At 42.1% G+C, this 576,716-nt stretch overlaps 4 protein-coding genes across 27 annotated transcripts; 2 read left to right on the top strand and 2 right to left on the bottom strand.

Annotated features, from left to right (window-relative positions):
• Positions 1-64,810: 64,810 nt before the first annotated feature.
• ubb (ubiquitin B) lies at positions 64,811-69,879 on the bottom strand. The gene is made up of 2 exons (XM_059973780.1): positions 69,766-69,879; positions 64,811-67,226 (listed from the first exon to the last, which is right to left on the bottom strand). The coding sequence occupies exon 2, from the start codon at positions 67,218-67,220 to the stop codon at positions 64,935-64,937; it is 2,286 nt and encodes a 761-aa protein (XP_059829763.1). The 5' UTR covers positions 67,221-67,226; positions 69,766-69,879; the 3' UTR covers positions 64,811-64,934.
• Positions 69,880-138,439: 68,560 nt separating this feature from the next.
• pigl (phosphatidylinositol glycan anchor biosynthesis, class L) lies at positions 138,440-245,704 on the bottom strand. 3 transcript variants are annotated; one of them, XM_059973783.1, is made up of 8 exons: positions 245,235-245,699; positions 221,328-221,427; positions 191,070-191,160; positions 179,639-179,706; positions 170,362-170,418; positions 167,770-167,801; positions 165,755-165,888; positions 138,440-142,253 (listed from the first exon to the last, which is right to left on the bottom strand). In XM_059973783.1, the coding sequence occupies exons 1-8, from the start codon at positions 245,476-245,478 to the stop codon at positions 142,149-142,151; spliced, it is 831 nt and encodes a 276-aa protein (XP_059829766.1). In that variant the 5' UTR covers positions 245,479-245,699; the 3' UTR covers positions 138,440-142,148. The 3 variants fall into 3 exon arrangements, with proteins under 3 accessions (XP_059829766.1, XP_059829768.1, XP_059829767.1); XM_059973784.1 differs by lacking the exon at positions 138,440-142,253 and adding an exon at positions 163,573-163,734 and having other exon boundaries at positions 245,235-245,704; XM_059973785.1 differs by lacking the exon at positions 170,362-170,418 and having other exon boundaries at positions 245,235-245,694.
• An 8,385-nt stretch (positions 245,705-254,089) lies between these two features.
• ncor1 (nuclear receptor corepressor 1) lies at positions 254,090-524,889 on the top strand. 17 transcript variants are annotated; one of them, XM_059973760.1, is made up of 49 exons: positions 254,090-254,203; positions 267,034-267,213; positions 294,268-294,386; positions 297,565-297,754; positions 307,611-307,790; positions 320,390-320,503; positions 347,261-347,317; positions 348,266-348,318; positions 355,219-355,285; positions 355,984-356,156; positions 372,808-372,898; positions 375,743-375,921; positions 378,565-378,619; positions 379,982-380,083; positions 392,733-392,863; positions 395,381-395,568; positions 399,538-399,600; positions 413,552-413,694; positions 416,442-416,574; positions 417,191-417,701; positions 418,445-418,574; positions 424,200-424,395; positions 428,667-428,834; positions 431,835-432,007; positions 438,769-438,807; positions 439,501-439,621; positions 451,652-451,756; positions 451,892-451,992; positions 452,546-452,717; positions 459,818-459,961; positions 460,927-461,007; positions 461,561-461,802; positions 463,221-463,569; positions 463,762-463,983; positions 466,321-466,521; positions 466,631-466,771; positions 467,551-467,691; positions 468,660-468,846; positions 481,361-481,827; positions 489,513-489,644; positions 493,414-493,592; positions 494,050-494,273; positions 494,986-495,135; positions 495,884-495,958; positions 508,705-508,847; positions 512,261-512,314; positions 513,989-514,009; positions 521,802-522,023; positions 523,272-524,889. In XM_059973760.1, exons 2-49 carry the CDS (start codon positions 267,106-267,108, stop codon positions 523,454-523,456), a joined length of 7,422 nt encoding a protein of 2,473 aa, XP_059829743.1. In that variant the 5' UTR covers positions 254,090-254,203; positions 267,034-267,105; the 3' UTR covers positions 523,457-524,889. The 17 variants fall into 17 exon arrangements, with proteins under 17 accessions (XP_059829743.1, XP_059829748.1, XP_059829745.1 ...); XM_059973765.1 differs by having other exon boundaries at positions 254,135-254,359; positions 416,448-416,574; positions 417,194-417,701; XM_059973762.1 differs by having other exon boundaries at positions 254,135-254,359; positions 417,194-417,701.
• A 436-nt stretch (positions 524,890-525,325) lies between these two features.
• On the top strand, positions 525,326-576,371 carry zswim7 (zinc finger, SWIM-type containing 7). 6 transcript variants are annotated; one of them, XM_059973788.1, is made up of 7 exons: positions 525,326-525,382; positions 534,538-534,552; positions 547,083-547,185; positions 559,617-559,638; positions 565,699-565,801; positions 570,836-570,940; positions 574,736-576,371. In XM_059973788.1, exons 1-7 carry the CDS (start codon positions 525,341-525,343, stop codon positions 574,859-574,861), a joined length of 516 nt encoding a protein of 171 aa, XP_059829771.1. In that variant the 5' UTR covers positions 525,326-525,340; the 3' UTR covers positions 574,862-576,371. The 6 variants fall into 6 exon arrangements, with proteins under 6 accessions (XP_059829771.1, XP_059829773.1, XP_059829772.1 ...); XM_059973794.1 differs by lacking the exon at positions 525,326-525,382 and adding an exon at positions 525,556-525,687; XM_059973790.1 differs by lacking the exon at positions 534,538-534,552 and having other exon boundaries at positions 547,086-547,185.
• Positions 576,372-576,716: the final 345 nt, after the last annotated feature.

The following is a 576,716-nucleotide window of genomic DNA, read 5'->3' as shown; positions in this document are numbered from 1 at the left end:
GGTAAATGGCACAATTATCAACATCAGCTCAAATCCTTTTTATATTTGTGTAAAGCTTTTATTTAAAGATCCTGATTGATTGTTATTCTTCTTCCAGGTTTATACCAAGCCCACCACCATCATTAGAATCAGATAGTAACAATGGAATCAAGATGCATGGACAATATGTTCCACCAGAAGGTAATATATTTGGGATATTGAACAACTTCATGTATTTCCCTATAAATCAAAACTATGGAAGTCTACAAATCTTTTACCTCAAATACATTGATAAGATAAAGAACAGATAGAGATATAAGTGTAATAGATTTGTAATAGTACACAGTCCAAATTCCCTGATATTAACTGGGTTTACTTTAATGTGAAAGGCATAGAAGGGGTGGAATTTCGAAGTTCATAGTACATTTATTATCAAAGTATGCATACATTTTACAACCTTGAGATCCATCTCCTTACAGGCAGACACAAAACAAAAAAACCCAATAGAACCCATTATAAAGAAGATCATCATACACCCAATGTGCAGAAAAAAAACATCATGCAAACAATAAAAGTTAGCAAATGGCATTCAGAATTAAAGTTTACAAAAGTGAGTCCACAGACACGAAGCTAGGCATACTGCAGCAGATTCAGGGGTGGGCCACATCCTCAGTTCAGCACAGAGCCGAGTAAAACTTCACAGAGCAGCGAGCTGAACTGGCCCATCCCTTGCCTCTGGCCCTGACACCCTGGCCTTTCCAATTGGCCCTGAGCTTAAATCAATCAAACCTTGGGTCTTCCCTTGCTGTCAGGCCTGGGCCCAGGTTCTGCTTTGACTCTGCCTCACCTCCACTTGCCTTGCCTTAGTTCAACTACATCGAATCGCCTCCAAGTCCACTCCAGCAATGGCCAAACATTAGCTTATTCCCCACTGTTGGGCCTGGGCCCCACTATCTCAATTAGATCCACCATGCCACAACTGTACTGCACCTTTGAGACTTCAGTTTACACAGCAAAAATGCCAGGTCATACAGGCAGTTCAAAAGATGAACTCCAAAAGAGAAGTTATCAGCTATTGTTTGCAGTGATTGTTTACCAGAAAATGTGTTATTAGTATTTAGTTGTTTTCTTTGTTTGGTTTGCCACTGATGAGTAGTTGCTGAGCTTCACCAGTGCCATCTTAAATCAGAATTTCTAATGTGAACCATTGTCCTACAAGAGAAGGGGCAGGTCCGGGCCTAATCTCAGGGAAGAAGAATCCCTGAAGATAAAGCGCCAGCAAACAACGTGACCAAAGGTGACGTTCTTCAGACAGTGCACAGAACTATTTCTTTTCATTCTTCTTCTTTCAAATATTATTCTGCTACTATTACAATGTATGATTTATATTTTGATGTTGTGTTTTTGGGCCTTATGAGCGATCTGGCACTTTGTAATCTCTGAAGGGAGTTCAGTGAGGTTTGTGACCTGGAGGCCAAGAAGACAGGGTGAAAGCACCTGATCAACTCCATTTCTTGCCAGTTAAGGCATTGAAGATTGAAATCACAACAAAAGAAAATCTGTAGATTTTGTAAATTCAGGTGTAATGCCCTGGTTCATATTTTTACTGTTATGCTGTATGTATTTCATTTAGCAATTCTGTAAGATCAGTCTGTTCTGCTTTCAAACAACACACACAAAATGCTGGTGGAACATAGCAGGCCAGGCAGCATTTTGTGTGTGTTGTTTGAATTTCCAGCATCTGCAGATTTCCTCGTGTTTGTTCTGCTTTCAGTTTGGGTTATTTTTGAAGATAAGGGATGATGAGGAATGTGTGCTATCCTATTAGGATGGCAGAACCGAGTGGAGGGGGTTTTCTGGTGAGGGACACTAAAGTTGGGCTTGGGGTTTTTGTTTGGTGGGAGATGAAGAGAGGAGACTCTGGAGAGAACAGGGCATAGAATTTGATCCGGAACGGGACCATGATTCAATGAAGCCAGGGATGAAATTGATTGAGGATTGATAAAGGATATGGTGAAACGTTGAGCTCTAACTTGTGCACATTTGACTGTTTAATTAAAATGGGTCTTTTTTGTTTTTGTTTTTCTTTACTAACCCTTTAGTTAAGTTAAGATTCATAAATATTTTAATCGTATGCAGTGTAGTGTCTGTCATTTCATGGCAATAATTTGTAACAGAGTAGCAAATTACAGAGCACCCACACAAACTAGGGTATTGGTCTGGGAGAACTGTCTCAATCTCATGAGTTTGGCAAGACCTGAGAATGTCTTCCCTAGACTTACAAGGTGAAGAAAACTAGGGGGTTTCATTGTGGGGGTATCATCCAGGATCGATTTCATAGAATGCTGTGTGATTGCCTTGAACGTTGATCCAGTGTGTTTAAGCCTGTGTTATACTATTGTCTGGTAAAGTGAGTATGATACATGGTTATGGATGCTTCAGGGGCTGAGCGGCGGTGCAAATCCATGGGGTTACTGGTAATGAATGTGTGTGTATTGAGTGGGGTAGACATTCATATCCCTAAAGAATTGTTAATTTGAACTTTAAGTACCATTAAAGCAGCTACAAATGTGGAGTGGAGGTTTGATAAAATGGCAGGCAAAGACTTTGTTTTAGTTCAGACTAGCACTGATGTAACAGCAGTGAATCTACTTGGTACTATTAGAGTCCCGGGAGAGAAGAAGTCATGGGCTGTCCATACTTTCCGGGAGGAGGGGATTGTAGGCAAGCATGCCGAATTGCAAACCAAGTCTCCTATAGCTGAGGGCGGAGTCTTCAAAGATAGGTTGCTCTCATTTCTGTGGAATGAGAGGAAGGAGTGGTATGATTTGAAACGCTTAATGAGTCCTCCAGAGAGGAGTGAGAATTCTGAGTTGATATCAGCCCTTGCCTCTCTGATGAATAGATGGCCAATACACAGACGAAGGGTCCTAGTTATCGAAAGCTATGAATGTTCTCAGGTCTAAAGCCCACTCCCAAGGGGGAAGAAGAGTATGAGGCTTGGGCAGAGCAGACCTCTTAGATGCTGGATCAGAGGCAGTACTCTGATGACGTAAAAGCACAGCAATTGTTTGAAAGTTTGAGGGAGTCGGCTGCTGACGTAGTGAGATCCGTAAAGACACAGAATCCCTTTGCTACTACTGCGGGTTACATGCAAGTGCTAGAAAATGTGTTTGGTGCATTGGAAAGCTCAATGGAGCTTATGACAGGGTTTCAGGGAAAGGGGGGAGAAACTTCCCACCCACATTTTTTGCTAGCAAGGCAGCAGAATTACTTGCAGTGTAGAGGGGCCATTCAAACAGCAGAGGTGCATCAGTTAAGAATAGACCAAATAGCAAAGGTGTCCTGTCCCAGGACATAATCGCTTGGGGTTTCTGACTGTCTCGTAAGATGTGCCCCCCCCCCCCATTTGTTGAGCTGATCAGAGAACTAAGAGAGGAGGAGAATGCTTCAACAGGGCACAGTCCTTGATAGTAGCCCCCTATGCTAAAGTGACCACTGATGGCCCACTCCGGGGAGCGGTAAAGGAGCTCATGGCAGAGTTGAGAACAGATGTCTCAGTTGTTATCAGCAGGTGCAGCCACCCCGTACGACGAAGCTGAAAGGGAGGCGGATCCCCTGAGGGGACGGGCTACGCAGAGGGCTGCTAGTGACCAGGGTCCCACGAGAACAGGAGTGACCGGTATTGTCTGTTGTAACTGTGGTGAATAGGGACACTTCAGGCCGGAACATGAACAATGGGAAACCCTTGGTGAGTGAGCCCCTGGGTACCTAAGCGGAGAGGGACATTGGGAAACTTAGAAGAGACCCAGTGAGGGAAAGGTCTGGCATCTTGGGGGGAACACCCTAAAGCAAAAAACCCTATTCCTGAAGGCTTAGTGGGGCCAAGCTCCAGTGTATTGCTATGGATAGAGGGTATTTATGACAGAGCCATACTTGACACAGGCTCTCAGGTTACTTTGCTATACCATTCATTTTACATCTGGTATTTGATGCATTTACCATTGACGCCACTCAGTGCACTCAAGATCTGGGGTCTTAGTATGGATGATTATCTGTATAGTGGTTACTTGTCATTGAAGCTGGAGTTTTCCGAGGCTGATGTGGGAGTAGCTGAGGTCCTTGATACATTAGTGCTGGTTTGTCCGGACCCATTGAGAAAGGTGGAGTTTCAATTCTTGTGGGGACAAATACTCCTATTGTGAGGAAGCTAATAGGAGCCTGCAAGACGAGAGCTGGAGAGAGCTTTCTGTAAATGTCCATTCACCCAGTGTTTCAAGCTGCTTTTGAGGAAGTGCATGGCCACAATGGGCCGGACAGTGAGCTTAGATGAGGGACTGTGTGGTACACCTAGTCAAAACCAGTCATGTTACGGCCTGAGGAAGTAGCGAGAGTGATGGGAAGCTTTAAATTTCCCAGAATGCCTGAGGCTGAAGCCTTCTTGGTGGATGCTGTAGAAGACCATGAAAAGGAGTCATGCTTACCTGCTGGGGTACTGGTGAGGCCCGAATTGCAGAAGCCCTCGGTTCTACAGGTGAACAGGATGACAGTGATTGTCAAGAACACTACAAAGAGGGAGATCACCCTCAAGCAGAAAATGCCACTGGCATACCTCTTTCTGGTGACGGTAATGTCTAGTGTCCCTGTTGGATAAGCCGGGGAGAAACTCTCTCCAAAAAAGGGAAAGTTGACTGCTGAGTCATTCAACTTTGGGGACTCCCCAGAACGTGGAGGTTGAAGGAGGAAGTTGATGGAGAAGTTGTTGAAGTTTGATGATGTCTTTTCTACTGAGGAGTTTGATGTAGGTTGTTCCAAGAGTACTCACCGCACCATCCAGGTTACAGAGGACACCCTACTCGGAGCAAGGTCGCGGCAACTGGGACCTGCAGAGGTGGAAGACGTTCAACACCATTTGTGAAAGCTGAAGGAAGCTGGGATCATCACTGAGTCCAGAAGCCCCTATGCATCCTCAATAGTGGTGGCCAGGAAGAAGAATGGGAAAGTATGGATGTGTGTGAACGATAGGACTCTTAACAGGCATATTGTCCCTGACCAGTATACGGTCCCAAAGATTGAAGACATGCTGGCCTGTCTGCATGGTGCAAAGTGGTTCCATGTGTTGGACTTGAGAAGTGGGTATTATCAGATCCCCATGAGTGATGCTGACAAAGAGAGGACGGCATTCATGTGTCCCCTGGGATTCTTCCAATTTGAAAGAATGCCCCAGGGCACATCAGGAGCCTCGGTGATTTTCCAGCGTGTTATGGAGAAAACAGTGGGGAATATAAACTTGCTTGAGGTGTCAGTGTACCTAGAGAATCTCATAGTGTTTAGGTCCACTTTGGAGGAACATGAAGAGAGACTACTGAAGTGCTGGGCTGCCTGAAAGCTGAAGGGTTAAAACTTTCCCTGGACAAGTGCCAGTTCTGTAAGAGGTCTGTCAAATATGTGGGCACATAGTTTCATGGGATTGGAGTAGCTGCAGAACCAACTAAGATAGAGGAGGTGATAAAGGAGGTCCCAGACTGTGAGTTCCCTGCGTTAGTTCCTTGCATTCTGCAGGTAATATCGGATGGACTACTCTAAAGGGAGTCACCCTTTAAAACAGCTTCTGTGTGGTTACCCTCCCTTGGGGACAAAAGGACGAAGGACAAAGGAGAAGATGGTAAAGATTATCTTAGCCCTTCGGAGCCTTTTGGAGCAAAATGGGATGAAAAATGTGAGGATGCCTTTCAGTCGCTGAAGGAACTGCTGACGAAAGCGCTTGTGCTGGCTTTTGCAGACCCCCTGATTGCCGTATGTATTGCATACGGATGCCAGCAGAGAGGGATTAGGGGATGTTTTGCAGCAGGATCAGGGCACAGGGTTGAAACCTGTTGCATTTGTCAGCCAGAGTCTGTCACCTCTGAGAAAAACTATGCCGTGCACAAGTTGGAGTTCCTGGCATTGAAGTGGGCTGTGGTGGATAAGTTAAGTGACTCCCTCCATGGTGCCAAGTTTAAGGTGTGGGCAGACAACAGTTCCTTAACTTATATACTGACCTTGGCAAAACTGAATGCCACAGGCCATCAGTGGTTTGTGGCGTCTGCCTATGATTTCAGCCTGAAGTACCAGTCAGGAAGTAGGAACCTTGATGCCAATGCATTGTCCTGACATGCACCTGAAGGGCTGGAAAGGGATAGAGGGTGTTCCATGTGCCAGTGAAGGCAGGGGAAAGGCAAAGGCAGGATGGAGCAGTAGATCATTTGGGAGCTTCTGATGGTGCCATTCCACAAGTTTTCTGCAATCTGACTGCTCTGAAGATAAACTGATTGCTGGAATTGAGTCCTGGTGAAGTGGCAGCTGCTCAGCAGGATGACCTGGGCATCAGTACCATTTGGTCAGTGGTTGTGAAAGGGAACATGGCCCAAGTGGACAGGATGGAATACTATGTGGTGTCTCAATTACTGAGAGAATGGCCCAGATTGGAGTTGAGAAACCAGATCTTTTATCAGGTCACATCACCTCCGGGCCGGCCTTAGTGTTCTCAGCTGGTTCTGCCTGAGAAGTATCAGGGGATTGTGTTGAAGTTACTCAGAGATCAGTTCTACAGCCCTAGATGAAGCCAGGGGTCAAAGAGTACTGCAAGTCATGCATTCAATGTATGCAGAGGAAGAATCTGCCTACGAGGGCTGCTCCAATGTCCCACTTGCAGAGTGTGGGGCCACTTAACCTGATGTGTATGGATTTCCTGTCAATAGAGCCAGATGACATGGCAAATGTCTTGGTGATTAGGAATCCCTACACCAGCTATGTGCAAGCCTTCCCTACCAAGGATCAGAGGGCATCCACTGCGGCCAAAGTGTTATGGGAGAAGTATTTCATTTATTATGGCCTCCCCAAGTGGATGCATAGCAATCAGGGACAAGATTTCAAGAGGAGGCTCATACATGATCTACTGAGCATGCTTTGGAGTTGCAAAATCAAGGACTATACCTTATCACCTGCAGGGTGATCCCTAGCCTAAGAGGTTTAATCAGACATTGCTAGACATGCTTGGAACCTTGGAGATCAGCAAGAACAAGTGGAGTCAACATACTGGACCTCTGGACCATTGCTACAACTGTACACAAAATGAAACAACTGGGTATTCGCCATATTATCTGACGTTTGGGCACAAAACAAGGTTGCCCACTGACTCCTGTTTTTGGATTGGCAAGGAAGATCTACCACTGAAGGCTTATCTGAAGTATGTGTCTGATATGAGAAGGGAGCTGAAAAAGGTTTATGAATTAGCTGAGGTCATGGTTACCAAGCAGAATCAAGGAAATAAGAGGAGGTATGATTAAAAGGTTAGGTTCTCCCAACTCATGCCTGGAGACCAAGTCCTCATAAAGAATTTGGGGCTACCTGGGAATAATAAGTTGGCTCACCATTGAGCACCTCGCCCTATGTAGTGGAGAGTCAGATGCCAAACGTACCAGAGGATGGGAATGGGCCTGTCAAGATTCTCCATCAGAACTACCTCTGGGACAAGAGGTACAGGTTGACCCAGAACCTGACCTGGACTCTACACTTAGTAAAGAGACTCTGCGGCAAAGTGGGGAGACTGAAGGACCAGCAGTGGGAAGGATTAAACCGTCCCCTACTCCGAATGGGATACAGACTCAGAGGATGGGGTGTGGTATATTCTGCCTTTCGCCAACTCTCTACTAATTGAGGAAGAGATTCCCAACCCTTCTCACACTGAGGCAGATGAAATGGGGGAAAATAGCAGTGGGCAGGCAGGCTTGCACCTGGACCATGAAGGGGGGGGGGGGGGGATGTGATGGAATCTTAAGTTTTATTCATTATGGACTGTGCCTTTAAGAACCATGTCGGTAAAAGATAGAGAGACAGCGCAAGCAGCTTGTTACAGAGAGGGGGTGGGAGGAGGAACTTCATGATGGACAGCTGGTGTTCAGCTCAATGGTATTTAAACAAGCATTACTGCTTGTTTCACAGGACACGCAGACGCACGAAGGCTGGTGGTGGAAATTGCCACTGAACTTTTAAGTACCCACAAAGGGTGGGGCTGAGGATCGATTAAGAGGAATTGATCCGTAAGGGCATCCCTGTCGAATCTACCAGTGAGCTTAACCCTTGCTTGAGTTGGTAGATTATCACTTGAAGACGGCGCTCTTAAGTTGGTCACTTTTGGCTGACTTGGAAGATTTGGAAGACGTCGAGGAGGATTGACAACACCTGTTTATTCAGATTACAAGTATCTCTCTCTCTTTTTCACTTCAATCCTGTGCATCCGAACTGAACTTGTCTTACTTGTCGAAGAATGAGAGGCGATCTTATTGAAACATATAAGATTGTGAAGGGGCTTGATCGGGTGGATGTGGGGAGAATGTTCTCAATGATGGGTGAAACTAGGACTAGGGGGCATAATCTTAAAATAAGGGGATGCCGTTCCAGGACTGAGATGAGGAGAAATTTCTTCACTCAGAGGGTAGTAGGGCTGTGGAATTTACTGCCCCAGAGAGCTGTGGAAGCTACTACACTCAATAAATTCAAAACGGAGATAGACATTTTCCTGGATAAAAATGGCATTAGGGGATATGGTGAGTGAGCAGATAAGTGGGCATGAGGCTAGGTTTAGATAAGCCATGTGATCTGGACCAGTTTTCGATAGCCTGGATGGGTCGGAGAGGAATTTTCCAGATTTTTTCTCCTCAATTGGCAAATCGATTTCTTTCCCCCCGGGTGATTACATGGGTTTGGGTGGGATGAATAATAAAATAAAATGGGCGGCATGGTGCCCTGTTGGTTGGCACTGTTGCCTTGTGGGATTTGGTGAAAACTAGAGTTATGATTGGAACAGCCATGATCTTGTTGAATGGCAGAGCAGGCTTGAGGGGCCAATTGGCCTACTCCTGCTCCTATCTCGTATGTTACAAACCATCATAAGACTGTAACTCTTGCCACCTGAGCTTGAATAAGTTTGGGAACATTATTTACACCTATATATGCATAACACTGTTAACTCGTGATTTGCCTGGTTTAAGTTACTATTACATAGTTACTAATAAAATAGTGTTTTGTTAACAGCAAAACCAGACTCCAGCTGTGTTCTATTGCTGCTGATACTTTTACAGGGTTGCGTGTACCTGACAGGGGACTGAGCTCTAAAGTAACTGGGAATGAAGCTGAGCTTAGCCAAGTGTCAGAGGATTATGTGTTGCCAGAAGGCATGAGTGATAGGCCAGGGAGTCCTCACCATGTAGACCAGAAGTATCCCAAGGAGCATCTGAAACTGAAGAAATAGATAATGGGATAAGAAGGTCTCAAAGAGTCAGGAGCCCCCAGATAGGCTGGCCTATGTAGCACTGGGACAACAGAGTGCTACAACTATCCCCTAATGAGATATGTTACTACCATTTACAAATGGATTGAAGATTCTGACATCACAAAATTCCTTTAAAAATGGTGTTATTAATATGGGATGACAAATTATTTATAAGTCATAAGGACATTACTATTTTGGTGGGGGGAGAGTGTAATGCCCTTGTTCATATTTTTACTGTTATGTTGTATGTATTTCATTTAACAGTTATGTAAGATTTCTGCTTTCAGCTTGTTTGGGTTATTGTTGAAGGTAAGGGATGATGAGGAATGTGCTATCCAACTAGGATGGTAGAACTGAGGGGAGGTTTTTCTGGTGAGGGAGGTGGAGTTTTTGTCCAGTGGGAGATGAAGAGAGAAGATACTGGAGAGAACAGGTCGTAGGATTCGACGCAGAGCAGGACCGTAATTCAATGAAGCCAAGGGTAAGATCAATTGAGGATCAGTGAATATAGTGAAACTTCGAGCTCCAACTTGAGTACTTATGACTGTTTAATTAAAAAGGGCCCTTTTTTGTTTTTCTTTATTAACCCTTTAGATAAGATTCATAAATATAATTCTTTTAATCGTATGCAATGTACTGTCTATCATTTCATGACACTAAGTTGCAACAGGGTAGCAAATTATAAGCAGCCACACAAACCAGAGTATTGGGGTGGGAGAGCCATCTCAATATCATGAGTTTGGCAGGGCCGGAGAGAATCTTCCCTAGACTTATGCAGCCAAGGAAACCAGGGGGTTTCACAAGTAATGCACGCAAAATGCTGGAGAAACTCAGCAGGCCAGGCAGCATCTATGGAAAAGAGTACAGTCAACGTTTCAGGCTGAGATCCTTCAGCAGGAATCAACAAGAATGAGAGCAGAAGGGGAATAGGTGTTCAGCACCATATGTCTGCGTTTGACTGGTCTCTCTCTCACTTGTTGGAGCCTGAGGTCTTGGGCAAGGTTTGATCAACACAGTTTGTGGATTGGACTCTGCATTTCATGTTATAATATGTCTCTGGTTTCTGGTTACTCCTTTTTTTAATTCCCATTTTGGGCAGACTAGCTCTGCAGCCAGCAGCCAACAACCAACAAATGGCACAGCACTAAATTGAACTAAACTGAACATTCCCAGACTGTTTCAGTAACTTTGTGGTTTGATGTGCTATTTTCTATGTTTTTTGCTGTTTGCAAGATTTGTTCTTCTTTTTTGCATATTGGGGGTTTGATGTTTTTCTTTAAATGGGTTCTACAATTTTCTTTGTTTCATGGCTATCTGTGGAAAGACAAATCTCAGCATTGTATGCTGCATACAAGCTTAGATAATATATATAAAGTTTGAATCATTGAATATTGAATGTAGCTGAGTAAGTGGTTGAAGTGCCAGTGGGAAAGCAGTGAGGACATCATAACCATTACACAATATTTGTCCAGCAGTGGAACCACAGGCATTGGTTCTGTGACCAGTTTCAGAAATATTTCCCATATCAGTGGTAAGGGATAAGAGACTTAGAGGGGATCTGACAAAGACCTTTTCACCCAGAAAGCAACTAAATATTTTATACTGGATCCTTTTACATCACTCAGTTGTTTTCAAGGTAGTTATGGGAAGGCATAAGGATGGTCTGGATATTAAAAGGACACAAGAGGCTGCAGATGCTGGAATTTAAAACAACAATCTGCTGAAAAACTGATTAAGTCAAGCAGCATCTGTGGGGGATAGGAATTGATAATACTTCTGCTTGAAACATTGCATCTGGACAGAAATTAAAGTCTTGAATTGCGGGGGGTGAGGTGGTCAAAGCATTTTATAAGTCTAGTAAGAGAAAGATGGTACAAAAAACTTACAAAGAAAGTTAGCAGGTCACACAACATTTGTGAAGACAAATGGAAGGCTGACATTTTGGGTCGATATCTTGCACAGAAAAGATTATCACCAGAGAAAGAGAGGGGTCTATTATGGAAGTCTATGCATGGAGGTGGAGAATGCAAGTGAGATCTCAAATTATCACTTTGCATCTGTATTCACTTGGGATAAGGATTTTGTAGCTGGAGAATTCAGTGAGAGGTTGATGAAATTCTAAAACATGTTAGAGCTGTTGGGGAGGGTTTAAATTAATTTGGTAGCAGGAATGGAAAGCAGAGTGAAGGGACTCAGGATAGGACGGATGGTAAAAAAGCAAACTGTCAGGGAGGGCAGGCAGATGATAGGACAAAATTGCAGCTAGCATAGTGAGTATCAGCACATTAGGGATGCAGATTCAAAAAGGGTAGCAAATATAGTACTCAAAGTGTTATATCTCATGGCATGGTGTATAACAAATAAGGTGGATGATCTTTTTTGCGCTGTTAGAGATTGTCATATGATGTTGTGACCATCACTGAATTGTTGCTGAAGGATGATTGTACTTGGGAACTGAATGTCCAAGGTTACACTCTGTATCAGAGGGATAGGAAGGAAGGCAGAGGAGTTAGAGTGGCTCTGCTGGTAAAGAATGGCATTAAATCATTTGAAATATGTAACATATGATTAGAAGAGGTTAAATCTTTGTGGGTTGAGTTGAGCAACTGAAAGAGTAAAAGGACTCTGATGGCAGTTTTATACAGACCTCTCAACAGTAGCTGGGAAGTGGACCACAGATTAATGGAAAATAGTAAGAATGTATCAAAAGGACAATGTTATGACAGTCATGGGAGATTTCAACATGCAGGTCGATTGGGAAAATCAGGTGGTAATGGGTCTCAAGAGAGTGAATTTGATGAATGCCTACAAGATAGCTTTATAGAGCAGTTTGTCATTGAGCCTACTAGAGGATCCGCTATACTGGATTATGTAATGAACCAGAAGTGATTAGGGAGTTTATGGTAAAAGAACCTTTAGGAGGCAGTGATCACAGTATTATTGAGTTCAGCTTGAATTTTGAAAGGGAGAAAGTCTGATATAGCAGTGGTATGAGAGAGGAGTTGGCCAAAGTAAATTGGAAGGAGCTGCTGGCAGGGATGACAGCAAGGCAGCAATGGTATGAGTTTCTGGGGAAAATGAAGAAAGTACAGGATAAATGTATTCCAAAGACAAATACTCAAATGGCAAAATAGTACAACCATGGCTGACAAGGGAAGTCAAAGAGAAGGTGTACAATAATGTAAAAATTAGTGGTAAGACAGAGGATTGGGATGCTTTTAAAAACAAAGAGAGCAACTAAAGGAATCATTAAGAGGGAAAAGATGAAATATGAAAGAAAGCTAGCAAACAATATCAAAGTGGATAGTAAAAGCTTTTTCGAATATGTAAAAATAAAAGAGATATGAGAATAGATATAGGACCACTAGAAAATAAGACCGGAGAAATAATAACGGGGGACAAGGAGATGGCAAATGAACTAAATGAGTATTTTTCATCAGTCTTCACTGTGGAAGACACTAACTGTGTGCCAGATGTTGAAGGGTATGAGGGAAGAGAAGTAGGTGCCGTTATTACAAAAGAAAAGGTGCTCAAAAAGCTGAAAGATCTATGGGTTTGTATGTCATCCAGACCAGATGAACTGCACCCTAGGGTTCTAAAAGAGGTAGCAGTAGCGATTGTGCAGGCATTAGTAATGATCTTTCAAAAATCATTGGACCCTGGCATGATGCCAGAGGACTGGAAAATTGCAAATGTCACTCCAGTCTTTAAGAAAGGAATAAGATAGCTGAAAGGAAATTATAGACTAGTTAGCCTGACCTCAGTGGTTGGGAAGATATTGGAGTCAATTGTCAATGATGAGGTTATGGAATACTCGGTGACACAGCACAAGATAAGACAAAGTCAGCTTGGTTTCCTTAAGGAAAAATCTTGTGTGCTGAACCTGCTGGAATTCTTTGAGGAGATCACAAGTAGGATAGATAAAGTGGATGCAGTTGATGTTGTATGTTTGGACTTTCAGAAGGCCTTTAACAAAATACCACATGAAGCTGATTACCAAGTGAAGAACCATGGTATTACAGGAAAAGTTACTGGCACGGTTAGAGCATTGGCTGATTGGTAAGAGGCAGTAAGTGGGAATAAAAGGATCCTTCTCTGGTTGGTTGCCAGCGTCTAGTGGTGTTTTGCAGGGGTTAGTGTTGGACCACTTCTTTTTATGCTGTATATCAATGATCTAGATTATAAAATAGATAGCTTTGTTGTCAAGTTTGCAGATGATACGAAGATTGGTGGAGGGGCAGGTAATATGAAGAAACATAGGCTGCAGAAGGACTTAGACAGATTAGGAGAATGGGCAAGAAACTGGCAAATGAAATACAACATTGGAAAATGTGTGATCATGCACCTTGGTAGAAGAAATGAATGTGAGACTATTTTCTAGACAGGGAGAAAATCCAAAAATTTGAGATGCAAAGTGTCTTGGGAGTCCTTGTGCAGAACGCCCAAAAAGTTTACTTGCAGATAGAATCCGTGGTGAGGAAGGCAAATGCAATGTTAGCACTAATTTCAGGAGGTCTGGAATACAAGAGCAGGGATGTGATACTGAGGCTTTATAAGGCACTGGTGAGGCCTCACCTTGTGTATTATGAACAGTTCTGGGCACCTCGTCTAAGAAAAGATGTGTTGGCATTGGAGAGGGTCCAGAGGAGATTCACAAGGATGATTCTGGGAATGAAAGAGTTCTCATCTGAGGAACATTTGATAGTCTGGTCTGCACTCAGTGAAATTTAGAAGGATAAGGGTGGATCTCATTAAAACCTTTTGAATGCTGAAAGACCTAGACAGAGTAGATGTGGAAAGGATGTTTCCCATAGTGGAGGAGTCTAGGCAAGAGGACACAGCCTCAGGATAGAGGGGCATGCATTTAAAACAGAGATGTGGAGAAACTTTTTTTGGCCAGTGAGTGGTGAATGCATGGAATTTCTTACCACAGGCAGCTGTGGAAGCCAGTTTGTTGAGTATATTTTAAAGCCAGGCTTGATAGGCTCTTGATTAGACACAGCATCAAAGGCTACAGGGAGAAAGCCAGGGAGTGGGGCTGAGGATGGAGGAAAAAAAGGATCAGCCATGATTAAATGGCAGTGCAAACTCGATGGGCCAAATGGTCTAATTCTACTCCTATGTCTTATGGTATCATCAAAAAGGAGAAATGATCAAATGTCTTGCTGGGCTTTAACGTAGTTAAATACTGAAGCCTGAGGACATATATCCTAGTCACATGAGAGGCAAGGGAAGACTGCTGGAACACTGAAAAAGCTTTAAAGATCTTTATTTGCCAGTGATGACATACCAAATGACTAGAGGATAGCAAATGCAATAGCCTCATACAAGAATGGTACCAGGAATGAGCCAGGTAACTTCAGGCCTATGATCAAGTTGTTATTGGGAAACATTTCTTTTTTTCTAATTTATTTTTTTTATTGAAGTTCATCATTAAACAAACATTTCCATAAAATGTATTTCAGACATTGTACATATATATCATATAATCATATAGGTCACAAATCTCCACAAAGTATTTATCTGAGGTATACACTTATAGAAAAGAGTGGAAACAGAAAACAAGCAAAAGGAAAAAATTATGTACAAGTAGGGAGTGATCTTTTTTTTACAACATATTCATTGATTTGTGAGAATAAAATCAGGCCTTTGAGGCATTATGTAGTTAAACCATTTTTCCCAGTATGAATCAAATTGTTCCAGCTTATGATTAACAGATGCTGTTATCTTCTCCATTTTGTAAATGTCCATTGTAATTTCCATCCACGCATTTAAAGTTGGGCCCTCCTGTGATAACCATTTCCTAGTAAGAGTCTTTTTACCAGCTACCAACAGTATATTCATTAAATATGTATCTCTTTTCAACCATTCTTGAGGTATATATCCAAAATATATGGTCTTACTCTCTAAGGGTATTTCACATTTAAAGATGTCTTGTAGGGCATTGTGTATCCCCCTCCAATACTCTTTGATAACAGGGCAGTCCCAAAAAATATGATAATGATTTGCATTTTGATTTCCACAATTTCTCCGGCAAACAGGGAGGTTACTATCATAATGGGATTCCTGAGAGGGTGTAATAAAATATCTTATCAAGTTTTTCCATCCAAACTCCCTCCATTTCTGTGAACTGGTACACTTCCATTGATACCTCCATATTATTGTCCATTCTTCCTCAGATATAATTATCCCTCCTTCCTTCTCCTATCTTGTTTTAATGTATGAAGTCAAATGTGTTTTAAGATTTGACAACCCCTTATACATGTTTGAAATGATTTTACTACCGTTATCTGAATTATATGCTTTTCTAAAGAGCTCTATCAAGCATGTACTTGCCTTGGTTACATTTTTAAACATCTTATTAATATATTGTCGTATCTGTAAATACCAATAAAAATCTTGTTTTTCTAATAAGTGTTTCTCTTTAAGCATTTCAAAACTGAACAGTGTTCCTTCTTTCATTATGTTGCAAAGAACTGTTATTCCCTTAGCTGTCCAGTCCTTAAATCTAGCATCCAATTTATTTGGCGTAAAATCCGAGTCATATTAATGGCACACCATTTAAGAATTGCAATATCTCCCTCTAGATTATATTCTTTTATAGTAGTTTTCCATATTTTAAGAGTCAATTTCACCCATGGGTTATCAATAGTATTTATGTACCTTTGCAGGTTGATATCAGCCAAAATTGCTTGGATGGGGATGGGAAGTACCTGCTCCTCAATGTTTTTCCATTGAGCATCATATGATGGGTTGCACCAACATATCACAGCTCTCAACTGTGCTGCAAAATAATAATCTCTAAGAGAAGGTAGGCCCCATCTCCCCTTTTCCTTTGCTAATTGCAAAGCTTTGAGACAAATTCTAGGCCTTTTACCCTGCCAAGTATACCTTGATAACATCTTGTTCCATTCATTGAATTGATTTTGATTAATCTCTATTGGTCGTGTCTGAAAGAGATATAACAGTCTGGGCAGTATATTCATTTTAATAGACTCAATCCTTGAACCTAGACTGAAAAAAGGAATCACGTTCCATCTTGCCATATCTTCCTTAATTTTTTTATATAAAGGCTGATAATTACATTCTGATAATTTTGCCAAATCTTTTGGCATAATGATGCCCAAATATTTGAAAGACTCTGTGTGCCATGCCCAGAGATATCTACTTTCAATTTCTCTTGGTGGACTATAGTAATATGAAAGTAATTAGGATTTATCTATGTTGATCTTGTATCCTGATAATTGACCATATTGTTCAAAGGATTACATCAATTTAGGTAAAGACTATGTTGGTTGCCCTAGATAGATCAAAATGTCATCTGTGTAACAAGCCAATTTATGCTCTGTCCCTTTAATAGTAATTCCCCTGATATCTTCATTTTGTCTGATGTATTGAGTTAATGGTTCTAGATAGAATGTGAAGAGTAGCAGTGACCATGCACAACCCTGTCTCATGCCCCTTTCTAGGGTAAGACTATTTTATAAATATCCATTGATTTTAATCCTAGCAGTAGGGTTGTCATATAGTGTCTGTATAGTTTTAATAATTGTGTCTTGGAAACCAAATCTATGTAAAACCGTGTAAAGAAAATTCGAATTAACCGAATCAAATGCCTTTTCAGCATCCACGCTTATCACTATTGCTTTGATTTTATTGTTTTGTATATGATCCATAATGTGAAGTGTCCTTCGTATATTGTCTTGTGTTTGGCGTTGTCGTATAAAACTTGTCTGATCATTATGTATCAGTATGGGTAGAAACTCCTCTAATTGTTTGGCCATGATGGAGGTAAATAATCTATAATCTACATTAAGAATGGATATTGGTCTAAATGACCCACATTCCATTTTATCCTTGCCTTCTTTCGGTATAGCTGAGATTATCGCTTCCTTCCAACTGGGTGGCATTTGTGTCTTTTTTAGAGCCCAGTTCAGTTTGGGGAGTGTAACACCCTGGGTCGCCTCAGGCTCGCTCAGCTCGTTCTCGTCTAGGGGGAGCAGCCTTCGGCCCCGCCAAACTGGGTAATCAGCTGGTGTGGATGCTGTGTGATGTCCCCGCCTCGCCCAAAAACAGACAGTACACCATATGCGATTAAATGAGTACAATTTATAAAGGTTACTATAACTAAGTGATTAATAACGATACAGTATATATGAAGAGAAAATTAAAGAAAAGGCGCCAAACTTATCAAAGTCCAAACCACTTCGTGCACAGCCGTTGGAGCTCAATTACTGAAGTCTTCTGGCCACCATTCGATCCCCTCCGAACTCCTCGACTCGCAGCTCAGGACCCTCCGAACTCCTCGACTCTCCAAACAGCTCAGGACCCTCCGAGTGGTCAACCAAGCACATCTAGCTTCATGCCCCCCCCATCCTCGGAGAATCTCCCGGCCTCGGACCCCCCTTTGGGGTCCGATCCTCACCCAGCTTAGAGCATTGCGTCCTCTCTCTCGACCCCCTCGCGCCGGTCTGCCCAAAAGCCCGTCAACAAAAGCTTACAGACTCAGAAGAAAGAACATTAATCCCCATTTGGTTTACAAAGGAATACCATTCTCGTTATCCGTAAATTAGCATTCCTGCTAGTTAACAAAAGGAAACCCTTTCCCAACAGTAACAAAGAAAAAAAAGAAACCCCCTTTACAGGAGTAAAACACGAATTTTTAAATTCTTTGTACCACTCTGCCTTATATCCATCTGATCCTGGTGACTTGCTTAATTTAAGCCTACTAATTGCAGCTTTTAATTTAACCAGTTATGTCAGCAGTTATCGTTCTATTTAGTCCTTCACTTAAAGTGGGTAACTCTAGAGAATTCAAGAAGGTGTCAATTTGGTTATGCTTCCCACTGGAACTTTGGAATATAGAATTTTGTAAAACACTTCAAAAGCTTCTTGAATTTCACTTAGCTTTTTTTTAATCATTTTCATTCTTGGGTCCCTAATTCTATGAATTGTACAAACGTGTATTTTCTGCTATCTTTATTTTTCAGTTTCCATGCCAGTATTTTCATAGATTTTGATCCACTTTCATAATGACTCTGTTTCAGAAACATTAAACTTGTCCTGATTTCTTGTGTAGCCAAACTATTAATTTCATTCCTAATTCTTTTAATTTTCCCTAATGTATCCTGTGCCAAATTCAATTTGTGTTTTTCTCTAGTTCCTTCAGCCTATTTTGTAATTCCTCTAATGTTTTATTCCTTATTTTTTCTTTTGTGAAGATATCGCTATAATTTTCCCTCTTAAGACAGCCTTCAGAGTATCCCATAAAATGGGAGGTGAAACCTCTCCATTATCATTAAATTCTAAGTAGAGTCCAATTTCTCTTTTAATTTGTTCCTTAAAGTATGGATCATTGAGTAGACTTGAATTTAGTTTCCAAATAGTATTCTTTGGTTGAAGGTCAAAATCAACAGATAAATATATAGGTGCACGGTCACTTACATCTATTGTCCCAATTCCATAGGTGTTTATTTTGTCTTTGTCTTTTCCAAATGTTATGAAATAGTCTATTCTTGTATATACAGAATGGGGAGCAGAATAATGAGTGTAATCCCTTCTGTTGGGGAAAAGTTCCCTCCATATATCAATTAAACCAATATCCTCAAAAAGTGTATTAACTTTCTTATGTAAGGATTTTGTTTCATAGGTTTTTCTATTGGAAGAGTCTAAGTTTGGTTGTAATTATAAATTTAAGTCTCCCCCACTTATCAGGAGACCTTCTGTTTCTGCTACGGTAATATCAGTAATTTTCTGAAAGGAACCAATATCACTTCCCGGGGGTGTGTATATATTCATTAGAGTAACAGAATTTCCATGTATATTCCCCCTTACTAGAATATATCTGCCCTCTTTATCTCCCATTTCGAATACTTTTTCAAAATTTAGCTTACTTGAGATAAGAATAACAACTCTCTCCTATGTCCTGATTTATATGAGGAGAAAAACAAATTAGTTAAGCCCATTCTCTTTAGTTTTCTATGTTCATTATCACTTAAATGTGTTTCCTGTAAATATACTACCTGGGCTTGTTCTTTTTTTCATTTTGGATAAAATTCTATTACATTTGATTGGATTTAATAGCCCATTGACATTAAAAGAAATGAATTTTACTTTGTCAATAGACAATAGACAGTAGGTGCAGGAGTAGGCCATTCGGCCCTTCTAGCCAGCACTGCCATTCACTGTGATCATGGCTGATCATACACAATCAGTACCCCATTCCTGCCTTCTCCCCATATCCCTTCACCCCGCTAACTATAAGAGCCCTATCTAACTCTCTGTTGAATGCATCCAGAGACTTGGCCTCCACTGCCTTCTGGGGCAGAGCATTCCACATAACCACCACTCTCTGGATGAAAAAGTTTTTCCGCATCTCTGTTCTAAATTTCATGAGAAGATGGCAGCACGACGGCAGCACGCAGCAGCCAATCCAGGAATCAATATCTGTTTTCTGTAAGTAGGGGCCATGCACAATCCTGATTTGATGCAGATGGACGTGAGAAGCACGGAGGAACATCTGGTGAAATTTCTGACATGCCTGTTTCGCTGCCGCTGCTACTGTGCGATCGAAAAATCTCCGGAGAGGAAGGCCTCAAATCCTCGGCTTTGCCTGTTGCTTGGCGGCCAGGGCCGGGTTCAAAGCGCTCGGCAGAGATGGTGCTCGGTGCTCGGTGCCAGAGGGCTGGTTGGAGGCTCGAAGTTTTCGGACGGACTCAGAGTTGTCTGTGGTTGGGTGCTTCCAGAGGCTGCATCGGGAAGTTTTGCCGTGTTGCAGGTTCATGGCGGGAAGAGTTTTTCTTCCTTCTGCCATATGCGTGAAATGATGGGCTGTCGGGGACTTTGAGACTTTTTTTTACCGTGCCCATGGTCTGCTCTTATCAAATTACGGTATTGCTTTGCACTGTTGTAACTGTATGTTATAATTATGTGGTTTTTGTCAGTTAGCCTTGGTCTGTCTTGTGTTTATGTGATATCATACTGGAGGAACATTGTATCATTTCTTAATGCATGCATTACTAAATGACAATAAACAAGGACTGAGTGTCCTCATAATCTAATCTAATCTAATCTAAATGGCCTACCCCTTATTCTTAAACCGTGGCCTCTAGTTCTGGACTCACCCATCAGCGAGAACATGCTTCCTGCCTCTAGCGTGTCCAATCCCATAATAATCTTATATGTTTCAATCAGATTCCCTCTCATCCTTCTAAATTCCAGTGTATACAAGCCCAGTCGCTCCAATCTTTCAACATATGACAGTCCCGCCATTCCGGGAATTAACCTTGTGAACCTACGCTGCACTCCCTCAATAGCAAGAATGTCTTTTCTCAAATTTGGAGACCAAAACTGCACACAGTACTCCAGGTGGGGTCTCACCAGGGCCCTGTACAGCTGCAGAAGGACCTCCTTACTCCTATACTCAATTCCTCTTGTTATAAAGGCCAGCATGCCATTAGCTTTCTTCACTGCCTGCTGTACCTGCATGTTTGCTTTCATTGACTGATGTACAAGAACACCTAGATCTTGTTGTACTTCTCCTTTTCTTAACTTGACCCCATTTAGATAGCAATCTGCCTTCCTGTTCTTGCTACCAAAGTGGATAACCTCACATTTATCCACATTAAACTGCATCTGCCATACATTTGCCCACTCACCCAACCTGTCCAAGTCACCCTGCATTCTCATAACATCAGTATAACATCAGTCCTTAGCCATCTGTATTTATCTGTCAATGTATCGTTGAAATTAACAGAATAAAACTTAATCGATCTACTCCCTGAACAAATAAGAATCAAGAAACGCAAATAATAACAAAAATGGCAATGAACGTGTGATTGCAAGGCTGGGGTCTCTAGTAGATGACCCTGCGATAAGCTAGAGGAAATGTCTAGCTGTGGGGGATAACCCCTCCTACTTGCAAATTGAGGGCCCCCATTGCAGTATTCATAAAAGTTAGTGAACAAAACCATTACACAGAAAAGATTTCCCTGTGTACTCCTCCTATATATACTCCCACATACCCACACACACCTATATATATATATATAGAACCATAGAACATTACAGCACAGAAACAGGCCTTTTGGCTCTTCTTGGCTGTGCCGAACCATTTTTCTGCCGAGTCACACTGACCTGCACCTGGACCATATCCCTCCAAACCCCTCTCATCCATATACCTGTCCAAGTTTTTCTTAAATGTCAAAAGTGAGCCCGCATTCGCCACTTCATCTGGCAGCTCATTCCACACTCCCACCACTCTCTGCGTGAAGAAGTCCTCCCCCCAATATTCCCTTTAAACTTTCCCCTTCACCCTTAACCCATGACCTCTGTTTTTTTTCTCCCCTGGCCTCAGTGGAAAAAGCCTGCTTGTATTCACGCTATCTATACTCTTCATAATTTTATACACCTCTATCAAATCACCCCTCATTCTCCTATGGTCCAGGGAATAAAGTCCTAACCTATTCAACCTTTCTCTGTAACTCAGTTTCTGAAGTCCCGGCAACATCCTTGTAAACCTTCTCTGCACTCTTTCAACCTTATTAATATCCTTCCTGTAATTAGGTGACCAAAACTGCACACAATACTCCAAATTCGGTCTCATCAATGTCTTATACAACCTCACCATTACATTCCAACTCTTATACTCAATATTTTGATTTATAAAGGCCATTATACCAAAAGCTCTCTTTATAACCCTATCTACTTGTGATGCCACTTTTAGGGAATTATGTATCTGTACTCCCATATCCTTCTGTTCTACTGCACTCCTCAGTGTCCTACCATTTACCTTGTATGTTCTACCTTGGTTTGACCTTCCGAAGTGCAATACCTCATACTTGTCCAAATCCCTTGTCCATACTGGTCCAAATCCCTCTGCAAGCTTTGAAAACCTTCAAACCTTCAAACATTCCTCACTGTCCACTATACCTCCAATCTTTGTATCATCAACAAATTTGCTGATCCAAATTGCCACATTATCATCCAGATCATTGATATAGATGACAAAAAACAATGGACCCAGCACTGATCCCTGTGGCACACCACTAGTCACAGGCCTCCACTCAGAGTAGCAATCCTCCACTACCACTCTCTGGCTTCTTCCATTGAGCCAATGTCTAATCCAATTTACTACCTCTCCATGTATACCTAGCGACTGAATCTTCCTAACTAACCTCCCGTGAGGCACCTTGTCAAAGGACTTACTGAAGTCCATGTATACAACATCCACTGCCTTCCCTTCATCCACTTTCCTGGGAACTTTCTCAAAATACTCTAATAGATTGGTTAAACATGACCTACCACGCACAAAGCCATGCTGACTTTTTCTGTCAGTGCCTGTCTATCCAAATACTTGTAGATCCTACCTCTTAGTATTCCTTCTAATAATTTACTTACTACCGATGTCAAATTTACCAGCCTATAATTTCCCGGCTTACTTTTTGAGCCTTTTTTAAACAATGGAACTACATGAGTTGTCCTCCAATCCTCTGGCACCTGACCCGTGGATATCAACATTTTAAATATTTCTGCCAGGGCCCCTGCGATTTCAATACTAGTCTCACTCAAGGTCCGATGGAATACCCTGTCAGGTCCTGGGGATTTATCTACTCTGATTTGCCTCAAGACAGCAAGCACCTCCTCTTCTTTAATCTGTATAAGTTCCATGACCTCCCTACTTGTTTGCCTTGTTTCCATAGACTCCATTCCAGTTTCCTTAGTAAATACAGATGCAAAAAACCCATTTAATATCTCTCCCATTTCTTTTGTTCCCATACATAGCCGACCACTCTGATCTTCATGAGGACCAATTTTATCACTTACTATCCTTTTGCTCTTAACATACCTGTAGAAGCTCTCAAGATTATCCTGCACCCTGACTGCCAAAGCAACCTCATGTCTTCTTTTAGTCCTCCTGATTTCTTTAAGTATTTTCTTACTCTTCTTATACTCCTCAAGCACCTTATTTCCTCCCTGTTGCCTATACATGTTATACATCTCTCTCTTCTTCTTTATCAGAGTTCCAATATCCCTCGAGAACCAAGGTTCCTTATTCCTTTGCCTTTAACCCTGACAGGAACATACAAACTCTGCACTCTCAAAATTTCTCCTTTGAAGGCCTCCCACTTACCAATCACATCCTTGCCAGAGAACAACCTCTCCCAATCTACACTTTTTAGATCCTATCTCATTTCTTCAAATTTGGCCTTTTTCCGGTTTAGAACTTCAACTCGAGGACCAGACCTAACTTTATCCATGATCAAGTTAAAACTAATAACATTATGATTGCTGGAACCAAAGTGTTCCCCCACACACACTTCCATCACCTGCCCTAAGTCATTTCCTAATAAGAGATCTAATATTGCATCCTCCCTAGTTGGTACACCTATATTGATTTAGAAAACTTTCCTGAACACACTTCACAAACTCTAACCCATCTAGACCTTTAACAGTATGGGAGCCCCAATCAATGTGTGGAAAATTAAAATCCCCTACAATCACTACTTTCTGTCTCCTGCAGTTGTCTGTTACCTCTCTGCAGATTTGCTCCTCCAATTCTTGCTGACTATTGGGTGGTCTATAATACAACTCTATTAATGTGGTCATACCTTTCCTGTTTCTCAGTTCTACCCATATGACCTCAGTAGACAAGCCCTCTAATCTTTCCTGCCGAAGCACTGCTGTAATATTTTCCCTGACTAGCAAAGCCACCCACACGCCCTTCATCCCTCTGCCTCTATCATGTATGAAACATCAGAACCCTGGAACATTGAGCTGCTAGTCCTGCCCCTCCTGTAGCCAAGTTTCAGTAATGGCTATGATGTCATAATTCCACATGTCAATCCAGGCCCTCGGCTCATCTGCCTTTCCCACAATACTCCTTGCATTGAAATATACACACCCCAGAAGATTGTTACCACTACACACAACCTTGCTATTTATGACTTTGCATGAACTACTAATTTCATTTATTTTTACCCCCATTCCACTATCTACTCTGGCACTCTGGTTCCCATCCCCCTGCAAATCTAGTTTAAACCCTCCCCAATAACACTAGCAAACCTCCCTGCAAGTATATTGGTTCCCTTGTAGTTCAGGTGTAACCCGTCTCTCTTGTACAGGTCCCACCTGCCCCAAAAGAGATCCCAATGATCTGGAAATCTGAAACCCTGCTCCCTACACCAGTTTCTCAGCCACGTGTTCATCTGCCAGAGCATCCTACTCTTACCCTCACTGGCACGTGGCACAGGCAGCAATCCGGAGATTACTACCCTCGAGGTCCTGTTTTTCAACTTCCTACCAAGCTCTCTGTACTCACTCTTCAGGACCTCCTGAATGTATATATAATATATATATACATATATATTACATACATACACATATATGCACACATAGATATATTCTCATTTTGGTGGAGAGAAAGGAGTAAATGAGCGAATAAAGAATAACAACTAAGTAATATAGAATCCACATTATAAGAAGTATTTCTCAAGATAGGTATATCACTGTCTACTTTTGCTTCCGTTTAGCTTCTCAACATCTTTAAAGTTAGCCAAACCTTATGGCTCTTCTGGAGGAGGTGAGGACTGTCTTTGGAAAACTCCCGGTCTCTTCCTGATATACTTCTCTCGGCCTCCTCCCGTCTCCTGCCTTCTTGATTCTCGCACTATTTCCCAAGCGGAGCAGGATAATTCCTCTGCCAGGCTTTCCCTCAGTTTGATCATGCTGACAGGCAACCCTCTGGCCTTCATGTCTGTAGTCGCCTCTTCCACTGTCTGGTATAATCGCGTCCTGTTGTCATAAAACACTCGAAGTTTAGTAGGGTACAGAGTTTGAAATCTAATCCTTTCTTGCTTTAGTACTCACTATACTTCAGAGTATTCTTTACATTTCTGCAGTACCACGGGGGGGAGGGGTAATCTTGGTCGAAATATATTAATTTAACATCTAAAAACACCCTCTTCTTACTCCAGGCCCTTCGTAGAATCTTCACCTTGGTACTGTACCAAAGGAATTTAATTATTATTGAGCGTGGCTTATCTGCTCTATCTCAGGTAGGCTTTGGGACTAGTGCGCGATGTGCTCTCTTGATTTCCAGCTCCATAGTCGAGGGAAGCTCCAACGCATCCCACAGCAACTTTCAAACAAGCTCCGTCATAGACAAGCCCTCTGCTCCTTCGGGAACGTTGTATATTCTGATATTTTTCTGCTGTGATCTTCCCTCCAGATCAAGCAGTTTATGTTCCTGGTGATTTATATTTTTATCGTCTTAGTATCCATTCCACGTTTTGAACGCGATCTTCCACCTTCTCAATTCGAGTCTCTGCCACCGCTATTTTTTGATTGACGTTGGCGAGCTCTGACTTAATATCATGCAGCTGCTGCTTTATATCTTTCTGGAACTCCCTTATCTCTTTCAGAATTTTAATCATATTCACTGCTTCGCCTGAACGAGGCCCAGTGTCCACCTCACTAGCACGCAGTAAGGTAGGAGAGGCGCTCACTGCACTCTGCTCAGTCGCAGGCTCCGCAGTGTCGCTTTTTTTATTTTCAGTCTTTTTCCCCATTCTTGCCCCTCTTTTCAGTTCAAATATTTTTTGAAAAATACTATATTTGATGGGTTAACAGGGCTTAATACATGTTTTTCTGGAGGAGCTAGTGACTTAAGCTGCCATTCTCGACGATGATGTCACCAGACCACCGGGAAACATTTCTGAAGGACAAAGATTATTTCACATTTGGAAAGGCATAGGTAGCATGGTTTTGTTAGAGGGAGATCTTGTGCAACAAATTTGATTGAATTTTTCAGAGGCAAAATATTGATGAGGGTAGTGGAATAATTAGTCTCCATTGACTTCAGTCATGCCTTTGACAATATGCCATGTGGAAGACTAGTCCGAAAGTTTAGAGCCCCTGGAATTAAAAGTATCTTGACAATTGAATCCAGAATTGGCAGGCATGTTGGTGAAAGTACCTGTCCAGTAGTGGAACCACTGGCATTGGTTCTGGGATCAGTTTCTGAAATATTTCCTGTATCAATGGAAACCATGGTGAGGGGTAAGAGATTTAGAAGGGAATCAAAGGAAAGCCTTTTCACCAAGAAAATGGTTGGAATCTGGAATGAACTGTCTGAGTGAGTGGTGGAGGCAGGCAGTCTCATGACTGTTAAGAACTACCTAGATGAATATTTTAGCAATCAATTCACAGAAGTCTGCAGCCAAATACTGTCAAATAGAGGCAAGGGATTTAGCTTAATTTAGTATTATTAGTAGTTTGCAACAACTTTGTGGACTGAATAGTCTGTTCCTGTGTTGTACTGTTCTATGTCTTGTGTTTTATGGTCTAACTTATATAGAACTTGTAAGGCGACTCTTTAACTTGTATAACTCTGACTCAAATGTTTACCTGTTGTTCCATTGTTCTTTAAGTCATGTGTCAATATTGGGTATGATATCATTCTCTGTGTCTTTAGTTCATTGGCCTTTTTTCATAAACTTCATAAACTTTTTGTATTGAAGTGCAAAACTTTTTGGTGACTTTTCTCAGCCTTTAATTTCCCAGCCTTCCAAACTCGCTTAGAGTCATTGAGAGGTACAGCATGGAAACAAGTCCATCGGCCCATTGAATTCACATGACTAACAATCACCATAGCTAACACTAATCCTGCATTCGTGCTTACTTTTCCCATATCAACTGCCTGCAGAATCTACCACTTACCTACACATTCTGGGCAATTTACAGTGGCCAACTAACCTATCAACCCATAAATCTTTGGGATGTAGGAGGAAACCGGATCAGGATTGAACCTGCATCTCTGGAGCTGTGGGGCAGCATAGTGTATCTACCAGCTGCACAACTGTGCCACCTGAACTTGGTATATTTTTAAGATAAGGAGAAATGAAGAGTGAGAGATTACTGGGGATAGGTTAGACTTGAAGTTACAGTCAGGTCTACCATGATCTTATTCAATGTCAAAGCAGAGTAGAAGGGGCTGAGTGGTGTACTTCTGCTACTATATCTTCACATCTCAAAGTACCCTAATTTATCAGTTATCTCCTCTTTTTTTTTATTATTGACCCGCCAATGGTCAGGTTCAACCATGGATGTTGTTGTCTAGCTGTAGCAAAATCAACACGCAAGTGAGGGCAGTATGATATGGAGAGCAAGCTGTCACCCATGCAGCAGGCTCCTCATCTCAATACAACTGATGAATCCAAAGGAACGACAAAGACTGATACAGTTTAGCACCAGTAGAGTCACAGAAATTGCCACTCAACATTGGACTCAATGTAGAACCATTTCAGGGACTCCATCTTCGGATTTTTCCTCGGCATTTACTCCTGAAGCCTTCCTCATGAGTGGGGATAGCCGCAAGGCAGCAGAGAATTTAGATTAGAGTTTTCCTTACTCTAGATGAGCTGTAACCACAGCTGATGAGCCCCATTGGCCTGGAATGAATATTTAATAAGTAGTGGGAGCTTATCCTCACTGTTTCCTAACCCCCCCCCCCCCCCACACACCCTCGGCTATGACAACCTTTAATTCTCCTCTGGTTCTCCCATTAAATATGGCTTTCCTCAATTCCTTCAGTCACAGTTGATTCCCAAGAGGACAGGGTCCAATTTAATCCCCCAGTGAATGGAGCCTTCCTCTCCCCAAATTTTTCCATTGCCTAGTGATGAATTCTCCCATGTATGGACACCCTCACCAAACTTATTAATCACCTACCTTGCATAAATAATTTTGTTGTTTTTGAAAATATGCTTACTTTACATTCCCTTGCTTTGTAATTTAAATTGTTCTTGCCTCCGCGTGCCAGAGTCACCTTGGTGCCATGGAGTTTGCACTTCCAATGTATGTACACAAAAAGGCCACTCTAGGAAAGGAACCGTATGGAGAAGAATCTGTTCAGTCCTCAGGCTATCTGATATTCAATCAAATCATATAGTTACTATAGCTCCCCTGTACTTCAACTTCTTATATTCACTTTTACTGCATATACCAAAAAATCTGTAGTTCAGGACCATGCAATATCTCTCTATCGACATCTTATAAATTTTGAATGACCTCCAACAAAAGAGTTGCAGCTTCTACTACTCTTTGTGAAAATATACTTCCTGACTTTACCCTGTCCAGCCTAACTCTCATGTTCTGAGAGAGATTTTACCTTGTCCAGCCCAATTCTCATGTTCTGTACACCTGCATCTGAAGAATTGTTTCTATCCATTCTATGGATAGGATCGATAGAAAATGATGCTGGAGAAATTGTAATGGGAGATAAGGAGATGGTGGAGGAACTGAATGAGTATTTTGAATCAGTCTTCACTAAGGAAGACATCAGCAATATACCGGACATTCAAGGGTGTCAAGGAAGAGAAATATGTGCAGTCACAATTACGACAGAGAAAGTACTCAGGAAGCTGAATAGTCTAAGGGTAGATAAATCTCCTGGACCAGATGGAATGCACCCTCGTGTTCTGAAGGAAGTAGCTGTGGAGATTGCGGAGGCATTAGCAATGATCTTTCAAAAATCAATAGATTCTGGCCTGGTTCTGGAGGACTGGAAGATTGCAAATGTCATTCCGCTATTTAAGAAGGGGGCAAGGAAGCAAAAAGGAAATTATAGACCTGTTAGCTTGACCGGTGGTTGGGAAGTTGTTGGAGTCGATTGTCAAGGATGAGGTTATGGAGTACCTTGGAGGCATATGACAAGGTAGGCAGAACTCAGCATGGTTTCCTTAAAGGAAAATCCTGCTTGACAAAGCTAGTGCAATTTTTTGAGGAAATTACAAGTAGGCTAGACAAGGGAGATGCAGTGGATGTTGTGTATTTGGATTTTTAGAAGGCCTTTGACAAGGTGCTGCACATGAGGCTGCTAAACAAGATAAGAGCCCATGGAATTACGGGAAAATTACATATGTGGATAGATCGTTGGTTGATTGGCAGGAGACAGAGAGTGGGAATAAAGGGATCCCATTCTGGTTGGCTGCCGGTTACCAGAGGTGTTCCACAGGGGTCCATGTTGGGGCCACTTCTTTTTACGTTGTATATCAATGATTTGGATTATGGAATAGATGGCTTTGTGGCTAAGTTTGCTGATGATACAAAGATAGGTAGAGGGGCCAGTAGTGCTGAGGAAACAGAGAGTCTGTAGAGAGACTTGGATAGATTGGGGGAATGGGCAAAGAAGTGGCAAATGAATTACAATGGCGGAAAGTGTACGGTCATGCACTTTGGTAGAAGAAATAAATGGGCAGACTGTTATTTAAATGGGGAGAGAATTCAAAGTTCTGAGATGCAACAGGACTTGGGAGTCCTCATGCAGGATACCCTTAAGGTTAACCTCCAGGTTGAGTCAGTGGTGAAGAAGGCAAATGCAATGTTGGCATTCATTTCTAGAGGAATAGAGTATAGGAGCAGGGATGTGATGTTGAGGCTCTATAAGGCACTGGTAAGACCTCACTTGGAATACTGTGTGCAGTTTTGGTCTCCTTATTTAAGAAAGGATGTGCTGACATTGGAGAGTGTTCAGAGAAAATTCACTAGAATGATTCTGGGAATGAGAGGGTTAACATATGAGGAACGTTTGACTGTTCTTGAACTGTACTCCTTGGAGTTTAGAAGAATGGGGGGATGGGGGAACCATTCGAATGTGAAAGGCATGGACAGAATGGATGTGGCAAAGTTGTTTCCCATGGTGGGGGGTCTAGTACAAGAGGACATGACTTGAGGATGGCAGGGCGTCCATTCAGAACAGAGCTGCGAAAAAATTTCTAGCCAGAAGGTGGTGAATCCATGGAATTTGTTGCCATGGGCAGCAGTAGAGGCCAAGTCATTGGGTGTATTTAAGGCAGAGATTGATAGGTATCTGAGTAGTCAGGGCATCAAAGGTTATGGTGAGAAGGTGGGGGAATGGGTTTAAAGGGGAGATTGGATCAGCTCATGATGAAATGGCGGAGCAGACTCGATGGGCCAAATGGCCGACTTCTGCTCCTTTGTCTTATGGTCTTAATTTGAAAAAAAAATTCCTGAAGAACTTTTAGGTTATCTTCAACTTTCTACATCCAGTGTAAAGCAACCAATAATAAATAAAACCAGAAAAAGCTGGGCATCGTCAGCAGTGCAGGCAGCATCCATGGAAAGCGACGTAGTTAATGTTTCATATTTGGGCAAAATCATCTGATGAAGTTGAAATGTGTTTCTCTTTCCATGTTTCTACTTGACATGCTGAGTGTCATAAACTCATAGAGATGTATAGCACAGAAAAGGTTTTCTCGCTCCACCTTGTCTATATCGACTACTTTCCGCCTACATAATTCCTGATTATCCATACTAGGATGTTATCTTTCCATATCTTATAAACTTAAGTGCATCTCCAAATGCCTCTTCAAGGTAGTAATTGTATCTGATTACAGCATTTCCTCTGGTGGAATGGTAACCACTCTCTACGTAAGAAATGTTTCCAACCATTTCTCTGTTTATTTCAGACTTGCAGCTTCTTTTGGTTGATTTTTTTTCAAACTTATTAGTAAAACCCAAGCTTATTCAACTTATTATCATTATTTTGATGATTTAGTGATGTGCTGCTCCTCTCCTTACTCAATAAATGATTCCTGATGGACTTGCCAAAAACTGACATGTGAAACATAGCAACATAGAAAACCTGCAGCACAATACAGGCCCTTCGGCCCACAAAGTTGCGCCCAACATGTCCCTACCTTAGAAGTTACCAGGCTTACCTATAACCCTCTATTTTACTAAGCTCTGTGTACCCATCTAAAATCCTCTTAAAAGACCCTATAGTATCCGCCTCCACCACTGTTGCTAGCAGCCCATCCCACGCACTCACCACTCTTTGAGTAAAAAACTTACTCCTGACATCTCCTCTGTACCTACTTCCCAGCACCTTGAACCCGTGTCCTCTTGTGACAGCCATTTCAGCCCTGGGAAAAAGCCTCTGATTATCCACACGATCAATGCCTCTCATCATCTTGTACACCTCTATCAGATCACCTCTCATCCTCTGTCACTCCAAGGAGAAAGGGCCGAATTCACTCAACCTATTCTCATAAGTCATGCTCCCCAATCCAGGCAACATCCTTGTAAATCTCCTCTGCACCCTTTCTATGGCTTCCACATCCTTCCTGTAGTGAGGTGACCAGAACTGAGCACAGTACTCCAAGTGGGATCTGATCAGGGTCCTATATAGCTGCAACATTACCTCTTGGCTCCTAAATTCAATTCCACGATTGATGAAGGCCAATACAATGTATGCCTTCTTAACCACAGAGTCAACCTGTGCAGCTGCTTTGAGTGTCCTATGGACTCGGACCCCAAGATCCCTCTGATCCTCCACACTGCCAAGAGCCTTACCATTAATACCATATTCAGCTATAATATTTGACCTTTTGATTAGAGGAGGTTTTAATGGGCAAGTCACCCTACAGGTATTAATAGTATCTCTTTTTGATCAGATTCAAAGATCATACTGTCCAGTCTGAATGTGGATCATAATCAATGTGCAGACAAAGTGGAACATGTGACCCTGGACCTTTTAAATCATCTTATGTGTACTACTAATTCAAGTGAGTGTTTTATTATTCTATAGCATTTGTGTTAGTAGATTGTTGCCAGTCTGATTGAAGGTCTGTTCCTAAAGTCTGTGGATCAGTGTTGGGTCCATTTTTGTTTGTCTATAATAATGATTTAAATGATCATTTGATAAACGGGATCAGCAAATTTGTGGATTACTTCATGATTAGGGGTGTAATGGACAACAATGAAGACTATCCAAGCTTGCAGCAGGGTCTGGACTAGCTGAAAAAATGGGCTGAGAAATGGAAAATGGAATTAGAAACATAAAAACATAGAAAACCTACAGCACAATACAGGCCCTTCGGCCCACAAAGCTGTGCCGAACATGTACTTACTTAGGAATTACCTAGGGTTACCCGTAGTCATCTATTTTTCTAAGCTCCATGTACCTATCCAGGAGTCTCTTAAAAGACCCTATCGTATCCGCCTCCACTGTCGTCGCTGGCAGCTCATTCCACACACTCACCACTCTCTGTGTAAAAAAACTTAACCCTGACATCTCCTCTGTACCTACTTACAAGCATCTTAATGCACACAAGTGATGAGCGTTGCACTTTTGGAGGACAGACTAGGACAGGAAATTACATAGTGTACAGTAGGGCACAGGAGTATGGTAGAACAGAGGGATCAGGGAATACTGATTCATAAATCCTTGAAAGTGGCTTCACAGTTGGATAGAGTCACAAAGACAGTGGATAAAGTCACAAAGACAGTGGTTGCACATCAGCCATAAATGAAAGAATTGAATACAGGAGTTAGGATGTTATGTTGAAGTTGTGTAGACTTTGGTAAGGCCTAATTTGGAGTATATTCTGCTCACCTACCTACAGGAATAGGATTGAAAGTGTACAGAAAAAATTTACAAGGATGTTCCTGGGACTTGAGGATCTGAGTTACAGGGTAATGTTCAATAGGTTAGAACTATTTTAAGGAAGTTTTGGATAGGTCCATGGATGGAAGGGGTATGGAGGGCGATGGTCCGGATGCAGATTGCTGGGACTAGGCAGAATATCAGTTCACTATGGACTAGGTGGACCAAAAGGCTGTATGGCCCTTTGACTCTAAAACTACAAAGAAAAACCTTCAGTTAACCTAACATCTGTGGGAAGTAAGTTACAAAAGAGAATTCTGAGGGATAAGATCATAAGACATAGGAGCAGAATTAGACCATTCAGCCCATTGATTCCGCTTCGCCATTCCATCCTGTCTGAACCCAGATCCCACTCAACTCCATACACCTGCCTTCTCGCCATATTATTTGATGCCCTGCCCGATGAGGAAACGATCAACTCCCACCTTAAATATACCCATGGACTTGGTCTCCATTACAGTCTGGGGCAGAGCATACCACAGATTTACTACTTCCCGAATCATTCTCATTAACCTCCTCTGGACCTTCTCCAATGACGACACATCCTTACTGAGATATGAGGCCCATAACTGTTGACAATACTTCAAGTGCAGCCTGACTAGTGTCTTATCGCAGCATTATCTCAGCTTGAAAAAAAATGCCAACATTGCATTTGCCTTCTTTACCACAGACTCAACCTGTAAATTAACCTTCTGGGAGTCTTGCATGAGGATTCCTAAGTCCTTCTGCACCTCTGATAAACAGGAGTTACAGGGACATAGTCACCCCTAGGAGTCAGGAGACAGGTAGCTGGTTGATTGTCAGGAGAGGGAAGGGGAATAGATGGAATGAGCAGAGCACCCCTGTGGTCGTTCCCATCAATAATAAGTATACCGTTTTGGATACTGTTGGTGGGGACGACCTACCAGGGACAAGTTGCAGTGGTTGTCAGGTTCCGATCCGGAACCGTGTTCTGGGTTTTGATCCGGTCCGGGGGCTCTGGACTCCGGGTCCTGCAGTTGTCCCTCCCGTCACCCGTGATCTAGTTAGGACCCTCCTGGTTCAAGGAGACACACCTGTAACTCATTGAGCTGCAGGTGTTTATAAGGGGCCTTGGGACTGGGACCAGACGGGTGGTCATTTTGTTCTGTTTCCCGTTTCTCCGCTGGCTCCAAACTCTTCTCTGCATTCTGTGATCCTGCCCAGGATCAGATCTTCTCTTCATCGTGCTTTTCTGCCCCGTGCCAGTACTACCAGGTTGGTCCACTCCCCCACCTTTCTTTCCATGCGCTGGTCCCACTTCTCCGCTAGGTTTTGTTTTTCGCGCGGTGGCGCTGTCTGCCGGCCGTTTCTGAATTTCCCATTGTCATGGCTTTTGTGTTGGTTAACCTGGACTTATGCCCGTTCCTACCCCTTGCCCCTGTCGGGCACGTCTGGCCGACCTGCCTCGGCCTGGCAGAGGTTCTGCCTGCTCCTATCCCTTGCCTCCGTTGGGCGGCTCCGGCCGATGGGCTGTGGCCCGGCGGGGGGTCTGCCCCCTTCCTTCTCTTCCGCCTGAACTCTGGGATAGTGCCTGCACCTGCCTAGGGGTCCGTGTCATGCCCAGGCCTCCGGTGTTTCCGCCTGGGAGGCGCCCCTACCCGGGATACATGAGGCCCGCCCAGGGAGGGCTCTCCGCTAGCCTATCGCCACCTAAACCTGTCTGTCTGCCTGCCTGCCTGAACCCCGGGAGCCTGCCTGCCCGAACCTCGAGGACCTGCCTGCCTGAACCCGGGGACCTGTCTACCTGCCTCCCTGAACCTCGAGGACCTGCTTTCCTGAACCCGGAGACCTGTCTACCTGCCTGCCTGAACCTCGGGAGCCACTCCGCTCCGCCTGCATGAACCCCGGGGACCTGCCTGCCCAAACCCCAGGGACCTGCCTTTCCAAACCCGGGGACCTGTCTGCCTGAACCTCGGAAGCCGCTCCGCTCCGCCTGCCTGAACCCCGGGGACCTGCCTGCCTGAACCCCGGGGACCTGCCTGCCCAAACCCGGGGACCTGTCTGCCCGAACCTCAGGAGCCGCTCCACTCTGCCTGCCCGAACCTTGGGAGCCGCTCCGCCTGCCTGAACTCTATCTGCCTGAACCCCAGCTACCCTTAAGTACCATGGCATCCCCATCCTGTCCTCCCCCTAGTACTTCAGTGCCTGCGTCCTGCGTTTGGGTGCATCCGGCCCCTCTTGGCAGTGGTTACGTCTCTGGCACCGAGACTGGACCCTCAGCTCAGAAGGAGAGGAGGGAAGTAGTGATAGGGGATTTGATAGTTAGGGGGACAGATAGGATGCTCTGCAGAAGAGATTGAGAATCCCAGATGGTCTGTTGCCTCCCTGGTGCCAGGGTCCGCGATATCTTGAATCAAGTTCTCAGTATTCTCAAGAGGGAGGGTGAGCAGCCAGATGTCTTGATCCATGTAGGGTCAAAAACGTGGATAGGAAGAAGGAGGAGGTCCTGCAAAGAGAATTTAGGGAGTTAGGAGCAAAGTTGAAGGACAGGACCTCCAGGGTTGCAATCTCAGGATTGCTACCTGTGCCACGTGCTAGTGAGGCGAGAAATAGGAAGATAATGCAGCTAAATACGTGGCTAAGGAGTTGGTGCAGGAGGAAGGGCTTAATGTTTCTGGACCTGTTCCAACGGGACGGGTTGCACCTGAACTGTAGGGAGACTAACATCCTTGCGTGAAGGTTTGATAGTGCTGCTCCGGGAGGTTTAAAATAGATTTGCAGGGGGAGAGGAACCAGATTGTTAGAGCAGATAGTGAGGTGGAGGAGGATAAATGTCATGCAAGAGCTGCAAGTATAGTGCATGGAGTAAAGCCAGATCTAACATATAAAGAGGCTTTGAGGAAAGAGAAACAGAATAAACGGTGTAAAGGTAGTAAGGTAGAAGGGCTAAAGTGCATGTACTTCAATGCAAGAAGCATCAGGAACAAAGGTGATGAACTGAGAGCTTGGATACATACATGGAATTATGATCTAGTGGCCATTACAGAGACTTGGCTGGCACCAGGGCAGGAGTGGATTCTCAATATTCCTGGATTTCATTGTTTTAAAAGTGATAGAGGGGAGGGAAGGGGAGGAGGGGTGGTATTACTGGTCAGGGATACTATTACAGCTACAGAAAGGGTGGGTAATGTAGCAGGATCCTCTTTTTTGAGTCAGTATGGATGGAAGTCAGGAACAGGAAGGGAACAGTTACTCTATTGGAAGTATTCTATAGGCCCCCTGATAGCAGCAGAGATACCGAGGAGCAGATTGGGAGGCAGATTTTGGAAAGGTGCAAAAATAACAGGGTTGTTATCATGGGTGACTTTAACTTCCCCAATATTGATTGGCACCTGATTAGTTCCAATGGTTTAGACGGGGCAGAGTTTGTTAAATGTGTCCAGGACGGGATCCTGTCACAGTATGTTGACAGGCCGACTAGGGGAAATGCCATACTAGATCTAGTATTAGGTAACGAACTGGGTCAGGTCACAGATCTCTCAGTGGATGAACATCTGGGGGACAGTGACCACCACTCCCTGGCCTTTAACATTATCATGGAAAAGGATAGAATCAGAGAGGACAGGAAAATTTTTAATTGGGGAAGGGCAAATTATGAGGTTATAAGGCTAGAACTTGTAGGTGTAAATTGGGATAGTGTTTTTGCGGGGAAATGTACTATGGATATGTGGTCGATGTTTAGGGATCTCTTGCAGGATGTTAGAGATAAATTTGTCCCGGTGAGGAAGATAAAGAATGGTAGGGTGAAGGAACCATGGGTGACAAGTGAAGTGGGAAATCTAGTCAGGTGGAAGAAGGCAGCATACATGAGGTTTAGGAAGCAAGGATCAGATGAGTCTATTGTGGAATATAGGGTAGCAAGAAAGGAGCTTAAAAAGGGGCTGAGGAGAGCAAGAAGGGGGCATGAGAATGTCTTGGCAAGTAGGGTAAAGGAAAACCCCAAGGCATTCTTCAATTATGTGAAGAACAAAAGGTTGACAGGAATGAAGATAGGACCAATTAGAGATAAAGGTGGGAAGATGTACCTGGAGGCTGTGGAAGTGAGCAAAGTCCTCAATGAATACTTCTCTTCGGAATTCACCAATGAGAGGGAACTTGATAACAGTGATGACAATATGAGTGAAGTTGATGTTCTGGAGCATGTTGATATTAAGGCAGATGAGGTGTTGGAGTTGTTAAAATACATTGGGACAGATAAGTCCCCAGGGCCTGATGGAATATCCCCCAAGCTGCTCCACGAGGCGAGGGAAGAGATTGCTGAGTCTCTGGCTAGGATCTTTATGTCCTCATTGTCCACGGGAATGGTATTGGAGGGAGGTGAATGTTGTCCCCTTGTTCAAAAAAGGTAGTAGGGATAGTCTGGGTAATTATAGACCAGTGAGCCTTGCATCTGTGGTGGGAAAATTGTTGAAAAAGATTCTTAGAGAGGGGATCTATGGGCATTTGGAGAATCATGGTCTGATCAGGGACCGTCAACATGGCTTTGTGAAGGGCAGATTGTGTCTAACAAGCCTGATAGAGTTCTTTGAGGAGGTGACCAGGCATGTAGATGAAGGTAGTGAAGTGGATGTGATCTACATGGAATTTAGTAAGGCGTTTGACAAGGTACCACACGGTAGGCTTATTCAGAAAGTCGGAAGGCTTGGGATCCAGGGAAGTTTGGCCAGGTGGATTCAGAATTGGTTTGCCTGCAGAAAGCAGAGGGTTGTGGTGCAGTGAGCACATTCAGATTGGAGGGTTGTGACTAGTGGTGTCCCACGAGGATTGGTTCTGGGACATCTGCTTTTCATGATTTTTATTAATGACTTGGAATTGGGGGTGGAAGGGTGGGTTGGAAAGTTTGCAGACAATACAAAGGTTGGTGGTGTTGTGGATAGTGTAGAGGATTGTCAAAGATTGCAGAGAGACATTGATAGGATGCAGAAGTGGGCTGAGAAGTGGCAGATGGAGTTCAACTCAGAGAAGTGTGAGGTGGTACACTTTGGAAGGACAAACTCCAAGGCAGAGTACAAAGTTAACGGCAGGATACTTGGAAGTGTGGAGGAGCAAAGGGATTTGGGGGTACATGTCCACAGATCCCTGAAAGTTGCCTCACAGGTAGATAGGGTAGTTAAGAAAGCTTATGGAGTGTTAGCTTTCAGAAGTCAAGGGATAGAGTTTAAGAGTCGTGGGGTAATTATGCAGCTCTATAAAACTCTGGTTAGGCCACACTTGGAGTACTGTGTCCAGTTCTGGTCGCCTCACTATAGGAAGGATGTGGAAGCATTGGAAAGGTCACAGAGGAGATTTACCAGGTTGCTGCCTGGTTTAGAGAGTATGCATTATGATCAGAGATTAAGGAAGCTAGGACTTTATTCTCTGGAGAGAAGGAGGATGAGAGGAGACATGATAGAAGTATACAAGATATTAAGAGGAATACATAGAGTGGACAGTCAGCGCCTCTTCCCCAGGGCACCACTGCTCAACACAAGAGGACATGGCTTTAAGTAAGGGGTGGAAAGTTCAAGAAAGATATTAGAGGAAGGTTTTTTACTCAGAGAGTGGTTGGTGCATGGAATTCACTGCATGAGTCAGTGGTGGAGGCAGATACACTAGTGAAATTTAAGAGACTACTAGACAGGTATATGGAGGAATTTAAGGTGGAGGGTGTATCCAGAGATACTGGCCACGTGACAGATGCACTGCCACCTGGCTGGTTGGAGGACACACCACATGCCAATCAACATTTGGTCCCCCCCAACTAATCAATGCACACCTAAGTTATTGGTCACCTTAACTGGATTACCGCGCCCAGCCCCATGCTTTAAAAGGTGAGACTTGGCCTTGGCTTGCCCTCTCTTACAGACCACCTCATTGAAGGTAAGTGCATTGATTTATGTTTGGGAAGGTGTATCGTTTGTCCTGGTAAGGGAGCCGCAGCTATCCAAGGTCAAGGGGGATAGCTGTTGTAGTGCTTTTCCCTTGTTCTTTGCTTGTGTAACCGTACCCTGTCCCTGCACCGCTTCCTGCGTATTATAGTTGCTTGTGTTGACCCGACTTCACCTTGTAAATAAATTCCTTATTACTAAAACTGTGTGTCTAGGCCTCTACTGTTGAGACTCAAAGAACCAGTTATTTTCCATCACAACAGAGGGTTATATGGGTCGCCACAGCATTGTGAGTCACTGTGTTGCGTTGTTCTATGTTCTGATGACTCCAAATACTCCTAAATCTTATCCTTAATAATGGACTCCAATTCTTTCCTGACCACTGATGTTCAGCTAACTGGCCTATAATTTCCTTTCTTTTGCCTTCCTCCCTTCTTAAATAGTGAAATGACATTTGCAATCTTCCAGTCCTCCAGGACCATGCCAGAATCAAGTGATTCTTGAAAGATCATGACCAATGCATCCATTATCTTTTCAGCAGCCTCTCTCAGTACTCTGGGAATGTAGTCCATCTGGCCCAGGTGACATATCCACCTTAACACCTTTCAGTTTGCCTATCACTTTTTCCTTTAATAGAAATGGCACTCACTCATGCTCCCTGACATTCACAGACCTCTAGCATATTGCTAGTGTCTTCCACAGATAAAGCACATGCAAAGTACCCATTAAGTTCATCTGCCATTTCTTTGTCCCTCATTACTACCTCACCAGCATCATTTTCCAGTGGTCCAATATCAACTCTTACTTACCTTTTACTCTTTATATAACTGGGAAAAAAAAACATTTGGTATCCTGTTTTATATCATTGGCTAGTTTGCCCTCATACTTCATCATTTCCCTTCTTATAGCTTTTTAGTTGCCTTTTGTTGGATTTTAAAAGCTGCCCAATCATCTAACTTCCCACTCATTTTTGCTACCTTGTATGCCCTTTCCTTGGCTTTTATACAGTCCTTAATTTCCCTTGTCAGCCACAGTTGCCTACCCCTGCAATTTGAGAACAACTTCTTCTGTGGAACATAACTATCCTGTACCTTGTGAAATATTCCCAGAAACTTTAGCCATCTCTGCTCTGCTGTCATCCCTGCTAGTATCCTCCTCCAATCCACCTGACCAAGCTCCTCTCTCTTTACTCTGTAACTCCTTTTATTCCATTGTGATACTGATACATGGGACTTGTGCTTCTCCCTCTAAAACTGCAGTACGAATTCAATCATTATGTTCACTGCCTCCTACAGATTTCTTTACGTTAGGCTCCCTAATACGATCTGGGTTATTATGTAACACCTAATCTATAATAGCCTTTCCCCCGAGTAGGTTCAAGCACAAGCTGCTTTAGAAAGCCATCTCACAGGCATCCAACAAATTCTCTCTTTGGCAATCCAACACCAATCCCCTTGCATATTGAAGTCCCCCATCACAATTTTGTCAGTAGCCTTATTACATGCTGTTTCCAATAAGACTGTGGGAGATATTGTCTCATGACTTTAAGTTTTTTAAAGAAGTAATCAAGAAGTTTGATGAGGGCAGTGTGATGCATGTGGTCTGTATGACTTCAGTAAGGCTTTTGAAAAGGTTCTACTGTACATGGTAGGCTTCTATGGAAAATTAGATGATATGGGATCCAGAGAAAGATGGCTAATATGCTTGATGAGAGGAAGCAGAGCATGATAATGGAAGGTTGCTTCTTGGAATGGAAGCCCGAGGCTAGTAGTGTTCCTGGGAATGGGTGTGGGGAGGACAGTCGGTGCTCGGCCTATTGTCAATGATTTGGATGAAAATGTATAAGGCATTGTTAGTAAACTTGCAGATGTCATTAAAATCAGTGGTGTTATTGACAGGATTTACACAGGGATCTTGACCAACTGCGAAAGTGAGCCATGGAATGTCAAATTAAGTTTAATTTGGGTTAGTGCAAGGTTTTGCACTTCGGAAACCAACTGAGGGTAAGCCCTGGAGAGTGTTGCAGAACAGAGATCAAGGAATACAGGCACATGGTTCCCCAAAAGTGCTGTTGCAGGTAGAGGCTTTTGGCAAGAGGGCCATCATCAATCAGCGTATTGAGTGTGGAAGTTGGGACATTGTGTTGCAGTTCTACAAGGTGTTGGTGAGGCTGCATTTGAAATAACATGTTTGCTTTTGATCACCCTGCTTTTGAAAGAGTGCAGAGGAGGTTTATGAAGATATTGCTGGGACTCAAGGAACTCAGTTATGGAGAGAAGTTGAGCAGGTTGGGACTTAATTCACAGACGTGTAGGAGAATGATGAGTTATTTTACCGTGTTATAGGAAAGTTGCTATTAAATTGGAAAGAGTGCAGAAAAGATTGACAGGAATGCAGCCAAGACTTGAGGAACTGAGTAAGAGGTTGAGGTTTACGGGTTAGGACTCTATACATAAAACAGTGAAGCACAGTACAGACACTTAGGCCCACGATATTGAGTTAACTTTTAATCTACTTTAAGATCTTCACTCCAATGTAGCCCTCCATTTTTCTTTCATCCATGTGCCAATCCACAACACCACCAAACTTCATGTCATTCACAAACTTACTAATCCACCCTTCCACTTCCTCATCCAAACAATCTATAAAACAAAAATAAAGAGCAGGAGTCCCAAAACAGATGCCTGTAGAACACCACTGGTCACTGATCTCCAGGCAGAGTATGCTCCATCCATTCCCATCCTCTTCCTTGGAGTACAGGAGACCGTGAGATTATTTTATAAAGGTGTATAAAATCATGAGGGCCACAGATAAGTTGAATGGACACATTCTTTTTCCCAGGATTGGGGACTGAAGACCTAAAGGCATAGGTTTAAGGTAAGGGGGTGAGTTTTAACAAGAACTTGAGGGGAAACCTTTTCACCCAAGAAATGGTTAGTATGTGCAATGAGCTGCTAGAGGAAGTGTGTGGGCAGATAAATTAACATCTAAAAACAACTTGAACAGGTACATGAATATGAAAGGTTTAGAAATATATGGGCAAACACAGACGAATGGGATTAGCGTAGATGGAAATCTTTGTGGCATGGACCATTTAGGCTGAAAGGCCTTTCTTTGCTGTATGACACTAAGACATGGGTATGGCTGTTTACCATGCTGTTTCAAGCTTAGAGTTTGGTAAACTCTTTAATTGTATGATATGACATGGGTCTGGTTGCTTACTTTTTGTTTCAAGCTTAGAGTTTGGCAAGCTCTTTATTTGATGGCTCTGGGCCTGTATTCACTGAAATTCATAAGAATGAGAGTGACCAAATTAAAACCTATCGGATGGTGAAAGGCCTTGATAAAGTGGATGTGGAGAGGATGCTTCCTATGGTGGGAGAGTCTAAAACCAGACGACACAGTTTCAGAATAGGCTGAGATGGAGAATTTCTTTAGCCAGAGAGTGGTGAATCTGTGGAATTAGTGCCCCAGGCAGATCTGGAGGGCAAGTCTTTATGTAAATTTAAGGCACGGATTGATAGGTGCTTGATTGGTCAGGGCATGAAAGGATATATGGGGAAAGCAGGAGATTGGGGCTGAGAGGGAAAATGGATCAGCAATGATGAAATGGCCTAATTCTGCTTTTATGATCTTATACTACATCGTATTTCTGTAGTTGCAACTGGAAAAGATATTGGAGAGCAGTCTTTGTTGAACAAGTCAACACTGGAACAGCTTCAAATATATGAAGAGGATGTCAAAAATGCAGAGGTAGCAATTCCTTCTTTAGTGTTTCTTCAGTAGTTAATTGCACATGGAGACATTCAGACCTTAACTGGAAAAATATTGTATGGCTCATTCTATTACAATAGTGAACCAAGCACAAACGTATGTGAAAGTCACAGGTTTGTTTGATCATTTATCTATTTATTTAAAGATACAGCTCAGAACAAGCCCAGTAACCCACTTATTAACCCTCACCTAATCACAAGACAATTTACAATGACCAATTAACCTACTAACTAGTACATCTTTGGAAAGTGGGAGGAAACCTAACCACCCAGAAGAAACCTGCACACTTACAGGAAAGACATACAGATGACCTCAGAATTGATCTCCGAACCCTGATGCCCCATGTTGTAATAGTGCCATGCTAACTGTTATGCTGCAGTGACACCCAGCTTCTTTGAAAGCTGTTGATGGAGGCCCAGATCCCTGAAGTATATTAAGTTAATATGGAATGTTTTTATATAAGCATATAACCATATAACAATTACAGCACAGAAACAGGCCATCTCGGCCCTTCTAGTCCGTGCCGATGAAGTATGGAGAACTTGGAAAACAAACAGCAATACCAGAATATGTGTAAATTAAGCATGTGGGCACTGATCATAGATTGATTCCATTATTTTTTGGAACTTGAGCATTGCTGACAAGAACACCATTTATTTTCCAACCCTTTCTTCCCTTGGGAGATTGTGATGAATATTGAATCATTGCACTGCACCTGATGTTTTTCAATAGAGAATTCCATGATTTGGATCAGCTGACATTGAAAAAAGTGATAAATTTACAAGTCAGATTGTGTAACTTGAAGGGAGCTTGTAGATGTTAGTGTTCCTTGTCTCTGTTGCCTTTGTCCTGCTTAGTTGCAGATTAGCAAATGTTTTCAGAGTGGCCTAAGAATGTGCTCTTTATAGATGTATATTGCAGAGAAGATGCACTGTTGTTGATGTTTTGAATGTTGGATTGTGTGCCACTCTACTGGAATGCATTATCTTGCTCAGTGTGTAGTTCTTGTTGAGGAACATAAAACATAATGACAGTACAGCAAAGGAGCCCTTCAGCCCACAATGCCTGTGCTGAGCATGTTGCCACCACGTGATCTTATTCCTTTATTCCCTGCAATTTATTTTACAGATCTAAAAATCTAAAAATATATCTGTGTGAAAAAATAACTTTCCCAGCTCATCCCCTTTAAACTTCCGTAATTGCACCTTAAAGCTATATTGCCTGGTGCTTGACATTCTTCCTCTGGGAAAAATATTCTGTCTGCCTACCCTATTGGTGCCTCACGTAATTGTATATGATTATATCAGGATACCTTCAACTATCAGTGCTCCAGAAAAAAAACAAATCAAGTTTGTCAAACCTCATGGGTGAGGTGCCAGTGGAATGGAAGGTTGCAAATGCTGTGTCTTTATTTAAGAAGGGCAGAAAAGAAACTCCTGGGATCTATCAGACAGTAAGTCTAAAATCTGTGGTAGATAAGTTACTGGAAAGAATTCTAAAGGATACGATGTACGTACATATGGGGTTGATTAGTGGTAGTCAGCATGGCTTTGTGCTCATGTCTCACAAACTTGAGTGAGTTTGTTAATGATGTGACCAAGAAAGTTGGTGGGGGCAGGTTAGTAAACCTGTTTTATATGGACTTCAGTGCGGCCTTTGACGAGGCTCGAAATGATAGACTGCCATGGAAATTAGTTCACATGGGATCTGGGGAGAGCTGGCAATTGGATACACGGTTGGCTTTATGATACAAAATGGTTAATGGTGTGCCTCAGGGATTTGGATAAGAATGTAAGAAATCTGCAGATGACATTAAAATAGGTGGTAGAATGAAGAAGGTTATCAAAAGTTAGGGTATAACAATTAACAATTACAGCATGGAAAAAGGCCATTTCAGCCCTTCTAGGTGATTTTCATCAGCTGAGTAAATAGGCTGAGGAACTGCTGCCTGTGCCACACGCCAGTGAGTGTAGAAATTGGATGATTTGGCAGATAAATGTATGGCTGGGAAGCTGGTGCAGGGGGCAGGGCTTCAGGTTCTTGGATCATTGGGATCCCTTCTAAGGGAGGTATGACCTGTTCAAAAGTGACGGGTTGCACCATAACCTGAGGGGAACTAATATTCTCATAGACAAGTTTGTTAGAGCTGTTGGAGAGAGTTTAAACTAATTTGGCGGGGGGTGGAAACCAAAATGAAGGCATTCAGTATAGGATGGATGGTTAAAAAGCAAAGATAGCATTCAGTCAGACTGTTAGGAATGGCAGGCAGATGACAGGAAAATCAGATTGGAAGTGGATCTCAAGAGAGCGAGTTTGTTGAATGCCTGCAAGATGGCTTTTTAGAGCAGTTTATCGTTGAGCCTTCTAGGAGATCAGCTATACTGGATAGGGTGTTATGTAATGAACCAGAGGTGATTAGGGAGCTTAAGGTAAGAGAACCCTCGCATTAGGGTTAATGCGAGGCAGTGATCAAAATATGATTGTGTTCAACTTGAAATTTGATAGTGAGAATGTAAAGTCTGATGTAGCAGTATTTCAGTGGAGTAAAGGAAATTACACTGTCAATGACAGGACCCTTAATAGTGTTGGTGTACGGAGGGATCTTGGGGTTCCAATCAGAATCAGATTTATTATCACTTACCTATGTCATGAAATTTGTTTTGCTGCAACTGTGCAGTGCAATACATAAAATATACTATATAAAACAGTTTACACCTGAACTGGAAGGGGAGTAATATCCTAGCAGGAAGGTTTGCTAGTACTCCACAAGGAGGGTGGGGTGAGTTTAAACTGAAGTTGCAAGGGGATAGGAACCAGAGTGCCAGAACAGATAGTGAAGAGGTTGTGGAGACAGGCATTGTTAAGACTTCAAAGTCAGGAATCAAAAAGTTGAGCCTGCTGCAACTATGTCCTGAGCTGCATATATTTCAATGCAAGAAGTATTGTAGGACAGGCAAATGAGCTCACAGCATGGATCACACCTGGAATTATGATATTGTAGCCATCAGTGAGACTTGGTTGCAGGAGAAGCAGGCCTGGCAGCTTAACATTCCAGGGTTCCATTGTTTTAGAGGTGACAGAGGGAAGGATTAAAGGAGAAGGAAGGAGGAGGTATGACGGTACTGGTTAGGGAAAACGTCATGGCAATGCTTAGTCAGGACAGACTGGAGAATTTGTCTAATGAAATATTATGGGCAAAACTGAGGAAAAAAGAATTTATGACCACATTAATGGGGCTATATTACAGATCACTTAAAAGTGCGAGGGATTTAGAGAAACAGATTTGTAGAGAGTTCCTGGGCTATTGCAAGAAACATAAGGATGCTGTAGAGGTGATTTTAACTTACCATATAATGACTGGAATTCCCATATTGTAAAAGAACTCGATGGAATACAGTTTGTCAGATGTGTTCAGGAAAGTTTCAAGTCCAATGAGAAGTCCAATAAGAGAGTGTGCGATAGTAGATCTGCTACTAGGGAATGAGCCAAGGAAGGTGACAGAAATTTGAGTAGGGGAGCACATTGCATCCGGTGATCACAATGCCATTAGTTTCAAAGTAAATATGTGAAAAAAAAGTAAACAGGTCTGGTCCATTGGTTGAGATTCTAAATTGGAGAAAGACCAATTTTGATGGTCTCAGAAAGGATATGGCAAGTGTGGATTGGGATGGGCTGTTTTCGGGCAAAGGTGTACTTGGTAAGTGGAAGGCCTTCAAAAGTAAAACTTTGGGAGTACAAAAACTTGAATATGCCTGTTAGAATAAAAGGTAAAGATAGCAGGTGTTGGGAACCTTGGTTTTCAAGAGCTATTAACTAGATTTAAACTTGATTTTCAAGGGAAAGGGAACCAGAGTGTTAGATAGTGAGGTGGAGGAGAATAAAGGTCATGCGAGAACTGCAAGTATAGTGCTTGGAGTAAAGCCAGATCTAACATATAAAGAGGCTTTGAGGAAAGAGAAGCAGAATAAAGGGTGTGAAAGTAGTAAGGTTGAAGGGCTAAAGTGTGTGTACTTCAGTGCAAGAAGCATCAGGAACAAAGGTGATGAACTGAGGATTGGATACATACATGGATTATGATGTAGTGGCCATTACAGAGACTTGGCTGGCACCAGGGCAGGAATGGATTCTCAATATTCCTGGATTTCAGTGCTTTAAAAGTGATAGGTGGGGAGGGAAAGGGAGGAGGGGTGGCATTACTGGTCAGGGACACTATTACAGCTGCAGAAAGGGTGTGTAATATAGCAGGATCCTCTTTTGAGTCAGTATGGGTGGAAGTCAGGAACAGGAAGGGAACAGTTACTCTATTGGGAGTATTCTATAGACCCCCTGGTAGCAGCAGAGATACCGAGGAGCAGGTATTGATTGGCATCATTGGCACCTGATTAGTTCCAATGATTTAGGTGGGGCAGAGTTCGTTAAGTGTGACCAGGACAGATTCCTGTCACAGTATATTGACAGGCTGACTATGAGGAATGCCATACTAGATCTAGTATTAGGTAACGAACAGGGTCAGGTCACAGATCTCTCAGTGGGTGAGCATCTGGTGGACAGTGAACACCACTCCCTGGCCTTTAGCATTATCATGGAAAAGGATAGAATCATAGAGGACAGGAAAATTTTTAATTGGGGAAGGGCAAATTATGAGGCTATAAGGCTAGGACTTGCGGGTGTGAATTGGGATTATGTTTTTGCAGGGAAATGTATTATGGACATGTGGTCGATGTTTAGGGATCTGTTGCATGGTGTTAGCAATAAATTTGTCCCGGTGAGGAAGATAAAGAATGGTAGGGTAAAGAAACCATGGGTGACAAGTGAGGTGGAAAATCTAGTCAGGTGAAAGAAGGCAGCATACATGAGGATTAGGAAGCAAGGATCAGATGATTCTATTGAGGAATATAGGGTAGCAAGAAAGGAGCTTAAGAAGGGGCTGAGGAAAGCAAACGGGGGCATGAGAATGTCTTGGCAAGTAGGGTAAAGGAAAACCCCAAGGCATTCTTCAATTATGCGAAGAACAAAAGGATGACAGGAATGAAGATAGGACCGATTAGAGATAAAGGTGGGAAGATGTGCCTGGAGGCTGTGGAAGTGAGCAAGGTCCTCAATGAAATGTAATGTTAAAATTGTACAAGGCATTGGTAAGGCCAAATTTGGAATATTGTGTACAGTTCTGGTCACCGAATTATAGGAAAGATATCAATAAATTAGAGAGAGTGCAGAGACGATTTACTAGGATGTTACCTGGGTTTCAGCATTTAAGTTACAGAGAAAGGTTGAACAAGTTAGGTCTCTATTCATTGGAGCGTAGAAGGTTGAGGGGGGATGTGATCGAGGTATTTAAAATTTTGAGAGGGATAGATAGAGTTGACGTGAATGGGCAGTTTCCATTGAGAGTAGGGGAGATTCAAACAAGAGGACGTGATTTGAGAGTTAGGGGGCAAAAGTTTAAGGGAAACACGAGGGGGTATTTCTTTACTCAGAGAGTGATAGCTGTGTGGAATGAGCTTCCTGCAGAAGTAGTAGAGGCCAGTTCAGTTGTGTCATTAAGGTAAAATTGGATAGGTATATGGACAGGAAAGGAGTGGAGGGTTATGGGCTGAGTGCAGGTAGGTGGGACTAGGTGAGATTAAGAGTTCGGCACGGGCTAGGAGGGCCGAAATGGCCTGTTTCCATGCTGTGATTGTTATATGGTTTTAATGAATACTTCTCTTTGTTATTCACCAATGAGAGGGAACTTGATGACGGTGAGGACAATGTGAGTGAGGTTGATGTTCTGGAACATGTTGATACTAAGGGAGAGGAGGTGTTAAAATTCATTAGGACAGATAAGTCCCCAGGGCCTGACAGAATATTCTCCAGGCTGCTCCACGAGGTGAGGGAAGAGATTGCTGAGCCTCTGGCTAGGATCTTTATGTCCTCGTTGTCCACGGGAATGGTACAGGAGGATTGGAGGGAGGCGAATGTTGTCCCCTTGTCCAAAAAAGGTAGTAGGGATAGTCCGGGTAATTATAGACCAGGGAGCCTTACGTCTGTGGTGGGAAAGCTGTTGGAAAGGATTCTTAGAGATGGGAATCTATGGGCATTTAGAGACTCGTGGTCTGATCAGGGACAGTCAGCAAGGCTTTGTGAAGGGTAGATCGTGTCTAACAAGCCTGTTAGAGTTCTTTGAGGAGGTGACCAGGCATATAGATGAGGGTAGTGCAGCAGATGTGATCTACATGGATTTTAGTAAGGCATTTGACAGGGTTCCACATGGTAGGCTTATTCAGAAAGTCAGAAGGCATGGGATCCAGGGATGTTTGGCCAGGTGGATTTAGAATTGGCTTGTCTGCAGAAACCAGAGGGTTGTGGTGGAGGGAGTACATTTGGATTGGAGGGTTGTGACTAGTGGTGTCCCAGAAGGATCTGTCTGTGTCCTCTACTTTTCGTGATTTTTATTAATGAACTGGATGTGGAGGTGGAAGGGTGAGTTGGCAAGTTTGCAGATGACACAAAGATTGGTGGTGTTGTGGGTAGTGTAGAGGATTGTCTAATATTGCAGAGAGACATTGATAGGATGCAGAAGTGGGCTGAGAAGTGGCAGATGGAGTTCAACCCAGTGAAGTGTGAGGTGGTACACTTCGGAAGGACAAAATCCAAGGCAGAGTACAAAGTAAATGCAGGATACTTGGTAGTGTGGAGGAGCAGAGGGATCTGGGGATACATGTCCACAGATCCCTGAAAGTTGCCTCACAGGTAGATAGCTTATGGGGTGTTAGTCAAGGGATATATTTGAAGAGTCGTGGGGTAATGATGCAGCTCTATAAAACTCTGGTTAGGCCGCACTTGGAGTACTGTGTCCAGTTCTGGTTGCCTCACTTTTTACTCTTTGTAGAGAAGGAGGATGAAAGGAGACATGATAGAGTCATACGAGATATTAAGAGGAATAGATAGAGTGGACAGCCAGCACCTCTTCCCCAGGGCACCACTGCTCAGTACAAGAGGACATGGCTTTAAGGTAAGGGGTGGGAAGTTTAAGGGGGATTTTAGAGAAAGGTTATTTACTTAGAGAGTGGTTGGTGTGTGGGATGCACTGCCTGAGTCAGTGGTGGAGGCAGATATACTAGTGAAATTTAAGAGACTACTAGACAGGTATATGGAGGAACTTGAGGTGGGGGGTTATATTGGAGGCAGGGTTTAAGTCAGCACAACTTTGTGGGTCGAAGGACCTGTACTGTACTGTAATATTCTATGTTCTATATTGAGGTTCTGATTAATGAAAAAAGGACATCCATAGCAGGTAGGAACAATGAGGTGTTTATGGAGTATAAGAAATGCAAGGGAAAGAAATAAGGAGGGCTAAAAGAAAGCATGAGGTTATCCTTGCAGACAAGGTGAAGGAGGATATTAAAGGTTTCTGCAGATATGTTAAGAGCAAAAGAATTGCAAGGGACAAAACTGGTCCTCTGGAAAATCAGAATGGTAATCCATACATGGAGCCAAAAGAGATGTGGGAGATCATAAAATAATTTTTTTGCATCTATATTTAATCTGGAGATGGACACAGGGTCAATAGAAGTGAAGCAAAACAACTTCGATTTCATTGACCCTATACAGATTACAGAAAAGGAGGTGTTTGTTCACTCTGAAGCTCTGGTTAGGCTATATCTGGATTGTGTTTCCCCATATAGGAAGCACATGGAGGCTTTGTAGAGGGTGCAGAAGAGTTTACCAGAAAGCTGTCTGGATTACAGGGTGAGCTATAGGGCAAGGTTGGACTAACTTGGGTTATTTTCTCTGGAGTTGTGGAGGTTGATTGGATACCTGATAGATGTTTGTATGGGTAAGTGTAAAATCCTGGTTTAAGGTCATGTTTTATTTTATTAATGAGATATTCTGTTGGGCATTTTATTTTCTGTAGATCTCCTTAAGATCAAATCTATATTTGAAAAGGTGTTCCTTTAATTATATTATGAAATCAATAATATACAGTTTCAATGGAGTATTTAATTTTGCTGTTTAAAATTTAAAAATCAGTAGATTAATGAATTAGGCTTGTTGAATTAGTTAATAGGATTAGTCTTGTTAACATTTTGTCCAATAAGATGCCTCAGGGAAAAAAATGGACAACTTGTAGCCATACTAAAGAGAGTGGAGTGAGGGTGAGGTAGTCAAAGAAGTTTTGAGGAAAGAGGAGAAAGCAAACAGACAAGAAACAAGCAGAAGAACATTGTGAAATGCTCAGAGAACCAAATTTGGAAGGACAGATACAGATGTTGGAAAATCCTCATGCAGAGTGTTGTCTCCTGGAGAATGTGCAGATAATTTTCTGCTAAGCAGCTTGCACACAACATTGGCAAAAGGGCAAGAGGAGTCAGTTTGACATCCTTCCTTGGATGCAGTATGGATACTTTTTTTTTACTTGAACTGGTTCTTCAAAACAGATCCATTTCAGTAACATGAGTAAACGAACAGAATTGATCATGCGGCATGAGCTTCAATGACTGCGTGCACACTGTAGAATAACTTGTATGTGATAGGCCCTTTTCTTTATTTTGTTTTGTTATAGCTTACAACATTTTGTCCATACAATTTCAATCTCAATTTATACTGCTGAATAATTGCTTCCTGGTTAACATTAAATTTGCATGGATGTCTGTCAGTATTCATACAGGTATTTGTCTTATTTTCCCTTAGAAAAAACATTCAAACTTTATTTTTTTTTTCTGTTTTTATTTACTGCTTCAGGGTTCTCAGTACCAGTAACCGTGGTGTTAACTGTTCAGGCTAACAAAATGGCTTCTCTGTAATGCTATAATGGGATTCTGTGTCTGGTATGTTTGGGTTATGGCTACTGATAAGGGGAAAAATAACCAATGGAAAAGTGTTATGCTTTCTTGTCTGTGTAAGCTGAGTGGGAGTATGCAGTCTTTTTCGGGAGGAGAGCGAGGAGGACTGATGTGTGTGGAGCGGGCAGCGGTTCCAGAGCGACAGATACTGGACGTTGGCAGTTCGGATGGTGGCCAAAGGCTCGGAAGGTCGTTGTGGAAGGAACCAGAGGCGTGAGCTCCAACGTATTAAAATATGTGCACAAACTGACAAACTTATTATTACTTTGGCGCCTTTAGGTTATCTGTTTCTACTAACCCATCACTAAGAAATCACTATAAAGTTGCAATTATTTACTCGTTTTTGGGTATTGTCTGGTATTTGTATTGAGTATGTACTTGGGGGGGGGGCATCACACCATATTTACACCGAAGTATTGCACTACTTGGTGGGGCAACAGCGGTTGACCCTAGGTGAACAAGACGGCGGGTCCTCATCAGGAGTTAACAATTTTCTCAGGGCATACTCCTACCCCGGAAGGGGAAGAAGATTATGAGTCCTGGTTTAGAACATGTCTCTCGGCTGCTGGGTGAGTGGCAGTGTTCTGAGGAAGAGAAGCGGCAGAGATTGGTTGACAGTTTGCAAGGGGTGGCAGCTGAGTTAGTAAAAGGTGTGAAGGGCAGCAACCCCTTGGCTACCTGGAGGGAGTATCTAGAAGCACTGGTGGAGGCTTTTGGTCTGACGGGGATCACGGTGCAGCTCTTGGGGGGGTGGGGGGGGGGGGCTTCGGAGCCTATGTCAGGAGAAAGGGGAAAAGCTTTCTGAGCATCTTTTCCGGGCAGAGCAAAGGATAAATCGTTTGAGGCGACGGGGGGTCATTTTGGAGATGGAGGTAAATCAGATCAGGTTAGACCAGGTAGCCCGGGGTGCCCAGAGGCGTGATGTGATTGCTACGAGCTCCAGCAGTCCCGTAGATCACGAACCCCCATCTTCTATTCAGTTGCTCAGAAAGGTGAGGGGGGAGGAGGAGGATGACGCATTGGAGTCGGAAGTGGGCTCCATCACTACAGTCCTCCGTGGTAGCCCCTTGTAGTGAAGTGACTGAGGCCAGCTCCAATCGGGAGATAGTGAGGGGGTCCCTCCACGTGTGGGGCCTGAGCAAGAGATGGAGGGTTCCGAGGTGCAGAGGGGTTTGGGTGACTGCTCGCAGGAGGGTTCGCCTCTTAGTTTCCCTGAGTCTTCTGTAGTGTCTGAAGTGGAGGAGTTAGAAGAGGAGGTGCGCAGGTCTCAGAGAAGTAGGTGCCCCCCTGATAGGTTGGCTTATGTAGCACCTGGGGAACAGGGTGTGATCTCCACTGCTTTGGGGAGTTATGTCACTGCTTTCTGCGCTTGGGTTGGGTTTTGTGCTTTGCAGGAAGGGTTGGCAAATTATCTGAGCATCATGAGGGAATGACTAAATTCGGTAGGGGGAGAATGTCGGAATCTCAGTACCAGTAACCGTGGTGTTAACTGTTCAGGCTAACAAAATGGCTTATCTGTATTGTTATAATGAAATGGCTTCTCTGTAATGCTATAATGGGATTCTGTGTCTGGTATGTTTGGGTTATGGCTACTGATAAGGGAAAAAATAACCAATGGAGAATTGTTATGCTACCCTGTCTGTGTAAGCTGAGTGGGAGTTTGCGGTCTTTTTCGGGAGGAGAATGAGGAGGACGGACGTGTGTGGAGAGGGCAGCGGTTCCAGAGTGATGGATACTGGACGTTGGCAGTTCGGATGGTGGCTGAAGGCTCGGAAGGTCGTTGTGGAAGGAACCAGAGGCGTGAGCTCCAACGTATTAAAATATGTGCACAAACTGACAAACTTATTATTACTTTGGCGCCTTTAGGTTATCTGTTTCTACTAACCCATCACTAAGAAATAACTATAAAGTTGCAATTATTTACTCGCTTTTGGATATTGTCTAGTATATGTATTGTGAGCGTGTACTGGGGGGGGCATTACACCGTATTTACACCAAGGTATTGCACTACTGGTGGGGCGACGGTGGTTCACCCTAGGCGAATGGGGGTCAGCTGGGGGCACGGAGGCTACACTGCTAATGGCCCTTTCATTGTTATTTCCATGCATTGTAGAGTTATGTTGCTATTAGTTTGTATTCACGGTAATAGCTAACTCATTCCCCATGGTAGGGGAGTTTAGGACAAGAGGGCAAGATTTCAGGATTGAAGGACATCCATTTAGAACGTAGATGCAGAAAAATTACTTTAGTCAGAGGGTGGTAAATCTGTGAAATTTGTTGCCATTAGCAGCCATGGAGGCCAAGTCATTGGGTATATTTAAGGCAGAGATAAATAGGTTCTTGATTAGCCAGGGCATCAAAGGGTTTGGGGAGAAGGCAGGGGAGTGAGGATGAATGGCAGAATTGGATCAGCCCATGATTGAGTGATAGAGCAGACTTAATGGGCCAAATGGCCTACTTCTGCTCCTGTCTTATGGTCTTATTATAAGCCTATGGTGAGAGAGTTTCATAAGATTGAGACAGAGCAGTATCCTTTGCACAGGGTCAAAATGTCCAGTACCATGCATTTAAGGTGAGAGGGAATAAGTTCAAATAGATGCACAAGGCAAATTTTTTATTTACAGAATGTAAGGTGTCTGGAATGCAGTGCCAGGCAGATACCATAGACGTGTTTTAAGATGCTGTTATTTAGGTACATGAACATGCAGAGAATGGAGGAATATAGAGCATGTGCAGACAGAAGGGGTTAGTTTAATTAAGTGTCATTAGCTTAATTAATTCAAGGCAACAGTGTGAGCCAATGGTCCTGTTTCCATGCTATACTGTACAATGTTCTAAAAACTTAATTTAGTAGATCACGGAGGGTAGCCATTCAGCCCATGCTAGTTTCCAGGAATCAATTATATCAGTCCCATTCCCCTCTATTTCACTGTACCCCTATAACCTATTCTCTCACATGCCCATCAATTCTTCTGATTATTTTAACCACTTCCCTATAATAAAGGGGAATTTACAGAAGTCAGTGAACCTGTCAGCACATACTTGAGGTGAGAAAGGAAATTGGTCACTGCAGAGGAAACTTATGAGGTCAAAGAGAACAGTAATACTCTGCACAGTCAAAAACCAAGGTCAGGGATGACCCTGGTTATCTGGAGCCATGAAGTCACAGCACAGCTATGCTACCCTCTATTTCCCATTTTTATAACTATTAACTTCATATTGGTTTGTAAAGTGGTAAATGCAAATATGGCAAACTGCAAGTAATAAAGATGAAAATTCAAGTGAGTTACAAGTTCAACAACATGTACAAAATGCTGGAGGAACTCAATAGCTCAGGCTGGAGAGCCAAGATCCTTCATCAGGAGCCACAGGGTGCTGATCTTGGCCCAAAACATTAGTTGTTCATTTCTATCCATACATTTTGCCCGACTTGCTGACTTCCTCCATTAGATTGTGCATATTGCTTATGATTTCCAGCATCTGCAAAATCTTGTGTTTCCAAAGTACAAATTAAGATAATGTCTTCACCCAAGCAAGAATGCAGTGAATATTGGAATATTGTACTTAAATGTTGCCACCCCTCAGGAACTAAACTATTTTTTCTCTTACGGACAGCTGCAGCTATTTGGACACTTCCTGGATCATGATGAACTTCATAGAATCCCTAAACCAAGAAGATGTGAATTATTAAGAAAGCTGACCAATTCCATCCAAAGAGCTGTGCAAGCACGATACAGAGCCCATCTATCACAAGAAGGAGTGTTCTCAAACACTTACATGCTCTGAAACATCTTGCTCAGCAAATGGGCAACAGTGTAATCCACAAAATCACTATTTTATCCGCTCAAAACATTCATTAATTTGAGATGTAGGAAAAGCAGAAAAGGACTTTATGAATTAAATTGAAATTCAAATTAACCATTGATTGGCAGAACAGCTCAGAGTCTGGGTGTTTCTCTTCTGTTCTAGATATTGAGTCACCAACAAGTTAGAATAGAGACAGTTTGAAGGAGGTGCTTAGAGCATTCCAAAAAGAGCAGGAACCCAAGGATTGGGAAGAATTTAGAACTTGTAAACAAGGATTAATAGAAAATAGAAAATGAAATCAAACAATTGCAAATGTCAGAATCTGGAGCAACCAACAACCATGCACCAGGACTGAGTGGAAAGGCGAGATGGCTGGTATAAAGAGAAGGGAGTGACGAGAAAAATTTCCAGAGTTATTGTTGGACTAAGGAGGGTGTAATATCATAGCAGGTACTGCCAGGTCAGGGAGGGAAACAGGGGTGGAGTTGAGAGATCATGGCAGGTGAATGATCAATGGAGGCAGACAAAAAACAGCCAGATCTTGTAAGGTGAGGGGAGGAGAGTATGAAGGTTGGAGACTGTTGCTGGAAGGAAACAACGAAGGAACATGAAGCCTACTGATGCCAGAAAAAGTATAACTAAAAGCAGTGATAATGGAAAATATTAGAGGAGAGGTGAATGGCAGATGGAACCTTAACCAAAGCAGGGAAACCTGTGGGTGAACTGTGTGTGGGTCTGTGTGGAAGCAGGAGTGATGTGGAGACAAAGATGGGGGAGGAGGGGTGAGGGTAAGGAGACTAAAATGAGAGGACTTGAGGATTGGAAGGTGAATGGGGTAAGGGTTAAATAGAAAACCAATACTAGAATTTTTCAAGGTACAAGAAGGCTGATGAAAGATAGTGAGTGTTATCTCATGGACTGAATCGTGGCTGAAGGATAGTTCTGGTTGCGAACTGAATGTCCAAGGTTACATATTATATTGGTGGGATAGGAAAGTAGTCAGAGAGGGTGGTGTGGCTCTACTAGTGAAGAATGGCATCAGATCAGTAGAAAGATGTAACATAGGATTGGAAGATGTTGAATCCTTGCGGGTGGAGATCAGAAACTGTGAGGGTTAAAGGACATTGATGGCAGTTATATACAGGCCTCCCAACAGTGACTTGGAGGTGGACCACAGGTTACAACAGGAAATAGAAAAGGCAAGTCAAAAAGGGCAATGATATGGTAGTTATGAGAGATTTTAACATGCAGGTCTATTGGGAGGATCAGGTTGATAATGGATCTCAAGAGAGTGAGTTTATTGAATGCCTAAGAGATATCTTTTTAGAACAGTTCATCGTTGAGCCTACTAGGGGATCAGCTACACTGGATTGGATGTTATGTAATGAACCTGAGGCGATTAGTGAGCTTAAGGTAAAAGAACCCTTAGGACCCAGTGATCACAATATGAATGTGCTCAACTTGAAATTTGATAGGGAGAAAGTAAAGTCTGAGGTAGCAGTATTTCAGTGGAGCAAGGGAAATTACAGTGGTATGAGAGATGAGTTAGCCAAAGTAAACTGGAAGGAGCTGTTGGCAGGTATGTCAGCAGAGCAGCATTGTCATGTGTTTATGGGGAAAAAAGAGGAAGGTGCAGGACATGTGTATTCCAAAAATGAAGAAATACTCAAATGGTAAAATAGTACAACCGTAGCTGACAAGGTAAGTCAAAGCCATTATAAAAGCAAAAGAAAGGGCATACAACAAAGCAAAAATTAATGGGAAGATAGAGGATTAGGTTGAAAGGATAGGTTAAAGGTTTGAAAGCACCATGGTTTTCAAGGGATATTAGAAATTTGGTTCGGGAAAAGAGGGATGTCTACAATAGATATAGGCAGCATGGAGTAAAGGAATTGCTCGAGGAATATAAAGAATGTAAAAGAAATCTTAAGAAAGAGATTAGAAAAGCTAAAAGAAGATACTAGGTTGGTTTGGCAAATAAGGTGAAAGTAAATCCGAAAGGTTTCTACAGTTATATTAAAAGCAAGAGGATAGTGAGGGATAAAATTGGCCCCTTAGAGAATCAGAGTGGTCAGCTATGTGTGGAGCTGAGGGAGATGGGAGAGATTTTGAACGATTTCTTCTCTTCGATATTCACTAAGGAGAAGGATATTGAATTGTGTAAGGTGTGGGAAACAAGTAAGGAAGTTATGGAACCTATGACAATTAAAGAGGTGGAAGTACTGGCGCTTTTAAGAAATTTAAAAGTGGATAAATCTCCGGGTCCTGACAGGATATTCCCCAGGACCTTGAGGGAAGTTTGTGTAGAGATAGCAGGAGCTCTGATGGAGATCTTTAAGATGTCATTAGAAACAGGGATTGTGCCGGAGGATTGGCGTATTGCTCATGTGGTTCCATTGTTTAAAAAGGGTTCTAGAAGTAAGCCTAGCAATTATAGACCTGTCAGTTTGACATCAGTGGTGGGTAAATTAATGGAAAGTATTCTTAGAGATAGTATTAATAATTATCTGGATAGACAGGATCTGATTAGGAGTAGCCAGCATGGATTTGTGCGTGGAAGGTCATGTTTGACAAACCTTATTGAATTTTTTGAAGAAGTTATGAGGAATGTTGACGAGGGTAAGGCAGTGGATGTAGTCTATATGGACTTCAGCAAAGCCTTTGACAAAGTTACACATGGAAGGTTAGTTAAGAAGGTTCAGTCGTTAGGTATTAATGCTGGAGTAATAAAATGGATTCAACAGTGGCTAGATGGGAGATGCCAGAGAGTAGTGGTGGATAATTGTTTATCGGGATGGAGGCCGGTGACTAGCGGGGTGCCTCAGGGATCTGTTTTGGGCCCAATGTTGTTTGTAATATACATAAATGATCTGGATGATGAGGTGGTAAATTGGATTAGTAAGTATGCCGATGATACTAAGGTAGGAGGTGTTGTGGATAATGAGGTGGGTTTTCAAAGCTTGCAGGGAGATTTATGCCGGTTAGAAGAATGGGCTGAACGTTGGCAGATGGAGTTTAATGCTGAGAAGTGTGGGGTTCTATATTTTGGCAGGAATAATCCAAATAGAACATACAGGGTAAATGGTAGGGCATTGAGGAATGCAGAGGAACAGAGATCTAGGAATAACAGTGCATAGTTCCCTGAAGGTGGAGTCTCATGTAGTTAGGGTGGTGAAGAAGGCTTTTGGAACGCTGGCCTTTATAAATCAAAGCATTGAGTACAGAAGTTGGGATGTAATGTTAAAATTGTACAAGGCATTGGTATGGTCAAATTTGGAATACCATATTGTGTACAGTTCTGGTCACCAAATTATAGGAAAGTTATCAATAAATGAGAGAGAGTGCAGAGACGATTTACTAGGATGTTACCTGGGTTTCAGCACTTAAGTTACAGAGAAAGGTTGAACAAGTTAGGTCTCTATTCATTGGAGCGTAGAAGGTTGAGGGGGGATTTGATCGAGGTATTTAAAATTTTGAGAGGGATAGATAGAGTTGACGTGAATAGGCTGTTTCCATTGAGAGTAGGGGAGATTCAAACGAGAGGACATGATTTGAGAGTTAGGGGGCAGAAGTTTAAGGGAAACACGAGGGGGTATTTCTTTGCTCAGAGAGTGATAGCTGTGTGGAATGACCTTCTTGTAGAAGTAGTAGAGGCCAGTTCAGTTGTGTCATTTAAGGTAAAATTGGATAGGTATATGGACAGGAAAGGAGTGGAGGGTTATGGGCTGAGTGCGGGTAGGTGGGACTAGGTGAGATTAAGAGTTCGGCACGGACTAGGAGGGCCGAGATGGCCTGTTTCCGTGCTGTGATTATTATATGGTTATATAGGATTGGGAAGTTTCTACAGAGAGCAACTAAAAAAGTCATTTGAAGGGAAAAGATGAAATGTGGAATCAAGTTACCAAATAATATCAAAGTGGATAGTACAAGTTTCTTCAAGTATGTTAAAAATAAAAGAGAAATGAGAGTGGACATAGGACCGCCAGAAAATGAGGCAGGAAAAGTAACAGGGAACAAGGAGATGGCAAATGAACTAAATGAGTATTTTGCATCAGTCTTCACTTTGGAAGACACTAGCAGTATGCCTGATGTAGTCTGTGAAGGAAGAGAAGCAGGTGCAGTTACTGTTACAAGAGAGAAAGTGCCCAAAAAGCTGAAAGTCCTAAAGGTACACAAATTGCCCAGACTAGACTAACTGTATCCTAGGGTTCTGAAAGAGGTAGCATTAGAGATTGTGGTTGCATTAGAAATGATCTTTCAAAAATCATTGGACTCTGGCATGCTGCCAGAGGACTGGAAAATTGCAAATGTTACTCCACTCTTTAAAAAAGGAGGAAGGCAGCAGAAGGGAAATTATAGACCAATTAGCCTGACCTCTGTGGTTAGGAAGATGTTGGAGTCAGTTGTTAAGGGTGAGGTGATAAGGGTGATAAGACAAAGTCAGCAAGGTTTCCTTCAGGGAAAATCATGCCCGACAAACCTGTTGGAATTCTTTGAGGAGATGGAGTGGATGTTGTGTGTTTGGACTTTCAGAAGGCCTTTGACAAGGTGCCACATATGAGGCTGCTTACCAAGTTAAGAGCTCAGTGGTATTACAGGAAAGTTACTAACATGGTTAGGGCATTGGCTGATTGGTAGGAGGCAGTGTGTGGGAATAAAAGGATCCTTTTCTGGTTGGCTGCCAGTGACTAGTGGTGTTGGGACTACTCTTTATGCTGTATATATATGATTTAGATGACAGAATAGATGACAAATTTGCAGGTGATGCAAAGGTTGGTGAAGGGGCAGGTAGTGCTGAGGAAACAGATAGGATGCGGAAGGACTTAAGTTAGGCGATCGGGCAAGAAAGTAACAAATGAAATACAATGTTGGAAAATGCATGGTCATGCACTTTGGTAGTGGAAATAAATGCACAGGTGATTTTCTAAATGGGGAGAAAATCCAGGAATCTGAAATGCAGAGGGACTTGGGAGTCCTTGTGCAGAATCCCTTGAAGGTTAACATGCAGGTTGAGTCGGTGGTGAGGAAGGCAAATGCCATGTTAGCACTCATTTCAAGAGGTCTAAAATACAAGATGATTCCAGGAATGAAAAGGGTTATCATATGAGGAACATTTGATGGCTCTGTACTTGCTAGAATTCAGAAGGATGAGGGGGGATCTCATTGAAGTCATTGAAAGGCCTAGACAGAGTAGATGTGGAAAGGATGTTTCCCATGATGGGAGGGTCTAGGAAAAGAGGGCACAGCCTCAGGGTAGAGGGGCCCCCTTTCAAAACAGATGTGGAGAAATTTCTTTAGCCAAAGGGTGGTGAATTTGTGGAATTTGTTGCCACATGTGGTTGTGGAGGCCAGGACTTTGGATGTATTTCAGGATGAGATTGATAGGTTCTTGATTGGACATGGAATCAAAGGTTACAAGGAGAAGGCCGGGAACTAGGGTTGAGGAGGAGATAGAAAAATCATCAACTATGATTGAATGGTGGAGCAGACTCGATGGGCCAAATGGCCTAATTCTGCTCCTATGTCTTATGGTCTTATAGATTTCAGCGAGGCCTTTTGACAAGTTCCTACATGGGTGTGTAGTCGGTCAAGCCGCTTAGCATTCAGGATGAAGATGCCAATTGAATTCAACAATGCAGAAAATACTGGAGGAACTCAACAGGCCAGGCAGCATCTATGGAAAAAAGTACAGTTGATGTTTTGGACTAAAACCGTTTGGCAGGACTGGAGGAAAAAAAAACTGAGGAGTAGATTTGAAAGGTGGAGGGAGGGAGAGAAGTGCCAGGTGATAGGTGAAACTTGGAAGGGGAGTGATGAAGCAAAGAGCTGGGAAGTTGATTGGCGAAAGAGATAAAGGCTGGAGAAGGGGGAATCTAATAGGGGAGGACAGGAAGTCATGGAAGAAAAAAAGGGGGAAGGAGCAACAGAATGAGGCAATGGGCGGTTAAGGAGATAAGGTGAGTCAGGGATAGGGGGATGGGGTCTGGTGAAGTGGGTGAGGAGCCATTCCCAGACGTTTGAGAAATTGATGTTCATGTCATCAGGCTGGAGTCACCCAGAAAGAATATAAGGTGTTGTTCCTCCAACCTGAATGTGGTCTCATTGTAACAGATAGACCCATATTAGAATGGGAATGGGAAGTGAAATTAAAATGGGTGGCCGCTGGGAGATCCTATTTTTTCTGGTGACTGGAGTGTAGGTGCTCAGCAAAGCGGTCTCCCAATCTAAGTCTGGTCTCACCAATGTACAAGAGGCCACACTGGGAGTTCTGAGCACAGTATATGACCCAACAGACTCACAGGTGAAGTGTTGCCTCACCTGGAAGGACTGTTTGTGGCCCTGAATGATAGTGAGGGAGGTTTAGCACTTGTTCCACTTGCAAGGATAGGTGCCCAGGAGGAGATCATTGGGAAGGGATGAATGGACAAGGGAGTTGCATAGGGAGTGATCCCTGAAGAAAGCAGAAAGTTGGGGGGGGGGGAATGTTTAGTGTTGGGGTCCATTTGGAGGTGGTAGAAGTTTTGGAGAATTATGTGCTGGACTCAGAAGCTGGTGAGGTGGTAGGTGAGGACAAGAGGAACTATCCCTGGTAGCATGGTGGGAGGATGGGGTAAGAACAGATGTGGGTGAAATGGAAGAGATGCGGTTGAGGGCAGCATTGATGGTGGAGAAAGGGACATCTCCTTCATTCTAGAATGAAAAGCCTCGGAGGAATTGAGAGAAGGGGATGGCATTTTTACAAGTAGCAGGCTGGGACAAGGTATAGTCCAGGTAGCTGTGAGAGTCCTTTGGTTTATAATACAGCAGTGCATAAGCTGTTTCTGGAGATAGAGATAGTGAGATTGAGAAAGGAAAGGGACATACCGGAAATGGACCAGGTGAATTTGAGGGCCGGGTGGAAGTTGGAGGCAAAATGGATGAAATCACTGGGTGCAGGAAGCAGTCTCATTGCAGTCATTGGTGTAGCGTAGGAAAAGTGCAGGATGGTTACCAATGTAGGCTTGCAACCTAGACTGTTCCACATAGCCAACAGACAGGCATAGCTGGGACCCATTTGAGTGCCAAGGACTGCCCCTTTTGTTTGAAGGAAGTTGGAGAACCCCAAGGAGAAGTTATTTAGAGTGAGGATAAGTTCTGCTAGGTGGAGGAGAGAAACTGGTTGGGTCTAGTGTCCAGAAAGAAACGGAGAGCTTTGAGGCCTTCCTGTTGGGTTAGGGGTGATCAGGGACTGGACATCCATAGTTAATATGATGATGGGGGCCAGGGAAGAGCATGTGAAATGTCACAGATGTAGGTGGAAAGGGACTAAACTGGGGGAATAAAACAGAGTTGAGGTATGCAGATATGAGTACAGTGGGGCAGGAACAAGATGAAACAATGGGCCTACCTGGAAAAGCAGGTTTGTGGATTTTAGGTAGGAGATGCAGGGTGTGGGAACTATGAGGTTGGTGGTAGTGGATGGGAGATCTCCAGAATCAATGAGGTTAGTGATGGTGTGGGAGACAATGGCCTGGTGTTTCTTAATGGGGTCTTGTTTGAAGGGCAAGAGCGAGCTTCAGCAAGGTAGAGATCAGTTCCCCAGACTACTATAGCACTTCCCTTATCTGCGAGTTTGATGCTGAGGTTAGGAGTAGTGTGGAGGGAGTGGAGAGCCAAGCATTCAGAAGAAGTAAGGTTGGAATAGGAGAGAGGAGTGTTAAAGTCTCACATTAGGGTTAATGTCCTGTTGGCATTCAGGTATGAAAAGGTCACTGATCTCACTGAGTTGTGGGCACAAAAGAATAGCCCTTACTGAGGACAGAATGTTCTGTCTGAGAGAGGGGAAGGTCGGAGGAAATGGTGAAAACCTGGCATGGATGAGAGCTGGGGTCGGTGGGGGGGAGTTATCTTAGGAGAAAGGAGGTTTGGGGTGTTCAGGGATGGTGGGGTGAGAGGAAGATGGAGACTCCAAAGACCCAGGAGCTGTCAGTGGGACCTGAGGGATACAGGATTATGGAATGGGGGGGGGGGGGGGAAGAAGACAGGGATTGCAGCACCAACACGTGAAGACCTGGTCTGGAAGTCAGGTCTGAATTATGGAATTATGGAAGTCTGAATTATGCAATTGGCACTTTGTCAACCTGCATTGATGGTAGAGGAGTCTGTGCTTTGTCTGCGCTCTGGACTGTTGAGATCAGCAGCAGGGATCGCAGTCTGGAGCCATTCAGGACAGCTGGCGTTGGAGTCAACAGCTTGTGTGGTCTGTAGACAGGCGATCTTCAATTCTTGCAGGATGTGAGAACATCAAAGAATCAGTGATTGAAATCATGGATCAAGATTTCATGGTACTGATTTGTAACAGGGGAACAGATTACACAGCATCCACAAACAAGGGGTTTTGCACCTTAGATTTCACACATTTGGTGGGGCCAGAGACAGTCTTCCCTAGATTAACATCACTGGCCAAACCTGAGAGATATACTTTCCTGTAGATAGGTAACTAAAACTGCACCCAAATCAAGCCTCACCTGCATCTTATACAACTTCAACATCCCAAACCCAGCACTTGGTACTTCAATTTATGATGGCCAATATACACACAATGCTGTTAAACTGGACCTCACCAAGTTCAGTTGTAGGGAAAAGTCAAATAAGATCAGTCTGGACAATAAAGTGATCATCAATAAATGTAGAGTTCAGTGTTTATGGATATGGTGAGCATACACAACACAGCATTGTAAGCACAGTTCTATACATTGATAGCTCACCTCAGTTAATAAAGCAGCAAGATTGGATTAGGATTGATACAGGTTTGAGTACAGTGGACAACAAAATTAAGGTTGAGGTTGATAGATTTTTGATTAGTCAAGCCATGAAGGCTTAAGTGAGAAACAGGCAAATAGGCCAAATGGTGTAATACTGCTGCTATATCTTATGGTCTTAGGTCAGGATTTTAAGATCTCAGTTCCTTTGCACTCTATTGAATAAAGTATATACTGTAGACAGGACAGATGAATTCATGATATTTGACCTCCGGTTGGGTGAGACTGGGTTTGAAGGAATATGATCCAAGTGCAGGTAGATGAGGATCAGGTTGGCCAAAAGGCCTGTTCATATGCTTATAATATTGACCATCTTCTTGTGCTCCATGGACTGCAAATCCAATCTATGTAATTTGAAAGTATAGCTGGATACTTCAAAATTCCATGATCTCCCTTGAGCTTACCACTTCACTACATTGCTAGTTAAAAATAAAGTTCATTATTGCTGCACAGCCTTTCAGGTCCCTCCCACAAAGGTATGAAATGTAGATAAAAAATGGATATTGCCATTGTCATGTGATAGAATCTAGTTGAAGGGAACGTAAAGAGTCATTGAGTTTAGCTAGCCAAAAATCAGTTTCCATTCTGAAAAGTTTAACACCTTTGTGTAAGATGCTGTGGAATAGGTATCCCATCACCACAAGCTCTTCGTTCTTGCTGGATGCTTTGCTTAACCTTCCAGAAGATCTTGGATAGTTCTTATGCCCATTATGTCCAAACCATAAAAACCATTCCTTTGTTAGGCAACCTGATGTGTTCTCCCAGCATTTTATTCTGGTACAGACTCCAGCACCTGGCATTTCTTCCATCTCCCCTCTGTACTAAATACTATACCCAGAAATCTCAACTTTCCTTACAGACCCCCCCCCCCCAAAAAGGCCATGACCAAAAACCCACAATAGGAAACAACCAAGCTACAATAAGTTTACAAAAAAGGTACCAATCAATAAACAAGATATTTGACAAAATCTTTATTATCTACATGCTTTATATACTCAAGACCTGTTTGATCATTACAAAAAAAAACAGAATGCATTAAAAATTACAATGCAATTGAAACTGATTAAGGCCCAGTCCAATTTAAAGCCCACCACGCAGTCTCAACACCAGATGCAGAGTTGATTCTTTCTGAATGTTGTAGTCAGAAAGGGTTCGCCCATCTTCCAGCTGCTTCCCAGCAAAGATCAGGCGTTGTTGGTCTGGAGGTATACCTTCCTTGTCCTGAATTTTGGCCTTGACATTCTCTATGGTGTCACTTGGCTCCACCTCTAGGGTTATGGTCTTCCCAGTCAGGGTCTTCACAAAGATCTGCATTCCACCACGCAGTCTCAACACCAGGTGCAGAGTTGATTCTTTCTGAATGTTGTAGTCAGAAAGGGTTCGCCCATCTTCCAGCTGCTTCCCAGCAAAGATCAGGCGTTGTTGGTCTGGAGGTATACCTTCCTTGTCCTGAATTTTGGCCTTGACATTCTCTATGGTGTCACTTGGCTCCACCTCTAGGGTTATGGTCTTCCCAGTCAGGGTCTTCACAAAGATCTGCATTCCACCACGCAGTCTCAACACCAGGTGCAGAGTTGATTCTTTCTGAATGTTGTAGTCAGAAAGGGTTCGCCCATCTTCCAGCTGCTTCCCAGCAAAGATCAGGCGTTGTTGGTCTGGAGGTATACCTTCCTTGTCCTGAATTTTGGCCTTGACATTCTCTATGGTGTCACTTGGCTCCACTTCTAGGGTTATGGTCTTCCCAGTCAGGGTCTTCACAAAGATCTGCATTCCACCACGCAGTCTCAACACCAGGTGCAGAGTTGATTCTTTCTGAATGTTGTAGTCAGAAAGGGTTCGCCCATCTTCCAGCTGCTTCCCAGCAAAGATCAGGCGTTGTTGGTCTGGAGGTATACCTTCCTTGTCCTGAATTTTGGCCTTGACATTCTCTATGGTGTCACTTGGCTCCACCTCTAGGGTTATGGTCTTCCCAGTCAAGGTCTTCACAAAGATCTGCATTCCACCACGCAGTCTCAACACCAGATGCAGAGTTGATTCTTTCTGAATGTTGTAGTCAGAAAGGGTTCGCCCATCTTCCAGCTGCTTCCCAGCAAAGATCAGGCGTTGTTGGTCTGGAGGTATACCTTCCTTGTCCTGAATTTTGGCCTTGACATTCTCTATGGTGTCACTTGGCTCCACCTCTAGGGTTATGGTCTTCCCAGTCAGGGTCTTCACAAAGATCTGCATTCCACCACGCAGTCTCAACACCAGGTGCAGAGTTGATTCTTTCTGAATGTTGTAGTCAGAAAGGGTTCGCCCATCTTCCAGCTGCTTCCCAGCAAAGATCAGGCGTTGTTGGTCTGGAGGTATACCTTCCTTGTCCTGAATTTTGGCCTTGACATTCTCTATGGTGTCACTTGGCTCCACTTCTAGGGTTATGGTCTTCCCAGTCAGGGTCTTCACAAAGATCTGCATTCCACCACGCAGTCTCAACACCAGGTGCAGAGTTGATTCTTTCTGAATGTTGTAGTCAGAAAGGGTTCGCCCATCTTCCAGCTGCTTCCCAGCAAAGATCAGGCGTTGTTGGTCTGGAGGTATACCTTCCTTGTCCTGAATTTTGGCCTTGACATTCTCTATGGTGTCACTTGGCTCCACCTCTAGAGTTATGGTCTTCCCAGTCAGGGTCTTCACAAAGATCTGCATTCCACCACGCAGTCTCAACACCAGGTGCAGAGTTGATTCTTTCTGAATGTTGTAGTCAGAAAGGGTTCGCCCATCTTCCAGCTGCTTCCCAGCAAAGATCAGGCGTTGTTGGTCTGGAGGTATACCTTCCTTGTCCTGAATTTTGGCCTTGACATTCTCTATGGTGTCACTTGGCTCCACCTCTAGGGTTATGGTCTTCCCAGTCAGGGTCTTCACAAAGATCTGCATTCCACCACGCAGTCTCAACACCAGGTGCAGAGTTGATTCTTTCTGAATGTTGTAGTCAGAAAGGGTTCGCCCATCTTCCAGCTGCTTCCCAGCAAAGATCAGGCGTTGTTGGTCTGGAGGTATACCTTCCTTGTCCTGAATTTTGGCCTTGACATTCTCTATGGTGTCACTTGGCTCCACCTCTAGAGTTATGGTCTTCCCAGTCAGGGTCTTCACAAAGATCTGCATTCCACCACGCAGTCTCAACACCAGGTGCAGAGTTGATTCTTTCTGAATGTTGTAGTCAGAAAGGGTTCGCCCATCTTCCAGCTGCTTCCCAGCAAAGATCAGGCGTTGTTGGTCTGGAGGTATACCTTCCTTGTCCTGAATTTTGGCCTTGACATTCTCTATGGTGTCACTTGGCTCCACCTCTAGGGTTATGGTCTTCCCAGTCAGGGTCTTCACAAAGATCTGCATTTTGAACTGAATTACAATATACAGCCAGTTTTAGTAATTAAGCTTTTTTAAACCCCAGCAAAAAGAGAAAATAGACCTTTCAGCCCATAATGTTGTACTGACCTTTTAATCTGCTCCAGGATCAGTATAGTTTTCACTGACATTTTTTCATTCATGCACCCAAAAGTCTTTAATGTTACAAATTTATCTTCCTTGACTACCACCCCAGCAGTATGTTGCATTGACTTAGCACTATATACAAAACATGACAATCCCAATTCATCCCAAATTTATACACCACCCCCAACCACCACCATATTCATAATTCCTGCCCTGGGATAAAAGTCTGCTGCCTACTTAATCTACACCCATCATCTGATATGTTTGTTCAGTCACTTGTCCACCTTCAGCTCAACCTTTTAACCTACTTCCAAGATTAATCTAGTCCTTCACTCCCTTGCAACATTCCATCTTTTTCATCCATACAGTTTCCCCAAATTTTCTTAATTGGCCCTAATGCATTAGCCTCTACCATCATCCCTGGCAGCATTTTCCACACCCACCATTGTGTTAAATATCCTATTTCAAAGTAAATCCAAAGCTCAAAATAGCAAAGTACACCACCCTATACAACCTTCAGATTCATTCCTGTGGGCATACTCAGCAAATCTATAGAATAGTAATTAACAGGATCAATGAAAGATCAATTACAGTGTAGAAAAGCACAGGAAAGCACAGAGTCGACTGTACTTCCTCAGAAGGCTGGCATCATTCAATGTTTGTAGTGAGATGCTGAAGATGTTCTATCGGTCAGTTGTGGACAGCGCCCTCTTCTTTGTGGTGGTGTGCTGGGGAGGCAGCATTAAGAAGAGGGCCGCCTCACGTCTTAATAAGCTGGTAAGGAAGGCGGGCTCTGTCGTGGGCACAGAACTGGAGTGTATGACATCGGTGACAGAGCGGAGGGTGCTGAGTAGGCTACAGTCAATCATGGAAAACCCTGAACATACTCTGCACAGCACCATCCAGAGACAGAAGCAGCTTCAGCGGCAGGTTGTTGTCAATGCAATGCTCCTCAGACAGGATGAAGAGATCATTACTCCCCAACGCCATTCGGCTCTACAATTCAACCACCGGAGCAAGACATGTTAAAGTGCCGGGGTTAGGACTGAGCTTAAGTTACCACTCAATGCACTTTAAAAACTATAAGAACTTTTTAAAAGCTATTAATGCTTTTTGGGAGGGTGATTTTAGATGCATATCATATTTATACTGAGTTAAATACTGTATGTAATTAGTTTTGCTACAATAAGTGTATGGGACACTGGAAAAACATTTATTCATCCCCAAGGGGAAATTCAAGTATCTATCTATCTAGAAAACAAACTGTGCCAATGCAAGTATAAATAGCAATAAACAAGAAAATGAAATAAGATAAAGAGTCCTTGAAGTAAGATCATTGGTTGGAAGAACATCTCAATGGACAGACAGCTGAGTGTAGTTATCTCCTCAAGAGCCTGATAGTTGTGGAGTAGTAACTGTTCTTGAACTTAGTGGTGCAAGTTCTGAGGCTCTTGTACCTCAACATCTCATCTATATTTTCTGCAATTAACTTGAATATTATGCCTTCTCATTAGCCATTTCCACCCTAGGAAAAAGTCACTGGTTGTCCACTACCAATACCACTTATCTATTCCACGTCTCCCCGTCATTTGCTGCAAAGAATGAAGTTCTAGATCACTCAATCTTCTCTCACGACATGCTCTCTCATCCAGAGAGCATACAAGTAATTTCTGCATCTTTGCTAATGCCTTCACATCTTTCCTATAAGGTGAACAGAACTGTAATCTAGTGTTTTTATAGAGCTGCAACCTCATTGCTCTTGAACTCAATCCCCTAATTACAGATATACATTCACCAGTCTAACAAATTTCTGCAAGACTCAGCACCCTCCAGATGCTTGTTCACCAACCTAGCAAAGTGTAGAGCAGCCACTCTCCTCAGTCCTACTCCCCAGTGTTTAACAGTCGTCTTAACTCCGAATCCACATTTTATCTCTATACTCCTGCTCCCTCTGACCTTCCCCCACACTCACCTACTCAGGCCCCAGAGCCCTACCATCTATTTCACATTCCTTCCTTATTTATTCACTGCCCCCTAATCTCACCAAACTAGTCACTGGCCCCGTCTTTTAGTGCGCCCCCGCACACTCAACTTTACAGTCCCTTCTTCAACCTCGTCCTCTCCTATCACAACCTTCCCTCAGCACGGCTCCTCAGACGCTACTGGCTCCATAGTCCGCGCTCCAGCCCGTAGTCTTTTCCCAAACCCTCAATGCCTCTCTTCGCAAGCCCTCACCTATTCTCTAGTTCCCGGCCCGTAACCTGCGCGACCCAAACACCAGCGCTCATACATTCCACTCCATGGTTTTATCTCATCTCACCGCTGCCCATGGGCGCAATCATTCACCCTTTCCAGACCCAGCTTCAGCCAAGCCGCGCTCTCTCCTGATTGCTCACATTCTCTTCCTCCCACGCTCCCGCTGTAGTTACCAGCTTTTACCCCTTACCTCTTTCCTTCAGTCACCCCGGTCGTTTCTCAGCGATGGCATTCCGACTGCGTCGAACCCACGTCTTTTATAAGCAGGAACCGTTTTACTTCTCGCCTGGTTCCTCCGCACTCTATGTAGTCCCTCGATCTGTTTTCGTGAAAATTCACTTAATATTTTTGAACGAAATGTTTCACAATTCAGAAATATTTATTTTTATGATAAAATATAATTAAATCTCAAATTCGTTCTCTTAATTGTAATAATGTTTCGCGCATTGATTTTTTTCAATGTAAGTGGTGCGTAACCGCACTGCTTTGTCCCCGCTTTGACGGTGATTGGATGAAGTCTCATTCGAGTTTGTGATTGGTGGAGGTATGGTACGTGTACAATCATCATAGATCATAGTTACAGTTAGCCAATCAGCAGCCAACATATCAGGATGTCGTCATTGCACGTGATCATCCCGTGTGGTGACCATGAGTCAGCAGGTGGGGGAGGTGAGGTAGTGCAACAAGTGAGGATTAAGGTGGACTGCTGAGGTAGTACATGGGTACAGGGTGGGGGGAAGGTAATTGGTGTGGTTGTGGCTCGGAGAAAAGGGTGGTAGTGGGGTGGGAACCAGAGTGAAGGGACTCAGGATAGGAAAAATGGTAGTGTGTAGTCAGACTGCCGGGGAAGACGGGCCGATGACAGGACATAATTGCAGCCAGCAGGATGACTATTAGTGCATTAGGGATGCACAGTCAAATAGGGTAGCAAATCCAGTACTCAAAAGTGTTATATCTCAATGCATGGAGTATAAGAAATAAGGTGGATGATCTTGTTGCACTGTTACAGATTGTCAGGTATGACATTGTGGCCATCACTGAATTGTGGCTGAAGGACGGTAGTTGGGAGCTAAATGTCCAAGATTACATGTTGTAATAGAGGGAAAGGAAGGTAGGCGGAGGGGGTGGCCTGGCTCTGCTGGTAAAGAATGGCATCAAGTCAGTAAGAAGATGTGACATTGGATTTGAAGATATTGAATCCTTGTGGGTTGAATTAAGAAACTGAAAGGGGTAGAGGGACATTGATGGCAGTTATATACAGACCTTACAACTGTAGCTGGAATGTTGAACACAGACTACAACAGGAAATAGAAAAGGCATGTCAAAGGGCAATGTTAGTCATGGGAGATTTTAACATACAGGTCCATTGGAAAAATCAGGTTGATAATGGATCCCAAGAGAGTGAGTTTGTTGAATGCCTATGAGAAGGCTTTTTAGAGCAGTTTGTCATTGAACCTACTAGGGGTGTTAGGGAGCGTAAGGTAGAAGAACCCATAGGAGCCCGTGATCACAATATGATTGAGTTCAACCTGAAATTTGAAAGGGAGAAAGTAAAGTCTGACGTAGCAGTATTTCAGTGGAGTAAAGGAAATTACAGTGGTATGAGAGAGGAGTTAGCCAAAGTCAAATTGGAAGGAGCCAGCAGAGCAGCAAGGGATAAATTTCTGGGGAAAAAATGAGGGAGGTGCAGGTGTATAACAAAAACAAAGAAATACTCAAATGACAAAATAGTACAGCCTTAGCTGACAATGGAAGTCAAAGCTAATGTAAAAGCAAAAAGAGGACATACAACAAAGCAAAAATTAGTGGGAAGATAGGGATTGGGAAGCTTTTAAAAACTTAAAGAGATCAACTGAAAGTATCATGAGGGAAAAGATGAAATATGAAAGCAAGCTGGCTATCAAAGTGGATAGTAAAAGCTTTTTCAAGTAGGTAAAAAAAAAGAGTGGATATAGGACTGCTAAAAAATAAGGCCAGAAAAATAACTAAGAGGAACAAGGAGATAGCAGATGAGCTGTATGAGTATCTTACATCAGACTTCACTGTGGAAGATGCTAGCAGTGTGCCGGATGTTGAAGGGTGAGTGCAGTTACTAATACAAGGGAGAAGGTGCTCCAAAAGCTGAAAGTCCTAAGGGTACATATGTCACCCAGACCAGATGAACTGCAACCTGGGATCTGAAAGAGGTAACGGTAGAGATGGTGGATGCATTAGTAATGATCTTTCAAACATTTTTTTGACTGTGGCATGGTGTCAGAGGACTGCAAAACTGCAAATGTCACTCCACTGTTTAAGAAAGGAAGAAGGCAGCAGAAAGGAACTTATAGACCAGTTAGCCTGACCTCAGTGGTTGGGAAGATGTTGGAGTCAATTAAGGAGGAGGTTGGTGCCACAAGATGAGATAGGACAAAGTCAGCATGGCTTCCTTAAGGGAAAATCTTGCCTGAGAAACCTTTTGGAATTATTTGAGGAGATTACAAGAGGGATAGATAAAGGTGTTGTATATTTGGACTTTTAAAATGCCTTTGACAAGGTGCCACATGTGAGGCTGCTTACCAAATCGGGAGTCCATCGTACTACGGGAAAGTTACTGGTATGGTTAGGTCATTGCCGATTGATAGCAGGCAGTGAGTAGGAATAAAATAATTCTTTTCTAGTTGACTGCCAGTGTGTAGTGGTGTTCTGCAGAAATTGGTGTTGGGACCACTTCTTTTTATTCTGTGTATCAAAGATTTAGGTGATGGAATAGATGGTTTTGTTGCAAGTTTGCAGAAGGTGCAAAGATTGATGGAGGGGCAGGTAGTGTTGAGGAAACAGGTAAACTGTAGAAGGCCATGAACAGATTAGGAGACTGGGCAAAATAGTGGCAAATGAAATACAATGTTGGAAAATCCACGGTCATAAACCTTGGACAGGCTGGTGAATGGTGCTGAGGAGGGGAAAAACTTATAAGCCATGACTGAATGGTGGAGCAGACTTGATGGTCCAAATGGCCCAATTCTGCTCCTATATCTTGTGGACCTGTTGTGAGGGGAAGGTGATTGGTGAGGTGATGGATGGGAAAATGGTGGGAGAGTTGACAGGTTACTGTGGGGAAGCGGGTGAATGGTGGTGTTGAAGTGACTAGTTTTTGCTGGGGTATGGTGACAGATGAACAGAGGAGACAAAGAAGGGGAAATGAAGAAATGATAGAGGGGAGAGAGTCACCAGCAAACCATGAAAGGTCACAGAATGGCAGTGTTTATTTTAACCTGACCTGCTGGGGGTTTCCAGTAATTTCTGTTTTGATTTCAATCGTAAGTCTTTGGTCTCTCTACCTTTTAAGTTTTATTAGTTTGTCCGCTGTGGCATTCAGACCAATAACTTGCAGCTGAAGGATTTTTTAAAAATATTTTACGTTATATTCTAGTCTGTACTTTCTCATTAATATATCCTGTCTTGTATCTCCCTGAAATTTCTGTGACCTTCGCACAGCCCAGCTTCAAAAATTTGTGTGTACATAACACTTGATCATTTTGACCAAAATATTGGTACAAATTGTGAACAACTGGCACTTCATTACTGATTCTTGTGACATTCTACTGGTACAGCCTTACAACTCAACAATGGGGCATGTAGATTCTTAAGTCTATGATTCTACAGTACCTCTTTCCCAAAAGTTTTAATTTTATGTAATGTGTTTAGTGGTATTCTGGAAATTGAATTATACTGCAGTACAGTGTTGACTTTTGATTCCCTTACCTAGGAATAAAACTTAAAGTATCACTGAAACAGTAGAGGGAATTAATCAGGTTAATTGCTGGACCAAGAGTGCTGCCCTACCAGAGAGACTAAGATTGGGTCTGGAAGATGAAGGATCATCTTTTCCAAGCATATCCTAGGAGGGTATGACAGTAGATGCCAAGATGTTTTCAACAGTGGGAGATCCTTGAACATGGGGACAGAACTATAAGAGAACAGCCAGCCATTTAAAACTAAATGAATTTCTCTTCAGAGGTGGTGAGTCTCTGGAATCCTTTGGCCCTGCTGGTGATGGAAGCTTGATTATTAAAATTAGTAACGTTTGATAGATCAAGGAATATAAGAGTGTAGTGAAACAATACAGGAGAAGAGTTGAGGCCAGCCATGATTATTAAGTATTGGGGCAGGCTTGCATGTCCTGATGGCCAATTCAGGCTCCTATTTTCATGTACTGACAACAGCGAGAAGAGAGCCTGGCCTGGGTGGAGGGGGTCCTTGATGATGGACAGCACTCTGTGTAAATGTGTTCAATGGTGGAGAGGGCTTTACCTGTGATGGACTGAACGGCATCTACTACTTTTTGTAGGCTTCTTATTCAAGGGTGTTTCCATACCAAGCTGTGATACAACCAATCAATATCTGCTTTATCACACATCTGTAAAAGTTTGTAAAAGTTTTAAATGACATGCCAAATCTTTACAAACTTCTAAGAAAGTAAAGATGCTGCTGTGCATTTACATGCTGGACCCAGGACAGAGTCTGAAATGACAACACTGAGGAATTTAAAGTTGCTAACCCTCTCCAACTCTGATATCCCAATGAGGGCTGGCTCATGGATCTCCAGTTTCCTCCTCCTGAAATCAATAATCATCTCTTTGGTCTTGGTCACATTGAGTGAGATGTTGTAGCACCATTCAGCCAGATTTTCAATCTACTTCCTATATGTTGATTTGTCATCACCCTTGATACAACCAATGACTGATGGTGTCAGCAAACTTATATATGGCATTGGAGCTGTGTATAGCCATTAGACTGGGGTCTGCAAGGCAGGAAATGGAGGATCCAATTGCACAAGGAGATATTGACACCTAGGACTTGAAGGTTATTGATTAGTTTTGAGGGGATTATATTACTGAATGCCAAGCTGTAGTCAATGAAGAACATTGTTCCGAGTGTTCCAAGATTGAGTGAATAGCCAATGAAATGGCATCTGCTGTTGACCTGTTGTAATGGTAGGTACATTGGAGTGAATCCAAGTCACTTCTCAGGCAGGAGTTGAAATGTTCCATCACCAACTTCTCCAAGCACTTCATCACAGTGGATGCAAGTGGTACTGGGCGATTCTTAGGCACCAGTATAATGGAAGTCTGTTTAAAACAAGTGGATAACTTAGACTGCCAAAGTGAGCGATTAAAGGTATCCACAAAATGCTGGTGGAATGAAGCAGGCCAGGCAGCATCTATAGGAAGAAATACAGTCGATGTTTCGGGCTGAGACACTTTGTCAGGACTAACTGAAAGAAGAGATAGTAAGAGATTTGATAGTGGGAAGGGCAGGGGGAGATCCGAAATGATAGGAGAAGACAGGATGGGGAGGGATGAAGCTAAGAGCTGGAAATTTGATTGGCAAAAGGGATACACAGCTGGAGAAGGGAAAGGATCTGGGATGGGTGGCCCAGGGAGAAAGAAAGGGGGAGGGGAGCACCAGAGGGAGATGGAAAGCAGGCAAGGAGTGATTATGAGAGGGACAGAGAGAAAAAAGAGAAAAGAAGAAAAAAAGGGAGTAAATAATAAATAAAGGATGGGGTAAGAAGGGGAAGGGGGCATTAACAGAAGTTAGAGAAATAAATGTTCATGCCATCAGGTTGGAGGCTACCTAGATGGAATATAAGGTGTTCCTCCAACCTGAGTGTGGCTTCATCTTGACAGTAGAGGAGGCCATGGATAGACACATCAGAATGGAATTGGGACGTGGAATTAAAATGTGTGGCCACTGGGAGATCCTGCTTTCTCTGGCGGACAGAGCGTAGGTGTTCAGTGAAATGGTCTCCCAGTCTGGGTCGGGTCTCACAAAAAATAGAAGGCTGCACCAGGAGTACTGGATGCAGTATATCACACCAGCCAACTCACAGGTGAAGTGTCACCTCACCTGGAAGGACTGTCTGAGGCCCTGAATGGTGGTGAGGGAGGAAGTGTAAGGGCAGATGTAGCACTTGTTCCGCTTACAAGTATAAGTGCCAGGAGGGAGGTCGGTGGGAAGGGATGAGGGGGAGGAACGAATGGACAAGGGAATCGTGTAGGGAGCGATCCCTGCACAAAGCACAAAGGGTGGGGGGAGGGAAAGAAGTGCTTGATAGTGGGATCCCGTTGGAGGTGGCGGAAGTTACGGAGAATTATATGTTGGACCCGGAGGCTGGTGGAGTGGTAGGTGAGGACAAGGGGAACCCTATCCCTAGTTGGGTGGCGGGAGGATGGGGTGAGAGCAGATGTGCGTGAAATGGGAGAGATGCAATGGAGAGCAGAGTTGATGGTGGAAGAAGGGAAGCTCCTTTCTTTAAAAAGGGAAGACATCTCCTTTGTCTTGGAATGAAAAGCCTCATCCTAAAAGCAGATGTGGCAGAGACAGAGGAATTGTGAGAAAGGGATGGCATTTTATCAAGAGACAGGGTGGGAAGAGGAATAGTCCAGGTAGCTGTGAGAGTCCGTAGGCTAATAGTAGGTATCAGTAGATAAGCATTCTCCAGAGATAGAGACAGAAAGATCAAGAAAGGGGAGGGAGATGTCAGGAATGGACCAGGTAAATTTGAGGGCAGGGTGAAAGTTGGAGGCAAAGTTAATGAAGTCAACGAGCTCAGCATGCTTGCAGGAAGCAGTGCCAATGTAGTTGTCGATGTAATGAAGGAAAAATGGGGGACGGATACCTGTATAGTCTTGGAACATGGGTTGTTCCACAAAGCCAACAAAAAGGCAAGAACAGCTGGGACCCATACGGGTGCCCATGGCTACACCTTTGGTTTGAAGGAAGTGGGAGGAGCCAAAGGAGAAATTATTAAGAGTAAGGACTAATTCTGCTAGACGGAGGAGAGTGGTAGTAGAGGGGAACTGGTTAGGTCTGGACTCCAAAAAGAAGCGGAGAGGTTTGAGACCTTTCTGGTGGGGGATGGAGGTATTTAGGGACTGGATATCCATGGTTAAAATAAGGTGGTGGGGGCCGGGGAGCTTAAAAGCATTGAAAAAATTCAAAGTGTGAGAAGTGTCATGAACATAGGTGGGAAGGGATTGAACAAGGGGGCGGGATAAAACAGTGTTGAGATATGCAGAATTGAGTTCGGTGGGGCCCCCTTGTTCAATCCCTTCCCACCTATGTTCGTGACACTTATCACTCTGAATCTTTCTGAACTGTATACATGTACTGCCAAATGAAACAATGTTCCTCTGCACCAAGGTGCACAAATACAGTATGTATAACTCACATGTAACACACTAATAATACTAATAATAATAAGATGGGAAGCATCATTAATGTTGCTAAGGCCCCTATGTCCAAGACTGGTTCAGATGAATTGGTGAATAGTTCTCGCTGTGAGGAGAGCAGCAGAGATTTGGATGACCTTGGCTTTATGGAAAGCTGAACAACAGAGGCCTTCTGGTAATAATTAATAAAGTTATATTAATATATAATCATGCTCTTTATGGAACTTGAGCTTTTAAGTTGACCCAGGCATACATTTAGCAAGCATTGTAAATATGTTAACCGTTGGCTTGGTACGTGAAAACTGAAAATAAGTGAAAATTGACCTGAGCTCAATGGCAACTCTCATATAGAAACTTTCATATCACAACAAAGATTGTTGTTTCCAAGACCCAACCAGTGTTTATACTTTGAAACCTGACTTCCATGAATTTGTGACAACCCCTCAGCTGACACTCAGGTCAGCTGCTAGGCCAAGGCGCCAGTGGGTGGATGCTAGATTCCAGAGTGAATCAGATTTATTATTACAGACATATGATGTGAAATTTGCTCTGTTGCGACAGCAGTACAGCGTAGTCATTAAATTGCTGTAAGTTACACAAATTAGTAGTCAAGTGTTCTATGATCTATGAGTCTATCAGGAAAGAATGCCTTTTTTTCTCTTTCACAAATGCTGATTCACTGGCTAAGTTCTTTCAGCATTTTGTTTTTTGTTTAAGGAAGAAAGTCAATAGGCCTTCTGGGTTAATGCAGAACCCTAATGCAGCCAAGTTCATTGGCTGGAGGAGGAGGAGGAGGAGCTCAGAAAGGCAAGGGAGGTGCCAGAGAACTGGAAAATGGTAAACGTCATTCAGGAAGTAGTGCACAGATATTTCTAGAAAACTAAAGCCTGTCAGTTCAACCTCAGTGCTGGAGAACCTTCTAGAAAATAATAAGCTGAGGGGGAAAAACAGCTGTTAATAAAACAAAGTTGTAACAGATTATTTTTAAAGGTCATATGTGACCAAACTTATAGAATAGTTTGATGTGGTTTCAAAAAAGGAAAATGTATATAGCAGGGAATCCAATAGCTGCAGTCTCCTAGATTTAGAGAGATCTATTGGTGTTAAGGGCTAACAGTAACAATGTTGGAAAATGTACATAAAATTTATAAAGCAGAGAGCAATAGTAAGTGGTTGCTTGCTGACTGAGTGTGGTAATGGTATTAGGATTGAAATGACTTTTACATGCAGTAATGAGTTGGGTATGAAAGAATAGCACTATGTTTAGAAGTGTAATTTCTCAGAAGAGCAGTAACAGGACTGTAAGGGATACAGATGGGTTGGCAGATTAAGACAAATAACAAAATAAATCTTACTACAAAGATCATAATATTGTTTGCTGGAATGAGTGTAGATTTAGTTGCTAATAAAAGCAGCATTATGGTGAAAGAATAGTTAGTAGACGGCACAGTGTAGAAGAATAGATACATTATATTGAAATTGTAAAATCACTGGTGTGCTGCATCAAATTCTAGTCACCTGACTGTGAAAATGGAGGGGAGAGAGCAATGGAAGGAGAGAGGGGGAGAGAGAGAGACTGACTGACTGACTGAAGGGAAGTTGTACCCAACAGCAGATAGTTCAGGGAGCAGGTCACAAATTTAAAATTCTGGGCAAGAGGTATAAAGAGATGCGCAGGGTAATTATAAAAGTTAAAAGTAAATTTATTATCCAAGTACATATATGTCAACGTATACAACCATGAGATTCATTTTCTTGCAGGTATACTCAATAAATCCATATAGAATAATAACCATAATAGAATCAATGAAAGTCTGCACTAAATGAACGAACCAGTGTGCAAAAAACAACAAACTGCAAATACAAAAGAAAGAAATAATAATAGTAAATAAATAAGCAACAAATATCGAGAATATGAGATGAAGAATCCTTGAAAGTGAATCCATAGGTTGTGGGAACATTTCAGTGATGACCAAGTGAAGTTGAGTGAAGTTATCCCCTTTGGTTCAAGAGCCTGATGGTTGAGGGGTAATAACAGTTCCTGAACCAAGTGATGCGAGTCCTGAGGATCCTATACCTTCTTCCTAATGGCAGCAGTGAGAAGCAAGCATGACCTGAGTAGTTGAGGTCCCTGATGATGGATGCTGCTTTCTTGCAACATGCTCTGTGTAGATGTGCTCAATGGTGGGGAGGACTTTACCCATGATGGACTGGGCTGTAACCACTACTTTTTAATAGAATTTTCCATTCAAGGACACTGGTATTTCCATACCAGGCTGTGATGCAGCCAGTCAATATACTTTCCACCACACACCTATAGATTGTCAAAGTTTTAGATGTCATGCCAAATCTTTGCAGACTCCTCAGGAATTTAAGGTGGGGGGTTATATGTGAGGCAGGGTTTGAGGGTCAGCACAACATTGTGGGCCGAAGGGCCTGTAATGCACTGTACTACTCTGAACTAGAAGTGCTGCCATGCTTTCTTTATAATTCCACTTACACGCTGGGCCCAGAACAGGTCTTCTGAAATGACACCACCAAGGAATTTAAAGTTATTAACCCTTCTCACTTCTGATCCTCCAATGAAAACTGGCTCATGGACCTTTGCTTTCCTCCTCCTGAAGTCAATAATGAGCTCCTTGATCTTGCTGACATTAAGTAAAGGCTTCTTGTTGTGGCACCACTCAAGCTGGAATTTCAATCTCTCTTCTATATACTGATTTGTCACCACCTTTGATTGAGCCTATGACAGTAGTCTCGTCAACAAACTTGAAAATGCCATTGGAGCTTTGCTTCACCTCACAGTCATAAGTGTAAAGTGAGCAGTGCAGGAAATCCTTAAGCAAACACGAGGAAATCTGCAGATGCTGGAAATTCAAGCAACACACACAAAATGCTGGTGGAATGCAGCAGTTTCGGGCCCAGACCCTTTGTCAGAACTAACTGAAAGGAAAGATAGTAAGAGATTTGAAAGAGGCAGGGGGAGGGGAAAATGCAAAATGATAGGAGAAGACTGGAGAGGGTGGGGTGAAGCTGAGAGCTGGAAAGGTGATTGGCAAAAGGGATACAGAGCTGGAGAAGGGAAAGGATCATTGGACAGGAGGCTTAGGGAGAAAGAAAGGGGGAGGGGAGCACCAGAGGGAGATGGAGAACAGGCAGAGTGATGGGCAGAAAGACGGGGAAAAAAGGAGGGGGAGAAATAAAAAACTAAATATATCAGGGATGGGGTAAGAAGGGGAGGAGGGGCATTAACGGAAGTTAGAGAAGTCCATGTTCATGCCATCAGGTTGGAGGCTACCCAGCCGGTATATAAGGTGTTGTTCCTCCAACCTGAGTGTGGCTTCATCTTGACAGTAGAGGAGGCTATGGATAGACATATCAGAATGGGAATGGAACGTGGAATTGAAATGTGTGGCCACTGGGAGATCCTGCTTTCTCTGGCGGACAGAGCGTAGGTGTTCAGCAAAACAGTCTCCCAGTCTGCGTCGGGTCTCACCAATATATAAAAGGCCACACCAGCTGACTCACAGGTGAAGTGTCGCCTCACCTGGAAGGACTGTCTGGGGCCCCGAATGGTGGTGAGGGAGAAAGTGTAAGGGCAGGTGTAGCATTTGTTCTGCTTACAAGGATAAGTGCCAGGAGGGAGATTAGTGGGAAGGGATGGGGGGGATGAATGGACAAGGGAATCGCGTAGGGAGCGATCCCTGCGGAGAGCAGAAAGAGGGGGGTAGGGAAAGATGTACTTGGTAGTGGGAACCCGTTGGAGGTGGCGGAAGTTATGGAGAATTATATGTTGATCCCAGAGGTTGGTGAGGTGGTAGGTGAGGACAAGGGGAACCCTATCCCGAGAGGGGTGGCGGGTGGATGGGGTGAGGGCAGATGTGCGGGAAATGGGAGAGATACGTTTGAGAACAGAGTTGATGGTGAGAGAAGGGAAGCCCCTTTGTTTAAAAAAGGAAGACATCTCCTTCGTCCTGGAATGAAAAGCCTCATCCTGAGAGCAGATGTGGCAGAGGCAGAGGAATTGAAAGAAGGGGATGGCATTTTTGCAAGAGACAGAGTGGGAAGAGGAATAGTCCAGGTAGCTGTGAGAGTCCATAGGCTAATAGTAGGTATCAGTAGATAAGCATTCTCCAGAGATAGAGACAGAAAGATCAAGAAAGGGGAGGGAGATGTCAGGAATGGACCAGGTAAATTTGAGGGCAGGGTGAAAGTTGGAGGCAAAGTTAATGAAGTCAACAAGCTCAGCATACGTGCAGGAAGCAGCGCCAATGTAGTTGTCAATGTAGTGAAGGAAAAGTGGGGGGACAGATACCCGTCTAGGCTTGGAACATGGGCTGTTCCACAAAGCCAACAAAAAAGCAAGCATAGCTAGGACCCATACGGGTGCCCATGGCTACACCTTTGGTTTGAAGGAAGTGGGAGGAACCAAAGGAGAAATTATTAAGAATAAGGACTAATTCCGCTAGACGGAGGAGAGTGGTGGTAGAAGGGAACTGGTTAGGTCTTGACTCCAAAAAGAAGCGGAGAGCTTTGAGACCTTCCTGGTGGGGGATGGAGGTGTATAGGGACTGGACATCCATGGTGAAAATAAGGTGGTGGGGGCCAGGGAACTTAAAATCATTGAAAAAATTCAAAGCGTGAGAAGTGTCACGAATGTAGGTGGAAAGGGATTGAACAGTGTCAAGGTATGCAGAAATGAGTTTGGTGGGGCAGGAGCAAGCTGAGGCAATGGGTCTAACTGGACTGGCAGGTTTGTGGATCTTGGGTAGGAGGTAGAAACGGGAAGTGTGGGGTGTGGGAACTAGGAGGTTGGTGGCAGTGGATGGGAGATCCCCAGAGTTGATAAGGTTGGTGATGGTATAGGAGACAGTGGCCTGATGCTTAGTGGGGTCATGATCAAGGCGTAAATAAGGAAATCCTTAACTAGGTTAAGCGTTAAAAAGAGTTAAAGAACAAACTGAAACCCATCATGTATAAGGCAAGTGAAAATAGCCGATTAGAATTTTTGAGAATTAATTGGATTGGTTTTTGAGACAGACATTTGCAGGAAAGAGATTATAAAGTGGAACTAATACACTATGTTCCTGGGACCTGGGATAGAATAACAGAGCAAGAAGCTGTTCTCTATACCAATCAAAAAAAGTAAGACGAAAATCAACAAACTGTAGATCTTAATTTTTTTAAAGTAGTTTTGACATAAAAAATGGTTGTGAGGTATTTGAGTGCCTGGAATATATACATCATGTTAAGAGTACAGTGTAAAAACATAGATTAACAGAAATTTCTGGAAATACTTGAGTCAGCTAGGATCTGTGGAAGAGAAACAAAGTTAATGTTTTTTTGAAACCTTTCATCAGAATAACTGAACCCTGACTCAGCTAATGAGTCAGGGCTGAGTCATTGCCATTTTCTATTCTGTATGAAATACACCAGATATCTTGCATAATTTGTGTCTGAATTCTTTCTGTAAAAAAAGGTACACTAAAATTAACTCCTATACATGTGCATTCTGTTTACAGAACGGTCAATGTTACTATGAGAACATACATACATATTGGATATGCCACACAATGTATAACCAGTTTGCATTAGCACTTCCCTGTATTCTCTTGTATATATAAGTGTATTTGATATTTGTGTTCTTGAAAAACACTGAAGAATTATTTGAACTTCTGTCCCAAAAAGCTTGGGGAGCTCTCATTCTCTGAGGTGAAGCTGGATAACGTTCCCCAACAATTCTATTCACAGCATCCTACAGCTATATCCTAACACCATTTCCAACTCCTTCTACTTTCCTGACAATTGGAATGCAAAGCTTCATAGTCACTTCAACTGATCAGAAGTAAGATACCAGGGTATACGAAATTGGAGCAAAATAGCCTATTGGCTCCCTGGAGCTGCTCCACCATTTCATGGCACTATTAAGGAAATCATGAGATATAGTAATAATCAGAAGGCTCTAAAGCCCTGAAGGAACTTGACAACTCAGGCTGAATCTATGGAGGGATGCTGAGGTATATCCAAGGATGCACTGGGACATATCATTAGTAATGCGACCTGGGGTCATTGAGTGTTTTAGGTCTTTCAATATCTGACACTCTCGCCCAGGTGACCCAGCCAGGGTTGATCAGGCCAAATAAACAGTTCACATTTTGGTGTGTTCTCTAGATTTCCAGCATCTGCAGAATCTTAAAGCATTTGCTTATTATTGAAGTGAGTACTACATAACATACTTTGATTAATGAAGGCCAATGTGCCAAAAGCATTCTTTATGACACTACTTTCAATGAATTATGGACTATATTCCCAGATCCCTTTGTTCTACCACACTCCTCAGTGCTCTACCTTTCATTATGTAAGACCTACTTTGGTTATTCTTACTGAAGTGCAACACTTTTCTACATTAAATTCCATCTGCCATTTTTCCAACTGGTTCAGATCTTGCTGCAAGCCATGCTAACCTTCCATGCTGTTCACTTCACCCCCAATCTTGGTGTCATCTGCAAATTTGCTGCTCCAGTTAACCACATTATCATCCAGATCATTGAAACAGATAACAAACAACAATGGACCCTGCACTGACCCCTGTACCACTCCACTAGTCACAGGCCACAGTCAGACAGGCAACCATCTACTGTTTCTATGTTTCTACTATCACTCTTCGGCTTCTCCCACAAAGCCAACATCTAATCCAATTTACTAGTCATCTTGAATGCCGAGTGACTGAAACTTCTTGACCAACCTCTTCCAATCAGGACCTTTTGAAATGCCTTACTAAAGTCCATGTAGACAACATCCACTACCCTGCCTTCATCAACTGTCCTGGTAACTTCCTCAAAAAAAACCCTATATGATTGGTTAGACATGACCTACCAGCACAAAGCCATGCTGACTATTGTTAATCAATCCATATCTATCCAAATACTTATATGTCCGGTCCCTCAGAATATCTTCCAATAACTTTCCCATTACTGATGTCAGACTCACCGGTCTGTAACTTACCGATTTTTTTTAGAGTCTTCCTTGAAAAGTGGAGCAACATTAGCTATCCTACAATCCTCTGGTACTTCAGAAAATTGGAGTTCATGATTAATACGACAGTGTGTATAGGAATAGAATGAGTTGGAGGATAAATACGTGGCTGAGAGATTGGAGCAGAGGGCAGTGATTCAGATTTCTGGATCATTGGGACCTCTTTTGGGGCAGGCATGACTTGTACAAAAAGAATGGGTTGCACTTGAATCCCAGGAGGACCAATATCCTGCCGGGGAGGTCTGCAAAGGCTACTGGGGAGAGTTTAAACTACAATTGCTGGGGGGTGAGAACCGAACTGAAGAGGCAGTTGGCTCACAAATAGAGAAAGCTTGGAGACAGTGTGAGAGGGAGGATGGGCAGGTGATAGAGAAGGGACACGCTCAGACTGGTGGCTTGAGATGTGTCTATTTTAATGCAAGAATTATGAACAAAGCTTAGAGCATGGATCAGTACTTGAAGCTATGATGTTGTGGCCATTACAGAGACATAGATGGCTCAGAGGCAGGAATGGTTACTTCGAATGCCAGGCTTTAGATGTTTCAGAAAGGACAGGGGGGGAGGCAAAAGAAGTGGAGGCGTGGCATTGTTCATCAAAGGTGTCACAGCTGCAGAAAAGGAGGAAGTCATGAAGGGATTGCCTATGGAGTCTGTGGGTAGAAGTTAGGAACAGGAAGGGGTCAATAACTCTACTGGGTGTTTTATATAGACCACCCAATAGTAACAGGGACATCAAGGAGCAGAGAGGGAGACAGATTCTGGAAAGATGTAATAATAACAGGGTTGTTGTGGTGGGAGATTTTAATTTCCCAAATTTCAATTGGCATCTCCCTAGAGCAAGGGGTTTAGATGCGGTGGAGTTTGTTAGGTGTGTTCAGGAAGGTTTCTTGACACAGTATGTAGATAAGCCTAAAGAAGAGAGGCTGTACTTGATCTGGTATTGGGAAATGAACCTGGTCAGGTGTCAGATCTCTCAGTGGGAGAACATTTTGAAGATAGTAATCACAATTCTAGCTCCTTTACCATAGCATTGGAGAGGGATAGGAACAAACAAATTAGGAAAGCGTTTAATTAAAGTAAGGGGAAATATGAGGCGATCAGGTAGGAACTTGGAAGCATGAATTGGAAACACGTTCTCAAAGAAGCTTACCTAAGAAATATGACAAATGTTCTGGGGATATTTGCGTGGAGTTCTGCATAGGTACGTTCCAATGAGACAGGGAAAGGATGGTAAGGTAGAGAAACATGGTGTACAAAGGCTGTTGTAAATCTAGTCAAGAAGAAAAGAGCTTATGAAAGGTTCAAAAAACTAGGTAATGATAGAGATATAGAAGATTATAAGGCTAGCAGGAAGGAGTTTAAGAATGAAATTCAGAGAGCCAGACGGGCCATGAGAAGGCCTTGGTGGACAGGATTAAGGAAAACCCCAAGGCATTCTAGCAGTATGTGAAGAGCAAGAGGATAAGGTGTGAAAGAACAGTAAATTTTTCATCAAAGGACATAATATGTCACAACATACAAACTTGAGATTCATTTTCCTGAAGATGTACTCAGTAAATCCATAATAATCATTTTAGAAGTAATGAAAAATTGCACCAACCTGGGTGTTCAACCAGTGTGCAAAAAAGCAACAAACTGAGCAAATACAAAAAGAAATAAATAATGATAATTCCAAACATCAGAATCAGGTTCAGGTTTATTATCACCGGCATGTAAAGTGAAATTTATTAACTTAGCAGCAGCAGTTCAATGCAATACATAATCTAGTAGAGAGAAAACAAATAATTATGATAAATAAAATAAAACAATAATAAGTAAACATGTAAATCAATTATGTGTATTGAATAGATTTTTTAAAAATTAGAATCAGAATCAGACTTTAATTGCCAAGTACCTGTATTCATACAAGGAATTTACTTCCAGCAGATGTTGTCTCTCTGCTCATAACAGATGATAAATATAAATGAAAATATAGAGTATACATACAAGTAGTGCAATCCAAGTAATAGTTAGCCGACAGTTAACCAGCAGTTAACTGTTCAGCAAAGTGACCGCAGTAGGGAAAAAACTTCTCCAGTGCCTATTAGTCTTAGTCTGGAGGGATCTGAAGCGCCTATGTGGGAAATGTGTGAAAACAGAAATACTGTATATTAAAAGAAGTGAGGTAGTGGCCAAAGCTTCAAAGTCCATTTAGGAATCGGATGGCAGAGGGGAAGAAGCTGTTCCTGAATCGCTGAGTGTGTGCTTTCAGGCTTCTGTACCCCCTACCTGATGGTAATGATGAAATTTTAAGGGAATTGGGGGACATAAGAAATGATTATCTTATTCTGGTAAATAGCGGGTTAAAATTAAGTGCCAGCTTGCGTGCGTGCCCTGTTCTGTGAAAACTTGCAGACACTGTCCCTGACTGAAAAAACTGCCTTCAGTTTGTTTGGATTAACAGTACACAGCTGTCGCTTTGAGCACGACCCGTAGGCTGTATTCACATAGGTTTGATATATCATGCCCTACAATGTCACATCACGGATCTATGTTCCCACCTTTGTCTATTAAAGTTTTATTGATAAGGCAAGAATTTGTCTGTAATTAAAACCCATAATTCAGTGTACTCTCTTATCTAATTAAGTTTTGCTCTAACTGACTTGGCAGGAATATCATGGTAACTGAGTGTTCTTTGTCTGCTATTTCTATAAATTGTAGTGTCTCTACCTGTCAAGTCAGAAGCTCATTTGAGCTGGCAGAGAGAGAGAAACTGTCTCTTTGATGTTTGGCTTCGAGTTTCTCGCTAGCTGAGCTCAAACAATAAACTGGTGAAGAATTTAAAGAAAAGAATTGTGTGGTGTAATTATAGGTCCGGCAAATTAAAGTTTTATAGTAACAGTGGGAAAAGGGCATGCCCTGGGTGCTGGATGTCCTTAATAATGGATGCTGCCTTTCTGAGACACCACTCCCTAAAGATATCCTGGGTACTTTGTAGACTAGTGCCCAAGATGGACCTGACTAGATTTACAACCTTCTGCAGCTTCTTTTGGTCCTGTGCATTAACCTCTCCATACCAAACAGTGATGCAGCCTGCCAGAATGTTCTCCACGGTACATGTATAGAAGTTTTTGAGGGTATTTGTTGACATGCCAAATCTCTTCAAACTCCTAATAAAGTATAGCCGCTGTCTTGCCGCCTTTATGATTACATCGATATATTAGGACTAGGTTAGATCCTCAGAGATCTTGACACCGAGGAACTTGAAGCTGCCCACTCTCTCCACTTCTGATCCCTCTATGAGCTATGTGCTTCCTCATCCTACCCTTCCTGAAGTCCACAATCAGCTTTCTCGTCTTACTGATGTTGAGTGCCAGGTTGTTGCTGCGGCAAGATTCCACTAGTTGGCATATCTCACTCCTGTACGTCCTCTCGTCACCACCTGAAATTCTACCAACAATGGTTGTATCATCAGCAAATTTATAGATGGTATTTGAGCTATGCCTAGCCACACAGTCATGTGTATACAGAGAGTAGAGCAGCTGGCTAACATTCACTTGCTCTTAGTAAAGAACTTCTTGTTTTGTCCTGAATAACTGTTCTTTTAAGACTGTTACCCCCAGTTCTTGATTCCTTAGCCAGGGGATTCCTCATATATTAATCTACCAAGTATTTTGTATGTCGCAATGAGGTCACCTCTCATTCACCTGAAATCAGAGAATAGATCAATTGCCTGCTGCATGTATAAGTTAGTTTTCACTGACTCATGCATGGGGGCATCCAGGTCGTTTACACATCAGTTCTCTAATCATTAACAAAATTTTGTTTCATTGGTTTAGACCTTTTTCGTTATAAGTCACTCTCAAATTCCCCCAAATGGTTAAAACTCCAAAGCCTAAATGGCAGTATGTTTTCAGTATTTGTTCACATGTTCTCTCAGAAAGTTCTGTTTGTCTTTTAGTTACAAAATCTAGTTTCACATGACTCGGTTCCTTGTGACCCATTCCAAACAGCACATTCCTATGACTGCATCCTATTACTTGAGCTTCAGAATTCCTCTCAAATACTGCATCTTAAACAAGATTACTCTTCTAAATTCAATGTTTCTTCAGATTTCAGGTTTACTGATTAACATTTCTGCCCCACCTCATTCTTTCGTAGCCAGAATTAAATCCTGATTTCTGGATTTATTAACAATTATTGTCCCATACCCAAATGTGCTGTAAGATAACAGTGTTTACAAACTCTTCACCAATTGGTAAATTTCCTGATCTGGAATGTCCAAGCTCATGAAATTAAAACTAGTTAATTCATATTATATTTATTAGTGCCTGTTTTTTCAATATTAACTAACAACTGAAACATATCTTACATTTACAAACTATGACTGCTGTAAATAGAATCCATAGGGTGATCTTGGCACAGATCGTTTAGCCCATATTGGAACATTCTACTTTGGTTACTGTGACACTATACCCTTTGACACTGAAAAAACAAGTTTCACATGACCAAGCTCCCTGTGACTCATTCCAAACAACACATTCCTATGACTGCAATCCATTTCTTGTGCTTCAGAATTCCTCTCACTGTGTCTGTCAACTAGATTTTGCTTTTTAATTCAATGTTTCATTTGATTTCAGATTTACCAATTGATCTTTTTGTCCCACCTCACTTCTTCGTAGCTAAATTAAATCCTAGTTTCTGAATTTCATAATTGTTTTTTTTTCATGAAATCCAGTGTACAATAAGATGCAGTGGAAGTCCAGATGTACAGCAAAACTTTGATCTGAATACTGGAGTTATCAAACAGTGCAGCACAGGAACAGGCCCTTCAGTCCATCCTGACTACACTGGTCAATCTGGGACTTTGGCTAAATAGAACCCCCAACAACTTCCTCTCTTTTATCTCTCATCAGCCTGGGGTAGATTCCATCAGGCGCTAGAGATGGGGAGTAGGAGAAAGGAAGAGGGACTAAGGGCTCGATGAAGGATAAGACCATAATATATAGGAGCAGAATTAGGCCATTTGGTCCATCAAGTCTGTTCTGCCATTTCATCATCGCTGATCCATTTTCCCTTTCAGCCCCAGTCTCTTGCCTTCTCCCCATATCCCTTTGTACTGTGACCAATCAAGCGTCTATCAACCTCTGCTTTAAAAGTATGTAAAGACTTGGCCTCCACAGCCACCTGTGGCAACAAATTCCATAGGTTTACCACACTTTGGCTAAAGAAATTCCTCCCCATCTCTGTTCTAAAAGGTTGCTCCTCTATTCTAAGGCAGTGTCCTCTTTATATGACAGGCTGTTCAATCCTGGAATCATTTTCATGAATGTCCTTTGAACCCACTCCAGTGTCAGCCCATCCTTTTTAGGGGCCCAAAACTGCTCATAATACTCCAAGTGAGGCCTGACCAGTGTGTTATTAAGCTTCAAAATTACATTCTTGCGTTTATATTCTAGTCCTCTTGAAATGAGTGCTAACATCACATTTGCCTTCCTCACCACAGACTGAACCTGCAAATTAACCTTCAGGGAATCCTGCACAAGGACTGATAAGTCCCTTTATGCCTCAGATTTTTGAAATTTCTCTCCATTTAGAATATAGTCTACCCTTTTATTTATTCTACAAAAGTGCATGACCATTCACTTCCCAACACTGTATTCCATCTGCCGCTTCTTTGCCCATTATCCCAATCTATCAAAGTCCTTTGGTCGCCTCTCTACTTCTTGAAAACTATCTGTCCTTCCACCATCTTCATATAATCAGTAAACTTTACAACAAAGCAATGAATTCCGTCATCCAAGTTATTGACATGTGATATAAAAAGAAGTGGTCCCAACACAGATCCTGTGGAATATTACTAGTCAGCAGCAGCCCACCAGAAAAGGCTCCCTTTATTCCCACTCTTTGCCTCGTACTGCTTTATCAATGCTAGGAGAGAAGGCAATGGCAGATGAACTGAATAAGTACTTTGCATCAGTCTTCACTCTGGAAGATATTAGCAGTATGGTGGAAGTTCCAGGTGTCAGGGGTCATGAAGTGTGTGAAGTTGCCATTACGAGAGACTATGCCACAAAGTCATTATCTAAATCATTGACAAATGAGAAAAGCAGCAGTCCCAATACTGATCCCTGTGGAACACCACTAGTCACTGGCAGCCAACCAGTAAAGGCCTCTTTTATTCCCACTCACTGCCTCCTGCCTGGCAGCCATTCCACTATCCATGCCTGTATCTTTTCTGTAATGCCATAAGGATTTTATCTTGTTAAGCAGCCTCATGTGTGGCACTTTATCAAATGCATTCTGAAAATCCAAGTAAATGACATCCACTGCCTCTCCTGTGTCCACCTTGCTTATTACTTCCTCGAAGAACTCAAACAGATTTGTCAGGCAAAATTTCCCTTCACAGAAACCATGCTAACTTTGATTTATGTTATTGTTAGTCTCTAAGTACCTCAAAGCCTCATCCTTAATAATAGACTCCAACACTTTCCCAACCATTGAGGTTAGTTTAATTAACCTATAAATTCCTTTCTTTTGCCTTCCTCCCTTCTGAAAAAAATGAATTGAATTGACTTTATTACTTACATCTTTCATATACATGAGTAAAAATCTTTATGTTATGTCTGTCTAAATGTGCAATTTATAGTAATTTATAATAAGTAGTATGTACAATAGGACTGTCAATTTAACATAGAAATATGATTTTATCAACGTGAATTAATCAGTCTGATAGCTTGGTGAAAGAAGTTGTCCTGGGGCCTGTTGGTCCTGGCTTTTATGCTGCAGTAAAGTTTCCCAGATGGTAGCAGCTGGAACAGTTTGTGGTTAGGTTATCTTGGGTCCCCAATGATCCTTCAGGCCCTTTTTACACACCTGTCTTAGTAAAGGTCCTGAATAGTGGGAAGTTCACACAACAGATGCACTGGGCTGTCCACACACCACTCACCGAATTTTGCAATTGAGGGAAGTACAATTTCCATACCAGGTAGTGATGCAGCCAGTCAGGATGCTCTCAATTATTCCCCTGCAGAAAGTTCTTCAGATTTGGGGGCCCTTACCAAACTTCTTCAACCATCTGAGGTGAAAGAGGTGCTGTTGTGCCTTTTTCATCACACAGCCAGTGTGTACAGACCACATGAGATCCTTGGTGATTGAGGAACTGAAAGCTGTTCACACTCTCAACTCCAAATCCATTGATGTCAATAGGGGTTAGCCCAGGGATGGGCAAACTTTTTGACTTGTGGGCCACAAAGGGTTCTAAAATTTGACAGGGGGGCCAGACCAGGAGCAGATGGACGGAGTGTTTTGGTAATACACCTCATAAGAGAAAATAAAATATCATGGGATATGTAGAAAACATGTGCTTTAATTTCAATTGAAAATGAACAAATGCATTACAACAAAATATCTGTCTTTGAAGTCCATTTAGCTATTTATTGAAATGACTTTTAAAACACTGAAAATTAAATGAATAAAATATAGCTTTTTTTAATCGTAACAGTTATTATTTTAAAGCACTGAAAATTATGTTATCCTACAAGATATCATCATCACTCTCCTCCTGCCTGTCTTTATTTCAAAAACGGTAGGAGATGCAGGTCTACTTGTCCTGCTCCTTCTTATTCAATTGTCCCCTGTGCCAAAACTCAACAACGACCAGCACAAGGACAGAACAGTGACAGCGCGCCAGTATGCGGAGCACGTTATTTGATCTGCAGCGCATTTTTTATTTTGAGAACGTACGTGCACCTGCGCACTACTCATGTCCATCACTTAACAGAAATGATATGTGACATGTAAGGCCTATTGAAAAAAATATTTTCAAATACATTTTTTACATAACACAACGAAGAAACTTATTTTTAATTTCAGTGGGAACAGTGTTGTTGGTCTCCCTTTTTAGCCAGCGCATCAGTCTGGATTTAGTTTTGTTGTGGCAATTCTCAGGATGGATCTGAGGTGTTAGTCAGTTAACTTGGATCTGTGGCTGGCTTTGTTGATGTTCATGACGCTGAATGCCTGTTCACACAAATAGGTCGAGCCGAACAAAGAGTAAAGCGCAAATGTGGAGTAATACGCTGGACCTCAACAAAGGTCAATGTGTAGCGGTGTGCTACATGCAGCGCTAAAATTACGACACGGAGTCGGTAACTGCAGTCAAAGAAAAAAACTTTATTTGAAATCCCCAGCCTCACTTTTAAGCCTCCCTCAACCTGCTCACCGTGGCGCAGAGGCTCCAAAGCTCTGTGCTCGCAAATCCCCGCAGGCTATCTGCCTTAGCCAGAACGCTGGCTAATTGTGAGCTGGTTTGGATGTGCCAGGACATGGGTCGCCACAAATGTATATAGAGTGCGTCATCTATTGGGAAAATGCCAGAATTGCGGGGGAAAAACATTAACAAGGTTTATTAATATAATTTCATAAAGTTCTGCGGGCCGGATTAAAAAGCTTAAAAAGCGGGCATATGGCCCGCGGGCCGTAGTTTGCCCATGCCTGGGTTAGCCTGTTTCCATTCCTCCTCTAGTCCACAACCAGCTCCTTTGTTTTTACGATATTGAGGGAGAAGTTGTTTTCTTGACAACACTTCTTTGACTTCTTCTCTGTAGGCTGCCTCATTATTATTTGAGATTAGGCCAATCAGTGTAGTATTGTCAGCAAATTTAATTAGCAGATTGGAGCTGTGGTAGGCGACATAATCATGGGTGTACAGAGAGTAAAGGAGGGCTGTTAGGACACAGCCTTGAGGGGCAGAGTTGAGGGAGCCCACTCTTACCACCTGCCAGTGATCTAACAGGAAGTCTAGGATCCAGCTACACAAGGCAGGGTGGAGTGACATCTGCAATCTTCCAGTCCTCCGGGACCATGCTAGAATTGAGTGATTCTTGAAAGATTATGACCAATGCATCTGTTATCTTTTCAGCAACCTCTCTCTGGACTCTGGGATGTAGTCCATCTGGCCCAGGTGACTTATCCACTATATTACCTTTCAGCTTGCCTAGCACTTTTTACTTTGTAATAGCAAAGTAACAGTTGCTTTCTGTTGGTTTTGAAAACCTTCCCAATCCTCTAACTTCCCACTAATTTTTGATCTATTATATGCCCTCCCTTTGGTTTTTGTATTAGCTTTTACTTCTCTTCTTAGCCACAGTTGTTTTGTCTTGCCTTTAAAGTACTTTTTCTTCTTTGGGATGTATATATCTTGTGGCTTCCAAATTGCTTCCAGTAATTCCAGACATTTCTGCTCTGCTGTCATCCCTGCCAGTACTCTTTTCCAATCAATTCTGGCCAACTCTTCTTTCATGCCTCTGTAATTCCCTCTGTACTCCACTGTAATACTGATACACCTGACTTTTCTCCTCAATTTCTCCTCAATTTTCAAGTAAATTTGATCATATTGTGATCACTTGCCACTAAGGGTTCTTTTACCTTGGGGTAAAATTACAGTTAATTGCACAGCACCCAATCTAGTATATCTGATCCCTTAGTGGGTTCAACCATGAGCTGTTCTAAAAAGCCATCTCATAGGCATTCTAGAAATTCTCCATCTTGGAATCCAGCACTAACCTGATTTTTCAAATCTGCCTACATATTTGAAATCCTCCATGACCATTGTACTGGCATGCATTTTCTATCTTCCAATTTAATTTGTAGACCACATCCTTACTGCTGTTCGGGGGTCTGTATACAACTCGCATCAGGATCTTTTTACCCTTGCAGTTCCTTAGCTCTACCCACAATGATTTAATGATATCAAAAGGACCATGCCTCATTTGTTTTGCCAGTCCTGATGAAGGGTTTCTGTCAATTGTACTCTTTTCCATAGAAAAGAGTTCCTCCAGCATTTTGTGTATGTTGCTTATAAACTGGGCTGGCAGCTAGGAACAATAAAGTCTTTGAATCTGGACACAGCAAAATGAAGCTCATATAAAACTGGCAAACCCTCCTCACAAACATTGGGGAATGGGTCTAAATTGGGAGACTTGAGCAAAAGGATGCCAAAATAACAGCTTGACCCAGGTTAGTAGAATCATGCCTTACAGTGTGCCTGGGCACATCTTGTGGCAGGATAGACTCACCAGAGGTGGCAATACAGTTAGTAAAGAATAGCACCAAAGGTCCTCAGCATTTACTCCAGACCCCATGAATTCCCATGGGATCAGATCCAACATGGGTTAGGAACTCTACTCCTTATTAACATGTACTATACTCCTCAGCTGATGAATCAATGTCCTCTATGTTGAACAGTATGTGGAAGAAGCATTGAAAATAACAAAAGCATTCCATGGGAGACTTCAGTGTTCATCACTTAGCCTGAGGCTTGACAGACCAAGCAAGCTGTGTTGGCAGAAGAAAGTGAGAGAGAAAGGCACCTCACTCATCCTAACCAATTTACATGTGGCAGATACATCTGTCCACAATGACAGTGGTAAAAGTGACAATCCCTGGGGGAAACAAAGTCTTTGTTTCATACCAAAGAAGCCCATCATTGTACAGTGTGATGCTAAATTAATTGATAGAACAAACTCTCAACAGATCCAGCAGCTCAAAACTGGACATCCATGAGTGACTGTGGACCATCTAAGCAGCAGAAACATCCACCAACACAATCTGTGAGATCACAGCCCGGTTAGGTTCCTCACTATACTATTACAGTCAAGCTTAGAGATTAACCATGGTTCAATGAGAAGTGAAGAAGACCCTCTTGGAAGGAAGAGCACCACGTATCTCTAAAAATAATGAGGTGCCACACGAGTAAGCAGAAATACACAATGAATGGTTGAAGTCCATGTATTTTACTGCTAGCAGTATGACGCGTAACTCCGCCATGGATAAGCCCCAGCCTGGCTGCAAAAGGAGGACAGTTAATCATGGGGCTAGGAATCCCATCCTGTAAAAACTCAGAGCTACAGAAAAATCGCTGCGAGAGGAAGAATCTTTGCCTAGAAGATATATGAAGATGGGGTATATATAGGGGCAACTTGAAAGACCAGCCCAGGACAGAGGACTTTAGAGAGCTGCTGTCAGAGGCCTGTGACCCAATAGGGGTGATGGACTTAAGTGGAAGAAAAAGAAGTAATTTGGGTAAGGGTGATGAATTTAGAGCATGGATCAGTATGTGAAACTCTGATTTTGTGGCCACAACAGGGACAGGAATGGTGTCTAATGTTCCAGGGTTTCAACGTTTAGAAAAGATAGAGAAGGGATTAAAAGGGGAGCAGAAAGAGCTGCACCATTAAGGGGTTAATACAGGAGGGGCAGTTGAACCATTAAGGGGTTAATACGGAGTGAGGTTGCACAACTAAGGGGTTAAAAGGGGAGGGGGAGTTGCACTATTAAGGGGTTAAAAGGGGAGGGGCAGTTACACTATTAAAGGGTTAAAGGGGAGGGGAGGAGTTGGATTATTAAGGGGTTAAAATGGGAGGAGGAAGAATTGCACTATTAAAAGGATAATAGGGGAGGGAGGAGTTGCACTATCTTATCGTTTCAATATTTTTACTATTTACTTGCATAGATGAATACAGAATACATTATGATATGGAAACAGAAACAAGGTAGCCCCATAGTAAGTTAACCATAATATTGAAAAGGTATATTTTATTCTAATCTAAAGAAAAATCAAAACCCCATAACAAAAAAAAAAGAAAAAGAAAAAAAAAACAACTGTTTGGCTAAAAGAAAAGGAAAAAATCTTGGACATATAGTCATAAATTCAAACAAATAGTAGCCATCATCATTGCTGAACAAGTCGAAGATTATGAAAGTAGTTCCAAAAAGGTCCCCATAATGTGAAAAAATCTTGTCTAGGTACAGAAGTAGAACACCTAATCTTCTCTAGATTTAAACATGACATAACTAAATTAAACTAGATGTTTAAACTAGATGTGCAGGGGGCAGGGATCCAGATCCAGAGGGTTGGTCAGAAGGAGCATGGGGTTAAATGTGTAGAAGGTTTGGGTGATCTTGAGAAGGTCATCAAAATTCAGGGTGCAGTTAGCCCGATGGAAGTTCAAGGAGCTGGGTTAGGTACAGTAGACAGTGTTTTAAGCAAAGAGAGGAGGAATGGGCTAAGAATTCTATACTTGAATGTGCGTAGTGTCAGAAATAAGACAGATGAGCTTGAAGCTCAGATGAAAATGGGGAACTACGATATTGTTGGGATAACGGAGACATGGCTGCAAGGGGATCAGGCCTGGGAATTGAGTGTACCAGGGTATACGTGCTATCGTAGAGACAGAAATATGGGAAGAGGGGGTGGGGTGGCCCTGTTGGTGAGGAATGAGATTCAGTCCTTAGCGAGAGGTGACTTGGGAACAGGGGAAGTAGAGTCTGTGTGGATTGAGCTGAGGAACAGTAAGGGTAAAAAGACCCTAATGGGTGTTGTGTACAGGCCCCAAAACAGTAGCGTGGATATTGGGTACAAGTTGATTAGGGAGTTAACATTGGCATGTGCTAAAGGTAATGCAGTCGTTATGGGAGATTTCAACATGCAGGTGAACTGGGAGAATCAGATAGGTGCTGGACCCCAGGATAGGGAGTTTGTGGAGTGTCTAAGGGATGTATTTTTGGAACAGCTTGTGCTTGAGCCAACCAGGAACGAGGCTATTTTGGACTTGGTGATGTGTAATGAACAGGAATTGATAAGTGATCTTGAAGTAAAGGAGCCATTAGGAAATAGTGATCATAACATGATAAGTTTTTATCTACAATTTGAGAGGGATAAGGGCAGATCAGAGGTGTCAGTGTTGCAATTAAATAAAGGAGACTACAGAGCCATGAGGGAAGAGCTGGCCAAAGTTAAATGGGTGGATGCCCTGGCAGGAAAGACAGTGGATCAGCAGTGGCAGACATTCTTGGGCATAATACAAAAGATGCAAAAGCAGTTCATTCCAATGAGAAGGAAGGATTCAAAGAGGGGGAAGGGGCCACAGTGGTTGACAAAGGAAGTCAGAGATTGTATAGCATTAAAGTAAAAGAAGTATGACGGGGCTAAGATGAGTGGGAATACAGATGATTGGGAAAGTTTTAAGGAACAGCAGATCTTAACTAAAAAAGCAATACGGAGAGAAAAAAATCAGGTATGAGCTCAGTCTAGCCAGGAATATAAAAGGGGATAGCAAAAGCTTTTTTAGCTATGTGAAGAGAAAGAAGATAGTTAAGAACAATGTTGGCCCCTTGAAGAATGAATTGGGAGAAATTGTTATGGGAAACAGGGAAATGGCAACAGAATTTAATGCGTACTTTAGATCTGTCTTCACCAGGGAGGACACAAGCAATCTCCCAGATGTATGGATGGGCCAGGGTCTTAAGATATCAGAGGAATTGAGACAGATTGACATTAGGAAAGGAACTGTGATGAGTAGACTGGTAGGACTGAAGGCTAATAAATCCCCGGGTCCAGATGGTCTGCATCCGAGGGTTCTAAAAGAGGTGGCTCAGGAAATTGCGGATGCATTGGTAATCATTTTCCAATGTTCCTTAGATTCAGGATCAGTTCCTGAAGATTGGAGAGTGGCTAATGTTATCCCACTTTTCAAGAAGGGAGGGAAGGAGAAAACGGAGAACTATTGCCCTGTTAGCCTAACGTCAGTCGTGGGGGAGATGCTTGAGTCCATTATTAAGGACGAAATAGTGACACATCTTGATGGCAGAAATAGGATTAGGCCGAGCCAGCATGGATTTACCAAGGGCAAATCATGCTTGACTAATCTGTTGGAGTTTTTTGAGGGTGTAACAAGGATGTTAGACGAGGGTAAGCCAGTGGATGTTGTGTACCTAGATTTTCAGAAGGCATTCGATAAGGTGCCACATAGGAGATTGGTGAGTAAAATCAGAGCTCATGTCATTGGGGGCAGGGTTTCAACATGGATAGAAAACTGGTTGGCAGATAGAAAGCAAAGGGTAGCAGTGAATGGGTGTTTCTCGGACTGGCTGGAGGTGACTAGTGGGGTACCACAGGGCTCTGTATTGGGACCACAGCTCTTTACAATTTATGTCAACGATTTAGATGAGGGCATTGAAAACTATATCAGCAAGTTTGCTGACGATACTAAACTGGGTGGCAGTGTGACATGCGAAGAGGACGTTAGGAGAATACAGGGAGACTTGGATAGGCTGAGTGAGTGGGCAGATACTTGGCAGATGTCATTCAATGTGAATAAATGTGAAGTTATCCACTTTGGAAGCAGGAACAAGAGGGCAGCGTATTGTCTGAACGGTGTAGAGTTAGGTAAGGGAGAAATGCAAAGAGATCTAGGAGTCCTAGTTCACCAGTCAATGAAGGTGAATGAGCAAGTGCAACAGGCAGTGAAGAGGGCAAATGGAATGTTGGCCTTTATTACAAGGGGAATTGAGTACAAAAGCAAGGATGTCCTTTTGCATTTGTACAGGGCCCTGGTGAGACCACACCTGGAATATTGTGTACAGTTTTGGTCTCCAGGGTTAAGGAAGGACATTCTGGCAATTGAGGAAGTGCAGTGTAGATTCACTAGGTTGATTCCTGGGATGGCAGGGCTGTCTTACGCAGAGAGATTGGGCTTGTACACGCTGGAATTGAGGAGATTGAGAGGGGATCTGATTGAAACGTTTAAGATAATTAAAGGATTTGATAGGATTGAGGCAGGGAATATGTTCCAGATGTTGGGAGAGTCCAGTACCAGAGGGCATGGATTGAGAATAAGAGGTCAGTTATTTAAAACAGAGTTGAGGAAGAGCTTCTTCTCCCAGAGAGTTGTGGAGGTGTGGAATGCACTGCCTCGGAAGACGGTGGCCAATTCTCTGGATGCTTTCAAGAAGGAGCTAGATAGATATCTGATGGATAGGGGAATCAAGGGATATGGGGACAAGGCAGGGACTGGGTATTGATAGTGAATGATCAGCCATGATCTCAGAATGGTGGTGCAGACTCGAGGGGCCGAATGGTCTACTTCTGCACCTATTGCCTATTGTCTATAACATGAATCAACCAATGGGCATGAGTAGGTGAAGCGTCATCTTTCCATTTAAGCAACAAAACTCTTTTGGCTAAAAGAAAAATAAAAGCCAAAATATGCAAATCATTTGGCTTAAGAGTAAAATCATTTCCTCCAACAATGCCAAACAAGGCAGTCAGAGGGTTGGGTTTAATGTTTAATTTAAAAAGCTCCGAGAAAGTTAGAAATACTTCTTTACAAAATTTATCAAGCCACGGACAGGACCAAAACATATGAATTCGAGAGGCCTCTTCGACATTACACCTATTACAGTATGGAGAAAAATCTGAGTAAAAACGAGAGAGCTTATCTTTAGTCATGTAGGCTCTATGAACCACTTTAAATTGTAAAAGAGAGTGACGCGCACATAATGAAGAGCTGTGAACAAGTTTTAAAATTTCATTGCAAGTATCCTCATCAGTTCAAATCTGTAGGTCTTGATCCCAGAGATTTTTAATTTTGTCTAACGGAATGTTTCTCATTGCCAACAACATACTATAAATATTAGAAATAGATCCATTATGAAAAGGTTTCAGAGAAAAAATTGTATCAATTAAATTCTTATCTGGACATTTAGGAAATGTATGAAGTTGAGAATGCAAGAAGTCTCTAATTTGTAAATATCTAAAAAAGTGAGCTTTATGAAGGTTATATTTAATAGATAGTTGATCAAATGAGGAAAGACTATCTCCAACAAACAGATCCTTAAAATATTTAACACCTAGTCTATTTCACTCTTTAAGAAACTACATCAGTCAAAGAAGGTTTAAAAAAAATTAGAAAAAATGGGACTAGAGAGTAAAAAACCAAATATTCCAATGAATTTTCTAAATTGTAACCAAATCCTCAAAGAATATTTAACTACATAATTATCAGTTAAATTACTTCAGGATGGAGAAACTGAAGAGCCATGAAGAGAAATAAATAGAAAATTTATTAACAGAATTAACTTCTGAAGAAAACCAAACCGGACAGTCATCACAGTATAACCAAAACGTAAGGTAACGTATGTTGACTGCCCAGTAGTAAAACCTAAAATTGGGTAGGGCTAATCCCCCATTTTTTTTTTAGTTTTCTGAAGATCAACTTTGTTTAAACAGGGGATTTTATTCTTCCATAAATAAGAAGATATAATCAAATCTAAAGAGTCAAAAGAGGATTTAGGAATAAAAACAGGTAGGGCTTGAAATAAATATAAAAATGTAGGCAAAATATTCATTTTAATAGAATTGATATGTCCAATCAGCGATAAGGAAAGGGGAGACCAGTTTGATAGTACCTTTTTAACATATTCCAAAAGAATGATAAAGTTTTCTTCAAAAAGGTCAGAGTTGACTGATACCAAATTATTCAAAGGAAAAAGTTCACTCATGAAGATTAAGTTTATATCCTGAGAACTGACTAAATTCAGAAAATAAGGAAAGTACTGAGGGTAGAGAGGACTCCACATTAGAGATGTAGAGCAAAAAGTCATCAGCATAAAGCGACAACTTATGAGTGATACCCCTCTTTAGAATACCCAAGATGTCAATGGATTCACGAAACATGATGGCTAAAGGTTCTAAAGACAAATCAAAAAGCAAAGGACTCAGAGGACATCCTTGTCTGGTTCCACATTGGAGATTAAATGGTTTAGAACTCTGAGAGTTAGTAAGAACCTGTGCAGCGGGAGATAAATAAAGTAATTTAATCCATTGAATAAAATTGGACACAAAGTTAAATTTTTCTAATATTAAATAAATAATTTCATTCAACCCAATCAAAGGCTTTCTCAGCATCTAAAGAAATCACGCATTCCTAAGTTTCTTTAGAGGGAGAATAAATAGCATTCAGTAAATGACAAATGTTAAAATGAGAGTAATGATTTTCAATAAATCCGGTCTGGTCATCAGAGATAATAGAAGGCAGATAGTCTTCCATCCTATGAACCAAAAGTTTAGATAAAATTTTAGCATCAACAAAGAAATAGGCCTGTAGGAAGAACAATCAGTTGGATCTTTATTCTTTTTGAGAATAAGTGAAATAGAGGTGTCATAACGGACTTCCAACGGTCGTTCTTTGGATCGGGACAAAAAGGGCGGCGTGAGAGCCAAATTCTGAAGGAAGGCAGTTTTTTTAAAAAAACTTCTTCAAGTACAAGGAGAGCGAGACTGCACAGGCGTGTGACGTAGACAGGACAGCATGGAGAGTTTAAAAAGAAGAACACCCTATACAGTGGGCAGTGGTCAGAGCGGGCAGCAGAGTGAGTGGCAGCAGAGTGTAGAGCTTTGGCTCAATGGGCTTCGGCAGTAACGGAAAGAGGCGAGAGCAAGGCACCAACTCTTTTTCTCCCCTTGGCAAATTGGCCTGGGCAGATGGAGAACCAGCAGTGCTCACACAGCTAACAGTACAGTTTAAAAAGTTTGTGTGTTTGGCGAGTTAAGTGGGTGAGTAGACTTATATTTCCTTGTTTCATTCCTGTAGGATTAGGTAGCATGTCGACAGGGTTAGTGCTTTGTTCAGGGTGTCAGATGTAGGAATCCTGGGGGACCTTCCGCCTCCCTGATGGCCACATCTGCACCAGGTGCATCGAGATGCAGCTCCTCAGAGACCGTGTTAGGGATCTGGAGCTGCAGCTTGATGACCTACTGCTTATTAGGGAAAGTGAGAAGTGATAGACAGAAGCCAAGAGAGGTAGTCATTCCTAGGCTACAGGGATCAGAAAACTGGGTGACTCAGGAGAGGGAAGGGAAATGCCCAGATAGGGGAGAATACCCCTGTGGCTGCCCCCCTCAGCAACAAGTATATCATTTTGGATGCAGTTGGTGGGGGAGGGGGGGAGGTGACCTGACAGGGGACGGCCTCAGTGACCAGGTCTCTGGCACTGAGCCTGGCGCTGTTGTGCAGGAAGGAGGGAGGAGAGGAATGCGGTCGTCATAGGGGATTCCATAGTTAGGGGAACAGAGAGGAGACTCTGTGAGCCTGATAGAGATACCCACATGGTGTGTTGCCTCCCAGCTGCCAGGGTAAGGGATGTCTCGGATCAGGTCCAGAATATTCTGAAGGGAGAGGGCGAGCAGCCAGCTGTCTTGGTACATGTTGGTACCAATGACATAGATAGGAAAAGGAAAGAGGTCCTGAAGAGAGATTTTCAGGAGTTAGGAAGGAAGCTGAGAAGCAGGACCTCCAGGGTAGCAATCTCAGGATTGCTACTTGTGTCACATGCTAGCGAGGGCAAGAATAGTAGGATCAGGCAGATGAATGCATGGCTGAGAGACTCATGCAGGGGGCAGGGCTTCAGATTCTTGGATCATTGGGATCTCTTCTGGGGGAAGTATGACCTGTTCAAAAAGGACAGGTTACACCTGAACCCGAAGGGGACAAATATCCTGGCGGGAAGGTTTAATACAGCTGTTAGGGAGGGTTTAAACTAATTTGGCATGGGAATGGGAACCAGAATGATAGCATGGAGGAGGGGGAAAACAGAAATAAATCTAAGATAGTGAGCAGTAAAGATGTCAGGAAGGACAGGCAGGTGATGGGGCAAATTTGCAGCCATTGGGATGAGTTGCAGTGCAATGAAGTTATAGTGCAATTAAAGCAAAAAGTACCAAATATTGGACTTAAGGTGTTATACTTAAATGCACGCAGCATAACGAATAAGGTGGATGATCTTGTCGTACAGCTACAGATTGATAGGTATGATATTGTGGCCAGCACTGAGACGTGGCTAAAGGATGCATGTCTCTGGGAGCTCAATGTCCAAGGATACATGGTATATCTGAAGGATAGGCAGGTAGGCAGAGGGGGTGGCATGGCTTTATTGGTAAGAAATGATATTAAATCATTAAAAAGAGGTGACATAGGATGGGAAGATGCAGAACATTTATGGGTTAAGCTAAGAAATCACAGGGGAAAGGACCCTGATGGCAGTTATGTATCATAACTGATACTGACGGCCTCCTAACAGCTGCAGTGATGTAGACTACAAATTACAATAGGAAATAGAAAAGGCTTGCCAGAGGGCAGTGTTATGATAATTGTGGGGGATTTTAACATGCGAGTGGATTGGGAAAATCAGGTCGGCACTGGATCTTAAGAGAGAGAATTTGTAGAATGTCTATGAGGTGTCTTTTTAGAACAGCTTGTTGTTGAGCCCACAAGGGGATTGGCTGTACTGGATTGGGTATTGTGTAATGAACCAGAAGTGATTAGAGAGATTGAGGTGAAGGAACCCTTAGGAGGCAGTGATCATAACATGATTGAGTTCACTGTGAAATCTTAGAAAGAGAAGCTGAAATCCAACGTGTCGGTATTTCAGTGGAGTAAAGGAAATTACAGTGGCATGAGAGAGAAACTGGCCAAAGCTGACTGGAAAGGGACACTAGCGGGAAGGACGGCAGAGCAGCAGTGGCTGGAGTTTATGCAAGAAGTGAGGAAGGTGCAAGACAGATATATTCCAAAAAAGAAGAAATTTTCAAATGGAAAAAGGATGCAACTGTGGCTGACAAGAGAAGTCAAACCTACAGTAAAAGCAAAGGAGAGGGCATACAAGGAAGCAAAAATTAGTGAGAAGACAGAGGATTGGGAAGTTTTTAAAAACTTACAAAAGGAAACTAAGAAGGTCATTAAGAGGGAAAAGATGAACTATGAAAGGAAGCTAGCAAATAATATCAAAGAAGATACTAAAAGCTTTTTCAAGTATATAAAGAGTAAAAGAAAGGTGAGAGTAGATATAGGACTGATAGAAAATGGTGCTGGAGAAATTGTAATGGGAGATAAGGAGATGGTGGAGGAACTGAACGAGTATTTTGCATCAGTCTTCACTGAGGAAGACATCAGCAGTATACTCAGAGAAGAGAAGTGTGCACAGTCACAATTACAACAGAGAAAGTACTCAGGAAACTGAATAGTCTAAGGGTAGATAAATCTCCCTGACCAGATGGAATGCACCCTTGTGTTCTGAAGGAAGTAGCTGTGGAGATTGCGAAGGCATTAGCAATGATCTTTCAAAAGTCAATAGATTCTGCATGGTTCCAGAAGACTGGAAGATTGCAAATGTCACTCCACTATTTAAGAAGGGGGCAAGGAAGCAAAAAGGAAATTATAGACTTGTTAGCTTGACATCGGAAGTTGTTGGAGTCGATTGTCAAGGATGAGGTTACAGAGTACTTGGAGGCATATGACAAGATAGGCAGAACTCAGCATGGCTTTCTTAAGGAAAATCCTGCCTGACAAACCTAGTGCAATTTCTTGAGGAAATTACAAGTAGGCTAGACAAGGGAGATGCAGTGGATGTTGTGTATTTGGATTTTCAGAAGGCCTTTGACGAGGTGCCAAAAACATGAGGCTGCTAAAAAAGATAAGAACCCATGGAATTATGGTAAAGTTACATACCGTGGATACAGCGTTGTCTCATTTTTTAACTGCATTGCATTTGTGGTTTCTAAATGACAATAAACTGAATCTGAATTTGAATCTGATTTGCTTTGATTTCCTTAATTTGATGTTTAACTTGAAGTTTTAAGTTGATTAGCCAAAAGTTTGCCCGTTTTATCACCATGAACGTAAAATTGACTTTTATCTTTTAAAAGTTGGGTTTCAACAGGGTAAGTCAAGAACAGATCATATTTAGTTTTAACTTCAACATGTCTTTTATATAAGACAGGATCCAGATCAGAAGCATATTTTGATTTAAATGTTTCAGCTGATCAGCTAAATCAGTTCTCTCCTTATTAGCTTTATTCTTAATACTTGCTGTACAGGAAATTGCACTATCAATCATAGACAATATCACAGCTGTACTCAGAGGGACAGAATGGTAGGCTCATCTGTCAAGTATTGATAGAACTCAAGAAAATTCAATCACTCTAATGAGAATATACTACAGACACCCCAACAGCCACCAAGACATTGACAAATGTTCAGGCAGATTTGGAAAATGTATAAAAACCACAGGGTTGTTGTAGTGGGTAACTTCAACTTCCCTAATATAGAATGAGACCTTCTTGGTGCAAGAGTTTTAGACAGGGCAGAATTTGTTAGGAGCTCAGAAGAGGGTTGTGTAGATAATCCAACAAGAGGAGAAGCCATACTGGACCTGGTGTTGGGAAATGAACCTGGCTAGGTGACCAAACTTTTAGTGTGAGAGCAGTTAGGAAAGAATGATCACAACTTCTGAAATGTTAAGATAGCTATAGATAAGGATAAGTATGGACCTTGCAGAGTATTAAATTGCGTCAGGGAAAATTATGAGAGTGTTAGGCAAGATCTAGGGAGAGTTAATTGGGAATAGCTGCTTTTGGGCAAGTCCATCTGACATGTAGAGTGTGTTTAAAAACCACACAGGGTACTGGACAGATATTTTCCAGTAAGAAGGAAGGACAAGAATGGCAAGGTAAGGAACCTTTGATGTTGAGAGAGGTGGTGAATTTAGTCAAGAAGAGAAAGTAAATGCAAAAGTAAAAAAAGAGTGAGCCTGAAGACGCTAACATCAAACAGAATCCTGTGGAATAAAAAGAAACCAGAAAAGAACTCATGTTGGTAATTGGAAAAGCCAGGAGAGGCCATCAAAGCCCTTGGCAATTAATAGTAAAGAGAATCCCAATGCATTCTATCAAGATCAAGAGGATAAATAAGGAGTGGGTAGGACCACTGAAGGATAAATAAATAACATGAGCTTGGAGTTGGAGGCTCCTAAATGAGTACTTCACATCAGTATTTAGCAGAGAGAATGATATGGAGGTGGTGGTGATCAGTGTAGAGTGTGCTAATGTCCTAGAGCATTGAGATAAAGAAGGTAAAGTTGGATTTCTTAAAGACCATTAAAGAGAATAAGTCCACAGAACCTGATGTGATGTACCCTATTCAAATTGACAGAGGAGGTTCTACACAGGTAAGGGCAATGGATTTAAAAAGGAGTGTTCACAGGTTTTCAGCTTCTACTGGGGGCCCAATCAAATCACAATTAAAAGTAAGGTAGGTCTGTGAGTGGAACTAAGTTCGAATGGGGAGGCTTTGACTAAACAGGCTTGGGCAAGGTAAGTTACTTCTTCTTCATTCTTAATCTGAAAGTACATAGTGCAGTGGGAATGGCTCCAGGAACTGTGCTGTGTTCTCTGTGTGAGATGTGGATACTTTGGAAGACCTTCATTCTCCTGAATAACCACATCTGCATCAGGTGCACTGAGCTGCAGCTCCTCAGAGAGTATTAAGGAAATGGAGTAGCAGCTCGATGACATTCAGCTCATATGGGAAACTGAGGAGGTAATAGATAGGAGCTACAGGAAAGTAGTCACCCCTAATTGCAGGAGGCAGGTACCTGGGTGACTGTCAGGAGAACAAAAGGAATTGGGCAGCAAATACAGAGTACCCTTGTGACCATTTCACTCAATAATAAGTATACTGCTTTGAATCTTGTTGGTGGGGAAATGACCGGCCGGGGGCAGGAGCCAAGGCAACCGGCTCTCTACACTGTGGCTCAAAGGGGAAGGGGGAAGAGGACTGTAGTAGTGATAGGATATTCCATGGTTAGAGGAGCAGACAGGAGATCCTGTGGACGTGATAGAGACACCCGGATGGTTTATTGCCTCCCAGGTGCCAGGGTCAGGGACATCCTGGATGGGGTTCCAAGGAATTCTAAAGGGTGAAGGTGAGCAGCCAGAAATCTAGGTACATATTGGCACCAATAACATAGATAGGAAGAGGAAAAAGGTTCTAAAGAGAGAATTTAGGGAGTTATGTAGGAAGCTGAAAAGTGGGATCTACAGGACAGTAATCTCAGGATTGCTGTCTATGCCACATGCCTGTGAGTGAAAGAGTAGGATGATTTGGCAGATGAATGTGTGGCTGAGGAACTGGTGCAGGGGGCAGGGGTTTTAGACTTCTGGATCATTGGGATCTCTTCTGGGGAAAATACAATATGTACACCAGGGATGTGTTACACCTGAACCCAAGGGGGACCAATATCCTTCAGGCAGGTTTGCTAGAGCTGTTGAGAAAGATTTAAACTAACTTGGCAAGAGTGATAGGACTGAGGATGGAGCAGTTGGTTTACAACCAGAGGCAGTGCGTAGTGAGACTGTTAGGAAGGACAAGCAGATAATAAGGAAAAATTGCAGTCAATGGGTTGAGTTGCAGTGTAAAGAGGGACAAAACTCAAATGGCTGATGAATATAGGACTTAAAAGTGTTATATTTGAATGTATATAGTATACGGAATAAGGTAGATCATCTTGTAGTGCAGTTAGAAATTGATAGGTATGATATTTTGGGCATTATTGAGTCATGGCTGAAAGATCAATTAGGAGCTTAACATCCAAGAATTCAACTTGTATTTAAAGGACAGGCAGGTAGGCAGAGGTGATGGGGAGGAAGGGGCTCTGTTGGTAAAAAAAAATTACCAATTCTTAGAAAAAGGTGACATTGGTATTCTAAGATGTAGAATCCTTGTGGGTAAAGTTAAGACACTGCAAAGGTAAAAAGACCTGATGGAAGTTATAGACAGACCTCCAAACAGTGGCCGCCCAGTACATGGGCTAAAAATTACAACAGGAGTTAGAAAAAGACAGACAGACAGACATACTTTATTGATCCCGAGGGAAACTGGGTTTTGTTACAGCTGCACCAACCAAGAATAGTGAAGAAAAATAGCAATATAAAACCATAAATATTTAAATAATAAGTTAATCATGCCAAGTGGAAATAAGTCCAGGACCAGCCTATTGGCTCAGGGTGTCTGACACTCCGAGTGTCAAGTAGGAATGACTTCCTGTGATGCTCAGTGTTACATCTCAGTGAAATGAGTCTCTGGCTGAATGTACTCCTGTGTCTAACCAGTACTTTATGGAGTGGATGGGAGTCATTGTCCAAGATGGCATGCAACTTGGACAGCATCCTCTTTTCAGACACCACCGTCAGAGAGTCCAGTTCCACCCCCACAACATCACTGGCCTTACGAATGAGTTTGTTGATCCTGCTGGTGTCTGCGGCCCCAGTACACAACAGCAAACATGATAGCACTGGCCATTACAGCCTCGTAGAACATCCTCAGCATCGTCCGGCAGATGTTAAAGGACCTCAGTCTCCTCAGGAAATAGAGACGGCTCTGACCCTTCTTGTAGACAGCCTCAGTGTTCTTTGACCAGTCCAGTTTATTGTCCATTCACATCCCCAGGTATTTGTAATCCTCCTCTATGTCCACACTGACCCCTTGGATGGAAACAGGGGTCACCAGTTCCTTAGCCCTCCTCAGGTCCACCACCAGCAACTTAGTCTTTTTCACATTAAGCTGCAGATGATTCTGCTCGCACCATGTGACAAAGTTTCCCACCGTAGCCTTGTACTCAGCCTCATCTCCCTGGCTGATGCATCCAACTATGGCAGAGTCATCAGAAAACTTCTGAAGATGGCAGGACTCTATGTTGTAGTTGAAGTCCAAGGTGTAGATGGTGAAGAGAAAGGGAGACAGGACAGTCCCCTGTGGAGCCCCAGTGCTGCTGACCACTCTGTCTGACACACAGTGTTGCAAGTGCACATGTCAAAAGGGCAATGTTATGATGATCCGGGAGGAGGGGTGTGGGGGAGGATTTCAATATGCAGATAGCTTGGGAATATTAGGTTAGTGCTAGATCCCAACAGAATTTGTAAATGCCTATGAGATGGCTTTTTAAACAGCTTGTGCTTCAACTCACTACTAAATCAGCTATTCTGGATTAGGTGTTGTGTAATAAACTAAAGCTGATTAGCAAGCTTAAGGTTAAAAAGTCCCTTCAGAGGCAGTGATCATAGAACAATACAGCACAGTACAGACTCTTCAGCCCTCCATGTTGTGCCGACCCATATAATCCTTAATATTACCCCATAACCCTCCATTTTTCTTTCATCCATGTGTCTGTCCAAAAGGCTCTTAAATACCCCTAATGTTTTAGTCTCCACACCATCCCTAGCAAGTCATTCCAGGCACTCACAACCCTTTGTGTAAAAAATTTACCCCTGATGTCTCCCCTAAACTTCCCTCCCTTAATTTTGTACATATGCCCTCTGGTGTTTGCTATTGGTGCCCTGGGGAACAGGTACTGACTATCCACCCTATCTATGCCTCTCATAATCTTGTAGACCTCTATCAAGTCCCCTCTCATTCTATGCTCCAAAGAGAAAAGTCCCAGCTCTGCTAACCTTGCTTCATATGACTTGTTCTCCAAACTGGGCAACAACCTGGTAAATCTCCTCTGCACCCTCCCCATAGCTTCCACATCCTTCCTATAATGAGGTGACCAGAATTGAACACAATACTGTAAGTGCGGTCTCACCAGAGATTTGTAGAGTGGCAACATGACCTCTCTACTCTTGAACTCAATTCCCCTGTTAATGAAGCCTAGCATCCCATAGGCCTTCCTAACTACCCTATCAACCTGTGCAGCAACCTTGAGGGATGTATGGATTTGAACCCCAAGGTCCTTTTGTTCATCCACACTCTTAAGTAACTGACCATTAATCCTGTACTCAGTCTTCTGATTTGTCCTTCCAAAATGCATCACCTCACACTTATCCGGATTGAACTCCACCTGCCATTTTTCTGCCCAACTCTGCAGCCTGTCTATATCCTCTTGTAACCTTCGACAACTTACAGCTCCATCCACAACACCTCCAATCTTCGTGTTGTATGCAAACTTACTCACCCATCCTTCTGCTTCTACATCCAGGTCATTTATAAAAATCACAAATAGCAGGGGTCCCAGGACAGATCCTTGGAACACTCCACTAGTCACCGACTTACAGGCAGAATACTTTCCTTCCACAACTACCCTCTGCTTTCTTCCTTTAAACCAATTTTTTATCCAAACAGCCAAGGTTCCACTTCTCCCATGCCTCATGACTTTCTGGATGAGTCTCTCATGAGGGACGTTGTCAAATACTTTGCTAAAGTTCATGTACATAGAACTTAGAATAGTAAAGCACATTACAGGCCCTTCGGCCCATAATAGACAATAGGTGCAAAAGTAGACCATTCAGCCCTTCGAGCCATTCTGAGATCATGGCTGATCATCTACTATCAATACCCAGTTCCTGCCTTGTCCCCATATCCCTTGATTCCCCTATCCGTAAGATACCTATCTAGCTCCTTCTTGAAAGCATCCAGAGAATTGGCCTCCACTGCCTTCCGAGGCAGTGCATTCCAGACCCCCACAACTCTCTGGGAGAAGAAGTTTTTCCTTAACTCTGTCCTAAATGACCTACCCCTTATTCTCAAACCATGCCCTCTGGTACTGGATTCTCCCAGCATCTAGAACATATTTCCTGCCTCTATCTTGTCCAATCCCTTAATAATCTTATATGTTGCAATCAGATCCCCTCTCAATCTCCTTAATTCCAGCGTGTACAAGAGCCCAGGCTCTCTAACCTCTCTGTGTAAGACAGTCCGGACATCCCAGGAATTAACCTTGAGAATCTATGCTGCACTTCCTCTACAGCCAAGATGTCCTTCCTTAACCCTGGAGACCAAAACTGTACACAATACTCCAGGTGTGGTCTCACCAGGGCCCTGTACAAATGCAAAAGGATTTCCTTGCTCTTGTACTCAATTCCCTTTGTAATAAAGGCCAACATTCCATTAGCCTTCTTCACTGCCTGCTGCACTTGCTCATTCACCTTCAGTGACTGATGAACAAGTACTCCTAGATCTCTTTGTATTTCTCCCTTACCTAACTCTACACCGTTCAGATAATAATCTGCCTTCCTGCTCTTATTCCCAAAGTGGATAACCTCACACTTATTCACATTAAATGTCATCTGCCAAGTATTTGCCCACTCACCCAGCCTATCCAAGTCACCCTGAATTCTCCTAACATCCTCATCACATGTCACCCTGCCACCCAGCTTAGTATCATCAGCAAACTTGCTGATGTTATTCTCAATGCCTTCATCTAAATCGTTGCTGTAAATCGTAAACAGCTGTGGTCCCAATACTGAGCTCTGTGGCACCCCACTAGTCACCACCTGCCATTCTGAGAAACACCCATTCACCGCTACCCTTTGCTTTCTATCTGCCAGCCAGTTTTCTATCCATGTCAATGCCTTCCTCCCGATGCCCTGAGCTTTGATTTTACCCACCAATCTTCTATGTGGGACCTTATCAAATTCCTTCTGAAAGTCGAGGTACACTACATCCACTGGATCTCCCCTGTCTAACTTCCTGGTTACATCCTCGAAAAACTCCAACAGATTAGTCAAGCATGATTTACCCTTGGTAAATCCATGCTGGCTCGGCCCAATCATATCACTGCTATCTAGATATGCCACTATTTCATCCTTAATAATGGACTCTAGCATCTTTCCCACCACCGATGTCAGGCTGACAGGTTGATAGTTCTCTGTTTTCTCCCTCCCTCCTTTCTTAAAAAGTGGGATAACATTAGCCATTCTCCAATCCTCAGGAACTGATCCTGAATCTAAGGAACATTGGAAAATGATTACCAATGCATCCGCAATTTCCAGAGCCACCTCCTTTAGTACCCTAGGATGCAGACCATCTGGACCTGGGGATTTGTCAGCCTTCAGTCCCACCAGTCTACTCATCACCATTTCCTTCCTAATGTCAATCTGTTTCATTTCCTCTGTTACCCTATGTCCTTGGCCCATCCATACATCTGGGAGATTGTGTCTTCCCTAATGAAGACAGATCTAAAGTACTTAATAAATTCTTCTGCCATTTCTCTGTTTCCCATAACAATTTCACCCAATTCATTATTCAAGGGCCCAACATTGTTCTTAACTATCTTCTTTCTCTTCACATATCTGAAAAAGCTTTTGCTATCCTCCTTTATATTCCTGGCTAGCTTGCGTTTGTACCTCAAGTTTATCTCCCCGTATTGCCTTTTTAGTTAAGTTCTGTTGTTCCTTAAAAATTTCCCAATCATCTGTCCTCCCACTCAACTTAGCTCTGTCATACTTCCTTTTTTTTTAATGCTATGTAATCTCTGACTTCCTTTGTCAACCACTGTGGCCCCTTTCCCCCCTTTGAATCCTTCCTTCTCCAAGGGATGAACTGATTTTACACCTTGTGCATTATTCCCAAGAATACCTGCCATTGCTGTTCCACTGTCTTTTCTGCTAGGATATCCGTCCAGTTAACTTTGGCCAGCTACTCCCTCATGGCTCCATAGTTTCCTTTGTTCAACTACAACACTGACACCTCCGATCTGCCCTTATCCTTCTCAAATTGCAGATAAAAACTTATCATATTATGGTCACTACCTCCTAATGGCTCCTTTACTTCAAGATCGCATATCAAATCCTGTTCATTACACAACACTAAATCCAGAATAGCCTTGTCCCTGGTCGGCTCTCATACAAGCTGTTCCAAGAATGCATCCCGTAGGCACTCTACAAACTCCCTATCCTGGGGTCCAGCACCAACCTGATTCTCCCAGTTCACTTGCATGTTGAAATCCCCCATAACTACTGCAACATTACCTTTGCCACATGCCAATGTTAACTCTCTATTCAACTTGCACCCAATATCCATGCTACTGTTTGGTGGCCTGTAGACAACACCCATTAGGGTCTTACTGTTCCTCAGTTCTATCCACACAGACTCTACTTCTCCTGATCCTATGTCCCCCCTTGCAAAGGACTGAATCTCATTCCTCACCAACAGGGCCACCCCACCCCCTCTGCCCACATTTCTGGCCCTACGATAGCACGTATACCCTTGTACATTCATTTCCCAGGTCTGATCTCCCTGCAGCCATGTCTCCGTTATCCCAACAACATCATAGTTAACCATTCGCACCTGAGCTTCAAGCTCATCCGCCTTATTTCTGACACTTCGTGCATTCAGATATAGAATTGTTAGCCCATTTCTCCTCTCTCTGTTTAAATCGCTGCCTATTGTGCTTAACCCAGTTCCCCGAACTCCCATCAGGCTATACGCCCCTTGAATTTTGTTGTCCTTCTTAAATTTACTTATTCTTTCTGCACATTTAACTCCATGTTCCGTCAGACCATCCCTCTGTACATGTGTCCTCCTTATCACTTGTTCCGCCTCACCTTTCTCTACTACACACTTAATATTCCAGAACCATGTAGTCCCCACCTGTCCTTTATTCTTCATCTCACTATCCTCTCTCGCATTCTGGATCCCTGCCCCCTGCAAATTTAGTTTAAACCCCCCCCCCCCCCCGAGAAGCACTAGTAAACTTTCCTGCAAGAATGTTAGCACCGCTCCAGTTCAGGTGTAAACCGTCCCGTCAGAACAGATCACACCTTCCCTGGAACAAAGCCCAAATATCTAAAAACCTGAAGCCCTCCCTCCTGCACCATCCTCTCAGCCACGTATTAATCTGTATAATCCTTCTGTTCCTTGCCTCACTCGCATGTGGCACAGGTAGCAATCCTGAAATTGTTACCCTGGAGGTCCTGCCCTTCAGCTTCACACCTAACTCCCTGAACTCACTACGCAGGACCCTCTCACTCATCCTACCGACGTCGTTGGTCCCTACATTGACCACAACATCTGGGTTCTTGCCCTCCCTCTCGAGAATAACCTGCACTCGATCTGAGATATCCCGGACCCCGGCACCAGGGATGCAACATACCATCCGAGACTCCCGATCTTCCTTACAAAATCTCCTATCCGCCCCCCTGACTATAGAATCCCCTATCACTACCACTCTCTTCTCTTCCCTCCTCCTTCCTAGTTGAGGGTCCAACTTCAGTGTCAGAGACAGGACCACTGCAACCTGTTCCTGGTAGGTCATCCTCACCAACAGTATCCAAAACGGTATACTTATTGTTGATGGGAACAGCCACAGGGGTGCTCTGCTCTCTCTGTGTCTGCTCCCCCTACCTCTCTTGACTGTCACCCATTTGTCTACCTCCTGTCTTTTCGGTGTGACTACCTCCCGATAACTCTTATCTATCTCTGCCTCTGCCTCCCGAAAGATCCGTAGTTCATCCAGCTCCTGCTCCACTTCCCTAACTCGGTCTGATAGGAGCTGCAGCTGGATGCACCTTTTGCAGGTGTGGTCATCAGGGACAATCTTGTGCCAACTCTCAAACCCTGCCTCCCATATAACCCTCCACCTTAAATTCCTCCATACATCTGTCTAGTAGTCTCTTAAACTTCACTAGTGTATCTGTCTCCACCACTGACTCAGGCAGTGCATTCCACACACCAACCACTCTCTGAGTGAAAAACCTTCCTCTAATATCCCCCTTGAACTTCCCTCCCCTTACCTTAAAGCCATGTCCTCTTGTACTGAGCAGTGGTGCCCTGGGGAAGAGGCGCTGGCTGACAACTCTGTCTATTCCTCTTAATATCTTGTGCACCTCTATCATGTCTCCTCTCATCCTCCTTCTCTCCAAAGAGTAAAGCCCCAGCTCCCTTAATCTCTGATCATAATCCATACTCTCTAAACCAAGCAGCATCCTGGTAAATCTCCTCTGTACCCTTTCCAATGCTTCCACATCCTTCCTATACTGAGGTGACCAGAACTGGATACAGTACTCCAAGTGTGGCCTAACTAGAGTTTTATAGAGCTGCATCATTACATCGCATCTCTTAAACTCTATCCCTCGACTTATGAAAGCTAACACCCCATAAGCTTTCTTAACTACCCTATCAACCTGTGAGGCAACTTTCAGGGATCTGTGGACATGTACCCCCAGATCCCTCTGCTCCTCCACACTACCAAGTATCCTGCCATTTACTTTGTACTCTCCCTTGGAGTTTGTCCTTCCAAAGTGTACCACCTCACACTTCTCCGGGTTGAACTCTATTTGCCACTTCTCAGTCCATTCTGCATCCTATCAATGTCTCTCTGCAATCTTTGACAATCCTCTACACTATCTACAACACCACCAACCTTTGTGTCGTCTGCAAACTTGCCATCCCACCCTTCTACCCCCACATCCAGGTCGTTAATAAAAATCACAAAAAGTAGAGGTCCCAGAACAGATCCTTGTGGGACACCACTAGTCACACACCTCCAATCTGAATGTACTCCCTCCACCATGACTCTCTGCCTTCTGCAGGCAAGCCAATTCTGAATCCACCTGGCCAAACTTCCCTGGATCCCATGCCTTCTGACTTTCTGAATAAGCCTGCCATGTGGAACCTTGTCAAATGGAGAGGAGAAGTTTACCACCTCACACCTCCTCTCACTTGTCACCCATGGTTCCTTCACTCTACCATTCTTTATCTTCCTCACCGGGACAAATTTATCCCTAACATCCTGCAAGAGATCCTTAAATATTAACCACATGGCCATAGTACATTTCACTGCAAAAACATCATCCCAATTCACACCCGCAAGTTCTAGCCTTATAGCCTCATAATTTGCCCTTCCTCAATTAAAAATTTTCCTATCCTCTCTGATTCTATCCTTTTCCATGATAATGCTAAAGGTCAGGGAGCGGTGATCACTGCCCCCCCCCCCCCAGATGCTCACCCATTGACAGATCTGTGACCTGACCCAGTTCTTTACTTAATACTAGATCTAGTATGGCATTCCCCCTAGTTGGTCTGTCAACATACTGTGACAGGAATCCATGTAGACCACATCCACTGCCCTACCCTTATCAATTTCTTTTGTTACCTCTTCAAAAAACTCAGTCGGGCTCGTGAGGCATGATCTTCCCTTCACAAAGCCATGTTGGCTACCAATGAGTAGACTGTACTTCTCCAAATGCTCGTAGATCCTATCCTTAAGAATCCTTTCCAGTAGTTTGCAGACCACCGACATAAGACTCACCGGTCTGTAGTTCCCAGGTTTCTCCCTATTACCTTTTTTAAACAAGAGAACTACATTTGCCATTCTCCAATCCTCCGGCACTTCCCCTGCAGCCAAAGAGGATTCAAAGATCATAGCTAATGCTCCTGCGATCTTTTCTCTTAATTCCCCCAACAACCTGGTGTGCATCATATCCGGCCCTGGGGATTTATCAATCTTAATGTTTTTAAGAAGATCTAGCACTTCTTCTTCCTTAATCTCCACATTGTCCAGCACACAGGCCCGCTCTACTTCAACCTAATCCTGATCAAGATCCTTTTCACTTGTGAATACTGAAGCGAAGTATTCATTTAGGATCTCCCCAACCTTCTCCGCCTCCAGGCACATGTTGCCCTCTTTATCCTCTAGCGGTCCTGCCTTTGTTCTCATCATCCTCCTATTCTCCACATACGCATAGAATGCCTTGGGGTTCTCCTTAATCCTACATGCCAAGGCCTTCTTATGCCCCCTTCAAGCTCTCCTATCTTTAGCTCCTTCCTGGCTGCCCTATAGTTCTCATGAGCCCCTCCTACTTCCTGCTTCTTATATCTAACATATTCTTCCTTTTTCCTCTTGATGAGTTGCCTCACGTGTTTCACCAGCCACGGTTCCCTTTTCCTACCATTTTTTCCTTGCCTCAGTGGGACAAACCTATCCTGAACCCAGCTCAAGTGGTCCCTAAACTTCTCCCACATTACTTCTGTGCTTTCCCCTTTGAACATCTGTCTCCAATTTATTCTCGCTAGTTCCTGCCTCATCCCTTCAAAGTTAGCCCTTGCCCAGTTAAGCACTTCACCATTTCATCTGATTTTATCCCTTTCTATAGCTATGCTGAAGCTAAGGGATCACTCTAAGCATTGTGGTCACTCTCACCAAAATGCTCCCCCACCAAGAGGTCTGTCACCTGACCAGGTTCATTACCCAGAACTAGATCCAGTATAGCCTCTCCTCTCGTTGGCCGGTCCACATACTGTGTCAGGAATCCTTCTTGAATCCACCTGACAAATTCAGCCCCATCTATCCCCTTGCACTCAAGAAGTGCCAGTCAATATGAGGGAAGTTGAAATCACCCATAACTACTACCCTGTATTTCCTGCACCATTCCAAAATCTGCCTGCATATCTGCTCCTCGGTGTCCCGAGGGCTATTTGGGGGCCTATAGACTACTCCCAACACAATGATTGATCCCTTCCTATTTCTGACTTCCATCCTGACTGACTCCGTGGACATTCCTTCTGCAGCGTCCTTCCTTTCTATAGCTGTGATACTATCCCTGACCAGCAATGCCACTCCAACCCCCCCTTTTCTACCTCCCATCCTATTCCTTTTAAATATGATAGACTTCACCCTGCAGTGTAAGAGGGAGAAGTTAAAGTCACTCATATCAGTATTACAGTGGAATAAAAGGGAATTATAGAGGCAAGAAAGGGGAGCTGGCCAAAGATGATTGAAATGGGACGGTCTTCCTCTTCCAGGGAACAGTGCAGAACAGCAATGGCAGGAGTTTCTGGTAGAAATTTAGAAGGTGCAGGAAATATGCATCCCAATGAAGACGTTTTCTAAAGGCAGTATGATGCAACTATGGCTGATAAGGGAAGTCAAAAACAACATAAAAACAAAAGAGAAGGCATAAAATAGAGCAAAAATTAGAGGGAAGTTAGAGGACAGGGAAGCTTTTAAAAACCAACAGAAAGCAGCTAAAAATGCCATAAGGAGGGAAAAGATAAAATATGAAGGTAAGCTAACCAATAATATCAAATGATACCAAAAGTTTTTAGATACATTATATAAAGTGTAAAAGAGAGACAACAGTGGATATTGGACTGCTGGAGAATGACACCAGAGAGGTAGAAATGGGGGACAAAGAAATGGAGCATGAAATCAATAATCATTTTACATCCGTCTTCACTGTGGAAGACACTAGCAGTATGCCAGAGGTTTGAGAGTGTTGGGGGGAGGAGTAAGTGCAATTGCTATTACTAGGGAGAAGTTTCTTGGGAAGCTTAAAGTTCTAGAAGATAGATAAGCCACCTGGACCAGATGGACTACACTACAGGGTTCTGAAAGCTTGTGGAGGCATTAGTTATGATCTTTCAAGAATCACTAGATTCTGGCATGGTTCCAAAGAAAATGCAAATATCATTCCACTCTTCAAGAAGGGAGGGAGGCAGAAGCAAAGAAATTATAGGTGAGTTATCCTGACCTCCATGGTTGGGAAGATGTTGGAGTCAATTGCTAAGGACGTGGTATTGGGGTACTTGGAGGCACATAATAAAGAAGGCCAAAGTCAGCATGGTATTCTTAAGAGAAAATCTTGCTTAACAAATCTGTTAGAATACTTTGAGGAAACAGCAAGCAGGAATGATAAAGGAGAATCAGTGGATGTTGTGTACTTGTATTTTCAGAAGGGCTTTGAAAAGATCCTGCACATGAGACTGGTTATGTAGGGTGTATATGTAGTATTACTGAGGAATGAAACTATAGGGTGTTTTGCTTTACTTTAAATTCACTCAGATTTTTCCTATCTTTTGATTATTTATATACTTTTGGTCTTTTACTGTTTTTCAATAGTATATAATATTCTATATTTCTTATTGCTGGTTTTCGTTTTTTTCATTATTTTACCATTTTGTCATTTTGTTTTTTTTTCTCCCTTGAATGCCTTAAATTAGTCATGTAGGAAGCTATCTAAACTGCTTCCCTTTCTAATTATTTTCTATTTGTTTCTTTACTCCTTTCTTTTGCACACCCCCCCCCAAGTATACGTTGTTTTCCTTATTGGCTTCTACTAATATTTGATTTTATTGTCTTTCCTTTTTACCGAGACCAATACTTTCATTTTCCCATGTTTTTTTTTCATAAATAGCGAACTTATTTACTTTGATATTTTGTTTTTGTGTATATATATTTATAATTGTTTATTCAGCACAGCTATACGTATACATTTTCTGGAGCAACTGGTGTTTTGGGTTGGGAACATTAGAATTAGTCTTCAGCCTCCCTTGGCTGATTTCTCTCTTTGGGGAGAAGGAGGGGAGAAATGGGTTCTTCCAGAAAGCTGATTGGATGTTTTTACTGTTTTATTTATTCACTATCTACATGTCTGTGGTTACCTTTTATACATTACTAAAGGATTCTTGATGGATTCTTTTATTTATATACTCAGTTTTAATGTGAAAGGTCTAAATAACCCTGTTAAACAAAATAAGATTTTCTCTTATATCCGGAAACTTAAAACTCGTATAATCTTTCTTCAAGAAAGCTATATTCATAAAGATGATATTTCACGTTCTTTCAAAGGATGGAAGGGTATACATTTTCACTCACCCTCTCAATCTAGATCGAGAGGCGGCTCTACCCTGTTTGATCAGAATGTATCCTTTATTCAACATAATGTAATTTCTGATACAAATGGCGGCTTTGTTATTGTTTCGGGTAGTCTTGAGAATAAACTAATGGTATTTACGAATGTATACACTCCAAATACAGATGATTCCTTGTTCTTTGAACGTCTTTTCTCTTTTCTGCCTGATTTGAATTGGTATTCCTTAGTGATGGGTGGAGATTTTAATTTTTGGCTTGACCCTATATTAGACCGCTCTTCAAGTAAAACCCCGTCACTAATAAATCAGTCCTACTTTTTAAATCTTTTCTATTTCAATGTGGTATTCTCGATGTGTGGCGTTTGTTACACCCACAAGAAAAGGAATATTCATATTTCTCTCAGGTTCATCATATGTACTCTTGGATTGACTACTTTTTTATAGATAGAAACTTGCTTCCACTGGTACGATCCTGTGGTTATAAGGAGATTGCTTTGTCTGATCATGCACCTATGCTTCTGGCTTTAAGATTACCTGTTTATTCTGTATCAAATAGAAGTTGGCGTTTTAACTTATTGTTGTTATCTGATAAAAATTTTCTAAAGCTTTTGGAAAACATTACTTTTTTCTTTAAAGAAAATTTTAAAGGAGATACTGCTGGTACTATAGTCTGGGATACTTTTAAAGCATATATTGGTGGAGAAATTTTCTCTTACTCTACCTATATAAAGAAAAAAGCTGACAAAGAAAGGTCTGACCTGGCAGCGATATTAAAAGATCTTGATCGAAAGTATGCCCTATCTCCAGATCAAAGTATATATAATAAGTGTATTGAAATCCAATCCAAGTATAATCTTCTGCTGATTTACCCAACTGGACAACAGCTGTTGAGAGATAAAACTCAATTTTACATTCACGGGGATAGAACAGGTAGTTTATTAGCCAATCGCTTAAAATCTTTTACAGTTAATTGTCAAATCACAGAAATTTTTAAAGATAATGGTACTAAGATATCCAACCATTCTGAAATTAACAACGTATTTAAAGACTTTTATCTTAAATTGTATCAGTCTGACTCTTCTTCAGATGATACCTATATGAATGCTTTTTTCAGTAATATCAACATTCCTACATTGTCTGCTGATAGCCTAATACAGTTAGATCAGCCTATTTCCAATGAAGAAGTGGCTGAGGCTATACGTGCTTTACATTCTGGTAAGACCTCAGGACCTGATGGCTTTCCTGGGGAGTTTAATAAAACTTTCACTACATTACTTACACCTTATTTATCCTCTGTTTTATCAGAGTTCTTTAAATCAGGTAAACTCCCTCAATCTTTTTATGAAGCTTTTATTTCTCTTATTCTTAAAAAAAATAAAAATCCAGCTGAATGTTCTTCATACAGACCAATTTATTATTTTTTGTAATTTATTTTTTATTGAAGTTCATCAAGCAAACATTTCCATAAGATGTATTTCAGACATTGTACATACATATCATATAATCATATATATCACAAAATCTCCACAAAGTATTTATCTAGGGTATACACTTATAGAAAAGAGTGGAAAGAAAAAACAAGCAAAAGGAAAGAACTATGTACAAGTAGGGAGTGATTTTTTTTTTACAACAGATTCATTGATTTGTGAGAATAAAATCAGGCCTATGAGGCATTATGTAGTTAAACCATTTTTCCTAGTACGAATCAAATTGTTCCAGCTTATGATTAACAGATGCTGTTATCTTCTCCATTTTGTAAATGTCCATTGTAATTTCCATCCATGTATTTAAAGTTGGGCTCTCTTTCTTTCTTTCTAAATCTTTTTATTAATATTAGTAATATGGACAGAATACAGATGATATATTGATAAAGAAATTACCAACATACACATTCCATTACATATGAAAAAAAAACATACATAATAGTTACAATATAAATGAGTTTACCAAGACATAAGCCATAAGATATATGTATGGACATAGTAAATCTAAATATTTCATAATGTATAATATAAAAAAAACAGAAAAAAGAAAGAAAAAAAAACAAAAAAAAATTTATATAATGCAAAACTAACTAATCTAATCTAATAACTATAACTAATAAGTAATATAAAAGAAAAAAAAACAAACAAAAGAGAAGGAAAAAAAAGTGGGCTGTTTATAATATCTCACAAAAATAAGTATTCATCAATGCCGTCACTTCCGGTCCTCTCAAAATAAGCTAAAAGCTGGGAAATCAAATGTACTTGGCACAGGGTCATATTACATCATATGAAAATGTTGAATAAATGGTCTCCATAACTTTTCAAATTTAATAGAAGTCTCAAAAGTACCACTTCTAATTTTTTCTAAATTTAAACATAACATAGTTTGAGAGAACCAATTAAATACAGTGGGAGGATCAATTTCTTTCCAATTCAACAATATAGATCTTCTAGCCATCAGAGTTAGAAATGCAATCATTCGACGGGCTGAAGAAGATAAATGCTGTGAATCTAACATTGCGGTAAACCAAAAATTGCGGTAATAGGATGAGGTTGTAAATCAATATTCAAAACCGCAGAAATAATATCAAAAATATCTTTCCAATATTTCTCCAAAAATGAACACGACCAAAACATGTGAGTTAAAGACGCAATTTCAGAATGACATCTATCACAAATAGGACTTATATGAGAGTAAAAATGAGCTAATTTATCCTTGGACATATGGGCCCTATGTACAACCTTAAATTGTATTAGTGAATGTTTGGCACATAACGATGATGTATTAACTAATTGAAGAATTCTATCCCAATTCTCACTAGAAATACTAAAACTAAGCTCTCTTTCCCAATCCTGTTTAGTCTTATAAAGGGGCTCTGAACGTATCTTCATAATTATATTATAAAGTTTTGAAATAAGCCCTTTTTGAAAAGGGTCTAATTCAAATAAACTCTACAAAGTATCTGAAGGCACAAAATTTGGAAACGTAGAGAGTACAGAACTTAAAAAATGTCCAATCTGTAAATATCTAAAAAAATGAAATCTCGGCAAGTTATATCTGTTGGATAATTGTTCAAAAGACATGAAACAATTATCTAAAAATAAATCAGAAAATCTTAGTAATCCCTTAGTTTTCCAAGCTGAATAAGCTTGATCTATAATGGAAGGGTGAAAAAAACAATTAGATACAATAGGACTATTTAAAACGAATTGAGTCAACCCAAAAAATCTCCGAAATTGAAACCATATACGCAATGTATGTTTAACTATCGGGTTGTCAATTCGTTTCGGCAATTTAGAAAGAGCAAAAGGGAGAGAAGTCCCTAAAATAGAACCCAAAGCATAAGCTGATACCGATTTAGTTTCTAAACTCACCCAACAAGGGCCAAAAGATCCACCCCCATCTTTCAACCAGCATAACAAATATCTAATATTAACTGCCCAATAGTAAAATCTGAAATTAGGTAATGCTAACCTGCCTTCCTTTTTTGTCTTCTGTAAATATGTTTTACCTAACCTGGGATTTTTATACTGCCATATATATGAAGAAATTTTAGAGTCAACATTAGAAAAAAAGATTTCAGGATAAAAATTGGTATCGCTTGAAAAATATATAAAAACTTAGGTAAAATAACCATCTTAATAGCATTAATCCTACCTATTAGAGATAGAGACAAAGGTGACCACTTAGTAAACAAACCTTTAATCTGATCAATTAAGGGTAAAAAATTAAATCCAAATAAATCTTTATGGTTCTTTGTGATTTTGATCCCTAAATAAGTAAAAGAGTCATTAACTAATTTAAAGGGTAAATTTCCATAAATTGGGACCCGTTTATTTAATGGAAACAATTCGCTTTTATTAAGATTTAACTTATACCCAGAAAACTCACTAAATTGAGCCAATAATGATAAAACTGTTGGAATGGATTTCTCCGGGTTAGAAATGAATAGTAATAAATCATCTGCATACAAAGATAACTTATGAATATCTGTCCCACGATTAATACCCAAAATATCCTGTGATTGTCTGATGGCAATTGCCAAAGGTTCTAAGGCAATGTTAAATAGTAATGGACTAAGAGGACATCCCTGTCTAGTGCCCCGAAATAGGCGAAAAAAGGGAGATCTTTGATTATTGGTAACCACTGAGGCTACTGGAGTATGATAAATCAATTTAATCCATGATATAAATATCGGACTAAAATTAAACTTCTCCAACACATTAAATAACACATTCAACTCTGTCAAATGCTTTCTCCGCATCTAATGAAATCACACATTCTGAAGTATCATGTGAGGGAGTATAAACAATATTCAACAATCTCCTAATGTTAAAAAAAGAACAACGATTTTTAATAAAGCCAGTTTGATCATCTGAAATAATTTTGGGTAATACCTTCTCCAATCTAGATGCCAGTAACTTAGAAAAAATCTTGGAGTCTACATTCAATAAAGATATAGGTCTATAAGAAGCACAATTAGTAGGGTCTTTATCTTTCTTCAATATTAGAGAAATGGAAGCTCTATAAAAAGATTGTGGCAAATTCCCTAATCTAATGGCCTCCTCAAAAACCTTACCTAACCAAGGGGAAAGAGTAGCGGAAAAAAATTTTAAAAATTCAACTGTATAACCATCTGGACCTGGTGCTTTCCCAGAATTCATTGAGGAAATAACCCCTTTAATTTCTACATCTGTAATAGGAGTATCCAATATCAAAAGATCATCAGATGATAACCTTGGAAAATTTAATTTCCCCAGAAAATCAGACATGGTATTATAATCTTGAGGAAATTCAGATTGATACAGGGAGGTATAGAAATCTTGAAATGCCTTATTTATCTCATCATGATTAACTGTCAGATTCCCATTCTGCTGACCAATCTTAGTGATTTGACGTTTAACCAGAGCATTCTTCAATTGACTAGCTAACAGTTTACCAGATTTATCACTATGTATATAAAAATCAGATTTAGTTTTCATTAATTGATTTTCAATCGAGGATGTAAGTAATAAACTATGTTCCATTTGAAGTTCAACCCTTTGTTTGTAAAGCTCCTTACTAGGAGCAATCGAATATTTCTTATCAATCTCTTTAATTTTATCAACCAATAAAAGAGTTTCCATCTTGATACGTCTCCTCAAACCAACAGAATAAGAAATAATCTGTCCACGTATATAAGCTTTAAAAGTGTCCCAAAGTGTTCCGTAGGAAATATCATCTGTAGAATTAGTTGAGAAGAAGAAGTCGATCTGCTCCTCCATAAATTTAATAAAGTCAGAGTCTTGCAACAAGGTAGAGTCAAATCGCCATTGTCTAGCATTAAAAGCTGTATCTGTAAATTTCATAGAAAGTAATAACGGAGCATGATCAGAGATAGCTATAATATCATAGTTACAACCGATTACCAATGGAATAAAACAAGAGTCTACAAAAAAATAATCAATTCTTGAATAAGAGTGATAAACATGTGAGAAAAAAGAAAACTCTTTGTCATTAGAATGCCGAAATCTCCAAACATCAAAAACTCCATTGTCAGTCAAAAAGGAGTTAATACAAGTGGCCGACTTATTAGGTAAAGTCTGAATAGATAAAGATTTATCCATCAGAGGATTTAAACAGCAATTAAAGTCACCACCCATTATTAACTTATATTCGTTTAGATTGGGTAAAGAAGTAAATAAAGACTTAAAAAAGTCAGGACAATCCACATTTGGAGCATAAACATTAACCAAAGCAACCTTTTTATTACAAAGTAAACCCGTAATTAACAAAAATCTACCATTCGGATCCGAAAAAATATCATGTTGAACAAATGAAATAGAGGAGTCAATAAAAATTGAAACTCCTTTTACTTTAGCATTCGAATTTGCATGATACTGTTGACCCCGCCAAAATCTAAAAAAACGAAATTTGTCCTCCCTCCTCACATGAGTTTCTTGTACAAAAATGATATGAGCATTAAGTCTTTGGAATACTTTGAAAATCTTCTTTCGTTTAATTGGATGATTTAAACCATTAGTATTCCAAGACACAAAATTAATGGTCTGAGCCATAATTCTATAATCAACCCTTTGGTATAGAAAGGGTTAACCAACTTATAAACTCATGCACCCGGAAGAGGAACAAAAGTAGTGAGAAGACCCGGAAGTGACGACAACACAGACATATTTGAAGTTCAAAAACAGCCCGAATAAAAAAACTAACACAAACTGGTACAAAAAAAATAGAATTAGAAAACAGACCATCCCCCCACCCCCCGAGAAAAAGAGAAAAAACCAAAATATGACTTAAAAAGAGAAAAAGTAAGACTAATCCTACCCCCATGTCAGCTGAAGAACACTCCATATAAAAAGGATATATATAAAAGAATCACCCCGACTTTAAAAATAAAATCGCTATAATAAAAACCATATTTCTAAGTATAGTTAGTTGTAAAAAGAATAAAAATATAATCACTAAAAACAATTATAACTCGGGCTCTGGCCCAGACAAAACAAAAAATATTTAAGCTGAGATAAGCGATGCCTTGTCTAGAAGAAACACGAAAAATATAAACATAATGCCATCTTAAGCAAAACCAAAAATCTTTTCCAAAAAACCACCATCTTAATCAAGGAAAAATTTACCTTCAAAGAATTAAAAATATACCTTCGAAGGAACAAAGTTAATAGACAAGTATGTAGTTAAATGATTATAGTGTATAAGGCAAAACAATTAACATGACGCAAACACACTTTAACTTGAGTATAAAGTGTAGGATGAACCTACACCAATAACCAGATTATAATTCTGGTTTAAGAGATCGAGAACCATCTTATACGATCAAAATCATTCATTTATTAAAGACTGGTGTCTGTAGCAGTAGGGAAGTTCTCCTCCAGATATTTTCTCACTTCTGAAGTTGAAAGGAAAACTTGTCGTGAAGCATTCGACGGAGAAATTCGAAGCTTCGCAGGGTATAGAAGCGCAGGTTTCAGATTTTTCTCATAACATTCAGCCATCAACGGTTTAAAAAGAAGCCTTCTTTTTAAAAGATCTGAACTAAAATCTTCGATCAGGCGGAAGGAAAAATCTTTGATTTTAATCATTCCTAGTCGACGAGCTGCTCTTATAACTTGTTCTTTGTCATGTACATAATGGAACCGGACAATTACCACCGAAGTTTTGTCTGTAACACTCGGTGATCGACGCCGAATTCTATGTGCCCGATCCAATAAAGGGGGTGTAACGTTCTCCTTCGGGTGTAACGAAACGCCGAATTTAACGTCCGGATAAACCACAGCCAATGCAAACCAGATCGCAGTAAGATTAACCATTTACTGTTCACTCTTCACATTAACATATGGTGAAAACTGTTGATAAAACAATACAAGATTGATACAGTATTTGTTCCTTCCTTAATATCACATTTCAAGTGTAAATACTTGCAAAGGTGACTATAACTACATTACACTAAGGTGCAGTATACAGGGAGAGTTTACCTGCTCCATTGACTACTTTAAATACACTTCCATGCAAACTATCCGCGACTCTTTAACTAACGAAAGCATAAACATTATCTACCGTCGTTACCTCTAACAGGATCAGCATTAATATCTTAGTTCAATATATCGATTATCTATTAACTTACAGCGTTGCTCTCACTGTGATTTCTCATGCCTGCAAAACTGCTTGTGCTCAGGTGAGCCTCGTGGAAAGCCCCCACCCTCGCGCTAATTTCAAACCGGTGTTTTCCCACAAGACGCGGCGAAACCGGATGTGACGTCATCGCATGCCGATATATTTTACATGCAATGAATATACTTTAAACACTTCTAATTCTAACTAGAAAATACTATTGAATGAATCACTAAGCGAAAATATTATAAACTAAATAACTGTCGTAAAGACAGCACAGGGGGGTTATTCGGGAAAATTGTCGGAAACGCTTCTTTTAAAAGTTGAGCAAAATATTTCGAAGGGTCATCTTTTTCTATGCCATCTGGAAGACCAAGTATACGTACGTTCTGTCTTCTGGAGCGATTCTCAAAATCGTCACTCTTGGCTTTAAGGGCTTCCATCAGCTTAATGGTCGAAATTAAATCCTGTTGCAGTTTTCCAATAGTCAAATCTCGCTTCCGAGCTTCTTCTTGCAGAGATGCAATAAGAGCTTGTTGCTGTTTAATTACTAAATCCGTCTTAACCATGTACTCTTGAAAAGCCTTTATATCTTCTTTAAAAAATAGTTGTAGTTCAGCAAATTTTTGATTCAAAACCTCCATAAACAATTCAAAAGTTAATGGTGTTTGTTGTGTCGGAGCCTGCTTTTTTCCGTTACCGTTCGGATTACGTCCGGGATCCCGTCCCTTAGACCTGAGAGACATTTCTGTTTGCATATCATCAAAAGTTCACAACAAACGCTTGGCAGTAAATCCAAAAGAAAAGAATAAAGAAACTTTCGGTATAGGTAAAAATAAGCTGAATAAGGGTGATCAAAGGTTAAAAAAAGTAAAAGTTATGGAGCGAATCCAAAACGGTACTCACTCCATGAGCGTCTCCAGCTGACTCTCTAAAGTTGGGCTCTCCTGTGATAACCATTTCCTAGTAAGAGTCTTTTTACCAGCCACCACCAATATATTCATTAAAATATTTATCTCTTTTCAACCATTCTTTTCAACCATATCCAAAATATATGGTCTTACTCTCCAAGGGTATTTCACATTTAAAGATGCCTTGTGGGGCATTGTGTATCCCCCTCCAATAGTTTTTGATAACAGGGCAGTCCCAAAAAATATGATAATGATTTGCATTTTGATTTCCACAATTTCTCCAGCAAACAGGGAGGTTACTATCATAATGGGTTTTCTGAGAGGGCGTAATAAAATATCTTATCAAGTTTTTCCATCCAAACTCCCTCCATTTCTGTGAATTGGTACACTTCCATTGATATCTCCATATGGTTGTCCATTCTTCCTCAGATATAATTATCCCTCCTTCCTTCTCCCATTTTGTTTTAATGTATGAAGTCAAATGTGTTTTAAGATTTGATAACCCCTTCCTTATACATGCTTGAAATGATTCTACTGCCATTATCTTAATTATATGCTTTTCTAAAGAGCTCTATCAAGCATGTATTTGCCCTGGTTACATTTTTAAGCGTCTTATTAACATATTGTTGCATCTGTAAATACCGATAAAAATCTTGTATTTCTAATGTGTTTCTCTTTAAGCATTTCAAAACTGAACAGTGTTCCTTCTTTCATTATGTTGCAAAGAACTGTTATTCCTTTAGCTGTCCAGTCCTTAAATCTAGCATCCAATTTATTTGGTGTAAAATCAGTCATATGCACACCATTTAAGAATAGCAATATCTCCCACTAGATTATATTTTTTATAGTGGTTTTCCATTTTTAAGAGTCAATTTCACCCATGGGTTATCAATAGTATTTATGTACCTTTGCAGATTGTTATCAGCCAAAATTGCTTGTATGGGGATGGGAAGTACCCGCTCCTCAATGCTTTTCCATTGAGCGTCATATGATGGGTTACTCCAACGTATCACAGCTCTCAACTGTACAGACCGATTTCTTTATTAAATGTTGATGCAAAAATTTTATCCAAAAATCTTAGCTCAAAGACCTGAAAATATTTTACCATCTATTATATCACATGACCAGGCAGGATTTATTAAAAATCGTTACTCACATTTTAATATACGTCAGTTATTGAATGTGATATATTCGCCATCCAAAAAAAAATCAAAGTGTCCTTAGATGCAGAAAAAGCCTTCAATAGGATTGAGTGGAATTATCTTTTTAAGACCTTAGAAAAGTTTAATTTTGGGCCTAATTTTATTTGTTGGGTTAAATTAATTTACTTGTCTCCAACCGCTCAGGTTATTACTAACTCTCAAATCTCTAAGCCCTTTAAATTACAGCGGGGAACTAGACAAGGTTGCCCTCTTAATCCTTTACCTTTTGCTTTAGCTATAGAACCCTTAGCAATAGCATTTCGAGAATCTAAGGACATTTCTGGTATACTAAGGGAAGGTATGACTCATAAAATTTCATTATACGCTGATGATATTTTCCTTTTTATCTCTAACACTGAAACTTCTTTACCTTCGGTTCTTTCTTTAATTTCCCAGTTTAGTTTTTTTTTTCAGGATATAAGCTGAACTTACATAAAAGTGAGCTATTTCCTTTAAATGACCTAATGTCATCAAATGCCAAATTTCTGTTCCAAGTTGTTACAAGTCAATTTACATATCTAGGTATAACAATTACTAAAAACTTCAAGAATTTATTTAAAGAAAACTTAAATCCTTTATTGAATTATGTGAAAAAGATGCTTTCTAAATGGTCTCCTCTTTCTTTATCCCTAATTGGCCGAATTAATTCGATTAAAATGAAGGTTCTTCCTATATTTTTATATCTTTTTCAGGCATTACCTATTTTGATTCCTAAGACCTACTTTGATTCTTTAGATTCAATTTTAACATCTTATATTTGGAATAATAAACAAGCTCTTTTAAGTAAAGTTTACCTACAAAGAAATAAAGAGATAGGTGGATTAGCCCTACCCAATTTTAGGTTTTACTATTGGGCTGCCAATATAAGGAATATTACGTTTTGGTCCTATTACATTTATCGTAAAGATTGCCCATCATGGGTCTCCTTAGAAGTTAATTCTGTAAAAAATTCCTCTATTGTTTCTCTTCTTGGATCATACTCTTTCAGCAAATAAAACAACAGATAACATAATTGTTAAGCAAACTTTAAGGATCTGGACTCAATTTAGAAAATTTTTTGGTTTAGTGAATTTTTCATTATCATCTCCCATTCTCAATCATTTTTTTATCCCTTCCATGACTGACAAAGTCTTTAAGGATTGGGATGAACTGGGTATTAAGTGTTTTTGGGACCTGTTTATCTCAGGATCTCTTGCTTCGTTTGACCAGTTGTCAACTAAATTTGCACTCCCAAAAACACATTTTTACAGATACCTTCAAATTAGAGATTTCTTATGTTTCCAATTAACTACTTTTCCTATAGGTCCTGATAAAAATTTACTGGACGATCTTTTAAATTTAAAACCTTTTGTTAATGGTTCTATTACTGGTATCTATAACTTGTTGATTGATTCTAGACAAGATTTTTAGATAAAATAAAAATAGTTTGGGAGGATGTCCTAAATTGTCAGATTTCTGATTAAAGATGGAATAAAATTCTTAAACGGGTTAATAAATCATCTTTCTGTGCAGGTCATTCTCTTCTACAATTTAAAGTGGTTCATAGAGCTTATATTTCCAAATGGAAGCTGTCCAGTTTTTACCCAAATGTTTCTCCACTTTGTAATAAATGCAACTCTACTGATGCCTCTTTAGTTCATATGTTTTGGTTTTGCCCTAAAACTGAAAAGTTTTGGTGGGAAGTATTCCATACCTTCTCACAACTTTTTAGGGTCCAATTTGACCCAAATCCCCTTACTGCCTTGTTTGGTATTATTGCAAATGAAGATATAACTTTAAATACTCCTAACTTACAGGTTTTAGTTTTTACCTCTCTTTTAGCAAGGAGAGCAATCTTGCTTAAATGGAAGGAGTCTACCCCTCCTACACATCTTCAATGGCTACGTGATATTATGTCTTATTTAAGTTTGGAGAAGATCCGCTGCTCAGTCTTAAATTCGAAACAGTCTTTTTATGATATCTGGGGACCTTTCCTAAATTACTTTTCCAACTTAGAAAGTTTAACAGTGCACAGACTTTTATGTATATTTCTATCTTCTCTTCTTAAGCAAATATGTTTTTTTTCTAATTATCCATTGTCATCCATCAGCTTTTTTCTTTGGTAGTTGGTAGGGGGTTGACTTTTTTTTATATAAAAAAATTCTTTTATGATGTATGACCTATCTTTAAATTTTTGATTACAGAGTGGTATACCTTTATGTGATATGCTATAACATTTTGATCAATTTTATTACAATATATGAATGTACACAATTTATGTTGAGATGTATCTATGTGTTGCACTCTGTAAATCTTGTTTTTTCTTCTGAATAAATATATTGCAAAAAAAAGAACAAGATCAGAGCCCATGGTATTACAGGAAAGGTACTAGCATGCATAGGGCATTGGTTGATTGGCAGGAGGAAAAGAGTGGTAATAAAGGGATCCATTTCTGGTTGGCTGCAGGTGACTAGTGGTGTTCCACAAGGTGTTGGGCCAGTTTCTTTTCAAGTTCTGTGTCAATGATCTGGATGATAGAATTGATGGGTTTGTGGCCAAGTTTGCGGATCATACAAAGATAGATGGAGGGGCAGGCAGTGTTGAGGAAGAAGAGAGGCTACAGAAAGACAGACTGATTAGGAGAATGGGCAAAGAAGTCACAGATGGAATACAGTGTTAGTGTTCCTTTCCAATCAATTTTGGACAAAAAGAATGTAAAAAGAAACTTAAGAAAGAAATTAGAAAAGCTAAAAGATATGAGGTTGTTTTGGCAAGTAAGATGAAAATAAATCCAAGGGGTTTCTACAGTTATATTAATAGCAAAAGGATAGTGAGGGATAAAATTGGCCCCTTAGAGAATCAGAGTGGACAGCTATGTGTGGAGCCGAAAGAGATGGCGGAGATTTTGAACAATTTATTTTCTTCGATATTCACTAAGGAGAAGGATATTGAATTGTGTAAGGTAAGGGAAACAAGTAGGGACGTTATGGAAACTATGACGATTAAAGAGGAGGAAGTACTGGCGCTTTTAAGGAATATAAAAGTGGATAAATCTCCAGGTCCTGACAGGATATTCCCTAGGACCTTGAAAGTAGTAGGTGTAGAAATAGCCGGGGCTCTGACAGAAATATTTCAAATGTCATTAGAAACGGGGATGGTGCCGGAGGATTGGCATATTGCACATGTGATTCCATTGTTTAAAAAGGGTTCTAAGAGTAAACCTAGCAATTATAGGCCTGTCAGTTTGACGTCAGTGGTGGGTAAATTAATGGAAAGTATTCTTAGAGATGGTATATATAATTGTCTGGATAGACAGGGTCTGATTAGGAATAGTCAGCATGGATTTGTGCGTGGAAGGTCATGTTTGACAAATCTTATTGAATTTTTTGAAGAGGTTACGAGGGAAGTTGACGAGGGTAAAGCAGTGGATGTTGTCTATATGGACTTCAGTAAGGCCTTTGACAAGGTTCCACACGGAAGGTAGTTAGGAAGGTTCAATTGTTAGGTATTAATATTGAAGTAGTAAAATGGATTCAACAGTGGCTGGATGGGAGGAGCCAGAGCGTGGTGGATAACTGTTTGTCAGGTTGGAGGCCGGTGACTAGTGGTGTACCTCTGGCATCTGTATTGGGTCCAATGTTGTTTGTCATATACATTAATGATCTGGATGATGGGGTGGTAAATTGGATTAGTAAGTATGCAGATGATACTAAGGTAGGAGGCGTTGTGGATAATGAAGTAGGTTTTCAAAGCTTGCAGAGAGATTTAGGTCAGTTAGAAGAGTGGGCTGAACAATGGCAGATGGAGTTTAATGCTGATAAGTGTAAGGTGCTACATTTTGGTAGGAATAATCCAAATAGGACATACATGGTAAATGGTAGGGCATTGAAGAATGCAGTAGAACAGAGTGATCTAGGAATAATGGTGCATAGTTCCCTGAAGGTGGAATCTCATGTGGATAGGGTGGTGAAGAAAGCTTTTGGTATGCTGGCCTTTATAAATCAAAGCATTGAGTATAGGAGTTGGGATGTAATGTTAAAATTGTACAAGGCATTGGTAAGGCCAAATTTGGAGTATTGTGTACAGTTCTGGTCACCAAATTATAGGAAAGATATCAACAAAATAGAGAGAGTACAGAGAAGATTTACTAGAATGTTACCTGGGTTTCAGCACCTAAGTTACAGGGAAAGGCTGAACAAGTTAGGTCTTTATTCTTTGGAGTGTAGAATGTTGAGGGGGGACTTGATAGAGGTATTTAAAATAATGAGGGGGATAGATTGAGTTGAGGTGGATAGGCTTTTTCCATTGAGAGTAGGGGAGATTCAAACAAGAGGACATGATTTGAGAGTTAGGGGCAAAAGTTTAAGGGTAACACGAGGGGGAATTTCTTTACTCAGGGAGTGGTAGCTGTGTGGAATGAGCTTCCAGTAGAAGTGGTAGAGGCAGGTTCGGTATTGTCATTTAAAGTAAAATTGGATAGGTATATGGATAGGAAAGGAATGGAGGGTTATGGGCTGAGTGCGGGCCAGTGGGACTGGGTGAGTATAAGCGTCAGCATGGACTAGAAGGGCCGAGATGGCCTGTTCCCGTGCTGTAATTGTTATATGGACAGTTTGTCTTTGTACTTGCAGGGTGAATTCTCTCATATTCTGATCAGTTCTCCCATGTGGTCCTTTACCTTAAGATCTCTAATCAATTCCAGTTCATTGCACAATACTCAATCCAGAATAGCTAATCCCCTAGAGGGTTCAAACACAAGCTGCTCTCAAAAGCCACCTCATAAGCATTCTAGAAATTACCCCCCTTGGGATCCAGCACCAACTTGATTTTCTCTATCTGCCTGCATATTGAAATACCCCATGACTATTGTATCATTGCCCTTTTGGCATACATTTTGTTCATCCCATTGTAATTTGTAGACCACATCTTTACTACTGTTTAGACTTAGACTTAGTTCCTGCTGCGCTTTAATTGGTGCATTGGGTGGCAAGCCTTTTGCAATTGGAATGGTCACAGGCAGCAGCTTCGTCATTCTCCTTTTGCCATCCAACATAATCCAGTGATTTTGCTTTCCTTTTATATAGTGTTTACTGGTCTTGCAAGGTTTAGTTGCTAGCCTGACTGTCAACCCTCCTCCTTTCTCAGCACGGGCTTGTGATGGGCCAAGGTGGAGTTTTTACTACTGTTTGGGGGTTAGCATACAACTCCCATCAGGGTCTTTTTATCCTTGCAGTTCCTCAGCTTTACCCATGATTCAACATCTTCTGCCCCTATGTTACCTCTTTCTAATGATCTGATTTTTTTTTTACCAACAGAGCCACCCCACCCCCTCTGCTTACCTGCAGGTCCTTTCAATGTAATTTGTAACCTTAGGCATTAAACTCCGAGCTATGATCTTCTTTCAGCCACAATTCAGTGATACCCGCAATGTCATACATGCCAATTTGTAACTGTGTTACAAGTTCATCTACCTTATTTTGTATACTGTGCACATTCAAATGTAACACCTTCAGTCCTGTTTTCACCTTTTTTGATGTTGTCCTCTTTTACATTGCAACTCATCCTGTTGATCGCAATTTTGCCCTATCGTTAGCCTCTTCATGCTAGCAGTCTCAATACAATTGCCTCCGTAAACCAACTACCTCATCTTTAGCACTATTACTTCAGTTCCCATCCCACTGCCAAATTAGTTTAAACCCTGCCAAACAGTTCTCGCTAACCTGACCACCAGGATATTGACCCCCTTGGGTTCCCTGGAAGAGATCCCAATGATCCACAAATTTCAACCTCTGCCCCCTGCACCAGTTCCTCAGCCATGCATTCATCTGCCAAATCATCCTTTGCTTACCCATAGGACCATAAGGCATAGGAGCATCGAGTCTTCTCCTCCATTCAAGTTGCTTTTATTGTCATTTCAACCATAAACTGCTGGTACAGTACACAGTAAAAACGAAACAATGTACCTTCAGGACCCTGGTGCTACATGAAACAACACAAAACTACACTAGACTATGTGAGACAGCACAAGGCTACACTAGACTATGTAGAACAACATAAAAACTGCACTATACTACAGACCTGCACAGGACTGTATAAAGTGCACAAAACAGTGCAGGGCAGTACAATAATTAATAAACAAGACAATAGGCACAGTAGAGGAAAAATTACAATATAATAATAAATGATGTAGATGTCAGTCTAGACTCTAAGGAGTCTGGCTTGGGGGAAGAAATTGTTGCACAGTCTGGTTGTGAGAGCCCGAATGCTTTAGTACCTTTTGCCAGATAGCAGGAGGAAAAAGTTTGTGTGAGGGGTGCGTGCAGTCCTTCACAATGCTGTTAGCTTTGCGGGTGCAGCGTGTGGTGTAATAGCAGGAAGAGAGACCCTGATGATCTTCTCAGCTGACCTCACTATCCGCTGCAGGGTCATGCAATCCGAGACGGTGCAATTCCCGAACCAGGCAGTGATGCAGCCGCTCAGGATGCTCTCAATACATCCTCTGTAGAATGTGGTGAGGATGGGGGGTGGGAGATGGACTTTTCTCAGCCTTCGCAGAAAGTAGAGATGCTGTTGGGCTTTCTTGTCTGTGGAGCTGGTGTTGAGGGACCAGGTGAGATTCTCCACCAGGTGAACACCAAGAAATTTGGTGCTCTTAATCATGGTTGATACTTTTTTTTAAAATCTCCTCAACCCCAGTTCCCGGCCTTCTCCCTGTAACCTTTGATGCCATGTCCGATCAAGAACTTATCAATCTCTGCCTTAAATACATCCAATAATCCGGCGTCCACAGCTGCATGTGGCAACAATTCCACAAATTCACCACCCTTTGGCTAAAGAAATTTCTCTGCATCCGTTTTGAAAGGGCGCCCCTCCATCCTGAGGCTGTGCCCTCTTGTCCTAGACTCCCCCACCATGGGAAACAACCTTTCCACAACTACTCTGTCTAGGTCTTTCAACAATCAAAATGTTTCAATGAGATCCCTTCTCATCCTTCTGAATTCCAGCAAGTACAGACCCAAAGCTATCAAACTTTCCTCATATGATAACCCTTTCATTCCTGGAATCATCCTTGTGAACCAACTCACAAGGCACATGCTCGCTGGCATGTGACACAATGCAGAGATTACTACCCTGAAGGTCCTGATTTTTAGCTTTCTGCTGAGCTCCCTAAAATCTCTCTTCAGGACCTCATCACCTTTCCTACCTATGTCATTGGTGCCAATATGTACCAAGACTTCTGGCTGCTCACCTTCCCCTAAGAATACCACGGACTATATCCGAGTCATCTCTGACCTGGGAGGCAACATATCATCCGGGTGTCTTGATCATGCCTGCAGAATTTTTTCTCTATTCCTTTTACTACGGAATCTCCTTATCACTACTGCAATTCTCTTCACCTCTCTTCTCTTCTGAGTCACAGCACCAGACTCAATGCCCGAGACCAGGTCACTGCAGCTTTCCACGGTAAGTCGTCCTGTTCAACAGTATCCAAAGTGGTATACTTATTGAGGGGAATGGCCACAGTGTACTCTGCTCTGGTTGCCTATTTCCCTTCCTCTCCTGATAGTCACCCAGTTACCTGCCTCCTGCAACCTATGGGTAACTACCTCCTTGCAGTTCCTATCTATCACCTCCTCATTCTTCAGATGAGCCGAAGGTCATCAAGCTGCAGCTCCAGTTCCTCGTTATGTTCTTTGAGGAGCTCTAGCCTGATGCACCTAGTGCAGATGTGGTTATTCAGGAGAATGGAGATCTAGAATTCCCACATCTCACACACAGAACAAAACACTGCTCCAAAACCATTTTCACTATACCACTATGTCGTAACAGACAACGAATTAAGAATCAAAAGGGAAACTTACCAGATAATTATCTCGCCCAAGCCTAATGAGCCAAAGCACTAAACACTGGTTCACTCACAATGACCTCTCCATTTGCACTTACGTTTTTTTGTTTGCCCTTTCTAATGAATCCTGCTCAGCAATTGGTCCTTCCAACTCCCAAAAAACTGTTGCAGAGTTCTGCCTTTTTAATCTTGAGTGTGGACCTGATCGAAAAGGTATCTCTCTTTTCGTACTCCTGTTCAGCGATTAGTTGCAATCCAACTATCCAGTGAATAATGTACAGGAATATATCCTACACTCTAGGGGAATACACTAAGAAATACTACTCTGAGAATGCACCTAAGGAATATACTCCAAATCTGGGGAATATATCCCAGATCTAAGCATACGAACCTGGATGATATACTGCACCCCAGGAATGCACCCAGAATACCCACTAAGCTCATGAACAGAAACCTCATCCAAGGAATACATCCTGGAAACATATTTTCTATGTTCACAACAATAATATACCCATGTCTAAAATAACAGCGCAATGCAAGAATATACAAAACACCATAAGAATATACTTTGGGTATAAACCTCATAACTCTGAAAATGTACCCCTTAATCACATAGTCATAGTCCATGCCAACTGTGTTGCAAATCACACATTAGCCCTCTAAACCTTTCTTGGCCATGCACTTATCTAAATGGTTTTTAAAATGTTGCTAATGTGCCAACCTCACCCACTATTTCTGGTAGCTCATTCCAAATACGCACCACCCTTGTGTGAAGAAGTTGCCCCTAATGTCTTTTAAATCTCTCATCTCTGATGCTCTCATTGTTTTAGAACCTTCCCTGTGAAAAAGATGATCTAGTTTTACCCTGTCAATACCACACATGACCTTATATACCTCTATCAGATCACACCTTAATCTCCTACGATACAGGGATTAATACCACTTCCCCTTGTGATTCAGGATCCCAAGTCCAGGCAACATCCTGCTAAATCTTATCTGTACACTTTCTAGTTTAATAATAGTGTAATCAAAACTGTGCAGAGTACTCCAAGTGTAGCCTCACCAATGTCTTATATAACTGCAACATAACTTCCAAACACCTATACTTAATGCCCAGACTGATGAAGGTTGGTGTGCCAAACACCTTCTTCTCCACCTTATCTACCTGTAACACATTCAACAAACTATGAACTTGCAATCCTTTGTCCCCTTGTTCCATAACACTGCCCAGGGTCCTATCATTCACAGTCTAAATCCTACCCTGATTTGATCGCCTGAAATACAACACCTCATCTGGATTAAAAGCTATTTGCTTACCCTAGCTGAGACGGATGCCTGTAATTTTTCATAACCTTCTACTCTATTTGCATTGTACACGCATATCCAAATCTTTTATATAAATTACAGACCACAAAGGCCCAGTATTGACCACTGTGGCAAAGTGTTAGATATACAGATATAGAAACAACCCTTGGCATCCTATCACTGAGCTAATTATGAATCTAATGCACTATCTCCCACGAATCCCATGTGATCAAACCTTCCAGACAAGATTGTCATGAAGGATCTTATCAAAGGTCTTGTGTAAAGTCCATATAGCCAACATCCACTATCCTACCCTCACCTACCTTCTTGGTTCTCAAAGAACTTACTATTTGTCAAACATGAATTCCCATATACAAATCCTTGGAATATAATGTTTGTACAAGTTCTCAAATATACCCCCAGCTTTGGAAAGTACTTCATGACTACATCCTGCACCCAAATAACATTCCAGAGTATATCCAGGGATAAAAATCTAAGCATATCAAGGATAAATGTAACCTCCAGGTAGGAATATAACCCAAGTAAGTCTAGAACCCTGGGAATGTATTTATGTATGTGTTTAATAGCTACGGTAGTAGTGAGTGCTATGACAGGAGGTACACATGGTACAGCAGAGTTGGTGCAGAAGAATCATCCAGGTGAACAAACAACACTGGAGCAGTAGTTATAGAGGTAGATCAGAAACTCAAGAAATTCAGTAATAATTACAGGTTAATTCAAAGTTCAAACTTCAAAGTAAATTTATTATCAAAGTACTTATATGAACCCTATGTACCATATACTACCCTGAGATTCATTTTCTAGCAGGAATTCACAGTAGAACAAAGAAATATAATAGAATCAGTGAAGCACTACAAACTGACAACCAATCTGCAAAAGACAAACTCTGCAAAATCAAAAAAGTAAATAATAATAATAATAAATAATATTGTGAACATGAGTTGTCGAATCCTTGAAAGTGAGTCCATAAGTTGTGAAGTCACTTCAGAGTTGTGGTGGGTGAAGTTATCCATGCTGGTTCAGGAGCCTAATGGTTGAGGGTAATAATTGTTCTTGGTCCTGGTGATGTGGGACCTGAAACTCCTGTACCTCCTTCCTGATGGCAACAGCAAGAAGAGAGCTGCTCGTGGGGGTCCTTGATGATGGATTATAGATGTGGTCAATGGTGGGATGGGTTTTTTCTGTAATAGACTGGGTTGTATCTGTTTTTCGTTGGCTTTTCCATAGAAGGGTATTAGGGTTTCCATACCAGGCTGTGATACAATGAGTCAGTATACACTCTGTGGCCACTTTATTTGGTACCTCCTGTACTAATAAAGTGGCCTCTGAGTGTATGTTTGTGGTCTTTTGGTACTGTAGCCCATTCACTTCGAGGTTCCACATGTTGTGCTCTTCTGCACTCCGACGTAACGTGTGGTTATATGAGTTACAGTCACCTTCCTGTCAGTTTGAACAAATCTGGCCATTCTTCTCTGACCTCTCATTGAAAAGGTGTTTTCACCCACAGAACAGCCAATCACTGTAAGTTTTTTTTTGTTTTCCACACCATTCTTGTGAACTCTTGAGACTTGTGCATGAAAATTTCAGGAGATCAGCAATTTCTAAGATATTCAAACCACCCTGCCTGACAGCAACAATCATTCCACACTCAAAATCAATCAGATGACATTTATTCCCAATTCTGATGTTTGGTCTGAACACCAATTGAACTTCTTGACCATGTCTGCATGCTTTTATGCATTGAGTTGCTGCCACTTGATTGGCTGGTTAAATTGGAATTAGCAAGGTGCACATGGGTACCTAATACCTAATAAAGTGGCCACTGAGCATACTTTCCACTGTGCAGAAAGCAATCTTTCATTGAGGAATTCTTTTGAATTTTGATTTAGCTCCAATTAAAGGTTGAAAAAGTAACACTATCAATGTTAAATCTACAAACTGTAAGAGGATAAAGATGTCAGTGACTAATGCAAGGAACAGGGTATCCTGTTGGCTTTTCTAATCTTGTGTTTGTCAAAGCTTTAATTCAGTTCTAACAATTTAGTTATGATTGAAAGATTCAGTTTATGAATTTAGCTGGTTAAAAGGGTTACCAACAATTCATTATATAGGGGGACTGACAATTCATTGTTTCTTACAAGTTCTACCAACCAAAGGAGTGTCTCCAACCTTAAGGGACAAGAAATTGATGAGAGAGGGATACTTCATAGATCAGACCTTCTTCTCATCACATTATCATGATTCTAGGTCAATGGATATATACAGTACAACACAGGTACAGGCTTTTATGTCTGTGCTCAACATAATGAATTTTCATTTAGCTGCAGAATTTGTGCAATGAAACTGATTAGGATCTCATGGTTCCAGCGCTACAAGGTAGGCACCACAGAACAAATCTTCACTTTGTTTGTGCTCGTAAATCCTAACTGTTGCAAACTGTTATTGAAAGCAATGAATGTGATCAAATCAACAGTATAACTGGTATGATGTGCTGGACCATTTAAGGGAAAGCAGATCTAATTGAGGTGTTCAAAATTAGGAGGGACAGACAGCAGGAAATCAGGCCTTACAACCCAACAAATCCCATCCAATCAAGTTGCCTACCTAAGCTGGTCCCATTTGCCCACATCCCTCTAAAGTCTTCCTATCTATATACCTGTCTAAATGTCTTTTAAACTTTATGTTTGCACCCACAACTACTACCTCTAGCAGTTTGTTCCATATACCTATCACCTGCTGTGTGAAAAACCTACCCCTCAGATCCCTTGTAAATCTTTCCCCTCTCACCTTATATCTGTGTGTCAAGTTTTTGACCCCACTCTCTTGGGAAATAGACTATGACCATTCACCTTACCTCAGTCCCTTATGATGTTATAAATGTATATAACGTCATTTCTGAGCCTTCTATATTCCAGGCGAAAAAGTCTCTCATAACTCAACCCCTCTCACCATATTAATGTCCTTGTGAAACATTCCTGAAACCTTTCTTAATTAATGATATCCTTCCCATAGGTAACCAGACCTGCAAGTAAGTGTGATCTCATCAAAATTATGTGCAATTGTAACATTTCATTCCAACGCTTGTTCTCAGTGTCCTGACTGATGAAGGCCAGTGTGACAAATGCTTTCTTCACAACCTTGTCTACCTATGTTTCACTTTTATTGAAGTACAGGTTTCCCCTGCTATCCGAAAGTAGAGCGTTCCTATGAAACTGTTTGTAAGCTGAAGTTGTGTAAAGCGAAGAAGCAATTACCATTTATTTATACGGGAAAATTTTTTGAGCATCCCCAGACCCAAAAAATAACCTACCAAATCATACCAAATAACACATAAAACCTAAAATAACACAAACATACAGTAAAAGCAGGAATGATATGATAAATACACAGCCTATATAAAGTAGAAATATTGTATGAACAGTGTAGTTAATAGGGATGACAGCCAGCCAAAACCGATATGTAGAAAAAAATCGGCATGCATGCACGTACACACATGCGCACACAACTGCCCGCACAAGGCTTCATGGTCATGGTAGTCTTTCTCGAGGTAAACACATGTTTAAAGCAGTTGTCTTTTTTTTCCTCTGTGGGTCAGCAAAAACAGGTATTAATGTAGGTCTTTCGTAAAAGCAAAGTGTCATAAAGCGAATGTTGGGAAAGAGGGCCACCTGTATGTGCATGTACATGAAGGTCTCTGCATTCTACAGCACTCTCCGAGCCCTGCCATTTACTGTCTAAGTCCTACCCTGGTTTAATTTCTCAAAATACAACACTTTGCATTTGTCCAAGTTACATTCCAGCTGCCGTTCCATGGCTTATTCTTTCAGTTGATCTAGATCCTGTTGTAATCTTCTTTTCTGCTCACTGCACCAAAAATATTGGTGTCATCTGTAAATTTACTGACCAGGCCAACAACATTCTCATCCAAACCATTAAAGGGGCCACCCAGTTAAGATAGAGATGAAACAAGATTTTCCTCTCCAAGACTTGTGAGCCTTTACAACTCTTCTTCAAAAGGTGGTGCAAGATGAATTTTTGGCTATTTTTAAGGCAGAGGCTGATAGATTCTTGATAAGAAAATGGGAATTTGGTTGGGATAGATGGGAATTGGAAATTATAAGCACAACAGCCACCTGAAAAAACCTGAGATCCTATTTAGCTTCTGTACAGCATTCTTCATATTTTAGCCCAATAAAAAGCAACTGGATCAATAAATAAAATAGAATGGAGGACACAACTGCGTAATGTGGATGACCAATTCTTTGTTGTCATGATTTCAGTTGAAATTTTGTGGAAATATAATGGCAGCACATAGGGCTAATAGTATTTTATCCAGTTGTGTAATCAGATTGTCAGGAAATGGCCTTTTCCTTGGAAAACTGACCTTGAACAATTTGACGAATGAATGGACCACCACACACACCATTGTCATCAATGTGAAAGTAAATGGAAAGTGTTTATAACCATGTAACGAGAAAACTGCAGGTAGAAGCAACGGAACCACAACAGCTGACTTTGATGACAATACATCGCTGCCTGCAAAAGGTAAAAGAAAAAGCAGTAATTATTTCTGTAACAGGAAACCACAGAGAAGGTATCACTTTGCATCAGCTTTAACATGCTACAATTCAAAACACTCATCACCAAGCGCACATGCTTACCACCAACTTCTCAGATAAACTGGGGCAAGGGAATATTTCTGGCAGATACAGAGTAAAGCTCCCTTTATGCTGACCCATTTTACACTCCCTGGGCAGGACAGCACAGTAAAGAGTAACCTTTCCTGAAAACCCAGGAAAACCAAACCCTTGCATCAGTCAAGCACATGCAGACCCTCTCATCTGGTTTGAAATGATAAAAAGCATAGATCACTGGAAAAAAAACTGCAAGATACATAGCAAAGTTTTCTGTAAGGTAACCTGTCACCCATGCCACAGACACAAGTTAGCCTCAGAATAAGACTGCTTCTTGTGCTGTCCCATCTCGCAGGTCCAGGGCAGGGACAGCTCTGGGCTAACCAGCAGGTGGGAGAACTGCAAGCACCCATAGCAAACAGGATCCAGACGTGCTGCAGTTCATTCTGTTGCAGGCTGGAGCTGAGAAGAGTTGAAGGAAGCAGAGAAGGGTGATTTCTAACAACTTGAGCTGATGGGAAGAGAAGGAACAGGAGGATTCCTCTCCCTTTCTCGTCCCACTTCATCCCCTTTCTTGCTTTCCCTTCCTTACCACAAGCTCAACCTGCAAGTTAATCTTTAGGGAAACCTGCCTGAGGATTCCCAGATTCCTTTGAAGATCAGATTTCTTAACTTTCTCCCTATTTAGAAAATAATCTACATCTTTATTCCTTCTACCAAAGTGCATGACTATATACTTCCCTGTGCTGTATTCCATCTGCCACTTCTTTGCCCATTCTCCTAATCTGTCCAAGTCCTTCTGCAGACTCCCTGCTTCCACCTACCTTCATATCATCCACAAAATTAACACAAAGCCAACAATTTCATCATCCATAAAACTGACGTATAACGTAAAAAAAAAGTAGTCCCAACATTGACCTTTGCGGAGCACCACTAGTCAATGGCAGCTAAACAGAAAGTATTTCCATTCTTTACCTCATGCTAGTCAACCAATCTTCTTAAGCAGTCTCATTTGAGGCACCTTGTCAAAGGCCTTTGAAAAATCCAAGTAAACAATATCCACTGACTCCCCTTTGTCTATCCTACTTGATATTTCCTCAAAGAATTCCAACAGATTTGTCAGGCACCCTTAAGGAAACAATGCTGTCTTTTTTTAGTTTCTGCTCCAAGTACCCCAAAACCTCATCCTTAATAATGAACTCCAACATCTTCCCAACCACTTAAGTCAGGTTACCTGGCCAATAATTTCCTGTCTTTTGCCTCTCTCCCTTCTGGAAGTGTGGAGTGAGATTTGCATTTTTCCATTACTCTGGACACATTCCATAATCTAGTGATTCATGAAGGATCTTTACTAATGCTGCAACAATCTCCTCAGTTACCTCTTTCAGAACCCTGGGATGTAGTCCAACTGGTTCTGCTGATCTCACACCTTTCAGCTTCCCAAGCACTTTCTCCTTAGTAATCGCAACTATTCTCATTTCTATCCCAAAAGACCAAAAGACATAGGAGCAGAATTAGGCCATTCAGCCCATTGGATCTGCTCTACTATTCTAGCATGGCTGATCCCAGATCCTACTCAACACCATACACCTGCCTTCTTGCCAAATCCTTTGATGCCCTGATAAATCAGGAAATGATCAACTTCCGCTTTAAATATACCCAAGGGCTTGGCCTTCACTGCAGTCTGTGGCACAGCATTCCAAGATTTACAACTATCTGCTAAAAGAAATTCCTCCTTACCTCCGTTCTAAAAGGTATCCTCTCAATCTTGAGGCTGGGGTCCCTAGTTCTGGATACATCCTCTCCACATCCACCCTACCTAAGACATTTCAACATTTGGTAGGTTTCAATGAGATCCTTCCACGTTCTTCTAAATTCCATTGAGTACAAGCCCAAAGTTGCCAAATGCTTCTCATATGTTTACCCCTTCATTCCCAGAATCATCCTCGTGAACCTCCTCCAATGACAACACACCCTTTCTGAAATAGGGGGCCCAAAACCATTGATAATACTCCAAGTGTGTCCTGACTAGTGTCCTATAAAGCCGCAGCATTATCTCCTTGCTTTTATATTCTATTCCCTTTGAAATAAGTACCAACACTGCATTTGCCTTCTTTACCACAGACACAACCTATAAATTAACCTTGTGGGAGTCTGGCACAAGGACTCCTAAGTCCCTCTGCACCTCTGATGTTTGAACCTTCTCCCCATTTAGATAACAGTCTGCACTATTGTTCCTTTTACCTAAATGCATTATCATACATTTCCCAATACTGTATTCCATCTGCCACTTTTTTTGCCCATTCTTCCAATTTGTCCAAGTCCTGCTGCAATTACATTGCTTCCTCAGCACTATCTACCCCTCCACCAATCTTAGTATCAGCTACAAACTTTGCCACAAAGTAATCAATTCCTTTCTCCAAATCATTGACAAACAATGTTAAAAGTAGTGGTTCCAATACTGACCCCTGAGGAATACCATTAGTCACTGGCAACCAACCAGAAAAGTCCTCCTTTATTCCCACTCGCTACCTCCTGCCTGTCACCCATTCCTCTAACCACACCAGTATCTTTCCAGTAATGCCATAGGATTTTATCTTGTTAAGCAGTCTCACATGTGGCACCTTATCAAATATCTCCTGAAGATCCAAGTAAATGATATCCACTGCCTCTCCTTTGACCGTGCAGCTTGTTACTTCCGCAAAGAATTCGAACAGATTTGTCAGGCAAGATTTCCCTTATCAGAAACCATGATGACTTTGACTTATTAGTCTCCAGGTACCCCGAAACCTCATCCTTAATAATGGACTCCAACATTTTTAAAGTTAAGTTAGGCTAAGTGGCCTACAATTTCCTTTCTTTTGTCTGCCTCCCTTCTTAAAGAGTGGAGTGACATCTACAATCTTCTAATCTGCTGGGAGCATGCCAGAATCAAGTGATTCTTGAAAGATCATGACCAATGCATCCATTTTCTCTTCAGCAATCTCTCTCAGGACTCTGGGATGAAGTCCACCTGGTCCAGGTGACTTATTTACCTTAAGACCATTGAGTTTGCCTAGCACCTTTTCCTTTGTGATAGCAATGGCACTCACTCCTGCTCCCTGACACTCACGGACCTCTGGCACACTGTTAGTGTCTTCCACAGTGAATACTGATGCAAAGTACCTATTAAGTTTATCTGCCATTTCTTTGTCCCCCATTACTACCTTGCCAGCATCATTTTCCAGTGGCCCATTATCAACTCACACCTCCCTTTTACTCTTTATATAACTGAAAAAACGTTTAGTATTCTGCTTTACATTATTGGCTACTTTGCTCTCATATTTCATCTTTTTCCTTCTTATAGCTTTTTAGTTGCCTTTTGTTGGATTTTAAAAGCTGCCCAGTCATCCAAATTCCCACTCACTTTTGCTACCTTATATGCCCTTTCTTTGGCTTTTATACAGAAAGTTCTTAATTCCCTTGTTAGCCATGGTTGCTTACCCCTGCCATTTGAGAACTACTTCTTCTGTGGGATACGTCTATCCTGCGCCTTTTGAACTATTCCCAGAAACTCTGGCCACCTCTGCTCTGCTATCATCCCAGTCAGTATCCTCCTCCAATCTATCCATGCAAGTTCCTCTCTCATGCCTCTAATTCCCTTGATTCCATTGTGATACTGATACGCATGACTTATGCTTCTCCCTCTCAAATTGCAGTATGAATTCAATTATATTATGATCACTGCCTCCTAAAGATTCCTTTACATTAATCTGACAAATAAAATCTGGTTTGTTACACAACACCCAATCTAAGATGGCCTTTCCCCTGGTAGGCTCAAGCATAAATGGCTCTAAAAAGCCATCTCATAGGCATTCAACAAATCCCCTCTCTTGCAATCTGGCACCAACCTGGTTTTCCCAATCAGCTTGCATATTGAAGTCCCTATTACGATTGTGTCATTACCCTTATTACATGCCTTTTCCTACTGCCTTTGCAATCTCAACCCCACATCTTGGCCAATATTTGGAGGCTTATATATGATTCCCATCATGGTTTTTTACCTTTGGAGTTTCTTAACTCCACCCACAAAGATCTGACATTCTCTGATCCTTTGTAGCCTCTTTCTAAAGATGTAATTCCATCTCTTAGCAGCAGAGCCCCATCACTGTCTATGCCTTCCTGCCTGTCCTTTTGATACAAAGTACATCCTTTGATGTTAAGTTTCCAACTATGGCCTTCTTTCAGCCACAACTCAGTGATGCCCATAATGTCATACCAACCAATCTCTAATTGCACCATGAGTTCATCCACATTCTTCTGAATGCTATATGCATTTAAATACAGCACCATCAGTCCTGCATTCTTTGCCCTTTTTAATTTTGCCTCAGTGGTATAATTTAACTCTTTGCTCTGTCTGCATTTGTACCCAATCATTAGCTTGTCCTTCCTTACATTCATGTTACATCCATCATCTACTTGTAAACCTGCTGGCTCATCCTCAGCTCTATCATACTGGCTCCCATCCCTGCCATATTAGTTTAACCCTCTTCCAACAGCTCTAGTAAACCTGACCATAAGAATATTGGTCCCCTGACACTCTTGAATTTCTGGCATACTGCTGGTGGAGTCCGCCACAAACTACTTATTGAGTTGTTTTGCCATTTTGTTGTGACCCCCCCCCCCGCCCATAATTCCCTCTCCAGCATCATCTTCTTGCAGTCCAATATCACTCTTACCTCCCTTTTACTCTTATATATCTGAAAAAACTTTTGGTGTCCTCTTTTATATTATTTGCTAGCTTACTTTCATATTTTATCTTTTCTATCCTTATTGCTTTTTCAATTGCATTCTGTTATTGGCCATGGAGGAGTTAAATATGGAGGAAACCACTGAACTCAAATGGGTCAAGGACAGTGGAAGCAGACAAACCAATTGTCTTTGTTCTTACCATGTGGTTGAAGAAATGGAGGCTGCCATTTTGTGAAGCTACTCTGTAACCTTCATCTTGTGAACTGTTTGAGAACTGATTCTTGCTCTGGACTAATGTTCCACCAGCATTTTATGTGTGTTGCTTGAATTTCCAGCATCCGCACATTTCCTCGTGAAAGTGGAAACAAGTAGTTTTTGCTATCGACCTGCTAAACCTGAGATCATTCTCAGATAAACCGTGTATTGTGTACATTTGCAGGTTTGCAGAAGTAATCTCATTTTCTTGGCCCAGTGTCTGAGTGATCTGGATTGATGGGTTTGAACCAGAATCGAACAGAAAAAATGAAGTCAACTGAGACATGAAGTTGTTCAGCCCTTGGATTACATCTATTGGGAAGTGTTAGACGTCAGTCAGATGACCCATAGCCAATAACACTGACATGCAACATTTGAACTGGTAAGGAATGAATATAGAAGCAGAAGCTTTGAATGTAAAGTAGAGATAACTTTGAAGATTAACCATCAGAAGGAAAAACCCCATGCTAGCAGCTGAGAAAAAAGGTTGATCGCTTGTCCAATGGGAGATCCCCATTTCAGTGTTATAAATCAAAAAAGTGGTCTCAGTGAATATTGGTATAAAGGGGACAGTAAAATTCACATTTTAACTTGTTGGCCTGGGGTCAACATAGTTACATTGTTATTTGCGCGGAGAAAATAAAGTGCGAGCTTCAATCAATTAAGAGTTGCGTCGTGAGTTTCCTAACCTAGTTCCATTGATGAATGGTCTATATGTTTTAGCGTTCCAGGGTGTGCTCAAAAAGAATAGAAGTCTGAGGCTCTATTTTTGAGCTGTACCACCTACTAGGTTAGGATATTAAAAGGAAAAGGAAGGGACCAAAAGAACCTAGGGGATTCAGAGGACTGGAAAGATTACTTTCATAGTTATATATTAAGAAAATGGCCTAATTTTCAGGAATGTATAGAAAAGGTTGAGAGCGGAGGGTCAGAGACCTGGGGGATGCATTGTGGAAAGCAGTTAGTGAAAAGAAATCAAATAAATTACAAGAGAATTTTAAAAAAACCTGTTACAATGGGATATACGTGAGAAGAAAGTGTAAAGCAGCCAGTGTGTGAGTGGGCCAGTGAAGGAGTGGAGCTTTGAGGCTTTGACTCGAGAAATTCTGGCAGTTTTGGCAGTTGGACTGTGCAATCAAGTTGATCAAAATTTGAATAGCTCAGCAGAAAGCAGTTGATTAGACAAACAATATTTGAATAGCTCAGACTCAGCAGAAAGCAGCTGATTGGGCAATTGAGGTCAGGTGACCAAGCAGTTTGAAAAGCTCAACCAAATAAATAGAGGGGTAGCTCAAGCGGAGCGGCCAGTAAGAGAGTGGGCCAGTGAAGGAATGGAGCTCTGAGGCTTTGACTTGAGGGGCTTCGATGAGAAGAGGCGGAGGATGAACTTGCTCCCAATTAGGCTTTACAACGCCTCCTGAGATGGTGATGTGCCTGTCGTGTGAGATGTGGCAGTCTTGGGGGAACTCCCCTCTCCTGCAGTCACATCTGCCATAAGTGGCATAAAAAGATCCAAGATGGTGGCGTGACGCAGCTTGCATTGGCCACTCCGGAACTGATTATCTGTTATTGGTGAAGTGGGGTGCCGTGCGCAATCATAATAGATTGAAAATGGACGTGGAAGCACGGAGAAACACCGGGAAATTCCAGGAAGACCTTTTTCGTTGCTGCTGCTGCTGTGAGGTCCGGGACTCTGCTGGGAAGAACAGGCCCTAGTCCTTGGGGTCGCATTGCCGATGGCCGTTGGCGGAGCCGTCTTAATACACTCGGCAGAGGATGGTGCTTGGAGAAGCTGTGCTGGAGGGAATGGTTGTCGGCTTGGAGGTTCGACGGACTCAGGTGGCTTTCGGTGTGTGCTGCATCTGTGAGGCTGGTTTCGACGGAGCTTCAATTGTGTGCTGCGTCTGCGAGGCTGAGACGGGCGGCGCCTTGGAAGTCCATAGCGGGGGTACTGTCTTCTGTCACCAGTGTGGGATGGTGAGTCTGTCGGGACCCTGGGGACTTGTGGAAACTGTGGTGATTTCTTTTGAACTTACAGTCCTTTAACATCTTGGACTATTTTTACTGTGCCCATAGTCTGTTTTTTTTTAATCAATTATGCTATTGTTTGCACTGTTGTAACTATTTTGTAATTATGTGGTTTTGTGCAGGTCTTGTAGCTTTAGTTTTTGGTCTTGTTTTTGTCTAGTGGATTTGGAGCTCCTTTCCGGGGAACGCGCTAGACGGTAGCGCGATATTAATACGCAGCAGCCTCTCCGGACTCTAGTTTGCGGATTGCCAAACGTTATGTGGATTTTCTGGTGTAGTCTGTTTTGTCATATTCTTTTGTGATATCATACTGTGGGAATGTTGTCTCATTTTTTAACTGTATTGCATTTGTGGTTTCTAAATGACAATAAACTGAATCTGAATCTGAGGTGCATGCGGCTAGGTGATATGAAAGACCGTGTAAGAGATCTGGAGCAGCAGCTAGATGACCTTCGACTCATAAGGGAGAATGAGGCAGTCATAGATGAGAGCTACAGGGAGGTAGACACACCTAGGCTGCTGGAAGCAGGTCGTTGGGTGACAGAAGGGGGGAAGCGAAGGTGAGTAGACAGGTAGTGCAGAGCACCCCTGTAGCCATTCCCCTAAATAATAAGTATACCATCCTGGATGCTGTTGGCTGAGACAACCAACCAGGTGTGAGCCACGGTGGCAGGGCCTCTGGCACTGAGCCTGACACTGTGGTGAAAAGTGGGGCAGGGAAAAGGAGAGATGTCGACATTGGGGACCTGAACTCGAGGTGGAACAATATCCTTGCAGGTAGGTTTGCTAGCATGGTTCAAGAGGGTTTAAACTAATTTGCAAGGGGGATGGGACCCGGAGCGATAGAGCAGTGAAAGAAGTGCATGGAGTAAAGCCAGATCTAACATATAGAGAGGCTTTGAGGAAAGAGAAGCAGAATAAAGGATGTAAAGGTAGTAAGGTAGAAGGGCTAAAGTGTGTGTACTTCAATGCAAGAAGCATCAGGAACAAAGGTGATGAACTGAGAGCTTGGATACATACACGGAATTATGATGTAGTGGCCATTACGGAGACTTGGCTGGCACCAGGGCAGGAATGGATTTTCAATATTCCTAGATTTCAGTGCTTCAAAAGGGATAGAGAGTGGGGGGGGGGGGAAACGGGAGGAGGGGAGGCATTACTGGTCAGGGATACTGTTACAGCTACAGAAAGGGTGGATAATGTAGGATCCTCTTTTGAGTCAGTATGGGTGGAAGTCATGAACAGGAAGGGAGCAGTTACTCTATTGGGAGTATTCTATAGGATCCTTGGTAGCAGCAGAGATACCGAGGAGCAGATTGGGAGGCAGATTTTGGAAAGGTGCAAAAATAACAGGGTTGTTATCGTGGGTGATTTTAACTTCCCTAATATTGACTGGCACCTGATTAGATCCAATGGTTTAGACGGGGCACAATTTGTTCAGTGTGTCCAGGACGGATTCCTGTCACAGTATGTTGACAAGCCGACTACGGGGAATGCCATACTACATCTATAACCATATAACCATATAACAATCACAGCACGGAAACAGGCCATCTTGGCCCTCCTAGTCCGTGCCGAACCCTTAATCTCATAATGGTACCCTGCTTCGCGCTCTAAATGCTTAGTGTTTTTTTTCTCAAAAATTTGTTTTTTCATTAACTGCTATAGTTTTCTTTTTGTTACGGTAACACTTTTTTTGGAATATGGGTGGTTTGTTCTTTTTCAGTCATACCTTTTGAGCTGCCGTCTTGAGAGATGGGGTAAATTTAGTATTAATTTGCTTGCTGGCCACTCTTTGGCTCTTCTTCGAGCTTTTGCGGGTGGGGGAGGGGTTTTCTCTTTTTCTTTTTTTGCTTTTTGCTTAGATTTTTCAAACGGGCTGACTGGAAACTAGAAAAATGTCTTAAGTGTTATAACTTCCGGTTCCTCTTTGAACCTTTTTTCCTCCTCTGGACTCATGAGTTTGTATTCTGGTTAACCTTTTATGCTTTATATGATCGATATTAGCAAAATGGATAAGACTATTAATTTTGTTTCTTGGAATACAAATGGTTTAAACCATCCTATTAAACGGAAAAAGGTATTTAAAGTATTCCGCAGAATGAATGTTAATGTTATTTTTGCACAAGAAACTCAAGTGAGGAAAGAGAATAATTTGCGTTTCTTTAGGTTTTGGAGGGACCAACAGTATCATTCGAACTCTCAGGCCAAAGTGAGAGGAGTTTCTATTTTTATAGATTCTTCAGCTTCGTTTATTCATTATGAAACAATTTCAGATCCGCATGGTAGATTTTTGCTTCTTACTGGCTTACTTTCTAACCAAAAAGTTGTTATGATTGATGGTTATGCTCCGAATGTTGATTGTCCTGATTTTTTAAGCATTTGTTTACATTTCTTCCCAATTCAAAGGATTATATGTTAATAATGGGTGGAGATTTTAATTGTTGTTTAAATCCTTCGATGGACAGATCTAAGTCTAACCAGGTACTACCGAGTAAATCGGCTTCTCTCATCAATTCCTTCATGGTTGACTCTGGAATTTCAGAAATTTGACAATTTCTATATCACAAGGACAAAGAATTTTCATATTTTTTTCATGTATATCATAATTAACCTAGAATTGATTATTTCTTTATTGATCATCATTTACTTACATCTGTTATTGACTGTATCTATGACTCACCTTTTAATTTAGGAAATTAATTAATATAGCTTACACTCCTTCACCTAGATCTCCAGAATGTGTTATTTCTCTGGACACTGAGAAAGCGTTTGATAGAGTCGAATGGCCATATTTATTTAGTACGCTTGAGAATTTTAATTTTAGTCTGAAATTTATATCGTGGATTAAATTAATATATCACATTCCTTTGGCTTTGGTATCTACCAATAATCAAATTTCTCCCTTTTTTCAATTGTTTCGTGGTACTAGGCAAGGCTACACTCTTAGTCCTTTACTATTTGACATTGCTGTAGAACCTTTAGCTATTGCAATTCCTGATTCACCTAACATTTTTGGTATTACTCGTGGAAAAGGGACATATAAGCCATTATTATACGCAGATGATTTATTACTATATATTTCTAATCCAGAGAGATCCATTCCTGCAGTTTTATCTTTGCTTGCTCAGTTTAGTTGCTTTACTGGTTATACACTGAATCTTAATAAAAGTGAACTATTTCCATTAAATATGCAAGTTCCAATTTATAAACATTTACCATTTAAATTAGGCACAGACAACTTTACTTACTTGGGTGTTAAAATTACTAAGAAACATAAGAACTTATTTAAAGTTAATTTTTTACCTTTAATTTATTACTAAACTGTTTACTAAATGGTCCACATTGTCTCTATCATTGGTTGGTCGAATCAATGCTGTTAAGATGGTTATTCTACCTAAATTTTTATACTTATTTCAAGCGCTACCAATTTTTATTTCTAAATCATTTTTTGACATTGTTGACTCGAAAATTTCTTCATATATATGGCAGAATAAAAATCCTAGATTAAGTAAAAAATATTTACATAAGTCTAAAAAGTAGGGTGGTTTGGCATTGCCGAACTTAAGATTTTACTATTGGGCAATTGATATTCGATATTTAATATTTTGGACGCAGGACTTGGTAGCCATACAGAGACAACAATGGGTAAATCTTGAGTGTAAATCTGTACAAGGTTTCTCATTGGTTTCTATTTTAGGGACTTCGCTTCCCTTTGTTCTTTCTAAATTGAATAAACAAATGGTCAATCCAATAATTAAATATAAATTACGAATATGATTTCAATTTTGTAAATTTTTTGGTTTGAATAAGTTTATTTTATCTAGCCCTGTTATATCTAACTTCTTTTTTCAACCCTCTGTTATGGACCAAGCCTTTTTGATATGGAAAACAAAGGGTATAACATGCTTTCGTGGCTTATTCATGGATAACTGTTCATGTCTTTTGAACAGTTGCCTAATAAATATAATTTACCCAGATCCCATTTTTTTAGATACTTACAAATTAGAAATTTTTTGAACAATATGTTACAGACTTTTCCCAACTCATACCCAACCGATATCACGGGAAAAAAATTAGGTTTAAACCCTTATCAGAAGGGTTTAATAGCAACCATTTATGATATGATCATGAAAATACAGCCTGATATATCAGAGAAGTGGTCTGTCGGGAAGCAGCTTGGTCGAGGGAAGTGCCTGGTGTGGAAAGTGCTAGTCTTTGGCTCGAGAGATTCTGGCAGTTTTGGCAGTTGGGTTGTGCAATCAAGAATTGATTAGCAGTTTATTGGCAATCAAGATTTGAATAGCTTAGACTCAGCAGAAAACAACTGATTGGGCAATCGAGGTCAGGTGACCAAGCAGCTGGCAAAGCTCAAGCCAATAAAAAGAGGGAGAGCTCTAGCAGAGTGGCCTGGTTGAGGGAAGTGCTGGTCTTTGGTGAGGAGAATATGCCACAATTGGAGAGGGTGAAGATATGGATGCTAAGCTGATTCAGTGTGCTATGTGCATGATGTGGGAGGTCAGGGACACTGATGGTGCCACTGGCTGCTACAGCTGTGGAAAGTGTGTCCAGATTCAGCTTCTGAAGGAGCATGTTGCAGCACTGAAGAATGAACTAGATGACCTCAGGTTCATCTGTGAAAATGAGAGTTTTCTGGACAGGACCTACAGGTAAGGTTGTTACACTGAGGATACTGGAAGAGAGAAAGGGGACAATGATGAGGAAGGAAAGGGTGCTTGAAGTACAGGAGACCCTGGGGGATGTACCTCTTGTAAACAGGTTCACTCTCTTGGAAACTGTCAAGACAGAAGATACTGCCAGTCTGAGAGGCAGACAGGTCTGTGAGTTGAAAATTGGTGCAGAAGCAGAGCTGAGGAGTCAGACATCAGGAAGAGCCATGGTAGTAGGGGACTCCATAGTAAGAGGTATGGAAAGGGATTTCTGTGGCAACAGGTGAGATTTAAGGATGATGTGTTGCCTCCCTGGTGCTAGAATCCAGGACATCATGGACTGATTGCAGGGAATCCTCAAGGGTGAAGGTGAACAGCTGGAAGTGGTAGTGCATGTTGGCACAAATGACATTGGGAAGAAGAGGAAGGACATTCTGCAGTGGGACTTCAGAGAACTCAGAAGAAGGCTGAAAAGCAGGACTTCCAGGGTGGTTATCTCCTGTTTGCTTCCAGTTCCTCATGCTGGAGAGGGCAGGAACAGGGAGATAATGGATCTGAATGTGTGGCTGAGGAACTGGTGCAGGAACCATGGATTTACATTCTTGGACCACTGGGGTATGTTTTGGGGTAAGGATAAATTGTACGAAAGGGATGGGTTACACCTTAATAGGCGGGGGACCAGCATTCTGCCAGGCAGGTTTGCCACTGCAGCATGTTTGAGTTTAAACTAAGTAGTGGGGGGGAGGGGATGAACTGGAAATATAAAGATGGAGTTAAAGGGAAAGTGAAAATAGGAAAAGTTAAAATGGACAACAGAATCAATGGAGCAGAAAGTTCAAGAGATCATATAGTATGGCCAAGTGAAATAGGAATTGATATGAAAGGTGAGGGGAGTAACAAATTAAAAGTATTATACATGAATGCATGAAGTATAAGGAATAGGCAGATGAGCTTGAGGCTCAGTTGGAAATTGGCAAGTATGATGTTGTGGGAATAACAGAGACATGGCTTCAAGCGAACAGGGCCTGGGAAATGAATGTTCAAGGATATGCGTCTTCTCGAAAGGACAGACTGACAGGAAGAGGGGGTGGGGTGGCTCTGTTGGTAAGGAATGATGTTCAGACCCTTGTGAGGGGGGGACATGGAATCAGGGGATGTAGAGTCAGTATGGAGAGAACTGAGAAATTCTAAGGGTAGAAAGACCCTAATGGGCATTGCCTACAGGCCCCCAAACAGTAGTCTGGATGTAAGGTGTAAGTTGAATGAAGAGTTAAAATTGGCATGTTGCAAAGGTAATGATACAGTTGTCATGGGGAATTTTAACATGCAAGTAGACTGGGAGAATCAGGATGGTACTGGAGCCCAAGAAAGGGAGTTTGTGGAGTGCCTCTGAGATGGATTCTTATAACAGCTTGTACTGGAGCCTACCAGGGAGAAGGCAATTCTAGATTTAGTGTTGTGCAATGAACCAGATTTGATCAGGGAACTTGAGGTGAAGGAGCCATTAGGAGGTAGTGACCATAATATGATATGTTTTAAGCTACAATTTGAGAAGAAGGGGAAATTGGATGTGTCAGTATTACAGTTGAACAAAGGGAACAATGGAGCTATGAGGGAGGAGCTGGCCAAAGTTCAATGGAACAGAACCCTAGCAGGGAAGACGGTGGAACAACAATGGCAGGTATTTCTGGGAATAATGCAGAAGGTGCAGGATCGGCTCATTCCAAAGAGGAAGAAAGATCCTAAGGGGAGGCTGTGGCTGACGAGGGAAGTAAAGGACAGTGTAAAAATAAAAGTATAACATAGCAAAGATGAGCGGGAAACTGGAGAACTGGGAAGCTTTTAAAGGGCAACTGAAGATAACAAAAAAGGCAATACACCAAGAAAAAAATGAGGTACGAAGGTAAACTAGCCAAGATTATAAAGGAAGATGGTAAAAGCTTCTTTAAGTATGTGAATAGCAAAAAAACAGTTGAGACCAAAATTGGGCCATTGAAGACAGAAACGGGTGAATTTATTATGGGGAACAAGGAAATGGCAGATGAGTTGAACAGGTACTTTGGATCTGTCTTCACTAAGGAAGACACAAACAATCTCCCAGATGTAATAGTGGCCAAAGGAACTAGGGTAATGGATGAACTGAAGGAAATTTATATTAGGCAAGAAATGGTGTTGGATAGACTGTTGGGTCTGAAGGCTGATAAGTCCCCGGGACCTAATAGTCTGCATCCCAGGGTATTTAAGGAGGTGGCTCTAGAAATCGTGGATGCATTGGTAATCATTTTCCAATGTTCTATAGATTCAGGACCAGTTCCTGTGGATTGGAGGATGGCTAATGTTGTCTCACTTTTCAAGAAAGGGAGCAAGGAAACAGGGAATTGTAGACCAGTTAGCCTGACATCAGTGGTGGGAAAAATGCTGGAGTCAATTATAAAAGAGGAAATTATGACATTTGGATAGCAGTAGAAGGATCAGTCAGTCAGCATGGATTTATGAAGGGAAAATCATGCTTGACTAATCTTCTGGAATTTTTTGAGGAAGTAACTATGAAAATGGACAAGGGAGAGCCAGTGGATGTAGAGTACCTGGACTTCCAGAAAGCCTTTGATAAAGTCCCACATAGGATATTAGTGGGCAAAATTAGGGCACATGGTATTGGGGGCAGAGTACTGACATGGATTGAAAATTGGCTGGCTGACAGGAAACAAAGAGTAGCGATTAACGGGTCCCTTTCAGAAAGGCAGGCTGTGACCAGTGGGGTACCGCAAGGTTAGGTGCTGGGACTGCAGCTGTTTACAATATACATTAATGATTTAGATGAAGGGATTAAAAGTAACATTAGCACATTTGCCAATGACACAAAGCTGGGTGGCAGTGTGAAATGTCAGGAGGATGTTAGAATGCAGGCTTGGACAGGCTAGGTGAGTGGGTGAATGTACGGCAGATGCAGTTTAATGTGGATAAATGTGAGGTTATCCATTTCGGTGGCAGGAACAGAAAGGCAGATTACTATCTAAATGGAGTCAAGTTAGGAAAAGAGGAAGTACAACGAGATCTAGGTGTTCTTGTACATCTTTCAATGAAAGCAAGCATGCAGGTACAGCAGGCAGTGAAGAAAGCTAATGGCATGCTGGCCTTTATAACAAGAGGAATTGAGTATAGGAGTAAAGAGGTCCTTCTGCAGCTGTACAGGGCCCTGGTGAGACCACACTTGGAGTATTGTGTGCAGTTTTGGTCTCCAAATTTGAGGAAGGACATTCTTGCTATTGAGGGAGTGCAGCGTAGGTTCACAAGGTTAATTCCCGGAATGGCAGGACTGTCATATGTTGAAAGATTGGAGTGACTGGGCTTGTATACACAGGAATTTAAAAGAATTGAGAGGGGATCTGATTGAAACATATGAGATTAAGGGATTGGACACGCTGGAGGCAGGAAGCATGTTCCTGCTGATGGGTGAGTCCAGAACTAGAGGCCACAGTTTAAGAATAAGGGGTAGGCCATTTAGAACAGAGATGCGGAAAAACTTTTTCACCCAGAGAGTGGTGGATATGTGGAGTGCTCTGCCCCAGAAGGCAGTGGAGGCCAAGTCTCTGGATGTTTTCAAGAGAGTTAGATAGAGCTCTTATAGATAGCAGGGTCAAGGGATATGGGGAGAGGGCAGGAACAGGGTACTGATTGTGTATGATCAGCCATGATCACAGTGAATGGTCGTGCTGGCTAGAAGGGCTGAATGGCCTACTCCTGCACCTACTGTCTATTGTCTAAAATTAAGAATGAATGGGAAAAAGAACTTCAACTTCCCTTACCTACAGAGAAATGGGAGAAAATTTTACATTTAGTTAACTCTTCTATATGTGCTAAACACGCCTTGATACAATTTAAGGTGGTGCGTAGGGCTCATATGTCTAAAGATAAACTTGCCCGCTTTTACTTCCACATTAATCCTATCTGTGATAGACGCCATTCCGAAGTAGCCTCTTTGACTTGCATGTTCTGGTCTTGCCCTCTTGGAGAAATATTGGAAAGATATTTTTGGTATTATTTCAACAGTTTTGAGAATTTACATCTTCACCCTATTACTGCAATTTTTAGCTTACCAATGGTAGATAATAGTTATTTATCCCCATCAGCTTGATGGATGATTGCATTTGTTACATTAATGGCTAGAAGATCCATTCTATTGAACTGGAAAGAGATCAATCCTCCAACTACATTCCAAAGGTTTTCCTAAATTATATCCTGTTTAAATTTAGAGAAAATCTGAAGTGTTATCTTTGACCCTTCGATTAAATTTGAGGAAATCTGGAGACCATTTATTCAACACTTTCATATGAGCTAAATCGACCTTTACCGAACCTCTTTTATTACCTTTAAATATTTGGTTAGAGGAGTGGAGTTATTGACAGTACTGTTTATATCAGTTATAATATAATAGCCCAGCTTGTTTTTTTTCTCAGTTCAGTTTGCAGTTAATTTTTTTATATACAGGCAGTCCCCGGGTTGCGTACGAGTTCCATTCCTGAGTCCGTCTTTAAGTTGGATTTGTACGGAAGTTGGAACAAGTACATCTGGTATTATTTAGCATCAGTTAGTCAAATGTTTGTCTTGGTATATATTTTACCTTTCTGTGCATATAAAACATTTAAGATACTTGGGTATTCCAATAATTAAACCACTGCGTTGTTTAGTAATAATTGTAGCTTTCATCAAGGCAGCCCCTTTCAAATGCTCCATTATTCTCACTTTATCCATTATCCTTTAAAATTGTTCTGATCGTTGACTGACTGTAGCCTAATGCTTTTCCAATGACTGATGGCGTTTCACCTCTTTCCAATTGCTTTATTATTTCCACTTTATTTTCAATTGTGATCGCTTCCCATCAATGGAACAGAAACACTGCGGGCGGCAGCTCCCGAGGTCTGCTGGGTCCTAAGGACCACAGCATTGAGACAGGCTAAATGGGACAAGTGGGGACTGTGCTGGGTTTGGGTGTTTGATCATCCACAATATTCTGCGTAGGAATTTAAACTGGACGTGGCAGGGTTTTTTTTAATGAGGTCGAGTTGCGAGCTCAACATCAACCCAGCATGGATGGTACAGGAGTCTCTGGATCGACATCAATCTAGCACCGGAACGGTCTAGCACTGGATTGAACTTGGGGAAACTCCGTTCTCCAGCCCGGTACTGATCTCACTGTGCCACCAGCCAACCGGAATGGGGGGGGGGGGGGGGGGGGGGGTGGCAGGGTTAGGGTGAATCTAAGAAAAATTTAAGCCAAATACAAAGTTAAACACTCAATACAGTGTCAACAGCAACGACTTAAAATGGAAGACGGTGTCACGATCCGACTTAAAATGGCGGCCAGCATTCTCTTTCCTCTATTCGTAAGTACGACTTGTCTGAAAGTCGGACGTTCGTAACTCAGGGACTACGTGTGTGTGTGTATTTTTTCCAATTTGGGTTTTTACTGTATAAATATAGGATGAGTTTGGGAGATTTGTTACATTTGTGTATCAATAGTTTATACTTGTATATACTGCTCTATTAATTTTGTATTCCCAATCTCTTTCTATTGTTACTATGTTTTATTTGAGAATTAATAAAAAGATTTAAAAAGAAAGAAGCAGTACAAAGGCTCTTTTGTCACAAGTAAGAGAAAGTCTGCAGGTGCTGGAAGAGGGGGAGGGGGAGAGGGAGAGGGAGGGAGAGAGGGGGAGTGGGAGAGGGAGATATATATCTGTCAGTTGGAGTTGACCATGGATATTGCATCCTAGTTGTCTAGGTACACAAGCTTGGGCAGTACAATATGGAGCATAAGCTGCTGTCCATGTAGCAAGCTCCCTTTCTCCATGCATCTGATGAACCCAAAGGAACGACAGAGACCAATACAGTTTGGTGCCAGCAGCATTACAGGAGTTGCCAGTCAGCATTGAACTCAATGTATGACTGCTGTAGGGACCAGCTCCTGATTTTTCCCTTGGGGCTTACTTCCAAAGCCTTCCACATGAATGGGTATAGCCACAAGGCAGTGGAGGTTTGAGATCAGTTTTCCTTCTCCTAGATGAGCTGCCAACCATGGCTAATGAGCCCCATCTGCCCAATGCAACTGGTTTTAAGGTGCTAGTAACCCTCCTTTGCCCTTTTTCCTGTCTGTAGGAACAGTTCCACCAGGCTTAGTAGCTAAGCCACACATGAAGGTCAGGAGCTGGACTTGGTTGTCAGAAGCTATTTGAGGTGCGTGTCATTGGGAGCATTTAATAGGTGGTGGGAGCTTATCCCCATTGCCAACCCAGCTATGACAACCTTAATGAACTACAACCCCCTTACTCAAACCAAACTTCCACAGCCCTCACTTCTCCATCCCCTCACCCCAACCCCCCAACCTTAAACTCCATAGCCCCATCTCCCCCAGCTTCTGTTCTAGGTTTGCCCAATCAATATCGGGAGGATGTTTCAGACCAAAAGGTGAACAATGGAAATATTTTCCTACTCTGGAGGGAATTTGCTTTTGTCTTTTAAGAGGTTGTAACAATGTGTTAATGAGTCAAGGGCCCCACTCAGCAGTTCTATTTGCTCTTGGTTATTTGAAAAATGTTTGAAAGCTTTCCACAGTCAGAATTAACTGTTTATGCTAAGTTTTGCAGTTACTTGCAAAGGTTCTGAAGGAACAGTGCAAGCATGGATTTTTGTCTGTCTTGTCTGTGTTTTTGGTTTGTGTTTCTGTATTTGTTCTCCTTGGAATTGATCTTGGAGACAGACCCGAATTCCACATTGGCCATGGTGAAGGAGACAGAAATCTTGCATCTCTCTTCCAGATATGAGATGTCCACATCTGAGGAAAATATGCTCATTGGTAAACACTTAAATTGGGAACTTTCCAATTTTGGAAAGATTGGAGAATTTGGAGATCAATCCTGAAGTTGCTTTTAATAACGTTAAAATGTTTAATAAAAATGTCTCATTTTGGTTGAAATGACAATAAAAAGTGAGTTGACTTGACTTGGAATAACAAGACTTCTTTCTATTACAGAACATAAAAGATGTTCCAAAATGTTGTCATAGCTGGTAGGGGGAGGGGAAAGTTAGTGAGGATAAACTCCCCCTATTAAATAGACAATAGGTGTGGGAGTAGGCCATTCAGCCCTTTGAGCCAGCACCACCATTCAATGTGATCATGGCTGATCATCCACAATCAGTACCCCGTTCCTGCCTTCTCCACATATCCCTTGACTCCGCTATCTTTAAGAGCTCTTTCTTGAAAGCATCCAGAGAATTGGCCTCCACTGCCTTCTGAGGTTTTCAGTGGTGTGTGTCTCAAATAGCCTCTGACAACAAAGTCCAGCTCCTGGCCTTCACATGCGGTTTAGATACTAAGCCCTGTGGAACCATTTCTACTAACAGGAGAAGGGGCAAAGGTGGGCTACTGGTGCCTTAAAACCAGTTGTTTTGGGCAGATGAGTCTCATCAGCTGTGGCTGGCTGCTCATTTAGCAGAAGGAAATCTATGATCACAAACCTCTGCCACTTTGCAGCTATACTCACTCATAGGAAAGGTTTTTGGAGTAGATCCTGAAGAAAAACCTGCAGTTGGAGTCGCTAAGGCACTCTTACATCGAGTTCAATACGACTGGCAGCCCCTGCGACACCACTGGTGCCAGACCGTATCGGTCTCTGCTGTTCCTTTGGATTCATCAGCTGGGTGGAGAGGGCGAGCCTGCTGCAAGGCCAGCAGCTTGTTCTCCATATAACGTTGCCCTGACTTGCATACTGACCTTATGTAGACAGCTGGAACACAATATCCGTGGTTGGATCAATGAAGGGCCTTAACTCAACAGGGAACCTCCCACTGTCAAGACTACAAGACCATATGACATTGGAGCAGAATTAGACCATTTAGCCCATTGAGTCGTCTTCACATTTGAGCATGGTTGATCCATTTCCTTCTCAACCTCATTCTCCTGCCTTCTCCCCTTAACCTTTCACGCCCTAACTTATCAAGAATCTATCAACTTTTGCCTTCAATACACTCAATCACTTGGGCTCCACAGCTGCCTGTGGCAACGAATTCCACAGATTCATTACCCACTGGCTGAAGAAATTCCTCCTTATCTCCGTTTTAAATGGACGTCCCTCTATCCTGAGGTTGTACTGTTTGGTCCGAAACTCTTCAACTATAGAAAACGTCATCTCTCTATCCACTCGATCTAGGTCTTTCAACAGTTGATGGGCTTCAATGAGATTTCCCCCACCCCCGCATTCTTCAAAGTTCCAGCAAGTACAGGACAAGAGCCATCAAATGCTCCTCAGATGATAAGTCTTTCAATCCAAGAATCATTTTCCTGAAACTCCTCTGAACCCTCTCCAATGTTAGGACATCCTTCCTTAGATAAGGGGCCTAAAACTGCTCACAATACTCCGTGAGGCCTCACAAGTACTTTATGAAGCCTTAACTTTACATCTTTGGTTTTTATATTCTAATCCACTCAAAATGAATGCTGACATTGCACTTGCCTTCCTTACCACTGAGGCCCATTGCACCTCAGATTTTTAAATTTTTTTCCGTTTAGAAAATAGTCTACACTTATTTCTTCTACCAAAGTGCATGACCATACACTTCCTAACACTGCATTCCATCTGTCACTTTGCCCATTCTATTAATCTGTCTGTCCTTCCATGGCCTCCTTGCTTCCTCAACAATACCTGCTCTTCCACCTATCTTCGTATCATCCTCATATTTGGCCACAAAGTCATCAATTCCATTACAAATCATTGACATACAACATAAAAGAGCAGTCCCAACAATGACCCTGCAGATCACCACTAGTTAGTCACCAGCAGCCAATCAGAAAAGGCTTCCTTTATTCCCAGTCTTGGCCTCCTGTCAATTAGCCAATGCTCTATATATACTAGCATCTTCCCTGTAACACCATGGGCTCTTAAACAGCCTCATATGTGCCACTTTGTCAAAGGCCTTTTGAAAATCCAAGTATACATCAACCAATTCTCCTATGTCAATCCTGTTTGCTATTTCTTCAGAGAGTTCCAACAGATTAGTCAGGCAATATTTTCCCTTGAGACTATGCTGGCTTTGGCCTATTTTACCATATGCCTCCAAGTACCCCAAAACCTTATCCTTAACAATTGACTCCAAAATCTTCCCAACCACTGAGGTTAGATTAACTGGCCTACAATTTCTTTTCTCTGCCTCCCTTTTGAAGTGTGGAGTGACATTTATTATTTTCCAGTTCTCTAGAACCATGCCAGAACCCACTGATTCTTGAAAGATCATTAGTAATGCCTCCACAATCTCTTCAGCTACCTCTTTCAGAACTCTAGGATATAATCCATCTGGTCCAGGTGACTTATGAACTATATCATGGTCCTGGACTACTTATGTGTTGTCATGTGTAACAATGTTTCCTTTCTCTCTCTCGCTATTTTGAATTTGTGAAGAAGGCAGAGTGATGATGGCGCTAAATGGCGACTTCTTCGCTTACATCTTTGAAAACAGCTCTATTTCCATCTTTAATATCTTTATTTTTCCCTTCAGGGTTCTTTTGAAGACCCTGGAGTTACACGCTGACTACTGTTCTTTGCAGGAATGGGACCCACTCTCAGGGTTTCATAACCAGCCGTTGTTGTTCAGCACGCTAAGGACTAAGTCTTCAACTCGGCTTTGGAAGCCTAGGATCTTGGGGCTCTGGAAACAGGCAGATTAAGAGTCAGTGTCATGACAGAAGACTTATGTGTAGTCGGGGGTGTCGGAATATCTGCAGCTGTGTGCCCAGGGGTTCATGATCATTGGGCACAGAACTCGGAAAAAAGCGACATGGCTTACTTTTAACGTTGTAAGCCAGAGAGTTGTTTGTTATGTCTTCCCGCTCGCTGTGAAAATGGAGACACCGCTTTCTCCCTTATTAGGGAGAGGGGGAGAGAGAGCCTGTGGTATGTTAAATATTGGATGAAACGCAAAGTCTTTGGAATAACTGCAAGCCTTTGCTCATGCTTGACTGCTCGGTGGCGGGTGCTGATGGGGATTGGGGGGGGGATTGTTGCTCGCTGCTGCTTACACACAGGAGGGAGGAGCTGGGGGGACTTTGGGGTTCTGACACTTGCCTGTTGTTCATTCTTTGGGCACTCTGTTTTTGTGGATGGTTGTGAAGAAAAAGCATTTTAGGATATATATTGTATACATTTCTCTGACATTAAATGTACCTTTGAAACCCAGAGGAACACTGTCTCATTCAAATGTATCCATGTATGGTTTGAATGATAATTAAATTTGATTTGATCTATCTACCTTCAGCTTCCCAAGAGCCTGCTCCTTAGTAATAGCAACTGCATTCACTTCTGCCTCGACACTCTCGAATGTCCAACATACGGGCTAGTGTCTTCTACAATGAAGTCTGATGCAAAATACTTATTTAGTTCATCTGCCATTTCCTTGTCTACCTCTCCAGCATCATTTCCAGCCGATATCTACTCTTGCCTCTCTTTTACTGTTTAGATATCTGAAAAAGCTTTTGGTATACTCTTTGATATTACTGGCTAGCTTACCCTTTATATTTAATCTTTTCACTCCTTATTGCCTTTTAGATTTTTTTAAAAGCTTCCCAATCCTCTAACTTCCCACTAAGTTTTGTCTTCTCTTTTGCTTTTCTGTTAGGCTTTGACTTCCCTTGTCAGCCACACTTGTGTCATCTTGCCTTTAGAATATTTCTTCATCTTTGGGATGTATCTATCCTGCGCCTTCCAAATTGCTCCCAGAATCTCCAGCCATTACTGTCCTGCCATCATCTTCACTAATATCTTCTTCCAATCAACTTTGGCAGCTTCTCTCTCATGGCTCTGTAATTCCCTTTATTCCACTATAATACTGATACATCTGACTTTAGCTTCTCTCTCAAATTGCAGTGAACTGGGATATGATACCATTTATAGTATTACAAATCAGAAATATTAGTGCTTCTATGGGCCAGAAAATGTTTGAAATGAGAATTTGTTAGTAAGGTCATACATTTGGATGTTTCTCCTTTGGTAATGTGTATGTTAATCAAAATGGCTTCTTTGTGGGTAAAAGTAAACCTGCTTCTTTGTTATGCTAGCTGGTGAGAGAGTATTTCTTGCAGAGTATTCTCGAAGCTTCTAGCAGTTTGTTTAGCTTTAGAATTGCTGATAACAGGGATTGTATTCATTTGTTAACCAATGGGGAATGTTATTTTGTCTTGTGGGTCTGAGAATGGGGTTTTCGCGGTCTTTTCAGGGAGTTGGGGAGAAGACGCCGAAGAAGGTGGACGTATGCTGCACTGCTCGGTTGACCAGGGTGGTCCCAGGTGCAAGGATGTGGAGGTTGGAGGAAAGCGACGAGGCATCGAACCGTTTGATGGTTGAGCTCCAACAATGTGCACTAAACTGACTGAACTCTGATAAGTTTGGCACCTTTTACTTTATTTTCTTTTCCTTCATATATACTATATTGTCAGTACTCAGTTTTAGTAAAATCTTTAAAGTATATTCTATAACGGTATCTGGTGTGAGTTTGATATTGTGTGTGCGACACTGCATTAACTTGATTCCCACAGCACCTGCATATACGGGAGGCAGGGTTGGACTTCTTCCCCCTAGAAATATACCAGCCTGTTGGGCAAGTGTTACATTTGTAAGGAATCAGCAAAAAGCTGGCAGTAAAATAAATCATGCTATATATAGTTTCTTTTTACCTTGGCCTGTTGATACTCCTGTCTTTGTAATATATAAATCATATAGTGAGGTCTTAACCAGCTGATTGGAAGATCCAAGATGGAGATATACTTCCGGAGAATGTTTATAGATTCGAGTACGAGAGCCTGGCACTCTGGAAAAGAGTAGAAACTTTCTCAATTAATAGTGTGCCAATCAGACAGAGAGTTACCCTGATCAACTAGACATTCTGCCAGCTGAATATTCTCCACTATATACTAAGGTGCAATGAAGAGCTTCCCTTGCATGTTTTTTGTGCAGATCAATTCACTGAGGCAGTACAAATTAAAACAATAACAAAATACAGAATAAAATGTAATGCTAAAGAGAAAGTGCAGTGCAGGAAGGACAATGAGGTACAATATTATAATAAGGTAGACTGTGAGGTCAAGAATCCATCTTGGAACCATTAGATAGTCTTATAACAGTGGGGTAGAAGCTTTGTTAAGTTTGGTCATACATGATTTCAAGCTTTTGCCTCATGGAAGAGCTGTTCAATGTTCTGCACACCATTAGTAATTTGTAATTTTTCAGGGAATTGCAGAGAAATGGGAAAACTATCAAGTTTTAATAATGGGGGTGGGGAAGCACAGTAACCCTAAAATAGACCTATAGAAATTTAAAGGATAAATCAGGGAAAAATTCAGAGGTCAGTCAATGTTCATCACTCATTCCATGAAGGAGATATTGCTAGACCCAACATAGGGGAAACCAGAAAAGTTCAGCGGATTGCTTAACAGTAGGGGAGTATTTAGGAAACAATGATCACAATATCATTAGATAATGTATTGATTAACTATTGAGTGGTGAAAAAGAAATCTAGAATAAACTTCATTTGGAAGTTGGTTCATTGAAATTTGAAGTAAAGCAAAAGCCAATAAAACAAAGGATATAATTCTACATGGAATGGTGGATCATACAGATGGGTTCAAATCTTTGAAGAAATCAGAACAGATTAACAAAACAATTAACAAAGCATATATGATCCTGGGTCATAACCAGACACAATGAATACAAAAAGGATGGAGATTATCATGCCACAGTTGAAGTGTCGGGTCCAATTAAGTGTCCACACCATAGCAGGAATGTGAAGATCCAAAAGAGAATCATAAAATATTTAATAGAATAGTTCCAGCAATGAGAGACACTAATAAATTGGAGACATTTGAGCTGTTCTAAGGGCTACATGTTGAGAGCTAGGCAAGGAGATTGAGTGGATTGATTTTGAAGAAGGACTTGATAGATCAAATAGTTACCTTTGCACTGTAATGCTTCTATGTTTGACAAATCATATTCCACTTTGATATTGAACTGAATGACAAATTAGCACTTTCAGGGAAAACTGAAAAGTATCCTTTATAAATCACTTTCTACAGTATGATAGAGAACTCCTTTGACATATGGTCAACAGCAACAAATTAGATTGAAAAATCAAACCAAAACATTTGATTTGGATCTAACTTCTCCTCTGGTTTGAGAAAAATGGGAGATGTGATTAGCTGGAGCAAAGTCCAAGGTCAAGATTAGTTTCTTGGTGATGAAAGTGTAAATTAATACTAAATTACTAACTGCATCTCTATTTACTGCATTTTATATTGCGTTGCTTTGCAGTAACAATGAAATGTTGTATTGAATTGATCTGTACATCAGTCAAGTTCTTCACTATACCTCAGTACATATGGCAATTTACCAAGGTTCTATTTGTTGGGAGAGTGTCTGCCATGATCTATAACCATGCAATGCCAATCCAGTGCAGAGAGAGCATTGTAGTTAGCATCAGATTCCGTAGTAATACATTAAAGGAGATTCATCCTCAGAATATACAACATTGACCTCAGAATTTTAAAGTGTTGTCATCAATCCAATTTGGTAGTAATTCCTTGGGGAAAATGTGTAATTTTTTACTCACTGAAGTATAGTTTTAACAGCAAATATCTAAGAATTACACAATAATGTTTATTTGCAGAGGTTCACTAAAGACAATAATTACTCTTACCATTGGGCAGTTTCCTTGCTGAGCAAAGTCTCCTGTGAACAAACAGCAGACACAATGGAATTAGAATTCTACAGAGCAGGAAGTGAATATTCAGTACATTGTTTGCATCCAGGTTCCATGAAACAAATGCTCCCTCCCTGGCATTGCTTTATCCATTGTATGTACTACACCATCCATTGTTCAGTCAAGGGTGGTGGAGGTCAGAAATGTTTCTTCCAAAGGCAACATAATTACAGCCAGCAGAGTGGCAGCAGGAGGTTAAAAGAGCACCTACACATTAGGTGGCTAATTAATCTACCAACAAAGAATAATACATATTTCTCTACTGAGCGGAAGGGTTTAAATGTTCCTTGAGAGACCAAGCCCACTGAAAGGAGACAGTGTCAAGGCTACAGATGACTTTATTTGCAAGTAGTGTTTCAAGCTGCAGCTCCACTCAGATCACAGAGATCAGTAGGTGAACCAGAGAGGAGGCAGAAAATATCACAGATAGGGCCTTCCTTGAGGTGGCCCCATTATGTTTTAGCCAGATCAATGGGTGACTGCAGGAGGGGCAAGCAGGTAATGCAGAAGTCTTCTGTGGTTATTCTACTCAGTGAAATGCATGCCACTTTGTAGAGTGTTGGGGGGAAATGACCTTTCAAAGGATAGCAACAGCATTATTTGGAGGAAATGATTAAGATCTTTAATATCCATTCCTCTTCATTTTTTACTCAGGAGAATATCATTGAAGCCAAAGAGTAGTAAGTAGTAAGGTCTTGGAATATATGCATATTACAAGGAAGGATGTATTTGCAAACTTGAAGTGCATTGAGGTGGGTAAATTCCCAGGGCCTGACCTAGCCTTAGACCTCATGGAATGCCAGGGTAGGACTTATACAGTGAATCACAGGGCACTGATGAGTGTTATGGACCTAGGAGTACAAGTGCCGAGTTCACTGAAAGCAGCCATGCAAGCAGACAGGGAGGCATGCTGGCCTTCATCAGTCAGGGCATCAAGTGAAAGAGCAGGGTCATTATAAGTTGTTAGTGAGGCTGCACTTGGAGTATTCTGTAGAATATCGTTCGCCCTCATAGGAAATACATTGTCAAGCCGAAGAAGGTTCTGAAGGCATATGGTGTGGTGGCATTCATCAACCCGTGGGATTGAGTTCAAGAGCTGTGAGATAATGTTACAGCTACAGTGGCATGTATAAGTTTGGACACCTCGGTCAAAATTTCTGTTACTGTGAGTAGTTAAGTGAGTAGATGATGAACTGATCTCCAGAAGTCATAAAGTTAAAGAAGAAACATTCTTTTCAACATTTTAAGCAAGATTAGTGTATTAGTTTTGTTTTGTACAATTTTAGAGTGAAAAAAGGAAAGGAGCACCATGCAAAAGTTTGGGCACCCCAAGAGATTTGAACTCTCAGATAACTTTGACCAAGTCTCAGACCTTAATTAGCTTGTTAGAGCTATGACTTGGTTCACAGTCATCGTTAGGAAAGGCCAGGTGATGCAAATTTCAAAGCTTTATAAATACCCTGACTCCTCAAACCTTGTCCCAACATTCAGCAGCCATGGGCTCCTCTAAGCAGCTGCCTGGCACTCTGAAAGTTAAAATAAATGATGCCCACAAAGCAGGAGAAGACTATAAAAAGATAGCAAAGTGTTTTTAGGTAGCTGTTTCCTCAGTTCAAAACATAATTAAGAAATGGCAGTTAACAGAAACAGTGGAGGTCAAGTTGAGGTCTGGAAGACCAAGAAGACTTTCCGAGAGAACTGCTCATAGGATTGCTAGAAAGGCAAATCAAAACCCCCATTTGACTGCAAACGACCTTCAGGAAGATTTAGCAGACTCTGGAGTGGTGGTGCACTGCTCTACTGTGCAGTGACACCTGCACAAATATGACCTTCATGGAAGAGTCATCAGAAGAAAACCTTTCCTGCGTCCTCACCACAAAATTCAGCATCAGAAATTTACAAAGGAACATCTAAACAAGCCTGGTGCATTTTGGAAACAAGTCCTGTGAACTGATGACGTTAAAATAGAACTTTTTGGCCGCAATGAATAAAGGTATGTTTGGAGAAAAAAGGGTGCAGAATTTCTTGAAAAGAATACCTCTCCAACTGTTAAGCACGGGAGTGGATTGATCATGCTTTGGGCTTGTGTTGCAGCCAGTGGCACAGGGAACATTTCATTGGTAAAGGGAAGAATGAATTCAAGTAAATACCAGCAAATTCTGGAAGAAAACATCACACCATCTGTAAAAAAAAAAAAAAAGCTGAAGATGAAAAGAGGATGGCTTCTACAACAGGATAATGATCCTAAACACATCCCAAAATTCACAATGGACTACCTCAAGAGGCGCAAGCTGAAGGTTTTGCCATGGCCCTCATAGCCCCCTGACCTAAACATCATCGAAAATCTGTGGGTAGATCTCAAAAGAGCAGTGCATGCAAGAAGACCCAAGAATCTCACAGAACTCTTAGTCTCTTGCAAGGAAGAATTGGCAAAAATCCCCCAAACAAGAATTGAAAGACTCTTAGCTGGCTACAGAAAGCATTTACAAGCTGTGATACTTGCCAAACGGGCTGTTACTAAGTACTGACCATGCAGGGTGCCCAAACTTTTGCTTCGGGCCCTTTTCCTTTATTGTTATTTTGAAACTGCAAAAGATGGAAATAAAAGTAATATTGCTTAAAATATTAAAGAAGTGTGTCATCTTTAACTTTGTGCCTTTTGGATATCAGGTCATCTTTTATTCGCTTAGCTATTCACAGTAACAGAAATTTTGACCAGGGGTGCCCAAACTTTTGCATGCCACTGTATATAAGACCTTTGTCAGACCCCACTTGGAGTACTGTATTCAGTTCTGGCCATATCACTCCAGGAAGGATGCAGATACTATGGAGAGAGTGCAGAGGAGATTTACAAGGATGTTGCCTGGATTGGAGGGCATACCTTATGAGAATAGGTTGAGTGAACTCGGAGCGACAGAGGATGAGGGGTGACCTGAAAGAGGTGTATAAGATAATGAGAGGTATTGATCATGTGGATAGCCAGAGGCTTTTTCCCGGGGCTGAAATAGCTAACGTGAGGGGGGCATTGTTTTAAGGTGCTTGGAAATAGGTACTGAGGGTATGTCAGGGGTCAGCTTTTCACAGAGTGATAGGTGTGTGGAATGCACTGCCGGCGGTAGTGGTGGAAGCAGATATAACAGGGTCTTTTAAGAGCCTCTTAGATAGGTACATGGAGCTTAGAAAAATAGACGGCTATGCAGTAGGGAAATTCTAGGCAGCTTCTAGAGTAGGTTACATGGTCAGCACAACATTGTGGACTGAAGGGCCTGTAATGTGCTGTAAATTTTTATGTTCTATGTTCAGAAGAGGCTTACAAAGATGTTGCCTGGAGTGCAAGGTCTGAGTTACAGGGAGAAGTTGGTCATATTGGATCTTCATTCCCTGGAGCGTAGGATGAGGGGTGACCTCATTGAAGTTTATTAAATCACGAGGGGTATGGATTAGGCGGATGATCAAAGTCTTTTCCCCAGTGTGGGGGAGTCCAGAACTAGAAAGAACAAATACAAGATGAAAAGGGAGAGATTTAAAAGAGACTTAAGAGGTAACTTCTTTACACAGAGGGTAGCGAACACCTAGACTAGCTGTCAGAGGGTGGTTAAGGAGGGTATAATTTCAACATTTGGACAGGTACATGGAAAGGAGGGTCTTGGAGGTTTATGGGCTGAAGGCAGGCAACTGGAACTACCAGGGAGGATGCAGTGGACAGTAAGAACCAGTTGGGCCAAAAGACCTGTTTCTGTACTCTTAAGATGCTTATGACATCAGATCAGTGGCACCATAACTGGCTCTGATGTACAAGCAAGGAAGGTCTGTGCTTAGGTGAGCAGTGTTGACAGGGGCCTTGAAATTCCAGGGCAGTCATTGGCATTTCTATGTCTGACAGTGGGACTCCAGGATGGTATGTTACCTCCCTGCTGCTAGGATCAAGGATGCCTCCAAGCACATACAGGATATTTTGAAAGAGGAAAGTGGACAACCAGAGATTGCATCTTATCAGGAAAGGATGTACACATTCACTTTAAAAAAAAAACACAATGATAGGTGACTTAATGTGGTTATTTAAAATAGAATGATTTGATGAAATTGATGCAGAGAAAACATTTCCACTAGAAAAAAATAACTAAAGGCCATCAATATAACTCATGACCATATGCTTGTCCAACTACTCCGCTTTCCTCACACATTCAAAAAACAAATGTGTTATTAGGCTCATTGCTCACATGAGTGTAATTGGGTGGTGCAGGCTCATTGGGCTGAAAGGGCCTGTTACTGTGCTGAATCTCAAAATGTAGAAAATAGAACCAAAAAATAACATTGCAACCTAAAAACTCCACAATCCCAAGTGTAATTTTTTTTTACCAATGAGAAGCAAGGACATGGAAAGGGAGTGAATGAAGCACGTGTTGTAGACGCTTTGCAGAGAAGGTTGGAAAGCATACAATGGAGCATGGAGGAATCTTTCCTGACATTGCTAGATCTAAGTATGGAAAGGAGATTCAAATACAGCACAAAATCAGCATATGGTAGTTGGACTAAAATGGTCTTTCCCTGTGCCACATAAAATACAGCATGGAATCAAGCCCTTCAGCCCAACCAGACCAAGCTGACAATGGTGCCCACCCATCCAGTTCCAATTTCCAGTGTTCAGCTCATATGTCTTGAAACCCCAACCCCCAAGTACCTGCCTCAGCCATTTACCCCAGCAGCTCATTCCATATACACCACCCTCTGTGTGAAAAATTTGCCTCTCAAGTCCGTTTTAAGTCTCTTCCCTACCTTAAACCTACACCCTCTCGTTTTGAACTTCCCTACCCTAGAGCAAAGACCTTATCCATGCCCCTCATGATTTTATAAATCTAATGTCACTCCACATTCTCCTACGCTCCACAGAAGAAAGAGCTAGCCCAGCCAACTTCTCCCTACAACTTAGGTGCCCAGTCCTGGAAACATCCTTGTCAATCTTTGCTTCACTTTTTCCAAATTAACCACACCTTTCTTATAACAGGGTGAAAAAATCTGTGCACAGTACTCCAGGTGTGGTCTCAGCAACAACTTGTACAATGACAACATGCATTAATTTCTCAGCTTCCATTTCCAGACTGATAAAATAAATATCTTATAAATATGAGAATCACAACTCCTATGATAAAGCTATTAGGAATCAAAAGAAAATGTTGATTAATTCAAATTGAAAGAAAGCAGTTGATTTCAGTGGCTGGAGAACTATGCATAGTGGAGTTCCTCTTACTTATTGTGGTACATCCCTTTAACTTTCCAACTAATTGAAGTAATTGAACAGTGAAGATAACTAGAACAGCATCTTTGTTCCACCACATCAGTGCTGACCATGATGCCAATCCAAACTAATATCATCTGTTTGTATCTAATCCATATCCCTTCATTCCTGCCATGCCATGGGGCTGTGTAAATGCTTCCCACTTCCCCTGGCAGTGTTTTACAGGTGGGGTTGTAGGAGTTTGGAGTTCAATTGTGGAATTGAAACCTCTGTAACTCCTTGATGCAGTTATAAAGAAGGCAGGACAGTGACTATACTTTATTAGGGGTTTTGAAGTTACTTGTTACATCAACAAATACACTCAAAAACTTCTATACATGTACCATGGAGAGCATTCTGACAGGCTGCATCACTATCTGGTATGGTGGGGGGGGGGGGGCGGTCTACTGCATAGGACTGAAAGAAGCTGCAGGGTTGTAAATCTAGTCAGCTCTATCTTGGATACTAGCCTATAAAATAACCAGGCCATCTTCAAGGACCACTGTCTCAGAAAGGCAGCATCCATTATTAAGGACCTCTAGCACTCAGGGCATACCCCTTTCTCACTGTTACCATCAAGTGCATGGAGTGCATGGAAGTGGTAGCACCTCTAGATGGGGGGGGGGGGGGGGGGGGGGGGGGGGGGCTTGCCGCACTCCTTGGACAGGCTCGTCATCTATTGGTCCCCACCAATGCCTGCTCTCACCTGTGACTCCTCGTAGCTGTTTGCATGCGACAGCGGCCACAACCAGGCAATGGCTTTGACAGGCCGGCTAAACCAGGTGTGGGTAGCCAAGGGGTCTGAAACCCTTGGTGAGATAGGAATTTGCTCATCCCAGCATACGAAGACTGCTTCAGTGGATCAGGTGGAGGAAACCCGGGGGTTCAAGGGCTGAGAAGGGGTTGCAGCAGCTCTTGTGGAGTGCGTTGGGCGCGGCAGAGCACTTAAGATGCGGCCATCCAATGCAGCCAAAGAAGTTGCCAGATGTAAAGATTCTTCGTGCCATTGGACCCTGATTTCTGACGCCGAGAGAGTGGGATTGTCTCCGTGCAAAGCTTTTCCACTTTAATATCTTTCACACACTGGTTACATTGTGCAAGGGTGGCTGGTGGTGCAGTGAGATCACACACTCGGCAATTCAGGAACAGCTTTTTCCCCTCTGCCATCTGATTCCTAAATGGACATTGAACCCTTGGACACTACCTTACCTTTTTAATATAATTTGTTTTTGCACAATTTATCGATTCAATATATGTATACTGTTATTGAATTACTTATTTATTTATTATTTTATTTTGTTTTCTCTTCTATATAATGTATTGCATTAAACTGCTGCTGCTAAGTTAACAGATTTCACCACACATGCCAGTTATAATAAACCTGATTCTGATTCTGAATGAATTTGTACTCTATCCCTGTGAACATGTGGGTTTCCTCTGAGCGCTCTGATTTCCTCCCACAATCTAAAGACGTACAGCTTAGTAAGTTAATTGATCAATGTAAATTGTCCTGTGATTAGCCTAGTATTAAATAGGTGGGTTTCTCGACAGTGTGGCTTAATGGGCTGGAAGGCCTGTTCCACTCTGCATCTCTAAATAAAAATAAATTAAAACTAGGCCCTCTAGTCTTTTGACAGCTTTTCCTTGGGAAGAAGACACTTAACTACCCACTTGGTAACTTTCATGGTTAGAGCTGAAATATCAGCAATTTCTATCCACCCACAAATGCTGCTGGGCCTTTTGAGTTCCTCCAGCAGATTATTTGTTGCTCTAGATTTCAGCATCTGCAATGTTTTATGTCTTGACTTTGACTATCTATCCTCTCTGCACCTGACATAATTTTATATACTTCTATCAGGTTATCTCTCAGCTTCTGACACACCAGAAAAAAATAACCTAAATCTGACAATCTCTGCTCGTAGCAAATACACTCTAGACTAGGGAACATTCTAGTAAACCTCTTCTTCACCCTCTACAAAGGCTCTACATCCCTTTCTGTAAATTCAAGAGATGCTGCAGATGCTGAAAACTTGAGTAACACACTCAAAATGCTGGAGAAACTCAGCAGGTTGGGCAGCTTCTATGAAGGGGAATTTTGAAGTTGTCACTTTTAGCTGAGTATTCATCAATACTCCTAATGCGGTCTAACCAAAATTTTATACAGCTGCAACATTATTTGCCAACTTTTATATTCAATACCCTGACAGATGAAGCAAGTATACCAATGCTTCTTTATACCCTGTCTACTTTGTGTTGCCACTTTCAAGTTGTCACTTTTTATTGTCATTTCAACCATAACTGCTGGTACAATACACAGTAAAAATAGATGTTTTTTAGGACCATGGTGCTACATGAAACAGTACAAAAACTACACTGAACTACGTAAAACAACACAAAAACACCACACTACAGACCTACCCAGAACTGCATAAAGTGCACAAAACAATGCAGGCATTACAATAAATAATAAACAAGACAATAGGCACAGTAGAGGGCAGTAAGTCAGCGTCAGTTCCGACTCTGGCTATTGAGGAGTCTGATGGCTTGGGGGAAGAAACTGTTACACAGTCTGGTCGTGAGTGCCCAAATGCTTCGGTGCCTTTTCCCAGATGGCAGGAGGGAGAAGAGTTTGTATGAGGGGTGTGTGGGGTCCTTCATAATGCTGTTTGCTTTGCAGATATAGTGTGTGGTGTAAATGTCTGTAATGGCAGGAAAAGAGACCCCGATGATCTTCGCAGCTGACCTCACTATCCGCTGCAGGGTCTTGCGATCCGAGATGGTGCAATTTCCGAACCAGGCAGTGATGCAGCTGCTCAGAATGCTCTCAATACAACCCCTGTAGAATGTGGTGAGGATGGGGGGGGGGGGGGGGGGGGTGAGAGATGGACTTTCCTCAGCCTTCGCAGAAAGTAGAGACGCTGCTGGGCTTTCTTTGCTATGGAGCTGGTGCTGAGGGACCAGGTGAGATTCTCCGTCAGGTGAACACCAAGAAATTTGGTGCTCTTAACAATTTCTACTGAGGAGCTGTTGATGTTCAGCGGAGAGTGGTTGCTCCATGCCCTCCTGAAGTCAACAACCATCTCTTTTGTTTTGTTCACATTCAGAGATGGGTTGTTAGCTCTGCACCAGTCTGTTAGCCGCTGCACCTCCTCTCTGTAAGCTGACTCAACATTCTTGCTGATGAGACCCACCATGGTCGTGTCACCAGCGAACTTGATGATGTGGTTCAAGCTGTGTGTTGCAGCACAGTCGTGGGTCAGCAGAGTGAACAGTAGTGGACTGAGCACACAGCCCTGGGGGCTGGATGTTGGAGATGTGTTGTTGAACAGTGTGATGGTGTTGGAGATGCTGCTCTTGATCCGGACTGACTGAGGTCTCCCAGTCAGGAAATCTAGTATCCAGTTGCAGAGGGAGGTGTTCAGGCCCAGTAGGCTCAGCTTTCCAATCAGTTTCTGAGGAATGATTGCGTTGAATGCTGAACTGAAGTCTATGAACAGCATTCGAACATACGTGTCTTTGATGGCCACAGGTAGGAATGACTTCCTATGACGCTCAGTGTTACATCTCGGTGGAATGAGTCTCTGGCTGAATGTACTCCTGTGCCTAACCAGTACATTATGGAGTGGATGGGAGTCAATGTCCAAGATGGCATGCAACTTGGACAGCATCCTCCTTTCAGACTCCATCGTCAGAGAGTCCAGTTCCACCCCCACAACTTAACTGGCCTTATGAATGTGTTTGTTGATTCTGTTGGTGTCTGCTACCCTCAGCCTGCTGCCCCAGGACACAACAGCAAACATGATAGGCCACCACAGCCTCGTAGAACATTCTCAGCATCGTCTGACAGATTTTAGAGGACCTCAGTCTCCTCAGGAAATAGAGACGGCTCTGACCCTTCTTGTAGACAGCCTCGGTGTTCCTTGACCAGTCCAGTTTATTGTCCATTCGTATCCCCAGGTATTTGTAATCCTCCACTATGTCCACACTGACCCTTTGGATGGAAACAGGGTTCAGCAGTGCCTTAGCCCTCCTTAGGTCCATCACCAGCTCCTTAGTCTTTTTCATATTAAGCTACAGATGATTCTACTCACACCACGTGACAAAGTTTCCCACCATAGCCTTGTACTCAGCCTCATCTTCCTTGCTGATGCATCCAACTACGGCAGAGTCATCAGAAAACTTTTGAAAATGGCAAGACTCTGTGTTGTAATTGAAGTCCAAGGTGAAGATGGTAAAGAGAAAGGGAGACAGGACAGTCCCCTGTGGAGCCCCAGTGCTACTGACCACTCTGTCTGACACACACTGTTGCAAGCGCACGTACTGTGGTCTGCCAGTCAGGTAATCAATAATCCATGACACCAGGGAAGCATCCACCTGCATTACTGACAGCTTCCCAGCAGAGCAGGGCGGATGGTGTTGAACACACTGGAGAAGTCAAAAAACATGACCCTCACAGTGCTCGCTGACTTGTCCAGGTGGGCGTAGACACAGTTCAGCATGTAGATGATGGCATCCTCAACTCCTGTTTGGGGCTGATAGGTGAACTGCAGAGGGTGGCATAACCATAGGCCGGAGCTGCTCTAGAACAAGTCTCTCCAGGGTCTTCATGATGTGGGAGGTCAATGCCACCAGTCTGTAGTCATTGGAGCCACTGGGGCGTAGCGTCTTTGGTACAGGATGGGGGCAGGACGTCTTCCACAGCACAGGAACCCTCTGGAGACTCAGGTTGAAGACATGGTGAAGTACTCCACATAGCTGGGGGTCACAGGCTTTGAGCACCCTGGGGCTGACACCATCCGGGCCTGCAGCCTTGCTTGGATGGAGAAGTTTCAGCTGTCTTTTCAGCTGTGAAACCCACTGTGGTAGTTTCAGGTGTGGGAGGGGTGTAGTCACAAGAGCAGGGTGGGGGGGGGGGCTGTGAGGAGGGGTAGGAAGGGAGAGTGGAGTATGTGTTGGTTGGGGGCTGACAACAGATGAATCATGTGGGGGATGGGCAGGGGCCACAGTGTCAAATCTATTTAAGAACAGGTTGCACTCTGTGAGCCCATCAATGTCCTCTCCATGTGGCTCACAGAGGGCCTGCCAGTCTGTCGCCTCAAAACAATCCTGCAGTGCCTCATAAGTCTCCCCTGACCATTTCCTCACTGTCCTCGAGGCTGCAGGTTTACTCTTCACCAGAGGCACGTAGCAGGGTTTGAGATGCACCAGGTTGTGATCTGACCTTCCCAGTGGGGGGAGGGGAGAGGAGCTGTAAGCATCCTTAACATTAGCAAACATCAAGTCCAGGGTCCTCTCCCCTCTGGTTGTACAGCTCACTTACTGCATGAAGTTGGGCAGTGTTCTAGCCATGGTAACATGGTTGAAGCCACCCGAGATGGTAATGAGAGCACTTGAGTGCTGGGTTTGTAGCCTGGCTATGACGGTGCGAATTATGTTAAACACCGACATCGGGTTGGCAGAGGGAGGGATGTACACAACAACCACAATTGCATGTGAGATTTCCCTTGGCAAATAATATGGCCGGAGTGCAACAGCAAAAAGTTCAATATCCAGGCTACAAACACGTTCTTTGATCATAATATGACCAGGATTGCACCACCTGTTGTTAACCAGAACAGCAAGCCGCCCTCTTTTACGCTTACCGCTCTCAGTGCAATTCCGATCGGCCCGAACGGTCTGGAAGCCCTCTATGGAAACATTTTGGTCAGGTATGTCCTCGTGCAGCCATGTTTCAGTAAAACACATAACACTGCTCTCCTGAAAAGTCCTCTGACTCCTGGCTAGCGCTGCCAACTCATCCATTTTATTACCCAGCGATCTCACATTGCCCATAATGAGAGAGGGGAGACACGGCTTATAACTCCTCTTCTCCATAAGTCTCTGTTGTCTCGACCCGGTCCTCCTCCCTCGCATTTTTGATCCCCCTCTGCATCCTCTGTGTGTTTTTCTCCAGATTTCAGCAGGGGTATCCGCTGCCCTGTTCACTAAACCGGCCAGTTTAAGCGCGATCAGCTGGTCCCTGGAATATACTATGCGACCATGCCGCTGCTCCGCAAATGAGAAATGTCCGAATGTAAATATTTCCAGTGCTAAAAACATCTAGCTTCATCCCCCCCCCCCCCCCCCCTCGGAGAAGCTCCCGGCCTCGGACCCCCCTTTGGGGTCCGATCCTCTCTCTCGACCCCCTCGCGCCGATCTGCCCAAAAGCCCGTCAACAAAAGCTTACAGACTCAGAAGAAAGAACATTAATCCCCATTTGGTTTACAAAGGAAATACCATTCTCGTTATCAGTAAATTAGCATTCCTGCTAGTTAACAAAAAAGAAGAAACCCTCTTTACAATTGTTTTGGAATTTCTCTTTTCTGTTTCTAGATTATATAGCTGTCAGTATTATTAATTCTCTCTTCAGAACTCAGTTAAGCTTACTCATGGACATTTATGAACTAAATATTTTTGCCACAAGAGGGGAGAAAGGCCTTTCTTGGGTCACAAATTTTTGGTTCATATGAGGATAAATGATAGAGAAGTTACCTGACAGCATAGTAAACAGAAGTGTGGTTAGCATGTCCACTCACTCCATCTTTATCAAACGTCATCACCTGCAAGAGATTGAAGGCAAAGACTCTTCATCACCTGTCACCATATCATTGCTTGATACAGATAAACCCCTAAAATGTCTGTGTGGAAGTGAATTGGGGGGTGCAGAGGAAAGGGACAATGTATATTGTAGTGAGATACAGGGTGGATGAAGTTCCATGAAGGGATGTGGGAATCAATACTACATATATTGTAGAGTCATAGAGAAGTACAGAACAGAAACAGGCCTTTCGGCCTACCTAGTCCATCCTGCAAACATTTAAACTGCCTACTCCCAATGACCTGCACCTGGACCATAGACCTCCATAATCTTACTGTCCATGTACCTATCTAAACTTCACTTAAGTGTTGAAATTGGGCTCACATGTACCAGTTGTAATGGCAGCTCATTCCACTGTTTCACGTCTCTCTGAGTGAAAATGTTTCCCTCCATGTTCCCCTTAAACTTAGATCATAAGACCATAAAGCATATGAATAGAATTAGGCCATTTGCCCTTCAATTCTATTCCACCACTCAATCATGATTGATCCTTTTTTCCTTCCTCAGCCCCACTCTTGGCCTTCTTCCCCTAACCTTTGACGCCATGTCCAATCAAGAACATATCAAGCTCTGCTTTAAATACACCCAATGACTTGGCCTCCACAGCTGCTTGTAGTAACAAATTCCACAAATTCACCACTTTTTGGCTAAAACATTTCTGTTTTAAATGGACACCCCTCTATCCTGAAGCTGTGTCCTCTTGTCCTAGACTCCCCTGCCACGGGAAACATCTTTTCCACAGCTACTCTGTCTCGGCCTATCAACATTTGAAAGATTTCAATGAGATCCCCCACCTCATCCTTCTAAACGTCAGCGAGTACAGATCCAGAACCACCAAACTTTCCTTGTGTGATAACCCTTTCATTCCCAGAATCATCCTTGTGAACCTCCTCTGAATACTCTAATGCCAGCACACTCTTACATAGATGAGGAGCCCAAAACTGTTCACAATACTCAAGTGAGGGCTCACCAAAGCCATCCAGTCCATTATCTAAATCATCGACAAACAATGTGAAAAGAAGCAGTCCCAATACTGACCCCTGAGGAACACCACTACCCACCGGCAGCCAACCAGAAAAGGCCCCTTTTATTCCCACTCACTGCCTCCTGCCTGTCAGCTATTCCGCTATCCATTCCAGTACCTTTCCTATAACACCACAGGATCTTATCTTGTTAAGCAGCCTACTGTGTGGCACCTTATCAAATGCGTTCTGAAAATACAAGTAAATGAAATCTGCTGCCTTTCCTGTGTCCACCCTGCTTGTTACTTCCTCAAAGAATTCTAACAGATTTGTCAGGCAAGACTTCCCTTCAGAAACCATGCTGACTTTGACTAATTTTATTATTAGTCTCCAAGTACCCTGAAACTTCATCCTTAATAACAGACTCCAACACTTTCCCAACCACTGAGGTTAAGCTGGCCAATAATTTCCTTTCTTTTGTCTTCCTCCCTTCTTAAGAGTGAAGTGACATTTGCAATCTTCCAGTCCTCTGGGACCATGCCAGAGTCCAATGATTTTTGAAAGATCATTGCTAACGCCTCCACAATCTCTACCGCTACCTCTTTCAGAAATCTAAGGTGCAGTTCATTTGGTCCTGGTGACTTATGTACCCTTAGGTCTTTCAGCTTTTTGAGCACCTTGTAGTGTGTGAAGGAAGAGAAGTTAGTGCAGTTACTATTACAAGATCTGGCACACTGTTAGTGTTTTCCACAGTAAAGACGGATGCAAAATACTCATTTAGTTCATCTGCCATCTCCGTGTCCCCTGTTATTATTTCTCTGGCCCCATTTTCTAGAGGTCTCATCTCGCTTTTATTTTTTTACATACTTGAGAAACCTTTTTACTAACCACTTTGATATTGCTTCTCAATTTGTTTTCAAATTTTATCTTTTCCCTTCTAATGGTTCTTTCTCATCTTCCCTTGTCAGCCACGGTTACCTACCATTGCCATTTGAGAATTTCTTCCTCTGTGGGACATACCTATCCTGCATCTTGTGAACTATCCCCGGAAAATTCCGCCACCTTTGCTCTGCCATCATCCCCGCCAGTATCCTCCTCCAATCCATCTGAGCAAGCTCTTATCTCCTGCCTCTGTAATTCCCTTTATTCCACTGTAATACAGATACAAGTGACTTATGCTTCTCCCTCTCAAATTCAATCATATTATAATCACTCCCAATCTAAGACAGTCTTTCCCCGAGTAGGCTCAAGCACACGCTGCTCTAAAAAGCCGAAGGCATTCAACAAATTCCCTCTCTTGCGATCCAACACCAACCTATTTTCCCAATCCCCTTGCATACTGAAGACCCCCATTACAATGGTAACATTACCCTTATTATATGGCTTTTGAAGCTCCCTTTGCTATCTCAAGCCTCCCCCCAGCATCTTGGCTACTATTTGGAGGCCCATACATGATTCCCATAATGGTTTCTTTACCCTTGCAATTTCTTAACTTCGCCCACAAAGATTTGACATTCTCTGACCCCGTGTCGCCTTTTTCTGAAGATGTAATTCCATCTCTTACCAACAGAGCCACACCACTGCCTACGCGTTCCTGCCTGTCCTTTCAATACAAAGACAGATTTCAGGCCCCTTCAAGGATTTGCTGATCATTGAAGGGGGTTTAAATGAGGTTACCGAAAACGATTCCAGAATTGAAAAGTTTGTCATATGAAGAGTGTTCGATTACTCTGGGCCTGTCTTCACTGGAATTCAGAAGAATGAGGGGTGACCTCATTGAACCCTTTCAAATGTTGAAAGGCCTCGATAGAGTAGATGTGGAGAGGATATTTCCTGTGGTGGGGGAGTCTAAAATCTGAGGGTGTCCTTTTAGAATGGAGGTGAGGAGCAATTTCTTCAGCAAGAGAGTGGAGAATCTACGGATTTTGTTGCCACTGGCAGCTGTGAGGCCAAGTCATTAGGTATATTTAATGCCTTGATTCTTGATTGGTCAGGGCATGAAGGGGTACGGGGAGAAGGCAAGAAATTGGGGCCGCGAGGAAAAATGGATCAGCCATGATGAAATGGCAGAGCAGACTCAATGGGGCAAATGCCAAATTGTACTCTTCCCTAATCTGAGGTATTGATCATGTGCATAGTCATTTTCCCAGGGCTGAAATGGCTAACACAAGAGGGCTCAGTTTTAAGGTGGTTTGAAGTAGGTACAGAGGATATGTCAGGGGTACATTTTTTTTATGCAGAGAGTGATGAGTGCATTGAATGGGCTGTTGGCGACAGTGGTGATGGCAGACCCAATAGGGTCTTTAAGAGACTCTCAGATAGGTACATGAAGCTTAGAAAAACAGAGGGCTATGGGTAACCCTAGGTAATTTCCAAAGTAAGTACATGTTTGGCACAGTATTGGGGGCCAAAGAGCCTGTATTGTGCTGTAGGTTTTCTATGTTTCAGTGTTACTTCTACATTTTATGGTCTTATGGTATATTGTGGTGAACTACATGGTAGATGAGGTTCCAGGAAGGAACATAGGAATCAATATAATGTTTGTAGTCAGATACAGTGTGGATTAGGTTCCAGGAAAGGATACAGGAATCAATACAAACTATACTGTGGTGAGATACAGGGTGAAGGAGGTTCCTGGAAGGGATACATGAAACAATACAATGTATATTGCGGTCAGAGCAGGATGGAGGAGATTCTGGGAAGAGGTACAGGAATACAATGTATATTATGAGGTGATACAGTGTGGATGAGGTTCTGGAAGGGATACAAGAATCAACACTATGCATGTTATGGGAAGATCCAGGGTGGATGAGGTTCTGGGAAGAGATGCAGGAATCTACTCAATATATATTCTCAGAAGATATAGGAGCAGAATTAGACCATTTGGTCTATTGAGTCTGTTCCACCATTCAATCATGACTCATCCTTTCTTCCCCTCCTCAGCCCCACTTCCTGGCCATCTCCCAGTAACCTTTGATGCCAAGTCCAATCAAGAACATGTTAAGCTCTGCCTTAAATACACCCAACGACCTGGCCTCCACAGCTGCCTGTAGTAATTAATAGTCGCCATTCTCTGGCTAAAGAAATTTTCCGTATCTCTGCTTTAAATGGATGCCCCTCTATCCAGAGGCTATGCCATCTTGTCCTAGATTGCTCCCCCCCACCCACCATGGGAAACATCCTTTCCACATCTAATAGAAACATCTATTCTGTCTATGCCTTTCAACATTTGAAATGTTTCTATAAGACCCCTTCATCCTTAAAAATTGGAGCGTGTACAGAACCAGACCCATCAAATGTTTCTCGTATGATAACCCCTTTATTCCCAGAATCATCCTTGTGAACCTCCTCTGAACTCTCTCCAATTCCAGCACATATCTTCTTTGATGAGGAGTCTAGAACTGTTCACAATACTGAAGGTGAGGCCTCACCAGTGCCTTATAAAGCCTCAGCATCATATCCCTGCTCTTGTATTCTAGACCTCTTGAAATGAATGCTAACATTGCATTTGCCTTCCTCACCACTGACCCTATCTGCAGTTAGCCTTCAGGGTGTTCTGCACAAGGACTCCCAAGTCCCTTTTGCATCTCAGATTTTTGGATTTTTCTCCTTAGTAATGGATCTCAAGAGAGTAAGTTTGTTGAATGCACACAAGATGGCTTTTTAGAGCAGTTTGTTGTTGAGCCTTCTAGGGATCAGCTATACTGGGTTGGGTGTTATGTAATGAACCGGAGGTAATTAGGGAGCTTAAGGTAAAAGAACTCTTAGGAGCCAGTGACCACAATATGATTGAGATCAACATGATAGTTGAAAGGGAGAAAATAAAGTCTGATGTAGCAGTATCTCAGTGGAAAAAAGGAAATTACAGTGATATGAATGAGGAGTTGGCTAAAGTAAATTGGAAGGACATGCTGGAAGGGATGACAGTAGAGCAGCAATGGTGTGAGTTTCTAGCAAAAATGAATAGTAAAAGCTATCACAAATCTGTAAATAATGAAAGTGAGATGAGAGTGGATTTAGGACCACTAGAAAATGAGGCAGGAGAAATAATAACCGTGGACAAAGAGATGGCAGATGAACTAAATGAGTATTTTGCATCAGCCTTCATTGTGGAAGGCATGAGCAGTATGCTAGATATTGAAGGGTGTGAGAGAACTGAAATGAATGCAGCTACTATTACAAGGGAGAAGGTGCTCAAAAAGTTGAAAGACCTAAAGGTATATATGTCACCCAGACCAGATGAACTGCGCCCTAGGGTAGAGATTATGGAAGCATGATGTTTCAAAAAAAATTATTGGACTCTGGCATGCTGCCAAAGACTGGAAAACTACAAATCACTCCACTCTTTAAGAAAGGAGAAAGGCAGCAGAAAGGAAATTATAGTGGTTGGGAAGATGTTGGAGTCCATTGTTTGGGATGAGGTTATGGAGTACTTGGTGACACAGAACAAGATAGGACAAGTCAGCATGGTTTCCTCAAGGGAAAATCATACCTGATGAACCTATTGCAGTTCTTTGAGGAGATTACAAATAGGATAGATAAGGTGATGGAGAGGGTGTTGTATATTTGGACTTTCAGAAACCCCTTGGCAAGGTACCAAGATAAGAGCCCATGGTATAACAGGAAAGTTACTGGCATGGTTAGCGCATTGGCTGATTGGTAGGAGGCAGTGAGCGAGAATAAAAGGATCCTTTTCTGGTTGGCTGCCAGTGACTAGTGGTGTTCCAAAGAGGTATATGTTGAGACCACTTATTTTACGCTGTATATTAATGGTTTATAAGAACATAAGAAATAGGAGCAGGAGAAGGCCACCAGGCACATTGAGCCTGCTCCGCCATTCAATAAGATCATGGCTGATATGGACTCATCTCCACCAACCTGTCTTTTCCCCATAACACAATTTCCCTACTATGCAAAAAACTACCCAACTTTGTCTTAACTATATTTACTGTGGTAGCCTCCACTTCTTCATTGGGCAGAGAATTTCACAGATTCACCACTCTCTGCGAAAAGCAGTTCCTCCTCATCTCTGTTCTAAAACTGCTCCCCTGAATCTTGAGGTTATGTCCCCTAGTTTGAGTCTCACCTACCAGTAGAAACAACTTTCCTGCCTCTATCTCATCTGCCTCTTTCATAATTTTTATATATATATAATTCTTCTGAATTCCAGTAAGTACAGTCCCAGACGATCTCTCCTCATAGTCTAACCACCTCCCCCAAATCTCTGGAATGAACCTAGTGAACCTCCTCTGCACCTCCTCCAAAGCCAGTATATCCTTCCTCAAGTAAGGAGACCAAAGCTGCACACAGTACTCCAGGTGCGGCCTCACCAGTACCCTGTACAGTTGCAACATAACCTCCCTGCTCTTAAATTTAATCCCTCTAGCGATGAAGGCCAACATTCCTTTTGCCACTTACGCCAATCACCTTTCCAGCTCTTACGGTCTTCTCCTATCATTTCGCATTTCCCCCTCCCCCCACTACTTTCAAATCTCTTAGTATCTTTCCTTTCAGTTAGTCCTGACGAAGGGTCTCAGCCCGAAATGTTGACAGTGCTTCTCTCTATAGATGCTGCCTGGCCTGCTGTGTTGCACCAGCATTTTATTCCTTTTGCCTTCTTGATAGCCTGCTGTACCTGAAAATCACACTTTTGTGGTTCATGCACAAGCACTCCCACGACCCCATGCACAGCAGCATGCTGCAACTTTTTACCATTTAAATAATAATCTGCTCTTTCATTTTTCCTTCCAAAGTGGATGACCTAGCATTTACCAACATTGTACTCAGTCTACCAGAACCTTGCCCACTCACTTAACCTATCTATATCTCTTTGCAGTCTCTCCATATCTTCTGCACAATTTGCTTTTCTACTTAATTTAGTATCATCAGCAAACTTAGATAAACTACACTCCGTCCCCTCTTCCAGATCATTAATGTATATTGTGAATAGTTGCAGGCTCAGCACCGACCTCTGTGGCACACCGCTCATCATTGATTGCCAACCAGAGAAAGACCCATGTATCCCAACACTCTGCTTTCTATTGGTTAACTAATCCTCTATCCATGCTAATACAACACCAACTCTATGCATCCATATCTTATGGGTAAGTCTTTTAAGCAGCACCTTATCGAACGCGTTCTAGAGATCCAAGTAAATAACGTCCGTCTGTTTCCCCTCTATCCATTGCGCTTGTTATATCCTCAAAGGACTCCAGTAAGTTTGTCAAACAGGACCTGCCTTTGCTGAATCCATTCTGTGTCTGCCTAATGGATCCATTTCATTCCAGATGTCTTGCTATTTCTTCTTTAATGATAGATTCAAGCATTTTTCCCAGCTACAGATGTTTAACTAGCCTATAGTTACTTGCCTTTTGCCTACATCCTTTTTTGAACAGTGGCATGACATTGCCAGTCTTCTAATCTGCAGGGACCTGCCCAGGGTCCAGAGAATTTTGGTAAATTATCACCAAAGCCTCTACTATAACTTCTGCCATATCATTCAGTACCCTGTGATGAAGTTTTTGAGTGTATTTGTTGACATACCAAATCTCTTCTCCTAATGAGGTACAGTCACAGTCTTGCCTTCTTTATAACTGCATCATATATCAGAATCAGAGTCAGGTTTATTATCACTGGCATGAGATGTGAAATTTGCTAACAGAATCAGAATCACGTTTATTATCACAGAATCAGGTTTATTATTTTGGGATCAGGTTAGATCCTCAGAGATCTTGACACCCAGGAACTTGAAGCTGCTCACTCTCTCCACTTCTGATCCCTCTATGAGGATTGGCATTTGTTCTTTTGCCTTACCCTCCCCACCCTTACTGTCCTTGCTTTTAACTGGAATATACTATTCTTGAGTACTGCAAAAAATCTCATTGAAAGTCTTCCATTGTTCGTCAACCATCCGACCATATAGCCTGTGTTCCCTGTTTACAGTAGCCAAATCCTCCCTCATCCCATTGTAGTCTCCATTGTTTAGGCATAATACAGTGGTTTTGGATCAAACTATTGCACCCTCCATTTGTATGAGAATCATACTGTGCTCACTCTTTCGAAGAGGATTCCAAATTACAAGATCACAAGAGGACCAAATCTAAGATAGCATGTTCCCTTGTAGGTTCAGTAACATGTTATTCAAGAAAGCTATATCGGATGCATTCTATGAAGTCCTCCTCAAGACCTCCTCAACCAACTTGATTCACCCAATCTATGTTCAGGTTAAATTCCCCCATGGTAACTGCTTTTCCATTCTTACATGCCTCAGATATTTCTTTGTTTATTGCCTGTGCCACTGTAATATTATTATTCGGTGGCCAATAGACAACTCCCATCAATGATTTTTTCCCTTTACTATTCCTAATCTCTACCCAGATGGATTCAACATTCTGCTCCTTAGATCTTATATTGTCTCTCACTATCGCGCTGATCTCATTTTTAATTAAGAGCGCTACCCCACCTCACTTACTTACCTGCCTATCCTTCCATAATTACCTGATATCCTTGGATATTTAATTCCCAATCCTCTCCACCTGCAACTACGTCTCTGTAATGGCCACTAAATCATACCTCTCTGTACTGATATGTGCCACAGTTCACTGACCTTGTTCTGAATACTATGGGCATTCACATAAACTGCCATTACACTCATTGTGCTTTTAAAATCTCATAATCTTTTACTCTTTTGCACTTGACTTTCCTTCACTCCACTCTTACTTTTCTCTTTTTTATCTTTTGATTTTTCTTTATCTTTATCCACACTTTTCTTTTTTACTTTATCCATACTTCTCCAATCTGGTGAACCCAACCCCCTACTATTTAGTTTAAAGCCCTATCCACAGCACAAATTATGTGATTCACTAGGATCCAGATCCCATCATGATTCAGATGGAGCCCATCCCATTGGTTGGAAAATTTATGGTCATGCACTTTGATAGTAGAAATAAATGTGCAGACTATTTTCTAAATGGAGAAAATCCAAAAATCTGAGATGCCAAGGGACTTGAGAGTCCTTGTACAGAACACCCTAAAGGTTAACTTGCAGGTAGAGTCAGCGGTGAGGAAAGCAAATGCAATGTTAGCATTCATTTCAAGAGGCTAGAATTCAAGAGCAGGGATGTGATGCTGAGGCTTTATAAAGCACTGGTGAGGCCTTACCTTGAGTATTGTGAATAGTTTTGGGGTCCTCATCTAAGAAAAAGTGTGCTAGCATTGGAGAGGGTTCAGAGGAGGTTCACAAGGATGATTCTGGGAATGAAAGGGTTATGATACAAGGAACATTTGATAGCTCTGGGTCTGTACTCGCTGACATTTAGAAGGATGAGGTAGGGGATCTCATTGAAACCTGTTTAATGTTGAAAGGATGTTTCCCAGGTGGAGAAGTCTAGGACAAGAAGGCACAGCTTCAGCTTCCATTTAAAGCAGAGATGCGGATTAATTTCTTTAGCCAGAGGGTGATAAATTTGTGGGATTTGTTACCACAGGCATCTGTGGAGTGTATTTAAGGCAGAGCTGGATAGGTGTTTGATTGGACATGATATCAAGGGTTATGGGGAGAAGGCCAGGGAGCGGGGCTGAGGAGGGGAAGAAAGGATCAGCCATGATTGAATGGCAGAACAGATTTGATAAACCAAATGGCCTAATTCTGCCCCTATGTCTTATATCTTATGGTCTGATTTACAGAATAGTGTCCAAGCTTAGCTGGGTCCTGGCCTCTCCAGTTGGTGTTGCCCTCCTGTGTTCAAGTGGTGGAATGACAGGCTTGATTGCATGCGTTTGTACTGCCGAGAGACTGTACCATTGATTGCCGGACATTGTCACTCAGGGTCTTGGACTATACGTAGTTCTTTTTTTGAGTGAATATGCTTCTTTGCTTGCTATTTTCAATTACTTTACTTATTATTTGTAAATGTTTGCTGGCTATTTTGAATGTTTTGCACCTTAGCCCCAGAGGAATGCTGTCACATTCAGCTGTATCTATGTATGGTTTTGTACAATGTCCTGTGTATGTTACTCAAAATGGGTTTTTTGGTTTGTTAAGAGTAGGATTGCTTCTTTGTCTGATAAGTGTTTCTCTCGCAGTTGTTTTGCTTTATACTTGTTGATATGGTAATTGTATTCATTTGTTAACCAATGGGGAATGTTATTTTGTCTTGTGAGGCTGGGAACTTGGGGGAGGGGTTTTTCGCAGGCTTTTGGTAGAGAGCTGGGAGGAAGACGTCGAGGAAGGTGCACATGCGCTGCACTGCTCGGAAGACCACCAGGCGTGGTCCTAGGTGCGAAGACGTGGAGGTCGGAGGCAAGTGACGAGGGGTCGAATGGTTTGATGTTTGAGCTCCAACGATGTGCACTAAGCTGACTGAACTTTGATAAGTTGGCGCCTTTTTGTTTTTTTCCCTTGCATATATATTGTATTGCCTAATACTCTTTTAATTTTAGTAAACTCTTTAAAGTGTATTTAAAGGAATCTTTTTAAGCCAGAGTGTAGTGGAATGTTCTGCCACAGACTGCAGTGGAGGCCAAGTCTGTGGGTATATTTAAAGCAGGAAGTTGATAGCTTCTTGATTGGTCATGGCATCAAAAGATATGGCGAGAAAGCAAGGGTATGGGGTGAGTGGGATCCGGGATCAGCCATGATGGAATGGCGGTGCAGACTCGATGGGGTGAATGACCTAATTCTGCTTCTATGTCTTATGGTCTAACAGTGCAGCACAATACTGGCCCTTCAGATTAATGATATTGTTTCAACCTTTTAACCTGCTCCAAGATCAAACTAACCTTTCACTCCTGCATTATTCTATAGTTTTCTTTCATCTGTGTGCCTATTTAAGAGTTTCTTAAATGTCCCTAATGTACCTGCCTCATCCTTGGCAGTGTGTTCCATACATTTAGCAATCTCTGTAAGAAACCAACATTCGATATTCCCCCCGCCCCCATACCTTCCTCCAATTACCTTAAAAGTATGTCCTCTCACATTAGCCATTTCTGTCCTGGAAAAAAGGTGCTGGCTGTCCACTCTATCAATGCTTCTTATCTTATACATCTCTATCAAGTCACCTATCATCTTCCCTCACTCCAAAGAGAAAAGCTCCAGCTCGTTCAACCTTTCCTCATAAGTCATACTCTCTAATGCAGAAATTACAGAGTGAGATACTGAGATCAATACTCTCCTGGGAAATAAAGTAAGTTGTGATGGAACGCATGAGAAGTGCAAGATAAAATGATTGCTATGAAATAGAATAAAAAGCAAACAGCCCAAGGTCAAAAGTCAAGAATCATTTACACAGTAGGGCATTCCCCCTAGAGGTGAAATTGGTCAATTACAGCCATATGAGATCAGCAAGGCAGCACTTGGACTCACCAGGTTGATATCATGCATTTTTATGTGTCTGAGGATAAGAGGCGCTATAATCTCTGGGTCCCACTGCACTCCTGGATCGTCTGGAAGATCTCTACAGAAAACAAAATTTAAAAAAAATACTCAGTTGTTAATTGTAAAATAAATTTTGGAATCCACCTTGTCCCATCAATTCCAATTTGTGGCAACAGGTATGGCTGCCCTCTGGCCCATTCTCTACATATCATTGTACTAGACATTGTTCCTGAAATAGCCCATATATTCTAGTGATCTACAAACAATGTTCTGTACCTTGAAATCATATTTTATAAAGAAATTTTCTAATCACAAAGCTATATTATAAGTATTAGTGGCTGTGATTTCCTGAACTCAATGCAAAAGTAGTATTTTTACAATTATTTAATTGTAAAGTCAAGAGAAGAAAATTTAGAGAGTTAGGTAGAAAGCTGAGAAGCAGGACCTCTCAGGTAGTAATTTCTAGTTTGCTGCCTGTGCCATGCATCAGTAAGGGTAGAAACAGGATGATTTAGCAAAGTAATACGTGGCTGAGAAGCTGGTGCAGGGGGTAGAGCTTCAGGTTCTTGGGTCATTGGAATTCCTTCTGTGGGAGGTATGACTTGTTCAAAAGTGACAGGTGGCACCTGAATCCGAGGGGAAGTAATATCCTCGCGAGCAGGTTTGTTAAAGCTGTTTGGGAGGGTTTCAACTAATTTGACAGTGGGGTGGGAACCAGAGTGAAGGGACTCAGGATAGGATAGATGGTAAAATAGCAAAGATAGTGTGTAGTCCGGGGGTCGGCAACCCGTGGCTCCGGAGCCATATGCGGCTCTTTTACGTCTGTGCTGCGGCTCCCTGTTGCTTTGGGAAATAATTGGTCAGTATTTAATTAAAATGTATTTTATGTTAGTTTGTTAGTTTTTGAAATGTAATTCTAAATTTGAAGATTATGGTGATCTTGTACAATCTAAATAAGACGTTGTGGCGACCCATTTCCTGACACATCCGAACCGGCTCACAATTAACCAGCGTTCAGGCTAAGGGAGATAGCCTATGGGGGTTTGTGAGTACGTGTCTTTTGGAGCATCCGCGCCCACGGGGGGGCGGGTTGAGGGAGGCTTAAAAGCAAGGCTGTTTAGTTCGAATAAAGCTATCTTTGACTGCAGTTTACTGACTGCATGTGGCACACCGCTACAACGTGTTTTTATCGCTGGCTGTCCAGAGGGGAGGTGCTGAAACGCTTTGTCGCGTGTCTGGAAGAAGTGAAAACTTTCCTGGGCAGCAAAGGGCTCACCTTTCCTGAGCTGGAACAGCCAGAGTGGCTGGAAAAGCTACACTTCATGGTGGACATGACAGCGCACCTGAACACGCTGAACACAGCTCTTCAGGGGAAAGGACGTACAGCCCTGCACATGTTGGAGGATGTTTTGGCATTCGAGCGCAAGTTGACAGTGCTTGCCAGAGATTTACAGAAAGGCACATTGTCTCACTTCCCCAATTTGAGAGAGTTCAAACAAGGTCACGACATGATAAATTCGGAGTATTTACATTCTGCAATCATCGCAATGCAAACATCGTTTGGGAAACGCTTCTGTGAGTTCAGAGAGGAAAAAACACATTATCCTTCCCGGTCACTCCCCTAAGCATCGATCCATCCCTATTGAATACGACTGCATTGTCAGGTGTGAGTCAACCTGACCAAGTATGAAATATTTTAATTGCCTATTATTTTACGTATATTCATATGTTTTCATTGTTCAGTGAAATAGTCCTTTTATTTTTCAGGTTGACAGCTGGCTGACGTTATTTTTGGTTTGCTGCTGGCGGCAAATTTAAGTTTGGCGTTTTTCATAAATACAAGAAGGACTCAAATAGACGTTGAGTATTTTACTTAAAAGTAACCTTCAACCCAACGTCTTTTTTTCGGAGTTCAAAATGTTTTTGTTGCATGCAGAAATGTAATTTCATTTTCTCTGCAGGAGTTCATCAATTTCATAAATGCAACACATTATAGTTTGTTTATACATAGCATAAAGGCAAAACAAAACGTTGTATGCAGTGTTATTTCATTTTAAATGTCAAACAGGTTTTGCGGCTCCCAGTGTTTTCTTTTCTGTGGGAAACGGGTCCAAGTGGCTCTTTCAGTGGTAAAGGTTGCTGACCCCTGGTGTAGTCAGACTGTCAGGAAGGTTAGGCTGATGTGAGGAATTGAGGATATATAAAAAAATCATTTTGAACCTCTGGCTAAAAGAATAACTGGGACTCAACAGGAATTTTTGAACTAAAGTAAACTCTGTCTTCAGCAGTTAGCAAAAAAAAAACTGGCTTATACCAGTTCTCTCTTAATTCGCAGAGAGACATTGAGAATTTGATGAATTGTACATCGTACCCTCGTTTGAGTTGGGGGGGGGGGTAGGACGACTCACTGATAAAGACAGGAATGAATATCCATCTGTAATTAAGTCAGGGCCTAGCAAAGGGAATAACTGATAAGGGCTGAACAGCACATCCATCTGTAATTAAACCTTGATTCAGCGGACTCTCTTATCTGTAACTAAGTTTTGCACCAACAGACCAGTTCTAGTGACATCTTGCAACTGTAATGTATGGGACTTACTATGTATAAATATACGGCTGCAACCAGAGAGAAGGAGCCCACTTGTCTGATGGCGGCAGTACTTATGTGCCTTCCCTTCGGTCTCAAGCTCCTGCAGGAGGGTGCGCAATAAACTGTGGTAACTATAAGAAACAGATCTCCCGAGTTTTATTCAGATTGGACTTTAACAAATGATAGGTCATAATTGCAGCTAGCAGGGTGAGTATCAGTGCATTAGGGATACAGAATCAAAAAGGATAGCAAATACAGTACTCAGAGCGTTATATCTCAATGCACGGAGTATAAGAAATAAGGTGGATGATCTTGTTGCACTATTACAGATTATCAGGTATGATGTTGTGGCCATCACAGAATCGTGGCTGAAGGATGGTTGAAGTTAGCAGCTGAATGTCTAAGGTTACACATTGTATCAGAGGGATAGGAAGGTAGGCAGAGGAGGTGGCGTAGCTCTGCTGGTAAAGAATGGCATCAAATCAGTAGAAAGATGAGACATAGTATCGGAAGATTTTGAATCCTTGTGGGTTGAACTAAAAAAATTGCAAGAGTAAAAGGATTCTAATGGCAGTTATACGCCTCTGAACAGTAGCTGGGATGTATACCGCAGATTACAACAGGAAATAGTGTGTCAAAGGGCAATGTTATGATAACCATTGAAGATTTCAACATAAGGTCAATTGGGAAAATTAGGTTGGAAATGGATCTCAAGAGAGTGAGTTTGTTGAATGCCTTTGAGGTGGCGTTTTAGAGCAGTATGTTGTTGAGCCTAATAGGGGATCAGCTATGCTGGGATGGATGTTATGTAATGAACCAGAGGTGGTTGGGGAGCTTAAGGTAAAAGAACCCTTAGGAGGTATGATCACAATATGCTTGAATTCAACTTGAAATTTGATAGGGTGAAAGTAAAGTCTGATGTAGTAGTATTTCAGTGGAGTCAAGGAAATTACAGTGGTATGAGAGAGGAGTTGGCCAAACTAAATTAGAAGGAGATGCTGGCAGGGATGATAGCACAGCAGTAATGGCATGAGTTTCTGCAGAAAATGAGGAAGGTACAGGATAGATGTATTCTAAAAACAAAGGAATACTCAAATGACAAAATAGTACAACCATGGCTAACAAAGGAAATCAAAACAAGCTAGCAAACAATATCAAAGTGGATAGTAAAAGCTTTTTCAAGAATGTAATAAATAAAAGTGAGATGAGAGTGGATACAGGACCACTAGAAAATGAGGCCAGAGACAGCAAGTCAACTAATTGAGTATTTTACATCAGTTTTCACTGTGGAAGACACTAGTAGTGTGCCAGATGCTGAAAGATGTGAGGGAAGAGAAATGAGTACAGCGACTATTACAAGGGAGAAGTTGCTTCAAAAGCTGAAAGACCTAAGGGTACATAAATTAAAGGCAGCAGAAGTACTTCAAACTTGACAACAAGACTTTAAGCAAAATCTTCATCCTATTATTTTCCATGTGTCATTTTCTAGGGAAGATTTCATTCAATCAGTGGGCCTTAGCTGTGGATTCTGTACTCCATTTAAACCTGCCTTGGAGGACCATATGGCCTCGGTTGGTACAGAGCAATGCTGACGGCATTGTGGATTATCTCTCAACCTTCGAGTGTTTTCAGACTGAGCACCCCATGAAAGAGGTAAAATAGAAGACAATGAAGAGAATTTGACATTCTAGTACCTAACATTGTGAGAGTGCACATTATAAATAAGCCTTATATATCAAAGCTCAGCAAGTCATCTTCATTGAGCCATTGGGTGGCTGGGGTGTTGATTGCAAACACAAAGTTCAGTCAGACTCTCACCACTCTAGTCAGACTTCCTACTAAATAGGCAGCAAGAGCTTTGACATTCAGTCGCGGGCATGTGCACAGTGGCTGATAATGGAAATTCTTTTACAGTCCTGCTCTGACACCAACCCTATCAATTAACTTGTCCTCATCAAGCTAATGCCAAATGTTAATCACGCATTGAATAGCTTCTGCAATGGATACTGAGGAAGCAGCAGATGGCCGGCAAGAATGATTTGTTTGCCCACAGAGCCTCTTTTGGTAGTACCAGCTTTTATTGTCCCTCCTGAATTACCCCTGAAGAGGTAGTTAGGATTAAACCACGTTGGTGTGTCTCAAGTCATTCCAAGTAAGGAGAGCAGATTACTTCACTGGAGGGTGTGGGTGAACCAGAAGTGATTCTGACAATCCAGTAGGTATGCAGTTATATTCCCCAGTTGCTGTGGCGTAGGCTTGAGTTGTCTGTCGGGATGACTGGTGCAAAACTCCAGGTGATTGCTGCCTTTCTTTACTATTGCAGTAACCCTGGGCATGTGGCTTTACAAAGAAAAAGACTGGCAACTCACTATTCCAATCCATTGAGAATAAGCCACGACATCAACAGAAAGCCAATTACCCAGTAAATGTCCTCCAGGTTATGACGTTTCCATTCATAAATGGAACATTTTGCAAGGTGGAAATGTGGCTGTAAAAAGAGTTCCCATCCAGAAGAAGATGCCTGTACCCCACAGCAACCCGCAGAGTCAATTTACCATATACCCAAACCCTTGTTCATACAGATGGGCTGTACACAGTTCGTAATCTGGGAAGCAGTTGTACTTTCTCAGTTGTAGTGAATGTGCTCAAACCATTGATGTTGAATTGATTTAACTCATTGATTTACTACTTTGATATGTAGGTTCAACCAAATTTGATTGAAGCCATATACAGGCATCGTGCAGACCTGGAAATCATTTTTGGAATAATTGATAAGGATCACTCAGGTAAATTGAAGCAACCCTTCTTATTGTTCATCTTTGAAATTGATTCATCAAATTAATCGTGTCTGATCGTTAAGAGATTATACTAGTATAGAAAGTTACCCTCTCCCTCTCCCTTGGGATTTTTGCTCTTTATATGCCTTCACTTTGGCTTTTATGTTGTCTTTGACTTCCCTTGTCAGCCACAGTTGTATCAACCGGCCTTTAGAATACTTTCTTCAGAATACCTTCTTCTAAAGGAAGGTGCATGATTGTTACATTGCTTCTCTGCTGTTATTCCAGTTAGTGTGTCCTTCCAATCAACTTCAGCCAGCTCTCTCTCAAGCCTCTGTAATTGTCTTTACTCCATTATAATACTGATACATCTGACTTTAACTTCTCCCTCTGAAACTGCAGAGTGAATTCTATCACATTATGATCACGACCATCATTTCTGATTCTGGATTTATGAGCCTTTGTCTTACACTTGTTCTTCACACACATGTAAATTTTCATTTGTGATGATCTTTGCAAACTCATCAATGAATTTCTCCGCTGCTTTGTCTCCAGTAGAAGTGGTAGAGGCAGGTTCGGTATTGTCATTTTAAAGTAAAATTGGATAGGTATACGGACAGGAAAGGAATGGGGAGTTATGGGCTGAGTGCAGGTCAGTGGGACTAGGTGAGAGTAAGCATTCAGCATGGACTAGAAGGGCCGAGATGGCCTGTTTCCATGCTGTAATTGTTATATGGTTATATAAGTCACCCGGACCAGATGAACTGCACTCTAGGGTTCTGAAAGAGGTAGCAGTAAAGATTGTGGAGGCATTAGTAATGACCTTTCAAAAAAAAATCATTGGCATGGTGCCAGAGGACTGGAAAATTGCAAATGTCACTCCACTCGTTAAAAAAAGAGGAAGGTAGCAGAAAGGAAATTATAGACCAGTTAGCTAATCTCAGTGGTTGGGAAGATGTTGGAGTCAATTGTTTGGGATGAGGTTATGGACTATTTGGTGACACAGGACAAGGTAGTACAAAGTCAGCATGGTTTCCTTAAGGGAAATTCTTGCCTGATGAACCTGTTGGAATTCTTGGAGATTATACCTAGGATAGATAAAGGGGATGTAGTGGATGTTGTATTTTTGGACTTTTCAAAGGCCTTTGACAAAGTGCCACACTTGAGGACGCTTACCAAGTTAATAGCCCATGGTATTACAGGAAAGTTACTGGCATGATTAGAGTATTGGTTGATTGACAGGAGCTGCAATTGGGAATAAAAAGATCCTTGTCTGGTTGGCTGCCAGTGACTAGATTTGCTCCACAGGGGTCGGTGTTGTGTCAGCTTGTTTTTATGCTATATATCAATGATTTAGATGATGAATAGATGGCTTTGTTGCCAAATTTGCAGATGATACAAAGATAGGTGGAGGGGCAGGTAGTGTTGAGGAAACAGGTAAGCTGCAGAAGGACTTAGATAGATTAGGAGCACTGGTAAGAAAGTGGCAAATGAAATACAATGTTGGAAAATGTATGGTCATACACTTCGTTAGTGGAAATAAATGTGCAGACTATTTTCCAAAGGGGGAGAAATCCAAAAATCTGGGATGCAAAGGAACTTGGGAGTCCTTGTGCAGAACACCCTAAAGGTTAACTTGCAGGTAGAGTTGGTGGTGAGGAAGGCAAATGCAATGTTAGCATTTATTTCAAGAGGTCTAGAATACAAGAACAGGGATGTGATGCTGAGGCTTTATAAGGCACTGGTGAGGCCTCACCTTGACTATTGTGAACCATTCTGGGCTTCTCATCTGAGAACAGGTGTGCTGGACTTGGAGAGGGTTCAGAGGAGGCTCACAAGGATGATTCTAGGAATGAAACGGTTATCATACAAAGAACGTTTGATGGTGCTGGGTCTGTGCTTGCTGGAAAGAATGAGGGGTGGATCTCATTGAAACCTGTCGAATGTTGAAAGGCATAAACGTGTAAAGGATGTTTCCCAGGGTGCGGACAAGAGGGCACAGTCTCAGGATAGATGGGCATCCATTTAAAACAGGGATGCAGAGAAATTTTTCTAGGCAGAGGGTGGTGAATTTGTGGAACTTATTACCACAAGCTGCTGTGGAGGCCAGGTCACTGGGTGTATTTAAGGCAGAGCTTGTTAGTTTTTTGATTGGACACAGCATCAAAGGTTATGGAGAGTAGGCCAGGGAGTGGAGCTGATGTGGGGAAATAAAGGATCAGCTGTAATTGAATGGAGTAGCAGACTTGATGGGCCAAATAGCCACATTCTGCTCCTATGTCTCCATAGAACCATAGAACACTACAGCACAGTACAGGCTCTTCAGCCCTCCATGTTGTGCTGACCCATATAATCCTTTAAAAGAAAGTACTAAACCCACACTACTCCATAACCCTCCATTTTTCTTTCATCCATGTGCCTGTCGAAGAGGCTCTTAAATACCCCTAATGTTTTAGCCTCCACCACCATCCCTGGCAAGTCATTCCAGGCACTCACAACCCTCTCTGTAAAAAACTTACCCCTGATGTCTCCCCTAAACTTCCCTCCCTTAATTTTGTACATATGTCCTCTGGTGTTTGCTATTGGTGCCCTGGGAAACAGGTACTGACTTTCCACTCTATCTATGCCTCTCATAATCTTGTAGACCTCTATCAAATCCCCTCTCATTCTTCTGCGCTCCAAAGAGAAAAGTCCCAGCTCTGCTAAATTTGCTTCATATGATTTATTCTCCAAACCAGGCTACGTCTTGGTAACAACACACACAAAATGCTGAATTCAGTTAGTCCTGACGAAGGGTCTCGGCCCAAAACGTCGACAGTGCTTCTCCTTATAGATGCTGCCTGGCCTGCTGTGTTCCACCAGTATTTTGTGTGTGTTGTTTGAATTTCCAGCATCTGCAGATTTCCTCATGTTTGCTCTTTAAACATCCTGGTAAATCTCCTCTGCACCCTCTCCATAACTTCCACATCCTTCCTGTAATGAGGTGACCAGAATTGAACACAATACTCTAAAGTGCGGTCTCACCAGAGATTTGTAGAGTTGCAACATGTGAGTTTTTTTTCAAACAGTCTCTCCCATAAAGCTATGACTGGTGAAACAGTTGGGTAATGGCTGCTGTATGCTCAGTTTCTCTTATCTCAGCCACTAAAGTTTGTAACTCCTTCAGAGTTGTCATAGGTCTCTTGGTGGCATCACTCACTAGTCCTCTTATTGCACAGTCACTCAGTTTTTGAGGATGCCTGCTTTAGGCAGATTTACAGCTGTGCATATTCTTTCCATTTCTTGATGAATGACTTAACTATACTCTTAAGAGAGACTTTTTTGTACCCATCTCCTGACTTGTGCTTTTTAATAATATTTTTGTGGCGTCTTAATGGTGTAGTTTTTGCCAGGATACTGACTCACCAGTAACTGGACCTTCCAGATACAGGTATATTTTTACTATAATCAATTGAAACACCTTGACTGCACACAGGTCTCCATTTAACAAATGATTGACTTCTAAGACCTATTGGCTGCAGAAGTGATGATTTGGTGTGTCATATTAATGGGGGGGGGGGGTGAATACTAATGCAATCAATTATTTTGTGTTTTATATTTGTAATTAATTTAGATCACTTTGTAGAGATCTGTTTTCACTTTGACACGAAAGAGTCTTTTTCTGTTGATCAGTGTCAAAAATCCAAATTAAATCCACTGTGATTCAATGTTGTTAAGTAGTAAAACATGAAAACTTCCAAGGTTGGTGAATATTTTTTATAGGCACTGGATGTAGCCACTTTTATGGAGCTTTGTGCCTGAATTTGATGATTCTTCTCTTCATCATGATCCTGCCACAAACTGTGTACTGTTGGATCCCAAAATGAAGCAAAAGATTCAGAGAGATGAAATTAGACAAGGTCCTTGAGGAATATAAAGAAAGCAAGAATGAACTTAAATAAGAATTTGAAGATCTAAATAGATCCATGAAATATCATTAGCAAATAGGATTACAGAGAATCTAAAAGCTTTTTTAATCCTATCTTGGAAGCAACAGAATGTCTCGGGAAAAGGCTGGTTAACTCAAGGACAAAGGAAGAAATTTATGCATGGAACCAGAGTAAGTGGGTGAGATCCTTAATGAGTAATTCAAATTGATAATTGCCCAGGGCAATAATAGGTATAATGGTGAGTTTGGCAGTGGAGGTGAGGGAGTGCTGCTTTAATGCTATTCTAAGCCATGTTGATATTAACACGGAGACATAGGGTGTCTTGAAAAGAATTGAAGTGGATAAATCCCTAGGGTCAGATGGAATTTATTACAGGATACTGATGGAAGCAAGGGGGGTAATGCTGCTGGGTCCTTGACAGAGTTCTTTATATTTTCTTTAGTCATTGGTGAGGGGCCAGAGAACTGCATATAGCTAATATTTCTTGTTTAAGAAGAGCAACAAGGACGAAGGAGGAAATAATAGACCAGTGAACATAATATCAGTGTTGTCTGGATTGAAGTACACTACCGGTATCTATAAGAAGAGGTTGGACAAACTTTGATCATTTGTTGTGGAGCACCAGAAAGCCAAAGGAGAATGCTATTTCACTATTCCTGTTTTTCACTATTTATTATAAAAAGAGATTGGATAAACTGATTATTTTCTCTGGAGCATCAGAAGCTGAGGGAGAACATAATTCCTGTTTGTAATTTTTTTTTAATTGTGGCTTGTAGTAAATTGTTATGCCTGCACTGTACTGCTGCCACAAAACAACACACTTCATTAATTACTTCAGTAACAATAAACCAGATTCTGATTCAGAGAGGCAGACATAATGTAGATAATTAAGAGACTTTTCCTCTGATGGAAGGCAGAGATTTAAGATAAGAGTGGGAAAAATTAAAGAAGACATTAAGTGAGATTTCTTTTTACAGGTGAAAGTGGAAGATGCTCAGAATGCACTGCCAGGAAGGTGGTAGATGCATACACAATACAGTTAGCCCTCCTTATCTGCGGGGGATTGGTTCCGAGACCCCCCGTGGATACCAAAAATCGCGAATGGTCAAGTCCCTTATTTAACCTGAATCAGTGTGGTGGTCTTTAGGACCCAGCGGAACCCTGGACTTAATTTAACATGTTCAGAGCAGTGGGCATTAGGACCCGGTGTAGCTCTGAATCCACGGTGTTTCTGTTCACGAAAATAATCACGATCGCAATTGAAAATAAGGTGGAAGTAATAAAGTGATCAGAAAGAGGTGAAATGACATTGGTCATTGAAAAAGCATTAGGCTACAGTCGGTCAACGATCAGAACAGTTTTAATGGAGTATGTGAAAGGCCCTGCCCCGATGAAAGCTACGATTATTACTAAGCAATGCAGTGGTTTAATTATCGGGTTTTGGGTTTTTGATCCTCCACATCAACCCGGCACGGTGGAGAGCACACTCGATAGCTATCTGTCACTAGATTGAACTCGGGAACTTCCCGAGCCCGGCACTGAAACATACGTTCTTAAGTGTTTTATATGCATAGAAAAGTAATATATATACTATACACAAATGCAAATGTTTGACTAACTGATGCTAAATAATACTGATGTACCTGTTCCAACTTAATTAGTAAGAGAACTTACGATTTTTTTTATCTCTATCCACGATAACCCACACACATCCTCCCGTATACTTTAAATCATCTCTGAATTACTTATAACAGCTAATACAATGTAAATGCTATGTAAAATAGTTGTTATACTGCATTGTTTAGGGAATAATATCAAGAAAAAAAGTCTGTACATGCTCGAACAAGAAGTGCTGGAAGAGCACTTCTGGGTTTTTGCGATTCGCGGTTTGTTGAATTCGGAGATAAGGAGGGCCGACTGTAGTAACTTTTAAGAAGCATTGAGAAAGGCACATGAACAGACAAGGAACAAAGGGATACAAATCAACACACACACAAATTGCTGGAGGAACTCAGCAGAGAAGGTAGCATCTATGGAAAGGAATAAAGAGACGATATTTTGAGCTATCGGATACAGATCATGTAGGAAGGATTAGTTTAGATTGGCAACTTGGCTGGCGAGACATGATGGGCAAAAGGTCCTACTTCTGTCTTTTACTATGTTCTGTTTTCTGAGTTCTTCACCATGTTCTGTATTCTAAATTCTTTTGCCAAAATACTGCAGGGCTTTGAAGATAGGAGATCAAAAGGGACTAATAGGGAGCATTTTTAAAGAGCACACACACACACACACACACATTGAAATGAAACATAGGACAACTAAGAAGTCATTAAGATTGTAAAGATGGGATACAAACTACAGGATACCAAAAGTTTCTTCAGAGACGTAAAGTGTAAAAGAGAGGTGAGTGTGGATATTGGACCGTTGGAAAATTACACTGGGGAAATGGCAGACAAACTGAACAAGCATTTTGCATCAGCCTTCCCTGTGGAAGACACTAGCAGTACGGTGGAAGTTCCTGGTATCAGGGGTCATGAACTGTGTGAAGTTACCATTACTAGGGACAAGGTTCTTGGAAAACAGAAAGGTCTTAAGGTAAACACGAGGAAATCTGCAGATGCTGGGAATTCAAGCAACACACAAAATGCTGGTGGAACACAGCAGGCCAGGCAGCGTCTATAAGGAGAAGCACTGTTGACGTTTCGAGCTGAGACCTTTCGTCAGGACTAACTGAAAGGAAAGATAGTAAGAGATCTGAAAGTAGCAGGGGGAGGGGAAAATGCGAAATGGTAGCAGATGAAGCTGAGAGATGCCCCACCCCCTCCGGTCTTCTCCAATCAATAAGCCAGTTAGTCTGACTTCAGAGGTTAGGGAGATGTTGGAGTCAATTGTTAAGAATGTGGTTTTGGGATACTTGGAGCCATATGCCAAAATAGGCTTTGCTTCTTCAAGGGAAAATCTTGCCTGACAAATCTGTTGGAATTCTTTTGTTACGAAGGATGAACAACTCTGATGGGCACAAGGGTGCAGAGTGGCCCATGCCCCCCCCCCTTTTTGGAGAATCGCAAATCACTACTATTTTGATGCTGCTAACAAGGAAGAAAGAGAAACAAAAGGAAATCTGCCAGGGCAGTTGTTATTGATAACAGCTCATGAAAGAGAATGAGAGAGAGAGACACAGCTAAAAGGTACACAAGGTGGAACGTCTCCTACTGACAAAAGAGGAGATTTACTGCTATTGTCTTTTGGAGAAGGATTGTTTACTTGGTACTGTTCTATTCATTGAAATCCCTCAGGGGACAGCCAGAGTGGGCTGGTTTGATGGGTTAAGTCATTCAAACCTGATTGACACCTGAGACCCCGTGAGTGGGGATAAAATTGAGGTCTGGGGTGACACCCCTCAGATGCACCAGGAGAAACGCTAGTGAGCAGCAGAAACACACGAGACAGTGAGGGACATCGGAGACCGAACGAAGGGTCGGTAAACTTTAACTCACAGTGTTTATAGTGAGACCGGTGGGGGCTTGTGTGTGTGTCCACCCTTGCCTGGGTGACGAGTCCACCATGGAAGAACGGTCTAGCTAAAGGACGGAGGGATCACACCTGAATGGCCACAACAACGACACATCGACGGATCGAAATCGTAAAGGAAGGTTGGCAAAGACCATAGCTGTTACTGTTAGCGCGCACTCTTTCCTTAGTCTCTCTCTCTCTCTCCAACAATTGCAACACATCGACCGACAACTACCGCAGCCTGCATGAACTGAACTGAACTTTATATTTCCATTTGACAATTCATTATCCCCTAGACAATGCTAGAGCTTATTTTATTATTGATTATTGTTATACCCGCACTTTTAGGTTTAGTATTGCTAACGTGTATTATCTGTATATTTGCATTGATATTGATTTGTATATTTTTACTAATAAACACTGTTGAAAATAGTATCACCAGACTCCAACAGACACGTCTATCTTTGCTGGTAAGACACCCAGTTACGGGGTACGTAACACTTTAAAGAAATTTAACTGGCAGGAAAGACAGAGAATTGGTTGATGTATGTACTTGGGTTTTCAGAAGGGCTTTGACAAAGTGCCACACAGGAGGCTGCTTAACAAACTACATATTACAGGAAAGGTTCTAGCATGGATAAAGCAGTAGCTGATTGGCAGGAAGCAAAGAGTGGGAATAAAAGGAGCCTTTTCTGATGGTTGCCAGTGACTAGTAATGTTCTACAGGGGTCTGTGTTGGAACCGATTCTTCTTATGTTATACATCAATGATTTGGATGATGGAATTGATGGTTTGTTACAAAGCTTATAGACAATACAAAGATAGGTGGAGGGGCAGGTAGGTTTGAGGAAGTACAGGTGTACAAAAGGACAAACAGACTAGGAGAATGGGCAAAGTCGTCACAGATAGAATACAGTGTCATAAAGTGTACGGTCATCCACAAAGGCAGAAGAAATTAAAGGGTACACTATTTTCTAAATGGATGGAAAATACAAAAAAACTGAGGTGCAAAGGGACTTGGGAGTCCATGTACAGGATTCCCTAAAGGTTAGTTTGCAGGTTGAGTCTGCAGTAAAGAAGGCGAATGTGATCTAAGCAATCATTTCAAGAGGACTGGAACATGAAAGCAAGGATGTAACGTTGGGACTTTATAAAACAGTGGTGAGGCTTCACTTGAGTATTGGGAGCAACTTTGGGCCCCATATTTACGAAGGGATGTGCTGAAAGTGGAGAAGGGTCAAAGGAGGTTTACAAATATAATTCCAGGATTGAATGGCTTGTCATATGAAGAGCTTTTGATGGCTCTGGGCCTATCTTCATGGAATTCAGAAGAATGAAGGGTGACCTCATTGAAATCTATCAAATGGTGGAAGGCCATGAGTGGAAGTGGAGAGGATATTTCCTGTGGTGGTGTGGGGGGGGGGGGGGGACTGTAAGACCAGAGGACACAGCCTTAGAATAAAGGGACATCCTTTTAGAAAGGAGATGAGGAAAAGTGGTAAATCTGTGGAATTCATTGCCGCAGGCAGCTGTGGAGCCCAAGTCTTTATGTATACTTAAGAAGGTGATATGGATTTTTAATTATTCAGAATACGAAAGGATACAGGAAGGGGCCAGGAGATTGGGCTGAGAAGAGTAAACAATCAGCCATGACGAAATGGTGGAGCAGACTTGATGGGCTAAATGTCCTAATTCTACTCCTATATATTATGGTCTTATGGTCTAAATGGCTTCCTCTGTGCTGCAAAACCTAATGGCCTTTCAATTCCAGAATACTATTACACTTTTATGATGCAACAAAACATTGGAATGATGAATTTATGAAAAAGATTTTTAAAATTAAAGTATCAATTGGCAAGTGTGTTCAACAAATCCCCAGGTAGTTTTCCAATAAAATCAGGATGTAAAGTAAGTTGCATTTCAGAAGGATACTTTATTCTCAGAACTGTGGATGAAATATTATGGCAAAGTTGAAAAACCAGACGTACTTTTCACAAACTGATCTACTCTTTTCACTACTTTCCACACAGGAGCAGACACTAGAACATTTGATCACAATGCAAATTACCTTCCCTCTTGGTTGTGATTTTAAATCTTTGGTGAAACTATGCTTTTTAAAAAAAAATTTTACTTTTAGAGTTACAGCATAGAATAGATCCTTCCAGCTCAACAAGGCACACCAACAGCAGAGTACATATTGGCAGTAAGTTTAAACTATATAAGAGATCCTGGCAGTATCTCGCTTGGCACAATGCAATGGAACTGTACGTCACTCAGTCTATCACAATCAAAATCACTTTTCTCCGGATCGCAGTCCATCAAATTAACTGTTTTCATTGTCCAACAGTAAAGGAAACTTGAAATTTGTGGGGTTCATAAACTCTTTCTTCTTTTTCCCTATCTGCCCTCACAATCACTGCATTACCTAATGCATACCACAGCTGGCAGCTTGTCAGTTAACATGATGTCAGAAATGCACAAAGGATTTCAGCACAATGCGCACTTTGTTCAACAAGCTTGTTCAATCCATCAGTGCACTAATCTCAGACTACACTAGTTCACAGTTATTAAGGTGGGTTTGGGGGGGTTTATGGCAAAGAGAGGAAATTAATCACTCTCCAATGCATCATACAGAAAATGAGCATATACTGTCGGTATTTGTGGTGGATTGCAATTGATTTCTGATCAAGATGGTGCAGAGTTGCAGTCTCCATCGAGGTCGTGGCTCAGACTTAGTTGTTTTTTAGGTTTATAGAGAAGACTTTGGGATAACACGGGGAGTTGAGGGACAGGATAGGGCTTAGGGACAGAGGTGAGGGGGAGTTAAAGGTCAGGGGCAGGAGCTAGCATTTGGAATCCAGGTCAGATTCTCCAAAGACCATAAGTCTGAAGATGGAGAGCAGAGATCTCCAGTTCAGCAAGCCCCAGTGTTGGAGGTCTGGGCAGGCAGGAGGCACAAGGGCTGGTGATCCACTCCGGGAGTTGGAGGTTGCGTCCCGATGGTCAAATTCCTGTGATCGGAGAAACTGGGATTGATACCCAGAGGTCAGCAAATTTTGGAGTTCAAACCCTAACATCAAAGACCAGAGGGCGGCAAGTCCAGAGGTTGAGGTGCGAAGGTCGAAGCCCCTGGGTCATCTTGTCAGGAGGTCAGCATCACAATTTCTGTGAGTTTGAGAGCCCAGGACCAAGGGCTGGAAGCATGGAGGTAGCCTGTTCTGGGATTGGAGGCCTATTTATGTGAGAATGAGTGGTAGGGTGGGAATAGAGCTTGGTTTGCTATTGTTGTTGGCGTTGTCATTGTTGTTGCTGCTGTTTGTGTTCAGCTGAGTATTGTGGACATACTATGTTGGTGCCAGAATGTGTGGTGACATTTGTGGGCTGCCCCCAGCACATCCTTGGGTTGTGTTGGTTGTTGATGTCACTGTACGCTTCAATGAACATGTTATACATGTTATAAATAAATGAATCTGCATCTATGTGTAAGTTCAGTGTTCGCTCAGAACCTTGTTTGTTCTGCCTGCTCTGTTTCTTAAAAGTGACCAATTGCCACTTTCCAATTTCACAAATTTCAGACTGGGGCAGTAGAAGGAAGGGAAGTTCAACTGCTCTCCATATCTTTAGTACCATGTGGGAATGTACCTTGGATTTGTAAGATTAGCTTGAGATTAAATACTAAAGTGAGAGTTGAGCAATGAAATTAGTTTACCCAGGGTGTAAATGCATAGAAAATTAGCTTTTTGGAGTAACAGCATGGCACATTATAAACACGACAATGCAAATTACACAAATTTAAATTAACGTAAGTTATACATAACAGAATAAAAAAAATTAAAGATGAGAAGTGAGCAGTGAGGTTAAGATCAAACTTGCAATTGCTATTGAAAAGGATGAAGCATTTGAAACCATGGTTAAGGTTCTGGTGATGTCATCGTCGAGAATGGCAGCTTAAGTCACTCGCTCCTCCGGAAAAATGCGTATTAAGACCTGTTAACCCATCAAATATAATATTTTTCGAAAAATATTTGAACTGAAAAGATAGGCAAGAAAGGGGAAAAGGAATGGAAATAAAAAAAGTGACACTGCGGAGCCTGCGTCCGAGAGGAATGCAGTGAACAGCTCTCCTACCTGACCGCGTGCTAGCGAGGCGGACGCTGGGCCTCGTTCAGGCGAAGCGGCGAATGTGTTCGAAATCCTGAAAGAAATAATGGAGGTCCAGAAAGATATAAAACAGCAGCTCTGTGATATTAAGTCAGAGCTCGCCAGCGTCAATCAAAAAATAGTGGTGGCAGAGACTTGAATTCAGAAGATAGAAGATCGCATTCAAAACGTGGAACGGATACTAAGGCAATAAAAATATTATATCACCAAGAAGGTAAACTGCTTGACCTGGAGGGAAGATCATGGCGGAAAAATATCAGAATCTACAACATTCCCGAAGGAGCGGAGGGCTCGTCTATGACGGAATTTGTCAGAAAGTTACTGCGGGACGCGCTGAATCTTCCCTTGGCTGTGAAGCTGGAAGTCGAAAGAGCCCATCATGTGCTTGTCCCGAAACCTACTCGGGATAGAAAGCCACGTTCAATAGTAATTAAATTCCTTCGGTACAGCACCAAGGCGGAGATTCTATGAAGGTCCTGAGGTAAGAAGAGAGTGTTTTTCGACAATAAATTAATATATTTCCACCAAGATTACCCGCCCGCAGTCCTGCAGAAACGCAAAGAATACTCTAAAGCAAAAAAAGATTAGATTTCAAACTCCGTACCCTGCTAAACTTTGAGTGTTTTATGACAACGGGACGCGGTTGTACCAGACAGTGGAAGAGGCGACTACAGATATGAAGGCCAGAGGGTTGCCTGTCAGCATGATCAAACCAAGGGAAAGCCTGACTGAGGAATTATCCCGCTCTGCTTGGGAAACAGTGCAAGAATCGAGAAGGCAGGAGACGGGAGGAGGCCAAGGGAAATATATCAGGAAGAAACCGGGAGTTTCCCAAAGACAGTCCTCACTCCCTCCAGAAGAGCCAGAAGGTTTGGCTAACTTTAAAAATGTTGAGAAGCTAAACGGAAGCAAAAGTAGACGGTGATATACCTATTTCGAGAAATACTTATTATAATGTGGATTTTATATTACTTAGTTGTTATTCTTACTTCACTCACTTACTCCTTTTTCCCCAAAATGAGAATATATATGTATGTAATATATGTGTGTTTATAAATATATTAGATATATATATATCTATAGGAGGAGTACACAGGGAAATCTTTTCTGTGTAATGGAATTGTTCACTGACTTTTATGAATACTGCAATGGGGGCCCTCAACTCACAAGTAGGAGGGGTTATCCCCCACAGCTAGACATTTCCTCTAGCTCAACGGAGGGTCATCTACTAGAAACGATGTAGGTAAGGTGAGTGAGGGGGTCCTGCTTAGAGAGTTCAGGAGTGAAGCTGAAAGGCAGGACCTCCAGGGTGACAATCTCGGGATTGCTACCTGTGCCACGTGCGAGTGAGGCGAAGAATATAATGATTATGCACATTAATACGAGGCTGAGAGCATGGTGCAGGAAGGAAGGGTTCAGGTTTTTGGATAATTGGTCTTTGTTCCAGGGACATTGGGATCTGTTTCGAAGGGACGGTCTACATCTGAACCGGAGGGGTACTAACATTCTTGCAGGAGTGTTTGCCAGTGCTGCTCGGGGGGGGGGGGGGTTTAAACTAGATGTGCAGGGGGCAGGGATCCAGATCCAGAGGGTTGGTCAGAAGGAGCATGGGGTTAAATGTGTAGAAGGTTTGGGTGATCTTGAGAAGGTCATCAAAATTCAGGGTGCAATTAGCCCGATGGAAGTTCAAGGAGCTGGGTTAGGTACAGTAGACAGTGTTTTAAGCAAAGAGAGGAGGAATGGGCTAAGAATTCTATACTTGAATGCGCGTAGTGTCAGAAATAAGACAGATGAGCTTGAAGCTCAGATGAAAATGGGGAATTACGATATTGTTGGGATAACGGAGACATGGCTGCAAGGGGATCAGACCTGGGAATTGAGTGTACCAGGGTATACGTGCTATCATAGAGACAGAAATATGGGAAGAGGGGGTGGGGTGGCCCTGTTGGTGAGGAATGAGATTCAGTCCTTAGCGCGAGGTGACTTGGGAACAGGGGAAGTAGAGTCTGTGTGGATTGAGCTGAGGAACAGTAAGGGTAAAAAGACCCTAATGGGTGTTGTGTACAGGCCCCCAAACAGTAGCGTGGATATTGGGTACGTTGATTAGGGAGTTAACATTGGCATGTGCTAAAAGTAATGCAGTCGTTATGGGAGATTTCAACATGCAGGTCAACTGGGAGAATCAGGTTGGTGCTGGACCCCAGGATAGGGAGTTTGTGGAGTGTCTAAGGGATGTATTTTTGGAACAGCTTGTGCTTGAGCCAACCAGGAACGAGGCTATTTTGGACTTGGTGATGTGTAACGAACAGGAATTGATAAGTGATCTTGAAGTAAAGGAGCCATTAGGAAGTAGTGATCATAACATGATAAGTTTTTATCTACAATTTGAGAGGGATAAGGGCAGATCAGAGGTGTCAGTGTTGCAATTAAATAAAGGAGACTACGGAGCCATGAGGGAAGAGCTGGCCAAAGTTAAATGGGTGGATGCCCTGGCAGGAAAGACAGTGGATCAGCAGTGGCAGACATTCTTGGGCATAATACAAAAGATGCAAAAGCAGTTCATTCCAATGAGAAGGAAGGATTCAAAGAGGGGGAAGGGGCCACAGTGGTTGACAAAGGAAGTCAGAGATTGTATAGCATTAAAGAAAAAGAAGTATGACAGGGCTAAGATGAGTGGGAATACAGATGATTGGGTAAGTTTTAAGGAACAGCAGATCTTAACTAAAAAAGCAATACGGAGAGAAAAAATCAGGTATGAGCTCAGCCTAGCCAGGAATATAAAAGGGGATAGCAAAAGCTTTTTTAGCTATGTGAAGAGAAAGAAGATAGTTAAGAACAATGTTGGCCCCTTGAAGAATGAATTGGGAGAAATTGTTATGGGAACCAGGGAAATGGCAACAGAATTTAATGCGTACTTTAGATCTGTCTTCACCAGGGAGGACACAAGCAATCTCCCAGATGTATGGATGGGCCAGGGTCATAAGATATCAGAGGAATTGAGACAGATTGACATTAGGAAAGAAACTGTGATGAGTAGACTGGTAGGACTGAAGACTGATAAATCCCCGGGTCCAGATGGTCTGCATCCGAGGGTTCTAAAAGAGGTGGCTCAGGAAATTGCGGATGCGGATGCGAATGTTCCTTAGATTCAGGATCAGTTCCTGAAGATTGGAGAGTGGCTAATGTTATCCCACTTTTCAAGAAGGGAGGGAAGGAGAAAACAGAGAACTATCGCCCTGTTAGCCTAACGTCAGTCGTGGGGAAGATGCTTGAGTCCATTATTAAGAATGAAATAGTGGCACATCTTGATGGCAGAAATAGGTTTAGGCCGAGCCAGCATGGATTTACCAAGGGCAAATCATGCTTGACTAATCTGTTGGAGTTTTTTTGAGGGTGTAACAAGGATGTTAGATGAGGGTAAGCCAGTGGATGTTGTGTATCTAGATTTTCAGAAGGCATTCGATAAGGTGCCACATAGGAGATTGGTGAGGGAGTCAGCTGGAGACGCTCATGGAGTGAGTACCGTTTTGGATTCGCTCCATAACTTTTACTTTTTTTAACCTTTGATCACCCTTATTCAGCTTATTTTTACCTATACCGAAAGTTTCTTTATTCTTTTCTTTTGGATTTACTGCCAAGCGTTTGTTGTGAACTTTTGATGATATGCAAACAGAAATGTCTCTCAGGTCTAAGGGACGGGATCCCGGACGTAATCCGAACGGTAACGGAAAAAAGCAGGCTCCGACACAACAAACACCATTAACTTTTGAATTGTTTATGGAGGTTTTGAATCAAAAATTTGCTGAACTACAACTATTTTTTAAAGAAGATATAAAGGCTTTTCAAGAGTACATGGTTAAGACGGATTTAGTAATTAAACAGCAACAAGCTCTTATTGCGTCTCTGCAAGAAGAAGCTCGGAAGCGAGATTTGACTATTGGAAAACTGCAACAGGATTTAATTTCGACCATTAAGCTGATGGAAGCCCTTAAAGCCAAGAGTGACGATTTTGAGAATCGCTCCAGAAGACAGAACGTACGTATACTTGGTCTTCCAGATGGCATAGAAAAAGATGACCCTTCGAAATATTTTGCTCAACTTTTAAAAGAAGCGTTTCGGACAATTTTCCCGAATAACCCCCCTTTATTGGATCGGGCACATAGAATTCGGCGTCGATCACCGAGTGTTACAGACAAACCTTCGGTGGTAATTGTCCGGTTCCATTATGTACATGACAAAGAACAAGTTATAAGAGCAGCTCGTCGACTAGGAATGATTAAAATCAAAGATTTTTCCTTCCGCCTGATCGAAGATTTTAGTTCAGATCTTTTAAAAAGAAGGCTTCTTTTTAAACCGTTGATGGCTAAATGTTATGAGAAAAATCTGAAACCTGCGCTTCTATACCCTGCGAAGCTTCAAATTTCTCCGTCGAATGCTTCACGACAAGTTTTCCTTTCAACTTCAGAAGTGAGAAAATATCTGGAGGAGAACTTCCCTACTGCTACAGACACCAGTCTTTAATAAATGAATGATTTTGATCGTATAAGATGGTTCTCGATCTCTTAAACCAGAATTATAATCTGGTTATTGGTGTAGGTTCATCCTACACTTTATACTCAAGTTAAAGTGTGTTTGCGTCATGTTAATTGTTTTGCCTTATACACTTTAATCATTTAACTACATACTTGTCTATTAACTTTGTTCCTTCGAAGGTATATTTTTAATTCTTTGAAGGTAAATTTTTCCTTGATTAAGATGGTGGTTTTTTGGAAAAGATTTTTGGTTTTGCTTAAGATGGCGTTATGTTTATATTTTTCGTGTTTCTTCCAGACAAGGCATCGCTTATCTCAGCTTAAATATTTTTTGTTTTGTCTGGGCCAGAGCCCGAGTTATAATTGTTTTTAGTGATTATATTTTTATTCTTTTTACAACTAACTATACTTAGAAATATGGTTTTTATTATAGCGATTTTATTTTTAAAGTCGGGGTGATTCTTTTATATATATCCTTTTTATATGGAGTGTTCTTCAGCTGACATGGGGGTAGGATTAGTCTTACTTTTTCTCTTTTTAAGTCATATTTTGGCTTTTTCTCTTTTTCTCGGGGGGTGGGGGGATGGTCTGTTTTCTAATTCTATTTTTTTTGTACCAGTTTGTGTTAGTTTTTTTATTCGGGCTGTTTTTGAACTTCAAATATGTCTGTGTTGTCGTCACTTCCGGGTCTTCTCACTACTTTTGTTCCTCTTCCGGGTGCATGAGTTTATAAGTTGGTTAACCCTTTCTATACCAAAGGGTTGATTATAGAATTATGGCTCAGACCATTAATTTTGTGTCTTGGAATACTAATGGTTTAAATCATCCAATTAAACGAAAGAAGATTTTCAAAGTATTCCAAAGACTTAAAGCTCATATCATTTTTGTACAAGAAACTCATGTGAGGAGGGAGGACAAATTTCGTTTTTTTAGATTTTGGCGGGGTCAACAGTATCATGCAAATTCGAATGCTAAAGTAAAAGGAGTTTCAATTTTTATTGACTCCTCTATTTCATTTGTTCAACATGATATTTTTTCGGATCCGAATGGTAGATTTTTGTTAATTACGGGTTTACTTTGTAATAAAAAGGTTGCTTTGGTTAATGTTTATGCTCCAAATGTGGATTGTCCTGACTTTTTTAAGTCTTTATTTACTTCTTTACCCAATCTAAACGAATATAAGTTAATAATGGGTGGTGACTTTAATTGTTGTTTAAATCCTCTGATGGATAAATCTTTATCTATTCAGACTTTACCTAATAAGTCGGCCACTTGTATTAACTCCTTTTTGACTGACAATGGAGTTTTTGATGTTTGGAGATTTCGGCATTCTAATGACAAAGAGTTTTCTTTTTTCTCACATGTTTATCACTCTTATTCAAGAATTGATTATTTTTTTGTAGACTCTTGTTTTATTCCATTGGTAATCGGTTGTAACTATGATATTATAGCTATCTCTGATCATGCTCCGTTATTACTTTCTATGAAATTTACAGATACAGCTTTTAATGCTAGACAATGGCGATTTGACTCTACCTTGTTGCAAGACTCTGACTTTATTAAATTTATGGAGGAGCAGATCGATTTCTTCTTCTCTACTAATTCTACAGATGATATTTCCTGCGGAACACTTTGGGACACTTTTAAAGCTTATATACGTGGACAGATTATTTCTTATTCTGTTGGTTTGAGGAGACGTATCAAGATGGAAACTCTTTTATTGGTTGATAAAATTAAAGAGATTGATAAGAAATATTCGATTGCTCCTAGTAAGGAGCTTTACAAACAAAGGGTTGAACTTCAAATGGAACATAGTTTATTACTTACATCCTCGATTGAAAATCAATTAATGAAAACTAAATCTGATTTTTATATACATAGTGATAAATCTGGTAAACTGTTAGCTAGTCAATTGAAGAATGCTCTGGTTAAACGTCAAATCACTAAGATTGGTCAGCAGAATGGGAATCTGACAGTTAATCATGATGAGATAAATAAGGCATTTCAAGATTTCTATACCTCCCTGTATCAATCTGAATTTCCTCAAGATTATAATACCATGTCTGATTTTCTGGGGAAATTAAATTTTCCAAGGTTATCATCTGATGATCTTTTGATATTGGATACTCCTATTACAGATGTAGAAATTAAAAGGGTTATTTCCTCAATGAATTCTGGGAAAGCACCAGGTCCAGATGGTTATACAGTTGAATTTTTAAAATTTTTTTCCGCTACTCTTTCCCCTTGGTTAGGTAAGGTTTTTGAGGAGGCCATTAGATTAGGGAATTTGCCACAATCTTTTTATAGAGCTTCCATTTCTCTAATATTGAAGAAAGATAAAGACCCTACTAATTGTGCTTCTTATAGACCTATATCTTTATTGAATGTAGACTCCAAGATTTTTTCTAAGTTACTGGCATCTAGATTGGAGAAGGTATTACCCAAAATTATTTCAGATGATCAAACTGGCTTTATTAAAAATCGTTATTCTTTTTTTAACATTAGGAGATTGTTGAATATTGTTTATACTCCCTCACATGATACTTCAGAATGCGTGATTTCATTAGATGCGGAGAAAGCATTTGACAGAGTTGAATGGCCTTACTTATTTAATGTGTTGGAGAAGTTTAATTTTAGTCCGATATTTATATCATGGATTAAATTGATTTATCATACTCCAGTAGCCTCAGTGGTTACCAATAATCAAAGATCTCCCTTTTTTCGCCTATTTCGGGGCACTAGACAGGGATGTCCTCTTAGTCCATTACTATTTAACATTGCCTTAGAACCTTTGGCAATTGCCATCAGACAATCACAGGATATTTTGGGTATTAATCGTGGGACAGATATTCATAAGTTATCTTTGTATGCAGATGATTTATTACTATTCATTTCTAACCCGGAGAAATCCATTCCAGCAGTTTTATCATTATTGGCTCAATTTAGTGAGTTTTCTGGGTATAAGTTAAATCTTAATAAAAGTGAATTGTTTCCATTAAATAAACGGGTCCCAATTTATGGAAATTTACCCTTTAAATTAGTTAATGACTCTTTTACTTATTTAGGGATCAAAATCACAAAGAACCATAAAGATTTGTTTGGATTTAATTTTTTACCCTTAATTGATCAGATTAAAGGTTTGTTTACTAAGTGGTCACCTTTGTCTCTATCTCTAATAGGTAGGATTAATGCTATTAAGATGGTTATTTTACCTAAGTTTTTAAATATTTTTCAAGCGATACCAATTTTTATCCCGAAATCTTTTTTTTACTAATGTTGACTCTAAAATTTCTTCATATATATGGCAGTATAAAAATCCCAGGTTAGGTAAAACATATTTACAGAAGACAAAAAAGGAAGGCGGGTTAGCATTACCTAATTTCAGATTTTACTATTGGGCAGTTAATATTAGATATTTGTTATGCTGGTTGAAAGATGGGGGTGGATCTTTTGGCCCTTGTTGGGTGAGTTTAGAAACTAAATCGGTATCAGCTTATGCTTTGGGTTCTATTTTAGGGACTTCTCTCCCTTTTGCTCTTTCTAAATTGTCGAAACGAATTGACAACCCGATAGTTAAACATACATTGCGTATATGGTTTCAATTTCGGAGATTTTTTGGGTTGACTCAATTCGTTTTTAATAGTCCTATTGTATCTAATTGTTTTTTTCACCCTTCCATTATAGATCAAGCTTATTCAGCTTGGAAAACTAAGGGATTACTAAGATTTTCTGATTTATTTTTAGATAATTGTTTCATGTCTTTTGAACAATTATCCAACAGATATAACTTGCCGAGATTTCATTTTTTTAGATATTTACAGATTGGACATTTTTTAAGTTCTGTACTCTCTACGTTTCCAAATTTTGTGCCTTCAGATACTTTGGAGAGTTTATTTGAATTAGACCCTTTTCAAAAAGGGCTTATTTCAAAACTTTATAATATAATTATGAAGATATGTTCAGAGCCCCTTTATAAGACTAAACAGGATTGGGAAAGAGAGCTTAGTTTTAGTATTTCTAGTGAGAATTGGGATAGAATTCTTCAATTAGTTAATACATCATCGTTATGTGCCAAACATTCACTAATACAATTTAAGGTTGTACATAGGGCCCATATGTCCATGGATAAATTAGCTCATTTTTACTCTCATATAAGTCCTATTTGTGATAGATGTCATTCTGAAATTGCGTCTTTAACTCACATGTTTTGGTCGTGTTCATATTTGGAGAAATATTGGAAAGATATTTTTGATATTATTTCTGCGGTTTTGAATATTGATTTACAACCTCATCCTATTACCGCAATTTTTGGTTTACCAATGTTAGATTCACAGCATTTATCTTCTTCAGCCCGTCGAATGATTGCATTTCTAACTCTGATGGCTAGAAGATCTATATTGTTGAATTGGAAAGAAATTGATCCTCCCACTGTATTTAATTGGTTCTCTCAAACTATGTTATGTTTAAATTTAGAAAAAATTAGAAGTGGTACTTTTGAGACTTCTATTAAATTTGAAAAGTTATGGAGACCATTTATTCAACATTTTCATATGATGTAATATGACCCTGTGCCAAGTACATTTGATTTCCCAGCTTTTAGCTTATGTATTTTGAGAGGACCGGAAGTGACGGCATTGATGAATACTTATTTTTGTGAGATATTATAAACAGCCCACTTTTTTTTTTCCTTCTCTTTTGTTTGTTTTTTTTTCTTTTATATTACTTATTAGTTATAGTTATTAGATTAGATTAGTTAGTTTTGCATTATATAAATTTTTTTTGTTTTTTTTTTCTTTCTTTTTTCTGTTTTTTTATATTATACATTATGAAATATTTAGATTTACTATGTCCATACATATATCTTATGGCTTATGTCTTGGTAAACTCATTTATATTGTAACTATTATGTATGTTTTTTTTTCATATGTAATGGAATGTGTATGTTGGTAATTTCTTTATCAATATGTCATCTGTATTCTGTCCATATTACTAATATTAATAAAAAGATTTAGAAAGAAAGAAAGGAGATTGGTGAGTAAAATCAGAGCTCATGGCATTGGGGGCAGGGTTTCAACATGGATAGAAAACTGGTTGGCAGATAGAATGCAAAGGGTAGCAGTGAATGGGTGTTTCTCGGACTGGCTGGAGGTGACTAGTGGGGTACCACAGGGCTCTGTATTGGGACCACAGCTCTTTACGATTTATGTCAACGATTTAGATGAGGGCATTGAAAACTATATCAGCAAGTTTGCTGACGATACTAAACTGGGTGGCAGTGTGACATGCGAAGAGGACGTTAGGAGAATACAGGGAGACTTGGATAGGCTGGGTGAGTGGGCAGATACTTGGCAGATGTCATTCAATGTGAATAAATGTGAAGTTATCCACTTTGGAAGCTGGAACAAGAGGGCAGAGTATTGTCTGAACGGTGTAGAGTTAGGTAAGGGAGAAATGCAAAGAGACCTAGGAGTCCTAGTTCACCAGTCAATGAAGGTGAATGAGCAAGTGCAACAGGCAGTGAAGAGGGCAAATGGAATGTTGGGCTTTGTTACAAGGGGAATTGAGTACAAGAGCAAGGATGTCCTTTTGCATTTGTACAGGGCCCTGGTGAGACCACACCTGGAATATTGTGTACAGTTTTGGTCTCCAGGTTAAAGGAAGGACATTCTGGCAATTGAGGAAGTGCAGCGTAGATTCACTAGGTTGATTCCTGGGATGGCAGGGCTATCTTACGCAGAGAGATTGGAGAGATTGGGCTTGTACACGCAGGAATTGAGGAGATTGAGAGGGGATCTGATTGAAACGTTTAAGATAATTAAAGGATTTGATAGGATTGAGGCAGGGAATATGTTCCAGATGTTGGGAGAGTCCAGTACCAGAGGGCATGGATTGAGAATAAGAGGTCAGTTATTTAAAACAGAGTTGAGGAAGAGCTTCTTCTCCCAGAGAGTTGTGGAGGTGTGGAATGCACTGCCTCGGAAGACGGTGGAGGCCAATTCTCTGGATGCTTTCAAGAAGGAGCTAGATAGATATCTGATGGATAGGGGAATCAAGGGATATAGGGACAAGGCAGGGACTGGGTGTTGATAGTGAATGATCAGCCATGATCTCAGAATGGCGGTGCAGACTCGAGGGGCTGATTGGTCTACTTCTGCACCTATTGTCTATTGTCTATTGAAACCTCAGGCTTGGAATCACACGTTTGTTGCCATTTTTGTTATTATTTCCATTTCTTGGTTCTTATTTGTTCAGAGAGTAGATCGATTAAGTCTTATTTTAATTTCAATGATACATGGACAGATAAATACAGATGGCTAAGGACAAGGTAAAATTCATTTCTTTTAATGTCAATGGGCTATTAAATCCAATCAAACATAAGAGAATTTTATCCAATTTGGAATAATTTGATTCATACTGGGAAAAATGGTTTAACTACATAATGCCTCATAGGCCTGATTTTATTCTTACAAATCAATGAATCTGTTGTGGAAAAAAACAAAATCACTCCCTACTTGTACATAGTTCTTTCCTTTTGTTTGTTTTTTCTTTCCACTCTTTTCTATAAGTGTGTACCTCAGATAAATACTACGTGGAGATTTGTGATATATATGATATGATATATATGTACAATGTCTGAAATACATCTTATGGAAATGTTTGTTTGATGATGAACTTCAATAATAAAATAAATTATAAAAAAAAGAAACCATGTTTAAACACATCTACTGAGTGGATGATCAATGTCAACTTGGACATTGCGATAACCCTCACAGAGACCAGCCTTCAGTAAATTTAACTTATCTCAACCAGAGCAGCCTACGGGTAGAGGAAAAGGTCGAAGACAAGTATCCTATAGCACACAACTCAACGTCTGACATTCCAAAGCCTTCCAACATCTGCAAGACACAAAGGGAGCAGGATGGCGTATTCTCCATTTACCAGGATGAGCACAGCTGATGGAGCCAACATCACCCAGATTAAAACTTTCTATTATCACCTCGTCCACTGTACCAAATGTTCACTCTCCATTCAGTGCACAATGGCTATGGTTTGTCATCTAGAAAAAGGCACTCCAGTTACTCCCAAAACCTGAAACCTCACTACCAAAGTTCAAATACAGTATATTATCAAAGTATGTATATGTCACCATATACCAAACATGTCAACAAAATAGAGAGAGTATAGAGGAGATTTACTAGAAAGTTACCTGGGTTTCAGCATCTAAGTTACAGAGAAAGGTTGAATAAGTTAGGTCTTTATTCTTTGGAGCGTAGAAGTTTGAGAGGGGACTTGATAGAAGTATTTAAAATTATGAGGGGGATAGAGAGTTGATGTGGATTGGCTTTTTACATTGAAAGTAGGGGAGATTTAAACAAAAGGACATGAGTTGAGAGTTAAGGGGCAAAAGTTTAGGGGTAATACGAGCGGGATCTTCTTTACTCAGACAGTGGTAGCTGTGTGGAATGAGCTTCCAGTAGAAATGGTAGACGCAGGTTCGATTTTGTCATTTAAAAAAAAATTGGATAGGTATATGGACAGGAAAGGAATGGAGGGTTATGGGCTGAGTGCAGGTAGGTGGGACTAGGTAAGAGTAAGCATTCGGCACGGACTAGAAGGGCCAAGATGGCCTGTTTCTGTGCTGTAATTGTTATATGGTTACCAAGCAAACACTACCACCTACAGGTTTCCTTCAAAGTTACACACCATCCTGAGTTGGAATTTGATCATCTGTTACTGGATCAGAATCCCAAGATCTTTACCCAATAGCACTCATGGAGTACTTTCACCAAAAGAAATGCTGTGGTCTCAAAGATGGCTTACAACTCAAGGTCAGTTGGGGATAGCTTTGTCAGAAGGAGTTTAAAAAAATTAATAATAAACTATGCAAAACTCTTTCACCTTTGAATCTGTTGGGGTCGTCTATGTTATCTGGTGCTCCCTATGTAACCTCTTCTACATTGTTGAGACCCAAAAAAGAATGGGGGACTGCTTTCTCGATCACCTTCGCTCCATCTACAAAAAGCAGGAATTCCCAATAGCCAACCTTTTTTAATTCCAATCCCTATTTCCATTCCAATGTGTGTCATGGCCCCCTCTATTGCCACGATGAGGCCACTCTCAAGTTGGAAGAACAACACTTCATACTCCAACTGGGTGACCTCCAACCTGATGGCATTAACATCGATTTCTCCAACTAGTATTTTTACCCCCACCCCTTCCCCTTCTCTCTTCTTCAATTCCCCACTCTGGCCTCCTCTTATCTCTTCTCTTCTCCTCATCTGCCTAATACCTCTTCACGGAGCCCCACCTCCTTCCCTTTCTCCCATGGTCAATTCACCTTTCCTGTCAGATTCCTTCTTCAGCGTTTTAGTTTTTTCACCAATCACCTCCCAGCTTCTTACATCAACCTCTTCCCCCATCCACATGGGATCACCTATAACCTTCTAACTTGTAATCCTTCCTCTCTTCCCCATCTTTTTATTCTAGCTTCTTCCCCTTTCCTTTCCATTCCTGATGACGGGTCTCAGCCTGAAACGTCAACTGTTTTTCACTTCCATTAGTACTGCTTCACCTGCTGGCTTCCCTCAGCATTTTGTGTGTGTTGCTCTGGGTTTCCAGGATCTGGAGAACCTCTTGTGTTTACTCTTAAAATGTTATTCAATGTTAACATCTCATTCGCACAGACACAAATAATTATTCTTTAATGTGAAGACCTATAAGTGAATGAATAATTTCTAGAGTACCTGTGATCCAAAATGGTTACACAGGATGAAGGGATTCCAAGGACAACACAGCTCTGCAGTAGTTCCTTCTTACGAACTTCCCCTTGATTATAGAAGTTCCCTAAAAATTGGGACATAAGCATATCAGTGGTTTTCCAAAAGATTCTGCTAGAAAACAAAAGAGCCAATAAGTACCTCAAACGTTTTCTACCACTTAGTGAAATTTTTTAAAATTCCAATCCCCATTCCCGTTCCAAATGTGTGTCATGTTCCCCTTTACAGTCACGATGAGGCCACTCTCAAGTTGGAAGAACAACACCTCATACTCCATCTGGATGACCTCCAACCTGATGGCATTAACATCGATTTCTCCAACTTATAGTATTTTTACCCCCACCCCTCCCCTTCCTCTTCTTCAATATAAATGGGTGTTTCTCCGGTTGGCAGTCAGTGGTAAGTGGGGTGCTGCAGGGGTCAATGCTGGGCCCGCAGCTGTTCACCATTTACACTGATTATTTGGAAGAGAGAACTTAGTGTAGTGTAGCAAAATCTGCTGATGACACTAAACTGAGTGGAAAAGCAAATTGTACAGAGGATGTGGAGAGTCTGCAGAGGGATATAGATAGATTAAGTGAGTGGGCTAAGGTCTGGCAAATGGAATACAACGTTGGTAAATGCGAGATCATCCACTTTGGAAGGAATAATAGAAGAGCAGTTAACTATTTAAATGGTGAAAGATTGCAGCATGCAGAGGGACTTGAGAGTGCTTATTCATGAATCGCAAAAAGTTGGCTTGCAGTTTACAACAGGTTATTAAGAAGGCAAATGGAATGTTGGCCTTCATTGCTAGAGGGATTGAATTCAAGAGCAGGGAGGTCAGTTCTGCAACTATTCAGGGTACTGGTGAGACCGCACCTGGAGTACTGTGTGCGTTTCTGGTCTCCATACTTGAGGAAGGATACATTCGCTTTGGAGGCAGTGTAGAGGAGGTTCACCAGGTTGATCCCAGGGATGAAGGGGTTAACCTATGAGGAGAGATTGAGTTGCCTGGGACTATACTCTCTAGAGTTCAGAAGAATGAGAATCTTATAGAAACATACAAAATTTTGAAAGGGATAGATAAGATAGAAGTAGGAAAGTTGTTTCCATTGGTAGGTGAGAGTAGAACTAGGGGACATTGCCTCAAGATTCAAGGGAGAAGATTTAGGACGGAGATGAGGAGAAACTGTTTTTCCCAGATAGTGGTGAACCTTGGAATTCTCTGCCCAGGGAAGCAGTTGAGGCTTCCTCATTAAATATATTTAAGAAACAGACAATATTCCTGGTAGAGTGCTCAGAGGATGTGCAGACCAGCTGGCAGATGTTCTCACTGACATCTTCAACATCTCCCTGAGCAGCACAGTCGTTCCAAAATGCTTCAAGGCTGCCACCATCGCCCCCGTGCCAAAGAAGTCTTCAGTGTCCTGCCTCGACAACTACCGTCTTGTTGCTCTCACATCCATCATCATGAAGTGTTTCGAGAGGCTCATCATGAGGCACATAAAGACCCTACTGCCCCCCTCACTGGGCCCCCTGCAGTTTGTGTATTGTCCCAATCACTCAACAGTGGTCCCATCACCACCACCCTCCACCTGGACAAAAAAGACACATACGTTCAAATGCTGTTCATAGACTTCAGTTCAGCATTCAACACACAATCATTCCTCAGCTCCTGATTGGAAAGCTGAGCCTACTGGGCCTGAACACCTCCCTCTGCAACTGGATCCTAGACTTCCTGACTCGGACACCTCAGTCAGTCCGGATCAAGAGCAGCATCTCCAACACCATCACACTGAGCACGGGGGCCCCCCAGGGCTGTGTGCTCAGTCTACTGCTGTTCACTCTGCTGACCCACGACTGTGCAGCAATACACAGCTTGAATCACATCATCAAGTTTGCCGATGACACGACCATGGTGGGTCTCATCAGCAAGAACGTTGAGTCAGCTTACAGAGAGGAGGTGCAGTGGCTAACAGACTGGTGCAGAGCCAACAACCTGTCTCCGAATGTGAACAAAAGAGATGCTTGTTGACTTCAGGAGAGCACAGAGCGACCACTCTCCACTGAACATTGATGGCTCCTCTGTTGAGATCATTAAAAGCACCAAATTTCTTGGTGTTCACCTGGCAGAGAATCTCACCTGGTCCCTCAACACCAGCTCCATACCCAAGAAAGCCCAGAAGCATCTCTACTTTCTGTGAAGGCTGAGAAAAGTCCATCTCCCACCCCCCCCTATCCTCACCACATTCTAAAGAGGATTTATCGAGAGCATCCTGAACAGCTGCATCACTGCCTGGTTCAGGAATTGCACCGTCTCTGATCGCAAGACCCTACAGCGGATAGTGAGGCCAGCTGAGAAGATCATTGGGGTCTTTCTTCCTGCTATTACAGACATTTACACCACATGCTGCACCCGCAAAACTAACAGCATTGTGAAGGACCCACGTACCCCTCACACAAACTCTTCTCCCTCCTGCCATCTGGCAAAAGGTACCGAAACATTTGGGCTCTCATGACCAGACTGTGCAACGGTTTCTTCCCCCAAGCCATCAGACTCCTCAATACTCAGAGTCTAGACTGACATCTACATCATTTATTATTATATTGTCATTTTTCCTCTACTGTGCCTATTGTCTTGTTTACTATTGTACTGCCCTGCACTGTTTTGTGCACTTAATGCAGTCCTCTGCAGGTCTGTAGTCTAGTGCAGTTTTTAAGTTGTTTTACGTAGTCTAGTATTAGCCTTGTGTTGTCTCACATAGTGTAGTTTTGTGTTGTTTCTTGTAGCACCAGGGTCCTGGAGGAATGTTGTTTACCGTGTACTGTACCAGCAGTTTATGGTCGAAATGACAATAAACTTGACTTGACTTGAGATAGGTTTTTACATAGTAAGGGAATTAAGGGTTATGGAGAAAAGGCAGGTGGATGGAGCTGAGTTTACGGACAGATCAGCCATCATCTTATTTAATGGCTGGACAGGCTCGATGGGCCGGATGGCCTATTCCTGCTCTTATTTCTGATCCACGATGAACCTAAGTTCAGGAAATAACCTTAGAGTCCTAAAATCCCGAAATTTTGTTTGCCGCCACAGAACTACCTTCCTTTCCCCCAACAGTTTCATTTTCTGTCACAATATCCCTCTCATCCTTTTTCCTCACATATTAATTGATAACAAGGAGGGGAGCTTTGATAGTGTTGATCTATTGGTAATGAGAGACGATATTTAACCCTGTAGTGCAAGGTAAAGTTTGGAAGAATATTTAACAGTAAGACATGCTGTACACAATGGATAGCAGGGCCCTGGGGAACAAATGATCTCATTTACAAGCTTAAGTATTCCTGAAGGTGGTAAGATTATGATACAACTTTTAAAAATTGGTTAAACCACAGATTCAGCACTATTCAGTTCTCATCCACACTGAACGAATGATATAATTGCACTCAAGAGGGTACATAGGAAATTCACCAGAACGGGATCTGGGATGGGCTGTTTCAGTCATGAGGAGATGTTGGATTGGATGGGTATGCTTTACTTTCAGCAAAGGAGGCAAACTTATGAGGGGAATAGGTAAGGAAGATAGTAGGAAACCTATTCCATAGCAAGGATGTCTAGATCGACACACAGGTTCAATGCAAGATATTGAGAAGAGATCAAAGGAAGGTATTTTTCATCTAGAGAGTGGTTGAAATAAGTAATAAACTACTTGAAGGAAAAAAATAAGGCAGACACACTCTCAACTTTTAAGATTAAGACCATGGTCCTGGAGGAATGTTGTTTTGTTTTTACTTAGCACTGTACCAGCAGTTATGGTTGAAACGACAATAAAAGTGACTTGACTTGACTTGAAGATTATCTAGATGAGGTTTTAATTATCAAGATTATAGGCCAAGTGGTGGTAAAAGACATGAACATTGAGTGTCACTATGGGTATGATGGGACAAAGCATCTATTTCTGTGTAGCAGGAGCACCCTTGCTACCATGGCAGTTCAAGAGCTCATCTACACACTACTTAATCCTCGTGAATGTAACTGCCTCCACCATCCTGTTTGGCAGTGCAATCTCATTTCATTTACCATTGATTGAAAAATCATTCTTTAAATCACCTTTCATTTAACTTAGAGCAGGGGGTTCCCAACTTTTTTATGCCATGGCTCCCTACCATTAACCAAAGGGTCCATGGAGCCTAGATGCGGAGCCTCTGCCTTAGAGTCTTTCTTTCACATTGAAGTATACCTTTGCCCAGATAAATTAAATTCGCACAAAAATATCTGTGATTACCACGCTGATCTATGGTTTTCATCTTCCCAGTCCACGTTAGTCGATTCTGTCCTCATACCATTGTAATTAATATTTAAATTTAGGGTATTAGTTTCAGATACAAGTTTCTCAACCTGAAACTGAAATGTTACCATACTATAATTACTCCTTCCAAGATTCCCAACTGAGTGATCATTAGTTAATCTGCCATTACCTAATGCCGGATTGAAACAGCCAGCTCTGGCTGATCGCTCAATGTATTGCTCCAGAAAACCACCCTTAATACATTCTGTTTGGTAGGTGCAAACTATATGATTAGTGTAACTGTGCATGATTATTATAGTATCTTTCTTAATTAATTTTCTGCACCACTGGCTAGTGTTGCCACTACTGGCTATATCCATATACCACTCTCATCAGTGACTTCTTATCTTTGCTGTTTCTTATGTCTAACCAAACCTGACCTTCATTTAAAATCCACTTCTTCCCTACTGCCATTCCTTCCTCAATCCAGTTCAATTCATTTCTTCCCCACTGCCATCAAGTTCTTGAGCCTACCTGAAAAACTCTAGTTCAACCTTGGGCTTTATTTTACTCAACTAATTTGTTCTCGTGTTTAATTTATACTATTTATATTTATTCTGTCATGTTATGTACAACTTATGTTAAAGTCTACGTCATGTTTGTAATGTGCCATACCATTATTCCAAAAAGCTAATATTATATGGTATTTACACCCTGGATGTGTATGCCAGACAATAAACTTGAAACTTGAACCCCTGGGCCATTATTATTTTTCACCATTGTACTGATATTGCAGAACAGCTATGCCTCCCTTTCCTCTTTACCCTATCCTTCAGACATGTCAAATACCCCTGACTACCTTCAGCTCTCAACCTTGCTCATATAACAGACACGAAGCCAGGAGCCATCAAATTACCTTTCACTTCCATTGTGTTGTCAACTCATTCACCTGTTTGGTACTGTGCATTCACATAACTTTTAATATTACCTGAACATTTTCCTTACACCATTGTTATCTGTTGATACTCTAACAGATGTACTGACATACTCTGGCTGTTGGTGCCTATGTCACCCACCTGCACCATTGTAATTTGCATTCCCATTACTTTCTGAAATGCCCTTCACTTTAACCTCTCTCTTGTATTTTCAGTGTTTATACACTCAGGTACTCATCCTTTGGCTAAGCCTTTTAGAACAGAGAAATCCATAATTCACAAGACAATGGAAGTTTTCAAAGTGATCTCTGCTTTAGCTTGAAAATATATCTTTTGGTACTACACTTCCTTACAATATTCATGCAGAATAACCCCAATACTAGGGGAGTGAGGGGGTAGGCAATCAGGACATCCTGCAGCCATTCCATTCAGCAATAAGTACAACCTTATTAATTGCTATAGGGGTTTGACCCACTACAGCACAACAGCAGCAGCCAGGTCAGCGTCACTGTGACTGGCTCTGAGACTCAGCAGAAAAAGGTAAAGTCAGGCAGATCAATGGTAATGGAGAATCAATACATAAGGAAAACATAAGAGATTCTGTGATTGCATACAAAACAGCACTTGGCACGTGCTACTGAGGACACAGATAGGAAAATCATACAGTGGTTAAGAAGTTGGTGCAGGAGGGAGGGCTTCAGAGTTTTGAAACACTGTGCTTTTTTCTCAGGAAGGTGGGGCCGCAGAAAGGATGGTTTGCACCTGAATATCTTAGCCGTTAGATTTGCTAGTGCTGCATGGTGGGGGAGTGTTTAAACAACAGTTCCGGGGGATGGGAAACAGAGCGCCAGAACAAATAGTGGAGTGGTTGTGGAGCCAGATGTTGTTAAGCCTACATACAAGGTCAGGAATCAAAAGGTTGAACATGGTGAGACTAATGTTCTGAGCTGCATATATTTCAATGCAAGGTATATTTGTAGGAAACGCAGATGAGCTTAGCCTTAGAGCATGGATTAACACGTGGAATTATGGCATTGTAACCATTAGTGAGACTCGGTTGTAGAAAGGGCAGGAGTTCCATTGTTTTTGACGTGATAGAGCGGGAAAGATTAAAGGAGAGGGGATCATTAGTCAGGAAAAATGTCAAGTCAGTGCTCAGTTACAACAGACTGGAGAGCCCGTCTACTGAGACTTTATTGTTAGAACTGAGGAATAAGAAAGATATGACCATGTTAATGGGATTATATTATAGACTACCCAACAGTCTGTGAGATTTAGAGGAGCAAATTTGTAGAGATCGCAGACTGCTGCAAGAAACATAAGGCAGTGATTGTAGGTGATTTTAACTTTCCTTATATTGACCGGGACTCCCATACCTTAAAAGGACTAGATGGGATAGAGTTTGTCAAATGTGTTCAGTAAGGTTTTCTAAATCAGGTTTTCTAATAGAAGTCCCAATGAGAGAGTGTGTGATACTTGATCTGCTATAAGGGAATGAGACAGAGCAGGTGACAGAAGTTTGTATAAGGGAACACTTTGCATCTAGTGATTGTAATGCCATTAATTTCAAGGTAATCATGGAAAAGGATTGGTCTGGTCCTTGGGTTGAGATTCTAAATTGCAGAAACAGCAACTTTGATGGTATCAGAAAGGATCTGGCAAATGTGGATTAGGAAAGGTTGTTTTCTGGCCAAGTGTACTTGGTAAGTGGGAGGCCTTCAAAAGTGAAGTGTTGAGAGCAGTTTGCATGTTCCTGTCAGAATAAAAAGCATGGATAACATGTTTATTGAATCTTGGTTTTCAAGAGATATTGAGGCACTGGTTAAGAAAATGGAGGTGCATAATAGGTATAGCCAGACAGGAACAAATGAGATACTTGAGGAGTGTAAGAAATGCAAGGGAATACTTAAGAAAGAAATCAGGAGGGCTAAAAGAGATATGAGGTTGCTCTAGCAAACGAGGTGAAGAAGAATCCTAAGGGCTTCTAGAGATATATTAAGAACACTGCACAACCAGAGATCAGAAGCCTAAGAGGTTGTAGTTCACTCAGGTTCACCGATTGAGTAGAAAAAGAAGTGACTTACAGCAGCTTATTTTGAGTAGCACCCAACTGGAAACTGGAAGCCTGAGAGGACATAGTTCACTCAGGTTCACTGATTGAGCAGAAAAGGCGGTGACTCACAGCATCTTGGAGCCTGAACAGCGTCCAACTGAAGATTGGAAGCCTGAGAAGATGTAGAAAAGGCAGCAGTTTGGTACTTTGAGCAGTGGCCAATCAGAGTTCGTGACTGATTGATAAGAAATTTTTAAAGCAAGGTAAGGGCAAGTTTAACAGCCATTGTTGGAGTGGACAGAGTTAGAGTAGGGTTTTTGAGGCCTAGCTCTTCAAGGCTTCAACGAGGAAGAGGCTTCAGTCAGAGAAAGTGATAAGCTGTAGGTACAGCTTCCCCCATTCTTTCCACCTATTGCTCTTCCTTCTTTATAGTTGTTCAGTTAGAGTTAGAACAGCAGAGATGCCATGCAGGATAATGGAATGTTTCTCTTTTCGGATGTGGGAAGGCAGGGAGATCTCCTGTGTCCCTGATGACTATACCTGCAAGAAGTGCATCCAGCTGCAGCTTCTAACACTCTGCATTAAAGAGTTGGAGCTGGAACTGGATGAAGTCCGGATTATTCAGGAGGCTGAAGAGGTGATAGATAGGACATATAGAGGTAGTTACACCCAAGATGCAGGACACAGGAAACTGGGTGACAGACAGAAAGCGGACAGGGGTTAAATAGCCAGAATAGAGTACCCCTGTGGCCATCCCCTTCAACAACAAATATACCACTCTGGATGCTGTTCAGGGTGGGGGTGGGATGACCCAGCAGAGGAAAGCCACAGTGGTCAGGTCCCTGGCACTGAATCTGACTCTGTGACTCAGAAAGGAAGGGGGGAAAGAAGAGGTGAGCTGTGGTGATAGGGGATTCATTGGTTAGGAGAACAGTTAGTTAGGAGGTTCTGTACACAAGAATAAGATTCCTGGTTGGTACGTTGCCTCCTGGATATCTCTGATCAAGTCCTCAGCACTCTTAAGTGGGAGGGTGAACAGCCAGCCAGAGATCTTGGTCTACGTAGGTACCAATGACATAGGTAGGAAGAGTGACGAGCTTCCACAGCGTGAGTTCAGAGAGTTAGGTAACACACACAAAATGCTGCAGGAACTCAACAGGCCAGGCAGCATCTATGGAAAAGAGTATAATCAATGTTTCAGTCCAAGACCCTTAATCAGGACTAGAGAAGTCAGAGAAGAAAGTGGGGAGAGAAACACAATGTGATAAGTGAAACCAGGAGAGGGGTGAAGCAAGGAGCTGGGAAGTTGATTGGTGAAAGAAATAAAGGGCTGGAGAAGAGGGAATCTAATATGGGAGGACAAAAAGTCATGGAAGAAAGGGAGGAGGAGATAAGCAGCCAAGCAGATAAGATGAGAGAAGGAAAAGGGGATGGGGAATGGTGAAGGGGGCTGGGGTGGGGAGACATTACCGTAAGTTCGAGAAATTGATGTTCATGCCATCAGGTTGGAGGCTACCCAGATGGAATATAAGATGTTGTTCCTCCAACCTGAATGTGGCCTCATCGCAACAGATATACACATATTGGAACGGGAAGTGGAATTAAAATGGGTGGCCACTGGGAGATCCCACTTTTTCCAGCAACTGGAGCATAAGTGTTCAGCGTCTCATCCATATACATAAGGCCACACCGAGAGCACTGTACACAGTATATGACCCCAACAGACTCACAGGTGAACTGCTGCCTCAGCTGGAAGGACTGTTTGGGGCCCTGAATGATAGTGAGGGAGGAGGTGTAGGAGCAGGCACAGCACTTGTTCCATTTGCAAAGTAAATGCCAGGAGGGTGATCAGTGGGGAGGAACAAATGGACGAGGGAGTTGTGTAGGGAGCGATCCCTGTGGAAAGCCAAGTTGGGGGGGCGGGGGGGTGTGGAAGGGAAAGATGCTCTTGGTGGTGGGATCTCATTTAGATGGTGGAAGTTGCGAAGAATTATGTGCTGGATGCGGAGACTGGTGGGGTGGGAGGTGAGGACAAGAGGAACCCCATCCCTGATAGAGTGGCAGGAGGATGGAGTAAGAGTAGACAAGTGTGAAATGGAAGAGATGCGGTTGAGGGCAGTGTTGATGGTGGAGGAAAGGAAGTCTCTTTCTTTGAAAAAGGAGGGTGTCTCCTTTGTTCTAAAATGGAAAGCCTCATCCTGGGAACAGATATGGCGGAGGTGGGGGAATTGAGAGAAGGGAATGGTGTTTTTACAAGTAACAAGGCAGGAAGAGGTATAGTCCAGGTAGCTGTGAGAGTCTGTTGGTTTATAATAGACATCAGTAGATAAGTCGTCTCCAGAGACAGAGAGATCGAGAAAGGGGAGGGATGTGGTGGAAATGGACCAGGTAAATTTAAGGACAGGGTGGAAGTTGGAAGCAAAGTGGATGAAGTCAACGAGTTCCACATGAGTACAGGAGGCAGCACCAATGCAGTTGTCAATGTAGTATAGGAAAAGTGGCGGGGGCAGGCACCTGTGTAGGCTTGGAGCATAGATTGGTGCACTTAGCCAACAAAAAGACAGGCACAGCTGGGACCCACGTGAGTGCCGATGTTTGAAGGAAGTAGGAGGAACCAAAGAAGAAAACCTCTCAGGGAGTCAGGTGACAAGTTAAGGAGCGAGACCTGCAGATTTCTGATCTCAGTATTGCTACCCATGCCAATTCTAGTCAGGCCAGAAATAGGAAGATTATACCATTCAAAATGTGGCTGAGGAGTTGGTGAAGCAGGGAGGGCATAAGATCTTTGGATCATGGGGCTCTCTTCCAGGGAAGATGGGACCTGTTCAGAAGAGACAGTTTGCACTGAACTGGAAAGGAACTAATATCTTGGCGGGAAGCTGCATAGTGGTGGGGGAGAGGGGAATAGGAACCAGAGTGCCAGAACACACAGTGGAGAGGTTGCGAAAGACAGATGTTGTTAAGACCTCAGACAAAGTCAGGAATCAAAAGGTGCGACTAATGCCCTGAGCTGTGTATATTTCAATGCAATAAGCAACATGGAAAGGGCAGATGAGGGTTCCGGTGACATCATCGTCGAGAATGGCAGCTTAAGTCAATAGCTCCTCCAGAAAAACACATATTTTGCCCCGCTAACCCATCAAATATAGGATTTTTCGAAAGTATTTGAACTGATAAGAGGGGCAAGAATGGGGAAAAAGAATGAAAATAAAAAAAGCGACACTGCAGAACCTGCGGACAAGAGGGGTGCAATGAGCAGCTCTCCTACCCGACTGCATGCTAGCAAGGCAGACAATGGGCCTCGTTCAGGCAAAGTGGCAAATATGATCGAAATTTTGAAAGAGATACAGGAGTTCCAAAAAGATATAAAACAGCAGCTACATGATATTAAGTCAGAGCTCGCCAACATCAATCAAAAAATAGCGGTGGCAGAGACTCGAATTGACAAGGTGGAAGATCGCATGCAAAACGTGGAATGGATACTAAGTAAGACGATAAAAATATTAAATCAACAAGAAGGTAAACTGCTTGACCTGGAGGGAAAATCACAGCAGAAAAATATCAGGATATACAACGTTCCTGAAAGAACGGAGGGTTTTTCTATGACGGAGTTTGTAGGAAAGTTACTGCAGGATGCGCTGGAGCTTCCCTTGACTATGGAGCTGGAAATAGAGAGGGCGCATTGCGTGATTGTCCCAAGGCCTACCTGAGGCAGAGAAGATAAGCCACGCTCAATAGTAATTAAATTCCTTCGATACAGTACCAAGGCGGAGATTCTACGAAGGGCCTGGGGTAAGAAGAGGGTGTTTTTAGATGATAAATTAATATATTTTGATCAAGATTACCCCCCCCCCACCGCAGTCCTGCAGAAATGTAAAGAATACTCTGAAGTAACGCAAATACTAAAGCAAGAAAGGACTAGATTTCAAACTCCGTACCCTGCTAAACTTTGAGTGTTTTATCAAGATGGGATCTAACTGTATCAGACAGTGGAAGAGGCGACTACAGACATGAAGGCCAGAGGATTGCCCGTCAGCATGACCAAAACGAGGGAAAGCCTGACTGAGGAATTGTCCCGCTCCACTTGGGAAATAGTGTGAGAATCGAGAAGGCAGGAGACGGGAGGAGGCCAAGAGAAATATATCAGGAAGAAACCGGGAGTTTCCCAAAGACAGTCTTCACCCCCTTCAGAACAGCCAGAAGGCTTGGCTAACTTTAAAAATGTTGAGAAGCTAAACGGAAGCAAAAGTAGACGGTGATATACCTATCTCGAGAAATACTTATTATAATGTGATTATTATAATTATATCTGGAACCATTAGCTCAATCCATCAGACAAACTGAAGATATCAGGGGAATTACTATTAAAGGGACAGAGCATAAATTGGCTTGTTACGCTGATGACATTTTGATCTATCTAGGGCAACCAACATACTCTTTACCTAAATTGATGCAATCCTTTGAACAATATGGTCAATTATCAGGATACAAGATCAACATAGATAAAACACAATTACTTTCATATAACTATAGCCCACCAAGAGAAATTGTAAGTAAATATCCCTGGGCATGGCAAACAGAGTCTTTCAAGTATTTATAGAACATAGAATAATACAGGACATTACAGGCCCTTCAGCCCACAATGTTGTGCTGACCCTCAAACCCTGCCTCCCAAATAAACCCCCACCTTAAATTCCTCCATATACCTGTCTAGTAGTCTCTTAAACTTCACTAGTATATCTGCCTCCACCACTGACTCAGGCAGTGAATTCCATGCTCCAACCACTCTTTGAGTGAAAAACCTTCCTCTAATATCCCCCTTGAACTTCTCTCCCCTTACCTTAAGGCCATGTCCTCTTGTACTGAGCAGTGGTTCCCTGGGGAAGAGGCGCTGGCTGTCCACCCTGTCTATTCCTCTTAATATCTTGTACACCTCTATCATGTCTCCTCTCATCCTCCTTCTCTCCAAAGAGTAAAGCCCTAGCTCCCTTAATCTCTGATCATAATCCATACTCTCTAAACCAGGCAGCATCCTGGTAAATCTTCTCTGTACCCTTTCCAATGCTTCCACATCCTTCCTGTAGTGAGGCTACCAGAACTGGACACAGTACTCCAAGTGTGGCCTAACTAGATTTTTATAGAGCTGTATCATTACATCGCGTCTCTTAAACTCTATCCCTCAACTTATGAAAGCTAACACCCCATAAGCTTTCTTAACTACCCTATCTACCTGTGAGGCAACTTACAGAGATCTGTGGACATGTACCCCCAGATCTCTCTGCTCCTCCACACTACCAAGTATCCTGCCGTTTACTTTGTACTCTGCCAAAGTGTACCACCTCACACTTCTCCAGGTTGAACTCCATCTGCTACTTCTCAGCCCACTTCTGCATCCTATCAATGTCTCTCTGCAATCTTCAACAATCCTCTACACTATCTACAACACCACCAACCTTTGTGTCATCTGCAAACTTGCCAACCCACCCTTCTACCCCCACATCCAGGTCGTTAATAAAAATCACAAAAAGTAGAGGTCCCAGAACAGATCCTCGTGGGACACCACTTGTCACAGCCCTCCAATCTGAATGTACTCCCTCCACCACAACCCTCTGCCTTCTGCAGGCAAGCCAATTCTGAATCCACCTGACCAAACTTCCCTGGATCCCATGCCTTCTGACTTTCTGAATAAGCCTACCGTGTGGAACCTTGTCAAATGCCTTACTAAAATCCATGTAGATCACATCCTCATCTATACGCCTGGTCACCTCCTCTAAGAACTCTATCAGGCTTGTTAGGCACGATCTGCCCTTCACAAAGCCATGCTGACTGCCCCTGATCAGACCATGATTCTCTAAATGCCCATAGATCCTATCTCTAAGAATCTTTTCCAACAGCTTTCCCACCACAGACGTAAGGCTCACTGGTCTATAATTACCCGGACTATCCCTACTACCTTTTTTGAACAAGGGGACAACATTGGCCTCCCTCCTATCCTCTGGTACCATTCTCGTGGACAACGATGACATAAAGATCCTAGCCAGAGGTTCAGCAATCTCTTCCCTTGCCTCGTGGAGCAGCCTGGGGACATATCCATCCTAATGTATTTTAACAACTCCAACACCTCAATATCAACATGCTCCAGAACATCAACCTCACCGTCATCAAGTTCCCTCTCAGTGGTGAATACCGAAGAGAAGTATTCATTGAGGACCTCGCTCACTTCCACAGCCTCCAGGCACATCTTCCCACTTTTTTCTCTAATCAGTCCTACCTTTACTCCTGTCATCCTTTTGGTCTTCACATAATTGAAGAATGCCTTTGGGTTTTCCATTACACTACTCGCCAAGGCCTTCTCATGCCCCCTTCTTGCTCTTCTCAGCCCCTTCTTAAGCTCCTTTCTTGCTACCCTATATTCCTCAATAAAGCCATCTGATCCTTGCTTCCTAAACCTCATGTATGCTGCCTTCTTCCACCTGACTAGATATTCCACTTCACTTGTTACCCATGGTTCCTTCACCCTACCATTCTTTAGCTTCCTCACCGAGAGAAATTTATCCCTAACATCCAGCAAGAGATCCTTAAACATCGACCACATGTCCATCGTACATTTCCCTGCAAAAACATCATCCCAATTCACACCCGCAAGTTCTAGCCTTATAGCCTGATAATTTGCCCTTCCCCAATTAAAATCCTCTCTGATTCTATCCTTTTCCATGATAATGCTAAAGGTCAGGGAGTGGTGATCACTGTCCCCCAGATGCTCACCCACTGACAGATCTGTGACCTGACCCAGTTAATTACCTAATACTAGATCTAGTATGGCATTCCCCCTAGTCGGCCTGTCAACATACTGTGACAGGAATCCATCCTGGACACACTTAGAATCAGAGAGGATTTTAATTGGGGAAGGGCAAATTATCAGGCTATAAGGCTAGAACTTGCGGGTGTGCCCCATCTAAACCCTTGGAACTAATCAAGTGCCAATCAATATTAGGGAAGTTAAAGTCACCCATGATAACAACCCTGTTATTTTTGCACCTTTCCAAAATCTGCCTCCCAATCTGCTCTTTGGTATCTCTGCTGCTACCAGGGGGCCTATAGAATACCCCAAGTAGAGCAACTGCTCCCTTCCTGTTCCTGACTTCCACCCATACTGACTCAAAAGAGAATCCTGATAGACTACCCACCCTTTCTGCAGCTGTAATAGTATCCCTGACCAGTAATGCCACCCCTCCTCCCCTTCCCCCCATCCGTTTTAAAACACTGAAATCCAGGAATATTGAGAATCCATTCCCGCCCTGATGCCAGCCAAGTCTCCGTAATGGCTACTACATCATAATTCCATGTATGTATCCAAGCTCTCAGTTCATCACCTTTGTTCCTGGTGCTTCTTGCATTGAAGTACACACACTTTAGCCCTTCTACCTTACTACCTTTATACCCTTTATTCTGCTGCTCTTTCCTCAAAGCCTCTCTATATGTTAGATCTGGCTTTACTCCATGCACTTCTTTCACTGCTCTATCGCGCTGGGTCCCATCCCCCTTGCAAATTAGTTTAAACCCTCCCAAACCATTTGGGCATCATTATGCCAAAAGATTTGGCAAAATTATCAGAATGCAATTATCAGCCTTTATATAAAAAAACATTAAGGGAGATATGGCAAGATGGAACCTGATTCCTTTTTTCAGTCCGAGTTGAAGGATTGAGTCTATTGAAATGAATATACTGCCCAGACTGTTATATCTCTTTCAGACTCTACCAATAGAGATTAATCAAAATCAATTCAATGAATGGAACAAGATGTTATCAAGGTATATTTGGCAGGGTAAAAGGCCTAGAGTCTGTCTCAAAACTTTGCAATTAGCAAAGGACAAAGGGGATGGGGCCTACCTTCTCTTAGAGATTATTATTTTGCAGCTCAATTGAGAGCTGTGATATGTTGGAGTAACCCATCATATGACGCTCAATGGAAAAACATTGAGGAGCAGGTACTTCCCATCCCCATACAAGCAATTTTGGCTGATAACAACCTGCAAAGGTACATAAGTACTATTGATAACCCATGGGTTAAATTGACTCTTAAAATATGGAAAACTACTATAAAAGAATATAATCTAGAGGGAGATACTGCAATTCTTAAATGGTGTGCATATGACTTGGATTTTACACCGAATAAACTGGATGCTAGATTACAGTTCTTTGCAACATAATGAAAGAAGGAACACTGTTCAGTTTTGAAATGCTTAAAGAGAAACACTTATTAGAAAAACAAGATTTTTAATTGGTATTTACAGATGCGACAATATGTTAATAGGATACTTAAAAATGTAACAAAGGCAAGTATATGCTTGATAGAGCTATTTAGAAAAGCATTTAATTCAGATAACAGTAGAATCATTTCAAGCATGTATAAGGGGTTGTCAAATCTTAAAGCACATTTGACTTCATACATTAAAACAAAATGGGAGAAGGAAGGAGAGGGATAATTATATCTTAGGAAGAATGGACAATGATATGGAGGTATCAATGGAAGTGTACCAGTTCACAGAAATGGAGGGAGTTCGGATGGAAAAACTTGATCAGATATTTTATTACACCCTCTCAGAAATCCCATTATGATAGTATCCTCCGTGTTTGCTGGAGAAATTGTGGAAATCAAAATGCAAATCATTATCATATTTTTTGGGACTGCCCTGTTATCAAAGACTATTGGAGGGGGATACACAATGCCCCACAAGGCATCTTTAAATGTGAAATACCCTTAGAGAGTAAGACCATATATTTTGGGTATATACCTCAAGAATGGTTGAAAAGAGATAAATATTTAATGAATATACCGTTGGTGGCTGGTAAAAAGACTCTTACTAGGAGAGCACAACTTTAAATGCATGGATGGAAATTATAATGGACATTTACAAAACGGAGAAGATAACAGCATCTGTTAATCATAAGCTGGAACAATTTGATTCATACTGGGAAAAATGTTTTAACTACATAATGCCTCATAGGCCTGATTTTATTCTCACAAATCAATGAATATGTTGTAAAGAAAAAAGATCACTCCCTACTTATACATGGTTTTTTTCCTTTTGCTTGTTTTTTATTTTCCACTCTTTCCTATAAGTGTATACCTCAGATAAATACTATGTGGAGATTTGTGATATATATATCATATATATATATATATATATATATATATATATATATATATATATATATGATATATATGTACAATGTCTGAACTACATCTTATGGAAATGGTTGTTTGATGATGAACTTCCAATAAAAAAATTACAAAAAAGGGCAGATGAACTTAGGCATGGATCAACACCTGGATTTATGATATTGTAGCCATTAGTGAGACTTGGCTGCAGGAAGAGCAGAACTAGCAGCTCAATTTTCCGGAGCTCCAATCTTTTAGATGCAACAGAGCAGGAGGATATTAAAGGAGGAGAGATGGCATAACTATTCTGGGAAAATGTCACTGCAGTGCTCCATCAGAACAGACTGGAGAACTTGTCTAGTGAGGCATTATGGGTGAAATTGACGAATAAGGAAGGTATGATCATGTTAATGGGGCTATATTACAGGCCACCCAACAGTCCAAGGGATTTAGAGAAAGAAATTTATAGAGAGATCACAGACTGTTGTATATTAAGGTTGTTATAGTAGGTGATTTTAACCTTCCACGTATTGACAGGGACAGAGTTTGTCAAATGTGTTCAGGAAAGTTTTCATCAGTACAAAGAAGTCCAAATGAGAAAGTGTGTGATACTTGATCTGCTATTATGGAATGAGACAGGGAATGTGATAGAAGTTTGTGTAGGGGAACACTTTGCATCTTGTAATCACAATACCGTTAGTTTCAAAGTAAATATGGAAAAAAGATAGGTCTAGTCCGCTTGTTGAGATTCTAAATTGGAGAAAGCCCAATTTTGATGGTATCAGAAAGGATCTGACAAATGTAGATTGGGGTAGGTTGTTTTCTGGCAAAGGTGTACTTAGTAAGTGGGAAGCCTTCAAAAATGAAATGTTGAGAGTAGAAAGCATATATGTGACTATCAGAATAAAAGGTAAACAGAACAGGTACTGGGAACCTTGGTTTTCAAGAGAGACTGAGGGCCTGGTTAATAAAAATACAGAGGTGCACAACAGGTATAGGCAGTTAGGAACACTTAAGAAAGAAATCAGAAGACTAAAAGAAGACATGAGGTTGCCTTAACAGACAAGATGAAGGAGAATCCTAAGGGATTCTACAGATATGTTAAGAGCAGTAGGATTACAAGGGACAAAGTTGGTCCTCTGGAATATCAGAATGGTAATTCAAGCGCGGAGCCAAATGAGATCTAAAATGCATTCTTTGCACCTGTATTTACTCAGGAGATGTACACAGAGTCTATAGAAGTAAGGCAAAATGCCATCAACTTCATGGACTCTAAACAGATTAGAGGTAGCGGTGTTTGCTGTCTAGAAGCAAATTCAGCTGGTATAGAGTACCCCTGTGGCCATCTCCCTCAACAACAGGTATACCACTTTGGATACTGTTCGGTGGGGGGGGGGGGGGGAATGACCTAGCAGAGGAAAGTAGGAAAGTCACAGTGGTCAGGTCTCTGGCACTATGTCTGGCTCTGTGACTCAGAAGGGAAGGGGGGAAGAAGAAGTGAGCTGTGCTGATAGAGGATTCATTAGTTAGGAGAATAAGATTCCCGGTTGGTATGTTGCCTCCCAGATATCTCTGATCAAGTCCTCATATTGCAGGTGTAGTGGACAGCATGGAAGAGTGTCATGTTTTGCAGCAGAATCTGGACCTGCTGTAAAAATGGGATGAAAAATGGAAGATGCAGACAAGTACAAGGTGTTCCACTTTGGTAGGACTATCCAGAGTAGGTCTTATACCGTGATAGTCAGGCACGGAGGAGTGCGGTGGAAGGAAAGGATCTGGGAATACAAGAGCGTAATTCATTGAAAGTAGCGTCACAGGTTAATAGGGTTGTAAAGAAAGCTTTTGGCACATTGGTCTTCCTAAATCTGTGTACTGTATTAAGTACAGGAGTTGTGGTGTAACATTGACATTGTATTAAACGTTGGTGAGGTCTAATTTGGAGATTTGTGTGCAGTATTGGTCACCTACCTACAGAAAAAATGTAAAAAGATAGAAAGAGTGCAGATAAAAATTACAAAGATGTTGCAGCAACTTGAGGACCTGAGTTATAAGGAAAGATCGAATAGGTTAGTACTTTCTTCCCTAGAATGTAGAAGATTGAGAGGAGATTTGATAGAGGTATTCAAAAGTATGAGGAGTATAAATAGGGATAAATGCAAGCAGGGTTTTTTAAATTTAGGTGAGACTACAACTAGAAGTCAAGGGTTAAGGGTGAAAGGTGAAATGTTTAAGGGGAACACGATGGGTAGCTTCTTCACTCAAGAGTGTGGTGAGTGTGTGGAATGAGCAGCCATGGATGTAAAGTCAATTTCAATATCTAAGAAAAATTTGGAAAGGTACACAAATGAGGGGGTATGGAGGGCTGGGTGCAGGTTGATGGGATGAGACAGGATGGTACGTTGCCTCCTGGATGCCAAAGTCAAAAATGCCTTAAATTATCTGCAGAATGTTCTCAAGGGGGAGGGTGAGCAGCCAGAGGTTGTGCTGCATGATGGCACTATTGACATAGGTAGAAATGGGGAAGAGGTTCTGCACAGTAGGGAAGTGTCTGAAAAGCAGTACCTCAAAGGTAATAAACTCTGGATTACTTCTCGGGTTATGTGCCAGTTAGGGCATGAATAGAAATTTAGAGCAGATAAATAAATTGTAAGGAACTGGTGAAGGGGGCAGGACCAGGTTCATGGATCTTTGGAACATCTTCTGGGGCAGGGGTGATTCTGACTGGGAGGTTCACCAATGCTACTTAAGAGGATTTAACCAGTTGAGCAGGGGGATGAGACCAGAGCATCAGGCCAGAGAGTAGAGGGATTGAGAGGAAGATAGATGTCATCAACATAAGGGGATGGACAGATTGAACTGTGTGCATCTTAATATTAGCAGTACTAAGATACACACACTTCAATCCATACGGAAAGGGTAATGAATTCTGAACATGGATCAGTACATGGAACAATGAAATTGTGGCCATAACAAAAGTCTTGATTAAGGGCAGGATAGGATACTAAATATTCAAGGGTTTTGATGTTTTAGAAAAGATACAGAACAAGATAAAAGGTGGAAGGAGGAAAGTTGCACAATTATTCAGGGACAATATCACAGCTGCACACAGTAGAGTCATACTGGAGGGCTCACCCACTTAGAGTATGGACATGAGTAAAATTCAAAAATAAGACCGGTGCAATCACACTCATGGGACTGTACTTCAGACCATACCTCTTTCCCCAAAATAGCAACTAAGACATTCAGGATAGATACATAGGCAGATTAGAGAAAGATACAAAAACAAGAAGGATCTTTCAAGAATCTCCAGCTTCTAAATGGTTCCAGAATACTGGAAAATTGCAAATGTCACTCCACTCTTCAAGAAGGGAGAGAAGCAGAAGAAAGGAAACTATAAGTCTGACCTCAGTGGTTGAAAAGATGTTGGAGTTGATTATTATGGATGTTTGTGGATTGTTATGGAGTTGATTGTTTTGGGGTACTTGTAGGCACATGATATAATAGGCTGTAGTCAGCATGGTTTCCTCAAGGGAAAATCTTGCCTGACAAATCTGTTGAAATTATTTGAAGAGATAACAAGCAGCATAGACAAAGGAGAATCGGTTGATGTTGTGTACTTCGATTTTCAGAAGGCCTTTGTCAAGGTGCCACACGAGTCTGCGTAACAAGCTACAAGCCCACGGTACTACAGGAAAGATTCTGGCATGGATAAAGCAGTGAGTGATTGACAGGAAGCAAAGAGTGGGAATAAAGGGAGCCTTTTCTGATTGGCTGCTGGTGACTAACAGGGGCCTGTGTTGGGACCGATTCTTTTTACATTATACACCAATGATTTGGATGATGGAATTGATGGCTTTGTTGCAAAGTTTGCAGATGATACGGAGATAGGTGTAAGTGCAGGTATTTTTGAGGAAGTAGAGAGGCTACAGAAGGAGCCTCAGGTTGAGTCTTAAATTTCAGGTTGAGTCTGAGAAAGGCAAATGCAATGTTAGCATTAATTTCAAAAGCACTAGAATATAGAAGCAAGGATGTAAAGTTGAGACTTCATAACCCACTAGTGAGGCCTCACTTGGAGCATTGTGAGCAATTTTGGGCACCTTATCTTAGAAAAATGTGCTGAAACTGGAGAGGGTTCAAAGGAAGTTCATGAAAATGATTCCTTGTTTGAACGACTTGTCATATGAATAGCGTTTGATGGCTCTGGGCCTGTATTCACAGGAATTCAGAAGAATGAGGGGTGACTTCATTGAAATCTATCAAATGGTGAAAAGCCTTGATATCAAGTGGATCCGGAGAGGATGTTTTCTATGGTGGGAGAGTCCATGACCAGAGGACACAGTCTCAGAATACAGGATCATCCTTTTAAAACGGAGATGAGTTTGAACTTCTTTAGTCAGATTGGTTGTTACAACCTCGGCTCTCAGGAAGTAACACAAAGGAGTCAGGCCACAAAAGGAATTACAACAAAAGTTATTTTGTTAAAGGTAAATTAAGGTTAAGGTAAAGGGATAAAGGGTGTTGTGAGTTGTGGTAGTGCTGGCAGCAGAAAAGATGAGAGAGAGCATGAGAGTGGCCTTGTTTTCAAGCAGTCCCCAGTAGGTGCCAACAATGCAAGGACAACTGCAGATGTCGCAAGGAACTGCAACACTGGTTAAAGAGGAAACACAGGCCAAGAAATGTTCAGGACTAACAGTGGTGAATCTATGAAATTCGTTACCACAGGCAGCTGTGGAGGCCAAGGAAAGCGGCCAGATAGTGAGTGGGCCAGTGAAGGAGTGGAGATTTGAGGCTTTGACTCGAGAGATTCAGGCAGTTTTGGCAGTTGGACTGTGCAATCAAGTCAATCAAGATTTGAATAGCTCAGCAGAAAGCAGCTGATTAGGCAATCGAGGTCAGGTGACCAAACAGTTTGAAAAGCTCAAACAAATAAGTAGAGGGTTACCTTAAGCGGAGCGGCCAGTGAGTGGGTCAGTGAAGGAGTGGAGTTTCAAAAGTTGAGGCAAGTATGCAGCTGAGATTGGCCCTGTGGTTTGTTCATCCTGCAGCATGTGGGAAATCAGGGATACTTCCAGTGTCCCTGATGACTATGTGTACAGGAAGTGTTTCCAACTGCAGCTTCTTGCAGACCGCATTGAGCGTCTGGAGCTGCGATTGGATTCATACTGGAGCATCTGCGATGCTGAGAAAGTCGTGAATAGCGCGTTCAGTGAGTTGGCCACACCGCAGGTAAAGGGTACACAGGCAGAAAGGGAAGGGGTGGCCACCAGACAGCGTAGCAGTAGGCAGGTAGTGCAGGAGTCCCCTGAGGTCATCTCCCTCCTAAACAGATATACTGTTTTGGATACTGGTCTCATCAGGGGAAGGCAGCAGCAGCCAAGTTCATTGCACCATGGGTGGCTCTGTGGCACAGGAGGGAAGGAAAAGGAGTGGGAGAGCTATAGTGATAGGGGATTCGATTGTAAGGGGAATAGATAGGCGTTTCTGCGGCCGCAAACGTGACTCCAGGAAGGTATGTTGCCTCCCTGGTGCAAGGGTCAAGGATGTCTCTGAGCAGCTGCAGGACATTCTGGAATGGGAGGGTGAACAGCCAGTGGTCGTGGTACACATAGGTACCAACGATATAGGTAAAAAATGGGATGAGGTCCTACAAGGTGAATTTAGGGAGTTAGGAGATAAACTAAAAAGTAGGACCACAAAGGTAATAATCTCTGGATTACTACCAGTGTCATGTGCTAGTCAGAGTAGAAATAGGAGGATATTTCAGATGAATACGTGGCTTGAAAAATGGTGCAAGGGCGAGGGATTCAAATTTCTGGGGCATTGGAACCAGTTCTGCCATTTACCAGTAAGCCTCACATTGATGGTTGGGAAGTCACTGGACAGGATTCTTAGGGATAGGATTTATTTGCAATTGGACAACAACTGCTTTCATAGGGATAGTCAGCATAGCTTTGTGCAGAGCAAGTTATGACTTACTAACTTCACTGAGTTTTTTTCAAGGAGATAACGAAGGTGATTGATGAAGGTACAGCTGTGGATGTTGTCTACATGGATTTTAGTAAGGCATTTGACAAGACCCATCCAGAAAAGTGAAATGATGAATATGCATGGGATGCATGGAGAACTGGACATTTGGATTTGGAATTGGCTTATCCATAGAAGACAGGGGGACAGATAGAAGTCAATGAGACTTATTCCAGATGGAGGTCAGTGGCTAGTAGAGTTCCACAATGATCTGTACTGTGACCTCTGCATGAAAACATTGATGGGTAGATTAGTAAGTTTGCAGACAATAGAAAGATTGGTGGTGTTCTGGATCCTGTAGAAGACTGGCAAAGGATACAGTAGTATATAGATCATTTGCAAATATGCATGCAGAAATGGCAGATGGAATTTTACCCAGTGAAATTTGAAGAGTTGCACTTTGGGAGATCAAATGTACAGAGACAGTACATTGTTAAGGGCAAGACCCTTAAAAGGTTGATGATCAAGTTCATAGCTTCTGTGCCTACACATGTTGCTAAGGTGGTAAAGAAAGCATATAGCATTAGTTGAAGAACTGAATTCAAGAGTGCAGAATTTACTGTAAGGTGCAGCATAATAAAACTCCTGTTAGAATACATCTGAAATATTGCATTCAGTTCTATTTACCCTATTATAGGAATGTTGGTGAGGTTTTGAAGATGGTTCAGAAGTGGTTTACCAGGATGCTGCCTGAATTAGAGGGCATGTGCTATGAGGAGAGGTATGACAAACTTAAATTGTTTTCTTGAGAGTGGCGGAGGCTGAGGAGAGATCTGATAGAGGTTTATAAAATTATGGGAGGGGCATAGTAGACAGCCAGTTACTTTTCCCAGGATTGGAATGTCTGATACAAGAGTGCATGTACTTATGGTAAGAGGGGGTATGTCCAAAGGAGATGTATGTGGCATTTCTTTTAAACACAGCAGGTGTTATGTTTTGTAATTCCAAAGCATAAAAACTAATTGAAAGCAAAAACACAGTGCTGGGAATTTGGGCTGACATGGTGGCATGATGACATATGCCATTCATGTACTTTTTACATATAACCTATAATGAATTATGTAAACGGTTAAGAATGCTTAATAAAACAATATTTTGAAATATTACTGAAATATTCATTGCAGAAGAGTGAGTGACTCGAATGTGGTGGAGGCAAATAAGGTAAAGGCGTTCAAGGGGCTCTTACGTGTGCACATGAATATGCAGGAAATGTAACGATATAGACATTATGTAGGCAGATGGGATTTATTTATTTGGGTACTGTATTACTAATTTATTTAGCTCGGCACAACATTGAGTGTTAAAGAACCTGTTCCTCTGCTGTACTGTTCTTTGTCCTGTGGTTAACCAAGAGTGAGTACTTCCCAGTGTCAGCACGGGCTGGTTATGTAGCAGAAGGAGGACGTTCGGTTCCTCGGGTCTATACTGACCTGTGGAGAGACAGAGCAGGTAGAAGGGTCCACGGGCCGCTAAGCGTAGCACGGCTGGCGCGAAAAACATGCACTCGTCGTCAGGGTGAGCGATGACCAGCAAAGTCGCCGTCCCCCGCCTCTGGGCCGTCTGATCCTCAGCCCCAGTGGCAGCAGGTTCTGGATCGACGAATTGTTTGCGATAAATGTGTCGGATCCATAAACAAAGCAAAGACAACGCGAAAAGGAAGTACAGTTCCACCATATTTACAGCAACCGGTCCGCCCGCCCGACATTCCGGCTCGCTCCACGGACCGGCACGACAGTTCCGCCAACCTCAGGTGACAGCTGAAACCAGAAAGGGGAGGGGATGAAGTGAAGAGCTGGGAAGTGAATTGATGAAAGAGACAAAAGCCCATGGAAGAAAGAAAAGAGGGGAGAAGCACCAGAGGGAAGCTCTGGGCGGGCAAGGAAATAAGGTGAGAGACGGAAAAGTGGTGGGAATTGGCTGAAGGGGAGTGGGGGGGCATTACCGGGAATACGTACACAACGCCCCCCCACTTGTGGGGAGAGGGGAGGGGAGAGGGGAGGGGGGAGAGGGGAGGGGAGAGGGGAGGGGGGAGGGGGGAGGGGAGAGGGGGGAGGGGGGAGGGGGGAGGGGAGAGGGGGAGGGGGGAGGGGAGAGGGGGAGGGGGGAGGGGGGAGGGGAGGGGGGAGGGGGGAGGGGGGAGGGGAGGGGAGAGGGGGGAGGGGGGAGGGGAGAGGGGGGAGGGGGGAGGGGAGAGGGGGAGGGGGGAGGGGAGGGGGGAGGGGGGAGGGGGGAGGGGGGAGGGGAGGGGGAGGGGGGAGGGGGGAGGGGAGGGGAGGGGAGAGGGGGGAGGGGAGGGGAGAGGGGGGAGGGGGGAGGGGGGAGGGGAGGGGAGAGGGGGGAGGGGGGAGGGGGGAGGGAAGAGGGGGGAGGGGGGAGGGGGGAGGGGAGAGGGGGGAGGGGGAGGGGGGAGGGGAGGGGGGAGGGGGGAGGGGAGGGGAGAGAGGGGAGGGGAGAGGGGAGGGGAGAGGGGGGAGGGGGGAGGGGAGAGGGGGGAGGGGAGGGGAGAGGGGGGAGGGGAGGGGAGGGGAGAGGGGGGAGGGGAGGGGAGAGGGGGGAGAGGGGGGAGGGGAGGGGAGGGGAGAGGGGGGAGGGGAGGGGAGGGGAGGGGAGAGGGGAGAGGGGGAGGAGAGGGGAGAGGGGGAGGGGAGGGGAGAGGGGGAGGGGAGGGGAGAGGGGGGAGGGGAGGGGAGAGGGGGGAGGGGAGAGGGGGGAGGGTAGGGGGGAGAGGGGAGAGGGGAGAGGGGAGGGGAAAGGGGAGAGGGGAGGGGAAAGGGGAGAGGGGAGAGGGGAGGGAGGGGAGGGGAGAGGGGAGAGGGGAGGGAGGGGAGGGGAGAGAGGAGAGGAGAGGGGAGGGGAGAGAGGGGAAGGGGAGGGGAGAGAGGGGAGGGGAGGGGAGAGGGGGGGAGGTGAGAGGGGAGGGGAGGGGGAGGGGAGAGGGGAGGGGAGGGGGAGGGGAGAGGGGAGGGGAGAGGGGAGAGGGGGGAGGGGAGAGGGGAGAGGGGAGAGGGGAGAGGGGAGGGGAGAGGGGGGAGGGGAGAGGGGAGGGGAGAGGGGAGAGGGGAGGGAGGAGAGGGGAGGGGAGGGAGGAGAGGGGAGGGGAGAGAGGGGAGGGGGAGGGGAGAGAGGGGAGGGGAGAGAGGGGAGGGGAGAGAGGGGAGGGGAGAGAGGGGAGGGGAGAGAGGGGAGGGGGGAGGGGAGGGGGGAGGGGAGGGGGGAGGGGAGGGGAGAGGGGGGAGGAGAGGGGAGGGGAAGGAGAGGGGAGAGGGGAGGGAGGAGAGGGGAGGGGAGAGAGGGGAGGGGAGAGAGGGGAGGGGGAGAGGGGAGGGGAAGGAGAGGGGAGAGGGGAGGGAGGAGAGGGGAGGGGAGAGAGGGGAGGGGAGGGGGAGAGGGGAGGGGGAGAGGGGAGGGGGAGAGGGGAGGGGAGGGGGGAGAGGGGAGAGAGGGGAGGGGAGGGGGAGAGGGGAGGGGAGGGGAGGGGGAGAGGGGAGGGGAGAGGAGAGAGGGGAGGGGGGAGGGGAGAGGGGAGGGGGGAGGAGAGAGGAGAGGAGAGGGGGGAGGAGAGGGAGGAGGGGGCTATGGATAGTCATATTAGAATGGGAAGTTGAATTAAAATGGATGGCTACTGGGACATCCCGCTTTTTTCTGGCAACCAGAGCATAGGTGCTTGGTGAAGCGTCTCCTAATCTACGTTGGGTCTCATCGATATACAGGAGACCACACCAGGAATACCAAACACGGTATACGACTCCAACAGACTCACGGGTGAAGTGTTGCCTCACCTGGAAGGACTGCTAAGGGCCCTGAATGGTATTGAGAAGGAAGTGAGGGGCAGGTGTAGCACTTGTTCTGCCTGCAAGGATAAGTGCCAGGAGGAAGATCAGTGGGGATGAATGAATGGACAAGGGAGTCACGTATGGAACGATCCTTACAGAAAGCAGAAAATTGGTGGGGGGTGAAGATGTGCTTGGTGGTGGGATCCCATTTAGATGGTGGAAATTGCGGAGAATTATAGCAGATGTGTATGAAATGGAAGAGATGTGGTTGAGGGCAGCGTTGATGTTGGGGGAAAGGAAGGCATCTTCGTTCTAAAATGAAAAGCCTGATCCTGGGAACAGATGCAGCAGAAGTGGAAGAATTAAGAGAAGGGGGTGACGTTTTTACAAGTAACAGGGTGGAAAGAGGTATAGTCCAGGTAGCTGTAAGAGTCCGTTGGTTTATAATAGACATCAGTAGATAAGTTGCCTCCAGAGATAGAGATAGTAAGATTGAGAAAGGGGAGGGAGGTAAATTTGAGGTCAGGGTGGAAGTTGGAGGCAAAGTGGATGAAGTCAACCAGTTCGGCACAGGTGCAGGAAGAAGCACCAATGCAGTTGTCAATGTAGCTTAGGAAAAGTGAAACGGTCACTAGTGTAGGCTTGGAACATAGACTGAACCATGTAGCCAACAAACAAACAGGCAGGCATAGCTGGGACCCATGCAAGTGCCCATTGCTAAACCTTTAGTTTGAAGGAAGTGGGAGAAGCCAAAGGAGAAATTATTTAGAGTGAGGACAAGTTCTGCTGAGCAGAGAAGAGTGGTGGTGGAAGGAAACTGGTTAGGTCTGGTGTCCAGCAAAAAAAACGAAGAGCTTTGAGGCCTTTTTGGTGGGGTATGGAGATGTAGAGGGACTGGACATCCATAGTAAAAATAAGATGATGGGCACCAGAGAACCTGAAATCATTGAAAAGCTGTACATAGAGTTTTAACCCCCTCTCCCAGCACCCTTCCTCCTTATTGCTCTCTCTTCTTTATATTTGCTCAGGTAAAACAATAGAGCTCCCAGGCAGGATAGTAGAATGTTCCTCTTGTGGGATGTGGGAAGGCAAGGAGACCTCTAGTGTCCCTGACAACTGCAAATGCAAGAAGTACATCCAGAATTGGAACCTGAATCAGAATCAAGTTTATCATCAACGGCATATGCCATGAAATTTGTTAACTTGGCAGCAGCAGTGCAATGCAATACATGATATAGAAGAAAGAAAAAAAATAATAGTAAATAAGTAAATCAATTACAGTGATTCAGGAACAGCTTCTTCCCCTCTGCCATCTGATTCCTAAATGGACATTGAACCCTTGGACATTACCTCACTTTTTTAAATATATAATATTTCTATTTTTTGCATGAATTTTAATCTATTCAATATACATATACTGTATAAAGTATACTGAATAAGATTTACTTATCTATTACATTTTTCTTCTATATTATGTATTGCATTGAACTGCTGCTATGAAATTAACAAATTTCAGGTCACATGCTAGTGATAATAAATCTGATTCTGATTCTGAAGATGGAGCTGACTAAACATACAACCCTCTGCAGCTTCTTTCGGTCCTGTACATCAATGTTGCCTCCAACCTTGTTCACTCTTGAAATAGCCCTCTGCAAATCATACCTAGTTTTCTGGTACAGGCCTGGGTTGCCAGACTTGAATGCCACAGATCTAGCCTTCAGCAGACAACGCATCTCCTGGTTCGGGAATGTACAGCAAGACTTTGTAAGCACAAACTCATCCACACAGGTTTTAATGAAGTCACTAACAACTGCAGCATACTCATCCAGATTCAAAGATGAATCCCTGAATACAGTCCAGTCCACTGATTCAAAGCAGTCCTGTAGGCGCTCCTGTGCTTCCCTTGTCTATATCTTCTTGGTCCTCACTACTAGTGCTGCAGTCAGGGAGTAGAAGTACAGCCAGGTGATCAGACTTCCAGAAGTGAGGGTGTGGAATGGCATGGTAGGCATTCTTGATGGTGTTGTAACAGTGGCCCAGTGTGTTGTTTCCTCTGGTATTGCAAGTGATCTGTTGATGGCAATTGCTCAGTGATTTTTCAGACTGGCCTAGTTAAAATTCCCCAAAACGATGGTGAAGGCATTAGGGTCCAGCTGTAGCTTCTAACACTCTGTGTTAAGGAGTTGGAGCTGGAACTGGATGAACTCTGGATCAATTGGGAGGTTAAGGGGCTGATAGAAACATAGAAAATAGGTGCAGGGGTAGGCCATTCAGTCCCTTGAGCCGGCACCACCATTCAGTATGATCATGGCTGATCATTCAACTCGGAACCCTGTACCTGCTTTCTCTCCATACCCCCTGATCCCTTTAGCCACAAGGGCCATATCTAACTTCCTCTTAAATATAGCCAATGAACCGGCCTCAACTGTTGCCTGTGGCAGAGAATTCCACAGATTCACCACTCTGTGTGAATAAGTTTTTCCTCATCTGGGTCCTAAAAGGCTTCCCCTTTATCCTTAAACTGTGACCCCTTGTTCTGGACTTCCCCAACATTGGAAACAATCTTCCTGCATCTAGCCTGTCCAATCCCTTTAGAATTTTATACGTTTCAATAAGATCCCCCCTCAATCTTCTAAATTCTGGTGAGTATAAGCCTAGTTGATCCAGTCTTTCTTCATATGAAAGTCCTGCCGTCCCAGGAATCAATCTGGTGAACCTTCTCTGTACTCCCTCTATGGCAAGAATGTCTTTCCTCAGATTAGGGGACCAAAACTGCACACAATATTCTAGGTGCGGTCCCACCAAGGCCTTGTACAACTGCAGTAGAACCTCCCTGCTCCTGTACTCAAATCCTTTTGCTATGAATGCCAACATACCATTTGCCTTTTCCACCGCCTGCTGTACCTGCATGCCCACCTTCAATGACTGGTGTACAATGACACCCAGGTCTCGTTGCAGCTCCCCTTTTCCTAATCAGCCACCGTTGAGATAATAATCAGTTTTCCTGTTCTTGCAACCAAAGTGGATAACCTCACATTTATCCACATTAAATTGCATCTACCATGAATTTGCCCACTCACCTAACCTATCCAAGTCACCCTGCATCCTCTTAGCATCCTCATCACAGCTAACATCGCCGCCCAGCTTCGTGTCATCCGCAAACTTGGAGATGCTGCATTTAATTCCCTTGTCTAAATCATTAATATATATTGTAATATTATATAATATATATTGTAATCACTGAGCCTTGCGGTACCCCACTATTCACTACCTGCCATTCTGAAAAGGTCCCGTTTACTCCCACTCTTTGCTTCCTGTCTGCCAACCAATTCTGTATCCACATCAATACCATACCCCCAATACCATGTGCTTTAAGATAGGACATATTGAGAAGTTACACCAAGTTGCAGGATACAAGAAACTGGGTGACAGTCAGCAAGGGGAAAGGGGTTTAGGAGCTAGTACAGAGTACCTCTGTGGCCATCCCCATGAACAGGTATATCACTTTGGATACTGTTGGGGGGGATGACCTAACAAAGGAAAGTCACAGCGGTTAGGTCTCTGCCGCTAAGACTGGCTCAGTGATTCAGAAAGGCAGGAGCAAGAAGAGGCGAGCTGTGGTGATAGGAGATCTGTTATTTAGGGGAACAGAAAGGAGGTACTTTGACGAGTACAAGATTCATGGATGCTGTGTTGCCTCCCAGATGCCAGGGTTTGCGACATCTTATATAGAGTCCTCAGCATTCTTAAATGGGTAGGTGAACAGCCAGAAGTCCATTCAGGTACTAATGACACAGGAAGAAAGAGAGACAAGATTCTGCAAAGTGAGTTTAGGGAGGTAGGTGCTTAATTAAAAGGTGGGGCCTGTGGGTTTGTGATCTCAGGATTGCTACCCATGCCACATGCTAGTGAGGCCAGAAAAAGGAAGGCTAAGAAGTTTAAGTAGGAGGGAAGGTAAAAGATTTCTGGATCATTCAGCCCTCTCTCAGAGAAGGTGGGACCTATGCAGAAAAGACGGTTTGCACCTAAACTGGAAGGGGACTAATATCCTTGAGGAAATGTTTGCCAGTACTGCACTGCGGGGTTTAAATTAGAGTTGCAGGGGGATAGAAACCAGAGTGTCAGAACAGATAGCGGAGTGGTTGTGGAGACATGTTGGTAAGACTCAGACAAAGTCAGGAACCAAAAGGTTAAGCATGACGTGACTAGTGTCTTGAGCTGTGTGTATTTCAATGCAAGAAGTATTGTAGAAAAGGCAGATGAGCTCAGGCATGGATCAATACCTGGAATTATGACATTGTAGCCATTAATGAGACTTGCTTGCGGTAGGGGCAGGACTGGCAGCTCAATATTTTGGGGCTCTGTTGTTTTAGACATGACAGTGATTAATGGAGGAGGGGTGGCAGGGAAAATTTCACAGCAGTGCTTCATCATGACAGAATGGAGAACTTGTCTGAGGTATTATGGGTGGAACTGAGAAATAAGAAAGGTATGACAACGTTAGCAGTACTATATTATAGACCACTCAACAGTGAGTGATTTAGAGGAACAAATTTGCAGAGAGATTGCAGATTGTTGCAAGAAACATAAAGTCGTTACAGTAGATGATTTTAACTTTTCATGTATTGACCAGGATTTCTATGCAGTAAAAGGACTAGATGGGATAGAGTTTGTCAATTGTGTTCAGGAAAGTTTCCTTCATCATCATGCAGAAGTCCCAACTAAGGTTGGTCTTACACAGTGAACGGTAGGGCACTGAGGAGTCTGGTAGAACAAAGGGATCTGGGATTTCAAAGTTTAAGAGAAGTTTGGATAGGTACATGGATAGTAGGGGTATGGGGGGCTATGGTCCTAGTGCAGGTCAATGGGAGTAACATAGAAAACCTACAGCACAATACAGACCCTTTGGCCTACAAAGCTATGCCGAAAATGCCCTTGCCTTAGAACTACCTAGGCTTACCCATACCCTCTACTTTTCTATGTATCCATCCAGGAGTCTCTTAAAAGACCCTATCGTCTCCGCCTCTACCAGCAGCTCATTCCACTCACTCACCACTCTCTGCATAAAAAACTTCCCCCTGACATCTCCTCTGTACCTACTTCCAAGCACCTTAAAAATATGCCCTCTTATGCTAGCCATTTCAGTCCTGGGGAAAAGCCTCTGACTATCCACACAATCAATGCCTCTCATTATCTTTTACACATTTATCAGGTCACCTCTCATCCTCCGTCGCTCCAAGGAGAAAAGGCCAAGTTCACTCAACCTATTCTCATAAGGCATGCTCCCCAATCCAGGCAACATTCTTGTAAATCTCCTCTGCACCCTTTCAATAGTTTCCACGTCCTTCCTGCAGTGAGGCAACCAGAATTGAGCACAGTACTCCAAGTGGGGTCTGACCAGGGTCCTATATAGTTGCAATATTACCATGATTGATGAAGGCCAATGCACCATATGCCTTCTTAACCACAATGTTAACCTGCGAAGCAGCTTTGAGTGTCCTATGGACTCAGACCCCAAGATCACTCTGATCCTCCACAGTGCCAAGACTCTTGCCATTAATGCTATATTCTGCCATCATATTTAACCTTCCAAAATGAACTACCTCACACTTAACTGGGTTGAACCCCATTTGCCATCTGGAATAGGCAGTTTAATTGGTTCAGCACAGACTAGATAGGCTGATGGGCCTATTTCTGTGCTGTACTTTTCAATGATCATGACTCTAGTGCTGGCAATCTTCTCTGCACTCTTTCCAGTTTAACTACATCTTTCCTATAACAGAATGACCAGAACATAATGTAGTATTCCAAGTATGGATGGCACTAAAATTGGTGTTACAGTGGACAGTGATGAAACATATAAATTACAATAAGTCAGTGGACTGAAGAATGGCAGACCGAATTTGGTAAGACTTGCATAGTCAATGTTTGGGCTCTGAGGACTGTCCTAGAACAAAGAGACCAAGAAGTGCAGGAATATTGTTCTTTGAAAGTTGTGATAGAGGTAGATGGGATGGTGAAGCACTGGACACAATACATGACTGCTGCAGATTTTCAGGTGAAATGTTGCCTCACCTGCAAGGACTATTTGGGGCACTGCATGGAGGTGAGGGAGAAGGTGCATGGGCAGGCATAGCACTGAGGCTGGATTCAGGGAATGCCTGGAGGGAAGAATTGTCAAGGGAATAGTGGAATTCCACATATACCCACTATCCACTCCACATTACCCCTCCCTTTCCTCCATATTTCCCCTTCCCTCCCTCCACATTCCATTCCATATCTCCCCCTCCCTCCACAGTCAATCCCATCTCCCACTCCCTCCACACCGTTTCACATCTCCTCCTCCATTCCACATCTCCCCTCCCTCCACACTCCACTCCACAGTTCCTATCCCTCCACACTGCATTGCATACTGTATGTCCTTTCCTCATCCTACCGACCTCGCCACCGGGCTCCGCTTGCCGGGTTTTGGTTTTGTCCCGCGTTGTTGGCTGCGCTGCGGGCGGGGAGGTTGTGCCGCGCAGTCGCAGTTCGCGGATTGCTGGCGGTGTCGCGGGCGGGGAGCGGTCGGGGTCAGACTGTCGGAGTGGTACTAGCCCTGGGCCCTGGATTGCAGACGGTGCAAGGCGAGTGAGCATTGGAAGGGTAGACGGACTGATTGCCGGACTGACCGAGTTATCGGCGGGCACTGAAGGGGAAGCAGGGAGCGGTGGCCTGAAGCTGCGCTCTGCGCAAGATGGCGGCGCGGGGTTAGAGTCGGACTGGTGGCTAGAGCACGGCCGGTGAGTACTGGTGCCGAGGGCCACGGGCATCGTGGGATATCGGGACTAAATCGTGACAGACAGGCTGGAGGACTAGGCCTAGGGCCAAGCTCGAACCCCAGTTAATGGGTAGGCCGTATGGTCTGAGAGAGTGGGCACAGCCGATGCGAGGACGTCTGGGCGTCTCTGGCAGGAGAGTCGCTGTAAAAAATATGTTGGAAATACTTATTTCACACGGCAACCTTTTGCCTTGTTTTCGCGAGTGCTGGGCTACAGATGTTTTCAGAACCTGGTATTCATGTTCTCTCACTCTCGCCGCCACCTATTTTTTTTTGTCAGGAAGTCTGTATTGTGTGGAGAAAACATTTCTGATATAAGTATGAATGTTTAAATAACATAGAAATATTATAACGAATAATAGTGGGTTATGTTGCTCCTCGTGCCTGCTCTGTACTTTGTTATCATTATTTCTCTATGTCCTAAATTTAGCTCTTAGAGGTTGAATGTTATAAAAGCACCCAGGAAGATGGTTTTTCATGGACCTTGTAAGAAATTCCTCTGTCCCATTGCGATTTCCTCACAGATTAGAGTTTGGAGTGTGAGGGAACAATATCCTTGTATACTTTTCAAATAACTTGTGTTTTTTTTTGTTACAACTCTTTCATCTCCCATACTTCATGTTCTGACTTTTTATTTTCGTAAATGATGCGATTAAGTTATGGAAGATGTCGAAAGTAGATTTGTGAATTGTATTTAATTTTGGCTATCCTCTGGCCTGCAATATCAACCAGGATGAAATGTTTTTACCCAGCACAGAGTATAGAAAGTTGGAATTGTACCAGATTTTGAGGTTGTGTTTGGCATAATGTTGCTTCAGAAATGTTCAGTTTTGGTTTCATCAAGTTCAAAAGAATGCAGAGGAGATTTATGATGTTTCCGGGAGTTATGGAGGTTGGGATTTTTTTTCATTGGAGCATAGGAGAATGACAAGTGATATTATAGAAGTATATAAGAGGGGCATAGATGGGGTGAATGCACACATTTTCCTTGAATTTGGGATCAAGATCTTGAAGGCCTTGGTTTATGCCCTTAAGTTCTTGATATGTTAAGAGGGAAGAGATTTAATAGGTCCCTGAGGGGTAATTTTTTTTTGTTTCCCCCACACTGGTGAGTATATAGAATGAGTTGAAAGAGGAAGTGGTTGAGGCAGTTACATTAACAACATTTAATAAAACTTGGGTACCTGGATAGGAAATATTTAGAGCAGAGGTTCTTAACTTTTTCATGCCGTGGACCTCTACCAGTAGCAGAGGGATATGGTCCAGGCACATGCCGATGGGAATCTCAGTGGGCATGGAGCACTTGGGCTAAAGGGCCTGTTTCCATGCATTATGCCAAGAACTGAAGTCACATTCTATTCAATGTTGCTTCAAAAATGTCAGCTGACCTGTCCAGAAGTAGAGTACTGAACCTTCTGGGGCAGTTATAACCTCTTATAGAGAAAAAGGTAAAAGTTGTATGCGTTGGTCAAGTTTTGGACCCACCAAAACACTGCATAATTGCAGTAAAATTCTATTTTTTAAAAAAATTTCCATCCTTTTGTATTAAAAGCTGACTCAACATTTGGTTTTGTTTGTATGCTTATCTAAATATTATTTTTGTTGTGATGGGTAGAGAAACAATTACTGGAAATATTGATAAACTCTGGCACCATCTGTGGAGGGACAAACTGAGTTAATTTGGATTGTTGACCAAGTATCACAATTCTGGCATATATTTATAAGAGATTTCACACTTCCTGTGTTCTTTTTCTTTTAAAACATTTATTTCACAATTAAAGTAACAGGACTTGCGGGACTGATTTTTTTTAATATGTATTTGTCATGTAATTACATACAGCTATCTGCCAGTAAGTGGCAATCATGTATTTATTTAAACACCTCCTGTATCTCAAGGATCAAATAAAAATATCTCCAGACTTGCCATATTCTGCTGGGAATGGTGGTGGGCTTGCGAATAGCTAACTGGAAACAGATCACAGAACATCTACATCCTGAGGATTGGTAGGGTCTAGCATGAGAGAGAGAAAAGACAAGAATAAGGCATTTGAAATCACATTTAGCCAAATGCTAAGTTGATGATTCACCTGTGTTTCCTCCTAAGATCTTCAGCCAAAGTTAATCCACTGCATGTGATAGCAAGAAATCGCTTAGGGTACTTGGTGTAGTAAAAGCTAGGGGATTGGACAACGTTGCTTTATTTTTGTCACGTATATTAAGATAACAGTGAAAAACTTTTCATAAACATAAGGGAAGTCTGTAGATACTGGAAATCCAAAGCAACACACACAAAATGCTGGAGGAACAGGCATCTATGGAAATAAATAAATAATTGAGGTTTCGGGCTGAGACCCTTCTTCAGGACTGGAAAGGAAGGGGAAAGATGCCAGAATAAAAAGGTGGGGGGGAGGGGAACGAGGATAGCTAGAATGTGGTAGGTAAGGTCAGGTGAATAGGAAAGACTGGAGAGGAAGGAGTCTGATAGAAGAGGAGAGTAGACCATAGGAGAAAGGGAAGGAGGAGTGGACCCAGGGAGTCCTGAAGAATGGGTCTTGGCCCAAAATGTTGACTGTTTACTCTTTTCCATAGATGCTGTCTGGCCAGCTGAGTTCCTTCAGCATTTTGTGTGTGATGCCAGGGGAGGTGATAGGCAGGTGAGCAGAGGTAAGAAGCTAGTGTGGGGAATAGAAGAAGAGGGGAAAGGGAGGGAAGTTTTCTTTCTGGAAGGAGAAATCAATATTTATGGCAACAGGTTAGAGGCTACCCAGATGGAATATAAGGTGTTGCTCCTCCACCCTAAAGGTGGCCTTATCTTGACACATGAGGAAGCCATGGATTGGCATGTCAGAATAGGAATTAGAATTAAAATGTTTGGCCATTGGATAGTTCTGCTTTTGATGTGTAACCCCCTGGGTCGCCTCAGGCTCGCTCAGCTCGTTCTCGTCTAAGGGGAGCAGCCTTCGGCCCCGCCAAACTGGGTAATCAGCTGGTGTGGATGCTGTGTGATGTCCCCGCCTCGCCCAAAACCAGACAGTTTAGCGATTAAATGAGTACAATTTATAAAGGTTACTATAACTAAGTGATTAATAACGATACAGTATATATGAAGAGAAAATTAAAGAAAAGGCGCCAAACTTATCAAAGTCCAAACCACTTCGTGCACAGCCGTTGGAGCTCAATTTCTGAAGTCTTCTGGCCACCATTCGATCCCCTCCGAACTCCTCGACTCGCAGCTCAGGACCCTCCGAACTCCTCGGACTCTCCAAACAGCTCAGGACCCTCCGAGTGGTCAACCAAGCACATCTAGCTTCATCCCCCCCCCCCCCCCCCTCGGAGAATCTCCCGGCCTCGGACCCCCCTTTGGGGTCCGATCCTCGCCCAGCTTAGAGCATTGCGTCCTCTCTCTCGACCCCCTCGCGCCGATCTCCCCAAAAGCCCGTCAACAAAAGCTTACAGACGCAGAAGAAAGAACATTAATCCCCATTTGGTTTACAAAGGAATACCATTCTCGTTATCAGTAAATTAGCATTCCTGCTAGTTAACAAAAAAGAAGAAACCCTCTTTACACTCTCCCTCCACCAAATAAAAGTCATGTCCTCATGACTACTAAATAACTCGCCACCTTTCCTGCCAACACACCGTAACCCAAGCACAAACAGTGACATCTCCTCCCCACACAGTAACCCTGACGCCCTATTCCTCAGGCGCTACTTAGGCCAACTATCTGGGAGTTCCCTAACCCTTCTGAGGCCTTCGTACCCCCTCACCTAAACCCTTCAGGCTCGGACACAACTGGGGATACCTTGGGCCCACTACCAACTCCTCTCTCAACCTCTCACTCATGCCCCACACTGCACACAGCTAACCCTCCCCGCTACACCTGACTCAATGGGAGAAGGGCCAAAGGTCTCTTCCTCAATCGAGGGAAAGTCAGCAAAAGGCAGCATGTACCACACATCCAGCACATCATCCATCGAATCTGTATTCTTCCTCATTCCTGTGATCGGTAGCTGTTGTTTGATCTTCTCCAAATGGAAACACGTGGCCTGCACTGCTCCCGCAGTCTCTTCAGTCTCCTGTTCAGTATTCACTGCACTTCTCTCCAGCTTTTTCTTCCTCATGACTTCTTCCAGATCAACTTTCAGGCTTTGCACTTCATTTGAACTGTCGATGGTCATCTTCAGGTTCCCTTCAAGCTTCCGCTTCTCTCTGCTGAGATTCGTCTGTAATTTCTTCACCTCCGCAAACTCCCCTCTCCGGGTTCTCAGTTTGCTATTACCCTCAGTCAGACAACTTTCTTCATTCTCTCCAACTTGTAAGTCTTCCGAATGGTTCCAGATCACTTTCTCCAGTCTCTCCGTCTTCATTTCAAACTTGATTCCGTAGAGACAATCACTCACGAGCTGCGACCTTCGCCAGCCCTGGCACGTGTCCCGAAAACACTTTAACTCGGTAGTTCTCAGCTGCTCCTGCAACGACCTCACTTCATATTCTCCTGAGGCAAATCCAAACACCAAGAGATCATCCACATACACCAAAACTCCAAACGCCTCCACATCCCCTATGGTCTTCCACCTGCCCAGCAGGAAGGTTGCAAGGGCTCCAGATATGCCCTGTGGCATCTTTTCGGACCCGAAGACTCCTAGGGAATTTATAACGGCCGTCTTCTCCTTGTTGGCCCCACTCATCGGGATCTGGCAACATCCACTCCTCAGATCCAGCACCTTAAACCACTTCACTCCACTCAGACAGGCCATCGCCTCTCTGGCCCTCAGGGTGCCTCTTCAACGCAATATAATCCATACACACGCTGCCTACATCTTCCACGGCTGTAGGGGCCAGTCGCCGCAACCTCTCTCTCTCCGAGGTGTCTTCAGCAGTCAACTCCCCTCCCTTGTGGTGTTTCGCAGCGTCCACGAAGAGGGTCTCACCCTCAGATACTTCCCCCAGGCCGTACCACCACTGGCTCTTGTTTGAATTCGGTATCAGCCCAATGCTGCTACACACGTCCGCACAAGCAGCTCGAAACCCTGGGTGCATCGACAATGCCTCCAAACAGCGCTCACCCGCCTCCTCCGGGCAGGCTCCCAAGCGCACCAGCAGGATTTTGGTTCTCTAGAACAGAAACGCTGCCCGTCTCAACAGGGTCCGGACACATCAGCATTAACGATTCATGAACCTCAGTCTCCTCCACATTTGCCTCTAAGGACTCCATTTTCACTGACCAACAACCGTTGTCTGGATAATCACCAACACTGGTACCCCGAATCTCCAGTGTCCTCAATGTCGTCAAGGGTAAATGCTTCCAATAACGGTTATGAAACAAACTGTACAGCAACTTAACAGGCGCCCCGGTGCCGAGGATGGCTTTAACTTGACTTCCATCCATCTGTAACAACACCTGTGCGCATGGCCCCTCTAAGCCTTCAGGAATAGAGTCTGCTCCTTTCGGGAGTTCCTTGGTACATTGCTGGGAACGTGCTCCCCCAGAGACCCCAAGCCGTTCCCCCACTGGGCCTCCTCTAAGTTTCCCGACATCTCTCGAATCAACGGAACAACTGATCCCCTTGACAGATCCCCTTGGCACCACAAGCAATTTATCTGCCCCCCTAGGCAAAAAGGGATACCCTAAAAACTTCCCACCAATCTCCTGCCACGGATACGATAAGCCCCCCAGCTGCGGCATTTGACTTCCAGTCAAACCACACGCATTTTCCCACACTTTCCCAGAACTGGCAGCGGTCACTTCGAGATAATTGCGCCCGACAGTTCTAACAAAGTCACCAGCCCGTCTACTCAAACTTTCAACCTGTCCCTGTCGCTTTCCCTCAACCAAGCACTGCCACTCACCCAACAACTGAGAGGTCCGCTCCGCCCACGCTTCCGCCCCTTTAGGGCTGGACATTATTCCAATAACCGGGCGGAGCCCACCACTGCTGAAACATACCAACCTGTCACTCCTCACTCTCCAAACAGTACGGACAACCCATGGTCCCACCACCATTTCGTCAGCACTAGTTGGAACTCGAACAACGACCTCGAGGCTAACAACAGCAGCCACCCCACCCAACACACACGCAGCGATAACCAGCAATCACACACCCACAAAGGCACACCAGCTCTTCGCCGCAGACACAATTTAAAGAGGGTGATCACACAGCTTCCACAGAAATCAATCCCGGACGAGCACCCCACAATGTAACCCCCTGGGTCGCCTCAGGCTCGCTCAGCTCGTTCTCGTCTAGGGGGAGCAGCCTTCGGCCCCACCAAACTGGGTAATCAGCTGGTGTGGATGCTGTGTGATGTCCCCGCCTCGCCCAAAACCAGACAGTTTAGCGATTAAATGAGTACAATTTATAAAGGTTACTATAACTAAGTGATTAATAACGATACAGTATATATGAAGAGAAAATTAAAGAAAAGGCGCCAAACTTATCAAAGTCCAAACCACTTCGTGCACAGCCGTTGGAGCTCAATTTCTGAAGTCTTCTGGCCACCATTCGATCCCCTCCGAACTCCTCGACTCGCAGCTCAGGACCCTCCGAACTCCTCGGACTCTCCAAACAGCTCAGGACCCTCCGAGTGGTCAACCAAGCACATCTAGCTTCATCCCCCCCCCCCCCCCTCGGAGAATCTCCCGGCCTCGGACCCCCCTTTGGGGTCCGATCCTCACCCAGCTTAGAGCATTGCGTCCTCTCTCTCGACCCCCTCGCGCCGATCTCCCCAAAAGCCCGTCAACAAAAGCTTACAGACTCAGAAGAAAGAATATTAATCCCCATTTGGTTTACAAAGGAATACCATTCTCGTTATCAGTAAATTAGCATTCCTGCTAGTTAACAAAAAAGAAGAAACCCTCTTTACAGACGGATGGAGTGAAATGTGCTCAACAAAGCAGTCCCCTAAATTACAGCAGATCTCACTAATATAGAGGAGGACACATTGGGTGCATTAGATGCAATAAACAATTCCAACAGATTTGCAGGTGAAGTATTGCCTCACCTTGAAGAGCTGTTTGGGGTCGTGATTGGATGATTGGAAATGATGGAGGAGGTGAATGGTCAGGTGCAGCACATTGACCGCTTGTAGGAATAAGTATCAGGAGAGAAATAAGTGGGGGAGGGGCAACGAATAGACGGGAATCAGGGAGCAATCCCTGCAGAAAGTGGAGGTGGGGGATAAAGATACTGTATGTTTGGTGGTAAGATCCTTTTGGAGATGACAGAAGTTGAGAGAATAGTGTGTTGGATGCAGAGGCTTATGGGGTGGTAGGTAAGGACAAGAAGAACTCCGTTACTGTTAAGGTGGTGGGAAAATGGGCTGAGCGCAGATGTTTGGGAAATGGAGGTGATGTGGGTGAGGGTAGCATCAATGGTGGAGGAAGGAAAGTCTTGTTCTTTGGAGGAGGATGTCCTGGAAAGGAAAGCCACAACCCGGGAATAAATACAGCAGAGACGAAGAAACTGTGAAAAGTGAATAGTGTTCTTTCAGGGATCAGGGCGGGAAGAGGTATAGTCAAGAAAGCCATGCAAATTGGTAGATTTATAAAAGATGTCGGTTGACAGTTTGTCTCCAAAGATGGAGACAGATGGAAAAAGGGAAGGAAGCTGTTAGAAATGAACCAAGTGAATTTAAGGGAAGGGTGGAAGTTAAAGACAATATTGTTGAAATTGGCAAGCTCAGCATGGATGCATGAAGCAGCACCAATTCAGCCATCAATGTAGCAGAGGAAGAGCTGGGGAGTATAATCAGGGAAGGCTTTGAATGTGCACTGTTCTACATAACTTATAAAGAGGTAGGTATAGCTGAGGTCAATTCAAGTGACCATGGCTACCTTTGAATCTGGAGAAAGTCGGAGGAGCCGAAGGAAAGATTGTTGAGGGTGAGGACCAATTCTGCCTGGTGGTGGAAGGGAACTGGTTGGTTCTTTTAAAACCAAGTTTAAAGCTTTTTTGTTTGCCATTCAGAGATCATTCCATGAAAAAGTATACCAAGGTGGTAGAAAGAAGAACAAAATGCAGAATGTGTTACAGTTGCAGAGAAAATATAATGCAAGTAGAAATTCACCTGCTTCACCATTGACCTTCCACCATTAATTACATCAATATATGAAGAGCATGAGATTCTGCAGATGAGGGGAATAACCAGTTGACCTGTCGTGCTGAGACCCTTCATTGGAACTGGAAAGGAATGGGGCAGAAACCAAAATAAGGTGGGAGTAGTTTTCATTGAAAAGGGAGAAGCTTCCAGGAGATATTATGGAGGGATGTAAAGTCATTAAGGAGATGTACAATATATATAAAAAGACAGTTGAGAGCGTTCAGGAAAAACTTAAACATAGCAAGTGATGGAGCTCTGGAATGCAGTACAGTGAATAACAACCTAGGCAGCTTCAATTGTCATATTAGTAAGTATTTGGAAAGAGCAAGGGAATGGGACTATTTATCATTGCTTTTGTGTTGGATCTACTTTTCACGTTGTATGTCAATGATTTGGGTGATGGAATTGATGACTTTGTGGACGATACGAAGGTATGTGAAGGGCAGGTAGTGTTGAGGAAGCAGTGAGTGCTCAGAAGACTTGGACATATAGGGAGAATGGGTAAAGAAGTGGCAGATGGAATAGTGTAGGGAAGTGTATGGTCATGCACTTCGGAAGAAGGAATAAAAATGTAGACTATTTTATAAATGGTGAGAAAATCTAAAAATCAGAGGTGCAAAGGGAATTGGAAGTCCTTGTCTGGGAATCCCCAAAGATTAACTTGCAGGTTGTGTCATTGGCAAGGAAGGTAAATGCAATGTTAGCATTCATTTTGAGAGGGCTGGTGTGTAAGAGTAAGGATGTAATGCTGAGGCTTTATAAGGAGTAGGTCAGACCATACGTAAAGTTATTGAGTGCACTTTTGAGTCCCTTATCAAAGAGAACATGTGCTGGCATTGGAGAGGGTCCGGGGGAGGTTCACAAGTGTGATTCAAAGAATGAAAGGGTTCATGTATGAGGAGCATTTGATGGCACTAGGTCTCTACTTGTGGAGTTTAGAAGAATGAGGGGAATCTCATTGAAACATTCAATATTGAATGGCCTAGATGGAGAAGATGTTTCCTGTAATGGGTGAGTCAAGGACCAGAAGGCACAGCATCAGAATAGAGGGGCATCCATTTAGAACAGAGATGAGGGGAAATTCCTTTGACCAGCAGTTGGTGAATCTGGGGGCCAAGTCATTGAGAATATTTAAATTGGGTTGACAGGTTTTTGATTAGGCAGTGTCAAAGTTTATGGGATGAATGCAGGAGAATAAATTGGAGAGGGATAATAGCCATGATAGAATGACGCCAAGGTTCAATGAGCCGAATGACCTAATCCTACTCCTATGTTTTATGGTCTAATTTGGGCTGTTTGTGGAAGTTGAGAGGAGATCCAGTTGAAGTTTATTAGATTATGAGAGGCATAGATGGAGTAGATAGTCAATATCTTTTTCTCCCTGGTTTTCTCTAGATTTTCAAAATCTAATACCAGAGGCCATGAATTTAAATTGAAATGGAGTAAATACAAAGGAGATATGCTAGGCTACACACACAAAATGCTGGTGGAACACAGCAGGCCAGGCAGCATCTATAGGGAGAAGCACTGTTGACGTTTCAGGCCGAGACCCTTCGTCAGGACTGATAAATGCTCGGCAGGTCTTTTTACACAGAGGTGGGTGCCTGAAATTTGCTGTCAGGAATGGTAGTGGAAGCAATATGATACAGTTGTGTAGGCACATAAATGTGAAGAGACTGGAGGGTTATGGGTCTTGTGTTAGGAAAAGGGTGAGTTTAGTTAGATTTTTAAATTGCTAATTTAATTAGCACAACACCGTAGGCTGAAGGGCCTGTTACTGTGTTGTACTATTTTCCATTGGGTATTTCCCCAGCCTCATCATCCTCATTAATGCTGAATACTGATGAGAAATACTCTTTTTGGATCTCATATATGCTCCATGTATAGATTGCCCCCTCAGTCCCTGAGGGGACCTACTCCTTCCTGGGCCGCTCTTCCTGACTTTTATATACAAAGAGCACTACAGCACAGAAGTGGGCCCTTTAACCCATCTATTCCATGCCAAAATGTTATTCTGCCTAATCCCAACAATCCACACCTGAACCATAGGCCTCTATACCCCTCCCATCCATGTACTTATCCAAATGTCTAAATCGAACCCACAATCACCACTTCCTGTGGCAGTTCGCTCCACACTTGCACCACTCTGAGTGAAGAGATCCTTCTCATGTTCCCTTTAAACATTTCACCTTTTATCCTTAACCCGTGACCTGTAGTTCTAGTCTTGCCTAACCTCGGTGGAAAAAACCTGCTTGCATTGACTTTGTGTATACACCCCTCATAATTTTGTATACCTCTATCAAATCTTCCCTCATTCTTCTACACTCCAGGGAATGATGTCATAACCCATTCAACCTTTGAATTTTTCCTAACCCACCATTGAGCACATGTATACAAAGCATTGTCAGGAAAGCAGCATCAATTCATTATCAGCAACGAGTGTCATGCTTTTTTCTTGCTGCTACCATCAGGACAAAGGTACCAGAGCCGCAGGACTCTCACCACCAATTTCAGGAGCAGTTATTACCCTTCAACCATCAGGCTCTTGAACCAAAGGGGATGAATTCACTTGCCTCTTCATTGAAATGTTCCCAAAACCTATGGACTCTTTGACTAATGTTCTTGATATTTATGTGTTTATTATTTTTTTCTTTTTATATTTACACAGTTTGCTGTCTTTTCATACTGGTTGAATACCCAAGTTGGTGTGGTCTTTCATGGATCCTGTTATGGTCATTATTCTATTGTGGATTTATTGAGTATGCTTACAATGAATATTATGTTGCATATGTACTTTGATAATAAGTTTACTTTGAGCTTACCCTATAACTCAGGTCTTTGAGTTCAGCAACATCCTTGTAAATTTTCTCTGCTCTTTCAGTCTTATTGGAATCTTTCCTATAAGTAAGTGACCAAAACTGCACACAATACTTCAAAATCGGCCTCACTAATATCTTATCTAACTTCAACATAACATTTCAACTCTATTTTTGACAAATGATTGTTTCACTGTCTGCTGCTGCATTTTTCTCAATGCAGTTCTCCTGCAAAGTAAAACCTCGCAAGTATACTGGCCTTCTTCCTGTTCAGGAGCTAGCTATCTTTTGCATAGGTCGCCCTATCCCAAAGTGATCTGAAAGATTCAAAAGCCTGAAGTCCTTCCTCCTGTGCAATCTGTCCTACCTTCCTTGTTCTCATACTTAATGGCATGTGGTACTGGATGTAGGCAGTATCTGTAGGGTTGTAAACTCCGTACTTGAGAGTTAAAAAATTTAAATTATAACCTCAGTAATCCTGCTTTTCAAATTTCCACTGAATTCCCTAAATTCCCTTATAGGAATACAACACTTTTCTTATCGGTGTGATTAGTATAAACATGGACTTTAATCTCTGACTGCTCATCCTGCTTGTCATACAGTACAGAAATAGGCCTTTTGGCCTATTACATCCCTGCAAACCATCAAGCACCTATTAAATATGAATCTCATTTAGCAACGCTCAATCATGTTTGCGCACGTTGTTGATTATTTTGAAAACTTGCCGCTAACATCATTTAGAAAATGCGTTCTAGATTTCAACCACTCTCCCAAGGAATAAGGTAGCACTGCAGCTCCTGTACTATTTAATCTCTGGTGCCTATTGATTAATTATTAATGGATAAATTAATAAATAAGAGTTTAATAAATATATATAAAGCACAAGCATGATTTTAATATAATTTATAAATTGCTAACCACATTTTTTAGTGGGTTCATTGAGTTTATGTAGAAGATGTTTGTAGAACTTGTATCACCGGAATGTTGTGTACTTATTGTGCTTGCTACATATTTGATACATGGGGGTGGAACATATGAATGATAGGGCCCTAGGGAATACTGAGGAACCTTGGGTGTACAAGTCCAAAGATGGTAGGTGAAGTTATACATGATACTGGACGTAATTAGCCTGAGCATGGAATACAAAAGCAGAGAGTTCTCGGTACAATATTAAAAAAAGTTTTCTTAGCCACATCTGCAATACTGTGTGTCGACCTGGTTGCATGCTCCAGAAAAGACGTGATTGGACTGGAAAAAGTACTGAGACAGTTTCCTTACATAGAAAATTTCTATTGAGAGAAGAGATTGGTTTGTGTGGGCTTTTTTACCTTGGAGTTGGTGGGTGAGTGAGTGTGTGATTGCCTGATCAAGCTAAAATTACAAATGGCATAGCTGGGATAGATTGTAAGAAACATTACCTCATAGAAATTAAGTCTAAGATAAGGTATTCTCAAAACATTTGAAAAGCATCTGGACAAGCACGTGAATCACCAAGGCAAAGGAAGCTGAGAGTCAATACTAGGAGAATTTCATTCATATGGATGGCCAGCATAAGTATGGTCTGGTGAGGGGTGTTTGTGCTTCTGTGTATTCGCCAGTCAGAGCAATAGTCAATTATTGAGAGTAGTTTCTAATGGTAGGAGATGGTTGGTAAATGAAGAATGATCTACAAATGTCAGCTGAAGTGGAGCTTGTGACTGATTGTTAATTCTTTTTTTTTCAGGTGTTTCTCTAGAAAAATGGTGACATGGTGGCTTGATTTGCAGGGTGCACTGAATGACTGACTCTCCAAAAAATGTCAAGTTCGGGTTACCCCTCAGGTCAAGGTCCCTTTGGTACGGATGCAACCCGTTACCCAGCTCACACAATTCAATACACCTTCTCCAGTAACAGACATCAACAGGTAGGTTAAGGTTTAGTCTGGAGCAGCAGCTGATTTGTTTCTTTGTATTCTATTTGCTGCTTTCATATTCAGTTAATGTAGGATACTGAACAGCTCTGTTATTTGGCATGTGCTGAACTTGAAAGGTGCCAGTTAACTTAATTTGCCTCTTAATCCATTGTAAACTTCTCTAAAATTTGGCTTTGGCTGACAATGGACTGCTGCTTTGGAAGTGCTAGTTACAGGAGGAAACCAGTTAAAGTTGTGCTGTGTAACTGAGAGTTTATTTGTATACTTTACTGTCATGCTGATTAACTACTTGTTGCTTTGATGGTGTATCAGCATTATGAACAAATTAATATGGGACAGTAAGAGGAAGAGAGAACAGAGACAGATGGTGTCTATGCTTGTGCCAAAGCAGTGAGATGGGGGGAGGGTGTAGAGGGCTAGGGGGTGGCATGTATGTGTAGCCTCTGTGTCCCCAGTTTACCCCCGCCCGATTAGGGTGAACCGCCATAGCCCCGCCAATAGAACAATATTTCGGTGTAAATACAGTGTAATGCCCCCCCAGTACAGGCAACACAATACCAGGCAATACACCCAAAAGCGAGTAATTAATTGCAACTTTATAGTTATTTCTTAGTGATGGGTTAGTAGAAACAGATAACTTAAAGGCGCCAAACATTACTGGTTCTGAGAGTCCTGCATTTGTACATGGTGATAGATGATGCAAGAAGTTGGGAGCAGAGTTAGGTTACTAAGTTCCTGGTGGATGATCATAGCTCATTTGTATCAACTAGTCATGGTCTAGTTCCCCATGGCTCTCAATTCCTCAATCCCTCAAAATTCTATTTTATCTTTGCATACCCCTATTGATTTAGCATACTTAAAAAAAAATCTGGTGGGAAATATTTTAGAGATTCACCACTTCGCAAACATAAATTTCCAAACCCCTCTATTTTGAACAACCATCACCTTATTTTGAAACCATTTCCCCTCACTTGAATCTTTCCCAATAGAAGAAATCTATCATATAGCTATACAGCACTGAAATGTGCCCTTCAGACCATCCTGTCCATTTTGATCACGATGTCTGTATTAATCCCATTTGCTTGCATGAGCTTGTATCCCATTTGGGCTTGCTCCTTTATTACCCACTTTGCTGTTTAGATGTTGTAATTATAATGCCTCAATGACTTACTCTGGCAGCTTGTTGCGTGTACCACTACCCTCTCTCTGTGTGGAAAACATGTCGTTTAAACTTCCTTTAAGATCCTCCATTCTCAGCTTAAATGTGCACCTTCTATTTTTTTACTCCCCTGCCCTGGGAAAACAACTCTGACTATCTCTCCTATTTATTTTTCTCAAAATGTTATATATATCTCTAAGGTCACTTGTCAGCAGAACCAGGCACAATACTTTTTAAGTGCAGTCTGACCAACGTGATGTTCAATTACAATTTGACATCCCAACTCTTGTACTCAGTGCCATAAAACAGTGGTCGCCAACCACCGGGCTGCAAAGCATGTGCTACCGGGCTGCGAGGAAACGATATGATATGACAATATGAGTCAACTGCACCTTTCCTCATTCTCTGTCACACACACTGTTGAACTTGAACGCACGCGAAGTCATCAGTCGGTCATTAACCTAACCCTAACCTGCAACTACTCGAGTAAAAAACAAACATCACTTGAGAGTTTCTTTGAAAGAGGTGGTAGGAGACATAAAAGGCCTAACAATGATGTTAACGCAGAGACAGCTGAGGCCAAAACTGCAGAAGAAAAGAAAGCTTCCTTCAACAGAAAATACGACGAGTCGTACATAAAATATGGCTTTAATGCGACCGGTGACTCGCATACTTCAAGGCCCCTGTGTGTGATATGTGGAGACAAGCTGTCTAATGAGGCAATGAAGCCCTCAAAACTGCTTCGACACCTTGAGATCAAGCACCCTGCCCTTAAAGACAAACCCGTTGAGTTTTTTGAGCAGAAAAAATGTGAGCAAGCGGAACAGAAGCCAGTGCTGAGAGCCACCACCTCCACAAATGCTGCTGCTCTGAGAGAGTCATACTTAGTGGCTAGCCATATTGCTAAGGCTAAGAAGACTTTCACTGTTCTGACTGCTGCCAAGGACATGTGCCGTGAACTGTTGGGAAAAGCTGCAGCTAATAAGATGGAAACACGAGGAAATCTGCAGATGCTAGAAATTCAAACAACACACACAATATGCTGGTGGAACACAGCAGGCCAGGCAGCATCTATAAGGAGAAGCACTGTCGATGTTTTGGGCCGAGACCCTTCAACAGGACTAACTGAAGGGAAAGATAGTAAGAGATTTGAAAGTATTGGGGGGAGGGGGAAATGCGAAATGATAGGAGAAGACCGGAGGGTGTGGGATGAAGCTAAGAGCTGGAAAGGTGATTGGCAAAAGTGATACAGAGCTGGAGAAGGGAAAGGATCATGGGACGGGAGGCCTCGGGAGAAAGAAAGAGAGGGGGGGAGCACCAGAGGGAGATGGAGAACAGGCAGAGTGATGGGCAGAGAGAGAGAGGAAAAAAAACAAACAACTAAATATGTCAAGGATGGAGTAAGAAGGGGAGGAGGGGCATTAACGGAAGTTAGAGGTTAATGTTCATGCCATCAGGTTGGAGGTTACCCATATATACCGGTATATAAGGTGTTGTTCCTCCAACCTGAGTTTGGATTCATTTTGACAGTAGAGGAAACCATGGATAGACATATCAGAATGGGAATGGGACGTGGAATTAAAATGTGTGGCCACTGGGTGATACTGCTTTCTCTGGCAGACCTAGCGCAGGTGTTCAGCAAAACAGTCTCCCAATCTGTGTCGGGTCTCACCAATATATAAAAGACCACACCGGGAGCACCGGATGCAGTATACCACACCAGCCGACTCACAGGTGAAGTGTCGCCTCACCTGGAAGGACTGTCTGGGGCCCTGAATGGTGGTGAGGGAGGAAGTGTAAGGGCAGGTGTAGCACTTGTTCCGCTTACGATAAGTGCCAGGAGGGAGATCGGTGGGAAGTGATGGGGGCAACGAATGGACAAGGGAGTCGCATAGGGAGCGATCCCTATGGAAAGCAGAGGGGGGGAGGGAAAGATGTGCTTGGTAGTGGGATTCCGTTGATAAGATGGCACAGGTTTCTCTTTCAGCTACCACAGTTTCAAGGAGAATCGATGACATAGTGGAGGACATCGAAGCACAGCTGTTGGAACGGCTTAACGAGTCACCATGATATGCTAGCCAGGTCGACGAGTCTACCAATGTCGACAACGAGACAATACTGCTGGTTTATGTGCGATATATATTTCAAGACAATGTGCACGAGTATATGTTGTGTGCACTGCAGCTGTCAACTAACACAACTGGGGCAGAACTATTCATGTCAGGCAAACTGGACTGGTCATTCTGTGTTGGAATATGCACAGACGGGGCTGCGGCTGTGACTGGACGGCTGTCTGGTTTCACTATCCTAGTCAAAGAGGTTGCTCCTGAATGCCAGTCCACACACTGTCATATGCAGGGAAATGCTGGCTAGCCAAAAAATGACACCCGATCTTATTGAGTGACGTTGTTGAAGTTATCAATCACATCAAGGCAAAAGCCTTTAACTTAAGTCTGTTTGAGCAGCTTTGCGAGGAAATGGATGCAGTGCACAAACACCTCATACATACTGAAATAAGGTGGCTATCAAGGGGAGAGCCCTGGCCAGGGTTTTTGAGTTAAGAGAGCCACTACAGAAACTTCATTCAGGAAAAAAGTCACCACTGGCAGCACACTTCAGTGACAAGGAGTGGATAGCAAAACCTGCTTATCTGTGTGACATCTTCAGCCTGATCAATGAACTCAATTTGTCAGTTCAGGGAAGAATGACAACTGTCTTCAAGTTGGCAGATAAAGTGGCTGCTTTCAAAGCCAAACTGGAACTGTGGGGACAGCGAGTGGACAGGGGCATATTTGACATGTTCCCAACATTAGCTGGGATTTTGGGAGAGACTGAGACTGCACCATCCTTCTCACAGCTGGTGCGCAATCACCTATCTTCGCTGTTGACAGAATTCGAGCATTACTTCCCAACTGCAAGTGACCCAAGACGTGCAAAGGAATGGGTCTGTGGCCCATTTGTGAATGTCCCCAGTGAAGCATCCATATCAACGTGGGAAGAAGATCAACTCCTCAAGCTTGCAAATGACGGTGGGCTGAAAAGTACGTTTGACAAAACGTCCCTGCTGGCATTCTGGATCAAAATCAAGGCTGAATATCCTGAGATAGCCATGAAAGCACTGAAAATGTTGTTTCCATTTCCAACATATCCCTGAAAAGGGGGTTTTCTGCAATGAATGCAAGGAAAACTAAATTGCGGAATAGACTGGACATAAGGAACCCCCTTCAAGTATCACTGTCTCCCATCACCCCTCGTTGGGGCCGTCTTGTTGCAGGGAAACAAGCCCAGGGCTCCCACTGATTCAGCGATATTGGTGTGTTGCAATAATTTTATATGTTCATACAAGGAAAATATGCGCTGTGTTTAATATTAAATTCATTAGATAACCCCTTTTAGAAATGAAATTGAGTGTATAGACCAGGCATGGGCAAACTACGGCCCGCGGGCCATATGCGGCCCGTTGAGCTTTTTAATCCAGCCCGCAGAACTTGATGAAATTATATTAATAAACCTTGTTAACATTTTTTCCCCGCAATTCTGGCGTTTTCCCAATAGATGATGCACTCTATATACATTGACCTTTGTTGAGGTGCAGCGTATTACTCCACATTTGCTCTTTACTCTTTGCTCGGCTCGACCTATTTGTGTGAACAGGCGTTCAGCGTCATGAACATCAACAAAGCCAGCCACAGATCCAAGTTAACTGACCAACACCTCAGATCCATCCTGAGAATCGCCACAACAAAACTAAATCCAGACTTTGATGCGCTGGCTAAAAAGGGAGACCAACAACACTGTTCCCACTGAAATTAAAAATAAGTTTCTTCGTTGCGTTATGTAAAAAATGCATTTGAAAATATTTTTTTCAATATGCCTTACCTGTTACGTGTCATTTCTGTTAAGTGATGGACATGAGTAGTGCGCAGGTGCACGTACGTTCTCAAAATAAAAAAATGCGCTCCAGATCAAATAACGCGCTCCGCATACTGGCGCGCTGCCACTGTTCTGTCCTTGTGCTGGTCGTTGTTGAGTTTTGGCACAGGGGACAATTGAATAAGAAGCAGCAGGACAAGTAGACCTGCATCTCCTACCGTTTTTGAAATAAAGACAGTCAGGAGGGGAGTGGTGATGATATCTTGTAGGATAACATAATTTTCAGTGCTTTAAAATAATAACTGTTACTATTTAAAAAAGCTGTATTTTATTCATTTAATTTTCAGTGTTTTAAAAGTCATTTCAATAAATAGCTAAATACCATGGGACTTCAAGACAGATATTTTGTTGTAATGCATTTGTTCATTTTCAATTAAAATTAAAGCACATGCTTTCTACATATCCCATGATATTTTATTTTCTCTTATGAGGTGTATTACCAAAACACTCCGTCCATCTGCTCCTGGTCCGGCCCCCCCTGTCAAATTTTAGAACCCTTTGTGGCCCACAAGTCAAAAAGTTTGCCCACCCCTGGTATAGACAGTCCCTGGGTTATGAATGAGTTCCGTTCCTGAATCCATCTTTAAGTCGGATTTGTATGCAAGTCAGAACAGGTACATCCGGTATTATTCAGCGTCAGTTAGTCAAACGTTTGTCTTAGTATATAGTATATATTTTCCCTTTCTATGCATATAAAACCCTTAAGTATCATATGTATTTCAGTAATTAAACCACTGTGTTGCTTAGTAATAATTGTAGCTTTCATCGGGGCAGGGCCTTTCACATACTCCATTATTCTCACTTTATCCTTTATCTGTATCCTTAAAAGTTGTTCTGATTGTTGACCGACTGTAGCCTAAAGCTTTTCCAATGACTGATGGCATTTCATCTCTTTCCAGTCGCTTTATTATTTCCACTTTATTTTCAGTCACGATCATTTTCCGTCAATGGAACAGAAAAATGCGGATTTTATGTTCTATCGCTGAGCAACAGTGAACCGTCTGATTGGCCTATCGGGGTTCTCTTTAGGAATTAGTTGACTTGATCAGCATTTCTGATCCGGCTATTGTTCACGATCACACCTAATAATAAAACAAATACAGCAGCAGCTGCGGACGGGAGGTCCTCTGATCCCCCGGGTCCTAAAATCCACCCGCACTGAGACAGGTTAAATGGGACAAGAGGGGGCAGTGCTGGAAAAGGGGGGGTCAGGGTGAATCTTGCTAAGAAATATTTAAGCCAAATACAAAGTTATACACTCAACACAGTGTTAACTGCAATGACTTAAAATGGTGGACAGCGTCGTGATCCGACTTAAAATGGTGGAAGGCGTTCTCCTCCCTCCGTTTGTAAGTACAAGTTGTCCATAAGTGGGACATTTGTAACTCGGACTGCCTGTATTAGCCACTTATAAGTGACTTATAGTTGACTTATCCTATATTCTAGTCGTGATTAACATCACCACCACCCCCCCACCCTGTCGGCCAGTCCGCAAGAATATTGTCAATATTAAACTGGTCCACAGTGCAAAAAGAGCTGGTGACCCCTGCCATTGAAGATTAAAACATGTACCACCCGGCTCAAGGACAGCATCTGTCAAGCTGTTAAAAAACAAAAATGGATGAAAGAGTGTATGATAGAAATGAACTCTTGATCTATCAGTCTATCTCATTGCTGCTATTTGCACTTTATCTGTTCTGTGCTTTCTCTGTAACTGTAACATTGTATTGGCTTTCTGTTATTGTTTTTACTTTTTTTACTACCTCGATACATTTGTGTGACTTCAAAAAGATCCTGTGTGATTAGACTAATTCCCTATTTTTAAACTTCAACTCCATTGCAATAAAGGCTTATTTGCCATTTCCCTTCCTACTTGATACGGCTGTCTGTGTGATTCGTGCACAAGAACATCAAGGTCCTTCTGCATGTTACTTATTTACTATCTCTCTTCAGATGATAGTTTCTTCAATGCCTTTTATGATGAGACCTTAAAACACAGGAGCAGAATTAGGCCATTTGGCCTATCAAGCCTGCTCCACCATTCCATCATGTCTGATGTACTATCCCTCTCAACCCCATTCTTCTGCCTTATCTCTGCAACCTTTGATGTCTTTACTAATCAAGAACCCATCAACCTCTGCTTTAAATATACCCAATGACTTGGCCTCCACACCTATCTGTGGCAATGAATTCCACAGATTAACTGCCTTCTGGCTAAAGAAATTACTCCTCACCTCTCTTTTAAAGAGATGCCCATCTAATCTGAGGCTGTGGCCTCCTGGTCCTCCACTGTTGTGCTATAGGATACATCCTTTCTACGGCCACTTGTCTAGTCCTTTGCCAAGTACCTGGCCTTCCATTTTCCCCACTTTAAACTCAATATACCATGATTTTTCCCACTCATTTAATCTATCTGTACTTCTGCTGGGTCCAAATATTCTCATTGCAGCATGACCCATTTTGTGTCATCAGCAAGCATGGATACTTTACACTCTGTCCCCTTTATTAACGTAAATAATTGAGAGCCAATAACTGATCATTGGAGCACTGCACTTATTGCATCCTTCCAGACTGGGAAAAAGTATCACTTATTTTGACTTCTCTGCTGAATGAGAGGGCATGCACACATGGGTGAGGGTTGGGATTGCAAGTCTTTTGTGATCATGGAAAGAGTAGGTGTGAGAGAGGAAGAAATATAGGGGTACTTGCATGCAGTGTCATACATAGAAGGAATGAGAGAGGTGTGGAGGGATGTTCAGGGAAGTTTGAAGGTGAGATGGGAATGGTTGTAGCATTGACAAAAGAGGGCGTTGAATGGGTGGCACAGATTATGGGTAGAGAAAGCAAGGTGGGGAGAGGGGGACTCTGATATAGTGGGAGTAAGTTGAATTTCCACACTTCACACTTGATCTGCTAAATCATTCTCTCTCGGCCTCTTTAAATATCTGGATTCCACAGTTTGCTTTCCATCTGTCTTTGTATCAACAGGCTTTAATATAATGTATTTGATAACTTCATATTTTAATTAATTAAATAACATAGGCAGTTGATGCCTAGCACTGTGCCCGGTCATACCCCGTTTATTCTTGCTCTCTTGCATTATTTTAACATTTCCCTATACTTCCTAACATATAATGCCCATCTTCATGAATTCTTAATGTACAAAGTTTCCTTTAGTGTGATATGTTTTTGAAGCTCAGAAATAACACATTAATTAGTTTCCTCTTTCCAAGGTACAAGTTCTTAAACATGACAAACATTCTTCCCCACAATTGGATTTTAGGCTAATGAAAATCAAATAAAACAAAATGCCGGATCTATTCAGAAAGTCAGGTGGAATGAAAAAGAACTGGGGATTCAGGTTAAAAATCCTTTTAACTTCTGTTCCCAATCTGCTGATTATTTCCAGCATTTTCTGGAGTTTGGACTGTCTTTTTGGTCAGCATTTTGCTTTATGAGACTTGGTCTAATTCATTTGTTCTTCCTGCTTTTAATATTCCTTTTATACATGCAAAGACTTTTTTGGAAGAAATTTATTGTTTAGTTCAACAGATGTGTTTACCCTTTTAATGACTAAATTTCATTTTCCAATCTGCCATGGCCTTGATTTAATGGATACCTTGTGGATGCTTGAAACTTTGCCCTGATTTGTGTTGCAACTGTCACTGGCAGGCTTGAGCCATTGGCAATAAAGTGCTAATAAAAGATGACACGTTAATTTTAGAAAATGTTAAATATTGGAGGAGTGCAGATAAGGTAATGTAATTCTAATTTAGTATACTAGATATTGAGTCTTGTAGCAGTTGTGCAAGTAGCAACAAATGGTGAAGTAAATTCATTCATCAGTGATTGCAGTGTATCTCAAATAATCAGACTCTTTCCTTTGTGTAGAATGGGCCGCAGTCACTACAGAGGACTTGGGAAGGATAGCAGCAAGCACCATAAATCCAGCGAAAATATATAGCTGGGGGGGGGGGGGCAATCTCCTTCAATTTGTTTGCATTTTCATATTCTAATTGGTGATCTTCAAAATCAGGAAGTGGAATTTTTATTCAAGCCTTACATTTATTTGTGCTTTTCAACAGCAATATGATTGAAACTCTGAAGGAAAAGTTAAATTTTAAATATGTGAAATGGCATTTATTTTGCCTGTAGTTTTTTTGCTGTTGTTTTCATATACTGGGGTAGAGCTGACAGTGTTAGTATCACAAGGGGTGTGATAGAAAATTCAAAAATCTGAGGTACAAAGGGATTTGAGAGTTCTGTGCAAGATTCTCTAAAGGTTAATTTGCAGGTTGAGTCAGCAGTGAGGAAGACAAATGCGATGTTAGCATTCATTTTAAGAGGACTAAAATATAAAAGCAAGGATGTAATGTTGAATCTTCATAAAACTAGTGAGACCTCATTTAGAGAATTGAGCAGTTTTAGGCCATGTACCTAAGAAAGGATGTGCTGACATTGGCGAGGTTTCAAAGAAGGTTCATGAAAATAATTCTGGGATTGAAAGGCTTGTCATGTAAGGAGTGTTTGGCTCTGGGCCTCTTCTCGTGAGAATTCAGAAGAATGAGGGTGACCTCATTGAAACCTATTGAATGTTGAAAGTCCTTAATAGAGTGGGCGTAAAGAGGATGTTTTATATAGAACGTAAAGTACAGCGCAGGAACAGGCCATTTGGACCACAATCTGTGCCAAGCCAGTCAAAAAGCAAATCAGAAACACCCAAAATCTTCCTTACATCCAAATGCCTCTTAAAAGCCTCCAATATTTTTACCACTCCCACCATACCAAGCAGTGCATTCTAGACATCCACAACTTGTGAGTACTAAGTTTGCCCCTGACATCTTCCTTGAACCTACCCCCTCTTACCTTCAACGCATGCCATCTGATATTAGACATTTTTCACCCTGGGAAGCAGATACCTTTTGTCCACTCAGTCTATGCCTCTCCTAACCTTGTAAACTTCTATAAGATTAATACTCTGCCTCCAATGCTCCAGAGAAAACAACCCAAATTTATCCAGCCTCTCGTGATAGCAAATGCCCTGTGAACCATGCAGCATCCTGGTGAATCTCTTCTGCATCCTCTCCAAAGCCTCAACATTTTCTTATAGTGGGGCAACCAAGAGTTTTATTAAGTTGGAACATAACTTCCTGACTTTTAAACTAAGTGCCTTGACTAATAATAGCAAGCATTCCATTAGCTGTCTTAACCATCTTATTGACCTGAGTAGCTACTGTCAAGGAGCTATGGACTTTGATTCCAAGAACACTGCTGCTCAGCAACACTGTTAAGGATCATGCCCCCTAACAGCATATTATCCCTTTGCATTTGCCCTACCAAGGTGAAACACCTTGCATTTATCTGGGTTAAAACCATCTGTCATTTCTCAGCCCATATCTACAACTGATCTATATTGTACTGTATTCTTTGCCAGTCTTTTATACTATCCACAGTTCCACCAATCTTGGTATCATCCACAAATGTACTAACCCACCTATCTGTATTTTCAAGCAGGTAATTTATACAAATTTCAAACATCGGGGTTCCCAGCACAGATCCCTCTGAAACTCCACTAATTACACGCCTCCAATTCGAATAAGTCCCTTCAATCATTACCCTCTGTCTTCTATGTGCAAGCTAGGTCTGAGTCCAAACAGCCAATTCAGTGTGGATCCCATGCATCTTAAACGTCTGGATTAGCCTCCTGTGATGTATACACATCCATTGCCATACCCTCATCAATGCAGACATGCTGGCTGTTCCTGATTAGGCCATGGGTTTCCAAATGCTCATATCCTAAGAATTTACTCCAGCAATTTCCCTGCAATTGATGTGAGACTCATCGGTCTCTACTTGTCAGGATTTTACCCTGTTCTCTTAAATAAGGTATAACCTTAGACACGCCAGTCCTCTGGGATCTTGCCGGTGGCTAGAGGGGACACAAAGATACTGGTCAAAGGCCCAAAAATCTTGTTGCTTGTCTCCTTCAATAACCTGGGTTAAATCCCATCAGGCCCTGAGGACTTAATAATCATAAGAGACCCAACATTTCCTCTTCCTTGACCTCTAAATGCATTAATGTATTCATACACTCAGCATTGATCTGGTCCTCCATATCCTTTTCCTTGGTAAATACTGAAGCAAAATATTCATTAAGTGCCTCACTCATATTTTCTGCATCCAAGCATATGCTCCTGCTTTTATCTTTGAGTGGTCCCACCCTATCTCCAGTTATCCTCTTACTCTTGATGTACGTGTAGAATGCCTTGAGATTCGCCTTAATCCTACCTGCCTTTCATGGCCCCTCCTGGCTTTCTTAATTCCCTTTAGTTCTTTTCTGGCGGTTTTATGTTCATGCTTCATTTGATCCTAACTTCCGCAGCTTTACATTTACTTTTTTTTTGACTAAGTTTATCACCTCTCCAGACATCCAAGCTTCTAATCCCATCTTTCTAACCCCATCCTTGCTTCTAACAGGAACATACCATTCCAGTACTCTGTGCAATTGATCTTTAAACACTGTTCACGTGTCTGATGTGGATTTGCCAGAGAAAAGGTGTTCCAAATTAATGCTTCTTAGTTCCTGGTTAATGCCTTCGTAATTTGCCGTACTCCAATTTAAAACACTCATACAAGGACCATACCTATCATTATCTATCGCTATCCTGAAAGTGGAGTTGTGGTTACTGTTCTCTAACTGTTCATCCACTGAAATATCCATTACCTGGCCAGGCTCATTACCCAACACCAAGTCCAATTTGGCCCTCCTCTCGTTGGACTGTTCACATGTTGATTTAAGAAACCTTCCTGGATACACTTAACAAATTCAGCCCCATCTAAGCCCCTTATGCTAAGAAGATCCAAGTTTATATTAGGGAAATTGAAATCCCCCCACGACAACACTATTTTTATATATTTCCTTCATCTGATTACATATCTGTTCCTCAATGTCCTGGTGACTATAGTATCTGTAGTACAATTCCATAATCCCATCAGTGTGATTGCACCCTTCCTACTCAGTTCTATCCAAATGTCAGAACCCTCCGTTATGCCTCCCGAGTGCAGCTGTAATATTGTCCCTGATTAGTAGTGCAACTCCACCCTCCACCCCCCCCATTACCTTGTCTGTCTTTCCTAAAACTTTGAAAACCTGTTACGTTAAGCATCCATTTCTGCCCCCCTTTCAACCATGCTTCAGAAATGGCTACATCATTGTAGTTCCATGTGCTGATCCATGCTCTAAATTCATCACCCTTGTCCATGGTGGCCCTAGCATTAAAATATACTCACTTCAAACTATCTGAGCTAACATACCTGTTATTTAAATTTTGGCCTTTCAATACCTTCCCTGATACCTACCTTCTGGTCCAATTATTCCCTTATAGTTCCCAGTTCCCTGCAAAACATGTTTAAACTCCTGAGTAGCATCAGCAAAACTCACAGCTAGTATATTGGTCCTCCTCCAGTTCAGGTGCAACCCATCCCTCTTTTACGGGTCACCCCTTCACCAGAAAAGGTTTCAATGATCCAAGGACTTGAAACACTGTCCCTTGTACCATCTCCGCAGCCCCTCATTCATCCATGCTACCACCCCTTTCCTACCTGCAATAGCCCATAGCATCAGGAGATTACAGCCTTGGAGGTCCTCCTCTTCAGCCTCTTTCCTAACTCAATATAGTCACACTGCGTAGGACTTCTTCCCCTTTTCTGCCTACGTCGTTGATGTCAGTATGTATCATGACTTCTGGCTGTTCCTCATCCCACTTGAGAATATCCTGCAGCCATTTCAATACATCATTGACCTTAGTACCCGGGAGGCAGCATATCCTGGTGTCTCATTTGTGGCCACAGAACCTCCTTTCTACATCCCTAATTATCAAGTCCCCTATAACTACCGTACAGGGTACCTGTCCCTGTTGAGAGTCAGAGCTGGCAACAGTGCCACCAGACTGGCAGCTGCTGCCATGATCTGATGAATCATCTTCCCCCTCCCCTCAGCAGTATCCAAATGGGTATTCTTGTTGCTGAAGAGAATGGCCTCAAAGGCCATTGACTTCTTTATCTCCTTGTCTGTCCTGATGGTCACGCATCTACTCACCAAAGCCTGTACTCTGCGTGTGACCATTTCTTCAAAGTCTTGTCTTTAATATTTTCAGCCTCCCGAATGGTGGGGAGTCTAAGACTAGAGGACATAGCCTTATAATAAAGGGACGTCCATTTAGAACAGACATAGAACCATAGAACACTACAGCACAGTACAGGCCCTTCAGCCCTCCATGTTGTGCTGACCCACATAATCCTTTAAAAAAGTACTAAACCCACACTACCCCATAACCCTCCATTTTTCTTTCATCCATGTGCCTGTCCAAGAGGTTCTTAAATACCCCTAATGGTTTAGCCTCCACCGCCATCCCTAGCAAGTCATTCCAGGCACTCACAACCCTCTTGTAAAAAACTTACCCCTGATGCCTCCCCTAAACTTCCCTCCCTTAATTTTGTACATATGCCCTCTGGTGTTTGCTATTTGTGCCCTGGGAAACAGGTACTGACTATCCACCCTATCTATGCCTCTCATAATCTTGTAGACCTCTATCAAGTCCCCTCTCATTCTTCTATGCTCCAAAGAGAAAAGTCCCAGCTCTGTAAACCTGCTTCATATGACTTGTTCTCCAATCCAGGCAAAATCCTGGTAAATCTCCTCTGCACTCTCTTCATAGCTTCCACATCCTTCCTATAATGAGGTGACCAGAATTCCTCCTGACATGAGGAATTTCTGTAGCCATCGTTTGAATCTGCTGCCACAGGCAGTTGTGAAGGCCAAGTCATTGGATGTATTTAAGACAGAGGTTGATAAATTTTGATTAGTCAGGGCATGAAGGAATATAGGTGGGGGGAAAAGAGGCAGGAGATTAGAGCTGAGAGGTAAAATGGATCAGCCATGATGAAATGGGAGGGTAGACTTGATGGGCCAAATGGCCTAATTCTGCTCCTATACGTTATGGTGTTATGGGTGTCTAAGATAGTGTTGGTCAAAATGCCTTGATGGCTGCAGCCATATCAGCATATTAAGCTTCATTTTTTGTGTAGTGAGTTGTTAATGGTAAAATTGTGTAATTTGACTGGCAGGCAGGGTTTATTTCAGTATGATAAGAAAAACTGGACCGATGTGACTTAAAACCAGACAATAGAATGTAGAACAGGACCTTCGGCCCACAATGTTGGTAACCATGATGCCAAATGAAACTCCACCTATCTGCATATATGTGGTCCATACTCCTCCATTCTTTGCATGTTCATATCCCTGTGTGTCTTTTAAATGCTACTATCATGTCTGCTTCCACCACAACCACTTTTAGCAGCGTGTTCTAGACTTAAAACTCTGTTCCATAAAAAATGCACTGCACATCTTCTTTAAACTTTCTCTCTCTCACCTTAAAGCCATGTCTGCTAGTTTTTAGTATTTTTATACTGGGAAAAGATCAATATTTGCACCTCATAATTTTATAGACCTTCCTCTGGTCTCCCCTTTGCTTCCTATGCTATAGAGAAATCAATCCAAGTTCATCAAGCCTGTCCTTGTAATATTCTCTGACTTAGCTAGCATCCTGGTGAACCTCTTCTGCACCTTCTATAAAGCCTCCACATTCTTACTGTAATGGTGCAACCAGAACCGTACATGACACTCCAAATGCAGCCTAACTGTTGTTTATACGACTGCTACATCGCTACTCTTGTACTCAGTGCCAGAACTGATGAGAGACACATGCCCTATGTTTTCATACCACTTTGTATTGCATTTTCAGGGAGCTATGGATTTGGAGCCCAAAATCCCTCTGTACATCAGTGATATTAAGGATTTTTGCCTGTCATTTGTATACTTTTCCCTTACATTTTACTTCCCAAAGTGCAACACATCAAGTAAGTGTGGATTGAACTGTATCTGCCATTTGTGGGCAACAAAAGAAGAAATTGCTGGGGCTCTGACAGATACTTGTATCAGCATTAGCTATGGGCAAGGTACCAGTAGATTGGAAGTCTTCAAGGACAAGTCGAGGAACTGCAGTCTGTGAAGCTAGCATTAGTGGTGGGAAAGTTACTCAAGGAGATTCTGAGAGATGGGATCTACCTTCATTTGTAAAGATAGACTGATTAGGGGTAGTCACTCTGCAGCTTTGCGTTTGGGAGTTGTATCTCTCAAATTTTATTGAGTTCTTTAAAGAGTTGACCAATAGGATTGACTAGGGCAAGGTGATAGATGTGATATATGTGGATGTAAGCAAGCTCTTTGACAATGTTGTGTATGGGAAGATGGTCCAGGATGTTAGGTCACATGGGATTCAAGGTAAGCTGGCTAACTGGATACTGTCCTAATGAAGGGTCCACATCGAAACATTGATTGTTCAAGTCTATCCATAGATGCTGCCTGACTCTTTGAACTCCTTTATGTTATGTAGAACATAACACAGTGGAGGCCTGATATTCAGCTTGAGGTCTATGATCAGTGTGTGCTTCAGGGATTAGTACTGGGTTTTCTGTTCAAAGTAAATTTATTATCAAATTGTGTGTATGTCACTTGGATTCCCTTCATTTATTTGGGATGCTGTGTTGCTTAATTGGGTCAGGAGACTGTTGCCAAACAGTTTCTAACTATCATCAGTCGCGTGCACTGGTGTGTCTGTTAGACACTACACTGTGCTTAGAGCAAACATTTTTAAAATAGCATCAGTTGTGTATGTTTGTGTTCAAAAGTAGTGATTTTTGTCAGTGATGTTGGCAAGAAATTCAGAATTATTTTGTTCACTGCGGTTTCAAACATTCTGGCTTAGAGATGCCAGAAATGGCCGGGAGTGAAAATTATACTACTTCATTACTTCAAGTTACGAACTACAAAGAATTTGAAGGATCATCAGTCATCTTGAATGTTTCAAAGAAAATGAGGATTAATAGATGTAATTGGCAAAAGCATTGTATGAAGGCATTCTATTATCTGCACTGGGTGTCTGCACCAATTTTACTCATTGTGTACACTGGATTAATTGCTCTGTCGATAACTAATACATAGTTTTATACCACTGTAGTAGTATTGGTAGTGTTTTTATTTGTTCTGTATTTCATTTAAGTACATGATTTATTACTGTTAAACTGTAGTTTGTGTTTTTAATACCTTTTTAACTATTTCCATGAAACTTTGGCTAATCGGAGCAGCCACTTAATTGGGCTATTATATACTAGACCTGATGAGCCCCAATTAACTAGAATCTACTGATTCTAGATGATATTAAGAACATGAGTTGTACAATTCTTGAAAATGAATTTATAGGTTGCAGAATTATTTCAGTGTTGTGAATAAAGTTATCCATGCTGGAGCCTGATGGTTGAAGGGTAATAATTGTTCCTGAACCTGGTGGTGTAGGGCCCAAAAGTTCTGTATCTCTTTCCTGATGGCTGCAGCAAGAAGAGAATATGGCCTGGATGTTGGAAGTCCTTGATGATGGATGCTGCTTTTTTGTGGCAGCACTACTTGTGGATGTTCTCAATGATGAAGGCGGCTTTTCTTGTGATGGGCTGGGCGGTATCCACTGGAGGTTTTTCCATTCTTGGGCATTGGTGTTTCAATACCAGGCTGTGACAGAACCAATCAGGATACTCTCCACTCTCCATCTGTAGAAGGTTGTCAAGGTTCTAGATCTCATGCCAAAATCTGCACAAACTTCGAAGAAAATAGTATGTTAACTTAATGTTTTGGATGAGAATGGAGTTGGCTTGGTTTGTAAGTTTGCGTGTGATGCTAAAATCAGTGATATTATGGACTATGAAGAAGGTAATGTGAGATTCAAAAGGATATAGAAACTAGGCTAAGGATTGGTCTACAAGGATTGTATTTAACTCTGACAAGTTGTAAAATATTGCATTTTGGCAAGTTAAACCAGAGCAAGACAGTAAATGGACTGTTGTAGAACAAAAAGAAGTTGAGGTACGGGGGCAGTGTTAACTGAAAGTGAGCAACTCATGTAAACAAGATAATGAAGGCATTTGGCACACCTTCATTGGTCAGGGTATTGAGTATAAGCATAAGATGTCAACTGTACGATACATTGCTGAGGCCACACTTGGATATTGTGTGAATTCTGATCACTTAGCTACAAGAAGGATGTCAATAAGTTAGAAAGGGAGCAGAGTAGGTTCAGGAGGATATTGCTAGGACTGGAAGGCATGAGTTCTGGGGAGAATCTGTTTTCCCTGGAGAATAGACTGTTGGGAGGTGTGTAAAATTATAAGGGATATACGTATGATAAATGATTGTAATAATTTCCTCTGGGTACATAAATGTAAAACTAGAGGGCATAGATTTAAGGTGAGAGGAGTAAAATTTAAAGGGAACCCGAAGGGTTAGTTTTGCTATAGAGGATTTGTGGTATCTGTTGGAGAAAGCTGTTACAATTGCCACAGTTTAAAAAAAAACCCTTTAAGATGGGAACGTAGATAGGAAAGGTATGGGTCAAGTGCATGGAATTTAGAATGCTCAGATGGGCAGTGTGGTTGACATGGATGAGTTGAACCTAATTGCCTGTCCTGTGCTGTACAATTGTAAGACTCAGAGACATTTCATCTTGTGAGAGAATGAAATTAAGGTCACAGATTTTTAATAAACAGAAGTCGGAGTTTGAATTTTTTTTGTCGTAAAGTTGAGCATCTGGATGTTAAAGCTAGCACGAGAAGGCACAGTCTTAAGATGCCTGGAAGTAGGTACAGAGGAGGTGTCAGGGGTAAGTGTTTTACGCAGAGAATGGTGAGTGTGTGGAATGGGGTGCCAGTGACGGTGGTGGAGGCAGATAAGATAGAGTTTTTTAAGAGTCTCCTGGATAGGTACATGGAGCTTAGCAAAATAGAGGGCTATGGGTAGCCCTAGGTAATTTCTAAGGTAAGAACATTTTCAGCACAGCTTTGTGGGCTGAAAGGCCTCTATTGTGCTATAGATTTTCTATGTTTCTATGTTAGGTGGATACAGTTGCTTTGAATATTTTTAACTGTTAACTCGATTCTTTATAAGCATGCTGGTGGTAGGTTGCAAGGGAATAGGCAAGAATGCAAATTATTGTTGTAACCAGATCTAATTGTGCTTCTAATTTGAGTTGATTTAAATATCCATTGGCACTGGTGCAGTGAAAAACTTACTTGCAGCAGCAATGCAAGCACATAGCTTCAGATAAGCATCATTCTCAAGAAAAACATTAAATATAAATTACATGATTTTTACAGGAAAACACAATTAGAATTTTAAAAAGATTATTTTAGTGCAAACTAAACAGTGTTGTAAACTGTAGTGATTAAGGCACCTCTGCTTCATCCACCACAACAGACAGGATCTCCCGGTTGCCACCCACTTCAACTCTGCTTTACATTCCTATTTGGATATGTCCATATATGGCCTCTACTGCCATAATGAGGCCAAACTCAGGTTGGAGGAGCAACACCTCATATACCATCTGGGTAGTCTCCAGCCCCTTGGCATGAACATTGAATTCTTCAACTTCCGGTAATTCCCTCCCCCTCCCTTCCCCCATCCCAGTTTCACTCTGCCTCTTCCTCCAGCTGCCTATCACCTCCCTCATGGTTCAGGCTCCTTCTACTACCCGTAGTGTTTTCTCCTTACATCCTTTCTTCACCTTTCCTGCCTATCTCCTCACTGCTTCCCCTCCCCCACCCCTTGATCTTTCCCCTTACTGGTTTCTCACCTGGCTCTTACCAGCCTTCTTCCCACCCTCCCCCCTCCTTCTTTATAGGGCACCTGCCCCCTCCCTCTTCAGTCCTGACGAAGGGTCTTGGCCTGTGAAACGTTGACTGTTCATTTCCACAGATGCTGTCCGACCTGCTGAGTTCCACCAGCATGTTGTGCATGTAAATCTAGTCAGCTCCAACCTGGGCACTAGCCTACAAAGAAAGTATCCAGGACATCTTTAGGAGGCGGTATCTCAGAAAGGTAGCGTCCTTTATTAAGGACCTCCAGCACCCAGAGCATGCACTTTTCTCACTGTTTCCATCAGGTAGGAGATACAGAAGCCTGAAGGCACACACTCAGCGATTCAGGAGCAGTTTCTTCCCCTCTGCCATCCGAGTTCTTAAATGGACGTTGAAGCTTTGGACACTACCTCACTTTTATAATATACAGTATTTCTGTTTTTGCACATTTTTTATTTAAATCCATTCAGTATACATAATTGATTTACTTGTTTATTATGTTTTTTTTATTAATACATTTTTATCTCTTTGCTAGATTATGTATTGTATTGAACTGTTGCTGCTAAGTTAACAAATTTCACGTCACATGCTGGTGATAATAAACCTGATTCTGATTCCTTAATCTCTGAAGAAAATAAAGTTCTGGGGTCAGGTTATGTTATATGATGGTAATGTACAGGAATTAAAGCAGCTGACTTTCTCCACTCCCATTCCCCAATGCAGGCAATGAGTATTTGCCTTTCTTCCCCTAACATAATTCATATGTTTATAAGTGAAGGTGACATTGGATAGGGTGAAAATGAAAAAGGAGGACCAGAAAGGCACACTCTGCCTATAGTCAACCTCACATTGAGATGCATTCCAGATGCATTACAGATTACTGACTGAGGTGGGGATAAAGACCACAGAAAGGTTTATCATAGTCTTTCCATTTTCCCCAAGGCATAGGAGGCAGTCTTGAAAATGGTAAATATATTTAATTAAGTGTGTTATGGACATGGCAACTGCACATTAATCAATTTAAAAGCACATGGGTTTTGTGAAATAATCGAGGAAACAATAATCAACATCTGATAAACGTTGAGTTAACAAGTTGGAACCAGCATTTGTCAAATACAAATGGAGTCCAATGAATTGGATTGTTTGGTCAATTAACAGGTAATGTTGATGAAAAAGGTTAGGCTCTAAGATAGTGTCTCTCTAGATTTTCAAAAGGTTTTAATTCTCAGATTTAAAAGAAACTGATTTGTAAAATTAAAGTTCATGCCATAGTGTTAAATGGCAGAATGGAAAATGGGTCTAGGGTAGAAAGTTGTGGAGCTGTGATGTGGGTGCTATTACAGAGTCTTGGATGGCTCAGGGACAGGAATGGTTACTTCAAGTGCTGGGCTTTAGATATTTTAGAAAGGACAGGGAGGGGGGCAAAAGAGCTGGGGGTGTGGCACTGTTGATCAGAGATAGTGTCACGGCTGTAGAAAAAAAAGGTGGACGTCATGGAGGGATTGTTTATGGAGTCCCTGTAGGTGGAGGTCAGGAACAAGAAGGGGTCAGTAACTCTACTGGGTGTTTTTTATAGGCCACCCAATAGTAACAGGGATATTGAGAAGCAGGTAAGGAAACAGATCCTGGAAAGGTGTAATAATAACAGAGTTGTCATAATGGGAAATCTTAATTTCCCAAATATTGATTGGCATCTCCTTAGAGCAAGGGGTTTAGATGGGGTGGAGTTTGTTAGGTGTGTTCAGGAAAGTTTCTTGACACAATATGTAGATAAGCCTACAAGAGGAGAGACTGTACTTGATTTGGTATTGGAAAATGAACCCAGGTGTCAGATCTCTCAGTGGGAGAGCACTTTGGAGATAGTGATCATAATTCTATCTCCTTTACAATAGCATTGGAGAGAGATAGGAACAGACAAGTTAGAAAAGTGTTTAATTGGAGTAAGGGGAATTATGAGTCTATCATGCAGGAAATTGGAAGCTTAAATTGGGAACAGGTGTTCTCAAAGAAAAACACGGAAGAAATGTGACAAATGTTCAGGGGATATTCTGTATAGGTGCGTTCCAATGAGACGGAAGTTATGGTAGGGTACAGGAACCGTGGTGTACTAAGGCTGTAATAAATCAAGTCAAGAAAAAAACAAAAAGCTTACAAAAGGTTCAGAGAGCAAGGTAATAATGTTAGAGATCTAGAAGATTATAAGGCTACTAGGAAGGAGCTTAAGTAGGAAATTAGGAGAGCCAGAAGGGGCCATGAAGAAGGCCTTGGTGGGCAGGAGTAAGAAAAACCCCAAGGCACTCTACAAGTATGTTAAGAGCAAGAGGATGAGACTTGAAAGAATAGGACCTATCAAGTGTGACAGTGGAAAAGTGTGTATGGAACCGGAGGAAATAGCAGAGGTACATTATTATTATTATTTATTATAATACTTCATTGTCACCAATTGATACTAGAGCGTATAATCATCACAGTGATATTTGTTTCTGTGCTTTGCGCTCCTTGAAGTACAAATCAAAGTAAATATAATAAAAATTTAAATTATAAATCATAATTTGAAAAATAGAAAAGGGAAAGTAAGGTAGTGCAAGTCAGGTCCAGATATTTGGAAGGTATGGCCCAGATCTGGGTAAGGATCTGTTCAGCAGTCTTATCACAGTTGGAAAGAAGCTGTTCCCAAATCTGGCCGTACGAGTCTTCACGCTCCTGAACCTTCTCCCGGAGGGAAGTGGGACAAAAAGTGCGTTGGCTGGGTGGGTCTTGTTCTTGATTATTCTGGCAGCACTGCTCCGACAGTGTGTGGTGTAAAGTGAGTCCAAGGATGGAAGATTGGTTTGTGTGATGTGCTGGGCTATATCCACGATCTTCTGCAGCTTCTTCCAGTCTTGGACAGGACAACTTCCGTACCAGGTTGTGATGCACCCTAGAAGAATGCTTTCTACGGTGTACCTATTTAAAATTAGTGAGGGATTTAGGGGACAGGCCAAGTTTCTTCAGCTTCCTCAAGAAGTAAAGGTGCTGGTGGGCCTTCTTGGCAGTGGACTCTGCTTGGTTAGACCAAATCAGGCCATTTGTGATATTCATCCCAATGAACTTAAAGCTTTTGACCTGTTCCACCTGCGCACCAGCAATGTAGATGGGGTTGTGCGGTCCGCTACTCCTTCTGAAGTCAACAACCAATTCCTTCGTCTTGCTGACATTGAGGGATAGGTTATTGTCTTTGCACCATGCCACCAGGTTCTTAATTTCCTCTCTGTACGCAGACTCATCATTACCCAAGATACGGATACAATTGTGGTGTCATCAGCAAACTTGTATATTGACTTTGATGGAAACTTGGCTACACAATCATGGGTGTACGGTGTGTACAGCAGGGGGCTGACTACCCAGCCTTGTGGGGCCGGTACCGGTGCTCAGAATGATTGTAGAGGAGAGCTTGTCCCCTATTTTTACAGCTTGGGACCTGTCCGTGAGGAAGTTGAAGATCCAGCTACAGATCTGAGTGCTAAGACCCAGGTTCCTGAGCTTAGGAATCAGTTTATTTGGAATGATGATATTAAGGCAGAGCTGTAGTCAATGAAAGGGAGCCTTACATATGTGTCTTTATTCTCCAGGTGTTCTAAGGAGGAATGTAATGCCAGAGAGATGGCATCTGCCGTTGACCTGTTGCTCCGGTAGGCGAATTGCAAAGCATCGAGGTTGACTGGCAGGTTATGGTTGATGTGTGCCATAACCAATCGCTCGAAGCACTTAATAGCAATTGATGTTAGAGCCACAGGTCGGTAGTCATTCAGGCATGCCATCTTACTTTTCTTTGGCACCGGGATTATCGTTGCCTTCTTAAAACACGAGGGGATCTTAGACTGAAGCAGGGAGCAGTTGAAGATGTCAGCAAACACTCCAGCTAGCTAGCTTGCACAGGCCTGGAGAACCCGTCCCGGGACGCCATCTGGTCCTATCGCCTTCCTTGGATTTATCTTCAGGAAGATTCTTCTAACGTCTTCCTCGATGACGATGAATCTTGATGCCACCAGGTCCAGTTTATCCAGAGGGTCTGGACGCTCCTCTTCTGTTCAAATCTTGAGTAGAATACTTTACTTCAGTATTCGCTATGGAAAAGGATCTTGGTGATTGTAGTGATGACTTGCAGTGGACTGAAAAGCTTGAGCATGTAGATATTAAGAAAGAGGATGTGTTGGAGCTTTTGGAAAGCATGGATAAGTCGCTGGAATTGGATGCAATGTACCCCAGGCTGCTGTGGGAGGCAAGGGAGGAGATTGCTGATCCTCTGGCAATGATCTTTGCATCATCAATGGGGACAGGAGCGGTTCCGGAGGATTGGAGGGTTGCGGACACTACCTTTATTCAAGAAAGGGAGTAGACATAGCCCAAGAAATTATAGACCAGTGAGTCTTACTTCAGTGGTTGATAAGTTGATGGAGAAGATCCTGAGAGGCAGGATTTATGAACATTTGGGGAGGTATAATATGGTTAGGAGTAGTCAGCATGGCTTTGTCAAGGGCAGGTCATGCCTTACAAGCCTGATTGAATTTTTTGAGGATGTGACTAAACACATTGATGAAGAAAGAGCAATAGATGTAGTGTATATGGATTGCAGCAAGGCATTTGATAAGGTACCCCATACAAGGCTTATTGAGAAAGTAAGGAGGTATGGGATCGAAGGGGACATTGCTTTGTGGACCCAGAACTGGCTTGCCCACAGAAGGCAAAGAGTGGTTGTAGACTGGTCATATTCTGCATGGAGTGCCTCAGGGATCTGTTCTTGGACCCTTACTCTTCGTGATTTTTATAAATGACCTTGATGAGGAAGTGGAAGGATGAGTTAGTAAGTTTGTTGATGACACAAAGTTTGGAGGTGTTGCGGATAGTGTGGAGGGCTGTCAGAGGTTATAGCGGGACATGGATATGATGCAAAACTGGGCTGAGAAGTGGTAGATGGAGTTCAACCCAGATAAGTGTGAGGTGGTTCATACTGGTATGTCAAATATGATGGAAGAATATGTTATTATTGGTAAGACTCTTGGCAGTGTGGAGGATCAGAGGGACCTTGTGGTCCGAGTCCACATGAAGCTCAAAGCAGCTGCACAGGTTGACTCTGTGGTTAAGAAGGCATATGGTGCATTGGCCTTCATCAATTGTGGGATTGAGTTTTAAGAGCTGAGATGTAATGTTGCAGCTGTATAGGACCCTGGTCAGACCCCACTTAGAGTACTGTGCTCAGTTCTGGTTGCCTCACTACAGGAAGGTCATGGAAACGATATAAAGCGTGCAGAGGAGATTTACAATGATGTTGCCTGGATTGGGGAGCATGCCTTATGAGATTAGGTTGAGTGAACTCAGCCTTTTCTCCTTGGAGCGAAGGAGGATGAGAGGTGACCTGATAGAGGTGTACAAGATAATGAGAGGCATTGATTGTGTGGATAGTCAGAGGCGCTTCCCCAGGGCTGAAATGGCTAGCATGAGAGGGCATAGTTTTAAGGCGCTTGGAAGCAGGTACAGAGGAGATGTCAGGGGTAAGTTTTTTTTACACAGAGTGGTGAGTGCATGGAATGGGCTGCCGACAGCGGTTGTGGAGACAAAAACTATAGGGTCTTTCAAGAGACTCCTGGATGGCTGCATGGAGCTTGGAAAAATAGAACTACCTAGGCTTTACCCATAGCCTTTTAAGGTAAGGACATGTTTGACACAGTTTGTGGGCTGAAGGGCCTGTATTGTGCTGTATGTTTTCTACGTTTCTAAGAAATAAATGTGCAGATTATTTTCTAAATGGAGAGAAAATCCAAAAATCTGAGGTGCAAAGTGATTTGGGAGTCCTTGTGCAGTACACCCTGAAAGTAACTTTGCAGATAGAGTTGGTAGTAACATAGAAACATAGAAATCTACAGCACATTACAGGCCCTTTGGCCCACAATGTTGTTCCAACCATGTAACTTACTCTAGAAACTGCCTAGAATTTCCCTACCACATAGCTCTCTATTTTTCTAAGCTGCATGTACCTATCAAAGAGTCTCTTAAAAGACCCTATTGTACCCACCTCTTCCACCTTCATTGGCAGTGTATTCCACGCACCCACCACTCTGTGTGGAAAAACTTGCCTCTGAATCCCCCTTGCACCAACTTCCACACCTTTAAACTATGCCCCCTCGTATTAGCCATTTCAGCCCCGAGAGAACGCCTATAGCTATCCACATTACCAATGCCTGTCATCATATTATACACCTATATCAGATCACCTCTCATCCTCCGTTGCTCCAAGGAGAAAAGGCCAAGTTCTCTCAACTTATTCTCATAAGGCATGCTCTCCAATCCTGGTGGTGAGGAAGGCAAATGTAATGTTAGCATTCATTTCAAGAGGTCTTGAATACACTGGCAAGGCCTAACTTTAATATTGTGAACTGTTTTGGGCTCTTCATCTTAAAAAAAGGATGGGCATTGGTGAGGGTTCAGAGGAGATTCACAAGAGTGATTCCGGGAACAAAAGTGTTGTGATATGAGGAACATTTGATAGCTCTGGGTCTGTACTTGCTGGAATTTAGGATTGGGGGGTGGGGGGGGGGGGCAGAAGAATCTCATTAAATCCTTTTGAATGCTGAAAGGCCTAGACAGTAGATGTGGAAAGGATGTTTCCCATGGTGGGGGAATCTGAAACAAGAGGGCACAGCCTCAAGATAGAGGGACATTTATTTAAAACCAAGATGTGGAGAAATTTCTTTAGCCAGAGGTTGATGAATTTGTGGAATTTATTACCACAAATAGCTGTGGAGGCCAGGTTGTTGGGTGTAGTTAAAGCAGAGCTTGATAGGTTCTTGATTGGACATGGCATCAAAGATTACGATAAGAAGGCTGGGGCATGGGGCTGAGGAGTAGGGAGGAAAGGATCAACCATGAGTGAACGGCGGAGCAGACTCGATTGTTCAGAAATGGCTTAATTTCTGCTCCTATCTTATGGTCTAGAACAGTTATGGTCAGAGTTTCTGGAGGTGCAGGATAATTTTAAGTTTTTAAAAATCAACAGAAGGCAACTAAAAAATGCATGGGGAGGGAATGTGAAAGTAATGTAGCCAATAATATAAAAAGATACCAAGAGTTTTCAGATGTGTAATGAGTAAAAGAGAGGCAAAAGGAGACGTTGACCCACTGGAGAATGACACCAGAGATGTAGTGATATGGAGAAAAGAATTAGTCGATGAACTGAATTAAGTATGTTTCTTCAGTCTTACTGGAAAGCACTAGTAGTATGCCAGAGAGTAGGGGCAGAATTGAATGTATTACTACAGAGAAAGTGATCCTAGACTGGATGGACTGCACCCCGGAGTTTTGAAGTTAGTTGGAGAGAACGTGGTGGCATTAGCAGTCATCTTGCATGAAATACTAGAATCAGGAACAGTTCTGGAAGACTGGAAAATTGCAAATTCACTTTATTTTCAAAGTAGGGAGGTAGCAAAAGACTGGAAATTATAGGCTGCTTATTCTGACTTCGCTGGCTGGTAAGATTTTAGAGTTGATTATTAAGGATGAGGTTGCATAGTACTTGGAAACACATGATACAACAGGCTGAAATCAGTATGGTTTTCTTGAGGGGAGATCTTGATGAGTACAGGTGCATAGATCCCTTTGGAGGCATTGGTAGAGAGGGCTGTGAAGAGTGTTTTTCCAATGCTGCCCTTCAAACAGGACATTGAATATAGAAGTTGTGAGGTTATGTTGTGATTATATGAGATATTGGTGAGGCTGCACTTGGAATATTGTTTGGTTGTGGTCACCCTGTTTTAAGAAGGATGTGATTACACTGAAGAGTGTAAACAAAAGATGCTACAAGGATGTTGACAAGACTATTGACCAAGATATATTGTCACTTCTGAAAGACATTGCAGGATTGGTTAACAGACAAGTGTAAAACATTTTATTGTTGACATTAGAGTTAACTGACTGTGAGAGAATAAGTTAAAGTGTTAACAGAAGTGCTCTTAGTGCCAGCATTGGCTGGCTGAGCTAAACAACCACCATCTATGCCATAAGTATAAAAGGTCTCTGCTACTATATCATTTGTCTGTATAAAGTCAGGTAAATAGAGAAATGTGGTCACCTACCTGCTGTTTGGCTGTAAGCAGGGTTACCTTTTAGCTGTCTAATTATTCAGTTGCATTCCATGTTGGGTCCACATAAAATCTGATTTGAGTCTTGTTGTTTTCCAGGAGTTTGCAGTTCCAGACTATCGTTCTCATCTTCAGGATTCACAGCTCTTACAGCAGCAGCAACATCAGCAACTCCGAAGACGACCTTCCCTGCTTTCAGAGTTCCATCCATCTGACAGGTGTCTGATGTTTGCTATTCATACCTATTTATGGTAGTTGGTGAAAAAATAGTATTTAATGTCATAAGAATAGCACTCAGAGTAGGTGACGTGGCTGCTTAACCCTGCTCTGCCATTCTGTAAGATTAGGTTCATGATATTGTCGTCATCTAATGTTCCATTCTAATTTTCATTCCCTTAATTTTCCTTTAGTTCTTCATTTTGTCCAAATAACCAAAATACTTCCTCCTTGCCAGCAGCCTTTTGAGTAATCCCTTTTGAACCCTCTCTAAAGTTTTTTCATTTTGCTTAAAGTATGGCAGTGAGAACTGGAAACAATATTCCAGTTGTTGTGGATTTCATACACACAGCCATGCTGGAGGATGTGCTGATGATGATTATTATTTGAATTGCACTTATTCAGGCAAGTTGTAAACTTTCCTTTATAACTTTGATTTAAGCCTTGTAAATAGGCTTTGAAGAAGTAAGAGGTGAGTATTTCACTGCAGAATACCTGCCTCTTACAGAATCATACAGCTCTTTGGCCCAATTCTGCCATGCCAGTCACGATGTCTGTCTTAGTTCATGCTATTTGCATGCATTAGCCATGTATCTCTACTCCTTTCCTATCCAAGTACCTGTCAAGTACCTATTGAATGTTGTCATTGTTTCTGTCTTTACTACTTCAATTGCATCAGTCGTTCAAAGATCGGAACAATTTTAATGGAGCATGTGAAAGGCCCTGCCCAGATGAAAGCTACAGTTATTACTAAGCAACGCAGTGGTTTAATTATTGAAATACGTATGTTTCTTAAGTGCTTTATATGCATAGAAAGGTAAAATATGTACTATAGTCTAAGAAAAATGTTTGATGAACTGACGCTAAATAATACCGGATGTACCTGTTCCGACTACAAATCTTGACTTAAAGACGGACTCAGGAACAGAACTCATTCATAACCTGGGGACTGCCTGTCCTTTTAAGTCACTTCTAGATTACTTATAATACCTAATACAATATAAATGCTATGTAAATAGTTGTTATCTGTATTGTTTAGGAAATAATGACAAGAATAAGTAATCTGTACATGCTGAAACAACGAGTGCTAGAGAGAAAACTTCCGGGTTTTCCCGATCCGCGGTTGGTTGAATCCGCGGATAAGGAGGGACTCGAAATTCTCCAAAAGAGCTCTGTCAAAGCTTTCTTACTTGGTTGCCATAGTATCCTGGATACATTCCAGCAGGCCATCAAGATTTACACACGTATATTTGTACCGTTAGAAGGAATCAGAAGATGGTAATGGATGGTTGTTCAAGTTGGAGTCCTGCGATCCTGCTCCAAAGGGGTCAGTGCTGGGGGTACTGTTTCATCTGAATTAAGGATTTGGATTCCAATGTTGTTGGTAATGCAGCGGGCAGTGAAGGGGGTTGGTTAACTTTACAAGAGGATCTAGATCAATTTTGGAAGTGGTCTGGAGAGTGGCAAACTGAATTTGTTTACTTAATTATTTAGAGATGCAGCAGGGAATAGACCCTTCTGGCCTGATGAGCCGCACAGCGCTGCAACTCAGCTATTTAACACTAGCCTAATCACAGAGCAGTTTATTATGACTAATTAACCTACAAACTGTTAGGTCTTTGGGCTGTGGGAGGAAGTCAGAGTATCCAGAGGAAACGTACATGTTCAGAGGGAGAACATACAAACACTTTACGAACTGTAGGAAAAGTACTCCGAATGCCAATTTAACACAGGTAAGTGTGAAGGTTTTTACTTTGGTAAATTAAACCAGAGCAGGACTTGTATTTAAGTGATAGGGCCCTAGAAGTGTTAGCAAACTGGGCTATGGGGTTCTGGCACCCTTCCCAGAACCCCATCCACCCTGTATTTCACCACAATACAGGCAGTCCCCGGGTTACATATGAGTTCCGTTCCTGAGACCGTCTTTAAGTCGGATTTGTACAGATGTCAGAACAGGTACATCCAGTATTATTTAGCGTCAGTTAAGTCAAACATTTTTCTTAGTATATAGTATATACTTTACCTTTCTATGCATATAAAACACTTAAGAAACATATGTATTCCAATAATTAAACCACTGCATTGCTTAGTAATAATTGTAGCTTTAATCGGGGCAGTGCCTTTTACATGCTCCATTATTCTCACTTTATTCGTTATCCTTTAAAATTGTTCCGATTGTTGACCAACTGTAGCCTAACACTTTTCCAATGACTGATGGCATTTCATCTCTGTCTAGGCCTTTCAATATTCAGTAAGTTTCTCTGAGGCCCCCTTCCTCCATGTAAGACAGTTGTTCATTATCTACAGCTCTGTCTTCAATTCAGTAATTCCAGGCAAACTCTTCTCCAAATTCTAAACCTTAGAAGTCAGTGCCTCCCTCTGCAACTGAATTCTTGTCTTTCTGACCAGCAGGCTGTAATCAGTAAGGATGGGCAGCAACACCCTCCATGATTATTTTAAACGCCTGTGCTCCTCAAAGTTGCATCTTCATCCCTCTACTCTCTGTACACTCATGACTGTGTGGCTAGATTCTGCTCTAACTCCATCTGCAAGTTTGCAAATGATACCACCTATGGGTTGTGTCGCAAATAATGATGAGTTGGAGTGTAGGAAGGAGATAGAGAGCCTACTGGCATAGTGTCATGGCAACAACCTTTCCCTCAGTGTCAGCAAAACAAAAGAAACTGGTCATCAACTTTAGGAAAGGGGGCAGTACATATGCTGCTGTTTACATCACCAGTGTTGAGGTTGAGAGCATAAGGTTCCTAAGTGTGAACATCAGCAGCAGCAAGTCTTGGTCCAACCATATTGATATTACAAACACCAGTACATCTGCAGGAGGCTGGAGAAAATTGGCATGACCCCATTGACCTTTACCAATCAGTTACAGGCTGATTGTCATACTGATCCATAATGCATCTGGATAAGATGCTCTCTGTGATGCAGCAATAAAAATTTGTCAGGGTTAAAGGGGACACATTAAATTTCTTTAGCCTCCTGAAAAAGTGGAGGTGCTGGTGAGTTTTCTTATAGTTGTACCAGGGTAGGATATTGGTGATGGATCACTCCTAGCAACTGAAGTTCAATCCTCTTTCAATCAATGGATTTACCTGTTCTATTTTCTATACGGGCTGGACAATGAAGAGACAGATTCATTTGGTAAAACAATTTGTTTTTCAGGCCTCAAGAAAGGAGAAGTGGCTATGAACAGTCTTACCATAACGTGGCTGGGCAGCCTGATCACGATTCACTGGAAAGCAAACGTCCACGACTTGAACAGGTACCTGAACCCCACTTTCAGCGTGCTACAGTACTACCCCTAGTGCACCCTGTAGCAGAGGGCCTTCGAGCACCCACAGAGCTAAAGAAGGTAAGTGTTGGTTGTTAGAGTAGGCAGCACTATACATGGATTCATTTAAAAACCAAAAAGTTAATAGAATCTTCTGGCTTATGCATATACAACTGTGAGGAATAAGCTAAAGAATGAAAATAGCAGTTGACCCTTTGTTGGCACCTAGAAAAAGATTTAAATAGAAGCTATTTAATGAAGTGTTTGGGTCCCTGCTTAGTACCTAACTTTTATGTTTAGATGGATCTGAAGGACATCACCATTATTTGTCTCTTCAGTGTATTGCTGTCTGAATTCAACACGTGTTATTTGATAGGTTGGTGACAGCAAAAGGTGTATAATAATCAACTCAGTCAGAGAATCATACAGCTAAAAGTAGGCCCTTAGGCCTAATATGTCAGTGCTGACCATCTGCACCTAACCCATTACCATTTCTGGATCTACAGTCAGTCTTACAGTATGAAAACAGGCCTTTTGGCCCAAGTTATTGGTCTGTCTGCCCTCGGAGTATTGTTAGCAGTTTTGGGCCCCATATCTCAGAAAGGATGTGTTGTCATTGGAGAGAGTCCAGAGGAGGTTCACAAGGATAATTCTGGGAATTAGGGGGTTAACATATGAGGAGTGTTTGGCAGCTTTGGGCCTCTACTCATTGGAATTTAGAAGAATGTGGGGGAGGGGGGGTCCTCATTGAAACCTCCCAAATGTTGAAAGGACTAGATAGGGTGGAGAGGATGTTTCTTATGGTGAGGGTATCAAGAACTAGAGGGCACAGCCTCAAAATTAAGGGGGCGACTTTTTAGAAGAGGGAAGGAGGAATTTTTTTAGCCAGAGAGTAATGAATCTGTGGAATGCTCTGCCACAGACTGCAGTGGAGGCCCCAAGTCCGTGGGTATATTTAAGGCAGAAGTTGATAGTTTCCTGATTGGTCAGGGCATCAGAGGATATGGCAAGAAGGCAGGTGGGATCTGGGACTAGCCATGATGTAATGGCGGAGCAGACTCAAGGGGCTGAATAGCCTAATTCTGCTCCTGTGGGGGGGAAAAAGTCACACCTGCTGATGAAGATGTCCATTTGAATTCATCACATTTATACGTGATTGGCCCGTTTCCCTTGAGGCTTCTTCTCTCCATGTACCTGCTCAAAAGTCTCTTAGTTGTTGTACTTACTTCTACAGTTGTACCTGCCTATACAGTTTTTTTTTTCTGGCAGCTCGTTCCTTACGCCAACCATATATGAAAAAATTGCCCCACAGATCTCTTTTAAATATTTTTCTTCTACTTAAATCTATGCCCATGAGTTTTGGGCTCCCCTGTTCAGGGAAAAAGATTCACCGTCCTCATTCTTGCCATTCGTGATATTATATACCCTGTAAGATCACTTCTCAAAGTCCTGCAATCCAGGGGAGAAAGTCCAAACCTGTGAGCCTCTCCTTGTATCTTAAGGGGACAGAGCAGGAAGGATTAAAGGACGAGGGGTGACATTACTAGTCAGGGAAAATGGCATGGCAATGCTCAGTCAGGGCAGACTGGAGAACTCATCTAGTGAGGTGTAATGGGTGGAACTGAGGTATGAGAAAGGTATGACCATATTAATGAGGCTTTGGAGGAACAAATTTGTTGAGACTGTTGCAAAAAGCATAACATTGTTATAGTCGGTGATTTTAACTTTCCACATGTTAACTGGCACTCGCAAATTGTGAAAGGACTAGATGGGATAGAGTTTGTCAGATGTCTTTAGGAAAGTTTCCTTAATCAGTACATAAAGACCCAATGAGAGAGTGTGTGATACTTGATCTGCTATTAGGGAATGATAGAGTTTGTGTAGGTGAACACTTATCCAGCGATTGCAATGCCATTCAAAATTAATTTGGAAAAAGATAGGTCTGGTCCATGGGTTGAGATTCTAAATGGGAGAAAAGCTAATTTTGATGGTATCAGATAAGTAAGAGAACACTTAAAGAAATCAGGAGTGCTAAAAGAAGGCATGAGATTGCTTAACAAACAAGGTGAAGGAGAATCCTCGGGTTCTACTGAAATGATAAGAGCAGAGGGATTGCAAGGTCCTCTGGAAGATCAGAATGGTATCCATGCCTAGAGTCAAAAGAGATGGTGAAGAAAATGAATCTTTTGCATTTGTATTTCCTCTGGAGATGAGCAGAGTCTATAGAAGTGAGGCAAAGTGGCATCGACTTCATGGACCCTACACATTACAGAGGAGGAGGTGTTTGCTGTCTTGAGGCAAATTAGTGTAAATAAATTTGCGGGGCCTGACAAGGTGTTCCCCCGGAACCTATGGGAGGGAAGTACAGAAACTGCCAGGACCCTAGCAGAGATATTTGAATCATCCTTAGTGACAGGTGAGGTGCTGGAGGATTGGAGCAGAGCCAGTGTTGTTCCACCGATTAAGAAAGGCTCTAAAAATAAACCAGGAAATTATAGGCCAGTGAGTGAGACTAACATCAGTAGTGGGAAAGTTATTGGAAGGTATATCTGGTCCCTTAGAATGAATATTTGGATGGACATGGACTGATTTGGGAGAGTTAGTGTAGCTTTGTGTGTTGTAGATTGTGTCTAACCAATCTTACAGGATTTTTCAAGAAAATAGCAGGAAAGTTGATGAAGGCAAGTTAGTTGTCTACATGGACTTTAGCAAGGGATATGACAAGCTCCCGCATGGGAGGTTGATCAAGAAGGTTCAGTCGCTCGACATTCAAGATGAGGTAGTAAATTGGATTAGATAATTAGCTTTGTGGGAGAAGCCAGAGAACAATAGTAGATGGTTGCCTCTCTGAATGCAGGCCTGTGACTAGAGATCTGCCACAGGGATCGGTTCTGGGTCCGTTGTTGTTTGTCAACTAATTCAACGATCTGGATGATAATGTAGTTAACTGGATCAGCAAATTTGCTGATGACACCAAGAATTGGGGTGTAGTGGACATTAAGGAAGACTATCATGGTTTGCAGTGGGATCTGGACCAGCTAGAAAAACAGCCTGAAAATTAGCAGATGGAATTTAATGCAAACAAGTGTGAGATGTTGCACTTCAGTAGGACCAACCAGGGTAGGCCTTGCACGCTGAATGGTAGGGCACTGAAGGGTGTGGTCAAACAAAGGGGTCTGGGAATACAGGTAAATTCATTGAAAGCGATGTTACAGGTAGATAGGGTTGTAAAGAAAGCTTTTGGCACATTGGCCTTCATAAATCAAAGTATTGAGTACAGGAGATGAGATGCTATGTTGAAGTTGTATAAGATATTGGTGAGGCCTAATTTGCAGTACTGTATACGGGTTTAGTCACGAACCCATAGAAACAATGAAAATAAAGTTAAAAGGGTATAATGAAAATTTGTAAAGATGTTGCTGGGTTTGGAGCACCTGAGTTATATGAAAAGATTGAATAGGTTAAGACTTGCTTCCTTAGAACAGATTGAGAGGAGATTTGCTGGAGGTATACAAAATTATGAGGGGTATAGATCGGGTAAATGTAAGCAGGCTTTTTCTGTTGAGGTTGGATGGGAGTGCAACTAGAGGTCATGTGTTAAGAATGAAAGGTGAAAAGTTTAAGGGGAACATGAAGGGAAACATTCACTTGTGGGAATTTCGGATTTGTACGTAGATGGTAGGCAGTTTAAATAGCTCAGTGTGGACTAGATGGGCCAAAGAGCCTGTTTGTGCTGTACTTTCCTATGAATATGACTCAAGCCCCCGAGTCCCAGTAAGATTCCTCATCTTTATTGCACCCTTTTCAGCTAAAGGACATTGTTTTTATAGAAGGGTAATCAGAACGGCACATAATACTCCAAATGTGGTTTCAACATCAGCAGCTTCCACAGTTGTAATATGTTATCCTATCTTCTGTTCTCAGAGACCTAACTGATGAAGGAAAGCATGCCAAATGCCTGAAAAGTTCCTTATCTACCTTTGTCTCCACTTTCAGGGAATTGTGTACCTGTATCCCTGGGTATCTCTGCTTTATAAAACTGCAGGACCTTACTACTTATTGTTTACGTTGTGCTTTAATTTAACTAAACAAATTTCTTTCCTGCTGGTTTCCTATTTATTATTATACATTTTAATAATCTATATACACAAAAGGTACTTTGTGTGTGTTTCTCTTGGTAATCTGCACTGTCACACCTCATTTATCCATTGATAATTTGCACGTTCAGCTAATTTGTTTGCTCTCACTGTTAAAAGTTCACAGTTCAAAGAAAATTTGTTATCAAAGTATGTATTTGCCACAACGTAGCACCTTGAGCTTCATTTCTTGCAGACATTCACAGTAGAATAAAGAAATAAATAGAATCACTGAAAAACTACACAAGGACTGATAGATTACCAATGTGCAAAAGAAGACAAACTATATAAACACAAAATAAATAAATGGGTAATATTGAGAACATGAGTTGTGGAGTCCTTGAAAATGAGTCCATAAGTTAAGATAGGAAAGGAAGCTGGTGACTAATATCAAAGAAGATACCGAAAGCTTTTTTAATTATGTAAAGGGTTAAAGAGAGTTGAGGGTAGATAAAGGACCAATAGAGGATGATGCTGGAGATATTGTAATGAGAGATGGCAGAGGAACTGAATACATATTTTTCATCAGTCTTCACAGTGGAAGATGTCTGCAGTATACCGGACATTCAAGAGTGTCAGGGAAGTGAAGTATGTGCAGTGAAAATTACGACTGAGCAGGTGCTCAGCTTGTTGTCTAATTGTATTTGTTACATTAATAGCCAGAAGATTCATTTTACTCAAATGGGAAGATTCCAATTCCCCAGACGACATTTCAATGGTTTTCCCAAACGATAGCATGTTTAAATTTGGAAAAAATTAGGAGCAGTACTATAGATCCTTAAGTTAAATTTGAAGGAATTTGGAGGCCATTTATTCAATATTTTCATATGATGTAAGTTGACCCTTTCTGAACCCCTTTTTAGTAATTTTTTTGCTTAGTTATAGAGGAATAAAGTTGACGACAAATTAAAATTTTAACCAATGAAATATGGCAGCCCAATCTTTGTTTTTTTTAGTTTAGGGTTTTTTTTTCTCTTTAAAATGTCTTTTTCATGGCTAATTAAGAGATTGGGAGGTTAAACTACATTTTTTTACTTGGAATCTGTGTTTGTATATGTTAACCATTATTAATGTAATCCTGATCTCTGCCATTATCACTATTGTCATGTTCACTAATTTGAAACTTAATAAAAAGATTGAAAACGAAGGAGAAAGTGCTCAGGAGGCTTAATGATCTGAGAATGGATAAATCTCCTGGACCTGATGGAAGACACCCCTGGGTTCCGAAGGAAGTAGCTGGAGAGATTGTGGAGGCATTAACAGTAATCTTTCAAGAATCGATAGATTCTGGCATTGTACAGGATGACAGGAAAATTGCAAATGTTACTCCACTATTTAAGAAGGGTGGGAGGCAGCAGAAAGGAAACTACAAACTTGTTAACCGGGGAAGTTGTTGGAATCGATTGTTAGGGTTGAGGTTACAGTGCACTTGGAGGCACATGACAAGATAAGCCAAAGCCAGCATGGTTTTCTGAGAGGAAAATTTTGTCCAACTAACCTACTGCATTTTTTGAGGAAATTACAAGCAGGGTAGACAAAGGAGATGTGGTGTACTTGGATCTTCAGAAGGCCTTTGACAAGGTGCCGCACATGAGGCTGCTTAACAAGATAAGAGCCCATGGAATTACAGGGGAGTTACTAGCATGGGTGAAGCATTGGCTGATCGGCAGAGAGTGGAAATAAAGGGATCCTATTCTGACTGGCTGCTGGTTACCATTGGAGTTCCACAGGGGTTGGTGTTGGGACTGCTGCTTTTTACGATGTATGTCATTGATTTGGACTATGGGAATGATGGATTTGTGGATAAATTTGCTGATGATAGAAAGATAAGTGGAGGAGTGTGTAGTGTTGAGGAAACAGAGCCTGCAAAGAGACTTGGTTAGGGGAATGGGAAAAGAAGTGGCAAGTGAAATACAGTGTTGGAAAGTGTATGGTCATGCACTTTGGTGGAAGAAATAAATGGGCAGACTATTATTTAGATGGGGGAGAGAATTCACAATGCAGAGATGCAAAGGGACTTGGGAGTCCTTGTGCAGGTTAACCTCCAGGTTGAGTCGGTTGTGAAGAAGCCGAATGCAATGTTGGCACTCATTTCTAGAGGTATAGAATATAAGAGCAGGGATGTGATGTTCAGGCTTTATAAAGCAGCCGTGAGACCACATTTGGAGTATTGTGTGCAGTTTTGGGCTCCTTATTTTAGAAAGGATATACTGAGATTGGAGAGGGTTCAGAGAAGATTCACGAGAATGATTCAAGGAATGAAAGGGTTTATCATATGAGGAACGTCTGGCAGCTCTTGGGCTGTATTCCCTGGAGTTCAGGAGAATGAAGGGGGATCTCAAAGGCCTGAACAAATTAGATGTGACAAAGTTATTTCCCATAGTAGGGGAGTCTAGGACAAGAGGGCACGACTTCAGGATTGAAGGACATCCATTTAGAGCAGAGATGCGGAGAAGTCACTTTAGTCAGAGGATGGTAAATCTATGGAATTTGTTGCCATGAATGGTTGTGGAGGCCGTCATTGGGTTCATTTAAGGCAGAGATAGATAGGTTTTTGATTAGCCAGAGCATCAAAGGGTATGGGGAGAAGGCAGGAGTGTGGGGATGACTGGAAGAATTGGGTCAATCCATGATTGAATGGTGCAGCAGACTTGACAGGCTGAATGGCCTGCTTCTGCTCCTATATCTAATAAGTTGTGGAATCACTTCAGTGTTGAGGTGAGTAAAGATATCCACACTAGTTCAGGAGCCTGATGATGGAAGGGTGATAACTTTTCCTGTAGCTAGTGGTGTGGGACCTGCTGCTTCTTTACCAACTCTCAGATGGCAGCAGCAAGAAGAGAAAATGGCCTGGATGATGGGAGTCTTGATGATAGATGTTGCTTTCTTGTAACAACATTCCATGTCAATGTGCTCAGTGGTGGGAAGGGTATTTCCTGTAATGAACTGGGCTATATCCACCACTTTTTGTAGGCTTTTCCATTCTTGGTCTTTGGTATTTCCATATTTGGCAGTGATACAGCCAGTCAGAATACTTTCCAATGTGCATCTACAGAAGTTTGTCAATGTTCTAAATAACATACCAAATCTGCAAAAGTAGGGGCTGTGCTTTGCCTTCTTCGTAATGGCACCTGTGCGTTGATCCCAGGAAGGATTCTTTGAAATAACTCCAAGGAATTTAAAGTTAATGATCCTATCTATCTTCAATCCTCTAATGAGCACTAGCTCATTGACTTCTGGTTTCCTCCTCCTCTAGTTAATAAGCAGCTGACTTTGAGTGAGAGGTTGTGGTTTCACACTATTCAACCAAATTTTTAATTCTCTGGTCCCTTGAAGGGCCACAATCATGAACATGGAACAGCACAAGAATGTTCATATCCATCCATTCTCTGCATATTCATGTACTTCCATTCCCAGCCTTGATGGCACCCATCACTCTGTGTAAATAAATGCACACCTCCTTTGAACTTAACCCCTCTTAATTTAACTAATATTAGATATTTTGAACCTGGGTAAAAGATTCCTACTGTTTGCCCTGTGTTTAGAGCATATAATATTACAGCACAGTACAGGCACTTTGGCCTCTATGCTGATCATTTAACCTATTCTAAAATCAATCTAACCGTTCCCTCCTACATAGCCCTCTGTTTTTCTGTCATCGATGTGCCATTTAGTCCATTAAATTTTAAAAGGTAGTGAATTTGAGTTTTCCACTATTACTGAGAAATATAAAGACAAAATTGTAGCCAAATGTAACTAAATGGAATTTGAAAAACAGTTTAGTGGAGGTCAAAACTGCAGAAGAATATAGAGACAGTCAAATACAGGTTTTGGAATCATGATGTGGCTTTCTCTACATCAGTGAGATGAAGTGCAGACCAGGCAGCCACTTTGCTGGGCACCTGAGCTCTATCAGCCTTGGCTTTCTGATGTTTCTAGTTGCGGGCCATTTTAGTTACTCTCCCCGTTCTCAACTGGCCAGTCTGTCCTCAAGCTGCCTTCATTATTAGGGTGAGACTGAATGCAAGCTAGAAGAACAGCATCTCATATTTTGCATGGATAGTCTACAGCCTGATGGTATGAACAGTACATTCTCCAACTTCAGGTAAACTGCACCCCTCTGTTCCTTTTCTCTCTCTTCCTGCCTAACCCAGTTCCTCTTATATTCGCCCTAGCCTTTCATTTTCCGGTGCCTTTCTCCTTCTTCACCTACCCACATTCACCCACACCATTCCCATCTGTCCACCCCACCTCCCTTACTTGGTTGCATCCACAGCCTTTATTGCCTCCATTCTTAGCTTCTCCATCTATTGCCCACCCTTAGGCTCGTATTGCAAATGAATACAGACCAATTTAGTGACTTTAGTGGGTAACAAATATGGAGGAAATGTCAGGCTGTTCGCTTAAGTCAAACTTTTTGAATAGTTAAAGCTAAGTGCTGTTCTGAAGAAATCTGGTAAAAAGGTACAGCAAAAATTAAAATTACTTTGTTAGCCTTGTGGTTGGAGTTGAAATTGTACTGTAATAAAGTTTAAGAAAATAGGAAACAGCTTAATGAATAAAATGGGTGATTTTTCTTTAAACTAGTGCATATTAAAACATGCATTTGCACATTGATAAGGTTAAATTGACTGCTTTGTCTACATGTGCATTCATGAGCTGATAAAACTGTTGAGATAATATATGCCTCAGAGTTTAAATCAACCAGTTAAATATTTGAATAAATGTACCACCTTAAAATGTCTCCAGTAAACTTGTTTCCATCAAAGTTGTCAATTTGTTGCTCATAAACATTTGTAAAAAACAAAGTGTTTACCCATGAGTTATCTTTACATACCCTTCAATTCAATTTTATTGAACAGGCTGGCATTAAACCATGGGTTTTAAGCTCTGAACTTCAGATTGGTTGGTGAAACTGCTTAAAGCACTTGGGTAACTCTGGATTTCTTTTGCGTGTAAGGTAAAGATCCATGTAGCTCTATGAATTCAAACCTGAAAGTGAATTTAGTCATTGGTATACTAGAGATATTCTTTCCTAATATTACCTTCAGTTTAGTGTTTTTTCGCCTGGCATGATAATTGATGTATTACATACACAGTGTTTATCTTCAACATTAATGTCATGTTGATAAGTTATCTTGATCCTTTATACTCTGTTAACGTGACGATTAAAAATCTAGAGGAGGTTCACAAGAATAATTTCGGTAATGAAAGGTTTAATGTACGAGGAGTATTTGATGGCTATAGTAGGCCTGTACTCGCTGAAGTTTAGGAGAATGGGGGGGGGCGGGGGTCTCATTGAAACCTTTTGAATATTGAAAGGCCAAGGTACAGTGGATATGGAGAGGATATTTCCTTCAGTGGAGGAATCCAAGACCCAAGGACATAACCTCAGAATAGAGAGACGTCCATTTAGAACAAGTGAGGAGTTTCTTTAGCCAGATGTTGGTGAATATGTGGAATTCATTGCTACAGATGGCAATGGAGGCCAGTCATTGGATATATTTAAAGCAGAGGTTGATAGGTTCTTGATTACTCAAGGCAAAAAAATTTTTTACAACAAGAAGGCAGGAGAAAGGGGTTGAGAGGAATAATAAATCAGCCAGGATGGAATGGTGGGACAGACTCGATGGGTTGAATGGTCTAATACTGCTCCAATGTCCTAAGGTCTTGTGGTCTGATTTTTCCCCCCTATTTCCTAAAACACTATCCCAAACCACCTGGTTCAGATTCCCTGCAAAGAAAGTCTTCATTTGAAACTTACTCACCAACCCCCTCTTCTCCTGATTTTTATTTTTAAGGAGTCCTTTTCAATGAAAGCTGATGTTCCATCATCCCCATCTACCAACCAGCAGGGCAGTGATGAACAAGATTCATCCCCTTCCAAGCTATCCAAAGAAGAGCTCATCCAGAGTATGGACCGTGTTGATCGAGAAATAGCCAAAGTGGAACAACAGATCCTCAAACTGAAGAAAAAACAGGTATTGAGAGTTTATGTACTGACTGAGATGCTAGGTTGTGTTCATATATATACATATCTTTGTACCCATGTTTAGTTCTGATTTTGCTAAGTGGCTAGAAAAGTTGGAACTGTATTTAGAGTTCTTTTGGAATAATTTTATTGGAACTTGGATTCTCTCCCCCTCCCCCTGCCTCCACTGCTCATCAAGGCAGCATCTGTAGGTGCCAAGAATGCATAGCAGTTTGCACAGTGCTATTACAGCTTAAGGTGTTGGAGTTCAATTCCAACGTCATCTGTAAGAAGTCTGTGCAACCTCTCCCTGGAGTACTTTGGGTTTTCTCTGAGTACTCCAGTTATCTCCCATAGTCCAAAGAAGTACTGGTTGGTAGATTAATTAGTCGTTGTAAATTATCCCATGATTAGGCCAGAGTTAAATAGGGGGTTGCAGGCTGACCCGGTTCAAAGGGCCAGAAAGGCCTATTCCATGTTGTATCTCAATAAATAAATAAATAAATAAATAATAGAAAGCTTAAACCTCTTCTGCACCTCTCCAAAGTCTCCTCATGCTTCTTATGATGGGGCATCCAAAATTGGATGTAACACCCCAGATGTGACTCTACCCCTTGACAATAAGTACTCCTGCTTGATTACTGTGGGGGGGGGGGGGGGGGGGGAGAACGGCCTACCTGGAGGAAGCAACAGTGGTTGCACCTCTGGCACAGAGTCTGGCCCTGTGGCTCAGAAGGGTAGGGAAAGGAAGAGGATGGTAGCAGTGATAGGGGATTCTATAGTTAGGGGGACAGACAGGTGATTCTGTGGATGCAGGAAAGAAGCACAGATGGTAGTTTCCCTCCCAGATGCCAGAGTCCGGGATTTTTCTGATCACGTCTACAATTTCCTGAAGTGGGAAGAAGAACAGTCAGAGATCGTGGTAAATATTGGTACCAACGACATAGGCAGAAAAAGGGAGGAGGTCTTGAAAGCAGACTACAGGGAGTTGGGAAGAAAGTTGAGAAGCAGGACCACAAAAGTAGTCATCTCAGGATTACTGCCTGTGCCACATGACAGTAAGTATAGGAATAGAGTGAGGTGGAGGATAATCGCGTAGCTGAGGGATTGGAGCAGGGGGCAGCGATTCAGATTTCTGGATCATTGGGGCCTCTTTTGAGGTAGGAATGACCTGTACAAAAAGGATGGGTTACTCTTGAATCTGAGGGGTCCAATATCCTGGCGGGGAGGTTTGCTAAGGCAATTGGGGAAGAGTTTAAACTAGGATTGCTGTGAGGGGGTGGGGGAGAGTGGGAACCAAACTGAAGAGACAAAGGAAGAGGCAGTTGGCTCACAAATAGAGAAAGCTTGGCAACAATACGAGAGGGAAGATAGACAGGTGATGGAGAAGGGACGCGCTCAGACTGATGGTTTGAGATGTGTCTGTTTTAATGCAAGGAGTATTGTGAACAAAGCGTGGAGTTTGTTAGGAGAGAAATGATAGGGATATTCAAAATTGAGGGGTATAAATAGGGTAAAAACAAGCAGGCTTTTTCCTCTGAGGCTGGGTGAAACTACAACTAAAGGTCATGGGTGAAGAGTGAAAGATGAAATATTTAAGGTGAACATGAGGGTGATGGTGAGAGTGTGAAAATGAACATAGTGCAAGTGGTGGATTCAGGTTTGATTTCAACATTTTTTTTCTACATTTCTATTTAAGAGAAATTTGGTTAGGTACATGAACGGAATAGATATGGAGGGATATGGTCCAGTTGCAGGTTGTTGGAGCTAGGCAGATTAATGGTTCAGCATGGATTAGAAGGACTGAAGGACCTGTTTCTGAACTATAGTGTTCTATGACTCTGTGACTAGTTGGAAGGAAAATATTTAAAATAGGATGATGAAAGAGTTGAAGCTATTTGGGCTGTAGACCCTGATTGAAGTCTTTCTCTTTAACTAGACCTCATATTTACTATTTTTGTCCTATCTTTGATTAAATTCTTGTGGAAAATCTTGCAAGCAGATACAATAGTACCACTTTAGACAGCCTTGTGGGAATGATGGTATTAAATCCTGAGCTATAGTGGATGAACAGCATCCCGACATAGGTGTTTGTGTTATCCAGGTGGTCTAAAGCCTTGTGGAAAGCCATTCAGATTGCGTCTGCCGTTGACCTGCTGTGGCGATAAGGAAATTGCAATGGCTCCAGGGCTGTTGGGAGTATTTTATACTAATATGACAGGGGGATGGGAACCAGTATAATAGAGCTGAGGATGAGCCTGCAGCTTTACAAGTAGATGATGGGTGTAACATGAATGTAAGGAAGGATAAGTTGATGATTGGGTACAAATGCAGACAGAGCAAAAAATTAAATTGTACCACTGAGGCAAAATTCAATAAGGTGAAAAATGCAGGACTGAAGGTGGTGTATTTAAGTATGCACAGCATTTGGAATAAGGTTGTCGACTTCGTGGTGCAATTAGAGGTTGGTCGGTATGACATTGTAGGCATCTCTGAGTCATGGCTGAAAGAAAGCCATAGTTGGGAGCTTAACATCAATAGATATATTTTGTATCAAAAGGACAGGCACGAAGGCATGGATAGTGGCGTGGCTCTGGTGAGAGATGGAATTATATCTTTAGAACGAGTTGACATAGGGTCAGAGAATGAATCTTTGTGGGTGGAGTTAAGAAACTGCAAGGGCTAAAAAAAAATTTGGGACTCATAGTCTTAGATAGGCCTCCAAGTATTAGCCAAGATAGGGGTTTCAGATTGCAAAGTGAGCTGTAAAAGGCATGTAATAAGGGTGATGACACAATTGTAATAGGGGACTTCAATATGCAAGGATATTGGGAAAATCAGCTTGGTGTCAGATCACAAGAGAGGGTGTCTGTTGAATATCTACAAGATGGATTTTTAGAGCAGCTTGTGCTTGAACCTACTTGGGGAAAGCCTATCTTACATTGGGTGTTGTGTAATAACTCAAATCTTATTTGGGAACTTAACGCAATGGAATTAGGCGGCAGTGATCATAATATGATTGAATTCATACTGCATTTTTAGAGGGAGAAAGATAAGTCACATGTATCAGTATTGTAATGGGATAAGGGGAATTACAGAGGCATGAGAGAGGAGCTTGCCCAGGTGGATTAGAGGAGGATTCTAGCGGGGATGGCAGTGGAGCGGGGATGGCTGAAGTGTCTGAGAATAGTTCACAAGACGTAGGATTGATACATCCCATAGAAGAAGTTGTTCTCAAATGGCAGGGGTAGGCAGTCATGGCTGACAAAGGAAGTTGAGGACTGCTTAAAAGCCAAGGAAAGCGCATATGAGATAGCAAAAGCGAGTGGGAAGTTGGATGGTTGGGAAGCTTTTAAAATCCAACAAAAGGCAACTAAAAAGCTATAAAAAGGGAAAAGGTGAAATGAGAGGACAGACTAGCCAATTATATACAATACTAAAAGTTTTTCCAGTTATATAAAGAGTAAAATGGAGGAGAGAGTTGATATTGGACCACTGGAAAATGATGCTGGTATGGTAGTAATGGGGGACAAAGAAATGGCAGATGAACTTGATGGGTATTTCATTGTATAAGACACTAGCAGTGTGTCAGAGGTCCATGAATGCCATTGCTATTACAAAGGAAATGGTGCTAGACAAATTCAAAAGTAGATAGGTCACCTGGACCTGATGGATTACATCCCAGAGTACTGAGAAAGTAGGCTGAAGAGATAATGGATGCATTGATCATGATCTTTCAGGAATCACTTGATTCTGGCATGGTCTCGGAGGACAGAATGATTGCAAATGTCACCCCACTCCTTAATAAGGGAGGAAAGCTAAATAAAGGAAATTATAGGCCAGTTAGCCTAACCTCAGCGGTTGGGAAAGCATTGGAGTCTATTATTAAGGACCAGGTTTCAGGATACTTTGAGACTAATGATAAAATAAGTCAAAGTCATCATGGTCTCTGTCAATAATCTGTTAGAGTTCTTCTATGAATTAACAAGCAGGGTAGACAAAGAAAAGGCAGTGGATGTCATTTAGTTGGACTTAGAACAGGTAAGGAGGATTTTTTTTTAGCCAGAGTAATAAATCTGTGGAATGCTCTGCCAGAAACTTTGGTGGAGGCCAAGTCCATGTGTATATTTAAGGCGGAAGTTGATCGTTTCCTGATTGGTCAAGCTATCAAAGGATACGGTAAGAAGGCAGGTGTATGGGGTTGAGTGAGATCCAGGATCAGCCATGATTTAATGGTGACGTAGACTTGATGGGCTGAATGGCCTAATTTGATCCTTTATCTTATGATCTTACAATATTGAGAGAAAGAAAAAGGTTAATTACAGTAAGTAAAAAAAAATATATATATATAAAAGTTAATTAAAAATAGGTTAAAAACAGAAATTTTTTTTTAAAGTGAGGTAGGTTTCATGGGTTCAATGTCCATTTAGGAATCGGATGGCAGAGGGTAAGTTCTTGAATTGCTGAGTTTGTGCTTTCAGGCTTCTGTATCTCCTTCCTGTCAGTAACAATGAGAAGATGGCATGTTCTGGATGATGAGGTCCTTAATGATGGACGCTCCATTTCTGAGACACGACTCCTTGAAGATACCTTAGATACTACAGAGACTAGTACCCATGATGGAACTGACCAAGGTTCCCCCTCATTTGTAATGACCAGTGTGCCCCAAATCTTGTGCTGTGCAATTTTTTAGCCCAGTGACAACAGCATCTGCGTACAGAATTTTTAAGTGGAAGTAAAACCTGAAGTTATTCTAATGATAACAAGCCACCAAGTCCAATTTGCTGTTCATTATTTGAAATAAATAAAATAACTGTCAGTAAGAACTTTGATCTCTTCTGGGTTTGATCACTTTCGCTCTCGTTCATCTGACTAATTTTACAACTTTCTGTAGCTTTTGATCCTGTGTAGTCGCCCCACTCCATACCAGACAGTGATGCAGCCTGTCAGCATGCTCTCCACAGTACATCTGCAGAAGTTTCCAAGTGTTTTAGGCGACCAAGACAAATCTCCTTTTCTATTCTCTTGTTACTACTTCAAAGAATTCCAACAGATTTGTCAGGGAAGATTTTTGTTGAAGAATCCACGCTGACCAGGGCCTATTTTATCATGTAGTTATAAAGGAGGCAAGACAGCAGCCAAATTTTATTACAAGTTTCGAGAAAGACACAGCTGCAGGGTTTGCTCAGTATTGTTACAGGATGATTATACATCTAATAATTGTATTATACTAGTGTTATACAGTGAATGCTGGACAATAACTGTTCCAACTGTAGAGAGTGTGATGATAGCCATGTGTATTCAATGCCATTACCATGGTTGAATCACCTAAAATCAACAGTCTTGAGGAAATGAGACATGGAAGGGAAAGGGATCACCACTGACCAGATTTAATTGGTGCAGCCACTAAAATTCTGTGGCTTCAAGTAGAGGTCAGAGGCTGGGAATCTCATGTCAAGTGACTGATCTGATTGTTTGAAACCTTTCTATCATTTACAAAGAGATTTCAGAAGAGGAGGTGTTTGCTATCCTGAGGAAAATCACAATGGATAACCCCTCAGGGCCTGACAAGAGTGTTCCCTCGGACCACATGGGAGGCAATTGTTGGGGCCCTATAAGAGATATTTAAATCATCCTTTGCGACAAGAGAGGTACCAGAGGATTCAAGGATAGCCAATGTTGTTCCATTGTTTAAAAAAGACTCTAAACATAAATCAAGAAATTATAGACCAATGAGTCTGACATCAGTTGTGGGAAAGTTATTGGAAGGTATTCTAAGAGACCGAATATATAAGTATTTGGATAGACATGGACTGTTTAAGAATAGTCAACATGGTTTCTTGCATGGTGGGTCATGTATTTAGAATTTTCCAAGGAAGTACCAGAAAAGAAAAGTGGATGAAGGCAAGGTGATGAATGTTGTTGCCATAGACTTTACCAAAGCATTTGATAAGGTCCCACATGGGAGACTGGTCAGTTGCTCGGTATTCAAGATGAGGTAGTAAATTGAATTGGACATTGGCTTTGTGAGAGAAGCTAGTGAGTGATAGTAGATGGTTGCCTCTCTGACTGGAGGCCTATGACTAGTGGTGTGCCGCAGGGATCAGTGCTGGGTCCTTTGTTGTTTGTCATCTCTACCAATGATCTGGATGATGGTTCAGTGTGATTAACTGGATCAGCAAATTTGCGGATGATACCAAGACTGGGGGTGTAGTGGACAGCGAGAAAGACTTTTGTGACCTTGTGGAATCTGCATCAATTAAAAAAATTGCAGATGGGATTTAATGCAGACAAGTGAAATATTTTGCACTTCCGTTAGACCAACCTAATTATGTCGTACATATTGAATGGTAGGACACTGAGGAGTGCGCCAAAGCAAATGGATCCGGGAATATAGGTCCATAATTAATTGAAATTGGCATCATGGGTAGATAGGGTTGTACAGAAAGCTTTTGGCACATTGGCTTTCATAAATCTAACCCTAACCCTAATGCGAGTACAGAAGATGGGATATTATGTTGAAGTTGTATAAGACTTTGGTGAGGCCTAATTTGGAATATTGTGTGCAGTTTTGGTCACCTACCTCCAGGAAATATGTAAATAAGGTTGATAAAATGCAGAGAAAATGTACAAGGATGTTGCCAACTCGGGTGGACCCAAATTGTATAAGGAAAGAATGAATAGGTTAGGGCATATTCCATGTAGCAAAGAAAATGAAAAGGAGGTTTGATAGAGGTATACCAAATTGAGGCATATACAGTGGTGCTAGAATGTTTGTGAAGTCTGTAAATAAAAAAAATTCTCAATTTCTGCAAAACTGTGACCCAAAATGTGATCAGATCTTCATGTCCTAAAACTAGATAAGAGTAGCAATTAAATAAATAATACAAAAATATTATACTTGTTCATTTATTTAGTGGGAAAAATGATCCAATATTACATGTATTTGTTGGAAAAAAGTACGTGAACCTTTGCTTTCAATAACTGGTGTACAGCAATAACTTGAACCAGACGCCTCTGGTAACTTTGGATCAGTCCTGCATATTGGCTTGGAGGAATTTTAGGCCATTCCCCCTTACAAACCTGCTTCAACTCTGGGATATTGGTTGGTTTCCTTGCATGAACAACTTGCATCAGGTCCTTCCACAACATCACAACATTTCTATAGGATTAAGGCCAGGACTTTGACTCGGCCATTCCAAAACACAACTTTTCTTCTTTTTAATCCATTGTGTTGATTTATTGTCTTGTCGAAGTATCCATCTTCTATTTAGCTTTGGGTGACGGACTGCTACCCTGACTTTCTCCTGTAAACTGTCTTGTTACAATTGTAGTACAGGTTCCCCTGCTATCCGAAGGTAGAGCTTTCCTATGAACCGGTTCATAAGCCGGAATGTCGCAAAGTGAATAAGCAATTACCATTTATTTATATGGGAAAAATTTGTGAGGGTTCCCAGACCCAAAAAATAACCTACAAAATCACACATTAAACCTAAAATAACAGTAACATATAGTAAAAGCAGGAATGATCTGATAAATACACAGCCTATATAAAGTAGGAATACTTTTCTGCAATCATTGCAGCACTGTCTAGCGTAGCGAAAATCTCATGCAAGCGCTCTCGGCAGAAGCACTCTCTCCAGTAACCTTTAAGCTATGAAGCTGCCAAATCATATCAAATAACACATAAAAATACACAGCCTGTATAAAGTAGAAATAATGTATGTACAGTGTCGTTTCACTTACCGGAATTGGGAAGACAGTACTGACGATGGTTTGTTAGGCTGAGTTGTCGGAGGTTGGGGTGCTCGGCAATTTTTTCCAATAAATTACAGTTTCATCACAGTTAAACACTTGCTTATATGAATAACCACCTTCTGTAATTATTCTCTTCAGTTCTGCTGGGAACTTTTCGGCAGTTTCAGTATCAGCTGAAGCACTCTCTGAAGTAAACTTTAAGCTATGAAGCTGCCCTCACCTCAGAAACCGATCAAACCACCCATGACTACCTTTAAGTTCCACTTTTGCAACACTTTCATCAGCATTGTCCAGTGCTTTCTGTTTCAGCTTATTAAAAAGACTGCCTGATTTCGCCTTAAATATAAGATAATTTAATGGAACACCACGCTCTGTACACCCATCAATCCACTCAAGCAATAGACTTTCCATTTTATCCATTATTGGATGCCGACTAAGACCACTTTGCTACGAGCAGAACCTACAGTAGCATCGGCAGCTTTCAAGATTCTTTCTCTCTGCATATAAATAGTGCGAATGGTTGAACACACGGACAATGGCCTTACTTTATTCTCCATGACTGAAAAGCTTTATTATGTCTAGTTTACACTTAAGTGTAACACCCTTACGAGCTCTTTTAGGCTTTTCCGATACCTTAGAGCTCATTTTGCTAACGGATGCAGAAAATAAGTCCAGATAAAGCACAGATGCTTACAGGCACGTGTTTAAGCAATGGTGACTAGAATGCAGTTCCGGGGGAGAAGCTTGGCTGCTTGGGGCGCGCTGCCTTTTTTCGTAACAGTGAAAACACCTCTGTTAGTGAAAACAGGTAACTAATGTAGGTCTTTCGTAACAGCAAGGTGTCATAAAGCGAACGTTTGAAAAACGGGCCAGCTGTACCCTGGAAAAGGTTTCACTGCTAGCAGTGGCTGGTTAAGGACAACAGGTGTTTTGGAATGTCAGCCATCCAGTCAGGGAAGCCAGGTTTTCTTTTGTGTGCCTGATACTGATGTGAGCTGGGGTCTTTGGCGGGAGATAAAGAGAGAGGACACTGGAGAGAACTGGTCATAGGACTTGACCTGGTGGGGGACCATGATTCGATGGAGCAAGGTGCAAGAGTCTACTGAGGAACGGTATATATGACTTTTGGAAGAGTTGAACTCCAGCTTGTGCACATTTGAATGTTTAATTATAATGGGTCCTTTTTGTTTTTCTCTTTCTTTACTAACCCTTTAGTTAAGTTAACATTCATAAATATAATTCCTTTATTGTTTGCAATCTGCTGTCTGTTATTCCTTGGCACTGAGTTGTAACAGGGAAGCAAATCACATGGCATTCACAAAAACCAGGGTTTGGAATGGGAGAGCCATCCCAATCTCATGGATTTGGCGGGACCGGAGTGTGTATTCCTTATATGTATGCAACCCAAATAAATCAGGGTTTCATTGTGGGGTGTATTGTCCTGGATTGATTTTGTTGTGTGCTGTGTGATTGCCCTGAGCAGTGATCCAGTGAGTTGTGTGTTTAAGCCTGTGATAAACTATTGTTTGGTGAAGTAATTAAGATACGTGGTTATGGATGCCTTAGGGGTTGTGCTGTGGTGCGAATCCACATGATTACCAGTTGCAAATGCATGTGTATTGAGTGGGGTAGACATTCATAATCTCAATGAATTGTTGCTTAGGATTATGTACCATTAAAGCATTAGGAATAGTTACGCTCATGGAATGAAGTTTTGACAAAATGGCAGGCAAAGACTTTGTTTTAGTTCAGACTAGCACTGATGTACTATTGGAACCCTGGGAGGGAGCTGTCCATACTTTCCAGGAGGAGGGCAGTGTAGACGAGGGTGCCGATATCGGAAGCAGGGTTTCCCCTAGTTGTGGTGGAGACTTTAAAGACAAGTTTCTCTCTTCAGTGCAGAGTGGGGGTGGGGAGAAGTGGTCTGATTTGGAAGGTTTAATGAGTCCTCAGGCGAAGGGTGTGCATTCTGAGTTTGTATTGGCCCTTGCCTCCCTGGTGAAGAAATGGGAAGGTGCCCATGTGGAGAGTCCCAGTTATTATAGGCTCAGAATGTTCTCAAGGATAACACCCACCCCCGACAGGGATGACGAATATGAGACTTGGGTGGAGCAGACTTCTCAAATGCTAGATGAGTGGCAGTGCTCTGATGACTTGAAAAGACACTCTCTGGTAGAGAGTCTGAGAGGTCTGGCTGCTGTCGTAGTGAGATCCTTAAAGACAGAAACCATTGGTTACTTCCGCAGGCTACAATTTTTTTTTGATGCGGCAGGAAGCCCAATGGAGCTTATGACAGGGATTTGGAACATGTTTCAGGAGAAGGGGGAGAAACTTTCTGCCTACATTTTTCGGCTAGAGAGACAGCTGAGTTGTTTGCGGCATGTGGGGGTGGGGCATGGCATTCAAACAGCTGAGTTGAATCAGTTGAGAATGGACCAAGAGGTGAAAGGCACACAGTCACAGGACATGATCGCTTGGGTTTCAAAACCCTTCGGCAAGACCCTTTGGTCCAAAACGTTGACTGTGCTTTTTTACTATAGATGCTGCCTGGCCTGCTGAGTTCCTCCAGCATTTTGTGTGTGTTGCTCAGATTTCCAGCATCTGCAGAATTTTGAATTCATTGTTCCTTCAACAATTGCAAGCTGTCCGGCCTCTGAGGCAGCAAAGCACCCACAAGCCATGATGCTCTTTCCACCATGCTTCATAGTTGGAATGAGGTTTTTGGGGTTGGTGTTTTTTCCTCCAAATGTTGCAATGTGTATTTCTGCCAAAATGTTCAACTTCTGTTTCATCTGACCACAGAAAATTGTTTCAGGAGTGTTGTAGAACATCCAGGTGGTCTTTTGCAAACTTGAGATGTACACCAAAGCTTTTTTTGAAGAGCAGTGACTTTCTCCTTGATGTCCCTCCATAAACAAGACTTGAGCAAGTTCTAGAGATCTCTGCAGGTCTCTTGCTATTACCCTTGGGTTGCTTTTCACCTCCTTTAGCATTGTATGTTTACTGTTGGCATGATCTTTGCAGGATGCCCATTTCTAGGGAGAGTAGTATCAGTACTAAATTTCCTCCATTTGTAGAAAATTTCTCTTACTGTTGGCCTTGACTGATTTCCTCAAGGCCATGGGAAATGTTCTTGTAGAGTTTTCCAGCTTCATGCATCTCTAATTCTTCTAAGGTCCTCTGAAAGTTGACTTGATCAAGGCATGGTGCACATAAACAGATCTTTCTGGAGAAGAGCAGGCTCTGTCAGTAATCTGACTGTGTGTGTCCTTTTTATAGGGCAGGGCACCTCTACAACCCACACCTCCAAGCTCATTTCATTGATTGGAGCACTTGACTCCTAATAGCTTTTGTAGAAGGCAATACACCAGAGGTTCGCATACCTTTTCCAATAAATACATACAATTTTGGATAACTTTTCTTAATAAATAAACAAGTATAATATTTTGTGTTATTTATTTAATTGTGTTCTCTTTATCTAGGTTTAGGGCTTACCTGAAGATCTGATCACATTTTGGGTCATATGTATGCAGAAATAGAGAAATTTCTACAGTGTTCACAAACTTTCTAGCACCACTGTAGATGGGTGGATGCAGGCAAGCTTTTTCCACTGAAGTTGGGTGGGACATCAACCAGAGGTCATGGGTTATGGGTGAAAAGTTTAAGGGGAATATGAGGGGAAACTTCATTCAAAGGACCATGAGAGTGTGGAACGAGCTGCCAGCGCAAGTGGTGCATTTGATTTCAACATTCAAGAGAAATTTGAAAAGGTGCATGGATGGTAGGGGTATGGAGGGCTGTCGTCCCAGTGCAGGTGAATGGAAGTAGGCAGTTTAAGTGGTTTTGTTATGGACTAGATGGGCCAAGTGCCTGTTTCTGTGCTGTACTTCTCCATGACTAAAGCACAATCAAGAATGTGATGGTATACTTTCCACTTTCCTTGCTGAATGGAGCTCTAGCAGCACAAAATTCAGAACATTCCCAAAGAAAAACTATCTATTTGATTGGTACCCCTAAATATTCACATTAAACACCATTATAGTTGTATATATAATCTATAAGTATGATGTACAAAAGCTAGCCCAGACAGCAGTATGAGACAATCTAGTATGATTACACAAGCTGTCCTCAACTGTGGCTGCTGCTGCTGCTGCTGTGCTTAGAGCTCTGCTGTTCCTGAATTTGGCAATTTAGCTGCTCTTGCCACACCAACTAAAATTATGTTAAACTATGTAATTTTAGCTCCTAATTATTTATAGAATAAAGATATATTTGTTAGATCTTTTTTATATACATGAAATAATATAAAACTTGCTTACGTGGAATTAAATTTCAACTTCATGTTTGCTAACATAATGAGCCAAACAATACTGAATATAGTTGCTGGTATATTCACAATTTTAAATTTCAGAGCTGGTATGGCTAGCAAGGGTAAGCAGGACTGGATATACACGAGCAAAGTTTTAGATGAGCTTGAGCAAGTAGAGGACAGAGAGGGGAAAGTTGAAGAAATTGATTTGAAATTCAAGATTCTGCAGATGCTGGAAATCCACAGTGTAACAAAATGCTGGGAGAAAGTCTGCAAGTTAAGCAGCATAGTGAGGAATAAGGAGCTGATGTTGTGGGTTGAGACCTTTCTTCAGGATATTTTGTACCTCCAGTTTGAGTGGAAACATTCTTCATTCACGATTGTTAAAGAGAAGCCATGTTTTGGATATGGTGACTCCTCCACTTCAGACGGTAAGAAGCAGCTAGATAAAATTCAGATTTGTTTTTCATTCTGTAATTTAAGATGTAAACCTTGTATATGTTGGCAAGAAATATTGATTCTCTTACTATGTTGCTTATTAGCAACAGCTTGAAGAGGAAGCAGCTAAGCCTCCAGAGCCTGAGAAACCCGTCTCCCCTCCTCCAGTGGAAGCGAAACATCGAAGTATTGTCCAGATTATCTATGACGAAAACAGGGTAAGGACAAAAAGCAATAGGATTTTTACATTTTTTCTTTCACCAACAATTAAAATACTGAGAAAATGTGTGTTGAGTGCTTTGTCTGAGATATTTGCATAGGTTGAATTGGGTTGAGAAAGCTGGAGATGCATGATTTAGGCTCAGTTATGTAAACAATAACTGTGCTAGGAAGTGATCAAGCTAATGTTTGCAAGTGAATGAGTGAAGTATTAGTTTGTTGTTACTTCCATGTCCACTCATTCTTTTTAAGGTTTTTAAATCTATAAATGACATCCCATCATTGACAAATGGTTTTGACTTCAACCTTCTAAAAAGAGTAGTCTAGTTCACCACCATTTAAAATAAAATCTGCATGGCTTAAAGCCATACTGCTGAACAATTTAGAAACAATGAAATACACAGTGCGTTTAAGATGACAGATTCAGTTGGCAGGAACATGGGACTGTGCTAATTTATCGGCAGGTTTTGCTGCTGAAAAAATAGCTGGTAATTAATGGCTCAGCACATGTAGATATTTATTGGCACCTTCTGTCAGGTCTGAAAGGACTGTTTATCCAGGGTGCTCTGATGCATTTGGTTTGTAACCACAGGTGAAGCAGCAGCCTATGTACATTTTCAATTTAATGCTTTGATATCTGCTTATCATGTAAACTCTTCTGTATTGCAGTAGGTGAACACTTTACAGAACATTTATTATTAGCCTGGAACCGATGGATGCTTATACTCTTAACCTTGCTGCTCTTGGTTTTCTCTTCTGTTCCCATGAAGCTGAATAAAAATCTGAGAAACAGTACCTTGTCCTTTGACGCTTAGTATTCTATTAAAAAAATTGAGTTCGGACATATTTAAAGGAAACTTAAATTTTGTGCATTCATAATACTCTCTGGTAACTCAGGTAATTACTCTACTTACGCCATTTATATCTCTTGCAGGCTGCTGTTTGTTTCCTTGTCCAAAAGTTGACCTCTCTCATAGCACTTTTCTACTTTTGATCATCAATCACCGATCCTCCCTTCCACTTTATCACACACTTATTTGTTCCTCCTTCCCATGCCTCTCCCCAATAGACTCAAAGCTCCTCTATCTGTGAATGAAAAATGTTACCCAGTTCAGTTTGAAGACCAGGGACCTGATGTTCTGCTCTATACACAGGTTATTTTAGAACTTTGTTATTACTCTGTCCACATATTCCGATTCAATTTGTTTTCAATTCAGTTAATTCAGTTTTACAACATCCACTGTATTGAGCTGTATTATGTAGTTCATAAGATAGAGGAGCAGAATTAGGCCATTTGGTCCATGAATGCTCTGCCATTCTTTCATGGCTGACTGTATTTTATACCCCATTCTCCTGCCTTCTAACCCATAACTCTAAACCTCCCTCTCTCTTCCCCCCCCCCCCCCCCCCAACCCCTTATCCTTCAAGGACATATCAACCACCTGGGCAACAAATTGCACAGGTTCACTAACCTCCAGCTGAAGAAATTCCTCTTAATTTCAGTTTTAAAAGGATTTCTGAGGTGGTGTCCTTGGATCCTAGACTCTCCTACTAGCAGAAACATCCTCTTTAGTCCACTTTATCCAGGATTTTCTCTATCCAGTAGGACATTATCTGGAAATGCACAGAGGACTGTGTGTCTCGCAAGACAATCTGGGTATTCCCTAACCAGAAACCTTGGATGAACTATGAGGTCCAGTCCCTTTTGAAGGCTAGAGCAGCGGCTTTTAGGTCCGGGGATACCAGTCGCTACACGGAATCCAGACGTGAACTCCGGAAAGCCATTAAGGGTGCCAAGAGGCAATATCGAGCCAAATTGGAAGCCCAGGCTAACCAGAGGGATGCCTGTAGACTATGGCAGGGTCTAAATGAGATCACTGGGCGCAAAGAAAAGGCTGGGAATATCAATAACTGTAGCGCTTCTCTTCCTGTCGATCTTAACGTATTCTACGCAAGATTTGAACAGAAGAGGAGAGTCCCGCCCTCTCCGGATGAACCGGACCTGGTGGCATCGAGATTCATTGTCACTGAGGAAGACGTTAGAAGAATCTTCCTGAAGATAAATCCAAGGACGGCGACAAGCCCAGATGGCGTCCCGGGACAGGTTCTCCGGGCCTGTGCAAGCAAGCTAGCTGGAGTGTTTGCTGACATCTTCAACTGCTCCCTGCTTCAGTCTAAGATCCCCTCGTGTTCTAAGAAGGCAACGATAATCCCGGTGCCGAAGAAAAGCAAAGTGGCATGCCTGAATGACTATCGACCTGTGACTCTGACATCGATTGCTATGAAGTGCACACACCAACCATAGCCTACCAGTCAACCTCAACGCTTTGCAATTTGCCTACTGGAGCAACAGGTCAACGGCAGATGCCATCTCTCTAGCACTACATTCCTCCTTAAAGCACCTGGAGAATAAAGATGCATATGTAAGGCTCCTTTTCATTGACTACAGCTCTGCCTTTAATACCATCATTCCAAATAAACTGATTCCTAAGACCTGGAACCTGGGTCTTAGCAGACAGATCTGCAGCTGGATCTTCAACTTCCTCACAGACAGGACCCAGGCTGTAAAAATAGGGAACAAGCTCTCCTCTACAATCACTCTGAGCACTGGTGCCCCACAGGGCTGTGTACTCAGCTCCCTGCTGTACTCACAGTACACCCATGATTGTGTAGCCAAGTTTCCATCGAACTCAATATATAAGTTTGCTGATGACACCACAATTGTAGGCCGTATCTTGGGTAATGATGAGTCTGAGTACAGAGAGGAAGTTAAGAACCTGGAGGCATGGTGCAAAGACAATAACCTATCCCTCAACATCAGCAAGATGTTGACTTCAGAAGGAGTAGTGGACCAGCCATCTACATCGGTGGTGCACAGGTGGAACAGGTCAAAAGCTTTAAGTTTCTCGGGGTGAGTATCACAAATGACCTGACTTAGTCTAACCAAGCAGAGTCCAGTGCCGTTACTTCCTGATAAAGCTGAAGAAATTTGGCCTGTCCCCTAAAACCCTCACTAGTTTTGATAGATGCACCGTAGAAAGCATTCTTCTAGGGTGCATCAAGTTGTCCTGTCCAAACCGGAAGAAGCTGCAGAAGATCGTGAACATAGCCCAGCACATCACACAAACCAATCTTCCATCCTTGGACTCACTTTACACCACACACTGTCGGAGCAGTGCTGCCAGAATAATCAAGGATATGACCCACCCAGCCAACACACTTTTTGTCCCTCTTCTCTGGGAGAAGGTTCAGGAACTTGAAGATTCATATGGCCAGATTTAGGAACAGCTTCTTTCCAACTGTGATAAGACTGCTGAACAGATCCCGATCTGGATCTGGGCCATACCTTCCAAATATCTGGACCTGACTTGCACTACCTTATTTTCCCTTTTCTATTTTCTAATAATGATTTATAATTAAAATTTTTATTATATTTACTTCGATTTGTACTCCAGGGAGTGCAAAGCGCAGAATCAAATATCACTGTGATGATTGTATGCTCTAGTATCAATTGTTTGGTGACAATAAAATAAAGTAAATGAGATCTTCCCTCATTCTTCTGAACTCTATGAAGTACAAGGCCAGAGACATCAAACGTAACATAGATTAAGCGTCTCATTCTTGACATGAGAGCTTCCTCTGGAACCTCCCAAAGACCAGCATATCTTTCCTTAGATACAATGCTCTATAAAGCTTGTACTACATACTTGCTTTCATATTATACTGTAGTCCTCTTGAAATCAATGCTGATTATTTGCTGCCTTTGGTACTGACTCATCCTACAGGTTAACCTTGAGAGAGTCCTGAACTAGGACTCCTAAGTCCTTTTGCGCCTCTGGTTTGAGAATTCTCTCCTCATTTAGAAAACAGTCTATAACCTCTATTCTTCTTGCGACAGTCCATAATTGCACACCTTCCTCTGCTGTGTTCCATCTGCCACTTCTTTGTCCATTCTTCCAGGCTGTCCCAAGTCCTTTTGCAGATTTTCTATCTCTATGGCACTACCTGTCCATCCACTGAACTGTAAATCGGCTGCAAACTTCAAAATTGAAAGTAAATTTATTATATAGGTATGTGTGTGTGTGTATTTTTATATATATATATATATATATATATGTTACCATATACTATCTTTAGATTTATTTTCTTGTAGCTATTTACAGGGAAATAAAAGAAATTTAATGGAATTTATGAAAAACTATACTTAAAGATTGACGAATGACCAATGTGCAAATTTTAAAAAGTAATAATACTGGGAGCACGAGTTGTGGAGTCCTTGAAAATGGGTTTGCAGTGTTATAAGAATTTAACCCTTCAGAATAATGATCAGTTAGGCACAGAAAAAATCTGTGTTTGACAAGTACCTTTATTGCCTCCCACTACCTGCCCCTCCACCAGTCTTCGTATCACCTGCAAACTTGGCACCAAAGCCATCTATTCCATCATCTAACTCATTGATAAATAGCATAAAATGAAGCGGTCCCAACATAGACCCCTGAGGAACATTACTAGCCAACCAGAAAAGGATCCTCTTATTCCTACTCATTGCCAATTAGCCAATATTCTTAATGCCAGTAACTTACTTTATTTGCTCTCTGTAGGGTTCCCCTCTGTCTTCCCACTAATTTTTGTGTTATTGTATTACTCTCTATTTTGTTTTTTGTCAGCTACGGGTGTGCTATTTTGCCATTTGAGCATTTCTTTGTTTTTGGAATACATCTGCACCTTCCTCATTTTTCCCAGAAGCTCACACCATTGCTGCTGCACTATCATCCCTGTTGGCATCTCTTTCCAGTTTACTTTGGCTAACACCTCTCACACCACTGTAATTTCCTTTACTTCACTGAAATACTGCTATGTCAAAATGTATTTTCTCCCTGTCAGATTTCAAGTTGAACTCAACTATAATGTGATCATATAAGTGTTCTTTTACCTTAAGCCCCCTAGTCACCTCCAGTTCATGATGTAACATCCAATCCAGTATAGCTGATCCCCTAGTAGGCTCAACAGCAAACTGCTCAAAAAGCCATCTTGTAGGTATTGAACAAACTCTCTCTCTTGAGATTAATTTCCAACCTGAATTTCCCAATCGACCTGTTTGTTTAAATCTCCCCTATCATAACATTGCCCTTTTGACACGCCTTTTCTATTTCCCATTATAATCTGTGGTCCACATCCCAGCTACTGTTGCGAGGCCTGTATATTACTGCCGTCAGCGTCCTTTTATCCTTGTAGTTTTTAAATTCAACTAACAAGAATTCACTACTTTCTACTGACTTGATGCCATTCTTTACCAGCAGAGCCACGCCACCCCCTCTGTTTACCTTTCTATCCCTCCGATACAACGTATAACCTTGGACAGTCACCTCCCAACTACAACCATCCTTCAGCCACAATTCAGGGATGGCCACAACATCATTCCTGACAAACTATAATGGTGCAACAAGATCATCCTCATTAATTCTTGTACTCAGTATAATATTTCTGAGTGCTGCATTTGCAACCCATTTTGATTTTGCATCCCTAATGCACTGATTGCCAGCTGCAATTACACCCAATCATCTGCCTGCCCTTCCTGATGGTCTGGCTTGGCTTCTATATCCATTTGTGGCAATGAATTGTAAAAAAAAAAAAAAAAAAAAATTCTTCCTCATCTCTATTCTAAATGGGTGCTCCTCTATCCTGAGGCTGTGCCCATTGGTCCTGAAGAAGGGTTTCGGTCCTGAAGAAGGGTTTCAGCCCGAAACGCTGACTGCACTTTTTTCCATAGATGCTGCCTGGCTTGCTGAGCTCCTCCAGCATTTTGTGTGTGTTGTTGCCCTGGTCCTAGATTTGCCCATTATAGGAAACATTCTCTCCTTATCCACTGTATCTAGTCCTTGCAATATTTCACACAAAATGCTGGTAGAATACAGCAGGCTAGGCAGCATCTATAGGGAGAAGCGATGTCGACGTTTTGGGCCGAGACCCTTCGTCAGGACAAGTCTGACGAAGGGTCTTGGCCTGAAACGTCGACATCGGTTCTCCCTATAGATGCTGCCTAGCCTGCTGTGTTCTACCAGCATTTTGTGTGTGTTGTTGTTTGAATTTCCAGCATCTGCAGATTTCCTTGTGTTTGCCCTTGCAATATTTGATAGGTTTCAATGAGATTTCACCCCACATTCTTCTAAATTACAGTGAACCCAGAACCATCAAATGTTCCTCATACATTAATTCTTTCATAACAGCAAATCATTCCTGTGGGCCCTCTCCAATGCTAGCACATTGTTTCTTAGATAAGGGGCTGAAAACTGCTCGCAGTACTCACAAGTGCAGTCTAAATAATGTCTTTATAAAGCCTCAGCATTAAATCATTGCTTTTATATTCTAGTCTTTTTGAAATGAATGCTAACATTGCATTTGCCTTCCTTGCCACGGACTAAACTTGCAAGCTAACCTTTAAGGAATCCTACACGAAGACTCCCAAGACAATTTGTACCTCAGATTTTTAATTTTCTCTTTGCTTAGAAAATAGTCTATGCCTTTATTCATTTAACAAAAAATGCATGACTTTACACTTCCCTACACCCCATTCCATCTGCTGTTTTTTTGCCCATTCTCCTGATCTGTCATTCTACAGACTCTCTGCTTCTTCAACACCACCTGCTCCTCCACCTTTCTTTGTATTGTCCACAAATATGATCACAAAGCCATCAATTCCATCATCCAATTCATTAACATATAACATGGATAGAAGCATACTCAACATCGCCCCCTATGGAACACCTGTAATCAACCAGAAGAGCCACCTCCCTTTATTCCCACTCTTTGCTTCTTGCCACTCATCCAATCTTCTATTACACCTTCTCTTTCAAATTGCAGGATGAATTGCATCATATAATGGGCACTGACATGAAATTATTCCTTCATCTTGTGCTCCCTGATCAAACCTGCCTAATGACAGAGTATTAAATCCAGAATTGCTTGACCACAAACTGCACTAAAAAACCGTTTCAGGAATTCCACAAATTCCTTTTCTGGTGGTCCACTTCCTACGTGGTTTTTCCAATTTACTCACATATTGACTTCCCCATGATCATTGTACCATTCTTTTTCACATGTCTTTTCCATATCTGGTATATTTTGCACACTAAATCCTGACTTCTTGTTCAGAGGCTTCAACTTACCCACAAACATTATACATCCTCTGATGTTCTGTTTCTTCTTGCTAAACAATTTAATTTCATTTTCTATCATCAGGGCCACCCCAACCTAAGTTTTCAATATGATACCTTCCATATCTGCACATTCAGATACAATGCACTCAGTCGTTTATTCATTGCCTCCCTTCCCAAAGTCTCCTTCATTCAGCCTTTTCCCCGGTTTTCTTTGTCATTGAACCCAGCCCCACTGTTTAGTTTAAAGTTCTATCTACAGCTCTGGTTCTGCGATCTGCTAGGACTGTGGTCCCAGCATGATTCAGGTGGAATTGTCCTATCAGAACAGTGCTTCTCCATACTGGTGTCAATGGAACATAGAATTGTACAGCACATTACAGGCCCTTCGGCCCACAGTGTTGTGCCGGCCCTCAAACCCTGCCTCCCATATAACCCCCCATGTTAAGTTCCTCCATATACCTGTCTAGTAGTCTCTTAAACTCCACCCGTGTATCTGCCTCCACCACTGACTCAGGCAGTGCATTCCACGCACCAACCACTCTCTGAGTGAAAAACCTTCCTCTAATATCCCCCTTGAACTACCCTCCCCTCCCCTTACCTTAAAGCCATGTCCTCTTGTACTGAGCAGTGGTGCCCTGGGGAAGAGGCGCTGGCTGACAACTCTTGTCTATTCCTCTTAATATCTTGTGCACCTCTATCATGTCTCCTCTCATCCTCTTTCTCTCCAAAGAGTAAAGCCCTAGTTCCCTTAATCTCTGATCATAATCCATACTCTCTAAACCAAGCAGCATCCTGGTAAATCTCCTCTGTACCCTTTCCAATGCTTCCACATCCTTCCTATAGTGAGGCGACCAGAACTGGACACAGTACTCCAAGTGTGGCCTAACTAGAGTTTTATAGAGCTGCATATTTACATCACGTCTGTTAAACTCTATCCCTCGACTTACGAAAGCTAACATCCCATAAGCTTTCTTAACTACCCTATCTACCTATGAGGCAACTTTCAGGGATCTGTGGACATGTACCCCCAGATCCCTCTGCTCCTCCACATTTCCAAGTATCCTGCCATTTACTTTGTACTCTGCCTTGGAATTTGTCCTTCCAAAGTGTACCACCTTTGAACTACCATTGATCTTTGATCAATGATCTACAGATTCAAGCCTGCTTCTCTCTCACCAACCTTTGAGCCAAATGTTTTCCTCTTTAATTTTGTTGAGAGGGACAGTTTTATTGAGGAGGGATTAAAGGAGGAGGGGTGGCGATACTAGTCAGGGAAAATATTATGGCAGTGTTCCATCAGGACAGGCTGGAGAACTTGTCTAGTGAGGTGTTATGGGTGAAACTGAGAAATAAAAAAGTTATGTCCGCATTATTGGGCCTGTATTACAGACCACCCAACAGTCGGTGGAATTTAGAGGAACACTTTTGTAGAGAGATTACAGACTTGCAAGAACCATAAGGTTGTTAAGGGAGATTATTTAAATTTTCCACATTTTGACTGACATTCCCATACTGTCAAGGGATTAGATGGGACAGAGTCTGTCAAAAGTGCTCAGGAAAATTTCCTTAATACATAGAAATCGCTACGAGACAATGTGCAATACTTGATTGGCTATTAGGGTATGAGACAGGGCAGTTGACAGAAGTTTGTGTGGAGGACACTTTGCATCTAATGATCACCATGCCATTAGTTTCAAAGTAAATATGCAAAAAGGTAGGTCTGGTTCATGGGTTCAGATTGTAAATTGGAGGAAGGCCAATTTTAATATCAGAAATGATCTGGCAAGTGTGGATTGGGACAGATTGTTTTCTGGCAAAGATATACTTGGAGAGTGGAAGGCCTTCAAAAATGAAATTTTGAGAGTATAAAGTTTGTTTCTTCAGAATAAAAGCTAAAGATAACATGTGTAGGTAACCTTGGTTTTCAATAGATATTGATGCCCTGGTTAAGAGGAAAAAAAGGTGTAGGCAGGTAGGAACAAATGAGGTACTTATGGACTATAAGAAATGCAGGAGAACACATAAGAAATAAATCAGAAGTGCTAAAAGATGGCATGAGGTTGCTCCAGAAGACAAGGTAAAGAAGAATCCCAAGGGATTCTACAGATAAGTTAAGAGCAAAAGGATCGCAAATGGCAAAATCTGTCCTCTGGTAGAATACTAATCCATGTGTGGAACCAAAACAGATTGAGATCTTAAAGAAATATTTTGCATCTGTATTTAGTTAAGAGACAGACCCAGAGTCTATAAAAGTGAGGCAAAGTGGTGTCAACTTCAAGAACCCTATACAGATTACGGAGGAGGGGGTGTTTGCCATCCTGGAGAAAATCAGGGTGTATAAATCCTGAAAGACTGGGAAGGTATTCCCTTGGACCCTTTGGGGGCAGGGGGAGTGCAGAAATTGCTGGGGCCCCAGCAGAGATATTTAAGTCATTCTTAGCAATAGGAGAGGTACCAGAGGATTGAGGATAGCCATTGTTTTTCTACTGTTTAAAAAAGGCTCTAAATATAAACTAGATACTATAGGCCTGTGAATCTGACATCATTTGTGGGGAAAGTTATTGGAAGGCATTCTAAGGGACAAGGTATATACAGTAAGTATTTGAATAGACATGGGCTGATAAAAGGATTGTCAGCATGGCTTTGTGCATGGTAGATTATGTCTAACCAATCTTATAAGGTTTTGAGGTAGTTACCAGGAAAGTGGTTAAAGGAAAAGTAGTGGACTTAACTGCCTGGACTTTAGCAAGGCACTTGACAAGGTTCCGAATGGGAGGTTGTTCAAGAAGGTTCAGTCACTCGGCATTCAAGATGAGATAGTAAATTGGATGAGACATCGACTTTGTGGGAGAAGCCAGAAAGTGGTAGTAGATGGTTGCCTCACTGACTAGAGGCCTGTGACTAGAGGAATGCCACAGGGATTGGTACTGTTGTAGCGATGTACTACATACAGAGCTAGAGATGACACGCAGTTGGTAAGTCGTTTCGAGACTAGTTTATTCAAACTTTGCAGCGCTGGCATTTAATCCCTAGCGCCCACCCTCTCTGGGCGGAAATAACATCAGAGGTGCATTACCAAAGTCTCCCCCCGCGCGCTGGCTGTTTGTGAGCCGGTTTGCCGGCGCAGAAAGTGGGTCGCCACATAACCCCCCTCCAGAACCAGCGATACACCCCCCAATGTCCACAGTCTGGATCAGCCTCTGTTTGGGAGGTCTGCCTCTGCGCCGCGGTGCCTGAACTTCAACTGGCTGCGCCAAGTCCACATGGGCTGGTTTGAGTCGGTCCACTGTGAAAACCTCCTCTCTCCCCCCAATGTCCAGAATGTATGTGGACCCGTTGTTGTTGATCACCTTGAACGGCCCCTCATACGGCCGCTATAACAGTGCGCCGTGCCCGCCCCTTCGTACAAACACAAACTTACAGTTTTGCAGGTCTTTGGGTACATGGATCAGGGTCCGTCCATGCTGTGAAGTTGGTACAGGGGCCAGGTTGCCGAGTCTTTTGCGTAGCCGGTCCAGGACTGCTGCAGGTTCTTCCTCTTGCCCCCTTGGGGCTGGTATGAACTCTCCCAGGACGGCCAGGGGCGCGCCGTACTCCAACAAGGCATGCAGATCCTCTTTGGGCGCTGTACAAATTCCAAGCAGGACCCAGGGAAGCTCGTCCACCCAGTTAGGTCCGCTCAGGCGGGCCATGAGAGCTGACTTCAAGTGAAGGTGGAAGCTTTCCACCAGTCAGTTCGACTGTGGGTAGTAGGTAGTTGTGTGGCGTAGCTGCGTTTCCAACAGGCTGGCCACAGCCGACCACAGGCTGGAGGTGAACTGGGCGCCTCTGTTGGAGGTAATGTGGGCCAGTACCCCGAAGCGTACTACCCAAGTTGCGATCAGTGCTCGGGCGCAGGAATTGGCAGATGTGTTGATGAGCAGGACAGCCTCTGGCCACCTCGTGAACTGGTCTACCATAGTTAGGAGGTACCGCGCTCCTCCGGACACTGGTAGGGGGCCCACGATATCCACATGAATGTGGTCGAACCTCCGGCGGGTGGATTCGAACTGCTGCGGTGGGGCTTTAGTATGCCGCTGCACTTTGGCTGTTTGGCACTGCGCGCACGTTCTGGCCCATTCACTGACCTGCTTGTGAAGTCCGTGCCACACGAACTTGCTGGAGACCAGCTGGACGGTTGTCCTGATAGATGGGTGCGCCAAACCATGTATGGAGTCGAAAACTTGCCGCCTCCAGGCTGCCGGGATGAGGGGCGAGATTGGCCGGTAGCCACGTCACACAAGAGGGTCCGATCACCTGGGCCTACGAGAAAGTCCTGCAGCTGCAAACCCGAGACTGCAGTCCTGTAGCTGGGCATCTCGTCGTCTGCCTGCTGCGCCTCCACCAGTGCTGCATAGTCCACACCCAGGGACAGGGCCAGGGCCTGGACAGCTGGTCTGGAGAGTGCGTCCGCCACGACGTTGTCCTTTCCCAAGACATGCTGGATGTCTGTCGTGTACTCGGAGATGTAGGACAGATGTCGCTGCTGGCGAGCCGACCAGGGACCGGACACCTTCGTGAACGCGAAGGTCAACGGTTTGTGGTCCGTGAGCGTGGTGAACCTTCTAAGAAGAACCTGAAATGCTGGATTGTCAAATACAGTGCCAACAGCTCCCGGTCGAAAGCACTGTACTTGAGTTCGGGTGGTCGTAGGTGCTTGCTGACGAACGCCAGGAGTTGCCAGCGCCCCTCGATGAGCTGTTCCAGCACCCCACTGACTGCTGTGTCGGATGTGTCCACCGTGAGTGCGGTCAGAACATCCATTCTGGGGTGCACCAGCATCGTGGCATCTGCCAAGGCTTCCTTGGCTTTAACGAAAGCGGCCACGGCCTCCTCGTCCCAAGTAATGTCCTTGCCTTTACCTGACATCAGGGTGTACAAAGGGCACATGATATGGGCTGCTGAGGGGAGGAAACAGTGGTAGAAGTTCACCATACCAACAAACTCCTGCAGGCCTTTGACCATGTTGGGCCGGGCAAAGTGGCGGATCGCGTCTACCTTGGCGGGCAGAGGTGTTGCCCTGTCTTTGGTAATCTTGTGCCCCAGGAAGTCGAGGGTGTCAAGACCGAACTGGCATTTGGCCGGGTTGATCGTGAGGCCGAAATCACTCAGGCGGGAGTAGAGCTGGCGGAGGTGGGACAGATGCTCCTCACGACAACTGCTGGCTATAAGGATGTTGTCCAAATAGATGAACGCAAAGTCCAGGTCGAGTCCCACCGCGTCCATTAGCCGGTGGAACGTCTGTGCAGCAATTCTTCAGGCCGAACGGCATTCGGAGGAACTCCAACAGGCCGAATGGGGTGATAAGTACTGTTTTGGGGAAGTCTTCAGGGTGCACCGGGATTTGATGGTATCCCCGAACAAGGTCTACTTTGGAAAAGATTCTTGCCCCATGCAGGTTTGCTGCAAAGTCCCGTATGTGCGGCACCGGGTAGCGGTCTGGAGTGGTAGCTTCGTTCAGTCTGCGGTAGTCGCTGCGTGGTCTCCAATCAGGGAGAACGTCTGGAAAGTCTCGGCATGTACCAGTCTTTTCCCTTGCAAGTCAACCAGTAGGCTGTGAGCTTACAAGAAGTCCGCCCCCAGGAGTGGTTGGGCCATGGCAGCCAGTGTGAAGTCCCACGTGAACCGGCTGACGCCGAACTGCAGCTGCACTGTGCGGGTGCTGTAGGTCTGTATCATGCTGCCATTTGTGGCCCTCAGAGTGTGTCCTGGCTTCCTGTTGCGGGTGTCATACCCCGTCGGGGGCAAGACGCTGATCTCCGCTCCGGTGTCGACCAAGAAGCGGCGTCCCGACTGTTTGTCCCAGACGTACAAGAGGCTGTCCTGGTGGCCAGCTGCCAGTCATTAGTGGCAGCTGGCCCTGGCAGGGCCTGCAGGGCAGGCGACAACGGCAGGCTTTTGTGCCCCACCGCTGGTGGTAGAAACACCACTGTTCACTGGCCTCCTCACTCCTGCCTCTGTGTTGTGTGCACCCCGCCGGGCCTGGTCTGGTCCGCTGTTGGGCGCGTGGCCTGGTAATCTGACCGACGGACGCCACGCTCTCCCTCTTGGCTTTCCACAGCGTGTCTGCCTGGGCCGCCACCTTCCAGGAGTCGCTGAAATCTGCGTCGACCAGCAGCAGATGTATGTCCTTGGGCAGGCGCTCTAGGAACGCTTGCTCGAACATGAGCCAGGGCTTGTGTCCGTCAGCCAGGAACAGCATCTCGTTCATCAATGCTGATGGCAGTCTGTCTCCCAAACCGTCCAGGTGAAGCAGGCGGGCACCCCGCTCACGCCGTGAGAGGCCAAAGGTCTCAATGAGCAGCGCTTTGAATGCTTCATATTTGCCTTCTTCCGGGGGTGACTGTATGAAATCTGCAACCTGGGCGGCCGTCTCCTGGTCAAGGGCGCTCACCACGTGATAGTAACGCGTGGAATCAGAGGATATCTGCTGATCTGGAACTGGGCTTCTGCTTGGCTAAACCACACGCGTGGTCGCAGCATCCAGAAAGTCGGCAGTTTCACCGAAACTGCGTGAACAAATGAAGAGTTGGTCATCTTTGGTCCAAATCCCATTAGGACCGTCAGGGTCACCAATGTAGCGATGTACTACAAACAGAGCTAGAGACGACACATAGTAAGTCGTTTTGAGACTAGTTTATTCAAACTTCGCGGTGCTGGCATTTAATCCCTAGCGCACGCCCTCTCCGGGCGGAAATGACATCAGAGGTGCATTACCAAAGTCTCTCCCCGCGTGCTGGCTATTTGTGAGCCGGTTCGCCTGCGCAGAAAGTGGATCGCCACACTTTGTCCATTGTTGTTTGTCATGTATATCAACGATCTGCATGAAAATGTGGTTCAACAAATTTGCGGATGACACCAAAATTGGGGGTGCCATAGTCAGCGAGGAAGGCTATTATGGCTTGCGGAGGGATCTGGATCAGCTGGAAAAATGGACTGGAAAATGGCAGATGGAATTTAATGCAGGCAAGTGCAAGGTGTTGCACTTCAGAAGTACTAAAAAGAGTAGGTCTTAAACAGTGAACAATAGAGTATTGAGGAACATGGTCGAACAAAGGGATCTGGAAATGTGTCCTCCGTCAGTTGTGGTCAACCATGGGTACTGTGCCTCTGGTATAGCCTCTCCAGGGCGCAAGCCAGGGCAGAGTTGATATGGAGATTCGTCTGTTGCCTTTGCAGTGGGTCCTCCCACTCTCCATGCTGGCGACAGGTCCAAAGGAACGACGGAAGTCGATACAGTTTGGTGCCAGCAGCATCGCAGGAGTTGCCGTGCCAGGGTTGGGTACAGAGTCAGCCGCCTTCAGGACTCCGACTCCGGATTTTTCCTCGGTTTACTCCCAAAGCCTTTTTTCGTGTGTGGGGAATAACCGCAAGGCAGCAGAGCTTTGAAATCGGAGTTTTTGCCTCTCCAAGATGAGCTACCATCCGTGGTTAACGAACCCCATATGCCCGGAGCAACTGGTTTTAAGGTGCCAGTGGCCTGCCTTTGCCCTTTCTCCTGTCAGTGAGAACAGCTCTGCCGGGCATCATAACTATGCCACACATGAAGGCCAGGTTGTCAGAGGCTGTTTGAGACGCACGCCATGAAGAGCATTTGTTTAGTCGTGGGAGCTCCTCCCTGCTACCACCCTTCGGCTATGACGTAATTCATTGAAAGTGATGTCACAGGAAGATAGGGTTGTAAAGCTTTTGACATATTGGCCTTCATGAATCAAAGTAATGAGCTCAGAAGATGGGATGTTATGTTGAAGTTGTATAAGACTGATGTGGCCTAATTTGGAGTATTCTATGCAGCTTTGGTCGCCTACCTACAGGAATGATGTAAATAAGGTTAAAAAAAAGTACCAAGAAAATTTATAAGGATGTTGCTGGCTCTGGAGCACCTGAATTATATAAGGAAAGAATGAATGGTTTAGGAGCTTATTCCTTGGAACATGGAAGATTGAGAGGAGGTTTGATAGAGGTATACAACATTGAGACATAGATAGGGTTAATACAAGTAGGCTTTCTCCTACTGAGGTTGGATGGGACTGCATCTAGATGTCATGGGTTAAGGGTGAAAGGTGAAAAGTTTAAGGGGAGCTTAAGAAAAACATCTACTCAAAGGGTGGTGAGAGTGTAGAACAGGCATGGGCAAACTACGGCCCGGGGGCCATATGCGGCCCGTTAAGCTTTTTAATCCGGCCCGCAGAACTTGATGAAATTATATTAATAAACCTTGTTAACGTTTTTTCCCCGCAATTCTGGCGTTTTCCCAATAGATGACGCACTATATACATTTGTGGCGACCCATTTCCTGGCACATCCAAACCGGCTCACAATTAGCCAGCATTCCGGTTAAGGGAGATAGCCTGCGGGGATTTGCCAGCACAGAGCTTTGGAGCCTCTGCGCCACGGGGGGGGGGGGGGGTGGTGGCAGGTTGAGGGAGGCTTAAAAGTGAGGCTGGGGATTTCGAATAAAGTTTTTTTTTTCGACTGCAGTTACCGACTCCGTGTCGTAATTTTAGTGCTGCATGTAGCACACCGCTACACATTGACCTTTGTTGAGGTGCAGCGTATTACTCCACATTTGCGCTTTGCTCTTTGTTCGGCTCGACCTATTTTTGTGAACAGGCGTTCAGCGTCATGAACATCAACAAAGCCAGCCACAGATCCAAGTTAACTGACCAACACCTCCGATCCATCCTGAGAATCGCCACAACAAAACTAAATCCAGACTTTGATGCGCTGGCTAAAAAGGGAGACCAACAACACTGTTCCCACTGAAATTAAAAATAAGTTTCTTCGTTGTGTTATGTAAAAAATGCATTTGAAAATATTTTTTTCAATAAGCCTTACATGTTACATGTCATTTCTGTTAAGTGATGGACATGAGTAGTGCGCAGGTGCACATACGTTCTCAAAATAAAAAATGCGCTCCAGATCAAATAACGCGCTCTGCATACTGGCGCGCTGTCACTGTTCTGTCCTTGTGCTGATCGTTGTTGAGTTTTGGCACGGGACAATTGAATAAGAAGGAGCAGGACAAGTAGACCTGCATCTCCTACCGTTTTTGAAATAAAGACAGGCAGGAGGACAGTGATGATGATAATATCTTGAAGGATAACAGAATTTTCAGTGCTTTAAAATAATAACTGTTACTATTAAAAAAAGCTGTATTTTATCAATTTAATTTTCAGTGTTTTAAAAGTCATTTCAATAAATAACTAAATACCATGGGACTTCAAAGACAGATATTTTGTTGTAATGCATTAGTTCATTTTCAGTTGAAATTAATGCACATGTTTTCTACATATCCCATGATATTTTATTTTCTCTTATGAGGTGTATTACCAAAACACTCCGTCCATCTGCTCCTGGTCCGGCCCCCCTGTCAAATTTTAGAACCCTTTGTGGCCCACAAGTCAAAAAGTTTGCCCACCCCTGGTGTAGAATGAGCTGTCAGCACAAGTGAAGTGTGTGAGCTCAATTTCAACGTTTAAGCAAAGTTTTGATATGTACTTGGATAGTTGGAATATGGAGGGCTATGGTCCTGGTGCTGGTTGATGGGATTAGGAAGTTCAAATTGTTTAAGCATGGAGTAGAGCAGCCAAAGGACCTGTTTCTACGCTGTACTTTTCTATGATTCTATGAACCATTAACCAGAAGTTGGAGAACTCATTGTTCATACCAGCAGTTGTCGACTACCCAGGTACAATATGGTTGAAATCTAACAGTTACTAATTTTGCAGTTTTGCTTTTTAATTTAATCACTAGCTGCTCACGCCTTCAACAGAGCATCTTTCCTTGTTCGACATGTTATTGGACTCACATGGATAACAACAACTGGATCCTTATCATGCTGCTCCAAATATTTCTGCAGGACAAATGAAGCACCAAGTAGGCAACAGAGCTGTCAGCTCTCTCAATCCTGGTGACAACAGTGTCTACCATCCTTGACTGCTATCTACAATAATAACTGTTCAGCTATGGATTAGGTTACTCATACTTCCTGTAACCCCGTTCTTGTCCATACAGTGAACTGGAATCTTAAACCTGTTAGATAATTTCAAGGTCTGAGTCTCCTTCAATACTGCTCCTGGATTTTTCTACCTGCTTCACTCACTGTATCAGTTTCCTGTTCCTGACCACTGACTGAATTTCATGTAGTTAATCTGAAGCATATGACTCTCCTGAAACACACATCCAGCTAACTCTTCCCCCTTCCTGATGTGTCAGTGTTTGGAGCTCAGGTTCCAGCTCAACAGCTAAGACCATAAGACATGGGAGCAGAAGTAGGCCATTCGGCCCATTGAGTCTGCTCTGCCATTCAATCATGGGCTGATCCAATTCTTTCAGTCACCCCTTCTCCCCATACCCTTTGATGCTCTGGCTAATCAAGAACATATCTGTCTCTGCCTTAAATGAACCCAATGACTTGGCCTGCACGACTCGTGGCAACAAAATTTCATAGATTTACCACTCTCTGACTAAAGTAATTTCTCCGCATCTCTGTTCTAAATTGACGTTCTTCAATCCTACTCCCCTACTATGGGAAACAACTTTGCCAAATCTAATCTGTTCAGGCCTTTTAGCATTCAGAATGCTTTATGAGATTCCCCCACCTTCTCCTGAACTCCAGGGAATACAGCCCAAGAGCTGCCAGACGTTCCTCATACGGTAACCCTTTCATTTCTGGAATCATTCTTGTGAATCTTCTCTGAACCCTCTCCAATGTTAGTATATCCTTTCTAAAATAAGGAACCCAAAACTGCACACAATACTCCAAGTGTGGTCTCACGAGTGCTTATAGAGCCTCAACATCACATCCCTGCTGTTATATTCTATGCGTCTAGAAATGAATGTGAACATTGCATTCGTCAACTTCACCACCGACTCAACCTGGAGGTTAACCTTTAGGGTATCCTGCACAAGGACTCCCAAGTCCCTTTGCATCTCTGCATTTTGAATTATCTCCCCATCTAAATAATAGTCTGCCCATTTATTTCTTTCACCTAAGTTTCCAACATTGTATTTCATTTGCCAGTTCTTCGCCCATTCCCCTAAGCTATCTAAATCTCTCTGTTTCCTCAACACTACCTGCTCCTCCACCTATCTTTGTATCATCGGCAAATTTCGCCACAAACACATTAATCCCGGGGATGGAGTTTCAAGATGGCGACGTAAACATCTGCCTTTTAGGCGCTCTTCATTTTTTCAACTATAATCACCCTTTAATCAAATCTTTTCGAACTTAATCATATGAGTTGCTACTTCTGATTAACTTTTTTTTTCCTAAAACAATATTTGATCTAATCTTATCAAACTTAAAATGGCTACAAGCAAGAAATCGTCTAAGGATCTTTTATCCATCGACATAATTTCTAATCTACTGGATGCTAAACTTGCGGGTTTGGAAGGCAGGTTAGAAAGTAAATTGGAAAGTAAACTGGCAAGTTTGGAAAATAAGCTTACCATGAAAATATCTGAACTTGAAGAAGTTGTTAGATCGCTTGAAACTAAGCTTCAATCGCAGGCATCAGATATTCAGCGGCATGAAGATAAGATTACGACTCTTGAAAAATTAATTTGTGAAAAAGCACGTACAATTGAAGCGCTGGAGAAGAAGATAGAGTCGACTGCTAAAACTATAGATCAGTATAAGTTTAAAATTACTGATCTCGAAAACCGATCTCGCAGACAGAATTTGCGTATCATCGGATTTCCCGAAAAAGTTGAGTCCGGTGATTTAACTGAATTTTTCTCTAAATTATTGTGGGAAATTTTCGGTGATGAAGGTTTGCATACTAAACCTGTTATCGACCGCGCTCACAGAGTTGCGAGATTTTCGGCTGTGACTGGTAAACCACGAGCGGTGATTGTTCGCCTTCATTATCCTCGGGAGAAAGAGCTTTTAATTCGATTAGCTCGTAAAAAAAGGTATGATTTCTCACAATAGCAACACATTTCGAATTGTTGAAGATTATTCATTCGAAGTAATGAGAGCGAGAATCGCTTTTAAACCAGTGATGGCAGAGATTCATTCGATTGGACTTAAACAAGCTTTAATATATCCAGCGAATCTTAGAATTACGTTGAACGACAACAGTCAGCAATTTTTTAACACTCCGGAAAAAGCGAAGAAATTTGTTGAAGAATATCGATCTTCTAGTGCAACTTGAACTATGTGTTATGTTGAAGATTTTTCGGAGAGAGGATGCCATTTCATTTTAAGTTTTAACCTATGAAGCTGGGTTATAACTTCTTATCCTGATCTACAGGTCTGGTTTCTTTTTTTTACTGTCATCATTGTTTATCGATGCTCTTTTAATTTTTATAATATCCTTTTTTTTATTCTTTTTTCTGTTTCGGATATACACGTTTATATTTTGTAATAATGATTTACTTTTTTTTCCAAGATGTCGTTTCTTCTTCCCATAAGACTTTGCTTTCTGTAAGCATTTATTTGTTTGCCTGTACTTAGAAATGGGACGAATGTTTTGGATTTTTTGGTCTTTTTTTTATATATTGTAGTGTCTTTTATTAAATCCTTTTTTAAATACTATTTTGATAACTTTTATTAAATTTTTTTTAATAGATTGCTGAACTTACATTTATATTTTGTAATATGGCTTTTTCAAAATGTCATTTCTTCTTCCCATAAGTCTTTGCTTTTGAAACGTCATCTTTCTTGTATTTGAACATGGAATTTTTTTTAAAGGTATATTACACTTTCAAATTTTAATGTTTATACTTTTTTTATTAATGATTGTTTTATTATATTATTTTTTTCATTCTGACTGATATATATTTTCTCTTTGCAACCCTATATTTAAATCTGGGTGTTATATAGTTTTTTTAAAATCTTTTTATGGAGCTGCCATCTTGAAATGGGGGTATTGTTAGTGTTAGATTATGCGCCTGCCGCTTGGCTTTCTTTCGAGGGGTGGGGGGAGGGGGGAGGGATCTTCTTTCACGCTTTTGCTTTTTATTTTTTTGCTTTTGGTTTATGGGCCGACTTTAAATTATTAATATTGTTGAGGTGTCATGTTCTCCGGTTGCTCCTGAATCAATTTTCCTTCTTCCTGAATTGGGTTATGTGTCTTTTTAACCTTTTATGATACACACAACTAATATTGGCATGATGGATAAATCTATTAACTTTATCTCTTGGAATACTAATGGTTTAAATCATCCGATTAAATGTAAAAAAATATTTAAAGTATTCCATAGATTGAACGCTAATATTATCTTTGCACAGGAGACCCATATTAGGAGGGAGGGTAATCAACGTTTTTTTAGGTTCTGGAAGGGTCAACAATTTCACTCGAATTGTACCGCCAAAATTAGGGGTGTGTCTATTTTTATAGACCCCTCAATTTCGTTTACACATCATGAAATTACTTCTGATCCACAGGGCAGATTTTTGTTGATAACTGGTTCACTTTTTAATCGAAAAGTGGTTCTAGTTAATATTTATGCTCTAAACTTTGACTGCCCTGAATTTTTTAAACGTTTATTTACTTCCCTTCCTAATCTAAACGAATATATGTTGATAATGGGTGGAGATTTTAATTGTTGTCTGAATCCTTCGATGGATAGATCTAAACCTATCTGAACTCTTCTGAATAGATCAGCCTTACTTATTAATTCTTTTATGGTTGATTCGGGAATTACTGAAATATGGCGGTTTTTGAGCCCTAACGATAAAGAATTTTCATTTTTTTCACATGTATATCATAGTTATTCTAGAATTGATTATTTCCTTATTGATCATCGGTTATTAACGGATGTTATTGATTGTAAATATGATTCTATTACTATTACGGATCATGCACCTTTGAAGTTATCTATCAAGATTTCGGACTTTTCCAATAATACTAGATCTTGGAGACTTAACGCTACTTTGCTTCAAGACCCAGAATTTATCACCTACATAAAACAACAAATTGACTTGTTTTTCTCAACAAACTATACTGAAGAAATTGACAGAGGAATACTTTGGGACTCTTTTAAGGCTTTTATCCGTAGACAAATTATCTCACATTCCGTTGGTAAAAGAAAACAAAGATATTTAGATATTGCTTTATTAGTGGATAAAATTAAGGAAATTGATAAGATTTATTCCGTTACTCCTACCAAAGAACTTTATAAGAAGAGAGTTGAGCTTCAAATGGAACATAGCTTATTATTATCTTCTTCAATTGAAAATCAATTAATCAGGACCAGGGCTCAATTCTATATTCATAGTGATCGAACTGGTAAACTGTTAGCTAATCAATTAAAAGCTATTTCGACTAAGCGACAAATTATTAAAATTCGTAAACAAGACGGTAATCTAACTACTGATCATAAAGAAATCAATAACACTTTTCAAGATTTTTATAAATCTTTATATCAATCAGAATTTGATGGTGACCTGTCCATGATGGATAATTTTTTTAACAATTTGAATATTCCTAAACTGACAGATGAAGATCGCAGCTTGTTCGATGCTCCTATCTCTATGGCCGAAATAGGAGAGGCTATCTCATCAATGATTTCAGGGAAAGCTCCTGGCCCTGATGGTTATATTGTAGAATTTTTAAAAACTTTTTCTTCTTTGCTTTCCCCTTAGTTATGTGAAATCTTTAATGATGCATTTGCTAAGAAGAGATTACCTCAATCTTTTTATGAAGCTACTATCTCTCTAATTCTTAAAAAAGATAAAGATCCTACTTTATGTACATCTTATTGCCCTATATCATTATTAAATGTAGATTCTAAGATTCTTACAAAAATTTTAGCCATTAGATTAGAAAAGGTACTATCACAGATTGTTTCAGAAGACCAAACTGGTTTCATTAGGAATCGGTATTCCTTTTTTAATGTTAGGAATTTGATTAATATAATTTATACTTCATCACCCACAACCCCAGAATGTGTTATTTCATTAGATGCTGAAAAAGCTTTTGATAGAGTTGAATGGACATACTTATTTAATGCATTGAGAAATTTTAATTTTAGTCCTAATTTTATATCATGGATTAATTTAATATATTATAAACCTGTTGCTTCTGTTCTTACAAATAATTATAGATCCTCTTTTTTTCAATTATCTCGTGGTACGAGACAAGGTTGTCCCTTAAGTCCTTTATTATTTAATATCGCATTAGAACCTTTAGCCATTGCTATTCGTGAATCTCCTAATATTTTTGGTATTACCCGTAATGAGAAGTTATACAAGTTATCACTTTATGCTGATGACTTGCTGTTATATATTTCTGATCCTGACAGGTCTATTCCCGCTATTTTATCCTTGTTGGTTCAATTTGGTAGTTTTTCTGGTTATAAATTAAACTTGGATAAGAGTGAATTATTCCCCTTAAACGCGCAAACTTTATTGAATGACAGGATACCATTTAAAGTTGTTACTGATAACTTTATCTATTTAGGTATAAAAATTACCAAGAAATATAAAGATTTATTTAGACTGAATTTTTTACCTATGCTTCATCAAATTCAACAACTTACTACAAGATGGTCTCCCTTATCCTTATCATTAGTGGGTCGGATTAATGCTATTAAAATGATGATTTTACCGAAATTTTTATATTTATTTCAAGCTTTACCAATTTTTATTCCTAAATCTTTTTTTGACAACATTGATTCAAAAATTTCCTCATTTGTGTGGCAAAATAAAAACCCCAGGTTAAGTAAAAGGCAATTACAAAAATCTAAAAAAATGGTGGTTTAGCTTTACCTAACTTTAGATTTTACTATTGGGCGAATAATATTCGTAACCTAATGTATTGGAAATTAGATTTGGATTCACCATTGTGCCCACAATGGGTAAATTTGGAATGTGATGAGGTAAAGGGATATTCTCTATTCTCCGTTCTTGGTTCTTTTCTTCCTGCTGATTTAGTTAAATTCAATAAACAGATATCTAATTCTGTTATCAAACATACATTATGAATTTGGTTTCAATTTCTTAAGTTTTTTACTCTGAAAAACTTTGTTCTTGATAGCCCTATTTTACTTAATTTTTTTTTCAAACCTTCCTTGACAGATCAAACTTTTAGCATATGGAAAAGGAAAGGCATAAAATGTTTTCGTGATCTTTTTTTTGAAGGTACTTTGATGTCTTTCGACCAACTTTCCAACAAATTTAAATTACCTAAATCTAATTTTTTCAGATATCTACAAATCAGAAATTTTTTACATAAAGTTCTACCATCTTTTCCCAATTCAACTTCAATGGATTTCTCAGATTTGATTTTTACCTTAAATCCTTGTCAGAAGGGATTAGTAGCTTTTATTTATAATATGATTATGAAGATACAACCAGAAATATCAGATAGAATTAAACAAGAATGGAAAAAAGAACTTCGATATAATATATCAACAGATAAATGGGAAAAAATTTTACAAATGGTTAATTCCTCTTCTATATGTGCTAAACATGCTTTAATACAATTTAAAATTGTACATAGAGCTCATATGTCTAAAGATAAGCTTGCTCGATTCTATTCTCATATTAACCCTCAATGTGACAGATGTCATTCAGAAGTGGCTTCATTGACCCATATGTTTTGGTCATGTCCCACTTTACATAACTATTGGAAGGACATATTTGCTACCATTTCCTCAATTTGGAATATCGATTTACAACCTCATTTTATTACTGCAATTTTTGGTATACCAAATGAGGATGGTAATCAGTTTTCCCCTTCAATCAGACGAATGATTGCTTTTGTAACATTAATGGCCAGAAAGTCTTTATTACAAAACTGGAAAGAAGTAAATCCTCCTACCACGTCTCAGTGGTTTTCTCAAACTATTTCTTATCTGAGCTTGGAAAAAATTAGAAGCACTATTTTTGACTCATCAATTAAATTTGAAGAAACTTGGGGACCGTTCATTCGACATTTTCATATGAATTAATTTGGCCTTTTCCAGACCTTTCTGCTTATTCTTGTTCAGGTATGGAGTTTCAGAGTTTTTTTGACATTATCATATACTTATAAACTGTTATTGTTGCCCATGCTAGTTTAGTTTAGTGGGTTTTTTTTCTCAATATATATTTTTTACATATTTTCAATTTTTTTTTTCTTTTGACAATTATTTTTGGGTTTTTTTCATATATAGTTATATAGACTTGATTGATTAATGTACTTTTTTTGTGGATGTTTAATAGGATATTGTTATCTTATTACTAATGCAATTTCAAGTCTATTGTATTCATAACCTATTCATTATTATGTTATGTTTTTTTAATATATATATGAAACTCAATAAAAAGATTGAAAAAAAAAGACAAATACATTAATCCCATAGTCCAAATCATTGACATACATCGTAAAAAGCAGCGGTCCCAACACTGACCCATGTGGAACTCCACTGGTAATCAGCAGCCAGCCAGCATAGGATCCCTTTATTCCCACTCTCTGTTTTCTGCCGATTAGCCAATGCCCCACCCATGCTAGTAACTCCCCTGTAAGTCCATGGGCTCTTATCTTGCTAAGCAGCGTCATTTACCGCACCTTGTCAAAGGCCTTCTGAAAATCCAAGTATACCACATCTACTACATCTCCTTTATCTACATTGCTTTAATTTCCTTAAAAAATCGCAGTAGGTTAGTCAGGTTGGATTTTCCTTTCAGGAAACCATGCTGAATGAACCAGATTTTGTCAAACAGTCAACACTTTCTACGGATGTAGTCACTAGGATGATCGCATTTATTCAACTCCCATCAGATGTGTGGGGTTTGTGCACTGTTAAATCTTTGTGGCTGGTATTTGTTCTGTTCTGAGCAGTGTCCCGTGATGATATTGTTCTGATTTATGTTAATGTCGCTGTAATTGTAGATGCTGTGAAACTCACATCCAGTATGACTGTAAAGTCAGTGATGTACATCATCTACACCAGGGGTCGGCAACGTTTACCACTGAAAGAGCCAATATGGACCCATTTCCCACAGAAAAGAAAACACTGGGAGCCACAAAACCCGTTTGACATTTAAAATGAAATAACACTGCATACAACGGTTTTTTTTGCCTTTATGCTATGTATAAACAAACTATAATGTGTTGCATTTATGAAATTGATGAACTCCTGCAGAGAAAACAAAATTTCATTTCTGCATGCAACAAAAACATTTTGAACTCCGAAAAAAAGACGTTGGGTTGAAGGTTACTCCATAGGTAGCCTCCCTTGGATCGAAGAATTAAAAGAAAGCGCGCACTGGCGGGTGTCAGGCATTGGCAGTGGTGATGTATATTAATAGCGATAAAAAACACGTTGTGGCGGTGTAGCGCTACATGCAGCGCTAAAATAAAGACACTGCAGTCAAAGGTAACTTTATTCGAACTAAACAGCCTTGATTTAAAGCCTCCCTTAACCCGTCTCCGTGGGCGCGGATGCTCCAAAAGACACGTACTCACAAACCCCCATAGGCTATCTCCCTTAGCCGGAACGGTGGCTAATTGTGAGGCGGTTCGGATGTGCCAGGAAATGGGGTCTCCACAATGTTTTTAGATTGTACAAGATCACCATAATCTTCAAATTTCGAATTACATTTCAAAAACTAACAAACTACGCTCCGGAGCCGCGGGTTGCCGACCCTTGATCTACACAAAGTAGAAATCTGTAAAGGATAACATTTAACAATAGCTGCACTAGAAGTGCCCCGACATTGACACTTCCCTTTATCATGTTAATCATGTGGTGCTTGAACTGAGCTGGCTTTTTCCTGCTAAGTGCCAGTCTTACCGAAGGGTCTCTATCTGAATCATTGATTCTTTATTCCCCTTCATAGGTGCCACCAGTTCCTCCAGAACTTTGTCTATGTTGCTCTGAATCTCGAGCAAATGCAGAACCTCTTGTGTTTATGTAGTGCTAAAGTAGCCCTCAGGATTCTGAAGTGCTTGCACCATAATGTTGAGAAGGGTAAACAAGTTTGTAAATAACTCGTATATTTTTTGATAGGAATGGTCTTCTGCTTTCAAAGTAATTCTGTAACCTACTTACAGTTTCAGAACAGCAGAATTCAGAAGCTGTTTTACTTCTGGTAATGCCCCCCCCCCCCCCCACTCACCATTCCCCATTCTTATTTCCTTCTCAATTCATCTCCTTACCTGCCTATCACCTCCCTCCCACTTTTCTTTCTTCTGTGGTCTTCTGCCTTCTATCACAATTCCCCTTCTGCAGCCCTGTATCCCTTTCACCAATCAACATCACAGCTCTCTACTTCACTCCCCCACCCCCCACCTCCGGTTTCACCTATCACCTTCTAGTTCTTCCTCCCCTCCCCCCACTTTCTTAATCTGACTCCCTTTTTTTCCCAGTTCTGCTGAAGGGTCTCAGCCTGAAACGTCGACTGTACTCTTTTCCATAGATGCTACCTGCCCTGCTGAGTTCCTACAGCATTTTGAGTATGTTGCTTGGAGTTCCAGAATCTGCAGATTTTCTCTTGTTTGTAGCTGTTTTGATATGCTGAATTTCATGTGAGAAATGGATGGTCAAATGTGCCCACTGGTGCAAAATTAATAACTGAGGGAATGAAATACTGAACTGGTTAATATTGATTTTTGTTAACAGAAAAAAGCTGAAGAAGCTCACAAAATACTTGAAGGTCTGGGCCCAAGAGTGGAGTTGGTAAGTGTATATTTAAGTTTCAGTTGTTGCATTCTCCAAGATATTAGTACTTCCAGTGGTAAGTGCATTACATGTGTTTTCGGCTCTGCTCAGGGATTGTAGTTGTTTACCATTGTTCACACTCTGCATTCATTGCTGGAGGTCAGCTCATAAGAGGAAAAACAGGAAGAGCTGCAACTAGCAGCCAAAAATGACATCTTAATGTCAATGATTCTCTTGTATGTGGTTCGTTGCTTTTTGTTCATGATGAGCATTAGTAAAGTACAATAATTTGTGTCAGTAAGTCATGGTTGTGAAAGTTTAGATTTTAAACATTCTAATAGAATTTCAGTTTTGAGTTTAAGTAATGTCTACAGGGAACAGTTAGTGATAAGATACTGGGGTATAGTTCTGGTTGGCAATAACTGTTACTTTATGACTGATACAGTACAGATGGGTATGTTTGACGTGATATCAAGATTTGTTCTGGCAGATGAAGATCTATTGTTGGAATCTTGAAAAGCATAACTTGCTGGAGGAACTCAACGGGTCAGGCAGCATGTATAGTGTGAGGAGTTTGTGGTTGATGGAAAGGGTGGAGAAGGGGATTGAGACAGGGTTTTGGGGGCCTGATGGATCAGGAGAAGAGAGAAAATGGGCAGAGGGATACAATTACCAGAAGTTCAAGAATTCACTGTTTAAGCCATGAGTTGTCGAATACCCTGCAGAATGAGAAGTGCTGTTTCTCTCATTTGTGCAGTTTGCACTGAGATCCTCTGGTGTTCGGTGTTGGTCCAATTTATCAAATGAATTGTGTTCTGTACAGCTTGAGGATCACATGATTTTTTTTATTCTGGAATTGTTATATCAAGGATTGCCATGTGAGTAAGGGGCTTTCTTTGATTTTATACATTTAATAATGTAATATAATCAATAACTTCAGATATCACCTGGTCTTTCTCTTTTCAGCCACTTTACAACCAGCCATCTGATACGAAGATTTATCATGAAAACATCAAAACGTAAGTGGTATCTAGAAATCTGTCTAAAATCTTGACAGGATGAGATGGTGTGTACCGAGGGTTTTTTCTTGAGAACACCTTGCTGAAGCTCATTCTGTTAAATAAGTTGTATGTAACTCCTAATTTGCCATCTTTACCTTGTTATTGAGGTTGTGTTTGACTGCCAATCCCTTTGCTTTTATTGGTTAGTATTATGAAGCTGTAATCTAATGGTCACCAACCTTTTTAAACCCAAGATCCTCTACCTCAACCTTAGTGAAAGGCAAATCGACCCCAAATCAATTAGTTACACGCATGCGCACCGGGCAGAAAAGTCCGGAAGAAAAACCCCACAACCCAGAAGTAGAAATAATGTATGTGCACCAGGGGTCACCACCCTTTTTTTGCACCGTGGACTGGAAAGGTGCAGCTAACTCGTATCGTTTCCTCAGGACCCAGTGTTTGGGGATCACTGAAGTACACTGTAGTGCATAGCGGGGGAGCTGTACACATGTGCACTGGGCAGAAGAGCAGAAAGAGTGGAACTAAAACCCCGCAACCCGGAAACAATCCCTCAGCAGCATTTGTGTATTTATTTTTCATTTTTTTCTGGGATCTACTGGGAAAGTCTCAAAGATCGACCAGTCAACAGGTTGGCAACCACTACTGTAATCATACATTTTAAATGGCTAGCTTGCCTCATGAGACCTATTATGGTTTGCATTTGGTAGCAATGGTCAGACATTGCTTATTTATGTGAGGCTAGGTGCAGTGTAGCTCATCATTAAACTACTATGGAAAACAATGTAAAAAAAATTCTAGAAATCAGAATCAGAATCGGGTTTTTTAGCACCGGCATTTGACGTGAAATTTGTTATCTTAGCAGCAGCAGTTCAATGCAATACATAATCTAGCAGAAAGAAAAAAATAAATAAAATAAAGCATAATAAATAAACAAGTAAATCAATTATGTATGTTGAATAGGTTTTTTAAAATGTGCAAAACCAGAAATACTGCATATTAAAAAATAAGTGAGGTAGTGTCCAAAGCTTCAATGTCCATTTAGGAATCGGATGGCAGAGGGGAAGAAGCTGTTCCTGAATCGCTGAGTGTGTGCCTTCAGGCTTCTGTACCTCCTACCTAATAGTAACAGTGAAAAAAGAGCATGCTCTGGGTGCTGGAGGTCCTTAGTAATGGACATTGTCTTTCTGAGCCACCACTCCCTAAAGACGTCCTGAGTACTTTGTAGGCTGGTGCCCAAGATGGAGCTGACTAGATTTACAACCTTCAGCAGCTTCTTTCGGTCCTGTGCAATAGCCCCTCCATACCAGACAGTGATGCAGCCTGTCAGAATGCTCTCCACAGTACAGCTATATAAGTTTTTGAGTGTATTTGTTGACATGCCAAATCTCTTCAAACTCCTTATAAAATTTTGCCTTCTTTATAACTACATTGATATATTGGGACCTGGTTAAATGAAATTTGTACACCCCTTAAGATTTAGCCTGAGCACTGGCACATCTTGAACCGCATGTCTTGTCTTTTGCATTTTTCTTGAGAAAATTATTTCCTCAATTAATTCCCCATTTATTGCTCCTTTGTTTACTAAGTGATCACATACAGATATAATGGGAATATCTGAGTTATTGAATCTGTCCCAAGCTGCATTAATGGGCAAAGGTAGATGTCCAGTTGACTGCAAAAACATTGATTATACTATATAATGAAATTGAAGTTATGAGAAAATATTGTTGACAACTAATACTTATGGCCCTTATTCTGGCTTGTCCTGCATATGGAATTTCCTTTTACATCAATCCTATCAGCCTTTTTAAATTTTAGGCTTCTTTCATTTTACCAGGTCACACATACCATAAATTATTCTATATAATAACCTTTGAATTGTCAATTCCCCTCTTTTTTTCATAGTTCCTCTTGCACTCTGTAGCCCACTCTTGAATTTGCATTTTATACCTTTAAAATGAACTTCTGGAAAACTACAAGAACATCAAAGACTGTACCTGACTTGAGCTCTCTTCTTCAAGCATTCCTCTGCCTTTAAGCAGTTTTCTGTCGTGTATAAATGAAATAAATAGTGTTGCTTTCACTGTGCTTGTGATTTTAAAAAAAATGCAGTTCAGCTTGCTTGCTCCTAGCGACTTTCTACTTGTTCTGATTTGCAGGATTCCTCTATGACAGGGGTACCCAACCTTTTTTATGCCATGGACCCCTACCGTTAACTGAGGACAGAGCCCCTGCTCTAAGACCTCTATCAATGAGTAAATCCTTTCATTATTCTCTTCAGGGTGTAAACATCCTCTTTCAGCATAATTATCAGTTGTTATAAACAAAATACCAAAAGTTTGTTGATGTAATGGACTGGATCATAGTTCATCTAGCCCACACTCATCCCCTGTGCTTTTCCCACGGTAGAGCCCAAATCCTGCTCCCAGTCTACCCTGATGCCCTAAGGGAACTTGCTATTGAAAGCTTTGGGAAAAATTTCAAGTTTCTTTGTTGGTCAGAGACATTAAATGACTGTTCAAATGTACTTGAATCATTAGTAAGTAAAAAAAAATTCAAAAATTGTGTGCTAGAAAGCAATTATAAACTTCAAGATCAAGTAAGATAACAATATGAAGCTGATGCACAAGATTAGGAGCAAGCTAATCCATTTGATGCAGTTAACTAGCAGTTGTCTGGAATCACCAGCTGAAAATGATCAAATTCCAGCCTTGTACTGTAATTCCATCTGGAGCAGTGTTGAGCATGGAAACATAATCACCGAAAGGGGTCCTTTTGGCCCACTGTAATGTCTATCCACTCTATTTGCCTATATCCTTCAGTGTCTTTCCTATTGAAAGACTGTATCAGTTCAGTTGCCCTTTAAACATTATAATTCTGTCTGCTTCCACCATCTTGAACAGCTCATCCCAGATACTCTCTCTCTAGGTGCTAGAAAGCAATTATAAACTTGGTATGTTCGTTGATCTTATTGGGGCAATTTCTTTATTCAGAAGTTGGCTAGAATGTAGAAATCATTCCCATAAATACATCCAAGTTATTCAGTAGATATTAAGCAGAAGCTGGATAAACAATGAGAAAAGAAGATTTCTTGTTGCATGTTTCCTGTCCCATTCAAAATATTCCAAATCATTTCATAAACTGTGAAATGGGTCTCTTCCACTTTACTTTATTCAGACCTCAATATCCCTTGATGTCCCTGGTTCCCTATACTTGTTATCCTTACAGTAACATCTTGGCCTTGAACTCTAGCTATTTCTTCTTTGAATGTTTTCTATTTTACACCCTCCTACATCTATGGTCTTTAAATTTAACTGCAAGTAAATGCTTCTAATCTACCCTTGCCAATTCCTCCTTTAAGATCATGAAATTGTCCTAATTGAGATCTCAATTATTATGAATTTTTAGGTGAGTGGGCAAATTCATGGCAGATGCAATTTAATGTGGATAAATGTGAGGTTATCCACTTTGGTTGTAAGAACAGGAGAACAGATCATTATCTGAACGGTGGCCGATTAGGAAAAGGGGACCTGGGTGTCATTGTATACCAGTCATTGAAGGTGGGCATGCAGGTACAGCAGGCAGTGTAAAAGGCAAATGGTATATTGGCATTCATAGCAAAAGGATTTGAGTACAGGAGCAGGGAAGTTCTACTGCAGTTGTACAAGGCCTGGTGAGACCGCATCTAGAATATTGTGTGCAGTTTTGGTCCCCTAATCTGAGGAAAGACATTCTTGCCATAGAGGGAGTACAGAGAAGGTTCACCAGATTGATCCCTGGGATGGCAGGACTTTCATATGAAGAAAGACTGGATCGACTAGGCTTATACTCACTGGAATTTAGAAGACTGAGGGGGGATCTTATTGAAACATATAAAATTCTAAAGGGATTGGACAGGCTAGATGCAGGAAGATTGTTTCCGATGTTGGGGAAGTCCAGAACAAAGGGTCACAGTTTAAGGATAAAAGGAAAGCCTTTTAGGACTGAGGTGAGGAAAAACTTCTTCACACAGAGAGTGGTGAATCTGTGGAATTCTCTGCCACAGGAAACAGTTGAGGTCGGTTCATTGGCTATATTTAAGAGGAAGTTAGATATGGCCCTTGTGGCTAAAGGGATCGGGGGTATGAAGAAAAAGAAAGTACAGGGTTCTGAGTTGGATGATCAGCCATGATCATACTGAATGGCGGTGCAGGCTCGAAGGGCTGAATGGCCTACTCCTGCACCTATTTTCTATGTTTCTACCCAATTAGCCTTTTCCATAACCATTTTAAAATACAGAAATATGGCCACTATCTCCAAAAATGTTCCCAGATACTCATTCTACTAGATAAACAACATTCCCTAGAAGACCCAGTAATGCTTCTTCCCCTGTTGGTCTGTCTACACACTGCTACCCGCTCTACTAGACGAACAACATTTCCCAAGAAAGCTAAGGAATGATTCTTCCCCATTGGTTGATTTACACAGTATATCAAAAAGCTCTCCAAGACACCTCAGAAATTTTACTGACTCTTTTTAATCCAAAGACAACCCAGCGTTCAAGTTCAAGATCACTATTGTCACCATACCATAGCATAAATACCATGAAAATTAAGATTTTTTTGGAGCAGCCCAGTATATTGTTACTACACGAGCACAAACTTTTAAGTCAACATAAACTATTAATATACTGTAAATTATACATACACATCTGCAAAATAACTGAGATAGAAAAAATGATTTAGTCCGAGGTAGTGTGAAGGTTTTACAGTCAGTTCAGGAACCTGGCAGCAGTGGAGGAGAAGCTGTTGTTGAACTTTGAACTCTGGGTCTTCAGGCTCTTGTACTTCCTGCCTGATTGATAAGAGGGCATTCCCCAGATGGAGGGCAGTCCCTAATGATGGATGTCACATTCCTGAGACGTCACCTCATGTACGTGTCCTTGTTGGTGAGGAGACCTTACTCACAATGGAGCCAACCAGTTAATATTCAAGACATTTGAATTCCCCAGTATAACTCCACTTTTACTGTGCCTCACTGATATCTGCCAACATATCTGTTCATCCATTTCCTGCCAAGTCTAGGAAGGTCTGTGATGACACCCATTTTGTTTTTAATCATTAACATATAGCATCATTCGAGAAGCCTTGTAGATATCTTCTCTCAATAATGAAGTAATGCACCTTTTGACTAACGGTGCAATACATTATCCCATTTAACTATCTCCTGTTTTACCTGAAAATTGTATCCCTTGGATACTGAGTTGTCAGTCTCAGTGACTGCACAACATCATAAATCTTCATGTTATTCAAAGCATTAAATTTATCTGCTATACTGGTTGTACTCTGGGATACAGATCAGCTGAAATACTGGGCACAGTGGTGATAGAATTTAATATGGACAATGTTGTAATGAAACTTGAGAAGTCAAATCTGATGGGATATATAGAATAAATGGTAAGGATCATAGGAACACCAGTTTAGCATTGCATCACCTTGTTCCCTGTCAAGGAGTTCACTAATATTTGTGTTATCTGCAAACTTAATAAGCATTTTGTAGGAGGCAAGGAATTGTAAAAGCAGACTTGTATTCATATTGTGTTGGACTCTATCCCATATTCATTTTTAATTCATGGATTTTGAGCATTAGGAAAAGGAGCATCATAATGACCACTGGTTGAGGTCATTGCTGGACTTTCTGTTAGCTTCAGAATAGAAGAGAGATTATTGGATGTAATTTCTCTATAACCTTATTTCACTCATGAAAATAGCAGAAGTAAAATTAGAAAATGCTGGAAACACTTTACAGGTCAGGCAAGTTCTTTGAAAAGAAAGTTGACATTTTGGGACCAGGATCCTTCATCAGAGAGGAGAGGGATAAAACAAGCTAGTGTATGGAATGTATGAAGCAATCTTCCCTTTGTTCTGTCCATTCCCTTCCCCACCTTTTCTGCTACCCATATTTTGTTTTCTCCTTCCCCATTCTGATGTGGTTTCTTGGTTCTGAAATTGAAAATGTTAGCTCTTTCTTTTTTCTGACTGACCAGCCAAGTATTTGTGCCATTTTCATTTTCCAGCAATAAGAGGGAAAATGGGAAGAGCTGAAAAGAATTTTTGGATACACCATCTTTTCCTGTTCTTTCAGATGTGTATTGTAGGTAGTACAGATTTCAGAATTATACAGGAAAGCAGGTATTGCTGTTGCCTACTGGAGGATTAACTTTGTGCTTGGCTTGAGTCTTGATCTTTAACATGTACACACAGATGTGGCTGGAACTGAGGGTGGGAAATGTGGGTGAGCTGGTGGTCAGATTCATGGGGTCTGTGTGCAGATGGAGTGGGACAGATGAACCAGAGCTGGACTCTGGGTTCAGGAATGTGGCTAGGTCTGTAGCTATCTGGTGACTGGGGGGAAAGAAAGGAGGGATATATTGGGCAAGGAAGAAGGTAAAGTATACATTGAGGAAGATAATCTAAGAGCAATGAGGGCAGAAGGACCAGGTCACTGACCTGGGCAGGTTTAAGGTGATGTCTCTGATTTAAGTTGATACTGTCCATTGTTAACTTGGCTAGCAGCAATTGTAGAAATGTTAATTGTGATGCAAAATGCATTCTGAACAGGAAAGAAACTTCCTATGATATAGAAAGAGTCAAGCATGTTCTGGAAGGCAGATTCTTTGTTCAATTTCTTGTACTTCGTTTTATTATTTTTCCTCAGTGATAAATGCAAAAAAAAATCTGCAACAACAGAAGTGTGGAATACCTAAGGCAATCTATTTGCCTTGTACTGTCCAAATATCCCTTTTGTCCCCCTCCCCACCCATCCTCACAAAAGGTTTTAGAAGCCCAGCCACTTAAAAGCATTCACTACTCCTCTTTCACTCTTCCGCTTTCATCTTGTGTATTGTTTATATTGTAGGAACCAAGTAATGAGGAAAAAACTGATCCTCTTTTTCAAGCGGAGAAATCATGCTCGTAAACAGAGGGTATGTTCTACTACAAAAACTGTTCAAATTTAAATGTAAATCATGCTTGTAAGTGGTACATTCTACTATGAAAAATGTATAAGTTTAAATGTAAATGGTGACATAATGAAGAAAATTTAAAGGTCAGATGTAAAGTTTGGAACCTGAAGCAGCAGTAGGAGGAGGAGGTTTGGAATAAGTTAGTTTATGTGGCTGTATGCGCAGAAGTGATAATCCACCTCCCTCTCAAATTATTGGCATAGCCATGTGTTTAATATTGTTTACAAGGTAATTGAGATTGAACTGACACAACAGCAGTGTCAGTGTAACCACTCGGTTGCATAATTGAGGTGTTTGAATTCATTGCAGTATTTACAATCCTGGAAAGTTTTCTCCCCAGAGATGATGGGAAAGGTGCCTCCTGTGCACCATGGCAACTTGGCCTCAAAATATTACCAAACCCTAATCAGTTACAATTCAGTATCTTAGTATTTGCTTTCTGTTATGTTCAGTGGCTTAATTGTAAATTTACATTGAGCTATTGGTCATATTTTTGTCCTTGCGTGGTCAGTCTCTTGGGGAATGACTCTACCTACTTTCACACAGGAACATTGATACGTGAGCCCACGTTTAGCTTTCAGCCCATCTTCCTTTTTAGGAGCATAGTTGATGCACATCAAGTTTTGCTTAATTCTCCTAGTATGCTGAATGCTTTACAGGAACAAAAGATCTGTCAGCGCTATGACCAGCTCATGGAGGTTTGGGAAAAAAAGGTGGAAAGGATAGAAAATAACCCTCGGAGGAAGGCAAAGGAGAGTAAGACCAGGGAATATTATGAGAAGCAATTTCCAGAAATTCGCAAGCAGCGGGAGCAGCAGGAGCGTTTTCAAAGGTAATGACCATTACTTCAACTCCTCTTGCAAAAGGAAAAATCAGAATAATACTCCCTCTTGGTCTTTCGCCTATCCTTAAACCAATTACAAAACAATGGACAAAAGTCTTCCAGTGTAACTGCTTTGATGCTGAAGCCATTTAAGTGCCTATTTGTTGCCTAAGAGTATATCAGGTACTGTTGCCTACATTGCACTGTGGTAAATCTGTCAAATATTTTGCTGAACTGAATTCATACAGGTCGGAAACAGGCCATTGGACCTACCATATCCAAGCTGATCAGTGGACACCCATCTGTATTGATCCCATATTCCAGCATTTGGTCCACCTTCTTTGCCCCATGTGATTCAAGTGTTTATCCAGACGCTTTTTAAATACTATCAGTGATTCTGCTGTTGTAGACAACTTTGGTCTAGGTACCGTCTGGATGAATAATATCCCCTTTATATCCTCCCCAAATCGCTTACTCCTTATGCGTTGCCCTAAGTTTGTGTCTACTAGTTTTAACAATCTATTTAACTCTAAATTTCCTTAATTCTTTTTTGCCACTCCACTACATTGCTTTCCCCATTATAGGAAGAATGCCGAGGCTTTGGAGAGATGCAGAAGAGGTTTACCAGGATGGTGCCTGGATTAGAGGGCATGAGCTATAAGGAGAAGTTGGCTAGATGTGGTTTGTTTTCTCTGGTGCAGCAGACACCAAGTGGAGACTTAATAGAAATTTATGCTTTTGCTAGAGGGCATGCATTTACAGTGAGAAGGGATGTTCAAGGGAGACGTGTTGGGCAAATTCTTTTCACATAGCGGTGGGTGATTTTTTGCTTGCAAATCAGATGGGAATCATTAGATATTTCCATTTAGGACTATTACTGCTGTAATCCAATCACAGCCATGGGTACTTCAGTAAGCAACATAGTTTTAAGATATTTAAAAATTCTATTGATACTCAAAATTGACAAGCCTTGGATGCTAGACTTGGGGTGAAGTGCAGTTCATTTCCTTTTAAGAAAATGGAAGTGGGGCCACCACACTGGTCTACAGGTACAATTGAATTCTACTCCCAACTATTCTGCTGGCAAGTGTACAGTCTCTGAAAAAAAAATTGAAGACCCGAGAGCATTCATAGTGATGATGTGCTTTGAGAGATTGGTGATTAAAATCTATCAACTCCTGCCTCAGAAGTGACGTAGCTCCATTCCAATTTGCCAACCGGAGCAAACAGGTCCACTGCAAATGCCACTCATTGGCTCATCACTCAACTCTGGTATATCTGGACAGCAAAGATGCATACATCAATATGCTCGTTATCAGCTACAGCTCAGCATACAATACCACCATCCCCTCAAAGTTAATCAATAAGCTCCATAACCTTGGCCTCAATACCTCATTGTGCTTTTGGATCCTGGATTTGCTCACTTGTAGAACCTAGTCATCTCGGATTGGCAACAACATTTCCATGATCTCCATTCGCACAGGTGCCACCACAAGGCTGTGTACTTAGACCACTGCTCTACTCACTTTACACTTATGACTGTGTGACTAAGCACAGCTCCAATGCCATATTTGTTTGCTGATGACGCCACTGTTGTGCCCTGAATCAAAGGTGGTGATGAATCAGCATACAAGAGGGAGATTGAAAATTTGGCTGACTGGTGCCATAATAAAAACTTCTCATTCAAGACCAAGGAACTGATTATAGACATCAGGAGAAGAAAACCAGAGGTCCATGAGCCACACCTCATCAGAGGATCGGTCCAGGAAGAGGTGCAATTATGAAGAAAGCACTGCAGCACCTCTGCTTCCTTTGGAGTTGTGAGATTTAGCATGACATCTAAAATTCTTGACAAACTTCTACAAATGTGTAGAAAATAGAACATAGAATAGTACAGCACATTACAGACCCTTCGGCCCACAATGTTGTGCTGACCCTCAAACCCTGCCTCACATATAACCCCCCACCTTAAATTCCTCCATATACCTACCTAGTAGTCTCGTAAACTTCACTAGTGTGTCTGCCTCCACCACTGACTCAAGCAGTGCATTCCACGCACCAACCACTCTCTGAGTGAAAAACCTTCCTCTAATATCCCCCTTGAACTTCCCTCCTCTTAAAGCCATGTCCTCTTGTACTGAGCAGTGTTGCCCTGGGGAAGAGGCACTGGATGTACACTCTGTCTATTCCTCTTAATATCTTGTACACCTCTCTCATGTCTCCTCTTATCCTCCTTCTCTCCAAAGAGCAAAGCCCTAGCTCAGTTAATCTCTGATCATAATGCATACTCTCTAAACCAAGCAGCATCCTGGTAAATCTCCTCTGTATCCTTCCCAGTGCTTCCACATCCTTCCTATAGTGAGGCCACCAGAACTGGACACAGTACTCCCAAGTGTGGCGTAACCAGAGTTTTCTAGAGCTGCATCATTATATCGCGTCTCTTAAACTCTATCCCTTGACTTATGAAAGCTAACACCCCATAATCTTCCTTAACTACCCTATCTAACTGTGAGGCAACTTTCAGGGATCTGTGGACATGTACCCCCAGATCCCTCTGCTCCTCCACACTACCAATTATCCTGCCAGTTACGTTGTACTCTGCCTTGGAGTTTGTCCTTCCAAAGTGTACCACCTCACACTTCTCTGGGTCGAACTCCATCTGCCACTGCTCAGCCCACTTCTGCATCCTATCAATGTCTCTCAGCAATCTTCGACAATCCCCTACACTATCTACAACGCCACCAACCTTTGTGTCATCTGCAAACTTGCCAGCCCAGCCTTCTGCCACCACATCCAGGTCGTTAATAAAAATCACAAAAAGTAGAGGTCCCAGAACAGATCCTTGTGGGACACCACTAGTCACAACCCTCCAATCTGAATGTACTCCCTCCACCACGACCCTCTACTTTCTGCAGGCAAGCCAATTCTGAATCCATCTGGCCAAACTTCCCTGGATCCCATGCCTTCTGACTTTCTGATTAAGCCTACCGTGTGGAACCTTGTCAAATGCCTTACTAAAATCCATGTAGATCATATCCACTACACTACCCTCATCTATATGCCTGGTCACCTCCTCAAAGAACTCTATCAGGCTTGTTAGACACGATCTGCCCTTCACAAAGCCATGCTGACTGTCCCTGATCAGACCATGATTCTCTAAATACCCATAGATCCTATCTCTAAGAATCTTTTCCAACAGCTTTCCCACCTCAGACATAAGGCTCACTGGTCTATAATTACCCGGACTATCCCTACTACCTTTTTTGAACAAGGGGACAACATTCGCCTCCCTCCAATCCTCTGGTACCATTCCCGTGGACAACGAGGACATAAAGATCCTAGCCAGAGGCTCAGCAATCTCTTCCCTTGCCTCGTGAAGCAGCCTGGGGAATATTCCATCAGGCCCCGGGGACTTATCCGTCCTAACATATTTTAACAACTCCAACACCTCCTCTCCCTTAATATCAACATGCTCCAGAACATCAACCTCACTCATATTGTCCTCACCGTCATCAAGTTCCCTGTCATTGGTGAATACAGAAGAGAAGTATTCATTGAGGACCTCATTCACTTCCACAGCCTCCAGGCACATCTTCCCACTTATATCTCTAATCGGTCCTACCTTTATTCCTGTCATCCTTTTGTTCTTCACATAATTGAAGAATGCCTTGGGGTTTTCCTTTACCCTACTCGCCAAGGCCTTCTCATGCCCCCTTCTTGCTCTTCTCAGCCCCTTCTTAAGCTCCTTTCTTGCTACCTTATATTCCTCAATAGAGCCATCTGATCCTTGCTTCTTAAACCTCATGTATGCTGCCTTCTTCCACCTGACTAGATTTTCCACTTCACTTGTCACCCATGGTTCCTTCATCCTACCATTCCTTATCTTCCTCACCGGGACAAATTTATCCCTAACATCCTGCAAAAGATCCTTAAACATCAACCACATGTCCATAGTACATTTCCCTGCAAAAGCATCATCCCAGTTCACACCCGCAAGTTCCAGCCTTACAGCCTCATAATTTGCCCTTCCCCAATCAAAAATATTCCTGTCCTCTCTGATTCTGTCCTTTTCCATGATAATGCTCAAGATCAGGGAGCGGTGATCACTGTCCCCCAGATGCTCACCCACTGACAGATCTGTGACCTGACCCAGTTCATTACCTAATACTAGATCTAGTATGGCATTCCCCCTAGTCGGCCTGTCAACATACTGTGACAGGAATCCATCCTGGACACACTTAACAAACTCTGGCACTTGTTTAGTTCCAAGGGTTTAGATGGTGCAATCAATGTTAGGGAAGTTAAAGTCACCCATGATAACAACCCTGTTATTTTTGCACCTTTCCAAATTCTGCCTCCCAATCTGCTCCTCGGTATCTCTGCTGCTACCAGGGGGCCTATAGAATACCCCCGGTAGAGTAACTGCTCCCTTCCTGTTCCTGACTTCCACCCATACTGACTCAAAAGAGGATCCTGCTACATTATCCACCCTTTCTGCAGCTGTAATAGTTTCCCTGATTAGTAATGCCACCCCTCCTCCCCTTTTCCCCCCTCTCTATCCCTTTTAAAGCATTGAAATCCAGGAATATTAAGAATCCATTCCTGCCCTGGTGCCAGCCAAGTCTCTGTAATGGCCACTACATCATAATACCATGTATGTATCCAAGCTCTCAGTTCATCACCTTTGTTCCTGATGCTTCTTGCATTTAAGAACACACACTTTAGCCCTTCTACCTTACTAACTTTACACCCTTTATTCTGCTTCTTTTTCATCAAAGCCTCTCTATATGTTACATCTGGCTTTACTCCATGCACTTCTTTCACTGCTCTATTGCTCTGTGTCCCATCCCTCTTGCAAATTAGTTTAAACCCTCCTGAACCATGCTAGCAAACCTACCTGCAAGGATATTGCTCCCCCTCGAGTTCAGGTGCAACCCATCCAATCTGTACAGGTCCCACCTTCCCTGGAAGAGATCCCAATGATCCAAAAATCTAAAACCCTACGCCCTGCACTAACTCCTCGGCCACGCATTCAACTGCCATCTCCTCCAATTCTTACCATCACTATCACATAGTACAGGCAGCAATCCTGAGAATGCCACCCTTGAGGTGCTGTTCTTCAGCCTTCTGCCTAGTTCCCGAAACTCACACTTCAGGACCTCATCCCTCGTCCTGCCTATGTCGTTGGTCCCAACATGTATCACGACTTCCGGTTGCTTTCCTTCTTGTAACGGTATGTCATGCACCTGGTCAGAGACATCCCGGACCCTGGCACCCGGGAGGCAACAAACCATGCTGGTGTCCTTCTCACGTCCTCAAAATCTCCTGTCTGCTCCCCTGACTATAGAGTCTCCAATGACGACAGCTCTCCTCTTCTCCGTCCCATCCTTCTGCACCACAGGGTCAGACTCAGTGCCAGAGGCCCTGCCACCGTGGCTCACACCTGGTAGGTCATCCTCGCCAACAGCATCCCGAACAGTAAACTTATTATTCAGGGGAATGGCTACAGGTGTTCTCTGCACCACCTGTTTACTCTCCTTCACTTTTCCCCCTCGGACTGTCACCTATCGACCTGCTTCCTGCAGCCTAGGTGTGACTGCCTCCCTGTACCTCTCATCTATGACTGCCTCATTCTCCCTTATGAGTTGAAGGTCATCCAGCTGCTGCTCCCGATTCCTGACACGGTCTTCCAGATCGCCCACCCGCATGCACTTCTGGCAGATGTGACTCTGCGGGAGAGGGGAGTTCCCCCAAGACTGCCACATCTCACAGGAGAGGCACATCACCATCTCAGGAGGCATTGCAAAGACTAACTGGGAACAAACTCATCCTCCGCCTCTTCTCGTTGAAGCCTCTCGAGTCAAAGCCTCAAATCTCCACTCCTTCACCGGCCCACTCACTCACTGGCCGCTTTCCACAGGCTGCTCTGCTTGAGCTACCCCTCTATTTATTTGTTTGAGCTTTCAAGTTGCTTGGTCACCTGACCTCAATTGCCCAATCAGCTGCTTTCTGCTGAGTCTGAGCTGTTCAAATCTTGATTGTGTAGTGGAGAACAGTGAGCACATCTAAGGTAAATGAGCACATCTTAGTGAAACACTGTTGCAGGAAAGCAGTATCCATCATTATGGGCCCCCACCACCCAGGAATTGCATCACTAGGTTCAGGAATAGTTATTGCCCCTTGGCCCTCAGACTCTTGAACAAAAGGAGGTAACTTCACTTGCCTCATCTTTGAAATGTTCCCACAAGCTATGGACTCATTTTCAAGGACTGCATCTCATGTTCTCCACATTTATTGCTTAATTATTTATATTGTTGTTTCTTTTTGTATTTGCACAATTTTTTGCCGTCTTCACTCCGGTTGAATGTTTTAGTTGGGCAGTCATTCATTGGTTTTGTTTGTTACTATTGTCATCCCTCTCCACTGATCTCTCTCCTGCCCCTTATCCTTGCAAGTGGACCTGCCCCTACACCACCTCCCTCACAGTCCTAAACATTCACACTTCCTTCACAGGGCCCTTCCAGATGAGGCTGTTAGGATCTTTTACTGTGTTTGATGCTCATAGTATGGCTTCCTGTATATGGGTAAAACCCAACACAGATTGGGACAACTTAGCTGAGCATCTACGCTCCATCTGCCAGAACAAGCGTGATCTCCCAGTGGCCACCCATTTTAATTGCACTTCCGATTCCCATTTCGTTATGTCCACCTATGGCCTCCTCCACTGTTGTGATGAGGCCACACTTAGGTTGGAGGAACACCACCTTATATTCCGTTAGGGTAGTCTCCAACCTGATGGCATGATAATCGATTTCTTAAACTTTAGGTATTCTTCCCCCCCCCCCCCCCCACCATTTCCTATCTTCTCTTCCTGCTCTCACCTTATTTCCTTGCCCGTCTATCGCCTCCCTATGGTGATCCTCCACCTTTTTCTTTCTTCCATAACCTTCTGTCTTTCACCAATCAACATTCCAGCTCTTTACTTATCCCACCCCCATCAGGTTTCACCCATCTCCTGGTGTTTATCCCCTCTTCCCCCCCCCCCCCCCACCTTTTAAATCTGCTCAGCATTTTTTTTCTCCAATCCTGCTGAAGGGTTTTGGCCCTGAAATGTTGACTGTACTTTTCTCCATTGATGCTGCCTGGCTTGTTAAGTTAAAAACATAGAAAACCTACAGCACAATACAGGCCCTTTGGCCCACAAAGTGGTACCGGACATGTTCTTACCTTAGAAATTACCTATGGTTACCCTTAGCCCTCTAATTTTCTGAGCTCCATGTACCTGTCCAGGAGTCTCTCAAAAGGCCCTATCATATCCGCCTGCACCACCGTCGCCAGCAGCCCTTTCCACACACTCACCACTCTCTGCATAAAAAAAGAAAAAAACACTTAACCCTGACATCTCCTCTGAACCTACTTCCAAGCACCTTAAAACTGTGCCCTCTCATGCTAGCCATTTCAGCCCTGGAAAAAAGCCTCTGACTATCCACATGATCAATGCCTCTCATCATCTTATACACTTCTATCAGGTCACCTCTTATCCTCTGTCGCTCCGAGGCAAATGTGTGGAATGAGCTCCCTGTCTGTGTGGAATGAGCTTCCTGTAGAAGTAGTAGAGGCTAGTTCAGTTGTGTCATTTAAGGTAAAATTGGATAGGTATATGGACAGGAAAGGAGTGGAGGGTTATGGGCTGAGTGCGGGTAGGTGGGACTAGGTGAGATTAAGGGTTCGGCACGGACTAGGAGGGCTAAGATGGCCTGTTTCCGTGCTGTGATTGTTAAAAGGCCAAGTTCACTCAACCTATTTCATAAGGCATGCTCCCCAATCCAGGCAACATCCTTGTAAATCTCCACTGCACCCTTTCTATGGTTTCTACATCCTTCTAGTAGTAAGGGGACCAGAACTGAGCACAGTACTGCATTTGGGATCTGACGAGGGTCCTATATAGCTGCAACATTACCTCTTGGCTCCTAAACTCAATCCCACGACTGATGAAGGCCAATGCATCGCATGCCGCCTTAACCACAGAGTCAACCTGCGCAGCTGCTTTGAGCGTCCTATGGACTTGGACCCCAAGATCCCTCTGATCCTCCACACTGTCAAGAGTCTTACCATTAATACTATGTTCTGCCATCATATTTGACCTACCAAAATGAACCACCTCACACTTATCTGGGTTGAACTCATCTGCCACTTCTCAGCCCAGTTTTGCATCCTATCAATGTCCCGCTCTGACAACCCTCCACGCTGTTGGCCAGAAAGAATGACAATCTTCAAATCAGTGAATTCAAATGAATCAAGGACAGTGGAAGCAGTCTTTGTTCTTGCCGTGTGCTTAGGGGATGGAGGCTGCCATTTTGTGAAGACACTCTTCTTCATTTTGTGAGCTTGACATGCTGGGCTTGATTAGTGTTTTAAAGAAGGCACAAAGACTCTTCAGGTAATCTGCTGGACTGGAGGTCATTTCCAAATAAGGAGTTATTTGTGAGGTGTTCTTCAGTTGGCTATAACATGCAGGATTGTGAATGCCTGAGGTGATTCGAGCTCATTGCTGACTGAGAACAAAGAGCCATGAGTCCTCAACTGTCCCTTAATGGGAAGAGGACAATAGGTGGATGCTGGCTTGGACTGGAGCCAATGACCAGGTGTTAAAGGCCAGACACCTGACCTGCGTCCAGTGACATGGGAATGCGACATTTGAATTGATAAGAAATGGATATAAAAGTGGATGCTTTGTGGGTGCTGGTGGCGGTAACTTTGAAGAATAGCCATCGCAGATACAAGCGGGAAGAACCCTGTGTGAAGCACGTGGAGAGTGAATCAGGACCACAAGGAACGCCTGATCAGCATAAATTCCTTCGCCCGGGTAATATCTTTGCTATTCTTTGACTATCTAGGAGAGTCAGGGATACTTAGCAGGTGTGCGCACAAGGTATTTAGTATATGAATTCACATACTTGTTAGTTTGAACAATAAAGCTAATTGTCAGTAAATACAGATCTCTCTGTGCCTCACTCAGAATCGTTGGAAGAGGAAGAAGCGGTATGTCTCTCTCTCTTTTTTCCAACAACTCTATCCACAACACCCCCAAACTTAGTGTCATCAGCAAATTTACTAGCCCATCCCTCCACTTCCTCATCCAGATCATTTATAAAAATCACAAAAAGTTGGGGCCCCAGAACAGTTCCCTGAGGAACACCACTGGTGACCGACCTCCATGCAGAATATGTCTCTTTGACTTCTGTAGGCAAGCCAGTTCTGGATCCACAAAGCAACGTCCCCTTTGATCCCATGCTTCCTTATTTTCTCAATAAGCCTTGCATGGGGTACCTTGTCAAATGCCTTGCTGAAATCCATATACACTACATCTACTGCTCTACCATCATAAATGTGTTTAGTCACATCCTCAAAAAATTGAATCAGGCTGGTAAGGCATGACCTACCTTTCACAAAGCCATGCTGACTATTCATCATCATACTATGCCTCTCCAAAAGTTCATAAATCCTGCCTCACAGGATCTTCTCCATCAACTTACCAACCACTGAAGTAAGGCTCACTAGGTTATAATTTCCTGTGTTATCTCTACTCCCTTTCTTGAATAATGGAACAACATTCACAACCCTCCAATTCTCTGGAACCTCTCTTGTCCCCATTGATGATGCAAAGATCATCGCCAGAGGCTCAGCAATCTCCTCCCTCGCCTCTCACAGTAGCCTGGGGTACATCTCGTCAAGTCCCAGTGACTTATCCAACTTGATGCTTTCCAAAAGCTCCAGCACATCCTCTTTCTTAACATCTACATGCTCAAGCTTTTTAGTCCGCAGTAAGTCATCCCTACAATCGCCAAGATCATTTTCTGTAGTTACAATGAGCGATTGTATTAAAAGATTTTATTCACTGTATGAGATTAAAGGACAATCTGATGGAAGAGTTTTAAGATCATAAGGAGTGTAGACAAAAAAACGCACCATTTTTTTTCCCCAAGGAGAGGATGCTACAACACGAGGGCATAGGTTTAAAATCAGAGCTGAGAGATTTGTAAACAACATCAGGGGCATCTTTTTCATGCAATGAGTGGTGTGTATTCAGAATCAGCTAACCGAGATAGCAGTTGAGGCAGGGGTATTAGCATGATTTAAAAGCGTAGTGGAGATTTCCTGGTAGTGGCTGATGGCTCCCGTTGCTCCAACTCTAATTATCTTACTATTTCCAACCTATCTTGAAACCTTCTTTTTAAGTGTGATATTTTTTCATTATGGCTACATCAAGGGGTGGCAGAGGTACTAAAGGATGATCCTCTTGCTTCTTTGGGTTCTATTATGGACTTGCAAAGTCATACACGAGAAGCCTCTGAGAAGTTTCAACAATTCAGCTCTGAATTTAAACAAATAGATGGTAAATTGGATTATATTCAGCAAACTCTTAATGAACATGATAGACATAAAAAATTTAATGAAGCAATGTTGTCATCTCTGGAAACGGAAGTGAATAAACTGCAAAAGCTTTGTGAAAAGCAATTGAAGTCGAATGAAAAGTTAAGACAAAAGATTATCAGCAGAAAATAGAACTAGAAGGAACAACCCATGGGTTCTGGGTCTCGAAGAATTAACTGAAGGTAATCATCCTTTGGAATTCTTTGCAAACTTTCTGCAAGAATTATTTCCAGAAATTTTGGTATCTTTTCCTATGATTAATTAAGCTCACAGTTCCCCCGTGTTTAGATCTCCTAACAGAGATAGACCAAGATCCGTACTAATTTGTTTTCATGAATTTAAAACAAAGGAACTGTTAATCTGTGAGTCTTGTCGAAGAGGCATGATTGATTATCCTGGCAGCAAGATTAGAATTGTTGAAGATTACCTGCCTGAGGTTATGCAGGAACATAGGAAGTTCAAAGAAGTTATGTCCAAGTTTTTTTAACAAAGGTTTTAAACCCTTCCTTCGCTATCCATCTCGTCTCAGAAGCACACTTAAAAACGGAACTTTTGAATGGTTTCATTTGACTGCTGAAGCACAAAGCTTTTTAAAATCTGAAGGCTAGCTGCTTAGTTTGTCCTCACATGAAAACACAAGATTAAATCAGAAACTTTTAATTTGCAAATTGCGTCGAAGCATGATTCATTATAGGGTGGATTATTAAGATTCTTGAAGACTGTTTGCTTGAGGTATGCAGGAATGTGCTAAGTTTAAACAAGCTTTGTTGGAATTTTTCTATCAAGGTTTAACCCGTCCCTTGGCTACCAAGTTTGACTGAGAGTCTCATTGAAGATGGACCCTTCGAAAGTTTTCATTTGAATGTTGAAGCATAAAGATTTTTTTTAATTTGAAAGCTAACTGCTTAGCCTGCTTTTTCATGAAGATATAAGATTATATGTGTAATGTCTTTCTGTATGAATAATGGTATCTTTTACTTTTGGTAAACCTTTGTAACTAATTTCCTTTTGTAATTTTTTTAATACTGTAATTTTGATATACAAGAATTGAATTTCTTGTTTGGATATTGTTTAGTCTAGGTTGGAATATAAACAACCTGAAACTAATTGGAGCGAGAACCAAGGTTCTTGGGGGGTTTTCCGTAGTTGTAGATGCCGGCTTTCTATTGGTCGGTTTTCTTTCTTTGGGAGGTGGGTGGGGGGATGTTTGTTTTTCTTAGAAGCTGTTTTCAAATTTTTTTTTAGCCAACTTGTTGCTTGGTTACCATTTCTCAAGTTTTATGGATTGGTTTTAACTTGCATTTTAACCTTCCTTTAAATTATTCTAAAAATGAGCCAAACTGTTAATTTACTCAGTTTTAATGTGAAAAGGTTAAATCACCCTGTGAAATGTAATAATATTTTTGCTTATATTAGGAAATTTAAGGTCCCTATTTTTTTTACAAGAAACTCACATACGCAAATGTGACAGTCTACGTTTTTTTAACTGTTGGAATGGACTTTGTTTTCATTTGTCTTTTCAGGCCAAATCTAGAGGAGTCTCGACTCTTATAGATAATACACTTTCCTTTGTCCAACGTAAAGTAGTGTCTGATACTAATGGACATTTTGTTATAGTTTCAGGGAAACTAGATAATAAATTAATAGTATTTGCCAATGTGTATGCCTCCAATGTAGGTGATCCAGGATTCTTTGAGTGTTTTTTTTTCATTTCTACCAGATCTGAGTCTTTATTCTTTGGTGATGGGAGGAGATTTTAACTGCTGGCTAGACCCAAATTTAGACCAATCATCTTCTAAACCAGTGTCTCTTAATAAATCAACTTTGTTTATTCAATCTTTTTTATTGAAATGTATTGTTGATATTTGGCGTTTCTTACATCCTTTAGATAGGGGGTACTCGTTTTTCCCATGTTCATCATACATATTCCAGGATTAATTTTTTTTTATTGATAGTCAAATGATTTCATCAGTTCATTCCTGTGAATATAAAGTGATTGCAGTTTCAGAACATGCTCCTGTATTTCTATCTTTAAATCTCCCTGGTCTTCCTCAAACAAACAGAATTTGGCATTTTAATACAACTTTGTTATCTGATAAGGAATTTTAAAAATTTATAGAGAGGCATATTACTTTGTTTTTTTGAAGAGAATAAAAAGGAAGAGACCTAATTTTACTGTATGGGATACTTTCAAGGCCTATACTAGAGGACAAATTATTTCTTATACTGCGAGTGTTAAGAATAAAGCTAATAAAGAAAGAATTGAATTAACCAATCAATTGAAACAATCTAGCTCCAGATCCTGTTTTATATGAAAGACGTGTTGAAGTTAAAACTGAATATGATCTTCTGTTCACATATCCAATTGAAACTCAACTTCTTAAAGATAAAACTCAATTTTACATTCACAGAGATAAATCAGGCAAAGTATTGGCCAACCAGTTAAAAACTTCTGTAGTTAAACGACAAATTAAAGTAATTTGCAAAACTAATGGTGATAGGACGACTGATCGCTCTGAAATAAATGATACCTTTAGAGAATTCTATTCTAAACTTTATAGTTCTGATTACAGATAATACTGTAATTAATTATTTTCTAGATCAATTAAATATCCCGGCACTCCCTGCAGACAATTGTAAATAGATGGATCAACCCATTTCTTACGAGGAAATTGCTGAGGCTGTATGTTCATTACACTCGGGGAAGGCTCCGAGTCCTGATGGATTTTCTGGGGAATTTTATGGCTTTTTCTTTATTAATTATACCGCAGTTACACTTAGTCTTTTTGGATTCTTTCAAATTGGGTAGCTTGCCTCAATCTTTCTATGAAGCCTCTATTTCGCTTATCCTAAAGAAGAACAAGGACCCAACTGAATGTTCTTCATATAGACCAATTTCATTGCTCAATGTTGATATTAAAATCCTTTCTAAAGTTCTGGCTCGTAGGATTGAAAATAATCTATCTTCTATTATTTCTGATGATCAGACTGGATTTATTAAAAACCGACATTCCCATTTTAATATATGCTGTGTATTAAATGTTATTTACTCTACTTCCCAGGAGATATCGGTATGTGTGATCTCCTTAGATGCTGAGAAGGCCTTTGATCGGGTTTAATGGAATTATTTGTTTAAAAACCTTAGAAAAATTTAATTTTGGACCAGATTTTATTCAATGGATTAAATTACTTTATCTATCTCCTTCTGCCTGGGTTGTTACTAAATTTCAAAATTCCAAACCATTTAAACTTCATCGTGGAATTAGACAAGGCTGTCCGTTGAGCCCTTTGCTTTTTGATCTGGCTTTAGAACCCCTTGTCATTGCTTTTTGAGAATCTAATGATATCTGTGGTATTTTAAGGAGAGGTATTATTCACAAAATGTCACTTTACGCTCATGATATATTGCTGTTTATCTCTAATGTTGAAACCTTGTTACCTTGCATACTTCTTTACTCTCCCGTTTTAGCCAGTTTTCAGGATATAAATTGAGCCTACATAAGAGTGAATTATTTCCTTTAAATAATTTGGTATCAATTAATACTAATCTCCCTTTTAAAGCTGTAAGGAATCAATTTACTTATTTGGGTGTAACATTTACTAAGAATTACAAACACCTGTTTAAAGACGTCTTTATTGAATCATGTAAAAAGGATAGTATTAAATTGGTCACCTTTTTCAATATCTTTGGACAAAATAATTCTATTAAAATGAATATTCTACCTAAATTTATGTATTTTTTTTCAGGCTTTACCCGTTTTTATTCCTAAAACCTTTTTTGACTCTCTTGATTCTATTTTATCCTCATATGGCAAAAAAATAAACGTCCTCGTTTAAATGAAGTTCATCTTCACAAATCTAAAAAGTCTGGAGGTTTAGCCTTGCCTAATTTTATGTTTTATTACTGAGCAGTTAATATATGATATCTTACATTTTGCCTATATTATATTAATCGTGTAGGTTGTCCAATATGGGTTTCTTTAGAAGCTAACTCTGTTAATAAATTTTCTACTATTTCTCTTCTTGGATCCTCATTTCCCTTATCTGTAAGTAAACTAACTGATAATTTAATAGTTAAACATACTCTGAGGACCTGGATACAATTTAGATAACAGTTTGGTTTATTGAGATTTTCCCTTTCAAGTCCCATTTATTCTCATTTTTGTTTTAAACTCTCCATGACTGATTTAGTTTTTAAGGAATGGGACAGGTTGGGTATTAAATGTTTTTGGGATCTGTTTGTTGGTGGAAACCTTCTTTCATTTGAGCAATCGTCAGCTAAATATAGTTTACCCAAAACTCACTTTTTTAGATATTACAAATCAGAGATTTTTTAAGATCTCAATTATGTGCATTCCCTATAAACTCAGATAAGAACTTACTAGACGTAATTTTTAGTTTGACATTTTTTCATAATGGTTCAATATCTAATATTTATGGTTTGTTATTGGAAATGAGGAATGTTTCTTCAGACAAAATTAAGAATCTCTGCGAACAAGATTTACAGATATCAATATCTAAGGAAACTTGGAATGAAATTTTTAAACTGGTCTATACTTCATCGCTATGTGCTTGTCATTCCCTCGTACAATTTAAGGTGGTACATAGAGCCCATATGACTAAGGATAAGCTATCTCGTTTTTATTCAGGTATAGCTCCCTACTGTGACTGACGTAATAATGGATAAGCTTCATTAATTTATATGTTTTGGACTTGTCCAAATCTTGAAAAATACTGGAAGGAAGTTTTACGAACCTTTTCCTTAATTTTTAAAGTCAATTTTAAGCCTATCCCTCTGACGACCCTATTTGGTATTGTTACAGGACAAGATATTAAGCTGAAGGCATCTGATTTACATATTTTGGCCTTTAGGGAAAAGGGGAGGGGGGGGAGAAAACAAAAAAAAAACCTAAATATATCAGTGATGGGGTAAGAAGGGGACATTAACAGAAGTTAGAGGAGTCAATGTTCATGCCATCAGGTTGAAGGCTACCCTCCTCCTCTTCTTACCCCATCCCTGATATATTTAGTTTTCTTTTGTTTTTTTTCGCCCCTCCCTTTTTTTTCCTTTCTCTCTCTGCCCATCACTCTGCCTGTTCTCCATCTCCCTCTGGTGCTCCCCTCCTCCTTTCTTTCTCCCTAGGCCTCCCATCCTATGATCCTTTCCCTTCTCTAGCTCTGTATCCCTTTTTCCAATCACCTTTCTGGCTCTCAGCTCCACCCCACCCCCTCCGGTCGTCTGCTATCATTTCACATTTTCCCCTCCCCCTCCTACCTTCAAATCTCTTACTATCTTTCCTTTCAGTTAGTCCTGACGAAGGGTCTCAGCCCGAAACGTCAACAGTGCTTCTTCCTTTAGATGCTGCCTGGCCTGCTGCGTTCCACCAACATTTTGTGTGTGTTGCCTGAAATACGTGATCTAGTTATGTCATGTAGCTCTTTGCTTGAACTGTTTTTTATCAAAGTATGGGTTGTGATTGTTGGAGCTTAATCTCCCATTCAAGTTTCTCCGGGCACTGTCCTTGGTACAGTTACCTTCCTCTGATTTTTCAAAGGTAATGGTTGTGGTTGTTGAAGCTTGATCACTGTTCAAGTTTCTCAAGGCACTGTCCTAGGGACAGTCACATTCTGCTGCTTTATTAAGGATTTCCTTCCATCATAGGTTACAGGTAGGAATGTTCACTGGAATTAAGCGATGTTCGGTTCCATTTCAATACTAAAGCCAACCATGACAGGTAATTTTTAGGACCCACGCAAGTGCCAGGCAGTGTTTGTCAGCAAATAAGTGTGATCACGTATACTGATATTCTGTGATGTTACCAACACACAATTCACTGCTACTAGCATCCTAAAGGGATAGAGGGAAGGGGGGTGCTTCATGAGTGACAAGTTGAACTGAACCAGTCACAGAATCACAAGGGCAAGTTGGAGGCCAAGTGACTTGTCACTTGATAGCACTCTCTGTTTAGCTAGAGAACTGCAGCTTCAGTGTGAATGAAGGGTTTAGAGAATATAGCCCTATCAGCACCCCATTATGATGGTAAATATATATTTCATCTATTACCGGCATGTAATAATTGAAATGTCTAGCCCCTACAAAATACACTGCAGTTAATTGCCAAGGCTACTCTGACAACACTTCGGCATCAAATTGCTCAAGCATCCTTTTGTATCAAGTTTTTTTTTCATTTTCTGAAATGACTAAAAATTTCATTTTTTCCCTCAGGGTTGGACAGAGAGGAGCTGGTCTTCCAGCAACTATAGCCAGGAGTGAGCATGAAATTTCTGAGATCATCGATGGACTTTCTGAACAGGAGGTAAGTTATTCATCTCAATTCTTGTTTATTCAAGTTGACAACCTCACCTTGTCCAGTATTTACCTCATGGATTGCTGGAGGTGGGTGGTTATTGATGGCATTGCTGAGGCATGAGACATGAATACTCTAGTGACTTTGTGGCTTTTGATGTGATTCCAAACTTAGTCATTGACATCCACTTGGCTTAGTAACAATTTTTATGCTGAAATTGAGCATTGAATTTGATACTAAAGATGATACTTTAGATTTAATGCCCAGATTTCTCTGTTCTCTCTATCTCAGTTGACACTTGACGTTCATGTTCTGATGCACTTTAGGAGTGATCAAATCACTTTATAGAAAAATCCTGATACCTCAGTGGGGTTTATTAGGTCTCTGATTTCCCTCGGTGAATGTTCATTCAAAACAAGGGCAGATGCTTTTGCATATAGTAAAAGATAAGATCTGGCTTTATGAAGCCTCAATTTCTAGAGTTTCACTGTACTATTTCAACTGTGTGTTTAGGATTTTTAATAAGATTCATTTTCATCACTCACCCTGTTCTAAACTTCACTAAGTGATATAAGCAGGCAATTGTAATCTTGAGTAAACACGAGGAAATCTGCAGATGCTGGAAATTCAAACAACAACACACAAAATGCTGGTGGAACACAGCAGGCCAGGCAGGCAGTATCTATAAGGAGAAGCACTGTCGACATTTCGGGCCAAGACCCTTCTTCAGGACTCATCCTGTCTCGGCCCAAAATGTTGACAGTGCTTCTCCTTATAGATGCTGCCTGCCTGGCCAATTGTAATCTTGGAGCGATTGCTTGAATTGTGCTTGGGAAGAATACAGACAGATAGACAGACATACTTTATTGATCCCAAGGGGAAATTGGGTTTCATTACAGCCGCACCAACCAAGAATAGTGAAGAAATATAGCAATATAAAACCATAAATAATTAAATAATAAGAAGTTAATCATGCCAAGTGAAATTAAGTCCAGGACCAGCCTATTGGCTCAGAGTGTCTAACACTCTGAGAGGAGTTGTAAAGTTTGATGGCCACAGGTAGGAATGATTTCCTATGACGCTCGGTGTTACATCTCAGTGGAATGAGCCTCTGACTGAATGTACTCCTGTGCCTAACCAGTACATTATGGAGTGGATGGGAGTCATTGTCCAAGATGGCATGCAACTTGGACAGCATCCTCTTTTCAGACACCACCGTCAGAGAGTCCAGTTCCACTCCCACAACATCACTGTTTTTATGAATGAGTTTGTTGATTCTGTTGGTGTCTGCTACCCTCAGCCTGCTGCCCTAGCACGTAACAGCAAACATGATAGCACTGGCCCCCACAGCCTCGTAGAACATCCTCAGCATCTTCCAACAGATGTTAAAGGACCTCAGTCTCCTCAGGAAATAGAGATTGTTTTGACCCTTCTTGTAGACAGCCTCAGTGTTCATTGACCAGTCCAGTTTATTGTCCAGAAAGCGGTTAAACAAAATTCCTACAAACACTATCTGGACCTCACTACTAGTAAGCTGGTATCCTGGAGTTTGGATTCCGCCACAGCAGTTGGGAAATTTAAATTTAGGTAAATAATACCTAGATTTAAGAAAACAGTTTCTGTGTGGTGTAATTGAAACTGTTGGGAGTGCTTAAAAATAAAGCATCCTCCCTCACCCCCATTCAGGGCCCCAAACAGTCCTTCCAGCTGAGGCAGCACTTCACCTGCAAATCTATTGTTTCTGCTGCTCCTAATGTGGCCCGTTTTGCATTGGTGAGACCCGTCGTAAATTGGGGGACTGTTTCGCTAAGCACTATCTGCTCCATCCACTAAAAGTGGAATTTCCGGGTTAGCTAAACATTTTAATTCTGATTACCATTCTGACGTGTTGGTCCATGGCATCCTCTCAGTGGAGGGGCAATATCTTGTATTCCATCTGGGTAATTGCCAACTTGATGGCAATAATATTAATATCTCTTTCCAGTAAAAGAAGAATTTCCTGCCCTTCCCTTCTCTTCTATGGCATTTTACCTTTTCTTGCCTATCACTTACCCCTGGGTCCCCTCCTTCCATCTTCTCTCGCCCTTTACCTTTCCCACCTGCCTGGCTTCACTGTTCATGTTCTAGCTATCCTCTTGCCCCTCCCCCATTGTTTTATTCTGCCATCTTCCCCCTTTTCAGTCCTGAAGAAGGATCTTGGCCCAAAACATCGACTGTTAATTCATTTCCATTGATGCTGCCTGCAGAGTTCTTCCAGCATTTTGTGCATGTTGCTTTGGATTCCCAGCATCTGCAGACTTTTTCTTGTTTATGATCTGATATTAATGACCTGTAGGAAAAGAAATGTGTTACACTTCTAATCTGGATTACGGGTTAAACCGAACCCACAACAATGTGGTAGGCAGGCAACTATCCTCTAAAGTGGTTCTTGTACCACTAAATTCAGGGGAATTTAAAGCTGAAAATAAATGCCTGTATAGCCACAATGTCCATATCCCAATAGTGAATAAATAAACAATATAAAACACTGTACACCAAACTTGTGCCAGGGAATACAGATCTCACTGATGGCCTATGGTTTTGAGGTTAAGTGACAAGTTCTGCAAATATGTTGTTGCATGTGATTTTGTCATTTAGAAATAGGACAGAAGCTTGGTAGTAGATTCTTGCCAGATCCTGTTAAGTAATAGCAGAGCGGTGGGGGGAGGTGTTTGCTGCTCTCCATCCCTATGTACTGAGATGGACAATAATCCAGCAGTGATTGAGTAGCTAGATCCTATTTGTCTTGAGGATGTGAAAAGTAAAGAGAAAGTTGGAGTTTTGACTAAATCCAGTGGTCCCTGTTCATTGCAGAACAATGAGAAGCAGATGAGGCAGCTGTCTGTCATCCCTCCAATGATGTTTGACATGGAACAGCGCCGGGTTAAATTCCTGAACATGAATGGAGTAATGGATGATCCTATGAGGGTATACAAGGAACGACAGTTTATAAACGTCTGGTCTGACCATGAGAAAGAAATCTTCAAAGAGAAGTAATTAAATGATTGCATTATTCACTAATAAACATGTTAGTTTTATTTATTTTTTACTCGTGTTTTTTCTCCCCCGATCTGCTTCTGTCTAGACTCAAATGCACTGTGTCTGCTAATACTGGAGCTTTGCATACAAGAGGATAAAGTCAAAAGTCAAGCAAGAGTAGAGCTCTATGTTTTCTGTTATTTGGGTAGAAATCTCCATAGTTAACAGGATTTACAGAGCTGGAAGTTTGAGTCACTTTAACTCAATAAAAATCCCCCTTAAAATTAACTTAACTGTGACATTGGAAAGACTTTGTGGCTTTCTTACACGTGTTCAAAGTTCAAAATAAGTTTATTGTCAAGGTACTTGTATGTCTCCATTTATACTGAAATTAATTTTCTTGGGGACATTCACACTGAGTACAAACCAAGACAGACAACCAGTATACAAAAGGGAATAAAAACTAATAAATATATACGCAATAAATACCAAGCACATGAGATGAAGAGTTCTTGAAAGTGAGCCTATAGGCAGTGGGTGAAGTTCAGTATTGATGTGAGACATAACACGTTCTCCAATGCAGGCATCATCCTGGTAACTCCCCTCGGCTCCCTGTCTAAAGCTTCCACATCCATCCAATAAGGAGGTAACCAAAACTGAACAAAACAATCTAACCAGGGTTTATAGTGCTGCAACGTTACCTCACAACACTTGAGCTCAATCCCCCAACTAATGAAGGTTAACACACCATATATCTTAATCACCTTATCATAACATAAGAAATAGGAGGAGTAGGCCATCTGACCCATCGAGCCTGTTCCGACATTCAATAAGATCATGGCTGATCTGGCTTATGGACTCATCTCCACCTACCTACCTTTTCCCCATAACCCTTAATTTCCCTGCTATGCAAAAATCTATCCAACCTTGTCTTAAATATATTTATTGATGTAGCCTCCACTACTTCAGTGGGCAGAGAATTCCACAGATTCACTACTCTCTGGGAAAAGCAGTTCCTCCTCATCTCTGTCCTAAATCTACTCCCCTGAATCTTAAGGCTATGTCCTTTAGTTCTAGTCTCATCTACCAATGGAAACAACTTTCCTTCCTCTATCTTATCTATCCCTTTCATAATTTTATGTTTCTATAAGATCTCCTCTCATTCTTCTGAATTCCAGCAAGTACAGTCCCAGGTGACTCAATTTCTCCTCATAGTCTAATCCTCTTATCTCTGGAATCAACCTGGTGAACCTCCTCTGCACCACCTCCAAAGTCAGTATATCTTTCTTCAAGTAAGGGGACCAGAACTGCACACAGTGCTCCAGGTGTTGCCTTACCAGTACCCTGTACAGTTGCAGCATAACCTCCCTGCTCTTAAATACAATCCTCTAGCAATGAAGGCCAGCGTTCCATTTGTCTTCTTGATATCCTGCTGCACCTGCAAACCACATTTTTGTGATTCATATACAAGCATTCCCAAGTCCCCCTGCACAGTAGCATGCTCCAATTTTTTTACCATTTGAATAATAACCTGCTCTTTCATTTTTCCTTCCAAGGTGGATGACCTCGCATTTAACAACATTGTACACCATCTGCCAGACCTTTGCCCACTCACTTAACCTATCTATATCTCTCTGCAGACTCAGTATCTTCTGCACAATTTGCTTTTCCACTCAATTTAGTATCATCAGCAAACTTAGATACACTATACTTGATCCTCTCTTCCAGATTGTTAATGTATATTGTGAACAGTTGCAGGCCCAGCACCAGCCTCTCAGGCCCAGCACCAGCCTCTGTGGCACACTGTTCACCGCTGATTGCCAACCAGAGAAACACCCACGTAGCTCAGCTCTCTGCTTTCTATTAGTTAACCAATCCAACTGGAGTGGCAACTTTGAGGGATCTATGGACTTGGACCCCAAGATCCCCCTGATCCTTCAAAGCTAGGAATCCTGCCATTAACCCTGTGCTCTGCCTTCAAGTTCAATTTTACAAAGTTCAGTTTTTGGATTGCCACTTCTCAGCCCAACTCTGCATCCTACAGCTGGTTGTGACACTACCCACGACCCCACCAACCTCAGTGTCATCTGCAAATTTACAAAACTGCTTCCTCTTCCAAGTAATTTATAAAAATCACAAAGCGAGAGTCCCAGAACAGATCCCCGCGGAACACTATTAGTCATGACCTCTAGGCAGAATGCATTCCATCTACTACCACCCTCTGTCTTCCATGGGCAAGCTAATTCTGAATCTACACAGCCAAGTTTCCCTGGATTTTGTGCCTCTTGACTTTCTGAATGAACCTACCATGGCAACCTTTTCAACCGCCTTACTGAAATCCATATATGCAACATCCACTGTTCTACCTTCATCAATTTGTTTTGTCACTTCCTCAAAAAAATTCAACCAGGCTTGTGATTTCTGCCCCTCATACAGCCACTCTTCCCAAAATGCTCATAAATTCTGTCCCTGAGAATCCTCTCCATTAGTTTGCTCACCATGGGCGCAGGATTCTTAGGGACAGATTTTGAAATTAAGGAATTACCTAACTCCTCTTTCTTTTCAATACTGGCTCACAAGGAAAATCACTTTTTATTTATCTTTTGTTCTTCAATTGACTATTGAAGTTGTTGATAAGAAACTTTTGCTTTCAACAGATTTGTTCAACACCCTAAAAACTTTGGTTTGATAGCATCTTACCTTGAACGAAAGGTTAGTAGCTTTTCTACACATTTGTTTTTGGAAAAGAACCTGAAAATTGCTAGTTAATTTACTTTGGCTTCAACTAATTTGCCTGAAGTACATTTTGACTTACTGTGGTGAGCAAACTCTCTGAGTACCTTTGATGTAAAATGTTCTCCGTTATATATTTGTTATATTGGGCCCAAAATTCCATTCCAGAACGCTGGGGGAGGAAAAACGAGATTTGTGAGAATGGGTAATCTAGAGCAGAGTAGAATTGCTCCACTTCTGGACCCATTAGTGCCCAGCAAGAAATATGATCCCTGACTTACTGAGTTTTCCTTGGTGTTTGTATATTGTTTACGCACAAAGTTCTAACAAATGACATCAGCAAGAAAAACACAATATCTCTTATTTTTTGTTTTTGGTCTAAGTGATATGAAAAACCAACAGTTTTCATTTACTCCCTGAACAACCTTACGACATAGAACAGTGGGCAGGTGGGTTGGCATTTTAACAGAATGGGCCTTGTCATGATTTTATGGTAATATGAAGCCACATGGATCAAGAAAATGCAAGTTGAAAAACTTCTGTGCCATTAGAGCGAATTTTATTCTGTATCTCAACTTATTTTTGGGGAATGGTTTGTGAATTCAGAAAGAGTGGGTGTGGGAAAAACCAGATGGCCATAATGCAGTTACTCAGACAGCACAAGAACTGTCCCTTCAGCCCACCATGGGGGACAAACTAAAATGGGTCCCTGATGTTTGCAGTGGGCTGAAAGGCCTGTTCCATTCTGTATTAAGTAACTATACTGTATCTGATTCGATGAAATAGTTCCTTTAGTATCATGAAGTAGTAGGGAGGAAGAGGTGTTTACTATTGGCAGATTGCTGCAAGTGTAGATGTTGGAAAACCTTTCACTGTGTAACTGATGGATAAAAGATATATTCTGAGAGGCAGATCTCTGAGGTGGGACAAGCACAGTTGAATGCCATGTCAGTGAAATCCTTGATTTGGGAAGGAACTGGTCAGGGTATTCTGCAGTAACACACTGCTTTTCTTCCCAAACTTTTCCACCATCTAACAATGCAGAGTGCAGTCAGTTACTTGGGTAATAATTTCCCAGAAGTGCAAGAAGCATGTTTCATTTGTATTCACTCCATCACTTAGAACATTCTTTCTCTATAAAATGCTCTGCAACAGCTCCCCAAAGCTTTTTTGACATCATCTTCCAAAAAGTAACAGTTTTGTTTTATTTCTTTTCTGCTTAATGTTAATGGTCCATGCTTTATTTTGACTGCATTGGGATTTCAGATCAAATGAAGCAATAAATATATATTTTATTGTAAGGAGAGCATTGTTCTAATGAACCATGTCTTGTTTCCACAGTGTGTTGCAGATTGTGTTCTCTACTATTACTTGACTAAGAAAAATGAGAATTATAAGAACCTTGTGAGGAGGAACTATGGTCGTCGCAGAGGGAGGAATACGGTAAGGCAGCAGAATTCAACACTTCCAAATGTGGAGCAAGGGCAGTATGATCAAACAGTGGATGGTCTGGTAGTAAGTAGCTACAGAGGGAATTGCGTGCTTTACATAATTTCTGACATGTAAGTCTACTCATGATTGTAACATCCAGCAACAGATTTGTTACTGTTTTATTCATTGCTGATTTCAGTAGCTTACTTTTTCCAGTCACTGCCAAGTGGAGGTAATATAAACACTCGTTATGTACGTGGACCCAATGTACATGCTGTGTGTGTGTTAGCTGTAACAAGACTTCCAGACAACTCACTGACCAATGAGGGCAAGCCTGGCATATCTTTTCTTTACTGCTCCATCAGCTTGTTTTGCCTCTTTCAGGGAGCTGTGGATCAAGATCCCTCTCTGAGGGTCCAAGCCACTAACTCCATACTTTAATTTTACACTTGTCCTCCTAGAATGCAACACTCATATTTGCCTAGTTTAAACTCACTCTGCCATTTCTCTACCCATATCTTCAACTGGTCTATATCCTGCTTTATCCTCTGAGAGTTTTCTTCACTGTCCATAATTCCAGCAATTGCATAAAGACAAATAGTTTTGAATGTTAGAGATCAAATTATCCCTGCCCCAAGATAGCACTGTAGCAGCTCCTCAGGGCAATATCATAGATTTGACTATCTCCCACTGATTGATCAATGACCTTCCTGCCATCATAAGGACAGAAATGGAGATGTTCACTGACAACTACACAATATTCCATTTCCTTTCACAATAATAATTCACAATATATAATCCATGGAGCAAGACCATGTGATAAATTTCACAGCATATGGCATTGATATTAAACCTGATTCTGATTCCAAAGCTACATTCCGCCAAGAATTGAAAATCGTAAAGTACAGATGCTGGAAATGTGAAATGAAAAGTGCCGGCAACATTCAACAGGTCAACTTATCAAGTACCACCAGCATTTTGTTATTCTCTGAAACAGGTGGGTAAGGGCAGACAAGTGCAAATAACAAGCATAGTAAAAATTGTCAGGTGATAATCTTCTCCAGCAAGAGAGTGCTGATGCACCCATCTATGAAATGCAGTGGCATTGTTTCCATCAACTTTACTGACCAGTAGCTCAATTTGAGTAGCCACCTACATATCATAGCTTTCCAGGGGATGAATGACTTACTTTCTGATAGCCTGAAGCCTTTCCACTATCTATAAGGCATAAGTCAATGGTAATTAAATATTCTCAATTCAACTTTTCAAGGATGAAGAAGCTCGTATAAAATGTTGCATTTATTCTATCACTGGCACTAGGACTGCAGAGTGATTACTTACAGAATATTTCGTAGTTACTTACTGAGGTTACTCTGATCACTTCCCAAACTGCAGTATCTAGAAAGATGAACCTGTAGGTTCTCTGAAAGTGGCATACTTTTTTTAGCTTGGACAGTTTTACTGTTGTCTCTTCATCGTTAGGTCCAAATTTCGGAAGTTCTTCCTTAACTCAGTAACTCCAGAGAAAACTGCTTCAAAAAGGTGGCTTGCTGAACTAGTTGAGGGCACTTGGAGCTGGGAATTAAATGGTGACCAAATTATTGACGCATGAATTCTGATTTTAAAATCTCACTTCTTTGATCATGGCGAATTAAACCACGTGAGACCATAAGATATAGAAGGAGACTTGGGCCATTTGGCCCATCAGATCTGCTCCACTATTTTATCATGGCTGATCCATTTTTCTTCTCAACCAACCCCAATCTTCTGCTGTCTTAAATGTATCTAAAGACTTGCCATCCACAGCCGCCTGTGGCAACAAATGCCATAGATTCACTACTCTTTGGCTAAAGAAATTCTTCCTTGTCTCCATTTTAAAAGCAAGTCCCTCTATTTTGAGGCTGTGTCCACTGGTCCTAGTCTTTCCCACCATAGAAAAATCCTCTCCACTCACTCTATCAAGGCCTTTCACCATTCAACAGATTTCAAATAGGTCACCCCTCATTATTCTGAATTCCAGTGAATTCATACCTAGAGCCATCAAATGTACTTCATATGACGAGCCATTCAATCCTGGAAGCATTTTCATGAACCTCCTTTGACCTCTCTCCAGTTTAAGTCAAACCCTGCTCACAACATTCCAAGAATCCTCACCAGTGCCTTGTAAAGCCTCAACATAACATCTTACTTTTGTATTCTAGTCCTCTCAAAATGATTGCGAAGATTGCATTTGCCTTCCTCACCGCAAACTCAACCTGCAAATTAACATTCAGGGAATCCTGCGCAATGACTCCCAAATCCCTTTGCGCCTCAGATATTAGAATTTTCTTTCCATTTAGATGATCTATCCTTTTATTTATTTTACCAAAGTGCATAACCATATACTTCCGCACACTGTATTCCATCTGCTGCTACTTTGCCCATTCTCCACATGTTATAGACAATAGGTGCAGAAGTAGACCATTCGGCCCTTCGAGCCATTCTGAGATCATGGCTGATCATCTACTATCAATACCCGGTTCCTGCCTTGTCCCCATATCCCTTGATTCCCCTATCCATAAGATACCTATCTAGCTCCTCCTTGAAAGCGTCCAGAGAATTGGCCTCCACTGCCTTCCGAGGCAGTGCAGTCCAGACCCCCACAACTCTCTGGGAGAAGAAGTTTTTCCTTAACTCTGCCCTAAATGACCTACCCCTTATTCTCAAACCATGCCCTCTGGTACTGGACTCCCAGCATCTGGAACATATTTCCTGCCTCTATCTTGTCCAATCCCTTAATAATCTTATATGTTGCAATCAAATCCCCTCTCAATCTCCTTAATTCCAGCGTGTACAAGCCCAGTCTCTCTAACCTCTCTGCGTAAGACAGTCCGAACATCCCAGGAATTAACCTTGAGAATCTACGCGGCACTTCCTCTATAGCCAGGATGTCCTTCCTTAACCCTGGAGACCAAAACTGTACACAAATGCAAAAAGATTTCCTTGCTCTTGTACTCAATTCCCTTTGTAATAAAGGCCAAGATTCCATTAGTCTTCTTCACTGCCTGCTGCACTTGCTCATTCACCTTCAGTGACTGATGAACAAGGACTCCTAGATCTCTTTGTGTTTCTCCCTTACCTAACTCTACACCGTTCTACACCGTTTGAAGCAAACTAGCCAACAATGCATAGAAATACTTGGTAAGTTGGGCAGCAGCCATGCAATAAAAAACATTTAATGTTTCTGTTTAAACATCTTTCTTCAGAATTGGATAAAGTTACAGAAAAGCTGTGGAGAAAGAACAAAGGGAAGAGATAAGAAGGTGCAAGGTGGAAAAGCTGGTAATGGGAAGCTGAATGTCAATCTGGAGTAGGTGTCAGGGATGTCTCAGGTCACGTCCACAAGATCTTAGATAGGGAGGGAGAGCAGCCCAGGTGTCTTGGTACATATTGGTACCAAAGACATAGGAACGAAAAGCAAAGAGGTCCTGAAAAGAGATTTTAGAGAGCTAGGTAGAAAGCTGAGAAGCAGGACCTCTGGGTTAGTAATTTTTGGATTGCTGCCTGTGCCACACACCAGTGAGGATAAAAACAGGATGATTTGGCAGATAAGTGCGTAGCTGAGAAGCTGGTGCAGAAGACAGGGCTTCAGGTTCTTGGATCATTAGGATCTTTTCTGAGGGAGGTATGACCTGTTGAAAAGTGATGGGTTGCACCTGAACCTGAGGGGGTTCAGGTGCAACTTGCGGCAAGTTTGTCAGAGCTGTTGGGGTGGGTTTAAACTAATTTGGCAGGGGGTTGGGAACCGGAGTGATGGGACTCAGGATAGGACGGATGGTAAAAAAGTAAAGATAGGTTGCAGTTAGACTGTCAGGAAGGGCAGGCAGGTGATGGGACATAGTCACAGCCAACAGGGTGAGTATCAGTACATTAGGGATGCCAAATCAAAAAGGGTAGCAAATACAGTGTCCAAGATGTTGTATCTCAATGTGTGGAGTATAAGAAATAAGGTGGATGATCTTGTTGCACTATTACAGATTGCCAGGTATGATATTGTGGCCATCACTGAATCGTGGCTGAAGGACGGTTGTAGTTGGGAACTAAATGTCCAAGGTTACACAGCTGAGGGGGAGGGTGTGGCTCTACTGGTGAAGAATGGGATCAAGTCAGTAGAAAAATGTGACATAGGATCGGAAGATGTTGAATCCTTGTGGGTTGAGTTGAGAAACTGCAAGGGTAAAAGGACCCTGATGGCAGTTATATACAGACCTCCCAACAGTGGCTGGGAGGTGAACCATAATTTACATGGTTCATGGTTACATGGAAATAGAATAGGCATGTCAAAAGGGCAATGTTATGGTAGTCATGGCAGATTTTAACATGCAGGTCAATTGGGAAAATAAAGATTGGTAATGGAACTCAAGCAAGTGAGTTTGTTGAATGCCTAAAAGATGGCATTTTAGGGCAGTTTGTCATTGAGCCTATTAGGGGATCAGCTATACTGGATTGGATGTTATGAACTGGAGGCGATTAGGGAGCTTAAGGTAAGAGAGCCCTTAGGAGGCAGTGATCACAATATGATTGAATTCAATTTGAAATTTGATAGGGAGAAAATAAAGTCTGACATAGTAGTATTTCCATAGAGTAAGGGAAATTACAGTGGTATGAGAGAGGGCTTGGCCAAAGTAAATTGGAAGGAGCTGCTGGCAGGGGTGTCAGCAGAGCAGCAATGGGATACATTTCTGGGAAAAATGAGGAAGGTGCAGGACATGTATATTCCAAAAGTGAAGAAATACTCAAGTGACAAGATAGTACAACCGCGGCTGACAAAGGGAAGTCAGAGCTAATGTAAAAACAAAAGAGAGGGCATACAACAAAGCAAAAATAGTGGGAAGATAGAGAATTGGGAAGTTTTTAAAAACCTACAGAGAGCAACTATAAAAATCATTAGGATGAAATACGAAAGCAAGCTAGCAAATAATATCAAAGTGGATAGTAAAAGCATTTTCAAATATGTTAAAGAAGAGATGAGAGTGGATATAGGACCACTAGAAAATGAAGCAGGAGAAATAATAATGGGGGACAAGAGGATGGCAGGTGAACTAAATGAGTATTTTGTATCAGACACCAGCAGTGTGCCAGATGTGAAGGAAGAGAATTGGTGCAGTTGTGGCGGCATTAGCAATGGTCTTTCAAAAATCATTGGTCTGTGACATGGTGCCAGAGGACTGGAAAATTGCAAATGTCGCTCCACTCTTTAAGAAAGGGGGGAAGGCAGCAGAAAGGAAATTATAGACCAGTTAGCCATACCTCAGTGGCTGGAAAGATGTTAGTCAATTGTTAATGATGAGGCAATGGAGTATTTGGTGACACGGAACAAGATAGAGCAAAGTCAGCATGGTTTCTTTAAGGGAAAATCCTGTGTGACGAACCTGTTGGAATTCTTTGAGGAGATTAAAAGTAGGATAGATAAGGGGGATGCAGTGGATGTTGTATATTCGGACTTTTAGAAGGCCTTTGACAAGGTGCCACATGAGGCTGCTTACCAAGTTAAGAGCCTGTGGTCTTACTGGAAAGTTACTACATGGTTAGAGCATTGGCTGATTTGGAAGGAGGCAGTGAGTGGGAATAAAAGGATCCTTGTCTGGTTGGCTGCCAGTAACTGGTGATGTTGCACAGGGGTCAGTGTTGGGACCATTTCTTTTTTATGCTGTCTATGAAAGGATTTTATGCTGTATATAGGTGATGAAATAGATGGTTTTGTTGCCAAGTTTGCAAATGATTTGAAGATTAGTGGAGGGGCAGGTAACATTGAGGAAACAGGTAGGATGCAGAAGGACTTAGACAGATTAGGAGAATGGGCAAGAAAGTGGCAAATGAAATATAATGTTGGAAAATGCTTGGTCGTGCACTTTGGTAGTAGAAATAAATGTGCAGACTATTATCTAAACGGGGAGAAAATCCAAAAACCTGATATGCAAAGGGACTGAGAGTCCTTGTGCAGATCACCCTAAAGTTTAACTTGCAGGTTGAGTCGGTGGTGAGGAAGGCAAATGCAGTATTGGCATACTTTTCAAGAAGTGTAGAATACAAGAGCAGAGATGTAATGCTGAGCCTTAATAATGCATTGGTGAGGTCTCATCTTGAGTACTTGTGTACAGTTTTGGGCTCCTCATCTTAGAAGAGATGTACTGGTATTGAAGAAGGTCCAGTGGAGGTTCACAAGGATGATTCCAGGAATGAAAGGGTTATCATATGAGGAACGTTTGATGGCCCCGTGTCTGTACTCGCTGGAATTTAGAAGGATGAAGGAGTTGTGGGGGTGGGGGGGGGGTGTCTCATTGAATACTTTCAAATGTTGAAAGGCCTAGACGGAGTAGATGTGGAAAGGATATTTCCCACGGTGGGAGAGTCTAGGACAGGGGTCAGCAACCTTTACCGCTGAAAGAGCCACTTGGACCCGTTTCCCACAGAAAAGTAAACACTGGGAGCCGCAAAACCCGTTTGACATTTAAAATGAAATAACACTGCATACAACGTTTTGTTTTGCCTTTATGCTATGTATAAACAAACTATAATGTGTTGCATTTATGAAATTGATGAACTCCTGCAGAGAAAACGAAATTACATTTCTGCATGCAACAAAAACATTTTGAACTCCGAAAAAGAGACGTTGGGTTGAAGGTTACTTTTAAGTAAAATACTCAACGTCTATTTGAGTCCTTCTTGTATTTATGAAAAACGCCAAACTTAAATTTGCCGCCAGCAGCAAACCAAAAATAACGTCAGCCAGCTGTCAACCTGAAAAATAAAAGGACTATTTCACTGAACAATGAAAACATATGAATATACGTAAAATAATAGGCAATTAAAATATTTATCATACTTGTTCAGGTTGACTCACACCTGACAATGCAGTCGTATTCAGTAGGGATGGATCGATGCTTAGGGGAGTGACCGGGAAGGATAATGTGTTTTTTTCCTCTCTGAACTCACAGAAGCGTTTCCCAAACGATGTTTGCATTGCGATGATTGCAGAATGTAAATACTCCGAATTTATCATGTCGTGACCTTGTTTGAACTCTCTCAAATTGGGGAAGTGAGACAAAGTGCCTTTCTGTAAATCTCTGGCAAGCAACGTCAACTTGCGCTCGAATGCCAAAACATCCTCCAACATGTGCAGGGCTGTACGTCCTTACCCCGTTGAAGAGCTGTGTTCAGCGTGTTCAGGTGCGCTGTCATGTCTACCATGAAGTGTAGCTTTTCCAGCCACTCTGGCTGTTCCAGCTCAGGAAAGGTGAGCCCTTTGCTGCCCAGGAAAGTTTTCACTTCTTCCAGACACGCGACAAAGCGTTTCAGCACCTCCCCTCTGGACAGCCAGCGATAAAAACACATTGTAGCAGTTGCTACACGCAGTCAGTAAACTGCAGTCAAAGATAGCTTTATTCGAACTAAACAGCCTTGCTTTTAAGCCTCCCTCAACCCGCCCCCCCATGGGCGCGGATGCTCCAAAAGACACGTACTCACAAACCCCCGTAGGCTATCTCCCTTAGCCTGAACGCTGGCTAATTGTGAGCCGGTTCGGATGTGTCAGAAAATGGGTCGCCACAACGTCTTATTTAGATTGTACAAGATCACCATAATCTTCAAATTTAGATTTACATTTCAAAAACTAACAAACTAACATAAAATACATTTTAATTAAATACTGACCATGTAGCGGTGTGCTACACGCAGCGCTAAAATTACGACACGGAGTCGGTAATTGCAGTCGAAGGAAAAAACTTTATTCGAAATCTTCAGCCTCACTTTTAAGCCTCCCTCAACCTGCCCCCCCCCCCCCCCATGGCGCAGAGGCTCCAAAGCTCTGTGCTCGCAAACCCCCGTAGGCTATCTAATTGTGAGTCGGTTCGGATGTGCCAGGAAAAGGGTCGCCACAACCAATTATTTCCCAAAGCAACAGGGAGCCGCAGCACAGACGTAAAAGAGCCACATGTGGCTCCGGAGCCGCGGGTTGCCGACCCCCGGTCTAGGACAAGAGGGGACAACCTTAGGATAGAGGAGTGCCCTTTCAAAACAGAGATGCTGAGAAATTTCTTTAGCCAGAGGATGGTGAATTTGTAGAGCTTGTTGCCACATGCAGCTTTGGAGGCCAGGCCGTTGGGTATATATAAGGCAGAGATTGATAGGTTCTTGATTGGACAAGGCATCAAAGGTTACGGGGAGAAGGCCAAGAACTGGGGTTGAGGAGGAGGGAATGAAAAAGGATCAGTCATGATTGAAATGGCCTATTTCTGCTCCTTTTTCTTATGGTCTTAATGAAAATTGAAACAGACAGCAAAATATAAAGAACAATCTACTGGAGGAACTCAGCAGTCAAGCAGCATCTGAAGGGAGGAAGGAATTGTTGAAATTTCTGGTTAAACCCTTCCAAACACTGGCAATTCTTTTCCTTCCTCAGATGCCACTCAACCCTCTGAGCTTTTTCAGCAGATTGTTGCTTGAAATTCCAGCATCTGCACTCTCTTCTGCTTCCCATGCAGTGGACAACATATAATGTTGTTTAGTTGGCATCTGAATCTTATTTGTGTTCCAGAGTTTCTTGTGCATTTGCTCCATTTAGACAATAGACAATAGGTGCAGAAGTAGACCATTCGGCCCCTCGAGTCTGCACCACCATTCTGAGATCATGGCTGATCATTCACTATCAATACCCAGTCCCTGCCTTGTCCCCATATCCCTTGATTCCCCTATCCATCAGATATCTATCCAGCTCCTTCTTGAAAGCATCCAGAGAATTGGCCTCCACCGTCTTCAGAGGGAGTGCATTCCACACCTCCACAACTCTCTGGGAGAAGAAGCTCTTCCTCAACTCTGTTTTAAATAACTGACCTCTTATTCTCAATCCATGCCCTCTGGTACTGGACTCTCCCAACATCTGGAACATATTTCCTGCCTCAATCCTATCAAATCCTTTAATTATCTTAAACGTTTCAATCAGATCCCCTCTCAATCTCCTCAATTCCAGCGTGTACAAGCCCAATCTCTCCAATCTCTCTGCGTAAGACAGCCCTGCCATCCCAGAAATCAACCTAGTGAATCTACGCTGCACTTCCTCAATTGCCAGAATGTCCTTCCTTAAACCTGGAGACCAAAACTGTACACAATATTCCAGGTGTGGTCTCACCAGGGCCCTGTACAAATGCAAAAGAACATCCTTGCTCTTGCATTTGTAGGAACTGGTGCATCAAAGCAACATGCTTACATGTGATCCCATGGATCTCAGGATATAGTGACATTCCTGCTAAAGGGTTTTAATGACTGTTCCTTGTTACAAGCTATTAGCAGTGCCTTTACAGAGAATAATCTAGGAACTGAACTGAAAGTACTGGATATACAAGAAGCTTTTGTGGAAGAGAAATGGAAAGTTTTGTTTTAATACAATTTTGAAGTGGATTTCAATTGTGGGGAAAGTTAAGTTTATACCATGTGTGGATAGGACAAAACAGAAATGTACATTTCTCAAGGTTATGACAAATAACTGCAAAAATATTAGAAATTGGAAAGAGTCATTAAAGCTTTAGCAACACTGTGGATCCTTGACTTTTCGCCCATTGTTCATTCGCACTGACTTTGAAGGTAAGTTGCGTACAAAATATTGATGAAAATCAGAAGAATTGCAGATGTTAAAAATGTGAAATAAGGAAACAGAAAAAGTTGGAATTATTTCATAGATCAGACTATGTCTGGAAAGAGCAAGAGAATTAGCAGTTCAAGATCAAGATTCTTTAGCAGAACTGGAACTGAAAATAGTCTTGAACTTGAAATGTTTTATTTTCTTTCGGAAGATGCTACCTGACCTGAGTTATTGCAGTATTTTTAGTTTGTTATACAAAAAATTAATCTAACCCTTCAGTGCAAATTCTGTTGAATCTCTTGCATACATGCCACCAATTTAAACCAGGTTTATAATTGGGATGTTTCATATAAATTGCATAAACTAATTCATCCTGACAAATTAATGCATTGCCAAGCACTGAATTATAGGACTACAGCTGCATTAGTAATCAGTGTGCAGTTTATTTAAAAGGAAAGGACACCAAGCACATGCAAACACTTCAAAGTAAAATTAATTATCAGAGTATATCTCTGTCACTACATACAACCCTGAGATTCTTTTTCTGCGGGCATATTTAGCAAATGTATAGAACAGTTACTGTAAACTATAAATATCGTAACCTGTTAACAGCAAACAAACTGCAAATGCAGATGGAAATAAATAGCAATAAATAATGAGTATGAAATAACAGGATGAGAGCTCTTAAAAGTGTAGTTATACCCCTTTTTTGTTGAAGAGCCTGATGATTGAGAGGTAGTAACTGTTCTTAAACCTGGTAGTGTTAGTCCTGGAGGCACTTATATCTTCTACCTGATAGCAGTAGCAAGAATAGAGTGGGTGGTGCAGATCTTTGATGATGGATGCTATTTTTCTACGGCAACATTTCATGTTGATGTGTTAAGTGGTTGGGAAGGTTTTACCCGTGATGTTCTGGGCCGAATCCACTACCTTCTGTAGGATTTTCTACTCAAGGGCATTGGTGGTCCCATATCAAGCCATAACGTAGCCAGTCAACATACTTTCCACCACACATCTATAGTTTACCAAAGTTTTTGATTACGTGCCAAATCTCCGCAGACTTCTCAGGAAGTAGAGGCGCAGTAATGCTTTCTTTACAATAATATTTATATGATGGGTCCAGGACAGATCCTCTGAGATGGTGACACCCAGGAATTAAAGTTACTGGCCCTCTCTACCGCTGATCCTCTGATGATTATTGGCTCATGGACCTCTGGTTTCCCTCTCCTGTACTCTACAATCAATTCCTTAATCTTATTGACATTGAGTAAGTGGTTATTATTATTACACCACTCAGCCAAGTTTTCATTTTTCCTCCCTGATTCATGCTGATTCATCGCTCCCTTTGATACAGCCCACAGCAGTGGTATCATCCACAAACTTGTATATGCTGTTGGAGCTGTACTTCGCTGCACATTCATAGGTGTAAAATGAGTAGAGCAGGTCTAAGTACACATCCCTGTGGTATTCCTGTGCTGATGAAGATTGTGGAGATGTTTTTGCAATTCTAAACTGAGGAAATTCTGTATCCTATTGCACAAAGGAGTATTGAAGCCCAGGTCTTGGAGTTTACTGATCAGTTTTGAGGGGATGGTGGTGTTAAGTGCTGAGCTGTAATCGATACGGAGCATCCTGATGTACGTATCTTCACTGTCCAGATGTTCCAGAGTTGTGTGAAGAGCCAATGAGATGGCCTGTGATATAGACCAGCTGCTTCAGTAGATGAATTTGAGTTAATCCAAATCGCCACTCAGACAGGAACTGATGTGCTTCAACACCAGCCTCTCAAAACACTTAATCGCTGTGAATATAAGTGTTACTGGGCGATAGTCGTTTAGACAGATTACCATGTTCTTCTTGAGCACCAGCACGATTGAAGTCTACTTAAAACAGATGGGTACCACACACTGCCAGTTCGTCAACACAGTTTTTCAGTATTCAGCCTGGTACTCCGTATGGCCCAGCTGCTTTCCTTGGATTTATTCTCTTGAGAGCAGCCTGCATGTCATCTTTAGATACTGAGACCAAAGGATCATCAGGAGACTTGGGGGTACAAGATGGTTCCTCCCTGTTCTGGTTGAAGACATTGAGCTCATTTGGTAAGAGAAGCTCTGCCCTACGTCTCAAGATTTAACTTTGTTGGAGGTTATGGCATTCAAACCCTGCCACAACTTTCAAGCATCCCTATTTGATTTCAGTCTAGTCTGGAATTTCCACTTCACATGAGAGGTGGCTTTCCAGAGATCATACCTACGTCTGTTGTAGCATTCTTGATCTTCAGACTTGTTTGCCTCTGATCTGGCTCTCAGCATATTCTGGATTTCATTGTTCATCCAGGGCTTCTGATTGGGGAAAAACCTGTATGTCCCACACTATTCTTGTAATGGAAATATATAGCAATTCATTCCGGGTCTATATATGCTATATTGCTATGGAACAACACTACAGTGATTGAAGGTGATGGCTTACTACCAACTTAATGACAGCAAATATAGACTTTGTTAGCACTCACATTCTGAAAACGAATGTAAAATTAGATAAACCTTTGGATTATTGTGATGTTTCAGAGCATTCAGTGTTCAAATAACTTGAGGTGATCAGCCATCTATAGACTGACTTCTATTAAACTTATAAATTTTCCAAATGTATTTTCTACTGCGTGACATGACAGTACAAAGCTTTTGCATTTCCTGATCTTTTGTTGTCTTGCTTGATGTATTGATTATTGATGCTATCTTGTTTGCATGAGGTCAGTGTAGATGCCTTGCCATTACTTTCTGCAACTAAAGCCCTGAAAGCCATGTTCAGTCTGCTGAATTAACTGGCACAGAATTCTGGAGTGGGGATATTTTAGTTATTTCACATTACTGAATTAAAGAGACAAAGGTTTATAAATATAAAATTTGCCAGTTTTCAAATGGTGTGGCTGCAATAAAAACTAGTAGGTATTGGAGTTGTATTAATATATATTTTAATTTGATAGTACAATTGAGAAAGGTTACATGCTTATTTCTTTTCGCATTAATAAAGGTTGTCTTTTTGTAGCAACAGATTTCTCGTCCTTCACAAGAAGAAAAAGAAGCTGAAAAAGAAGAGGAGAAAGTTGAGAAATTAGAAAAAGAAGAGAAAGAGGAGAAAAAGGAGGAAGAAAAGGATGAAAAGGAAGAACCACAAAGGTAGGAAAACTTTAGGGCACTGTATCGAATACAGGTATGCATCGCTTAACGTCCATGATGCGTTCTGCGAAATTGGACGTTGTGCGAACAGCATATTATATACTTTGCCTCTTGCTGCTGCTATCACTAGGAGTGGTTTTGCTGCGTTTGGAAGCCATGATGCACTTTACGGTAATATTTTCGAAAGAAAATTAAACACAGAGATAACGCTACTACACTCAAGAGGTGTGTGATACACGAGATTGTTTACGTCCACCACGTCACGTTCTCCGATCGGACGTTGTTCAAATGGACGTTAGTGGCACACACCTGTACCTTACAACCATGGTGTGTGTAGAAACTACTACTTCTGAGGATAGTGAATGTCTGGAACTGTCTGCCTCTGAGTCCTACAGAAGAAGAAGGAAGCCCTTAACTCTGAGTGGAGTCAGAGGGATGCTGTTGTGACGGCGTTTTTTTTTAGCAGGCTTTCTTGTTTTTACGAGGCTGAGTTGCTAGCTCGATGCTCAACCCAGCACAGATGCAAGGGAGCCAGCTGAATTCGAACTCGGGAGCCTTCACTCTGATGCCACTATGCCACCAGCCGGCAGAAGTCTTAATAAGTATATAGTTAATAAGTATATTTAAGGTGGAGGTGGATAAAAATTTGAAAGGTTGAGGAATTAAGGGTTTTGGAGGACAGTCAAGGAAGCAAGAGTTGAGATCAGTTGTAGATTAGCTAAGATATTGATAGATTTGACAGATTTTCCATGCTCCTATTTCCCTGAGTTGTGCCACTTCTATGACAGTGCTCCTTACTATGTGAAGGCAGTAGATGAATGCTTGTTACTTTTGTTGGTAACCAATGAATCATGTACAAAACAGTTTATCACACAAGTAGGAAATTTTAATAACAATCAGTAAGGCTCCCAGCACAATTCCTTGAGTACGCACACATCATAGTCTTCCGATCATGATACTGCTCTTCACCATCGTCCTCTGTCTCCTAGCTTTGCTTGCTTAGGATGCTATTTATCAAAATTAACTCATTGAGAGAATAATGCATTAAGAACAAGAAAAGACCAGCAAATAATATAAATGGGAATCCGAAGATACACCTATATCATGTGAATATGAACAAGGTTGGAAGAAGAGGTGATGATGGAAATTGAAATATCTGTGTGCCATTGTGTCCAATTCTTCTACACCTCCATTTTACCTAAGTACAACTTCCCTGTAATAACCTTATGTAACCTCTTTAGTACAGGGAAAATCCAAGACGCAGAATAAGATTCATTTCCATGGAATTTATGACAAAGTAAATAAAAACAAAGTTCATTCTTTTTCAACTCACATTTCTTGACCCAAAGTGCAGAAGATGTTATTTCATGTTACGAAAAATATCTCACAGTGCAGCTTCCCTCTGAAATGCAGGTGTTTGTTGTGGAGTCACAAGAAACGGGCCCTAAATCCTCCACAACTACCTTGGCCTTTTTGTCCATCAGTAACCCCATTTACCCAATTAGGACTTCTTCCTTCTATGCCAGGGGTTCCCAGCCTGGAGTTCACAGATACCTCGGCTAATGGTAGGGTTCAATGGCATAAAAAAAAAGTTTGGGAACCCCTGGCCTATTTAAGTGCCTGTTCAAATGACTTTGAATTGTATTGCTTCTTTGATAGCTCATTCCAGGTATCAACCACTCTGGGAAATTTTGCCTGTAGGTTCTCTTACAAACTCTATCTCACCTTAAATCTGCTATTTGATTTTGACATTCTGATATGACTGTCCACCATATCTATCCCTCTTAGAATTTTATATACCTCTATCAAGTCATCTTTGGGCCTCCTTCATTCCAGGATAAACAGTACTTCTGCTATCTTAGGCTGCAATTAATATTAGCTAACATTTTCATTTTTGCAAGTGCAAAGCAGCTTCTACATTCTCTTTCTATACTTTAATGCCCTTCCTTGCATTTCATCAGACGCAACTTCCCATTCAGAAAACTATGCTAACTTCTCCATAATGATTCCAATAAATATGCAACTTTAGAGACCTCACTTGATGTACTGATTGCAATTTTGGTCTCCATATTTAAGGAATGATGCACATTTATTACTGGGGTGAAGAGTTTGAAATTTGAAGAAAAGTCTGGAGAGAGGTTGAGCAGGCTGAGATTATGCTCATTAGAGTTTAGAAGAGGAAACCATATTGAGAAAGCACAAAAATGTGAGGGAAATTAGTAGGTCAGATTCTGAAAGAATATCTTTCAGATGGGGGTGCAGCGGAGCTTATTTTCTAGGGATCATGGTTCATTTGAATTCTCTTCAGAGAGCTCTGGAGATGATCAACGTATTTTGGATATGCCCAATTTTCTTATGTCTCTGGACTAGCTGAGGCTTAGTTTAGAAACTTTTCACCATTTACAGTAGCTTCATGCAGGGGAGGAATAACTCTGCTTTGTTGGATGGTGTTGGCTTCGCTGTGCTGTCTCTGCTCATAGGTAAGAACTTTTATGGAACCATTTTGTGTTCCCTTAGGGAGTCTGTTAAAGAAAAAGACAAATCAGATACTGTCACAGAGGAGCCAGAAGAAAAAGAACAGTCTGCACCACGAGGGCGTAAAACTGCAAACAGTCAGGGCCGGCGAAAAGGCCGGATTCTGAGGTCTATGGCAAAAGAAGCCATTGCGGAAGAACCACCCAATCCTCCCCCTCCTCCTGAACTTGGTGAGTACCTTAGCACTCATGTATCAGTATGTCGTTTTTACATTCTTCTAACTCTTTGTACCATTAAGTCTTTGACTTAAAAGGTGAGATCTGTTTAAATACTCAGTGAATAAAGATCTGGCAGTCATAGAAAAGTGCAGCACAGAAACTGGCCCTTTGGCCCATCTAGTCCATGCCGAACAATTTAAACTGCCTACTCCCATTGACCAGCTCCAGGACCATAGCCTTCCATACCCCTACATCTATCCAGTGGTTTCCTCTGTGGTGTCCTTCCACGAACACCATTCTTGTTCAGTGTTTTTCTTATAGTGGACACATGAACAAAGACTAGCAAGTTTCTTTCTGTAGGCCTTTTGCTTTTATATAGAAACGTAGAAAACCTACTGCATTTTACAGGCCCTTTGGCTCACAATGCTGTGCTGAACATGTACTTACTTTAGAAATTACCTAGGGTTACCCACAGCCCTCTATTTTTCTAAGCTCCATATACCTATCCAGGAGTCTATTAAAGGATCCTATTGTATCTGCCTCCACCACCATTACCAGCAGCCCATTCAACACACTCACCACACTCTGCGTTTTAAAAAAAAACTTAACCCTGACATCTACTCTACCTACTTCCAAGCACCTTAAAATTGTGCCCTCTCGTGTTACCCATTTCAGCCCTGGGGAAAAGCCTCTGACCATGCACGTGATCAGTGCCTCAATGACCTAGATGAGGAAGTGGAGGGATGGGTTAATAAATTTGATAATGACACAAAGATTGGGGGTGTTGTGGATAGTGTGGAGGACTGTCAGAGGTTACATCAGGACATCAATAGGATGCAAAACTGGGCTGAGAAGTGGCAGATGGAGTTCAACCCAGATAAGTGTGATGGTTTGTTTTGCTAGGTCAATTATGATAGCAGAGTATAGTATTAATGGTAAGACTCTTGGCAGTGTGGAGGATCAGAGGGATCTTGGGGTCTGAGTCCATAGGACACTCAAAGCTGTTACACAGGTTGATTGTGTGGTTAAGAAGGTGCATTGGCCTTCATCAACTGTGGGATTGAGTTCAAGAGCCGAGATATAATGTTACAGTTATATAGGACCCTGGTCAGACCCCACTTGGAGTACATCTACAACCACTCTTTGCCTTCTGTGAGCAAGCCAATTCTGGATCCACAAAGCAAGGTCCCCCTTGGATCCCATACTTTCTTGCAAGGGGTGCCTAATCAAGTGCCTTGCTGAAATCCATATACACTACATCTACTGCTCTACTTTCATCAATGTGTTTAGTCATATACTCAAAAAAATTCAATCAGGCTCATAAAGCACGACCAACCTTTGACAAAGCCATGCTGACTATTCCTAATCATGTTATGCCTCTCCAAATGTTCATAAATCCTGCCTCGCAGGATCTTTTCCAACAACTTACCAACCACTGAAGTAAGATTCACTGGTCTATAATTTCCTGGGCTATCTCTACTCCCTTTCTTGAATAAGTGAACAACATCTGCAATTCTCTAATCTTTTGGAACCTCTCCCGTCCCCATTGATGACGTAAAGATCAGTGTCAGAGGCTCAGCAATCTCCTCCCTCACCTCCCATGGTAGGCTGGGGGTACATCTCATCCAGTCCCAGAGATTTAACCAACTTGATGCTTTCCAAAAGCTCCAGCACATCCTCTTTCTTAACGTCTATATGCTCAAGTTTTTTTAATGTGCTGTAAGTCATCACTGCAATTGCCAATGTCCTTTTCTGTAGTGAATACTGAAGTAAAGTATTCATTAAGTATCTCTGCTATCTTCTCCGGTTCCATACACACTTTCCCACTGTCAAACTTGATTGGTCCTATTCTCTCAAGTCTTAACCTCTTGCTCTTCTCATGGCCCCTTTTGGCTCTCCTAATTTCATTCTTAAGCTCCTTCCTGCTAACCTTATAATGTTGTAGATCTCTATTATCTCATCCGTGCCAGGTCTTTAACATTCCCTCCGACCTTCAACTCACTGAGGCAGAGCGCTGTGTCCTCATTAAGGGCCTCACTGTTGTCCTCCTTTGCCCACACCTCAGCGAGTTCCGCATACACCATGATGCCGAACTCTTCTTCTGCCGGCTCCGGCTCCATCTCCGAGCTTACAAAGTAAGTCCTGACGAAGGGTCTCGGCCCGTAATGTCGACATTGCTTCTCTCTATGGATGCTGCCTGGCCTGCTGCGTTCCACCAACATTTTGTGTGTGTTGCTCTATCATTACCTAGTTTTTTTGAACCTTTCATAAGCTCTTCTTTACTTCATGACTAGATTTACAACAACCTTTGTACACCACAGTTCCTATACTTTATCATCCTTTCCCTGTCTCATTGGAATGTACCTATGCAGAACTCCACCAAATATCCCCTGAACATTTGCCATATTCTGTAAGTTTCTCTGAGAACATGTTTCCAATTTATGCTTCCAAGTTCCTGCCTGATAGCTTCATATTTCCCCTTACTCCAGTTAAACGCTTTTCTAACTTGTCTTTTCCTATCCCACTTCAAAGCTATGGTAAAGGACGTAGAATTGTGATCACTATCTCCAAAATGCTCTCCCACTGAGAGATCTGACACCTGACCAGGTTAATTTCCCAATTCTAGATCAAGTACAGCCTCTCCTCTTGTAGGCTTATCTACATAAGAAACCTTCCTGAACACACCTAACAAACTCCACCCATCTAAACCCCTCGCTCGAGGGAGATGCCACTCAGTATTTGGGAAATTAAATACTCTTGGGTTCTTTTTTTATTCCTTTCAGTATTGCACGTTGTGCTGTTGGAGTGATTTTTGCTGGATACCTTATCTTAGGGAAAATAGCAAGAATACTGAATTTCCTCCATTTGTAGAAAATTCTCTTAATGGACTGATGAACACTCAGATCTATAGAAGTGCTTTTGTAGCCTTTTCCAGCTTCATACATCTCTTCAATTCTTCTAAGGTCATCTGGAAGTTGTTTGGATTGAGGCATGGTGTATATAAACAGATCTTTCTTGAGAAGAGCAGGCTCTGTCAGTAACTTGATTTTGTATGTCTTTTTTATAGGGCAGGGCACCTCTACAACAAACACCTCTAATCTTATCTCATTGATTGGAACATCTGACTCTAAATAGCTTTTGTAGAAGGCATGATCCCAGAGGTTCACGTTTTTTTTTAACCTAGACTGTTTAAATGGTGTACTCAGTATTGGTGAGAGGCACAATTGTTTGTGTGTATCTGCGTTATTGTGACTTCGATGATAATTAGACCAGATTTTGAGTAATTAATGTAGAAAACCAGGTAAATGCAAAGAGTTCACAAACTTTTTCTTGCAATTGTACATAGAAAGTGCTTTATAGAATTACCTTGGGGTAGTGGGAGGCAAAAATATCCTGGTTCATAGCAATTTCTAGTGTGATGTCATTCAACTTGGTGGACAGTTATCCAGGAACACACCAACAGCATTGACTACTTTGAGTCTTCCCAGCAACATGTGAAAAGCAAGTGCAGTCTGATCCCACATGGGATTTAACCTCATCAACACCAACAGAACTGCAGTGAAGCAAGACACCTCGAGCTCAAGCAAATGCCTTAAAAAATGTCTGTCTTTCCTTTGGCCTGATAAGTTTTAACTGTGATTTTGCCACAGAAGGAATCATCCTTTGATCTCTGCATAATAGACCCTGGTCTCCAGTCAATTGCCATTGGACCAGATCTTATTACATTGATCTTTATGGTAATTGAGGTATACCAGCCACCCAGTACTATAAGAATTCACATACAGCTATCCTCCTTGCTTCAGTGTAATAGAAACAAGTCACCCCGGGGCCTGTGAAGAAGCAGTAGTAGTTGTCTGTGATACCATGTCTGCTTATAAAGAAAAAAGAAACTTATTAACAAAAGCTATTAATACATTGAAATAGAGGCACTTCATGTCAATGAACGAGAGTACTCCACTCACAGTGTTTTCTACTTTTCAGCTGTAACTGAGCCTGTAGAGACATCCCGTTGGACAGAGGAAGAAATGGAAGTAGCTAAAAAAGGTCAGTGCTAGAAGAGAAAGACTGCTCTTAGCTATCTTTGATTATCTTGTTTCTTGATTCTTGTTATTATTATTATGAAGAATAATTTATTTAATAGTTATTTCTATTGGAACTGCATGGGATTTGTAAAGCACCTATCCTCCAAGTCATGTTAACAACACATCTGTGAGTACATTGTACATCTTCCACCCACAGCTTTGGAAAAGCTTGTTTTTTCCACTATTTAAAACAGAATTCACATCAATGTTGTATACTGAAAAAAAGCTGACTGATTCACTGTATGGAGCACAGTATTTAAAATTAATCATGACTTTTCAAATGAATAACTGAAGCCAAGTATACCTTGAGCTTTCTAATCTCTGGCAATAATGCTGCCAGTGACTCATTCGTTGGCAACCATGGCCTCATGGGAGTTGAAGATTAGGGAAGAGGAGCAGTAAAGGATCTGTATTGATGAGGGTTTGGCCTTTTTGCGATGGTCTTATGCAGTGTGGTCAGACTTTCTAAGTTATGGCTTTTTTTAAATGATTTCTTCTTTTCTCTGAATATATATATCCTTTCTAGTTTGTGTATCCCAGATCTTCATTTGTCACGGCCCCACTAACAAATTCCAGCCCAGTTTCAGTACAATGGCTATGAAATTCTGAAACTTACATTAGTTATTACCAAGCTCTCCTGGTCTGCTCTAATCCAAGACTCTTGTTCCCTGTATCATAAATGATGCTTGGTACTAGTTACCCATCCCTCAATGAGCTCTACGCTGATTGATAATCAGCTCCTATGGTTTTAAAATTCTCAAGTTTGTCGTCAAATTCCTGTGTATGGACTTCCTCTGATTTCTGGAATGTCTTTAGCTCTTGTGGCCTTCTGCAAGCTACTTTTTATTAAATTCTATTCTTTTTGCTTCACTATTGGCATTCGTGTCCTAGTCTGGCAAAGTTTAAAGATTAGCTTTATTTGTACATTGAAAGCTACAGTGAAATGTGTGGTTTGCGTCACTAACCAACACAGTCCAAGGATGTGTTGGGGCCATTTGCAAGTGGTGCTATTCTTCCAGCACCAACATAGCATGCGCATAACCTACTAACCCTTTACTAACCTGTAAATTTTTGAATGTGGAAAGAAACTGGAGCACCTGAAGGAACGCCACTTGGCCACAAGTAAAACGTACAAACTCCATGCAGGTGACAGAGGGAATTGAACCTCATTTGCTAGTGCTGAAAAGTGTTATGTTAACCATTATTTTACCTGACCCCCATCACAAACCTTTGCACTTTTCTGTCATACTTACATTGAACACAGGCCACTTGTTTTGTTGGATCCCTGGCAGCTCCTCATAGACTATTCTCATAAGTTTTGTACTTCTAATTTCTTTGTAGACTCGTGAGGTATTCTTCTGTACACAATCATCAGCTCACTCTTGATTTGTTTACCACTTATGTACACTAAGGGGTAATTTACATTGTCCAAATTACCTACCAACTTCTTTCTAAATGAAACCAGAGCACCCAGGGAAAGCTCAGGCAACACACACAAATACTGGAGGAATTCAACAGCCAGGCACCATCTATGGAAAAGAGTACAGTCGACATTTTGAGCTGAGACCCTTCGGCAGATTTTGAGAAAAAACTGCTGAGGAGTAAATTTAAGAGGTGGGAGAGGAGAGAGAGAAACTGATGAAGGTGATCAAGGTGACAGATGAAATAAGGGAGAGGTATGAAATAAGGAGCTGGGAAGTTGATTGCTGAAAGAGATACAGGGCTGGAGAAGGGTGAGTCTGATAGAAGAGGGCAGAAGGCCATGGAAGAAAGAAAAGGGAGGAGCACCAGAGGAAGGCGATGGGCAGGCAAGGAGATAAGGAGAGAGAGGGGAAGGAGGATGGGGAATAACGAAGGGGGACGTGGGACGTTTCTCCAACTTGAATGTGTGCTCATAATCTTATCGGAGTGGGAAATGAAATTAAAATGGGTGGCCACTGGAAGATCATCCTTTTTCTGGTGGATAGAGCCCAGGTGCTCTACGTCAGATAACTATTTGATTTCTTATAGTACGGGGTGGCTGGTATACAGGAGAAAGCTCATCCTGTCGTGGAATCTGCACACTCCTCACTAGTACTCAGTCATGACTGAACTCAAATCTAGAGCTGAAGCAGCAGCAGTAAATGATGTATTAGCACAGAAACAAACATTGACCATGTCAACGACAGCTGCTAGTTTTCTTTCGGTACTAATCCCATTTACCTCTATATCCTAGTGATTCAGCTAGTTGCCTACATATTAGCTGAATATTGTGACAGTCTCGAGCTTCACCCATCCACCCAGCTACTCTGTTCCAGGTTTTAATCCTCTTCCATATTAAAGTGTTCTTCAGATCTACTTCAGTCATTTTACCCTTACTGCTTCTGGGAAAGTGATGGCAGCTCAGATGCAGCAGCCAGCCCCTGGTCCAGTCAAAGATGTGTTTGTTTACCTGTATGCTCGCCAATCACTGTTGGATACTAAGAACATCAATTACTCCAGGCCTTTCCCAACAGCAAGTTCCTTGATCATGATGCTGCTGGACTTGCTGTGTACTGTTGTGCTGAGATGGTGCAAGGTCCAAAAAAAAAAGAACGAGTGATTCCCTTGGACATTTTATTGTGTTCGCAAGATCCTGTTGGAACAACAGTAGCAAGTCTGGTTCACTGAGCCATTGGCGAGACTGACGGCAGGGGAGCTGCATTGCCTCAGTTGTTCAACAGACAAGGCCTTCATGTGCTGGAGTCGCCTGTATTAGGGTTACAGTTCACTGGCAAAGGAGATCCTGGAGCTGGCTGTGTAACATTCGATTTTGTACTGGGTTTAGGAACTGGCCCTTCCCGTCAGTGATGCCCTCTGGTGCTCACTGAGTGGAAGAACAAGCTGGACCAGGACTCAGGGACTCAGGCTATGTATTTTTTTCTCTTTGTGACTACGTTTTTCTGAAATCATAACCATATGTGTTATGTGTTTTTAGTAATATTTTGTACCTTGGCAGTAGTAATAGGGGACTCGATAGTTAGGGGGTCAGATGAGCGATTCTGTGGACGCGATCAAGAGACCCGGATGGTAGTTTGCCTCCCTGGTGCCAGGGTTCAGGATGTTTCTGATCGTGTCCCAAGATATCCTGAAGTGGGAGGGTGAGGAGCCAGAGGTCGTGAATCATATAGGTACCAATGACATAGGTAAGAAAAGGGAAGAGGTCCTGAAACGAGAGTATAGGGAGTTAGGAAGGCAGTTGAGAAGAAGGACCACAAAGGTAATAATCTCGGGATTACTGCCTGTGCCACGCGACAGTGAGAGTAGGAATAGAATGAGGTGGAGGATAAATGTGTGGCTGAGGGATTGGAGCAGGGGACAGGGATTCAAGTTTCTCGATCATTGGGACCTCTTTTATGGCAGGTGTGACCTGTACAAAAAGGACGGGTTACACTTGAATCCTAGGGGGACCAATATCCTGGTGGGGAGATTTGCTACTGGGGAGACTTTAAACTAGAATGGTTGGGGGATGGGAATCAACTTTGAAGAGACTAAGGGAGAGGAGGTTAGTTCACAAATAGAGAAGGCTAGTAGACAGTTTGTGAGGGAGGAAAGGCAGGTGATAGAGAAGGGGAGCGCTCAGACCGAAGATGTAGGGGATAAGGAAGAAAAAGATAATAAAGTTGATTGCATTGTTAAGGATAAACAGAGAAGAAGAGGTGGGAAGTTCCTTAAATGTGTCTATTTTAATGCTAGGAGCATTATAAGAAAGATGGATGAGCTTAGAGCATGGATTGATACCTGGAAATATGATGTTGTAGCTGTAAGTGAAACATGGTTGCAGGAGGAGTGTGATTGGCAACTAAATATTCCTGGATTTCATTGATTCAGATGTGATAGAATTGGAGGGGCAAGAGGGGGAGGTGTTGTATTGCTTGTCAGAGAAAATATTACTGCGGTGCTTTGGCAGGATAGATTAGAGGGCTCGTCTAGGGAGACTATTTGGGTGAAATTGATGAATGGGTAAGGTGTAGTAACACTTATAGGGGTGTATTATAGACCACCTAATGGGGAGCGAGAATTGGAGGAGCAAATTTGTAAGGAGATAGCAGATATTTGTAGTAAGCACAAGGTTGTGATTGTGGGGTGATTTTAATTTTCCACAGATAGACTGGGAAGCCCATTCTGTAAAAGGGCTAGATAGATTGGAGTTTGTAAAATGTGTGCAGGATAGTTTTTTGCAGCAATACATAGAGATACCGACTAGAGAAGGGGCAGTGTTGGATCTCCTGTTAGGGAATGAGATAGGTCAGGTGATGGAGGTATGTGTTGGGGAGCACTTCGGGTCCAGTGATCACAGTACCATTAGTTTCAATATAATTATGGAGAAGGATAAGAGATTTTTGATTGGAGAAAGGCTAACTTTGAGGAGATGTGAAAGGACTTAGAGTGGATTGGGACAATTTTTTTTTAATGGGAAGGATGTAGTAGAGAAATGGAGGTCATTTAAAGGTAAAATTTTGAGGGTACAGAATCTTTATGTTCCTGTTAGGTTGAAAAGAAAGGTTAAAAGTTTGAGAGCACCATGGTTTTCAAGGGATATTGGAAACTTGGTTTGAAAAAAAGAGGGAGATCTATAATAAATATAGGCAGCGTGGAGTAAATGAGGTGCTCGAGGAATATAAAGAATGTAAAAAGTGTAGCGGTGTGCTACATGCAGCGCTAAAATTACGACACGGAGTCGGTAACTGCAGTCGAAGGAAAAACTTTATTCGAAATCCTCACCCTCACTTTTAAGCCTCCCTCAACCAGCACCCCATGGCGCAGAGGCTCCAAAGCTCTGTGCTCGCAAACCCCTGTAGGCTATCTCCCTTAGCCGGAAAGCTGGCTAATTGTGAGCCGGTTCGGATGTGCCAGGAAATGGGTCGCCACATAACCCCCCCCCCCCCCCAGAACCGGCGATACACCCCCCAATGTCCACAGTCTGGGCCGGAACCTGCTTGGGAGGTCGGCCTCTGCGCCGAGGTGCCGGAAACTCGACTGGTTGCGCCAGGTCCACATGGGCCGGTTTGAGTCGGTCCACCATGCAAACCTCCTCTTTCCCCCCAACGTCCAGCACAAACGTGGACCTGTTGTTCCGGAGCACCATAAACGGCCCCTCGTATGGCCGCTGCAGCGGTGGCCGATGCCCGCAGCTTCGTACAAACACAAACTTACAGTTCAGCAGGTCTTTGGGTACGCAGGTCGGGTTCCGCCCGTGCTGTGAAGTGGGTATGGGGGCCAGGTTACCGAGCTTCTCGCGTAGTCTGCCCAGGACTGCTGCGGGATCTTCCTCTTGTCCCTGTGGGGCTGGTAGGAACTCCCTGGGGACGACCAGGGGCGCGTCGTATACCAACTCGGCCGACGAGGCGTGCAGGTCGTCCTTGGGTGCTGTGCGGATGCCGAGTAGGACCCAGGGAAGCTCGTCCGCCCAGTTGGCTCCTCGCAGGCGGGCCATGAGGGCCGACTTCAGGTGACGGTGGAAACGCTCCACTAGCCCGTTCGACTGTGGGTGGTAGGCAGTTGAGTGGTGCAGCTGAGTCCCCAAAAGGCTGGCCATAGCTGACCACAGGCTGGAGGTGAACTGGGCGCCTCTGTTGGAGGTAATGTGGGCCGGTACACCAAAACGAGATATCCAGATGGTGATCAGGGCTCGGGCGCAAGATTCGGAGGTGGTATCGGTGAGCGGGACCGCCTCTGGCCATCTTGTGAACCGGTGCACGATAGTCAGGAGGTGCCGCGCTCCGTGCGACACTGGCAGGGGGCCCATGAATGTGGTCGAAACGCCGGTGAGCGGGATGGAACTGCTGCGGTGGGGCTTTGGTGTGCCGCTGTACCTTGGCCGTCTGGCAGTGCATGCACGTTTTGGCCCATTCACTGACCTATTTGCGGAGTCCGTGCCAAACGAACCTGCTGGAAACCATCCGGACAGTCGTCCGGATGGAGGGATGCACCAAGTTATGAATGGAGTCGAAAACACGGCGCCGCCAGGCTGTCGGGACGACGGGACGGGGCTGGCCAGTGGCGACGTCACAAAGTAGGGTCCTCTCACCCAGGCCTACGGGGAGGTCATGGAGCTGCAAACCGGAGACTGCGGTTCTGTAACTCGGAATCTCCTCATCTGCCTGCTGTGCCTCTGCCAGTGCCTCAAAGTCTACCCTTTGGGAAAGGGCATGAACGGTAGGGCGAGGGAGCGCATCCGCCACGACATTGTCCTTACCCGAGACGTGCCGGACATCCGTCGTGTATTCAGATTTGTAGGACAGGTGGCGTTGCTGGCGGGACGACCAGGGGTCGGACGCTTTCGTAAACGCAAAGGTAAGCGGTTTGTGGTCCGTGAACGCGGTGAAGGGCCGACCTTCTAGGAAGTACCTGAAATGACGGATTGCCAGGTAGAGCGCCAACAGTTCCCGGTCGAAAGCACTGTACTTGAGCTCGAGTGGCCGCAGGTGTTTGCTGAAAAACACCAGGGGTTGCCAGCGACCTGCGATGAGTTGCTCCAGCACCCCACCGACTGCCGTGTTAGATGCGTCCACTGTGAGGGCGGTAGGGGCGTCCATTCTGGGATGTACTAGCATTGCGGCGTTCGCCAAAGCTTCCTTCGTTTGAACGAAAGCGGCGGCGGACTCCTCGTCCCAGGTAATGTCCTTGCTCGGACCCGACATCAGGGCGAACAGGGGGTGCATGATCCGGGCAGCTGAAGGGAGGAAGCAGTGGTAGAAATTGACCATACCTACGAATTCCTGAAGGCCTTTGATCGTGGTGGGTTGGGGGAAGTGGCGGACCGCATCTACCTTAGCGGGCAGAGGGGTTGCCCTGTCTTTAGTAATCCTGTGGCCCAGGAAGTCAATGGTATCGAGTCCGAACTGGCATTTGGCGGGGTTGATTGTAAGACCGTACTCACTCAGTCGGGCGCAGAGTTGACGGAGGTGGGACAGATGCTCCTGACGACTGCTGCTGGCTATGAGGATGTCGTCCAAATAGATGAACGCGAAGTCCAGGTCCCGTCCCACCGCGTCCATTAACCGCTGGAACGTCTGTGCGGCATTCTTCAGGCCGAACGGCATGTGGAGGAACTCGAAAAGGCCAAACGGGGTGATGAGAGCCGTTTTGGGGACGTCGTCAGGATGCATCGGGATTTGATGGTACCCTCGGACGAGGTCTACCTTGGAGAAGATCCGTGCGCCATGCAGGTTTGCTGCGAAGTCCTGAATGTGCGGCACCGGGTAGCAGTCCGGTGTGGTAGCCTCGTTCAGCCTGCGGTAGTCGCCGCACGGTCTCCAGCCTCCCGTCGCTTTGGGCACCATGAGCAGGGAGGAGGCCCATGGGCTGTCGGACCGCCGGATGATCCCCAATTCCTCCATCCTCTGGAACTCCTCCTTCGCCAGTCGGAGCTTGTCCTGGGGAAGCCGCCGAGCACGGGCGTGGAGGGGTGGTCCCTGGGTCGGGATGTGGTGCTGTACGCCGTGTCGGGGCATGGCCGCTGTGAACTGCGGTGCCAGAACCAATGGGAAATCCGCCAGGACCCTGGTGAAGTCGTTGTCGGACAGCGTGATGGAGCCGAGGTGAGGGGCTGGCTACTGGGCTGCACCCAGGGAGAACGTCTGAAAGGTCTCGGTGTGTACCAGTCTCTTCCTGGGCAGGTCGACCAGTAGGCTGTGAGCCCGCAAAAAATCTGCACCCAGAAGCGGTTGGGCTACGGCGGCCAGTGTAAAGTCCCACGTGAACTGGCTGGAGCCGAACTGTAGCTGCACTGACGGGTGCCATAGGTTCTTACTGTGCTGCCGTTCACGGCCCGCAGGGGGGTCCGGTGCCCTGCTGCGGGTGTTGTAACTCGTTGGAGGTAAAACGCTGATCTCGGCACCAGTGTCGACCAAAAACTGGCGTCTCGACCTTCTGTCCCACACATACAGGAGGCTATCCCGATGGCCAGCCGCCATAGCCATCAGCGGCTGCTGGCCCTGGCGTTTCCCGGGAACTTGCAGGGCGGGCAACAACGGCAGGCTTCTGCGCCCCACCGCTGGTGGTAGAAGCACCAGTGTTCATTGGGCCGGGTGTTGGCGGGCTCTGCGGCCGGGCCTGGACTGGTTTGCTGCTGGGAGCGTGGCTGGGAGATCTGTGCGATGGACGCCGCGCTCACATTTTTGGCGTTCCACAGCAAGTCCACCCGGGCTGCCACCTTCCGGGGGTCACTGAAATCCGCCTCGGACAGCAGCAGGCGTATGTCCTCGGGCAACTGCTCCAGGAATGCCTGCTCAAACATGAGGCAGGGTGTGTGTCCGTCGGCCAGAGACAACATCTCATTCATTAAAGCCGAAGGAGGTCTGTCGCCCAAGCCATCCAGGTGCAGTAAACGGGCAGCCCGCTCGCGCCGTGAGAGTCCGAAAGTCCTGAGGAGCAGGGCTTTGAATTCCGTGTACTTGCCGTCTGCCGGGGGCGACTGTACAAACTCCGCGACCTGGGCTGCCGTGTCCTGGTCGAGGGAGCTCACCATGTAGTAGTAGCGGGTGTCTTCTGAGGTGATCTGGCGAACGTGGAATTGGGCTTCGGCTTGCTGAACCATAGGTTCGGTCGCTGTGTCCAGAAACCCGGCAGTTTCAACGAAACCGCATGAACAGAGGCGGCGTCGGTCATTTCTGGTCCAAAAACCGTTTGGACCATCGGGGTCACCAATTGTAGTGGTGTGCTACATGCAGCGCTAAAATTACGACACGGAGTCGGTAACTGCAGTCGAAGGAAAAACTTTATTCGAAATCCTCAGCCTCACTTTTAAGCCTCCCTCAACCAGCCCCCCGTGGCGCAGAGGCTCCAAAGCTCTGTGCTTACAAACCCCCGTAGGCTATCTCCCTTAGCCGGAAAGCTGGCTAATTGTGAGCCGGTTCGGATGTGCCAGGAAATGGGTCGCCACTAAAGAATGTTAAGAAAGAAATTAGAAAAGCTAAAAGAAGATACGAGGTTGTTTTGGCAAGTAAGGTGAAAATAAATCCGAAGGGTTTCTACAGTTATATTAATAGCAAAAGGTTAGTGAGGGATAAAATTGGTCCCTTAGAGAATCCGAGTGGGCAGCTATGTGTGGAGCTGAAAGAGATGGGAGAGATTTAGAACAATTTCTTCAGTATTCACTAAGGAGAAGGATATTGAATTGTGTAAGGTAAGGGAAACAAGTAGGGAAGTTATGGAAACTATGACAATCAAAGAGGAGGAAGTACTGGCACTTTTAAGGAATATAAAAGTGGATAAATCTCCAGGTCCTGACAGGATATTCCCTAGGACCTTGAGGGAAGTTGGTGTAGAAATAGCAGGGGCTCTGACAGAAATATTTCAAATGTCATTAGAAATGGGGATGGTGCTGGAGGATTGGCGTATTGCTCATGTGGTTCCATTGTTTAAAAAGGGTTCTAAGAGTAAACCTAGCAATTATAGGCCTGTCAGTTTGATGTCAGTGGTGGGTAAATTAATGGAAAGTATTCTTAGAGATGGTATATATAATTGTCTGGATAGACAGGGTCTGATTAGGAATAGTCAGCATGGGTTTGTGCGTGGAAGGTCATGTTTGACAAATCTTACTGAATTTTTTTAAGAGGTTACGAGGAAAGTTGACGAGGGTAAAGCAGTGGATGTTGTCTATATGGACTTCAGTAAGGCCTTTGACAAGGTTCTACACGGAAGGTTAGTTAAGAAGGTTCAATCGTTAGGTATTAATATTGAAGTAGTAAAATAGATTCAACAGTGGCTGGATGGGAGATGTCGGAGAGTAGGGTGGATAACTGTTTGTTAGGTTGGAGGCCGGTGACTAGTGGTGTGCCTCAGGGATCTGTATTGGGTCCAGTGTTGTTTGTCATATACCTTAATGATCTGGATGATGGGGTGGTAAATTGGATTAGTAAGTATGCAGTTGATACTAAGGTAGGTGGCGTTGTAGATAATGAAGTAGGTTTTCAAAGCTTGCAGAGAGATTTAGGCTAGTTAGAAGAGTGGGCTGAACGATGGCAGATGGAGTTTAATGCTGAAGTGTGAGGTGCTACATTTTGGTAGGAATAATCCAAATAGGATATACATCATAAATGGTAGGGCATTGAAGAATGCAGTAGGACAGAGTGATCTAGGAATAATGGTGCATAGTTCCCTGAAAGTGGAATCTCATGTGGATAGGGTGGTGAAGAAAGCTTTTGGTATGCTGGCCTTTATAAATCAAAGCATTGAGTATAGGAGTTGGGATGTAATGTTAAAATTGTACAAGGCATTGGTAAGGCTGAATTTGGAGTATTGTGTACAGTTCTGGTCACTGAATTATAGGAAAGATATCAACAAAATAGAGAGAGTGCAGAGAAGATTTACTAGAATGTTATCTGGGTTTCAGCACCTAAGTTACAGGGAAAGGCTGAACAAGTTAGGTCTTTATTCTTTGGAGCGTAAAAGGTCGAGGGGGGACTTGATAGAGGTATTTAAAATAATGAGGGGGATAGATTGAGTTGACGTGGATAGGCTTTTTCCATTGAGAGTAGGGGAGATTCAAACAAGAGGACATGATTTGAGAGTTAGGGGCAAAAGTTTAAGGGTAACATGAGGGAGAATTTCATTACTCAGAATGGTAGCTGTCTGGAACGAGCTTCCAGTAGAAGTGGTAGAGGCAGGTTCAGTATTTGCATTTAAAGTAAAATTGGATAGGTATATGGATAGGAAAGGAATGCAGGGTTATGGGCTGATTGCGGGTCAGTGGGGCTAGGTGAGTGTAAGCGTTGGCACGGACTAGAAGGGCCGAGATGGCCTGTTTCTGTGCTGTAATTGTTATATGGTCCTGGAGGATGGCTGTTTCATTTGGCTGTATTTAAGAATGGTTGAATGATAATTAAACTTAAAACATGAATTTGAATTTACCCTAATCTTACAAGAGCAAGGATGTGATGCTGAGGCTTTGTAAAGCACTGGTGAGGCCGCACCTTGAGTATTGTGAACAGTTTTGGGCGTCCTCATCTTAAAAAAGATGTGCTGACATTGGAGATGGTCCGAAGGAGGTTCACAAGGATGATTCCAGGAATGAAAGGGTTTTACGAGGAACGTTTGATGGCTCTGGGTCTGTACTGGGTCAGAAGGATGGGGGGGTGGGGAGGGGCGGGATCTCTTTGAAACCTTTTGAATGTTGAAAGCCCTGGACAGAGTAGATGTGGAAAGTGGGAGAGTCTAGGACAGGGGTCAGCAACCTTTACCACTGAAAGAGCCACTTGGACCCGTTTCCCACAGAAAAGAAAACACTGGGAGCCGCAAAACCCGTTTGACATTTAAAATGAAATAACACTGCATACAACTTTTTGTTTTGCCTTTATGCTATGTATAAACAAACTATAATGTGTTGCATTTATGAAATTGATGAACTCCTGCAGAGAAAACGAATTTACATTTCTGCATGCAACAAAAACATTTTGAACTCCGAAAAAAAGACGTTGGGTTGAAGGTTACTTTTAGGTAAAATACTCAACGTCTATTTGAGTCCTTCTTGTATTTATGAAAAACGCCAAACTTAAATTTGCCGCCAGCAGCAAACCAAAAATAACGTCAGCCAGCTGTCAACCTGAAAAATAAAAGGACTATTTCACTGAACAATGAAAACATATGAATATACGTAAAATAATAGGCAATTAAAATATTTATCATACTTGGTCAGGTTGACTCACACCTGACAATGCAGTCGTATTCAGTAGGGATGGATCGATGCTTAGGGGAGTGACCGGGAAGGATGATGTGTTTTTTTCCTCTCTGAACTCACAGAAGCGTTTCCCAAACGATGTTTGCATTGCGATGATTGCAGAATGTAAATACTCCGAATTTATCATATCGTGACATTGTTTGAACTCTCTCAAATTGGGGAAGTGAGACAATGTGCCTTTCTGTAAATCTCTGGCAAGCAACGTCAACTTGCGCTCGAATGCCAAAACATCCTCCAACATGTGCAGGGCTGTACGTCCTTACCCCGTTGAAGAGCTGTGTTCAGCGTGTTCAGGTGCGCTGTCATGTCTACCATGAAGTGTAGCTTTTCCAGCCACTCTGGCTGTTCCAGCTCAGGAAAGTTGAGCCCTTTGCTGCCCAGGAAAGTTTTCACTTCTTCCAGACACGCGACAAAGCGTTTCAGCCCCTCCCCTCTGGACAGCCCAGTGATAAAAACACGTTGTAGCGGTGTGCTACACGCAGTCAGTAAACTGCAGTCAAAGATAGCTTTACTCGAACTAAACAGCCTTGCTTTTAAGCCTCCCTCAACCCGCCCCCCATGGGCGCGGATGCTGCAAAAGACGTACTCACAAACCCCCGTAGGCTATCTCCCTTAGCCTGAACGCTGGCTAATTGTGAGCCGGTTCCAATGTGCCAGGAAATGGGTCGCCACAACGTCTTATTTAGATTGTACAAGATCATCATAATCTTCAAATTTAGATTTACATTTCAAAAACTAACAAACTAACATAAAATACATTTTAATTAAATACTGACCATGTAGCGGTGTGCTACACGCAGCGCTAAAATTACGACACGGAATCGGTAACTGCAGTCGAAGGAAAAAACTTTATTCGAAATCTTCAGCCTCACTTTTAAGCCTCCCTCAACCTGCCCCCCATGGCGCAGAGGCTCCAAAGCTCTGTGCTCGCAAACCCCCGTAGGCTATCTAATTGTGAATCGGTTCGGATGTGCCAGGAAAAGGGTCGCCACAACCAATTATTTCCCAAAGCAACAGGGAGCCGCAGCACAGACGTAAAAGAGCCACATGTGGCTCTGGAGCCGCGGGTTGCCGACCCCCGGTCTAGGATAAGAGGACACAGCCTCTGGATAGAGGGTTGCCCTTTCAAAACAGAGATGCAGAGAAATTTCTTTAGCCAAAGGGTGGTGAATTTGTTGCCACATGCAGCTGTGGAGGCCAGGTCGTTGGGTGTATTTAAGGCAGAGATTGATAGGTTCTTGATTGGACATGATATCAAAGGTTATGGAGAGATGGCTGGGAACTGGGGTTGAGGAGGAGATAAGAAAAAAAAAGGATCAGCCATGATTGAATAACGGAGCAGACCCGATAGGCCAGATGGTCTAATTCGGCTCCTGTGTCTTATGATCATAGGGTGTTAATCTGTGCTTTCGAAATTTAGATACCTCTGTAATGAGGAAAAATTTCTTTTCTAGCTGATCTACATTCCTCATAATTTTGAATATTGTATGTTTATATGTCTATCTGATCTCCTTAAAACCATTTTTAAAGACTTTGATGAGCTCTTCCTAATTTATGCATTTGTTTTGATAGCTTGTTATCAAAATGAGTTTTCTTTGTCAGGATTCCTGTACAGTACTTTGGATGTTATGTAAAAGATGCTCTATTATGTCAGTCTCTGAATAATATTTGTAAGTTTGTAATCATTTGTAGAAATTCTATCCACTGAAATCAGGTATGAGTACAGGCCTGTTCTTTCAGCAGCACAAGTTCATCAGGTTGTAACGGTGTATAATCTCCTATGATGGGAAATTCATCTTATATTCTCTCAAATTTTGAACCGGAGATAATATTGAACCACGCTAAGTTCTTAGGTGACTTGACCAACTGTAGGGACAATGTTTTTTTTCCTGACTGGGATGCCTGGCTAAGGTGAAAATAAGGAAAATAAGGTGAAAATTCATCCTGAGACAAAAGAAAAAAAAATTCTTCACCAAGAATGTTAGAGACACAGCCAGTGAATGTATTTTACAGACTAAATAAATTTTTATATATTAAAAAGGATCAAGGGAAATGGAGTTAGTGAAGGAATGTGCAATAAAAGATCATCCACAACCCTTTTGAATAGTGGAGCACATGAGGGGTTGAATGGTGTGTTCCTGCTATATCTTAAATTCTCTGCAAGTTCGAGGAGTCATAGCTTTAATTTGATTTCCCCATACCTTTACTTCAGGTCTCGTAGAACATGGAAGGAACTGGGCAGCCATTGCCAAAATGGTGGGCACCAAAAGCGAAGCACAATGCAAGAACTTCTACTTTAACTATAAGAGGCGGCACAATCTGGATATGTTACTTCAGCAGCACAAGCTTAGAGTGGTGAGTCACTGTCCCCACTGTTTCATACTGTACATCCCCTCTTCACTGGAAAATGCTTGGTTGAAGGGCATCTTTCCCAACACAAGAAAGACAAAATCAAATCCCAGTGTACTACATATCATCAAAGCAGAAAAATTGCTGACAGGAATAATTGAAATTCTTCCATTATTTCCATGGACAAACAGGAATGAAAACAGCTTGGGTAGATTCTGATCACAGTATGGGCTCCACGATATTGCTTCAGTAATACAGTACATATTGCTTGGTCATAATTCAGGTGTAAGCCACCCTCCTTGGGAGGATTGACTACAACAGGCTGCTATAGTTCAGGCCGTACCTAAACTGCATTTGGTAATTACATCTCTTACAGTGTAGCTTGTTTTGCCTCCTTTATCTCATGATTCTGTTTACATTATCATCATTTGCAGTTGTCATTTATTCCATTAATATGAACAGATATGGAAGTAAGGCACAAATTGCCATGGTCAGTCAATTTCCATCCCAGCATTTCAATGCCTTAACTAGGATCTTTAGATTTTAGAACTGTCATTTATTTGAAACATTACACAATACTTCAGAATCAGATTCATATCACTGACATGTGTCATGAAATTTGTTGTCTTCTGGCAGTAGTACAATGGGAGATACTAAAATTTCTGGGTTACAAATAAACAGTGCGAAAGGCAATGTTTGAGGGTTCATGGATCATTCAGAAATCTGATAATGGAGGGAAGAAACTTTTCCTGTTGTTGAGTGTAGGTCTTCTGTCTCCTGTACGTTCTTCCCAATGGTAATAATGAGAAGGAGATATGTCCTGGATGATTGAGAGTCCTTATTGGTTGACCCGACCTGAAGGCACCAATTTGAGGTTGGGAAGGGTTGTGCTTGTGCTTGTGCTGGAGTTGGCTGAGTCTATAACTTTCTGCAACCTCTTTTGATACTGAACATTGGAGCCTCTATATCAGATGGTGATGCAACCAGTCACAATGCTGTCCACAGTACATCTGTAGAAATTTGCTAGTCTTTAGCACCATACCAAATCTTCTCAATTTCCTAATGAAGTTTAGCTGCTGGTGTGCCTTCATGATTGCATTAATATGTTGGGCCCAGGATCGGTCATGATCTTTCAAGAATCACTGGATTCTGTTGTGGTTCCAGAGGACTGGGAAATTGTAAGTGTCATGTCACTCTTTAAGAAGGGAGGAAGGCAAAAGAAAGAAATTATAGACCAGTTAGCCTAACCTCAGTGGTTGGGAAAGTGTTGGAGTCTATTATGAAGGGTGAGATTTTGGAATATTTGGAGACTAAGGATAAAATAAGTCAAAGTCAGCATGGTTTCTGTAAAGGGAAATCTTACCTGACAAATCTGTTAGAGTTCTTCAAGGAAATAAATGACTGAGATGATGAAATAGATGGCTTTATTGACAAGTTTGCAGATGATACAAGGATTGGTGGAGGGGCAGGTAGTGTTGAGAAAACAGATAGGATGCAGGAGGACTTAAAACAGATCGGGAGAATGGGCAAGAAAGTGGCAATTAAAATAATGTTGGAAAGTGCATGATCGTGCACTTTGGTGGTAGAAATAAATGTGCAGACTATTTTCTAAGGGAGAAAATCCAAAAATCTGAGATGCAAGGGACTTGGGAGTCCTTGTCCAGAACACCCACAAGGCTAACTTGCAGGTTGAGTCAGTGGTGAGGAAGGCAAATACAGTGTTAGCATACTTTTCAAGAGGACTAGAATACAAGATCAGTGATGTGATGCTGAGGCTTTATAAGGCACTGGTGAGGCCTCACATTGAATATTTTGTAGTTTTGGACTCCTCATCTTTGAAGAGGCACTGGCATAGGAGAGAGTCCAGAGGAGGTTCACAAGGATGATTCCAGGAATGAAAGGGTTATCATACGAGAATCAACACACACCAGCATTTTGTGTGTGTTGTTTGAATTTCCAGCATCTACAGATTTCCTCGTGTTTGATCATACGAGAAAGCTTGTTAGTCTGTACTGGCTGGAATTTCAAAGGATGAGGAGTATCTCATTAAAACCTTTCGAAATGTTGAAAGGCTTAGACAGAGTAGGTGTGGAAAGGATGTTTCCCATGGTGTGAGAGTCTAGGACAAGAAGGCACAGCCTCAAGATAGAGGGTTATCCATTCAAAACAGAGATGCGGAGAAATTTCTTTAGCCAGAGTTGGTGAATTTGTGGAACTTGTTGTCATGTGCAGCTGTGGAGGTTAGGTCATTTGGTGTATTTAAGGCAGAGGTTCTTGATTGGACTTGGCATCAAAGGTTATGGGGAAAAGACTGGGAAATGAGGTTAAAGGAGGAAAAAAAAAGATCAGCCATGATTGAATGGTGGAGCAGACTCGATGGGCCAAATGGCCTAATTCTTCTCCTTTGTCTTTATGATCTTATGCTCTTATGGTCTACAAATGGTCATCAATGTATACTTTTAATTAAATATGAAATTGAACGCTCTGACCAATTGTAAATTGGCTAAAGGACAAAGCTAGGTATGTGGACTTAGGTCAGATAAGTCTGTTCTTGAGCAAGTTTTTACACACAACCCCTGATATTACAATCACTTGTGGAAAACCTCATAGCTAATGCAAGAGTTCCCAACCTTTTAATGCCGCGGCCCCTGCCATTAAATGAGGGGTCCTTGGACCCAGGTTGGGAACCCCTGATCTAATATATGCAGAGCTACAAGGTACACATTAGATTTCTCACTTCTCTTTCTCCTCAGCAACAGATGTCACGGAGGTCACGGGAAGACCGGGAAGTTTCTCAATGTGAAAGCATTGCCTCGACTGTGTCTGTACAAGAAGACGAGGACAATGAAGTATCCAATGAAGAGGAGAATGCAGAGGATAGTGAAGGTATTAAGGCAATTGAGCTGTAGTGTGTTTGAAGTAGAGCACTACAAGCTTAGATAAGAAGCAGTAATGGGAAATTTTGTGGTCCTTCTGTCTACTGATCTCCCCACTCTGTGGCTGTTATTGCTGCCTAATGAACATACCTTGCTTGCCAATTTGTTGGTCCTCCTATTCCTCTTGGGATAATTCAGAGTGGGCTTTCACGTTACGACTCCATATTCTTTTCCCTTTGTCTCTTCAAATACATACCACAGTATGCAGCAGACAGGAAGGGGGGGTCAGCTGAAACAAACCCTCTGGCATCCCTCAGAGGCAAATGTTGTGTAAGGCTGTTACAAATGTGCATACCATCAAAATGTATGACAAAGTGGGTGGAAAACATTCTGGGTGGCTAACCATATATGCCACAGCTGCCAATGCTTTAGCTTGTGTACTCATGGTCTTGGGTAACTCTAAAGTTGTACTATACTTCTCATCCTCTACATATATGCCACACACCCATCTGTACTGAAGAAGAGCCTCCTGCCAATCAGGCAATGTTCTAAACAGGCTTTATTTCTATTTTACCTTTAAAGCCACACCATATCTTCTGTGTTCAATGCTAATTCTTTATTTCCAGCAGCGGAAAACAGCTCAGATACTGAGAGTGCACCTTCACCGTCTCCTATGGAAACAAGCAAGTCAAGTAAAGAGAGTACAGAGCCCAACAGGTTGGTGGGAGAAGAACTTAATCCTACCACTCAGAATAACTCAGATGTGCAACCAGTGTCAGTAACACCAGCTGCCTCCTCACCTGAACTTCAGATCAAGCAAGAGATGAACTTGGGTTTTGAGGAGTCAATGGAGGAGCAGAGGGACCCTGAAGCTGAAGCAAAGCCTCTTTTTGATCCCTTGGTAAAGGCCAAATCTGAACCAGTGGATATGGATGTTAAGCCTGAAGAAAATGTACAGGTTAAAGTAGAAGTGGATGCTAAGGAGAAGGAGTTTGAGAAAGTTAGGCAGCAGGAAACTGGTTGTGAGGTTTTGGACCTGCCGCAACATGGAGCACCAGCGGAACCTCATTCAGACAACGATTCTAGTGCAACTTGTAGTGCAGATGAAGTGGAGGATGGCGAGAGCGAAAGGCAAAGGTGAGGCCATGCACTTCACTACATAAGCAGAATTGCTGACTTGTTTTTTTTATAGAGTCATGGAGTGATACAGCATGGAAACGGGCCCCTCTGTCCAACTTGTCCATGCCGAAAGGGTCATCTACCTGAGCTAGTCCTATATGTCTGCTTTTGTCCCATATCCCTTTACACCTTTCCTATCCATGTACCTGGCTGAATGCCATTTAATTATTGTAATTTTACCCGCCTCTACCACTTCCATGGGCACCTTGTTTCATATACCTATTGCCCTCAGTGAAAAAGTGGCTCCTCGCTCGGGTCTCCTTAAATTTTCTTCTCACCTTAAACCTATTCCCTGTTATGTTTAGATTTCCATGCGCTGGGAAAAAAAAGGCTATGATCTTCCACCTTATCTGTTCCCCTCATGATGTTATTAATCTCTGTAACGTCACCCATTCTCCAGTACCCTAGAGAAAGCACCTGACCAGCCTGGCTGTACTTTATAGACCATATCTGCAAATCATAGATCCCCTATCAGATGCAGTCCTAATGTTTATCATATCGTGCCATAACTTCTCAAATTAGGGAGAACGTAGTGCGATAAATTAGAAACTGTTCTGCCCAGTCCTGATGAAAGTTTGTAATTCTGCAATGCCACAAATTTTCTTTTCTAAAATCTCTTTTTCATTGAAGGTTCTTGACAATAAACCTTTAGATCTATAAACTTGTGGTTAAAGTTGCTCAGTGGTTAATTTCTGTCCCAGGGTGTTTTCTCCAGAAACAAAGCCATCATTGCTGAAACCTCTCAACACTGTACTGATAACTTCAACCATGAAGCCAGTTCAGATGGATATCCAACAACTTCAGCAGCGAGCAGCGATGATTCCCAGTATGGTGAGTATTTATTCCGCCATCTGTGTTCACACATTTTTGTTTCTCTTTGTGGATGAAGGTAATAGAAAATTAACAGAGCAGGTCAGGTACTGTCTGCCATCTTGGATAGCACCATCCTTGGAGCTTTACTACCCACGAAGTTCATTTTTAGCTTAAGCACTGAGTTCAGTGCTTACTGGTTTGATATGCATAGTTCAGCTTTGCTTGAATTAAACTTTATCTAGTGTATGAACAACATTAACTATCCTCCAGTGCCTCACCTGTTGCAAAGGATGATTAAAAATCTCTGCTAGGACCCCTGCCATTTCTGCACGCCCCCACAGGATCCTAGCAAGCACCTTGTCAGGCCCAGGGGAAATGATCCACACCACCCTTATTTGCTTCATGACAGCAAACACCTACTCCTCTGTAATCTATATAGGCCCATGAAGTCAATGCCGCTTTGCCTCACTTCTGTAGACTTTGTATCTATTTCCTGAGTAAATACAGATGCAAAAAAAATTCATTTGAGATCTCCCCCATCTACTCTGGTTCCACACACAGATTGCCATTTTGGTCTTCAGGAGATTATATTTTGCTCTTGATCTATGTGTTCAATCTCTTCAGATTCTCTTTCACTTTGTCTGCTAGGGCAACCTTAAGCCTACTTTTAGCCCTCCTGATCTCTTTCTTAAGTGTTCTCTTGCATTTCTTATACTCCGTAAGCACCTCATTTGGTCCTGCCTGCCCATACCTGCTATGCACCTTTTTTTCTCTTTTAACTAGGGCCTCAATATCACTTGAAAACTAAGGTTCCCTAAACCTGTTCTCTTTACCTTTCATTCTAACAGGCACAACCAAGCTTTGTGCCCTCTAAATTTCATTTCTAAAAGCCTCCCACTTAACAAGTACACCTTTGTCAGGAAACTGCCTGTCCCAGTCCACACTGGCCAGATCCTTCCTGATACCATCAAAATTGGCCTTTCTCCAATTTAGAATCTCAACCTCTGGACAAGACCTATCTTTTTCCATATTTACTTTGAAACTAACAGCATTATGATCTCTAGATGCAAAGTGTTCCTCTACACAAACTTCTGTCACCTGCCCTGTCTCATTCCCTTATAGCAGATCCAGCATTACATGCTCTCTTGTTGGGACATCTGATAAGGGAAACTTTCCTGAACATATTTGACAAACTCTATCCTATCTAGTCCTTTTACAGTATGAGATTCCCAGTCAATATGTGGAAAGTTAAAATCAGTTATTGTAACAATACATGTTTCTTGTAGCAGTCTGCGATCTCTACAAATTTGTTGCTCTAAATCCCTTGGACTGTTGGGTGGTCTGTAATATAGCCCCATTAATGTGGTCCTACCTTTCTTATTTCTTGGTTCCATCCATAACACCTCACTAGACAAGTTCTCCAGTCTGTGTTGATGGAGCATTGTAATGACATTTCCCCCAACCAGTATTGCCACTTCTCCTCCTTTAATCCCTCCCTCAACAAAATTAAATAAGTCAACACATGGCTCAAAGGTAGGTTTGAATTTGTAGATCACTGTCATCAGTTCGAGGGAGTACTGTTCTGATAGTACAGTTCCACCTGAATAATGCTGTGACCAGAGTCCTAGCATTTTGAAGAACCAGGGCTATAGATAGGACTTTAAACTAAACAGTGGGGCTGGGTTTAATGACAAAGAAAACTGGGGAAAAGGCTGAAGGAAGGAGACTTTGGGAAGGAAGGCAATGAATAAAGGGCTGAGGGCATTGTATCTGAATGTGTACAGTGTGTAAGGTATCATATTAAAAACTCAGGCAAATGGGCAGAGGGGGAGGGATGGCCCTAATCCCTTCCACTCTTTTGCGTCTAAGACAGCGGAACCCCAGAAAATCGAGGGTGTAAAATGAGGATGTAAAACGGGACTCTATGTTGGACATTCAAAGCAGTGACAATATCTTGAAAGAATGTAATCCAAGACATGGGACAAGGGAATCTATGGGTGTGCAAAGGGGAACAATCTGTGAACAGTGAAAAACATTGTTTAAGGTTACAGTAGGGCATCAGTAGATTGGTCTGGAAATGGGAAATTTTAACATTCTGACTAGAATACAGAAGGGTACAGCACAGAACGGCCATTTGGCCCACAATGGTGTGTCGAACCAGTGATAAAGGAAATCAAAAACACACAAACGCCAATTCCTCCTACCGACACCAGTTCCATATTCCTCCATCTTTTTTACATCGTGTCCCTATCCAAACGTCTTTTAAAAGCCTGTAGTATATTTGCCTCTACTACCATACCAGGCATCCACAAATCTGAGCAAAAAAAAAACTTATCCCTCACATCCCCCCTCTCACCTTCAATGCATGCCCTCTGGGAAACAGATATACTCTATCTACACCTCTCATAATCTTGTGGTTCAACTATGTGCTCATTTGCCATTGCTGATTACCATCCAACACAAAATATTGCCCAGCACCAGCCTCCCCATTGTAGTGCAAATTCAGGAGCCTAGTCTTACAAGTTTAAGGATCTATGAAGGTGGCAGCATAGGTAGATAAAGATGGTGAAGGAGACATTTGGGATACTCATTTCATTAGCCAGGACATAGTATATAAAAGGAGAGAAGTCATGGCACATAAAATATGGATAATCCAACAGCTAAAGTACTGTACAGTTCTAGTTACCATACTGTAGGAAAGAAATGATTAGAATGGACCGGATGCAGAAATTCACCAGGATGTTACCTGCGATGAAGGGTCTTGATTGTGAGGGGAGTTGGATAGATTGCCTTTGTTTCTCAGGGGTAGAGGTGGCTGAGGAAGAACCTGATACAGGTGTGAGGAGCACAGATAGGGTAGATATTAGGAAACTTCGTTATAGCACATGTCAACAACTGAAGCGCACTGGTTTCAGGGAAGAGTTTTATGGAAGTCTGAGACAGAGCCTTTTCACCCAATAGGTGGTTGGAATCTGAAACACTGACCAAGTGGGTGATGGAGGCAGGTAGTATCTAGATGAATTGCTGCTGAATAGAAGGTTATAGACCTAGTGAAGGTAAATGGGAATGGTATCAATGGTCAGCATTACATGATGGGCTAAATAGCCTCTATTTCTATGATGTATCACCGTCTTCTAGTTTAAGATGGTGCTGGTGAGACACAGCGATACCTTACTGGCTGCAAATAAATCTACTAAGTACTCTATTAATCACACTCTTTATGGACAACATAATCTGCTATCAGTAGCCTGTAACTTCCCTTTTGGATTTGTGCTTTTGAACTGCCTGTATGGCCTGACAGTGTTGCAGTATGAACTGAAGTATTGAAGGTGCAGTAAGATTGCAGCATGGCAGGTACAGGCTGAATCAGGTTGACAGGACCCAAGCCCGGGAGAGAGGAATGAGTCAATATTTGACCATAGATGGAGTGGAATTGGAGCTAAGTTCAAGCAGCAGGGCTCGGGTCTGAAAGCAAGAAATGAGCTGATGTTTGACTGATTTAAGTGCTGAGCAGATTAAAAAGGTACAGGCTGAATTCAACTGGCAGAGTCTGGGCCTGAGAGAAGGAACGAGCCGATGTTTATCCATTGTTGGAGCAGACCTGAGGCTGAATCGAAGTGGCAGGGTCCAGACCAAGAGCTAGGAACAAGCCAATGTTTGGCTGATATATGTGCCGGGCCAGATTAAAAAGGTTGTGGCATCAGCACCAGAGGCAAGGGATGAGCAGATGTTCCCCTCGCTGCTCCGCAAGGTTTACTTGTCTGTGTGCTGAACTGAGGCTGTGGCCTGCCACTAATGAGCTCCTGGTCCAGATATGGCGATGAAATGGCTCTGTGGCTGTGGACTCAATTTGTTATTTTTTTGCACTTTGGGTGTTTGACAGTTTTTTAATGGGTTCTATTGGGTATCTTTGTTTTTTGTGGCTGCCTATAAGAAGATGAAACTCAAGACTGTATGTAGTATATATACTTTGATAATGTACTTTGAACTTCTGCTCAATTTATTCATGTTTTAATATCTTCGAATCTTACAATCTAGAGAGTTCAAAGTACTTTTATTATCAACTTGTGTATACATCATACAACCTTGAGGTTCATCTCGTAACAGGCAGACACAAAACAAATAAAGCCAAAAGAACCCATTAAAAAAAGACTCCCCAGTGTGCAGAGAAAAGAAAAAAAATAAGTCAAATCATGCAGATAATAACCTCAAGCAAATAGCGCCCTGAACTGAAGTCCACGAAGAGTGTCTGAGACTCCCTAGTTCAATGCAGAATCGAGTAAATGGTGTGGAACAGTGAGCTGAATCGGTCTGTCCCCTGGACCCTGACCTTTTCAATCTGGATCAGTGCCTAAATTGTCGTTCAGGCATCAAATTTAGTTGCTTTGTATGCTCTGGGGCCTGGCCCCACCTTGATCTGGCCTGTACCCAATCTTTGTAATTCAACCCAGTGCGTAAATCATCATCCAAGTATCAGTTCAGTTGCTTCGATACATTCTGAGTCCTGGGCCCCACCGCCTCAATTCAGTGTTCTGATTCAGCCTGGTGCTTATATCAATCAAACTTTGTGTCTTCCTCACTCTTGGCAATAGGCCCACTGCCTCACCTTGCCTTGGTTCTGCCACATCGAATTGTCTCCAAGTCCAAAGGGAAGTTGCAGATGATTGCTTGCGATGATCATTTCCCAGAAAAATAGTGACTAGCAAAGTATTTAGTTGTTTTCCTTGTTTCATCGGCCACCAGCCAGAAGTCACTGAGATTCACTGGTGGTATCTTAAACCAGAAGTTTGCAGAAACAACTACATTTAACTGGTCATTTGTATTTTCTTGCTTTATGGTCTAGTTCTTTTAAGAGTTCTCCCTCATTGCTCTTGAATGCAGATAAGATCACCAGCATTGCCTGTAACCTGCACATAGACTAATACAGCACAGAAGTGGGCCCTTGGCCTAACTCATCCATGCCAACCAAGATGCTCATTTAAGTTAATCCACTTGCCTGTGTTTGGGCATATTCCTGTAGACCATTCTTGTCTGTGTACTCATCCAAATGTCTTTAAAATATTGTTATTTTACTGCCTCAGCCACTCCCTCTGGCAGCTTGTTCTGCACGAAAAAGTAGCCCCTCGGGTCCCTTTTCGATTCCCCCCCCCCCCCCCCGTCATAAATATAGTTTTTGAATTTTTTTCCCTTGGGAAAGGGGCTAAGTGTATTCACCCTACCTATGCATCATGATATTATATACTTCTGTAAAGCCATCCATCAGTCTCTTATGCTTCAAGGAAAAAAGTTGTGGTAGACCCAATTCTTCCTTAATACTCGATCGCTTGAGTCTTGGCAACATTCCCATAAATCTTTGCATTCCTCAGCTTAGTGACATCTATAACAATGTAACCAAAACTGCACAATATTCAAGCGCAGCCTCACCAATGATTTATACAACTGCAACATGGTGTACCAGTTCCTATACTGATTGCCCAAACTGACGAAGGCCACCATGACGAATGGATTCTTCACTACCCTGTCTACCTGTGACACCACTTTCAGGGAACCACACATCCTGAAAAGTGAATAAATTAAGGGATGCATGTGTTTCTGGAGCATTCTTGTCTTGGCCAACTTTCAGCAATGTTTTCTCTCAAATAGATGGCTACTCCATATGTACCTGTCAGTGCTCCAATGAGTGGCCTGGCATTGTTACAGCGACACATCAAAGCTGCACATGACTCTGCACTACAGGAGGAGCCAGTGCGTCAACGTCAAGAACATCTAGACACTGAGCGCAGGAATTCTGCCAGCCCCAATGTTAGCAGCAAGAACTGTCCTGTTCCAAACAGAGAAGGTATGAGTAGTATAATTAAAATGGCATTGATGTTATAGTAACTTAAGCTAAAGTTTTCAAAGTTAAGCAGTGTGTAGACATCTCTGTAAACAAGCCCTCAAGTCATTACCTGCTATCCTCAAATAAATCTGTGAATTCTCATCACTATACAAAATTTCTCCAGTGTTAAGAGCTGGAGCAGGCTTTGTCATTTTATCTCTACAGCAGAGCTATTGGGGGAGAAGAAACATTGTTGTCATTATTTATTTACTAACTCTATAGATTTGTTGCACATTCCTCCCAACTCCAGATAGATAAATGGATAGGTATATACCTTATCTATTAAGTGTCATGATTGATCAGGTACAAAGATGCGGAACAAAGCATCTTTGCAATTCTCTGCTTTTGAAACTTAAACTTCATCCAACTTGTACAATATGTGGAAAGGGGTTTTAATAAGCTGCTGTGCCATATCTTCTTTAAGGGAGGAAGGCAAAAGAAAGGAAATCATAGGCCAAGCAACACACACAGGATTGCCGAAGGGGCTCGGCCCAAAATGTCAACAGTACCTTTTTCTATAGTTGCTGCCTGACCTGCTTGGATTTCCAGCATCTACAGATTTTCTCTTGTTTGTGAAATTATAGGCCAGTTAGCCTAACCTTGGTGGTTGGGAAAGTGTTGGAGTCTATATTATTAAGGATGAGGTTTCCAAGTACTTGGAGACTAATGATAAAATAAGACATAGTCAACATGGTTTTTGTCAAGGGAAATCATGCCTGACAACTCTGTTCAAGTTCTTTGAGGAAGGAACCAGCAGGGTGGACAAAGGAAAGGCAATGGATGTCATTTACTTTTATTTTCAGAAGACATGAGGCTGCTTAACAAGATAAAATGCTATGGCATTACAGGAAATGCACTGACACGGATAGAGGAATGGCTGACAGGCAGGAGAAAATAAAGGGGGTCTGCCAGTGATTAGTGGTGTTCCTCGGGGTTAGTATTGGGATTTGTATAATGGAATTAATGGCTTTGTGGCAGAGTTTGCAAATTATACAAAGACAGATGGAGGGGTAGGTAGTGCTGAGGAAGCAATGCAATTGCAGCAGGACTTGGACAAATTGGAAAAATAGGCAAAAAAGTGACAGATGGGATACAGTATGGGAAAGGTATGATGATGCATTTTGGTAAATGGAACAATAGTGCAGACTATTATCTAAATGGGAAGAAGGTTCAAATATCAGAGGTGCAGAGGGACTTAGGAGTCCTCGTGCAAGACTCCCAGAGGGTTAATTTACAGGTTGTATCTGTAAAGAAGGCAAATGCAATGTTGGCATTTATTTCAAGGTGATTAGAATATAAAAGCAAGAAGATAATGTTGAGGCTTTATAAGACACACGTCAGGTTGTACTTAAAGTATTGCCAACAGCTTTGGTCCCCATATCTCAGAAAGAATATGTTGTCATTGGAAAGAGTCCAGAAAAAGTTTACAAGGATGATTCCAGGAATGAGGGAGTTAATATATGAAGATCATTTGGCCGCTTTGAGCCTGTACTCACTGGAACTTAGAGGAATGTGGTGTGGGGAGAGGGAGCTCATTGAAACCTATCAAATGATGAAAGGAATAGATAGGGTGGATGTTGAGAAGATGTTTCCTCTGATGAGGGTATCCAGAACTACAGGGCAAGGCCTCAAAATTGAAAGGCAACCTTTTAGAATAGAGGTAAAGTGGAATTTTTTTAGTCAGGGAGTAGTGAATCTTTGGGATGCTCTGCCACAGACCGGGGTGGAGGCCAAGTCCCTGGGTATATTTAAGGGGAAGTGGATGGTTTCCTCATCAGTCAGGGCATCAAAGGATATGGCGAGAAGGCAAGTGTATGGGGCCGAGTGGGATCCAGAATCAGCCAGGGTAGAATTGTAGAAGAGACTCAATGGGCTGAATGGCCTAATTCTATTCTTATGTCTTACGGTCATATGTTTAAGATTTAGAAGATATTTACCATTCCAACCACAGGAGGTTCACAAGGATTATTCCAGGAATGAAAGGGTTATCATATGAGGAAAGTTTGAGAGCACTGGGTCTGTACTTGCTGGAATTTAGAATGATGAGCGGGAATCTCACTGAAACCTCTCAAATGTTGAAAGGTCTAGACAGAGTAGATGTGGAAAGGATGCTTCCCATGGTGGGGGAGTCTAGGACAAGAGGGCACAGCCTCAGCATAGAGGGCCATCCATTTAAAACAGATGTAGAGAAATTCCTTTAGCCAGAGCGTGGTGAATTTGTGGAATTTGTTACCATTGCCATCTGTGGAGGCCAGTTCATTGGGTGTATTTGAGGCAGAGCTTGATAGGTTCTTGATTGGACGCAGCATCAAAGGTTACAGGGAGAAGGCTAAGGAGGGAAGAAAGGATCAGCCACGAGTAAATGGCAGAGCAGACTCAATGGGCCAAAAGGCCTAATTCTGCTGCCATGCCTTGTGGTCTAAAATATAAAATGTTGAGGTTCTTCTGCTTACCAAGCAGCTATAAAAACAAAAAACCCTAAAAACCCAATTTAAGTTTTTAAAAAAACACCCAATGCACAGAGAGAGAAAACAAACAAATCAAATTGTTAACAGTAAAGCAAGCATCAATATTCGAATGAAATTAAATCCATAAATTGGAAGGCTGGAGCAGTTGGAGTGGCTCATAGTCTCTGTCTTAGTCTATCACACAGAGGCAAATCTCTGTCATGCTTGCAGTCACTAAACCTGCAGCAGCCGGAGCATGGTACAGGCTCAGCCTCAGCGCCAAAGATCGAGTAAAGCACCGCAGAGCAGAACCGGCTCAACCCTCAACTCCAGTCCCGACACCTTGCCTATTCAGTCCACCTGGTCCGGTATTTAAATTGTTCAGGCACTTAGTTGCCACCCCTCAAACTCAAGCCCAAGCTCCAGCCCTGCTGCATCAATATGCTGTGGGCCACTTTTGACTGGTACACAACCTTTCCAAATAGGTGCGGCACTTAGGTGGATCAAATCTCACTCTCGGTTTAGGTGGACGTGCTCTGAGCCAGCTCTGCTTCAGCTTTTCTCCAGTCTGCTTGCTCCAGCAATGTCTCCAATTCTGACTGTGACTCCATTTTCTCCTGGAACACGCCTTGACCTTGCTCTGTCTTGTACCTGCATGCCTTGATCCTCGAATCAACCTTGCTTTCACTCACTTGTTGTATGCAATGATCATTGACCAAAATTTTCCATATAAAAAGAGTTATTAATAGAGTATTTAATCAAATTTCTTTGCTTGAAATCCGCCTGTAAGTCATCCACGTTTAGTAGTGGCATCTCAAACTATGCAACATCTTACCCTCTTAGGTTGCCCAACATTCTTTAACCTGAAGGGCCTCTGCCATTCAAATCAATTCCAGATTGATTAAAAAGTACAAAATACTCGAAGTATTTCACAAATCAGACATTATCTTAACAGGTTTGAAACATTTTCTGTGTCATTTCAGATTACTGGTATCTGCATGATTTTGCTGTAGATTAATTTATGAATGTGGGCTTATAAGTTTCTAACTTTAGCTAACAGTAGTAAAAATTGACATACATTGCCATTCCATTGGCATCACAAGAGGCTGCACTCTGCCTGGATCTTTCCTGTTTTCTATTTGCACTTTTCATCTTCTTTGTGTTAGGTGTAAAAGCTCATTCAGTGCTACGGTGACTGATAAGTTAAGGAATTCACCAGTGCATTTTTGACTCTGGAATCAACATCTGGGATTGTGCATATTCTGTTTGATAAGGATTCTAGGAATGTTTTCATGCATTGTTAATATACCATGTTGAAAGTTATCCAAGTGCATGTGTAAATTGAGGCTAAGCACAGTTACATTACTTTGTTCATATTTATGCTTGTGCTGATGATGTACTAAAATTTTATAAAAAGTACTGTTGACCACGTATAGCCCTAATCTAGTTGGTTGGAGTGATTGGGTGAAATTACAGTGCGTATGATAAGCTAAGTTTCAGTTAAATGCCAGTTTGACAGGTAGATGAGTAGCTTCCATTACACAGTGATTGTGTGTCCTGGAATTTGCTTTCCTGTCCCTTTGCAGTTTTTCCTTACTAGTGGCGAGCTGTGTTCAGAGCTGGAAAAAGTTACTGAGCCATTTTCAGTCTAGTCCAACATTCCCTTTGTGGACCAGTTCACTCTTCATACTACCTGCTTGTAAATTAAAAAGTACATTTCTACATGGTTGATGGCTGCATGTCAAGGGTTAATAATTGAGGTGCATCTCCATCTGTCTCCAATAGGTAAATCATTTGCTTTCATGCCATTTCACGAGAACCGGCGAGTGATGGAGCAGGAACCTCAGGCAGCAGGGGCAAGATCGGCATCACCTTATCGGTTGTCTCCAAGGGAATCCTGTAAGCTTTCTCCACAACCAGAGCTGAATGCCTTGCGGTACAGTGTACCACCAGGTACTGAACCCACAGTTATCCAACCTTTGAGATGCCTGTTGGTATTTGGCAGTTTACTTTACTCATTTTGTACATTGTGTGTACTGGCATTTCAGAATGTTAGTTTGTAGCATCCAGTACATCTGCAGTAATTGGAATCAGGGTAGTATTTCTAAATTCTTCGAGAAATTCACACAGTAGTGCAGCTGCATCACAGCTCGAGCAACCCTACTTCCATTCTGGTCTGCTAGTGTTGTCTATTGGAGTTTGCACATTCTCTTGTGACCTTTTAGATTTCTTGCAGATGCTCCGTTCTCCTCAAACGTCCCAAAGATAAGTTCCTTGTATAGCAAGTTGGCTGCCATAGGTGGCTAATGGAAGAATTAGAGGAGTTGATGGGTATGTGAGGTAATAGGGTTACTCTGAAACATACACCATTCCTATGAAAATTATCTGGTGGTTGTTTATGATATTTAGGTGAGATTGCCTTGCAGAAGTTGATTGTGACATTCCCCAAATTACAACAGTGATTGTTTTAAGATGGACTATGGTACTCAAAACCAAGTTTAAAAGTATAAAGTAGTGGTCACCAACCTTTTTAAGCCCAAGATCCCCTACCTCGGCCTTAGTGAAAGGCAAGATCGACCTACTAAATCGGTTAGTCACACGGATGCGCACCGGACAGAAAAGACTGGAAGTAAAATCCCGCAACCTGGAAGTAGAAATAATGTATGTACACCACGGGTCACCACCCTTTTTTGCACTGTGGACTGTTTTAATATTGACAATATTCTTGCGGACCGGTCGACGGGGGTGGGGGGGTGTTAAACATGACCAGAATACAGCGATACTCAAAACAGGTTCCTTATGTCCAGTCCGCAATTTAGTTTACATGGCTCTCGGCACTTAGCTTCTGTCCCGCTTGCTCATGTTTTTTCTGCTGAAAAAACTCAGTGGATTTGTCTTTAAGTGCAGGGTGCTTGGACTCAAGATGCCAAAGTAGTTTTGAGTGCTTCTTTGTCTCATTAGACAGCCGCCCACCCGTCCGCCACCAGATGCCTTGGCCAGGTGCGGCTGGTCGTGGGTGGGGTGAGAGGACAAGGTAAGGGCCAGCGGTCCCAGTGCTGGGGCCGCAGCGGTTGCAGTCCAGAGAGAGCAAGGGAGGAGTGCGACAGGGTGTGCATCTGCCCACCCTTGTAGGATCTATTGGCTGACAATAGTTTGGCTCGAGAGATGACTTTCAGTAGATCACAACCCAAGGTAGCTGCTTTGCTACTTATGAAACCCTGAGCCCGAATTAGGTCGTCTGTGAATATTTTAGCACCGGGTTCCCAACGAACATTCGGTGTGCTAAACAGGTTTAGAGGTGTCGCCCATCTGTCTGCACTCTGGGCCAGTAACAATGGCACTTCCCGCCGGCCGCACAAGGCAGCTGGTTACCCAAGGCCAGCCAGTGATCCCTGGCACGAGGGTATCACTGCGTTTAGGTGACTGATGAGCTCGTGTGCGTTCAAGTTCAACAGTGGGCGTGACAGGGAATGAGGAAAGGTGCAGCTGATTCATATCGTTTCATATCGCCAAATCATATCGTTTCCTCGTGGCCCGGTGGTTGGGGACCACTGAAGTACACTGTGTAGTGCATGGCGGGGGAGCTACACACATGCGCACTGGGCAGAAAGAACGGAACTAAAACCCCACAACCCGGAAACAAACTCTCAACAATATTTGTGTATTTATTTTTCATTTTTTCGGGATCTACTGGGAAAGTCTCAAAGATCGACCAGTCGATTGCAATCGACGGGTTGGCGACAACTAGTATAACATATAAATCGTCTCTTTGTGTCAGTTTTATCTAGTGACTATTGTCCCATACAATCACTAAAAAAAGCTGTATTGAACAAATCATTGATTGGATGAGCCAAAATTTCCTCCAGTTCAGCAAAGAGAAAACTGAAATAATTATTTTTGATGCCAAAAAAAACAATTAAAAGTCAGTGCCCACTTAGAATCCCTGTCATTACAAACCACAATCCAAGCCAGAAACCTTGGTGTTGTGATGGACTCCGAATTAAATTTTAACTGCCACATTAAGACAATTACAAAGTCAGTCTACTGCCATCTTAAAAATAGCAAGAGTTAAAAGGCTTAGGTCTCAGCAAGATCTAGAAATACTCAACTGTGCATTTATTTTTAGTAGGCTTGACTACTGTAGTGGCGTTTTCACAAGTCTCTGTTTAAAAAAAATCCTTCAAACAGCTGCAGCTCATTTAGAATGCTGCTGCTTGAGTCCTCACCAAGAAAGTGAAAGAAAGACCAAGAAAGTAGAACATACCACTGCAGTTGTCAGATTGCTGCACTGGCTCCCTGCCCATCAGAGGATTAACTTTAAGATATGACTACTGGTTTATAAAGCACTGAATGGCCTAGGCCCAAAATACATCTCCGATCTTCTACATTATGAATCTTTCTGAGCTCTCAGGTCATCTGGAGTGAGTCTGCTTACCATCCCCAGGATCAAAACTAAACATGGTGAAGTAGCTTTTAGTTACTCTGCTCCACATATCTGGAATAACCTTCATGAGGATCTGAATTCTGCCCCAACTTTAAGTTATCTTAAACTGAGGCTTAAAACTTTTCTTTTTGTTATAGCTTTTATTTAGAATCTCCTGCACTGTAACTTCTATTTATCATATCTATTTTTGTGTGATTTTATTCTCTTATGTATTGTCTGAAATTTGATGTTTGATTTTTATATCTTGTTCTATATAAAACACTTCGAGTTACCATGTGTTTGGAAAAAAATGTTGTGCAAGTAAACTTGCTTGCTTTGTATGTAGCGTAAACACCCTAGTCATTTTGATTCTATAGATTGCAGGCAAATGACTGATGAAAGCAGTTGGACTGAAAGGTCAGGAAGGAAACAACTGAAAGAAAATAAATCAGATTCCAAATCTGCAGTTAATGGAGATAGTGGCATACAGATGTGCATACCTTTGACCAACTTGTGGTTTCAATTTATAGTTCTTCAGCCTGCTCCACATCAAGTGATGCAAACATCTGAGGGAGGAAAAATAGTGATTACCAGACCAACAAGACCATCCAATATTCCCTCCCCTCCTCCACTCATCCCTTCAACGAAACCACCACTACCCTCTGAGAAGCCATCGTTCATAATGGGAGGCTCCATCTCGCAGGTAAGGTGGCACGTGAGTTTTGCACAGAAAAAAATCAAAGGAGGGAAATTATTTCTTAGTTATGTTACATTTCTGATAAAGACAGCTGTATTCAAATTTAGTTTGAATAAACATTTAATGTGGACTGTCTTTATGGCGTCACGTTTATGAATACAATTTCTTTGAGTCTGGATTTTTGAGCACATGACTCTGCTTAACAAGATAAGAGCCCATGGTATTACAGGAAAGATACTAGCATGGATACAAGTCATAGAGACACAGAAAAGTACAGCACAGAAACAGATCTTTTGGCTTATCTAGTCTGTGCCGAACCATTTAAACTGCTTATTTCCATTGATATGCACATTAACCATATCTCTCCATACCCCTACCATCCAGGTATCTATCCAAACTTCTCTTAAGCATTGAAATAGAGCTTGTATGCACCACTTGCACTGGCAGCTTGTTCCACTCTCACAAGTCTCTGAGTGAAGAAGTTTTCCCCTCATGTTCACTTAAACTTCTTACCTTTCACCCTTAACCCATGACCTGTAGTTGGAGTCACACCCAACCTCAGTGGAAAAAGCCTGCTTGCATTTATCCTATCTATACCCCTCATAGTTTTGTAAACCTCTTATCAAATCTGCTCTCAATCTTCTGTGTTGTAAAGAATACAGTCCTAGCCGATTCAATCTTTCTATATAACTCAGGTCTTCCAGACCTGGCAACAACCTGGTGCATTTTCTCTGTATTCTTTCAAACTCCTTTACATCCTTCCATAGGTAGGTAACCAAAACTGCACTAAATACTCCAAAGTAGGCCTCTCCGATGTCTTATACAACTTTAAAATAACATTCTAATTCCTGTACTCATGAAAGCCAAAAGTTTCGTTCTATGAAAGCCAAAAGTTTTCTTTACAACCCTATCTACTTGCGTTGCCACTTCCAGTGAATTATGGTCCTGTATTCCCAGATCCCTTTGTTCTACCATGTACCTCAGTGCCCTGCCGTTCACTGTGTAAGACCTATCCTGGTTGATCCTAATGAAGTCAAAAAGCTCGAACTTATCTGCATTAAATTCCATCTGCCATTTTTTCAACCCATTTTTCCGTTGATCCTAATGAAGTTGAAAAGCTCGAACTTGTCTGCATTAAATTCCATCTGCCGTTTTTTCGACCCATTTTTCCAGCTGGTTCAGATCCCACTACAAGCCATGATAGTCATTCTCATTGTCCAACACAGCCCACAGTCTTGGTGTCATCCGCAATTTGCTCACCCAGTTAACCACATTATCATCCAGATCATTGGTGTAGATGACAAACAGCGAAGGGCCTAGCACCAATCCCTGTGGCACTCCACTAGTCACGGGCCTCCTGTCTTCTCCCACAGAGGCAATGTCTAATCCAATTTGTTACCTCATCCTGAACGCCCAGCAACTGAAACTTCTTGACCAGCTTCCCATGCAGGACCTTGTTAAATGCCTTACTAATGTTCATTTAAACAACATCAACTACCTTGCCTTCACCCACTTACCAAGTAACTTACTCAAAAAACCCTATAAGATTGTTTAGACATGATCTACCACACAAGAAGTAATGCTGACTATCCTTAATCAGTCCACATCTATTCAAATACTTCTATATCCAGTCCCCTAGAATACCTTCCAATAACTTTCCCACAACTGGTGTCAAACTCACCAGCGTATAATTTCCTGGTTTATGTTTAGAGCCTTTTTTAAACAGTGGAACAACAGCAAGTTGCTAAAGATGATTTAAATATCTCAGCTAGTGCTCTGGCAATTTTTAGACTTGTCTGCCAAAGGGTCCAAGGGAACACCTTGTCAGGCCCTGGGGATTTATCCACCCTGATTTGCTGCAGGATAGCAAACATCACCTTTGTAGTCTCTACAGGGTCCGTGAAGTTGATTCTGCTTTGCCTCACCTCTACAGACTCTGTATCCATCTCCTGAGTAAATAAAGATGCAAAGAATTCATTTAAGATCTCCCTTATCTTTTTTGGCTCCACACATGGAATTACCATTCTGGTCGTTCAGAGGACCAGTTTTATCCCTTCCGACCCTTTTGCTTTTAACATATCTGTAGAATCCCTTAAGATTCCCCTTCACCTTGTCTGCTAGAGCAACTTCATGCCTTCTTTTAGCCTTCCTGATTTCTTCACTGATTTCAGTTGTTCTCTTGCATTTCTTGTATTCGATAAGCACCTCACTTGTTCCTCCTTGCCTATACCTTGTATGTACTTCCTTTTTTTCTCTTAACCAGAGCCTCAATATCTCTTGAAAACCATGGTACCTTACACTTGATGTTTTACTTTTTATTCTGATGGGCATATACAAGCTTTGTACTCTCTAAATATTTCATTTTTGAAGGCCTCCCACTTACCAAGTACACTTTTGCCGGGAAACAGCCTGTCCCAATATACATGTGCCAGATGATTTCTGATACCTCCAAAATTGGCCTTTCTCCAATTTAGAACCTCTACCCACAAACCAGATCTATCTTTTTGCACATTTACTTTGAAACTAATGGTATTATGGTCACTAGATGCAAAGTGTTTCTTGATACAAACTTTGTCATCTGTGCTGTCTCATTCCCTAACAGTAGATCCAGTATTGCGCACACTCTCATTGGGACTTCTACGTTCTGATGAAAGAAACACTCCTAAGAACATTTGATAAACTCTAAAGATAAAGATTCCCAGTCAATATGTGGAAAGTTAAAATCGCCATCTATAACAACCTTGTTTCTTGTACCAGTCTGTGATCTCCTTACAAATTTGTTCTTCTAAATCCCTAGGACTGGTTGGTGGTCTGTAATATAGCCCCATTAACATGGTCATACCTTTTTTATATCTCAGTTCCACCCATAATATAACCATATAACAATTACAACATGAAAACAGGACATTTCAGCCCTTCTAGTTCGTGCCAAACGCTTACTCTCACCTAATCCCACTGACCCGCACACAGCCCATAACCCTCCATTCCTTTCCTGTCTATATACCTATCCAATTTTACTTTAAATGACAATACCGAACCTGCCTCTACCACTTCTACTGGAAGCTCGATCCACACAGCTAACACTCTGAGTAAAGAAATTCCCCCTCGTGTTACCCTTAAACTTTTGCCCCTAACTCTCAACTCTTGTCCTCTTGTTTGAATCTCCCCTTCTCTCAATGGAAAAAGCCTATCCACGTCAACTCTATCTATCTGCCTCATAATTTTAAATGCCTCTATCAAGTCCCCCCTCAACCTTCTATGCTCCAAAGAATAAAGACCTAATGTGTTCAACCTTTCCCTGTAACGTAGGTGCTGAAACCCAGGTAACATTCTAGTAAATCTTCTCTGTACTCTCTTTATTTTGTTGACATCTTTCCTATAATTCGGTGACCAGAACTGTACACAATACTCCAAATTTGGCCTTACCAATGCCTTGTGCAATTTTAACATTATGTCCCAACTCCTATACTCAATGCTCTGATTTATAAAGGCCAGCATACCATAATGCCTCACTAGTTGAGTACTCCAGTATGTCCTGACAGAGCACTGTTGTGACATTTTCCCTGACTAGTAAAGCTACCCCTCCTCCTGCTCTTCCAGGTCTTAAACAACAGAACTCCAAAATATTGAGCTGCCAGTTCTGCCCCTCCTGCAACCAAGTTTCACTAATGGCTACAACATCATAATTCCAGGTGTTGATCCATGCCTTGAGCTCATCCGCCATTCGTTCGATACTTCTTGCAGTGAAATGCATACAGCTCATGACACTAGTTGCACCATGCTCAATGGGTTCCTCCTTCCGTGATGAGAGCCCAATGATCCAAAGCTTTTATGCCCACTCTCCTACACCAACACCATAGCTACGTGTTAAAATGTGCAATCTTCCCTAGTTCTGTCCTTACTAGCAATCCTGAGATCACAACCCTGGAGATCCTGCCTCTTAGCACAAAAATTACTGAATTTCCTATATACAACTTCATCACTTGACCTACCCATGTCTTTAGTATCTACATAAAATACTATCTGGCTGTCCACCCTCCTACTTAAGAATGTTGAAGACTTGATCCGAGATGTCCCAGTCTTGGTACCCCGGAAGCAACCAGAAATCTTGCTCTCACCAAGAACCTTCTGTCCGTTCCCTGAACTAACAAATCCCTTATCATAAACAAAAAAATCTGCAGATGCTGGAAATGCATCCAAACAATGCACACAGAATGGAAAAGAGTATAGTTGACTTAGAGGCCAGTGTTGGAGTCAGAGTTAGAAGGTGGGGGGAGGGAAGTAAGAAACACAAGGCGATGGTTGAAACTGGGAGGGGTGAAGTAAAGACGTGGGAAGTTGATTGATGAAAAAGATACAGGGCTGGAGACGGCGGAATCTGATAGGAGAGCACAGAGGCAATGGAAGTACGAGGGAGGTGATGGGCAGGTAAGGAGATAAGATGAGAGAGGAAAAAGGAAATGGGGAATAATGAATGGGGAGAGGCATTATCGGAAGTTAGAGAAATCGATGTTCATGCCATCAGGTTGGAGGCTTCCCAGGCGGAATATAAGGTGTTGGTTCATCCCACCTCAGTGTGGCCTCATCCTGACAGTAGAAGAGGCCATGGACTGGCATGTGGGAATGAGTAGTGGAATTAAAGTGGCTGGAGTCTGGGAGATCCTACTTTTTCTGGCAGACAGAGTGTAGGGCTCAGTGAAATAGTCTCCCAATCTATGCTGGGTCTCACTGATACACAGGAGGCCACGTTGGAAGCACCAGATACAGTAGATTACCCCACCAGCCTCTGCATCCAGCACATAATTCTCTGTAACTTTCACCATCTCCAACAGAGTTCCACCACCCCTCTTCCTCCCCCCCCCCAACTTTCTTCTTTCTGCGGGGATCACTTCCTATGCATCCCCCTTGTTCATTCATCCCTCCCCACTGATCTCCCTCTTGGCAATTAGTCTTGCAAGCAGAACAAGTACTACACTTGCCTACTTCCCTACTACCATTCAGGGGCCCCAAACAGTGCTTCCAGGTGAGGCAACACTTCACCCATGAATTTTTTGGGGTTATCTACTGTATCTGGTGCTCCTGGTGGGGCCCGATGTAGATTGGGAGACTGCTTCACCAAGCATCTACACTCCATTCACCAGAAAAAGCATGATCTCCCGGTGGCCACACATTTTAATTCTATTTCCCTTTCCCATTTAGACATGTCAGTCCATGACCTCTTCTGCTGAGGCCCCACTCAGGTTGGAGTATTCCATCTGGATACCCTCCAACCTGATGGCATGAACACCAATTACTTAAACCTGCAGTAATGCCTAGAATTTCCCATTCCTCCTTCCCTCTCTCACTTTATCTCCTTACCTGCCCATCACCTCCCTCTGGTGCTCTTCCCCCTTTACTTTCTTCCATGGCCTTTTGTCCTCTCCTGTCAGATTCCCCTTTCTCCAGCCCTGTATCTCTTTCACCAATCCGCTTCCCAGCTCTTTACTTCATCCTTCCCCCTCCCGGTTTCATCTACCTCCTTGCGTTCCTTTTCACCCCCCACCTTTTAACTCAACTCCTCATCTTTCTTTTTTCAGTTCTGCCGAAGGGTTTCGGCCTGAAATATCGACTGTACTTTTTCCCATAAATGCTGCCTGGCCTGCTGAGCTCTCCCAGCATTTTGTGTGTGTGGCTTGGATTTCCAGCATCTGCAGATTTTCTCTGTTTGAGTTGTAACTGAGATGCTTCAGAATGTAGCAAGCTGTCCTCTGCTGGCAGTTGGGTCAGCACAAGATTAATTTCTCTCTTGTTACTTCCATACAAGAATCGTTTGATTTGTTTAACGATACTAGACTAAGAGCCTGAGTCTCATTGACCAAGCTAGTGTGACATCAGGAATCTCCTGATGGAGGAACAATGCAAGGGATAATACTGTCCACTTTGAGCTGAAGCTACAATTAGTCCAGTCAGTTGAATTAAATAAAGTCACAATGGGTGTTGGAAATCTGAAATGAAAATGTGTTGGAGATACTTGGGTCAGGCAGCAGAGAGAGAGCAGACTGGCATTTCAGATGGATAACCTTTCATCAGAACTGGAAAAAGTAGGAGGTCAATGGGTATTAAAGAACAGAACGGGGAAGAGATTATATGAAATTGCTGAGTTGATTGTGTAGAGCCGATTGCTGCATCATGTCAAATGGCAAGAAGAGGTACTGTTTCCACACTGAAACCACGTATAAGGCAGAGGTCAGAGAGAGACAGGGTGGAAGAGAAATTCAAAGTGAAGGACAACTGGGAGCAGGGAGCATAGAATTCTGTTTGCAGAAAGAGCTGAGAGTTTCACATTATGACTAAATTCTACATTCAACTTTCCCAGTATGGCAGAGACCTTTTGCTTGGTTGGAAGGGTCACAGAACTGAAATGTGACTGTTCTTCTTTCCTGACTGGCTATGGTTTTCCAGTGGTTTGCATTTTTGAGTCACTTTGGTTGTGCTGAAAAATGATAATGAGGAACTCTGTAGTGGTGCTGGAAAGGGGATAGTTGAATGCAGAAATGGGGATTGGAATGGATACAGGGGAGCACCCAGGCAACCACCATTACTTAGGGGTGCCCTGAATTCCACTTTTTGTTTTGAGCCTTTTGCAACATGGTGTACTGTAACAACTCAGCATTGTAAGTATTCAGCTGTCAAGCATTTAGTATCATAATGAAAATATTGTAATTAAATGGCATCTGTAATTGGGTAATGAGTGTAGCCATGTGTGAATGTCTTTAAACTTGTTACAGCAGTACATGGACGCAGCTACCTGCCACAGTTGGTTACAGGTAAGGACACTTCAACTATTTTAATTTCTGTAAATGCTATTGTTTGATTCATGTGACAGTAAGGTATCTGGGATGTGGCAAAACTGGCCCTGCAGAAATTCTCTATGGAATGTGTTACTGCTGAATTGAAGAGTAATATTTGTACAGGAAGACTGGTCAATTCTGCTACAGTACTGATTACTGGAGCTGACTCACCGGATACACATTAATAGCCAATGCTATAATTGGGTGTGTATCAGTCAAGTTCTCATTAGGAAGTGCTCTTCTAAAGGTGAAACCAAAGTCAAGATTTTGAAGTGTATGGAAATGAGCAACCTGAGATGAACCACATGCATGCCATTATCATCCTTTTTGCAGTTATAGCCTAGAAAGGGAATATGAGGGCTTTATTATTGCTGTTTCACCTTTCCAGTGTATTACATAACTGAACTATCCCTTGCCTAATTGAGCTGCTTTCAACTAAAATAAACCTAAGTACTATACCAACAGTTTTATTCAGATTTTGAAACACACATCCAATTATTCTCCTTAACATTTGAGGTGTATTGAATTTGAATAGGTAATTTTGAAATATGTAATTGCCATCTAATGTCACGTCATGAAACGATGCATTATAACTATAATTTGATGCAAAAATTTAATACTAATTACAATTTAGAAATGAAGCAAACAATTTTTCCTTTTCCTTTTCAGGTAACTCCTGGCGTGTATCTACCCCCTCACAGCCAAGTATCTTATAGCCAAGAAGCTGTGAAAAATGCAGTGGGTTCTATTTCCTTGGGGCTGCCAAGGCAACAGGAGCCTGTGAAACCTGGTGAGCACCACTTGCATTTCTATTTCAAGCAACATTGATTGCCATATGTCAAAGATCAAAGTCAAGAGTTGCTTATCAAAAGATATGTAGGATTCCTGTGAAATAGTAACCATTTGTAAATGCTGTTCACCCACCAATTAATAAACAGATGGAACTTGCTCCCATAAGGAAGAGTGAGGTACATGGTGCTTAAGACAAAGGTGGGTGAAACAGGATAAGTCCTGTACTTTCTCCTCCATTCAGTGAGACCAAGGCTGATTTTTTAACTCAGCACCATTTTCCTGCTCTAACCTCATTTCTGTTTGGTTATTATCTAAAAAGTCACTAATATCTGTCTAGCAATTACTCAATGAGTGAATCTCTATAGCCTTCTTCAGCATTTTGTGTATGTTGCTCAGACTTCAAGCATTTGCAGATTTTCTCTTGTTTGGTTCTGCAAGTTGGAATGTAGAACAGTACAGTGTGGTATGGGCCCTTTGGCCCACAGTGTTGTGCCGACCGATATAAACCTTGCCCTTATACATAGCCCATAAATGTTCCATTTTTCTTGTATCTACATGCCTATCTAAGAGTCTTTTAAATGTTTTTATTGGCGCATGGCCAAGTGGTTAAGGCGTTCGTCTAGTTATCTGAAGGTCGCTAGTTCGAGCCTTGGCTGAGTCTGCACGTGTGTCCTTGATCAAGGCACTTAACCACATATTGCTCTGCGATGACACTGGTGCCAAGCTGTATGGGTCCTAATGCCCTTCTGTTGGACAACATTGGTGTCGTGGAGAGGGGAGACTTGTAGCTTGGGCAACTGCTGGTCTTCCATTAAAAAAAAACCTTGCCCAAGCTTGCGCCCTGGAAACTTCACAAGGTGCAAATCCATGGTCTATTGAGACTAACAGAGGCCTACACAAATATTTTTATTATATCAGCCTCTGCCACCACATGCTGGGGGTTTAATAAAAAATACTACTACTGACATTTCCCCTAAACTTTCCTCCACTAGCCTTAAACAAATGTCTCCTGATATTGGCAACTGCTTCCCTGAGAAAAAAGAATGCTTCCTGCCCACTCTGTCAAGGCTTGTCATTATCTTATACACTTCTATCAAGTCGCCTCTCATCCTGCTTTGCTCCAGAAAGAAAACCCCTAATTTGTGCACCCTATCGTCATAAGACGTGTTCTCTAATCTAGCCAGATTCCTGGTAAATCTCCTGTGCACACACTAAAGCTTCCTCATACTTTAAAGAGGACGACCAGAACTGAACACCATACCTCCAAGTGTAATCTAACCTGAGTTTTAGAGAGCTGCAACATTATATCACGGCAGTTGAGCTCGATTGCCTTATTAATGAAGGCCAACATACTATACACTTCTTAACTATCCAGTTAACGTCTTGACAACTTTAAGGGATCTGATAATGGTACACATCAAAACCTCCACTCCTTCCACACCGGACATTCACCAATGTGCTTACTGACAGAACTGCTCCATGACAAATGTCACAGTATTTATTAGCACCTGGCATTGACATCTAGAAAGCCTGGACACTCCTGTCAGAGTGCTGTTGCTAGATTTCAGTTCAGCATTTACCATTATAGTCCCATAGACCTTGGTGAACAAGCTACTCCTTTGCCTAATTACACCACTGTACAACTGCGTGTTGGACTTCCTAACCAACAAACTTCAGATAGTCAAAGATTCATGATGTCTCCCCTTCCCCACCATCCTCAAGACAGTTGCCCTCCAGGGCTATGTGCTAAGCCACTGCTGAACATCTAGCCTTGCATCACTTTATGCACATAAAATCAATCTCTGTATATAAACTATGTTCTATATTTATATATTTTTTAAATTCTTGTTTTCTTTATCATTTTGTGTTTCTTGTGCTGTATCGGATCTGAAGTAACAATTATTCCATTACACTTATGTACTGGAAATTGCATTAAACAATCTTGAATTTTGAATCTGTGGCCGTGGATTTGTTTTCGATAGTGAGGATGTTTATTGATGGATGCCACCTTCGTGAGGCACAACCCTTAATAAAGTCATAGAGAAGTACAGCGTAGAATCAGACCCTCCACCCCATCTAGTCTATATGAAACTATTTAAACTGCCTACTCCCGTCGACCTCGACCAACATCGGGACCATAGCTCTCCATACACCTACCATCCATGTACCTAGCAAAACATCTCTTAAATGTTGAAGTCGACCTCATGTGCACGACTTATGCTGGCAGCTCATTACATACTCTCAACCCTCTGAGTGAAGAAATTTCCTCTCGTTCCCCTTAAACTTTTCACCTTTCACCAATAACCCATGACCTGTATTGTAGTCCCACCCATCCTCAGTGGAAAAAGCCTGCTTATCGGTTCCGGTGACGTCATCGTCGAGAATGGCAGCTTAAGTCACTCGCTCCTCTGGGAAAAATGAGTATTAAGCCCCGTTATTCCATCAAATATAATATTTTTCAAAAAATATTTGAACTGAAAAGAGGGGCAAAAATGGGGGGAAGGAACGGAAATAAAAAAAGTGACACTGCGGAGCCTGCGTCCGAGAGGAGTGCAGCGAGCGGCTTGGCGACCCGACAGCGTGCTAGCGAGGCAGCTGCTTGGCCTCGTTCAGACAAAGCAGCGAATATCTTCGAAATCCTGAAAGAAATAATGGAGGTCCAGAAAGAAATAAAGCAGCAGCTCCGGGATATTAAGGCAGAGCTCGCCAGCGTTAATCAAAAAATAGCAGTGGCAGAGACTCGAATTGAGAAGGTGGAAGATCTCATTCAAAACGTGGAACGGATACTGAGTAAGACAATAAAATATTACATCACCAAGAAGTTAAACTGCTTGACCTGGAGGGAAGATCATGGCAGAAAAATATCAGAATCTACAACATTCCCGGAGAAGCGGAGGGCTCGTCTATGACGGGGTTTGTCATAAACCCTAAAGCTACTGCGGGGTGCGCTGGATATTCTCTCGGTTACGAAGCTGGAGATCGAGAGGATGTACCGTGCGCTGGTTCCGAAACCTACCCAGGACAGAAAGCCACGCTCTATAATAATTAAATTCCTTCAGTACTGCACCAAGGGCCTGGGGTAAGAGAGAGTGTTTTTCGACAAAAAATTAATATATTTCGACCAAGATTACCCCCCCATCGCGGTCCTGCAGAAACTCAAAGAATACTCTGAAGTAAAGCGAGTACTAAAGCAAAATAAGATTAGATTTCAAACTCCGTACCCTGCTAAACTTCAGGACGCGGTTGTACCAGATGGTGGAAGAGGTGACTACAGACATGAAGGCCAGAGGTTTGCCCATCAGTGTCACCAAAATGAGGGAAAGCCTGACTGAGGAACTGTCCCGCTCCACTTGGGAAATAATGCAAGAATCGAGAAGGCAGGAGACGAGAGGAGGCCGAGAGAAATGTATCAGGAAGAGACCGGGAGTTTCCCAAAGACAGTCCTCACCCCCTTCAGAAGAGCCATAAGGTTTAGCTAACTTTAAAAATGTTGAGAAGCTGAATGAAAGCAAAAGTACACGGTGATATACCTATCTCGAGAAATACTTATTATAATGTGGATTTTATATTACTTAGTTGTTATTCTTTATTTGCTCACTTACATTTTGGTGGGGAAAAAGGAGTGTGTGTGTGTATGCATAGGAGTACACAGGCAAATCTTTTCTGTGTAATGGATTTGTTCACTGACTTTTATGAATACTGCATTGGGGGCCCTCAACTCACAAGTAGGAAGGGGTTATCCCCCACAGCTAGACATTTCCTCTAGCTCAACGCAGGGTCATCTACTAGTGACCTCAGCCTTGGATTCATACATTCGTTGCCATTTTTGTTATTATCTGCGTTTCTTGGTTCTTATTTGTTCAGGGAGTAGATCAAGTTTTATTCTAATTTCAATGGTACATTGACAGATAAATACAGATGGCTAAGGACAAGGTAAAATTCATTTCTTTTGATGCTGTCTGGCCTGCTGAGTTCTGCCAGCATTTTGTGTTTTTATTTATTTCCAGCATCTGCAGATTTACTCGTGTGACAAGGTAAAATTCATTTCTTTTAATGTCAATGGGCTATTAAATCCAATCAAACGCAAGAGAATCTTATCCAATTTAGAACAATTTGATTCATACTGGGAAAAATGGTTTAACTAAATAATGCCTCATAGGCCTAACTTTATTCTCACAAATCAATGAATCTGTTGTAAAAACAAAAGATCACCCCCTACCTGTACATAGTTCTTCCCTTTTGCTTGTTTTTTTCTCTCCACTCTTTTCTATAAGTGTGTACCTCAGATAAATACTTTGTGGAGATTTGTGATTATATATGATTACATGATATATATGTACAATGTCTGAAATACATCTTATGGAAATGTTTGTTTGTTGATGAACTTCAATAAAAAAAATCCCAAAAAAAAGGAAAAAGTCTGCTTACTTTTACCCTATCTACACCCCTCATAATCTTGTATACCTCGATCAAATCACCTCACAATCTTCTACATTCCAAGAAGTAAAGTCCTAACCTATTCAATCTTTTCTTATATAACTTGAGTCCTCCAGATTCGGTAACATCCTTGTAAGTTCTCTGTGTACTTTTTCAACCTTATTTATATCTTTCTAGTAGGTAGGTCACCAAAACTGCACACAATATTCCAAATTAAGCCTCACCAACATCTTGTACAACTTCAACATAGCATCCCATCTCCTGCACTCAGTACATTGATTTATGAAGGTCAATAAACTAAAAGCTTTCTTTATGTTCTTTACATTCCAATGAGACAGGAAAGTTATGGTAGGGTACAGGAACCGTGGTGCACAAAGGCTATAATAAATCTAGTCAAGAAGAAAAGAAAAGCTTACAAAAGGTTCAAAGAGCTAGGTAATGTTAGAGCTCTAGAAGATTATAAAGCTACTAGGAAGGAATTTAAGAAGGAAATTAGGAGAGCCAGAAGGGGCCATGAGAAGGCCTTCAAGGGCAGAATTAAGGAAAACCCCCAAGGCATTCTACAAGTATGTGAAGAGCAAGAGGATAAGGTGTGAAAGAATAGGACCTATCAAGTGTGATAGTGGGGAAAGTGTGTATGGAACCAGAGGAAATAGCAGAGGTACCTAAAGAATACTTCAGTATTCACTATGGAAAGGGATCTTAGTGATTGTAGTGATGACTTACAACAGACTGAAAAGCTTGAGAATGTAGATATTAAGAAAGAGGATGTGCTGGAGCTTTTGGAAAGCATCAAGTTGGATAAGTGGCCGGGACCGGATGAAATAGACAATAGGTGCAGAAGTAGACCATTCGGCCCCTCGAGTCTGCACCGCAGCCCAGGTTACTGTGGGAGGTGAGGGAGGAGATTGCTGAGCCTCTGGTGATGATCTTTGCATCATCAGTGGGGACGGGAGAGGTTCTGGAGGATTGGAGGGTTGCGGATGTTGTTCCTTTATTCAAGAAAGTGAGTAGAGATAGCCCAGGAAATTATAGACCAGTGAGTCTTACATCAGTGTTGGTAAGTTGATGGAGAAGATCCTGAGAGGCAGGATTTATGAACATTTGGAGAGGTATAATATGATTAGGAGTAGTCAGCATGGCTTTGTAAAGGGCAGGTCGTGCCCTTTTTTTTTGAGGATGTGACTAAACACATTGATAAAGGAAGAGCAGTAGATGTAGTGTATATGGATTTCAGCAAGGCATTTGATAAGGTACCCCATGCAAGGCTTATTGAGAAAGTAAGGAGGCATGGGATCCAAGGGGACATTGCTTTGTGGATCCAGAACTGGCTTGCCCACAGAAGGCAAAGAATGGTTTTTTGACAGGTCATATTCTGCATGGAGGTCGGTCACCAGTGGAGTGCCTCAGGATCTGTTCTGGGACCCTTACTCTTAATGATTTTTAAGAATAAGCTGGATGAGGAAGTGGAGGGATGGGTTAGTAAGTTTGCTGATGACACAAAGGTTGGAGGTGTGGATAGTGTGGAGAGCTGTCGGAGGTTACAGTGGGACATTGATAGGATGCAAAAGTGGGCTGAGAAGTGGCAGTTGGAGTTCAACCCAGTTGTTCATTGTGGTAGGTCAAATATGATGGCAGAATATAGTATTAATGGTAAGACTCTTAGCAGTGTAGAAGATCAGCGGGATCTTTGGGGTCCGTGTCCATAGGACACACAAAGCTGCTGTGCAGGTTGACATTGTGCTTAAGAAGGCATACAGTGTATTGGCCTTCATCAATCATGGAATTGAATTTAGGAGCCGAGAGGTAATGTTGCAGCTATATAGGACCCTGGTCAGACCCCACTTTGACTACAGTGCTGAGTTCTGGTTGCCTCACTACAGGAAGGATGTGGAAGCCATAGAAAGGGCACAGAGGATATTTACAAGGATGTTGCCTGGATTGGGGAGCATGCCTTATGAGAATAGGTTGAGTGAATTGGGCCTTTTCCTCCTTGGACTGAAGGAGGATGAGAGGTGACCTGATAGAGGTGTACAAGATGATGAGAGGTATTGATAATGTGATAAGCTTTTTCCCAGGGCTGAAATGGTTGTCACAAGAGGACACAGGTTTAAGGTGCTGGGGAGTAGGTACAGAGGAGATGTCAGGGGTAAGTTTTTTTACTCAGAGTGGTGAGTGTGTGGAATGAGCTGCCAGCAACGGTGGTGGAGGCGGATACGATAAGGTCTTTTAAGAGGCTCTTCAAGAGATGCATGGAGCTTAGTAAAGTAGAGGGCTATAGGTAAACCTAGTAATTTCTAAGGTAACGACATGTTCAGCACAACTTTGTGGGCTGAAGGGCCTATATTGTGCTGTACGTTTTCTTAATGTTTCTGTGTTTGTATGACCCTATCAACCCATGACACCACTTTCAATGAATTATAGACCTGTTTATCCAGATCCCTTTGTTCTATCACACACCTCAGTGCCTTACTGTTCATGGTGTAAGACCTACCCTGGTTGTTCCCAGCAAAGTGCACAAGCTCACATTTGTCTGCATTAAATTTTAACTGCTGTTTTTAGTCCATTTTCCCAACTGATGCAGATCCCTCTGAAGGAATGATAGCCTTCCTTACTGTCCACTACATCCCCAATCTTGGAGTCATCCACAAATTTGTTCATATAGTTAATCACATTATCATACAAATCGTTGATATAGATAACAAACAACAAAGGACCCAACACCAATCGTACAGCAATCCTCTACTACCACTCTGTCTTCTCCCACAAAGCCAACATTTAATCCAATTTACTTCCTCATCTTGAACCTTGACCAGGGGTACCTTATCAGAAGACTTTCAAAAGTCCATGTAGACAATAACTACTGCCTTGCCTTGATCCACTTCCCTAGTAACATCCTTGAAAAATTCTGTAAGATTGGTTAGACGAGACCTACCATGTTTGAGCTGTGCTGACCATCATAAATCAGTCCATGTCTATCCAAATATTTATAGATCTGGTCCCCCTAGATTACCTTTAAATAACTTTCCCTCAACTGGCCTATAATTTTCTGGTTAGTGTTTAGAGCCTTTTTTAAGCAGCGAAACAACATTGGCTATCCTACATTCCTGTAGTACCTCTCCTGTTACTAGTAATGTTTTAAATGCCGCTGCTAGGGCCCTGGCAAATTCTATACTTGCCTCCTGAGAGGACACCTTGTCAGTCCTTAGGGATTTATCTACCCTGATATGCCTCAGGGTAGCAAACACCACTTACTCTAATCAGTACAGGGCCCATGAAGTTGATGCTGCTTTGCCTCACTTCTATAGACTCTGTATCCACCTCCTAAGTAAATAGAGATGCAAAGAATTCATTTAAGATCTCCACTATCTGTTTTGGCTCCGCTCATGGATTACCATTCAGGTCTTCCAGAGGATCAATTTTGTCCCTTGCAATCCTTTTGATCTGAACATATCTGTAGAATCCCTTAGGATTCTCCTTCACCTTTTCTCTTAACTAGGGCCTCAATTTCTCTTGAAAACCAAGTTTCCCTATACTTACTATCTTTACCTTTCTATTCGGACAGGCACATACAAGCCATAAGATATAGGAACAGAAGTAGGCCATTTGGCCCATCGAGTCTGCTCCACCATTCAATCATGGGCTGATCCATGTTATCCAGCCATCCCCACTCCCCTGCTTTTACCCCATACCCTTTGATGCCCTGACTAAACAAGAACCTATCTATCTCTGCCTTAAATACACCCAATGACTTGGCCTCCACGGCTGCTCATGGCAACAAATTTCACAGATTTGCCACTCTGACTAAAGTAATTTCTCCGCATCTCAGTTCTAAAAAGATGTCCTTCAATCCTGAAGTCATGCCCTTTTGACCTAGAATCCCCTACCATGGGAAATAATTTTGCCATATCTAATCTGTTCAGGCCTTTTAACATTTGGTATGTTTCTATGAGATCCCCCCCCCTCATTCTCCTGAACTCCAGGGAATACTGCCCAAGAGCTACCAGACATTCCTCATATGATAACCCTCTCATTCTTGGAATCATTCTCGTGAATCTTCTGTGAACCCTCATCAATGTCAGTATATGGAGCCCAAAACTGCACACAATACTCCAAGTGTGGTCGCACAAGTGCCTTATAGAGCCTCAGCATCACATCCTGGCTCTTATATTCTGTACCTCTTGAAATGAATGCCAACATTGCATTTGCCTTCTTCACAGCTGACTCAACCTACAGGTTAACCTTTAGGGTATCTTGCACAAGGACTCCCAAGTCTCTTTGCATCTCTGCATTTTGAATTCTCTCTCCATCTAAATAATATTTTATTTCTTCCACCGAAGTGCATGACCATACACTTTCCAACATTGTGATCTGAAGGGCAGGACCTCCCGCGTTGTGATCTCAGGATTGCTACCTGTGTCACATGCTAGTGAGGCCAGAACTAGGACGATTATACAGTTTGGAGTTGGCGGTGGGGTGGGGGCACAAGATTTTGGATCATTGGGCTTTCTTCCAGGGAAGGTGGGACCTGTATAGAAGGAACAGTTTGTACTTGAACTGGAGAGGAACTAAGATCCTAGCAGGAAGGTTTGTTAAAACTGCACAGTAGGGTTTAAAATGAGTTACAGGTGGAGGGAACCAGAGTGCCAGCTTTGTACTCTTCAAATTTCTTTTTGAAGACTTCCCACTTTCTGAGTACATCTTTGCCAAAAAAACAGCCTGTTTCAATCCACACTTGCCAGATTATTTTTGATACCATCAAAATGGGCCTTTCTTCAATTTAGAATATTAAACTGTGGACCAGACCTATCTTTTTGCTTTACATCCAGTGACCACAATACCAATAGTTTCAAAGTGTTCTCCTACACAAATGACTGTCACCTGCCCTGTCTCATTCCCTAATAGCAGATCCAGCATTGCACACTCTCTCAGGACATCTGATTAAGGAAGCCTTCCTGAGCACATTTGACAAACTCTATCTCACCTAGTCCTTTTACAGTATGGGATTCCCAGTTGATATATGGAAAGTTAAAATCACCTACCTTAACAACCTTGTGTTTCTTGTATCAGCCCGCGATCTCTTCAGATTTGTTCCTGTAAATCCCTCGGACTGTTGGGTGTTTGTAATGTAGCCCCATTAACATGGTTATATCTTACTAATTTCTCAGTTCCACCCATAACACCTCACTCAGAGCACTGCTGTAACATTTTCCCTGACTAGTAGTGCCACCCCTCCTCCTTTAATCAATCCATCTCTGTTATGTCTAAAGTAATGGACACTGTAACTCTTGTGTGTAAAACAACAGAACTCTGGAATATTGAGCTGCCAGTCCCACCCCTCCTGCAACCAAGTCTCACTAATGGCTATAATGTCATAAATCCAGGTGTTAATCTGTGTCCTGAGCTCATCTGTCTTTCCTACGATATTTTTTCCATTAAAATATGTTGACACCAGTTGCATCTTGCTCAGCCTTTTGATTCATGTCTTTGTCTGCGGTCTTGCCAACATATGCCTGTACAATTTCTCTACTAACTGTTCTGGCACTCTGGTTCCCTCTGCCTACAACTCAATTTAAACCCTATCGTGCAGTTTTAACGAACCTTCCTGCTAGGATATTAGTTCCCCTCCAGTTCAAGTGCAAACCGTCCCTTCTGTACAAGTCCCACCTTCCCTGGAAGAGAGCCCAATGATCCAAAATCTTGTGCCCTCTCTCCTACACTTAACTCCTTAGCCATGTATTAAACTGTATAATCGTCCTAGTTCTGGCCTCACTAGCATGTGGCACTGGTAGCAATCCTGAAATCACAACCCTGGATATCCTTCCCTTCAGTTTAGCACCTAACTCTGTGAGCTCCCTATGCGGACCCTTGTCACTTGTCCTACCCATGGACCACAGCCTCTGGCTGTTAGCCCTCCCACTTAAGAATTCTGAGGACTCGACCGGAGATGTCCCAGAGCCTAGCACAAGGAAGATTTTTTGAAGATGTTCCCACTTGCAATCCCAAGTTCTTGCCAAATGTTTATTGTAATTATCCTTGCCCCCATTACTTTCCCATTTCATCTGCTGTTGTCTGATGCTAAAGATCAGAGTTGTGGTCACGATCTGTAAAATATCGTCTATCAAGAGGTCCATCACCTGACCAAGTTCAATGCAGAGTACCATATCCAGTCTGGCCTCTCCTAGTCTGTCTGTCCACATATTGTAATTGAATCGATAATTCTTCCTGGACACACTTAACACGCTCTGCCTCATCTGGCCTTTTGCCAATCAATATTATCGATGCTGAAGTCACTCAAAATCTACCTACTTATCTGCTTTTCAGTGTCCCAGTGCCTATTGTGGAGCCTATGGAATACTCCCAACAGAGTGATTGCTCTGCTCCCTTCCTGCTTCCGACTTCCACCCACACTGACTTAATGGACGATTTCTCCACAATGTTTTCCCTTCCTGCTGCTGTGATACTCAGCTTGAATAGCAATGTCGATCTCCGCCCCCACCCACCACCCCTCTTATGTTCTTCCCTATCCATTTTGAAGCATCTAAACCATGGAACATCAAGCAGGCAACCTGGCACTTGTGACAGACAAGTCTCTGTAATTGCCACAACATTGTAATCCACTAAATTGCATCTGTTCTGGTATTATTCATTTTGGACAGCTCAGTGGTGCAGCCAGAAGTGCCACTGCATCATAGTGCCAAAGACCTGGGTTCAAACCCTGGGGTGAGAGAAATTTGAGGAGAACTAATGAGAAAGTATCATAACGTCATAGTCATACGGCATAAAAACAAGCATTTAGTCTATCATTGACCAGTGTGTACCCACCTGTGATAATCCCATCTCCCAGCACTTCACCCAAAGCCTTTTAATTAAAGTAATTCACACATTTCTCTTGACACTTCCTAAATGTTGGTTACTCTGCTGCCGGCTGTCTCTTCGGCAGTCTGTTCCAGATGCTCACCACTCTCCCCTTCTGGTGACCCATTTCATGTACAGTTGCAAAAAAAGGTTTCATGAACCCTTTGCAATTACCTGGTTTTATGTATTAATTACTCCTAAAATGTGGTCTGATTTTCATCTAAGTCACAATAATAAATGAATGCAATCTGCCTAAACTAATTGTAGATTTCATGTCTTTATTGAACACATTGTTTAATCGTTCACAGTCTAGGCTGTAAAAAGTATGTGAACCCTTGTATTTAATAACTGGTATGACCTCCTTTAGCAACAATAGCCTCCACCAAATGTTTCCTGTAGCTGCTGATCAGACTTGCACAAAAGCGAGGAGGAATTTTAGACCATTCCTCCATACAAAACTGTTCAAGTTCCTCAAGATGAGCTGAGGATTGCAGACATTTTTAGTAGTGTCAGAGACTATCAGGGAAAACTGCAAGTGGCAGTGAGGGCAGCAGGGCTGAGCCCTAGTCTATTACATTCTCTGTGTTGGTTATCAGCATGTGAAGAGGGTGTGGGGGCTTCTGGCAGCATTTTTAAAAGGCGTGCTTGTGATTAGGTGACAGGGCTGAATTTAAAAGACAAAGGAAATATGAAAGCAGTAAGTTTGTAACTGGTTTTGTTCTTGATTTTCCAGGTCCATTACAATACATTAAACAAGAGGAACTCTCTCCCAGGAGCCACAATCCCCAGCCTGAGGGCCTGCTGTCCAGGGCAGCTTATGAAGCCAATATGGTGAGAGGTAAGGTGATAAATAATTCAAAATCTGACATTGCTGCAAGCATAGTAGGTGATGTGTAAAATTATCTGGAAAGACTTATTCACAAATTTCAGCAATTGTTGAAAAAAGCATGATTTTACTCTTGTTTTCCAACAGGTGGTCCAATCGCAACCATTCAGGACACCGGTTTAACAAGAGGCAGCCCAATAAACAAGGTTTCTGCAGAACCACCCTCTTACCGGGGCTCCATCACTCAGGTATGTACCATTGTCTCCTTCCTATTGACCTCCTGCAATGATTGTGAGATCAGACTTGACCGCAGGAAGGCTGCCTGCAGAAACCTAATGACATTGAATTCCTGGAAACCAACAAAATGCTCTAACCCACAGATCAAATTGAAATCTATCTGAACAAATGTGAAGTCGAATTCAGTATCCTGAGGCTTTGCTTCAGTAAGAAGACAGGCAGACTTCTCCAGCTGGCATTCTATGACTACAGCAGCCAAAACACAGCCTCTGCCAGAGCTTTCATTCAGGTTTCTGTCAACGGGGAAGATTTATTTGTTGCTTTGTAGGTCGCAGTTGCAGCAGTGGGAATCCTGCTCTTCTCTTGCTACAGCACCTGTGACATCAAGAGTTGCTGGTCCTTCAGTGTTTTTGTGCATCTGACAGGTGTGCAATAGTATTGCAAAATAGCTTCCTGCTTGTTAACTGGCTGAAATGACAGTTGAACCCGAACAGTATGAAACAGACTTGGCGATTGAAACTCAGAACAAATAAATAGTCCAATGGGAATACATTCTGTTTGCAGGGCACACCAGGTCTGTCACAACAAGGCATAGCTGCAGATACGCTGCTGAAAGGAGCAATCGGTAAATTGGCCACTGAGGAGTCGGGGAGCCCTGAACAGTCCCGGGAAGAGGCAATGTCTAAAGGTCATGTCATCTATGAAAGTAAGAGTGGTCACATACTGTCCTATGATAGTAAGTTTACAATCTTTTTATTCTTCTTTGCAAAGCAGCTTTCCAAAACCTATGCAGTTTTTTCACATCCACATATTTTGCCCAGTGGGAATGGAATCAAGACATAAGAAATACTTAGTAAGGCCAATCACCCCTTCAGAGTTACTCTACCACTTGGTGAGATCATGGCTGAATCAGTCTTGGCCTCCAGCAATCTTCTGACTCCCAACCACTTGACCTCCAAGAAGGAATTTGTAGAATGGCTATGGAATGGCTTTTTAAAGCAGCTCGTGTTTGAGCCAATGAAGGGATCAGCTACTCTTGTTTGCCTTTTGTGTAATGAACTAGATTTGATAAGTGAGTTTTAAGATAAAAGAATCCTTATGAGATCGTGATCATAATATGATAGAATTCACTCTTGAAATTTGAAAGGGAGAAGCTAAAGTCAAATGTTTTAGTATTGCAGTGGAGTAAAGAGAGTTGCAGAGGCATGAGAGAGGAATTGGCCAAAGCTGAATGGAAGGGGATACTAGAAAGATTAAGGCAGAGGAGCAAAGGACAATGGAGAGTTCATGGATGTTGTGTACTTGGATTTTTAGAAGGCCTTTGACAAGAGGTGTACAAGATAATGAGAGGCATTGATTGTCAGAGGCTTTTTCCCTGGGCTGAAATAGCATGAGAGGGCATAGTTTTAAGGTGCTTGGAAATAGGTACGGAGGAGATGTTGGGTAAGTTTTTTTTACGCAGAGAATGGTGAGTGCGTGGAATGGGCAGCCGGCGGCGGTGGTGGAGGTGGAAACAATAGTGTATTTTAAGAGACTCCTGGATGGCTACATGGAGCTTAGAAAAATAGAGGGTAATGGGTTAAGCCTAGGTAGTTCTAAGGTGTAAGGACATGTTTGGCACAGCTTTGTGTGCCAAAGGGCCTGTATTGTGCTGTAAGTTTTCTCTGTTTTAAGATACCACATAAGAGGCTGCTTACCCCAAGATAAGAGCCCATGGCATTACAAGAAAGATACTAGCATGCATAGAGCATTGGCAGAGTGTGGGGGATAGGAACCAGAGTGCCAGAACAGATAGTAGAGTGTCTTAAGATCTGTTTTCGCAACCAAAGTCAGGAAGCAAAAGTTTGAGCATGGTGGGACTAATATTCTGAGCAGCGTATATTTCAAATCAAGATGTATTGTAGGAAAGGCAAGTGAGCTGAGGGCATGGATCAACATCTGGAATTATGATATTGTAGCCATTAGTGAGACTTGGTTGAAGGAGGGGGCAGCTCTGGTAGCTCAATATTCTGGAGTTGTGTTGTTTTAGAATTGATAGAGTGGGAGAGGTTAAAGGTGGAAGCAAGGCTTTACTAGTCAGGGAAAATGTCACAGCAGTGCTATGTCTGGACAGACTGGAGAACTCACCTAGTGAGATTTTATAATTGGAACTGAAGAATAAGAAAGGTGTGAACATGTTAATGGTGCTGTATTATAGACCACCCAACAGTCTGTAGGATTTAGAGATTGCAGACTGTTGCAAAAAACATAAGGTTGTTATGGTAGATGATTTTAACTTTCCACTTGTTTACTGGGAAAAGGACTGGATGGGACAGAGTTTGTCATGTGCGTTCAGGAAAGTTTCTTTAATCAGTGCATAGAAGTCCCAGCAATAGAGAGTGCAATACTTATCTATGAAGGAGTGAGACATGGCAGGTGACAGAAGTTTGTGTAAGCTTAGCATTAGTAATCATAATACCATTAGTTTCAAGGTAATTATGGAAAAAGATAGGTCTGGTCCTTGGTTTGAGATTCTAGATTGGAGAAACTAATAATCTTGATGGTATCAGAAGGGATCTAGCAAGTGTGAATTTGGACAGGCTGTTTTCTGGCAAATGTGTAAATGGGAGGCCCTCAAAAGTGAAATTTTCAGAGTACAAAGCTTGTACTCTTCCCCCAAGCTATCAGGCTCTTCAATACCCCGAGCCTGGACTGACACCAACTTACTGCCCTCTACTGTGCCTATTGTCTTGTTTTGTACTTATTGTAATGCCGTCCTGAGTTTTATGCAGTCCTGAGTAGGTCTATAGTTCAGTGTAGTTTTTGTACTGTTTCATGCTGCACCACAGTCCTGAAAAATGTTCTTGTTTTCACTGTGTACTGTACCAGAAGTTATGGTCGAAATGACAATAAAAAGTGACTTGACTTATACTGTATGTGCCTGTCCGAATAAAAGGCAAAGATAACAGGTTTAGGGAACCTTGATTTTCGAGAGATGTTGAGACCTTGATTTAGAAAAGACGGAGATGCATAATGGATATTGACAGGTAGGAACAATTGATATATTTGAGTACAAGAAATGCAAAAGAACACTTAAGGAATCAGGAGGGCTAAAAGAAGACATGAGGTTGCTCTAGCAGACAAGGTGAAGGAGGTCTAATGCAGATATGTTAAGAACAAAATTGGTCCTCTGGAAGATCAGAATGGTAATCCATGTGTAGAGCCAAATGAGATGGGGATGATCTGTTGGAGCCATTGCTGAACCCCTTCCCGTTCACCTCGATGCTTCAGTCTTCCTTGCCACTTTGAGATGGAGTCGCTCGTGACCCCGCTTTGGTTGTTTCCATGAGTCAGCTTGTGTTCTTGGTCTTTTTTTGGACACCTGTCTCAAATCTCCATGAGGCAGCTCTCTGGACACAGCTTAGCATACAAGAAAATGTAAATAAGATTGAAAGACTACAGAAATAAAATTTACAAGGATGCTGCCAGGATTGGAGGATTTGAGTTGTAAGGAAAGATTGGATAGGTTAGAATTTTATTCCTGACAATGTCAAACTATGTGGGGAGATTTGATAGAGGTATACAAAATTATGAAGGTAATAGATAAGGTTAATGCAAGCAGGCTTTTTCTGCTAAGGTTGGGTGAGACTTGAAGTAATAAGATAATGGTGAAAGCTGAAATTTTAATGTGAACATGAGCGGGTAACATCTTCATTCAGGTCGGTGAGGGTATGGAACAAGCTGCCAGCGTGGTACATGCAATTACGATCTCAACATTTAAGAGAACTTTGGATAAGTACATGGCTTGGCAGTTTAAATGGTTCTGCATGGATTAGATGGACCCAAATGGCCTGTTTCTGTGCTGTAGTTTTCTATGGCTCTGAAAGGGGCTTTTTCTGATTGGCTGCTGTTGACTAGCAGTATTCCACAGTGGTCAGTGTTGGGGCCGCTCCTTCGTACATTGTATATCAATGATTTCAATGATAGAATTGATGGCTTTGTGGCCAAGTTTGCAGACAATACGACGATAGGTGGAGGGGCCGGTAGTGTTGAAGCAGGGAGGCTGCAGAAATCCTTGGATTGATTAGGAGAATGAGTAAAAAAGTGGCAGATGGCGAGCAAATTGTTAGAGAAGATCCTCAGAGGCAGGATTTAGCACTTGGAGAGACATAATCTGATTAGGGATAATCAGCATGGCTTTGTCAAGGGCAGGTTGTTGTCTTATGAGCCTGATTGAATTCTTTGAGAATACAACAAAACACATTGATGAAGGAAGAGCAGTGGATATAGTGTATATGGATTCAGTATGGCATTTGATAAGATTCCCCAAGCAAAACTCGTGCAGAAAGTAAGGAGACATGGGATCCAATGAGACCTTGCTTTGTGGATCCAGAATTGGCTTGCCCACGGAAGGTAAAAGGTGGTTGTACAAGGTTCATATTCTGCATGGATGACCAGTGGTGTTCCGCAGGGATCTGTTCTAGGATACCTCCTCTTAGTGATTTTTATAAATGACCTGTATGAGGAAGTAGAATGATGGGTTGGTAAGTTTGCTGATGTTACAAAGATTGAGGGTGTTGTGGATAGTCTGGAGGTTTATCGAAGGTTACAGTAGGGCATTGATAGGATGCAGAACTGGACTGAGAAGTGGCAGGTGGAAGTTCAACCCAGATAAGTGTGAATTGGTTAATTTTGGAAGGTCAGATTTGAAGGCAGAATATAAGATTAATGGTAAGATCTTTGGCAGTGTGGAGGATCGGAGAAATCTTGGAATCCGTGTCCATAGGACACTTAAATCTGCTACGCAGATTGACAGTGTTGTTAAGAAGGCGTATACTGTGTTGGCATTCATCAACTGTGGGATTGAGTTCAATGTTAAAGATATATAAGACCTTGGTTAGACTCACTTGGGAGTACTATGTTCACTTCTGGTCACCTTATTACAGGAAGGATGTGGATACTAAAGAAAGAGTGCAGAGGAGATTTACAAGGATGTTGCCTGGATTGGAGGATGTAGGTTGAAAATAGGTTGAATGAACTTGGCCTTTTCTCCTTGGAGCGACAGAGGATGAGAGGTGACCTGATAAAATGATGAGCGGCACTAATCATATGGATATTCAGATATTTTTCCTGGGGCTGAAATGGCTAACGTGAGGGGGCATAGTTTTAAGGTGCTTGAAAGTAGGTACAAGGGGGAAGTCAGAGCTTAGTTTTTCCACAGAGTGGTAGGTGCATGGAATGCACTGCCTGCGATGGTGGTAAAGACGAATACAATAGGATCTTATAAGGCAGTCTTAGATAGGTACACAGAGGTTTGAAAAATAGAGGGCTATGTGGTAGAGAAATTCTAGGCAGTTTCTAGAGCAGGTTACATGGTCGGCACAACATTGTGGGCCAAAGGACCTGTAATGTGCTATAGATGTCTATGCTTTAAACGATAACCTTTTGTACCAATGTTTTCTGGAGAGCAAAAATATTTAATTGCATCTTTCCCCAGATGTTCTGAAATCTAATGCCTTATAATTAATTCAGCGCAAACTTGTGGGCTGTAGAGCCTGTAATGTGCTGTAGATGTCTATGTCCTATGTCTGGAAGTGCACGGTTATGCACTTTGGTAGAAGGAATAAAAGCGTAGACTATTTTCTATACAGGGAGAAAATCCAAAAATCAAGAGTTGCAAAGGGATTTTGAAGTCCTTGTGTATGATTCCTTAAGGTTAGGTTGCAGGTTGAGTTGGTAGTGAGGAATGCAAATACAATGTTAATGTTCATTTGAGAGGACTAGAATATTAACATGGATGTAATGCTGAGGATTTATCAGGCACTGGTGATACCTCGCTTGGAGTATTTTGAGCAGCTTTGGGCCCCTTATCTAAGAAAAATGGGCTGAAATTGGAGTGGGTTCAAAAGAGTTCACAAAAATGATTCTGGCAATGAAAGGCTTATCATATGAGGTCCGTTGGATGGCTCTGGGCTTGTACTCGCGGGAATTTAGAAGAATGAGGGGGAAATCTCATGGAAACTTATCGAATAGAGTGGATGTGGAGAGATGTTTCCTATACTGGGGGGGGGGGGGGGGTGCTCCAGAGCCAGAGGACAGAACATAAAAACAAAGAAAACATACAGCACAATACAGGCCCTTCGGCCCACAAAGCTGTGCCGAACATGTCCCTATCTTAGAACTATCTAGGCTTTACCCATATCTAGCCTCTGATTTTTCTCAGCTCTATGTAGCCATCCAGGAGTCTCTTAAAAGATCCTATTGTTTCCACCTCCACCACTGCCACTGGCAGCCCATTCCATATACTCACTACACTCAGCATTTATTTTTTTAAAACTTAACCCTGACATCTCTTCTGTACCTACTTCCAAGCACCTTAAAACTATGTCCTCTCGTGCTAGCCATTTCAGCCCTGGGGAAAAGCCTCTGACTATCCACACGATCAACACCTCTCATTATCTTGTACATCTTTGTCAAGTCACCTCTCATCCTCCATTGCTCCAAGGAGAAAAGGCCGAGTTCACTCAACCTGTTCTCATAATGCATTCTCCCCAATCCAGGCAGCATCCTTTTAAATCTCCTCTGCATCCTTTCTGTGGTTTCCACGTCCTTCCTGTAGTGAGGCAGCCAGAACTGAGTACGGTACACACACAATAGAGGGAAGTTCATTTAGAACGAAATTGAGGAATTTCTTCAGCCAGTGGATGATGGATCTGTAGAATTCATTGCCACAGGTGGGTGTGGAGGCCAGGTCTTTGTATTTAAAAGAGGGGTTGATTGATTTTTGATAAGTCATGGTGTGAAAGGTTATGGGGAGAAAGCAGGAGAAAGAGGTTGAGAGAGAAGTCGACAGACCATGATCAAATAGCAGAGCGACTCAGTGGGCCGAATGGCATAATTGTGCTCCTGTCCTATATTGTACACTTAATCCCCACATCCAAATCAAATCCTGATACAGATTGTGAACAGCTGGTGCACTGCAGCTCCTCACTGGTCAAATTCTCACAACTGGAAGATGACACTCCTATTCCTGCTACGTGTTCTCTGCTTAGGCAACCTTCACTCCATGTCAATGTATTGCCCTCAGTGCCATGCAGTATAATTATTTCTGAAAGCTTTATAAAATTCCACTGCACACCACTAACCCACTCTCAGTTCTCCCACCAGTTCCCTGAATTAGTTGCAGTCTATATCAGCTAATTAACCAGTGTGACCAATGTGTCACTGGCAATCCACGTCCATTGATGCATGTACCAGACTGACAGTCCATGTTCATTGAGTGTTTGCTTGCACCAGATGGTGTTGCCCAGTGGTTATTTCCAAATTAAATGCTTGTTGTGTACTCATTCCTTGCCTAATAAATTCTTACCCATTCCTCTCTGATTAGACACCCATTCAGTCCAGACTGAACCTTCATGCCCGTTGGGTATCTACTCCTCTAGGTTGGCCTTGTATATTTCTGGGACCTCTCACTTCAGACAAGCCTCCAGATCCACACTGCTGCTCTGGGCCTATTGGTGCTCACTGATTCTTGACTGATACTCCAGGGCACAATTATTCATCAACCCTGATTGGTCCATACAGTCAGATGATCCTGTAGCCCAGTGTGATGCTCCATGCTCATTAATGCTCTCTAATTCCAGATTGACACTCCTGGTACTTGCTTATTTCCTATGATTACTACCTGGATACTCCAGGTACATGAGCTCTTGGTCGCCTCTTAGGACAGAGGGATCTTGCTGTTTACAGCCATGCATGTATCTGCACAAACTCCACAGTAAATTTTTGGGGTTGAATTCATGCCATTTTGCAAGTTTTTTGCTTTCTTTTCATCAGAACATTCCTTTATCCTACCAGCTGCAAAGAATGTACGAGAGGGCACAAGGAGTCCCAGAACAGGCCTTGAGCTCCACGGAGTCAAGCGGAGCTACGATCTCATGGAAGGTGGATTAAATCGAGGACTCCCAGTGCGCGAGTCTCCGGTGTCTGCGCCATACGAAGGTACAACTGTGGGGAGTCTCTGCTGATTCACAGCATAGTTAATGCTCTGTATTTTGTTTGAAGTTTAATCGTAAATATTTTATTAGTGATCCTTCAGTTTCAACATCAAGAAAGAATCAGATGAATCGTGGCTTCAGCCTGTCTCCATCTTATAATAGTCCTCTTGACTGCCAAGTATATAGTCCAGGGGTTCCCAACCATTTTTTATGTCCATGGGCCCCAGATTGGGAACTCCTGCTCCAATCAGTACTTTGTCCTTGTGTGAGAGTATGCTTAGATTCTGTTCACATGGTTAAAGTCTCAGAAGGGGCACCTGATCTATTTGAAAAATAATTTTTCTGAAATTGTTTTGGTTCAATTAATTATGTGAACTTTAAACCATGGGGGAAGAATTCTTTATTTTGACTATTTGAATAGAAAGAAACATGAGCTCTACCTCACCAATATTTTCACTGCCCTTATCCAGTAGCTTTTCTGAGCTTTTTGTAGATTGAAACAATGAAAAGTTGGAGGATCTTGAGGGATGTGGAGAGGATGATCCTCCTGAGATTGAATCCATAATTAGGAATCAGTATTTAAGAATAAGGGTCACTGTTGAAGACAATTGAGTTGAATGTTTTCCTCTCAGGTTCCTAAATCTTTGGAGCTCTTCAAAGGCAGATAAAAGCAGTGGCTAAAAATTCTGAAGAGAGAGTTAGAAGATACAAAATAAGGAAAGGATGAAGGTTTCCTGAGCAATCAGGAATACAGAATTAAATTTACAGTTAGGACAGAATGGTGGGGCAGACTTGAGAGGCTAACTGGCTTATTTCTGTTTGTATTTGTGTGTTTTTCATGTTCTGCTCTATAGTAATTGAGAAATCAATCCTGGTCTCTTCTATGTATTGAAATATAGCTGGTAATTGAGGAGCAAATGGTGAAATATAGTAAAGGTTCTAAGAATGATCTTGCCTTCCCAATTTCAGGTCTCATCAGTCGTGCAAGGGAGAGCCCTCATTTACCAGACTCTAAAGACCGGGCTGTTCCATCAGGGTCAATAATGCAAGGTAAGGCCTCTTTTATTCTAGATTCCTTTAAAGCTTATTTCTTGGAATATCTGCCTTTTTAGGTTGGGAATTGAACTGAACATTTTTCAGTTTTTTAACCTTTCTTGGAGGTCATCCATCTACCTCTCTTGCAGAATGTGCAGCGTGACTTAACTGAAACTTCTTTGTATGGTCTACTTTATGCGATGTGAAAGTAGCTGTTGATGGACAAACTTTATACAGACATGATCGCTCTATCAGACCTTAACTGTTAACTCTATTTTTCATTACAAGCTTTCCTGTCTTCCTGAGGATTTCCAAAATGTTCTGTTTTGATTTCAAATTCTAGCACCTGCAGATTTTCATTTTCATTTGACCTTGCAAAGACCAGCATCACACACAATGCTGGTGGAACACAGCAGGCCAGGCAGCATCTATAAGGAGAAGCACTGTCGACATTTCGGGCCAAGACCCTTCATCAAGACCAGCATGGTATCTTTGAGTTGTGTAACAATTTTATGTCCCTTCATACTTCATGAAATTTAAATGTTCATTTGTTTGTGACATCGGTTAGGTACACCCAGAGCTTCCAGTGAGAACTATGAAGAAGGCATAAAGTATAGCAAGCAGATTAAGCGGGAAAGTCCACCGCTGCGAACTTTTGAGGGGTCTATTACTAAAGGCAAACCTTATGAGGGAGTCACCACCATTAAAGAGATGGGTCGCTCAATTCATGAGATTCCAAGGCAAGAAAGTCGGAAAACCCCAGAAATAGTACAAGGCACACGATCAATTGTGGAAGGTTCAATATCACAGGTACTTATTTTCACCTCTGGTTTTATTAGATGTTTTTCATGAAATTGATGAGTTATGAATCTGTAGATCTAACTTGTTACTTCATTTTACAAATACAATTCATAGAAAATTTAGCTAAATTTTGATCTCGCCTCATTGGGTAGATCTGTCATCAAAGCTGATGTTCTTTCAAGAACTACTCCAAGTATTGCGTGTAATATAGGCTGATTTAAACCAAAACTCTTCAAGATATGAAAGTTGCTCCTTAACTTCAAAATGTTCTTAAAGTATGATAATGATGACGGGTAAGGGGAAAAACTGCCCGATAGATTTAATTACACTCACTCTTTGTAGTCCAAGTTAGTAACTCAGAAGTGCTACTTTGCAGTTGTTTATTCTGAGAGATACAAAGTACAGGAAGTTGAATTGGAGCCATACAAGTCTCTGACCATCTCACTGTCTTGGTTAAAAGGACTGTTTATTGCAAATTAACGGGGGGATAAAATAAAGCCAGCTGTAATATAAAAACTTGCATTGAGTCCAGTCCAGAGAAATGATCCAGGAGTCAGTAAACTGCTGATGAGCAGACTGGGTAGTCTTGTTATCTTACAGTAACTCATTGAGTTACCTGGTCAGCTGATGGACCGACTGGGTAATGGTGTTATCTCGCAGTAGCTCACAGAGTTACCCGGTCAGCTGATGGGCAGACCAGATATTCTTGCTACCTCGCAGAAACTCAGTGCTTCTGATCAAGCTATGTTTATTTCACGTGACCCTTTAGATATATTTTAGATTAATTTATTGATTGTATTAATTAAGTCAAAGACTTAATTAACACAGTAACATGCAGCTACTGGGGTAGCAGAAGGTGACCAAGATGGAATAGAATCTTTAATTATCAGCTCAAATGCTCATGAACATGTTATCAGAATATATTTACTGTAGCAGATTTAATATAACAATTTGAGCCCAAATTCCAGTTATTTTAAATTATAACTGAATTTGAATAACCAGTTGACTACTATATGTTGTACTAATCAAAGTGATGAATGCTGCATGCTAGAGACAGTTTTAAGTTACTTAAAAAGCATTGAATTTACATCTTTAACTTGTTTAATTTTTAATTATTGAATAGTGAATTCCTCATCCAGATGGTGGTGAATTTGTGTAATTCAATGCAACTAATGACTGTGGAAGCCAGGTCATTGGGTATATTTAAAACAAATGGTGATAGGTTCTTGATTAGTAAGGGTGTCAAAGGTAACAGGAAGATGGCAGCAGAATGGGGTTGAGAGGGATAATAAATCAGCCATAATGGAATGGAGGAGCAGTCTTAATGTACCAAATGGCCTAATTCTGCTCCTATGCCTTTAGTCTTATGAAGCTTAGATTTTCAGTTAAAGAATGTTGTATCTGAGATAATGGTACCTGTTTTACAGGGGACCCCAGTGAAGCACGAGAGCCAGTCTGCCATTAAACATGATGTCAAGTCTCTGATCACAGTGGCTAGCAAACACCCACACCCCATGCACCAGTTGGAGAAGATCTCAGAGGGAGTGAAAGTCATGGAAAGGAAGTATGAAGATATGAAACCGACTGACCAGTTAAGGGGCCGCCATAGTGCAGTGGCTAGTTCTGGGACATCAGTTCTCAGGTCAACAATGCATGAAGCTTCAAAACCTCAGCTGAGTCCAGGCCTGTATGACGATCCTAATGCAAGGCGGACACCAGTAGGGTATCCTGGCTTCATTACCAGGGGTCCACCCATGGTCAGCAGATCACAAGAAGGTAAACTTATACTACTAGCACTGGCTGTTTGGTAGCGGTAGTAACAGAAAGTGTATCTAGTTTTTACTAAAGCAAATATGGTACATGCAGATATTGAAAGATTTTTTCAGATTCACTTGATTTAGCATGTGCATTAGCATCTCATGTGATTTTAAAGACTGATGTGCACACCTTGGTGTTCTGGCATTGCAGGTGTTGCAACTTCAGGGAAGTCCAGTGGCCCTGAAAGGAAAGCTACATTAGTCCCAGCACAAAGAGAGAACATATCTGTCAAGTCTCCAGTCTCTGTAGTGGATCCATCTGCAACTCTCAGCCCTTACGACTCTATCCATGGGCGAGGGAATCCTGAATTCAGAGGTCATGTTCCTCTTCCATTTGACCAGACAATGGCTTTCCATCGAGCATTAGACCCAGGTAAGGCTCTTTGAAAATGGAATGTGAAAAATTCTATAATTTTGCCACATGTCTTGTGGGTATTCGGAGTGAAAATTTCCATAATGAGCATTAGCTTGCAATGTGTCATAATATATTGAAAATACACCCTGAGATAGGGAAACCAGACCTGTACACAATATTCCACATGCAATTCCAGCAAGGTTATGTAAATTTAAGGCAAAATGTCTTCATTTTTATACTGAAATCCCTTTGCAATAAAGGCCAAATGGGATTGCAATTGGCGTGTAAGAATACATGGATCATTATGAAAATTAACATCTTGCTAAATTCTGAATTTTTTCTCAATCTTTGTAAACATCCAGTACCTTTATCCCAGGGTTAAAATGTCTAATACTGGAGGGCATTTATTTAAGATGGGGATGGTGAGTGTTAAATGTGTGGTGCAAGTTTTTTTTTTACAGAGTGGTGGTTAACTGGAATATACTATTAGGGTGAAAGAGGAAGCAAATGTAAAAGCTTCTTAAGAGGCTCTTAGGCACAGAATATGCGGGGAATAGAGGGATATATGTAAACAGAATGGATTATATTGTTAGGTATTTATTTGTCAGTTTAATCATTTTTGCAAAGCATTGAAGACCAAAGGGCCTGTTTCTGTGCTGTTCAACATAAACTTTGATAATTTCTGAAGGAAAAAAGGGTGCATGTTATTTTATCTGTTTTATATTCCACATCAGAATTGAACAAAGCACTCAAAACTGAAGCAGGTTTATACAGTCATTGCAGTACAAATCTAAACTTGAGCATTATGGCACATAAACAGGCCGTTCAGCCTATCTAGTCCATGCCAAACTTATTCTACCTCATCTTATTGATCCACACCTGAACCATAGCTCTCCTTGCCCCTCTCATCTAGGTGCTTATCCGAATGTCTCTTAAATGTTGAAATAGAGCCTGTATCCACTGCTTCTGCAAACAGCTTGTTCCACACTGGTAACATTTTCCCCTGGAGTATTTCATCTTTCACTCTTAACCTATATCCAAATTTAGTCTCGCCCAACAGCAGGGAAATAAGCCTGCTTGCATTTACCCTATCTATATCCCCTCACAATTTTGTATATCTTTATATACCTCAACCAGGGTCTTTTATCCCTTGCAGTTCCTTCATTCTACCACATCAATTCTGTATCTTCCAATCCTATGTCACCTGTTTCTAAGGCTTTGATTTTTTTTAAACCACAGAGCCACACCACCCCCTCTACCTTCCTGCCTGTCCTCTCGATAGAATGGGGATCCTTGGACATTAAGCTTCCAGCTATAATTTTTTTTCAGCCATGATTCAGTATACCTACAATATCATGTATGAGTTAGAAGTTCATCTACCTTATATTCTGCACACATTCAAGTAGAACATCTTCAGTCCTGTATAAACCCTTTTCAATTTTCTATGCTTTTTACTTTGCAACTTGTTCTTCTAACTGCAATTTTGCCCTATCATCAACCTCTCCTTGCTCGGAGTCTCACTACATGTTGCTTTTGTTTATAAACTGACTACCTCATCTTCAACACTGTCACTCCAGTGCCCATCCCCCTGCCAAATTAGTTATCCTTTGATGTTAAGCTCCAACCATAATCTTCTTTCAGCCATGATTTAGTGATGCCCACAATGTGATGCAATTTTACCAACTGCCTCATCCTTAGGCCTATCACTCCAGATCCCATCACCCTGGCAAATTAGTTTAAACCCTCCCCAAAAGCGCAAACAAACCTACCCACAAGGATATTGGTCTCAGTTAGATTCAGCTGTAACCCATTTTTGTTGTACAGGTCATACCTCCCCCAGAAAACATCCAAATGATCCAGAAATCTGAAGTTCCACCTCTTCACCAGTTCCTCAGCACACATTCATCTGTAGCAGAGGATCCCAACCTGGGGTCCACTGACCCCCTGCTTTAATGGTATTGGTCATGACATAGAAAAAGATTGGGATGCCATTACTCTGTTTCTTTCCTGACTAGCAGATGACACTGGGACTAATGCATTCTTCCACTGGTTTGTTCTTCCCGAAGTCTTATCAACACACACTTGTTTACAATATACTCTATCTACCATTTTCAGCTCATTTAAATAAAATAACCAACATCTGGTTGCTACCTGGGACTGTTAATAGGTTGTTCTCAAATATGAACAATATGATGTATTCAGACTTGTCATGTAGAATATATCTACCTGAGCCAGATTTGAGTCCATGTGGCAGTATTAATGGAGCCAAAGAACATTAATTACTAAATGGTTTTTTTTGATCAGTTGGTGCAACCTTCATTCTGATGTTCTTGTTGCTTTTTGTATTATCTGCAGCATACCTGTTTTCCCGGCAACTTTCCCCTAACCCCAATTATTCAAATCACTATCAACTGTATGCAATGGAGAACACACGGCAGACCATTCTCAATGACTATATTACTTCCCAACAAATGCAAGTTATCACCAAGCCAGACGGTACTAGGGGGATGTCACCACGAGAAACTTTAGGTGTCCCCTATGCTTCTGGAGCCAGAGGTGAGATACCCTCTCTGTCTACCTGCAAGTGTCCATGTCTGTTTGTGACTGTCCGTTGAATATGGTTTTGTTTTGAACACCAGATTATTGGAAAGTGTATGCCTTTCAGGGATCATCGACTTGGCACAGATGCCACACACGATCCTTGTGCCAGGTGGGAGCAGTACTCCTCCCATGGACAGGATAACCTATATTCCTGGTAACCAAGCGCCTTATCCAGGCCGGTACAACCACTCTCCTATATCACCAGGTAAGAATGGCTTTTTGTTATTTAAGGCACAGAGTTTTTTTTAATCAGATTGAAGTCATGTTTTATCTAAACTAAAAAGGTAAAGACAGCAGCTGATGCTATGATACCTTGTACACACTGATCTTAGTGAGATTGCTGGATTGATAAAAGCTACTTGTGTTCCATGACTAAGTGAATAATTCTGCACGTCTCAGGAGAAGATGGGTGGTTTTATCTCTAAGACAGTAATGACCCTTGGTAGAGAACACTACAGAAATGAATAAGAATGTGAAATTAAAGGTGGGTGTGCACCATTTTGAGATTCTGAATGGATAGACCATTACTGAAAATATGCTGATTTAAACAGCTCATCTCCAAGCCCAGCAGAGGTTTCCACCATCAACAAGATTTCAGCATTGTATGAAACATTTACCAGGTGTTTGGATGACTCAATAATAATTGTGTTTGACACTCTCCAGTGATAAAGTGAATTAGTATGGAGGATCAGGTCTAAATTGAAAACAATGGTTCCTTAACTGAGATTGGGGAAGGGGAACTAAACAGACTCCAGGCAGATAAAGTTGTCGGGTAATTAGCTGAGTATTTTAGTGTTACACAAAACCTAATTAAGTAAGAAAAGATGAAGTTCCTGATTGGTTAGGGGAATGGCCAGGCAACTTAGTATCCTGGACTTCTTATCGTCAAAGATGGAGGAGCCTTTCATCAAAAGATTCAGTTATTTTCACCTGACATTGATGTTCATGAGCAGCAAGACATAGCGTCTTTTTGGTTTTGCACAGGTCACCCTGCACATATATCTGCATCCACAGCAAATGCAGAGCGTGAGAGGGAAAAAGAGAGAGAGAGGGAAAGAGAACGGGAACAGAGAGAAAGAGAAAGATTAGCTGTGACAACTTGTGACCTGTCTTATCTCAGAGCAGGTGAGTAATGTGTTCTGACTCTGGAAGTGTGTGGGCATAAGGTTGGTCCCTTAGTCAATTCTTCTTCTATTTGCGCTAAACATGCCCTAATACAATTTAAGGTTATACATAGGGCTCACATGTCCAAGGATAAACTTGCTCGATTTTATTCTTATGTTAATCCAACCTGTGACAGATGTCATTCTGAAGTTGCTTCATTGACCCACATGTTTTGGTCTTGCCCTTGTTTGCAAAATTATTGGAAAGATATTCTCAGTATTATTTCAACAGTTCTGAATATCAAATTGCAACCGCATCCTATTACTGCAATTTTCGGTTTACCAATGGTGGATAATAGTTGTTTATCCCCCTCAGCTTGACGGATGATTGCATTTGTTACATTAATGGCTAGAAGATCTATCCTATTGAACTGGAAAGAAATTAATCCTCCAACTATATTTCAGTGGTTTTCTCAAACTATCTCTTATTTGAGCTTAGAAAAAAATTACAAGTGTTGTCTTTGATCCTGCAGTTAAATTTGAAGAAACTTGGAGACCATTTATTCAACATTTTCACGAGTTAAACTGACTTTTCCTAAACCCTGCTTCTATTATCCTTAGTTATTTGGATAGAGGTACGGAGTTATTGATGCTACTGTGTATATTTGACATAATGCAATGAATGGCCTGTGTTGGTTAGGTTTTTTTCTTTTCTTCTCTGGGGATTTTTTTTTCTTATTTACTCCTTTTTTCGTAATTACTATGAGTCTGGGAGGTTATTAAATATGGATTATCATCTATTTGAATGTATGCTTAACCTATTAATTATGTACTCTCAAACTCTCTATTCATGTTTCATTTATGTTTGTTTAAAATTAATAAAAAAGATTTAAAAAGAAAATAAAAAGGTTGGTCCCTTCAGCCACCCTTTGATGCATTGTGAAGGTTCAATTCTCAAAGATGCATTTTCATTTTCTTTTTTTCTCACAGGTCCTGAACAGACCAGTAGACCCAGCAGTCATGGCTATGTCCGTTCCCCATCCCCATCAATACGAGCGCAAGAGACCATGTTACAGCAGCGACCAAGTATATTCCAAGGAGCCAGTGGCAAGGGTGTTATAACCTCGCTTGATGCAGCTACACAGCCTCGGATAATGTATGTTAGATCGATCTTCAAGTAGGTTAAAAGCCTAAAGTTTCAGATAATGTACAGTTGAAAGAAAAAGTTTAATGAACCCTTTGCAATTTCCTAGTTTTCTGCATTAATTGCTCATAAAATGTGGTTTTGATCTTCATCTGAGTCACAATAATAGACAAACGCAATCTGCCTAAACTAGTAACAGACTAATTGTACTTTTCATGTTTTTATTGAGCACGTTGTTTAATCATTCACAGCCCGGGCTGGAAAAAGTATGTAAACCCTTGTATTTAATAACTGGTAGAACCTCATTTAGCAGCAATAACTTCCACCAAATGTTTCCTGTAGCTGCTGATCTGACTTTACACAACAGCAAAGAGGAATTTTAACCATTCCTCCATACAAAACTGTTTCAGTTCATCGATATTTCTGGGATACCTTGCGTGAACTGCCCTCTTCATGTCATGCAATAGCATCTCTATTGGGTTATGGTCTGAACTCTGACCCTAGCCCTAACCCATTCCAATACATTAATTTTCTTTTTAAACCATTATGCTGTTGATTTACTCTTGTGTTTCAGATCATCGTCTTGTTGCATCATCCAACTTCAATTCAGCTTCAGGTGACAGACTGCTACCCTGACATTCTCCTGTAGAATGTCTTGATACAATTTTGAATTCATTGTTCCCTCAATTGCAAGCTGTCCAGGCTCTGAGGCAGCCACAAACCATAATGTTCCTTCCAACATGCTTTGCAGTTGGTATGAGGTTTTGGTGCTGGTGTGCAGTGCCCTTTTTCCTCCAGTGTGTATTTCTGATAAAAAGTTCAACTTTTGTCTCATCTGTCCACAGAGCATTGACTAAGAAGCATGTGGAACATCCAGGTGGTCTTTTGCAAACTTGAAGCATGCAGCATTGGTTTCTTCCGTTCTTTTTCAGTGTTTTTCTTTTAGTGGACACATGAACAGAGACTTTATCAAGTTCTAGAGATTTCTGCAGGTCTTTTGCTGTTACCCTTGGGTTCTTTTTCACCTCCTTCTGCATTGCATGTTGTGCTCTTGATGGGTTCTTTGCAGGATGCCCTCTCCTAGGGAGAGTAGTATCAGTACTGAATTTTCTCCATTTGTAGAAAATTACTGTTAATACACTGATGAACAATCAGGTCTTGAGAAATGCTTTTGTAGCCTTTTCCAGCTTCATGCATCTCTACAATTCTTCTTCTAAGGTTCCTCTGAAAGTTATTTGCTCGAGGCATGGTGCATATAAATATATCTTCTTAAGAAGAGCAGGCTCTTTCAGTAACCTGACTTTGTGTGTCATTTTGTTTTAATAGGGCAGGGCACCTCAACAACCCACACCTCCATTCTTATCTCATTGATTGGAACACTTGACTCCTAATAGCTTTTGTAGAAGGCATTACGCCAGAGGTGCACATACTTTTTTGAACCTGGACAATGATTGTTTAAATGGTGTACTCAGTATTGACAAGAAGTAGTACATTTGTCTGTGAGTTCCGGTGGCCCAATCAACGGCGGGAGCAGAATACTATTATGAGGTTTCTCACAGGTTGACAACACTTGTTGAGAAGTACAGAAGGGAACAGCGGGGGCTGGCCATTATTGGAAGTAGGCCAGTGGTGAGAGTAGGAGTGTCAGGTTTTAGCTAGAGGAGCCGTTGGCTCTGGATAAGCTTATGTTAAGGTTCCTTTTTTTTCCCTCTTGCTGTACCTAGTGTAGTAAATGGCTGTTGTGTGTACTTCATTCTGGATGTTGTAATCCTGGGAGACCCAGAGTCTCCCAAGGAACTACATTTGCGTGAAGTACTTCCAGCTGCAGCTCCTTGAAGACAGGGATCTGGAGCAGCAGCTAGATGACCTTCGACTTGTACTTGAGAGTGAAGAGATAATCAGTCAGTTACAGGGAAGTAGTTGCCCCGAAGTTGCAGGAGGCAAGTAGCTGGGTGACTGTCAGGAGAAATGGAAATGTAAATAGGCAGAGCACCCAGTGGCCATTCCCTCAATAATAAGTATATCGTTTTGGATACTGTTGTGGGGGATGACGTCCCAAAGAAAGGCCAGGGAGACCAGGTTACTGGAACTGAGCATAGGTCTGTGATGCAGAAGGGAAAGAGGGAGAAGGATAATCAGAGGAACAGACAGGAGATTCTGTGTACCATGAATTGGACACCTAAATGGTATGTTACCTCCCAGGTGCCAGGGTCAGGGATATCTCGGATCATATCCCCAACAGTTTGGAGGGAGAGTGGCCAGATGTCTTGGTATATATTGGTACCAATGACATAGGAAGGAATAGTAAAGAGGTCCTGAAAAGAGAAATTAGAGAGCTAGGTAAAAGCTGAGAAACAGGACCTCCCAGGTAATAATTTCTAGATTGCTGCCTGTGCCACGTGCCAGAGAGGATAGAAACAGAATGATTTGGCAGCTAAATGCGTGATTGAGAAGCTGGTTCAGGGGGCAGGGCTTCAGGTTCTTAGATCATTAGGATCTCTTCTGAAGGAAGTATGACCTGTGCAAAAGTGACGGGTTGCATCTGAACCCAGAACCCAAGAGGAAGCAATATTCTCATGGCAGTTTTGTTAGGGCTGTTAGGGAGAGTATAAATTAATTTCACAGGGAGGTGGGAACAAGAGTGAAGGGACTCAGGATAGGTGTTGTGATGGAAAATAACTGGTTCTTTGAGTCTCAACAGTAGAGGCCTGGACCCACACAGTTTTAATAATAAGGAATTTATTTACAAGGGGAAGTCAGGTCAACACAAGCAACTACAATACACAGGAAGTGGTGTGGGGACAGGGTACAGTTACACAAACAAAGAACAAGGGAAAAGCACTACAACAGCTATCCCCCTTGACCTTGGATAGCTGTGGCTCCCTTACCAGGACAAACGATAGACCTTCCCAAACATAAATCAATGCACTTACCTTCAATGAGGTGGTCTGTAAGAGAGGCCAATCCAGGGACAAGTCTCACCTTTTATAGCATAGGGCTGGGCAAGATAATCCAATTAAGGTGACCAATAATTTAGGTGTGCATTGATTAGTTGGGAGGGACCAAATGTTGATTGGCATGTGGTGTGTCCTCCAACCAGCCAGGTGGCAGTGCATCTGTCATGTGGCCGGTATCTCTGGATGCAATAGGACAGTTGGTTTAAAAAAAAGCAAAGTTAACATGCAGTCAGACTGTCAAGAAGGGCAGGCAGATGACAGGACATAATTGCAGACAGCAAAGTGAGTATCAGTGCATTAGGGATGCAGAATCAAAAAGGGTAGCAAATATAGTACTCGAAAGTGTAATGTCTCAATGCACAGAGTATACAAAATAAGGTGGATGATCTTGTTGCACTATCACAGATTGTCAGGTATGATGTGGCCATCACTGATCGTGGCTGAAGGATAGGAATTTAGGCAGAGTGGGTGGTGTGGCTCTGCTGGTAAAGAATAGCATCAAATTAGTAGAAAGACGTGACATAGGATTGGAAGATGTTGCATCCTTGTGGGTTGAGTTAAGAAACTGCAAGGGTAAAAGGACTCTGATGCCAGATTTATTCAGGCCTCCTAACAATAGCTGGGATGTGGACCACAGGTTACAAAAGGAAATAGAGAAGGCATGTCAAAAGAGCAATGTTATCATAGTCATGGGAGATTTCAACATGCAGATCCAAATGGCCTGATTCAGTTCCTAGGTCTTATGTGTGTGTGGTCCCTGGTCTTTTCCCAGTAACTGTTGATGCCATGTCCAATCAAGAACATAGCAAGCTCTGCCTTAAATACACCCAACAACCTGGCCTCCACAGCAACCTGTGGTAATAAATTACACAAATTCACCACCCTTTGGCTCTGCATCTGTTTTAAGTGGATGCCCCTCTTTCCTTAAGCAGTGCCCTCTTGTCCTAAACTCCCCTATTGTGGGAGCCACCCTTTCCACATCTACTCGTCTTGGTCTTTCAATATTCGAAATGTTTGAATGAGATCTCTCCCCACCCCCCCATCCTTCTGAATTCCAGTGAGTACCTGCATCCCCTTTATCTATCCTACTTGTAATCTCCTTAAAGAATTCCTCCAGGTTCATCAAGTAAGATTTTCCTTGGAGGAAACCATACTGACTTTGTCCTAAACAAGAGAAAACCTGCAGATGCTGGAAACCCAAGCAACACACAAGAAACGTTGAAGAAACTCAGGCCCGCAGCATCAATGCAAAAAAGTACCGTCAATGTTTTGGGACAACTTTTTACCAATAGATGCTGTCTGGCCTGCTGAGTTAACTTAGAAACATAGAAAACCTACAGCACAATACAGGCCCTATGGCCCATGATGTACTTACCTTAGAAATTGCCTAGGGTTACCCATACCCCTCTGTTTTTCTAAGCTCCAAGTACCTATCCAGGAACCCCTTAAAAGACCATATCTTATCCACCTTCACCACCGTTGCCAGCAGCCCATTCCACGCACTCACCACTTTCTGCATTAAAAAATACCCCGATATCTTCTCTGTAATGGCTTTCAAGCACCTTAAAACTGTGCCCTTTCGTGTTAGCCAATTCAGCCCTAGGAAAAAGCCTCTGGCTATCAACACGATAAATGCCTCTTATCATCTTGTACACCTCTATCAGGTCACCTCTCATCCTTTGTTGCTCCAAGGAGAAAAGGCCAAGTTTACTTAACCTATTCTCATAGAGTATGTTCCCCAATCTAGGCAACATCCTTGTAAATGTCCTCTGCACCCTTTCTATGGCTTCCACAACCTTCCCGTAGTGAGGCGACCAGAACTGAGTACTCCAAGTGGGGCCTGACCAGGGTCCTATATAGCTGCAACATTACCTCTTGGCTCTTAAATTCAATTCCACGATTGATGAAAGCCAATACACCATACGCCTTCTTAACCATAGAGTCAACCTGCGCAGCTGCTTTGAGCGTCCTATGGACTCGGACCCCAAGATCCCTCTGATCCTCCACGCTGCCAAGAGTCTTAGCATTAATACTATATTCTGCCATCATATTTGACCTACCAAAATGAACCACCTCACACTTATCTGGGTTGAACTCCAGTTGCCACTTCTCAGCCCAGTTTTGCATCCTATCAATATCCTGCAGTAACCTCTGACAGCCCTCCACAACACCCCCAACCTTTGAGTCATCAGCAGATTTACTAACCCATCCTTCAACTTACTCATCCAGGTCATTTATAAAAATCATTAAGAGGAGGGGTCCCAGAACAGATCCCTGAGGCACACCATTGGTCGCTGACCTCCATGCAGAATATGACCCTTCTACAACCACTCTTTGCCTTCTGTGAGCAAGCCAGTTCTAGATCCACGAAGCAAGGTCCCCCTTGGATTCCATGCCTCATTACTTTCTCAATAAGCCTTGCATGGGGTACCTTTTCAAATGCCTTGCTGAAATCCACATACACTACATCTACTGCTCTACCTTCATCAATGTGTTTAGTTACATCCTCAAAAGATTCAATCAGGTTCGTAAAGCATGACCTGCCTTTGCCAAAGCCGTGCTGACTATTCCTAATCGTATTATGCCTCTCCAAATGTTCATAAATCCTGTCTCTCGGGATCTTCTCCATCAACTTACCAACCACTGAAGTAAGACTCACTGGTCTATAATTTAATGGGCTATCTCTACTCCCTTTCTTGAATGAAGGAACAACATTTGCAACCCTCCAATCCTCCAGAACCTCTTCTGTCCCCATCAATGATGCAAAAGTCATTGTCAGAGGCTCAGCAATCTCCTCCCTTGCCCCCCACGGTAGCCTGGGGTAGAACTCATCCGGTCCCAGTGACTTATCCAACTTGATACTTTCCAAAAGCTCCAGCACATCCTCTTTCTTAATGCCTATATGCTCAAGTTTTTCAGTCCACTGTAAGTCATCCTTACAATCACCAAGGTCCTTTTCTGTAGTGAATACTGAAGCAAAGTATTCATTAAGTACCTCTGCTTTCTCTCCAGTTCAATGCACACTTTTCCACTGTCACACTTGATTAGTCCTATTCTCTCACGTCTTATCCTCTTGCTCTTTACATACTTGTAGTATTCCTTGGGGTTTTCCTTAACCCTGCTCGCCAAAGCCTTCTCATGGACCCTTCTGGCTCTCCTAATTTCATTCTTAAACTCCTTCCAGCTAGCCTTATAATTTTCTAGATCTCTATCATTATCAGGTGTTTTGAATCTTTCATTAGCTTTTCTTTTCTTCTTGAATAGATTTTCAACAGCCTTTGTGCACCACAGTTCCTGTACCATACCATCCTGTTATTATTTCACTTTTCCAGAATCTGTCTCCCTATCTGCTCTTCGATGTTCTTGTTACTATTGGGTGGTCTATCAAAAAGTGCCCGATAGAGTTAATGACCACTTCCTGTTCCTAACTTACACACATAGAGACTCAGAAGACAATCCCTCCATGACTTCCTCCTTTTCTGTAGCGATGACACTATCTCTGATCGGTGGTGCCACACCTCCACCTCTTTTGCCTCCCTCCCTGTCCTCTCTGAAACATCTAAAGCCTGGCACTCGAAGTAAACATTCCTGCCCCTGAGCGATCCAAGTCTCGGTAATGGCCACAACATCATAGCTCCAAGTACTGATCCATGCTCAAAACTCATCCACTTTGTTCCTGATGCTTGCATTAAAATAGACACATCTCAAATCCATCAGTCTTAGCGTATCCCTTCTCTATCACCTGCCTATCGCTCCATCTTCAAGCTTCCTCTATTTGTGAGCCAATCACCCCTTCCTCTGTATCTTCAGTTCAGTTCCCACCCCCCAGCAATTCTAGTTTAAACTCTCCCTAATAGCTTTAGCAAACCTCCCTGCCAGGATATTGATCCTCCTCGGATTCAAGTGCAACCCGTCCTTTTTATATAGGTCACGGCTGCCCCAAAAGATGTCCCAATGATCCAGAAATCTGAATCCCTGTCCCCTGTTCCAACCTGTCAACCACGCATTTATCACTCTATTCCTATACTCACTGTCGAGTGGCATAGGCAGCAATCCCAAAATTACTATCTTTGAGGTCCTGCTTCTCAACTTCCTTCCTAACTCCCTGTCTGTTTACAGGACCTCCTCCCTTTTCCTACCTGTGTCATTGGTACTAATATGTACCACAACCTCTGGCTGTTCTCCTTCCCACTACAGGGTATCATGGACACGATCAGAAAGATCCCGGACCCTGGCATCTGGAAGGCAAATGACCATCCATGCTTCTTTCCTGCTTCCACAGAATCATCTGTCTGACCCCCTAACTATAGATTCCCCTATCCCTGCTGCCATCCTCTTCCTTTCCCTGCCTTCTGAGCCACAGGGCCAGATTCTGTGCCAGAGGAACTGCCACTGTTGCTTCCACCAGGTAGGCCGTTGACAACCCTAGGGTGCAATTGTGACTTAAGTATATTTAGGTCTTTAAGCTTTACGAACACCTTCTCTCTTGTAATAGTAACTGCACTCACTTCTCTCACACCCTTCAATACTTGGCACACTGTTCATGTCTTCCACAGTGAACACTGATGCAAAATACTCAGTTAATTTATCTGCCATCTCCTTGTCCCCCGTTATTATTTCTCTAGCCTCGTTTTCTAGTGGTCCCTTTTCCACTCTCCTCTTTTTTTTACATACTTCGAGGCTTTTTCTATCCACAATATTTGCTAGCTTGTCTTCATATTTCATCTGTTCTCTCTGAATGATTCTTTTAATTGCTTTCTGTGGGTTTTTAATGCTTCCCAATTCTCTATCTTCCCTCTAATTTTTGCTTGGTTGTATGCCCTATCTTTTGCTTTTACATTAGCTTTGATTTCCCATGTCAGCCACAATTTGAGTATTTCTTTGTTTTTGGAATAATTTACATTGCATCTTCCTCATGGCAGAATCTCAAGCCATTGCTGCCCTGCCTGCATCTTTTAATTTACTCTGGCCAGCTCCTCTCTCATACCACTTTCCTTTACTCCACTGAAATACTACTACATCCTTATCAAATTTCAAGTTGAACTCAGATCATATTGTGATCACTGACTCCTAAGGGTTACCTTAAGCTTCCTGATCACTTCTGGTTAATTACATAACGTGCAATCCAGTTTAGCAGATCCCCTTAGCAGGCTCAACGACACGCTGCTTTTAAAAAACCATCTCATTGGCATTCAACAAATTCACCCTCTTGATATCTATTACCAACCAGATTTTTACAATCAACCTGCACGTTAAAATCTCCCATGACTATCATAACATTGCCCTTTTGACATGCCTTTTCTACTTCCTGGGAAACTCTGTAGTCCACGTCCTAGTTGCTGTTTGGAGGCCTGTATATAACTTTCATCAGGGACTTTTTACCCTTGCAGTTTCTTAATTCAACCTACAAGAATTCAGCATCTCCTGATCCTATGTCGCATCTTTCTACTGATTTTATGCCATTCTTTACCGGCAGAGCCAAGCCGCTCTCTCTGCCTACCTTCTTATCCTTCTGATACAGTGTGTAACCTTGGACATTCAGCTCCCAATGACAACCATCTTTCAGTCACGATTCATTGAAGGCCACAACATCATACCCGACAATCTGCAAAAGTGCAACAAGATCATCCACGTTACTTCTTGTACTCTATGCACTGAGATACAACATTTTTGAGTACTGTATTTGCTATCCTTTTTGATTCTGCATCCCTAATGCACTGCTCACCTGCTGGATGCAATTTTGTCCTATCATCTGCCTGTCCTTTCTGACAATCTGACTGTACGCTACCTTTGCTTTTTTACCATCTGCCTTGTCTTGTGTCCCTTAACTCTGGTCCTCTTCCCCCTGCCAAATTAGCTTAAACCCTCCCCAACAACCCCTAACAAAACTTCCCAGGGGAATATTGGTCCCTCTCGGGTTCAGATGCAACCCATCCCTTTTGTACTGGTTGTATCTCTCCCAGAAGTGATCCCAATGATCCAAGAAGCCCTATACCAGCTTCCCAGCCGTGCATTTATCTGCCAGATCATCTTGTTTCTACCCTCACTAGTGTGTGGCACAGGTGGCCACCCAGAAATTATTACTTTTGGAGGTCCTGCTTCTCAGCTTTCTGCCGAGCTCTCTAAATTCTCTCTTCCAGACCTCATTGCTTTTCCTTCCTATGTCATTGTTTCCAATATGTAACAAGACATCTGGCTGCTCTCCCTCCCTCTCCAAAATGCAATCCGAAATGTCCTGACCCTGGCACCTAGGAGGCAACATGCCATGTGGGTGTCACGTTCACATCCACAGAATCTCGTGTCTGTTCCTCTGCCTATTGACCTCTATCACTAGTGCTCCCTTCTTCTACCTCTTTCCCTCTGCACTACAGACCTATGACCTGTGCCAGTAACCTGGTCTCTGTGGCATTCCCTAGGAGGTCATTCCTCTCAACAATCTCCATAACAGTATACTCATATAATTGATACTCTTTCCCTCCTTTCTATCTGCTCAGCTAGGTCAGCTGGTAGTAGCTAGGCAGGATAGCTGAATGCTCTTCTTGCGGGATGTGGAAAGGCAGTGATCTTCCAGTGTGTCTGACGACAACTGGGAGAAGTGCATCCAGCTGCAGCTTCTAACAATCCGTGTTAAGGAGTTGGAGTTGGAACTGGATGAACTCCAGAACATTTGGGAGACTGAGCAGTGCCAGGACATATAGAGAGGTAGTTACACCCACAGTGCAGGACATAGAATACTGGGTGACAGGATGGGGAAGGGGGTTAAAGACCTAGTGCAGAGTATCCCGTGACATCCCGCTCAACTGCACTTTGGATACCGTTAGTGGGGGGTGGTGTGGTGGTTGACATATCAGAGCTTTCTAAATGGAGATAGAAAAAAACAAAAAAACTGAGTTGCAAAGTCCTTATGCAGGATTCCCTAAAGGTTAATTTGCAGGTTGAGTCTGTGGTGTGGAAGGGAAACACAATGTTAGCATTCATTTGAAGTGGACTTGATATAAAAGCAAGGATGTAATATTGAGGCTTTATAAAGCACTACTTGCTTGGAGTATTGTGAGCAGTTTTGAACCCCTTCAGCCCCTTACCCTAGAAAAAATATGCTGAAACTAGAGAATGTTCAGAGGAGGTTCATGAAAATGATTCCAGGATGAAATGACATCGTATGCAAGAATGTTTGATGACTCTGGGCCTTTAGTCAATAGAATTCAGAAGAATGATGGGTGACCTCGTTGAAATCTATCGAATGGTAAGAAAACTTGATAATGTCGATGTGGAGAGGATGTTTCCTATGGTGGAACAGTCTAAGGCCACAGGACACAGCCTCAGAATAGAGTGGTGTAGTTTTAGAATAGAGATGAGGAATTTCTTTAGCCAGAGAGCGGTGAATCTGTGGAATTTGTTGCCACAGCCAGATGTGGAGGCTACGTCTGTCTTGTACATTTAAGGCAGAGGTTAATAGATTCTTGATTGGTTAGGACATGTAGGGATTTGGGGAGAAGGCAGGAGATTGGTGCTGAGAGGAAAATTGGATCAGCCATAATGAAATGCAGAGCAGGCTCAATGGTGCAAATGGCCTAATTATGCGGTATCTTTTGTTCATTCCACTTGAAGAGGTGTTCCCAAGGTTTGAGGTTGCATCACAACTCTAGTGATTCTGGTTCAATCTTGACCTCCAGTGTTGTCTGCATGGATTTTGCATTTCCTCCCACATCCAAAGACATGCAGGATGGTAGGTGAATTGGTGCTATAAATTGCCCTGAGGGTGGATGGGTGATCAGAGAAGAGGGATGTGATGGGCATGTGAGAAGTAATAGGTTACAGGGATAGATAGTGAAATGGAATTGCTTTGACAGCCCTTGTATGCTCTGCATATCCTCCCAGCCTTTGTAGCTATCTCCACCCATCCCTGTCCATCTGACTCATCTGCCATCCAGCTCCACCCACATGGTAGGCAGAATCAGCTTCCATATTGAAAGGAGGTAATGAGAATACTTCAAAACACAAAATGCTGGCAGAACTCAGCAGGCCAGACAGCATCAATGGGAGGAGGTAATAACAACGTTTCGGGCCGAAACCCTTCATCAGGAGTGAAGTAACATGGGATGGTCGAGGGGGGATAAGAATTGGGGGGGGGGGATAAAGTAGAGAGCTGGGAAGTGATAGGGTGAAGGGAAATAGGCAAGGGGGAAGGTGGAGAATTATGGGAAATAAAAGAGAAAGAAAGGTAGGACTTGGGGGAGAGATTATAGTGAGGGGGGAAAAAAGAGAACCAGACTAAAATAATAGATAGGGATGGGGGTAAGGGGTATCAACGGAGGTCAGTGAGTTGGATGTTCATGCCGGCAGGAAGGAGGCTACCTAGGCGGGAGATAAGGTATTGCTCCAATGACCTGCGTGTGGCCTCATCTTGATGGTAGAGGAGGCCATGGACAGACATATCGGAGTGGGAGTGGTCTGTGGAATTGAAGTGTGTGGCCACAGGGGCTCTTGCCCCTCCCCCCCCACTCTCAGTCCACCACCAACCACATCTCCCCCCCCCCACCCCCACTCTCAGCTTTCCGCAGGGATCGCTCCCTACGCGACTCCCTTGTCCATCCAACTCTCCCCACGGACCTCCCTCCGGGCACTCATCCCTGCAAACGGAAGAAGTGCTATACCTGCCCCCACACTTCTTCCCTCACCACCATCCCAGGCCCCAGACAGTCCTTTCAGGTGAGGCACCACTTCACCTGCGAGTCAACTGGGGTGATATACTGTATCCGGTGCTCCTGATGTGGCCATTTATAGATGGGGAGACCCGCCGCAGACTGGGAGACCGTTTTGCCGAACACCGGCGCTCGGTCCTCCATCAGTAGCGGGATCTCCCTGTGACCACACACTTCAATTCCACAGACCACTCCCACTCTGACATGTCCGTCCATGGCCTCCTCTACCATCAAGATGAGGCTACACGCAGGTCGATGGAGCAATACCTTATCTCCCGCCTAGGTAGCCTCCTTCCTGCCGGCATGAACATCCAACTTACTGACCTCTGTTGCTACCCCTGCCCCCCACCTTTACCCCCATCCCTATCTATTATCTTAGTCTGGTTCTCTTTCTCTCTCTTCCCCCCCCCTCACTATAATCTCTCCCCCCAGCCCTACCTTTCTTTCTCTTTTATTTCCCATAATTCTCCACCTTCCCCCCAGCCCATTTCCCTCCAGCCTATCACTTCCCAGCTCTCTACTTTATCCCTCCCCCCACTTCTTATCCCCCCTCGACCATCCCATGTTACTTCACTCCTGATGAAGGGTTTCGGCCCGAAACGTTGTTATTACCTCCTCCCATAGATGCCGTCTGGCCTGTTGAGTTCTGCCAGCATTTTGTGTTTTTTATTTATTTCCAGCATCTGCAGATTCACTCGTGTTGCTGTTGAATGAGAATACTTCCCCCATTCTCAAGTGAACCTTTCAAGTGCAGTTTGACTGTAACCAATTTCAGTTTGTTCTATGTGTATATTTGCACACCTTGCATGGGAATATGTTCAGATGTAACATCTTCACCCTGCACATTTTGGTGTTGAAATTAAAATAAAATAATATTTCTACTGACAGGCAAGTTCCCCAGGGAGCCCTATCCATGACACCCGGGCTGTCCACCTCTCGCTTCAGCACAGCTGCAGATGCCCTTGCTGCATTGGTGGATGCTGCAGCCTTAGCACCTCAAATGGAGATGGCAAAGGGGAAGGACAGCAAGCATGAAGCCCCCCGAGTGGAAGAAGTAACTTCTCGCAGAATCTCTGAGCAGCAACAGCAGCAGCACCATCATCAGCAGCAATCAACGGAACATGAGCGGCGTCCAGTGCAGTCTCCGTACTCATCATCGGCCAAGTCTCAGGCACAGGCTGGGTATCCAGACAAAGCACCACCCCCCAAATCCCGGTACGAAGAGGAACTTAGGACTCGGGGGAAGACCACTATAACAGCTGCCAGCTTTATCGATGTGATCATCACAAAGCAGATCGCTTCCGACAAAGACGGTCGAGAGCGAGGGTCTCACAGCTCAGATTCCTCCAGCAGTGGTAAGCTCCTATGTGTGGAGACCTTCATTAGTTAAGTGTCAGTTTCTGCAGAGTGATATGTGTCAGGTGAGCAGGGATGGGTGGAGACTACAGAGTCAAACTAAAACTGGTTGCTGTTCTGATTCAAATAGCCATTTATAAATACATTATCTGAACTTTTAGTGTTTTAGTCAACATGCCTCCCTTTAGCATCACAAAACATAAAAGCTATTTATCTCAATTATTTGTTGGTTCTTGTAATGCATTAAAGTGTCTTTGAATGCTGTTTGTAGAGAAGTGAACTCTGGTAGCTGAGACCACCTTTTACATCTGCACAGTGAATCAGGAATCCTATGGGGCAAGAACTGAGGATTTTATTTGTTAGTATTCAAATTGTACGCATTTTTTTGGCTACCTTCAACTCTGCATCATAATCACTAAAAGGATTCCTGCTATATAAAGGTCATCATTCTATTCAGTGTAGGGACCTCAGACTACGTTCTGCATCTGACATCAGAAGGTGGCGATGACCATAGATTTAAGAAGCTAATTGGCCAGCTCCTGTTCCTATTGTTAAGCTGCTGTGCCTAGACACAGGTCTTTCTATTTCAGTTGACATTTTCAAATGTTAGTTGGAGCCTGTAAGTCCCAGCAGTCTGGACAAATTCCACAATAAATTCACAGTAAGATACCAGAGAAAGAGAATTGATGAGTTATTTATTTTACTGTTGTTTGAGAAAGGAATATTTGCTAAAGCATGGTTTTCTGCTCAGAGTAGTATCTCCCATAGTACAGCTTGTGGCACCTGTACAGTGCCAGACATAAAAATAAATTACTATAAGTTATAAAAATAAGTAGTGGAAAAAACAAATAATGAGGTGGTGTTCATGAGTTCATGGATCTTTCAGAAATCTGATACATCTGATAGCAGAGGGTAAGAAGCTGTTCTTAAAACATTGAGTGAGAGTCTTCGTGCTTCGGTACCTTCTCACTGATGGCAGTAGTACTTCTTACTGATGGGATGGTAAATTGGATTAGTAAGTATGCAGATGATACTAAGGTAGGAGGCGTTGTAGGTTTTCAAAGCTTGCAGAGAGATTTAGACCAGTTAGAAGAGTGGGCTGAACGACGGCAGATGGAGTTTAATGCTGATAAGTGTAAGGTGCTACATTTTGGTAGGAATAATCCAGATAGGACATACATGGTAAATGGTAGGGCATTGAAGAATGCAGTAGAACAGAGTGATATAGGAGTAATGGTTCCAAGTTCCCTGAAGGTGGAATCTCATGTGGATAAGGTGGTGAAAAAAGCTTTTGGTATGCTGGCCTTTATAAACCAGAGCATTGAGTATGGGAGTTGGGATGTATTGTTAAAATTGTACAAGACATTGGTAAGGCCAAATTTGGAGCATTGTGTACAGTTCTGGTCACTGAATTATAGGAAAGGTATCAACAAAATAGAGAGCGTACAGAGAAGATTTACTAGAATGTTACCTGGTTTTCAGCACCTAAGTTACAGGGAAAGGTTGAACAAGTTAGGTCTTTATTCTTTGGAGCGTAGAAGGTTGGGGGGGGGGACTTGATAGAGGTATTTAAAATAATGAGGGGGATAGATAGAGTTGAGGTGGATAGGCTTTTTCCATTGAGAGTAGGGGAGATTCAAACAAGAGAACATGATTTGAGAGTTAGGGGGCAAAAGTTTAAGGGTAACACGAGGGGGAATTTCTTTACTCAGTGAGTGGTAGCTGTGTGGAATGAGCTTCCAGTAGAAGTGGTAGAGGCAGGTTCGGTATTGCCATTTAAAGTAAAATTGGATAGGTATATGGATAGGAAAGGAATGGAGGATTATGGGCTGAGTGCGGGTCGGTGGGAGAGTGTAAGCATCGGCACGGTCTAGAAGGGCCAAGATGTTTCCATGCTGTAATTGTTATATGGTTATAGTACAAAGGGGCATGTTACCAATGATGAGGGTTTTTATGATGGATGCCGCCTTCTTGAGATGCTGCCTCTTGAAAGTGTCCTCAGTGGTGGGGAGAGGTGTGCCTGTGATGGAACTGACTGAGTCTACAATCTTTACAGTCTCTTGTGATCCTGTCCATTAGAGGCTCCATGCTAATTGGTGACATAACCAGTCAGAATGCTCTCCACTGTACACCTGTAGGAATTTCCAAATCTCCTCACATTCTTAATGAAAAAGAGCTGCTGGCGCTCCATTTTCACAATTGCATCATTGTATGATGCCCAGGAACTTTTTAAGTTGCTCACCCGTTCCACCATTGACCCTTCAATGCGTGGGTGATCTGCAGTCCTAAGTCAACCAGTTCTGAAAAGCAATAGTTTGAATGACTTGAAGCAATGTTCCTGACTGCAGTGTCTGTGGCTTCAGATTTCAGCTGTAGTACTTCTCAACAGGATTATTTTATGATTTGTGGTGCTCACACAGTCACCACTCCAGAACCATCTTGGAAGTTAAATGAAATAGAGAATACAGGTGATAGAGAAGGGATGCACTCAGACCGATGATGGTTTGAGATGTGTCTATTTTAATGCAAGGAGTATTATGAACAAAGCGAATGAGCTTAGAGCATGGATCAGTACTTAGAGCAATGATGTTGTGGCCATTACAGAGACAAAGGGGCAGGAATGGTTACTTCAAGTGCTAGGCTTTAGATGTTTTAGAAAGGGCAGGGAGGGAGGCAAAAGAGGTTGAGGCATGGCACTACTGATCAGAGATAGTGTCATGGCTGAAGAAAAGGAGCAAGTCATGGAGGGATTGTTTACTGAGTCTCTGTGGGTAGAGGTTAGGAACAGGAAGGAGTCAATAACTCCACTGGGTGTTTTTATAGATCACCCAATAGTAACAGGGACGTCAAGAAGCAGATAGGGAGACTGATTCTGGAAAGGTGTAATAATAACAGGGTTGTTGCGGTTGGAGATTTTAATTTCCTGAATATAGATTAGCATGTCCCTGAAGTGAGGGGTTTAGATGGGATAGATTTTGTTAGGTGTGTTCAGGAAGGTTTCTTGATGCAATATATAGATAAGCCTACAAGAGGAGAGGCTGTACTTGTTCTGGTATTGGGAAATGAACCAAGTCAGGTGTCTGATCTCAGTGGGAGAGCACTTTGGAGACAGTGATCACAATGCTATCTCCTTTACCATAGCTTTGGAGAGGGATAGGAACAGATAAGTTACAAAAGCGTTTAATTGGAGTAAAGGGAAATAATGAGGCTATCAGATAGGAACTTGGAAGCATAAATTGGAAACAGATGTTCTCAGGGAAACGTACGGAAGAAATGTGGCAAATGTTCAGGGGATATTTGCTTGGAGTTCTGCGCAATTGGTACGTTCCAATGAGACAGGGAAAGGATGGTAGGGTACAGGAACCGTGGTGTACAAAGGCTGTTGTAAATCTAGTCAAGAAGAAAAGAAGAGCTTACAAAAGGTTCAAAAATCTAAGTAATGATAGAGATGTAGAAGATTATAAGGCTAGCAGGAAGGAGCTTAAGAATAAAGTTAGGAGAACCAGAAGGGGCCATGAGAAGGCCTTGGCAGATAGGATTAAGGAAAACCCCAAGGCATTCTACAAGCATGTGAAGAGCAAGAGGATAAGACGTTAGAGAATAGGACCAATCAAGTGTGACAGTAAAAAGTTGTTTATGGAACCAGAGAAGATATATAACATATAACAATTACAGCACAGAAACAGGCCATCTCGGCCCTTCTAGTCCGTGCCGAACACTTACTCTCACCTAGTCCCACCGACCTGCACTCAGCCCATAACCGTCCATTCCTTCCCTGTCCATGTGCCTATACAATTTTTTTTTAAATGGCAATATCAAATCTGCCTCTACTACTGGAAGCTTGTTCCACACAGTTACCACTCTCTGAGTAAAGAAGTTCCCCCTTGTGTTACCCCCTAAACTTTTGCCCCCTAACTCTCAACTCATGTCCTCTTATTTGAATCTCCCCTACTCTCAATGGAAAAAGCCTATCCACGTCAACTCGATCTATCCCCATCATAATTTTAAATACCTCTATCAAGTACCCCCTCAACCTTCTACCCTCCAAAGAATAAAGACCTAACTTGTTCAACCTTTCTCTGTAACTTTAGTGAGATAGCACAGATACTTAATATTCTGCTTCAGTATTCACTACAGAAAAGGATCTTGGCGATTGTAGGAATGACTTAAAGCAGACTGAAAAGCTTGAGCATGTAGATATTAAGTAAGAGGATGTGCTGGAGCTTTTGGAAAGCATCAGGTCAAATAAGTCATCGGGACTGGACGAGATGTACCCCAGGCTACCGTGGGAGTCAAGGGAGGAGATTGCTGAGCCTCTGGGGATGATTGTTGATTGATTGTCATCAATGGGGACAACAGAGGTTGCAGAGGATTGGAGGGTTGCAAATTCTTCAAAAAAGGGAGTAGAGGTAGCCCCGGAAATTATAGACCAGTGAGTCTCACTTCAATAGTTGTAAGTTGATAGAGAAGATCCTGAGAGACAGGATTCATGAACATTTGGAAGGGCATAATATGATTAGGAATAGTCAGCATGGCTTTGTCAAAGGCAGGTTGTACCTTACAAGCCTGATTGAATTTTTTGAGTATGTGACTAAACACATTGATGAAGGTAGAGCAGTAGATGTAGTGTATGTGGATTTCAGCAAGGCATTTGATAGGTACCCCATGCAAGACTTATTGAGAAAGTAAGGAGGCATGGGATCTAAGGGGACATTGCTTTGTGGATCCATAACTGACTTGCACATAGATGGCAAAGAGTGGTTGTAGGCAGGTCATATTCTGCATGGAGGTCAGTGACCAGTGGTGTGCCTCGGGGATTGGTTCTGGGATCCTTGCTCTTCATGATTTTTATAAATGACCTGGATGAGTAAGTGGAGGGATGGGTTAGTAAATTTGCTGATGACACAAATGTTGGGGGTGTTGTGGATAATGTGGAGGGCTGTCAGAGGTTACAATGGGACAGTGATAGGATGCAAAACTGGGCTGAGAAGTGGCAGATGGAGTTCAACCCAGATATGTATGAGGTGGTTCATTTTGGTAGGTCAAATATAGAATGTAGTATTAATGGTAATTCTCCTGGCGGTGTGGAAGATCAGAGGGATCTTGTGGTCCAAGTCCATAGGTCACTCAAAACTAATGCGCAGGTTGGCTCTGTGGTTAAGAAGGCCTACAGTGCATTGGCCTGCATCAATCATGGGTTTGAGTTTAGGAGCTGAGAGGTAGTGTTGCAGCTATATAGGACCCTGGTCAGGTCTCACATGGAGTACTGTGCTCAGTTCTGGCCGCCTCATTACAGGAAAGACGTGGAAACCATAAAAAGGGTGCAAAGGAGATTTACAAGGATGTTGCCTGAATTGGGGAGCATACCTTATGAGAATAGGTTGAGTGAACATGGCCTTTTCTCCTTGGAGCGACGGAGGATGGGAGGTGACCTGATAGAGGTGTACAAGATGATGAGAAGCATTGATCTTGTGAATCATCAGAGGCTTTTTCTCAGGGCTGAAATGGTTGCCACAAGAGGACACGGGTTTAAGGTGCTGGGGAATAGGTACAGAGGAGATGTCAGGGGTAAATCTTTTAAGCAGAGAGTGGCGAGTGCATGGAATGGACTGCCGGCGACAACGGTGGAGGCAGATACAACAGGGTCTTTTAAGAGACTCTTGGATATGTACATGGAGCTTAGAAAAATAGAGGGCTATGTGTAACCCTAGGTAATTTCTAAGGTAAGGACATATTCTGCACAGCTTTGTGGGCTGAAGGGCCTGTATTGTGATGTAGGTTTTCTGTGTTCTATGTTTAGATGTAAATACCAACATGGAGAGCAGAAACTCTCTTGTGACTAACTGAAACCTTGTCAAACAACATTTGACACAACTAACTACATTACTGATCAAAGTAGTGAGACTTAATGAGCATTTTTAAAGGGAGAAGAGATGGGGGTAGAGAAGTTTTGGAGAAAATTTCAGAACTTGGAACCTTGGAACAGAATGAACAGCCATTGATGATGGAGCAATTAAAATTGGGTGTGATCAGAAGACTGGAATTGGAGATGCATGAAGATCTGTATAATTGGAAAGGATTACACAGAAAGGGAGAGGCATGACTCAAGAGAATTTAGAACAAGGATGAGAATTTTAATATCTCTGCACTTAACTTAAAACATGTTTATCAGCAAGTGGAAGTGATGTTTTTTTATTTTATATGCTCATGGAGAGCAGACATTGATGGAACTCCCAGCGTCCAAAATAATCCCCAATCAGTCATACTGCTGGTTCTGGATTCAAATACTGGTCAGTGGGCATGTTTTCTTTCCTAATGACAATAGAGAACTGTGCTGTCCAGAAGCCAGCAGTATTGTGGCAGCTGTTATTGAGACAAGGTCTCTTTAAATTAAGTGTCTTTACTTAATTTCTCAAAATTATATTCCTTAGTTGGCATAGAGCAGTACAGCACAGAAACAAGCCTATCTAGTCTATCAAACTATTGATCTACCAAGTCTTATTGACATGCACCTGGACCATAACGTTCCACGGCCCTCCCATCCATATACCTATCAAAATTTCTCGTGTTGAAATCAAACTTCCATCCTCCATTTCTGTTGACAACATGTTCCACACTCTCGCTGTCCCGAGTGAAGAAATTCCCCTTCCCACTTAAACATTTCACCTTTCACCCTTAACCTATGATCTCTATTTCTAGTCTCACTTAATCTAAGTCAAAAAAGCATGCTTACATTTAACCTTTCTAAACCCCTCATAATTTGGTATACATACCCCCATTCTGTCATTTTCCTACGTTCTAAGGATCCTATCCTTTTCAGCCTTTCCCTATAACTCAGGTCCTCAAGTCCTGACAACATCCTTATAAATTTTCACTGTAGTCTTTCAGTCTTAGTGATATATTTCCTGTAGATGTAACTGGATGTAATAATCCAAATTTGGCCTCACCAACCCCTTTTACAACTTCAACGTAGCATCCCAAGTCCTGTACTCAGTACTTTGATCTTTGAAGGACAATGTACCCAAAATTCTCCCCATGGCCATATCTACCTGTGAGGCCACTTTCAAGGAATAATTAATCTGTATTCCCAGACCCCTTTGTTCTATCGCATTCAGTGCCCTACTGTTCACCCTGTAAATCCTACCCTGGTTTGTCCCCCAAAGTGCAACATCATGATGGAATCCAAATTATATCTCCTGATCAGTGTGCAGTGGTGAGTTCTGTTCCTAATAACGTCACTACAGGACTCTGACGAGGGTGTGTCCATTGGAATTTTGATCACCTCCAATCTGAGGAGCAGTGAAAGGTGGGGGTGGGGGGGGGGGCAACCAGAGGTAGATTGGAGCTGCAGGTTTCAGTGAGTTGAGGCAGAACTAAGTTAAACAACAATGTTAATATATTCACTGTTAATCCTACACTTAGCTCTGCACGTCCTTTTCCCAGCTAAGGGTGATTAAGCTTGGGGTGCTGATGTAGAGAACTTTAACTGGCAGCAGAAAGGCAACATAGAGAGGTCTGGTGTACAGGTTAGGAAGACAGTAAAGGATATGGACATGTATTGGTAAATGCGATCAACATATATAGGTGTATTATGATGAACATAGTGGGCCAAAGGAACTGTTTCTATGTTGTACAACTCTGATATCAGAGTGATGGATTTACACTCAGATTTGATTTCTCCAAGTGTCTTCTCATCGCTATGACATATCGAGTACAGATGCGATTGAAGTGATTAGCCCTGCAAGTTCTCCAGTACAGTCACAAGAGAAGGCTGAATCCTTCCAACAGGAGATGCACAAGCCTTCCCAGGGAGATGGTAAGTTCCAATTTCCACAAGTATTCTTCATTTCCTCCCTCTTCTGCTAATCATTGACACATTCACAGCTTTACTGTGCACACTTGATTGGACAACCTAAATATGCTTGTGCACTTATATAATATGTGTACATAGAAATATAAGACTGCAGATGCTGAAATTTGGTTCAATGACAAATTGCTGGAGGGACTTAGTGGGTCAGGCAGCATCTGTGGTGACTATTTCATCCACGGAGTCCTCCAGCAGTTTGTTTTTCACTCTATATATATATGGATACCTATGTGTAGGACACCCTTGCGTGCCCAGTTTGGATTAGCTTACTCAGTACATACCTAGGATTAGGGCTGGAATGATGATTTTCTGTGTGCCTTGTCCACACATGGAAAACATGGAAAACAGGAGCAGGAATAAACTGTTCAGCTACTTAAGCTTACTCTGTCATTTTCTCTGATTGTGACTGGTCCTTGAACTCAGTACCCTGTTCTTGCTCTTCCCCTATACCCTATTTTGGATCTAGAAAGACACCTAGCACCTTCTTAATAATATACAGTGGAGATCTCCAAAGGATAGAGAAATCCATCCTTTGATTAAAGAAATTGAAAAAATCTTTCTTCATTTCACTCCTAAATATTTTAATCCATATCCTGAAGTAGGGTCCTCTTACTCTGGAAACCCCAGCCACATCTTCCTGCATCTCTTGTGAAGTCCATGAATCCACTCTGATTCTTCTAAACTTTGATGAATGCTAGTTTAGTTAGCCTGATCTCTGCTACAGTGTTTTTGCTGTTCCAGAAATCAGCCTGGTGAACCTTTGTGGTTCTCTCTCTATGTCCTACTCTTGGTAAGGAGATGAAACTTGCTCTCCGTACTCCACCTGTAGTTTCATCAAGGCCCAATGTAAATGGAGTAAGTTGCACTTGCTCCAATGTTCAAAACCTCTTGCAATGAAACCCAACATACCATTTGACTCAATTGCTTGCAATTCCAGCATGATTAAACAGACTGTTGGGGGGACTCAGTGGTTCAAGTAGTATACCTGCCAGTTCCACCTGCTCGTCATTTCCCATCTCAGTTCTACCTGTTTCACCACTCCCTCCTTCCTTTCATACTGGCTTCTTCCCCTCTGCACTCTCGGTACAGAGCCTCAACCCAAAATGTCAGCCATCCCTTTGTCTCCACAGACACTGCCTGACCTGAATTCTTCCAGAAGTTGGTTTCTTGCACCAGATTCTAGTATCTGGTTTCTTTTGAGCAACCTTGCTTGTTTTAAATGTCTGGTGTAGAGGGACATTCAAGTCCCTTTGTACATGAATATCTTCCAATTTATCACAATTTCAGGCAATACTCTGCCTTTCTATTTTGTTCCATCAAGGTTAATTTCAAATTTGTCTCTATTCCACTGTATCTGCTTATTCATTTAGCTTGTTGAAGTCATTTTGAAGTCTTTGTGTATCCTACTTGATGCCTCGCCCTGTTTAGTGTTGTTGGCAAATTGAGAAACATTACAATCAGTTCCTTTCTCCAAGCCATTGCTCTGTGTTGTGTATACATGACACCTGAGCCTTGAATCGGTTGTATCCCAACATGCACCATTCAGTTGCATCCTGGCCTAGTATGGGAACACCAACGCCCTTGAATGGAAAAGCCTTCAAACAGTAGTGGATATGGCCCAGTCCACCATGATAAAGCCTACCCCACTATTGAGCACATCTGCATGGAGTGCTATCGCAAGAAAGTAGCATCCGTCATGAAGGACTCCGCCGTCCAAGCAATGCTTGTTTCTTACTGCTGCCGTCAGGAAGAAGATATGGGAGCCTCAAAACCTACACCACCAGGTTCAGAAACAGTTATTATGCCTGAACCATCAGGCTTCTGAACCAGAGGAGATAATTTCACTCAACTTCACTTGCCCCATCTTGTGAGTTCCCACAATTCACTTTCAAGGACACTTCATCTCATGTTCTCGATATTTATTGCTTATTTATTTATTTTGTATTTGCGGTTTGTTGTCTTTTGCATATGGGTTGTTTATCTGTCTTTTGTGTAGTATTTCCATTGATTCTATGGTGTTTCTTTATATCTACCATGCATGTCCACAAAAAAATGAATCTCAGGATAGTATATGGTTACCTATAAGTACTTTGACAATAAATTTACTTCGAGTTTTGAAGAAAGTCCTGTTTATTCCTATTCTGTTTTCCATCTGTCAACTAACTTTCAATCTATGTCAGTATAATAAATACAATCCCTAAGTTCTAACTTTGCTCCTAATCTCTTATAAGAAACTTTATCAAAGGGCTCTCCCAATTCCTGGGATGTCCAGACTGTCTTACACAGAGAGGTTAGAGAGACTGGGCTTGTACACGCTGGAATTAAGGAGATTGGACAAGATAGAGGCAGGAAATATGTTCCAGATGCTGGGAGAGTCCAGTACCAGAGGGCATGGTTTGAGAATAAGGGGTAGGTCATTTAGAACAGAGTTAAGGAAAAACTTCTCCCAGAGAGTTGCAGGGGTCTGGAATGCACTGCCTCGGAAGGCAGTGGAGGCCAATTCTCTGGATGCTTTCAAGAAGGAGCTAGATAGATATCTTATGGATAGGGGAATCAAGGGATATGGGGACAAGGCAGGAACCAGGTATTGATAGTAGATGATCAGCCATGATCTCAGAATGGCGGTGCAGACTTGAAGGGCCGAATGGTCTACTTCTGCACCTAATTGTCTATTTTCTACTGAAAATCTAAATACTCGAGCTCCATGGATTCCCTTTATCTATTCTATCGTTTATATGATCAAATACAGTAGATTTGTCCAAACAATTTTCCTAGTGAAAGCCATTATCCCATGTGCTTCCTAACTAAATTACCTGCTTGAAGGACCAGTAGACGTGTACTCTCTTTGTCAGTTCCCCGCTATTCATGGTGTCTGTCAGAGCCTTGTTAGTGCTTTCACATTAGTTCACTTCATGTTTATCTGGATTAAAATCAATCTGTCATCTCAGCCCATTTTACCAGCACATCAATATCACTTTGTAGACTACTGTCAACAATTCTACCAACCTTCATGATATCTGTGAATGTACTGATCATGCCTCCCGTATTCACATCAGGTCATGCACAAATGGCAAAAATTCTGAAAATTTATTCCTGAGCAGAAAGGGTAACATAGAACATTACAGCACAGTGCAGACCATTGGGACCATGATGCTATACTGTAATCTCTTAAGATCAATCTCTAATTCTTCCTTCCTAATTAGCCTATTTTTCTATCATCCATGTGCCTGTCTAAGAGTCCCTAATATATCTGCCTCTACCACTACCCCTGGCAGACTGTTTCATGCACTCACCACTCTCTGTGGGGGGAGAAAAGACTCGTCTCTGACCTCCCCTTTATACTTTAATCACCTTACAATTATGCCCCTCGCATTAGCCATTTCTGCCCTGGGAAAAAGTCTCTGGTTATCCATGCAATCTATGCCTTTTACAGCTATACCTCTATCAAGTCACCTGTCATCCTCCTTCAATCCAAAGAGAAAAGCTCTATCTCACTCAATGTATCCTCATGTGGTACGTTCTCTAGCCCAGGAAGCATCCTGATAAGTCTCCTCTGCGCCCTCTCTGAAGCTTCCACATCCTCCTACAATGAGGCAACCAGAACTGAACACAATATTCCAAGTGTGATTAACCAGGGTTTTATAGTGCTGCAACATTAATTCACTGCTCTTGAACTCAAAGGTGGAATCTGAAAAGAATTTGTTTGCATATTTTAAAGGTGAACCAAGTGCTCGGATATTCGATACAGCCATGAGTCGATATAGGGTGATGCAGAAATCTCCATCGCCACAACAGCAGCCACCATCATCCTCACAGGCTGACAGTGTGTATCCGTCTGCCTCTAACCCTCAAGTTTCCAAAACACACAAATTGATCACTCTTGCTGATCACATCCATGTAAGTAAGGCCATCTATGTGTGTGTGTTTGTGTGTATGTATATACACTCACGTTTCTGTGATTTCATGATTTCCATTACTATTGTTTACTTCCTAATTCATTTGCATTTGCTTTCAATCTTTGCCCAGGGTTTGGACCCCTAATAATCCCTTGGTAGACCCCAATCTGTTGTACCCCCTTTCCTCTTTCCCACTTTCTTTCTCCCTCCTCCCTAACCCACTGTCTCCCCATCTTATCTCTTTCTCTGCCCCCCTTGCCCAAACATTTCCTGTCCCCCTCCCTTTCACATTCCAGCCCATCTCCCTGGTCCCAGCCACCCCCAACCATCCTCTTCCCCATCCCCTCTTCCTCCCATCAAGCTCTTTCTTCCTGGTGCATTTGATATTGTAGTAAATAAAAGCATTTGCCAATCTGCTCATTTGTTGCTTTCTGATGTAGTTTTGATCTTTTTTAAAGCATATTATCACCCAGGACTTTGCCCGAAACCAAGCCAGCAGCCCATTATCACACCAGCCACCAGTGTCAACTTTCCAGACTGCATCAACAGTGTCCTCTAACCGAGGAAAGGTTTCAACCCATTACAGCACAGACTCTCAGACCCAGAGCAGTCAAACTTCCCTTCTTCAGAGGCCACCATCTCGAGTCTCCCCTGAGAACACAACTGAAAAAGGCAGGGCAAGGTAAGTAAGCAATTTGGGAAACAAATGAAGTTGAACATTCTTTTGTGATTCATCCTGCTGATAAGGTTAAATGTGCACAAGTAGGATGCAAGTTTAATATGGCTGTGCATGAGGCAAGAATTGCCCCACTGAAACAGAACCAGAAGGATCTCTTGGCCTGTGCTTGCTTTCATTGGTTTTGACACTCTGACTAGAAAACCTTGAATACTACTCAGTAAGTTCCATCAAAGATCTGCAAATTACTGACTAATTGCTTCTTCCATATACACTCAGCTCTAGATTTTTGCACAAGCTTCTGTAATGAAAATATTTTAAAATTTGTTCCTTGTTTTTTCTGATTCAACAGCGAAAAGTATCCACAAACAAAGGAAGCACTGTATACATATTAAACATAATAAATTACTTTATTAGAGTTATATAAAGAACAATACAGAGCAACATTGCGTAAAGTTAGAGTACTTATTGGGTGCTTATCCTGATTACCTAGCCTTGTTACCTGTAAAGACGTTAATAAGCAAGAAAACTTAGTGCTTTATCAGGAGAACGATATTGAAGTGGAATGCCAAATAAAACACAGGGGTCAGGAATCATCAGTTGTGCAGAACTTTGCTGGCAGGAACTAGAGCCAGGTCGCCACTTTGCTGCTGTCTTTAGGGCAGAGATATGATTGAGTCTACTAAGACTAATGAGATCTTTTCCTTATTACACACAGGCCTGGGAAATCCCCAGAACGAAGTCATGTTTCATCAGAATCTTATGAGCCTATTTCTCCGCCCCAGGCCCCTGCAACCCTAGAGAAACAGGAGAGTGTAGTCCAGGCTCCTCAGCGAAGGGAAAGGGAAGCAGAGCCTACTGAACAGAGGTAGGTGAGATTGTACAGAGTAGGTCTTCCTGGTCCCTTTTCCATTCACATCTGTTCAGCTGCTGTTTTTGAGATTCAAATATGAATTTCACTCAGCAGATGGTCTGCTTGTAATTAACTAACCAAATCCAGATTGTGACATTGAATGGCAAACTTAAAACTTTAGTAAGAATGCTATGATAATTTTTTAATTGTTGCATTTTCATCTGTCTTACAATCCCTGTATTTGTACGTTTTTTTGTGTGTATCAGTTTGATTCTCTATGCAGGTAACGTTGCATATTGAGATTGTGGATTCCCTACATTTCCTTTGCTCAAATTTTCTGCACATTGTTTCTCTGTCTTGCTTTTCAACTGAAGGTTCTGCCAGTCTTTCTTCCTGTCTGCACTAAACTTAATATTTGCCTAAGTTTACCAGTACTGTACTTAATAAACCAGTTTACCTCGAGAGTTTATTTTGTGATGTTAAAGAACAGTTTTTGTCAGTGAAGGCAAGTGTAGGGGAATTGTGGAGGTGTACAAGCAGTTCCCAAGAGGCTGAGCTGCAGAGGGTTGTGGAGTTGCATGTCTCCTGCAGGTGCAGACCAGATGATGCAAAAACTATTTGACTCAGACAAAGGCAGAGGTCAAAGCAGTGCACAAATTGTAATTTTTGAGAGAGTTTGAAGCCTTTTGAATGTTGCTGGTGTCCAGTTCCCCACAGTTACTCCAGTGTATCGGTTTGACCTCTCACCTTTGCCCTCCTGCAGGCTGCCCCCAAGTAATGAATGGCTTCCGATGCCGTTGCTTGTGCGAAGAGGTCGTGCCCCAGATTCTGCTGCAAGGTACTGACAGCTTAAACCTCCTGACTGTGAGCTAATACTTAATGCAGTCATGCTGTACTGTATGTGGAGGCAATGTTACCCAGGTGATAGGATTTCCATCCGTTCACCTACATTCCTGACGGAGAGGGCCAGACTAGACAACATTGGGGTAAGAAGTTGCCCCATCCTCATTATTTCTGACCTTTATGATATCTTAAAACAACTATGGCAGTGAAAAAGAAACTATTGCATGGTAGGTAGTTTCTGAAGACTTTCTAAGTTGAATTTAGTCCATGCAACTTTTTCCATAGCTGCCAGAATCACATTCTAGGTAGCTGAATTTCTAAGTGATGTTGGACTCCTTTGATGCTACAAATCTGAGAGGCAAATCAGCAGACAAAAGCCACCAGAAACCACTGTTGTCCAGTACTAGAACTTCAGACTGGACCTATCCGACATTGCCTGGATCCTTTGTTCTGCCACTGGGAGGAATGGTCAGTTTTTCGGTTTAAACATCTTAATTAGATCGTCCTTTTGTCACTAAAATTAACAAGAATACATGCCAACTTTATGGAATTTGTCTCTTGAGTTAAAGTTCGATGCCCAGTTTCAATTCAAAGAAACTTCATTGCACCCTATCTTTGGTACACCTTTTCAGTGCTGCTTTGCCCTTAATTCCTTTTCTTAATTTTTTAATATAGTGTAATTAACTATATCCTTTTGTTACCTTTTCCAGCAGAGGTAGTGCAGAGAAGTGTAATTCTGGGAATGAAGGTGGTGCTAGGAAAGGTTGGGCCCATACTCATGGCATTTTGGGAGAGTGAGATTTGATCCTGCTCAGAAATGAGGTTCTGAAAGTGGAGATGTGTTAAGAAAGGTTGGGCCTATCCTCATGGCGTTTTGGGAGAGTTGAGATTTGTTCCTGATGAAATGTGAGGTTTTGAAGGGGACCAACAGGGTTGATGCTGAGAGGATGTTTCCCTAATGGGGTTATCTCAAACCAGTGAAGTTAGAGAGGAAGAGGTTGACAAGCTAAGATGGTGCAGAGGAATTTTTGGAGTTCTCTATCCCAGAAATCTCTATTCTGTTTGAGGCATTGAACCTCTCCGAGGCAGAAAATAAAAGATACTTAAATTCCAAAGGATTCAGGGCAATAGGAAAGCAATAAAATGTTCTTGAGGCAGAGATCTAAATCAACCACAATTTCAGTGACTGAATGAACGGTTGCGAGGAACTGATTACCTGTATCTGCCACTTGTGTTCTCTCTGCTTCCCCTTTCTTGTACATACTTGAATTGGTAATTGAGCATGCCTTTAGTTTTGGCATATACTGCACCAAGTAAGAATGCTGTGATAATATGTTGCGTAGAACATAGAGTAGTACAGCACAGGAACAGGCCCTTGAAAAAGTAAATTTTAATAAACATAAAACCTCATCACTCCTACCTGCATAATATCCATATCCTTCCATCTTCCTCATATTCATGTGCCTATCCAAATGTCTCTTAAAAGCCTCTAATGTATTTGTCTCTACCATCATACCAGGCAGTACATTCCAGGTATCCATCACTCTGAGTAAAAAAAACTTATCCTTACATTCCCTTTGAACCTACCCCCCTCATCTTCAATGCATGGCCTCTGGTATTAGACATTTCTACTCTGAGAAAAAGATACTGTCTGTCTACTGTCTATGCTTCTCGTAATCTTACAAGCCTCTCTCAGATCTCCCCTTAGCCTCTGCCGTCCCAGAATAAACAATCCAAGATTATCCAGTCTCTCATGATAGCACATGCCCTCTAAACCAGGCAGCATCCTGGTAAATCTCTTCTGCATCCTCTCCAAAGCCTCAACTTCCTTCCTATAGTGGGCTAACCAAAAATGTAAGCAATACTCCAGATGTGGCCAAACCAGAGTTCTATAAAGTTGCAACATAACCTCTTGACTTTTGAACTCAGTGCCTCAACTAATAAAAGCAAGCATTCCATATACCACCTTAAGCACCCAATTGACCTGTGTAGCCAGTCTCAAGGAGCTATGAATTTTGATCCCAAGATCTCTCTGTTCAGCAATACTGTTAGTGTCTTGCCCTCGACAGTGTATTGTTTCCTTACATTTATCCTACCAAGGTGCAACACCTCACATTTATCTGGGTTAAACTCAATCTGTCATTTCTCAGCCCATATTTGGAACTAATCTATATCGAGCTTTACTTTTTGCCGGTCTTCTACACCATCCACAACTCCACCAATCCTGATACCATAGAACATAGAATAGTACAGCACATTACAGGCCCTTCGGCCCACAATGTTGTGCCGACCCTCAAACCCTGCCTCACATATAACCCCCCACCTTAAATTCCTCCATATACCTACCTAGTAGGCTCTTAAAGTTCACTAGTGTATTTGCCTCCACCACTGACTCAAGCAGTGCATTCCACGCACCAACCACTCTCTGAGTGAAAAACCTTCCTCTAATATCCCCCTTGAACTTCCCTCCCCTTACCTTAAAGCCATGTCCTCTTGTACTGAGCAATGGTGTGCTGGGGAAGAGGCGCTGGCTATCCACTCTGTCAATTCCTCTTAATATCTTGTACACCTCTATCATGTCTCCTCTCATCCTCCTTCTCTCCAAAGAGTAAAGCCCTAGCTCCCTTAGTCTCTGATCATAATGCATACTCTCTAAACCAGGCAGCATCCTGGTAAATCTCCTCTGTACCCTTCCCAATGCTTCCACATCCTTCCTATAGTGAGGCGACCAGAACTGGACACAGTACTCCAAGTGTGGCCTAACTAGAGTTTTATAGAGCTGCATCATTACATCGCGTCTCTTAAACTCTGTCCTTTGACTTATGAAAGCTAACACCCCATAAAATTTCTTAACTACCCTATCTAACTGTGAGGCAACTTTCAGGGATCTGTGGACATGTACCCCCAGATGCCTCTGCTCCTCCACACTACCAAGTATCCTGCCATTTACTTTGGACTCTGCCTTGGAGTTTGTCCTTCCAAAGTGTACCACCTCACACTTCTCCAGGTTGAACTTCATCTGCCATTACCCAGCCCACTTCTGCATCCTATCAATGTCTCTCTGCAATCTTCGACAATCCTCTACATTATCTACAACACCACCAACCGTTGTGTCATCTGCAAACTTGCCAACCCACCCTTCTATCCCCACATCAAGGCCATTAATAAAAATCACAAAAGTAGAGGTCCCAGAACAGATCCTTGTGGGACACCACTAGTCACAACCCTCCAATCTGAATGTACTCTCTCCACCTCGACCCTCTACCTTCTGCAGGCAAGCCAATTCTGAATCCACCTGGCCAAACTTCCCTGGATCCCATGCCTTCTGACTTTCTGAATAAGCCTACCGTGTGGAACCTTGTCAAATGCCTTATTAAAATCCACGTAGATCACATCCACTACACTACCCTCATCTATATACCTGGTCACCTCCTCAAAGAACTCTATCAGGCTTGTTAGGCACAATCTACCCTTCACAAAGCCATGCTGACTGTCCCTGATCAGACCATGATTCTCTAAATGCCCATAGATCCTATCTCTAAGAATCTTTTCCAACAGCTTTCCCACCACAGACATAAGGCTCATGGGTCTATAATTACCCGGACTATCCCTACTACCTTTTTTGAACAAGGGGACAATATTTGCCTCGCTCCAATCCTCTGGTACCATTCCCATAGACAACGAGGACATAAAAATCCTAGCCAGAGGTTCAGCAATCTCTTCCCTTGCCTCGTGGAGCAGCCTGGGGAATATTCCGTCAGTCCCCGGGGACTTAAACGTCCTAATGTATTTTAACAACTCCAACACCTCCTCTCCCTTAATATCAACATGCTCCAGAACATTAACCTCACTCATATTGTCCTCACCGTCATCAAGTTCCCTCTCAGTGGTGAATACCAAAGAGAAGTATTCATTGAGGACCTCGCTCACTTCCACAGCCTCCAGTCACATCTTCCCACTTTTATCTCTAATTGGTCCTACCTTCACTCCTGTCATCCTTTTGTTCTTCACATAATTGAAGAATGCCTTGGGATTTTCCTTTACCCTACTCGCCAAGGCCTTCTCATGCCCCCTTCTTGCTCTTCTCAGCCCCTTCTTAAGCTCCTTTCTTGCTACCCTATATTCCTCAATAGAGCCATCTGATCCTTGCTTCCTAAACCTCATGTATGCTGCCTTCTTCCACCTGACTAGATTTTCCACCTCACTTGTCACCCATGGTTCCTTCACCCTACCATTCTTTATCTTCCTCACCGGGACAAATTTATCCCTAACATCTTGCAAGAGATCCCTAAACATCGACCACATGTCCATAGTACATTTCCCTACAAAAACAGCATCCCAATTCATACCCGCAAGTTCTAGCCTTATAGCCTCATAATTTGCCCTTCCCCAATTAAAAATTTTCCTGTCCTCTCTGATTCTGTCCTTTTCCATGATAATGCTAAAGATCAGGGAGCGGTGATCACTGTCCCCCAGATGCTCACCCACTGACAGATCTGTGACCTGACCCGGTTCATTACCTAATACTAGATCCAGTATGGCATTCCCCCTAGTCAGCCTGTCAACATACTGTGACAGGAAACCATCCTGGACACACTTAACAAATTCTGCCCCATCTGAACCCTTGGAACTAATCAAGTGCCAATCAATATTAGGGAAGTTAAAGTCACCCATGATAACAACCCTGTTATTTTTGCACCTTTCCAAAATCTGCCTCCCAATCTGCTCCTCGGTATCTCTGCTGCTACCAGGGGGCCTATAGAATACCCCCAGTAGAGTAACTGCTCTCTTCCTGTTCCTGACTTCCACCCATACTGACTCAAAAGAGGATCCTGCTACATTACCCACCCTTTCTGCAGCTGTAATAGTATCCCTGACCAATAATGCCACCCCTCCTCCCCTTCTCCCCACCCCCCATCCCGGAAATCCAGGAATATTGAGAATCCATTCCTGCCCTGGTGCCAGCCAAGTCTCTGTAATGGCCACGACATCATAATTCCATGTATGTATCCAAGCTCTCAGTTCATCACCTTTGTTCCTGATGCTTCTTGCATTGAAGTACACACACTTTTGCCCTTCTACCTTACTACCTTTATACTCTTTATTCTGTTGCTCTTTCCACAAAGCCCCTCTATATGTCAGATCTGGCTTTACTCCATGCACTTCTTTCACTGCTCTATCATTCCGGGTCCCATCTGCAAACTTACTAACCCACCCATCTTCATCCAGGTCATTAATATACATCACAAACAGCAGAGGTCCTAGCACAGATCCCTGCAAGAAACACCACTAATTTCAAACCTTCAGCTTCAGTAAGTCCCTTCAACCGCTATCCTCTGCCTTCTATATGCAAGCCAGTTCTGAATCCAAACAGCCAATTCACGTTGGGCCCCATGCATCCTAGTGTTCTGGATTAACCTCCCATGAGGGACATTGTCAAACACTTTACTAAAATCCATGTACACAACATCCACTGCTTTATGTTAAACAACCTGTCTTGTCATTTCTTGAGCTCTAAATGGCATAACATTTATGCACTCAGCACTGATCTCCTGGTCCTCCCTGTCTTTTTGTCTTTTTCCATGGTAAATGCTGATGTAAGATACTCAGTAAGTACCTCACTCACATTCAGTGCATCCAAGCGAATGTTTCCCTCTTTATATGAGTGGACATACTCTCACCTTAAATGAAGTTGGTAAGGCACAACCTGCCACACATGCTGCCTCTCCCTAATTAGGCCATGAGTTTGCAAACGCTCGTGTCTCCTATTCCTAAGAATTTTCTCCACAACAATTTCCTTACAACTAAAGTGAGACGCACCAGTCAATAGTTCCAGGATTTTCCCATGTTCTCTTGTCAAATAGAAATACAGCATTAGCCACTTGCCAGTCCTCTAGGACCTCGCCTGTGCCTAGAGAGGATACACAGATGCTTGTCAAGGCTCCAGCAATCTCATCTCTTGCTGTCCTCAATAACCTGGGGTAAATCCCATTAGGCCTGGGTTCTTATCCTCCTTAACTTTAGCTTTCATAAGTCGGGGATAGAGTTTAAGAGACGCGATGTAATGATGCAGCTCTATAAAACTCTAGTTAGGCCACACTTGGAGTACTGTGTCCATTTCTGGTTGCCTCACTACAGGAAGGATGTGGAAGCATTGGAAAGGGTACAGAGGAGATTTACCAGGATGCTGCCTGGTTTAGAGAGTATGCATTATGATCAGAGATTAAGGGAGCTAGGGCTTTACTCTTTGGAGAGAAGGAGGATGAGAGGAGACATGATAGAGGTGTACAAGATATTAAGAGGAATAGACAGATTGGACAGCCAGCACCTCTTCCCCAGGGCACCACTGCTCAGTACAAGAGGACATGGCTTTAAGGTAAGGGGAGGGAAGTTCAAGGGGGATATTAGAGGAAGGTTTTTCACTCAGAGAGTGGTTGGTGCGTGGAATGCACTGCCTGAGTCAGTGGTGGGGGCAGACACACTAGTGATGTTTAAGAGACTACTAGACAAGTATATGGAGGAATTTAAGGTGGGGGGTTATATGTGAGGCAGGGTTTGAGGGTCAGCACAACATTGTGGGCCGAAGGGCCTGTAATGTGCTGTACTGTTCTATGTTCTTAACACTCATTTGGAGACCCAATGCTTCCTCCTTCTTGAGCTCTAAATGGCATAACATTTATGCTCTCAGCACTGATCTCCTGGTCCTTCATGTCTTTTTCCATGGTAATTGCTGATGTAAAATACTCATTAAGTACCTCACTCATATTCAGTGCATCCAAGCAAATGTTTCCCTCTTTATATAAGTGGACCTACTCTCTCCCTTGTTATCTTCTTACTCTTGATGTATGTTTGAAATGCCTTAGGATTCACCTTAATCTTTTACTTGCAAAGGACTTTTCATGCCTCCCCAGGCTTTCCTAATTCCATTCCTTAGTTCTTTTCTGGCTGCTTTATACTCCTCATGTACTTCTTTTGATCCTGACTTCCGAAGGCTTGCATACTTTTCCTTTTTCTTTTGGATTAAATTCATTATCTCTCTGGACAACCCTGTCCTTCCTTCTAACAGGAACGTACCTTTCCTGTACTCTGTGCAATTGATCTTTAAGCACCCTCCACTTGCCAGAAAAAAGGTGTTCTGATTTCACTCTTCTTCGTTCCTCCCAAATGCCCTCATAATTTGCCTTACCCCAGTTTAAGACTCCTGCACGGACCATACCTATTCTTATCTATGGCTATCCTGAAAGTTAGAGTTGTCACTGTTCCCTAACTGCTCACCCACTGAAAGATCGGTCACCTGGCCTGGCTCATTACCCAACACCAGGTCCAGTACGCCCCTCTTCACGTTGGACCGTCAACATATTGATTTAAGAAACCCTCCGGGATACACTTAACACATTCTGCCCTATCTAAACTTCTTGCACCAAGAAGGTCCCAGTTTATATTCGGCAGGGTAAAATCTCCCATGACAACAACCCTGTTATTTTTACACATTTCCATTATCTGCTTACATAACTGTCCCTCAATATCCCGGTGGCTATTTGGGGGGTTGTAGTACAATCCCATCAATGCGATTGCATCCTTCCTATTCTTCAGCTCTACCCAAATGCACTTGGTGTCTGATCCCTCCATTAACTCCCCCCAAGTGCATCTATGATGTCCCTGATTATTAGTGCAAATCCCCCTCCCCCTGTTTCTACCACCTCCTCTATCTTGGTACATTAATCACCCATTCCTGCCCCTCTCTGTCAAGGCGCTGTTGTGTTAGATAATCCATCATGACTATGCTAAGTATTAGAGCAGCCTCAAAGAACTGGTTCTGTTTATCCAAGCTTTCTAGTGCCATAGGTAGGGGGATTAGCTAGATTCTTGAAACACTAAGGGTTGGCATGCAAGTATACAAACGCATTGGTAAAACTAAAGTAATGGTGGCCTTCATTACAAGTGATGTTAGGTATAAACTTAGGAAAGTTTTAGTGCTTTAGACTTAGGAGAATCAGGCTGTTTGGCCCATCAAGTCTGCTCTGCTATTTCACCATGGCCGATCAACTTGCCCCTCAACCCCATTCTCCTGCCTTTCCCCTGTAACCTTTCACAACCTGATTTATCAAGAAACTATCAACCTCCGCCTTAAATACACCCAACGACCTGGCCTTCACAGCCACCTGGGGCAGCAAACTCCACAGATTCATCACCCTCTGACTAAAGAAATTCCTCCTCATCACTGTTTTAAAAGGACATCCCTTTATTCTGAGGTTGCGCCCTTTAGTCTTAGACTCCCCCACAATAGGAAATATCCTCTCCATATCCACTCTATCAAGGCCTTTCAACATTTGATAGGTTTCAATGATATCCCCCTTTGCTTTTCTAAATTCTAGCCAATACATGCCCAGAGCCTCAAACGTTCTTCATATGATGAGCCTTTCATTCCAGAATCATTTTCATGAACCTCATTTGAATCCTTATCAATGGACAACCTTTCTTAGATAAGGGACCCAAAACTACTCATAGTACTCAAGTGAGGCCTCACCAGTGCCTTAAAGCCTCAGTGTTACATCCTTGTTTTTGTATTCTAGTGTTTTTGAAATGAATGCTAACATTGCATTTGCTTTCCTCACCACTGACTCAATCTGCAAGTTGACCTTTAGGGAATCCTGCAAGGGGACTCCTAAGTCCCTTTGTACCTCAGATTTTTGAATTTTTTTCTCCATTTAGAGAAGTCTACTCTTTTATTTCTTCTACCAAAGTGCACGGCCATACACTTCCTGACACTGTATTCCATCTGCCACTTCATTGCCCATTCTCCAAATTTGTCTTAAGTTGTTCTGTACCTTATATGTTTTCTTAACACTACTTGCCTCTCCACTTAAGTTCATATCGTCCACGAATTTGGCCACAAAACCATCAATTCTGTTGTTCAAATCATTAACGTACATTGTAAAAAGCAGTTCTAACACCAACCCGTGCAAAACACCCACTAGTCACCAGCAACTAATCAGAAAAGGCTCTTTTTGTTTCCACTCCTTACCAGCTGCCAATCAGCCAATGTTATTCATATTAGTATCTTTCCTATAATACCATGGGCTCTTGCTAACCAACCTTATGCATGCCACCTTGTCAAGGCCTTCTGAAAATCTAAGTACACAACATCCACCAATTCTCCTTTGTCTAACCTAATTGTTATTTCCTCAAATAATTCCAACGGATTTATCAGACAAGAAGGAAACCATGCAGACTTGGGTACGCTTTACCATGTGCCTCCAAGTAGCCCGAAGTGTTATCCTCAACAATCGACTCCCAACATCTTCCCAACAACTGAGGTCAGACTAACTGACCTATAATTTCCTTTCTTCTGCCTCTCTCCCTTTTTTCCCCAGTCCTCCAGAACCATGCCATAATCTTGATTCATGAAGGGTCATTACTAATGCCTCCCTAATCTCTTCAGCTACCTCTTTCAGAACCCTGAGGTGCAAACCATCTGGCCCAGGTAACTTATCAACCTTCAGATCTTTCAGCTTCCTAAGCATGTTCTCATAAGTAATAGCAACTGCACTCAGTTCTGCCACCTGACACTCTCAAACTTCTAGCATACTGCTAATGTCTTCCACAGTGAAGACTGTTGCAAAATACTTTTTCAGTTTGTCCACTATTTCCTTGTTCCTCATTACCATCTCTTCAATGTCATTTTACAGCAGTCTGATATCATTTCCACTCTTTTGCACTGTGTATATCTGAAAAAACTTTTGGTATCCTCTTTAATATTATGGGTAGCTTACTTTTGTATTCCATCTTTTTATATTTATGATTTCTTTTTAGTTCTCTTCTGTTAGTTTTTAAAAGCTTCCTAATCCTCTAACTTCCCACTATTTTTGCTCTATTATGTTGACTTTGAATTCACTTTTCAGCCACGGATGTGTCATCCTCCCTTTAGAATACCATTACTTGTAGAAACTCCAGCCATTGCTACTCTGCCATCATCCCTGCTAGTGCTTTCTTCCAATCAATTTTGACCAGCTCCTCTCTCACGCCCCTATAATTCCCTTTACTCCATTATTAAGTAAAAGTTATTACGCTCCCAACTGCAATCATCTTTCAGCCATGACTGCATGATACCCACAACGTCATATCTGTCAGTCTTTAACTGCACTACAAGATCATCTACCTTGTTTCAAGTAATACCTGGTTTAAGACCATGCTTTATTCTATTAATACAATTATACTGTAATTATTTTATTTCTGCTGTTTAAAATAAAAATTCAGTTGATTGATAAATTAGGCCTGTTGAACTAGCCAACAGGATTAGGCTTGGTAATGGTCTAGAGAGAGCACGGAAAAAGAATATGGGGTGCCATATTTTTTGTGGGATCGGAAGAGAATGGAAACAGTCAACGAACATCGGTGAAGAATGTGGTAAACTGTTCACAGAACCCATTTGGAAATCCCCATGCAGACAATGGTCTCACAGAGAACGTTCAGATAACTTTGATGTTGTGCAAATATTTGTTTCCAGGGACAGGTTCTTCAGTGCAAAATCATTTCGTGTTAAGTAAACAAAGTGAAGTTAATTGGATTGATTATTCAACAATGCACCCCAATAATTATGTGCACAATATAGACTATATATATTTTTTATATTTTTTTTAAATGATTGGCCTTTTGGTTACCTTGCATTATATAGCCTTTGCATTGTGTTTGTCACACTTTAAAATTTTTATCAATGCATTTTTCATCTGTTTACACTGGTGTGAGTTAAATTGTTTCCTAGCGAATGGTAAATTCACTTGGGTGTGTCAGTGTTCATGCATTAACTGCCTTCAATTTCCCTTGGAAGGAACGTTCAGACTTTTATGTTTGAGCTTAAATAAATCATATTTACCCCAAACGTGTTTATTTAATGGAAATGACCTCTTTCGTTTTTCCCATGCATTGTCGAGTTACGTTCCTGTTAGGTTAAATTCACCATAATACCTAACTCATTACAAGCCTATGCTGAGAGGATTACATTTGTATACTGTGTGCATTCAAATAAACACCTTCAGTTCCTGTATTTGTCACCTTTTTCAATTTTGCCACCCTTTTACACTGCAATGCTCACTCAATCTTGCCCCTCCTGGCACCCCGCCCCTCCCTCTCGCCCCTTCTTGGCACTCCGCCCCTCCCTCTCACCCCTCTCGGCACCCCAGTCTTCCCACTCCCTCTCTTCCCCCCCCCCCCTCCTTGTTTGGTAGTGTTATTTTTTGTTTTTTTGTTTTTCAGCAGCTACTTTATTGGAACCCAATGCTGCTGGCCAGGACATACAGGACATTTGTGTGTCTTTACTCATAGTAGTTTACTTGGTATTTGCTCCTCTACTGATGATAATTTTAGATCTTCCATCACTCTTGCATTCTTATTGCCCACTGCTTTCCTATGACTTTAGTGTCTTCTATGAAACCTGATACAAAATACTCATTTAATGTTAATGCTGTTTGCTTAGTTTCCTGTTCATCATCTTGTCTCAATTTCCAGGTCCCAGCATTTACATTTGATGCTCTTTCCTTCTGCATCATTTGAGATGCTTTTGAAGTCTGCTGTTATATTACTTGTTTATCTATTCCCACATCCTATTTTCATGACGCTCATCATTTTTTGGATTGTTTCTAATGTTTTCACATTCTCCTTATTGTGGATTGAAAACAGGAGTTGGATTTAAGGTTATTTATTTGCTGAGCTGAAATGAAAGCTGAAAGCCGTACATAGAGCAGGCAGAGCTGACCAGCTAAATGCATCCTTTTGTGTTACATTGATTCCATGGTTCTGTGTCCTATCACTCTTCACCCACTGTTGGCTCCCAGTTTAGCCCCAAATCTTGACCGTTATTTTGCTAGTAGTACAGCAGCTAATAGACCGCCCCGTAACTGTGAGCTTTCACTGGGTGCTCCAGTTTACTCCACACCTCAAAGCTGGTTAATTGGCAGCTCTCAATTGCTCAAGTATGAAGGTAAGTAGTGATGTCTCGGAGTAGTTGAAAGTTAGAGATTTATGTAAGATCAGTGTAAACAGGTGGTTGGTGGTCAATGCAGACTTGATAGACCTAAAGGCTTGTTTCTGTGCTTGATTTCAAATTCCACATTCTCTACACTGTAATTTCCTAGGGTTCTATAGCCTTCTGAGATGTCTGTGCTCTTTTATTTCTAGCTTTGTCTTCATCACTGAATTGAAATGCTTTGCCTTTGAGAACTAACATTGAATCTTTGGAAATAAAAACAGAATTTGCTGGAAACACTCAGCAATTCAAGGTGTATCTGAGGAGAGAGAAACTGTTAACATTTTAAACCAGGCAGTATATGTAGAAAGAGAAATGGTTAACATTTCAAGGCCAAGGGGCCGGTTTGCCAAAATGAGGCCTGGAATTTTTAAAATTCGGCTGGTCGGACAGTATCTGTGAAGAGAGAAACTCAGTTAATGTTTCAGGGCATTGATCCATTGTCATTATCATTCTCATGTATGTAAGCCATTTCACCTCTTCAGCCACACTCATCATTCCATTCTACTCTAAACCATCTGCTTTAGAACCCCTAGGATCTGGCACCTGGTTGTAAGCCTGCTTCCATTACCCTAACCTTATTGCAAAATTAAACAAAACTATTGGGTCATTATCATTTTGGTAATTCGTAGTTTTAACAGAGATTGAGTTTGTTGCAATCTCTGTATCTGCTTTCTGTTTTATGAATAACTGTCTTGTGGTATTCTTTGTTTCTCCAGGAGTGACTCGAGATCACCAGGAAACATAAGCTATTCACCAGCGTTCTTCACTAAACTGGAAAACACTTCCCCAATGGTGAAGTCAAAGAAACAGGAGATATTTCGTAAGTTGAACTCCTCTGGCGGCGGGGAGTCTGACATTGGTAAGTCAGCCTGCTCTCTTGTTCTCATTTGAGCCTGTTCTGATTTCTCACCGAAATGTTAAAAAGAATTCCTCTTACATATTCTTAAACTCACCATCAAGCAGGCCTCTTATGCTTGGATGTAAGTGACTGGGCCAGGCTTTTGCTCTCGTTCTTGCCCTCATCCCCACTCCACGGAGACCAGAAATATCATGGAAGGGCAGACTGGGAGACCATTTCACTGAACACCTACGCTCTGTCCGCCAGAGAAAGCAGGATCTCCCAGTGGCCACACATTTTAATTCCACATCCCATTCCCATTCTGATATGTCTATCCATGGCCTCCTCTACTGTCAAGATGAAGCCACACTCAGGTTGGAGGAACAACACCTTATATTCTGTCTGGGTAGCCTCCAACCTGATGGTATGAACATTTATTTCTTTAACTTCCGTTAATGCCCCTCCTCCCCTTCTTGCCCCATCCCTTATTTATTATCCCCCCCCCCCACTTTTTTTTCTCTCTTTTTTCTGTCTCTGCCTCTCTCACAATTACTCCTTGCCTGCTCTCCATCTTCCTCTGGTGCTCCTCTCCCCTATTCTTTCTCCCTAGGCCTCCCGTTCCATGATACTTTTCCTTCTCCAGCTCTGTATCCCTTTTGCCAATCAACTTTCCAGCTCTTAGCTTCATCCCTCCCCTTCCTGTCTTCTATCATTTCGGATTTCCACCTCCCCCTCCCACTTTCAAATCTCTTGCTATCTTTTCTTTCAGTTAGTCCTGACGAAGGGTCTCAGCCCGAAACATCAACGGTGGTACTTCCTATAGATGCTGCCTGGCCTGCTGCGTTCCACCAGCATTTTGTGTGTGTTGCTTGAATTTCCAGCATCTGCAGATTTCCTCGTGTTTGCAAATCATGGAAGGGTTTTATTCAGACATGAATGCACCAGCCTATCACTCCCAGATGTCCCATGGCAATTGATGTATTTTCCCAATATCATCAACAGTAAAACTTGCCAGGGGAGTCTTGCTCAGTGAAGCTCCACAAAGGATGAAGTATCATCCACCACCCTCAATGTTCATTGCCTCCCTATCAGCATATCAGTGTGTTCAATTTACAAAAGGCACTACAGATTATTCTCTTGTGAATTTGAATAGCCCCTCTCAAGCTTGCAACCTCTACCATCCAGAAGAAGAGCAGCAGTTGCAAACACGAGGAATACCACAACCTGCAGATTTCTCTCCAAACTGCACACCATCCTGACTTGTAAACAAATCACTAGCCCTTTGTTTCCTCTGGGTCTAAATCCTGGAACTCTTTATGCAACAGCACCATGGGATCACCTTCACCAGAAGGTTTGCAGCAGATCAAGAAAGTAGTTTGCCTACACCTTCTCGTCCTGTTAAGGATGAGTGACAAGTGCAAGTCTTGCCAGCAGTCTCCAGGTCCCAAACAAATAAGAAAAGGACAAGTACACTAACTTAATTTGGAGATTCTGTGCAATTGATGCTGCCTGCTTGTACATAGAACATTACCGCACAGTACATGGAGAGTCACAACTGAGAGTTACAACAGAGAGTAGTGGAAGCAGGGTGACTGGCAGCATTCAGAAGAGTCCCAATGGGCACAAGTTATTGAAGTACAGAAGGCTATGGGCCAAGTGCTGAGGGCTGAGATTAAAATGGATGGGTGTCAGCTGGCTAGTGTGAATGAGCTGCCTATTTCCATGTTGTGTGACTATATGATTGATATCCTAATCAGGTGTGATTTCACGTCGACAGTGTTTCTCCTTATAGATGCTGCCTGGCCTGCTATGTTCCACCAGCATTTTGCAGGTGTGATTTCATGTTGTGACTTGATCAATTTTCACATAAATTCCTGCCCCATCACATTTCCCCCAGTCTGTTACCATACAAACTCTGGTCCAGTTCCATGCCACAACCTGTTTTAGCTCCAGTCAAAATCCACATTGAGCCCCACTCATGTTTGGTTCCATGTTGTTCATTGATTTCATGCTTTTGCTGATCAGGCTGTCCACTGCTCCCCATCCAGTAAAATACTTGAGACCTCTTTCACCCAACCAAGGAACATGCTGTGAATTTAATCACAACAGTGAAGTCTGAACATCCCATTTAACATACATCAGCAAAATTAAAGAACAATGATGTCAGACGGTGTGCATAAAGGAGACTCGCATTCAGAATAATAAAAAGTTGTATTGAACAAAGTGATGCAGGAGACCCGAGCTACTACAAAGGTCAGGTAGCATCAGTGGAAAGAGAAATTCAATTAATATCTCAATAGCCATTAAACTAAAATGTTAACTCTTTTGCTCATCTGGTCTGCTGAGAATTTCCAGAATTCTGTTTTTATTTCCAGATTTCCAGCATTGGCTGGATTTTAATTTTGGGTTGTATTAAAGTGTGTTTGTTAATGTAAATGCAGAGGATGGGAAGTGTTTTGGCAGCCCTACTTTCTGACATGTATGAATAACTTCAATGTGGATGTTTGAAAATTTGCAAATAAATTAATCCTGGAGATGTAGTGAATAATGAAGATGATAGTAACAAATATTAAAAATACATGGGCAACAGATTGGACATCGAGTGGCAATGAAATTCTATTTTAGCAGTAGTGAAAAATACAAAGGCCGCTCTAAAGGGCACCAGAAAGAGAGAATATTGGGTGTAGAGGTGCACAGTTGAATTGCAGTGACAGGACAGGTTGAGAAAGTGATTAAGAAATGAGTGGGATTCATTAACAGGGACCAAGAATAAAATCAGAGAATCTTTGTGGGACTTTACAATATTGTGTTCAGTTCTGGTCTCCCAGCTCTGGAAGCTGTGAAGGCCTTGGAGGAATGCAGAGGAAATACCTTTTAAGTGTTCTGGGGAAGAGGGATTTTACTTGAAAGTTGGACTGGGTTGTTCTTGCAATAAAGAGGGTTAGAGTCACAGAGTCCTTGGGTCAACTGGTCCACACTGACCCAGGTGCCTTCCTGAGCTAGTCCAATTTGCAGGCACATGGCCCATACCCCTCCATCCTTCCACACCATAGGGTGTGCATATTATTCAATGTGAGGGAGGTAAGGTGCAAGGGGACTTCTGAGGAACTTTGCTCTGGAACTCACTGGCAGTAAAAATGGTGGAAACCGTTAGTGTTTCTAAAAATGAGCTGAATAAACATGAGAGAATAATTGACAGGGATCTGGAGAAAGATGAGATTTGGGACTGATTGGATTGCTATACAATGAGCCATCATCAGTTTATTGGGCTGATTGGCAGTCTCCTTGTTTGGATGGTTTTTGGGAATATGGGGAATGGTAGTTGAAGAGAAAATAATTTCATGAGAGTAAACATCTCGGTTCCTGGACTGCGGGAGTAGACTAATTTATGTGGGTGTATGACCAGATGCTAATGAGTTCCTTTTTATTTTCAGCTAATGCTCAACCTGGGACCGAGATATTTAACCTACCAGCGGTTACCACATCAGGTAGGCACTGTTGGAATGCTGTCCCATTGTGGGGACTGAAGAAATGAGCAGGAGGCAGCTTCCTGATCCCTTTTATCTGCTATGTCATTCAGTGATGAATGGTTATCTCAGTGCCATATTCATGCACTGGGAAACATGAATGACCACAAGTCCCAGTGAGGTGTTTTATTTCTAATCCAGATACAGTCTTTGTGTCCCTCTGCAATGTTTCCTGAGACAAGGAACCGAATGCAACAGTGTCAGAGTCACGTTTCTAATGTGCCTTGCGCCATAGGTTTATACTCAAGGTGGCCATCACTACTGTTCTTCCCCCCTCCCCATATCTATATTTCTGTTATAAATATTTTTAGTAACTGCTTAGTATCTACTAATACTGAATTTTTGAGAAATGGATAACAGCTACCAATTAAAACTGGAAATGCTCTGCAGAACCAGTGATCCAGATGAGACCACTGCTGTAGCCTAACTCAGGCAGCCATCAAAAGGTGCACCTACTACTTACTCTGAAGGCACCCACAGGACAACACTGCCTGGGTCCACCATCAGGTACTCAAAAGGTTCAAAAGTACAATTTAATGTCAGAAATGTATACGATATATACATCCTGAAATGCTTTTTCTTTGCAAACATCCACAAAAACAAAGGAGTACCCCAAACAATGAACGATAGTTAAATTTTAGAACCCCAAAGTATCCCCCCCCCCATTGTAAGCGGCAGTGAGCAACAATCTCCCCCATCCAGCAAAAGAAAGCTTCAGAACTGTCAAGCATGAGCAAAACACTAGCAAAGACACAGACTTGCAAAGATCAAAGACCTCGCGTTTCACCCAGTATTCGACATATCACAAGTTCTCTCTCTCTCTCTCTCTCTCTCTCTAATTAGGTAGAAAGAGGTGTCTCCGTTTTCCCAGCAAGTGGGGAGACATAACAAACAACTCACTGGTTTACAATGTTAAAAGTCTGTTAACGTCACTTTTTTCAAGCTGTGTGCCTGAAGATCGCTAAGATCCCGGGTCCCGGACACACAGCAGTATTTCAACCAGTGACACACAGGTCTCCTGTTGTGACACCAACCTTCGATCTGCTCATCTTCAGAGCTCCGAGATCCTAGGCTTCCGAATTCGAGTGGACTCTTAGACCGAGCCTTTGGCGTGCCGAACAACGGCCAGTTATGGAACCCCGAGAGTGGGTCCAATTCCTGAACAGAACCATAGTTGGCGTATAACTCCAGGTCAGGATCTTCAAAAGAACCCTGAAAGGGAAAAATAGAGATATTAAAGATGGAAATAGAGCTGTTTCCAAAGATGCAAGAAAAGGAGTCCCTGTGTGGTGTCATTATCCCTCCTAAGCTCCGCCTTCTACAAATGTTGTTCAGTGGTTCCCACCAAGTACAAAACGTTGATTAGGCCATAGCTGAAGATCTAGTCACTATATGAGAGGAAGACACACTAATACTGGAGAGAATGCTAAGGAGATTCACCAGGATATTGCTGGATATCTGCTTGTGCATAACAGTGAACCATCCCCTAGTAAGATTAAAACCATTTGACCTCTGTTTATAAAAGTATGTTGAATTTATTATCCATTACATTCAAAGATTATGGGTGCATCTTGTGAAGGGAAGTTCATCTTAATCTCAGTTTCTAAATCCAATTCTTTCTTTCTTTCTTCCCAGGTGTGGTTTCATACAAGAAAGGTGCGTCAGTTTATTTAAAAATCTATTCGCAATTCTCAGATAAGTCATTTAAAATTTATTGAGAATAGTTCATTTTAATTGCTTTTTCTTTCTTTGGTGATCTCCGAGAATCCTTGAAGTCTGAAGCACAGCTCAGTAAGGTAGTGAAGAAGGCACTACAAACTGACATCCACTAGCCAGAGCACAGAATGTAGCACCAGGAAAGTACAGTGTTATGAAACATTGATTAGGCCATTGCTGAAGTATTGTGTGTAATTCTGGTCACTACACAAGAGAAAGGCATACTAACACTTGAGAGGATGCTAAGGAGATTCACCAGTATATTGCTTGGATGGAGCACCTCAGCAATGAGGAAAGACTGGGTTGGGTTAGGTTTGTTTTTCCTTGACACTCGGTTGTGTAAGAAGCTTGGCTGGCATGGATTGAGAGTTAACAGATAGAAAGCTAGAAAATGGCAATATGCAAACCCTTCTCAGGTCAGCGGGCAGTGATCTATCTGCACTTGGGCCATAGTTATTCACAGTCTATATATCGACAGCTGAGGGCATTTACTTCCAGGTTTGCTGATGAGCTAAAACTAACAGATTATGAATATGATGGGAAAATAGTGGCACCTCTGTTCAAAGGTTAGTGTTAGTGGTTTGACCTTGGCCCTGACCTCCAGTTCACACGCTGTCCCTGTGACTGCCTGGATTCCACTCCCTCCACACCCCCCCCCCCCCCAATCCATCCAGAGGTGTGCAAGTTGGTAGGTAATTGGCCAAAGTATAGTCTAGTAAGGCTGATTTAGTTGATGAACATGTGAGAGCAGTTACAGGTAGTTACAAGTAGGGTTTGTTCTGACAGCTAGCATAGTCTCAAGTTGTTTTTAAAACTGTGAGAGGCTTTAAGGTGGTAGTGACAAACTTAAGTGTGGATAAATTTGAGATTTGATAGAAAAATAAATGCTAGGTATTTTTTTTTAAGATGAAAGACTGTGAAGTGTTTATATTCAAAGGGACTTGGGTATTCTTGTACATAAGTCACTGAAAACAAACATACCAGTGCAGCAAGCAATTAGAAAAACAAAAAGTATATCAGGTCATCATTGCAAGAGGATTTAAGTTCAAAAATGGGGTATCATTTTGATTATATTGGTCCTTGGTGAGACCACAATCTGAGTGCAATTAATAGAGCTGGTTGGTGTGAACATGGTGGTTTGATGGGCCTGTTTCTGTGCTGTGTGAAACCATGGTTCTATAACTGTGGTCGCCGTGTCAAAGTTAGTGTTGGTAAATCATTGGAGTTCTCTACCTAAGAAGGCTGTGCAGTCAATGATTGCATTCCAAACTGTTACCGATAATTTGTGGGGATATGAGAAATTGAAGGATATAGGGATAAGGTGGGAAACATTGTGGAACAGGGTTTCCCAACCTAGTGTCCATGGACCGCTTACTTAATGGCATTGGTCCATGGCATACAAAAAGGTTGGGAACCCCAGACATCATCCAATGTCTTGCTGAATGGTGGAAGATGTCTGATTAAATGACCCCATTTCTTCCATTCTGCAGGCTGTTGGTTGTTGTCAGTTATGATGCTTTAATAAGGTGAAGGTGTTATAATGAAGCTCAAAAGCAGTGAAACATCTACTCAACAGGAGTCATGTAGCAAAAGAGAAAGGCTCTTCAGCCCACTTTGTCCATACCAGCTCCATTTCCTAGCTCTCAGGATTCAAGTTCTCACATGAATACTAATTAAATATTGTGCGAGTATCTGCAACTGCTAACTTTCTAGATTCCTTTTAAATCTGCCACCTATCTTAAACATACGCCCTTTTGTTTAAAACCCCTCTGCCTATAGAAAGGCTTCTCACTATTCATGCTTGTCACTGCCAAACCATTTCATATACCTAGATCAGATAACCCCTTCAGTTGCCTCTGCTCCAAAGAAAGAAAACCCAGCTTATCCACAGCTGAAAGACTTTATCCTTGGTAGTTGGTCCATTAATGGGTCAAATCTGGCTGATTGGCCTGGTTTTGCTCCATAGCTCATGGTCTTACACCATGCAACTGCACTTGTCTCATAGTATAGTGATTAGAGCTGAACAAAACAGACCTGATATGGCCTTTACCAATCTTTTACATAGATGTAGCATAGGTCTCTGTTCCTAATTTCTGTGCCCTAATCTATAAAGGCAAGGATGCAGTTTCCCATTGTATCTACCTGTGCTGCTGCTTTCAAGGTCATTGAGCATCTATACAGAGGGTCCTAGTATTTATTGCACATTTCCATCCTTACTAATTCTCCAAAAATGTAAAAACTGCATTTAGCAGGATTAGATTCCATCACCCATTTCTATCTGTACTTACAGAAGGTCCTAGCATTTATTGTACATATCCAACCTTATTACTTCTCCAGAAATATAAAACTTACACTTAGCAGAATTAAATTCCATTTGCAGTTTCTCTGTCTATACTGTACAGAGGGTCCTAGCATTTATTGTGCATTTCCAGCCTTATTACTTCTGTTCCCAGGAAGTGGCTTTCCATTCTAGACAACAGAATATCCTGCCCCTTTAAAGAATGGGGTTTACCTCCCTGCACTGTTGATGCTCCCCTCACTCACATACCGTATCTCCTTCATTTCCCATACATCCCCATTCACCCCATCTGCCTCTGCAACTTACACCATCTCCAAATACTACATGTATTTTCTCTCCTCCCTTCCCCACCCACTTTCCTTGGGGATTGCTCCCCCTGTGATTCCCTTGTCCATTTGTCCCTCCTCGCACTTATCCTTGCAAGTGGCTTAAGTACACCTGGCAATACACCACCTCCCTCACCTCTGTACAGGACCCCGGGCAGTCCTTCCAGGTGAGGCAATACTTCAACTGCGAATCTGCTGGGGTCGGCTGTTATGTCTAGCGCTCTCAATGCGGCCTTCTCTACATTAGTGAGACCTGTCATAAATTGAGGGACTGCTACATCCAGCACCTCTGCATCATCCACCAGAAGCGGGAAGCAGAAATTAATATTCCCAAACATTTTAATTACAATTCCTATCCCTGTTCTGACGAGTCGGTCCATGGCCGCCTCCTGTGCTAAGAGGCCACACTCGGGATAGAGGAGTAACACCTTGTATTCTGTCTGGGTAGCCTCCAACCCAATGGCATGAATAATGATTTCTCCTTCCGGTAACAACATTCTCTTTCCTTCTCCCCCCCCCACCAAATTCCCCACTCTGACCTTTTACAGCTTCTCAGCTGCCTGTTATTTTGTCCAAGGTCCCCCCCCCCCTTCCCTTTCTCCAATGATTCACTGTCCTATCAGATTCCTTCTTCTCCAGCCTTTGACCTTTCCCATCCACCTGGTTTTACCTATCTCCTTCCAGCTAGCTTCTTTCTCCTCCCCTCCCCCCCCCACCTTTTTGTTCTGACATCTTCCCCCTTCCTTAGTCCTGAAGAAGGGTTTCTGCCCAAAATGTCATCTATTCATTTCCATAGATGCTGCCTGATCTGAGTTCCTACAACATTTTGAGTGTGGTGCTTTAAATTCTATCTGCCATTTCTGTGCCCTTCTTACTAACTGGTCAATATTATTCTGTGGCCAAAGACTACTCTCCTTACTATCAACAACACCGTCGATCACTGTCACTGTGAACGTATTAAAATACCTCTTTCACTCACACCCTGATCACTCGTGTACAGTTTTCACCCCCCCCCCCCCCCCCCGCCCTCGCTCCTTGGAAGTGTTCACATTTTATTGTTTTTCAACATGGAATCACAATGGATTTAATTTGAATTTTTTTGACACTGATCATCAGAAAAAGACTCTTTAATGTCAAAGTGAAAACAGATCTCTACAAAGTAATCTAAATTAATTACAAATATAAAACACAAAATAATTGCATAAGTATTCACCCCCTTTAAGATGACGCATCAAATCATCACTGGCACAGTCAATTGGTTTTCAAATCCACATAATTAAATTGAGATCACTAGTATACAGTATTACTTGCACACCAACATGCCTCAGCGGAGATCTGATCGACAACTCCACCTCGCTCCTTCAGGGCTTTACTACAGCTACCAGAAAAAAGCTGGACAGCCGTCAAAACAGCACAAACACTACACCAATGGGGCGCCCAACAAACCCCAACCCACGATGTTCTCCACCTGGTCCAAATATGCTCTATCACCAAGATCTGTGACTGCTTTGCCACTGTCCATCAATATGGCCACAAGCTGGAGGAGTGGATTGACAAAAATCAATTAGAAGTGTGAAGAGAAAAACAGCTGCCATACAAAACAACAACTAATGTACAGACAAGATGTTTCAATTGATAGTAGTAAAAATACACCTGTTTGTAGAAGGTCCAGCTGCTGGAGAGTCAGTATCCTGGCAAAACTACACCATGAAGACAAAAGAACACTCAAAGTAACTCTGCGAAAAGGTTATTGAAAAGCAAAAGCCGGGAAATGGATACGAGAAAATTCCAAGTCATTGAATATTCCTTGGAGTACAGTTACATCAAGACAGCCATAAATCTGCTTAGAGCAGCCCGTCCTCAAAAACCAAGTGACCATGCAAGAAGGGGGCTAGTGACGGAGGTCACCAAGAGACCTATGACAACTTTGGAGGAGTTAAAAGCTTCAGTGGCTGAGATGGAAGGATACAGCTGTGCCCAGGTGCTTCTCCAGTCGCAGCTTTATGGGAGACTGGCAAAGAAAGCCACTACAGGTTTCCCCCGCTGTCCGAAGGTAGAGCGTTCCTATGAAACGGTTTGTAAGCCGGAATGTCATAAAGTGAAGAAGCAATAACCATTTATTTGTATGGGGAAAATCTGTGAGCGTTCACAGACCCAAAAAATAACCTGCCAAATAACACACAAAACCTAAAATAACAGTTACATATAGTAAAAGCAGGAATGATATGATAAGTACACAGCCTATATAAAGTAGAAATACTTCTCTGTAACCATTGTAGCACTGTCTAGCGTAGTGAAAATCTCATGCAAGCGCTCTCGGCAGCACTCTCAGCGCAAGTGCTCTCAGCAGAAGCACTCTCTCCAGTAACCTTTAAGCTATGAAGCTGCCAAATCGTATGAAAAAACACAAAAATACACAGCCTATATACAGTAGAAATAATGTATGTACAGTGTAGTTTCACTTACCGGAATCAGGAAGACAGCGAGCACACTGATGTTGGTGTGTTGGGCTGAGTTGTGGGAGGTAGAGGAGAGTGAGGTGTCATCTCATCGTCATCTGCTTCCATCAGGGCAGGCAGGTCACCACTTTCTTTATCTGCCTGCCTCGATGTCAAAGGTCAAGGTTCATCATCTGCGGCTCATGTGGAAGGTTTGAAAAACAACAGTATGCTTGACTCCTTAGCCTCACGCATTTTTCTATCATAGTTCTTTGTAAGCACTCAAACCATCCTGCAAATATGCCATAAACCTACGTACCCTTTCAAAATTAAAGTCATACTTTTCTGCAATCATTGCAGATTTGTCAGTCGCGGCGAAAATCTCACGTAATTGCTTCATGTTCATTTCCTGAACGACTTCACTTTCGGGCTGTTCGCTACAGCATTCGGTTTCGATTGTTATCCTTTCCACTTACAGTTGCATCAGCTGTTCATCTGTCAGTCCTTGGTCATGCAATGCCAAAACCTCTTCAACATCATCTTCGTCATCTTCCACAAACCCAGCCTCCTTAGCCAAACTCACTATGTCCTCATTTTGTTCACCATGATCGAAACAATTATATCTAGTTTTACGCTAAGGGTAAAAACCCTTACAAGCCCTTTAGGCTTTTCCGATACCTTAGAACTCATCTTGCTAACGGATACACAAAATACTTTTGCTGTTCCCCTGGTTAACTGAGTCACCCACAGCACTGTCCCAACTCAGCTCTGGCAGTACACAAAAGAACAGCCTCCTCATTTTCCAAGCTGGAAGCAAGTTCTAGAGTGAGATGTACTCATAAGTTTCACCATCTGCTTGCCTTCCCACTCTGAGCTCGAGTGATTGGCCTGCCCACCTGTAAAGCTATCCACACAATTCTCAGTCTTACTGGTGCACCAAACTGCCTCCTGCTGGGACCAGCTCCAAACCTAGCTAAACTGATAGAATTCCAGGCTGCAGGAAGTATCTCAGAATTCTTCAAAATCCAAAGAGGCACAACCTCTTTCATCTCAAACAGTTGAGGAAGTTTGGTATGGGCCCCCAAATCCTAAGAAGTTTCTACAGGGGCACAATTGAGAGCATCCTGACTGGCTGTATCACTGCCTGGTATGGCAACTGTACTTCCTTCAATCACAGTACTCTGCAGAAAGTGGTGCGGACAGCCCAGCGCATCTATAGTTGTGAACTTCCCATAATTCAAGACATTTACAAGGACAGGTGTGAAGGGCCCGTAGGATCATTGGGGACACAAGCCAGCCCCAACCACAATCTATTCCAGCTGCTACTATCCAGGAAACGGTACCGCAGCATAAAAGCCAGGACCAACAGGCTCTGGGACAGCTTCTTCCACCAGGCCATCAGACTGATGAACTCATGCTGATTTGAGTGTATTCTATATTACATTGACTGTTCTATTTATTACAAATTACTATGATTGCACACTTAGATGGAGATGTAACAAAGATTTTTGCTCATGTATGTGAAGGATGTAAGAATTAAAGTCAATTCAATTCAATTCAGGCAGTACAAGGGTCTGAGCTCACTTGCCATATCTTTAACAATACATCCCCAAAAAGGCCCTTTCACCCCTTTGAGCCACACTACCCAGCAACCCCCAACAACCAAGATCTAACCGTAACCCATTCACAGGCCAATTTATACTGACCAATTAATCTACCAATTAAAGTATGTCTTTAGACTGTAGGAGGAAACCAGAGCACCCGGGAAAACCCATGCATTCCACAGAGAGGATGTATAAACTCCTTACAGAGGATGCTAGGATTGAACTCTGAACTCTGATGCTTCAAGCTGTAATAGCATCACATTAACCACTACACTACCATGGCACCCACTTTTACTTGGATTACTTTTTTAAATAAGGGTTACTCAACCTGTACCTTTTCTGCGAAATATGTCATCACTTTACCATAGTAGACTATAGTGAAAAACAGCAATATTGTGGTAAAGGTGTATAACTTTGTTTGGAATAGTCTTGATCTCTGGGACACCAATGCAAGGGATCAATATAAAATGATCATTCATGAATTCAGACTGGTGAGAATGTTGAACTCAATAGCACGAAGTCCAGTTGAGTTGACAGGAATAAGAGGAACACCTGAAGAATGGGAACAGAAAACTTGCTGGCATGATCCAGATGAAGAAAATGTAAAGAGGTTCTTATGGAGTATGATGGCCAATGTCTACAATTGGCATCCATCCCCTAGTTCTAAATCAGCAGTGTTAAGTAATAAGTTGTTGAAATGTAAAGTGCAATTGCTTCATAAAACTTGATGATTAAACTTTTTTGCTTATTTATCCAGTTTATATTTTATAATGCTGACTGCAGACAGCTTGTGGTGCTGTAACAACAAGAATGGGCTGAATGTGAAGCAGTGACTTTCTGTGCTGAATTCTTTTAACTTCATGGTTCTGCTTTGCAACCTCTGTGTAGGATCTGAAGTCACTGAGACTGTTCATTGCTGTTGCTTTGCTTGTTGGAGCTTTCAGCTTGCAAAACAAGTGCTGACGTGGTTTTCCTGTTCTTTCTCTGCCTGTCTGTGCCTTTATCTCTCCCTCCCCTGAATGACTTCCCTTTACCCCTCTCCAACTGTTTCCTCCCACCTCCCAGGCGGAGTCAGTGCTCGGAGTAATTCCTTTGCAGATCCGGCCAGTAATCTCGGCCTCGAGGACATTATCAGGAAAGCCTTAATGGGGAAATATGATGACAAAGGAGAAGACCACCAAGGGGTTCTAGCCCACCCTGTGAGTGCGACGCAGGACAACATGAGCACTAGCATCCCTGTGTCTGCTGATGCTCGGACTGAGGAGGCTAATCCGTCACCTCCGTCAGGTTAGTGTGTGGCTGAGGAAGCATCGGCAGCAGCTGGTGCATCATGTGGTGCAGCGTCCAATTCTGCCATGGACGTGGGGTGCTGAGTAGGACCTTGCACAGGCTCCTGCTGAAAATCTAAGCATTGCCACCAGACAAATGAAAGGGAGATTTGCCCCAAAAGCAGCCCCACCTCTATCATTATCACTGCCTCAGCTCAACTGCTGAAGCCTCCGTCCATGATTTTGTTACCTGTGACTTTGACTTTTGCAACAAATTCTGTATAGACATAAGATCATGTGAAACTTTGGTACTGTAATTTGTGCCGTCCCCTTTACCTGTTGATCCACGCTAGTTCCTGGTTAAGCTGTTAAAAATTTTCATCCCTCCATGGCCCTACCCCTCTCAGTCCCTCTCATTTCATCCAGTCCTATACCTGTCTGGACATCTCTGCACACTTCTAGTTATAGCCTCTCAACAGTTCAGCAATGGCAGCCAGTTGCAAAGACCCAAAGCTCTGGAATTCTTCCCTAATGCTCTCCGCCTCTACCCTTTTCACTTCCTTTAAAGTGCTCCTTAAAACCTACCTCTCTGATGAAGCTTGTGGTTATCTACCCTAATCTGTGTCTCGGTGTAAATTTTGTTGATAACCATTCCTGTTGAAGCATCTCGAGATGCACTGTACATGTTGATAGCATGGCTATATGCAGATTGCTACTTTGACTTTTTATTTTGGAAAAAGGCTTTGATCTTTTTTGTCTACACTTGCATTTTATTGCTTTGATTTTTCTCTGACCATTGGGTATCTGTTGAATCAGCTGGTAGTTGCTGTTCCATGCTCCTCATTGTTCCACTCCACAGCACTGCCCACCGACCCTTTCTGACCTGACATGTTTAGCAATTTTCAATAAAAGTATTTTGTGCCTTTTATCTTCAAGCTTCTTTTAAAGCACTTTCCAGTTGTGTGGCTATATCTCTTTACATCTCAGTCCAAGGGTCATTTCTGTAGCATGATAACAGACACCATCATGAACTTCTCCCTTTTCTTAATCTGAACAAAGCAGCCTCACCCGGACCACACCTTCTTACTCCACACCTGTCCATTTTGGCTTGGTGTCCACATTATCGTTCTCTGAAAGTTACTTGGAGCATCTACAGCATTAAAGTTGCCCTATAAGAGGATGTAGGGTATTTTCTACAGTGCAGAAACATGGTGAACAATGGGACAATAAAGAATGCAAATTAACTGCCTTGTGTCTTGTTATCCAGGTTCAACTGCGTTCCCATATAATCCACTGACGATACGTATGATGAGTGTGGCACCAACATCCATCGCCTGTGCACCACCAACCATGGGCCAAGCCAGTTCGCATCCACCGACCAGGACGTGGGAGCGTGAACCAGCTCCCTTACTCTCCTCACAGTACGAGACACTGTCAGACAGTGATGACTGAATTCCAAAGTCTGGCTAAGATTTTAGAAAGTGTTTCCAGTCTGCAGGCCACAGACAAGAGACTCTTCAGGAGCCTAAGTCAGTGATTAAAATAACTGAGCATTTGTTCACAGCCAAATGCAAAGCAGTTTCCAGTTCCTTTGAGCAGATGTAGATTGGAATGTCACTGCTGATCAGAAGTTTGTGTAGAGTTCACAAAGACATTTTCTGCTCTCCATTTATTTTTTAAAAAAACTCTTTAAATCATTCTTGTGTATTATAGAATTTTTCTCCCTATGTATCATGCTACCAATCTTACACATTCTTAAACAGTGAATTTGATTGCTACAACATGTAGGATATACATCAATGAGGTGAGCCCAAAGGACTGGTATATTCATTGTAAATTGTTTCATTTTGTCTTTAATTATTTAGCAGTACTGCTATGATATTAATGCATGGATGTATTATGATTCATTGTAAGATGCGATTTGAAGGGAGTATGTACCCTGGTGTGTTTGGGCTCGGGAAGAGGCCTCACCCTACAACTGTGCACAATGTTAACCCAAAGGGAACATCCTGTACCTCCATCTCATGTTTCTGCATCTCTTCCCTCCCCCAATGCTTGTAAAACAAAATAGTTTGAAAATCTGAGAAATGTAAGAAGCTCTCAAAGATGCTTCCAGAAGTTAATCTTTTATTGTTAATGGTGGGAATGGGAGAGAGCTGTTTCCTCAAGAGGTTTAACGGTTGAACTGAAGCTGGAAAACTGTTTCAAATGGAAGATGACATTCTGTTCTGCCTGCTGGTTGGAGCCTCTTAACACTGGATGCCAGGGTCACATTTCAAATGGAGTTCCTATGGGTGGTTGGCAGTCTGTTTCTGTTATGATGTCAGAAGATTGTAACAATTATTTGCACACTGCCTCTCACACATTGGAGAGGTTAAGGGAGATGGTAGTATGTATTGCCCAGTAACATCTGGATGCAGTTGTGAAGAATTCTAAACTTCACTCAAAGTTTACTGAGAGTCCTGCGCTGTCTGACTGCTGATTGCAAGTGTTTAAAGTACGGTATCTCTCTTCAGCTTTAGTCCTCAATGCTGGATGTGTTTTGCAACTTTGAAAATGCATGCTTCTCCCTAGTTTGGGAGAAGTCCTGCAAATAATCCTAATGTGACTGTGGCCTATGGAAGTTGAAGGAGCTGCACAAAGAGTTCCTCATCTGGAATGGGTCGTGTTATTTTCTTTGTTCAGGACTGCCCACAGCTTTCACAGCAGGGCAGGGGTTGAATTCTGATAATTATTTTAACTGCACTGTATTGTAATTGCAACCTCCCTTCCTGCCCGCCCGCCAGCCAACTGAGGCTAACACCTGCCTTTTAAAGTAGCTCACCATTCCAAAAATCAGACCATTCATGTAAATGTTATTAGCCTGAAATAAAGATGGCATCTGATTTCAGTCTTTTAAATCGTTTCTTTTGTTGTCGTCATTCCCACCGCTCTCACTCCTTTCTCCCAATTTCGTACCATCTTTTTCCTCTTTTTCTTCCCCTCTGAATTCCTCCGTCCACCATTCACCTGCCAGTCTCCCGTCTACCCCTGCTCCTTACCCCCCCCCCCCCTACCTGCCTGATTCGCTACCAGTCATATCCGAATCCTTCCTCATACTCTCGCTCTCTGTACTGGCGATCTTCACTCTCGGTCCTGATGAAGGGTTACGAACCCTAATAGTTTCTTTCCTTTCAGAGGTAAGTTCTTCCAGTAGATTGCGTGTTACCTTCGTGGAAGGCGAAGTGTGTGCAGCTACGATGCTGAAAGGTATCAGCGATCCAGCGTTAGGACCCCGGGACGACAAAAGCAGCGCGGGGCGGGGCCTGTGACCGGGGCCGCAAAGGTTCTTGGGAGATGGTGTTCTGTGTTGCTACCAGAGCCCAGCGCGCGCAAGAAGTAAGTAGCGTCGTTTCGGGACGTGGAATCCCACCGGTACATCCCTTACCCAGTCCTTCACACCATCCCCACCTCGCCGTAGCCCCACCTTCCCGTCCCTAGTCGAATCCCACCGTGGTCTCGCTTCCTGTTCCCGTCTGGGCACAGACTTCTGGTCCTGACCTCAATGCCTTCGTGGATTTCCCACTTTCGCCAACCTAGGTGAGAGAGGGGGCAGCAGGTCCACAGCCAGGGGAGAGATATTCCTTGCCCCAGGCGGAGAATATTAGCCATGAGGCTCGGTGTCCGAGGATCTGCAATCACAGGTCAGCTGTGACATGAGGCCGGATGGTCGCCTCCTTTTTATGTTGCATTTTTAGTCAGTTTTGAATGTTACATAGTGAGTTAATAAGTGGTTTAAAATAGAAACCAGAGTACCAGTACAGTTAGTGGAGAGATTATGGAGGAAGATGTTGGCAAGGCCGTAATCAAAAGGTTGAGCATAATGCAACTAATTTCCTGAGCTGCGTATATTTCATTGAAAGAAGTATTGTACATGGATCAACACCTGGAATTATGATATTGCTGTCATTAGTAAGACTGGGTTGCAGGACTGGCAGCTCAGTATTCCGGGGGGTCAGTTGTTTTAGACGTAGCAGATCGGAAGGGAGTAGAGGAGGAGGGAAGTCGTTACAAGGCAGGCAAAATGTCACGGCAGTACTCAGGATAAACTGGAGAATTTGTCTAGTGAGGTGTTACGGGTGGAACTGAGTAATAAGAAAGGTATAACCATGTTAATGGGGCTGTATTACAGATCACCCAATATTCCACAGGATTTACAGGAACAAGTTTGTGTAGAGATCACACTGTTGCAAGAAACAAGGTTGTTGTCGGTAATTTTAACTTTCCATATTTTGATTTGGATTCCCATGCTATAAAAGGACTAGATCGGATAGTTTGTCAAATGTATTAGGAAAATTTCCTTAATCAGTTTGTAGAAGTCACAACCAGAGTTGTGTGTTAATCTCCTATTAGGGAATGATAAGTTTGTGTATGGGAACAATTTGCATATAGTGATCACAGTGCCATTAGTTTCAAAGTAAATAAGGAAAAAGATGGGTCTGGTCCGCAGATTGAGATTCTAACTTGGAGGTAATATAAAAGGGGATTAGGAAAATCAGGTTCATGTCCAGTCGCAAGAGAGGAAATTTGTTGAATGCCAATGAGGTGGCTTTTTAGAGCAGCTTGTCCCTGGGCCTACTTGGGAAAAGACCATCTTAGATTGGGTGTTGTGTAATAACCCAGATCATATTAGGGAGCGTGGTGTAAAGGAACCCTTAGGAAGCAGTGGTCAGAATATGGTTGAATTCATACTGCACTTTGAGAGGAAGAAGCATAAGTCACATATTTCAGTATCAATCACAGTGGAATAAAGGGAATTACAGAGGCATGAGAGAGGAGCTTGCCCAGGTGGACTGGAGGTGGATACTGGCAGGAACGACAGCAAAGCAGAGTTGACTGAAGTTTCCAGAAATAGTTCACAAGGTACAGGATAATTATGTCCCACAGAAGAAGTTGTTCTCAAATGGCTGGGGTAGGCAACTATGGCTGACAAGGGAAATTAAGGACTGCATAAAAGCCAAGGAAAGGGCGTATAAGGAGCAAAAGTGAGTGAGGTCGGATCATTGGGAAGCTTTTAAAATCCAGCAAAAGGCAACTAAAAGAACAAAATGCTTACAAAGGGTTCAAAAAACTAGGTAATCATAGAGATCTAGAAGATTATAAGGCTAGCAGGAAGGAGCTTAAGAATGAAATTAGGAGAGCCAGAAGGGGCCATGAGAAGGTTTTGGTGAGCAGTATTAAGGAAAACCCCAAGGCATTCTACAAGTATGTGAAGAACAAGAGGATAAGACGTGAGAGAATAGGACCAATCAAGTGCGACAGTGGAAAAGTGTGCATGGAACTAGGGGTGATAGCTGAGATACATAATGAATATTTTGCTTCAGTATTCACTACGGAAAAGGATCTTGGTGATTGTAGTGATGACTTGCAGTGGACTGAAAAGCTTGAGCATGTAGACATCAAGAAAGAGGATGTGCTGGAGCTTTTTGAACGCATCAAGTTGGACAGGTCTGAGGGAGGAGATTGCTGAGCCTCTAACAACAATCTTTGCATCATCAGTGGGGACGGGGAAGGTTCCAGAGGATTGGAGGGTTGCAGATGTTGTTCCCTTATTCAAGAAAGAGTAGAGATGGCCTGGGAAATTATAGACCAGTGAGTCTTATTTCAGAGGTTGGTAAGTTGATGGAAAACATCCTGAGAGGCAGGATTTATGAACATTTGGAGAGGTATAACATGATTAGGAATAGTCAGCATGGCTTTGTCAAAGGCAGATCATGCCTTACAAGCCAGATTGAATTTTTTGAGGATGTGACTAAACACATTGATGAAGGTAGAGCAGTAGATGTAGTGTATATGGATTTCAGCAAGACATTTGATAAGATACCCTATACAAGGCTTATTGAGAAAGTAAAGAGGCATAGGATCCAAAGGAAAATTGCTTGTGGATCCAGAATTGGCTTGACAACAGAAGGCAAAGAGTTGGAGGTCAGTGACCAGTGGTGTGCCTCAGGGATCTGTTCTGGGACCCTTACTCTTCACGATTTGTATAAATGACCTGGATGAGGAAGTGGAGGGATGGGTTAGTAAAGTTACTGATGATACAAAGGTTGAAGGTGTTGTGTATAGTGTGGCGGGCTGTCGGAAGTTACAGCAGGACATCGATAGGATGCAAAACTGGGCTGAGAAGTGGTAGATGGAGTTCTGTAAGTGTGAAGTGGTTCATTTGGTAGGTCAAATATGATGGCAGAATATAGTATTAATGGCAAGACTCTTGGCAGTGTGGAGGATCAGAGGGAACTTGGGGGTCCGAGTCCATAGGACACTCAAAGCTGCTGTGCAGGTTGACTGTGGTTAAGAAGGCATATGGTGCATTGGCCTTCATCAAACGTGGGACTGAGTTTAAGAGCTGAGAGGTAATGCTACAGTTATGTAGGACCCTGATCCGACCCCACTTGGAGTAAGTACTGTGCTCAGTTCTGGTCGCCTCACTGCATGAAGGATGTGGAAACTAGGGTGCAGAGGAGATTTACAAGGATGTTACCTGGATTGGGGAGCATGCCCTATGAGAATAGGTTGAGTGAACTTGGCCTTTTCTCCTTGGAGCAACAGAGGATGAGAGGTGACCTGATAGAGGTGTAAAGATGATTAAATGCATTGTGAGAATAGTCAGAGGCTTTTTTCCCAGGGCAGAAATGGCTATCATGAGAGGGCACAGTTTTAAGATGCTTCGAAGTGGGTACAGAGATGTCAGGGGTAAGTTTTTTATGCAGAGAGTGGTGAGTGTGTGGAACAGGCTGGCGGTGATTGTGGTGGAGGCGGATACAAATAGGGTCTTTTAAGAGACTCCTGGATAGGTACATGGAGCTTAGAAAAATAGAGGGTTATGGGTAATCCTAGGTAATTTCTAAAGTATGTAACAAGTAGTGTGGGCAAAGGAGAGGCAGTGGATGTCATTTACTTGTATTTTTAGAACTCATTTGATAAGGTGGAACAGGTGAGATTGCTAAACAAGATAAAATCCTATGGCATTACAGGAAATATACTGGCCTGGATATTGAAGGTGGAAGTTGATAGTTTTCTGATTGGTCAGGGCATCAAAAGATATGGCAAGAAGTGTATCGGGTTGAATGGGATCCTGGATCAGCCATGATGGAGCAGATTCAGTGGGCTGAATGGCCTAATTCTGCTCATCTGTCATGGGCTATGTCTGCTTCACCATCTCATATACCTGTAATCACAGCTGATCAATAAGATATAGGAGCAGAATTAGGCCATTTGGCCCATCAAGTCTGCTCCACCATTTTATCATGGTTGATCCAATTTTCCTGTGAGCCCCTGTCTCTTGCCTTCATCCCATGTCCCTTCATGCCCTGACCAATCAAGAATCTATCAACCTCTGCCTTAAATATATGTAAAGACTTGGCCCCCACAGCTGCCTGTGACAAAGAATTCCATATTCACTACTCTCTGCTTAAAGAAATTCTTCATCTCCGTTCTAAAAGGATGCCTTTCTATTTTGAGGCTGTTTCCCCTGGTCTTAGACTGTCCCACCATAGCAAACATCCTCTCCACATCCACTCTTATCAAGGTTTTCAGCGTTCGATGGTTTCAATGAGGTCACCCCTCATTCTTCTGAATGCCAGCAAACACAGACTCAGAGTCATCAAAAACTTTTTTTGATGTGACAAGCTGTTCAATACTGGAATCATTTTTGTGAATCTCCTTTGAACCCTCTCCAGTTTTAGCGCATCCTTTCCAAGATAAGGGGCCCAAACCTGCTCACAATACTCCAAAGGAGGCCTCACCAGTGCTTAATGAAGTTTCATCATTACATCCTTGCTCTTATATTCTGTAATAATATATATATTATATATATTCTATTCTTATATTCTATATATTCTTGCTCTTATATATCCTTCAGAAAAGAATGTTAACATTTCAGTTGTCTTCCTCATCACAGATTCAACTTGCAAATTAATCTATAGGGACCCCTGCACAAGGACTCCCAAGTCCTTTTGCGCCTCAGGTTTTTGTATTTTCTCTCCATGGTCTACCCTTTCATTTCTTCTACCAAAATGCATGACCATACTCTTCCTGACACTGTATCTGCCATTTCTTTGCCTGTTCTACAAACTTTCTATAGCCTCTCTCCTTCCTCAAAGCTACCTCCTCCTCCACCTTTCTTCATATCATCTGCAAACTTTGCAACAAAGCTATCAATTCCATCATCCAAATCATTGATATATAACGTAAAAAGAACTGGTCCTAACACAGAGCCCTGTGGAATACCACTAGTCACCGGCAGCCAGCCGGAAAAAGCTCCCTTTATTCCCACTCTATGCCTCCTGCCAAGTAGCCACTACTTTATCCTTGCTAGATTCTTGCCTGTAATACCATGGGCTTGTGGCTTGTTAAGCAGCCTTACGTGTGCCACTTTACAAAAGGCCTTCTGAAAACGACATCAACCAATTTTTCTTTTGTCTATCCTGCTTGTTAATACTTTAAAAAATTCCAACAGATTCATCCGACAAGATTTTCCTTGAGGAAACGATGTTGACTACAACCTATTTTATCATGTGCCTCCAAGTACCCTGAGACCTCATCCTTAATAATCAACATCTTCCCAACCATTGAGGTCAGACTAACAGGCCTATAGTTTCCTTTCTTCGGCCCTCACCCTTCTTGGAATGAAGTGACATTTGCAATCTTCCAGAACTGTTCCAGAATCTAATGATTCTTGAAAGGTCATTACAAATGTTTCCATGATCTCTTCAGACATCTCTTTCAAAACTCTGGGGTGTACACCATCTGGTCCAGGTGACTAATCTAACTTCAGACCTTTCGGTTTCCCAAGAACCTTCTCTCTAGCTATGATAACTTCATACATTTCATGCCTCCTGATACCTAGAACTTCCATACTACTAAAACAACACACACAAAATGCTGGTGGAACACAGTAGGCCAGGCAGCATCTATAGGGAGAAGCACTGTCAACATTTCGGGCTGAGACCCTTCGTCCATACTGCTAGTGTCTTCCACAGTGAAGATGATGTAAAATACTTATTCGGTTCACCTGCTATTTCATTGACCCCCATTACTACTCCAGCATTGTTTTCCAGCGTTCCAATATCCACTCTCGCCTCTCTTTTACATTTTATGTATCTGAAGAAGTTTTTGGTATCCTCTTTAATATTATTGGCTAGCTTTCATATTGCATGTACCTTAATGACTTTTTTTAGTTGTCTGCTGTTTTTAAAAGCTTTCCAATCCTCTACCTTCCCACTAATCGTTGCTCTATGATATGCCCTCTCTTTGGCTTTTATGTTGTCCTGGACTTCTCTTGTTAGCCACAGTTGTGTCATTCCTATAGATTTCTTCCTCCTCTTTGGGATGTATATAACCTCTGTCTTCTGAATTGCTTCCAGAAACTCCAGCCATTGCTGCTCTGCCATCTTGGAAAAATAGAGGGCTATGGGTAACCCTAGGTAATTTCTAAGGGACGAACATGTTTGGCACAGCTTTGTGGGCCAAAAGCCCTGTATTGTGCTGTAGGTTTTCTATGTTTTTATGTCATCCCTGTTAGTGTCCTTTTCCAATCAATTCTGGCCAACTCCTCTCTCATAGCTCTTTAATTCTGCTTACTCCACTGTAACACTGATACGTCCAACTTTAGCTTCACTTTCTCAAATTTTAGGGTGAATTCAATCATTCTATAATCACTTGCAACTAAGGATTCTTTTACCTTAAGCTGTCTGATCAATTCTGCCACATTGCACAACACCCAATCCAGATTAGCTGATTCTCTAGTGGGCTCAATCACAAGCTACTCTAAAAAGCCATCCCTGTAGGCACTGTAGAAATTCCCCTCTTCTGGAATCTAGCACCAACCTGATATCAGCAATCTATCTGCATATTGAAGACCCCCATGACTATTGTAATATTGCACTTTTGGCATACATTCTCTATCTCCCATTATAATTTGTGGGCTACATCCTTACTACTGCTATATTCAACTCCCATCAGGGTCTTTTTACTCTTGCAGTTTCTCAGCTCTTTCTACAATGATTCAACACCTTCCAACCCTAAGTCACCTCTTCCGAGTGATTTGATTTGATTTTTTATCAACAGGGCAACACTGACCCCTCTGCCTTCCTGCCTGTCCTTTTGATAAAATGTGTATCCTTGAACGTTAAGCTCCCAGCTATAATCTTTCAACCATGATTCAGAGATGTCTGCGACATCATGCTTGCCAATTTGCAACTGGACTGCAAGTTCAACTACCTTATTCAAATACTGTGCAGATTCAGTCTTCAGTCTTGTATTCAGCCTTTTCTACTTTGACCACCTTTAATGTTCCAACTCCTCCTGTTGACTGCAATTTTGCCCCATCAACAGCCTCTCCTCACTTAACATTGCCTCTGTTTATAAACCAGCTACTTCATCTTCAGCACTATTATCCACCTTTTCTGCGATACTTCTTGCATTGAAATATAGGCAGTTCAGGACACGAGTCGCACTATGCATATGCTCTTGATTCCCAACTGTCTGAATTCTTACCAGCATCTGCCTCCACAACCTCTCCATTAAATGTTCTGGCACTTTGGTTCCCATCCCCTGCTACTCTAGTTCAAACCCCACTGTGCAGCATTAACAAACCTAGCTATGATATTAGACTCCTCCAGTTCAGGTGCGTCAGGACGAAGGATTTCGGCCCGAAACGTTGACAGCGCTTCTCCCTTAAAGACTTTGTCAGTCATGGAAGGGATAAAAAAAATTAAGGAGAATGGGAGATGATAATGAAAAATTCACTGAACCAAAAAATGTCCTAAATTGAGACCAAGTCCGTAAAGTTTGCTTAACAATTATGTTATCTGTTATTTTATTTGCTGAAAAAGAAGAATATGATCCAAGAAGAGAGACAATAGAGGAATTTTTTACAGAATTAACTTCTAAGGAGACCCATGATGGGCAATCTTTATGATAAATATAATAAGACCAGAAAGTAATATTCCTTATATTGGCAGCCCAATAGTAAAACCTAAAATTAGGTAGGGCTAATCCACCCATCTCTTTATTTCTTTGTAGGTAAACTTTACTTAAATGCGCTTGCTTATTATTCCAAATATAAGATATTAAAATTGAATCTAAAGAATCAAAGTAGGTCTTAGGAATAAAAATAGGTAAGGCCTGAAAAAGATATAAAAATTTAGGAAGAATCTTCATTTTAATCGAATTAATTCGGCCAATTAGGGATAAAGAAAGAGGGGACCATTTAGAAAGCGTCTTTTTCACATAATTCAAGAAGGGGTTTAAGTTTTCTTTAAATAAATTCTTGAAGTTTTTAGTAATTGTTACACCTAGATATGTAAATTGACTTGTAACAACTTGGAACGGAAATTTGGCATTTGATGACATTAGGTCATTTAAAGAAAATAGCTCACTTTTATGTAAGTTCAGCTTATATCCTGAAAAAGAACTAAACTGGGAAATTAAAGAAAGAACTGAAGGTAAAGAAGTTTCAGTGTTAGAGATAAAAAGTAAAATATCATCAGTGTATAATGAAATTTTATGAGTCATACCTTCCCTTAGGATACCAGAAATGTCCTTAGATTCTCAAAATGCTATTGCTAAAGGTTCTATAGCTAAAGCAAAAGGTAAAGGACTAAGAGGGCAACCTTGTCTAGTTCCCCGCTGTAATTTAAAGGGCTTAGAAATTTGAGAGTTAGTAATAACCTGAGTGGTAGGAGACAAGTAAATTAATTTAACTAAACAAATAAAATTAGGCCCAAAATTAAACTTTTCTAAGGTCTTAAAAAGATAATTCCACTCAATACTATCGAAGGCTTTTTCTGCATCTAAGGATAGTATACACTCTGATATTTTTTTTGGATGGTGAATATATCACATTCAATAACCGACGTATATTAAAATGTGAGTAACGATTTTTAATAAATCCTGTCTGATCATGTGATATAATAGATGGTAAAATATTTTCAAGTCTTCAAGCTAAGATTTTGGATAAGATTTTTGCATCAACGTTTAATAAAGAGATCGGTCTGTATGAAGAACATTCAGCTGGATTTTTTTTTAAGAATAAGAGAAATAAAAGTTTCATAAAAAGTTTGAGGGTGTTTACCTGATTTAAAGGACTCTGATAAAACAAAGGATAAATAAGGTGTAAGTAATGTAGTGAAAGTTTTATAAAACTCCCCAGGAAAGCCATCAGGTCCTGGGGTCTTACCAGCCTCAACCACTTCTTCATTGGAAATAGGCTGATCTAACTGTATTAGGCTATCAGCAGACAATGTAGGAATGTTGATATTACTGAAAAAAGCATTCATATAGGTATCATCTAAAGAAGTATCAGATTTATATAACTTAAGGTAAAAGTCTTTAAATATGTTGTTAGTTTCAGAATGGTCGGATATCTTAGTACCATTATCTTTTAAAATTTCTGTGACTTGACGATTAACTGTAAAAGATTTTAAGCAATTGGCTAATAAACTACCTGTTCTATCCCCGTGAATGTAAAATTGAGTTTTATCTCTCAACAGCTGTCGTTCAATTGGGTAAGTCAGCAGAAGATTATACTTGGATTGGATTTCAATACGCTTATTATATATAGTTGGATCTGGAGATAGAGCATACTTTCGATCAAGATCTTTTAATATCGCTGCTAGGTCAGACCTTTCTTTGTCAGCTTTTTTCTTTATATAGGTAGAGTAAGAGATAATTTCTCCATGAATATATGCTTTAAAAGTATCCCAGACTATATTACCAGCAGTATCTCCTTTAAAATTTTCTTTAAAGAAAAAAGTAATATGGTTTTCCAAAAACTTTAGAAAATTTTTATCAGATAACAATGATAAGTTAAAACACCAACTTCTGTTTGGTACAGAGTAAACAGGTAATCTTAAAGCCAGAAGCACAGTTGTATAAACAGACAAAGCAACCTCCTTATAATCACAGGATTGTACCAGTGGAAGCAAGTTTCTATCTATAAAAAAATAATCAAACCGAGAGTACATATGATGAACCTGAGAGAAATATGAATATTCTTTTTCTTGGGGGTGTAAAAAACACCACACGTCAAGAATACCACATTGAAATTAAAAAGATTTAAAAAGTAGGACTGATTTATTAGTGACAGGGGTTTTACTTGAAGAGCGGTCTAATATAGGGTCAAGCCAAAAATTAAAATCTCCACCCATCACTAAGGAATACCGATTCAAATCAGGCAGAAAAGAGAGAAGACGTTCAAAGAACAAGGAGTCATCTGTATTTGGAGCATATACATTCACAAATACGATTAGTTTATTCTCAAGTCTACCCAAAACAATAACAAAGTGCCCATTTGTATCAGAAATTACATTATGTTGAATAAAGGATACATTCTGATCAAACAGGATTGAGATGCCTCTCGATCTAGATTGAGAGGGTGAGTGAAAATGTATACCCTTCCATCCTTTGAAAGAACGTGAAATATCATCTTTACGAATATAGGTTTCTTGGAGAAAGATTATACGAGTTTTAAGTTTCCGGATATAAGAGAAAATCTTATTTCGTTTAACAGGGTTATTTAGACCTTTCAAATTAAAACTGAGTATATTAATAAAAGAATCCATCAAGTATCCTTTAGTAATGTATAAAAGGTAATCACAGATATGTAGATAGTGAATAAATAAAACAGTAAAAACATCCAATCAGCTTTCTGGAAGAACCCATTTCTGCCCTCCCTCCCCCCAAAGAGAGAAATCAGCCAAGAGAGGCTGAAGACTAAATCTAACGTTTCCAACCCAAAACTCCAATGGCTCCAGAAAATATATATGTATAGCTGTGCTGAATAAACGATTGTAAATATATATATATACAAAAACAAAATGTCGAAGTAAATAAGTTCGCTATTTACAAAAAAAACATGGGAAAATATTAGTATTAGTCTCGATAAAAAGGAAAGACAGATAAGGAAAATCAATAAGTAAAACGAGATATACTCGCGGGTGCAAAAAAAGGAGTAAAGAAACAAATAGATAATTAGAAAGGGAAGCGGTTTAGATAGCTTCCTACATGACTAATTTAAGGCATTCAAGGAAGAAAAAAAAATGACAAAATGGTAAAATAATGAAAAAAAAACAAAAACCAGCAATAAGAAATATAGAATATTGTATACTATTGGAAAACAGTAAAAGACCGAAAGGTGTATAAATAATCAAAAGATAGGAAAAATCTGAGTGAATTTAAGGTAAAGCAAAACACCCTATGGTTTCATTCCTCGGTAATTACTACATGTACACCCTACATAATTACTTTCAGTCAAATTGCTAAAAGGAAGGTAAAAATCAACATAACTCTGAGAGAATAGAACATATTGTTTAAAAAGAGTTGCGAAAAAGTAACATTAGAGGACCCATATAAAAGCGGAAAACAGCAAAAGAGAAAATGGATGCAGTCTGCCTGCATATTTTGCATAGTTTGAAAGATAACAAGGCGCCAGTTACTTAATCAAACAAATGATTAAGACTTCATAAAACCAAGAAACCTTGTTATCAACAAAGCGCCAATTACTTGATTGAACACCTGAAATTAAAACACAGAAATTTTTAAAAGATAATGGAACTAAGATATCCGGCCATTCTGAAATTAACAATGTATTTAAAGACTTTTACCTTAAGTTGTATCAGTCTGACTCTTCTTCAGATGATACCTATATGAATGCTTTTTTCAGTAATATCAACATTCCTACATTGTCTGCTGATAGTCTAACACAGTTAGATCAGCCTATTTCCAATGAAGAAGTGGCTGAGGCTATGCGTGCTTTACATTCTGGTAAGACCTCAGGACCTGATGGCTTTCCTGGGGAGTATTATAAAACTTTCACTACGTTACTTACACCTTATTTATCCTCTGTTTTATTAGAGTCCTTTAAATCAGGTAAACTCCCTCAATCTTTTTATGAAGCTTTTATTTCTCTTATTCATAAAAAAAATCAATCCAGCTGAATGTTCTTCATACAGACCGATTTCTTTATTAAATGTTGATGCAAAAAATTTATCCAAAATCTTAGCTCAAAGACTTGAAAATATTTTCCCATCTATTATATCACATGACCAGACAGGATTTATTAAAAATCGTTAACTCACATTTTAATATACGCTGGTTATTGAATGTGATATATTCACCATCCAAAAAAAATCAGAGTGTATATTATCCTTAGATGCAGAAAAAGCCTTCGATAGTATTGAGTGGAATTATCTTTTTAAGACCTTAGAAAAGTTTAATTTTGGGCCTAATTTTATTTGTTGGGTTAAATTAATCTACTTGTCTCCTACCGCTCAGGTTATTACTAACTCCCAAATTTCTAAGCCCTTTAAATTACAGCGGGGAACTAGACAAGGTTGCCCTCTTAGTCCTTTACCTTTTGCTTTAGCTATAGAACCCTTAGCAATAGCATTTCGAGAATCTAAGGACATTTCTGGTATCCTAAGGGAAGGTATGACTCATAAAATTTCATTATACGCTGATGATATTTTACTTTTAATCTCCAACACTGAAACTTCTTTACCTTTGGTTCTTTCTTTAATTTCCCAGTTCTTTTTCAGGATATAAGCTGAATCTACATAAAAGTGAGCTATTTCCTTTAAATGACCTGATGTCATCAAATGCCAAATTTCCGTACCGTTGTTACAAGTTAATTTACATATCTAGGTGTAAACTGTTAAAAACTTCAAGAATTTATTTAAAGAAAACTTAAACCCCTTCTTGAATTATGTGAAAAAGATGCTTTCTAAATGGTCCCCTCTTTCTTTATCCCTAATTGGCCAAATTAATTCGATTAAAATGAAGATTCTTCCTAAATTTTTATTATCTTTTTCAGGCCTTACCTATTTTTATTCCTAAGATGTACTTTGATTCTTTAGATTCAATTTTAACATCTTATATTTGGAATAATAAACAAGCTTGTTTAAGTAAAGTTTACCTACAAAGAAATAAAGAGATGGGTGGACTAGCCCTACCCAATTTTAGATTTTACTATTGGGCTGCCAATATAAGGAATATTACTTTCTGGTCCTATTATATTTATTGTAAAGATTGCCCATCATGGGTCTCCTTAAAGTTAATTCTGTAAAAAGTTCCTCTATTGTCTCTCTTCTTGGATCATACTCTTGTTTTTCAGCAAATAAAATAACAGATAACATAATTGTTGAGCAAACTTTAAGGATTTGGGCTCAATTTAGGAAATTTTTTGGTTTAGCGAATTTTTCATTATCATCTCCCATTCTCCTTAATTTTTTTTTATCCCTTCCATGACTGACAAAGTCTTTAAGGATTGGGATGAACTAGGTATTAAGTGTTTTTGGGACCTGTTTATCTCAGGATCTCTTGCTTCATTTGACCAATTGTCAAATAAATTCGCACTCCCAAAAACACATTTTTACAGATACCTTCAAATTAGAGATTTTCTATGTTTCCATTTAACTACTTTTCCTATAGGTCCTGATAAAAATTTACTGGATGATCTTTTAAATTTAAAACCTTTTGTTAATGGTTCTATTACTTGTATCTATAACTTGTTGGTTGATTCTGGACAAGACTTTTTAGATAAAATAAAAAAAGCGGGAGGAGGATCTAAATTGTTAGATTTCTGATGATAGATGGAATAAAATTCTTAAACGGGTTAATAAATCATCTTTCTATGCTCGTAATTCTCTTCTACAATTTAAAGTGGTTCATAGAGCTTACATTTCTAAACAGAAGCTGTCCAGTTTTTATCCGAATGTTTCTCCACTTTGTAATAAATGCAACTCTGCTGATACCTCTTTAATTCATATGAGAAGTTTTGGCGGGAAGTATTCCATACCTTCTCACAACTTTTTAGGGTCCAATTTGACCCAAATCCCCTTACTGCCTTGTTTGGTATTATTGCAGATGAAGATATAGCTTTAAATACTTCTAACCTACAGGTTTTAGTTTTTACCTCTCTTTTAGCAAGGAGAGCAATCTTGCTTAAATGGAAGGAGTCTACCCCTCCTACACATCTTCAATGGCTACGTGATATTATGTCTTATTTAAGTTTAGAAAAGATCTGCTGCTCAGTCTTAAATTCGAAACAATCTTTTTATGATATCTGGGGACCTTTCCTAAATTACTTTTCCAATTTATAAAGTTTAACAGTGCACAGACTTTTATGTATATTTTTATCTTCTCTTCTTAAGCAAATATGTTTTCTTTTCTAATTTATCGATTATCATCCATCAGCTTTTTTTCTTTGGTAGTTGGTAGGGGGTTGACTTTTTTTATATAAAAAATTTATTTTATGATGTATGACCTATCTTTAAATTTTTGATTATAGAGTGGTATATCTTTATGTGTTACGCTATAACATTTTGATCAATTTTATCACAATATATGAATGTACACAAGTTATGTTGAGATGTATCTATGTGTTGCACTCTGTAAATCTTGTTTTTTTCTTCTGAATAAAAATATTGTAAAAAGAAAGACAGCGCTTCTCCCTATAGATGCTGCCTGGCCTGCTGCATTCCACCAGCATTTTTTCTTTCTGTACAGGTCCCACCTTACCTGGAAGAGTACCCAATAATCCAAAAATATTATGTCCTCCCTCCTGCACCTGCTCATTAGCCATTTATTAAACTGTATAATCTTCCTAGTTCTGTCTCATTAGCGGCATGTTTAACAGTCACAACCCTGGAGATCTTACCCTTTAACTTAGCACCTAATTCCCTATGCAGAACTTCGTCATTCCTACTCATGTCATTGATACCTACCTGGACCACGACCTTAGGCTGTCCTCCCTCCTACTTAAGAATGCTGAGGAATTGATCCAATATATCCCAGACCCTGGGATCCAGGAATTTTGTTATTGCCCACAGAACCTCCTGCCCATTCCTCTAACGAATCCCCTATCACCACAGTGTGACTGTTCTATCCCCTTTCCTTCTTAGTCACAGTGGCAGTCTCAGTGCCAGAGACGTGAGCACCGTGACTTTCCTGTGTTAGGTCATTAAGTGGTATACCTATAGTTGAGTGGGATGCCGCAGGGGTACTCTGCACTGGTTCCTTAACCCTTTCCCCTTCCTATCAATCACCCCTTCAGACTCTTGAATGATATGGAGTTCATCCAGTTCCAACTCCTTAATGCGACGTGTTAGAAGGTGCAGATTAATAGCTGATTTATACTTGTGCATTACATCTACGCTGTAGGTACCCCATACCCTATTTCGTAGGGTGACGTGCACCTCCCCAAAACAATTATGCGTCACGGCAACACAGAATGCAACAACTGTGATTGGTCCGCTTGGTAGCATCATATTTCCTCTTACGCATTTCTGTTGCTTCTTCTCCGCCATGTGTGTCCACCGATGCGAAATAGATGAACCAAATCATCAAATGCACCTGCCGACATGCGAAAATGTTTGAAGTGCATTTCGTCGTCCATGTTTCTCATGAAGAAACTCAACACAGTGGAATAGAAACCCCACCGCCAACTAGTGTTTTGACACACACCAATGCATGCTTGCTACAGCGTAGAGCGACACAGAAGTGAAAATCAGGGCTACGGCGTAGCCCGTACGCACAAGTATAAATCAGCCTTAATGCTCTTCTCGCAGTTGTAGTCATTAGGGACTTCCCACATTTCACTATCCCACTTGTCAGCCCTGCTGCCCTAGCTGAGAAGATAAAAAGAAAAGGAAAAACTTGAGCTTTTCTTTGCTTTGATTTCTCAAGAGTGAAGCTTCACTTCACGGAAGCCTCAAAGAGCTAGAGCCTTAAGATTACCATTCTGATGACAACCGCTATCTTCCTTTAATTTGCTCTTGCTAATCAATCCCAGGCACGGATTGGTTGCTGGTCAAAGCATATTATACTGCCACGACCCACTCCTGTCTTTTCCTCAGGCAGTAGACCTGATTGAAGTCCCCTCATCTCCAAACTTCTGATGACCAGATTGGCCACTGGTCAAAGCTCTATCCAATATTGGCCTACTCCACTATTACACATCATCACAGCTGATCCAACATTCTTCATCCACTTTTCTGCTCTTTTTCCATTACCCGCTATTACGATACTGCTTTCAGCCAAAACATGCACAAGCACTTTGGGTCTCCTTGTTGTGGAACAAAGGCTCGACCTTTGGGAGAAGAAAGTCTTCCTTGTCTAAGTACTTGATCTCTTCTTATTCTGAGAGTGCCCTTCTGAACTCTCCCACAAGAGGAAATGTCCTCAACTTCCACATTGTCTAACTTAATAGGAATTTTACATGTTCTTGATACTAACTACATTAATCCCATTTGTTGCATTAGGTATCCTTGTATTTCTTACCATTTAATCTCTTTTTAAATGTTACAATGCATTGCACTCCAATCCACCTGGGCAAGTTCCTCTCTGATGCCTCTGTCATTCCCTTTATTCCATTGTGATACTGATGCATGTGCCTCCTCCGGGTTCCTTTATGTTGAGCTCCCTAATAAGATCTGGGTTATTACATAACATCCAATCTAAGCTGGCCTTTCCCTGAGTAGGTTCTAAAAAAGCCATCTCTGTAAGACCATTAGACATGGGAGCAGAATTAGGCTATTCAGCCCATTGAGTCTATTCCACTATTCCATCGTGGCTGATCCTGGATCCCACTCAACCCCGTACACCTGCTTTCTCGCCATATTCTTTGATGCCCTGACCGATCAAGAAACAATCAACTTCCACTTTAAATATATGCACATATGTCCTCCATCGTAGTCTGTGGCAGAGAATTCTACAGATTTACTACTCTCTGGCTAAAAAAAAAATCCTCCTTACCTCTGTTCTAAAGGGTCACCCCTCAATTTTGAGGCTGTGCCCTCTAGTTCTGGATACTACCACCACAGGAAACATCCTTTGGAGTCTCTCCAACGACAACACATCGTTTCTGAGATACGGGGCCCAAAACTGTTGACAGTACTCCAAGTGCAGCCTGACTAGTGTCTAATAAAGCCTTAGCATTATCTTCTTGCTTTTATATTCTATTTCCCTTGAAATAAATGCCAACATTGCATTTGCCTTCGTTACCACAGACTCAACCTGTAAATTAATCTTCTGGGAATCTTGCACGAGGACTCCTAAGTCCCTCTGCACCTCTGATGTTTGAACCTCCTTCCCATTTAGATAATAGTCCACATTATTGTTCCTTTTCCCAAATGATTATCATATATTTCCCAACACAGTATTCCATCACCACTTTTTTGCCCTTTCTTCCAATTTGTCTAAGTCCTGCTTCAATTACATTGCTTCCTCAGCACTACCTACCCCTATACCTATTTCCGTATCATCTGCAAACTTTGACACAAAGCCATCAATTCCATTATTTAAATATCTGGCAAACAATGTGAAAGGTAGCAGTCCCAATACTGAGGAATACCACTAGCCACTGGCAGCCAACCAGAAAAAGGCCCCTTTTATTCTCGCTCACTGCCTCCTACCTGTCAGCCATTCCACTATTCATGCCAGTATCTTTACTGGAACACCAAAGGATTTTGTTAAGCAGCCTCGTGTGGCACCGCATCAAACGCCTTCTGAAAATGCAAGTAAATGACATCTACTGCCTCTTTCATGTCCACCCTGCTGGTTACTTCCTCACAGTGCTCCAACACGTTTGTCAGGCAAGATTTCCTTTTACAGAAACCATGCTGAATTTGACTTATTATTAGTCACCTAGTACCCCAAAATATCATCCTTTTATATTAGACTCCCAAACTTTCCCAACCGCTGAGGTTAGGCTGACTGGCCTATAATTTCCTTTCTGATGCCTTCCTCCCTTCTTAAAGAGTGGAGTGACATTTGCAATCTGCCAGTCCTCCAGGACCATGCCAGAATCAAGTGATTCTTGAAAGATCATTAACATGCATCCATTATCGTCTCGGCAACCTCTTTCAGGACTCTGGGGTGTAGGTGACCTCATCTGGTCCAGGTGACTTACCCACCTCAAGACCGTTCAGTTTGCCTAGCACATTTTCCTTTGTAATAGCAATGGTACCCATTCCTGCTCCCTGACACTCATGGACCTCTGGCACACTGCTAGTGTCTTCCACAGTGAAGTCAGTTGCAAGGTGCCCATTAAATTCATCTGCTATTTCTGTGTCCCCCCCATTACTACCCCACCAGCATCGTTTTCCAGTGATCCAGTATCAACTCTCACCTCCCTTTTACTCTATATATAACTGAAAAAAACTTTTGGTATCCAGCTTTATACTATAAGCTAGTTTGGCCTCATATTTCACACACAGAATGCTGGTGGAACACAGCAGGCCAGGCAGCATCTATAAGGAGAAGCACCGTCAAAGTTTAGGGCTGAGACCCTTCGTCAGAACTAACTGAAAGGAAAGATAGTAAGAAATTTGAAAGTAGTGGGGGGAGGGGGAAATGCTAAATGACAGGAGAAGACTGCAGGGGGTGGGATGAAGCTAAGAGCTGGAAAGGTGATTGGTGAAAGTGATACAGAGCTGGAGAAGAGAAAGGATCTTGGGACGGGAGGCCTCGGGAAAAAGAAAGGTGGAGGGGGGAAGCACCAGAGGGAGATGGAGAACAGGCAAACAACTGAATATGTCAGGGACAAGGTAAGAAGGGGAGGAGGGGCATTAACGGAAGTTAGAGACGTCAGTGTTCATGCCATCAGTTTGGAGGCTACCCAGCCGGTATATAAGGTGTTATTCCTCCAACCTGAGTGTGGATTCATGTTGACAGTAGAGGAGGCCATGGATAGACATATCAGAATGGGAATGGGACGTGGAATTAAAATGTGTGGCCACTGGGAGATCCTGCTTTCTCTGGCGGACCAAGCGTAGGTGTTCAGCGAAATGGTCTCCCAGTCTGCGTCGGGTCTCACCAACATATAAAACGCCACACCGGGAGCACCGGATGCAGTATACCACACCAGCCGACTCACAGGTGAAGTGTCGCCTCATCTGGAAGGACTGACTGGGGCCCTGAATGGTGGTGAGGGAGGAAGTGTAAGGGCAGGTGAAGCACTTGTCCTGCTTACAAGGATAAGTGCCAGGAGGGAGATCAGTGGGAAGGGATGGGGGGGAGGGGCGAGTGGACAAGGGAATCGCGTAGGGAGCGACCCCTGCGGAAAGCAGAAAGGGGGGGAGGGAAAGATGTGCTTGGTGGTGGGATCCCGTTGGAGGTGGCGGAAGTTACGGAGAATTATATGTTGGACATGGAGGCTGGTGGGGTGGTAGGTGAGGACAAGGGGAACCCTATCCCGAGTGGGGTGGCGGGCGGATGGGGTGAGGGCAGATGTGCGGGAAATGGGAGAGATGCGTTTGAGAGCAGAGTTGATGGTGAAAGAAGGGAAGCCCCTTTGTTTAAAAAAGGAAGACATCTCCTTCGTCCTGGAATGAAAAGCCTCATCCTGAGAGCAGATGCGGCGGAGACAGAGGAATTGTAAGAAGGGGATAACGTTTTTGCAAGAGACGGTGGGAAGAGGAATAGTCCAGGTTGCTGTGAGAGTCTGTAGGCTTATAGTAGATATCGGTAGATAAGCGTTCTCCAGAGATGGAGACAGAAAGATCAAGAAAGGGGAGGGAGATGTCAGAAATGGTCCAGGTAAATTTGAGGGCAGGGTGAAAGTTGGAGGCAAAGTTAATTAAGTCAACAAGCTCAGCATACGTTCAGGAAGCAGCGCCAATGCAGTTGTCGATGTAGCAAAAGAAAAGAGGGGGGACAGATACCCGTATAGAGTTTGAACAGGGACTGTTCCACAAAGCCAACAAAAAGGCAGGCCTAACTGGGACCCATACAGGTGCCCATGGCTACACCCTTGGTTTGGAGGAAGTGGGAGGAGCCAAAGGTATTGAGAGTAAGAACTAATTCCGCTAGATGGAGGAGAACTCTTTTCCAGCTCTTAGCTTTATCCCACCCCCTGTGGTTTTCTCCTATCACTTCGCATTTCCCCCTCCCCCCACTACTTGCAAATCTCTTACTATCTTTCCTTTCAGTTAGTCCTGACGAAGGGTCTCGGCCCGAAACGTTGACAGTGCTTCTCCTTATAGATGCTGCCTGGCCTGCTGTGTTCCACCAGCATTTTGTGTGTGTTGTTGTTTGAATTTCCAGCATCTGCAGATTTCCTCATGTTGGCCTCATATTTCATCTTTTCCCTTGTTGCTTTTTGTTGGATTTTAAAAGCTTCCCAATCATCCCACTCACCTCTGCTGCCTTATTTGCCCTTTCCTTGGCTTTTATGCAGTCCTTAACTTCTGCCATTTGAGAACAACTACTTCTGTGGGACACATCCATCCTGTGCCTTGTGAACTATTCTTGGAAACTTCAGCCACCTCTTCTCTGCCGTCATCCTCACTAGTATCCTCCTCCAATCCACCTGGACAAGCTCATCTCTCCTGCCTCTGTAATTCCGTTTATTTCATTGTGATATAGATATATGTGAGATATGCTTCTGTCTCTTTAATTGCAGTATGAATTCAATCATATGATCACTGCCTCCTAAGGGTTTCTTTACATGAAGCTCCCTAATAAGATCTGGGTTATTAAATAACACCCAGTCTAAGATGGCCTTCCCCTGAGAAGGCTTAAGCACAGACTGCTCTAACAAACCATCTCATAGGCATTCAACAAATTCCCTCTCTTGCAATCTGACACCAACCTGATTTTCCCAATCCCCTCGCATATTGAAGTCCTCCATTACAAATATGTCATTATTGCATGCCCTTTCCAACTCCCTTTGCAAATCTTACTATTTGGAGGCCTATGTATGATTCCATAATGGTTTTTTCACCCTTGCAATTTCTTAACTACCAGAGATTCAACAATCTCTGATCCTATGTCAATCCTTTCTAAAGATGAAATTTCATCTCTTACCAACAGAGCCACACTACCTTTGCCTACCTGCCCATCCTTTTGATAGAAAGTATATCCTTTGATATTAAGCTCCCGACTATGACGTTCTTTCAGCCAAGACTCAGCGATGCCCACATCATACTGACCAATCTCTAATTGTGCCATGAGTTTGTTCACCTTCTTCCGAATGTTACATGCATTTAAATACAGCACTTTCAGTCCTGCATTCTTCGCTGTTTTAAATTATGCCTCTGTTGTACAATTTAACTCTTTAATCTGTCTGCATTTGTACCCAGTCATTTGCTTGTCCTTGCATCCATGCTACACTCATCATCTTACGTGTAAACCTGCTGGCTCATTCTCACCTCTGTCATACTGGTTCCCATTCCCCTACAAATTTAATTTAAACCACTCCGGACAGCTCCAGCAAACCTGCCCATAAGAATGTTGGTCTCCCTCAGATTCAAGTACAACCCGTCACTTTTGTACAGGTACCACCTGCCCCAGAAGAGCTCCCAATTATCCAGAAATCTGAATCTTTGCTCCTGCTTAGATTCCTCAGCCACACATTTATTTGCCACCTCATTCTATTCCTATCCTCACTGTCGCGTAGCACAGGCAGCAATCTCGAGATCACTACTTCAGGTCCTGTTTCTCAGCTTCCTTCCTAACTCCCTGGATTCACTTTCAGGGCCTCCTCCCTTTTTCTATCTACATCGTTGGTACCAATTTGTACCACGAATTCTGGCTGCTCATCCTCCAACAGACAACTGTTGGATCTGCTATGATATAAAATTGTGGAGCAAGCCAGTGTTGGATCAGCTGAGATGATATGAAATGGTGGAGTAGGCCAATGTTGGATCTGCTGAGATAATATGAAATGATGAACCAGGCCCAAGGTTTGTGTTGCCTCCTCTTACTTCAGACACTGTTAGTTAGTGCTGTCCACCTCACTTCTTATTTCTTATCTACCTTTTCTGTTTGGTTTGTTTCTGGAATATTTACTACTTGAGCCATACATCATCTCATGAATAGTCATACAATACCTATAACTCACCAACCTCAATACCCACACCTCTTTGAATTTCCTCATCTTCCATAGGCTGTTCCCCTCTTCTGTACTGATTCATCGAACACTCACTCCTTTGTGCATCTTAATCCTCTTCCTCTCTGTTGCTGCCTACCCTGTTGGTTTAGATCAACCCTCCCAATCACCTTTACTGTTGCTGACTGTGTTTTCCGATTTCCTTAGCAGAGCCACGGCATGAAGATGGCTCCTTCATTGGGCCTCCTTCCTCTGGTGATGGCAGAGCTACTGAATAAAGTCCAGGAAGTTTACCAGCAGTCTTTGCAATGTGAGTGATTGGATGGAACAGGCACAAAGCTGATCATGGCCCTGGCTGAGCAGTCAGTTCCCTGTTCCCACAGGACCACTATCACTGTCTGGAGTTGATTTCTCGCTGAGAGGAGAGCTGTAACGGGACCACTGAAAATTCTAGCTTCCAGTGGATTTGAGCCACATAAGTGCAAACATTGCATATAATGACATTGTGAATGTGATTGAGCTGTAGAAATGTACAGTACAAAATAGGCCCTTCAGCCCAGCTCTTATTTGCTGACCAAGTGTCCATCCAAACAAGTCCTATTCAACTGTGTTTGGTCCATATTTCTCTAAACCAGGGGTTCCCAAACTACTTAGTATTGACTACTTAGAGTATAGAACATAGAATAGTACAGCACATTACAGGCTCTTCGGCCCACAATGTTGTGCCGACCCTCAAACCCTGCCTCCCATATAACCCCCCACCTTAAATTCCTCCATATACCTGTCCAGTAGTCTCTTAAACTTCACTAGTGTGTCTGCCTCCACCACTGACTCAGGCAGTGCATTCCACGCACCAACCATTCTCTGAGTGAAAAACCTTCCTCTAATATCCCCCTTGAACTTCCCTCCCCTTACCTTAAAGCCATGTCCTCTTGTACTGAGCAGTGGTGCTCTGGGGAAGAGGTGCTGGCTGTCCACTCTGTCTATTCCTCTTAATATCTTGTCTCCTCTCATCCTCCTCCTCTCCAAAGAGTAAAGCCCTGGATCCCATGCCTTCTGACTTTCTGAATAAGCCTACAGTGTGGAACCTTGTCAAATGCCTTACTAAAATCCATGTAGATCACATCCACTACACTACCCTCATCTATATGCCTGGTCACCTCCTCAAAGAACTCTATCAGGCTTGTTAGGCACAATCTGCCCTTCACAAAGCCATGCTGACTGTCCCTGATCAGACCATGACTCTCTAAATGGCCATAGATCCTATCTCTAAGAATCTTTTCCACAGCTTTCCCACCACAGACTCACTGGTCTATAATTACCTGGATTATCCCTACTACCTTTTTTGAACAAGGGGACAACATTTGCCTCCCTTCAGTCCTCCGGTACCATTCCCGTAGACAATGAAGACATAAAAATCCTAGCCAGAGGTTCAGCAATCTCTTCCCTTGCCTCGTGGAGCAGCCTGGGGAATATTCCGTCAGGTCCCGGGGACTTATCCATCCTAATGTATTTTAACAACTCTTAACACCTCCTCTCCCTTAATATCAACATGCTCCAGAACATCAATCTCACTCATATTGTCCTCACCGTCATCAAGTTCCCTCTCAGTGGTGAATACCAAAGAGAAGTATTGTTGAGGACGTCGCTCACTTCCACAGCCTCCAGTCGCATCTTCCCACTTTTATCTCTAATTGGTCCTACCTTCACTCCTGTCATCCTTTTGTTCTTCACATAATTGAAGAATGCCTTGGGGTTTACCTTTACCCTACTCACCAGGGCCTTCTCATGCCCCCTTCTTGCTCTTCTCAGCCCCTTCTTAAGCTCCTTTCTTGCTACCCTATATTCCTCAATAGAGCCATCTGATCCTTGCTTCCTAAACCTCATGTGTGATGCCTTCTTCCACCTGACTAGATTTCCCACTTCACTTGTCACCCATGGTTCCTTCACCCTACCATTCTTTATCTTCCTCACCGGGACAAATTTATCCCTAACATCCTGCAAGAGATCCTTAAACATTGACCCCATGTCCATAGTACATTTCCCTGCAAAAACATCATTCCGATTCACACCCGCAAGTTCTAGCCTTATAGCCTCATAATTTGCCCTTCCCCAATTAAAAATTTTCCTGTCCTCTCTGATTCTATCCTTTTCCATGATAATGCTAAAGATCAGGGAGCAGTGATCACTGTCCCCCAGATGCTCACCCACTGACAGATCTGTGACCTGACCCAGTTCGTTACCTAATACTAGATCTAGTATGGCATTCCCCCTAGTCGGCCTGTCAACATACTGTGACAGGAATCCATCCTGGACACACTTAACAAACTCTGCCCCATCTAAACCCTTGGAACTAATCAAGTGTCAATCAATATTAGGGAAGTTAAAGTCACCCATGATAACAACCCTGTTATTTTTGCACCTTTCCAAAATCTGCCTCCCAATCTGCTCCTCGGTATCTCTGCTGCTACCAGGAGACCTATAGAATACCCCCAGTAGAGTAACTGCTCCCTTCCTGTTCCTGACTTCCACCAATACTTACTCAAAAGTATTTCCTGATACATTACCCACGCTTCTGCAGCTGTAATAGTATCCCTGACCAGTAATGCCACCCCTCCTCCCCTTTTTCCCCCTCTCTATTCCTTTTAAAGCACTGAAATCCAGGAATATTGAGAATCCATTCTTGCCCTGGTGCCAGCCAAGTCTCCGTAATGGCCACGACATCATAATTCCATGTATGTATCCAAGCTCTCAGTTCATCACCTTTGTTCCTGATGCTTCTTGCATTGAAGTACACACACTTTAGCCCTTCTACCTTACTACCTTTATACCCTATATTCTGCTGCTCTTTCCTCAAAGTCTCTCTATATGTTAGATCTAGCTTTACTCCATGAACTTCTTTCACTGCTCTATCACTCCGGGTCCCATCCCCCTTGCAAATTAGTTTAAACCCTCCCGAACCATGCTAGCAAATCTACCAGCAAGGGTATTGCTCCCTCTCGAGTTCAGGTGCAACCCATCCAATCTATACAGGTCCCACCTTCCCCAGAAGAGATCCCAATGGTCCAAAAATCTAAAACCCTGCTCCCTGCACCAACTCCTCGGCCACACATTCAACTGCCATCTCCTCCAATTCTTACCATCACTATCACGTAGTACTGGCAGCAATCCTGAGAACGCCACCCTTGAGGTCCTGTTCTTCAGCCTTCTGCCTAGTTCCCGAAACTCACACTTCAGGACCTCATCCCTCGTCCTGCCTATGTCGTTGGTCCCAACATGTATCACGACTTCTGGTTGCTTTCCCTCTCGTACCAGAATGTCATGCATCTGGTCAGAGACATCCCCGGACCCTGGCACCTGGGAGGCAACAAACCATGCGGGTTTCCTTCTCATGTCCACAAAATCTCCTGTCTGCTCCCCTGACTATAGAGTCTTCAATGATGACAGCTCTCCTCTTCTCCGTCCCATTCTTCTGCACCACAGGGTCAGACTCAGTGCCAGAGGCCCTGCCACCGTGGCTCACACCTGTATTGTGTTCAATTCTGGTCACCTCATTATAGGAAGGATGTGGAAGCTATGAAGAGGGTGCAGAGGAGATTTGCCAGGATGTTGCCTGGTTTGGAGAACAAGTCATATGAAGCAAGGTTAGCAGAGCTGGGACTTTTCTCTTTAGAGTGTAGAAAAATGAGAGGGGACTTGACGGAGGTCTACAAGATTATGAGAGGCATAGATAGGGTGGATAGTCAGTACCTGTTTCCCAGGGCACGAATAGCAAACACTAGAGGGCATATGTACAAAATTAAGGGAGGGAAGTTTAGGGGTGACATCGGGGGTAGGTTTTTTACCCAGAGGGTTGTGAGTGCCTGGAATGATTTGCCAGGGATGGTGGTGGAGGCTAAAACAGGGGTATTTAAGAGCCTCTTGGACAGGCACATAGATGAAAGAAAAATGGAGAGTTATGGGGTAGTGTGGGTTTAGTACCTTTTTTAAGGATTATATGGGTCGGCACAACATGGAGGGCTGAAGGGCCTGTACTGTGCTGTTGTGTTCTATGGTTCTACTTTTGTCTCATCTGTCCACAGAACATTGTCCCAAAAGTGTTGTAGAGCATCCACGTGGTCTTTTGCAAACTTGAGATGTGCAGCAATGTTTTTTTTTGGAGAGCAGTGATTTCCTCCATGGTGTCCTTCCATGAACATCATTCTTGTTCAGTGTTTTTCTTATAGAGCATACATGAACAGAGACTTTAGCAAGTTCTCTAGATTTCTGCAGGCCTTTTGCTGTTGCCCTTGGGTTCTTCTTCATCTCCTTCAATGTTGCATATTGTGCTCTTGGTGTGATCTTTGTCAGACCCTTACAATAACGGAGGAGTCCGTGGACCCCAGGTTTGGAACCCCTGCTCTAAACGCTGAGTGACCAGAACTGAGTGCAGTGTTGTCAGTGGTCTCACATACAATTCTTGCATGGAACAGTACAGGCCCTTCAACCCACAATGTTGTGCTGGCTCTTTAACATACTCCAAGATGAATCTAATCCTGCCCTCACACGTACCCTTCTGTCATTTTTCTGTCTTTCGTGTGGCTACCTAAGAATCTGTTAAATGTCTCTAATGTATCTGCCTCTATTTCCATCTCTGGCAGCACATTCCACGTACCCAACCACACTCTGTATTTTAAAAAAAGCATTTGCCAGGTGACATCCCAACTCCTGCACTCAATGCCCTCAATAAAGTAGGCCAGAGTTCCAAGCACCACCACCTCCACCTGTCTACCTATGTTGCCACTTTGGAGGAACATGTACAGCGGTGCTGGAAAGTTTGTGAATGTTGTATACTTTTCTCTCTTTCTGCATTCTTGGTTGGTGCGGCTGTAACGAAACCCAATTTCCCACAGGATCAATAAAGTATGTCTGTCTGTCATAAGTATGACCTAAAATGTGATCAGATCTTCACATAAGTCCTAAAACTAGATAAATAAAACCCAATTAAATAAATAACACTAAAAACATTATACTTACTTATTGAGAGAAATTATGCAATATTACATGTACTTGTTGGAAAAAGTATGTGAACTTTTGTTTTCATTAACTGGTTTGACCCTGTTGTACAGCAATTACTTCAACCAAATGTATCCAGTAATTGTAGATCAAATCTGCACATCAGCTTGGAGAAATTTTACGCCATTCCTCCTTATAAATCTACTTGAACTCTGGGATGTTGGTTGACTTCCTTACTCAAACTGCTTGTTTCAGGTTTTTCCACAACATTTCTATAGGATTAAAGTCAGGACTTTGACTCAGCCATCCCAAAACACATATTTTTTTCTTTTTAAACCATTCTGTTGTTGATTTACTCTTGTCTTTCAGATCATTGTCTTGTTGCATTATCCAACTTCTATTAAGCTTCAGGTGATGGACGACTATGCTGACATCTTCCTGTAAAATGTCTTGATACAATTTTGAATACATTGTTCCCTCAACGATTGCGAGCTGTCCAGGTCCTGAGGCAGCAAGGCAGTCCAAACCATGATGCTCTTTCCACCATGCTTCTCAGTTGAGATGACATTTTGGTGTTGGTGTACAGTGCCTTTTTTTTCTCCAACCATAGCAATGTGTATATCTGCCAAAAAGTTCAACTTCTGTCTCATCTGTCCACAGAACATTGTCCCAGAAGCATTGTAGAACATCCACGTGGTTTTTTGCAAACTTGAAATGTGCAGCAATGTTTTTTGGAGAGCAGTAATTTCCTCCATGGTGTCCTTCCATGAACACCATTCTTGTTCAGTAATTTTCTTACAGTGGACACATGAACAGAGACTTTAGCAAGTTCTAGAGATTTCTGCAGTCCTTTTGTTGGTGCCCTTGGGTTCTTCTTCACCTGCTTCAGCATGTGCTCTCGGTGTGATCTTTGTAGAATGCCCACTGTTACGGAGAGTAACAACAGTACTGAGTTTCTTCCATTTGTAGACAGTTTCTCTTATTGTGGACTGATGAACAGTCAGGTTTTTAAAAATGCTTTTGTAGCCTTTTCCAACTTCCTGCATTTCTACAATTCTTCTTTTGAGGTCCTCTGAAAGTTGTTTTGATAACAGCATGGTGCACATAAACAGATCTTACTTGAGAAGAATAGGCTTTGTCAGTAATCTGACTTTGTGGTTTTTTTTAAATAGGGTAGAGAATCTCTACAACCCACACTTCCAATCTCATCTCATTGATTGGAACACCCAACTCCAAACTGTTTTTGTAAAAGGCAATACTCCAGAGGTTCACATACTTTTTCCAACAAATATATGTAATATTGGATCATTTTTCTCAATTAACAAATGAACAAGTATAATGCTTTTGTGTTATTTAATTGGGTTCTCTTTATCTAGGACGTGTGAAGATCTGATCACATCTTAAGTCATATTTATGCAGAAATAGAGCAAAGTATACAGGGTTCACAAACTTCCAAGCACCACTGTACTCCTACACTTACCTGATGTGCCGGGTCCAAGAAAATGTGCAATAATTTCTGAAAATATTGCCAGACTGGATAATTTTAACCATAAGGAAAAGTTGAATAAGTTGGAGTTATTCAATTAGATACACGGGGGTTGTTCCCTTAACAAAGAGATTAAAGACTAGGAAGTGTAGTTACAAAGCAATTGGAAAAGGATAAAGGAGAGCAAAGAATACACAGAAGGTAGTAGAAGCTTGTAGCTTGCTATCTAAACTGATATTTTGCAGAGATTTTTCTGGCGAAGGGCATTACAAACATCCCAAGAAATTAGTTTAAGTTCAGAGGGAGGAAATTGTGCCTCTTGAGAGAGGTTACTTCAAACTTGGAAAATCTAAGAGAATGAAAAGCAGAGATTGTTATGAGCTGATGTTCTATATTCAAAATCATTGGAGGAAGTGGCTGCAAAGATATTAGAACCTATCATGTTCCAGAAGGCCTCCAGCTGATTTAAAGTAAAATCTTGAATGCGGTATTTCTATTTAAGAACAAAGAGAGGCTCAAATTGGAAAAACTATTGACCAGTTAGTGTAAAGTTGTTCTTAAGATGATGCTGGAAATCATAATTAAGAACTTAAATACAAATTTATAAAAACGATGTATTTAAATCATGTACATGAAGAACAAGGCGATGACTTGTGTGAGGGTAGGACCAATCGGGGATAAAAGAGGAAACGTGGCTGGAGTTGCAGGAGGGAGGGGACATCCTTAATGAGTACTTTGTCTCAGTATTGACTGTGAGAGGAATGTTGATGAATGTGAGGTCAGTGTAGAATGGGCTGTCATGGCACAACATGTCAGTGTTAATAAAGAGGATGTGCTGGAATTTTTGAAAAACATTAGGAAAGCTAAGTCCCCGGGGTTGGATAGGATATACCCCAGAATACTATGGGGAGGAAGGGAAGAGATTGTTTCACCTTTTGGCAATGATCTTTGCTACCTCACCAGCCACAAGATTAATACCAGAAGATGGGAGGAGGGCAAACGTTATTCATTTATTCAGGAAAGGTGATTGGGATCATCTTGAGATTATAGACTAGTGAGTCTTGTCAGTGATGGGCAAACTATTGAATACAGGATTTACAAGCATTTAGCGAAGCACAGTCTGATTAGGAATAATGGTCTTGGTGTTGTGAGGGGCTGGTCATGCTCATGAGCCTGCCTGAACTTTTTGAGGATATGACAAAACAAATTGAAAGTACAGTGATGGATGTGGTGTACATGAATTTTCACAAGGTGGTCAGCAAGGTTCCCCTTGGAAGGCTCATTCAGAAACTCAAATCTGTGTGGATTCAGAAGGCAGAGAGCGGTAGTTGATGGAGATATTCTGCCTTGAATTCAGTGACCAGTGGTGTTCTGCGGGGATCTGTTCTGAGGCCCCTACTCTTTGTGTTTTTCATAAATTACTTAGATGAATTTTAATGGGGAATTTAAGGTCAAAGGAACAGTCTGAGGCAGAGTGGTAAAGCTTTGGCAAGGTAAGTGGACTTCGTTTCTTTTCTCTTGTATTTTTTTGGAAGAATAGAGAGCTTGTCTGTAGGGTTAGTACTTTGCTCTGGGTGTCAGATGTGGGAATCCAAGGAGTTAGTCATTCCGAGACTCCAGAGTTAGATAAGTGGGTGACTGTCAGGGAAAGGATGGGAAGAGCTCAGATAGTAGAGAGCACCCCTGTGGCCATCGTTATCTCATTTTGGATCCTGTTGAGGGGGGGGTGACCTGACAGAGGATGGACACGACGATCAGCTCTCTGGCACTGAACCTGGTTCTATGGTGCAGAAGAGAAGAAAATGAGAGTCATAGGGGATTCTATAGTGAGGGGAACAGACAGGTTCTGTCAACCTGATAGAGTTACCCGCATGGTGTGTTGCCTCCCAGGAGCCAGGGTACGGGATGTCTCAAATCGGGTGCAGAGTATTCTGAAGGGAGAGGGTGAACAGCCAGAAGTCTTGGTACACATTGATACCAATGACATAGGTAGAAAAAGGGAGGAGGTCCTGAAGAGAGAATTCGTGGAGTTGGGTAGGGAGATGAAAAGCTGGACCGTCAGCGCAGTAATCTCAGGATTGCTGCCTGTGCCACGTGCTAATGAGCACAAGAATAGCATGATCAGGCATATTAATGCGTGGCTGAGAGACTAGTGTAGGGGGCAGGGCTTTGGTTCCTGGATCATTGAGGCCTCTTCTGGGGGAGGTACTGAGAAGGTGCTCAGAAAGCTTAATAGTCTGATGGTGGATAAATCTGGACCTGATGGAATGCACCCTAGAGTTCAAAGGAAGTACTGTAGCTGGAGAGATTGCGGAGACATTAATAATGATCTTTCAAGAATCAATAGATTCTGGCATTGTACTAGGTGACTGGAAAATTGCAAATGTTGCTCCACTATTTAAGAAGGGTGGAAGGCAGCAGAAAGGAAACTATAGGCCTGTTAGCCTGACATCAGTGGTTGAGAAATTGTTGGAATGGATTGTTAGGGATGAGATTATGGAGTACCTAGAGGCAAATGAAATGATAGGCCAAAGCCAGCATGGTTTCCTGAAAGGAAAATCCTGCCTGACTAACCTACTGCAATTTTTTTGAGGAAATTATAAGCAGCGTAGACAAAGGAGATGCAGCAGACGTGGTGTACTTGGATTTTCAGAAGGCCTTTGACAAGGTGCTGCACATGAGGCTGCTTTTAGCAAGGTAAGAGCCCATGGAATTACAGGGGAGTTACTAGCATGGGTGGAACATTGATTGATCGGCAGAAAACAGAGAGTGGGAATAAAGGGATCCTATTCTGGCTGGCTGCCGGTTACCAGTGGAGTTCCACAGGTGTCGGTGTTGGGACTGATGCTTTTTACGATGTATGTCAATGATTTGGACTATGGGATTAATGGATTCATAGTTAAATTTGTTGATGATACAAAGATAGGTGGAGGAGCGGGTAGTGTTGAGGAAACAGAGCCTGCAGAGAGACTTAATTGGTTTAGGGGAATGGGCAAAGAAAAGGCAAATGAAATAGAATGTTGGAAAGTGTATGGTCATGCACTTTGGTGGAAGAAATAAACGGACAGACTTATTTAGATGGGGAGAGAATTCAAACTGCAGAGATGCAAAGGGACTTGGGAGATCTTGTGCAGGATACACTAAAGGTTAACCTCCAGGTTGAGTCAGTAGTGAACAAGGCAATTGCAATGTTGGCATTCATTTCTAGAGGAATAGGATATAACACCAGGGTTGTGATGTTGAGGCTCTATAAGGTACTCGTGAGGCCACACTTAAGAGTATTGTATGCAGTTTTGGGCTCCTTATTTTAGAAAGGATATACTGACATTGGAGAGGGTTCAGAGAAGATTCTCAGGAACGATTCCAGGAATTAAAGGGTTACCGTATGAGGAACATCTGGCAGCTCTTGGGCTGTATTCCCTTGAGTTCAGGAGAATGGGGGGGGGGTGGTTCTCATAGAAACCGAATATTAAAAGGCCTAAACAGATTAGATATGGCAAAGTAATTTCCCATGGTAAGGGAGTCCAGGACAAGAGGGCACGGCTTCAGGATTGAAGGGCGTCCATTTAGAACAGAGATGTGGAGAAATTACTTTAGTCAGAAGGTGGTAAATCTGTGGAATTTGTTGCCACAAGCGGCTGTGGAGGCCAAGTCATTGGGCTCATTCAAGGTAGAGATAGATAGGTTCTTGATTAGCCAGGGCCTCAAATGGTATGGGGAGAAGGGATGAATGGAAGAATTGGATCAGCCCATAATTGAATGGCAGAGCAGACTCGATGGTCTGAATGGTCTATTTCTGCTCCTATATCTTATGGTCTAAGTGTTTAACTTGGAATGTCAAAGACTTGGAACTTAAAGTGTTGGAATAAATGGGTCTTTTAAAGGCTGTAAGGTTGGTTTTCCTAAGATATCAATTGCCAATACCAGAATAAAGTTCTAACCTATTCAACCTTTCCCTATAAATCAGGTCCTCAATTGCCGGCAACATGCTTGTAAATTTTCTCTGTACTCTTTCATTCTTATATCTTTCCTGTAGGTAGGTGATCAGAACTGCACACAATATTCCAAATTAGGCCTCAGCAACATCTTGTACAACTCCAATATAACAGCCTTGTATTTCTTCTATTCAATTTTATTTCTGAAGGCCACTGTGCCAGAAGCTCTCTTTACAACTCTTATCTGCCTGTAATGCCACTTTCAAAAACATGATCCATCGATGCTGTCAGACCTGCTGAATATAAGCAGTATTCTGATTTTAAACCACAAGACGTAGAAGAATTAAGGCTATTTGGCCCATGAGGCTGCTAACCAAGTTAAGAGCCCATGTTATTACAGGAAAGCTAATGGCACGGTTAGAGTATTGGCTAATAGGTACAAGGCAGCGAGTGGTGTACTGCAGTGGTTGGTGTTGGGACTGCTCTTTTTATGCTGTGTAACAACGACGATGGAACAGATGACTTTGTTACCAAATTTGCAGATGATATGAAGATTGGTGGAGGGGCAGGTAGAGTTGAGAAAACCGGTGGGCTGCAGAAAGACTTAGACAGATGAGGAGACTGGGCAAGAAAGTGGTAAATGCAAAACAGTGTTGAAAAATGCATGGTCATGCACTTTGGTAGTAGAAATAAATGTGCAGACTATTTTCTAAATGGGGAGAAAATCTAAAAACCTGAGATGCAAGGGGACTTGGGAGTCCTCATGTAGAACTTGTAGGTAGAGTCAGTGGTGAGGAAAGCAAATGTAGTGTTAGCATTCATTTCAAGAGGTCTAGAATTCAAGAGCAGTGATGTGATGCTGAAGTTTTATAAGGCACTGGTGAGTGCTCACCTTGTGTATTGTGAACAGTTTTGGGCTCCTCATCTAAGAAAAGATGTGCTGGCATTGGAGAGGATGCAGAGGTTGTTCACAAGGAGAATTCTGGGAATGAAAGAGTTTTCATATTAGGAATGTTTGTTTACTCTGGGTCTGTACTCACTGGAATTTAGAAGGGCGAGGAAGGGATCACATTGAAGCCTTTGGAATGTTGAAAGGCCTAGACAGAGTAGATGTGGAAAAGATATTTCCCAAAGTGGGAGAGTCTAGAACAAGAGGGCACAGCCTCTGGGTAGAGGGGCATCCATTTAAAACAGAGATGTGGAGACATGTCATTAGCCAGAGACTGGTGAATTTATGGAATTTGCTACCACAAGAGCTGTTGAGGTCAGGTCATTGGGTGTATTTCAGGCAGAGCTTGATTGGATACGGCATCAAAGGTTACAGGGAGAAGACTGGGAAGTGGGGTTGAGGAGAAGAAAAAGGGATCAACCATGATTGAATAGTGGAGCAGATTCTCTGGGCCAAATAGCCTAATTCTGCTCCTATGTCTTATGGTTTATCTAGTCTGCTTCACCAGTAATGTGTGCAGTTTTGAAATGAAATGAAATTACATTGATACTCCCCACAGGACCATAAACCTTTAAAGACTGCTTTGGTCACTGATTTGCTGAAGTAATTTGGTAACTTGTGATGAGATTGTAAACTCCACACCTAAAACAAAAGGGTTTTTGGTGTTACTGTATCCCAGCTGGCTTGTAGCACTGCCTTGTGTGTTACCAGAGCTGCAGAAACACTTCAGGACAATGTCCAGGCAAGCATGCTGTTTTTATATTGCAATATTTATTTCTGCTGTTTCCAACAATGTGTACTGATGTGCCACTCCCCTCCAGTGGGAAAGCATTTACTCAGCCTTGTGTGCTTGTTCTCTGTGACAAGTTCTGAGTGATTTGTCTCAATGTTCATTGATGACTCAGGCCACCTGTATGCACATTCAGCTGTAACATAATCTGCCTTTTAGCATTACCCAGCCACCTCCAACCTTCACCTTTGGTGCTGTCTGTATGGTGTTCATAAGTCCTGTGACTGCAAGGATTTCCCCATGGTGTGTGATGTGCTCCTCTAAGCAGCCCAAATACATGCAGGGTGGTAGAGCTGAAAATTGTCCCTAATGTGTAGGTGAGGGGTAGAACCTCAAACAAAAGTATTGAGATGGTATTAATATGAATATCTAGATAGCGGCTGAAACAGATTCCTTGGGTTGAAAGGCTTGTTTTCATGCTGTATCTCCCAGTCACACTGAGATAGGCCAACAGCATAGTTTATTTTTAAATAGGTTGCGTGGATAGATTGAAGTATCTGAGTGGTGTGCTTAGCTGCATTTGTGTTGAGACTACGTATGTTTTTTCAAATGTCATTGATATGTTTCCTTGCCTTGTGTTTTTCAGTGACAGATGAACTGCTTTTGATGTGAGTATGTCTATCACTTTATGCTCCCTAAACTCTGAAGTTCCCTCGCCAGATTCTCAAATGGTTTTGGATCACATTACTGTAATGTAATAGTTTATTATACAGAATGTCCCTTTTTACAGCATGTTTGCCTTAGGAACTGGGGACATAGCATATAAACATCGTGGTATTTTACAACTGCACAAAACACTGTTTGGACCACACTTGGAGTATTGTGTACATTTCTTGTTTCCACACTACAGAAAGGATGTGGTTGTGCTGGCGTGAGTACAGGGAGGTTCACTAGGATGTTACTGCAGTTGCAGGAGTTTAGTTATTGGGGATGACTGTTTGGACAGGGATAATTTCCCTGCAGTGAAGTAAGCTGAGGGATGACTGGGTGGAGGTTACAGAATTAAGAGAGGCATAGACCCAGAATCTTTTTGCCCTTGTAGAAGGTAGAAAAGCAGGAGGTCATGGTTTTAAAGGGAGGTGAGGGAAATGGAGTTTTGAAGGAAATCTGGGGGAAAGCTAACATTTAGACCATAGTGCCAGAGAAGGTGATGGAATCCGATATTACACTACATTTAAGAGACATTTAAATTGGTACTAAATAAGCACGGCAGTCTAGGACATGGACCTAATGGGGGCAAATTCAACAGGTGTTACAGAGAAAAGGGTCAGTATGGACATGATGGGCCAAATGACTAGGTCGCACCTGCATGCTAGGCACGGGGATAATACACAGTTCACACCTCTACACTACGCAAGGAACAATACACAGATCACAACTGCACACTCCACAGGGGATAATACACGGTTCAAACCTGCACACACCACACAGGACAATACACAGTTCATAACTACACACTTGGCACAGGACAATACACAATTCACACCTGCACACTCGGCACTGGACAATACACAGTTCACACCTGCACACACCACACGGGACAATACACAGTTCACACCTGCACATACCACACTGTACAATACACAGTTCACACCTGCACACTTGGCACCGGACAATACACAGTTCACGCCTGCACACAGCACACGGGACAATACACAATTCACACCTGCACACTCGGCACGGGACAATACACAGTTCACACCTGCACATAGCACACTGGACAATACACAGTTCACACCTGTACCCCTGTGGCCATTCCCATCAACAATAAGTATGCCATTTTGGATACTGTTGGTGGGGACGACCTACCAGGGACAAGTTGCAGTGGTTGCATCTCTGGCACCGAGACTGGACCCTCAGCTCAGAAGGGAAGGAGGGAAAAGTGGAGAGCAGTAGTGATAGGGGATTCGATAGTTAGGGGGACAGATAGGAGGTTCTGTGGAAGAGATCGAGAATCCCGGATGGTCTGTTGTCTCACTGGTGCCAGGGTCCACGATATCTCGGATCGAGTTCTCATTATTCTCAAGGGGGAGGGTGAGCAGCCGGATGTCTTGGTCCATGTAGGGACCAGTGACGTGGGTAGGAAGACTGAGGAGGTCCTGAAAGGTGAGTTTAGGGAGCTAGGAGCCAAGTTAAAGGACAGGATCTCCAGGATAGCAATCTCAGGATTGCTACCAGTGCCACGTGCAGGCAGGTTTAGAAATAGTAAGATAGTGCAGATCAACACGTGGCTGAAGATATGGTGCAGGAGGGAGGACTTCAGATTTATAGATAATTGGGCAGTTTTCCAAGGAAGGTGGGACCTGTTCCGGCGGGACGGTTTACATCTGAACTGGAGGGGGACAAATATTCTTGCAGGCAGGTTTGCTAGAGAGGCTCCAATGGATTTAAACTGGATACAAGGGGGGAGGAGAACCAGAGTGTAGGAACAGATGTATGGGAGAAGGAAGAAAAAGAAGACAGTGAAGTTCTTTGTACTGTTAGAAATAAACAGAGAGGAAGAGGTGGAGAATTTCTTAAATGTATTTATTTTAATGCTAGGAGCATTGTAAGAAAGGTGGATGAGCTTAGAGCATGGATTGATACATGGAAGTATGATGTTGTAGCTATTAGTAAACATGGTTGCAGGAGGGGTGTGATTGGCAACTAAATATTCCTGGATTTCATTGCTTCATGTGTGATAGAATCGGAGGGACAAGAGGGGGAGGTGTTGCGTTGCTTGTCAGAGAAGATATTACAGCGGTGCTCTGGCAAAATAGATTAGAGGGCTTGTCTAGGGAGGCTATTTGGGTGGAATTTAGGAATGGGAAAGGTGTAGTAACACTTATAGGGGTGTATTATAGACCACCTAATGGGGAGTGAGAATTGGAGGAGCAAATTTGCAAGGAGATAGCATATATTTGTAGTAAGCACAGGGTTGTGATTGTGGGAGATTTTAATTTCCCACACATAGACTGGGAAGCCCATACTGTAAAAGGGATGGATGGTTTGGAGTTTGTAAAATGTGTGCAGGGTAGTTTTTTGCAGCAATACATAGAGGTACCGACTAGAGAAGGGGCAGTGTTGGATCTTCTGTTAGAAAATGAAATAGGTCAGGTAACGGGGGTATGTGTTGGGGAGCACTTCGGGTCCAGTGATCACAATGTCATTAGTTTCAATATAATTATGGGGAAGGATAGGACTAGACCCAGGGTTGAGATTTTTGATTGGAGAAAGGCTAACTTTGAGAAGATGCGAAAGGATTTCGAAGGAGTGGATTGGGACAATTTGTTTTATGGGAAGGATGTAATAGAGAAATGGCGGTCGTTTAAAGGTGAAATTTTGAGGGTACAGAATCTTTATGTTCCTGTTAGGTTGAAAGGAAAGGTTAAAAGTTTGAGAGAGCCATGGTTTTCAAGGGATATTGGAAACTTGGTTAGGAAAATGAGAGATATCTACAATAATTATAGGCAGCATGGAGTAAATGAGGTGCTCGAGGAATATAAAGAATGTAAGAGGAATCTTAAGAAAGAAATTAGAAAAGCTAAAAGAAGATACGAGGTTGCTTTGGCAAGTAAGGTGAAAATAAATCCAAAGGGTTTCTACAGTTATATTAATAGCAAAAGGATAGTGAGGGATAAAATTGGTCCCTTAGAGAATCAGAGTGGACAGCTATGTGTGGAGCCGAAAGAGATGGGGGAGATTTTGAACAATTTCTTTTCTTCGGTATTCACTAAGGAGAAGGATATTGAATTGTGTAAGGTAGGGGAACAAGTAGGGAAGTTATGGATACTATGGCGATTAAAGAGGAGGAAGTACTGGTGCTGTTAAGGAATATAGAAGTGGATAAATCTCCAGGTCCTGACAGGATATTCCCTAGGACCTTGAGGGAAGTTGGTGTAGAAATAGCAGGGGCTCTGACAGAAATATTTCAAATGTCATTAGAAATGGGGATGGTGCTGGAGGATTGGCGTATTGCTCATGTGGTTCCATTGTTTAAAAAGGGTTCTAAGAGTAAACCTAACAATTATAGGCCTATCAGTTTGACGTCAGTGGTGGGTAAATTAATGGAAAGTATTCTTAGAGATGGTATATATAATTATCTGGATAGACAGGGTCTGATTAAGAACAGTCAACATGGATTTGTGTGTGGAAGGTCATGTTTGACAAATCTTACTGAATTTTTTGAAGAGGTCACGAGGAAAGTTGATGAGGGTAAAGCAGTGGATGTTGTCTATATGGACTTCAGTAAGGCCTTTGACAAGGTTCCGCACAGAAGGTTAGTTAGGAAGGTTCAATCGTTAGATATTAATATTGAAGTAGTAAAATGGATTCAACAGTGGCTAGATGGGAGATGCCAGAGAGTAGTGGTGGATAACTGTTTGTCAGGTTGGAGGCCGGTGACTAGTGGTGTGCCTCAGGGATCTGTACTGGGTCCAGTGTTGTTTGTCATATACATTAAAGATCTGGAGGATGGGTGGTAAATTGGATTAGTAAGTATGCAGATAATATTAAGGTAGGTGGCGTTGTGGATAATGAAGTAGGTTTTCAAAGTTTGCAGAGAGATTTAGGCCAGTTAGAAGAGTGAGCTGAATGATGGCAGATGGAGTTTAATGCTGATAAGTGTGAGGTGCTACATTTTGGTAGGAATAATCCAAATAGGACATACATGGTAAATGGTAGGGGATTGAAGAACACAGTAGAACAGAGTGATCTAGGAATAATGGTGCTAAGTTCCCTGAAGGTGGAATCTCATGTGGATAGGGTGGTGAAGAAAGCATTTGGTATGTTGGCCTTTATAAACCAGAGCATTGAGTATAGGAGTTGGGATGTAATGTTGAAGTTGTACAAGAGATTGGTAAGGCCGTATTTGGAGTATTGTGTACAGTTCTGGTCACCGAATTATACGAAAGATGACAACAAAATAGAGAGAGTACAGAGAAGATTTACTAGAATGTTACCTGGGTTTCAGCACCTAAGTTACAGGGAAAGATTGAACAAGTTAGGTCTTTATTCTTTGGAGCGTAGAAGGTTGAGGGGGGACTTGATAGAGGTATTTAAAATTATGAGGGGGATAGATAGAGTTGACGTGGATAGGCTTTTTCCATTGAGAGTAGGGGAGATTCAAACATGAGTTGAGAGTTAGGGAGCAAAAGTTTAAGGGTAACACAAGGGGGAATTTCTTTACTCAGAGAGTGGTAGCTATGTGGAACAAGCTTCCAGTAGAAGTGGTAGAGGCAGGTTCGGTATTGTCATTTAAAGTAAAATTGGATAGGTATATGGACAGGAAAGGAATGGTTATGGGCTGAGTGCAGGTCAGTGGGACTAGGTGAGAGTAAGCGTTCGGCATGGACTAGAAGGGCCGAGATGGCTTGTTTCCGTGCTGTAATTGTTTTATGGTTATATGGTTATAGACCCAGAATCACATGTTCAGGTGATCTGACCAATATCTGGAACATGAGCTGGTAAGTGTGTTATAGAGATTTTAGGACTGTTGCTTTAATGAACATTATTTCATTACACAAGGACTGCCTATTTTCTTGTGGAGTTGAGAGTTGAAGTGGAGCAGATTATAGTCTGTATACTTGTCAGCTAGGACCAGTTGTTACCAGTTATTCTGTCCTGCAAGTCTTTTCTACCATCCATGATAAATGTGTTGATCATCCATCTCAAATCACTAATTCTTCCTTTCCCAACACTTACTGAAGAATCTCCTCAGATGTATTTGCTGCCTCTGCTGCTCTCTGGTGGAGAGGTGTACACCTTCACCATCCTCCAAAGTGAAGCTGTTTTTCCTCAGTCCTGAATCTCTTTCTCTGGAACCTGAGATTGTTGTCCTTCCCTTTCTAAACTTCTTCCCCAAGCTGGAACAACTTCTCCTGTATCTAGTCAGTTACATTTGATGGGATTTTCAAATTATTCCCTCATTATTTTAAACTCTGGGGAATATAGATCTGGTCCACACAGTGTCTCTACATTCAGCAGATCCACCATCCCAGGCATCAAGTGAACCTTTGTTGTATTCCGCCAATGACAAATATATTGTGTAGATATGGACACTCAATCTGTGTACAGTAGTCCAGAAATACATTCAGCAGTACCCTGCATGTTTGGACTCGGATATTGTTCCTCCCAGGTTCAAATCAGATTGTTGTTTCCAACCCAAATGTTTGTTACAGCAGTGTGTTCTTTCTGTATTCAATCTCATTTCTTTCCAATTTAATCCCATAAAAGTAATATATTTCAGTGAAGTGTGCATCACAGTTACCAAATTATTCTGGTACTGTTCCGTACTGTCTACATATCCACACCCCACCACCACTTCACTGCCTGGGCCTGGTGCTGTTCGTTACTATCTACATATCGCTGATCCTCACTGCCTTTGCCTAAGGTTAAGCCATGCTGGCTACGGATATTTCTTGTCTTCACTGTTCCTCTACTGACAACTTTGTGGCCGATTTTCTATTAGATTCTCTGGGCACACTGTAAGGAGAAAGGAGTCCTGCAAAAGGGTGGTGGGTCGTGGTATGTGAGTTGATTGCTCTTTACTCCTTCATTGCTTTAGGACTGAACACATGAGGGAGAAAAACATTACTGCCTTTTTCCTGAATAAGGAAAAGCAGATCTTGTGTTATAATCTGCTTGGCTTTAATATAACAAACTGTTTCTTAAAGATGTTTCTCTTCCAGGCTGAAATGTGTCTTTGGACCACAGGCTCTGCAGGCATTAGAACTAGTGGATCAGCGCTCAGTGACACTTGTTGACGCTCCCAGTGGAAGAACGCTCTATCAGGTTTGACACTTGGACGTCTTTGTGTTTTTATATTATGATGATAGAAGGAAGCTGTTTTACCCATCAAGTACATTCCAATGACAGAAGCAAGAGTAAGTCACCATGCCTCTTTAGCCCCACCATTCACTGTGAGTACTTCTGATCTGCCGCAGATGTCACTTCCTCTTTGCTAGTGCCCCATAATCTGCAAGTCTGGGATCTTTCAGGATTTGGGATGGCAAGTGGCGTAGCAATTAGCACAATGCTTTACAGTGCCAGTGATCACCAACTGGGACTAATTTCCTGCTGCTGTCCATAGAGTTTACTCATTCTTTCTGTGATCTGGTTTCTTCTGGGTGCTCTGATTTCCTCCCACATTCCCAATATACATGGGTTAGGGTTAGTAAGTTCTGGGCATGCTATGTCGGCACTGGAAGCATGGTGACACGTGGGCTGTGCCCGCCCCCCAGTACATCCTTGAACTTGGCTAGTCATTGACCCAAACAATACTTTCACTGTATGTTTTGATATACATGTGACAAATAAAGTTCCAAGAATTGGCCCATTCTGCTAGAAAAGGTTTCAATGATATCACCTTTACTCCTTCGAAGCAAAGGGAATTACAGAAGCATGAGAGAGGAGTTGGCCAAAATTGATTGGAAAAGAACAGTGTCAGGGATGACAGCAGAGCAGCAATGTCTGAAATTTCTTTAAGTAATTCAGAAGGCACAGGATATATACTGTACATCTTAAAAAGGAAGGTGAATTCTAATGGCAAAATGAAACAACCGTAGCTAACTAGAGCAGTCAGTGCTAACATAAAAGCCAAAGAGAGGGAATATAATAGAGCAAGACTTAGTGGGAAATTAGAGGTCTGGGAAGCTTTTAAAGGCCAACAGAAATGAACTAAAAAAGTCATTAAGAAGGAAAAGATGGAATATGAAAGTAAGCTAGCCAATAATATTAAAGAGGATACCAAAAGTTTCTTCAGATACATAAAGTGTAAAAGAGTGGTGAGAGTGGATATCGGACCGCTGGAAAACGATGCTGGAGAGGTAGTAATGAGTGAAGAAGAAATGGCAGATGAACTGAATAAGTATCTTGCATCAGTCTTCACTGTAGAAGACACTAGCAATATACTGGAGGTTCTAGGTGTCAGGTTTCAGAAATATGTGCAGTTACCCTTCCTAGGGAGAAAATTAATGAGAAACTGAAAGGTCTGAAGGTGGATAAGTCACCTGGACCAGATGGACTGCACGTCAGAGTTCTGAACAAGGTGGCTGAAGAGATTGTGGAGGCATTAATCCCTAGATCCTGAAATGGTTCCAGAAGACTGAAAAATTGCAAATGTCACTCCAGTCTTCAAGAAGGGAGAGAGACAGAAGAAAGAATATTATAGGCCAGTTACTCTGACCTCAGTGGTTGGGAAGATGTTGGAATCAATTATTAAGGATGTAGTTTTGGGGAACTTGGAGGCACATGATAAATAGACTGTAGTCAGTATGGTTTCCTCAAGGGAAAATCTGTTGGAATTCCTTGAAGAAATGACAAGCAAAATAGACAAAGGAGAATTGGTTGATGTTGTGTGCTTGGATTTTCAAAAGGCCTTTGACAAAGTGCTATACATGAGCATGCTTAAGTTAAGAGCCCATGGTATTACAGGAAAAACTAACATGGATAAATCAGTGGCTGATTGGCAGGAGGCAGAATGGGGATAAAGGGAGACTTTTCTAGTTGGCTGCCAGTGACTAGTGGTATTCCACAGGGTCTGTGTTCGGACCACTTCTTTTTATGTTTTATGTCAATGACTTGGATGACAAAATTGATGGCTTTTTTACAAAGTTTGCAAATGGTACAAGGATAGGTGGAGGAGCAGGTAGTTTTGAGAAAGCAGAGATGCTACGGAAGGACTTAATCAGATAAGGCAAAGTAGCAGATGGAATAAGTGCCAGGAATTGTACGATCATGCACTTTGGTAGAAGGAATAAAAGGGTGGACTATTTTCTAAAAGGAGAGAAAGTTCAAAAATCTCAGGTGCAAAGAATCCTCATGCAGGATTTCCTAAAGGTTAATTTGCAAGTTGAGTTTGTGGTGTGGAAGTCAAATGTGATGTTATCATTCATTTTTAAAGGACTATAATATAAAAGCAAGGATGTATTGTTGAGGCTTTATAAAACATTGGTGAGGCCTCTCTTGGAGTTTTGGGCCCCTAAGAATGCGCTTACACTGGAGAGGGTTCTAAAGAGGTTCACAAAAATGATCCCAGAATTGAACGGTGTGTCATATGAAGAGCGTTTGATGGCTCTGGTCCTGTATTCACTAAAATGCAGAAGATTAAGGGGTGACCTCATTGAAATCTATCGAAAGGTCTTGATAGAGTGGATGTGAAGAGGATGTTTCCTATGGTGGGAGAGTCTAGGACCAGAGGACACAGCCTCAGAACAGAGGGGTGTCCTTTTGAAATGGAGCTGAGGAGAAATTTCTTTAGCCAAAGAGCGGTGAATCTGTGGAATTCGTTGCCACAGACAGCTGTGGTGGCCAAATCTTTATGAATATTTTAGGCAGAGGTTGATAGATTCTTGATTGGTCAGGGAGTGAAGGGATAGGGGGAGAAGGTTGAAGATTAGGGCTGAGAGGAAAAATGGATCAGCCATGATCAACGGCTGTTCAAAAAAGGTAGTAGGGATAGACCGGGTAATTATAGACCAGTGAGCCTTACGTCTATGGTGGGAAAGCTGTTGGAAAAGATTCTTAGAGATAGGATCAATGGGCATTTAGAGAATCATGGTCTGATCAGGGACAGTCAGCATGGCTTGGTGAAGGGCAGATAATGTCTAACAAGCCTGATAGAGTTCTTTGAGGAGGTGACCAGGCATATAGATGAGGGTAGTGTAGTGGATGTGATCTGCATGGATTTTAGTAAGGCATTTGACAAGGTTCCACACGGTAGGCTTATTCAGAAAGTCAGAAGGCATGGGATCTAGAGAAATTTGACCAGGTAGATTCAGAATTGGCTTCCCTGCAGAAAGCACAGGGTCGTGGTGGAGTGAGTACATTCAGATTGGAGGGTTGTGACCAGTAGTGTCCCACAAGGATCGGTTCTAGGACCTCTACTTTTCGTGATTTTTATTAACGACCTGGATGTGGGGGTAGAAGGGTGGGTTGGCAAGTTTGCAAAGGATAGTGTAGAGGATTGTCGAAGATTGCAGAGAGACATTGATAAGATGCAGAAGTGGGCTAAGAAGTGGCAGATAGAGTTCAACCAGGAGAAGTGTGAGGTGGTACACTTTGAAGGACAAACTCCAAGGCAGAGTACAAAGTAAATGGCAGGATACTTGGAAGTGTGGAGAGCAGAGGGATCTGGGGGTACATGTCCACAGATCCCTGAAAGTTGCCTCACAGGTAGACAATAGACAATAGGTGCAGGAGTAGGCCATTTGGCCCTTTGAGCCAGCACCACCATTCACTGTGATCATGGCTGATCATCCACAATCAGTACCCCGTTCCTGCCTTCTTCCCATATCCCTTGACTCTGCTATCTTTAAGAGCTGTACCTAACTCTATCTATCTAAGGTAGATAGGGTAGTTAAGAAAGCTTATGGAGTGTTAGCTTGCATAAGTCGAGGGATAGAATTTAAAAATGATGCGGCTGTATAAAACTCTGATTAGACCACACGGGGAGTACTGTGTCCAGATCTGGTCACATCACTATAGGAAGAATATGGAAGCATTGGAAAGGGTACAGAGGAGATTTACAAGGATGCTGCCTGGTTTAGAGAGTATGCATTATGATCAGAAATTAAGGGAGCTAGGACTTTACTCTCTGGAGAGAAGGAGGGTGAGAGGAGACATGGCAGAGTATCCAAGATATTATGAGGAATAGATAACGAGTGGACAGTCAGCGCCTCTTCCCCAGGGCACCACTGCTCAATACAAGCGGACATGGCTTTAAGGTAAGGGGCAGGAAGTTCAAGGAGGATATTAGAGGAAGGTGTTTTTACTCAGTGGTTGGTGCGTGGAATGCACTGCCTGTGTCAGTGGTGGAGACAGATACACTAGTGAAGTTTAAGAGACCACTAGACAGGTATATGGAGGAATTTAAGGTGGGCAGGTTATATGGGAGACAGGGTTTAAGGGTCGGCACAACATTGTGGGCCTTAGGGCCTGTACTGTGCGGTACTGTTCTATAATGAAATTCTGATATAGACTCAATACTTACAGTCTACATATAGATCTGGTTTCAGGATAACCTGAATCTGTAGAGGTGGTTTGATGCAGGTATTACCCCAGAGGACCTTGCACCATCTGTCTCCCAGCTGGAGTCTATGCAATGTCACCTCTAAACAGAGTGATGGCAAGGAGGTGAATGGTTTATCTCTGGCTACTCATGTTTCCTGCAATAACCATTGGGGATCTCCCACTATCCCTCCTTGTCAGCAGGAATACTGACATGCAGGTACAGCAACAGAATGGTGCTGATTCTTCCTAGGTCTTTGATTACACCAAAAGGGAGTTTATGCTCTTGTATTGTGCCCTATGATGGAAGGAAACGACTATAAAATGTGAAAGAAAAAACTCACAAGGATGGAAGTGCAAATGTTGAGGCTGAATTTTATTGGAAATGCTGAGACTTTACAAGTGCAATCATTTTTCCATTTCCCAAAAGTCCCTGCTCTTTTCTGTACAGGCATTATAAACAGGTTGGTGCAGTACTCATTGAGTCATTCCCTTATGATCCAGCTTTAATCAGCTGCCCACTCTATATTTTTCCCAACTGTACCTGTGACTATAACACTATTTCTGAAAATCCCCATACATTGTCCTCACTGTAGCGAATGGGGCATGTGTTATCACACAGCCAGTGTAATGCATGTGCCAGTGGCTGTGCTGTTTCCACACCAGTGGAACGTTAGAACTGAATGCTGCATTGGAATATTAAATGCTTTGTTTTTGATAACCCTGATCTGAATCCTCTGAAATCAAGACCATTCCCAGCCTCATCAAACGCTTTTTGTTCTGCATTTGCCTTAATTGTACTCACTTATGTTTGACTAGGTTGTAGGAAGCTCTGGTCGGGTGTATCACTGCCTCAGTTCCTGCCTCTACTGCTCATGTGTGGCTTTCACATACTCTGTCTTACGAAGAAATGACCATCTATTGGTAAGAATTTAAGATCAACCAGACAGATTTCTTTCCTGTTCTCTCTCATGTCCTGCAAGCTTCCCTGCTGCAGTGCAATTCCAGTTGGAATACTGTCTCCAGTACTTTGCTAATGTAGCAATCAGAGTGGGAATACAAGATTGGATACGCTTGTTTCCTACTTATCATTGAGAGATTTCAGACAAGGAGAAATTAGAAAGCTGTGAAACCAAGGTCAAAGTGGCAGAGCAAAGAATTGGATAAAATAAGCAGAGCCATAGATCCAGCAGGGAATAGGCCCTTCAGTTTGTTACGTCTACAACAACCATCAACCGTTCCATTTACACTAATCCTACATTGATCCCATGTTAATCTCCACACATTCCCATCAACTCACCCCAGGTTCTAGCACTCAGCGACGTACCGGAGACAATTAGCAGTAGCCAGTTAGCCTACCAACCAAACCAGACAGAGTCTGCAAGAGGCAAGGAGTGCTTATAGCCAGGCTGAACATCAAAATTTGCCTCTTAAGGTTAGTCATGTGGAGTGCTTTGTTCAGTTATACATAAAGTAATTTATAGCTTTGGACTGTTATATTTAGATACATGTGCCAAAGATTATTTACAAATTACTCTGTTTAGATTACTAGCTAATGGTTTCCGATTTTGACATGGATTGACTAATGACATGATTTATCTGATTAGCAGCGTAAGGTCCTGTAGGATCTAATGGCTGGGATTTTGTTTCAGCTGTTACCTGTCCATTAATCGCAGTTGTGTAACCGCTGCGTTGTCAGTGTGGTTGCTGATGGTTCCTTGAGCAGAAGTGTCCAGAAGGAGGATTAGGGCTGACTGTTCTCCATCCTTCCTGTGAAGAGTTGTATAGTTCTCTATCTCAAAGGGCTTTTGGTACCTAATAGACAATAGGTGCAGAAGTAGACCATTCAGCCCTTCGAGCCTGCACCGCCATTTTGAGATCATGGCTGATCAAATACCCGGTTCCTGCCTTGTCTCCATATCCCTTGATTCCCCTATCCATAAGATACCTATCTAGCTCCTTCTTGAAAGCATCCAGAGAATTGGCCTCCACTGCCTTCCGAGGCAGTGCATTCCAGACCCCCACAACTCTCTGGGAGAAGAAGTTTTTCCTTAAATCTGTCCTAAATGACCTACCCCTTATTCACAAACCATGCCCTCTGGTACTGGACTCTCCCAGCATCTGGAACATATTTCCTGCCTCTATCTTGTCCAATCCCTTAATAATCTTATATGTTTCAATCAGATCCCCTCTCAATCTCCTTAATTCCAACGTGTCCATGCCCAGTCTCTCTAACCTCTCTGCGTAAGACAGTCCAGACATCACAGGAATTAACCTCGTGAATCTACGCTGCACTTCCTCTACAGCCAGGATGTCCTTCCTTAACCCTGAAGACCAAAACTGTACACAGTACTCCAGCAGAGGTCTCACCAGGGCTCTGTACAAATGCAAAAGGATTTCCTTGCTCTTGTACTCAATTCCCTTTGTAATAAAGGCCAACATTCCATTAGCCTTCTTCACTGCCTGCTGCACTTGCTCATTCACCTTCAGTGACTGATGAACAAGGACTCCTAGATCTCTTTGTATTTCTCCCCTACCTAACTCTACACCATTCAGATAATAATCTGCCTTCCTTTTCTTACTCCCAAAGTGGATAACCTCACACTTAATCACATTAAACGCCATCTGCCAAGTATCTGCCCACTCACCCAGCCTATCCAAGTCACCCTGAATTCTCCTAACATCCTCATCACATGTCACCCTGCCACCCAGCTTAGTATCATCAGCAAATTTGCTGATGTTATTTTCAATGCCTTCATCCAAATTGACGTAAATTGTAAACAGCTGTGGTCCCAATATCGCGCCCTGTGGCACCCCACTAGTCACCACCTGCCATTCCGAGAAACACCCATTCACCGCTACCCTTTGCTTTCTATCTGCCAACCAGTTTTCTATCCATGTCAATGCCTTCCCCTCGATGCCCTGAGCTTTGATTTTACCCACCAATCTCCTATGTGGGACCTTATCAAATTCCTTCTGAAAGTCGAGGTACACTACATCCACTGGATCTCCCCTGTCTAACTTTCTGGTTACATCCTCGAAAAACTCCAACAGATTAGTCAAGCATGATTTACCCTTGGTAAATCCATGCTGGCTCGGCCCAATCCTATCACTGCTATCTAGATATGCCACTATTTCATCCTTAATAATGGACTCTAACATCTTTCCCACCACCGATGTCAGGCTGACAGGTTGATAGTTCTCTGTTTTCTCCCTCCCTCCTTTCTTAAAAATTGGGATAACATTAGCCATTCTCCAATCCTCAGGAACTGATCCTGAATCTAAGGAACATTGGAAAATGATTACCAATGCATCTGCAACTTCCAGGACCACCTCCTTTAGTACCCTAGGATGCAGACCATCTGGACCTGGGGATTTGTCAGCCTTCAGTCCCATCAGTTTTCTCATCATCGTTTCCTTCCTAATGTCAATTTGTTTCATTTCCTCTGTTACCCTATGTCTTTGGCCCAAACATACATCTGGGAGATTGCTTGTGTCTTCCTTAGTGAAAACAGATCTAAAGTACTCATTAAATTCTTCTGCCATTTCTCTGCTTCCCATAACAATTTCACCCAATTCATTCTTCAAGGGCCCAACATTGTTCCTAACTATCTTCTTTCTCTTCACATACCTAAAAAAGCTTTTGTTATCTTCCTTTATATTCCTGGCTAGCTTGCGTTTGTACCTCATTTTTTCTCCCCGTATTGTCTTTTTAGTTAAGTTCTGTTGTTCCTTAAAAACTTCCCAATCATCCGTCCTCCCACTCACCTTAGCTCTGTCATACTTCCTTTTTTTTAATGCTATGCAATCTCTGACTTCCTTTGTCAACCACTGTGGCCCCTTTCCCCCCTTTGAATCCTTCCTTCTCTGGGGGATGAACTGATTTTTCACCTTGTGCATTATTCCCAAGAATACCTGCCATTGCTGATCCACTGTCTTTTCTGCTAGGCTATCCATCCAATCTTTGAATATATTTACGTATGAGATTGATTTTTTTGGTTACTAGATGATTTGCAGTTCTCTCCGATCTCCTGTTCCCCATCCACGCCACTGCACCTTGCTCCATCTGCTTGTCCAATCTCTCGTATCTTACCTACTCCACTCTGCTCCCTACCCCTATCTGATATGATCAGCCTGTCATCTTACACCCCTCCTCAGTCACCTCTGAATCTTCCCTTCTCTTGCCACTTCTCTTCTCCTCTTTATATTTGTCACTTATCTTCTCCACTCTGTCCTGGTACACAGTTTCAACCTGAATGAAATGTTGAGAATTCCTTCCTCCTCATACATGCTGCCTGACTGCTGAGTTCCTCTAGTAGATTGTTTGTTGCTCCAGATTCCAGTGTCTGCGGTCTACTGCAGGATATAAGGATCAGTTGTGACTGTGATAAAATGGACAAACCACTAGGATATTGAATGATACAGCAGACTTGAGAGACCTGGAAGTATGCTCCATATTTTTATATTAAAACATGTTTATAAGCCCTTTGAAAATGTGTTTTGTTCTGGATTTCCATCATCTGCAGAATCTCTTGTGTTTATGATTTAGTGAAAAAAAGACAGTTTTGTATGTGGAACTTTTCCTTGGAAAGTGTCAGAGGATGGGGTTATTTTGTATGGAAGGATCATTGTTTATCCAGACAGGAGAAGGGAATGATGATTTACTTGTTTCCCTTGTTGACTGTCCCTCTACTCTTGACATTACTGTGCATTTTGTAGTGTAAACATCTCCTTGCTGTTTATCTGTGCCAAGCCATGGGAACGCTCCGCCAGCTGAGAGTCTCCAACCAGCAACTGACTACTCTGTTGCATGCCAATGAGAAGGAGTTTGAGCCTACAGACTAACGTAGAACAGGACGAAGTGTACAAGGCCACAAATCTGACGCTGAATCTAGCTCTCCAGTCTGTTGCATGCAAAGAAGAATGAGCTTGAACCTTCAGACTAATAAAGAACAAGGTGTACAAGCCCATGATCTGACCCAAATCCAGGGTATTGGCTGAAACAAATGCTGGAATTCCTGCTAAACCCATGTTTCTGCATCTAATCCAGGGTAACATTTCAGTACCTTCCAAGGGGAACACCACATCATTATAGAAGAGATCTTTAAGATGAAACCTTATTCCTTGGCCATTAAAAGATCCTATGGCATGGCTCAGAGGCAAGAAGAGGAGTAATCCTGGTGACAAGCACCAGAGACTTGTCCACCATTGACTTGAAGGCATCAGCTGTAAAAATAATTGAGATAATCTTCAGAATATAAGAAGGTGCTTGCTGTATTGCTCAATATGTCTGTTAACAACATAGTTCAGCATAGACACCCATATCAACATCACCACATTCAGGAAGGAATGTCAACTGTCCAGTCTCCTCAAAGCCTTGCCAAGGCAGAGAATGTGATACAAGATCTGCCTGTCATTATACTGCACTCTGATTCTCAGCTGTGGCGTTAAAGGCAGAATGAAGCCACTCCATCCATTGTCTTTCTGCCGTCTAAGTTTTGTAAGGAGATAATCCTTAGCTTCAGTTGACCTGTGTGATTGATGCCCCTCACCCTTTGATTTTTCTACATAGCATTCTTGTATTCTCTCTACAATCATCACATTCCTCCTGCAGATGAAATTTGGCTGTAGTCCCCCCAGAGTTTTATAGAGGTTCAACATTAACTTTCTCTTTAATTCTCAGTGCTCTATTCTGCCTGAACTGCCAGCTTCATAAATGTGTGCATAATTTGCCCAGAGCAATCTGTTCCCACAGCCTTCAGAATTTACCTGTTTTATTATCATTCTTCCTGCCAAAAGGATCAACTTGCATTCTGCAATAAATCTTGTTTGCCTATTTATCCTCTTCATCTGTCAGTAACCTCCTCACTATTTACCACACTACCAGATTTTGTCATCTAAAAGTTTTGATTATCTCTGAAGAAGAGTTACGGTCCTGCTTTGTTTCATAAGAGAATGAGTCTGTCTCTCTCTCCAGCCTGAAAAGCAGCTATTGATCAACATGAAGACACAGCTGAGTTCCTCCAGCAGATTTTTTTTCCTTATCTTCCTAATTCTCAGCCCATATCCTTATTAGCACAGTTACACTCCCATTTATAGCAGCATAACTATTGGGCATCACCATGTTTTCAAACACTTTTTGGAAGTCTGCGTATGCTGAGTAAATTGGTTTGCCTTCATCAGCTTCACTTGCCTCATCAAAAAATATCATGGAGATAGATGAGCGGTGTTTACCTTTAAAGGGTCTGTCCTCAACTTTCCTGAGTCCATGTTTTTAAAAAAACTATTTAATCCTGTCCCTGATTATTCTTCCTCGTTAGTTGTTTGAATTACTTGATGTAAATAAATACCTTGATTAAGAAACATTTGAGTGAGTCATGTTGTTGGATTGCTTAAAACAAATCAGTCTCTATGAGACAGCAGTTTGCAGACTGGAAGTGTCTACAACTGTAGGTAGAAGAGGTTATATCTTGGCTGTCCTTTGTCACCACTTCTGAATTCAGGACAAGTTAGTCAGCTATTCTTCAGTAGAAGCGTCCCCACACAAGTCCAGCAAAGAGCTTTAAAAACCCAGTCTCCAGAAAAGAAAGACTACCATCTAGTGGAGCGGTCATCATCGGAGTGGTAAGGCTTTGGCTCAACAGAGCTTTGGTAAGAATAAGTGGAGGCAAGGTAAGTAGGTAAGTTCATTCCTTGTTTC

Source organism: Hypanus sabinus, chromosome 6 (genome assembly GCF_030144855.1).
Source record: "Hypanus sabinus isolate sHypSab1 chromosome 6, sHypSab1.hap1, whole genome shotgun sequence".
NCBI classification, from domain to species: Eukaryota; Metazoa; Chordata; class Chondrichthyes; order Myliobatiformes; family Dasyatidae; genus Hypanus; species Hypanus sabinus.
Note: the sequence above shows the minus strand (reverse complement) of the source record. Positions and strands in the feature narration are given on the sequence as shown.

Bases quoted from the DNA above. Each gene is read 5' to 3' on its own strand.
- pigl (XM_059973783.1), bottom strand. From the start codon at position 245,478: ATGGTGGAACTGTACTTCCTTTTCGCGTTGTCTTTGCTTTGTTTATGG. The intron at 191,161-221,327 runs GTACTCTAGAAA...TGTTTTCTGTAG, and splicing joins GTAACCATTTTGGATCACAG to AGATCTTCCAGACGATCCAG. The intron at 142,254-165,754 runs GTAAAAAGAAAC...TACCTTTTGCAG, and splicing joins AGGAGTATCAACAGGCCAAG to GCAGCGATGTATTGTCATCA.
- zswim7 (XM_059973788.1), top strand. From the start codon at position 525,341: ATGGTGTTCTGTGTTGCTACCAGAGCCCAGCGCGCGCAAGAA. The intron at 547,186-559,616 runs GTGAGTGATTGG...TGTGTTTTTCAG, and splicing joins TTACCAGCAGTCTTTGCAAT to TGACAGATGAACTGCTTTTG. The intron at 570,941-574,735 runs GTAAGAATTTAA...TGCATTTTGTAG, and splicing joins GAAGAAATGACCATCTATTG to TGTAAACATCTCCTTGCTGT.
- ncor1 (XM_059973760.1), top strand. From the start codon at position 267,106: ATGTCAAGTTCGGGTTACCCCTCAGGTCAAGGTCCCTTTGGTACGGAT. The intron at 375,922-378,564 runs GTAATTAAATGA...TGCTTTCAACAG, and splicing joins AAAGAAATCTTCAAAGAGAA to ATTTGTTCAACACCCTAAAA. The intron at 380,084-392,732 runs GTAAGGCAGCAG...GTCTTTTTGTAG, and splicing joins GTCGCAGAGGGAGGAATACG to CAACAGATTTCTCGTCCTTC.
- ubb (XM_059973780.1), bottom strand. From the start codon at position 67,220: ATGCAGATCTTTGTGAAGACCCTGACTGGGAAGACCATAACCCTAGAG.